The sequence below is a fragment of the Hakea prostrata genome, chromosome 5, assembly GCF_041222555.1.
Source record: "Hakea prostrata isolate BN-2017 chromosome 5, UWA_Hpros_2, whole genome shotgun sequence".
NCBI classification, from domain to species: Eukaryota; Viridiplantae; Streptophyta; class Magnoliopsida; order Proteales; family Proteaceae; genus Hakea; species Hakea prostrata.
This window is the reverse complement of record NC_142604.1, coordinates 6164159-6628536: the sequence shown is the minus strand read 5'-3', so window position 1 is coordinate 6628536 and position 464378 is coordinate 6164159. Positions and strand designations below refer to the sequence as shown.

The following is a 464378-nucleotide window of genomic DNA, read 5'->3' as shown; positions in this document are numbered from 1 at the left end:
TCCTTTAATTTTGATAAGGGTATTTTGGAATTAAAAAAGAATAAACAAAAGAATTAACAATGGTTTCATTAACAGAATGGACTACGTGTGTTTAATGAATGGGGTGTCATCTGTTTTTTTAAACATAAGGTGGGTTCGGTGTTTTAGTGGGGGATTAAATGTTAAGCTCTCCATTTTTGGGGTGCGTGCAATTTGCTCTAGATTTTAATTAACATTAAACTCTACTAAGTAGATTACTCTTGATGTGGATTTTGATTGGTTGATGATTAAAAGAGTTGGAAAAAGAATATTCTTATTCTAACCTCTTCACTTCCCCATTCTCTCACTTTCTCGCAAGGCAAAACAAAATATCATAACTTTAAAACTCAGCCAATCACTGTGTCATAGGATCCTCAACGCAGGCGGGCTTTTAAGTTACGAATTTGGATCCTTTACCTTTAAGATTAGATATAACTTTATCTTAATGTATTTTCTATTTGTACATTAAAATCTATTTTTGAAGATTGGCAGGTAAACTTTTCCTAAATGTATGAGAATAAGATACCAATATGTCTAGGGACTCTTATACTCACAATTGAAGTCATCGAGGTCAAATCACTAAGAAGTGTTGACTTTATCTTAATGTCTTTTCTATTATACATTTCAGGAGGGAAGATTGACAAGATAAATTTTCCTAAATGTATGATAATAATTTTATGGTGTCTTCTAATTATCCCTATATACCAATGTAAGAGAAACTTTTAAAATTTCTTTTTACTAACAAAAGATGGTGATATCTCCATACATTTTGACAACAAGATTTTCCAAAAACAAAAAGACTTCAAAAATTTCAAAAATTTGGATGCAAAGGAAGCACAGAACTCTACCCATCAAGGTAGAGGATTCGGATTCATACGAAATGCCTTTCTATCTTCATTTTCACACAAAATGTTGTCTTTATCCTCTTATACTCACCAATGTGCTGTGTTACTTGCGCAGTTGAGAAACCTCTTCTAATGAACAACAACATCTACAAGCAAACAATTTTTCTTTTTATGTGAACTACTGACCTAATGGGCACGAGCATGACAACTACAACGATGTGAATGTTCATTGAATGTACAACTTTTTCTTTCTGGGTTACAATTAAAAGTTATAAACGCAAGGCCTAAAACCATTACTCGTGATGGATTTCTTTAAAAGTAGAATTCCTTCTTGAAGAAAGAACTGATAAACATGACCCATTTAAAGTATTCAAACAAGATGGATGATGGACTTCTCCATTTTGGCTAATAAGAAGGTAAATGACCAACAAGGGCAGCAAATTATATCACAAACAACTACTATTCTAATGCAAGTTGCATGTGGCGGTTGAGGTCATGGATGTAATTAGAACGAGTATAATCATCCAAATCACAAGCATCCAAGAGAAGTGGCTTTGTTTCCCTACCAATCACTTCAATTTCTCCATCCTCACCCTCAGCTGTTGCAGAACCTACATCAAGATCAAGTCATTGAAAAACAACTATGAGAAACAGAAAGAGAGAAGTTTGGAGTGCAGTGACCATCCAAGTCACTAGTCTAGGATCTAGGTTGATTAAATCCTGAGAAAATTCTACTTCTTTGGTGCAGTTGAATCATGATTTGCTATTTTTCTTATTACATCTCCACAATATGGATTACAATTAGGCCATATGTTTTAGGGTCAATCCCATTGTCATAATAGAAGCAGAAGATTTTTTTTCTTGCCAAGTCTATAAATCATGTACTTCTTTCATATTTCTATAAGAATCTGTATGAAGACATGATTTGATTATTGAACACATTATATAGTCTGAGATGGTTAAAGATAAACGATGGAAATTAAGGAAATCCCATAATTGATCTAGGAGGAAAATCCCTTACCTGGCTCATGTTTGGTCTCATAGTGGATGAATAGTGAATGCACCTTGATGCTGTCAAGATAATACGCTTCATTTCAATAATGTCATATCCACTTCCTAGGCTAGGATCCACTAAATCTTCCAAATTATTCGAATCGAGCAGTGGCTTCACCTATTAGTACACAGACACAGACACAAACGATGAACCTGTCAGTTTTTTTTAGTCATTTAGAGAAACTGGTCTTTTTCAATGAATCCCCAAGTAATGTCATAACACTAATATCATATAAACAATCAAAATCTAAAGAATATAAAAATCAGTGGTGGTGACCTACTTTGAAAGGGACAATTGCTGTAAATGTGCATTGACAATCCCAGTGGACAACATGGCTTGAAAAGACTAAGTAGAAAATTTGTAGAAAGTATATATCCTTGAGGATATTGTTACCCAAGATAGGTAGATACCAAAAGATTAAGATGATGGCTTAATACTTGATGATGGTAGAATCATACCCAAATCACAAGGCTTTGGCGACAAGAGTCCAAAGCACGCCGACCTGTTATGAGCTCTAGTAGTAGCACTCCAAAGGCGAAAACATCTGTTTTCTCATCGACAATTCCATGCATGAAGTACTCCGGTGCCAAGTATCTGAGATGGAATATAATAAAAGATACAGCACATAAGTTCCAAGTAAAGCAGGAAAAGGAAAGTCTTTAAGTGTGTTATCTAACCCAAATGTTCCCTCTATGGGATAAACTATGTGGTGACTCCACTGTTCTGGTAACCATTTTGCAAGACCGAAATCGGATATCTGCACAATTATAATAACATCAGAAGCTACTAATTACTTGTCTGAAATAAGGTTGATACAGAGGTCAGAGAAACAAGTAAACCATCTCTGTTTCTCAGCAATACCTGAGCTTCATAGTCTTGGTTTAATAATATGTTAGAGGCTTTGATGTCTCTATGGATTATACGTCTGGTGCAGCCATGATGAAGATAGTGTAACCCTTCTGCTACCCCTAAAGCAACCTTAAACCTTATTTCCCACTCCAGAGGCTCCTTTGAACCTGCAAAAAATGTGTTTCTTCTAGTTACTCATAAGATACAAACTGAAGTCACTCCTTGGACCCCTAGATGAAGGATTTGTGGCCTTTTATTCTCATGGGCAATACCAAAACCCATGATAGACAAGCCATTGAAATACAGGCTGAGTAAAGAAAGCCCAAGCCCAGCAAATTTATGTGTCGCATCAGGAAAAAAATCAACATAACTATGAGGGCCCAAGCGCAGCCCAGTATGTATGAATCTTGTTGACCATAAAAAGGATAGGTTGGAAGCTAGGCCCAAGCACGGCCCAATTCAAAATGGGCCCATAATTTTATTTTATCTTTTAGGCGGAGGAACGGATAAATTAAAAGGGGTACCATTATCTTGTCCATTTCTAGATGTGTGACATGTTTCACAACATCACATCAAAAGGATAAGGTTCATTTACAAATCACATCAATTTTTTTTTAATTTAATAACAACTCTTTGATGTGACTTATAAATGAATTTAACCATTTGATGTGATGTTGTGACACATGTCATACATCTACAAGGCATAAATGGATGTCAGAAATGGAATAGATAAAATTTCAGTAAAAGGGGCGTTAATCACATGCTCTAGGTTTTGGGGTAAATGTTAAGCCCGTACCTAGAGATAGCTGACCCAGCCCATTTACTGCCTTTTTGCGCTGGTACTCTTTAATATTGAGTCGGATTCTCTACCCACATAGAGAGAAAAATTTTCAATTTGCATGGCGGCATGATTGTGAGATCTTCTTTTTCTTAATAATCCAGCCATTTAAGATTCGTGACATGTCAATAATCCAATTATGTAGGTTGACAAATTTATTCTTCATGCACAAGGGATTTAGATTTGTTAATGTTGAAGGGTTTACATCCTCTACAATTCCCTGTAATTCAAGATTATAATCCAATTAGGAACTAAATTATCCAAGGGCCAAAATTATAACCCAATTAGGAACTCAATCTAATAAACCCCTCTAAGTTTTTCCAATTTCCTCTCTCTTCTTTTCTTAAGGCTTAATTTTAGGGGTTTATTTTGGGTTCTAATTCTAACCTTTGAATAATTAACTATTCAATCATAGATAGAAATTACATGAAATTGCAGTTGCAGGGGTGGGGGTTGTAGAGGATGTGAACAGCATTGAAATTAGAAGAAAATTTCTACCCAAAAAACAACAATTGAAGAAGAGTAAAGAGTGAAAAAGGCAGGGGAAGAGAAGCAAAGTACCGTGAAGCAGAGACGCAAGGCTTCCATGTGGGGGAGAATTCTAGGACGAGATGCAAACCTTCTTCCACGCTGAAGCCAAGCAAACGCGCTGCATTGGGGTGATTAATGTGGGCGATGATTCCAAGTTCCGACAAGAAATCAGCCACGCGTTCTTCCTCTTTCTTATCTTTGTTGTCCAGCCTCTTCACTGCTACAACTTCACCGTCTTCCAGACACCCTTTGTATACCTCCGCATGCCCTCCCTTACCTATCAACTTCTCTACCATAACGAATTTGAACCACAGAGTAAATAAATCGAACACCTTGTGCGCATATGGATTTGAAATCCCAAATAATACTATACAAAGATTGAATTGAATCCGTAAAAGCTACAAAGATTCAAGTATGGAAGATCACTGTTTTCAGATACTACTTTAGCGATAGATGCGGCATTGACTGCGGTTCCACTCACCACAGATTGATTTTCATCGATGAGCAGACAACATGGACCACGCACGGAATGATTGTAAGATTTACAATAATCCTTTTTGCGCTTATCAAGGCTGCGTTCAATTTTTTTCAACTCCAAGGGTCAAAATTAACATGCAAATCTGTGCGAACAAAGCAACAAAAAAGCTTGTGCCCTCTAATTAAAGGCTGCCATGAATTGTTTTCTCTTCAAGGGACCACTTGTTAGAAACTTGTCGCTTTTTGCACTAGTATACCAAGACGTACCAGAACCAAACTCCTAAAATCTGGAACAGATCGATTCGTCCCAATACGAATTAGATGGTTTTGGCCTTGTGGCCTTGTGGGTTCTGATGGTGAGAGTGATTGATCGCCAACATGCGCTGATGCAGCGCTAAATGACCAAATTCTGTATCCGTTGAATCAGATGCGTCTTTCAACTGAAGGCTTTTTCTTCTCTGTTATCGAGAAAAACACATCTGGTGGAGCCATGGAATTAAGAATCGCCATCGATAGTAGTTAGCATTAGCATCAGTGATCGATATCAATGCGACACTCATGCGACACTCATGCTTGTCGGTTGACACAGAAAAATAAAAAAAACTAAAAAAAAATATCTGTGAATAGATGCCAATATCTACAGGGATGTTTTCCGGCGCCGACACCGGCACCGTCGACAATTGTGTGAAGTAATGCCTAGTGGAGTTGACGTAACCTGCTCAGCTAAGTCTTCTCTTTTGATTTAATCGGATTTGAGCTTAAGTCTTCGAATATAACGAAGTTTAAGCTTCAAACAAAAGAAAAGAAAGAGAAAACTTCAGAAACAGAGAAAGCAAGTTAGTTTTGTTACCAGAACTGAAACCATCGGTGGCAGCGGCAAGTTCTTCATAGCTAAAATTCCTCCATGAAGGCTTTGGCACTGATGGTCCTTCGTATTCAATTCGATCTTCAGCACAGCGAATCCTAGCTAATCTCCTACTTAAACTTCTTTTCGACACTTCAGAATTCGCCAGCATCGGAAATGTAGGAAACCTTCGCAAGGATTTTCGTTTTATCATATCAATCAAATTCCTCCATGAACCATTTGATTCAGGAACCGAAGCTTGGTTCACTATCAATTTATCGGTAGATGAGGTACTGCAACTGCTGCTACTGTTATCTGAATCGACACCCAAAACAGGGATTTCCAATACACCCCTTGGCGAGCTGTTATCCTCATTAAACTCTGGCTTCCCCGGCTCATCCTGAGATTCTCTTTCTGGGTTTTCCTGGTTTAGTTCCATTTCTACAAAAAAAAATGAAAAATTGCAGAGAAGAATTAAACGATTTTCATTTTTAACGCAATAAACTTCTAGTAATCAAACAAAATCCATACCTTTCAGCTGCTTTGTTCCATCAATCTTCTTCCAGAAACAAGTTCAAGATTCAGGGTTCAGGAAATTTCTGTAGTTTACAAATAAATTTCAGATTTGAGGTATGGCGGGCTTCTTAAGAAAGAGGAACAGTGTGGAGAAAGAACATTTTGTTTTCTTCCAAGCTAGTGATTCTTGAAACCTGCGCAATTGGCTATGATTCGACTCCTTCGCCTATATTTATATCCTGTGTAACTGTGACGCTGCAATCTCAACCGTCGGATAGGAATGATTATTTTATTTTATTTTTTGGTGAAAATTTTAATCTCTATATTAGGTGGAGCTTCTTTACGTATTTGACGAGTTGACCCATAACTCCCAGGCAATAACCAACGGCAGAACGGCTTCCGCACACAACGTCACAACGAACCAGATAACGGAAATTACTATTTAGTTTTAGTGGGCTCCAGTGAATAAACGACAAAACCATGACCGTACGATGATTTTCTAATCTCGCAAAAGCGTGGTGGAGTAGAATCTAATTTTCACATGCAGTGTCGCACCGGATCTACTAAGGCACGAGGACTTGAGGAGTGGTTTAAAAGAGGGTTTAGTGCATTGACGCATCTTGAGTATGTTTACCGCACGAGCTGGTCCCACAAAATGATTCGTTTGATTTGATCATATGTATCAATAATTATTAGCATCCGATACGATACGATTCGATACGGATACTGTTGCAACTCTTTTATTTCGTGGCAAAAGACAAAGTGAAATGTAGAATATGCGTTTGGCTTATCTGATGCGAATGGTGAGGATCAATTCTGGTTTTTTTTTTTTTAAACTACACCACTAAAACCCAAAACACAAAATAAAAAACAAAATGGGTGGTTCAGATCAAATCTCGACCACCATTTTAGATCTCATCCGTAGGCAAATAGAATATATAAGATACAAATATAAAACTATTTTTTTGTACCATGTAAAGGATAAGTCTCTGAATTCAAATTCTTTGAGACAGAATCTTACACACACAAATTAGTGAGTGGGAGATGTATATTAATATTATTTGAATTACAATTAAAATATGTGAATTTGAATTATAATTTGTTTACCATCAAACTCTACAACTTGTTGATACTTTAACTATAACTCAAACTCTTCTTAATCGGTTGGTGATAAAAATCAATCGATGATAGAGTTAGTTATGGTGGATTTGAATATGAACTCAGAGACTTATCATTTAGAACCATAAAATCGATTTACTCACAAGTAGTGACATTGTCCTAGTATGAGAATCTGAACCAAGGTCAACCCATTGCATCATTTTCTATTTCTAAAGCAATCATTATCGGCCAAGATTGAATTGGAGTGGGCAACTAGTCCTTTGCCATTGATCTTGCTACAGGATTTATTTCTTTATAGCAATAAGTGATTTTTCATTCCATACTTCTAGACATGGATAGAGAATCCACTAGTCCTGCAATACAAATCATGACATTTTATTTTTCATTCCACTACTTTTACACATGTATCGCCGCACATGGCGAAACTTCGACGTATCGCTGGGACGTATCAGTGGGGGCGACACGAAACCCCCCAACAATATGATATTTACCTTAAATCGGCAATATATCGCCAATTGGGCGACATGAATCTACTCCGGAGGAAGCAGAGAGGAAAACGAGGCTGTGAAGGTGGCGGACGAACCTTAGGGGCCATTCCAACGGTGATGCCACTTGTGTATCCCAGAGTGGAGGCAAGGGAGATGTACTTGCCGGCGGCGATGGAGGCTGTGTGGGTGCCGTGACCATTGGAATCCCTGGGAGAACAGTATTCAGTAGTCTTGTTCATCTTACCATTGGTGGCTTCATAGCGATTGCAGAAAAACCTAGCTCCAATGCCTTTCCAGTTGCATGAGGTGGCGGGGAAGTCCTTCAAAACCACACAATCGCCCTTCCATCTGCTAGGAACAAAACCCCGATCGTTGAAGCTCTTCCATCTGCAGATTTCGGTGTCGATGACTCCAATCACAAGATTTGAACCAAAGTTGGACCCCCTTTAGCAAACTAGAACTATCTCCCATTCTCAAGTAGAGGAACTGAGGAGATCGAGTGGTTTGGGGATGGCGAACCTGTTTGACAGCGAGTATCCCTGGGAAAGAGAGATAGTTGCAGAGAAAGTGAGAAACCGTGGAAGACCGTCGCCAGGGTCCGACATGGCGACATGGGTTAACATGTCGGACTGTGGGGGAAACACACATATAATAGGGAGTGTTGAATCCAAAATCTCTTCACTAAATATGTAAATAGCCATAACTCCATTTCAACCAAAATTTTGAAAATCAATATCATTTTCTATTTCCAGGTCCCGTATAGCGACACAACTCATAAATTCTCACAATTCTTATTTTTTAATTTTTGGTGGAACTCATAACTCTAATTTAAAACAAGTTTTCAACTAACAACGAAAATTATAGCTAGAAACATATATTAGTCATTTATATTTTATAGGATAGGATGTGGTGGTAGATGGAAATTATTTCAATTTCAAGCACATGATGTGCTGTTGTGATAAGTTACTATTACTTTAGGGTGCTTCATCGTTATTTAGGCATTATATTTTTACTGAAGAATGAAAAATTATTGTCTTCAGAGTTGTTGATTTCAATTAAATTGGACTGTAAGCAAATAATTAGGTATCTTGAGGGCAAGGTACACAATAATGACATTGGAGCCCTTAATTCAAGATATCCACTATCTAATTAATAACTTTGTGCACTGTTTTTCTACTCATATTCTTAAGAGTTTTAATGTAATAGCAGATCTCTTAACCAAGAGAATGGTCGGTTTTCACTGAATGGTTGGTGGAACTTTCCCTACGCTTTGAATAAAATTATTGTTTATATATAAAAAAAATGCTAAAAAAATTAATTACTATTATTTAATAGGACATGATGGATGAAATGTACTCTTGTGAAATATCGATATCGATACAAAATAGCGATACCGATATATCGGTCCATTAAATTTAAAGAAGGATCACTATCGTAATGGGAGAAGACCAAACGAGTCGGTGAACTAAACCCGTTAAGGTCAGTTGAATTGTTAACCCACACCAACCACACCATCAGAGGAAGGGAAAGTGGGCCCTCTTGGACCCGAAAATCTCGGGGTCTTGTGGGCCATGGATCATCATGGTGTGATGTTTTTCTTTTTAATGGGCCCACAAATCACTTACTAGATCCAAGTTCGTTAAGCCCCAAACCTATTACTTCTATTTTTCTTCATTAAAGAGACCTATCTCATTATCTGTTCCCTTCCCAAAACATGAAAGTGGGACAACTACCTAAACCTGATCTTTAACAGAACAAATGATTAATAGATAAAATGATTAACAGAACAATTGGTTTGGTTAGTGATTTTTTACCCAAATGCACCAACTAAACATTGATCTTCAAAGTAGTTTGATATGTGGATTAGGATGAACACATAAGCTGATATAAATCAACATACATGGTTTATGTATCGATTTAAAGGAACAAAGTTTATTATTAGGTGTGCTAAGGATGATTTTTCATTATTTCCCTAATTATCTCTCATTTGAATTTTTTCTATATTATTTGCTCATCTCATTTGAATTCTTTCCATACCATATCATCCCTCCATTTCATCAGTATCCTAATTTAGCTTTGACTTAATTGGTTTTTCTATTAAACCATTCCATACATTGTATTTCCATACAAACATTTCAATGTATTATATTGCTATGTAAACATTGACATGTATTATATTGCTATATAAACATTTCCTTGTATTGTATTTCCATGTTTTATATATTTCTTATATTGTTCATAGCTATCTATGAGCATGGGATATATGCTGTCTATATATTTGAAGTTCTCTCATATGAAATCATTCAACCATTTTCCCCATTAAATCTATTTTTTAATATTTATCAATATTGATTTTAAAACCGATAAGTAAGTTTTATCGAACAATTATAAAAGAGTTTACTTGTTCAGAAAGACTAGGTGGACTCCCAAAGGATTTCAAGTAATGAAATTTGTACAGTATCAACTGAAATCGATCCCATGCCCTCAAACCATACTAAGTAGTTTTGATATTCGTATGTCCATAAAGCTTGGCCGACATTCTTTTTTTTTTTTTGGCCAAAAGTTGAACACTTCATTCATTCATAACTTTGAAAGGAAATAGAGACAGAAAACCAAAACATAAGAAGCAAAACAAAATCTAAGAGATGGGTCGAGCCTAATAAAACCTTAGAATACTGGAATTGAGTTAAACTTTTGGAATTGTGTTGTGTAATTGGTTTACCCAAAAAAAAAAAAAGTTGGTAATAAGTCAAAAAAAGTCTGTCATCAACAAGCTCTACCACCATGTCATATCCAAATCAAATATAATTTAGTTGGTTAATAGGAGAATCCATTTTTGAGTGTGGAGCCAAGATTTTTCATATGGGTAAGAAGCAAGCATCAGCCAGCTTTGTTGGATTTTCCAGCTGTTTCTTAAGTGCCCTAGAGTGAGTAATAGTGTAATTCTACCAACTTTGCTGGATTATTTATTTATTTATTTTAGTTTGAAGCATCTATTGTGCAAGTTTCCTTGGCTTAGGTCATACATAATTTAATTTGCACTCTTTATATTATTATATTTTAGTACATTAGAATTACTTAATATTTCTTAATTAGTAGCCTATAAATTATATTACATTGTTATAGTCTAAAATAGGTCTTTCCTTCAGTGTCATCTTTTATAATACGAGACAATGCTTCAGGTAAAGAATGAAGAGAGAAATAAATTTAATGTACAGATGGGTAAAGCCCAGACAAAAAAATCTGCTCCAGCATCAAGCTCACGGACAACATGATGAAGTCCATATTGGCATAACTGTCTCAATGAGTCTCGGATGTCATAGACATCCTCTGTTGCATACCATAGTATGGTAAACCGACCTAAAATTATCGCAATAGCACTTGATGAATCAGAGCAAATCTGGACTCTCTTTACAAACTACATGTTGAGATAAGAAGAATGCAAATTGGTTTTGACCAGTTTTTAGAGATGTTGATTTATGACTAGTAAAAATTAGTCTCGAGATCGAGATTTTGAACCATGGTGTTAATGTAAGTAATAATATTGAATTGATCTTCATAAGAGCTTTGATGTGCGGAATTGAAAGAAATGTTCGTTCTATTAAATGATCTATAGGCTTTAATTTTAAATTATTCCACAAAATTGATTCAGTTAAGTTCAATTTTTAGATTACAAAAAAGTTTCAAATACAGTTTACACGTTATATCTTGAATCAAACCAAAATTGAACAAATTGAAACCCTAAATTTCCAGTAAGAGAGGTTTAAAGTATCGCACCATAGAGACAAACGAGTTAATATGTATCCATATTAGATACAACCAATATGATATATGCTGATACGTCTTTTTTTTCCTTTTGTAAAAGGCATATGTTGGATTTGCACTAAAATGTATAGCTCAATACCATATGATATGAGATGATTCATCTTTTAAAATCACTTGACAAATACCATACTCGATGCCGATACCTTAAATGTAGACCTGTAAATGGATAGCCGAAATCCGCTTCCGAATTCACATTCGTATTTATTTAAGGGTATCCGTATCCGAAAATTTTCTTATCGAAAATTATCCTTATTCGTTCGCTAAGCAACCGGATTCGAATAATTGAATATCGGATCGGATAATATCTGGATACATTTTTATCCGGATAGAGTAAAGTATTCAACATTTTTTCTTTAAAAATAAATGATAATCGGATTCGGATAGTGGTATTCGGTAATTGGAAATTAGAAATTTATAATAAAAAATGTAAAAAAAGTGACAATTATCAATCAATAAACGGATATTTTATCGGATCAGATTATTATCAGATATCCGATAAAGTTTCGGATTCGAATTCGGATGCCTTCTCTAAATTTTTGCCGGATTCGGATTCGGATAGCGGATTTGCTAATCGGATTCGGATTTGGATACTGGTGTATTCGAGCCGAATCCGGTCCGTTTTACAGTCTACTTAAATGTTGCTAGTAATGTTACAGATTGTTAGCCAATTATGGGCCTAGTAAAAGCCCAGTGAAACTCCATCACAATGGTATCAATGCCACTGCCCCTAATTTTGGTCAAGAGCTTAGAAATTAGATGTGTGGCATTCCAGGCCCAAGAGTTTAACTGGGCCTGATAGTGTTTATGGGTTGGGCTCTAAATGTCAATGGGCCCAATAGTCTTTGCATCAAATATTGATCAATTTATCCGATTTTCAAAATCCACAACTGGGATTCTTGATCAGAAATAGCTATTACGATTTTGGATCCCAATTTTATTTTTTCAAATCCTGATAAATGCTCAAGTTCTAAAATTAGAAATCTCAACAAAGACTCTATGTTGGTCTTCCAGATTCCTTGAATAACATTTGCCAGATCTAACTAACTTAAATAGGCAACAAGATTTTCAAAATTACCCTCCTTGACATTTTGTATTTTCCAAAATACAAAGAATGAATGAATTTTTAAGGGAAATTAGCAGCGCTACCCCCTGAGTTATCCTTATTATTAATACCACCTTTTGAATTAATTAATTTATTAATTACACCATTTATAAAGGAAAATATACCACTAACATCTCTCGTAATTAGTTCTTCCTGATAAATTGAATAACTCAGGAGGTGAAACTAATAATAAGGGATAACTCAGGGGTGGCCGTGCAAATTCTTCAAATTTGAATTCCAAAATAAGGATAACACCACATAAATAAAAACAACTAGAAATCTATAGTTTCGCATTTTTCTGAAATCAAAACTAACAGAATAACCAAAAAAACGATGTAAAACACATCGTTAATCTCTGCTTACTCATTCTCTTCCTCTTCTCGGTTCGTCGTGGATCAATCAATCGAGAACCGAGAAGAAGAAGGAGATCAAGATTCTAGCCCGCCCACCTGCATGAAGAACACATAGGAAGGAATCCTTTTCAGCGAACGGCAATGGTTGAAATGACGTTAGAAAGCCAAACTGAGACGCCTGATCAGACACCACAACTTAGTCGCCACCATTCTCGTTCGCATTCTTCTTTCATCTACGACGAATTTGAAGAACCAGAACCACCAAGTCCAGAAGAGATCGCTGCTTTGCGTTGGAAATCCAGAAAAAGAACGATGATTCTTATAATCTCCACAGTTATTTTCATCTCCGTCTCCGCCACCTTCGCCGTCAGCACCTTTCTCCAACACTTTTCCAGTGATTCGCCAGAGAAGAATTCAAAGACCAATCAACAAAACCACTCCGATTCCAGCAATTTCACATTCCCTCCCCTTTCTAATCCATTTGGTTCCTCCAAACCCTAATTATCCCGACAACCTTGAGCATGTAGAGGAAGAATCTGTATCAACCTCGTTGACCATGTAGAGGAAGAATCTGTATCAACCTCGCCCTCTATAGAATTTTTTTTTTTTTTTTGGGGTCCTCTGTAGCAGTCATGAATTCGGACAATTATGCAGGTCTCAATTTCTTCTCTGAGATTCTTTTTCAATTCTCTTGAAGATCATTTTATTGTATTGCTGCTTGGCCAAATTTCAATCCATGAACTACAAAAATGTGTTTGTTATCGTCTATCGTTTATAAATTTACATACTCTGAATCAATGACATCCCTTCCACCCAAAAGATCGAGATCCAGAGCGTGCATCAATCTCCTCTGAGACATCATCAGTCATCACCATAATCAAAAGGAAAATTATCAGTGCGAACCCCAACTTACCCTATAAATTTAGTGCCACCATCTCAGTTATCTAATTTATCAATGTTCTTACTACTAACACTGTTTCTATCAATAACTTTTTATTTATTTATTTTTAATATTATTCCTTACATTTTAAGGGAAGAACATGACTATAGAAAGAAATTCAAAAAAATATTTGTACAAAAAAAACCTACGAAGATGCAATAATGGAAGAAAAAGAATGATTGCAGAAGCTAAATAAAGATGAAAACTAGTAGAACTGCCAATGAGGGGTTAGGGTAAAAGACACATTTAATTTCTGCATTAATATAAAAAGCTATCCTGAGGATGTATTTGACACTAGGACAAGCTATAATATAAGTAATATCAAATGACACCCCATCCTCTTAGGAAATCATATTTAAGTGATAATATAAGTAAATTAAATATTTAAAAAGAATAAGAATCACCTTAAATGAAAAACCCAAGCTCAACTTGTTTTTCATTGGCCTCAACCATTTGTGACTACTTCTCCCAATGTTCATAAAGTCGAAAATATGCACTATGAATAGTATTTTAAATGGGGTAATATTGAAAATAGATAAGTAAAAACTAACTGGAATAACCATGTTAGTAACAAGGGGACTATCGAATAAATTGAGTAATTCAGGGGTAGCATTAATATTAGGTGGTAACTCAGGGTGTCGCTGAAAATTTAAGTAACAAAAACTAAAGTATGTGATTTTATTAGAGCAGCTTGGTTCGAGTTAGAAGCTAAAAAACTGGCATTGGTTCTAAACACATCGATCGTGGTTCGAGTTAGAAGCTTAAAAACCGGCATTGGTCCCACTTAAAATTTGATTTTCTGCATGTGCCTTAAATCTATGGTTGCTGTTTAATCTAAGCAGTTAACATGCCTTAAATCTATGGTTGTTGTTTAATCTAGTACTTAACTTTCAATCTTAAGCAACTTGGTCCGCTTAAGCAAGGTTCCGGTATCAAAACTTTGTGGATGCACAAACTTCCCTCAGGGAGACTCACTCACCACAGCCAAGTGTGTGACGCAGGTCGAACACTGGATTAGTCAGGGCAAAGCCTTGGAACCAGGGTTGGCAAACCAAAAAAAAAAAAAAAAAAATTCAATCTTGAGCGTGAGCCGCTGGGAGCAGTGCCTACGCAAAATCCACCGTATAAAGGAGTTCTTATGGAAAACCTAGTCAGCAGTTTCAGTTCGAAACCCTTTCTACATTCGTTCTCTCCTCTGCAACTCTTCTTCTCAGTTTCAGTTCGCAATCCCTTCGTCGTAGTAAGATGGGACGTGTTCGCACGAAGACAGTGAAGAAATCCTCTCGACAAGTAATCGAGAGATACTACTCCCGAATGACACTTGATTTCCACACCAACAAGAAGATCTTGGAAGAAGTCGCCATTATCCCTTCAAAGCGCCTCCGCAACAAGATCGCTGGGTTCTCTACCCATCTAATGAAGAGAATCCAAAGAGGCCCTGTTCGTGGAATCTCTCTGAAGCTTCAGGAAGAAGAACGTGAGCGTCGCATGGATTTCGTACCTGATGAATCCGCCATTAAAACCGATGCTATTGAGGTCGACAAGGAAACCATAGAAATGCTTACCGCACTAGGTATGGCTGAACTTCCTGGTGTCGTCAAGCAATCCGATGCAGCTACTGGTCCTCAATTTGGTTATGGTAGGGGTGGTGGCCCTGCACGGAGGTATTGATCCGCGGTTTTAACCATAGCAGTGACTTTATTCGTTTACTAGTCACTGAAAGATTTGAAATTTTTGTTTCTGTTTTTAAGACTGGAGAGTTGATTTTTTTGACTGATTGAATTGATCAGGGATGCCATTTTAAGCTTTTAATTACCGTGGGAAAATGCTATTTTATGTTTTTATTTTTTCTTTCTCAATCTCTCTGGTTTTTGTGTGTTTGCAATGTTTGGATTGTTTTGAGATTCCCCTGTTTGTGGATTTGCATTCTGAAATGACCCTCTTTCATAAATCATTGGGTTTCTTGGAAATAATTAGGGTTCTAAGAGAGGAAGGCGAACTACTCTTTACTATTTTATTCTCTTCTGTCTTGATAAAGAGCAGGTTACAGATATAGGGCTTTTTGTGATTCAGCACTGGCTTTCAAATTATTGTGGGTGGCTTTCAAATTCTGTTGCAGGTTACCATACTATCAAGTTGTTAAACGGATTGATTAGGTGTGAAAGGGCTGTTACCATGCTTAGATCTTGGTTTGCAAAGAGTTATGCATACAAATATTTCATTTGTTACTTCTAACATCGACCCAACTGGCATTAGTTGGTGATTAGGCCCTGACCCTTATATACATTCTTTTTTCCTCTATGCAAGCTAAGATCTCAAATGTTTTCTAAGCTATGGAAAGCACAAGTTCTCATAGTCATAGACATATTTTCAATGGCCACAAGGAAAATGTGGAAGGAACCATAGCATGCGTTGGTGCCCTCAACAGAGAAAGCACCTAAATGATGAACTTTTCTATTTTGTTAGCAAGCAATAAGTCTTTTCTAGCAACTTGACAGAAGGGACAACTAGATCATATAACAAGTGCTTCTCATCTTTCCTTTTGCTCCCCAGAAAACAGTAAGTATCAACTCGTTTTAGCTACACACATTGCATTACTAGAGAGCATCACCATAACCCAATTAAAGCACACCATGCCATTAGAAACATTAATTTAAGCCTCCACAGGTACACTACTGGCTTTGGAGAAAAGAGACAGTCCATCCTTGTTTCATACCTCATAGTAGTCTCTCTTTCCTTTCTCTTCTTGAAACTGAGATGTGTTATATTAGATGAAGTCAGTCAACATCCAACATTTGGTTTAACAAATGTCTTAAAGCTGCGAAAACAGTCTTTCCTGGAATGGTGAATGACCCAGAAACAGGAGTTGATATTTCTACCACCCATTTAGTTGGGATAAGGTTGAGTTGTTATATTGTTCTGATCAGAGCTCACCATCCTCCTCTGGGTTGCATTGAATGGAGAATTAATACTTGAACCAAAGTTAATGTGAAATATCAGCATGCCCATCAGTTCTTATTTATGTCATCACCGGAAAGAATATATATATGCAACAGCAGATATGGCATGAACAAGAAGTTTTGCTTGGCTTATCAAGAGATGAAGGCACTTCCCTGAAGCAGTTATATCTTGATAGCTCAAAACATGCATGGAATCCACAACAATCAGTAGCAGGTGAGAATCCTTATCAACAGCTTTTAAAAGTCAGCAGATGACTCCGACATCAACACTTCCAAAGGCTGGCAATTGTATGTGAGCAATCCATGTACATGCAGGCTAATCACCTTAAGGATGTTCAATGTTAAAATGCCTAATTTGAGGGAGATATGAATGTTAACGATGGGTATGACAGTAGGTTTATGTGCTTAAATCCGGATCGTGCTTGGGAGCAGTGTTGCTTCCAAAAGCGCACGGTCCAGATGCATTTTGAGATCTGGAGTAAATCTGTACTGTTGAATGAACACTTCACTCAATGGTCCAAATTTGCTCTAGACTCTAAAATACATCTAGGCCTTTTGATTGCGGGAAGCAGCCTTGCTCCTAAGCAAAATTGCTTAAATCAGTATTTGGTTCACTTCCAAATTCCAACACTTGGATATTGACACCAATCTCTTTTGAGCTCGGACCCATTGAGACCATTTCTCAGAGCCCATCGCTTAAATTACACACTTAAGATCTATTGTCACTTTTTCCATGATATATATAACCCAGAACAAAGAAGAGCTCATCACATTTATAATATGTATGGCATGGAACGGTTAACGAAATGCATGCATTGGATGTGAGCGATTTGACACAAAAATTGTGAGTATTCTTGCATAACGTTTTGTCTATAAGCACTCTTCTTTTTATTTGTGGATAGAGATTTTATTGTAGAAGAGAGAAAAGATACAAAAACCCTTTGGAAGGAAAGAGACATGGGAAAACCCTAAAGGCAGCCCTAAGTGTCTTTTTAAGAAGGTCAGGGCTATAGGCAGTTTTTCTTATCATATCAAGGATGATAAAATTCAAAAATATTAGAAAATTTTGAAATTATTATTCCATCCTTTTATTCTATCTTATTTACACTCTATTCAAATATGATAAATTATTTTTCCAACACAATAACAATTTGAGGTATTTGAGTCAAGTCCATCAAGATACATGCATGCTCAAGTTGATGGTGGCGTTGAAGAAGAAAAAGTAAGGAATATCTTATGAAACATTGGAGAAAACCAATTAATTGAAATTTTTTGCTGTATTCCCTTTTCAATGTATTCCATTATATTTGTACATTCTGTTATATTTGGTAGTATGTGAATGGAACGTTGGTGGTGGTAATCGGTACTAAATTCCACCATGTATAGATTTAGACTTCATTTGTATCTGTGCCTATGTGGACATCATCCCCATGACCTAAAATTCTGCCTAGACTAAATCCTGCAAGTGGTGGTGGTAGAACGACCAGAGATGGAGTAGGGAATTGATTTTGAAAATTCCAAAACTTTTAAACCTTAAAGATAATTTTTTTATATTTTTATATTGCATATATATCCCCATGCTTTCTTTTACAACTTTTTGATTTAGTTTTCATTACGTCTGCTCCAAATAAAAATCCAACTCAGATGCCTCTTCGATTAACTCTAAAGGTGGGTTAAGTTTCATTATAAGAAACGCTGGAGGTGAGCAATTGGCTGCGGTCTCCATTCCTACTGATTTTTCTGAGGTGATTGAAGGTGAGGACCGTGAGGTGATTGAAGCTAAGGCTTTGGCATTAAGAAAAAGGCCTTCTGCAATGTTTAAGCGAAAACTTATGGTGGGTTAAGGCGGAGGTGGGAAAACTAACGGCAGTGCTGACTTCCTAGCAATGATGACTGTCTCTAACTAGCCTAAGTCTCCTGGTTATCCAAGCTTTATACTCAGATGTTTATTTATTTTCTTTGATTTGAATGAATTTGAATTACCCAAAAAAGGAAAAAAGAATTAAAAAATGTAATAAAACATTGGAGAAAATTAACTCACAAACAAAAAATAATGGAACTTAATAAAAATAAAAGTTTTACACACCATGTTTCTACGAACTATGGGGAATAGAGCTCTTGTTGATTACAACTTTTTCATGGAATTATATTAAAATCCTAAATCCTATCCAACGCCCATAAGGAACTCTGATCTGCAAGTTAAGTTGGGATGCATGTAAGATTGATTTAACGAGAGGATTTGATTTGTTGCAAGACTCTGGTGCTGTGGTGCATATCCTTTTTACAGGGGGAATCCATTTAAATGAAATTCATTGCTAATTTATTTTACTACATTAGCGTGTGAATTTGCACATGTTTTTTTAGTTTGATTACCTTAATTAAGCTCTCAGATGAATGCCAACACTAAGGAAGATCATTAAGACAAAGACAAAAAGGAAAAAGAATGTTAATGTCACTAATTATAACACTTAGATGGACTTGATAGATTCCAACCTTAGTTTGTTTCATTATATTTTATTAGGGTGTAAATAGTTCAATGTTAATTTGTTTTCATTTCTTCAATTTTGGTGTTCCATAAAAGATTAATTACTTTCAGTTTGGAATCGAATTCTTGTTGATACAGGAAGATTTATACCCGACTAGCTTAAGCCCGGGCATAGCTAGTCGAGATTATTGGTCGGGACTTATGCTGACTTAAAGCGTAACCTACGCTGGACTTATTTGGCAACAACACCCAAGATGGAAGGTCAACTCAAGGATGATTGTGCGGGATCAACAACAGGGGAGCATAATCTCAGGAGAAACAATAGCCCTCATCGGGTAAACTTACCAAATACAGAAAATGTAACACTTACAGTGTAAAAGCAAGGACACACTCCTCCGGTAAGCATCCAATATGGTCTGAACATAGGCTTGTATAACTCTTGCACGAGATATTAATTTGTTCACTGTCTGACTAAGCCATCGGAGGCGGCTGCCCGACGTACGAGCCGGCCTGTGTCTAACCTTTCTTACAGGGCTCATTGTCCCAAAAATGAGGAGAGGCTTAGTCGGGATCAGAGATATAACTGTGACACATCACTTGTTACTGACTTAGATTCAATTGCCAAGATTAGGGGAATCAAGCAATTCTTAAGAAGAACCACATGACAAGAATTTGAATAATTGAACAATTTTGGCATGATCCTTGAGAATATCATTCCACTTGATACGGGAAAAACCGTTGTCAAACTAGGCCCGCCCTTGGTTTAACTTTCGACCCCGGTCGGGGAGAAATGGACCGACTCGCATCTGAGCGGGCCGGGTTTAAAGATAACTTGCTAAGAAAGAAACCTGACTCAGTCAACAAGCACGCCCGAATCTGCAATCTTAGGAGTGGACAAATCGTCAAGGGGACGGTTAACGGCACTTACGGGAACAAGCGATCGTGCTTACTCGGATAACTGCCGCACTACGATCGTGCTAACAAAGGAAGTTATCCATTATCCCACCAACAAACGGATCTAATCGTTGAGATCAGACGGTTACCCGAAGAAGGTTCGAATAAATCCAACGAAGGAGATTAGAAGGTAAACACTATATAAGACATGACCTACGTACAAGAAAGGTAATTGAATCATATTCCCAATATTCGTATTCATACTTCTGCTCTGTACTCAAGCAAAGCCTTCGTGATTAGTTCATCAACTGACTTAGCCTTCGGAGGTGGACTCCCGACCCCCGCGGTCGGGCCATGTCTGACGATTGTTTTGCAGGTCATTCTTCAATGATTTAAGGACTGAGCAGATTTTGGACGCATCACCACTGAACCAACCCCTTAACACCCCTAGTTCTTGATTGTCAATATGACTTTTGGGTTGTTGGTTTGACTTGTTAATGAAGCAAAAAGGAATAAAAGTTCACTTTTATGATACTGAAGTGGTAAGCTTTCAGGCCATAAGGTCATTCCAAGAATCCCTGTTGAACACTTCTGACTTCTCTTTCATTTGGTTAAGCGTTTTTAGTGTGTTAGAAGATCTGAATACAAAAGTGAAGACAGTGTTCCTAATTTTGAAAATGTCGTTTGGTGCATCTCTTTTTCAAATGGATTATTATCCATCTTAGAACCGGAATTCTGTTTGAAACACACGGTTACTCAACAACTCCTTGCACTTAGTTCCCTACATAAGCAATAATTCATCAAACTTTTTTGTACAATTGCAGCAGTATTGATCTTGACAATGGAAAACCCTTTTTCCAGAAACCAAAACAATCTCTTTTCAAATATTTGACAGCATTTATAAACCGTTGTTTAGCCTCTTGAGGCCATCTGGTTATAATCTTGTTGATGCTGGTCTGTTTTTTTTTAATGGGACAAAATAACCCAGGGAACTTTGAAAATCCCAAATCATTTTCATGATGCTTTCCTCTTTTTTTTTTTTTGGTAATCTAAACTTCATTCAGAAACTGAGCAAGAACAACAACACAAGGCCTCAGAAATACACATATCTGAGAGCCAAGGAGTGGAATGTGGCCAGTCAATCCTCCCTGCTGAGGTGACTGCCCTCCTGGCTAAGGAATGAGCTATGAAAACATTCCCTAGAACTAAAAGTAAAATAACAAGAAACAAAACCAGAGGAGAGGTGGACAATATCTTCAACTACATTTTCATGATGCTTTCCTATGAATAGAGATTGTAAACTAAACTAATAATGAGCCACACAGAGAAATTTGAGGATGTTAAGCTAAAATAGTACTCACTTAAAACTGGAAAGATAACATGTCCAGACCTTAATCATAATTAACCTAAATTGATATTAACTCTTGCGAGTTAGGTCCTAAACAGCATTACCTCAAGAGCTGATATCAACTTCAATGAAATTCAAGGTCCTGTGCAAAATTGTCCCCAAACTACTAGGTAGATGAAAATAATGCACAGGTTGCCAATTCTTTCATACAAGAAGTATATACTTGAGGAAACATCAAGATATTTTCTTCTCTTGACCAAAACTGATGTGCCTGGAGAGGGACTCAAAAAGGTGGAGGGAAAACATAGTTGAGGAGACAGAGGAGTGACTGGCTTTACAAAGGGTCACAAGATCATTGCCAAAGCCAAGGTGGATGTGATTAGGATTTCAAATTTAGGAATGGGAGAGATCAGAGGATCAGGAGCCAGTTTTACCTGTTATATTTTAATTATGTGTTTTCAGCACCACATATTGTGTGAAATAGGCCATGTTAGAGAATGTACTACCAACCTAGGGGTTCAACTTCAGTGCTGCGCATTTACTGTGCTGTCGACGGTCGAGATCGAAATCTCGCTGAGCATTTAATTCGCAGCATGCAAGTCTGCCCCCCAACCTATAGTCCCAACTTAAGTTGTTTTCAGCTTCTATGGAAGGATACAAAAAGCTTACTGTTACCAAAATTGTACTTAGATGGTACAATTAGATTGTACTTCAAATTGTGAAAAATGTATGGGAGGAGGACCCCACTCTCTTGTTCCTTTGAAGGGTTTGAAACTATAGTTTTTATTTATTTTCCATTTGTTGTTCCACTTTTTTGCTTCCTTGAATTTTCTAGCAGTTATGTTATTAGTTTTTATTTTTGTGTTTTGTTCAGTTGCAGTTGTCCAATGTTATATATTTATACGAGCATAGTGCACTTGCTGCTGCTGAAGGTCTAATCAATTTTGGTATCGATAAGACCAAAGTGTTGCAGAAGGATACCTGTATATGCTGTTTCAATAATTTTCTGTTTCATAAGTTTTGAACTCAAATATAAATGAGATTGCTCTGTTAAGTGATGAGTTTCCAATCTAGTTCAAAACTAGGAACAACAATCACCATCTATCTAATAATGTAACTGTGCGATGTAGTATTTCGTATGTAATATGAGATACAGTACACAGTATTTATAGGAATACATCAAGGTAAGATGGAGAACATAAACTACAGTACACTAGACGTAATCGATGGGGGAGCCTCCTCATCGGTAACTCAAAAACCTGAACAAAACTATTATGGAAATATAGAAAGATATCTAGGCAGATAATACATTTACACCATATTGCATGCTCAACCAATGATGTTGACCAAAGCTGAGGACCAAAGCATAAGAATGTCATGATATATGTTATGTTAAGACTAAGAAGGGAAAATGCATTCCGTTCTAACCAGATATGCCATTTCATCCATGCCAACAGTTTTCCCAACACAATTTCATCCAGTTTGAATTGCCAAATTCAGTAAAATATCCATCACTATCAAACTTGCAAATTATAAAGAAAAACGACACAAGAATTAAAACATGCTAATGAGACGAGAAAGGTTTACGATATAAAAGGGCTCTATAGGTATTTATGATCACCAAAACACAAGCACTCCTAGATGGGAACTATAGCAGGAGATTACAATTCAAGTTTCAAGACTTACTACAGATTAAGTAAAAAATAACTCTAATAAATCAGATAACTATCTTGAGGTTGAATACATGTTATGCAAGTTGATATGAATGGGTCATGCAACCACCGAAGAAATGAATGGATCCCAAAGCCTAATCAGGAGTTGGGCCCAGAAGCATTAAAAGCAAGGAGCTAACCAGTAACCCAGCAGACAAGACTCCCACTAGTACAGGATGTATGATTACTGCTACAATTTGAGTCAGGAAATGAAAAGAGAAATCCAGCCAATTATGGAACATATAATGACTCAATTTTGTTGGACAAAACAAAAGTAAGTATTTATAGTCATTTGGTGAAAAACAAACCCAAATACTGAATCTACGAGGGATGGGAAAACACATCCAAAACTTCCAAACAGGAAATCGAAGCTGAATTAAGGAACAGTTACATATTCTGTACGGCTAGGGGCAGAATGGAAGAAAAATGTCATAGTATGAAGAATACCAACTGAATTCTGCAATCAATGAGCTTCAACGCCAAGAAACAAGTAAAACTATCAAGAAGACTTGACACACATTAATGGGAAATAATGGATGATATCAAATAGACAAGAATTGGGCTGAGTAGAGTATAGGTTAGAGATCATTAAGTTTCAGAAATAGTGAGAATTTTGGATTGCCTTAGGGCAGCCGATGTGATTGCATTAAAGATCCCCATATTTTCAGCCACAAGTTCTAACCTTCAATTAAACCTAGGAAGCATATTTTCGACCTTCATTAGTAGGAGGCAGGAGATAATGACGAAACCTACTGTTCCAAGAGTCCACTCATCATATAAAATCACCACAGATGAAGAGATTCTGTCCTCACCCTGGGTGATTATATGTGTGTGTGTGGGTGTGCACGTGTATAAGAAATCTGTTATTAATGCATCAAGCCCTTCAATGGTCCTATAACAGAGGAAAATCAACTACCCTTAATTCTCCCCAGCTTAAGCTTTTCTATGACATTTATCCAACTAGCTTAAAGCAACTGCATTAGGATTTCATGAGAAATTTCATTTTTCTCAGATGTTGTGGCCATCAGAGGACCACCCTGTATCCAATAGTAGCTGCCGAAAACGAGCTGGGCTTCCATATTTTCATAATATGGTCATGACAGGCATCTAGTGAGATTATCACATTAGTAGGTCCATCCAATTGTTGGCTTCATCCATGAATATCTCAGTTAAGTGCTAGTGAAACGTTATATGTCTGATTTAGCAATGGATTGAACAAAATAAGGTTTATCTGTTCTTTTGAAAATAGGAAAGAACAGAAGAATTTAAATGTTCATTAGAATTCTGAAGGCATGGTAAATGAACAGAAAGAAAGCCACTACTCAATGATTACATAACAGGAAATCTAATCATAGTTGCAAATGAGATATCACAACACATCTCTACATCAAAATTATAAGGACCACAACAACATAATATCAGACCAAAGGAAATTGAAAATGTAAGCATAGTTTCAAATGAGATATCACAATACGTCTCTATATCAAAATTGTGAAAATGTCCACAAAAATGTAATATCAGACCAAAGGAATTTGAGGACATAATAAGACCACAGCACATCCCAGAGCCAGCTTCATTGTGTGCATTTGATGAAACATTCAAAATTGTGAAAATGTCCACAAAAATGTAATATCAGACCAAAGGAATTTGAGGACATAATAAGACCACAGCACATCCCAGAGCCAACTTCATTGTGTGCATTTGATGAAACATTCACTTTCAAGGCAGAAGTACATAATCTTCTCCAGCCCCCCCCACACCCAACAAAACCCCCCCCCCCCCACCCCCCCCCAACCCCCACCCACCAAAAAAAAAAAAAAAAAAAAAAAAAAAAAAGGGGGGGGAGAGGGCACCACAAAAAAAAACAACACACACCCCACAAAACAAGAGAAGAGAGGGGGGGAGAAAGGGGGGGGGGGGCCGCCACCCCACAAACAAAACAAAATTATCCCTCCACTCCATCTTCTCCTACCCAAAAAAATAACCCCTCTTCCCCCCCCCCCCCCACCACAAATATTATTATAATTATTTTTTATAAAGGTGTTGTAAAGTTTTTTTTTTTAAAATTCCCCCAAAGGCCCTTTTTTTTTTTTAATTTTTAAAATTTTTTTTGCTAACCTTTTTTTCCTTTAATTTTTAATAGGTTTTTTTAGGTCCGAATGAGGTTACTTAACAAGGTGGAATAACTCAAGAAGAAAAACGAGACTTTGAATAAAAGTTGAATAAGAAACAATATAATCTACCAGCAGTAGGTGATTCCTACGGCTACCCAAGACAATGGCTCTCACATAAACTTCTCTCTATATCCTTTCTACTCATCCTCCCCCTATTTATAGCAATTACATTCCTATCGAATTAATTAACAAAATCAGCCTACTTGAGTAGGACTCTTCAAAAGAAACCTAACTGTAATGTAACTCTAACCTAGATGTATTATGACTCTTGACTCTCTAAATCTAATTCTAATAACCTTACGCGAGGACTCTTCATGCTTCAAATTTGCTAGTCGCCTGGATGCACTAGGACTCCTGAAAACGCGGACTCTCTTCACTCTTCAAAGCTGTCAATCGTTTCCTTGGGAGTGCTTTCCTTGTCGAATATAGACTCTTGATATCGGGGGCTTATCAATACTCCCCTCCAAAGTTTCACCTTGTCCTCGGGTGAAAATCTGGAAGTGGGGCTGTATTTCAGCATAAGATTCCCAAGTATTTTCCAGCGCTCCTTTCCATTGAATCAAAACCTCCAGCAACCCTTGGTGACGAATGTTGAGCAAGGCTTCGGGTGTGGCTGCAACTCGCCATTTCCCTGCAAACAAGTTGGAGCGGCTGCGGCTTAATGTGCTGCCCGATGCACGCTTCGCGTGAAACGTGAAACACCGGGTGGATCCGTGAATCATCGGGTAACGTAGACGATCGCTGGTCCCAGCGCTCATGATCCGGTACGGCCCATGTAGCGATGGTGAGTTTCTCGTTGGGCCGTTTGGCGAGTTCTGGCGATAGGTTGTAGCTTAAGAAAAACTTCATCCCCCACTTGATAATGCACTTCCCTACGCTTTGAATCCGCGGTTGCACATCCTATCTTGGGCCACCCGCAGATTTGTTTTGAGATCCTCCAACACCGATTGCGCTTTCGGAGGAACACATCAACCTCATCCACTTTAGATCGACCATCCTCCCAACACGGAAGAGAGGGGGGCCTCGTCCATACACAACCCGAAAGGGAGTCATTTTGTGGCTGAATGAAACGTCGTATTGAACCAATATTCGGCCCACGGTAACCAATTAATCCGAGTCCTTCGGTTGGCGGCGCAAAAACATCGTAGGTAAATTTCAAGGCTGCGATTTACCACCTCTGTTTGACCATCCGTTTGAGGATGGTAGGCCTCTGAACTGAGGTTGGTACCCGCTAATTTAAAAGCTCCATCCAAAAATTACTAAGGAAGACACGATCTCGATCGGAGACGATGGTTCGAGGGAACCCATGCAAGCGGATAACCTCCTTGCTGAGCAGAGATAGCCACATCCTTGGCGGAATAAGGGTGTGAAAGAGCGATGAAATGCGCGTACTTGGATAGCCGGTCAACTACAACAAGCACGGTATCTCCACTCTTAGTCTGGGTAACCCACCAATAAAATCCATGCTAATGTCTTCCCAAATGCGATCTGGAATTGGTAGTGGTTGAAGGAGTCCAGCGGGTTTCATGGCTTGATATTTACTGCGACAAGCATCACAACTAGCCACAAATTCGAGGACAGCAGCCTTCATTCCTACCCGGTATACCACAGCTGCTAATCGCTCGTAAGTCCTCAAAAACCCACGAATGCCCACCGAATGGGGTAGAATGATACTCCGAAAGTAATTTGGGAATTAATGGTGACCCATCGGGGATGACTAACCGATTCTTATAGAGTAAGGTGCCCTTTTGAAGCGGTAGTGGGTAGTCTGGGATCCCTTCAGCAGGCTTGAACGATCTTACGGTAGCGGTCCGAGGCGTGTACCGCTGTATCTAGTCCCTCACTTTCTGCCAAGTTCTTTGTTGTCATCGAATAAGCGCTTATCATCCTGCGACCTTGGAGAGGCATCGGCGGCTTTGTTTTCGCTACCGGACGATACAATATCTCAAAATCAAATCCCAAAAGTTTCAAGACCCACTTTTGTTGATCGGTAGCCACAATCGCTGTTCCGACAAATATTTCAGACTTTTCTGATCCGTTCGTACTTTGAAATGTCTCCCCATCAAGTAATGACGCCATTTTTGAATGGCAGTACTATTGCCATTAGTTCTTTCTCATGGCAGACTTGGTTTGTGCGCGAGGGGACAACACTTGGCTCCAGTAGGCAATGGGATGGCCCTCTTGCATCAAAACCGCACCCAGCCCAAAACACGAAGCATCGGTCTCTACCAAAAACTCTTTCGTGAAATCGGCGTCACCAATCTTTGGAGCGGTTGTCATGGCTGTCTTGAGGGCATTAAACGCCGTCGTTGCCTCGTTACCCCACCGAAATGCATCTTTCTTCAATAAGTTTGTGAGTGGGCGGCAATTTTACCATAATTTCGGACGAATCTGCGGTAATACCGGTTAATCCTAAAAACCCTCGCAAGGCTTTAAGATTGGCGAGGTTGGGGCCACTCCACCATGCACTTAATCTTCCGTGGGTCCGCCGTGACTCCGTCTTTAGATATGATATGTCCTAAATACTCCAGGTGTAGCAACCCCAAACATGCATTTTTTCGGTTGACTACAAGGTGGTCTTGTGTGAGAAGTATAAAGGTGGTTCGCAAATGGGCCACATGTTCCTCCATGGTCTTGCTATACACCAAAATATCGTCAAAGAACACCAAAATAAATTTTCGCAGTGTTCTCGAAATACCTCATGCATTAGTGATTGAAATGTGGCTGGAGCATTCGAGAGCCCAAACGGCATCACCGGGAACTCGTAATGCCCATTATGTGTCGAAAAGCCGTCTTTTCTTCATCACCTTCCGTCATTCTAATTTGGTGGTATCCTGCTTTCAAATCAAGCTTGGTAAATCTTGTGGCTCCGCCTAGCTCATCCAACGGTTCGTCAATTGCGGGAATGGGAAACTTGTCGGGAGCTGTGAGTTTATTCGAGGCACGATAGTCCACGCGAAACGCCATCCGCCATCCTTCTTTCGAACCAACGATCTTGGGTGGAGTAAGGACTCACACTAGGTCGTACCAATCCTGCTGTTAACATTTCTGTACCAATCTTTCGACCTCGTTCTTTTGAGAATGTGGGTAACGATAGGGTCGAATATTAGGTGGGTTACTCCTCTCGGCTAACCGTATCCGGTGGTCTTGCTTCCTTCTTGGCGGCGATTCGGTTGGTTCAGCAAATAATTGAGCAAAGTCGGTTAATAAATGTGACACTGCTTGTACTCTCTTGTACCTCTATATTGTCTCCGACGGGATCTTCGAGGTTGTAGCCGGTATCCATCACCACCTTGAACCGACCGTAGCACACTCTTCAATGTTGTTTCTAATCGCGACAAGGTTGGATCCCCATTTAGTTTCACGGGTCGTCCACGCACTCAAGCTCATGGTTCTCAGCGCCAATTCTGCGTACTTCCCCTAGTGTCTGCAGCCATTCTACGCCCAAGATTATATCAATGCTACCCAAATTGAAAGGGTAAAAATTTTGCACAAAGACCTCGCCGCCTAGCTGAATCGGAATGCGTCGACAAATCCCCGTACCTTTGCTAATCGTCCCATCGCCCAAAGCAACCTGAAATTTTGTTTTCTGGATTTCCAATCCCAACGGCTCCACCAACTCTTGAGCGACAAAATTGTGCGTTGCTCCACAATCGTCGAATGATGACTTCATAGCCATTTATTTGTCCCGTTAGTTTCGGTGTGTGTGGTGAATCGATCCCCACCAAAGAGGTATGCGAGAGTTCCGTCTCAAGCACCGGCTCCATATCGTCATCATTGATCACTCCTTCCGCTGCTGCAACCTCGGACTATCATCGTCGTGGAGTAACAACAACCTTAGTTGCTTCGGAGGGCATCGATGGCCTTTGGAGTATGGGCCGTCACACTCGAAACATACCCCTTTGTCCATTTTATCTTTGATTTCTTCACAGGATAACCAACGTGAGCGTCTGAGCTCCCCGTCGCAGCTGTAGTTGCGGTCGAGTTGTGAAGAGGAAGCGCGGTTCCTTATTTGGTTTGGCCGACCGAACCGTTAAAGCTTTGGTTCATTCCGGTTCCCTGAACCGTATTGGTTCCTTTAATATTGGTGTTGTGGGCTGAAGTTAATAACACGTGAGGTTAGATTTTGGGCTGATTGGTGGGCTGCCAAAAGAGGTTTCTTATTTTCCCCACTCCATTTTGTCCTCCACGGCTTGGGCCGTCCATTATTTGGCCCAAATTGGTGAGCCCAAATAATCGAACTTCAGCCCTTACTTCTTCATTTAAACCAGCGAAAACACCCCCTTCAACCATTCTCCATCTACCGCTCCGGCTTGCTGCTAATTTCTCAAACCCTTCTCTATATCTGCAAACGTTCCACTTTGCTTGTGATTAATCAATGCTTCTTGGGAGTCTTCAGGTTGTCTTGAGTTAAATCGATAGATCATTGATTCTTTCAAGTTTCTCCATGATGACAATGGCTGCGCGTTCTCGCGTATCCATCCTAGTCTGCCCTTCAAAACAGGGTTGCGTTCGGTTTCTCTTCATCGCGGTTTGTCGATCAAGTACCTTTCAGCTCGTGCGATCCATCCCATCGGATCTTCCCCGTGAAAATTGGCATCTCAAGATGTCTAGGAAGGAAGTCTCTCGGTTTCTCCGGTTCGATCGTCGCTTCGTGTCTGGAACTCCATCGGTTCTAGTCACCTCCGCATTAAGGTATGCATCTCTGCTGATTTTCCTTGCGATAACATGAACCTTAATTCATCTCTAAACTCGTCATTGGCCTTTTCTCCTTTCTCTATGTTTTGTGCTAGGAGTCCCACTTGACCTTGAATCTCTTTCACGATACTTTCCAATTCCTCTACCCTCTGCTCCATTCGACTCTTGACCATTCCCCTAGAATCGATGGCTCGATGCCAATTTGTTAGGTACGAATGAGGTTACTTAACAAGGTGGAATAACTCAAGAAGAAAACGAGACTTTGAATAAAAGTTGAATAAGAAACAATATAATCTACCAGCAGTAGGTGATTCCTACGGCTACCCAAGAGCAATGGCTCTCACATAAACTTCTCTCTATATCCTTTCTACTCATCCTCCCCCTATTTATAGCAATTACATTCCTATCGAATTAATTAACAAAATCAGCCTACTTCGGTAGGACTCTTCAAAAGAAACCTAACCGTAATGTAACTCTAACCTAGATGTATTATGACTCTTGACTCTCTAAATCTAATTCTAATAACCTTACGGAAGGACTCTTCATGCTTCAAATTTGCTAGTCGCTGAATGCACTAGGACTCGCTGACGCGGACTCTCTTCACTCTTCAAGCGTCAATCGTTTCCTTGGGAGTGCTTTCCTTGTCGAATATAGACTCTTGATAGGGGGGGGTTTTTGTGCCCTTTTTTTTTTTTTTTTGGGGGGGGGGGGCTTTTTTTTTTTTTTTGTTTATTTGGGGGTTTTTTTGGGGGCGGGTTGTTTTGTTGTAAATAGTTGGTTTTGGCTCCATTTTAACCCTCTCATCCACAACAGAAGAAATACAATCATTCTTTCCATTTGTGTTTTAAAATTTACTTTTTTAACTTCTAATTTTTTAAGCTTTCAATCCATTGCCCAAGCCAAGTTCAACACGTTGACTCTAGGCTCTATCTTCCACTTGTGAATCAATGGGTTTACTAAAATAATAATGTTGCATTTGAATTTTTTTTCTTGACCAAGTATTGACCTTATTGCAAAAAATAAAAACAGTAAGAAAGAAAAAGCATATACAAGAGGGATGACTAAAACATCAATCTCACTGATAGACCATGTCAAATAGGTTCAGCTAAGAGAAACTCTACAATAATGGCACTTCCAATAAATTAAGAAATCAAAAGAAGTTTCCCTAATATATATGTATATATCTTAACAAAATTCAGATTTAAATGTAAAATAAAGCACCAGGAGTTTTGATCACCAGACGAAATCATCATCTCCATCATTGTCTCCTTTCCAGTTCTTCGCCCATTTCTAGCTGGTGTGCTTCATGCTATTAACATCTGAGAGACCATTTTCCAATGCTTGGACCAAGTTCTCAAAGTAATTTTTTGTCACCTGAGTAAACTGAACCAGCTTTAAACGGAAGTCTCTGAAGCCAGGACTTTGTTCTTCAGCCTCAAAATAAACATTTAGTTCTGTCTCTGCACAATAATGAAGTCTTTCCAGCCCAGATTCCGCTTCACCCTGCAAATACTCAAATAACTGTCTCTTACCATGTTCATAATCAGGTAGATAATATCCATATGCATAAGTCCATTTCAGTACTCTCCTGCATTCAACTATTTGTAACCATGCCTCCTTGATGAATTCCACCTGGGCTGAGGATTCACCCTGTGTAACCCTCAATTTGTCAAGCTTAGTGGTTTCCATTTGCCGTAAATCTGCCAATGCCTTTTGCCTTGAAACCTCATTGCTTGCCCATCGTTCGTAATAATGGTTATATCTTTCCAAATATCTTTTAGCTTTCTTTCGTGTATGCTCCTCCTCATTATCCTTCCTTGTTGCTGGACCAAATGTATTACATGCCGATTTATGATCAGATAAACTATTGAGGCATAACCAGCAAAACCGAAAACTACAAGGAGGTCTACATTGCATATGCATACACCCCTTATTCTTCTCAATTGGCTTTTTGCACTTGGGACAAGGTTTCGTATAAGCTAAAATCCAAGTTGTATTTTCAGCTTCAGAACTATGCTTCTCCATCCACTTATTTACAGTCTCACAATCCACTGGTCGGTGAGCATCCTCAGCACAGTTCCAGCAGAAGCTACATGAGCAATCACAAGTAACATCATGGTTCCCACTAACATCAAACTCACACTTTACAGCATATTCACAGCCTGGAGAAGGACACCATTTGATGTTCCTATTTTTCTCAACATAAGATCTAACAAGGTAACCAGAAAACTTCACCTTTTCTTCATTAGAAGAAAATCGATCCATAAAATCTTGATCAATGGCAGCATGACAGGGTGGATCAGGACAACGCAGCATCAAACATCCCTGTCCATCGCTAATAGCTGTGCTAATATAACCTGTCCAACACGAAACACAGAAGAGATGGCCACAACAAGCGGCTGCCATATCATTAAGAGAATAAGCATCAAAACAGATCCCACAACTAGCTTCTTTAACTGTATCTGAATATTCAACTATTGGTTTCTCTAGCAACCCAACTTTTTCACAAACTTTCTCCATGTCGGTGAACCAAGCATCGTTAACTTCACTGATACTCCAATTATAATGGTGCATAAGAATATTAGACCAAGTTCTTGAAATTGAAAGCACAGTAGATACCGTCCCAATATCTTCATCTATGCGTCGACGTATATCAGCCTCGCTCAATACACTATACCTCTCCTGCTTCGGTTGCAACGTCTGGACCGCAGAATCAAGATAATTCCATTCGCCATGTTCAGCTTCCTCCGTTTCGTCGTGAAGATCATATTCTCCTTCCTCCGAATCCTCGTAAAAATCATCTTCTGAATCCATATCCCTCGACGAAAGATCCAAAAACGTCAGAATTTCTTAAACTCGAAGCTCTTTCAAAATCCAATACCAAAAGAAAACTAGAAAAATAATGGTTACGGATTCGATTGCAGAGCGAATCGATTTTTGGAACTGCTCACGACCTGAACAAGCAAAAGCCGTTTCCGGAAGAAAACCTAACCCTACTCAACTCCCCCAATTTTCCATTTTGGAAATCCGATCGCTAAAACCCTCAATTTATTCTACTGGAATCCTAGCGCGCAGACCTTTTCCAGGCGGGAGACCTAGTCGGTAAATTCTCACAGTCCTACTCACTTTTGAATTTGATCTGCGAAATCTCCGGGATTATAATTTAGAAACCGTTACGAAAAGGAGAAAAAAATGAAATTAGAATTCCTTACCGGAATCTTATCCTGGCCATTTCTATAACACGTGTCCTAATTAAAGGTGTACTTGGTACCAACTTTGAATACCGAAAATCAGAATCGTACCATATAGAATTTACATGGTATGTATGGTACGTTTCGATTACGTTTCGGTACTACAAAAACGATTCGGTACTGTTTCGATATTAACTCGGTGTAAGAAAACAATTTAAACACAGCATTTAGTGCAATACAATTTTGGTACAAATAAACCTAAGCCACTTTTGTTATTAATTCATTAAGATCGTAATGAAATTGCGATCAAACACCAATGCAGAGTTGTTCTAGTGGTGAAACCAACACCTCTTAGTATTGGTGAGGCATATTAATATCCCATCCCTGGCTTAATAAAGCCCTTTGTACAAAAAAAAAAGGGATAATTACTATTGGTCCCCTGTACTTTGATTTTATTACTAATGTATCCCCTGTACTTTTCTTAATTACTAATACAACCTTCAACTTTGTCTATAATTACTATTGCCCCCCTACCGTTAAGTTCCATTAGTTAACTAATGATGTGGCATCTTTATATTTTCTCAAAACCCCAAAATACCCTTATACTTATCTCTTTATTTATTTACTCTTTTGTCAAGTTATAGTAGTACCCTTAATTAACTGTGGACAAAAAAAAAACTATAATCCGTTTTATTATAAAAAAAAAACACCAAATAAAGAAAGAATGATTGAATAAAACTCAAATAGAAACCGAAGAGAAAGGAAAATCGAATTCAACTCAAATTGGAAACTGAATATCACCTAAATTATTTTCAAAATAAATGAAGTTTAGTGAGGGTGGGAAACCAAATTGGATTTGGATTTTGTTCATTTCTTTAATTCAAAATAAATGAAGTTTAGTGAAGGTGGGAAACCAAATTGGATTTGGATTTTGCTCGTTTCTTTAATTCAAAATAGATGAAGTTTTGTGAAGGTGGGAAACCAAATCGGATTTGGATTTTGCCCATTTCATTAATTCAAAATAAATGAAGTTTAGGGTAAAATTGACAATTAATCTGGTTTTATAAATGGGGTAGCATCGTCTTTTGATTTCTTAATTTTAATGAAAAGCAAATTAGACATTACATATTCAAACTTAACGGCAACTTAACACCGTTATAAGGAAGGGGGCAACAGTAATTTCGGTAAGAACAGGGTTTTATTAATAATAAAATCAAACTACAGGGGGGCAACAGTAATTATCCAAAAAAAATCGATAGATATAATCTGATACTGATAAAGACAAAGCAAGTAAATATAAGAAGAGGAGTGGAAAGTGTTATAATTGTAAAATTACATTTATATCTCTTAATTTGGTACCGTACCAATTCGGTATGGTTTTGGTACGTAGAGTACCGAATTTTGAATGATGCAGTTTTAGACAACGCGATTTGGTACTGTTAAATGGTTTCGGTACGTAATTAACACCCTTAGTCTTAATATCACATCGAAATTGAAGTCCATTTACAAGTCACATTAAAGAGTTGTGATTAATTTTTTTATAAAAATTGATGTGACTTGTAAATAGACCTCAACCCTTTAATGTGATGACAAAATCACTTATCCACAAGGTCCATTTCCTCGTTAGAAATGGATTGGATATCAGTCCTTACTGGCCTCTACGGCTCTACTGCCTCTAAACCTAGGATGGAAAAACATGGGCTTGGGGATGGGCTAATAACTTATATTTTGAATTTGGGCTCAAGTGCTATTGAGCCTCTGGTAGTGGCCTTTACTTTTAAGCAAGGAACGATATCACCGTTGCAAAATTGGTGGAGGCCGGCCATACAACGCCTCAAATGGAGTAGTTCCCGTAGCAGAATGGAAGCTGGTATTATACCAATATTCAGCCCATCTTAGAAAACGGAACCAATGGTCAGGTTCATCAACGACAAAATACGTAAATAGGCTTCCAAACACCTATTGAGCACTTCAATTTGCCCATCAAACTGAGGGTGATAAGCAGAACTGTACGAAAGCTTAGTGCCTTGTAAACGAAAAATCTCTTTCCAAAAATGACTGAGGAACACAGAGTCGTGATTGCAAACAATCGAGCAAGGCATTCCATGGAGCCGAATGATCTCAGTAGTAAAGATATCAGCCACTCTCGCACTAGTATAGTAAGACGGAAGAGCACAGAAATGGGAAAATTTGGTAAGACGATCAACCACTACCATTATTGTGTTCTTACCATGAGAGGAAGGTAGTCCCGTAATAAAATCCATAGACAAATCTTCCATGCCACTGTTGGAAGTGGTAATGGTTGAAGAAGGCCGAGAGGTGGAGAAGTTGTCGTTTTCACCTGTTGACAAACTTCACAACCAGAGACAAAAGCTTTGATGTCTGCTTTCATGCTTTTCCAAAACAAATTAGCAGCAATTCTCTTATAGGTGCGCAAAAATCCAGAGTGACCTCCCTGTGGAGTGGCATGAAACTCTTGCAAGAAACGACACTTCAGGTTAGAGTCTTTGGGCAACACCAATCGATTGTGGAAAAAAATGAGTGCATCACGTATGCGGTAATGGGGCAACTCTTCGGGTTCAGTGACTATGCAACCCTGTAATTGCTGAAGCTCAATAGATGCCAAAATTTCATAACGTAGCTCATCCAAAAAATCCAACTGTGGAACAGAGACAGTGAAGGCATGAATAATTGCTGTAGGGACTCTGGATAGTGCATCTACCGCAGAGTTTTCTTTACCAGGTTTATATTCAATATCAAACACATACCCCAACAATTTGGTTAACCAGTAACATTGCTTAGGAGTTTGTATGACCTATTGAGATAACTCCCTTAAACTTTTGTGATCTGTATAAATCACAAACTTCCTGCCTAACAAGTATTGTCGCCACTTAGCCACTGATTGAGTAATGGCATACATTTCACGAGCATAAGCAGAAGCGGCATGTAATCTGGAGGACATCTTCTTGCTGAAGAAAGCCACAAGATGGCCAGATTGAGCTAACTTAGCACCGATTCCACGACCCAAACCATCGGTCTCAAGAGTAAACGGTAAGTCAAAGTTGGGCAATGCTAAAATTGGAGCTTGAGTTAACACCTTTTGTAAATTCTCAAAGGACTGTTTTGTGCTTCAGAAGTCCAATGAAAGGTTCCATGCTTAAGTAAGTCAGTGAGTGAAGCAGCCAATTTAGCATAACCTTTAACAAATCTCTTGTAATAACCTGTTAGACCCAAAAAACCACGCACCTCTTTAATACTAGTTGGAATGGGCCAAGAAAGTACCACTTGCACCTTGGATGGATCTACAGCCAAGCCATGGGCTGAAATGATATGGCCGAGGTAATCAATCTGTTGCTGACCGAAAGCACATTTGGGTCGTTTTGCAAATCTCAGGCTATATATGAGCACATCATCAAAAAATATCAAGACAAATTGGCGCAAATATGGCTTAAAAACTGAGTTCATCATTGCTTGAAAGGTGGCAGGGGCATTGGTTAACCCGAAAGGCATAACCAAGAATTCAAAATGCCCTTCATGAGTACGAAATGCCGTTTTTGGTACATCTTCAAGTCGCACTCTAATTTGATGATAGCCGGACCGTAAATCCAACTTAGAAAATATGTGGCACCATGTAACTCATCAAATAATTCCTCTACTGTAGGTATGGGAAATCTGTCTTTAATGGTAATTGCATTCAATGCCCTATAATCCACACAAAAACGCCAAGTTCCATCCTTTTTTTTAACAAATAAAACTGGAGAGGAAAATGGGCTAGTGTTGGGCCTGATTATTCCTAATGCCAACATATCAGCTACTTGTCGTTCCAACTCATTCTTTTAAAAATAAGGGTATCGGTAAAGACGGACATTCACTGGTTCACTGCCCTCCTTAAGATGTATCTGATGATCCTGGTCTCGGTGAGGAGGTAACCCTTTGGGTTCATCAAACACCATAACAAATTCATTTAATAGTTCTTTTAAGTCAGGGCCCATATCCACTTGAATTTCAGATTATGTTTGGTCCAACTCAAGTAAAAATAATGTTGAATGCAAATGGGCCTCAACAAGTTTCTTAAGCCCATGGAGTTGTAATTGAGTTGGGGCAGGGTGTGACTCCCCCTTTAAACAAATTTTGTGGGCCCCATCTTGGAACTCTAGTGAAGGTGTACGATGGTCCAAAAGGACTGGTTCTATATTGGCCAACCACTGAACCCCAAGTATCAAATCAGCTCCAGTCAAAGGCAGAACATAAGCACTAACCACAATGGAATAATCTTGAATTGAAAGAGGTATCTTTGGTATTTTACCTTCACACCAAAGTTTATTACCATCTCCTACTAACACAGTAATATTTGGTGCTGCTTCGACGGCCAAGTTCAACTGTTTCACAACGTTAGACTGAATGAAATTATGTGTACTACCATTATCAATCAATACCTGCATAGGACGTCTGGCAATAATTCATAAATCGCAATGTAGAAGGAGTGGTTATACCAGCCATTGAATGATACAACAACTCCGTAGTGAATCCTTCTTTAGCCATCTCATTCATTGATTCACCCTGTTCTGCATCAGTTTGTTCCTCTTCCCGTCTTGAATCCTGATCATACTCACCCAAGAGCAAATGTCTAGATTTACAGCAATGGCCAGGAACAAATCGTTTGTCGCAATTGAAACATTGTCCTTTTTCACGCCTCTGCTACATCTCAACCGGGGAAAGTTTCTTAATCGGCAACGAATTTGGCGGTGGTCCTAGCAGTGCAAGCTTTTTGTTCGACAACAATGCTGGAGGGGTAGGCAAGAGAGGCGATTGTGTTGAAATTGGTATTGCACGAATAAAAGGTTTATTCTGATCAATAAATTTTGCTTCGTGAAGTCGTGCCAACTCCACCGCGTGTGCCGATCTTGGTGGTCTAAAAGCCATGACATCATTTCTTATATCTGGTCGTAGTCCTGAGACAAGACAACTAACCAAAAAATTCGGTGGAAGGTCCGTCGTTCGGATAGCCAACGATTCAAATTTACTCTAATATGCAATGACTATAGTGGTTTGGTTTGCGTAAGCTTTGAGAGGAAAGCTTGTGGATCTTCCCATGAGGTGAGTTGCTTGGATCTATACATCCACTGGTACCATGATAATGCTTGTCCATCCATATGAAACGATGTTATCAATTATCATCATCCTCTGTTCCTCCAGCTTCCCGTGAAACTCAAAGAATTTCTTTGCTTTAAAGATCCAACCTAATGGATCATATCCAACGAATCGTGGAAAATCCAATTTAACAATTCGAGTTTGAATAGATGCGGAAGTGAACGCCATTGTAGAGGAACTAGGTATTGCTTCCCGCAGTACCGGCGAACTGATGCGCAATGACTGATCCAAGCAACCGTCCAACACTGTTAACTTGGATACAACAGCCGTCAAAGTATCTTTCTGATCAACGATCGAACTTTGCAACTCATCCAACCTTTCTCTGTGTTCTGTAGAAGCAACTCCAAGAACCTTGATAGCCTCTTCTAGCTATCTGAACCCCGTTCCATCTGCCATGATCCAGTAGGTCGGACCAAAATGATAGAGTCTAGAATGAAATCAGTAAATCTGAAGAAGAAAATGACGGAGAAAAAGAAGAGCTAAGGCCGTGTTTGGTTCCGCGTTTCCCTGGAATCAGGTTCCAGGAATCATGATTCCAATTAAAAAATCCATTTGGTTCATACTTGACTCGGAATCAGGGTTTTTCCATGATTTTATTGGAACCTGCTTTTTACTATAAAAACCCGATTTCATTGGAAACCACCTCAAGAAGTGGTTTCCAAATAAAATCACCCAAATCGAACCATGGTATAAATATGGGAGACTCAAATAGAATCACTATTATCGTGCTTTTCTGTATCTCTAGGGTTCCGCTCTCGCAGAGGTTCTCTTCCGTTCCGTTGAGATCCATCGATTTGGCTTCCATTCATAGCTTTCTTCTTCCCATTTCTGCAAAATGGCGTCGTGTTTGCCTCTGTTTTGGTGAAGCTTTGGTTGAGCTTCTGCTACTCGATTTAAAAGGTGTTCGACCGTCTCACTCCTCGCTCTCTTCGTGCAGGAAAACCAAAAACGAAAGAAACAACGAGTAACAACAGAGTAGAGGAAAACTAAAACAAGCAAGGCTAGCTCGATCTCTCTCTCTTTCAATTTCTTGGGTAACCTCAAGTTATAGCTCGCGAGTCGCAACGCGTTTAGCAATCGCCGATTAATTTGTCACATTTGCAGCACTGCAATCTGTTGATACACTTAAAAGTTCACTTACCAATTCACCAATCGAAGGTAGTGTTCTTCCAACTCGCGGGGAAAAGAAGTGCCCTTTGGTCTCTGAACCAGCTTCATTGAAGGTATTTTAATTTTCAGTTGGATAAGAGAATCAATTTGGCATATCAGATAGGCTCATCTCATGTTTGAGAATGAATCTTGGTTTGCTTTCTATAGCTTTTGTCAAATGTATGGTGAGTTTATTCTTCTTCCAACTGTTCAGTGATAAGAGCTTAAAATTTGGGTTCTTTGTTATGGAATTGGGCATATTAGGGTTTTGGAAGCTTAGAGACGAGTTATGGGTTCTGGACAGTCATCCATCCGAACAGAGTTTTCGGAGGACCCTCAAATTACGAGGTTTGATTTGATGTAAAACTTTATTTTTCCTTTTATCTGCTTCTATTCTTTCCTACCTATAGTTGAATTGGTAAGTTCTGAAAAAGAATTTCGTCAGCTGTCTCATTAAGGTCTGTTTTTGCTACAAAAATGGGTTCACACTTTTGCGATGGTTGCGTCTTTTTTTTTCTGCTTTTATTTTTTTCAGATTGCTTGATGTGGTCAATTGGGTTTGGATCTGTCACCATAAGTATATTTCTTTTCTATATAACTTGGGTAATGGGGTGTTAAGCTACAACAAATTCTACGCCGGGGTTGGTGACTGTGTTCTACGCCGGGGTTGGTGATTGTGTTCTTCACCTTGTAAGGAATTGTACTTTGCTTGCCCTTTTGATATTCATCACAAAAGTGATTTTTGTCAAATGTGTGTGTTGGCAAGTCTCTCACAAGTGATTTAGAAGCTATATTTTTCGACAACTTGGTGTTGGCATGACCAAGCTTCCTATGCCATGTAAGGATTTTTCATATGAAACTAGGCAAGTCATGTTTTGAGAGGCATTAACAAAGGTACATATAAAAATGTTCCCTTTTCTTGTGCCTTTGAGTATGAGGGAGTGGTGTGAACCAAATTCTAGGGTTTTGTTGTGTGAGTATTGCCCTGAAGTCAAGTTCACTCCAGGATCTCTCTGTTGAGAGCCAGCAGTCTTCTAAGGTTGTAAGTGCCTTTGGTGTGTGGGTTTTGGAAATGTATAGGGCTGGTGTAGGTTGGGTTAGGGTCTAGTAGAATTTGGCCAGGCTTAGGGTTGAAGGTTTCTAAGTTTTGAAGCTTGAAACCTTGCTGTAATTGTGATTTCAGAACTGGATTTTATGTTTTAAGGTTTGAATTCTAGGGTTATAAGGTTTTGAAGGTTTGTAGGGTTTGGGAGTTATAGGAATTTTAGAAACACTAGGGTTTAGGGTTTTTAGAGGTTGAAGATAAAGTGCGGCAATTTTCAAAACCTAAGGGACGAAGGCTTAATGGTGAGGCTAAGGGTAGGGATAGGGTATAGGGGAGGGTGTGATCCAAATGGGGGTGGGGGGAGATTGGGGTTGGCGATTTAAGAGTTTAGAGGGGAGGAGCTTTGCTGCTGCCGCAGAGAAGAAATGGGGGGGAGCTCTTGGGTGGTAGGGAAGGAGGAGGGAAGGGCTGGGGTAGGTTGTACTTGCTTGGGAATGGAAGGGAGCTGCTGGAGTTGATGAAATCTTGCTGGAATTTGAAGAAAACTGCAGAATTCACACACTTTAAAGCTGTTGTAGGTTTTCTGACTTCTCTTCCTCCAAACTCTCGATCACAATTTTATTATTCAATTCAACTTGCTGATTACAGAGAATGAAGGCTTATTTATAGCCTCTTAAAAAAAAGACACTAGAACTCAACTTAGGAAACTGATGTGGAGTTCAAACTAGCAATCCAATTATAATTAAAACTCCCACTTGACAGATGATTTTGATTCCAGCAAGGATTTTATCACATCTCATTTTAGAGGGACCCAATTTGGAATGTAAGAGTAGAATGAACTACAAAGTGCAAAGAAGATGACATCAATGTATATACAATGAGTCAATTTATTCCTGGTTTATAAAACAATAGAGTTTAGTAACTGTGGCTGAGGATCTTACCCAAAAAAAAAAAAAAAATTAGATTGATGCGTTTACATTTTTATCTAAACACTGCACCTCTAACCTCCCTCAGACGCTATGTAATGTTGTTTGCTTTAGTTGCTAAAGTAAACAAAATAGTCTTAGAACTGGATTTATTAGTTAGGACAAAACTTGGTTCTTAGGGGAATGTTGAGTATTATTCTTGATTATTAAAGTAGGATTTATACAACAGTTCAACTAGGATAAGGTAATATGGTTGAATTAGTATGGGTTTACCATGGAATCTATATCTATTTTGAAAGAACAATATCAGCTAAGCTTAAGGGGGATTGCATTAGCATTATTCTTGGTGGTTGAAGAGTTAATATTCCTTCTCATGTCTTAAAAAGCAAAACATGTCTAGCAAACATATTCTTGGTGGTTGAAGAGTTGATATTTTATTGATTTCAGGTATCTTCTTTAATGCTTCAGTTGGACAGTTGGCTGTGTGAAGAATCTTTTGACGGGTCACAAGCACCTAGGGACAATTTACAAGATGGTTATGTTTTTTTAATGAACAATTGCTATTTAGTTTTGGTGCTTCTTTAAATTTGGATCAATTATTTTCTACTACCACCCCCAACAGATCATAATGAAAAAGGTGCATACCAGTTTTTTGTTCCTTTTACTTGAACTTGCTAGCAGCTCTGCTACTTTGTCTAGCAGTTGCCTTTCTTCATTAGCAGCACACTCCTGTATGCAGGTTACTACAGATCATTCTCTAGAACTAACTCTTCCTTTTCTAAAGTGTGTAATTACTTGAAAGGTAAAGTAGCAGTATAAAGCATTAAATGGGTCATGATTTGATTTGTTAGATGTTTCTATTTACAATATGATGCTTGAGTACTTTGGACAATTTATAATATGGTTCAGTACTTTAGACAATTTCTGGGTTTTCATGAGGATGACCAGCCATCTGTTTCTTCACAGCATAATCAGGTATGAATCTAATGCTTCTGAAAATCCAGATCTCCTTCTTCTTCTTCTGGTTGAGCTTCTGTTGGTTGATGTTTCAGTAATTGTTTTTACAGGAAATGGAAGTAAATCTCATCATCATGGACTACTGTATGCCTGAATGACAGGCTATGATCTGCTCAATTAAATCAAGGTTTGTTTTTGTTTTTACTCTTTTTGTTTTACATTTTTATTCTGGGAATCTTTCTCACATAGTAATTCTCTTTCAAAGAGGCTTAATAGATTTTTTCTGCTTTTGTTCTACAGGAATCTTCATCTCTACTAGAAGACATGGCTGTTCTCATCATGTCCTCTGAGAAAATGTACCTTCTAGGATTAACGGGTAAAAACAAATCAAGATTATCTCTCTTCTTTTGGCTTTTTCCTAGTTTGAAGACTGCTTTTGAAATATTTATCTTTGTTTGCAGCAAGAAGCTTTTCGAGAATCAGGGGATCTTGAATTCAATATGAACGACGCAGATGGTGTACATATTGGTTAAACCAGGCTTCCATAAGCCAATGTATATATGCATTGCAACTAGGAGAGAGAAACTGTACCTGTACCTGTAACTGGAATTCTGGAATATTTTTGGCTAATTTGTTTCTTATCTTTCAATTCCCCTGGTTTTCTTGATGGAACAATAGACTTCTGCACTGTTTTCTTTGGCACATCTATGCTTCAAAGTACAGTCTGTATAGTACTTGAGAAGGATAATAAATTTGTTCTTTTGCTTCGGTTTCTTCATAGTTGCAGATATCTTACTCTACTTGTATTCTTAATTATCTCTTATAAACATTCGCCTCCATTTCTTGCCTCTTCTTGTGTTCTTAATTCTCTTATAACATATTTGTTTATGATAAAAGGAGTCTTATCAATGGTCCAGGTACTACGCTTGCTTGTGTATAAAATTCTCAACTTCCAGGTGAGTACGGAAAACTTCCAATCACAGAGAGCAATGTAGTTGGATAAACTTAAAAATGCTTAAAACAGCTTCCTTAATTGGCAATGATAGGATGGTTAATGCACTAGTTTGCACTTACCTACCTTGTTCATAGTTAATGCATAGTCATCCAGATACTGTGGATGGAAGATTATCAACAGTGAAGTACCAGCATGCACTATGGTTTTGTTCATATCTTTTCATACTTAGACCAAGTCTTGTGGATGGATTAGAATTATAAACCGTGAAGCAGGAATGTGAACTTTCCTTTGTACTTGGACACATTCCATACTAGTGTAGTTAATCTTTCCATCTATGTTAACAATCACATATTTATTGCTTTTCCTCTCAATGTGATATCTGAGATGGATTCAACAATGCGCAAGACAGATCCAAGAGTGCAATTGGCAGATTGTCAATGTCACAACCCTTGCTAAAAATTCACCATCTTTCGTATTTTGCACTTGAGTTGAATGAGAAAACAGGATTGGTGTAGGCCTCTCCAGTTAATTACGATGAAGCTTAGTTGTGCTTACCATAAAATGACATAATTAAGGTTGTTCAGTATCAAGACCTTTTGGATTTCAAATGGGTTATTAGTGCTCCAGTTGTTGGTGATGGTTTGTTTAAAAGGTTGAATCCACTCCCAGAATCAGGGTAATAAAACAGTTTTTCAGACAGATTCACTTTCAGAATTAGGGTTACCAAACAGTTTTTCAGACAGATTCACTTTCAGAATCAGGGTAACCAAATGGTTTTTCAGACAGATTCACTTGTCAAAATCAGGAGAACCAAACAGTTTTTATATAACGATTATGATTCTACAGAACCTAACTCCACAAAATCATGATTCTATAGAAACATGACTCTTAATCGGATTCCATAGAAACGCAGAACCAAACGCGGCCAAGCAATTCACAGAGCAATTCACTGAGGAGAGAGGGAAATTTGGGATTTTAAATCTTCTGTCTATATTCAACGAAAAAAACAAACTAAAGTTTGAAAAAGCAAACAAAGTTAACTACAGTTTGAAAAAGCTAACCAAAGCTAACCACAGCTAGCTATAGTTGTCAAGAGGCTTTGACATCCAACCCCAAACACTTACATGTAATCGAATAGGAACTCGCCCCTTCCTGGATGCAATAGCTGCTGCAAATGAAAATCCAACATGCGTAAGGTCTCTGGAGCTGCCCTTTCTGGCCGCAGCTGCTGCCGCAAATGAAAATCCGACCTGCGTAAGGTCTCTGGAGCTCTCTCTTTTGTCGTGGTCCTCATATTTGCAGGTGGAACTGAAGGTGGGACCGTATCACCTTCATTGCTATTAACATCTGAGAGACCATTTTCCAATGCTTGGACCAAGTTCTCAAAGTAATTTTTTGTCACCTGAGTAAACTGAACCAGCTTTAAACGGAAGTCTCCGAAGCCAGGAATTCGTTCTTCAGCCTTAAAATAAACATTTAGTTCTGTCTCTGCACAATAATGAAGTCTTTCCAGCCCAGATTCCGCTTCACCCTGCAAATACTCAAACAATTGTCTGTTACCATGTTCATAATCAGGTAGATAATATCCAAATGCGTAAGTCCACTTCAGTACTCTCCGGCATTCAACTATTTGTAACCATGCCTCCTTGATGAATTCCACCTGCGCTGATGATTCACCCTGTGTATCCCTCAATTTGTCAAGCTTAGAAGTTTCCATTTGCTGTAAATCTGTCAGAGCCTTTTGCCTTGAAACCTCATTGCTTGCCCATCGTTCGTAATAATGGTTATATCTTTCCAAATATCTTTCAGCTTTCTTTCGTGTATGCTCCTCCTCATTATCCTTCCTTGTTGCTGGACCAAATGTATTACATGCCGATTTATGATCAGATAAACTATTGAGGCATAACCAGCAAAACCGAATACTACAAGGAGGTCTACATTGCATATGCATACACCCCCTATTCTTCTCAATTGGCTTTTTGCACTTGGGACAAGGTTTCGTATAAGCTAAAATCCAAGTTGTATTTTCAGCTTCAGAACTATGCTTCTCCATCCACTTATTTACAGTCTCACAATCCACTGGTCGGTGAGCATCCTCAGCACAGTTCCAGCAGAAGCTACATGAGCAATCACAAGTAACATCATGGTTCCCACTAACATCAAACTCAGACTCTACAGCATATTCACAGCCTGGAGAAGGACACCATTTGATGTTCCTATTTTTCTCAACATAAGATCTAACAAGGTAACCAGAAAACTTCACCTTTTCTTCATTAGAACAAAATCGATCCATAAAATCTTGATCAATGGCAGCATGACAGGGTGGATCAGGACAACACAGCATCAAACATCCCTGTCCATCGTTAATGGCTGTGCTAATATAACCTGTCCAACACGAAACACAGAAGAGATGGCCACAAACAGCGGCTGCCATATCATTAAGAGAATAAACATCAAAACAGATCTCACAACTAGCTTCTTTAACAGTATCTGAATATTCAACTATTGGTTTCTCTAGCAACCCAACTTTTTCACAAACTTTCTCCCTGTCGGTGAACCAAGCATCGTTAACTTCACTGATACTCCAATTATAATGGCGCATAAGAATACTAGACCAAGTTCTTGAAATTGAAAGCACAGTAGATACCGTTCCGATATCTTCATCTAGGCGTCGACGTATATCAGCCTCGCTCAATATACTATACTTCTCCTGCTTCGGTTGCAACGTCTGGACGACCGCATAATCAAGATAATTCCCATCGCTATGTTCATCTTCCTCCGTTTCGTCGTAAAGATCATCTTCTACTTCCTCCCAAGCGTCGTAAAAATCATCTTCTACTTCCTCCAAAGCGTCGTAAAATTCATCTTCTGCATCCATATCCCTTGACGAAAGATAAAAAAAACGTCAGAATTTCTAAAACTCGAATTCAATCCAATACCAAAAGAAAACTAGAAAAGTAATGGTTACGGATTCGATTGCAGAGTGAATCGATTTTTGGAACTGGTCACGACCTGAACAAGCAAGCCGTTTCAAGAAGAAAAGCTAACCCTACTGAACTCCTCCAACTTTTATTTTCGAAACCGGATCTCTTAAATCCCTTAAAAACCTAAATTGCTGCATATGATTAGAGAAAAAAAAGTGCCCAACCCTAATATACAATATCTTGAGCAAGTCCGGGAGACCAGATGCTATCTTGCTGCCATAACAGAGAATCAGAAGGAAGCTTAACATAAGCATGTACAAATACATAAATAACAATCCAACCAGCAGATGTTCTGAATAAATCAGCAGATGAAATTATCATGGAGATCAAAAAAAACATAATCATTGTATCTAATACTTTCAACTAGGGTATGAAGCTGTACAAAATTTCAATCATTTATCTATTTACCTTTTCAAAATTTTCTATTGCAGAAAAACAGAGAGGAAGAGAATAGAAAGAAAAGCAGAAAATCTGCTGATGCTACCTACGTTTTATGGAGAAGATAAATATGATGCATTTAAAAAATAAAAAAGTGCAGCAATAGCTTGCATTCAAGAAAGGAAAAGGAACAGAAAAATAAGAAAGAATCTGGTTCAGAACAACTATGTGCAAAAAAAAAAAAAAAACTATGAACAGTTGCAGAGACAGGGTAAACACCGATAACCTCAACTCACATTGAACGAAGATGAAGAAGTGGGTTGCAGACGGCTTCGGCTTTGCAGAGACAGGGATCCGAGTGACACAACAGGGCTTCGGCTTGCAGAGATGAGAGAGTTGCAGAGACAGGGATTCAAACACTTGTGTTTAATCGGTTGCAGAGACACTTCCCCACGATCGGTTGCACAGATGCTTCCAAACGGAGAGAGGCTGCAGAGATGCTTCCAAACACGATCGGTTGGTTGGAGACACTGTTTTCGGAGTCGAGAGATTGGGAGAGTTGGGAGAGATGAGAGAGACGAGAGAGACGAGAGAGAATGATGCGAGTCTTAGAAAGAGTTGTGAGAGATGAGGGAGACGAGAGATATTCGAGAGGTAGGATGAGGGTGCAGAGAGACCATAAAGAATCGCAGATAAAGCTTTATAAGTGTGTCAGAATCGTAACCATACACTTCCTAAATTCCCACAGTCCTACTTACGTAAGTTACTTTTGAATTTGATCGGCGAAATCTCCGGGATTATAATTTAGAATCCGTTACCAGGAGGAAACAAAAAATAAAATTAGAATTACTGACCGGAATTTACGACGACTTAGTGGGTTCCAAATTTAACACGTGGCTTGACTTATTTTCAAGAAATCCAACAAATCAGACTTGCTTACAATGTGCCGTGTGGTTTTAAAATTTTTCAAAAGATCCAAAGATTTAGATTTCTCCTATATCCTGTGGCACTTAATATTTTTATAGCAAATTGCACCGACACCTCCAAAATGGAGGCTTTAAAACACTGATACCCCACTTTATGTTTAAAAGACACAAACACCCCAATTCAATAAACATTCTAGTCCATTTTGTTAGTGAAACTGTTAACCCACTATTATTATTTTTTAATTCCAAAAATACCCTTACTATCTGAGGGAAAAAAAATCCGTCGTTCTTTAACCGATCAGAAATTCTCCCTTACATGAACGCAAGAATCTTCACATCAAAATCCACTTACATCTTTAAGGTTTCTTCAAATCGTCGCCACTGGATCAGACTCCATTTCTACCCAACCTCTTACAGCACCCAACATCTCTGATGCATATTTTGGTGTAATCGCTAATGGAATCACACTACTCAATAATTTCAGCGCTTCCATTACGGCCCAGGCCCTGACGCTGGCTTACATTTTGAGAGAATTTTCCTTGAGTGCTTCCACAAATGGGCATTTAAACATCACTTTCTTTCCTTCCCCGCTGCATAATTGATTTTATGCTTTCATCAATGGGATCGAAGTGATTGAGATGCCGGACTTGTTCATGTCGGCGATGATGGTTTTCTCAGACCAGAGCATTGATCTAGGAGATTCCAGTTTCCAGACCATGTTCAGGCTCAACGTTGGTGGGCAATACGTATCGCCGGCGAAAGATTCCGGTCTAAATCGAAGGTGGTACGACGATTCTCCATACATCTTAGGCTTAGGAGTTGGTGTCGTCGCTGACGCCGAAAGGGTTTCAAGCTTAAATACACCACCGACACGCCGGAATACATGGCTCCAGAAGATGCTTAACCAATCATCGAGTGTTGGTTGAAGAACGATGAAGCCATTAGGGGAATGATACATACGAAAGACCGATCGGTTGAAGAACGATAAAGCCAGAATTTCTGATCGGTTGAAGAACGATGGATTTTTTTTCTCTCAAATTTTAGTAAGGATATTTTTAAAAGTAAAAAATAAGAATAGTGGTTTAACAGTTTCACTAACAGAATGGACTAGTGTGTTTATTGAATTGGGGTGTTTATGTTTTTTAAAAATAAAGTAGGGTGTCAGTGCTTTAAAGCTTCCATTTTGGGGTGCCAGTGCAATTTGCTCTAAAGTAAATCATATTATTATTTATTTAATTTTTTATTACAATTATTTTTTGTTATCTTATTTTGGTAACACTAAATTCAACTTTTTTTATCATTATTTATAGAGAGGGACAGTGGAATCCCATTATCAAAACACTGAAATTGCTTATTTATAGAGAGGGACAGTGGAATCCCATTATCAAAACACTGAAATTGCTTACGTAATGCGCATCAAGCAAAGCCCCCAAAAGAGTGAATCTGCACCAACCGACCAATTTACACAAGTAGCAATATTTTAGCTACACATACAGACAATCTCTTCAATAAAACCAATAAATTAATAGATAACTTAATTCTTTTTTTTTTTTTTTTGGGGGAGAAATAGATAACTTAATTCAATGCTTCAGTAGACAGTACTCTGTAGTTCATATTTGAATATTCCAACGGGAATCCCTGAGATTCTAGTCTTCTCTCCTGAGTGTCTTAAGACCTTGTTTTCTGCATTCTCAAGAACGAATGGTTTCTCTCTCTCTCTCTCTCTCTCGCTTAAGTAACTGCTAATCTCCCATTGAATTGTCACTTTCAGCTGGAATTGAGGCTTTACAGTACCAGATCCTGCTTCTGCAAATCATGGCTGATCAGAATAAGCTTCACATCGTGATGCTACCATGGTTAGCTTTCGGTCACATGATTCCCTTTCTGGAGCTCTCAAAAAACTTAGCACAGAGGGGTCACCGGATTTCTTTCGTTTCTACGCCCAAAAACATTGATAGGCTCCCAAAACCTCCTCCAAATCTAGCGCCGCTCATCGATTTTGTGAAACTCTCTTTACCTCAAGTAGATGGCTTGCCGGAGAACGCTGAAGCCACCTCAGAAGTCTCTTACGAAAAAATCCCTTACCTTAAGAAAGCTTTCGATGGTCTGCAACCACAACTGACTCATTTCCTTGAAATTTCCTCTCCAGATTGGATTATTCACGACTTTGCTCCTCACTGGTTGCCATCGATTGCGTCCAGAATTGGTGTTCCTTGTGCCTTCTTCTACACTTTCAACGCATCCACAGTCGCCTTCTTTGGGCCACCGCATCTTCAGGAGGAACCGTCGAGAACGAAAGCAGAGCACTTCACTGTTTCTCCCGAGTGGATTCCATTCCCTTCCGATTTGGCGTTTCGTCTTCATGAGGTTCTGAGAATGTTCAATGGCGTCGATCCGATTGCTGCCGGAGTGTCCGGAGTTTCCGATACACATCGGTACACTTCGACGATCAACGGTTGCAAAGTAATCGCCGTGCGAAGTTGCATTGAGTTCGAAGCTGAGTGGCTAAATCTTCTCCAAAGAGGATTTTTCCAGAAACCAGTTCTTCCAATAGGTTTATTGCCGCCGGAAACAAAAGTCACCGGCGATGTCAACGACGAAGCAGATGATCGTTGGATTGGAATCCGCGATTGGCTGGAGAAACAGAAGAAAGAATCGGTGGTTTACATAGCTCTCGGCAGCGAAGTAGATCCGAGTTTGGACGAGATAAACGAGTTGGCTCTTGGATTAGAACAGTCCGGGTTGCCATTCTTTTGGGTAACAAAGAAATCACCTGGTTCGACCGGGTTTGATAGTGGTTTACCGTCCGGTTTTGAGGAGCGAACCGCGGGTCAGGGCTTTATTTGTCGTGGTTGGGCGCCGCAACTTAGGATATTGGCTCACCCATCGGTTGGTTCTTTCGTGACTCACTGTGGTTGGAGTTCTATAATTGAAGCGTCTGCTCTAGGTTGTTCGCTTATATTATTTCCTCTCTTGAACGATCAACCTTTGAATGCTCGGCTGTTGCAAGGGAAGGATGTGGCTTTCGAGATTCCGAGAGATGAACGAGACGGTTCGTTGAGTAGGGACTCAGTAGCGGAATCGTTGAGGATTGTGATGGTGGAGAAAGCCGAGTTTTACAAGGCCAAAGCTAGAGAAATGAAAGAGATATTTGGCAAAAAAGCTCTTCATGATCAATACGTCGATTGTTTTGCTAAGCATCTGGTTGAGAATGGCCGCCAATGCTCGCAACCAGGTAGAATCAGAGAGTAATCAATGGCGTTGGCCCAAAACATTTCACAATTCTTGTTTGATTTTTGGCCTTCTTTTCATGTTAATGTCTCCCGCAGCAACAGCTGGTCTCCTGCAAATTACAACCTGCAACGCTCGTCTCATTCAACCTCAAACTGCTATTGCCTATAGACCAAGTTGGAGATTCCAATGGAGTCTTCGACAGTTAATCCATTCAAACTAGATGCAGAAGATTTATTAGAATATGGAGATTGATCACATTCTGAAAAAAAAGAAGGGAAAGTTGCTTACTGGATTTGACGAATCTACCCATCATACCCATGAGTGTCATGAAAAAATTGATGCATAATACATAGGTAGTTGGAGGCTTGGAGCTAAATTCGTTTACACTAGGGAAACTTTATTTTGGTTTTAATACAAAGAAATTGACAGCTTGAAATAGTTCCAATGTTAGGGGTGTCGTTCCAACTGGCCCAAATCTAAATGGCGAGTTTGAGTTACAAAATAACTCGTCTTGACAGGGTCGGATAAGATTTGAATTTAGTCATTGGATCAACCCAGTTGAGTCCAAGTATTCAACTACTTATCTAACCCGAGGGCAAAACCTAAACCCAACTTGATCTTACTTTTCGATCATTGGATGGGAATAAATTATCATGTCCATCCAATGGTTGCAACTGAAACCTCATACATATATGCGGTGGTTTACGAAAAAACTCTTCCATAAAACACATTTTTGGGCAACAAATGAGCTTGATTTTGATACTCAAGGGCGAGTTTGACTTATGAAGTAAATAGTCTTGATTCTCTTGACTGAGTTGAATAAGGTTGGGGTTTAGTCATTGGGCCAACCTGGTGCTTTCCAAAATATTCAATTACTTATCTAAACTCGAAAGCAAAACCCGAACCCAACCTGATCTTACTTTTCGATCATTGGATGGGAATAAGTGATATTGTCCATCCAATGGTTGTGACTGAACCATATACATATATAGTGGTTTACGGAAAATCTATGGAGTTGATCCATCAAAATATTTGGGATTAATTACTGATTTTGAAGCGTCTAAGGTGGAGTTACTTCATGCAATGGGGGAGAGGGTGGATCAAAAGTTTCAATGGTGGTCAAAGAAGCTTCTTAATCATACAAGTTAGAGAGATTCTTCTTAAATCTGTGGCTATTTCTTCTACAAATTATATTACTTCTCATTTTAAATTGCCTAAGAGCATCCTCCAAGAGATAAAATCTAGAGCAACAAGATTTTATTGGAGGTGATCAAAGGCCAAGTCGATCATTCATTGGATCTCATGGGATAGGTTAACAAATGCGAAATGAAATGATGAATTGGGATTAAAGTTCCCTTTACATTCAAAATAGAGATTTTCTATGTAAAGTGGCTTGATGATTATTTTTAGATTCAACATCAGATTGGGCTCAATTTGTTTAGATATATTTTTCTAATACCTCATTTTTAGAAGCAAAGATTAGTAATAATCCCTTCTATTAAACTGTAGGATAATATGAGGGTAACAAAATGAGACAATCCAAAATCCAATCTACTATGCTAAGTGGATGTGATTTAGAGTGGGTTGTAGATTTGATTTGTCAACACACCTGAACTTGGAAGGAGGAATTAATTTGTCAATGATTCAACCCACAAGAGAGTGCAACAATTTTAGCCATTCCACTTTCATTGTTCCTTCCAATTTTTCTTTTTTTGGGGGTAGTGGGGGAGGTAACAATGATGGAAATTTTAAAGTTAAAGCAGCTTATCACGTGCAAATAAGGAAAATAGAAATCTCCAAAGAGTTTGAAGCCTTTTCCTCAAATGTCAAGGATTAGAAAACTTTACCAAATGCAACATGGAATCACGTATGGAATTGTCTCACTTCCTAAAAATTATGACTTTTATGTAGCAGGCTTGTAATGAAGCCGTAGCAATGGCAGAGGTGTTGAATACTCAAGGTATGAAAACAAATTCTAATTGCGGTGAGGGTGGGGCAATAGAAGAGTCATTTTTTCACATTCTCTTTTAACTATAAATTTACTAAACTAGTATGGTTTGGAAGTCCTAATTCGTAGAAGGTACTGGAAACAACTGACAATTTTCCCTTGGGAAATGGATGGCTTCTTGGAAATCTAGCATGAACAAGAATGATGGAGATTCGATTTGGTTGCAAAGCCTTAGCTTTTTCATTGTATGTTCATTATGGAAGGGAAGAAATGATAGAGTATTTGGAGAAAGAAGATGGTCACTCCAATCGATTATAGATGAAGCCTTGAGAGCCCATGCTGAATTTTGGAGTTACATGAAGTAGCCCTCGCTAAAGAATAAGCCCAGCTTGGGTAATGCCTGGAAACCAAGGTAATGGGGAACCACTTGAACCTCCCTTTTTGAAATTAAATGTTGATGCATCTTGGAGAGAAAAGAGAAAATTAGGTGGGCTGGATATTGTAATTCAGGGTGGAGATGGAAAGCCAAGTTTGGCTAAATCCATATCTGTTTTGTGTTCGTTGGCATTGGAGGTTCAGGCGCTGGCGATGAGGGTAGGACTATTGGAAGCACTTGGAGAAAGGATAGACTACATTTGGGTTGAATCCGATTGTAAGCAGTTGGTTGATATTCTTGTAACACAGGACTCCCCCTCTGTATATCTTACCCATTGTACAAGACTTCATTTTTTGGATTACAGAGTCCACCACATTTCTAGGTGATCCACTGATGTTGCGGATCTCCTATCTAGGAAGGAATTCGTAGTTGGGAGCCCACTTGAATGCCCTATTTCCACTCAGTGGCTTGTACAACTATGTTTAGTCACTCATTTGGCTCGATTTCAATGAAATGTTGATTACAAAAAAGAAAAAGAAAAAAGGGGAACTCCTCCCATAAAGTTTTCTTTTAGGGCAAGAGATGAGCCTGATTTTGATTCTTGTGTCGCGTTGGATATCTATATATATATGATTCCGATTATCTTGTTTGATAAATATAATTAAACTAACCAAATGCCACGATGATTTTCCTCTTGGTCTGGGTTTCTATTTAGGGTTTTTTTCATCTTCTTTAGAATCCGAGGTTCATTTAAGCTAACTTATGCACATTTTGATTATGCTTATCTCCTCTGTAAAAGTGTTGTGTTGGTCTTTTTTATTTAAAGGGTATTTGTATTTTTGACCATCTGTTATTTTAAGAATTTGAAGGACGATTGCTCTTTACCAAATATAAAAGCAATGATTTCATTATTGTTGTGGCTCGAGTAAAATAGACTCAAGAGCAAATTTGACAAGTTTGAATTTGCTATTACAATTTACAAAAAAAAATAAATAAATAAAATTTGCTATTACAGCGAAATTTCGGATTCTTTTTGTTTTGTTTTTTGGCTGAAGCTATACAAAGAAATTGGACGTTGCAGCAACAGAGTTTGCACGCAGACGCTGGAAAAGAAAAGTTAACTAATTTTGGACCCTAGTGATCATCGCGTGGTCAATGCATGATTTGACGTCATTCCATAATAGCATAAGAAATGTTACAGTTTACCATAAGCGTACTACGCATACCGGCGCATCTTCAATATCAAAAGGAGAAAAACCTAAGTGCTTAATCATGGGAGAGAAAATATAGGAAGTTAGGGCCGATAGGATCGAAGATTCGATTGTGTCTTGGTGTGGAAGGAAGGAGACGAAACAGTTACTGATCCTTCTTAAGCAGAACGATTGGTTATTGACGATTCGCTTCACTCACTACTGAAACTGAATCGACCGATCAATTTATCGAAGAAGAAGTGAAGAAGAAGAAGAAGAAGAGATAGATCGAATCGAAAGACCAAGTGTGAACTGAGAATTGGAATTTCAGATAGAGATTCTTCTCCCTCCTCTGCGAACATCTTCGCAGTGGCGGAGGGAGAACAGTAGAAACCAGAGTTTGATACAAGGAATGGATGTTCAATTCCAATCACTTCCAAGCGAATCGTTCAATCTGCAACGTTTAAGGAATGGACGAGAGTAATTCATACAGCACCAATACCAACGGCACACCCAAGCGCGGCCGTGGTGGAAAACCCCTTCCTTCCCCAATCGTCATATCAATTGGTCAGGTAGCCTTTCGCCTTCTTTGTCGTGCCTCCAAGATCGGCGGCGTAATCGGCAAGTCCGGCAGCGTCGTTAAGCTTTTTCAGCAGGAGACTGGTGCTAGGATCCGTGTGGAGGAAGCCACCGTTGATTGTGATGAGCGTGTCATCCTCGTTGTGGGTTCTGAGACTCCAAATAAGAAGATCGAGTTGAAGGACGACAATGGTAACGAAGTTGCGGGGGAATACGAAGTGTCCCCTGCGCAGGAGGCTCTTGTCAAGGTTTTTGGAAGGATCAATGACGTCGAAGCCGAGACCGAGGGCGTCTTTCCTACTGGGGGAAGTGTCGTTTCCTGCAGATTGCTTGCTATTACCAGTCAAATTGGTTCCCTCATGGGGAAAGGTGGGAAGATTATTGCGAATATCAGGAAGGAATGCCGTGCGAAAATTAGTGTATTGCCTCCGGAGCAACTCCCTGCTTGTGCCTCTCCGAACGACGAAGTTATACAGGTGAGGCCTTTTCGACTCTGGTGCTTCAAGTATGAAGTTTGGTTCCATTTCACGCCCACCCACCTAAAAGCACATGCTTTCTCCTTTTTAGGACAAAATGGAACAGAAGCGGATTCAAATTCTCCCAAAAGTTTCAATTGTGTCTTGTTTTAGCGGATTAGAGTAATTAGACAAGATTAGTTTATTCGATAGGCCAAAGAAAATGACCCACTGAATCAGTTCAAGCCACTTTAAATGCCTTGTCAATTGCTAGCCAAACATAACCATCATCTCCAGAAAGTGAGAATTAGGGAACGAGAACATGATGGAGGGATATCAATTCAAATTGTTCGGTCAGGTGCAATACTGACCAGTTGTGATGCATTGTAGAGGATGAGCTGAATGTTGTCATGTGAATCTAGAAATGAAGTGGTGGGAAAACACATGAGAGCTTCTTTGTCCAGGTCGTGGGGGTAGAGAGGGACTAATAAATCCCATAGAGTGACTTGAACTGATTTGATGGCGACAAGTGAGATTATTCAATGTTATTGGTCGAACTTGCTTATCTTCATATTTTATTATAGGTTTATGTAGAAACATTGTTTTGCTATCCATTTGACATTCTTTTATAGATGTTTTAAATTTGATCTGGAGAAGGTTATACAATATATTAGATTCTGTTACATATTGCAAGTCATACAACGTAAAGAAATAATTGTTGGAGCAGACAAATATTTTGTCTCCAATCACCATAGGAAGGGTTTTCAAGAGGCAATATGGGTAGAATTGATGCAGTGCACTGCCTTGGACTGACCAAAACTGACAATCAAATCCCTGCATGTGTTTAACAGTGCTAGTGTTTATGTGGTCTCTTGACATATTCTGGAGCGTCATCAACCTTAGCTTTTAGAGCCCATAGTTTCTTATCTTTTGCAAGTTCTGCATTAGGGTGATGACTGAGATGTTATCAATGTGGCATTTGTCTTAAGCATGACTTTGTACTGTTTCTTCTCATTTACCAACTTGAAAATCCATCTTTGTTTTGTAGATTACCGGAGAAATTTTGGCTGTAAAGAAAGCATTGGTTGCTGTTTCCAGCCGTCTTCAAACTTGCCCACCAGCAGACAAATCACAGTCAGTTGTAAGTAGACCTATTGAAACTAATAACCATGGAAGTTTTCCTGATCCACATGGGGTGGAGTTCCTTCCACAAAGGAGTTCAATGTTTCCACCTGCATCAAGCAGCTCTCTGGATTATGCATCCAGAGGCCGTCCACTATCTACTGATTTGGACAGGATCCCCACCAAGGAACTAAACAAGTCACAGGAAGAAGTTTCATTCAGGCTCCTCTGTTCAAATGATAAGATTGGAGGTGTAATTGGCAAGGGTGGTACCATTGTCAGGGCATTGCAGAATGAAACAGGTGCTTCTATTAGTTGTGCTGGTTCTGTTCCTGAGTCAGATGAACGCGTAATCACTGTATCAGCGATGGAGGTTCAACTATCTGTGTTTGTTCTTTTTTTAGTATAGTATATATATAATTTGATTTTCTGGTATAATTTTAGTTTTGCATCCTGCAGAACCCGGAAACAAGGTACTCCCCGGCACAAAATGCTCTTCTTCGTGTTTTCTCTAGGTCAGTAGAGGCTGGCATAGAAAAGGGGCTAGAACCCATGTCATCTAAAGGAGCTCCGGTTGCAGCTCGTCTTCTAGTACCATCAAACCTAGTTGGTTGCTTGATGGGTAAGGGAGGTATAATTATTTCAGAAATGAGGAAGGTAACAGGGGCTGGAATACGGGTAATTGGGGGAGACCAGGTTCCAAAGTGTGCCTCGGAAAATGAGGATGTAGTACAGGTGCTCTATTTGTCTATTTGTTATTTTATTATTATTTGGATTGGAACAAGTTTAATTGTGATCTTTTCTTGCTTCTTTTATATTTCTTTTCTGTTTTGGGTAATTTAAGGAAAATATACTCTTGAGAAGTTTTTGCAGCATAACCAACGATAGGCCTAGTGCAGTGGATAACTGAACTTGAGCTGAGTGGATGGATTGTGTGGCTAATCTGAACAGATAGATAATGTTCTTGTATTGGCCACGTGTTGAATTTGATAGTCAAGTCAAGCATATATTTTACGCGTTTCCATTTTCTTCCCTTGTTTTTTTCTGCTAAAGCCATCTTGTGATTTTATGTTCTTCTAAATGTTTTGAACTTTCTCATGGAAAATCTCCTCTTGGATTGAAATCCTGTAGTTAGATAGTGGAGACTAGCGCCCTCTTGTGCACTAACTTGTGGCAGTGGTCAGCTGCCCCAGTGGTCACAAATTACACAGGATGATGCCTGGCACAACCTGCACAACTAGGGAACTGACATGAACACAGTTTACCCCTATTTGAGGCCAGAAAATAAGGTTCAAGTCACTACAAGTGTCCTTCTATGTTGACATTGAGTTGTTTTGTACATTATTAATTGTTTTTGTACAAATTCTAAATTTTTAGGAGCAGAATTGGATAAAAATTTGACATAATGGTAAGAAGCCTACTTATGTTAATGAAGACTAGGGAAAGGATCTGGGGAACATGAAATTATTTGACTTGGGAATGTCAGGAGGTCAACTTGACTTTTACAATTTCTGAAATTAATGAAGCGCCTTTTGCCATTCTAAATTCTGTCCTATTTCATCTTTGGCTGTAATCCTTTTTGAGTGTCTGAGGACAAACATTTATTTTTTGAATATACTGTGTTGGGGACTAAAAGATTTAAATATTTCTTTTTTATTTATAGAGAAGTAGTTGCCCTATATTGCTTCTTGAGAGAATGGGATTTCTTTGCTTGTTTCATTGAAATGTAGGTCTTTCTCTAATACAATGCTTAATTATGAGTGACCTTTTGCCAAAGTTGATGAATAAAAGATTGTTGAAATTTATTGAAGGCAGAATTGAGCACTATTTTAGACAGTTTTGGTAGCATAGCATTTTTTTACTAAAGGAGAAAGTTCTTCTACAGATTAATGGAGAATTCAGCGTTGTTAAGGATGCTTTGCTTCTAGTTACCGGTAGATTGCGGGATAATCTTTTTCCTAACAAGATGCTACAAAGCTCTGTAGTTGGGGACTATTCTTCCTCTAGCATCCCAGAGATTACTCCCTACGGAAGAGGGAGGGAGCCTACGTCCCCTAGGTTGTACTCATCAATGGGCCTTTCTCGTGACATAGACCGACAAAGTTCCTTGACACAAAGTATGGATCATCTTGGTATTTCTCACAGCGTAACTCACTCTCCCCCAAGGTTATGGGCGTCACAGGTATTTTCTACTTCATCAATTCTTACAATTAGCATAATCGTGTTCAACATGATGAGAATGATTGATTAACCCGTCCTTGTAGTTAGGTTGAAAAGGAACCTTCGGTCTAACGTAGCTATGGTTGTAGCAACAATGTTGACTATTCCTGTTATTTTTTGCACTCTTCTGCCAACTTCATGTGTGGGGGTTCTCTTTTTAACTGCAGACTATGGGTGGGGGAAATCCAAGAGGCATCACTGATATCGGAAGAGGATTAACAACTCATAGAAGTGGCATAGAACTGGGCAGGTGAGTATTTCTCAGGTTGGGGCACATATGTTTTAGTTACTTGGGTCTATGGGAATTTCATTTTGATATGGGCCTAAATTATAGGTATAAGGTAGAAATATAGGATAATTTAATTACTTAAAAGTGGAGGATTTTCTAGGACAGTAGTTTGTTATTTATTTATTTATTTTATCATTATGATAATTTTATTCTAAAATTTTCTTGGTTCGGGTTTTGTTACATCAATCCTTTTTCCTTTTTTCCATATTGCTTGTTAGAGTATCTCTTGATTGGATGATATACGCTCTCTTAGAAGGCAATTACAGGCTCTTAGAGAAGCTATATATTGATGTGCCAGTTATAGGGCTTTTTCAGAATGATTTGAAGAGCAAAGCTTTTCAGTTTCTGAGATCTGGTTCTGCTGAATGTTGAGGATTACTTTGGATTGGACTCTCTTCACAGGCCTGGAGTGACTCCTAGCCTGAGATTTTGGTGGATTTCTCCTGTTTTTTTACAGCTTACTGCTGCAGGAGGTCAGACTTACTCTAGTAAAAGCTTCCTGCAGTTGTGCTCTTCTTCCTCTCAACTTTCAGATTTTATTACCTTCAAAACCTTCCCTAGTGAAAGCGTGGATTGCCTTTGCAGGTTTGGGTTGATTCCTAGCCTGAGACTTACCTGGGTTTTTAACTCGTTCATCTAACTTCCCATCGAGGGAGGTCTGATCTACTCTACTCAACTTCTCCTGCGGATGTGTTCTTGCTCTCAACTTTCAATTTCTGTTGCTACCTTATAAATCCTGTGTTGATTACCCATGCTAACTCTGTTTGCTTAATATCTCCCTGTTTACTTCTGTCTAAGATTATGTTTAGAATCTTCAGCCCTACTGGAAATCTAGTTTCAAGTTTTCCTGTTTACATTTTGCTTTAGGTAATCAATTGATTTCAGATCTCACCGATGTTACTTTATTGAAGCTATTGATTTTTCTGCTTCGGGTTCTATGGTTCCTAATCCATCTGCATTGCTCTTTGAGTTAATTTGCAACTGGATTTTTGTGGTTGTAGTTTGGTTTCTATTACATGGTATTACTATGCTACTCTGAGTGACCTTAAAGAATGAATTATCCTCTTCTAATAGATTATGTTCTTCATTGAAACAGAATTGGTGATATTTAAACTTTTGGTAGAACTGTTTCATTTGTTAGTTCTTAATCTTTCAATTGCATTCATAGTGGAAGCAAATCTGCAATAGTGACAAATACAACCGTGGAGATCGTAGTTCCTGAACATGTTCTTGGCTCTGTTTATGGGGAAAAAGGTAGCAACCTGAACCGCTTAAGACAGGTAACTCTAGCATTGTCACTCTTCTTGAAAATTGCGTTACCTTTTCATCCTTTTAAGCCCAAATTTCTCCCCTATGATAAGCTGTGTGGTTATAAAGCCCCATGAAGACCTACTTCAGATGACATATTCCTTTATGGCTAAATTATGTGACAGTAAAAAAACTACTTATATGAGCAAGTAGCTTCCGTGACTTTTGGGAGGAAATAGTTTGTTTGTTAATTTCATGAAAAATTCTGTTAAAAAAAAAGTTTCTCTCACGAAAAGAAGCTCATTGCTTAATATATCTGAACCCCATGTTTGATAGTCAACTGTGGGTCAATTATTTCTTTTTTATTTGTGGTGTTTCTTAATATGACTTGCTAATAAGCTGTCTAATGGGTTTGATGGAACTTAGCCATAAAAGAGTTGTAAGACCAAATGTTACAGAAAATACTGAATAGATTGATAGTTCTTCTACTTGACTAGCTAATATCATTCTGAGTAGCCAATTTCTTTCCCAGCTCCAAATTTAATGTCAAGCCCCCATGTCATTTTTGCATGATATCCTATTTCTACTATGCCCAACTTTATTGAGCTTTGCTTTTCTTGTACCAGATTTCCGGTGCCAAAGTTATGATACATGACCCTCATCCTGGCGCAACTGAGGGGATGGTTATCATCTCTGGAACCCCCGATCAGACTCAGGCAGCACAGAGCTTACTCCAAGCTTTCATTTTAAATGGGTCATAAATGGACAGTCATCACCAGACCATCACTCACGGCTATTTTTATCAGTAAAGTTGAGAGGGCTACACAATTTGCAGCTTGCCTGTTTCTTACTGACTTTGGCAGAGTTTTGGGTTACTTTAGAGCACTTAATGTGAAAATATATCACAATGACATGTACAACTTTGTAACATTTTCCTATAGAACTTAAATCATGAAAAAGAAGAAAATGAAAACCTTGGTCCTCCTGAATTAACATTGATTAGTATTTTATAGGAAGGATGGGTTCTGTCTTATTTAAAATCTATAGCTTCTCTGCTCGTTCTGATGGATGGGACTTTGGGAGAGTGCTTGCCAAAAGATTCTTTTTCTTTCTATTTTTGATCTTTGTACTTCGCTTGATTAATTATTTTTGCAATCACAGAAAGTTCGAAGAAACAAGAATTTGTTATTATTATTATTATTTTTTGAAAAAAGAAACAAGAATCACAACTATATCATCATGTATCAAGATGTTGGTATCATAACCTTATCATACTAATTGGGGAGCAGAAATAACATCCCAAAGCGCTGCTTGGCCACACAGTGCACAATGAGGGCAACCAGCCAAGTTTGTTTATGGGTGTGTTACTGTTAACTGATCCGAACTGAAAACTCCACCACCAGTAAAAGATTCGTGCAATGGTTGCCAAAGGCGTGTAATGAGTTGCCAGTCATCCTTTTTATGTTTTCCTTTCTGGATAAAGCATAGGTAGCCGTGCTCAGCTATAGGAAGGGGTTCGGTATGGAAATCATCCATGATAAGTTTGTATTGCTTCCACAGATCCCTTCAATAGTTGAGATAAAACTAAAACTGAACGAAGAGGAGGGATCAGGTGAGTGGACTTGCAAGTCTTGCTTACTCTGTCTTTGTCAATTTCTTGCTGGTCAAGCACCCGAAGGTGCAGTGATTTCATGGCCATGGTTGAGATTTAATCAATAAATAGCCAATTTATGCTTTTGGTTTTTAAAATAACTCATGGGCAAATTGGGTTTTGGGCAGGAATCAAGTGGAACTAAATTTTAGCAAGTGATGGCAGCCTCCTATGTAGAATAGTTTGACAAAGAGGTCTTAGGTTCAAACATCTGTCCTAAATCTTCCTCTTTTTATGTCCTGATCCAACGGACCCGTCGTCGTTGTAACAAGCCTGATGACAGAAAAATATTAATAATAATAAGAAGCCATGACAACACCAAGCAGTTTCCACACACCTAGATATACCATCCCTAAGATGGCTGCCAAATACAATCATTACAATCACCCAAGGCAATTTCTGCCACTGTCACTTATTTGAGGGAATCCAAAAAATAATTCATCTAGCAATCACAAACAAGCGTGAAGCTGATAGCTACAGAACTTTATCTTTACAAATCAAAAGAGGCTTATAATTCATGTCCATGTGATAAGAAAGCCCTGGGGAACTCGCTAGTCATCAGAATAGAAGCACGACCAACAAATCAGGTCAAACACCGGAATGCATCACACAGTTTATCTACGAAATGTGTTTCGAAACGAAGTTTCCAAGATGAAAGATCACAATCTTGGCATTTAATATTATACAACTGCTGCAGTGGTTGCTGCAGTGGTTGCTGCAGTGGTTGCTCCAGTTGTTGCTGGTAAGAAGGGTTTGAGGGTAATCTCTACATTGTCATGAACTCCTTGTAGTAGGAGCTCACCATCATATCCTAAAATCTTCCTTTTCTTTGCTGCCCTCAGGGTTCCTACCAATGCTTCAAAAATGTTTGCACACCTATCATCATTGAATAATGTGCCAAAGGTAACCTTCAAAATGTAAAACATGATCAGCATAAATGCAGATATTGATGGAATTAAGTACGAAAGTGAAAGTAGTTATCCAGAAAAATAGGCAATGTAAAGTCCCTACAAGCAAATACTGTGTATTCTTCCAAGGAGATGAAGTTTGGTGAAGGGAAGCAGCAAATTAGTAACCATCTGAAACTAAAATAGAAGTTCCAAAACTAATTTAACTCAAACAATGCCCTACTGCACCCAGAATGCATTGATGCGAACCATTACAACTTATTCAGAGTTTCAGAGATCCTTAAGAATATGTCATTGCTTTAAGCAATTTCCTTCTCATGTATTGTTAAGCAATATATCCAAATAATCTTACCTCAATCGGAAGTTGCAAGGCACAAAAATATCAAGCACAATATAATGAAGATCAGTCAGCAGTGATCAGTGAGAACCGGTCCACAAAGAACATAAGCTTTAGGTCCAGAAACAAAAAAACCACTTAGACCTTCCTCAGATTTCCAGGAAATTTCATACAATAAAAATGGATAAAAACAAAAACAAAATCAAATAAGGGAAGAAGAAGAAGATAGTCTGTCAGACTTGGGTCAGCCTCTTGCTGTACTTTGGTCTCCCATCAATGGTATTTCACCATACTTTCACATGGAGAAGGCTGTAGCCCCTCATAACTGATATAGATGACTCAAAACACTAAAAAGAAAAGATGCAAACCCTATTGTTAACTAATAAGGTAACATAATTTCTTGCACCCAAAAAAATAAAAAATAAACTTCTATATTTCCACTCTTTGGCAGTAAACTTCCTAGGATGAACTTTTATATTTCCATCATGGCTACCCAAGTTTTTTCAGTTCTTTTCTCTCAATAAAATATACCACCAGATGTCCATGTGAACCATGAAGGTCAAAAGCCAAACATATCATAACATTCCTAAATGTTGCCACTTTGGTTTCATCTTCACTGTCAAGTGACTCATGTCAGGATCCAAAGGAAGGTTCATATTCTGCAAGGCAGTTTGGGAAGCCTATATCAACCAGCCTCTACATTCTTGAATGATTTTGAGGAGATCGGCATGGAGAAACATATTATGCCGAGCAGTTAATAAATAAATGACTCCGAAGGAAGACCATTCATAACATTGAAGAATGGAGATACCTTGGTATACCATAGTAAGGAGATCCTGCAAACAACCAAATTATCTTCTCAAAGCCTTAGAATAACACTAATGTAATCCAGTCTGAAACATATTTCCAGCCATGAGCATCTTAATGTATTAATTTCTGTACTGGAACACAATGTTTGTTGAGTTGAACAGCAAACTAAAGACTTTACAATTTAACTCAATCAAAGTGAGGACAGAAGTCCACCAAAGTGCAAATTCATGACAGGATCAAGTTTGGCATCTGAAAAAAATTCTTTCTTTTCTTTTTTATTTTGTGTAATTTCAATTCCATTTTAGCAATATGTCAACTCTCAAGTGACTGATTCAGTGATGCTAGTTTTAGGAAATGTTTAGTTCTATTTAAGAAAAACTCTCCCCTCAAAAAGAATGAAAAAATTTTAATTGTTTATCAGGATTTCTCAAACCAACCATGAAGAAGACAGAACAGGTCTTTCTCCCCCTCATCACCAACTTAAAAAAATGCCACTTTAAGAAAACCATCAAATTGATGGAAGAATTCTTTTTTGTTAAGAATTAAAGGAAGAATCCAGTCATAGAAAAAAGTAGTTGCTTCCCTTTTAACTGGCAGGAGCAACAGTATAAAATGTGAGAAATGAATTGCATCTACTGTGGTTTCAATACCATGGGTTTGTCAATTCATAGTAAGTCAGTAAGAGTAAATCTGTTCGGTATAGGAAGGACACTGTAAACATCCTGACTTAATGACAAGATGTAAATTTCCTTCCTATTTTTTGGTAATATGGTCCCTCATCACAAATTCAAAATACTTCTTCATGTTTTTTTTTGTATGAGGCATCCACATCAGCTTGACAGCTACTTATGTTGAAGAATATTCTTCACATTGAGAATAAATGAAACCAATCATTCAGGACCTGCTATTATGTTGAGGTCCCCCCTTTCTTTTACTTCTGTTTTCTTGAGGCCGGCTAAAACCACTCTCCCTGACCAATCTCCGCATCCCGTCATATCCATCCTAAGCAACCTTAAGCAACCAACCACTTCTAGATACTTCATATTAGAATTTCAGCACTAAGGACATCAAAGCATTAGCTGATTATTTCATTAAATATTGATTTTCAAGAAGACCACTCAAAGTCTCAACATCATGCAATCTTTTGTCTTAGCTTTTGTCTGAAAGGTTACAATGTCAAATCAACAAGTTTATGCCGAAAATTTACCTGGATCATTTAAGTTCACAATTGAAAAAGATAAACCGCATGCAACATTACCATTGCCCCCGGGTGGTGGGGGAGAAGATGAACTGAAATTAAGAAAAACACAATATCTGCGAAGGGGAAGAGTTAAATTTAGAAGATCAGAAGCGAGATTTTGCGTCGAACAGCTTTAATTTTAGTCAAACCTTCCACCACTCACTGCAAAGATTTACCCGAGTTGTTCCAAGCTAGATCCCACGGCTATTTGGTTGTACAGATCTTAATTGAAACTTTGTTGTTCTAGATAATGCTAAATCCCTCAGCAATTTTCTGCAGAAACCACCGATCCCCCGGGATGGGGAGAAGAGGAAAATCTGAATCTCTTCGTTTGTTCTAAGCATTCTCAAATAAGCAAACATCGAATCGCACACCCATATTGGAATGTAAAGTTCTAAGGATACAAGATTGACAAATTCAATCCCAATAGAGAAGTTTCTGAAACGGTCATCGTTATCCAATCTGTAACGGCTTGTATATACTTGGATTCAAACTCTAATCTGTAACAGCTTATGAATTGTAAACTTGGTTTGAAACACTGTTTTTAATAAATACAACCGCTCAGGTTTTAAATTACGTACATTAATTAAACTAAATATTTAGAATGTGAATCTGATCTTATCCAAAGAAGATCTAATTACCAAACACTTTGAACTTCAATTATCAGCAGAAAAGAAATCCCAACAAAAGATAAAAGAAAAGGAAATCCGAAATGAGAATCAGAACGATGGCAGCATGAAATCAAATATGACAGACGCATTCAAATAATGAGATTACCTTGTAAGATCCATCTGGTTGAATCTGACCTAGACGCTTAATTTCCTCCTTGAGTCGCTCTACCTCTTCGTCCACGTTCATTTTTCCAATTCTTCTTCGTCAATCTCACCTCACCCGATCCCTTCTCGTTTAACTGTCTGAAGATGAGAATACAGCGAATTGAGGATAAGGCTGTCAATGTGAGAGTGACAACTAATAATTACTGATACCCAAACGTTTTCGTACCTAATTATGGTTTTTTTTCTTTCGGGCTCAATTTTAATAAACATTTTTTTTTTTTAAAAACGGAAAAATTTATATTAAAATTTGTCAAATATAAGGTTGGTAGAGTGGTAATGATCTATACGCCGTCTACCCTTGCAGACAGCGTCTCCCCCCTGAGGATGTAATCAAGGTGCCGTAAGCTGGTCCTTGGTAAAGCGATAAAGACTCATATTTCTTAGTGAAGTGGTTATTGCGGACTGCATATATAGCTCTCCTAGTTAAGAGGGGAAAAAAACCCTTTATGTTAGTGAGTGGAGATTGTTACGAATAACATTAGGAAAAGTTGAACCCATTACCCATCAATTATTCGTTAAAAAGTATTGTTCATTACCAATTGAGCAACCCTCTGATGATCCTACGTCCAATTAATATACAATTAATTGATATCGAAAATACACCCTATTATATACCAAATCCTTATATCAAATGACATCTACTCGATTATATATATTTGGTTTAGGTTTTTCCACGGCTATTTTATTTCCCACACCACAAGAATAAAGAGGAAAGACTATGGTAGATCTAAGGCCAAAGTAAGTGCTTGATTAAAGTTTAGTGGAAAAGTATTTAACTTGTCTTCTTTTTTATTCAATTGTGTTTATTATATAGGGTCGTATCCATGTAAAAAGATTTGACTAAATTTGTTTACAGTGGTACCGATACACTAACCCTCCTCTTTTACCTAGCCTTGAGAGTCTGAGACCAAGATCAACAACAAACATTAAAGGAGTTAAAAATTTAACAAAGTGACAACTGTGGGATTTGAACCAACCCCCTTTCAGACCAAAGCCTAAATTTGACACCTTAGACTACTCGGTTAAACTATCAATGACGATTTTAGACAAACCATTGTACAACTAATTATAATGTATGGTTCATAGTCTTTAACTATTAAGAAGCATCATATAGATAAACTCAATGTAGCGGAAATGATGATGTTAAAATGGATGAGTGACAAAATTAAGAAGGATAAGATACGGAATAATCATATTAGAACTGATCTAGGAGTAGCTCCAATAGGTCATGAGTTACGAGAAAATAGTATGAAATGGTACAGTTATATTCATTAGAGATTTGTAAATGCCTCTGTTTGAAAAGTGATTTGATCCAGATTGAAGGAATAGAAAAACTAAATAATCTTACAAGAAATGGTGAAAAAGGATATGGAGAATTTAGGCCTTATATCTAGTATGACTTCAAACATAACTGATTGGAAGGCAAAAATTCATATAACCAACCCCATTTAGTTAAGACAAAACGTATTATTATTGCTACTTATTCAATTGATTATCGTATTCAGATTTGTGTACAAAGTCAATTAGGGTTTGATCAAACCCATGATTTCTTAAAAGAGGATGCGTAAGATTGTGTAAAATAAAGAAAAGGGAATTACATTCTACAGTAACTCTACCCCTTCGTATCTTCTTTTATATACGAGCCTAACGTTTGGAGAAGACTTGAAATATCCTTGTTCAATTAATAAATAAAGACCGCCCACCTCATAATATGAGATCAAAAGTTTAAACATCCTTGAGGCCAGTGAAGCCAGAGACAAAGCTTTGTACATTCAATACCCCCAACCAATTTCCCCCAAACCCTACACCCAAACCACAGAAGAAGAAGGGGGAAAAAAAAAAAACCCATGAATCCATAAGAAGGTTCCATATCGACTAAGCTCTCATTTTAATTTAGAATCCTTCATAAAACGACGACGGATAACTACCACTTAAAGTATATACCCTGGCAACCATTTGCAATAAAACAATTACTAGATTCATTGTAAGCACTCCATCAACCTAACAATTGGAGATCACGTTAGTTCCTATAATTACAGGTGAATGGTCACAAGAACCACATATCTGTTACAAACAACAACAGCCCTACGCTACAAGTAAGGAGGAAATATAATCTAAAGGCACCACTCCGATAGATTTTAATTGGAGATCGAAATCAAAGGACATATGGAACAGACAAGATATCTAGCAATCACACACAAATAGGATCTCTAGCATTTTACAGACAAACCAACTCCACATATCTAAGGTCAGTAGCGAATCCATTGAGATATTCCTCGTCAGAAAAGAACCTTCACAACTGAGGTTCTGTGCCATGGCCATTTGAACCGACGTCGACGTCAACATCAAATCCCTGACCATCGTTCAGCACAAGAGACTCAACTTCAGTCTGTAAGAGACCAGACATCAAAGCACAATTCAACCAAACAAGTATGAGATTCCCAACCGAAATCCTATCTGTTCAATGTTTGAACACACACTGCCAATAAGAACATACCGGCTCATCCAGACTGGTAGGAATCTCGATTTCTGAAGTGTTAGCAAGATCATCCAAATTTTCCTGCATATTCTAACCAGAGGGTAGAACAGATTAAAAAAAAGCACACAAAAATCACTTACGCTGCCTAATTGCATTGTGAGTTCAAAAAAAGTTCCTAGGAAGACAGAAAAGGAAAGTTTGTCTGTTTGTCAGAGATGGTAAAAGAAATTTCATGTGTCTTCTCTAATTACACCTAAGGATCTAAATATATCTAAACAGACAACTGCCCAGTGCAATTGGGGAGCGGTGGTGCCCTGAAGAGCCAATGAAGAAAACTCAACAACTGGTAACAAAACGAAAAAGCCACCACTCTTATTAATGAAGCTTAAACTTACTACATCTGTGATATGTCTGACTAAGAAGTTCGGTCACACATCAGAAAATTTAGAAATAGTAGAACACCACAAATCGTTTCTCCAGTCTGATTACAACAAACATATCCAGAGGCCAACCCATGTCAAGGTAACTTTCCTTCTTGAAACATGTGGCCAAATCTGATTAGAGGGAAAATGACAACACAACCAAAATGGGAGCTGATACAACCCTGACTAGTGATGATTGTGTAACTAAATTCAAAACATTCCAAATCAAAATATTAAATTTTACATTACAATCATCAAAACCCTTTGATATGAAAAATAAAATTACTGGTTACATAAGAGAAGTATAATTAAAAAATATATCAAATTTCAAAGTAGGTTAGACAGTCATTCCATTCTCCCCCCCCCCCCCCCCGAATCCAATTTCACTCTCTTCCCTACCATTAACTCGCAACATGATGGAGCCTGTGGTATCCCTTAAAGGGATATTGCCAACTAGATCTTTTTGACCACAACAATGATCAGTCAGTTAAAATTATAACTACATAGACAAATAAGACAATGAAATGTAGAGAAACCTTTTACATCTTTTAATTCATTTCCAATTTACTTTTCAGATGCAAATTTTACTTCACTTTCAACCAAACGAGACAAAGAAGAACAAGACTGAAAACTCCAACACTAATGAGTAAGTTGGCAGATATGACTTCTTCAACAAACTCGGCCTAATCCCAACTTCATGGGGTCGGCCACAGGGATCCAAGTAAAAAAGCTTTGGGAACACGAAGGCGTAAACAAGAAACGGGGAGGTGAGAAGGGGAATGAGGTGAAAAATGAATGACGACAAACAAGAGATACAAAATAATGCAAAATGAAAAATGGATGTAAGGAGGAAAGAGGCACATCCCAGTACGTCAGAAAATCTCAGTTAACTGGGGTGGTCCGCACCATGGATCCTTGCCTAGCAACAGGCTCCATCTGAGGTCATACTTGGTACAGCATCCAGACAATGCATTTTTCAGAAACTCTCATATAGACATTTAGGCAGCACCTAGCTTTTTTAGCTCCTTTGATTGGAATCATACCTCCCATCCTCATTGCGGCATACCCAGGCCTTCATTAAAATTATACCATCTCAAAAAAAATCAAAACTTGTAATTTATTGGGCCAACTCTTGAGTCAGCTCTAATACAATCATTCCATATTTCGTATCGACTCTATACTTCATCCTCCTGACACACCCCAACAGAAAATAATAAATTCAAGCTAAGGGGTGCTGCAACTGTAAGATTCTCTTACCCATTGTGTGTGGATTCCAAATGGATATACCATTGAAATCATTCTTAGCACTGGTTACAGTTTGGGAGAAACTGAACTTTAATTTGGGTTGTACTCCTACTTAGTACTCATGATCCTTATTAAGTTGCTATTATGTATAATTCATGGTGTCAACTCTAAGCATGCATCAACGAATATTACATAACAAGAATGGTGCCATCAGTCACAGTACATAACAATTACAATAAGACGGCCTTTAACGGGCAGCCAATAACCCATAATTCCAGGTTTTAAAAGAAACATTTTCCTGCCCATCAAACCTAAGTAGATCCTACCTATACTCTGAGGTGCCAATGAAGATTTGATCACAGGGATTTTCAATGCTTAATTGTCTTGCATTTATTGGTACTCATTACATGCTAGTAGGTTTGATACCGCATTAGCCCATGAATATACCCGAAACCACGTGAGTGCGGGCCAGAAACCCCCTGTTTACATGTTTCCCACAAAACACACCCCCAATGCCCAAAACTGCACAGGCATTTGAGGTAACCCTACCCTATATGCATATGCTGTAAAAGTCATGGAAACTTTCCTTAAAAATGATTTCTAAACCTTATATCTTAATGCCGTTGTTGGTTTCAGAAATGATATTCGATAGCTTTCTTGCTTCAACAACAAATTTACAATTTCCCTTCTTCCAATTAATGATTTTGTTATAAGAGAGCGATTATAGAATAGCACCACTCAAAATCATATTGACAACTTAATAAAACATGCTTCATAACCAGGAAAGTAACCACTTCAGAGATTTTCAAGTTAAGCCATTGTTTCAGCATGTACAATTAACATTTATGGTTATTCCCGTACCCATTTTGTAAGACTGAAAACATAAGATTGTATCACCTAACTGTACCAGTTTATATTCTTCAACGTTCAAACTTTGTTACTAACTTGGTCAAAACTCAACTGGAGCAATATTACATTTCTGTAATTCCACTGGACTACATCAGAAGAATGTGAAGAAAAATAAAAATTAATGGAAAGTGACTAAGTTAAACTTCCTGTAGGTACTAGGTAGGTCTCTCTCTACCTATTCAACCAACCTCTAACGGATGTTTGTTTTATGACCTACTCTCTCAATGCATATTTCACTACTTACTATAACATTTCTCCATAATTTTGTATTCATTACAACATATTTACAAACTTCCATACTCAACTCATTTCACTTATTCTGTGCTCAAATCTGTTTTGGGCACAAAAATGGGTGAAATCTTGTTTGGTAATCCGGGTCAATCTCAGTGTGCTGGTTCAAGAAAATGGGATGCACCAGGTGCTTCGGGCACACTTTGCCTGTGGCCAAGAAGCTCCAATTGAAGCTTCTTTGGCACGGGCATGATTTTGAGAAAAATGCGGGGCAAAAAGCTGGGTTCAAGCTGGCACAGGCGGAGATGGGGGGCAATCGGGTCATTTCATTGTTTTAAAACATAAAGCTCTAAAAGGAAGCTCATTGTTCTCCTCTCTTATCTCCATCTTGTTCACCTCTCTAATCTACATCTCTCATGAAGAAAATCTGCATTTCTAAATTGGGCAGAAAACCTGCACTTTCACTCAGAGTTTCTTTCATTGTCAACTCTTTTGTTAAATCTGACCTTGCTTGCTTTTGTTAAAATCTGAGATGGGTCACTGGGTTTTTTTTTTTTTTTTTTTTTTTGGGGGGGGGGGGGGGGGTTTAAGGGGTTATTTGACTTCCCTTCCAGCAAAGAACTCTGATATTTCTTCTTCTTTACTGAGTTCTGCAATTTCTCTGCGCTTGTTACGGTTCTATTGGAAAAGTTGAGATTTACACGTGTTTTGAGATTTATAGGTATATATATGTGTTCTACAAGGCACGCTCAACAGATTATTGGATGGACTAGAGTGCTACTTGAGATAAAAGGTTAAGATGGCAATGTAGGAAAAAAAAAATCTCAAATTGTCTAAGTCTTCAATTTCTCTGCAAGTTCTTCCAAATTGTCTTTTAGCTTGCAATTTGAGGAAAATTTATATATTGGTGATGATCATCTGGTTTTCAGTTTCAATTTATAATCCATTAAAATATTCCAACTGATGTCGCAATGTCATGTGCTTCCTTGGGTCTGTTAAGTCAGCTTATTCCTGTGCAGATCTCTGTTTTGTTTGCATTAAGCCTTCAGAACGCTGGTTACATATAGTTCTATCAACAATAATTCTGGTTTATCTGCTTAGATTACTAAGTTATTTGTCAGCAATGGATCAACAATACACACCTGGCAACTGATTGCTCTTTTACAAATTACATCTATAGCAGCCTTTAAAAAATGATGAAACCAACTAATTGCTTATGCAGAGATCAATGCCCCAGTAAATAAATAAATAAAAAATGTCCATTTTATGCATACCAAACAAGATTATGTGCGCCAACGCAGAGCTGTTCTAGTGGTTGAAACCAACACCTCTTAGTGAAGAGGTCGTGGGTTCGACTCTCGCTGAGGTATATTAATATCCCCATCCCCCGGCTTAATAAAGCCCCTTTGTACAAAAAAAAAAAAAACAAGATTATGTGCCCATTTTGCCACAGGCACGTGCCCATTCGCTATAAACAAACAAGATTCCAACAGCCAGAAATTAGAAATGGGCACAGCCACAAGAAAAAGTGATTCTTGCCCATTTTGCACATCTAGGCACATAATGGATTCCAAAAACCCCCTCAGAAATCCTAGCTAGATTCCAAGCCCAGGATTCTTAGTTATAAGAATACAACACAAATGCATCACACCAAACAAGGAGAGGGTGTAATACAAATATACAATACAAGAATAAATGTAGGCAGGTAGTACACACAGGACAAAAGAATTTGTATCTTGAATCACAGCACATTAACCAGTATATGCTGGATGGGTAATGAGATGAGCTTAATCATCAGGCCAAGTAAGAAAACTAACAGAAAAATTCATTTCTAGTCTGACTATTACTTGGAGTACACTATGTTGCGGGAGGCACTGAAAGGTCTTGAATTCTTGATCACACCTCTATTTGGGTGTGGATCCTCTGTGGTGCAGCAGAGCAACTGGCACACATGGGAGAAGTGCAGTCCCCATAGTTCTCACTTACTTACAATAAGAAATTTAAAATAGATTTAAATAAATTAAAAAAGATCTGGTTCTCCCCATAGTCCCTTGGTCCCGGTTGGTCTGGTTCAAAGGTCACATTCCCCGCCATTCCCTCACTCTCTGGAGAGCTCTAAACCTTGCCCTTCCTACCCAATCATTCCTTATTAGCCGCCATATCCACACCACCCCTAATTGTTCCCTTTGTTGGAACGCTTCAGAGGACATTGACCACCTTTTTTTCTCCTGCCCCCTTTCCCGGTCCCTCTGGGACAGAGCCATTGCCTCCATCTGGCCCCGCTCGAGACGTTCTCATGGTTTTGCTCGGGATTGGTCTTGGTTCTTGAGAAATTTTGCTAGTCAATCCATTTGCGATCGCCTTGGCAAGTTAGTTTTCGGTGCCATCATCCATCATCTCTGGTGGGAGCGAAACATTAGAAGATGGACTTCCAAATCTCGCTCTATTGACTTGATTTGGAGCGCCATCTTCTTTGATGTATCATCTAGATTGCTGTCTATTCCCCATCCCACTGTGCTTGACTCCCCCAGAAATAGGTTAATTGTTAGTTTCTAGGGTCTCAGGTCTTCTTTTACTACCCCAGAAATAGGTTAATTGTTAGTCTCTGGGGTCTCTGCCCTTGAGCTCTTTTGCTCCTTTTGTGCTTGTCTGTTTTGCTTGTTGTTTTCAATATAATTATTTATTCATCCAAAAAAAAAAAATTTTTTAAAAAGAAGACAGGAGAGGTCTAAGCAGCCAGAATATGTTCCTATACATTTCAGCCAAATTGAAATTCATAACATGCAACAAAATGTTACTATTCCAAATAAACCATACCTGCTCATCTTTGCCAATGGAAGGATTTTCAGTCTCCACAGGGAAAGGCTTTGTCTCTCCTGGACTTCCCTGCAAGCCCGTAAATCACAGGAAAGAACCAGTAAGCTGCCTACAAACATGATTATCTTTAACTTCCCTAACTGTCTAGTCAAATAGATTTGACACTACAATTAATCATCAAAGCCAACCTTTCACATACTCGATTTTTTAACCCACCAGTAGGTGTTACTAAGAAAACAACAGAGTTACAAATAGACCTGTTGACCACTAAGACAGTTTTCCATGCATTGAGCCATGCTAAGAAAACCTACCTCACCATGTACAATAGAATGACTCTCATTTCTAGCACTTACAACCTTTGAAAGATCTTCAGAATCGCCCTGCAGACCAATAAGAGAACTCAATAAACCCCAACAGGTTACACGAGCAGACCTTGTACTATGCCATAGGATCATGGCTCTAAGCTTGTAGGATGGAATCATACCAGTTCATCCTGGTTAGTAGAGGGATTTCCAGCTGCCATCGTCAAAGGTTTAATTTCAATTGGGGTTCCCTGCAGATCCAAAACCACCATAGTGATGGACTTTATCAGAAAAGAATTTCAATTTGTCGACAGCATTAGTGTCTTTGTGTGTGCGTGTGATTTTTTGGGGAGGATCCAACAAATATGGCAAAAAAAAAAAAAAAAAAAAAAAAAATCTGAAGAAATAATTTCCAAAAGTCAACCAGAAATGCATTGGAATAGATACTTTGTTTGCTAATAAGCAGTCAGGGTCAATATTCAATCCTTACAGGCTCTTGGTCATAAGAAATATGCCTTCCTCCCTTGCTGAGATCTCTTAAAGTTCCCTGCAAGTTATTTAAAAAAAAAAAAAAATAAAGGGCACTTAGCACATAAGTTCCAGAAAGAAGTGACTAACAAAGCCCTGAATTCACTGTTAATCATAGTTTAGCTACCACAAGGAAATTTGAAAGTGAAGAACAAATTAGAAAATGTGCAATTTGATGACTACATGGGAAAAAAACATAATTTAGAAAGAATTTTCACAGCCACTTGGCAAGACAAGTCCCGAGGCACATGTTTAGGGAAGTAAAACCATCACAGCTTGAATAAGTTATCTCAACTAAATGCCTTTCCTGGTTGAGATATTACCAAAATCTAAATTTTCCTGTTTTCCACAATTACAAATCAAGTTGCTAATAGAAAAGGAAGAGTTCAAATCAAAACCACACTGAGTAGTATCTCACTATTTCTGACAAGAAGATTCTGAAAACAAAAGTTCAATTTTCACCCAACATGGTCCTGAATCCTCATGGGAATATGTTCTCAGAATGCAGATGGACGACACAAGGGGGAAAAAGACAAATGGATTTGGATCTGGTCATGACAGTTTTGGTTTCTCACAGAACCAGAAGTGATTTCAGCCTCTAACCATAAGCAAATGTCAAGCGAAAATCCAACCACCTCCCCCCAGGAAAAAAAGAGAGAAAATAAAAAAGGGGGGGGGTGGTGGCATGGATAAAAAGGAACAATATGGGCTGACCTTTTTAAAATAATTAGAACACCAGAAAACCATATAAAGTACAAACACCGACCTTGTTTGCCCACATAAGCCCACAAGCGTTGCAAAGAGATCTTGGGCCAGCTGGTCCACGACGCATTGCTGGAGTTGACTTTTCACTGATGCCACAATGTTGACATTTCCGGAGGCTACAAAGAAACAGAAAACAATGCATGAACACATAAATGTAACAATCTAATACAGTTCACTTTTGGAGTAGTTGCATACAACATTAGTGAAAGAGTATATATAGGAAATATTATCCACAAAGCACAAAAAATTAGAAACTGAAAAGTGAAAACTAGGGTAAACTCACATAGTTTCTGGGCGAGGAGTACCATCATCCTGAAGAGAATTCTGAGCTGCATCCCAACTTGCACCAGACTGCAGTCCTTTGCAGCTCTCCTTCACGGAGGCAAACTGACCATTCTTACGATGCATCCTAACCATATAAAAGTATAGAAGAATGCAAAACAATGTTTTCATTACGTAAAAGAACCAAGGTTTATTCAGACCTTAATAAACCAAGAGGTCCACATAAAATCATAACATTTTATCATGTGAAAGTTCTTCCATGTAGTTATCAATGATACATACTCACAACCTAGTATTTTGATAAATTTGTTTAGCAGCATTTCTAACTAAATGAGAAAGAATCAGGAAAAGGAAGAAAAAAAAATTGGGCAATGCATAGCAGAGAATCGACAAAGAAAATTAACAAAGCTGAGCTAGTGAAATTTTCTTAATGTTGATATTATGAAATAACCCAAGCCAACATAAATAAGCAGTAGTCAGTGGTCGGTATACAAAATTATACCAAGGCTGTACTCTCTAATCCTCTATCTAGTTCCTTGACATCAAAAGCATTCTTAGAAATTGACAAATTTCACTCAAATATCTTCCCTTTTTTTAAAAGATTCATTACAAAGCTTGAAATTGTGGCTTTGAACAAAAGCAATCCCAAGAACTCTACAACAATGTTCATCCAACACTTTGTTCCGTGGTGCTTCATAAATTTGAATTAAATCCTAAAAGCACACAGTTTGCCAAAATAATCTTCCTAGCCCTCCCTGAGAATCTAATCTGGATGTATTTTTCTTAGAGATTTCAGAATAAGATTTGAACTCCACAACAGCCTCACTCAACCACTGCATTAAATCAGTCCTACAGCTCAAATACCCCATTAATGGGACTCCAGAATACACTTTACCTCAATCCTTGGCTCTGCTAATTATTTCTAGATTCTTGCTTAAAAGAGTCCTAAAGTCACTGGCACCCATTGATTATGGACATAAACCGAAACCTATCAAATGTCCAACTCTATCCCCACTAATTAGAGAGACAAACATTTGCTTATCATTCATTGCCACTCTCTCAAGCTAAAGATTGCAAACAAGGACCATGAAGCCTATAATAGGAATAGTAGATTGGAGACCAGATCACTTCATAACTACGTATGACCGTCGTGACTGCAGCACAAGCACCATTCACAACTGTGCATAAATTGCTGGTAAGTTTACCAAAATTTTATTTACTTTTAAATTCTTCACATTCATCTTCAACATTTAAATAATATCCCCTTGATTGGCTAAAACTATCAGCATATACACCGGAGGTTTACTCCTGTAGTTTCAGGACTCCATTCGGGAAAAATAAACATGATATGCAAGTTGGAAAAACCAATTGGCCATGATTCTTTTGTGGGCCGAAGGAAAAAAAAATGAATCCAATGGCCATCAATGGCTTAGCCAATCAATGACTCATTCTTTAAATGATTCAGCATCTCTGAATTGTGGGCTGCTGTAAATAGTTTGGTAGTTCTTAAGTGCACTTTTGGGTTAGCCACAATCCTGCCCTAGGTCTTTTACACATTTTGGATGGTTGATCACACACAACTGTTGAAATATTAGAACTAATAACATGAAGGCTGACATGATTTCATGGCCTAGGTCCTGGACACATGCCAACGACAGCCTTTGATAATCAGGCTGGTAGTGGACTGTCACCTCAACCTTATTAAAGCATCTTAGCAACAGAAGCAGAGGTTCAGAGCATGGCTCCAACTGTGGGTCTCATTATTTCAGTTTATTAGTCTCTTTCTTCCCCCACCCTCCCAAAGAAAACAAAAATGTTTCAGTTATCTAAAGGGGGAACCAAAAACAAAGATTCATGACAATTGTGAAACAAAAATAACACATAAAGAGAAACCATTTACCTCTGAGCCACCTCTTTTCGGACAGTGTATCGGATTTTCTTATCAAAGCATCGCTCTTTCCGTTTCTCACGGAATCTAACTAGAGATGCAATTCTTCGTGAAAGATTTGTACGCCGTGGGATATCAGCAACAACCTAAAAACAAATGCCAACAAATAATGGACACAAGTACATAATGAAAAATAAATTTCTAATAATTCTTAAAGGAGATCGAGTGTGTGCTTTCATGTAACCTGACTATCCTGATAAGGTACTTCAGCACTAGGCATACTAGAAGGCACATCACGTCCGCCTAAAAGCAATAGTACAGCCTGAACCTGCATACACAAACAAATATTATAAACTGTTGGTATGTGACTGTAATCAAAGCAGCAGATATCTGACAACATGATATAAGAACTGCCAAATCAGCACTGCAACATGTCCAACCTCTAAAAGATCATTGGAGGCATCAAAAGACGGACAGAATACATACAGTATGTGAGGCTCCTTTTCCCCTTTACAAGGATTCAATGAGACAATGGCAGCACCAAAGATTCAAGGATGAAGTTAACAGGGTTAAAGACTAACATATACCATCAAATACAAGGCACTTTCTCACAAGTTAACATTTCTAAGCAACTAAACCAGAAAAGAAAGAACTCACTCCCACATTGACCCAAATAAGTTAAGAAATTGGATCTAACAAAGTAGTTATTTAGAAAAAAAGATCCTAGAGCCCTATATTTTCAAAACAGTCCTAGAGTTCCACTTGATAGACATGCCCCAACCATAGGGCACAGTTGATCCTCAACCACATCCTTTATAAGTTTAATCTATCAAACATAAAAAGACCCTGGGTTTATAATAATTTATTATCACATACCTAACAATATAGCTGTTTTATGGACCCATTTGGACAGCAGCATAGGTAGAGCTGACCACCATTGGCCAGGACAGAAACATTTTAATGTCCAGTCTAAGAAGACCTAACATTCATAGCACAATAAGGTTCACCACCCTGAACACAAAAAATATGTCTATTGCCATATATGTCAAGTGGCACATTTTTTCCAAGGAAAAAAAACTGTATGATAAAGCAAATAGATAAAACAGGCGATTACTCATCTTATTTCCATACAACAAAAACTCAGCCTTATCCCATATAAATGGTCATGCCATCTCTAACAATTGTCTCATAGCTTTCCAAGTATCAAAGCCACTCCCAAACAAGCTCAAATATAATCATTCCTTACTTTATTCTTCCGAGTTTTGCCACTCATCCATCTCAACATCCTCATCTCTTATCCCATCTAAACTGTCATGCCATCTCTAACAATTATCTCATAGCTTTCCAAGTATCAAAGCCACTCCCAAACGAGCTCAAATATAATCATTCCTTACTTTATTATTCCTAGTTTTGCCACTCATCCATCTCAACATCCTCATCTTCACTAAATGAGTTTATCTATATGATATTTCTTAACTGCCTAACTTTTCGCACCATACATCAGAGCCAGTTGTATGACCATCCATCAATATTTTCCTTTTAAGTTTTAAGGAATACACTCTCCGAATGCACCTTTTCACTTCATCCGTCCTATTTTAATTCTTTGTAAGATATTGTGTACCATATCATGTACTTTATTCATGATTGAACCAAGATATCTAAATTAATTGCTTCATGGGATTTCCCTATCATTAAGTTTCATTACCTCATTTTCAGATTAAACACCAAATACTCCATCTGTGTTTTAGTTAGCTTAAAACCTTTTGGTTCCAATGTTGACTCCATAAGCCTAACTTGGCATTAATATTGGGTTTTTCCCATCTTTGCAAGCAGCATTATAGGCAAAAGGCATACACCAGTGCATCTGATGCAACCCTGGATTACACGGCCAGTAGTAGGATCTTTCTAAGAAATCAGCAGGCAAATCTAGGGTTCTTCCTCAAAGGGCAGCAGCAATCTTAGGCTTGTAATCCTGCTGTCTAGGTCTGGAATTAGTGGCCAGCAACTAATCTTTTCAAATATCCTCACAATAAGTCAATTGGGATTTGAATCCTTGCTGTTGAGGTCTTGGTAACTTCAAAACAGTAGCTAAACCTTTACTCAAAATCACTCTGAATCCTTGAGTATTGAGAGCGGAGGCTTAGTGGTTAGGGTAGGATTAAGTCTGAAAAATAAGAGAAAATATTCTATTTTTAATAAGCCTGTAATTGCAGAGTTTAACAAGCTAGGGTTTTGTTCCCCCATTACGAACCAACAACAAAAGAATAATTATAAATTAATTATGTAGTATACCACCTCTAATCTGGTTATTTAGAGGGGGTTAATGTCTCCGATTAGTATCATACTATTCCCTCATCAGGAAATCCGAACAAAGCATAAATAAATAAATAATCAAATTAATTAAATAGTATACCATCTGTAATTTGATCATTTACAGGGGATTGCCGACGAATAATTAATATCCCACTATATATTTTTCCATTTTGGTGAAAATATCCCACTACATATGTATGGGTGTTATGTTTACGAACCATATAGTACATGACAGTCGAGAATGCAACTAAAAACCATGCCATCTAATTCGAACAATAGAAAGTTGGCCATCCTCTTAATGTGTTCATGCTTTCTACCGAAAAAAGGGTACTCAAATGTTCTTCGGACACAGTTTTATCATGGCATCAAAACAAAAGGCAGACGTGATAAAGTATGAACACATCAACAGAATAGTACAACAAATCATGTGAGTGGACTGAAAGACCATATTTCAGCTAGGCATACGTAAAGAAGAAAAGGACAGAAGAAATTACCAAGGGAAAGAAAATAGATAAAGTATATGTCTGGACTCCGAAGCAAGCAGGGCAGAAACCAAGAGCAGATTGAGTATATGAAATAATGAAGAAAATATTTACCTTTTCGGGGGTGACGGCATGGAAGACGTAAACTTCGCCTTCAAACGATAAGGTAAGCTCACTCGTCCGAGAAGATGCACCAACAACATTCTGATCAACGGTGTTTCCCGAATTCATCCGAATTTCATCAACACCGTCCATGGCATCATCACCGCCACAACCAGCACCATCAGCTTCGTATCCACCTTCTTCGTCATCTATCTGTATAGGAGGCATCCGCAAATGATCATCATGACCCTCATAGGGTCGAGTTTGCAGTGGCTGCTGATTCCCCGTTGCCATCAGTCGAACATCACAGTGTCCAAAAAGGAAAAATCAAACCCTAACCCTATCCACAAGCTCATAATCTACTCCGTCCTGAAATCGCTGTTAACATCCCATTAATGAAACCCTAACCCTAAGTTGCACGAAAAGTTGCAGGTTGGACGCATGCGACAGCACGGAAAACAAAAGTAACACCCCAAATGAGGAAATTATACTTTCTGGTGTCTTTGGCAGATAGCTAAGAGAAAGAAAGAAAGAAAGAAAAAGCTCAGAGAAGAGAAACCTTTGTTATTCGTTAAGCTTTTTAAGCTTTCAAAAGTTGCAGAAGGAAAGATTATGTTCCTTGTTTCCTCTGTGAAGTTCCCACTGGAGAATAAACAACGCATGTACCTCTCTCTCTCTCTCTAGTCCGCATTTCTGCCCCATCATTGCAGGTGTACTTCTGCTTATGTAGCAAGCGAAAATCCGGAGTTTCGTGTTACACCACAATCTGATATACGCGAGCGATTAATAACCGTTCATGTCTAATCACATGCTGTCGAAGGTGTCAATCAGGCTTTGCTCCCTACATTTGTTGTAATCAGACGATAGCGTAGTGGCAGCGAGGGTGTATGCGTGGCACCATATCATTAAGACTAGTTGGGGGCGAGAGAGAGGAGAGGATAGATTCTCCTTTTTTCTTCTTCCGTTTGTTTGCTTACCGAAAGGTGACGGTTAATGGTATATAATAACGGATTGTTTGAAGGAGAGTGGAAATTTTTAGAAATGTAACGGTATGCTTTTTATTTTTTGATAGAAATGTAACGGTATGCTTTCACGGGAATGGAAATTGTCCTAAAAGTTAGTTATAAAAAAGATTCTTTTGAGCACCTATCTCAGATATAGACTTACCGTTGGTTTACCAAAAAAAAAAAAAAAAGACTTACCGTTGCAATGGAATCAGTCAGTCCGGTTTGAACAGGTTGAATTGATATCATTTTGGGAATTCGGCATTCAAACCAAACCAGTAAGGTAAGATTTTGTGATTCCATGCTCTGTGTGGTCCATTTTGCAAGTGGTTCCGGAATGGCCCAATGGGGTAACGGTTCGATTGGGTTTAAGCGTCTTCAATCTTTTTGGTCCAGTTTCATAATTTTGGCTAGTGTGGTGAGTTTGACACCACCATTTTGGAGTACATATATAAAATTCCAAAATTGGGACTGGATCGATATTGACATTGATTGGAATCGGGGATTGCAAGAACAGTCCTAGTTTGTATCACATGAGGTTGGGTTTCCTTTCTTCAAGAAATCTTCTAATAAATGTACAAGTGATAAATGTTACACCTATGGAAGCTTGCCTGTGAGAAACCTTCATGTTTGACGAATTTTATTCGAATTCGGTAGTTGGAAAATCACTCGGTTTGGTCTCTACCTAAATCTAATCGGTGTTCGTTATCTCTCAGTCATATTCTAAACACCAAGAAATCAACAGCTAGTCTCATTTGATGCCTTATCAAGGATGGGAAGACCACAAACTTATGGGACGATCCCTGGTTAAAAGGAGAGGTTTTGCAAAAGGAGGGCATGATGATTGCTCAAGTACTTGGTAGACATACATTTGACAAGGTGCACAGGCTTTTATTAAATTCAGCTTCATGGCAATTAACGTCTGACCCATATATCTTGGAGCGGTGGGATGAAATAAACGATACCCACATTTATTCTCGCCTTACCTGTGATTCAGTAGTTTGGATGCCTAGCACAAATGGTATTTTTTTTCGCTTTGCATTGCATGAGATAGCCTGCGTAAGAGGTCTGATAAAGTTGCTTGGTCGGCGGTGGTCTGGGCAAAACGAAATCACCCTCGTTTTGCATTTATCACTTGGCTGGCATGTCTAGAATGCCTCTCAACAAGAAGCCAGTTGCGTAATTGGGGCGTAGTGACAGAGACAACTTGTGTGCTTTGTAATAGATGTGAAGAGAACTTAGATCATATCTTCTTCTATTGTACATACTCTATGGGTATACCAGGTTGCCATTGGCTTCTTGGAAGGATGAACTCATATGGATCACCACACATTTTGCAGGTACGACAGCAAGAGCTGTAGTCCGTTGTTTCTCTATGATAGCAACTATATATAGAATTTGAGAGAAAAAGAACAGTCGAATATTCAATGGTACTACTATAGAAGCTCAGGTGGTATTGGGAAAAATTAAAAAGGATACCCGCTTGCGATTCGCACACCCTCCACTCAAACTTACTGCCACTCAAGAAGATAGGAATTTTTTTGCTCGATGGCACATTGGGGTGACTTTTCAACTTCCAAAGGCAGTTTGTCATACATGGCCCAAGCCAGAAGGTAATTGGGTGGCTATAAATTGTGATGGTTCTAGTCGAGAAGACACTGGTGGGTACGGAGCTATTACCCGAAATCATCATGGTAAGGTTATTTTTGCTTTGGCAGGTGGTAGTAATGAGAAAAATATTACTCGATGGCAATCAAGCGTGGCATGGAGACTGCTCGTGAAATGCGTTTGACGATGATAGAAATTCAATCTGATTCCATGGTGGCCATCCAATCTATTCAGGGACATTTTTCTACATCTTGGAGGGTTGTTGATTTGATCATGGAGATTAGGGAGCTAAGGGGTGGTTTTTTTATATGTAATTTTGTTCATCATGTTCGGGAGATTAACGTTTGTGCGGACTTCCTGGCAGGTTTCCTTAATACCTCCCAAGAAATCCATCTAGCTGCAGATGCTCTTCCGTTAGCTCTTTCTGCTTTTATGATGCTAATGGTAAGAAATTTTTCATAATGTAATTTTCTTTCTTTTTTTCTCTTTATTTAATCAAACCTCCCTTTCTCCAAAAAAAAAAAAAAAATAAAAAATAAAAATTCAATCTTATGAAATACTTTAATCTAAGATTAAGATATATCCAATAAGTGTCCTTAGATCAGAATATTTACACTTAGATTAAAATATTTACGTGGTTAAATCCATCACTTTCTGGACACTTGTTGGAAAATTTCTCCAATAAAAGGAGCCAAATCTGAGTTTAAAAACCCAGAATTTGGACCAGATCAGTCCTAACTAATTTCAAGAACCAAGAAGAATCAACTTCATCAGACTACTCTAGATTTTGGAGAGAGATCAATAGACTCAACTGGCTGAAATTAAGATCAGCGTCCGGTAGATCGACCGAATTACTCATGTAGGTCACAGTGATAAAATTGAATGTTTAACCTCTATAATAGAATTTTTCAGATGCACTTCCCCAACATTGCAGTTATTAACAATTGACACCGTCAGTTGGATGTTAACTTCTGAGAAAGTTACCATTTTACCCTCAAACAGAAAACAAAATTCAAAAGGTGATGTGAAATTCCTATTCTACCCACAACCCCATTTCTTCTTTCACAATCAATCTTGGAAGCTGATGTTAGAAACCATCCATTATTTAATCAATATAACTAACTACTTAGAGATCACAATTATACAGAAAAATCATCAAAGGTGGGATATATGCAATGATCTGTACAAATCTCAGAAAGCAACTGAAGCAAACTAATTTAAACCCTTCACATTGCTTTCCAGTGTCAGTACAGCCTAGGTAGGAGTGTAAAACTTCGATGCTCAGATTGAGAAGGTAGCCAATTACTGTTCGGCTGCTACAGCAGATTTATCGCCATTTGAATTAGAGGCAACTTCTATCAATGGTGCCTGGCTGCTGGTTCCCCCATCAGAGCCATTAACTTCAATCTACAAGGAAGGGGGGGGGGGGTGACCACAAAGAAAGCATTCCATTAATTCTACGAAAGAAATAAACACTCATCTCCCAGCAGTACCTTCCATCATCTCAAATATATGAATACCTGCCCAATCAGGTTGGCTGAAGGGTTCCGAGTTCCCACAGGTACTGCTTGCACAATTACTGGCGTCCTGGAAAGATCCCTTAATGTCCCCTACAATTCAGTGATTCAACAGCAATGCAAAAGAATAAAAATTAGCAGTATGCATAATCTGCATGAGAATGGGGAGAATCTAAATCTAAGACGAAGTCTAAGCAGTGGTGCAAACAAGTTGAATAGTAGCAGACAGGTCGGAAAAGGACCAGGCATTCATCAAAATTTATTTCCTGAGGTTCAGAACAGAATATAAACTGAACTCTGTATTTGGCTGCAGACAAAACTGGATAAAAACACGGAATAGTTAACAGAAATTTAATAATTTAGTTGATTTTTCTTTCCGCTTCCCCCTTCCCCCTATTTGGGGTAGAGGGTGCTGATTGGTCAAATAATTTAAATCTACGAAAAAATTACTGGCATAAAAAACAACAGCAGCCAGTTTCATGGCATTTGACAGCATCAACAAATAATTTACATTACTGTTTTCAATCCCTTGCCACTTTATCAGAAGCCTAAATTGGATCATAAGTTTTAACAAAATATAAGCTGAACAATATTTAACATTTTTCATGTTTTTACGAGTAAGGCCAAGGTTTGCAATGTTAAATGAGAAACTAGTATGGGAATATGACCTAGCTAAGCAGTCATGCCTCCTTTCCATCCCCCAACTTCCTCCCCCCCCCCCCCCGTTTTTTCTTTTACCACAAATATGATCTCATCAGTTTCAATAAAATGAAGAAAAGAAATGGCACATGTAAACAGTATACATGGCACTCATCCGTAAAACATCTCAGTTGACCTTTCCTCGACTGATCAACTACTAGTAAATGCTCTAGGAGACACCATAATTATGCTGTGGCTTCCTGTCATACAACCAAGGAGCGACATCTCACAGTTCGCTGGTAGCCGAAACCAGTAAATCAGCTTAAAAGGTATCTTTTGTTCCAATATTGGAATAAGAAAATAAAAAATAATGAAAAAAGTAAAACCTATCTCAACCCGTGAATGCTAAATCATTTCCATCCAGCTTTCACGTAACCCAAAACCCTCATTAATTACCCTCCATGTGATGTGAAGTCACTCAACCGAATACTCTCCATCCAGCCCTTCACGTAACCCAAAACCCTCATTAATTTCTTCTCTTTGGGGTTGCGTGCGCACTTGGTTTTTGGGATAAGATTGAACTTCATCTCTTCACCTTCACCATGGAGTTGGACGGCCGAGCGAACTCTCGCCACTATTTTGGCGAATTCTCGCCAGCAAAGTCGCCGAAAGTCGCTGCGTTTGAATGATAAAGCTTGGCGAGGCTCAGGTAGGCACTCTTGATCTCAACCGGCGAGGCAGTTTGCTTGACTTGCAAAACTTCGTAAAGGTTGCTGATGAAGACCTAGAGCTCCCGGCCATTGGTTTCATCGCCTCCATTCTTCTCCTTGAACTACACGGCTACTGCTACTGCTGCTGCTACCGGTGGTGGTTTCCGTAAAAGCTTCAACGCTAATCCTGTATGGATAAGTAGACTTTGGGCATCGGTAAAAGACATACTACCACCACCAACACCAAAGGCAGCACCCGGTGAAGACCTAGAGCTCCCTTGGATTGATAGAGAGAAAGAAGAGAAAGACTGAAAGAGGCGAAGATTGTTGATTTTCCGGGCGATATCTCGCCGAGATATTACCAGTTTGGTGATAAATGGCGGCTCGCAAAGTTCGTTTCGCCCCCTGGTTTCGGTTTGCCGGGGGGCAATATCACCGAAATTCGGCGATATGTTCTTCCATGCATACAACAACAATAATTGTCCATCTTCCTGAGATATATTTTGAGTGGTCAATGTACTCTTATATCCATTTCCTAGCGTCACCAGGATTGACTCATTTTTCTGGTCGCCCTTGGAAACAATTCAGATTTTCAGAAAGTGTTCTAATTCTTACTTACTGGACACATTTTGAGTTTCATCCCCACCTACCCCCTCCTGGTTTTGGGATACATGATTTCGATTTTCCAGAATCTGATCTTTATCTATGAATTGAATGCTCTTACCAGTCCTGTTTTGATATTTCAATAACAGTTCGATATCACAATTCCTACAGCCATAGAAGAAAATTCGACCGAAATTTTGACAATTTCGGTCGAAATGTCTGCCATTTTAAAAAACGAAACAAAACGCAATGATAGGCACGCGAAATGTTTCATATTGATCGAAACGATACGACATTTTGGTCAATACGACACCAAATTTCATATCGAGCCGAAATGATACATGCACAGTTTATAAAATCACAGTTTTCTATTGGTATTTCGACCCATATTGCTTCTCATATTTCGACCCCTTTTTGAAATTTTTTTAATTTATCTTTGCTTTCATCCCCTCTTTTCACCTAATTTCTAGAACTCCATTTCATTCAAACACTAGATTTGGTCCTCCATTTGTGGATTTTCTCAAATCTTGCAAGGTGATTAACCAACTTCCTCATATTTTTATTTTTGTTTTGTTTGTGTCTTAAATCTTCTTGGATTACTTCCAAATTTAAGTATGTTTACTTTAGAGTGTTGATCTATGAATTTGTGGTGTCAAAATTAATTTTTGGTTCTTTCTACTTACTCTATAATATGATACTAAGGGAGGATCATATTAGATAGGGATGGACAGAGAGAGTAACAATATCAAGTTAGCCGACATATTTGAGACGCACGATGATGATAACCCAGTAGTTGACCGGATCAAGGACAGTGGAGAGCCATTACTGGATGAGGAGGGAGGTTGTCCCAAGAGACGATTACCAGAGGAGATGGGGGCTGATGTAGAGAACTTCATGGCCTAGGAGGGGGAGTGCACATGCAGCACCCGCCCGTCCCTTCATGCCACACCCTAGTGACTTCACCCAGAGTGAGGATTTGATTGTCTGGTCCGACACTGAGGATGATGCAACTCAGGCCTTCGGCGATGACGACGATGGTGATGATGATGAAGATGATGATGATGGAGGGGATGAGGAGGGTGTTGGACCTTGTGATCAGGATTCAGCTGATCCTAAGGACAAACCACTACCACCACCACCACCAGTACGTGAGAGTCGGGGGGAGGGACGACCACAGAGATTCACAGGCGAGAGTCAGTTCACCCACACAACATAGGATTCAGACCATGCTGAAGTTGCATCTTGAGGCAAAAATGTTTCCTCTACATATTCAAGGAAGGGGAAGTGGAGACAACACTGTTATAGCACGGAGGGCACGCCATCATATGGGTCCAACCATCAGGCTGATGTGGAGAGCTTGGTGTGATCTATAAGATCGATGAACATAGATGATTCTAGAGACTCCACCTCTAGAGGATCCGGATGGCATAGGCCTGCAGAGTCCTCACATGATACTGTTGTGGAGAGTATTGATTCTATTAGGTCGACTTATGGAGCTTATGGTTAGGACCTTATGGTGTCCCTCCTGGCTATCAGACTCAAGGTTAGCCACCGGTGGAGCCTTATAGTTATGGAGCTTATGGTGTCCCTCCCACTGTCACTTATTGGAGTCAACCACTGGAACCTTATTGTTAGTATAGACCTTATGATTACGACCAAGGTATTACTTCATTTGTTGAGCAAATCTTCCACTCTATACCACAACCACCACCAGCCTTTCCATATGCAGTTGAACCAATTCCTTATCCGAAGATTCAAAACTTCCCACCATCAGGAAATCTTAGGCATGCGGATGAAGCCACGTATAGAGCTGTAGTTGCCGACTCTGTCGACATCTATATGAGACAAGCATCATGGGACTTGTATTATCATTTGTATGGGGTGCAGATGGAAGAGGGAGACATGGAATTGAGTAGACTTGTAATTGGTAACATTCTCGCTTCTTCTCATATATAGTATATACTTGGAATGTTGCATTTTCAAGGTTTTTTTTTGGTAAACTAGTAGTTCCATAGTGTTTATCATACTTGAAATAGATATTATGCAAGAATCCAAATCATTTTGAGTCCATATGAGGCCCGAAATTGAAGTTCAAATTTCCAAAAAAAAAATCACTAATTTCGACCGAAATTTCGGCATTTTTCAAGGTCAAAATTCATCTTTCGACTGAAATATTTTCCTTGCCTATAGCAACAAAAAAATGGGCTACCAAACTGACAATGAAGTCATTCTGTGCTAACCAATACTTATCTAGAATTGGCCCAACTGATTTACTCCAACCCCATATAACATTCAAGAGCTGGACTTGTATTGCCATCAACGACAGACTTTGGTGCAGGCTAAGGTTTCGACTTTCAACCAGCCAAGGATCGATATTTGGTTGAAACAGGTCGAATTTGGTATTTATTGGGTAAAAGACGACATGTGATGGGCTGCTCAAAAGTCAAAACTAGTCAAAACCATTGAAACTTGGTCAAAACTTGATATTTATATTGGTTGAAGCCATCCAAATTACCAAAATATTGCTGAAATTAGTTCAAAACCTGGTACTTTTTCCCACCCCTTAAACTTGTGAACAGAGAATTGTTTCCATGATAGCCATACCTTAATAATCTCTTCATTGCTTTCCTAGATAATAAAATGTCAGAATAATTTGTAAGAGTCTTTATATCAACAACCCAACTTGTAAAAATAAAATCGTGCTGGAAATTATAAAAGAGATTTCATAGACGACTTTATATTTCACCAAATCAGCCCATAAATCCGTTGATAGGTTAACCGCTAAGGAAAGAGATCTTTGAGATGCTACATAGTGTGTGGCACAATTTGTGTCTGTGAACTCTTATGGTTCAAATAATAAGTTGTAACGTTCATTTCCTTTGTTCTTGCATTCCATGCATTATGTCTCTCAACAAAACTTGTAACATTACTAAATATGAAAAACAGTGAGCAACAGAGAGACAATATTTTTTAATGATTTCTCATACAATAAAATTGCTTTCTGTAAACATGAAGCTCAATGTTTTTTACTACTTTTACTTCCATTTCTTTTCTAGTAACAAGGAACTGACAGTATTTGGACATAAACAGAAAATTGGGAACCAACCTTGTTTGCCCACATAAGGCCGCATGCATTGCACAGAGTCCTAGGCCCAGATGGCCCACGACGCATCATTGGAGTAGACTTTGAACTAATGCCACAGTGTGTGCATCTGAAAAAAGCATTTAAAGATTAATAGCAGACTACTCGGAAAACGAATTACGCATCTAGGGATAAATCAGTCTACAAGGAGCATAAGAGGAAGCAATGAAGGCTAACTGCAGAAGAAATATCTTGGGAGACTTAACAACAACAAATAGATGGCTCGGTACTCACAAAGTTTCTGGCTCATCTTGTCCGGTACCATTCGAGTTAGAAGCCAATCCTGCATCATCCACGCTCGCCTTTGATGATGTGAATTGACCCTTTTTACGTTTCATCCTGATAAGGGAAAAGCAGACATAACAGAACTAGAGTTTAAATAATGGTTTATTCTAACCACAAAAAGTTGATCAAGAGAATAAGAAATATGGAACCCATGAAAGCAAGTTTCACAGTTTCCTAGTTTAATTAAGCAAGTCTACAAAGTGAAGCTAGACTTGTGCTAGAACACAAATTACTTCAAAATGGGAGTCCAACATTGATGTGAAGCCAAATAAAGAAAGCTGGATGATGCAGTTGTATTATATGGTTCCAATAATCAAACATTAAATTTTGAAACACCAGTTAAATAACCATATTGTATGCCATTAAAAATTTTAATCTGTTTTGGATTTCGTTTTGCTTATGCTGTCAAATCACCAATCATACACATCTGCATATGGTTAACAGATGCCATGGAGAAGCAAATTGGAGTACATATATGATTCTACGCTTAAATTATTTCATAAAAATTAGAAGGAAAGAAGAGGATTGAAGAGAGAAGAAAGGGATAAAGAGTGATAGCTCAAGGATTATTAAAAGTTAAGAGTATTAATTCATTGTTCTCTGAGTATGATGGAGCCATATCAACATTACTCAGGAGAATAAGGAAAAAAATAATAAAAATTCTAAGAAAAATATCAAATGAAACATTAAAATGCTGGAGAATTACCAGTTTTTGGTCACTTCAAAACCCATTTTGGTCTATTTATGACAAAATAATCACAACAGAGTCATTCCTCAGGGAAATGATTAGTTGTAATATACATGAACTACTCAAATATGCCATTACAGTTGCTTACATTAAATTAAGAAAACACACAAAATCGTTCAATGACTTGAACTCTTTTGTCCAAAATCAAACATACTGTAGCAGAACAAATTTAGTAAAAGTCAAACTAGACATAATATGCTGATGAGTACAAAAAATTTAAAAGTAACATTTCATTTATATCTGTGGGAATACAGTCACAAGAAATCAGTCCTCACCAAGAAAATCTGGGTTTGGGCTTGTGTGAAGAGGATCATGACTTTTTTGGAAGATCCAGAAACTACCCAAGAAGAGGTATATGGCACTTGAATTACCACAGCATGTTTTAACAAAACATATGCGGAGGATTTAAATGTTCACTCACCATTTGATGTTAGGTTCAATACAAGAAATATTATAAAAACATATGAGCTTATCATATAACATTGGGATTTTAATAAACATAAGACGCTGTTTCATGGACATACAGACAATGACATGACAAGAACGTAAATTTGATTTAATATAATTAAGTGGGAGCATTACAAGCTTATGGTTACAATCTAAATGTAGGATGTACTATGAACGGTAAAAATGTAGTTTAGGCACCACTTGATTCATCATAAGAAACACATGAAATACAGGGAAAACTAAACTCATGATTCAACTAGATAGGGCTATGACCCTCGGTTGCCATGTATTAAATGGGATGGTCTAGCAACGTAGAGTGAGGATAGAAAATGCAGTCTAAACTAACATAAGATTGACTGGAATTTTTCTTAAACACAAGAGCAATATATCAATAAGAGCAACTACATATGCACCCCCTAAAGTTGAAAACAGTTACTTCGAATACCCTTAAAATTTTAAGAATTACGTGGGATTCCCATTAATATGAATGCAATGAAATGTTAAATGAACTTTTAGGCGTAGCCACAAGCCTGCAACCATTTCCAATTTTTATTATATTTTTTTTCTGTTCGAATGGGTTTTGGGGGCTGGTTGGTCATTGGATGAGACACTATATGATGGTTCCTCACTTAAGGAGGAGTGAGACACTTGGTTTTATACTTATGGGATGGACAGTACTTTTTCTAATGAATTTTACATATTGTTTAAGATCTTTGGTAGGAATGTTTTTGCAGCTATGTGCCTGAACTTCAGTCACTGCTTTCTGAGTATCTAACCTTCAGATAGGGTTGATTTAGACAATGCTATACCCTTCTAATCTACCCAAACATGATCACCATCATATTGCTTTGATATTAACCACTGACTCACCCTATTAGGCTATTAAAACCTCCAAGATTGTAACTTTTGGCCCCATCAGATTTTTGGTCTGCAAGTTCAAATCACATTTAGTTTCTTTCATTCTCATAGTTTCCAGGTTCTCTGCCATTGTGGATTAGTAATTACAAGACACCACTAAACATGCCAGGCACAAACGGTTAATAGTTACAGCATCCATCTAAACCCCAAAGACCAGACCTATAACAGAAGTTGATGAAGCATGACATTCAAAAATGACAAGCTTTGGCTACATCCGTCTAAAACCCAAAGACCAGACCTATAACAAGAGCTTACGTAGCATCCAAAAGTAACAAGCTTCAGTGTGTGTTTAGTTGCAAGCCTCAATTCTTGAGAGGTGACTCCCACTCGGGCAGTATCCCTCAATCGTCTAACTTGTTTTCATTGTCTATATAATGAAGTAGACATTATCTAAAAAACTTCATTCGAGTTCTAAAAGAGTACTAATGGTTCACTAATCCCCTTAAATGCTATATGCTGTGCATCACCCCAGAGTGCATTAAGATTCAAGGTGGAAGAATGAACAGAAGCATCTCCGGATGAAACAAAAGCAAGACAATATGGGAAGCTGAATAAATAGGTGAAGTTAAGAGGCTAAGCACATATGTAAGAGAAGTTTCCTGTGTGGGATTAAGAACACTCGTTAACAATAATTTACAATGTGCCCAATGATTCGTCTGAAATCATATATAGATTAGCGAAGTGCATGAATCCCATCCAGATGATTGATTCATGATTATCTCAACAGAAACCTTCCTAAATGAGAAAGAAAAAGTTAATACTTTTTTGCACAGGGACTAAGAAAGATATAGTGGTCCTGATTAAGTCTGTCCTTCACTCTTCATACATCTATTTGTGGAGCATCTTTGCTCTCCCTAAAACCATTGTGTCTTCCATCAAGTCCATTTTCTGTAGTTCCCTCTGGAAGGGCAAAAAGAAACCTCTCGTTTCCTCCATCTCGTTAGCTGGAAAGCCATTTGAAAGCACAAAGAGGAAGGAGGCCTCAGCGTTCGGGAAATCAGAAATTATAACATTGATAGCCTCCTTAAACTTATCTGGAAAATCATCACCAAAGAAAATTCCAATTGGGTAAATTGGGTTTACTCTTACCTTCTCATGCATGACTTTTTCTGGTCAACCCCTGTCCCTCTCAATCCTTCCTAGATATGCAGGAATCTCCTTAGTCTTAGACCCCTTGTTACTTCGGCCATCCCTCTCCATATTGCTGATGGCTCCTCCTCCTTCTGGCTTAACCCTTGGCACCCAGCCGACATCCATTCTCAGTTGGTGGGTGCCCATGGCCTACACTCTTCCAACATCCCCAAAGATCCCCTCTGCCCCTTTGCATTTCCTCGGGCTCCTGGACCCCCCCCCCGACCACAATCCTAGCCTTAAACCAATCTGGTCCCACCTCCCCCTTCTTTCCCTAGCCCTACCCGGGACAAAGTAATTAGGCTCCCTTCCAAAACCGATATTTTCTCTGCCTCTTCTGCCTAGAACCCAATCCACTACCCCTCCACTCCTGTCTCCTAGGCAAGACTGGCCTAGTTCGAAGGCCACATCCCTAGGCAAGCATTCACCACCTGGTAAGCCCTCTCCAACTGCTTTGCAACCCAATCCATTCTCCTCCATCACCATTTCCCAGTCCCCCCTCCCCTAAGTGCATCCTTTGCTCTTTAGACACTTAAAACCCTCCCTATCCCTTTTTTACTTCCCCTTTATCTAAACCTATCTAACGCCTTGCTCTTGCTTCTATCGGGCACCGATGTAGTCATCCTTGAACGTGGACCTCAAATCTTACTACGTTGCTTCTTTGTTTCAGGGTTCCTCCATTGAAGACGTGATTGGGGAGCCGGTTTTCAGCTCTTGCATTTTTCATATTTAGCTTGAGAAGAATCTAGGTAGATAGACCTCCAAATCCAGATCCCATGACCAAATCTGGAAAGCCATCGGCTCCAAGATTTTTGTTCTTACTCATATGGTAGATTCCCCAAAGAATAGGCATATTGTTGTTACCTATGGTCATGATTTGTCATTGCTCACTTAGAACTAATGTAACCTCTGTGCTCCTTCCTTCCCCCCCCCCCCCCCTCTCCTCTTAGGGAAATATGTTTTCATTCTTCCCCCAAAAAAAGAAAAAGATATATTTGAGTTCCCACCTAGGGTACTTAATCCAAATTCAATATTATAAACTTTTTCCTCCAAACCTTTTGATCTTGATTGGTAACAAGCTTTTCTGAGAAATGTACGAAATATTGAACAGAGGGAGGATCACCTGAGAGCAACTTCTTTCCGGACGTTATATCGAACCTTCTTGTCATAGTTCCGCTCTTTTCTTTTTAAACGGAACCTATGGAGAGAAGCCTCCCTCTGAGAAAGAGTCGAACGTCTTGGAGAATCAACTATACTCTGAATGCAAGGAAAAATCAAAGAAGGGTAAGCGATAAAAGCAATCAGAAAACATTAAAAGAAACCCGGAAGAATGAGGGGTTGGAGGTTACTCTCTGATTCAAAGGGGATGCCATGCCTGTGCCGGGCACGCCAGAAGGCACTTCATACCCTCCCAACAGTAGCAAAACCGCCTGTACCTGTAAGTAATCAAGGAAATTGAGGAAAACTAATTCGGTGACTCAAGAACACCAAAGCCAGGTGATAGAGATAAACACTGTAAATTAAACATACAAACCAAACAATTGTCGTGAATACCTTCTCTGTGGAGACAGCATCGAACACATAGACTTCACCCTGAAATGAGAGAGTCAGTTGATCCATACCCTCCCCACGTGACGGTATAGATGAATTGGCGCCGCCGGCATAAGGAGAATCCGAAGGGACTTCTTGGACGCCATCCATCACATCCATGCTGACCACTACGCCACGATCTTCGAGCGTTTGAGTTTCGAACCGGATGTTATGATTGTCCATAGATTCTCCACTTGCGCCATCATCTTCCTCCTCGATCTGGCTCGTACGATTCATAGACTGCAAATTGTTCTCAAGTTTGTACAATGGTTTATGCTCATTCTTCTCAGACATCTCTGCAGCATCACAGTAGTGGATCAATGAAGATAATACTCTCTAAACCCTAATCAACTAGTCATCTGCACAGAAAGTTGTGAAAGCTTCGTTGTGGACTGCGACGCTGACCAGAAGTAAATAAGTAACTGCGATTGGTGTTCTGTAACGCATAACAATTCAGACAGAACGAATTGTAAATATCCCTGGACGAAATTCCAAGTGGGTACCAGTGTAATGCAGGTCAGATTTTCAGACTTTGACAAAACCTGGCGAGAATTGAGCAAATTGTATTTCGGTCGGAATCGGCGCTTGGCACCACCGTGTATTTACGAGAACTCGAATTAGATAGTGAAAGCTCAAAACAACCTTCAATATAGAAACCGCAAATAGAGCCGGAATCTGCAATTCAAAATTAAGAAATCATCATGGAAGTTCAGCTACTCCACGCTTGAGAAAAAAAGTAGTCTGTCGAAGGATTTTCAGATCATCGATCACAATTTATTGACTTCTGAGTTCTGACACATGGCAAAGCCCTAACAGTTTGTAGAGATCCCCTTCTACGCCAACGCTATGAATGCAAACGAGGTTTCAAAGTTTTTTAGCCCTCAGGGTCGGGTTAGGGCTGGGTCGAGGAGACTTTAACGAACTTTTCTTCAGTCATTATATTACATATTTGTCAATGGTGGGCTAAGAGCGGTTAAAAGCCCAGGCTCCCATGAAGAGGTCTTAGGTTCGCACCCATCCGGCGATATTTCATTTTCAGTATTAAAAAAGCACCAGTACCAAAATCATGGGCAAGACTCTCTAGCCAAAATATGGATCGTTGGATCCAAAATTTCAGTTAAAATTTTGATCTAGCAGCCATAATGTATTTGCTTGAAAGTCCTGCGCATTAAATGTGTAGGACTGAAGCAAGGTCCGACTTTAACTAGGGTAAAGGCTGGATCATGGTTGATTGCTTGCGGGGTTGCCGGGTTGGTCTGCTCTGATCTTACAACTTCGTAGATTATTTTTGGTAAAATTAGGGCAACAATACATAATTATTATCATATCATTCTATGGTTATACTCATGGTTTGAAGTGTCGGCACCATATCAGAGTGGGGCGACACAACACCCCCCTTCGACACGAGGTCAACAAAGGGTCGACAATATATCGTTGATATGTCGCCAATGTCACTTATATGTCCTGTTTCTTGCATTTTAATTATATTTTGTTCTGATTTTTGACATCTACGAGTAGATTTTTCTTCTTTATCGCCGACTATTATATTGTTTGTATTGATAAAATGGGATTTCATACGAATTTGCAAGTTTTTCAGACTTCTAGTTTTGCCCCCATACAGTCGGGGCATGTGTCGATTAGGAACATTGGTTTAAGTGATGTTTTAGGTCAAAAGAACGCTCGTAATGTGTTTATTGGCCTTAAGTTAGGCTTCACAACAAAATTCATACTGAAATGATCCCAAATACCACTTGAAACGAGGAATCAATTTTTCATTGACACCACTCCAAATGTTGTCCAACATTTTGCAATATGCCGTGGTGTCGGTGGTGTCGCCAGCCACCAACACGGCAACACAGAGAGATTTTTCGAACCTTGGTTATACTAATGGTTAATGCCAAGGTCAGAGCCAAGTTTAGAGTTTTTCAGAGTTTTACTTGACCTTGTAGAGTCAGGGTCAAGTTCGGGTTAGGGTTTTTAAAAGGCCCAACCAAATGTGATCTTGTTGAAAACCTAGTTATAAGTGGTTGTACTTCTTCTAATACAGTGGTGGCAATGTCTTATGTACAGGTAGTAAGTCTAAGGAGGTCATGGATTTGAACTTCCGTTTCTCCACACTTTCTCACTTCTCCCAAGTCTGTGGGCCTCTGATCGTTATAATTAGTTGCGAGGGTTTATTTTAGTTTCTTATCTCTAGCCTTACATCAAGGATACTTCACATATTAACTTTAGCAATAAATGTTTTTTTTTTTTTTTTTTTTACTCAACTAAATGTCCTTCACATTACAAATGAAACTTTGTTCTTTTATTTTTTCAATGACTTTCCATCTCACAGTTATTTCTCCAGGGTTTCATGGGAAAACTCCCCTCAGATTTCAATTGAGTTTTCAAATGTTTGGATTTTTTTTAACACTAATGCCTAGCACTCACAGTTTCACCCGGATAGGAAACCTAATGTGTATATGTTCTTTGGAAGTCTAATCAGCTGAAGTTGTTGAACATGGTTTAACAAATGTGGAGCCTCTTTTCACTGTTGCCATTCTTCTAAGCAAAAGTTTGTTTTTACCCTTTCTTTTTCATGACCCTATTCTGTTATGCATTAATTGTAGAAATTGAAATCCAGAGAAGGGTCTAAGTCTATTACTATTCAGCATTAGAGATATCTTGTGAATGATGTATTTTAATAAACTCTTTATATTTCTCACAACATAAAAGTCTCTAGCCAATTGCATTTCATTTTCAATAACCACTCTCAAGTTACCCAGGAAACATCAATTTACTTGAATCTGGTTTATTTTTATTTTTTGTTTGATTTGAATCTATTATTATTGGAAGTTTGGGTTTGAATATCTGAATGTTCCCATTTCTTAAAGGTTGTAACTATTTTCTTTATCTATTGATTTGCAAGAAATATGGCTCAGAAGAAGCAAATAACTCACATATCTACAAGAGGCTAGCTTCCAATAAAGCATCTCAGCTACCATGTATGTGCAAAATTTGTTTTATGCTCAAATTTTCATTTGGATTGTCTTTGATTCATGACCTCTGGACTTCTTTATCAATCATATGTAGTCCAAAGCTTCTAGCATCAATGTGTAGTTATCACATCCACCAACATGTCATCAATGTATATTTTCTTTATTATTTGTCAAGACTTCTTTTATGCTTTTTAACCACTTGGGTCTGTGGTTAGTTTCATTGAATTCATTAAAAGGTTCTTTTTGGTATCAATTCTCATTCTCTATTATGCCTATTTATGAATCCCTTCTCAAACAACTCTACATTAATGTTATGTACATTGAATGACATATCTATATATATATATATATATATATATATATTTTTATAGCAAAATGCATGTACTAGTGTTTTTTATACTTTAATTACCTTAAATGCAAAATTCCACCCTAAAATACTCCAAAAAACCTGTCAAAACTTGCATGAAAAAAATCCTAAGTTCCTTGAAATTTTCCAATTTCCCACCTAGGTTTCCCACTCTCACCTAGTCAAAACTTGATTTCCCTCTAATTTTTTCTATGGGTGCAAGTGCATTCACACGAAATCTAATGCATTGGATAGAAAATCACTTCATTATGAATTCCATAAATTGATTCCATGTAGTGGTTGACTAGGGTGTACATGTCATGCCCCTCCTTGTACAAATACAGGATATACCCATCAAATTAGACAACGGATTCTCTGAGTCCATGATAAGGATACTAGAAGGTCTGCCTTCATCCACAGGGAAGAAATAATAAATAGACCGGAAAATGAAATTCCTAAAATTGAAAAGGAAAATGCAATTCCTGCCTCGATTTTTTTTTTTTTTTTTTTTTTTTTTTTTTAAATTTATTTTTCACGAGAAAACTTGTGATGATCAGATAATAAATTGACCAATAGACAATAGAAATCTACTTAGAACCAACATAATCAGTTGACACTGCAAGTGTTTTATAGATAAACGCACAGCCGTGAGTTAACAGTCAATGAGACGAGTGGGGGAGATTAATTTGGTTGCTGGTTGCTGGTTGCAGAGCTATGTAACCCTTCTGCTAAATAAGATCTTTATTTCCTTGCCGAATAGATACATACAAAAACCTTGGAACTCTTGCATCCAAGAAAACAACATATACATAGATGGAAAGCAGCTACAAATTTGTACACAAGTCATCTTAAATGCTTTCCCTCATCACAAGTGAAATCACAGCTTAATTCACCCTGCATGCGGACTTCCTTAGCCTGCTAATTATTGGAGAAAACTCGGCAATATCTTGAATCATCAAATCATAATTCAAGTTCTGTACCGAGTTGAATAAATTTAAAAAAAAAAAATAAAAAAAATTACAATACTATCCTGCTTGCAGTTAGTAGTAGATTGGAAGGGACAAACAGGCACCTCAGATGTAGCATCTGAATGAAGCCTGACGCCGCAGAGGCTCTCTACTCATGGAAGTCCTCATAAGGCGATCCACTCGAGGAATCACTTTCCCTTGGAGATGCTGGAAGTGAGTCTATCTGCTGAGAAGATGAACCTAAAGTGAAAGAAAATGGGTGAGTGAAGGAAAAAGATCATATTTTACGATTCGATGTTAACTGGTTGCAATAATTGTAAAAGAATGTATATGCAGATTTGACTAAATATGACTACCAAACATACGCTATCATAAGATTTGGTATGCAACCGTGCAATCCATGGGATTTCATTTCTAGATTTTCTGCATTACATGACGATTATCAAATGTATAATGCGAAACTCATATGGCAAAAATTATACAGATTCAAAGGTGATTTCAGAAGGATTATATACAACCAGTCTATGTTTTAAAAGTCCTCTGAATGGAAACCCAATACATCGCATGAGACTGCGGCATTAATCAAACAAGTTGAAAACTCACCGTTATAGTGTGTGGTAAAATATTTTGCTATTTCTTTCCCCTCCAAAATGGCAAACATAACACAAAATCATTGTTCACAAGGAGATAAAAGCCAATGGATGAGATGTGACCATGAGACACAGGGAATCACAAGGTCCCCATGCACAATTAAACAATTCATTCTACTGAGTGGTAACCTTTTCATTTTAGATGGAACCACCAGCCAAGGAAAAGTCATTCAGTCTGCAAGGTCTTTGCACCCTATCAACTGGAAAGCCATTTATAGGCCCAACTAGGAACAAGGCCTTGGAATTTGAAGGATCCAAGATTATAATGTCGCTGGCCTCCTCAAGCTCATCTGGAAAATTTCTAATAGGGAAAATTCCATCTGAGTTGATTGGGGGCAACTCCTGGTCAACCATTGCACCCCCCCCCACCCAAAAAAAAAAAAAAAAACACTTCCTGGATGTGGAGGAATCTCATCAGCCTTTGGACACCCTTGCCATCTCCATCTCTCTTTGCATCACCGATGGCTCCTCCTTTTTCCTTCTAGACTAGCTAGATCCTTGGCACCCTGCCAATATCCTCTCTGAGCACTTAACTCCTTTGACACCCCCAAAAATACCCCTCTCCCTCTTTATATTCTTTTCGTTCCCCCCTTCCTACCTTAATCCCTGATATTGAGCCTATTTGGTCCCACCTTCACCCTCCCCTCCCCTGGCCTTGCCAGAGACAAAATATCTGGCTCCCCTCCAAAATGGTCTCTTCTCCACCTCTTCTGTTTGGAATGGCATCGGCGCCCTTCTCCCTTAGCTCCTTGGTCCAAGTTATTCGGGTTCAAAGTCCACGTCCCTAGAAGCCTTCACCTCCTGGAAAGTTTTAATTGCCTCCCCACCCAATCCCTCCTCTTGCACCATGATACTCTTGTCTCTCTTGAGTGTGTACTCTGCGCTTCCGGAATGGAAGATCCCCCCCTCCAAAACACAAATCTTTTCTATGCCTGCCCCTTTTCTGAACCTATTTGACGATTACCTCTTGCCTCCATCTCGCACTGTAGTAGGCGCTTGAGGCCCCTTGATCTCAAAGTTCGCTGGCTCTGTTCCACATTTTAGAACAGTTCTATTGGAGACATAGTTGGGAAGCCGGAGCTACCATCTCACATATTTGGCTTGAGTGGGAATCTGCATAGATGATAGATGGACTACTAGATCCAGATCCCAGGACCAAATTTGGAAGGTCATCTGTAAGATGTCTGCTCCAAGCTCTTTTTGCTTCCACATAGAGCACTTTAGACTCCCCAAGGAACAAGCACATTAACGCAAATTGGGACTCAGGTTAATCACTTCTCTTTGTGAGCTGATGTAGCCCCCCTTCTCCCCTTGTACATTCCCTACCCCCCCCCCCCAACCCTTTTTCTCTTCTCTTTGGGTAATATATTATGTGGTCATCCAAAAAAAAAGTCAATGAGTCTTACCCACCAAGATTTTCTTTCCTTTGACGAAGAGAAAATAAGTTTTGAGGGGCAGGGGCACCGCTCTTGGGGAATCAGGTTACACAAGTTCTCTGAGGCACTCATGCCTCGGTTCATCTAGGAAGATTGCATCGCAGCATTTGGTTTAGGGGAGGCCCGTGGGTGCCTTCAAGAATAACACTTAATATTGCACCTTATCACTAGATTACTACTCAAGCTTCTTTCAGCGGGGTCAAGGAACAAATAACTCTTTTAACCTTATCTTTCTAGGGTAAGGCCTCATTTGAGTACATCAATGAGAATAAATCAAAATCACAGATCAGTCTAGTTTTGTAATTTGTTCAAGACACATGTCAATTCTGAGTTCTTACAAGAACAACTCGAGTCATATTTTCCATTTGCAGCTAATAAGAAAAGGAGAAAAGAAGGTTCCTTCTATCATACAAAGTTGTTCCTCAATGTGTTAATTTTATACTCTCAAAAGGGATTCTAGACCAACAAAATGAGAGATCCAGAACTTTTTAAGTTAACAACTTAAATTCACCTAGGTCAGTAAACTTCAGACCACTTCAATAATTGGCACCATATTGGCAGAATGAGATGATCCAGATTGTATCAGCGATCACCACTCTCAATTCTGGATGTATGATCCAGTTGATTCTTGGGTTACCAGATCTGGGTTTCTAGAGGAGACAATTCTATGGTTTCTGGGATTCATGCCAGCTCCAACATAAGATGAACTGAAATCAAAACTAACTGGTACTAATTAGTTTGATCCCCAATTCAGGCATAAAACTTTCAAGACAAGGGAAGGAGGATGACTGGGGCTAAAGAGAATAAAAGACATGAATGTGGTGGGAATCATGAAGCTAATTTGGAGGATAGTCTCAAAGAGAGATGATCTGTGGGTAAAATGGGTACACCATAGGTACCTGAAACATGGCTCAACTAGACCGTGAAGACACCAGTAAATTGCTCTTGGGTCTGGCACAAAATTCTTGAGTACAGGGATAAAGCAGAACCTCACATTCAAAAGATTCAATTTTGTAGCAGATTTCTTAGTGGGTCCTAATCAGCCGGCCTTCATAAATGGCAGGAATAATATAACGTTTTTATCTAGAAAATTATTGGTGATGGATTAGATACAAGATCATGGCTAGATAGGTGGCATCAAATGGACTTGATTAGATAAAAGAGTGAAATCTGAGTCCAAATAGGCAGGACTTTTAGTGGTGGGAAATATATAAAAGCAAGGAAGTTGGGAAACTAGTTTGATCTCTTCTCCAGAGCTTGCAGCAGCTTGGGGAGAACTGGTCCATTCAAAGAAACTTCATTTTGAGTCCAAAGACTTACTGGTCTGGACAGGGAACTCAACTGGAACTTCACTTCCGAATCTACCTGGAAAATTATTTGGAGAGGGAGGAAAGTAGACTGGAGTACGCTTTCTAGTTCACAGGCAGCATTCCAAAACATTCTTTCACAACCTGGAGGAGTCTAATGAATGGGTTGCTGACTAAGGATAGTCTCTCATAAGAATGGTAATTCAACTAGCAGAATTGGATATTCTGTTGGGCATCTCAAGAAACCAGGGAACACTTACTCTTCAATTGTAGCTTTACGTCACTGGTCTGAAAGGACATTTTAAAGCTATGCTCAGTAACTGGTAAACCACTATGAAGCTATATGGGCACGTTACTATTTTGGAGAGGAAGATAAAATCAGTTTGGTAGGGAAGTTGGCAATTTGAGCTACAGTATACCATCTATGGACTGAGAGGAACTACAGAATATTCATGGATAAAATGAAGTTCAGATACCAATTAATGGCGGCCATCAAAGAATAGGTTGCTTCTGAATGTTCCACCCTCCTTAACTGGCAATAAGGATTCAAGGACACTTTATTTGGTGGAGCAGTGGGGGATCCAAATCAAGTGGATAGTCCACACACTGAAGGGATGCTTTTGGGTTCCAAGTCATGGTTATTTCATGGCCTTGCATTTTGATTGGTCTTAACAGATGATAGAAATGGGGATGGAGACCTCATTAGGTAGTCCTGGATCTGGTTTACATCAATTCTCCCCTTCTTGGAAGAAACTTGACCTCGAATTTTGCACTGATATGGGAGGGGTAACATGTGTGCTGCCACTTATACTGCTCCTAGGCAAAACTCTGACAAAGTGATAATAGAGGAATGTAGTCTTTGAGTCTGGGGGCCTTCCCTTCAAAGAAGTGAAGAATCAAGGGAGAATGACTTTTTCTTAGTGTTGTTCTCCCTCCCTCAACAGCACCCCTATCTTCCCCCCCCCCATCTCCCCCAAAAAAAAAAAAAAAAAAAAGAATATTGGAAAGGAAATCGAAAAGATGATTCCCTTTAATGTTGATGAGGTCATTGATGGGTTTCACAATCCAACAATTGTTATTATGGTTTGATTGGATGTAATCATTTCTTGGAAGGAAGGGTATTACCAAAGCCCCTTGTGGCACATCATGGACACAGGGAAGCCTCAGAATTCTTTAAAATATCAGATGAGATAAAAGTGCATGACATGCAGAAACAAACAATGAGTAAAATACAAAGATTTTTTTTTTTAAACTGACCTTTTTGACCTCGTGATCTGAACTTTTTTGTGTGTCGCCTAATAAGCTTCTTAGCTTTGGTTATGGTCAATTGCCTAGCAAAGGGAGAGAACTCGGCATCACTTTCACTCCACTCTCCAGGAAATTCATTTTCTGCTTCACCCCTCATTGTTCGCAAGACAAATGCTTTAGCTTTGCGGCGCTGAGAATTGAATAAACCCCTTATTGATGTGACAAATCCATCACCAGCACCGTCACTGGGTCTCTTGAGAAAAGATATTGGGTACTGTTCAGATTTATCAGCCTGACCTCCATCACTGTCACTGAAATTAAGATCTCCGTCAGGAACACCAGGTCCACTGGGCTCCCTTTGGCTTGGGGCTTTATCTTTGAACTTCTTGCCCTACACAAGAAGAAATAAATAGCAAGTCAGTTGGTGAGATAATTCAAGAGGTGCATTAACTTTAATGATCAATGTAACTTTAAAATCAGAAGCTTTAAGGTGATACAGGGAAGAGGTAGACAAACGTATCACATTAAAGAAGAAAGAAGTTGCAACTTTAGTGCCTAGTCTATAAGTAGCCTCCACTATCCTTATCTTGCTCCTCTCGTTCCCTTAGAAGAGCAACACAATGATGTGTTTTATTGCAAAGTTTAAATAGTCTAAGCAATTTGAGTATTGCTCACGATTCAAATCTTCCAAACCCAGTTGGTGTACTATACAATGTGCAATTAGTTTCAGTCAGGTCCCTATTTGATATTAAAATAGAAGCCACATTTTGCAAATCAAATCAATTAATGTGTACATTGAATAATATTAAAAAAAAGTGGGGAAGTATTATTAAATATTATGGAATCTAAGAACTACAGCTTTTCACTTTAAGAGCAGAGCCTCTTTTCATTTGAAATAGTAGAAAGGACGTTATAGAATCAGTAGAAGGACAGGTAATATATCACTAGGAAAAAAATACACTTGAAAACATTTTACAACACTCCCCCTCAAGCGGATGCATAAAGATCAAACACGCCCAACTTGCTAACAATAAATACTACAAAAACCGTAACCAGTGAAAAAGGCCTCCATGTTTAGCAGAGTTTGGGGTAGATCAAATGTATACTGCCATAGCCCCATTACTAGAAAGACTGTTTCCAGGATTTGAACCGATGACAAACCATTCAACAAATGAGCACTTAACCAATGCGTCAAACACGATCCCTTTTTAAGGATATACAAGTGAGAACTTGCCCAACTTGCTAACAATAGATACAAACTCTAATTGATCACCAAATTGAACAAATGGGATACACATTACTCCTTGATCCAATTTCTCCTTAATGAAATGACAATTGATAAATGTTGTAATGCATATTTAGTAGTTGATTTACTTTCCATATTGAGGGTAGATTTGTTAAGATCTCTTAGGATCTATTATTTTCTCTTGTAATGTTCCCACACTGGGATGATTTGATTTGTTCTATTTTTGGAAGGTTATTAGTATAAATAGAGCTTCTACTATGTCCTTTAGACACAAGTCAGGATTTCACAATTCTTTCAACATGGTATGAGAGCCAACTCTGATCCAGAAACCCCAAAAGTTCCCATTGCAGAGCACCACCACCACTGCCCGTCTTCTTCTTCTTCCTCCTCCTCCTATCGCAATCTCTTCCATCACTTCCATAATCATCAGAGCCCTTCTGCCTCCCTCTTCTTCTTCCTCCACCCATCAGAAAACACCAAACACCAACCACATAACCTAGAGTCACCTTCACAAACCCCTTCTCCCCATCGCTGATAGGGCTGAAGGATCATATCATCCTTGCGATTCTTCCAAGGCTATCGACTCTCTCCACAAACTACCCCTAGGCCTTGCAATAGCCCTAGAGTAGTTGCATCACCCCAACAACCCTTCTAGGGTCATTGCCCACCACTGCAAGCGAGTCCACACTCCAACGATAGCCTCTAGGGCCATCACTACTTCTTGCGATGGCCACTAGAGGTGTTGCCACCTTGTTTGAGACCTCTAGAGCCATCGCCTCATGCATCTTGTGTTATAAATATTTCTTTTGGTCCCAAAGACCCTTTTATGCCTTGTTTGTGGTAGTGATCACTTTTCTCCTACCCAATCTATTTTTTTCCTAGTATATAATCCCTTTTCTTTTCCCCTCTCCTGCGATGGCCAATTCAGTCACCTCCTCCACCTCTTCTGGTCATCTAGTATTGAGGGACCTCCCGTTTATTATGTTTCTCAAGATAGACATTTTTCTCCCTTGTAGATAACCACTATTAAGCTCAATGGGAGCAATTATCTTTGCTGATCTCGTTCTCTTGCTGTTATGATTAGTGCTCGTGGCTTGATTGCCACCTTCATGGAACTTCTATTAAGCCCTCTTTGCCTAGTATGACTTAAGACAAGTTGGAGACATGAGTGCTTGGTTATAGGATTTCCTTTTAATTCTGTTGAACCAACTATTGCAAAGAGTTACTAATAAGATCCCTTAAATCGAATCTAAAATCCAATATCAAACAGAGAATTAACAAGATGACCTGGTTTAATTGGTGCCAGTCACCCCCTACACCAAATGGTGCCCTAACACTTTTATCAAATACTCGATGCCTTCTTCTCACAGCTTCTTCCCTATTTATAACCCCCAGCAGTAGCTGTCTCTCTTTCTCTCTCCTCCAAATGGCCTAATTCTAGGTCCTAACATTTCCACCCCCTTAAATTTCGCCTTGTCCTCAAGGTGAGGGAAGGGTTTAAACTTGGCTTTCACATGCCTGCCACATAACCAAATGATTTCCGCTCATCGTGAGGTTCAAATTGCTGACCCATTTCCCAAGAGGCAAACTAATGTCTAACATGTAATGCATAGGAATCAAGTTTCCATATGTCAAATACTGAAACATCTAGAGTTGGTGAAGGTAAGACTTCAGAAGAAGAAGAGGACTTCACAAGAAGTAGGCAAAGCTGTGCAAAATCCTCCAGCAACCCCTGAAGGCCAAGCTAAAAAAAGTGCCATCTGTGATGAATCGTTATTATCACATCAGAAGCATCATCCTGAAAACCTCCTTCCACAACACTGAAAAGGGCTGAGGATTTCATCGACTGGAGAATAAAAGCTCCTTCCATTTTCCTTGTTGCAGCATTACACACTGCCTTGGGGAAGTCGCCATCGCCGATCATTCTTCCTAGGTCATTTCCGACTGCAAAATGTAGCACTGATGTCGTTAGGATTGTAGTGCCTCCCCTCGCCGCTGCTAATAGCTCCAAATGGCCCCTTTTCACCATTCTGATAGGGGATTTCATCACCGTAAAAACTCCTGCTCGAGTTTGGGAGGTTGAAGTCGATGGTCAATTGGACCATCGGTTCGGTTGGATCGCGGAATGAGTGGTTCATAGAGATGAATAGGTCCTTGAGATGGACCTTAGTTTTTTTGCTTCAATTAAACCCAAGCACCATCCAGCCAAATGTTGGGTGACTCAAATGGGCTGGGTCCATCTTAATTCCTTAGAATTATTATTAACCCAGGTTTTAGATTTCAATGATTAGGATGACTCTCTCTTTTGGCTAAATATATTAGGCATAAATAACCCGTTTTCCATCTTAGGTGTTCTGTGCAATCCAACTTTAACCACACCTCTAAACCCTCCTTTGTTGCCATCTCCAACAGCTGCCACGAGCTTCTTAGAATCCCTATGCCTTCGGGGTGGTGCCAGTCTGCATCTACTAACTTTCTTGAAGTCGCATCGGTGAGTACTTTTCGACACGATGAAGGGACCTCCTGCCCCATCTTCTCCACTCGGATCGATGAAGGCTGTAGTGTCTTTGTTATTCTCTACTCTTATCATCTCCGATGTCAGTGAAGCAACATCAAAGGCCTTCCCACACAAAATATATGCTCTGATTTCTTTCATGTACTTCTGATTCTCCTTCTCATCCTCCTTGCGCTGGATTATGGATTCAATTTTGAATCTCATGGCCGTTACTTAACTCTGCAAATTCTGGACTTGTGGCTCCAGATCTACAACCTTAAACTCCATTTATCTGCGAAAAATCCCTTGGATCGACAAGCTTTGATGCCAGTTGATAAGTTCCCTCAAATTGAATATGAAATTCAATATAAACAGAGAAATTAACAAGATGATCTGGTTTTAATGGTGTAAGTCACCCCCCACACCAAATGGTGCCCTCAACTAGAGGCTGCCTTAACACTTATATCAAATACCTGATCCCTTCTTCTCACAACTTCTCCCCTATTTATAACCCAGAGCAGCAGTCCTCTCTCTTTTTCTCTCCTCCACATGGCCTAATTCTAGGGTCCTAGCAATTACCTTCTTCTTCTTCTTCTTCCTGATGCTGCCACGATTTGGAGAATTTCCGAGGAAACTCATTCCAAGGTTTGGAATGATGCTTAGTGCTTTGAAATTGGAAGGAAAATTCATCAGTTACAACAAAGGATCTTACCCAGTCTTGATACTACAACACTCTTCAAGGCTATTTTCAGACTCTTGACTTCTATGGCCGATTTACTCCGTCATGTGCTGTGGATGTTACTACCTATCAGAAGTGGGAAAATAAACTCAGAGTGTATGGTTCTTTGAGTGGGCTGAATATTGACTATGATTAGATCCGTGTATAGATTCTTTCACGGGAACCTTTTCTTTCTCCAGAGCAAGCCTATGTGATTGTTGACATTGAAGATAGTTGTTGGACAATTATGGTACAAACTCAGACATTTGACAAGTCTGCATTGGCAGCTGGTTCTAGCAATAATAAATTTACTAATGGTGATTCTCGCGCCTCGGCAAAGTGCTAATACTGTGGAAAAGAGCGTCATACAAGGAATACGTGTTCGAAGTTACATGGCCACTCCGCAAATTCCTGTGGAGCAGCCAAAAATGCAAATAGGGGAGGTAATCAAGCACCTGGACATCAAGCAAATTATGACACCCTGAGTACTCAGGCACCTCTTTCCTTTGACAAGCTCCAACACCTTTGTGAGTTGATGTCCAAACTTAACATATCCTCTTTGGCATCGACTTCTAGTGCGAGTGTAGCCTCTGCCATCATTCCCTTTACTGATCCGCAATCTTCCATAGATATTTTCAGTTGTCACAGTATCACTTCGACTCATCCCTCTTGGATAATCAACTCAGGGCAACCGACTATATGACTAGTTCATCTTCCTTGTTACATACTTATTCCTTTATTCCTTGGACTCAGATTGTTCAGCCGGCTATGGGTCTCTTTCTCCTATCTCAAGGAAATGATCTATATTCTACTTGGCTTCTCTTACTCTATCTTCTGTTTTGCATGTTCCTAAGTTTTTGGCTAACCTTTTGCCTATTAGTAGCCTTACTAGTGACATAAACTGCAAAATAACCTTTTATATCTTCTCATTGTGTGTTTTAAAGACTTGGAAATGAGGCGTACGACTAACAGTGGTAGATAAAAAGGGCACTTTACTTGTTAGATGGGTCTCCATCATCTTTTTCCACGACTTCTTGTTCCACTTCTCCTGCACTTTTTACCTTATTGGCAATGACATTGTTGTCTTGGCCGCATTCCTTTACCGATGTTGTCCAAGTTGTTTCTTGATTAGTTAAAAGATGTAATTTAAATGACTTTCATTGTAAGGCCTACATTTTAGCTAAATAGACTAAACATGTTTACCTGATTTTAGATTATCGTAGTACTATACTTTCTTCTATCATTCACTCTGATGTGTGGTCCTTCTTGTATTGTCTGAAATTCTAATCATAGAAGGTTTATTACATTCATTGATTGTCGCACTAGGACTATGTGGGCCTATTTACTTCAACAAAAAAAGTGATGTTTTCCTGTGTTTCCAAAATTTTCATAAGATGGTTATGACACAATTTGGGGATACAGTCAAAATTGTTCATACAGATAATGGGACTAGGTACTTGGGTGGTGCATGCCCATCTTACTTAGTTGACCAAGACATTATACACGAGACCAATTGTGTCGAAACCCTATCTCAAAGGGGGGTTGCTGACTACAACTCTACAATAATATACATCTTCGTGAAGTACACGTTCCCTAATGTTCACTATGCATGTGCCTCCTTGGTTTTGGGTGATGCAATCATTACTGCAACTTAATTGATTAATTGCATGCCTTGCTAAGTTTTGGACCAATACTGCCCCCTTGAAGTTCTTTTAGGGACAACAACCTTTACTGTTCCACCTAAGATTTTTGGTCATATTCATGATAAGTTAGATCCACGTGGGTTACAATGCATTTTATTGGGTTATCTTGGTACCTAGAAAGGTTATAAGTGTTATCACCCCAATTCTTGTTGTTTCTTTGTTTCTATGGATGTTGTGTTTGAAGAACAGGTTCCTTTCTTTGTCCCTACACCTCTTCAGAGGGAGAGTCTTGGTGAAGAGGTTCTGATCTTGATTCCTTCTTTCGATATTTCTCCTGAGATTCTTGCTAATGATGCTCCTTTGGAAGGAGTGACCGGACAGGAACATCTAGTGGATGATGTGTAGGGGGAGCAAAGACCTCTGAAGAATTATCAAAGAAATCAGTGAGTACCTTCTTCAATTCCCAGCCAAATGGAAGCTACGGCTCCTAGTTGTGAAGTACCAATTCCTCTAGATGAGACTATTTCTGACCCTCCTTTTGACCTTACTTTGGAAGAATTGCATTGAGATAGCAGCCATAGACTTGCATAAAGCATCCTATCTCTAATTATGTTTCATATCAATCCCTATCCCCATAGTTTCAAAGTTTTGTTTCTTCTTTTTCCTCTACTTCCTGTTTCTAACACACGGTAAGAAGCATTATCTCACTCAAACTGGAAGAAAGCAATGGGTGAGGAAATACAAGCTATGGACAAAACAAAACGTGGTTGGTGCCCAAGGGCTTCACTCAAACCTTTGGGATTGAAGACCAGGAGACATTTTCCCTAGTTACCAAGATGAACACAGTACGAGCTGTCCTTTTATTGGCAATGAATAAAGGGTGGAACGAACCTATAGTAGTTAGATGTGAAAAATGCTTTCCTACGTGGAGAACTTCAAGAGGAGGCACATATGAATGTGCCACCTAGGTATTCTACTACTGAGACTCATGGTAAAGTGTGCAAGTGGAAGAGGGAATTATATGGGCTGAAGTAATCTCCAAGAGCATGGTTTGGGAGGTCTAATAGCGCCATGATCTCTAATGGTTACAAGCGAGTAATGCCAGACCATATTGTTCATTAAAAGAGATGGTTCCCACACTATTGTACTCCTAATGTATAAGGATAATATCGTGATAACAGGCATCAATGGGGATGGAATTTCAGATTTGAAGACCTTTTTGCGAACTGAATTTGAGATTAAAGATTTGGAAAAACTCAAATGTTTCCTAGGGCTGGAGTCGGCATATTTGGCTAGTGGTCTCTCTCAGTCTCAGAGGAAGCATACTTTGGATCTACTTGATGAAAGTGAGATGTTAGGATGTAAGCATGTTGAAACTCCTATTGAGCCTAACCTACACTTAAAGGAAAAGAAGGATAACTGGTTAACAAGATGAGTCATCAAAAGTTGGTAGGAGACCAGACATCACATTTGCACTCAGTCTTGTTAATATGCATGATCCTTACTCCTAACATTTGAATGTAGTGTATTGTATCTTGAGGTCCTTGAAGGCTACTCCAAGAAAAGGAATTTTAATTTTAGCTCATTAACACTTAAGATTGAGGCATATATAGATGTAGACTAGGCATGGTGCCTGGATGATAAGAGGCCTACCTCTGGGTATTGTATGTTTGTAGGAGGTAACTTGGTGGCTTGGATAAGTAAGAAACAGGTTGTGGTCATGCTAAAGCTTAATTTAGGGCAATTGCTTAGGGCATTTTTTAGGAACTATGGCCAAAAGGGCTACTTCAGGAGATTGGGTAAGATTCATAGATTCCTATACAGCTTTACTCAGATAATAAGTTAGTAATCAACATAGCTCACAATCTAGACCGAATGACAGGACCAAACATGTGGAAATCGATAGACATTTTATCAAAGAGAAGATTGAGGTTGGACAGATTCAAATCACTTTTGTTACCTCAAACAATCAGCGGGTTGATGTGCCAAGATGTTCAGTAATTATCATTAGCAAGTTGCACATGATAAATATTTATGCTCCAACTTGAGGGGGAGTCTTGTAAGGCAGATTTAGTAGTAGATTTACTTTCCATACAGAGGGTAGATTTGTTAGGAGCTTTTAGGACAGTTTATTTATCCTGTAATATTCCTACATTGGGAAGATTTGATTTGTTCTATTTTTGGAAGGTTATTAGTATAAATAGAACTCTTGCTATGTCATTCAGACATAAGTCAGGATTTCACAATTCTTTCAACAATTAATTGAATATTTCGAGTATTTAGGTGTGGCCAAAATGAAATGCCACTTCAAAATGAAAAAAATACCATATTTTGGTTGGGTTTGAAATGTACAAAAATTTGGTAATTGATTCCAACTCCCACCTATAGGGACATATTGGATTGTCTTTTTCTGCATCTAACCCATCAGCCATATATGCTACCAAGGGCATTATGTCACCCATATCATAGTGGCTTCACAGTTAAGTGATCCATATAATAGGATAGGTCACTTTTAGTATGATGATGATGCAATGTACAGGTCAATTGTGGAAGAATACACTCATTTCTTGTTGCAAAATACAATATGTGGCATTCATATGTCAGTCACTTAAAGAAAATGTATGTCGGCTCCATCATACTTTTGGTGGGATCGATCCTAGAAGGTATAGTGGTCATTATTAGTATTTACCATGAATGAAATCTCGAAAAATCTCGTTGTGAGATTTCAAATATCTCACCCACTTAAGACAAGATGGGGGGGGGGGTCGAGACCAATTTGACCAAAGCTTTGACCGAAATTTTATGAAATTTCAAGTTTTGGTCCTTGCCTCGAGATTTTGCTATCTAGGGGGGGGTGTTCTTTGTCAAAAAATTAAATACCAAATCCCGTTGGACTTGGAGGTTTTGACTGGAATTTCAATAAGAGCTCTGGTTTTGACAAGTAACCCCATAAGAGAGGCGTTTTTGACCATTTTCCCAATACTAGGATTTAAGTGTTCAGTTATTCTTGGAGTCTATGATGTGGGATTCCTATGTGTCACAATCAAAGCACAATGTAGATTAAGTCTGACAGACTTACAGTTGGGTTGTGTAAGGCCGACATAACAGCTTCTATTAGTCTAATACTACGGAGGAATTTCTTTGGTGTTGTCTTTTCCTATGAATCAAAGTTGCATTGTAAACTTTTCTTCTTGCACAGTTTGCACGTAAGATGTATTTGACATTAGACTACTGATAATATATGTGCACATGTTTTAGTCATGTGTAATGTATATTTTAATGCAGTTTTAATGTTTTATTTTAATATCAATTGAAGTTGCTTATCATTAAGCCAATTCATACTTCAAAGCATGTTTAGATATTATGAAAATACATGCAAACTCATCTGCATACAACCAAACATGAGTGTGAATCCAAAGACCATTGTGTGTTGTTCCTTAGTCAAGCTAATCATGGATTCACACAGTGGCCTTGCTTCCTAATATGAATCAATGGAGGACCTTCGAGATGATAATAATGCAGGCTGAAATCCATAGCTACTGTAGATCAAACTTGGCAATTGAACGCTACACTAGGGTGTTTGCCAACAAAGTAATCGACATGCTACACTATGACATTGGTGTAGTTATAAGGGGGCAGAGGTTACCTAGGGTGTCCCCTGTAAGTGATGTGCCGCATTGGCACCCGGATGTGGTTGCAGTGGACGACTTTGGGTAAAGAAGTCAGTCTAGAAATGTAAGATTAGATTGGCATCTTGGAAAATAGGATGTTCAACAGGTAAGAGCTTAGACTTTTGTTGTGAGGACCTTAAGCACCTTTTCTTCCTTTGCCCCTTTTCCCGTTCCCTCTGGGAGAAAGCCCTAACCTCCATTTGGCTTAGGTCGAGGCGCTCTTACGGTTTTGCTCGAGATTGAGCCTAGTGCTTGAGAGTCTTCTCTGGCTCATCCCTTTGTGACCAGGTGGGCAAGCTTGTATTTGGTGTGATTATCCACCATTTGTGGTGGGAGCAAAATCTTAGGTGTTGGACCTCCAAAACTTGATCCCTTGATTTGATTTAGAAGGCCATTCGTTTTGAGGTCTCATCTAGACGGTTCTCTTTTCCCCATCCCCCGGTGACTGACACTCCCATGAATAGGCTGATTGTTAGTTCCTAGAGTTTCACCTCCTCTTTTAGGCCCCCCTCTCCTTAGGCTATGCCCCCTGCCCTCTTTTTCCCATTGTATTTTGGCATTGTTGTTTTAATCTAATTATTTATTCATCCAAAAAAAAAAAAAAAAGAGCTTAGACTTAATAGATGCTATTAGAAAAAGAAGGATAAAAAGCTAAGGAGTTGGATGACTTTAAACTTTGGTACACTAGGGATAAAAGTAAAAAAAGTGGCATAGGCTAGATGGAAAGGTAAAAAGCTAAGGAGTTGGATGACTTTAACTTTGGTACACTAGGGATAAAAGTGGCAAAGGCATAATACTGAATAAAGATTTAAAGAATGATGTGGTGAATGTTAAAAGATTAGGTGATAGGATTCTTGTTACCTAGCTTGTACTGGAGAAAGAGATAGTGAACATAATTAGTGCCGATGCACCTAAAGTAGGACAAGATAAAAGTCTAAAATTACAATTTTTGGGAAAATATGGATGGATTAATTTGTCAAGGAGAAAATATTACCATAGGTTGGATCTAAGTGCACATATTGGGAAAGATAAAGAGACTACGAAAATGTTTATGGAGTGTATGGTTTTAGATAGAGGAATGAAGAAGGGATCTCAATCTTAGATTTTGCTATTGCTTTTTATTTATCTCTCGTAAATACTCACTTCAAAAAGAGAGAGAAACATTTAACTACCTTGAAAAGTGGATATTATAGAAGCTAAATAGATTTCTTCCTAACTAGAAGGTTGGTTAGATTGTTGTGCAAGGATTGCAAAATGATACAAGAGGAAAGCTTAGCCGCACAACATAGACTAGTGGTCTCGGATGTGTGCTTAGTCCACAAAATCATAAAAGATGTGTGGTCAACTATCCTAAGATAAAGTGCTAAAACTTAAAAGGAGATTGCTTCAAATCTTTCACTAATGAAGTAGTCAAACAAGGAAAGTGGAAATTTGTAGGGACACTAATATGATGTGGAATGAGATGGGTACATGCATTAGGAAGGTGGGTCATGGGTGAATCAAAAGGAAAGCAACATTCTTATAAAGAGACTTGGTGTTGGGCATGTGAGGTTTAAGCAGCCATTAAGAATTAGAAATCTAGCTTTAAGACGTGGCAAAGGACTAAATATGTTGAGGATCTATAAAGGTATAAGGTGGCTAGAAACGAGGCTAAGAAAATTATGGTAAAAGCAAAGGAGAAGAAGTATGAAGATTTATATAATAAGCTAGGCATAAAGGAAGCGGAAAAAAACTATTTATAAGATAGGTAAAATAATGGACAAAATAGATATCCAAACGATGTTAAATGTATTAAAAGTGAAGATGGTAAAGTACTAATACGTGATAGAGGGCATTAAGAAGCAATGGGAAGTTTATTTCTCTAGCCTACTAACTAAACATACTTCAGGTACCTATAGACTGTAACTCGGATGAACACTATTTGGTATGGCGCCGACTTTCTGACTTATATAAGGAGAATTAAGATGTCCGAACTAAAAAAAGCTCTAAGGAGGATGAAAGTAGGCAACACACATGATCCTGATAAAATCCTAATAGAAGTATGGAAGGAGCTTAAGAACCTATGGCTAGGTTGGTTGACCAAGTTATTTAATAAGATTATGAGCACAAAGAAGCTAGATGAATGGAGAAGAAGCATCATGGCCCTAATTTACGGGAAAAATGAGAGAGGAGATATTCAAAGCTGTAATAACTATAAAGGCATAAAACTTATGAGTTATACTATGACAATGTAAGAGAGAGTAATTGAAACCCGTTTGAGACAAGAAACCATATAGAAACTAATTTGGATTTATGCAAAGAAGATCTACAATGGAGGCCATTTACCTTACTAGGAGTCTTATGGAAATGTATAGAGAGTGTAAGAAAGATCATTATATGGTCTTTATTGACCTAGAAAAAGCTTAATATAGGATCCTTAGAGCTTTACTTTGGCAAGTACTATAAGAAAAAAATGTTGCAAGTGGACATAATTAAAGACATGTATGATGGTTCAATGACTAGTGTAAGAATAGTGGGGGGACAAAGTAGTGTATTCCTTATTATAGTTGATACATCAAAGATCAACTTTAAGCCCATATTTATTTGCACTTATAATGGATGATTTAACCAAAGACTCAAGATGAAGTTCCTTGGTGTATTGCCTTTTGGTAATGATGTTGTTTTGGTAGATGAGAAGCAAGGTGAGATTAATACCAAGTCAAAATCATGGAGAGCAACTTTGGAATCAAAAGACTTTAAACTAGGTAAAACAAAGATGAAATATCAAATGTGTAACTTTGTCATGATTGGGTGGATGATGAGGGGGTAAGACTTGATGAGGAGATTCCACAAGGCAATTACCTTAGGTACCTTAGTTCAATCATAAATAAAAAGGTGATATACACAATGATTTTCCCAAAGAATTAAGATAGGGTGGATGAAGTGGAGAGGTGCATCTGGGATCCTATGTGATCGACGAATTCCTATAAAAGCTCAAAGGAAAAAATCTACAGGGCTGTCATACAACTAGCTATGATGTATGGTGCAGAGTGTTGGATTGTTAATAAGAATCATATAGATGAACTTAGTATAGTAGAAATGAGGATGCTAAGATGGATGAGTGGCAAAACTAAGAAGGATAAGATAATGAATGATCATACTAGAGCTGAAAAACGAGTAGCTCCGATAAATGAAAAGCTATAAGAAAGTCGATTGAGGTGGCATGACCATGTTCAACGGAGGCCTCTAAATGCCCCTTTGTGGAGAAGTGTGATTTAATCCAAATTGAAAGAGTAAAAAGACTAGGGGATACCTAAGATAACCTTAAAATAGGTGGTGAGAAAGGACATGCATTGCTTAGGCCATGTATCTAGTATAGCCTCAAATAGAGAGCTGATTGTAAGGCAAGGATATATGTATCTGACCCCATTTAGTTGGGAAAAGGTTTCTTGTTGTTGTTGTTGTTGTAATGGAGTCCCTTGGAGATAACCTTAACAAGCTACAGCTGATACCTTGACTAGCACACAACAAACTAGACAGCAAAGCTGGAAAATGCAATCTGAAAGTCTCAACTGTCAGCCTCCCACTGTTTGAGGGGTCAAATTCAAGTTACAACAAGATATCCTAAAAAGTTTAGACATTCCTTGCATGGAACTTCTAAATAGAATCCTAAGTACTAACAGCTTGAATTACTCCTAAACAGAACAAACTAACCAACTCCTACAAGGACTCCTCAGCCCAATAGCGGGCTGTTTACATTGCTTTTAAAAGATCAATAAAAGGAATAATTAAAAAAGCAATTATGCCCTAGAATTAATTTGGTAGTATTCACATGACCACCACTGAAAGTCTGAAATTACTAACCCTAAGAGGGCAGGAGGGGAACTAAGTATAGAAAACTGGAGAAACTTCTACAACTGCTAGGCAGCAAGCCTAGAAGCTTCACCTGGGCTCCTAAGTGCTGACCAGCATATCCAAGGATTTAATTAAGGGCTGGATCTGCATCATAAGGAGCAGAAGAAAGTCATCTTGATTTAACTTGTTCCTATTCAGTAAGTCAGTAGATTTAGTGGAGGTCCAATATTCACCCATAGTTTCTGGATAGGGTCACAAAACATCCATCCATGTGGATCAGAAAATAAGTCAGACCGTGGAGAGGTGAGATTTTGGTGGGAAAAAAACTTACCACCAGGGGTGAACTGAGGTGGAGGTGCCACTAGACAAAGGTGGAACTGGCAGTAGGCAGTGGCAGTGGTGTGCCTGGACCCAAAAGAGAAGCAAGAGAGATGGAGGATGTGCTTGGGTGCAAGAACCATTAGGGATCAGGCCCAAAAGTTGAACTTGCTTTGGTACCATGTTGGAATTTGAGAATAATGGCTTGCGACTTTATGGTCGGTCATTTATTTATGATAGTAGGGAGAACATTCTAGAACAAGTACAAGGGCAAACCTGATTTAAAAAAAAGTAGTAACTACCCACTGAATAATTGTTGACAAAATAATAAAATAAAGCATTTATTTTGGATAATGATTACCTAGTCACTTTTATGCTCTAACACTCAGTAAATTACACGCACTGATATTTTTTTAAATCTTAGAAATTAGAAACAACAATATACATAATATATGAACAAAAGTTGCCATTATAGACAGATGGATGCTTCAAAACCATGTAGGTTCTCCAATTTGATACCCCAGAAGTTAACTCTTCTCCATGCTCTACCTTAACTCTCAAGTAGTCAAACTAAGATTACAAGTAGAGATTAGTATTGAGAGTCAAAAGAGATGTATGCACTTTGGTTGTAGAAAAGTTTTGATTCATTAAGTCAAAATGGCATGTTGGTTATCAATGCAGATCACTTACCTGCATTCCTGTAACAGATTTTAGGACCCCCCAGATGATATGCTTCTTAACCCGTGAAAACAACCTTCTCCATGAGCCAGTGAAGTCATCACGGTGAAAACTATCCATTAATAATCTCAAATCACTCACAGCAAATCTTGAGCCCTCATAAGTAACCAGTAATTCAACCTAGGAAACAAGCATTAAACCAAAAGGTCACTCCAACATATAGTCCATCTCAAGGTTCAATATCAGACCCAGGCTGAAAAGACAAACCTGACTAATCTTGATGTTGTTAAACTCCACCATCTTCCGGGGTCGAGCTCTTTTCTCATCATTTGACTTTGCAACCTTTTTTTCTTCATAAGACGGGCGTCCAGATTTGATTTGCTTGGAGTCTTTCGAGGTGATACTTGATAACACAAGCTCATTAGCCACAGACTCTGCCACATTCTCCTCCCATGTTTTGTCAAACGATGATGTGCGCCTGAGCTCTGGTGTTGAACCACGTACAACATTTCCTTTTGAATTTTGCAACTTTGAGACCTGCATTCAAGCACTGACGTTATTCTGGAAAATAACATAGATCATTGTATCCATTATCCAAATAACCTTAGAGTAGAAGTTCAATTGCAGCTAATCATTGTCATTTGAAAAATATCCTCAAAATTGTACCGAAATAGGGGCTCAAAAAGGAGACTCAACATGGAATCCTACATATTATCAGAATATTGGCAACCAGAATTTGAATGTAATATTTCACCAAAAAAATTTGTATATTCTTATACATGATAGTGGCTGCTTACTTGCTGATTGAGTCAATCTAATGTACCCAAGGGATAGATATACTCGTGATAGTTAAGGCACATTAGCAATCTTCAAGCTGATAGACCACTGTTGCCAAGAACCTATGTTGATTAGATCAAATGTTGAACCATTTTGATGTAACCTACCTCCCAATATATTTAAATTTTAATTGAGCCTTTTTTCCAAATATGTTTGGGAAAATTTAAAAGTGTAAGATTAATCAATACCTGATACTCTAACCATTCACATTCTTATCAGATGATTTGATCATCTAATCAGATCAAATATTTGCACGATACTGTAAACGGTACCTTCATGTGTATAATATAAAGAGTCTTGCAGTCCGTTCAAATAAGAAATTTCACGACAAACAAAAGAAAAATATACAATAAAAAAAACTCCATGAAATAAATGAATAGTACAAATTCAAAAATACAATTCAAAAATAGAGTATAAGAAGAAGTCATATATTTATCTTAAAAACATTTTAACATCCATAGATCACAATAAGACTATCCACACAATATTCATTTCATCGAGTACGTGGCTATCAATGATATCCAAACTATTCCTCTTCCATGAAGCTTAATTATTAATTATCCGAATACAAGGGCCACTTTAATAATTCAAATGGCAATTTAGTCCCTTATTGCTCTTTGGCCAGCATATTAAATTGATGATTAAAGGTTTCGGGAAACTCACTTGGGAAGAATCAACTAAGCCAGAAGACTGATTGGAAGCAGAAGTAATTGCAGATGCTGCAGAGGTGCTAAATTTGGATGGAGCATCAGATTCTCTTGTTGAATTGCTGCTTGAAATTGTTGGTTCATGTGAAGATGTGCCTTTTTTAACACGTTTAGACCCAGCAGTCGTTGAAACCTTCCAAACTTCCTGCATGTTTCATAAGGTGACTTAGTCATTACTGTACGCTCTGCAGCTGAAGATAGTATATTGCTATTACATTAAATATTAGAAATTTTGCTTGCCTGCCGCCGTTGTGAGTCTTGTTCTTCTTCTGAGAAGAGGTACTCCCACATCATTCTGTACATTGTTTCTGTTAGATGTATCTTCAGTGGGTAGATCTCTACCTGCAGTATAAGAAAGATAAGATGATGTCATAGCATGCAAAGCAACAATGAAAATGTGGGGGCCTTGTGCATTAGGTATGACCTTTTTTATATTTTTTCTATAAAGCAAAACTGGCCATTTTGTGGTTTAAAATGCTGGAATACCAAACTGAAAAGACTAAATAATCAAAATTTTGACAGAATAGAGCAATTTTAGACCATAGTTACTAAAAAAATAGCACTTCTTTTCATTTTGACATGAAATCTTCTTTTGGCTTGGATGAAATATCCAAAATTTAATTTTGTGAGATTTTGAACTTTAGTAGTCAATCAATTAGGAGGATCCTATACATTGATATTGTGGGTTACACCGATACTGATTGGGCTCTTGGTGCCAAAGATCCCAAGTTAACTCTTGGATATGGGAGACTTGGTGGTGGTAATCTTATTCCAAGGAATCAGATTATGTAACTTTTGTCCCTTTAGGCGATTGAAAATTTGAAATATTAAGTTCTTCATATAGAGTTAACAAATCTTGGTGTTGCAAGTAACCAAGACAAAACTTTAGGGGAGTTAAAAAATATACCAAATTTTGACCAATTTCAAAACGTTGATAGTTTCAACAAAATATGCTAGGTTTTGACCAGTTTCAACCAAATCCCTATTTCTAGCCAGTTGAAACCTAGGGCCTGCAACCAAATATTTGTACTTACTATTAAAGTGATAAAGGATCCTGGAAATGGCCTCTCTGGAAACAGGGTTAAGGCTCCATATATTTGACCATCCCCAACCCTGGTAAACACGACAACCTCGTGCACTGGCCCCTGGCTACGTACGACATTTCTTTTATATAAGCCGTAGAGGAGGGCCATAGTCATACTGTAGGCGTACTGTCTAACTGAGACTCTCTCTCTCACTTGCATTTGTTTTCCTCTTCCTTGCTGGTTTTCTGACCTTGATAACATTACGCTTTTCATCAGTATCAAATAACAAACAAAGTCAATACACCGGTATATCCCCAAATTCCATGAAATGCTAAATTTGTTCCTAAACATGCAATAGTTACTACTGAATACTTAAAAATTTATATTTTCGGGAGACATAGGCACATTATTTTCTTTGTCATCATAATGAAACAAGAATATCTGGTACAGAAAGAAATTGAAACAAGAAAATTATGGACCTGGAAAAGTTCAATACAAGAGTTCCCATCCTTCGGAGTTCCTTGCTTGGCATCCACACGAAGCATTACATTTCTGAAAGCCACAAAGCAGAAAAATATATGATCAGAAATTCAGAATTTCGAGTATGTAATCTTTCCAATTCAAAGTCACATCAAGCTACCAAAAATAAAGGAATTATGACATGCTACACTTTCTTAAGAGTCAGCAAGTCACAATTCATACATTGCATGTGATACAAGTACAACATAAACAGGAGAGTATACCACTAAAGTTGCTGCATGTATAAAATATGGCACAGACAGATATCGTGTGATGATTCATGTTGATTGTGAGAAAAATATTTTATTTGTTCATGTGCCGAGAAACAGATAAGGACAGGTATAACATTGACTAATAGGTCAACAAGCTTTGGATTTCTACAAGAATAAGCATTGAAATTCCAAAATAAAGAAAACATAGGAGCTACAAACAAGTCTTCTTGTTGAAGTATACGTAAAATTAGAAGTTTTACTGTTCACGTTACTGTTCACGTGAACAGTATTAGGCTATTGTTTTTATTATATTTTCTATTTCTAATGTGGGAGTCTTGCTACATAAGTTTTGAGAGTTTTTAGAAAGCATAGTTTCTATTTTGGTGGTAGCTTCTATTTTCAGAACTTTCTATTTTAGGAGTTAGGAAGTTACTAAAGCTGTAATATTTTGTTTCCTTTTTTCTAGAGGACAATTACTTGTCTCTCAAGTTGTATTAGATTCATTAGAAGCTATAAATAAAAGGGCTCTGTGATTCTAGACTCTTAAGCAAGAATCACAAGCCTCTTCTACTAGTTCTTCATCTCTCTTCTCTTCTTCTTCTTCTTCTCTCTTTTCTTTGTTCAAGTTCAGCTGCTGTTTTGATTATTTAATGTTTGTTTTCTAACACTTCTATTTTAGGGTCCACATTTCTACTACTGCCATACTCCAGCAGAAGTTGCATCCTGATCCTTTTAGCTAGGGTTGTTGGCGTCCAAAGTCATGTAACAAAAAACTCATAATTAAGGGAATTTTCCTTCTCCCTATACTTTCCCAAAAGTTACTCCCCCTACCACCAAACCACTTTTTTTTGTTCTTCCTGTTTCCCATAAAAAGAACCATATGCCTCTCCTCCCCTAGTAACTCAAATCCCTAAATACCGCTTCTACTCTCTTACCACCACTACCCCATGGCCACAACTCCACCCTGCCTGCATCTCCATCCCCAACTCCCAACACTTGCCTCTTCCTGGCCACCCTTACCTGCAACTACACATCCAAGTCGCAACACAAGCAATACGGACAGGCAAAGAAAGGGGATGACACAACCATAGTTTTCAGAAGTCACCAAAATTTCAGTATTTTTGACCAGGCCAAGACAAAATAACAATGTGAATTAAGGACCTCAAATTATTTTGAAGATATTTTAATCAATTTAGTTGTCCACATTGTAGACAAAAATGCACCATTTTGGTAAGTTTCAGACAAAACAAAATCAACCAGAACCAATGCTCGAAATAGCATTTCATTTTGCTCTTAGGTGAAATTTCGGCAAAACATCGAAATCTCGCCGAAATTTCGGCGATGTACCAGATTTCAATGGGGGTTTTTGTTTTGTTCTTTTAGCATTTTTTGGTGTCCAATCTAATTTGAGACCAATAAACAGAATGTAAGTATTATTTTTACCTCAAATCTAACCCAAAGTGGTGTTCCTGATCAGCACATGCTTGACTGTATGCAGGCAAAATTGGAAGTTTGGAACATGCATTTTAATTATGGATATTATGCAAGACAATACTAAATTTTTTATTGAAATGCAACAACAAATACAAGAACAAGAAGAATTCAATATACAAATAGAAGTGTAGAACTTAGTATTCGGTTAAAAATTAAAATGAATGATGTACAACAATAATTGAATGAATAAGATAAATCATACAAGATATCAAATGTCCACAATAAGAAATATACACAAGGAGTGAGACCTTGTCTAATCTAATAAAAGCTGTTGTGTCGGGCTGTATCCATCCCTTGACTCATGGAGGAGTAGTATGAATACTGGACATAAGTACGACATGACATGGTATGGATAAATTTATCCATATGGTCTGTCACTGACTCACTGCTCTTTTATAGGTAGCATTATCAACATAAAATAGATATCCTATTGTAGGGAATGTTTCGTATAGCCATGGATTGTGACTTGATTGCGGGACTGGCGTAATTGGTTGTGCTGGCTGATGGATAGTCAAAGATGGAGTCTACAAATGATGAACCTGATCCATCTCTATATCCATATGCAAACATGCTATTGGAATTAGCATATAAACCACCATATGCTTCACCATATCCATATCCATAGCCATAAGCCTTGTATGGTACAACCCCTTGGAATTTTCAGCATTTTACCTTTTTTTTTTTTTTTTTTGAGATTTTGACGTCCAAAATTTTGACGAAATATACTTCAACTGATTTCGTTTTGGCCACTACCGAAACTACCAAAATTAAGTGAAATTTCAAAATTTCAAACTGCAGCCAGAACCTAAGTTTGCAAACATGCATCCAACCTGTTCAACAACAAAAGGCTCTAGTATTCCAACCAACTCTACGAGATCAGACCTGAGGACTATATGGGGCTCCAAGACATGGACATCTTGGTGGGTATCACCCAAAAAGCCATGAAGTCCCTTCTACAACACCAGGTAAACAAATCTGGATGAGCGGTTTCCTTCTTCCTAAACATCTTCATCGTACATTTGGATTGCTATACCTAGCATTCCCAGGGACCCTTGGGAATTGGTTATATTATCTCTTAGTCTGCCTCATCTTTGGGGCTTTTACCCACTGAGTCTGATTGAGATCTCATCAGGGCCCGACGTTACATCAAATCCTGGAGCATGAATTGGTTTCAGAACCATATTCCTTGCAATAGCTTTAAGGTGTCTGTTTTGGTAAGGAGGAGTTTAATTGTGCACAGTCAAGTGCTAATTAGATGGTAAAATCAAGAGATACAAGGCAAGGTTGGTGGTCAAAGGATACGACCAGGTTTATAGGATTGTTGGAATTGTTAACAGAAGACTTTTGCTCCTGTGGCTAACACAACTAGAGAAGATTCTCGTCATTGGCAGCCAATAAAGATTGCCGTATCAGTCAGATGTGAAGAACAATTTTCTTCCATGTTGATCTAAAAGTGGATGTGTACACACAAACTCCACCTGCCCCCAACTTTATCTTAACTGTAAGGAAAGCATGAATTCTCAAGAAAGGCACCATATGGTATCGAACAGTCCCTGAAGGTTTGATTTTTGAGGTTTAGATAGGACACTATGAAGACTGAGTAATCCCAGAGCCAAGCTAACCAGACTTTAGTTACCAAGGGAAGTATGTTACCATCACGGTCCTTCTCATTAATGTTGATAAATTGAAGTAATAATAGATAACAGGGCTGAGGTTGCTAGACTGAAGACCTACTTGGCCAACAGTTTGAAATTAAAGATCTAGGACTAAAGTATTTCTTGGGAATTAAAGTATCAAGATCCAAAAAGGGAATCAGCATATGACAAAGGATAATTAGTACTTGACTTGATAAAAAAAATAGAGATGCTGCTGAGCTGCAAACCAGCAAGTTCTCCTATTGAGCTAAAAACTGGAAGAAGACTATGCTCTTCCTCTTGTTGATGCAGGAAAGCACGAAAGGTTGGCTTGGAAGCTGATTTACCTCCCTTTGACTGCAGTTGTGGGGGTGAATTAGTTCATGCATGCCCCCAAGAGTGGGCACCTGGATGTTGTGTATCGTACTATCAGATACTTGAAATCCAACATAGGAAAGGACTATTATATGTTAGGCATGATTATCTTACAACTAAGGGCTACAATGATGCGGATTGGGCTGGTTTAGTCTCTAAAAAGCAGTCCACATTGGAACACTGGAAAATTGTGATAGGTAATCTTCTCACATGAAGCAAAAAACAACCAGTTGTGAAGGAATCAAATGCAACGGCAGAGTATGGGATTATTGAGATAACAAGGCCGCCATAGGTATTGCATACAGCCTTGTGCAACATGATATGATAAAACACATTGAGGCAGACTGACATTTCATCAAGGAGAAATTCAATAAAACAGGTGATCAACTGGCTGAAATCTTCACCAAGTGATTTCTCCTCGTCAGGTAAGTACCCTTTGTGCAAGTTGGGATTGTGTCACATTTCTTCTCCAGGGAAGTGTTAGAATTATGCAGCAAGTGCACTTTAGGAACTAGTTTATTTACTTGCCTTGATTCTGTTTTGCCCTTTCTACTTTTCGCATCTAGTATGCAATTCCATATCTTATGTTAGTAAAGTAATAGGTATGGAAGAGAAGTATGGAAGAGAACACTCTCAAAACACACAACATTATACCATCATAACTCTTGGTTTTTGCTTCTTTTTCTTCTCATTCATCCTCCAACTCTCGTCTCACCTTGTTCTGTCTTATCTTCTCTTGGTCTCTTGCTTTCTTGCATTGTCTACATTCTAACCTCAACACCAGGAATATCACAAGGCACCATGAAGAAGAGCAGCAAAATACATGTGTCTTGATCTTTCTTTTAATATTGTAACCATAAAACCAAGAATTAATACTCACTGAAACAACAAAAAAGGATAGGAAACACAAATACAAAGCTGGAACAAGTACAATGCAATAAAAAATATCAAATAAGATATGTTACATACTTTCCCCATTCAGGAGGAGGATTCCAAGCTGATAATAGCATGTCAGATTTTGCATTAGGCAGGCAGTTCCTCACGACAAATGACTTAGTAGTAAATTTCGCAATACCAACATCTTTGTAATCTCGATCAAAATCATAACTCTGTCAAGAAAAGACTATCAGAGTGAATGAACATGAATGAATAGAAAGCCCAAGAAAAACAGGCTATAGTAAAAGTGCAGCACATTATGTACCAATACATTCCAGGGGACACATACAGACGATTACGAAATACCAGGTTACATACTATATGAAAATAAAAACACAAAGAATCTTAGATGAAAGAGCCTAGACAAACGGATCCTTCCAAGATTCAAGTCTCGGTACCATCAAACAAACAATGCCAAAGAGGAATATTATGCTATTATCTATAGCAACAATACAGCATCAGTGTTCCATTAAGCATTTAAACCAAAAAACTTTAAGTCCTAGTTTCTTTTCCCTTTAATAAATCATGAGAGTTCATTAATATCTGACACATTCTCATCCATCTCTTCAATTTCTTGGAGTATCTATTCTTGGGGTTGTAAGTTGAGCCAAATTTGGATTTAATCTTGAACCAAATTGGGGGAAACTCAGCTAGGTTCAGGCCCAATTATTTTTTCCAAAATTATTATGCCCCTAATCCAGGCCTGGGCCACTTGCAGCTGCACCATACTGATAAGCATGCATTTACCATTATTTATTTGATTTAATTCCCCATACTTATTTAATTAAAGAGAGCTAATTGAGTATTTTTGTGTATTTTTCAGGAATAAGGTAATTTTGGTTATTAGAGATAATATGGAGAAAAGTTGGCAAATATTTTAGATATTGGTGGATTTTAAATCATGGCATTCAATCTTGCTGCCCAATAAATCATGAAAAGTAAGATCTTAGTCAAATTGGAAACAGGTGGACGTCTAAGGAACAAAATTGGTAATAAATCTGAAAATCGGGTAAACAGACCTACCTTCAGTATTTTGGGCATATCTCTTTCGTATGAGCTTGGATTGCGGTGATTCAAGATGCTATGGAACGATATTGAAAATATCTACAACTTTCTAGTTTTGAGTTTTTCCAAAATCCTAAAGAATAAAGGTCAAATCAACGGGTAAAGAGAGGGAATTCATTGTGTGCGGGAGACATAAAAGATAAGCCAGCCACAGAGAAAAGGAAGACGGCGAATGCGGCTCTCATCTCTCATTGCTGAAGAAGAAGACCACAGCTCTCTCTCTCTCTCTCTCTCTCTCTCTCTCTCTCTCTCTCTCTCTCCCTATGTTTCATCTTTATTTTTCTTATGAACTTTGTGATAATGAGTAGCTAGTTCCTTTTCTTTGGGATGTAGATGAAACATGTTTATTTCATTAATTTGATTGTTCTATATCTTCTAGTTGATTGTGTTTGAGTTTGGCCAAAGATGTTCTATAGCTCAGCAAACTAAGGGTGCCAAGCTTCGGCGAAGGACGATAGTCTTGCGAAGATAGGACATATCTAGGAAGACCATCCCTAATTTGCTGTGAAGTGTAGAGTTATATCGGTTAGGGAAAAGCATTGGGGATTCGAAATCCCAAAGATCTTCACATATTCATAGTTAACGTTTTTGCATTAATTAGTAGATTTAGTTTAAATTTAGTTTTGTTGGATTCAATCTTAGTGACTTAGCCTTTTAGTTCCCCATAGTTCGACCCCGTACTTTCTGCTTGCTAGATTAGTATAGGATTTTATTTTTGATTGGTTAGCGACACAATCACATACCCTTCTCCATTATACTCCAAAACCTTTGTGTGATGCAGAACCCAGGTCACAAAAATATCATATTGGGTTTTCTATGGGCCACCTAATCAAGAATTGAGTCTCAAAACTGTAATTATCTCAAGTTAAAAGGGGAAGTCTCGGAAACGACAAAAAGAAAGATTAGGGATTTCAAAAGATAGATACGAAGACCCAAGAGAGCTTCAAAGAGGTAAATGGAGGATAAGATGAAGGAGATGGAAGAGATTAAAGTCTTGGAGAAGATAATGAGATCTCTACAAAGTCACAGGTGAGTCGATTGGGTAACTTGGACTTGGAGATGGAGGAGCTGAGGTGTTTTTTCTTGGATGAATAAATAATTCTAGTAAAAAACGTCAAAAAAGAAGGAAACAAGGTCTTTAAGAGGAAGACCGAAAAGAAGAGCTAAGACCCCAGGAGACAACAATGAATTTGTTCCTTGGGGTATCCTCAACAAGGGGTGGGGGATAGCTAATGATAGGCATGCATTTAGCATTATTTATTTGATTTAATTTCCCTTACTTAATTAAAAGAGAGCTAATTAAGTATTTTTGTGTCTTTTTCAAGAATAAGGTGATTTTGGTTATTACAAATAATGTGGAGCAAAGTTGGCAAATATATTAGAGGATTTTAATTAAAATTAAATCATGGGATTCAATCTTGCTGCCCAAGAAATCATGAATGCTGAGATCTAACTAAATTAATGCAAGGAGAGCATGAATCTTAGCTAAATTGGAAACAGGTGGAGGTCAAAGGAATAAAATTGGTAATAAGATCTGAAAATCGTGTAAACAGACCCACCTTGAGCATTTTGGGAATATCTCTCTTGTATGAACTCGAATTGCAGTGATTCAAGATGCTATAGAAAGATAACAAAAATATCTACAACTTTCTAGTTTTGAGTTTTCCCAGAATCCGAACGAATAAAGGTCGAATTGATGGGTAAAGAGGAGGAATTCATTGTGTGTGTGATACATAAAAGAGAAGCCAGCCACAGAGAAGAGAAGACGGCGAACACGGATCTTGGATCGCATCTCTCTCTCATTGATCAAGAAGAAGACCACAAACTCTCTCTCTCATCTTTATTTGTTTGATGATATTTGTTATAATGAGTAGCTAGTTCCTTTTCTTTGAGATGTAGATGAACCATTGCTTATTCGAAGGACGATAGTCTTGCAAAGATAGGGCATATCTAGGAAAGACCATCCTTAATTTGTTTTGAAGCATAGAATTATATCGGTTAGTGAAAAGCATTGGGGATTCGAAATCCCAAAGATCTTCACGTATTCATAGATTTAATTTAAATTTAGTTTTGTTGAATTCAATCTTAGTAACTTAGCCTTTTAGTTCCCCATAGTTTGACCCCATACTTTCTACAAGCTAGATTAGTATAGGATTTTATTTTTGATTGGTTAGCGACATGATCAGCCAACAATCTAGAAGAGACATCAAAATAGATTGCATTCCAAATCATGTCTGATGAGCGAGATTTGGATGTCCATCTCCGAAGATATGCACCCACCAAAGATGGAGGGGCTGAGGTGTTGATCGGTTTTAAACTGAAGACTCTAAGAAGAACCTCAGAGCAAGGGAGAAGAGGAGAGAAGAAAGGACCTTGGTGGATACTAAATTTTGTAAGAAATAAACCAGCAAGAGACAATGATCAAGGAAAAAAGAAAGGAGGCGCAGGACTAGATCCAATGGGCAAAGATTTAGAGAAGGTCATATGGGTCAAGGTATTGGAAATCCCATCAAAGGGAGTCAAAGCTTTACAGATGTCTATTCAAGAGGTTGGCTGAGGAATACAATTTACAATTTGTTAGAATGTAAGTACCTATGATTAGATTAAGAGCAGAGAAGAAGAAGGGAACAATCTCTTGGAAGAAATGAGGGCGCCCTGGATTGGAATAATCTCTCTATGGCAAGCCCCAGAATTATATTATTTCAAATACTATAAAAGGTCTAGTCTGTCCTTACTTAAGTGGCGGCAGAAATAGAAGACTGAAATATTGAATAAAACCTAAATTAATAAGGAGATAGCAAGGACAGATTTTTCATTGGAGTCGCTGATCTGTCCCCCAAATTGAGGGCCAGTATTCAAGATCATGTCAAGTGAACCAACAGTATAATTACCTGCGGTTTAGGTATAAGGGCTGTTTTGCAGGATTTAGGGTATAGGAAAAGGATAGGCAAGGATTCAGCTACAGTTATGAAATTCAAGTCTGAACCTTTTCTGTAATTTAAAATTCAGAATTAAATTCCAAGTTTAGGATTTAGAAAAATTAGGCTTTTTAGAATTAGGGTTTCTAAGGGTAGCTAGAGCTAGGGTTGAGAGGTAGAGGGCGAGTAAGGGATGATAATTCTAAAAGGGAATAGGTTTTGGTTGAAGAGTTTGAAAAGATCTAACTGAAAGAAGGCAGGGCTTTTGGGGATCTAGGGCAGCAAAGAGTTAGGGTTTAAACTTGGTATGATTGGGCCAAAATTGAGAGGGAAGGTCATTAGGGTTGGGGGGATGAGGTTCCTAATGTTCAGAACAGACCTAACGGTTAGATTGCCGTAGATATGACCTTAAATTTTAGGTCTTAGAAAAAGTCCAAAAACTAAAGAAAAATCCTAGAAAATAAATAAATTAATTAAAGGATATGGAGCTTAGGGTTTAGGGAAGAAGGGATTTAGTCTTCCTAGGGTTGGGGATGGGTAGGACTATGGTTGGGATCAAAAGCTAGGGGAGGGGAGTGGAAGAGGTTTCCTAAAGGGATTCAGATTGGGAGAATTAAGGTCTGGGGTGGGGAGGGCCGGAGGGGTTGCTGCAAGCTAGGAGGAAGGGGAAGAAGGGAAGAAGGGGCCGAGAAAGTGAGGGAAGAAGAAACGTGAAGGTAGGGGCTGGGGGTTGGGTCTTTGTATTTACTTGAAGGGAATGGGAGCTTTGAAGATCTACAATTGCTAAAAAAAATAAGCACAGGCAACCACAAGTATTCCCTCCCTCCAAGGGAAACCCACAACTCCTCACTTGCACCTTCAAATCTCAAATTTTATTTATCAATCAATCTGCCTTTTACATGCTAGAGAGGCTTTATTTATAGCCTTACAAGATTGAACTCACACTAGGACACAAAAAGGTGATCCAAACTAGGACTCTAATTGGACTAAGGAATCCCATCCCAACAAGGATTTCTATTATAACTCAACCTAGAATGATCCGACTTACAGAATAACAGTAGATTTAGAGTCCTATTAAGAAGTGAACTGTCATGAACGGAATCCCTCTCTAATTGGGACTCCTACCTTATCTACGACTCATCAATAACTTGACAAAGACAAATCCAAACTCAAAAATAAAAGTAGACTGGGGTACCTACTAACCTTCTGGACCCAACAAAAGGAATCCTTCTCTAATTAGGATTCCTACCTAGACTAGGACTAATTTATGACTTGACAAACAAGAATGCAAATAACAAAGTAAAAGTAGATTTGGACTCCTAAAATTATGCTGCATCTAACCAGACCAATTGGACTCAAAAGGGGTGACAAAATGACCAAATTGCCCCCCATATGGTTCGGCCTTCCTATAGAACTATGGGTATGGACTGCAATCCTCTCCTTTCTATAGGCTCTTGGGGCTTCTCTTGAGGGAGGGTCCTAGTTACATCAGTAGCCAATAGGACCAGGAGTCCTGAGTATCACAGGACTTCAACACAACTGAGACCCCAGCCAATCTCTCCACAAAGGAGAATAATGTTTACAATGCTTCTACCAAAGATGAAAGCAAATTGGACGACTACAGAAAAACAACTAGCTGAAAATATGGAAACTCCATGTTATTGGTAAACAAAATGGATTATCTTCAGCAAGATCTTTGCAAAGGGAGGCCCTCATAATTGAACCATTATCCCCAAAATCTCACAAAATGAAATAGTTTCAGTCAGAATAATTTAAATAACAATGTTCCCTTTTAAACTGGATTAAAATCATACTGCCAGTAGAAAGCAAAATGTTATACCTTGAAATTTCTATAAGGAATAAAAAATGGTTTTATATTTCATTGAGTGAACTGAAAACAGATATTTCCACGCAAGCAACTAAGAGGTCTTTGTTGACAAGGTTTACTTTCCACTGGCATATCCCTTTTCCTGTATTTGCATCTCATATTAAGCTGCGTACTCTTCTATTTCTCTTAATTCCAACCTCTCCTGCTGTTCCAAAATCTTGTTGCTTCTATTTTCACTCAAGTAGTTTCTTGAATAGAATTCGCAATCCCGATTGGTTTGTTGGTTATCTAGTAATCTTACTTTAGTTAGTTACCAAGTGTGTGCACTTGATTCAAGACAGAACAGATTGGTTCAAATTCAGCATTCGTGATTTTCTCTCATGATTTGCAATTCATACCAAAAAAGGGGAAAATGCCATCTTTGAAAGAGAAATCAATTCCACTACCTTATAGGAGATGCCACAGAGAGTGAAGAAAATCAAGATTACATGATAATAATATCATTAAAAACTAGATATTGACACAACTTTTGTATATGTCTGTTTGGTTTTCGTGTCTTGTATTATGCGGGTCCATAAAATTATGGTTTTGGTTGTATTTGTAATTAGGCAAGTTACGGGTCAATTATTTGTACAGGGACAAAATTGTAATTATATGGAGGTTGGGGTTTTTAGGTTTCCCTATAAATAGTCTTTGTGTGATAACCTAGAGTGGATCCATCCCTAGAGAGGATTTGATGTAAACCCAGGTTTAGGGTTTGTTAGCGAGGACCCTCTTTAATAAAAAAACAGCACTGATTAGGGTTTCTGAAGGCTTTGGCTAAGGGATTTAGGGTTTATAAGGCTGCTGGATTTGTTATTTCAGATCTGAAATTGTTTAAGATTTCAGATTTGAAACTCAAATCCTTGGTTAATTAGAATTCGGCTAGGGTTAGGGTTTTGGTAAAGATTTTCAACTACGGTTGGGAAGGGGCTAGGGTTGCTGCCTCTAATATTCAGAAGTAGTAGAACTACTAGACTGCAGATTAGAAACTGTTTCAGAGAAGGGAATTAAGTTTGGAAAGGTTAAGGCTTTTCTGGAAATTTCAAAAAAATTCTGCAACTTCTCTCAAGGAAGATGAAGTGCAGAAAATTTTCAACTCTAAAACTAGGGCTGTTATGGTGAAACTGAGATTAGATCTTTGTTCAGCAGGCTTGGGCCATCCTATAGAACGTATAATGTTGTGTTTTGGGGCTGGAATGAGGGAGTACTAGTTGGGGTGGGATCTGAAAACGTGGGAAGAAGAAGGAGATGGGGATGGCTTCTAGGGTTTGGGAAAGGGGCTGGAATGATGGGGGAAGGGGCTGTACTTACTTGTATGTGGTGAAGGATGGCTGCCATTGTTGCTTGAATGCTGGAAGAAGAAGAAGAACTTGAAGATTGCAGAAACAAAAATCAAACCCAGCCATAGGTCACCCTTCCAAGGAACCCACAACTTCCCAAGTCTATTTTCTCAAAACTCAATTCATTCAATTAATCTCATCTGAAAAAAACTTACACTAGAAAAATTATTTATAGCCTGAAACAAAGGACTCAGACTCAAACTAGGTTACCCCGATTGTTAGGGTCCCATCACAACTTAACTTAGAATCTGAAAAAGGAAACTTGGTTGCTAAGCAACCCCAACCTCCTCCCTCTCTGATTTTCGCCCTATCTCCCTCTGCAATGTCATTTACAAATTCATCTCCAAAATCCTAGCCAATCAAATCAAAAAGGTTATCCCCTCTCTTGTGAGCCCCAACCAATCTGCCTTCATCTCTGGCCGTAGCATCTCGAATAATATTCTCCTTTGCGTGGAGATTGTTCGGGGCTTCAACAGAGCTTCCCACTCCCCGGCCGCTCTCCTAAAAGTGGATCTTCACAAGGCCTTCGACTCTATCTGTTGGGATTTCATCAGTGAGGTCCTCTCTACTATGGGATTCCCTCCTACCTTTGTCCACTAGATTAAGATTTGCATCTCCACCCCCTTCTTCTCGATCATCACCAATGGATCCCCATCGGGCTTGTTCCCCTCTAAGGTTGGGATCCGCCAAGACTGCCCTCTCTCCCCCTACCTTTTCTCCCTGGCTCTTGAGGTCCTCTCCCGCATCCTCCAATCTAATACGGACCAACTCCTCATCTCTCCTATTCCCAAATGCAGATCCACTAATCTTACCCATCTTGCCTTTGCGGATGATCTCATGATCTTCTCCAAAGCTGACCATCAATCTATCTCCACCATCCTTTCCTCGCTTTCCTACTTTGGATCTCTCTCTGGTCTCCGTGTTAACCTCAGAAAATCCACTCTCTTTCTCTCTGGAGTCTTGGATGCTACCAGAGCCTCTCTCCTGCAGCTCTCATGGTTCAGCCCTGGCACCTTTCCTGTTACTTACCTTGGCCTCCCTCTCATCCCTGGCAGACTCACCCGGCACCATTGCTCTCCTATGCTTGATCACATAAGGAAAAAGTTGCAACTTTGGAAAGGTAAGCTTTTATCCTTTGCTGGGAGAGTTGTGCTTATCCAATCTGTCCTCCATTCTTCCTACCTTTACTGGAGTGGCATCTTTTTAATTCCCAAATCCATTATCCACTCTATGGAGTCTCTCTTCTGTGACTGCCTTTGGAAAGGTCAAGAAGCCTCCAATTTCCTTCATCCCATCTCGTGGGCTGCTGTCTACCGGCCCAAATCTGAGGGTGGGTTGGGTCTCCGTCGCATTCTCGATGTTAATTTGGCATGTCTCCTTAAGCTCATTTGGAAGATTGCATCCAAACATGATTCCATTTGGGTCTCCTGGGTCTACTCCTACCTTCTCAAGCATGACTCCATTTGGACGGTTTCTTGCCCTTCTAATCCCTCCTGGATCTGGAGGAAGATCCTTCTCCTTCGTCCCCGTGCTCTATCCGCTATCTCTATCCAAATCTTGCATGGATCCTCCACCCTTTTCTGGCTTGATCCCTGGCATCCGTTGGGCATTCTATTCACCCTACTTGGCCCCCGCAATGTCTATGATACCCGCATCCCAAAGTTTGTCACCCTTGACCATTTTCTCTCCAATGAATCTTGGGTCCCTCTCCCACACCCTTCCCTCACACATGTTTGGAATACTCTCCCTCCTATCCACAATCTTCCCCGCGACACCACCATTTGGACCCCATCGCCCTCAAATTCTTTTACCACTTCATCTGCCTGGAACCTCCTCCGCACCCCTCTTCCCCCTGTCCCCTGGTCCTGCTTGGTTTGGTTCAAAGGTCTCATCCCCCATCATTCCCTTACCCTCTGGAGAGCCCTTAACCTTGCTCTCCCCACCCAAGCCTTCCTCATTAGCCGCCATATTGCCGCCAGCCCCAGTTGTGCCCTATGTGGGAATGGTTCAGAGGACATTGATCACCTATTTTTCGCCTGCCCTTTCCCTCCCCCCCCTTTGGGACAGAGCCCTTGCCTCCATTTGGCCCCGCTCAAGATGCTCACATGGGTTTGCTCATGAATGGTCTTGGATCTTAAGGAATTTTGCTGGTAATTCTATTTGCGACGGCCTTGGCAAGCTTGTCTTTGGTGCCTCCATCCATTACAGCTGGTGGGAGCGTAACCTTAGAAGATGGACTTCTAAGTCTCGATCCCTAGATTTGATTTGGAAAGCCATCTACTTTGATGTTTCCTCTAGATTGTTTTCTCTTCCCACCCCCTGTCGCTGACAACCCTAGAAATAGGTTAATTGTTAGCTTCTGGGATCTCAATTGCTCCTTCTCTTGAGCTTGTGCTCTTCCTCCCCTCCCCCCCCCTCTCCTTTTGTTCTCTTGTATTTCCCTTGTTGGTTGTTTGCTTGTCTTTTAATATATTATTTATTCATCCAAAAAAAACTTACTAGACTAGCACCTAAAATTTAGGACTCCTTATTCGAAAATAACTCTTTCCTAATTTACAACTCAAAGACTCTTAATAAAGAAAATAATAATTACTTGATAACTAAGACTCACTTAAGAAAATAAAACCAAAATAAAAAATTCTGAAATAATTCTGAAGTGAACCTACTAAATAGACTTGATTATTGGGGTGAAAACAACCATTTTGCCCCTTGGTCAGTTTTGGGCCCCCTTTGTTTAGGCCCTGTTTTGGATGGGCTTGGGCCCCTTCTAGGCTCTTTTAGGGCTGCCTAGGGGCTGGATACATCAGGATTTTTTTTGGGGGGGGGGGGGGGGCCCACAAAGGGATAGCACTTTGTAAGGTGTGAGAGTGATGACATTTTCAGGATTATTGGAATCTCTCTCTCTGGTGGACGTAGGCTATTATTTGGAACCATGTTAAATTCCTTGTGGTTGTGAGTGCGTTTTACTTGTATTCTTCTTCGTGGTGGTGCATTATCCCCAACAAGTGCTATCAGAGCAAGGTTAAGTGGATTGTCGCTGGAGGTGTGCGAAGATCTAGGAAGGAAAGGAATGGTGCAAGGAGAACGAAGAAGGCTTCGAGGTACAAATCGAAGGTACGATCCTCTAGTTCAGAAATCGTGGAATTGTTTTTTTTTTTCACTTTTTGAATTGTTTAGATCATTGAGGATAGACGATGGAAGAAGAAAATAACAAAGGGTTTTCATTAGTGCAAGGTACTGTGTACAAGGGGATTTTGGAGGGGGGGGGGGAAGAAGAAAAAAAGGGCAGTCAGTTGGACAATCAATGATCGTTGGAAACAATAAGGGAAAAAATGGTCGGATTGAGAAAAAAGACGATCAACTGTTGGCTTTTGTTTGAAGGGTCTTTTAATGTTTTTTCCCCTTTAAAACATGGGATGTTCATTGAGTGGTGGGAACGTGTTATAAGAAGATTTGATTCGGTGGGAGAAAATAAAAGAAATATTTTTTTGTTTCTATCGGATTGGTTTCATAAAGTTTGTTTCCAAAGGATTTTGTGTACAAGGTTAAGTGTTCCTAGGGTTTTTTGGCGTTCTTGACTCAATGGAGGTGACAGATCGAGGAGATTTCATTTCGTTGGTATTGATCTTGTGGGTTAGCACAGAGATCAATGGTCAGGTTATTTAGGTTGATTATGTGTACGAAGGGCACATATCAGGTAAATTGTACAGGATTGCAGAGAGTGTTGAAACAGGTGGAACTAGAGTTGGCACTTAGGCAAGGGGGAGCTCTACTTGGCACTCAGGCAAGGGGAAACTCTACTTGGCACTTGGGCAAGGGGTACTGGCAGATAGGATCATAGGATTTGCAAGTTGTCTAGGCGCCAAGCAAGGGCAAGCTTGGAAAGAAGCAAATGACTTTCGTCTCGGATTTGGTGAGTGGCGGTGATCTCTCAGAGTGAGCTACAACAATGGGAGAGGTGGAGCCACACCACATCATACAATGGTGATGAGCTGTACGGGACACCCCAAGTGGGGGTATGCGCCATGCTGGTTTAGGTGATGGCGGTCATAAGGCACCCTTGGAGGGGATGTTCGTCATGCAGTAAGGTGTGGCGGATACACAAAGATAGGTGGTTGCAGAGAGACATCATCAATGGTTTTCTTCAAGGTCGTTTGCAGAATTCAAGCCAAGATAGAGATTGTTGGGTTTGGGTGTCTTGTATTATGCAGGTCCATATAATTATGGTTTTGATTGTATTTGTAATTAGACGGGTTATAGGTCAATTAATTGTATAAGGATAAAATTGTAATTATATGGGGATTGGGTTTTAGGTTTCCCTATAAATAGTTTTTGTGGGATAACCTAGAATTGATCCATCCCTAGAGGGGAAGGTGGGCAAGCAAAGCGGTAGTAGCACTTTGTAAGGTGTGAAAGTGGTGAGCTTTTCAAGATTATTTGAATCTCTTTCTCTGGTGGTTGTAGGCAATTTTTCCGAACCACGTCAAATTTCTGGGGATTGTGAGTGTGTTTTGTTTGTGTTCTTCTTCATGGTTGTGCATCCATCCCCAACAATGTCCTCGTTTGGTTATCATTTTCCGATTATTATTAGAGTTACTACATCATTAATTAAAGAAAAGAAATTATAATTGGAATCATGCAAGACCATTTTAATCTAGCATGAAATCAAAAAAGAGAAGCATCTAATATAATGCTAGATTGCTACATCTTGGAACATAGATATAAGGTCTTTTGTATCCATTTCCAAACACTCACCATGTTGTTTATTTCAGCTTCAGCAAAAGATTTACCATCTTGAAGCATGCTCCACACCACTTTGTGTATTTTCAAAGAAATACGCATAGCACTAGAAGGGCTTTTGTTCTTTTCCTTCTCCATCAGCCTCATTTGAGCAGCCTTCTGCAGGGCCATCCTTAATGATGCAGATGCTGCCTTACGAGATTTTTGTATGTTTCCCAACTCTTTGTTCAGTCTTTGTACCTATAAAGATGGCGATTGACAAACTGTAAGTCCATAACCATAAATAAGTGAAGTAGCTCAGAAATATTTTAAGAAACATACTGAGAATTAGCCAGACAGAGAAAAGGAGCATAGAAGGTCTGGGCAGAAGAGTCAAGAACAGAAATTTTCATTTTAATAAAAATAGGCATACTCCAACTGCTTTATTCGAATGGAAAGTGGAAAGGGATCTCATGCTCTCTCTCTCTCTCTCTCACACACACACACACACAGATTCGCACACTCTCTCTAAGATTGGTTTCTCACCAGCATGGTCCTTCCACCAGTTATGAAGCTCTCAACCTTTACTGGAGAGACAGCTGGATCTCCAGAAGAATCACTGCAGACAGATAGTCTTCTAATGTCATCAAGGAGCAACTTCCGCTCTCGTTCCGTCTGTTCAAGGTTGATTCTTGCCAGTTCTACCTCTTCAACACCATCAGGAACTACCTCATCTGCCTCTTCTTCAATATCTTCATCATCTTCAGCGGCATATGAAAGATTTGTTTTCCGAGGCCTGAGTTTTGGAAATAAAAGAAAAGTTGAAGGTTGAAACATTATGAAAAGTAATAAAACAATTGCACAAAACTTATACCAGTTTCTTGATCAATTCTATACTTCTATTTGCCTTCCAAAACCAGATCAAACATAAATAACTAGTTTTAAAAAAAAAAAAAATTCAACCTTAATGCAGCTGCACATCAAAGGTGGCTACACTATTTGGCAACAATAATGTCTTTAACCAATAATAATAAGCCTAATAATAAAGCCCATGACATTATTTCAGAGGCCAAAGGCTTTTTCTTTTCTACTGGGGGGGGGGGGGTTGCAGTGCGGTGGTACACAAATTTTATGTAGAGTGCAGTTAAAAGTCTTGGGTCAAATGTGGGCACGGTGGGAGATCTCACGAGATCTCGCTTTTTCAAAAAAGTGAGACGAGATGGAGATTAAGAGTAAAGAGTTGGGATATCTCGCTCGAGATCTCACCATATCTCGCTGGAATCTCAATTTTTCCCCTTTTTTTGCAGATTTCAACTAGATTTTCACTTGCAACTACTCTTAGCACATCTACAACATCGAAGGAAGATCAATCATTCTCTATTTGTCTTATGAACTTATGATTTAATGACTTATATAGAACTTATAATCGTTGTATAATTTTATTATTCTATTCTTGAAAATTGAGATTGTGATACTCATATGAATGGAATTTTGATGACATTTAGGTTATTTGATGCATTTGATACATTTGCTTTTCATTTATATGCCTTAAAAGGTTTTATATTACATGTTGTATAACCTTGCATTCCCTAAACCTACAACATGTCGATTTCACAGTATGGGTAGACTTAGAAATCATACTTAAGAGTTGTTTTTTGACAAATCCAATGCCACCAATGTGTTCAAAGGCCTTAAATAGGCTAAATACCAAGTTTCAGCCCAATTGGGACCCCAAAACCCACCGAGTTGATGCCAAAAAATCACATATCTTGACCGAGATCTCACCAAGATGGCCAAGATCTCGATTTTTCAAGGTGGCGAGATCTCACTCGAGAGCGAGATCTTCTACCATGGTGCCATGCCCCACTCTTCCAAAGGTTTCCTATTCTCTCCCATCAATTCTTCTCCATCTTCTATTCTATGCTTCTTTCTTCATTGTAAGGACACTAAGACTAGTGCTGCAGGGGGTGATTGAAGCACCTCTCTAAACTTGACCAGACATTGCCTATGCTTTAAGTTTAGTAAGTCAGTATATGCATGATCCCTAACCTCCAGCTCGACATTGTGTATTGTACTTTGAGGTATCTGAAGTCAACTAGGGACAGGGATCCATCTTTCTCCTCACATACAAATGCATATAGAGACCTTCACAGATGCCAATTGAAAAGGTGCCCCAGATGACAGCAGGCCCACATCTGTTTGTTTCAGTTTTTTGGAAGAGATATAGTGATCTGGCATAGTAACAAACAAGCAATTGTTGCTTATTCAAGTCTGAAAGCAAGTTCAAAGCGATGACAAATGGCATATGTGAGTTGTTATGCCTTAAGGGGCTTCTGCTGGATCTTGGCATTTTCTCCACCTTTTCCATACATTTTGCTACAATAACAAGTCTTCTATTAGCTTCGCCCACAATCAAGTTCACACAATGTGGAGATTGACTGTCATTCTATCAAGCAGAAGCTTGATGAAGAAGTCTTACATACTCTGTTTCTTCGGTTACATGAACGGTCAGCTGATGTTTTCACCAAACAGCTTCGTAGTAACCTGTTTCATTCTATTTTCTGCAAGTTGGGCATATGTAACATCTATATACCAACATGATGGAAGTGTTGTAACATATGGTTAAAGGATGCTTTGGACATCTCTGTAATTATGTTTTGTTCTAAGGGTGTTCATGTAATTTTTTCTTTTTTCCCCTTCATATTATAAATAGAACATGACTATGCTCCCTTGAGATACAAGTCATTTATTCCTGACCTATTTCATCAATATACAATGAGTTTGATAAGACTTATTGCTGACACATGGGCTTAAGAGATCTGCACAGTTTGTTAACGGCTAAAACAACATTCAGGAAGAAGCGCATCTAGTTTCTTAAAACTGAAAACTCTAAACATTGAAGCAGCCTCTGCTTCCTAAATATCAGTTCTTCAAAAACCTAAAATTGTATATGATAGAGCTGAATTAATTTTAGAACGATAACTGAATTCACTGATGAAAAAAAAGAAGAGCATGTACTCACTTGGGAGGCATTGTAAAGAGAAGATTGTTCAATACATCCAGCATAACGTGAAATTGGCGAGATGTCATCGCCGCGGTTATATTAGGGGAATTGAAAGCAAGTTCTTTTAACGGCTTGACCTGTGACAGGAAAAAATGCCAAGCCAACGAGTGTTAAATGGTGAAATAAGGAAACAGTGAAAGGGTAAAGAATTCATTGCGTGATGATAGTGGGACAAATAAGAACATCTTAACCAAGATATTCTGACATAAATTTATGGTGGTATGAACCTTTAAATCTGCAGTTCCACCTTTGTGCCTTGTGTAACGAAAATACATTGTACAAGGCATGAACACTCTTTCCAGTAGAGCACCAGTGCGCTTGACTTTCGGAGAGCTCCTAAGGATTTTCGGTAGCCACTGTAACCCAGCCCCTGGATCAACATCAGTTGGAGCAACATGAGCTTGTACATGCTCCAACATCACAGAAAACTCCATACGTTTCCATGTCATTTCAGGTTCAGAGTCAGGAATCTGTACACTTCCAGTACCAAGAGCCTGTTCAATCATCTCATACCCAACCTGGAGAACCGAATGAAATGAACGAGCTAATACACGGCCACTAGCTGCAGCAAGCAAAAACCTTCCCTGGTAGAGAAACAAAAGTGATAAGTGAAAAGTGAAAAGTGAAAGCTATAAAATAAAATAAAATAAGTCCTGCACTTTCATTTACAATCAAGTAATTAAGTATACAAAAAACACCCATATCATCCTCCATATTGAATCTTTCAACTGATCAGTATTGCTGTGGAATATTTATTGTTGATACCATTGACTTATTTCAAAGGAAAGACAACATACATGACAAATCTCAAATTAAGTAAAAGATCCGCAAGTGCTTTTGTAGTCAGTAGACTCAGTACAAAGCTAGACGAACAAGGTTGGTGTTTGGCAGCCATTATTATAAGAACCCATAGTCAATCATTTTACATTGGATCCCGCCAAAAAAAAAAAAAAAAGGAAACTCGTGTAGCTAATCCTATTTATTTTGGACAAGTTTAACTTGAGTTTAGTGAAGACGTATCAAACCTAAGATAAAGAATACAGTGCAGGTACCAAGTCATCTCTTTCAAGAAAGGGGATGGAAATAAGGTCCTAATCAGGGGTTCTTGGAAATATGGTCCGAATCAAGGATTCTTACATGGTGTAGGATGACTTCAGCCTGTAAAACACTTTGGTGGGCATATTTCACACATCTAGAAAAATGAGAGTGATAAAATGTAACAGAATGTAAAAAAAACTTCTGAAAGATCTTGAAATGCATTGGATGTTCCAATGTTTAAAGATTTGAAGAATGACCACTGGTTTTCCAAAGTGAAATCAGGTACAGCAGGTCTGACAAAACTACCAAAGCTAAGTGTCAGGAAACCCAAGTAAATTACTGAATATCAAGCTCCCAACAGACAGGAGGTTACAGATACAACGTTCTGCATGTAATAACAAGCATACGAAAGAACCCAAGTCCTAGATAAGCATTTATACAAATGCAGTGCATAATCAACAGAGAAAACTTACAAAGTTTCAGTCCACATATTGAAAACTAGTCATAGAACTTACATTTGCTTCTTCTGGATGAAGATTGAATTGAGGCTGAATAACATTCACCATAAAATGCCGTGTTCCCTCCTCCTCTGAATCCTCAATGTTTCCATTCTTTGCTGGTGAGAAAGCAAAACAAATGCTCCTTAGCAAAAGCTTATCGAATGTCCACTACATCATGTGTTTCAGGAACATTAAAGGATAACTAAGGATACTGAGGAGTGTGCTGGCAGACTATAGCAGCCAACCACACATTCATTGTGACAAAACATCAAGAGATTATTAGTGTAACAATCATGATCCTGAGATATACAAATTCAAAAAATTTCACAAAAAGCATGAGACCTACCAGAGGATGAGCTTTCCATTTTAACTGAATGTGAAGGAGACGAAATTGATCCTGAACTCTCAGTCTGATGTGCATTAGGGGAAGTTGAAGGTAAAGTAGAAGGCAAAGGGTTAGGGGCATCACATTGAACTGTTTCACTACCATGATTTACTTGGTTCTCCTCAAGCAATTTCCTTTGTGCATACTGCCATGATGGAGAAGGTTTTGGAGGCGCAAATGCTTTTGATAGCCCACCAGCCCAGGACCAAACAGCATTTCTATTGTCAATGGTCCACAAAAGCTTAAGGCCATACACAAAAACACGCTGACAATTGTCAGCAATGACCACATTAAATCCATCATCATCACTAGGGTCAGATCGCGCATGATCATCACTCTCACTTCCATTTTCAAATTCTGACCTGACATATGTCATCTCAAGGTTTCTTCTCCCTGCTTCTTGCCATGCTAAAAGTCGTGCAGGGTCAGCTTTTGGAGCTTGCTTTCTGATTGTAAAATATTCAGAAGACAACAAAAATCCCTCATCACGGTGCTTCTCTGTGCAACCCACCATATGGTTGCACTTTTCATGGCCAGTTCTATCTGTTGATGCCGATTTTGAATTTCTCCTTGTCATTTTAGATTCATTTGCAACACATGTACAACCCCCCTTATTCAAATATACCTTAAGCATGTGAATGTCAACACCCTGGTAAACGAGATCAAGAGGTTCACGCTTGCAATCAAAAGTAAATTTTTGCCGACCACGACTTAAGCCGAACTCATATTTAAGCTTGGTCATACTAAACGTCAGTCCAGTAGCAGGATCTTCATCCTCCAAAGCCACATGCTTCAAACAAGTCGGTGTAGAATCCAAGCGAAGCAGAAACTCTGTCATCACCCTGTCGAGAGACAAGTTGCCTGACCTGGGAATTCTTGCAACCCCAAAACGTGGCCATCGAGAGAAGGACCGCAACTTATGGGGAGGAATATAATTCAGGTTCCAGAATCTGGTAAGCCAGGCCAAGTCATGAGGACCAACATTTATAGTTGGTGCATCGATTGAGGCTAGCTCTGCTTTGTACAGAGAACCATAAACAGATCCATCTATGAGTCCTCCAACTTCCCCCGTGGAAGATGTCAGCTGTTCATCACAAGCAGGAAGTGAAGGTCTGAGAGAAAAGTCCAAGCGGAGGGAGAGAGAAGTTGACCTGAATGGGTCATAAACTTTCTCACGCGGCTTCCCTTCACAGGGAAGCGCATATAAATAATGATTAAGAGGATTGCCAGATTCACATTCCCAGTCCATAGTTACTTCAAGGTTAAAAGCAGGTGCTTCAAGGAAAGCACCAGACACAGAGTGATTTGGAAATTTTAAGCTGCTGTTGTTAACCAAACTCTCCAAACTGCTAAGAAAAATCTTAAAATCTCTAGCCAAAACAAAAACACAACCATCTGACTGCTGGATTTCCATTAAACTGGAAACAAGTTGCAGTTTGTCAAGCTTCTCATAAGGATCAGTTGTTGCAAGAATATTCCATCTGGATTCTGAAAAACATAAGCTATTTTTCCCATGAATGTAATTTCTTACTTCATCCCACCACGGTAAGCTGCGCTCCTTTCTAGGTGGCTGAACATCTGGAATATCGGGGTCTCTCCTAGTGCTCAGGTTAGCTCTCCGCATAGCCACTGTGAAAGCATAGCTTATATCGGTAAAAGCTGGTTCAAATCCCACACCAAAGGAAACTTCCCCTTTCTGAAAATTTAGAGGCAAATCTGAGTATGTCTTCATAGGAGGGGTTGTACCAGTAGCTGATCGCAGCATCTGCACCTTCCTCCATTTCCCAATGAAGACATCCTGTTGAATTTGTGGTTGGAAACATGTTGCCTGTTGGGAAAAGTGACAATTCAAATGTCAAAAGAGCGCAGACGAACCAAAAACCACCACAATCAATTACAAACTAAATCTACACATGCCAAGATAAAAATCAAGCATTCAAAATATTATATACCTGTCATTACAAAGTCGTTCAACCACACAACTAAAAGGTGTATCCTCCCAAACCATATTGATAGCTGGCCAGAAGGACAAAGCACTTTTGTCTTTCCAACTAAACTACCAAATAAGAAGAAATACATGTATATGTATTATAAAGTTAGGGAGGAGCAATAATTTGTCAGAACGGACCTTCATATCAGGAAATGAGGTCTCCCGGGACCTCTGGGATATTTCAGATCCTAGATGATGCAGAGGATGAGTTAAGGAACCAGTATCAACTCAACACATCAGAAGTATCTTGGTATTTTACAAAAATCCTTATGCCTTCTACTGGCATTAAGTGTGAAATAAAACCTATTGGTACGTCATAGCATACCACTGTTGGATTCCAGGTCAAACTTCATATTTGAACATTGATATTTCAAAATCTAATACTGCCGTCGTGTTCAAATGGCCCAGATAAACTACATGCCAAGTTTCATGACCTGACTAGTACCTGGTTCTCAAATTCAAGGGAAAACAATTTGCCAGGATCTCAGTCTAACTTGGTTTCCTACCCAGCCAAAACCAGCTCCAGAAAGAACACCTTGAACCATGCTTAATATTATCTCATCTCATAAAAAATAAATATAATGAAGCATTTTAAAATAAACAAACCTGCCTTCTCTTTTTTTCTACAAACTTAAAAGAACAACATGGCAAACTATTTTTAAGGAAGATACTTTTTTGAGTTCTTAAAAAATAATGTGAATGACATATGCTCCAGATCCTTCAATTCAATCAAGTGCATATGCAGTTTTGCAGATAGATTGGAAGATCTCTATCATTATGCCAGGCTTCACTTAAGCAGTGGAATCAATTAATATACAGATGACACTTATCATCAATGCTGAAGACAGATGCACGCAAGGGAATGGATATTCCCCTGGACACTTCTAGAGAAACCACTAATGTATTCAAAATCGTGGATGATGGATCATCTATCTCACAAATCTGAACAAAACACAACCATAAAAAGCATTGCTTTCTTGCACTGAAAGAATTTCAAAATCCAGTTCAAATTAATGGTTCGAATAAATTTATTTACAATCATATAATGTTTATGATGTGTATGTACTAAAAATATGTGATGAGGGAGGACACTAGGGAAAATTGCCACCCTCCACCTCCTTAGCGACTATAGCTAATTTTCTGTATAGAATTTTTTAAGCTGGTTCTATTTTTAGGATATCAAATGTTCATAATCATTTGAAGCCAAACAGCATGAGAAACATAAGAGAAGTGGAACCTGACCTGTTGTGCAAGAATAACACATCCTTCACATTTACCAGAAGTCGCAGAAAGAAGTGGGAGTGAGTAATTTCTCTCCTGGACAACAAGAGAGCCAGTATGCAGAACAATATTTCTTCCAAGAAGGCGGGAAAAAGGTATGTCATTTTCCAGAGCTACAGGATCAAGTCTCTTTACAATCTCTATCATCCCAGCATCACCACCTTCAATTTTTGCCAACGTTACATCCAACTCTGTCGCAGAAATAGATAGAAGGGAAGTTCTGGATGTGCTAGGTTTAAAACCAGATTGAAATCCTTCCTTAAAGGCACCTGATCCTTCTGAAGGCACCAGCTTCTGACATGCCTTGAAGTAAGACTGGAATGCCTGCTTATGAATTTCATCTCGCAACATTTGGATACCGGAAGCGTCCTGCACATTAATCTCAACTCCATTATGGTAGACCTTCTCAGGACAAGATTCATTTTGATCAGTACTTTCAGAACAATGACTGCCTTCATCGACAAGGTCATCAAGAAATTTCATTTTGACAGCTAATTCACAGGCCTCAGTCCTCATCAGCTGATAATGTTCGTCAAGCCAACCTTGCATAGGCTCTTCCTCAATATCAGCCATGAGCTTACGTATACTGAACTTGACACGTCCAACTTTTACTGAAGACTTCTTTGTCTTTGAGCTTTCTTTCTTAATAGGATAAATAAGATTAGTTTTAGCATTGGTTATTAGCTTCAAACATCGCATCATATCTTCAACTGAATCTTCAATAGCACGTAACTGCAATCTATACGGCATGCATATATGAACATCCAGGCCTTGAATAACCCAGTCCCAAGTGGTAACTGCTGATACTTTTCCATCAGATGAATTAGAGAAACTAGGAATACGAGAAATCTGCATCCTACTACTTCTGAATACTCTGGCTTCGTTAAAGCTAAGCATAAGCCCCTCAAGTAGCACTCCTATTTTTGCATTTTCAGAAAAAATTGACTGCACCTGAACCATGGCCTCAACTCCATCTCCAACTGCAGCAGATATACTCAACATTTCTACATCAATAGCAAAAACAGACTCTCGTTTTTTATGTTCTCTATCAAATTGTCCAGAATCCACAGTAGCTTGTTTTTCTGTATTCACTTCTTTTCTATCATTAGTTTCTTCCTTAATTTCATTATTAATTCCCTTAAGTTTCTGAATATGCAATAGTAACTTCAACCGCAACACAAGCTCAAATAATGATATATGTACATCAGGCTCCCACCTCACTGAAATATCAGTTGCACTGAAAAGGGAGCAAACAGCAATCTCACTATGTCCACCTGAACGGCGAACAAACTTTGCATTTTGCATGTCCAATAAAGTCACTTTGGAAACAGACCTATGCTCCTCCAAATATTCCTGGTAAATAGATCTGGCTCTTTCAAGTTCCATCTGTGTGGTGTGCTTCTCCTTGTTCACACACGCAGAGAAATGGACAATGTCAAGAGACATTGAATATTTCAAGTATTTGCATTCATCAGACATTGTAGAGAATATATTAGCTCTGCGAGGTGTACCATCAGCAGAGACACTAATTACTATTTGACCACCCTGTGATCCATAATTCACACGCTTGTGGTCAGCAACAACTGTGTTTTCCACACCCACATCACCATAAAAATCTACACAACATCGTTCAAGATTTAGTTTCAAGAGTTGGGCCCCTTTCCCTGAAGGTTTGGTTGAACGGCCAACCCTATTACTCGTTGCCCTTTTTCCAGCAGAAAAACTTTTAAAGAGTGCTTGAAAGGACATGGCTGTTGATATAAGGGACTCAATGCGCCGAAAAGTAAAGTACATCCCCATACCTGTCACATCAACAGAAAGAACCAACTTGCATTTGCTGGGACCTTGTTCATCAACAGATTCAATGTCCTTCTTTCCCCAATCTATGCTCACCTTTGCAACATGGACTAAGGACCCTGAATTTGTTTCCACACCAAATAGGCTTTCTTTTACACATTCTTGAGATTCATCTGCCATTTGAAGATGCAACTCACCAAGTTCTGTATGAACTGCAATTCCTGTACTTGCTATGTTGTTTGCGAACAAATGTGAGGATTGTGAGCAACCCTGCGCATTAAATTACACATTAATATTATCTCCATTGAACATATCAATTTAAAGAGGATCAGCACAATGAAACACAACAAATAGCAATAATATTCCAATCATATTGGGATTAAAAGACTTGCTAATGAATGTCCATTTTTGCACCTTAAGAAATGCAAAAAAGCAGCATCTTTGATCATTGTTCTCCATATATGCTTTTTTGCTGATAATATTGGTTTTGGGGGGATGAAACAAAAGCAGGTTAGATGAGAAGTTCAAACTATGGAGAATTGGAGATCAATCTTAGAGTCAAAAAAATGTATAAGTAGGAGGAAAAGTTGAGTATAAGGTACAACTTTAATAACAAAAAGTTTATGAAAAATGACGATAGCGAGACATGACAAAGTGGAAATTTTGGTGTGCAGGTTCAACCGCGAATAAGAAGATGATGCTGCACAAATAATTACAATAAGGTGGATACATTCGGGCCACCTTCGGGTAGATAAGGTCACAGTGGCAAAGCTATATGTGATGTTGTCCGCAAGCTCCCCTTGGGTGATACAATAAATTATACTTGGATGGACCACATATATGCAGCATATCCTCAAACCGATGCAGACCCACTAGAGTACGTTGAGGGAGATGAACCAGGTTCAACTAAATTTTGGGTTAAAAAGAATGCTTTATTAATTTTTATTAATTCATTGGGCTTATCCTGTAATTTATTTTATTTTTGAGTCCACTGAATTTAAATCAAGAATAAGGATTATTGGGATTGGCAGTCTAATGCAACATTGAAGACATATTCAAGAAAGAAGAAGCCCATTGGGTCAAGCCCATCAAAGGCCTAAAGCTATCACCCAAATCAGCCGATGGCTTTCATGGGCTAGTGGGTTAAAGTTAGCCCACATATTTTGATCTCCATGGTCTATACCTAAGCCCAAGTCTAGTTCTTGAAAAGACAATAAAATGGGTTGTGCTTTGAAAAAAAAAAATTGCTCATTATCAAAGGAGTTTTCCTTTGTCAAGAGTTAGGTAGTAGTTGAGTTATTAATATGTAGGTGGTGTTAGCTAGTGGTTGGATGTTACAATAAATGTTTATGTCTTTTTAGAATGCTATATATAGAGACTTATGTACGAGGGTGAGGACACAACTCAACACTCAACTTTGAAATCAAATTGCTTGTTAGTTATTTCCTCTTTGAAGAATCCTTGTGTTTGTGTTCAATCCAATCGATCCACCTTGCGGTGTGACGCCCGAGTGTACTTTGTTGTTCTTTTTTTTATTTTTTTTATTTTTTTTATTCTCTTATATTGTTCCTTCCATGTCTTCTTCATAGTTCTGTCCCTGTTAAACTAATATCTCTGTACTACCACTCCGGTTTTCAGCCTACCTTCATATCTGAATTCTTTTTATCTTAAGTCTATTAAATCTGAAATTATTCCCTATGAAAGATCATATTTGGCTACTGTTTTGATCAATCAAATACAGTACTACATTAGAGTCTCTTGATTTATCATTAAATACTTGTGCAATCATCATTTTTATTTTTTAGATTAGGAAAGACTCAATCTAGTTTTATGAGTGAGTGTGTGTGTGTGTGTGCAAGCACACTATTCTTTCCCACCTTCCTCTATGCTCCCCCACCCCTTATTTTGTGAGGCTCTAACCAAACCACCACCCCCCCCCAACCACAAAAATATAACAAATAAAAGAATGAAAAACTCCGGCAACTCTTAAAGTTTTCCCAACTACTCTCCTTCATCTTCTCTTTTCCTTCTTCACTTTCGTGGTTGCCATTATCAACCTTCAAAAATAGACCTTCAACTCACAGTCCTTTGGTAAGACTTGGCGATCAACCTACTTTGATGACTGATGTTAGCTCTATGCTCACATGTTATCCCTGTCAATGATCCCCATGGAACAGGTTGATTGTAGTCTCTTGGGGTGTGCCCTTGTCCTTGCTGCAAAAATATTTCCAATCCTCTTGATGGTTGCATGCAGCTTGCCTTGCTTAATTCTCTAGTAATTTAATTTTCCTTTTTCAGGGCATTGAAGACATTATTGATCCAGAAAACAAAATGAAAAGTGGGTTTACATAATTCAAATTTTCCTGTAAATGGCAACTTGGCCACTTTCTTTCATGAGTTAGTTTATAGACATGTCCTTCAACCATTCCTAAAGATACATATATGGAATGAGACAGTTCAGTTCTCAATAGAACGAGACCAAGCTCTAGCCTGGCAGCCACACTTCATGAACCCCTGCAATCATCCCTACTTGGAAAATATTTACTCCCTTAATTAGAAAAAAGAAAACTCATACTGAGAGGCTCCAAATCCAAGTTTTTAAACAAAGATCATCAAGCACATGAAAGAGACTAACTTTAATATCCATGCAATTGCATCAGATTATAAATGATACCAATAGTATTGACAAAGTAAAAAACTTACATGGTATAATGGTAAACCAGTCACACTATAAAGAACAATGGTCATCTCTGGGGCTGAAACGGTACATGTCCACATGATTGCTTTCATTTCAGTTGCTTCTGACCGTTCCAGATGAGACGTTTCATCACGGAGTACCATTTTTTTCTTTTTTGACATGAGAAGGTGGATCCATGGTTTTAATCTGCTTATAATGGCATTACATTGTGTACCACCAAGTTTGACATCAATTTCAGCTCTAACAGCTGATGTCACCTGAAAAAAAAAAACATAATGACTTAAATCAAATAAAAGCATGACACGATATCAGCACCAACAGGTTCCATGTAAAATATGTTTAAAAATATCACGAAGATAAAACAGAGAAAAAATGGTATATGGGTGAAATTATGACTTAAAGGAGGTAATATGAACTATGCAAAGAGAAAAATTATAAACCAAAAAAATAATAATAATAAAAGAAGATGATAGAATTGCATGAACTTGTCCAAGAGTGTCTCTATATCAAGGTTGTCAAGGCGGCAAGGTGACCAAAGAGGTTGGGACTCTACCTAGGCTATTAGGCGCCAATAAGGCAACCAAAGCGGTTGGGTCAAAAATTTTCAATATGACAAACTTTTAAGCTGATAAATTTCTATTGTAAGCTAAACAAACATTCAAGAATCACATTCATCTAAAAATAACAAGCATTCAAGAATCATAATTATGACGATTATTCAAAAAAGAACACAAGCATAAGTTCATCTCATCAAGCATCATAACATATGACTGTAAACTATATCAGATTATAAGTATGAAAATGAAAGTAGTAATTTTACATGTTTACTTACCTCTATGATAGTGTGATGCCAAATAAGTGTCTCATCCATTTAATGATTCATTGATTCCCGATTCTGAAATGACTAACTATTAAGTTCGTATACGGCTTTATAGAATAAAATTTTATTTTTTAAAAAAATCAAGAAAAAATATTATTATGTACAAAATGTTCATTCCTCCTTTTTCTAAATATTATACGGTGCAAAAGGCGACAAAGTGGTAGCAATTAGGTGAAAAAGTGGCAAAAAAACTGCTTGTTTACAAAGCGGTTCAAAACAAGGCAGTTGAAAAACCTCCTTGCCGCCTACAGACACTATGACAACCATGTTCTGCATAATTAAAGTATACAAAAACATTATTCAGAAAAGGAGGAATAGACATTCTTCAAACAGCAATATCCCATGGCAGAGTTAAGACTGGAAAGTACAAGGAGAATCTTACTTACTGAAGGCCTAGTTAATGAATCACTGATTGTACTACACTACTACTAGAAAGTAGCAAGTTTCAGCAAGCAGACGAATCTCTAAGATATGAAACTCAACCTATCTAAAGCACTCAGCCACAATGATCTACAGTGGTCCATAAGCCAAATGATTGGCCAGTCAAGTGACGAGCCCAATTATATTGTTCAGTTTAAGAGACAAAAGAATATCAGAACTAACAGTGGGGTCAAAAGACGATTTCAAACAAAAACAACCATTTAAGGGAATGAACCTCAAAAGGATATCTAAAGAAGGCATCTCATGCCTAATAACATGGCTTCCAGGGATCCAAATTCTACAACTCAAAGGGCAGGAGAAGCAAGACAATAGCAATTGGAAATTCAGAAACATCCAGATTGAAACTGTTGATGGAACACCTCTCAGACAAATAAAAATGAACTTCAAGGTGCAGGTTCCCTGTCTATGTGATGTGAACCAGAATTCAGCCCCTTGCAGAAACCCTAGTTTGGGATCCAGGGCCTAGCGAAGATGACACACCCAGCCTGCCAAACACCTGTTAGGGCAATTTGGTTCCAGCCCTAATTAGATGATTATTTTATTTTCAGATTTTTTTTATTTTTTTTCCAAGTCAAATTATGTTTTGAATACTTAGATTGAGTTGGTAGTTGAGTTCTTGTGTCATAGAGAGTCTTTCTAAGTAGGACTGTATGGATAATTAGGTCTTTTAGTTTAAGTTCTTTTGCTTATGTATGTGGCTGTTATTTATCAGTAAAGGGTCTCCTAACTTGTAAAGGAACCTCTAGATGAGTTAGTTCCCTAGTTGAAGTTACGTCTCTTTGAAGTTGGTTTACTTTCGAGTCTTCTAAAGGCTATATATTCTCATGCCTATTAGAGAAGAAATCAGTTTAATGGACAAAATTGTTGAGATTTGTGTAAGGAATGAAGCGCAAGTTTTGAGGCTGCAGACTGAGTTTCCTTTTTGGCATACTTTCCATTTTCCTTTTTGTTTCTGTTGAAGTATATGCACTTTGAAATATTTACTGTTCACGGTACTGTTCACGTGAACAGTAAAGTGTGATATTTACTGTTCACGGTACTGTTCACGTGAACAGTAAAATATGACATATTTTACTGTTCATGTGAACAGTAAAATTTGTTTGTATGATGTTAGTGATGCTACTCTACTTTCTATTTCTAATGTAGGAGTCTTTCTACATAAGTTTTGGTAGTTTCTAAAAAGCATAGTTTCTATTTTGGTGGTGGTTTCTATTTTCATAACTTTCTATTTTAGGAGCTAGGAAGTTACTAAAGCTGTAATTTTTTGTTTCCTTTTTTCTAGAGGACAATTACTTGTCTCTCAAGTTGTATTAGATTCATTAGAAGCTATAAATAAAAGGGCTCTATGATTCTAGACTCTTAAGCAAGAATCACGAGCCTCTTCTACTAGTTCTTCATCTCTCTTCTCTTCTTCTTCTTCTCTCTTTTCTTTGTTAAAATTCAGCTGCTGTTTTGATTATTTAATGCTTGTTTTCTAACAGTTTCTTTTTTAACCCTTTCTATTTCTGTTTGTTTCAATTTTGGACCGAATCCTCTATCAATATATTCTGTCTTTTTCATGTACTAGTTGTTCCTTTTCTAGAGGACAGATTACTAGTCCTCCAAGGATGTAATTGGAGAACTGAATATTATAAATAAAGGGCTTGTGATTCTGGACAACTAATCCAAAATTGCAAGGTGCAGTTCACCCCTGCTGATTCTGCTTCTTCTTCTTCTTTTTCTTTTTCTTCCAAGGATGTAAGTGGAGAACTGAATATTATAAATAAAGGGCTTGTGATTCTGGACAACTAATCCAAAATTGCAAGGTGCAGTTCACCCCTGCTGATTCTGCTTCTTCTTCTTCTTTTTCTTTTTCTTCCTTGCTTTCTTCTTCAATCTCGCATCTGGTTTGGTTCTCAGAGTTTGATTTCTAACATGGTACCAGAGCATCAATCAGAGGCTTGCGTTGCTTTTTTTCATTGCTGTTTTGAGTCGTCTTTGGCTTTTGATTTAAAGAAAAAAACCTTAGTTCATAGAAGAACTAAGGTTTCACTGGATCAATATAATTCGTTTGTTACTTGCTGCAGATTTGAAATGATCCCTGGTTATTGATTTCTTCTTACTGCTGGTTGATGGTTCCATGCTATCTGCCTTTGGTTCATTTTGATTTCCGCTTTAGATATAGCCTTTTCGATTGATGGAGTCTTCTTCTTTCTCAGATTCTGGTAAATATTATTTTGTTTCAGATTTTCGGTCTTTTTGCTTTTTAGGTTTGAGGTCATCTTTGAACTGGTTCACTCATATTCTTCACTGAAATTTTCATATGCAAAAGCCTCTGCTGTTCTGAGATTTTGTTGAGCATGGCTCATGCTTCACATTGTGTTGCCAACGAAGGCCGCCCCGGCGGGGGTGAGGGTCCACGTTTCTTTAAGCCTCGCAGTTTCTTTACAGTTTGGGCTTGGGCCCATGAATAGCTTTGGCTTAGGGTTTCTAAGCGCATATATATATTCTCTTGTAACAGAACATCTGATGTAGTTGTTTTGAGAAGAATATAGTGAAAACCTAATGCTAGACGTAGCCTCACATTGAGGTGAACCAGGGGAAAATCCGTGTCTCTTTCTTCCTTGTTTTCTATTCAATTGTGTGTGATTGATCGCTCTAACTCTAACAGATTTGAACTGTAAATGAACCCTGCAACTAAGAAGTTCTTCAGATCTGATGGGTTCCCATATACTTCTTGCTACTGCTATGTGCTGTTGGGCTCCCATCTTGGTGTCAACGGCTTTTGAATCTTTCGTTTTGAAAGTGTTCACAGAGTTTTGATGCAGCGTCTCCTTGAAAAAGAGAGGGGAAAAAAAGGACAATCACGATTGGGATTGTGGATAGGAAAAATATGTCTCAGTTGATAGAAATTTGAGGGAGAAACTGTTATGGTGTTTTTATTTTTTCTCAGGGGGTTTTTGGGGGAGGGGCGCGGATAAGAAAAGTGAAGATACAGTTGAAGAGGAGAGGAAGAAGAGAGGGAAGTTGTAGGTGCCATCTCCTTGTTGTCTTCGATTTTCAAATTTCAGGAGGATCTCGTTAAGGAAGTTTTTCTTCTTTTTTTTAGGGGGGGGGGGTCGTTTCAGATTCTTGTTTAGTTCTTGGTTCAATTCACTTCAATTCCTGGTTTGATTTGTAATTTTGTTTGGTCCTTGATTCTATTCCTAATTCTATTTCCAGGGGTTTTGTTCTTGATTATATTTCCTGATTCTGGTTTCTGATTCGTTCCTAATTGTGGTTTCTTATTCAGTTTCCTGATTCCTAGTCTTACTTTATTTTTAGTTGCCATTATGCATTGACATACTCACATGGGTCCACAACTTACCTTATTGGATATTTTGAACCATTTTTTAAAGCTTGGCACCTACATGCACCTGATAATCTACCATGAGGAGATTTGGAAAGTATTTCTTGGATTCAAACTTGCTAGAAAACTGAAGATTATATCTACCATAAAAGGGCACATGGGAGATTCTTGCTTGGAATCTTCCTATGTTGGATATTGGTTGTCATTAATTGTCCATATGTAATGCTATACGTAAGGGGGAGATTGGAGACTTTTTCTATATCTTTTTATTCTGGATATAGGTTGTCATTAATTGTTCACGTGCAATGTTACACATAAGGGGGACATAGGAGACTCTTTCTATGTCTACTCAGAATTTGTTTGAGAATATTATTGGGAAAAATCTTTATCCTCCTAAGATGGTATTCTACAACAACACCTACCTACCTACTAGATCCACAATAACCCATACTACCATACATACTTGGTCTGTAGTAACCTATACTACCTTTACCTACCTACTTGATCCGGAAGCCCATACTACCGTACCTACTTGGTCTGTAGTAACCTATAATACCTTTACCTACCTACTTGATCCAGAAACCCATACTACTTTACCTACTTGGTCTGTAGTAACCTATACTACCTTTACCTACCTACTTAGTCCAAAGTGGCCCATACTACCTTACCTACTTGGTCCACAGTAACCAATACTGTCATTTACGTAACCTAATTGGTCCACAGTAACCTATATTGTCTATTACCTTACCTACTTGATTCGCAGTAACCTATATTGTTTTTTACCTACACATACATTTGCCTACTACTTTGCCTTCTTATAAGAGGTTATGTGTGGACATTGGAGCTATAATTTGTATCTGTTAATAGGGAGATTCCTCCCTATTACTAGTATTATTTGGATAGTGCCTTTAATGCTACTATACTTATGGATTTCACCAATTGTTTACACTATTGTGTGGTTTGTTCAACATGAAGAATTAAAGTTTTTATAAGTTGATGTTGATTATCTCTTGGGTGAAGTTCTCTCAATGTTTATTGGCATCTGGTATTGCTACACGGTTCAAGACTGGCGCTACCTTTCAAGTTTATTTTTATTTGTCAAAGCCAAAGCTTTCTTTGTGTATACTCCAGCTTGAGAGAGAGTGTTCAGATTTGCACAAGGAGTGGTGCGCAAGTCTTGAGAGTCTTGAGACTGCAGCCCAAGTTTCCTTTTTGGCGTACTTTCCATTTTCCTTTTTGTTTCTACTTTAGCACTTTCTATTTCTATTTGTTTATATTTTGGACAGAATCCTCTATCAATATATTATGTCTTTTTCATGTACTAGTTGTTTCCTTTTTTTTAGAGGACATATTACTTGTCCTCCAAGGATCTAACTGGAGAACTGAATATTATAAATAAAGGGCCTGCAATTCCGGAAAACTAATCCAGAATCGTAGGGTGCAGTTTACCCCTGCTAGTTCTGCTTCTTCTTTTTCTTCCTTGCTTTCTTCTTCAATCTCACATCCGGTTTGATTCTCAGTGTGATTTCTAGCAGAAAAATATTGAGAGTATTGCAGCCAAGGAGGTATTGGCAGGGCTCCTTTGAGGGGGACCCTGCGTTTGTTCAAGTTTCCATTCTTCAAAAGCTTCTAAGTTCAGTTCTGCAGTTCCAGAAAGCATCTACAGCCTTCAACAATAAGTACAGCCCTCCCCTAACCTGCGATCCAACCAAGAACCCTCCCATTCCTTCCCTCCCCGCGCAAGCCGCTCTAGCCCCCTCCCCCCTTGCAACAGCTCCAAGGCAGCCCCCGCCCCCTTCTCTCTTTCTTGCGGCAGCCTCACTCCCCCCCCCCCCTTTCCCCTTCTGTTTCTTTTAAATTCTCTGTTTTTTTTTTTTATTTTCTGATTCTTGCAGCAGGAGAGAAACAGCAGAATTATTTATAAAAAAAAAAAGACTGAAACAGAAATAAAGAAAATACAGAAGACGAAAGAGAAGAGAAGAAAAATAAAGAAAGACAAGAAACCAAGGAAGAAGAAAGTAAGAGACAAAGTCGCAAGAACCTATCCCATTCCCTTCCTAGCCGTAGGCCTTCCCTACCCTTGTCATTCCCCTCCCATTATTCCCCCGAGTTCTTCCTTTCGCTTTAGGTTTTGCAAAACCCTTATCTTTTCCCATCCCACCCTTCCCAAATAATTTTAGGTTTACCCCATAACAACCCACATCTCTTCCATCTAATTCCAAATTGTTTATATTACTTATCCCTTATCCCAAACCCTACCCATACCCAATAGCAGGCTTCCCTTCCCTTTCCAAATAATTCTATTAAACCCTAATCCTTTCTAGGACACCCCCATAAATTCTTAAGAGATCCACAAACATCTCAATCCTTTCCTTTACCATCCAAGACCCAATTCGAGCTACCCACAAGACAATACCTGTACCCTTGGATATTTGGGCATCTCAATTACACCAATTGGAGCCTTGAATTACAGTGACATATATCATTAATCATTCTCAGAACCCTTCCCACATCCCCATCTTCCCATTGGTATTATTATTGCTGGTTCAAATGTTCAATAAAGGATTATCTTGGGCAAACCCTAAAATTTAGGGAATATTTCCAAGAAACCCTAACCCTAAAATTGGGTTTACATCACTATGCCAAGCCAAGCAGTAACCAGATGTAAGCCACCAGCATTGACATGAGTGAATTTAGAGAAGTTAAGAAAACCAAGAAAAGAGAAATAGAGGATGAAGGCAAGAAGGCTAAAGTAAACTTCAAAACCAGAAGGAACATAATGGTTATAGTCCATAACCATTCAACTTAACAGATCTTTATTCTTTATGTTGAACATAAACATTATACTGAAATAACTGTAAGTAAAGACTTGCCTGAGTTGGAATGTAAACAGAAGAAACAAGAGCAACTTTCAGTATCTCCAAGACCGAAGTCGTGCCTTCTCTAAGAAGCTGAAAATCCAAAGGCAAACTAATTAAGATTTTCTTTCCAAAGAAAAATATGACAAACTATACTGTGAATTGATATTTTACTAATATGTACAAAAATATTAAAGAAAACAAACTGGGTACATGAATTTCGCTGAAATCCAATTGAACATCAAAGCGTGTGCTCTCTCCCATGTCTTCATTAGACACCGATTTGCTGCTTCTCAAATGAATGCCCATGACATTATTCTCAACATAAAGGTTTTGTCCCCGGTGCACAAACTTCATATCCAGTTTTGGCAAACTGAAGCTTACCTTTCAGAGAAAAATAAATTTGTCAATTTCATTACCAATCCGTTGCCATGGAGAAAAAATGTGAAACCCAATTATTTTCACATTCAATTGATCACTATAAGCCAACTAGAAGCTAACAGATTTGATGTTCAAGTATAATTTCAACCAGAAAGAGACAAGAACATAAAAAGAAATGAGAACAGGGGAAAACCAGAAAATGTATAATTTAAGATAGACAAATCAGTACAATGCAATATCTCAGTACAGTAGTCTGTTCGTTCAGTATCTCTAACAGAATTTGTAACAGACATGGTTCAATTAGGTCAAAAACACTAAAAGGTTGTGAAAATTTTCAATTTCAACTAGCATCATAATGAAGTGACTATCCAAATTGCAGTATTGAAATTCCCCACCATGGACCAAAATTTCATCGAAATATTTGGGTTTCAACAGAAAATAAAATGCAGGTTGAAATCCAAAACCTTGAACCTTGGATAACAATAGGGATCAGCAACAAAGTCCTGGTGTTAGCAGGAAAAATGATAACAACAATATGAAAGCTTGTTAGGAAACAGATTCAAAACTCTGGAGAAAATGGGAATAAAAAAGCAGTATAAGTAAAAAAGAACCAGTTATTAGAAAGAAACTGAAGAAGGATGCAAGGAACCACAGTTTAACATGTGGAATAATAATGGAGAAAAGAACGGACTTCAAAAAAAAGGGAGAGAGAGCACCTGATGTACAAATGGAAATGAAACTAAAAAACTTCCATTCAGTTATTGATACCTTGTCCAATTGATGGGCAGCTATCTACCTATTTATAATCTGTTAAAATCCTCATACTGACTCAGAAGAATTGATGCAGATCACGCACCTAATTAGGTTATTTTCTCTTGGATGTTGCAGGTCCTGCACCAAATTCCTTTGAAATCAACTTAGGTTGATAGATATGGGTGTTGGGCCTTTGTTCAGCAAGCTTATGTAGCCAGGATTATTCTATGGGCCCATAAGCTTAGCGTCTAGGCCAAGTACGAAAATAGGTTTTTATTTAGCTTAAATAGCTTAGGTCAGGTCTATCAAGAGTAATGTGCCCTAATGGAATAGACCTTATCAGGCAATGATCTACCTTCATTACATGATCCTGATCAAGGGTTTGATACTCATGAGTAAACAGTACTTAATTGGTTAGTAGATTAGTAATATGAGTCCAATTTAAAGTCAAGTTGGTTCATATTTTGAATACAACTAGGAAAGTCAGTTCAAGGTTAAATACAAGGCCTATGCATGTAACAGATTCAGACTGGAGAATACAATTAATAAAGAGTGTGTTGCTGCCTAACAGTTACATAAGGGAGTAGCAAAGGATGAGCATTTAGAGGATTAGACGAAGAAAGAAGGAAGAAGGAGACGACTGGATAGTTCAACTTACTGTTCTAGAAGGTATTCTTGAACCACAGGATGAACGTTAGAAGATATTCTTGGAGGAAGAAAAGAGCAGAAGATGGCAAACGCCTCAAACCAAGCTTGGGATAGTGATCCTGTATGCATCTCTCAACAGCACCAAGAGTCTCATAAAAAAGTTGACATAATTAATCAAATCACCACTAAGTGATGGGGAGATACATTACATAAATATATAGACCTTCTAAAATTCAGAAATTGACTCATCAAATGACTGTTAAATAAAAAGGGTGATCCTTAACCTATTAAGCAACTGGCTAGAAAAGCGACTTAATAAAGGAAATAAACTCAAAATACCCTTAACCAAACTAACAAACCCCGTATTCCTACTTCGTACCCACATTTTAGCCTCATCAAATTGACCACTTACAAAGTAAACCATGGGATCAAAGACCAAATACATATGATCTAATACTTGGTATTTCAAGTCAAAGTTGATTGAGGGATTCGGTTTTTTATGGTCCAGATTGCCCACTATGACCGTGGATTCAGTCTTCCTATGATCCTATCCACCAATCAAGCTTCTCCATTGAAGAACAAAATAAAAAACAAGTTAGTTGCACACCAAGTTCATTCCTACCCCTTTCCCATTTTTTCAGTTTCTAGATCATCCAAATCTCGGTTTTTCTTGAATCTCTGAATTCTTCAAGAAACTCAAATTTCAAAGTTAGATCCATGCCAATATAACCATCAGATCTATCCCAAACTTGGGACACCATCCCCTTGCCTTGATCCGAACTTCTTGGCAAACTAGCCCTTGGATCCTTGGTTCTTGATACACATAACCTAAAACCCTACTGTGTTCAAGAAACCAATCAATTGGCTGCAAATTTAGTACTAGATTGTCTTACTTTTAATACATATGTCCCATGTTTCTTGGGATGATCTGACCACCCAAAACCCCATTTGAGATAATCCTATCTCAAAACCCTACCACCTGCAACCCATCGAGATTATAAATCCTCAATCCATGTGACAAACATCCTAACCTTCCCATCCCTCTAACAATTTTAAACCCTTCATCATCAATCTTCAAAATCAAAAGCCCTAACCTACACATACCTGCTAGTTTACAGAAACCCTAAGACCCTAATTTCAATTTGGCTAACACTACCCAAATTAGCCCAAATCAAGCTGATTCATTAAAGATCCCGGCAGAACTGACTCCTGATCTCCTATCAATCTGCGACTACATTAACACCTCAATGCCCTAAAATCAAGTGGTGCTAGAGAAACCTATCCCCTGATATTAGATTGGTTCCAAATTTGAAACTTTTTAACCCATCCCTTGCATTCCCCTAAAATCTTTAATCAACCAACCTTCTAAGAACCCAATTTGAGATGGTTGCAGATAATGGAAGGCATAAATATAACCTATTTTCAGCCGTATACACCATAACTAAAATTCAACTTTCTCTATCTTCCCCAAAACTCAAGTTGATTCCCACTGAGATCTTGGCATTAGCCCTCAATGCTACTGAGGCTACATAAGGATGCCAAATCATAACACTTACATAATAGACCTGAAATCCAAAACAGAACTGTTAGAAGCTATTTATCCAAACCCTCAAGACTTTAATTATGTGGAATAACTTCACAACCATTTCATGGACTTTTTATAATTGAGGCCCAATATACCTAATAACCTATAGACAATTGACCAAAGCCATTCATGACTCAAATCTGGTTTCTCTAAGCCTAACCAGGCAGCCTTGACTGCATCAGACTGGCAGTTGCCCATGCATTGAGTAGATATGAGAATACAAGCAAATACCCATTAAGCCTCCAAGTTGAATGTTTAAAAATAACCCTACAGAACTGAAACTACTTCTATTTTTTCACATAGTACAAAAGCATCAATGAAGTGGATGGTGATAATCCACATCTGTCTCAGAAAACTTGCCCCAGGGTGACGTGCATACCACTTTTCTGTTGAAAAGTATGTTCAGAGAATTTAAAGATTGATATGCTACAGAGAATTAATTCAGTTCAGTTCATGGCTTCTTCCTTCTGCTTCTTTTAAGCTTCCTACCCCTTTTGTCACTCTTTTGTATCTTCCCTCTCTTTTTGTTCTAGTCAAATTGTTAGAAATCAACAAAACAATGATAATATTAGGCTACATCATTTAGCTTGCACAGCATTTCACTTCATCTGAATGTTAGAATGGATCATCATCAGGAGTCAAAGTTTTCAAATCCAGTCAGCCTTGCAGTTTCTTGAAAAAATGTCATTAATGTGACTAAGAGTACAACCAAGACCCAACAATAACAAAGAGTGCTAACCCAGACAATTAGAAGGCAAGAACCAGACAAGCTATTTATAGTTTGCATCTAGGTTGGAGGAAAAGAAGTTCAAGGCTTCAAGTTGGTGGAGCCCCGACTCCTGCAGTAAGATGAGTACACCTCCATACATCTCTTCTAATGAGATGGCCCATGCTATAAAAGAGGTTATGTTGACTTTCACCTTCAAATTTTGAATCCCAATGGAGGGTGTCTAATTTATATGAAGACCAAAAGAATGCTCTGAATTCAGCCACTAAATAAATACTAGAAAACCAATTGGGACAAAACATCAAATAAGCAGGATCCCCAACCCCAAGTACAAAACATGACACAATCATCAGAAGCATAAGTGTTTCCTACGTCGACAGGTAACAATAGACTGACCTAATCATGACATCTGGAATATAGAAGCAAGTGTTTTCCCCATTCAAAGGGCAGCAACGCAACAAGCCATTTTATCTTCCATTGGCCAAAAGTGATAATCCACCGTCAGCACAGTCCACCTAAACGTGACTCAGTACATGCCTTAACCTGATTCTGGGTCTTAATTTTAACACTTAAACCACCAATCAAAACTTTCAGCATTTAAGATATAGAAGCACTTATTTAAGAAATCTCACTAGGGCTGCCACGAAAATGCCAGAGCGTGTCAATCTTTGAAATGGGTACAAGAACTCAAGACAACCATAACAGGATAGCTCTTGGTGAGAAAACAGTATAAGTAACAAATTTATCAACTCTTTTTAGAACTACCAAATCCTAAATGAAAGGGGGGGGGGGGCCAGCAGCAACAGGCTAAATGATGATATTTGAACTGCAGGAAGACATCAGAACAAGAGGAGGGATGCCAGAGTCCAAACAGATGATACAGAATTATTCCTTTTTTTCCTCAAACGCCAGCTCAATATTTCATTATTTGAGAATTAAGCTCACTTACCTTTTCTGGAAACATAGGAGTGAACTTCTGAAGAGACAAAATGGCATTTTGCTTCTTTTGCAACTTTTTAGCTACAGCAGAGTCTAAAGTTGTCTCTCTAACTACACCTTCCTCTGGGAAGGTTTCTGAATTCTTCTTTTTGACAAAGAAATCCTCATTTAGATTCATGATGACTTCTCCACTCGTAATATCCACATTCTTGATAACAACTCCTAATTCCCTGTGACAAAAGAATGAGATAAAGAGTTAACTCTCGCTTGTTCCACTATCAAGACCACCATTTTAGAATTCAAAACACAAAGGTCCACTGAAAAAAAGAGAGTTTTTCCTAGCCAGCAAGCATAAAGGATCAAAATCTGAGTTTCCAGGAGCAGTACAATTCTTCAACGACATACCATTGCTGTTTCCCTGTACACAAGAAACACGAAAATTCATACTTAATACCGTCCATCATTTTCTCACAATGTTGGCTATGACATCAAAATCCACCTCTACATTTCACAAATTGCAGTCACAAAGCCCAGAAATGAGTGTGTATGTGTCAGGTTTGCAGCTGCCCTTCAAAAACAGTTAGCTGAATATTTTGAGAATGGATCCAGATTATTTCTTCTTTCAAACCTAAGGTACTCTATTATGTGCCTAATGGGGCACAATCTAGCGCCAGCCTAGTATGGGATAGGTTAAAGGGCTTGACTTAACTCGTTCCATCGTTCCATCAGCTTTGGAACTTTTGGCGCATTGATAAAATACTTAACATTTGGTATTAGGGCTGGCACTACATCAAGGGTTCGACTACCGAAATGGGCTACCTAGGAGAGTGCTACCTGGAGTAGAATGCAAGCTGCCAAGAAAGGGCAACCAACCGCTTAAACATAATGAGGGAGTACAATGCAACCGTTGGAGAGGGCTGCCTACCGCCAAAGTGCAAGCTGCGTAGAATGAGCGCCATCGAGGATGATGACTACAGAAACGTGGTGGTATATTATGTGACCGACATGCCCCACTCTGGTCAAGGGCACTAGATTGGGCCAGCCTTGTATGGGATAGGTTAAACAGCTTGACTTAACTCGTTTCATCAACTTCAGAGCTCGTTTCATCAACTTCAGAGCTTTACGTGCATTGGTCAAGCACATAAGACCCATAATCTAGTACAACATAACAGGACAAAGCACATGGAAATTGACAAGCATTTTATAAAAAGAGAAGTTGGAAACCAGCATGCAATCTATATACCATATGTGAAGTTTTAAGATCAAGTAGTAGATGTCTTCAACAAAGGTTTACTTCGATAGATGTTTCATCCTATTTTAACCATCTTGGGCATGTCTGATACATATGCCCCCATTTTAGGCGGAGTGATGTGAGCATGGTACTAAATTTTGCGAAATTTAAGTCGTCTCAAGCCTAATAAGACAAAACACAGTCCAAAATGAATTAAGTCAGTTAACTGAATTTTGATAAAATTTTGGTATTTCAGTGAAATATCAAGGGGTTGTAATTGTAAACTATAATTTATAATTTGTAAATTGTAATTGAGATTTGTCTACTTCTCAAAGCTGTTCTTTGATTTTAATGAAAGTTTCAATGTTTTCTTGTACATCCATGTTTAGATTTGTGAAAATACATGATCCAGTGTCAAAGTTTCAATGTTTTCTTGTAAATCCATGTTTAGATTCGTGAAAATATAGCCAAGCATTTGTGAATCAAGAAGAATAGTTAGTGTTAGGTTTTAGTCCAAAAAAAAAAGGTTGTCATTGTGTCTATTGGCCTCAAATTAGGCTGTACAAAACAAAATCAGACCCAAAAACCACCTAAAACCCACGGAAACATGGTACGATGGTGCACCATGTTTCAACGAAATTTGAGCCTCAACGTCTTCACTTGCTTGAGACAAAAATTTCAATATGGTTGTGAGAGGGAAATATCCCTCTCGATCTAACGCTACCTAGCGCTAGCCATAGATCAAGAGGTTTCCTATTTTGAGTAGGACTCTCTTTAAAACTGCTACTTTAATGATGTTTTTGTTTTGTTATCTTTTCCATTATGGTTTCCTATTCTGTGTTAGACTAGTTTCATCAGTCCAGGCTTAGTTTTTCCATTCCTACTTGTTTTTTTATTTCTTTTCCAACTCAGTAGGACTTAATCAGATTGTAAAATATAAATGCTGCAATGGGGCTTATGAATGAAACACAATTCTCTAAGTAATCACCTCCTATACTGACGACACCTATGTTCTTATGTATCCCGATCAAATATCTCAAAATCTTAGAACCAGAAGCCTTTACTTTTTGAGTTCAGATCCCAGAAAGTTGGCCCTTGTTGAACCTCTTCATCTAAGGTTGCATGAACTTTACCTCAAATAGGAAAACCAGTGGGTGATTGATTGCAGCAGGATCAATAGAATATTGAAGGATAGAATTAAGTAACTGAATTTTTTTATTACTTTTCTTCTGTTTACATATGATAGAAGAACATCAAAGGATAGGGAAGAAGAAGGGAAGACATAAAGGTGGTGAATAGGGGACTCTCACTTCAGGTCTCTCACCCGTGGCATCTCACTATCACTGCTTCTCTCAGCATCAGTTATTGGTATCATTTCTTCAGTCGTTGTTCGACTCAGTGATGTAGTATTGTATTTGAATGATCAAAACAGTAGCCAATCAGGATCTTTTTGCAGGGAATAAATTCCAGATTTGACAGCCGAAGAATGAAACAGAATTAAGATGTGAAACAAGAGTGAGCCTAGAGCTATATCACCATGAAAACAACTTTACAACAGGGGCAGAATAGCTCTTTGAGTAAGGGCAGAACTAGGACCCAGATTTGAAAGTTAGGCCCCAAGTGTAGATCACCATTAGAAAATGAGAAACATACCCTAAGATCTAATATCAAGTAGATGGCATATCCGAATAGTAACCGAAGTAGAAAATGATCACTAAACTAGACTTGTCAATAGGCAAAGAGAATGAGGGAACAATGTGAGGGAATTGACAAAACAATGATAACAAGAAAGTAACTCCCGGGCTTCACACTGCAAGGTGGACTGACTGGATCAAACACCAATCTACTTTGATCAAACACAAGGTTTCTCCATAAAGCAATGATAAATGAGTTCCACCCCCTTACATTACTCCCTTTATATAGCCATTCTATAAGACCTAAACATTAAAAACACCACCCAACCACTAGCTAACACCCACCTAATAATGACTCAACTACTACCTAAGTCTTGAAAAAAGAAATTCCTTTGAGAACGAGTTCTTTATTTTCAAAGAACAACCCCTTTTATTGACTTTCTCAAGAACTAAACTTGGGCTTAAGTCTAGCCCATGAAGATCATAACATGTGGGCCAACTTTACCCACCAAAATAGTCCTAGCCCATGAAAGCCATGGGCTGATTTGGGTCATACCCTCGTAACCCAGTGGGCTTCTTGTTTCTAGCATATGTCTTCAACCCTGCATCACTCAGCCACTTATTTATAATCATCTCATCATTGGTGACAAAATCAGCTACTCCTAATAGGGTGGGGAGAAGGCTTTGCTGCCAATAAAACTCCAAAATCAAAAACAAGAAAATGCAAGGTAGATTTGGGGAATTAGTAGTTCGGGTGACTTTTAGCTACTATAGGAAAGCAAGACTAAAAAGGACCCGACTTACTTCCCCATAATTAAAATGGAAGGCTATAATGAGCTAAATTGAGCCACTGCTTCAAATCAGCAAAAAGGTTCAATCTTAAAACATAAAAATAAACTAAGTATAGAAGCTGATTTTATAATCAACCTAATTACTTGTATCTTAGGCCCGTAATGTGGCTAAGGTAAACCCATGGGAAGAAAGGCACAATACATATATAATCCAACCCTAGACTTACTTTGAGGGACCCAATTTGGTGATGAATCAGCATCATTCAACTTACAAAATAGACTTTGCCACAATATTCTTTTTCTCACTCCTACCAGTAGCAAGGTTATTGCCAAAGAATGTACAATAACCAGTGGTAGGCCTCCTACCCCCTTTAGCACCTGCCCGTCACCATTAGAGTAAACAACTACAATCAACATGTCCATGTGGGGCTTACAAATGAGATCTTTTCCTTGATCACCCTCAAGATACCATCGAATGCAACACACAACCTCCCAATTAGCAATCTTAGGCAAATCTATGAGTTGGCTTGTAACATACAGGAATAGATATATTTGGCCTAGTTTTGGTTGAGATTAATAAGTTTTATCAACCAACCACTGACTAATAGGACTTGCTGTGAAGCCTGGCACTTTGGACAACCATTCTATGCAGTTTCAAGTGTCCTTGATGGACGAGGCTCTCACTACTGAGGATTCTTTCTCACTTTTTTTTTTTATTATTATTAATATTTTATAACGAGGGCTGGGGGGAGGGAGGTGGGGGTTGGTTTCACAATGTATGCAGCCTTACCCTAATTACGGAAAGAGATGTTTCCAAATTCGACCACGAATACTTGTTTATATGGCGCAAGCTTATTATTGCTCCAGCCCAGCATGATTGGATAATCAACATTGTTCTATAAAAATATCTATTAACCTCGTCATTAAGAAACCCTAGTTTTTAATATTTTATAAGTATCAACAAAAATCTCAGAAAAGAGGGGGGGGAAAAAAGCATAGGTTGATCATGTGACTCTAGTTGGACCATGTGTTGGAACAAAGCAAAGACGTTCACCTGCTTTCTCCTGCTCCCTATCTGATGTAGAACCTGGGCTGAATCCAACCGGTTTTCATCGGGACAACTGGGCCTAGTCAAATCAGCCCAATTGATCTTCTATAAGGATCAAAAAGAGGCTCACAGCCTTACCTTGGCCTTGAAGGAATATTATTCAAATATTTTGTTTGGGCCCAAGAGTAGATTATGTGAAGATCTTATATGAAGACTAAAGATTGAAGACTTATTACATTTTATTTGTTTTCTAAGTTCTAAGGGGGGTCTGTTTCTATTTCCTAGATTCTAATTTTTTTTTATTTTAGTAAGTTTCTAGTTTTGTTATTGCTGAGAATATTAGCTAGCTCAGCAAAATCTAGTGGTCACTGCTTCTATGTAAATTGGAGAGCAAGTATCAGCACTTTATGAGTATGTAATAGGCTATTCTCAGCCCACAGATTTTTGAAATTGATCAATGAAGCCTTGCTTTGTGTTATTTTCTTGCTTCTTCCTTGAGCGATAAGAAGTGTGAGGACCTTACAGTTGAGAGCTAAATATCTAGGGTTGAGGAACCTAAGTGAGAATATTGAACCACCTTTATCCCCTTACTTTTTATTTTTCCAAATTTTTCTACTCTTCTCTTCTTCAAACTCAACCTAATTTCAGCATCAACATCAGCTGCTGCTACTTTGAGGGTTATCTACCTGCTGAAGCCTTTGAACCAGTCCATTATCATAACTGTGAGTGATCATGAGGTACTAGTTTCTATCCTTAATTCTATTTCTCTATTTGTGGGTTATTTGGGGCTAAATCATCCTTGATCTTAGCTCTACATTACTATCCCACTCTATTCGGAAGAAAGTCTTGGCCTCCACTTGCCATTGCCTGGGTTGCACCAGTTTTTTGCTGATGATTGTGGGTTTTTGATATCCTTCTGTGGCAACTTTGCCTAAGCTTACTAGTTCGTGTTACATGCAGCTATTTCACACATTTTGTGGGAAGTAATTTTAGGAGGTGGACATTTAATTGGCAAAGACACCCCAAATATCTCTTAAATTTGAACAGTGTAAAAATTCCGTTAAGTTATGGTTAGATAAACTCATAATTCCTACATTACCCTTAATCTTTTGTGACTTTACAGTATTGCTCTTAAACCTTTACCTATATTTTGGGTTTCTTTTTTTTTGGGGGGTAGAATACATTGGGAAATTTTCAGATTTTTATCATGTTGATTTCTGATATGGTCTATTTCCATTTATTTCTCTCAAGATTTGAGACACATGTCCAAATAAAAATCTAATGGACATAATTATTTTATATTAAAAAAATATTTTACTTCTCTGTCTCTCTCCTCTTCCATCTTTGGCCTTCCCCTTCTCTCACTTTCTCTTTCTCTCTCATCTCTTTGTCTTCTTCACTCCTTTTTCTCTGCAAATAGAGTCGCAGATTCGAATTGGAACAGCTGATTCAACCAACTCAACTCAGATTCAACTAAAGCATATTCATATTAAATCCGATATTTAAGAATGCATACCAATTCCATCCATGTTAGAGCAAATCAGGACAAATACAATAGACTCTGGTGTCTCTCTCTCTCAAAATGCTAGATCTACTTGAGGAAACTGGTATGCTAGGCTGTAAGCCTGCTGAAACTCCTAATGAGCCTAACCTACACTTGAAGGCAAAAGAAGGAGAACCAATTGACAAGATAAGGTATCAAAAGTTGGTGGTAAAGTTTATCTATTTATCTCATACCAAACCAGACATCACATTTATAGTCAGTCATGTCAACCATTATATGCATGATCCCTACTCCTCACACTTGGATGTCGTGCATCATATCTTGAGGTACTTAAAGCCCACTCCAAGGAAAGGAATTATGATTTCAACTCATGGACACTTGGAGATCAAGGCATATACAGATGTAGGCCAACAAGGTGTCCACACGATAGAAGGTCTACCTCTGGGTATTATGTGCATGTAGAAGGTAACTTGGTGACTCGGAGAAGCAAGGAACAAGTTGTGGTTGCAAGATCCAATGCCAAGGTTGAATTTAGGCAATTTCTCAGGGCATTTGTGAGGTACTATGGCTAAGAGGACTACTTCAATAGATTGGGTCAGATTTGGATGTTCTTATACAATTGTAACCAAATAGTAAGTCGGCAATCAGCACAGCTCACAATCCAGTACAGCATGACAGGACCAAGCAGTGGAGATTATCAAACATTTTATCAAAGAGAAGATTGAGGCTAGACTGATTTGTAGCATTTTGTTACCTCAGACAATCAGCAGGCCAATGTGCTTACAAAGAGCTTGAGCACCAAGATATTTCAATAGTATCATTAGCAAATTGGGCATGATAAATATCTCCAACTTGAAGGAGAGTGTTGTAAGACAAAATCCAGCGTTAGATCATGAGCGACTTACTTTCCATTCTTGGGGTTTCCTTATTGAGGGTAGATCTGCTAGGATTTTTAGGATCTCTTTATTTTTCTTGAAAGACTCCCACACTAGGAAGATTTTATTTGCTCTATGTTTGGTAAGTTATGACTATAGATAAAGATATTGTTGTGTCCTTCAATCACAAGTCAAGATTTCTACAACCATTTCAAGTTCCAACAACAGGAAATTTATCAAATTGAAGATTGTGGCTGGATTGATTTGTACTTCTGTAAGTTTGTTACCTTAGAAAATCAGCAAACTGATGTGTTTACAAAGAGCTTAAGCACCAAGATGTTTAGTAGTATCATTGGCAAGTTGAGCATGATAATATCTATGCTCCCACTTGAGGGGGAGTGTTGTAAGACACAATCAGGTGTTAAATTTGGGTGTTAATTAGATTTGGGTCATTTACTTTCCATTTGAGGGTTTCCTTATTCAAGGTAGATTTGCTAGGATCTTTTAGGATCTTTATATTTCCTTGTAAGATTCCCACACTGGGAAGATTTGATTTGGTATGTATTTGGTAAGTCATTAGTATAAATAAAGCTTTTGTTGTGACCTTCGGACACAAGTCAGGATGTCTTCAATTCTTTCGACACCCCTAATTGGAACATACAAACTAAACCATACTCAAACTACATCTCCTAGTCCTATGCAATATATTTAAAAAATATATTTATGATTATATATAAACAAATAGACTACAAAAACGAAAAACAACTACCAACCCTTGTTACACTAAAAACTAGGTGGACCTGTTCAGTCCGGGCTTCTGTTCCAACCCGGTCATGTTGGTCCAACCAATTGGAGTGCTACTACAACACCTTCCCACTATTTATGAAAAAAGCATATATATATATTTATTAGAAAGAGAATAATTCTCAAAACATAGAACTTTGAAGTAGATGAGTTTGCACTACATTGTAGTTAAGCAAGAAAATTTGACTCTATCTTGAAGTTGAATTTCACAAATAGAAATTAGTTCTACATCAAGGCTACAAAAAAGAATCAAGAAAATAAGCTTAAAACTCACCTATTGTGCCCAAATTCACAGGAAAGAGCTAACTCCTCACAGACGAAAGGTGCAGAGGCCCTCTCCATCGTACTAGATGCTTGGGCAGAAGAAATATATCCTTCTAGGTTAGAATTGGATGATTGGTCATAACTTAGTCGTGGTTCACCCATGTAAACAAGCAAAGGAAGAACATGCAGCTCAACAAACAAAGTTGGCTTGGACCCACCATCTTTAGATAAGTCAACTCTTAGATCCTTAACCTCAAAAGAAGCTTTAGGTGTCTGAAAAAGATAAACAGTATAACAAGGTATGGCAATTAATGAGCTTTCTCAAACGTGAATCCAAGTATGCTTGTGATAACAAAATGACAGTATACAGATTCTATAGCCTTCTTTACAAAATAAACATGATAACATTAAAGAGATAAAGAACGTATTATCCGCGAAGAAGTTCAAATAAAGCCCAGTTTAACAAGCAGCGTCTCATGGGACTCCTTCCCACCCCCCGCCCCCCTGCTAAAGAAGAATTCAACATTGTTCACACTGTAAAGAAATTTACAATGGCAACGAGGGAGAAAGCATACACATCCCAACAGAAGCAAAGTACTATCAGGCTATCAACTACTGTGGCAATAACAACAAAAGGCTGCTCAGTACATAAGCAGGGGTAAGGCCCCTCTCAGACCCCACAGTGGTGGGAGCTCTGTGAACTGGGAAAACCCTTTACCCAGTGCACGAGGCTCCTCACCACTGCAATCTGGTAAGACTCCTCACACAGCTTACCCTTGATTTGCAGAGCAATTCTCCATGGTTATTGTCACAATACAGACCCCAAATAAGTACCATATGCAAAATCATACAGAACTGACCAATACCATGAGAAATGGGATCAACTTCCAGAGTTCCAGGTAAACCCAATATGATACTGTCCCAGTGCTGACTTTTTCAGTTACCATATTAATGCACAAAGTCTCAGAAAATCTGTTGTCATTAGAGAAAGTAACAGCCAAAACTACAAGTGTATACGTTTTCTTTTACAATCAATCAGGAGAAAATCCTTTCATTGAGGCTGATTCATCACACCCACCCAAAAGCTTGGAAAGAACAAAGCCCAACACACTCACCAACAAAAGAATCACCACCCCAAAGACTACTAACATAATCATTTACAAGGAAAAACACACACATTCATATAGATGGGGAATTTCTTATTGACACCCCTGATGAAGTCAAATGACTTGCCACCTCAGTTTTCAAGTGTCCGCCTAGGCATGCCTACACAGCTAGGCACTGGGCTGCTTTTTTTGACATGCAAGATTTCAGCCACTTTATCAACTAGGTGTTGCCGCTTTGTCACCTTGTGCGCCATGCCACCATATTGCCACCTAGGCACTAAAGCAGTCACTTTTTTGACATTTTGCAAGTAAACTTTTTTTTTCTTTTTTTTGGGGGGGAGGGGGGATTATTCTTTTATAGCATCAAATTTCATTCTACAAAACCATGCATGAATATAATAGTTACTCATCTCGAAATCAAGAATTATTAAAAGGAAAATTATACAGAATAACATGATCTATTAATTTATCGGTCCAGTCAAAAAAGTGGACAAATTAAATTGTGATTCAAATTTGAGAATTATTCGTTTACTTAAAAAAAGTCATGCAAAAATCAGATGTTCAAGTACAATTGTATATGTTGTAGACCACATCATGCATATTTTTTACAAGTACAACTACAAAAATTTTACCCTTTATATAGAAGACGAGCTTTTTAAATTTTGTAATATAAAGGATTTTCAATGTTCTAGAACCCTTTGTTAAGCTAATTATTCTTTTATCAAAAAAAATCGGTGAAATAATTCTACAAAACCATATACAAATATAATAGTTATTTATTTCGAATTCACGAATCATATGCTATAATGTCATTACATTATGTTGTCAAATGTTATTATATATTTGTATTATGATGAGATGAACTTATTTTTATTTTTTATGATAATCTTTTGTAATTATGATTCTTTAATATTTGTTTAGCTTATGGTAAAAACTATATCAGTTTTTGGTATGCTATTTGTGCCACATAAACTAGTTGTATTGAAAAGAGTGCCCCAACTGCTTATACTCTTTATAATAGTGATTGAACTCCATCTGAGCTCCAGAGACGCAGACCTCATTTGGCCAAACTCCATCATCAAATCCCTTGTCACTTCTCTCTCTTATTGTGTTACTTGTTTCATCTTGCACTGGATTCACTTGCCTCGTCACAATAGTGTATCAGAGCACAGTTAGGGCTTTTTGGGCAAAATTGGTTTAGGGCTTTTATGTTCTTTACCTCTGCGATAATGTTTTAGGACATATTATGATGATTGGTTATGGTTATTGTTGTTCTTGTTAACTATGTTGTTAATTGTATGCACATGTTGTTAACTATATTTGGTGTTTTGTTAATGTTTGATAACTATTTGTGTTTTGTTATAGCCATATCTGAATTACATTTTGTTATTTGTTAACAAAGTGTTACCTTATTGTCTTTTTGAATATTACATAGTGTTTGTGAATTCAGGTATTACAGTACATGTTTAGAAATCAACAACAAAGTGGAGACCAAAGAGGGATTTGAGGGCCCTAGAGAGGATTCCTCTCCAACGTGACTACCCATAGGCCTATATTGGTTATAGTCTGTGGGACAAGGGGAAAACCCTAATTACAAGATTAGAGAGTTCCCATGGGGAGCTCTGTGGTAGAAAAAGAGAAATTTGATGACAAAGGTGACTTTGCCATATGGAAGAGGAAGTGAGAGCCCTGATGGCTCAACAAAGATTATTGAGAGCCATAGATGACCTAGATGATTTCTTTGAGAGCATAGTCTCGTTTATGAGGACTGAGATGATGGAGAATGAAATTGGTTGCATGTTCTAGAACATCACTGAGGATGTGATCAAATGTCTTAGTGAGGATGATGATACTGCTATAAAAGTGTGGAGTAAGCTAGAACAAATTTATCAAAAGAAGAATCTTGGCAATATGATTTATTTGAAAGAAAGACTGTATGGCTTTAAAATGGATGCATATGTTAAACTTGATCGGAATATTGATAGTTTTACGAAATAAATTCAAGAATTGGCCAACACTGGTGAAAAGAGTAAGTTGGATGACCAAATTTGTCTATTATTTTATTGAATTCCTTACATGATGATTACCTTGTTAAAAATTCCATTAAATATGCTATCAAAATGTGACTCTTGATCAATGTATTCGGGATTTAAAGAATAGAGAACCCGAAATTTCAGCCTCTAATAGGACAACAGGGGATGGTGAAAATTTGTTTGTTAAAGGTAAGAGTTATGACAAAAATAAACCCAAGTCTAAGGGCAAGAATAATTCTAACAATAAGAATATACAAAAAATAAATCTGACTCTAGACCTAAGAAATGTTTCTTTTGTAATAAAGAAGGTCACTTGAAGAGGACTTGGGTGCCTATAAAAGAAAGCTAAAAGAAAAGAGACATCTAATAATCAATGTTCCTTTAGTAATGGTTAAGTGAATGTTTATGAGGTGTGGACTGTTTCAAAGTGATAGGTCTAATGATTGGGTTCTTGCTTTTGATTGTACTTTCCATATGAGTCTCAGTTTACATTGGCCTTACTTGCTTGATTGAGGTTAGTGATCTAAAATTTTGATGGGTAACAATAATATATGTGATGTTGGTATTGGCACTATCAAATTAGCTACTCATAATCATGGTTTGAGTTCTCGAGAGATCTCACATCTCTCTCACTTTTTTAAGAAGGCAAGATGAGTTCAAGGGCGAAATTCCCACATCTCGCTCAAGATCTTGCTATGCCTCGCTATATCTCGCTAGAACTCTCAATTTTTGCCCTTTTTTTGCGAATTTCAGCCGGATTTTCACTTGCAACTATTCTTAGCACATCCACAAGACCAAAGGAAGATCAATCATTCTATGCCTATCTTATGAACTTATGAGTTATAATATAGAACTTCTAATGGTTGTATAATTTTATTATTCTATTCTCGAGAGTCAAGATTGTGATACTCACATGCATAGAATTTTGATGACATTTAAGTTATTTGATGTATTTAATACACTTGCTTTTCATTTATATGCCTTAAAGGTTATATATTACATGTTTGTATGACCTTGCATTCCCTAATCCTACAGCATTTTGGTTTCACACTTAGGGTAGATTTAGAACTCATATATAAGATTGTTTTCTCACAAATCCAAGGCCACCAATATGTTTAGAAGGCCTAAATTATGCTAACTACCAAGTTTGAACCCAACCTGAACCCTAAAACCCATTGAGATGGACCATCGAGTAGGCCCTAGAAAAAGACCATATCTCGATGGAAGGGGCGAGATCTTGCTCGAGAGCAAGATCTTGATCATTATACTCATAATGATTTAATCTATATATTGCATGATGTGAGATATATTCCTAGTTCAAAGAGAAACTTTATTTGTGTTAACAGCTTGGATAATGCTGGTTTTGACACGAGAATTGTTGAGGGTGTACTTAACATCGGTAGGGGATCTCAAGTTCTTCTTAGGGGAATGGTTCAATCAGGCTTGTATGTATTTGATGGAACTACTCACTTGGATGATGTCTCTGATGTATATTATTTGTCTAGCAGGTCTAGTTGCACAAATGTTTGGCATGCTAGGTTAGAGCATATTAGCAATAAGGGCTCACAGACTATTAGGAAACCAGGCTTGTTTGGAAAGGACAAGGTTGAAACTTAGAGTTTTGTGAGTTTGTGTCCTAGGCAGAAAACATAGGTTGAGTTTTGGTGTAGGTTCCCACATTTCTAGTGGTATTCTTGATTATATACATACTAATTTGTGGGGACCAGCACCTATAAAGTCTTATGGAGGTAACTCCTATTTTCTACCCTTAGTAGATGACTACTCTAGGAAGACCTAGATTTACTTGTTGAAGACTAAGGATGAGACTTTTAGTAAATATAAAGAATGGTGTACAATGGTTGAGAATATGAGCGAGAGGGAAGTAGGACTCTTAGGACTGATAGTGGGTTGGAATTTATAAATGAAACATTTAATGAGTATTGTAAAGATAATGGCATTCAAAGAAATAGGACTGTTAGAGCCACCCCCACAACAGAATGGCATTGCTGAAAGATTGAATAAAACAATTTTTAATAAAACTAAGTGTATGCTCATTAGCTCAAGGGTACCCAAGGGGTTTTGGGGTGATATTGTTACTACAGCTGTATACCTTAGTTAGGGATGTCCTTCTATCATTACATGTTCCAAGACACCTAAGGAAATGAAGTGGGGGAGAACCCCCAACTTGGATAATCTTAGGGTGTTCAGATGTGGGGTGTAGGCTTATCAGAGATTCAGAGGATTGGGATTTCGGAACAATGGAACCTAAAAGTAGGATATGTATTTTCTTGGGATACTCTGAGGATGTGAAAGGGTATAAGTTGTGGGATAAGTCAGTTCCAGGAGTGAAGTCCCTAGTATGTAGGGACGCATTGTTTAGGGAAACAGTCTTCCCTTGCTTAGACATTTACAATACCAATCTTGATTCATCAAACCAAAGAATGACAGACTTCATTAAATTTGAGCTAAAGCAGGATATGAGTCATTTGGACCCTATTGAGACCACCACTGCTCCTGAACCAGTTGTACCCAAGCCTTCTCCTCAGCCTGGTTCTTTTGATATTGGACCTAGGGTTGTGGATTATGAGTCCAATTATGGACCTAAGACTGAGACTAGGGTTGAAGGTGAGGTTAAAGATTTGAATAGTTCTCAGCTAGCCAGAGATAAAGTTAAAGAGAAATGTCAAGAGTCCAAGTTTGCTCAGACAAAACACAAGCACAATTAAAAAGAAAAAAGTCATTAGGCTAAAATAAACTAGGGAACACTGAGGATATAAGTAACTAGGTTTATCACAGACTTGCTGAACACAAATGTATCAGTTGATCACTTTTTATGAGTATATGTGTAGAATTTGTATTCAGACTGGTTGAGAAAGATGATTTAATGTTTTTTCCCCTAATTTAGGTTGAAGCAACACTTAGTTGCCACAGAATGGGGGAAAACGACATTAGAAGGACATGGAGACCTTATGCACGCAATGCAAGCAGCTGCTAGATGGTGGAGGAAAAACTAGGTTGAAGCAACAGTTGGCTGGTAGGCATGTGGATGTACAAAAATGCACCCGAGTACCGGATCAAGTGCTACAACCTATGGTAAAAGCACATACAAGACACAGCTAGAGGAGCTGGTGGATCTGGTTAGGACATGTTTCCGGGTCTCCAGCTGTACTATTTTATTGTAATTTCAAGTTCGGACATTTGTATTATCTATCAGACACTTTTTCTTGGATGAATAAACTAATAAACTATCATCACCAAAACCCCGGAGGGGTAAAGAAAGAATGAGTGAGTTGATTATTTTGTACAAGCATATACAATTGGGGAAGTTAGCCTTTTATTGCATGTCTTCTTCATTGTGGTTTACAATTTGTGGTCCGAAATGGAACCCTCATTTAGAAACTTTCTTCATAAATCCAACAGCACCACTGTGCTAGAAATGCTTAAAACAGCGAGACAGCAAGTTTCAGCCCCAACAGCCATCATATGCCCCTCAAGACGGACCTTCAAGTTAAAAAAAAAAAAAAGAGAGAGCAAGAACTTGCTAATTCCCAACTCAGTTTTTTAAGGACCAAGTTGGCCTCAAATTCAAGTTCTTGATCTTATGACTCTTTAACTCCATACGCAAAGACCTTTAATCCTTTATTATTAATAGCTGAAGTGACTAGAAGAATTAATTCGACTGGTTGAACATTTATCAAGCATTTGCCTGCGTTGTACAGGACCTACAGGTCATTTATACTATTCCTTTCTGTTAGATTAGCCTTTATTTTGAACAATATAGGAAACCATCTGACAACTTTAAGACAAATAAAATCGAATCACATAAAGCAAAAGGAAGCATTAGAAATGTCCATTTGTTATCAGAAACTAGAAGTTTCCTGCAATGAAGAAAGCTCTCTCAAACTACGAACTATTTTCTGCCTTGTGGAGGGCTATTCCCAGCCATCAAATTGCTTTAACTTTCTAAGCATATTTCCTAAACTCTTTTCTGCTAATATATAGATATGCATCTGGGTAGCTTGGCTAAAATTTGTTATATAAATAAAGGTCAATGTGTAAAGAATGTCGGTGAAATTCTGACCACACCCAATATATGGAAAATATAAGAAACCATTTATTAATAAGTTCCGTGACTTTCTACCAAGAAAACAATACAAAAAGAATATTTGCCTAGAAATTTTTTTTCATAGAATGTTACTTGGGTACTGCAAATTGTAACATTGCTTACCTTCACGAGTAATTCCGTAACTGAAACTGACAGAAATCTAGCAATGTTAGCCACAATCATCCACCTTCCTCTACCTGCAGAACTGGGCTTCCGAGTCCGGCTTCTAGCCTTCTTTGAGCTTCCACTAGAAGACCTCAATACAACTTCTAAGTCACATATTACCAACTGCAGCTTCGGGTCTCTAGAAATAAAGCCAACCCCAAGCTTGACCAGAGACTGGCGCATGCTGAGTTTGATTTCCCCCACACAGACAGATTCAACTGCACCCTGCAAAGTGTGATAAGTGACATCTACAGAATTCAGATGCTGTAACAGGAATTTGCACAGGGGATGGAAATCCTTGCTGTTGTATTTTTTCAAATTACAAGGGAGGCGTGAAATAGTAAAAGAAAAAATCAAATCTGGAAAGAAAACAAGTTTCTAATTAGAGTTTTCCGGAAAGTTGGAAGGTTATAAAATTATGACCATTTGAAGGCCATGCACTAATCAAAATGACAATAATTTTGCACTCTTCTTCTTCTAATCAAAAGGAGATTCTTCCAGCCAAAATTAAAATCACCAGAAAACAGCATCCACCCCCTCCCTCCCACACACATGCACATGCTACTATCTCACAAGAAACATAGAATAGACACACCAGAGAACTATTTAAAATTTTAAAGAACCAACTATAGAAGGCCCAAAACAAAAGCCATTCATATTCTTGTAAATTTCACCCTTTGAAACCAAACCTCCATTCCATAGAAAATCCATAACTCGCAACTTTTCTTTGTAGTTCACCTAGAAAATCCGTAAGCTAGGTTTTGCTGATGCTGTGGAACACTGTTCTCGGCATGGGGCCCTTTCCTTTAAATAAGAAACCAAACCATATTCCTTGCTTTATGCGAAGTCACTATATGTAAGATAAACACATGATACTGGAAGAGGACAACTGAAAAAAAGACCAAGGCTGCATATAGGAACAGAGTCAAAAGGAGGGGTCCATAAAACAAGCTAGATGAAAATAAAAATAGGATAATGGGGCCCGAACACTAAAAGAAAGACCAAGGTTGCATATACGAACAGAGTGAAAAGAAGGGGTACTAGCTACTAGAATCACTACCAAAGTGAATGCAGCTATTGATGCAATTATGCATAGGACTTGAGATTTATGTTTTTAAAGCTAAAACTTGGGATGTTTTTAAAGTCAAAAATTTGGTCAAGTGCACATCTGGGTTGATGGCTGGCTTCGTCTAGTGCAGCCTAGTGGTTTATCTGGGTCTATTTAATTATAATTGGGTTCTATTTCGGTTTTAGTCTGATCCATGGGTGATTTTCACTTTACAGTACTTTTTAAATTACAAGTCTAGCCTTAGTTTTTAGGTAAATTTTTAGAGTATTCCTTTTCTCTCTCTCCCCTCTCCCTCCTCCCTTGTCTCTCTTGTGTGAAATAGGCTTCCTTCCTGCTGACAGTGATTTCTTTCTTCTCTTTCCCTACTCCTGCTGTGCAACTAAGAGATTCTCCTGATCTTCTCTCTTTCTCCTTTTTCCCCCCTTTCCTACTGCTGTGCAGGTTTCTGGTAAACATTTCTGTTCCCCTTTCTTTTTCTTTTTCCTTTTTTTTTTTTTTTAATAGTATCCTGCTACTACATAAACTGCAGTGCTAACATCTTTTTAATAAATGATTTTTTTTCTGACTTTAATTTCCTTTACCATATGCATCCACAATACAGCTTTTTTCTTCTGCATTGACTACCATCACTCATCCCCACCGGATTCAGGATTCTTTTCCTCTCCCCTGCTATGGCTTTTATTTCTACTATGAAGATTTACTTTATTGAATATCTTATTGTTCTCCGCTATAGGCAGGAGATTAAAGTAATTAGATATAGCATCTGTTATTTTCACAATTTCTAATACACTTGCACTAGATAAAATTATATGTTGCCATGATCCCCGCCATATTTATAACTTAATTTTTTCAGAGTTCTTGAACATTTGCTAAGGTTTATCTCAACCATTCTAACTGTTTATCCTGTCTAAGACAGATACTTGTCAGTTCCCAGGAAAACATAGTTCCAGAATATTGGCCCAGAAATTCTCCCTCGGAAAGTTTTGAAAGTTAGGTTCAGCCCCGGTTTCTTCTATTCTACTGCCGGCAGTATTCAGACTTCATCTCAATCGATTCCTTGCCGACAACAACAACAAAAAATGTAGCCTTATCCCAACTTAAGGTTAGCTACATGGATCCAGAAAACATCATCATAGGGTAAAACAATGTTCTAACCAAAAGAGAGAGAAAAGAAGAATGAGTATATGAGCAATAAACAGCAAAGAAAGGCAAATGAGACATGGGAAATAAATATAAATAGAAAAAGAAAGATAGTAAGAGGAAGGATGCAAGAGGAACAACCCAGTTTGTAAGGATAATCTCAGCTAAGTAGGGCCTCTGACATGGATCCTTCTTCGGCTCTATCCAGCATCATACTTGGTACAAGACCTAGAGAATGCATATCTTTCCTCACCATTGGTCATTTAGTCATTTTAGTCCTGCCCCTAGCTCTCTCAGCTCCTTCAATTGGAATCATATTACTCCTTACCAGGGCATCCCTAGGCCTCGGTTGTATATGAATATACCACCTTGAATGGCGCTGTTGGAATTTGTAAATGATTAAGAGCCAGGCCCAGGCCAGCTCCAATACATTCATTTCTTATTTTATCCTTCCACCTCCACACATCCACCTTAACACCATTACCTTTGCAGATGGCCTAACATACACCATGGGCAGTTGGATAATTGTCCTACAAACTTTCCTCTTAAGTTTAACAAGAATATATCAGTTACATAGCACTCCTGAATACGAATGCATCTCCCCACTTCATTCAGCCAACTTTAATTCTCAGTGAAAACCCTCATCTATTTCACCCTCTTTGCATGATTGACTCCAAATATTTAAAATAGTTACTTTGCAATATCCTTTGTTTTAATAGAAACTGGGGTATTCCAAGGACATCTTAAATGAAATCAACATATTTACTTGACATCTTTTTCTTCACAAGGACATGTCGGATTAGATCTCTAGGGGCTTGATCATAGGTTTTTTCCAGGTCAATATAGACCATATGGAGATTCTTCTTGCTATCTCTATATCTTTAAACAAGCCTCCCTCAATAGCAGATAGCTTCTGTCATAGATTTACCTGCCATGAAGCCAAAATGGTTAATTGAGATATGAGCCTCTATCCTCAAATTTCTCCCATAGTTTTATAGTCTGACTTTTCAACTTTATGCTTATCTAGTTATTACAATTTTGGTAGATCCAGCATAACAATGCCTCTCCACCATTCATTTGGCATCTTCCTTATGATCATAATCTTGTTAATGGGTTTTCCTAACTTCAATTGAACTTTCATCGGGGCCAGGTGTTTTAGCTAATTTCGTCCTTTTTAAGGTTTCAGCAACTTACTTTTGCCACAGTAAACTTTCTTACAAATTAACAATGTGTGGTCCTATTGACTAATGTAACCATCCAGTTGATTTCTATGCAACCGATCTCTCTTTAGTAGGTCACAAATATACTGGTCCCATAAACTAATTCTCTGTCTGCTGGACCTAGAATCTGGGTGGCATCAATAGCATTATCTGTGAATAAGCTTCTCATAAAGCCTGGATCAATTGTGCCCTTCTACAGAAAGCTGTGTTGTTCAACCTTCAACGGCTTGCTGATTTTCCATTTCTAAATTCTGGAATCTACTCTATTGATGGTTGAAGAAGATTCAGATCAGTTAAATTCCAAGTAAGGACAATAGTGTTATTTACACAAAACACTAGAATCACTGATGTTATCCCATTTATCCCTACTCCTAAGTGTTCTAGATCCAAAATTAACCCTCTACCTGTCACGTTACATTTAAAGCAGGCATAATTCGTTTATCAGAACAAATTTCAAGAAAAGAAAGAGAAAGTAAAACATCAATAACTTTAAGAGCAACCTTTTTGAACTTCACAACCACATCCCTCAAACAGTTCCATCCAGCAACGCGGAACCCCACAGATGCTCCCATTAGCCGGCTCAGAATCCATGCCAATAGCCTTGCAGCAAATCTGATACAAAACTGATATAATTAGGAAACATCTCAACTATAATTAAGTATAAATAGCTCTTAAAAAAGTTGTACGTTCACCAAAAACAAAATCTTCACAAGCAAGACCAAGCATGATTCCGTATTATGAGGATTGAAACCCAAAAGTCACTAGAAATTTTCACCTCAATAAGAAGCAAAAGCCCCAAAAGAATAATTTAGCATGAGGCAGTACAAGTCATATCAATGAGAACTGAAGATGATTGAAGAAATCCTAGAGAAATAACGCATCTTCTTGAACTAAACTTCCAAAATACGATGTACAATTCCATAAAACACTAGATCCATCTAAACTCAGCATCCATCTTCCAAATATTTAAGAAACAAGTTCCCAACAGAAATAAAAATGTGCAATGTTAGTGATGCACATGATACTGTGCCAATGAAAAGTATGCACGTGACAGCTGCTAACAGATATGTTCCAAACTTTCTACATGTAACTGGGACAGCCCCATAAGCCAAGTACATGAAAATCTGAAATCAAGCAAGGTTTGATCACAGAAGAGAGTCAGTGCTAGCGGACCAGTGCCACGGTCCATGCCTGATTATTCCAGTTGAATCTTTGAATTTGAACAGGTCCCCTTTCTTGAGAAATTTCCTTGATCTACTTAAAAAACATTTCTTGATAAGGTTGTTTAAAAAAAGTTTTACCTTGATGGGTTTTAATTTTGAAAATATTCACTTACTACCTATCTCAATGCTTTTTGTTCCCGCCTAATAAAAATTTTGACCTTAACTACCAAAAATATCCTTTTGAGTTTTTTCATTCCAAAATTTTAGTTACTATTCCTCCTTTTTTGAACAAATTTAAGAAAATAATTTACTCTCTATTTTAATTATCACTCATAAGCTCTTAAAATTTTTCCTTTAAAATCAATTTGGATTTTTCATGGTACTTTCGTTTTGCTAAACCAATTTCACTATATCTTTGTTATCCATTATATCTTAATTTTTTTGCGAATAAATAATTAAAAATTCAGATTAATCCTTTTTGATTTCTTAGGAGTAAATTATTAAGAAAATTCTAAAATTTAAAACATTTTTAAATTAGTTTGAATTTTGATAACGATTTTGCTATCCATTATATTTTTTTTCTTTTGAGTAAATTATCAAAAAAAATAAAAACGGCATGAGGACTAAAATTGTAGGAGCAAGTTCATTAAAAATCTTTAAGGAAACATGAGTAGTGGTTACTAAATTATAGAGAAAAAAATTTAAAAGGATATTTTGGGTCATAGAAGAAAATTCGACAAATTTTGATCGAAATGTCTACATTTTTCAAAAACAAAACGAAATTCCAATTATTCTGGAAAAATGTCAAATTTCGACCGAAATTTTGAAGATTTCGACCATTTCGGTGGTTTTGACAAAAATTTCGACCAATTCAACATTCCAACTTGTTTTTATTTAGTTTTTGTTGATTTCTATCCCATTTTCACCTAATTTCCATGACTCCTTTGCCTTCAAACACCTCTTTTGCTCATTTTTTTCTCCAAACACATCCTAAGCCACAACAACTACAAAGGAAACTCCGGCAACAATAGAATGTGAAGCATGAGCCATATCCAACAATTCCAAACTTCCCCTTTTTATATTTTTGTTTTTCATGCCTTAAATGATCTTGTATTGCCTTGAAATTAATATATGTTTAGCCTAGGACTATGATCAATGATTGTGTTTTGTTAAACTTATCTTTTTATTATTTGCTACCATTTTTTCATTTTTTTTATTTTAATAATTATTTTCTAAAATTCTGTATTTTTATTTTATGTATACATGATATCTAGGCTTCAACTTAATATATGTGAGACACCATCACTTGATCTAGTCGGTCATTTTATTTTGTTGACTTGTTGTATATGTAACCATTCTACCAAACAATTCATGTACGCTAATAATTATATGCCTGTATGATACAGTTTGCACTTGTCGGAATGAGTCATTTGTTAGTATATACTTGAATGATAAATTTTCGATGTTTTTTTTTTTGGGCAAAATACTAGTTCCATTATGTTTATTATGCTTGAAATAGGTAGTATGCAAGAATCCAAATCATTTTGAGTCTATATGAGGCCCGAAATTGATGTTCCAATTTCCGGAAAAAATGTCCAGTTTCGACTGAAACATCGAAATTTCGGCCTTTTGCAAGGTCGAATTTTCTTCCTTGTTTTGGGTAACTAAGGTCAAAATTTTTATTAGGAGGGAAGGAAAAACATTAAAATGGATAGTAAGTAAAAAAAAATAAATAAAACCCATCAAGGTACAACTTTTTTTTAAACAACCTTATCAAGTAAATCTTTTTAAATGTAGTAGGTTAAGGAAAATTTTCTTTTTCTTTTTTCCTTTTTTTTTTTTTTTTTTAAAGGTTTTAAGCTACTATAGAGAGATCTTTAAGTTATACAAACAAATGGAGGCTAGTCAATGGGCTCCATAGCATCTAATAATTAATAGGTAAGTGTTCAAAGAACACAAGAAAAACCAAAATCGTGAGTAGTAAGTTAGGAATAGAACATCTCACCAAAAGAAAGAAAAAAAAATCAGGAACACGAACCAAATAGAAGAGAAAATCAAACAGCTTGAGCTTTCGAACCAAATAGAAGAGAAAATCAAACAGCTTGAGCTTTTCGGGTAGCATGGTATCGAGTTGATCACCTGAAAAATGTAAAGCGCGGATTGTTGCTGTGAAACCGAAATCTAAGGTTTAGCGACTGATGCAACCCCCAAATCCAGGGTTCACCCTCAGGGTCTTAATCAAGAAAATCAGCAATAAAACTAGAGCTTGAATATTCATCAAAAAAAAACTAGGCCTTGAATACCTTGTAGTTATGGTGTAGGGTTGACTTAAGGTTGTTTGGGCTTGGGAATAGGGCCAATAGGATTCGAGTATGGCTTAGAGGTTAGGGTTTGAAGGAATTCAAGTCTAAACCCTGCTCTAATTTAAAATTCAGAATTGAGTTTTCAAGTTTAGGGTTTTTATATTTACGGCTTGATAGGAATTAGGGTTTCTAGGGGAATGGCTATGTAGGGTTATAGTTGAAGGTCAAGTAGGGTTAGGGAAGGTAATCTAATTCCTTTTCGGAATTAGGGTTTGGATGAAGGGTTTGGAAAGCTATCAATGCAAGTAGGTTTTGGGTTTCTACAGTCTGAATGAAGAAGATGAAGTTAGGTTTTACTCAGGTTTTGGGAGATGGGGAATCAAAGGTAGGGGAGATGGAGGGGAGTTTGATCCTAAAGGGGATGGGTATTGGGTGAGGGATTTGGGGGATCAAGGGATTTAGGGTTTGGGAAATTCTGGTTTAGTATTCTGGAAATTCCAGCACTGCCACAAGAGAGAAGAAGAAAAAAAAAAATAGAAAAGATAGGGGAAGGGGAAGGGAGGGATTAAAGGAAAAGGGGCGGGGAGGTGAGGGAATGCTGCGCAGGGGATGGGAAGCGGGGAAGGTAATGTGTGATAGGGAGAGAGGCTGGATTTAATGGATTAGGGTTTTGGGGATGGGGAAGAGAGGCTGTGAGTGAGAGAAGAAGAAGGAGAAGGTAGGGGCTAGGGTAGAGCTGTCTGTACTTACTTGAAGATGATAATGGGGACTTGAAGAACTTCAAAATCTGGAGAAATCTCAATTACACAGCAGCCGCAAGTCCCCTCTTAGGGAACCATGACTTGAATCGTTGCACTATCAAAACTCAAATTTTATTATTCATCAAATCTCCCTTTTACCAAAAAACATGCATTAGCCAGAAATTGAAATATCATGCAAAATCTAGTCCTAATTTATTGTTTTAATAGATATGGCCTTAATAATTGTTCTGCACATCTGAATCTTGAATCAATACACTGATTTGGAAGGGAAAACAATCTCACCAAGTTTTATGCTCAATGTTCATAATTGATTGTTCCTATTATTGATAGTGAATTACTAATTTGTCTCTAGCCTTTCTACCAGTAAAAACTGTTCCACTGTTTCAGATTTGTCCATTATACTGATTAGGGATTTTCAGAAAGTATTCTCTCCTATATCCACTGACATCAATTTGATTATTAACTGCAACTATGCATCTAATTTTGTTCTGTGTGTTTCCTCCATATCCTGAATTTGTTTGTCCAGTGCCTATGAGGCCTACACTAGCATATGACACTAGATTGGTAGCCTAGTATATAAAAGGCTTGATTTAATGCATTCGATCAGCTCTAGAGCTTTTGAACAACCGGTTAAGTAGCTAACATTTGGTATTAGAGTCAATCACCATGTCACAAGTTGGAGTATGGAAATGGACCTACAATAGAATGTAACTGCAAAGCAAAAAGGCTTGGAGCAGAGTGGAGCCACGTGGAAAGGGATACCTACTGCAAGAGTGACAGCTGCCAAGGATGACAGCTACAAAAGCATGGTGGCCTATTAAGTGCTTAATTGGGTCCACTCTCGTGTATGGGTGCTAGACTATGCCAGCCTAGTATGGATAGATCAAAGGGTGTATGGGTGTTAGACCATGCCAGCCTAATATGGATAGATCAAAGGGCTAGATTTTTACAAATTCCATCAACCTTGGAACTTTTGTCATATAGGTCAAAACTGGTGGAAATAAAATTGGTATGAATATACCTAAATTATTAATCCAAAAAGAAATTGTATGACCCAAATCAAAAGATTTAGAACTGCATTCACATGCTTTAGTTCTTCTTCTTCCTCCCATGTTTTGCATCTCCTATCAATGTCAATAAATGGAAGCTCAAAAACAAAGAGAGTATTGTCACACCAGATGTTTAAAATAAGGAAAAGGTTATATGGACTGGCAAATCCATAAAATACCTATGGGTGTGAACCTATTGTGTCATACAACAATAAAGGATAATACAGCAATATTAGTATGAATGTCTAGGAAATTGTATGCTTTAGTCATGGAAAAATTCCCCACTTAAATTCAATCAACTACTCTTCCATGTTATGCACCCTCCAAATAGCAAGTAGTCAAAGCATTGACATAGACCCTTAATGGTACTAAAGTTTCCAATGCTTTAGTTTGCCACATGACCTACTCCATTTGGTGTGAAGCTTTATGTTTAAACAGAAGACGAGAGTATCTACCCATCCTTCTATAAAATCTCAGCACCATCCATCTTCCATAGTAGCAGACTAGCAGTAAGTGCTGTCCATTGTTCTTTTATGGATGTACCTTTCTACAAGACCTACTCCCTTAAGAAAAATCCTGTAAAATTTCTTGTTTAATGTATCCATTCATATATAGAAGATTGCTCATCTCAAGAAATCACAGGAACATAACAATCAAAGTCTTGTTGTGTTATATTAAATGCAACACCTCTTCTATGAACCAATGAATGATTAAAACCATTGACATAAATTGAATGAAAGTGATTTTGTTAGTGATCTTTGATGTCAAAGCATCAGGTGAAACCGACCTTGCACCCAAAATAGCAACTAACGATTGCTAACTTGGTCCCCAGATACAAGCATCCTAAAACTAGTTGGCATTTTCTCAGAACACTGTTTCCCCCCTTGATTCTTTTCCTATACTGATGTATCATTACTACATTGTTCCTATGGAAGACATCTCACAACTTCATGTGTATTGTTTTTTCCTATGTATACATTCTTTATGGTCCGGTAATGTGTGAGTTTTCTGGAAGTTTCCCATTGCCCAGTAACAACAGTAAATCTGATCGTCCAATCGATCAACCAGTGATGAATTCAAACTGAATGTGATTATGAAATCAACAGATATAAGTCATCCCCCAACCGTAACCCCTCTGTCCTTCTGGAAGGAAATTTATCATCTTAAACTAGTAATAACGTTTCGCTACAAGTGGAAGAAAAAATAACAAAAGATACAACATCAAAAACAGCTTCGCTGAAGCACGCTCGTACCACAGAATGGCAGGACAAGACTTTAAACAAAACAAAACTTATATCGAATTGATATCTGTTCTCGACAGAATCCAGATAAAAAACCAGGAAAAAAAAATGCAGTAAGTTTACTTCCACATACTAACTGAATTGAAATTCAATGCCTTACATGAAGATGACCCATGCGATGACCGATACGATCAACAAGCCGACCAGGAATCTGACAGGCGACAACGCCATTTCCACCAGTGAATTTCTCCTCAGAGTCGAATAATTTGTCTTCTATAGTTGATTCATCAGAATTCAAATAATTGACCAGACAACTCTTCAACATTCCCTCATGTCGAAATGACCACAAAACCTAGCTCTCTTCACCACTTTCGACAAATCGAAGTTCCCTGCTACAAAATTGTAGCTGAATCCGTCTTTCAGGCATCGAGATCGATGGTATTCTTATTTAAAGCAAATGATTCCGATCCGCGATCTGCTCTTATATATGAACATTGAACCTGTGGATCAAGTGGTCCTCTGAAAATGGGGCTGACTTGGACGCAATCCCACAGTTTTGACATATGGGGCGAACGAGGCCGGCTTGCTTGCACGTTGCACGTATGCTCCGAACTCGATGCCTGTGCTGCGTAAGGCTATTTTTGTCAATAAATAAGTGTTGGACGAGTCACGAGTGAGTGTCGCTGCGTACGTGCAGCGTTCACATATCGTGAAGATCTGGCGCACGTCTTCCCGACTGCCGGGAAAAAGTTCTTCGGCTTCTCTTAACCGGTTAACCACTTAACCCACTTGATCAATGGAATGACTAAATTACCCCTAACCCGTAACAACCTCCAACCGACTTGCATGGTCACTAGGTTTCCCCTATTTATTGACAGTGCCAAAAATGTACAACTGTTCAACGGGCATGTCTTTACAGTAAAATGCACTATCTGAAACTTGGATTTTATTACAAAAGAAAAAACTTGGATTTAAATTTTTATTAAAAAAATGTATTTAAATGGATAAATCCATTTGGTCTTGAGAAAGTCACTCTTCTTTCAGACATTACAATATTTTTGGTGGATGACATGCGTTTCTTTCCCATTTATTATACATGGTAAAATTGAATTAGGTTATTAATAAAAAAATAGATTGCATGATGATCGTAGCCCAAATGTATTTCAACTTTCAAATATACAGATGTCAAGTGTGAATTCAGACGTAACTTTTAAGTGGACAGACGCCACAAAAAATAATTAGATACTTTAGGCTAAAAAGATGATTGGAAATAGAAAAAAGAAAAAGTACGATGATCCAAATGAATGTGTCAATGAAACCCTATTTAAGCGTGTTAGTTTGTCTTGTTATCCATGTGATACTTCTTGCAAAATATTTTAAAAACATCAGTTGTGTTGTTGTTTGTCAATCACAGGGTTGTCGTATTATACATATGTTTATTGGATTACGAGTTAACAATTTAGAGTATAATTTTATTTAGTGTATGATTTAGGCATGAGTTACTTGTTGTATGAATCACCTTTGTTTACAGACCAAAACAAAGGGGGTGGAATCACTTTTGTTTGCTTATGCATCAAAGCTCTTCACTATTCAGTTTTTGTTTCAATACACAATAAATCTTTGTTGTTATGTACTGTTTGTACTCTTTGTATGTCGCCGATTTTCAGCGATATGTATTACGCACGCACCACCCAAATTTTCTTTCCACCTTTACCCTTATCCTCTTCCGCAATTTCAACGTACCTAATTTGCCCCTTTAAGTTCAGTTCTCCGCAAATTCTTGCTTTGAAAATCCGCAACGAAAATTCAAGGAGTCCACTGATCCTTCCATCTATTGTGCCTTTAATTTTCACTAAAGCATCATCAGTCCACTGCTGATAGCATCCAATAATAAACATATTCTCTTATACTTACAAAAAGAAAGTGGCAGCTTGGATGTCATCAGTAATAGACACCCCAATCTCATAGTCCTGCGGCTTATCCGGAAAGAAACTAAGTTTGCAAGTTTTCAACTGCTCTAGCTTTATTTGATCTACTTTTTCCATCCAGGATCTCCAGCTATTGAGTGAGACATTGCCAACCACAACAATATGCCTGGTTCCTAATGCCATGTAAGGTTAAGCCCAGGATTTGGAGTAATGTTTCATATGGTTAGGATCTCGCTCTGATACCACTTATAAAAAAAAACTTCACGATTCTAGATATAGAATCGTACCGTACATTTGATTAATCCGTCGAAACCTTCTCCGTTCTCCTGGCACCTATCCTCTACATTATGTATATTTGCATTCCTCCGGCGACGATCCACCGAACCTCGCTCGATACCACTTGTTCACAGATAATAGATGCACAACTACAAACGAAAAAGAACACAAACAAATCACATAAAAGGGATTTAACGTGGTTCGGCAAAACCTTGCCTACGTCCACCAGAGAGAAAAAGGAGTTTCACTATTTCAAAAAAATCTCAACCCAAAAAATTCACAAAACATTCAATGAATTAATTATTATGATTCTCACATTTAGAACAGGGTCACCTCCCAGAAGTTTGAGTCCAAACTTTCCATTATCCTTATTCTGCCCAACTGTCTTCAAGTTCAGTTTTTCTCAAATTCTTGCTTTGCAAATCCCCACCCGGAATTCAAGGAGTCCACTGACCCTTCCATCTATTGTGCCTTTGATTTTCACCGAAGACTCATCACTCCACTGCTGGTAACATTCAATGATAAACATATTATCTACAGTTGAGATGTCATAAGCTAGTTCAGTTGTAATAGCTAATTCTGGGTTTAATGCCATATGATATCCAACAATAAGATTTAGGCCCTCATTTATACAAGATAAAATGAAAAAAAGTTAATAAAGAGAAGTGGAACTAAGGTAAAAAATTATAACTAACTTATAATTACAGAAAAAAAATGGCAACTTGGATGTCATCAATAATAGACACCCCAATCTCATAGTCCTGCGGCTTATCCGGAAAGAAACTAAGTTTGCAAGGCCAAAAAATTTTCAACTGCTCTATCTTTATTTTATCTACTTTTTCCATCCAGGATCTCCAACCATTGAGTGAGACATTACCAACCACGACAATATGCCTGGTTCCTAATGCCATGTAAGGCTAAGCCCAGGATTTGGAGTAATGTTTCATATGGTTAGGATCTCGCTCTGATACCACTTATAAAAAAAAACTTCACGATTCTAGATATAGAATCGTACCGTACATTTGATTAATCCGTCGAAACCTTCTCTGTTCTCCTGGCACCTATCCTCTACATTATTTATCTTTGCATTCATCCGGCGACGATCCACCGAACCTCGCTCTGATACCACTTGTTATAGATAATGGATGCAAAACTACAAACGAAAAAGAACACAAACAAATCACATAAAAGGGATTTAACGTGGTTCGGCAAAACCTTGCCTACGTCCACCAGAGAGAAAAAGGAGTTTCACTATTTCAAAAAAATCTCAACTCACAAAATTCACAAAACATTTAATGAATTAATTATTATGATTCTCACATTTAGAACAGGGTCACCTCCCAGAAGTTTGAGTCCAAACTTTCCATTATCCTTATTCTGCCCAACTGTCTTCAAGTTCAGTTCTCCGCAAATTCTTGCTTTGCAAATCCTCACCCGGAATTCAAGGAGTCCACTGACCCTTCCATCTATTGTGCCTTTGATTTTCACCGAAGACTCATCAGTCAACTGCTGGTAACATTCAATGATAAATATATTCTCTACAGTTGAGATGTCATAAGCTAATTCAGTTGTAATAGCTAATTCTGGGTTTAATGCCATATGATATCCAACAATAAGATTTAGGCCCTCATTTATACAAGATAAAATGAAAAAAAGTTAGTAAAGAGAAGTAGAAATAAGGTAAAAAAATTATAACTAACTTATAATTACAGAAAGAAAGTGGCGACTTGGATGTCATCAATAATAGACACCCTAATCTCATAGTCCTGGCGGTTTATCCGGAAGAAACTAAATTTGCAAAGCCAAAAAATTTTCAACTGCTCTATCTTTATTTGATCTACTTTTTCCATCCAGGATCTCCAGCCATTGAGTGAGACATTGCCAACCACAACAATATGCCTGGTTCCTAATGTCCTGTAAGGCTAAGCTCAGGATTTGGAATAATGTTTCATATGGCTAGGATCTCGCTCTGATACCACTTATAAAAAAAACTTCACGATTCTAGATATAGAATCGTACCATACATTCGATTAATCTGTCGAAACCTTCTCCGTTCTCCTAGCACCTATCCTCTACATTATGTATCTTTGCATACCTCCGGCGATGATCCACCGAACCTCGCTCTGATACCACTTGTTACAGATAATGGATGCAAAACTACAAACGAAAAAGAACACAAGCAAATCACATAAAAGAGATTTAACGTGGTTCGGAAAAACCTTGCTTACGTCCACAAGAGAGAAAAAGGAGTTTCACTATTTCAGAAAAACCTCAACCCACAACATTCAATGAATTAATTATTATGATTCTCACATTTAAAACAGGGTCACCTCCCAGAAGTTTGAGTCCAAACTTTCCATTATCCTTATTCTGCCCAACTGTCTTCAAGTTCAGTTCTCCGCAAATTCTTGCTTTGCAAATCCCCACTCGGAATTCAAAGAGTCCACTGACCCTTCCATCTATTGTGCCTTTGATTTTCACTGAAGGCTCATCAGTCCACTGCTGGTGGCATCCAATGGTAAGCATATTCTCTGCAGTTGGGATGTCATAAGCCAATTCTGGGCTTAATGCCATTTGATATCTAACAATGAGATTTAGGCCCTCATTTATACAAGATAAAATGAAAAAAAAGTTAGTAAAGAGAAGTTGAACTAAGGTAAAAAATTATAACTAACTTATAATTATAGAAAGAAAGTGGCAACTTGGATGTCATCAATAATAGACACCCCAATCTCATAGTCCCGCGGTTTATCCGGGAAGAAACTAAGTTTGCAAGGCCAAAATATTTTCAACTGCTCAATCTTTATTTGATCTACTTTTTCCATCCAGGATCTCCAACCATTGAGTGAGACATTGCCAACCACAACAATATGCCTGGTTCCTAACGCCTTGTAAAGCAAAGCGCAAGAATTGGAGTAATGTTCCATGTTGTTAGGATATCGCTCTGATACCACTTATAAAAAAAAACTCCACAATTCTAGATCTAAAATCATACCGTATATTCGATTAATCCGTCGACACCTTCTTCGTTCTCCTGGCACCTATCCTCTCCTTTTTGTATCTTTGCATACCTCCGTCGACGATCCACCGAGCCTCGCTCTGATACCACTTGTTAAAGATAATGGATGCACAACTACAAACAGATAATTATATAAGCAAAGCACACAAGAGGATTTAACGTGGTTTGTCAAAACCCTACCAAAGTCTACTAGAGAGAAAAAGGAGTTTCACTATTTCAAAAAAACCTCACAACTACAAAGTATTACCCTTTGTTTTTGTTGCCCAATCCATATCCTCAGAATGGGTTTCCCAATCCCCTACAGGGATTGATGCTTATAGGTTATCCAACAAAGACTATTTATAGGAAAACCTATAAACCATAATCCTAATGTAATTACAATTTTACTCCAGTACTAGTAATTGACCCAAACCCTATTTCAATTATAAATACAACCAAAACCATAATTACATGGACCCACAGAATACAAGACACCCAAACCCAACACTAAACGCCTACTGATTATAGCCGTTTCAGAAATATTTTGAGAAGAGACAAGGCTGGTTAATAGAATTTAACAACTACTGTGAAGCAATGATTTGGGATATTCACACAACATTCCAGAATTAATTTTTATGATTCTCACATTTAGAACAGAGTCACCTCCCAGAAGTTTGAGTCAAAACTTTCCATTCCATTATGCTTATTCTGCCCAATTGTCTTCAAGTTCAGTTCTCTACAAATTCTTGCTTTGAAAATCCCCACCCGGAATTCAAGGAGTCCAGTGATCCTTCCATCTATTGTGCCTTTGATTTTCACTAAAGCCTCATCAGTCCACTACTGGTGGCATCTAATGATAAACATATTCTTTGCAGTTGGGATGTCATAAGCTAGTTCAGCTGCAATAGTTAATTCTGGGCTTAATGCCATATGATATCCAACAATGAGATTTAGACCCTCATTTATACAGGATAAAATGAAAAAAAAAAATTAGTATAAAGAAGTGGAACTAAGGTAAAAAATTATAATTAACTTATACTTACAGAAAGAAAGTGGCAACTTGGATGTCATCAGTAATAGACACCCTAATCTCATAGTCCTGCGGTTTATCCGGGAAGAAACTATGTTTGCAAGGCCAAAATATTTTCAATTGCTCTAGCTTTATTTGATCTACTTTTTCCATTCAGGATCTCCAGCCACTGAGTGAGACATTGCCAACCACAACAATATGCCTGGTTCCTAACGCCCTGTAAGGCAAAGCGCAAGATTTGGAGTAATGTTTCATATGGCTAGGATCTTCATATATTTCATGTTCCATGCAAGTCCCACTTGTTATACAAACAACAAAAATTAGTATAGCACTTCCCATTGACGACGCCAAATGATGCACCCAAAATCTTCTTAGCCCTAAGATCTCTGAAGATTATCTTATAAAACAGCGTTAGAAGTCCTGACCGTGGGGTTGAGAGGCCACCTCCAAGGGCTAAGTCAGTCAAGGAACTGCTCACAAAGCTTTGGCAAGTTGCAGAGCATAAATTGAGCATGATAGTAAAGGAAACGATTCAAATAACTCCTCTGTACGTAGGTCAAGGTTTATATAGTTTTTACCTTTCAATCCCGACCATTGGATTCTTCTGCCTCCTCTCTTGACCATCGTTGGATCTTTAGGTTTTTATCCCTTTTTACTCAGAGCTATGGGTAGTTACCAATTTTGGCCCGATCCCCACTCTATATCAATGGAAGTTACTCATTGTGACTCGATTACGTATCTCGCAATCTTCGGGATCACGTTCATACTTTGCAACCGTTCTCCATGCACAATTGCTGGAGACTGGATCGAATTGGTCTCGACCGTGGTTCATCCTGTGTTGAAGACCTAAAACCGGTTGAATCGAATTCTATATTATTTGACCTGTATCAGGTACCAACTTTGAATACCGAAAACCAAAACCATACCATACTGAATTTACACTCTACAGTACGGTCCGGTATTTGCAAAATCGGTATTAAATCGGTGCGGGAAAACCGTTTAAACACGGTATCTAATGGGGTAAAATTTTGGTACAAACGAACCCATGCCACTTTTGGTATTAGTTCATTACGATCCTAATGAAATTGCGATCAAACAATTGATAGAATCTAATATTAGCAGAGATAAAACAAGTAAATCTAAGAAGAGAAGTGAATGATGAAACGAAACACTGAAACATGGAATTAGAGACGTAAACCTTGTTAGGTGTTTACTTTCACTGTACTCTCTCTATCACATATTGTGGGGCTGCAGGACGTGAACTGTGTTAGGTGTTTACTTTCTTGTTTGCTTGTTACTATCCTTTTATGTACTCCTTGTGGACTTTCCCTACCAATAGATTTGCATGTACTTATTCGAGATTTATTTGGTTCTTTTCTTAAGTTCAATAATTTACATGCATTCAGATTAATATATATTTTAATGCCAATATGTTTGTTTCTGTTTCAACATATGCTCTTAGAGAGGCTTCTCAGTTAGTAGTGTTATTAAAAGAAATGAAGGATGGATTGGATGCAGTAAGGAGTAATGTTCAAGCTTTAACTGTGAAGGCAAGAGAAATATTTACAGTCACCCTTTAGATTTTATCAATCAACAATTTGTTTGGTTTGAATGGAAATATCTTACTTCACTTATCCTTTTGTGTCTTCTACCAGGTCGAAGAGAACAGTTTTTCAACAGTGGATGGGATAAATTATCTGGATGCAAAGTATTTGCTACTGTTAAGCTATTGCCAGTCTATTGTTTATTATTTGCTTCGAAAACCAAAAGGATTGTCAATTGAGGGGCCGCCTGTTGTTCAAGGCCTTGTGGAGACGAGATTGTTTTTGGAGAAGGTATCTATCTCTTTTCTCTAGACACCAAACTTACATTCTCGGTAACAAAACCTTTCACTCTCTTGACTATCTTGACCCACATAGATGGTTGGGGAACCCACTGTTAATGGCCTCAAATTAAATTTCATGTTACAATCACACTGAATGGAACATTTTTTTTTTTTTTTTGGATCATTCTACTTGTAATTTTTAGCGACTAAACCACTTTTTAACTCGTTGATGTTTCAGCCGTTTCAATGCGTCATTCTTCTATCACAACATTTTCTTTTGGTCTTGTCCCAACAAAATTTCATTGACTTGTGAAAAAAAATTTATAGCCACCTAGCATAAATTAGTTGGAATTATTCCTGTAGCTATTGGCATAAATTAGTTGGAATTGTTCCTGTAGTATTGGCTATGCAATCCTTCGAGGTCATTCTCTAAAGTTGGAAAGATAGTCAAGTGCGTGTTTTAGGTTAGTGGATGCATGCATCTATATAATTCTGTTTGTTGCCTAATATTTGGTTAACTTCATCCCCAGTCTCTAACTCTAAATGTGACAGATCTGCCCAATTGATAAGAAGCTTCAGTGCCAGACTCAAAAGCTCATGAGGGGTGTTAGTAGTGCAACAAAGAAAGTAGGTTACAACAAACAAGGAACTGATACTGCTCAGAATGCTGATGACCCATTAAAATATAGGCCAAATCTGGAGTTGCTTATAAGCAAAATAAATCAGAGTTCCCAGGTGGGTTGAGGTGACAAATGTATGCAACTGGTTTCAACTATTATATGGAAGTTTTTGTCTTCTAAATCCATGCATGTGGACTGTAGGATGGTGGTGATGTGTACTGACCCCCAAAATTTGCTCCCACTACCATGGAGGAGGATAAAACCTTGAAACAGGAAAAGCTAACTAGAAGGAAGATGAAGAAGGAGACTCTTCCACAAGCTGAGCAGAGTGATTTTGACATGTCCACTAGAGGGTGCATGGAAATATGTGGGAGGGGTATGTGTTACATGGAAGGGTAAATGATTAAGGCTGAAATTTGACATGTCCCCTGATAAATCAGTCCATTGCCTGGATATCTAATAATTGGATTTGCCACATCATTCTTCCTCATGGAAGAATCAGTACCAAGTTTAAACATAATTCCATAGTTATAATCTTCTTTCTGGATGAAGTTACCTTTCTTTTAAGTAAGAATAGAGAGGGAAAAAAGAGAATTGGAAAAGCAAAATGGACGCAGCAGAACGAGCATTCAGTCTCTTGACAGGCTCAGGTGCGTTCTCGTTTCAACACTGTAACACAGAACTCACTGGCAGCTAACATGACATGAAATTTGTAATGGTTAAATGAGAGACGAAGATGCTTGCCCATCAGCCAAAAACAACTATACACAGGGAACAAGAAGTCGAACCCAAAGAATGAGTTGCAGGCGTGATAGAAACTATCCATTCGGGGTGGCTCAAAAACAAACGGATTGTCACTGCAAAAGCGAGAATATAAGATCATCTGAAAGATTGAGGTTGTTCGTACCATTTTAAAATGAGTTTATGTGAACCTCTCTCACCCAGATTTAAACTGGCGTGAGCACTTAACATAAGACTACTAAAACAATGGTTGAGCTATCTTACAAAACAAGGGTGACTGAAATTATTAATTTTTACATTTCCGTAATATGAATATAATTTTCCTTGTTTTGCTGATCCCAAAATTTTTTTTATTATTTTATGGTAAGTTTCACTGGGTTGACTAGGAAATACTTGGGGGGTTTGTGCCAAAGACGGCGGAAATCTTGCTCAAAGGAGAAATAAATTCTGCTTTGAAAGAATTCTAGCAGGTAAATATCTCACAAATCTTCAAATGTGAGAGAGGCAACCAAATGAATTTACTAGATTACCCATCAAAACCCTGCTTGAAATGCTGTTGCAATGGCTTATAGATCAACTGTTGGGTAAGAGTAAGACCCCAGTATGGAGTGGCGTCCACCTCCATTTGAATCTGCTTTCACATGCAATGGCGATTGTTGTTCCCCAGAGTGAGATGACTTCCGAGACTTGGGGTTCTTTGGAGAAGACATGTGGAAACTGGAGTCACTGCTTGTGGCATAGAAGGATGATGAAGGAAGTCCATGTATCTTTGGCAATCCTGTTGGATCACTGGCCAAACCAAAACCAGCCTCAACTGTTTCAGCTTCAAGAGGCAACTCATCCAATGTCTGTTGACAAAATTAAAAGAAAAACGCAAATAAATTAACAGTGTTAAGTATATGTGCTATTTGCTCTTACCAAGGAAAATATTCGAAGAAAACACGGAGATATACCTACGTAATAGCTATTTCCAGTACTTCTGTGCAAGGGAACTTAAATAGTCTACGAAATATCAGATGATCCTAACATCCACCACTAACTCGTTTTGATTTTGATGAGAGCATCAGTCAGATTTTTATCAGCTCCAGTACCGACAAGTTCAAGTTTGCTCATGTTCCCTCAGATGACTGACAAGTGTAGTTTTAGAATCCAAAAGTCAGAATTTAAGATTCACTCACCATAGAAACTAGGTTTTTTTTTTAAAAAAGCCTCGTAACCTGAAAGCATTGTTGAAACTAAAATCTGCAAATCCATCCATTTATGTGATAGAAAAGAATAATGAAAAGAGTAGTAAAGCGACTGGGTGAATGCGATGTGATCTGAATTTGAGTGAGAGGATATCATAGTCAAGGTGGAGGTGGGTCTGGAGAAGTTATCACAGCTACAGAAAGCCGGGTTAGAGAGGGGAGACTCCGGTTAGAGGGAGGAGGCAAAGTAAGTCAAAGTTAGCATTAGGAAGTGTCAATCATCTAAATGGGAACGTGAGCAAACTTGAGCTGGTCAGTACTGAAGCGGGGTATCTTAAAGGGGAACCTACCCCCTAGCATGGTGACAAGAACTGAATCATGTTACTGCCAAGAAGAGATGTTCAGTCAAAATATCATCCCACAGTCAAATGAGCTCATAATGCACCCACCTGGAAAGCTTGTTGCAAAACTTTGAGTGTATCCCGAGTTCGCTTCCTTTTCAATGCCACTTCGTCAGGTTCCTGCAGCATCTCTTCGAAAAGGTTGTCTCTGTTTTGGACCAACAGAACAATGATACAGGCAATTAACTTTCAAACAAATATGCTTCAGTAGAAGCTCAGGCAGAACATAGGAAAATGTTCGACTTATTTCAATAGAAATTCTTAGAATCACTCACAGCAGTTGTCTACCTGTAAAGTTTTTTAATGAAGACATTGTGCAGCTCTCGTTTTGTATGGTTGACCTGGACACGGGTTTGATGTCAAATATCAGAAATCTCTATATTATCCAAGTTTTGGTCCACAAGCATGAAACTTGTTCCACAAAATGATTTTGGAATTGTCAAAAAATACCACTGACCATATAGTATAGATTCGGAAAAAGATGCAGACTGCATCTAGGCTGCAAGATCCTCCATGGATATGGGCTTTGATCATTTACAAAGCCCAGGGAGCAGTCAATCATTGACATATTCTACATAACAGTAGCATAGTAGATCTACCAAATTATCATTGCAAACTTCAAGATATTACTACAATACCCAAAAAAAAAAAACCCAAATTCATGAGTATATTTGTATCCTGACAACCCGCTACAATCGTTACACTTCATTTAATCAAGGATCACAGTTTTCAAATAAAGTTAAATAAGAGACGGACTAGCAGTTGCATCAAGAGAATTGGAGGACATACCAGGAAGTGCATAATTGCTTTAGGAACAGCATCCTCAATGTTTTTCCTGACAATGTTATAATATGACCTCACAAGCAGTTTTGTGACTGTTATCTCAACGGCCTCCTGCTCGGAATGGGTTTCTGAGGGCCTCAAGATGGTTGGGGGCTGGATATGAATAATTAATATTATTAATAGCAAGATATACTTAAGAAAAACAAATTAATATTCAGAAAATTTTAGTCAGTCAGTTATATACACTGGAAATCTTGTATGGTCACCTCTTTCAACTGGATCATTGACACAGAACCCTCCAACACTTGAACATGTTCATTATACGTCTTTCCCATAAAACTCTCTCTTGCAGATGCATGATTTTCAGCCCCACCAAAAATTGATGAAATTCCCCAACTTGGGCCAGTGGTATTTCCTGAATAGAATTAGCTAATTAACAAACTATAACTCTAACAATCATTAGTTCAAAATATAAGAAGATTAAGTGCCTCAAAAGAAGGGGCTAAGGAATTCAAATAGCTGCCTCATAGGTATTCCAATATGATAGACCCAGTGCCAAAGCTCCCACACTGTGGGGTCTGGGGAAGGGACTTTCTAGGCAGCCTTACCCCTGCTTTTTGCAGAGAGGCTGATTCGAACCCGCGACCTCCAGCGCACAATGGAGAGACTCCACCATTGCGCCAGGCCTGCCCTTCTTTCCAATATGATAGACCATAACCAGAATTGAACATGAATGTTAAAATACAAAATACTATATGAAACGATCTAGCATTTACCAAAGATATTACCTGATAGACCAGCTCTTTCACTATCTACACCAGGACGAACTCCCTATTCATAATTGAGATGGGAACATCAGAAACAATAACAGACCAAGCATGTGGGCAGCGCAAATTTGAAAAAAAATCTAATTAGTTTTCTCAGAAAATCTAGCATTTGTAACATCTTATAGAGACAATAGTAAGGAACATGAACATGGTCAATATACCTGATCAGCGACAATTCCATTCACTGGTGATCTAGCAAGAATGGCTCGAGACTTTATACTTTTCTCAGAGACTGGTATTTTATCAGAATCTACCCCATCCTACATCCAGAATGTGCAAAATAGTGAATGACCCTCATTTGCATTGATTGTTACTCATCTGTTCTGTCACTCATACAACTGCACGCGAAAGATACCTTTGCTCTCAGTAAAGTTGCAGATCCTCTCGAGGACTTGATTTGCTGGAGTGCATCCTCTACAGCTTTACTCCCACCAATAAAATTTGGGTGTGAAGTATTAATATAGTCCATCTACAAAAACGTAATAAATTTATATTTCAAACAGAAGATGGCACTGAAAGAATACAGAGTCTAGGAATGAAACTGGGCAAAATACTAACTGCAGTAAAAGTTCACTAAGTTCGGTTACACTTTGCTGAAGGTTGATGAGAAGTAAGAAATAAAATACTTTAGATGAACAAAATAGAGTCCCCTCCAGCTCAAAGCAAAATCTGCAAACTTAGCCCTGTTTCTGTCTTCTTTAAGGTCGTAGCAAGATTTAATATCCATAACAGCAGACTACACCAATCCCTAATCAAATCATCCAATCTGGCATGATATGACCAAGTTCGGCAAAAAGATTCAGGACATGCACAGGTATCACCTGTTCTGATTCTAGTACCTAAAGCCATTTGTTCTACTACGCACCTGAAAATCTTGCTTGACTAATCCACAATTCACTTGCAAAAGAACCACAAGAAGGAGAAAGTAGGGCAAAGCAAAATTAAAGTCTCCCATTCAATCTTCAAAAGACATGTTCTAAAAGACTTTCTCACCACTTATCTCAAAGTTGTTCTCATTGTTTGTATTTCTCGCCCAAAATCTCTGCTCCAAACAATTCTTTCCAAAGTCCTATAGCTACAAGTGGCAATCAATGACTTCTATTGTACATATGTAGTTATGAAGCAGACAGTACAGCTAGAGACTAGTACAAAGAGGATTGCAGAACAGAGAAACAAACCAGAAACTTTAGTGAAACAGAGGTACTATAGGATGAAGCATTTGAAAGATATCTGAGATGTGAACTTGAATAAAATAGACAGGAAGAGATAGAACAGAATCCACCTGTAGTGGTTTAGCAATCCACTGAGCACACAACAAAATCAACAGCAGACAGTTTCAGAAAACTGTACTGAGAAAGATTTCAAATCAAGTGAGAAGCCTATGCCTTTACATCTATTTATGATGTGTGTTAAGTGAAGTGAGATATGATCAAAGTGATAAAATACAACTTTATCCAAAAGAAACAACTATCTATTTCACAAAAAGACACAACAGGAGTTAAAAGGGTGAAGCTGGATGCTGAATGCTTCTGCACTAAAGTCCGGACACAATTTTCCTAGACAGCCAAACCCCAGCAATTTTTGCTGAGAGGCTGTTTCAATACCTGGACCTCAGGCTACAATTATGGTCAACCAACCATTACGGATGAGGAGACACTATTGGTTTTGTAAAAAAGGGATAAGCTGGATGGCTAACATCAGATCAATCGCTACTTATGATAAGGTAATGCTGATAAGATTGTCCACTTGGGTCAATATTGACTCAGAAGACTTTATCATAGGCCTTATGTTTTTTTCCATGGCGCCCACTGAAGTTGGGCCTAAATTCTTGACTGCCCATTTAAGTGGAAAATATATCAAACTGCCCACTTTTGACTTTTTTCAAAATATCAAGCTACCCACTGTTAACTTTGAAATTCGAAATGACCATTTTGCCCATGGGGTGAAGGGAAATATAAGTTTTGATTTTTACCAAACCTCACTTAATTTTTTTAAATTTGCAAGAACACTCCTACGATATTATCCGATACCGATACGCTACGTTATACCTCAAACTATCCCCTTCGTCATGGACACAGGTAGTGATCTGGTCTTGTTCCCTTGTACTCACCGTTATGCATGCAAGAGATGTTCTTTCGCGAACCAGAACGCCTCAAACATCCCAACTTTCATCCCCAAATTATCATCTTCAGCTAAGATTCTAGGCTGCAAAAATAAAAAATGTGGTTGGCTTCCAAGCTCTGATGTTCAATCCAGGTGCAGTGGTTGAAAATCCAATTCAAAAAATTGCTCAGAGATCTGCCCTCCTTACATAATCAGCTATGGTTCTAGATCAACTGGTGGTGTTCTTCTCTCTGAAACCTTGATCTCCTAGAAAGAAAAATACCACATTTCATCGTCGGATGCTCTGTTTTCTCCATATGTCAACCCTCTAAAATAGCCAGATTTGGCTGCAGCCCAGCGTCTATACCGTCGCAGCTTTGCTTGAAAAAGTTTTCTTACTGTCTCCTCTCGCACCAATTCGATGACACCAGCAAAACCAGTTTACTAATCTTAAACAGAAATTCAGACTCCGACAACAATAAGACCGGCAGCGTCAACTACACATCGTTTGTGAAGAACCCAGTCACCGGAAGACCTGCATATTCAGTCTACTATTACATCAGGCTGAGATGCATCACTGTCAGAGGGGAAAAAAAAGTGAAGATTCCTTACAACTATGACTCCCCTGCTGGTTACTTCCCTTCTCGGATAGGTATTCGTCAAGGTTGTCCTCTCTCCCCCTATCTCTTCTCCTTGGCTCTGGAAGTCCTCTCTACCTCCTCAAATCCAAAACTGACCAGCTCTTTATCTCCCCCAGTGTAAGTCCCTTAGGCTTGCCCACCTTGCTTTTGCGGATGATCTCATGATTTTCTCCACGGCTGATCATTCCTCTATCTCCTCAATCCTTGCCTCTCTCCACTTTTGAGTCCCTTTCTAGTCTTCGGGTTAATCTTGATAAATCTACCCTCTTCCTTTCAAGTGTCTTTGATTCTAATTTTGTCTACTCCTTTCTCCTGCAACTCTTTGGGTTTAAGCCTAGTTCTTTTCATGTGACCTATCTAGGGCTCCCCCTTATTCTTGGTAGACTCACCCACCACCATTGTTCCCCGATGCTTGACCACATTTGGAAAAAGCTCCAATTCTGAAAAGGGAAGCTTCTCTCCTTTGGTGAAAGAGTGGTGCTCATCCGTTCGGTTCCCCAATCTTCCTACCTTTATTAGTGTGGTATCTTCTCCTTTCCCAAATCTACCATTTATGCCATAGTCTAGTTCGGTTCCCCAATCTTGGGGAACCGAACTAATAAACCTTTCCCAAATCTTCCTATCCCCTTTATTAGTTCGGTTCCCCAATCTTCCTATCCCCTTGTCCCTTGGGCCCCTTTAGTCTAGTTCCAAGGCCACATACCTCGCCATTCCCTCACCCTTTGAAGAGCACCCAACTTTGCTATCCCCACCCAATTCTTCATTAGCAACCATATCCTGGTCAACCATATTTGCATCCTTTGGTGGAATGGTTCAGAGGACCTCGATCACCTTTTCTTCTCTTGTCCTTTCTCCCGTTCTCTTTGGATGATAGCCCTTGCTTGCATTTGGCCTCGGTCGAGACATTCCTAGGGTTCACTCGAGATTGGGATTGGATTTTGAGAAACTTTTCTAGCCCCTCCATTTGCGACCAAGTTGGTAAGCTAGTTTTGGAGCCACCATCCACCACTTGTGGTGGGAGCGCAATCTTAGGAGATGGACCTCCAAATCTCGACCTTGGACACAATTTGGAATGCCATCTGTTTTGATATTTCCTCTAGACTTCTCTCTATTCCCCACCCCCCCAGTTGATGACTCCCAAGAGAATAGGCTTATTGTTAGCTCCTGAGTCTCACCTCTTCTTTCCGGCCTTCCTCTTGATGGGAAGTTTTATCCCGCCTCTTTTCCCCTTCTCTTTGTATTTTCTTCATTTGTTTAATTTAATTAGTATTCATCCAAAAAAAATCTCTTACTAGGAGCTGAAGGTACTGCTGGAAAGATTATAGATTCAGGTTCAACATTCACATTCATGGAGAAAAGAGTGTTTGATTTGGTTGCAGCAGAGTTTGAGAACCAAGTGAAGAACTATAAGAGAGATCTCAAGACAGAATCGCTCATTGGGTTGCAACCCTGTTTTGATATTTTGCAAGCCAAGGATGTAATGTTACCGGAAGACTCGGAACTGGTTTTCCACTTCAAGGTAGAAGCAAAGATAACTCTGCCGTTGGAGAATTATTACTAGCTTTTTGGGGATACTAGTGTTCTGTGTATGACTTTGGTAACAGATAATATCGTAGATTCGTAGAACCCAACATCGGGTGGTTCGGTGATTATTATGGGGATCTATCAGCAGCAGAATTTTATGTGGAATATGACTTGGAGAACCAGATATAGGGTTTCGGCAGCAGAGTTGTGGCAAGTGATATGTGAACAAAGCGTATCAGTTGTTTAGTATTTATTGCTGACAAATTGTTGTCAACTTTTCTAACTTGAATCCCGTAGGAGTTTTCTTGTAAATTTTAAAAATTACGTGAGGTTTGGTAAAATCAAAACTTATATTTCCCTTCACCCCATGGAAAAAATGGTTATTTCAATTTAAAAGTTAACAAAAAAGTTAATAGTGAGTAACTAGATATTTTGAAAAAAGTCAAAAGTGGATAGTTTGATATATTTCCCACTTAACTAGGCAGTCAAGAATTTAGGCCCAACTTAAGTGGGCACCACGAAAATAAAACTCATCTCTTTTATTTTTTTGGTTTATTGATGTAATGGGCCTAAACTCATAGATTGGAAATTAATAAACAGGATTAGCACTTAATTGAGTGTTTGGGTTGGACTAGGATAGTTACGGCTAGATATTGTTTTGAGTTTATGGACATTTTTAAAGTGATCAGGAGTCCTCTTATGAGTCAATTTATAATGACTATATACATGTAATGCATCCATAGTTGTCAAGGCGTCGCCTAATTGTCGCCTCGGCTTCCGGGTGCCTTCGAAGCGCCTCAAATCGGCATCGCCTTATTTTTAGGCAATAAGGGGACCGCCTTAGGGTATGAGGCGTCACCTCAGGCCCCTCAGACACCTTATACCTTAAGGCGTCCGCTTTTTTTTCTTTTTTAAATCACATGAAAGATGCCAAATTGAAGGCATATATTGAATTACTTATAGATTCCGATTGTAAAGTATTTATTGTTTGAACCTATATGCATATTTATAATGACGCTACATGTGATCAAAATAAAAACAAACAAAATCGAAAGAGAATAAGTTCTTGACTCGAATCTCACACTCTCACTCTCACTCTAATCCTAATCTCTTTCTCTTTTCCTCTCTTCTTCTCTTCGATTCCCGCGACGACACTCCGGCAAGCAATGGCCAGCGACAGGCGACTTCTTCTCTTGGTTTCTTCCTGCGACTTTTTATTTAGGACCTACTATGTGTGGTTTGTAGTATGTTGGATGACTTGAGGTAGGCTAATATTAGTTTTTTATTATATAAGATATGATAGATTTATAATGGATTAGAGTGAATGAGATGTACACAAAAAATTTCACTTAAAACGCCTCAACCGCCTTAAAAGCGCCTCGGAGGGCGCCTCATCGACTCATCGCCTCAACTAGCCTAAACCGCCTTGTATCGCCTTGTCGCCGTGACAACTATGAATGCATCTCGCATAAAATAGAGATTATTTCACCAAAGAATATCGGTATTTCAAAGAGTTTTCGAGCCATTAAGCTGTGCATACGGAACTGTCATCCCAATCATGAATAAGACGAAAACCAATCCACAGCAAGATGCAAGAGCGAGCAACTGGTAACCTATGGCACAGAAATCATTGCTGAAACACCCTCAGGCCGCCTTCTAAAATCCAAGTTTGTTTGCATAAAGAACTTACTCATGAATTGACTAGTATAGTCCAGGAGGTCAACTAGATTCATTTGATTTGATAGATCAGCTTGCATGTGAATTAATTCACTGTGAATTAAGAATCAGATAACATCGGTTGGAGTTTGGACATTTGGTGAATCAAGCAAATAAAGGTGGAATGTTTCCAAGGGAAAAGAACTACTAGTTGCCCATATAAGTCAGTAATAGTCAACAGCATCTTAGTGTGATATTAAGATTCACAACCCAAGGCAAAAAAGCGGCCGGGGGATAGCCTAAATAACCATATGGTAGCCTAGTATTTAACAAGCCCAATTTTAGCCTAGTACTCCGTCACTTCCCTAACGAAGTGATGCTGCGAGTAATTGATGTCATTATACAGGTAACCCAAATAAGTTATCAAATGACCAAAATACCACAGTAAAAAGAAGAGTGTTGAACCTCCAGAAGATACCCAAAAGAAGGTGACTGATAAATACTGTTCTTGTTAATTGGTCCCACACACCAAAGCTATTGTAAAATGGTGGTCTCTGATAAACTCTCTCACTTGAGTAGAAAATTAGAGATGAAAGAAATACAAGTGAAATCTGGATTTGCTAGAGTCCAGCGCTCTCCAGCAGTAGACTGCTACCAAATGCCAATATTTTTCTTCCCTGCCTCTCCCTGCTCTCCCCTTCCCCCATATCTGAGTCGCAAAACTGAATTGAGTAATCTGCCCAAACCATTGTTGCCCACGTGTCCTATTATTATTCACTTATTTGTTACTGGAGAGCTGCTACTTAATTATCGAAAATAACCGCTGGGTAGTTGCTAGCAGCGGGCCTGATCCCACGAGTGTAGACTTATGAAATCAGTGGCCTATCAGTCTCAAACACCAAAAAAGACACAAAAGTTTATCAAACCATCAGGACTCTTCTCTAGAATGCTTCTCATTGACTACTTCACTTTCTCAGCCCACAAACCTTAGCTTTGAATTATTATTATTTTTTGAAAGGTTTTAAAATAACTGAGAATTCACATGGCACAAGCATCCAAGACATGTTCTGAACCAACAAAAAGCTTGTAAAAGACCATAACGAAGTGCTTACCCTGAATATTCAAACCAGATAGATCTATAGTTGTCATGGCGACGAGGCGATGCAAGGCGGTTTAGGCTAATTGAGGCGATGAGTCGACGAGGCGCCCTCCGAGGAGCTTTTGAGGCGGTTGAGGTGTTTTAAGTGAAATTTTTAGTGTACATCTCATTCACTCTAAATCTATCATATCTTATATAATAAAAAAAACTAATATCAGACTACCTCAAGTCATCCAACATACTACAAACCACACATAATAGGTCCTAAATAAAAAGTCACGAGAAGAAAGGAAGAGAAGAAGTTGTTTGTTGCTGGCCATTGCTTGCCGGAGTGTCGTCGCGGGAATGGAAGATAAGAAGAGAGGAAGAGAGAAAGAGATTAGGGATTAGAGTGAGAGTGAGAGTGTGAGACTTGAGTCAAGAACTTATTCTCTTTCGATTTTGTTTGTTTTTATTTTTATTTTAACATTTGATCACATGTAGCATCATTATACATATGCATATAGGTTCAAACAATAGATACTTTACAATCGGAATCTAATAAGTATTTCAATATATGCCTTCGATTAGGCATCTTTCTCGATATTTAAAAAAGAAAAAAGAAAAAAAAGCGGACCCCTTATTGTCTAAAAATAAGGCGACGCCAATTTGAGGCGTTCCAAAGGAGCCCAGACGCCGAGGCGACGCTTAGGCGACGCCGAGGCTACGCTTAGGCGACGCCTTGACAACTATGGATAGATCCTGTAGGAGATCAGGTTGTGACAGGGTCATAGTATAGATATAAGGATACACCAACTTGTAACTCATAAAACTCAAATAAAACTACTCAGATGGATCTGAAACTCAGACTCACAGAAAATAGAAAGGACCCTAGTAATCACTTGGAACATAGGCATCTGAAGGCAGAAACAGTAAAATAACTTTTACAGAATTTAGGAGGAAAGATGATTAACAGAATGTGGTTTAAATAGAACTCAAGTAATGAATGAGACACAAAGGAGCACACAACTGAAAACTGGGGAACGGGGACATCAGATGAAAACAGCTTGAATGCAGATATAAGAAAAAGGTGCTTGTGACACAGGACAACCAGCAAGGAACCAATTCGAACCAACATTGAAGGCCAACCAGCCAGCTGGTCCAACTAGAAGGTCCCTTTGCTCCACAATTTTGACCAATCAACCTGGACTACTACAATGGGAGTATGGGAAAAAACATGAAGCAGATAGGTCAAAATATTGTTCACATGATTGTGCACGTGAAAAGTGTCACCACCCATTATTTGGCATATATTGGGAATATAAAGGATTTGTGGGCCCAAAATCAGATTGCATGAAGATTTTATTCTTGGGAGATTTAGGACCTTAGTTTAGTTTCTATTTTGGTAGTTTCTAATTTTAATTAGTTTCTATTTCTGTAAGATTCTATTGTCACCAGTTAATACTTACTAGTTACTAGGATATTAGTTTCTATTTCAGTATACTAAGTTCCTATTTCTTGTAAACCTTTAGCCAAGCTATAAATAGGCCCTTAAATTGCAATAAAGAAGATTTCTTGAGATAGAAAAGGGGGGGAAAAAGAAAGAGAGGATGAATTGAAGCCTTAACATTGTGAATTTGCAATCTCTCTCTCTCTCCCCTGTCCTCTTCTTCTTCGTATGAGTGCTCTTCTCCTTCTTCCCCTTCTTCAAGTCTAATGCTTCTCAGATTTCCCCTTCCTTCCCCTATCCACTTTATCCTTCTTTCTCTATATTCCATCCCTCATTAGCCTGCCTAGCAAGCTACCATTATTTTGTGTGGTTGTCTAAAACCCCATTGGGCAGCCTGGTATCTAGGCCTCTGCTAGCCAAGAGGTTGATTGAGCTAAATTTGGAATTCCTCTCTCTCTCATACTGAATATAGGGTTTCTGCATATCTGAAAACAAAGTCTAAATATAAGAGTAAGGAATTGATACAGATGATTTTTAGTTATTCTTGAACACAAGAATATCAATTCAATAGTCGCCTACATATTGATGCTTGATACTAGTACTACTTATAACTTATAAAGACAATTAGACATGATCGATGCATACTTACTTATAACTTATAAAGACAGTTAGACATGATCGATGCATACTTACTTATAACTTATAAAGACAATTAGACATGATCGATGCATACTTATAACTTGTAAAGACAATTAGACATGATCAATGCATACTTAAGTTATATAGATGATTACCATTATTGATGCATACCTCCATATCAATAATGTGTGCAATCATTGTCTCTGAAGGTTCAAGGCCTTCTCGCAAAAAGTTCCCAATAACTTCGTCCATGCGCTTCCTGAGAATAGGAAACCGCTGGAGTTCACTGGCCAGACAACGATGGCTCATCTGAAGTGAAACTGAAATAAATTAAACAAAATACCCCAAAGAAGTGATAAAGAAGTTGTCTACATGCCAAAAGCTATCGTTAACACTTCACCGAAAAACTTACCTTTATTAGCTCATCATAGATAAACCTTGCACATTGAAGGCTTGGATCCAATAAACGAGCTATTTGCCTTCGAACAAGAACCTCAAATGGCACCTATTACAGGTTCATATAGATTGATCAGCACCATCAAAACATAACAGAAAGGAATCAATGAAAGGGTGAAAAGTAAAACCAATGTCACCAGCTACACGAAAATGAAACAGATTCTCAATGGGGAACTAAAGAACTTAGTGAGACATCTGGAAGATACTCGCATTATCTGGCTTTAACATAGTTTGTCATCCTTCTTTGGGGGATGAATGAGGTTGTCATCTTTTTAACTAAATAAAAATTCAAAAGCAGCCAATGGAAGTGTTTTCTGCTGTTTCCATGACTTACTGTAGAGATTTCTGAGTAAAAAAAAAATTCTCGGCAACACAAGCAGTTACACACCAGGAAGGTAAAAAAGCACTACAATACAAACCTCGGGTACAAATAAAGCAGACCTTGGACCAGTTGCATTCTGAATGGAAGTACGAATGTCATCATCAGTTAAATCATCACATGGATCCACTTCCTGCAACAGTTCACAGATTGGGAGCCTTAGCATGATAAAAGCATTTATGTTAGTAGCATACGTATACCATCCACTAACAGAGTGTAAATGAAGGCGAAAATTATTCTCTAAATATGTGAAGGCCTACACGAAAATGTCGCATAACTTGCCGACGGACAATACAAATTGCATATGGTAATGGTAGATAATGTCCAGCTTCCATTGTTAAAAGAAGAAGCCATATGCTCATTTTGATGCGTCTACTTCCTTGGGGGATAATTCTCACGTGTTTATGCAAGTGATGAGCACCTAATTGGCTATTTTCCTTTGAAAATCAACCTAGGATTGAAAGATACGGGGGATAAGCCTTTGTTTCATATGTTTATGTGGTCATGATCCTATTTCCATGGGTTCATTAGTTTAACATCCATGCCAAGTACAAGAATAGGTTATCTATTTGGTTTAAATTAAGTCAGGTCATTTAGAGTGATGTACATTAATTAAATAGATGATACACATTATTAAACAGAACTTACCAGTGACCTGATACACATTAATTAGTCCTTATTAGGGACCTGATACACATTAATTAAATAGTCCTCATTAGGCAAGTAGTTATCATTAGAGTTATATTTCAATCCATTTTTCTAATCGAATACAAAAAGGAGTTCAATTGTAAGGTTACAACTAAGCCCCTACGCACATAATAGTTTACAGATTCAGATTAACAAAATTCAGTTTTTCGGCCCAGGCTTGTGTTTGTTTTGTTGTTCCATCAAGAATGGTGTTCTCAACATTGGTAAGGAACCTTCAAGTGCATGAGATTAGGGGTCTTTTGTGAAGCCAAATAGGGATTCTTCTACGGCTGTGGATTCAACCTTCACTCAAGTCATTCCATGCCCTCCACAGTTCAAGACAAGGCTCCTACATCCATGTAAGTGGCAGCTAGCATATCACATCCCCCTTCCCTCTCACTTTCTTCTACTTTTAATTTTGCATATTTGAAATTTCTAAAACCCTAAGAACAAGACACCCTACATCTTCCAATTTACCCATCCAAACACAACCAAACTTGGAGGATCATATCCTTATATAATCATCTACTTCCCCCAAGTTTTAGCCCATTCTGACCAACCTAACCCTACACACATCAAGCCCTAATTCCAAACCCTAATTTTAACTTCAAGCTAAGGTTAGTTTTGATAAGGTCTTGGAAGAACTGGCCCTCATTCAATTGAGGCTGCATCAGTAGGTGAGAGCAAAATGCTTGCAAAGATTGTGGAAATTATGACCCAATATAATTTTTAGGGTAAATATCACTTACCTCCCCTCTTAGTTGACCAAATGGCACTTAGACCCCCTCTTAATTGGATAATATCACTTATCTCCCCTCTTATCTAGCAAAGTTATCAAATGCCTCCCTTTTGTCAGTTTTTTTCCATTAAGTTCTAACTTTACCGTTAAATATTTTTCTAAAAGATCCCAAATTATCCTAAATGAAAAGATATTTTAGTTTAAATTCCAAAAATTCAATATGTGATGGGATTCACATGTCTCATAGCTACCCCAGAGGGGCAAATTTAAAAGGAAATTTGTTTCCTTGTTTGTTTTTGTATCAATTGGGAAGAGGGCAACAACATAATGTTTAAATGATTCGTAAATCAAGACTCCAAAAGTGTGTGAAGTTATCATCTTAAAGACCATAAGATGGCTAATGACATGGAAGGCAATCAGAGGCATCTCCATGGAATACTTTCCGAGGCATTTCTCAGAGGTGGTTTCTTTCCCCATAATCTATCATGATTGTATCCATCCCCCCTACATTCCATAAAATGCAAAATGTAGGTGGGAGATCATTGGGAATCTCAGATCGGTTAGGGTTAGTGGGTGTCTACATACGCAGGGGGTAGCATTTTTTCTTGTTTTCTCCAGACTAACAAGGTGCAGTAACTCCATCACTGAAGAGCTTAGGAAGATGTTTAAGGTCTTTAGTTTATTATGCCAATGGCTGTCATGTTAAAGACTTGATATTTGTCAGGAGATTTTTACTGGTGGGCCTACAGATAGATTAATTTCATCAGGAAATTTAGATACTTATTTGTTTAAGGCAACTGTCTTTGATCAGCAAAATCTCTGGCAATCTTGTACTTCAATAAAAATAAATTCCTTACCCATAAAAAACCAGGGGAGGAAAATGAGAAGAAATTGAAGGGTCCTAGGGAACCGTTGGTTAGGATAATTAAGACTTCAAGAGGAGAACCAAATTCTGCATATACAATGAATCTAAATCCTATTTTCCCATCCAAGAGCCCTAAACTTCCTGATCTCATTAAAGTGTACTTTTAAGAACAAAAAAATAGGGGCCTTTACATCTGGAAAAAGTTTCCAAGTAGGAAAATTTTCAATGCAAGATGACAAATAAGATGCAACCTCCAGTACATATGCAACAATAATGAGAAAGGAAGAACGGTTGTCGACCTTTTTTTATTCTAACAGGCCATTTTATTAATGCAAAGAGATGGGACATATACAAGGGAGTGGAGAAAAAGAAAAAGAATAAAAGACTATATAATGAGCACTAGAGCATTCCCCCCCCCAGGGGCATTGCCATCAACAGGGGAAAGACCCTTCGTAAGGAACCGAAGACAATTAGGACATGTCTGCTTGTCTAAACCGGGGTCTTCCTAGATCATCATATTGCACATCGTTTGTAAAACATGTTGGAGCCACCTTTCAACTTGTTCAGATGAATGACAAATTGCTGCTGTCCTTGCTAAGAAATCCCCTACTGGATTTGCATCTCTAAAATGATGAGTTATCTTCCAAGCAATGCTTTGCAAGTATTCTTTCAAATTTCTCCATCTCTGTAATACAAACCATCGAAGACAATTATGTTGTACTAAACAAACCAGAGAAGATGAATCACTTTAAATCCAGTAGATCTTCTGCCTTACTGATACCATCGACAACAGCTTCAAGTTCTGCTGAAGAACTTGTTTTAATACCCAATAATTTCTTGTAATGAACAATCATTTGCGCCTTATCATCTCTAGTAATACCATCAGCTCCTACATTACCAGGACTTCCTAGTGAACTTCCATCTATATGAATAAGGAAAAGTTTTATCTAGAAGCATAAAGAATGTAGACATTTCCATTCACATTTATAAATTAGATTCTCCTACTTAGGTCCCAATTCAACTGTTGATGAGGGTGACTCCTATGACAATCTGCAACCCTTGACTTTCTCAAAACAGTAGAACTAAAAGAGAAAAGGTTCAAATCAAGGATGGAAGAATCTAAGGTTGTGAACTAGGATCAAATTAAGAGCCAGGAACATTAACAGATAGGCAACACTCTCAATGATGAGAGGCTGCACAGTTCACAAAATCCTGAAGAAGAGAGAGAAATAATGGTGGACTGAAATTCCAAGGAGACTCTATTTGACCATTAGGAACAACTTTCCATTGAGGAACATAAGAGTGCCAAATCAAGATGCTAAGAATGCAGGGTTCAAAGAGGGACATGTCAAAACTTCCGGTAACTATTGTGTCAGCAAGTTTCTGTTGGCTTATCGATGATTCTTACATTATCCTTAGGATTTAGTCAAGGCTTCACTTGTGAAATTTGTTGAATAATCCGCAGTTTCCATTGGTGGGAGAGTCAGCTGTATGCTGCCGAGCCTCCAGGATTCCCAGGTTATTTTTAAACATATATCTGATACTCAAGACAGAATTCAAAACTAACCTTCAGAGTTCAAAACTCAAAAAATCACTTTTGTCCTATTTTAAAGCAGAATTCAGCTCCATCAAACCTTTAACAAAACCCAACAAAATGGGATCGGCTACAGGAATCTGGTTTCACCGTTCACCTCTATTTGAGGATATATTGTTGCTAATTCCTAAACCTAATCCATGCATATCCCTCTCACCAATCCAAAAATATCTTCTTCCCATCAGCAATTATTTAAAAAACCCCGTTCCTTTACCCATGAGGCTCAAGCTTGGTTCATGATGGAACAGTTAAGTATCTTCATCAGTCATATTTGTTACACAGTAAAGTAACCTGAGAGTGTGCTTATGAGCTTAATCCATGACCAATAGGATTTGGGAACTCCATCAAAATGTGGGGAATCTGATCATTATTGAGATGCAGGGTTTAATTAGTAGATGGGTCCTCTCTGACAGCCAAATTACTAATGATAAACAAATTTAACAAGAAAGACTATCTCGCAGCTGTTTAGACTTTCATGATCAATCTGAGAACCCAAAAGGAAAATATAGCAGCATGAAGTTGCACCCTTACCCTGAACTTGATATTGACTAAACTTGAAAAACAGGTTACATGATCAACAAAATATGGATGTCATCAAGAATATATTGAAGGATGAAATATCTAGCCACCTATGGGTCCTAATTTGGAAAGGCTCAAGCAAAAGTGCCTGCAAATCCAATCTAAATTCAAACAAGAGTTCAATAAGTAAATGAATGTAAGAGAGTTTACACACTTCCAAGCTCTTCACAAAGATTGACTGGAAGATGTAATGAATTCGTGCCCCTCCTGACAACTCTGATGTTGACATCTGTTCATTTTTTCCCTCCACCATTGAAGCAAAGGCTGCCAAAAGAAGTCATCTATAAGTTGCAGCATGTAGCTCAAGCATGACAACACCTCTGTAGTGAATAGCTATTCTGGGTTTGGTGACTAGAATGAAAGTTCTCTATATTTAGTCATTCTTACATAGTTATTTCAGTAGTTTTTTTGTCAAATAGATACATATTAAAGATTCATGCATGCATCATGTTACATAATGTGCATGAATTCTGACTTAAAATTTGTAGTATACATGCAATTCAAAGTACATGGAACAATGGCTGTGGTTGGCCCAGGGGGCTTAAGGGTACAAGAAAGCATTTGACATCCAAACAAAAGTTCATTAAGATAGTTTAGGCTGGTGTTACACTCTCATCGCATATTATATAGTTCAGGAATGACAATGGTCAAGATCAAGTTATCAGGATGATACAACCATACAAACACCAATCTTTTGATAATGTCACAAAGCTCAATAATACCTCTTTATAATCAAATTGCAACATCTATTGTGCTTGAGTCATAACAGACAAACTGAGTTGGGAGAATAACCCAACGAACCCTAGTTTCCAATTACAAGCCTCATCTCAGTTTCAGATGAAAATTGAAATTAAAGTTAACAAAATTTTCTGAACTGTAAATCAGTGAACTCCAGAAAATATAGGACCTTTATATGAAATATTTAAAACATGAATTTGTTAATCCTTAGTCAGCTGAAGCCAATTGTTGGCAACTAATGTACTACGATGATGTGAAATTAGCAGATAAGGAACAAACAAGTACTGTAACATGAAAAATACGATTCACAGCTAATTGAATATGGAACTACTTGGCAGCTTCTCCTGGCAGAGATGAAAAACAAAACTACTTGAAGCCAGGCCCTTATTCATTTCTTCTTCACCACCACCACACACTCCCCCGGATGCCCCAAAGAAGAAAAGAAATTGAAGCAAAGCTATATTTACCTTCAGAATATTTTGTAAGAATGTTCAAGAGAAGAGCCCCCTGTCCAGCCTGTAGACAGAATGGTGGAGAAATAATTCAAATAAGAACTAGAACGACGTAGAAGTACCGCCCTTAGCAATTAAAAGTAAAAATATAAGAATTTTCAAAAGTCTAAAAACGAGAAACATGCTAAGAATGGTCAAATAACAGAACAGGAAACTCCCCAATATTCGTCAAAAGTTAGATATGCCCCAAAAACAACGATATCAACTATGAAGGGTAGAGGAGAATGACTGATTTAATGCAATGTAGTTCACATTACGGACTATATCTTACATCTTGGTCCAGTTTAGCAATCATGTTATCATAGACCTCATCTGAACGAAAAAGAACTACCAACTTAGTTTCTATCGATATTTTAGCACAGCATAGTAGACTGGCAACATCTTCTTTCCCACTCCTCAGTGGGTAAGATGGAAATGATGACAGATAACAATCCATACCTTTGATTCAGTGATTTCTCCATAGCTCGCAAGCTCCTTTGCTGCAGCAACCAATGCAGAACTTATGCGTGATTTTAACCCTGGAAGTACAGTCTTGATCTGTTGTACTAAAATCTACACAGAAACCAAAAGACCATTGGGTGCACATATCTTGAAACTTGCAATTAATAAAGGTAAGATGGTGAACACCCCTACCTGGTTTAGCTTCTTTGCTAACTGAGGAATGCCACAACGATCAGCAAGGCCATTATATACCTGCAAGTAAACCAAAGTAGTATAAAAAAACATTAAGATACGCTAGCCAAGATCCAAAAAGTTCGAAAGAGAAAAAAACATGATACTCATACAGGACGACTGCGGAAGAAGTTCTCTTCATAAGCAAGTGCATCCTTAATACTCCGTTTCTGGATGATATCCTGGTTTAATATCATGAAGCAAGGATATCAGAAGCTTCATATATATGTAAAACATTTTCATTTCATCATACTATGACAGTACAACTCAACAACAAGATGAAGCTTGTGAGATAAACCCAACCATAGCTTCTGCGGACAGAAGACCTAGTTTCATGTGGCAGCAGAGACAGATTTAAATAAAAAAGGATGCACAACTTCTGTAGATGAAGAATAGTTTCTCTAACCACAAGATACAGAAAAACACTAGCAAAAGGTAATTAATGCAAAACAAACGTGGGGAATTTGAACATACAAAAGTATGCCGTAAATCTACAAGGTATTTTATAACTGAGAAATTAAAAGGGCCAAGGAGTCAAGGACACAACAATTTTGAACATATTTAGGTAGAGAATACAGCAAAATATATACTTCTGGAGACTAGAAGAAACTGCAGCAGGCTTTGTGTGAATTGCACCAAAACTTCTTTCTATACTTACAAATTCTTCCTATCTTGTCCCACTCCCCCCCCCCACACACACACACAAAAAAAAAGAGAGAGAAAAAGGGGGGGGGGGCACTCAGGGCATGCGGAATATTAGGAGACAATAAAAAACTTCTCATTCTGTAATAACAAACTTTGCTTTATCATCCCAAAAAAAAACTTTGCTCTAGGATGCTGCTGAAAATTTTTCACCTGTAATTTATTTCCTAACTTTGCTTTACAAAAGCCATCAGGTGAGGCTTTGTTTAGGAAAGCAGTTGAGTGAAGCAAAATTTTCTTCGTAAAGCAACAGGGGATGGAATGTGATAAGATCTTGATCAAGTTAGTTGAGATCTTTGAGGTGGGCGAAGTTGATGCAAACCCCCTATAAGAGTGGATCAAGGACAGACATGAGCCTTTGTTGGATAAGGAGGGAGGTCAGCCCAATAAACATATTGCAGATCAGATGGGTGTTAATGTGGATGAGTACATGGCCACACCACGGAGCATCCCATAATACTGAAGATGAGTTACACTGATCGAACACAAATGATGATGCCACTTAACCACCTAACCAGGGTGATGATGATGATAATGATAATGACGGTGCTGGTGGTACACGTCATGGTGGTGGAGCACTTGCATAGCACAGCCGTAGATTTGAGTTATCTACATGAGGAAGAGGATCAAATGATACAACAAGCTGGATTTGGGAGTCACGCAAGGCCTCTGAGGTTCATAGGGGAGTCTCAATTCACTCATGCAACACAAGATTGAGATAATGGTGCACCAGCATCAGATACCTACAGCCGACGCAAACAGAACCTCGGATATGAGATTATGAGGATGACAAATATGTGTCTCCGATGGAAATATCCACCTTGTTAGGCACCATGGCGTCCATGAGCTTGGGGGAGCCGATAGGTTCTTGACACTAGCAAACACCGTCACTCGTCCATTGTGCTATTTATGCTTTTAATACCCATTATAAGAGGGCCATAACTGGCCAGTGAAATTTCCCGGAAAAAATACCAGGCTAGGGCCGTATCTTGTGGCAGGGCTAAAACGGCCTCAAAACTGAGATTTCAAACCTCATATAATATTTAAGAAATTTTAGTGTAGAAAAGGTGATGTTTCTTTGAAGTTTTGGTATACGCCCCAAGATAGCCAAGCAAAACTCATCAGTGAAATTTTGCTAGTATCTCAGAAATCTTGGTTTGCTCCAAAATGGCCTCCTGAAACGATATTTAATATTATGACATAGGAAAATCTCATCTTCACTAACTGCATGGTTTGATTTTATGGTGGACATGCTTCTTGCATGGTGGTGGCAGCCTCCCATATAGAGGTAGTAAGACTAAGGAGGTCTCAGGTATGACCTTCAATCCTCCACACCTTCCCCACCCCCCTGTGCCTATGAGGCCCCAGTCCTTTTAACTGGATAGATGATGACCAGAAAAAGATAAAAAGATAAAAATAAAAATAAAAAAGTAAAGAAATCATTTGCATGAATCATAGTTGTCACGGCGACGAGGCGATGCGAGGCGGTTTTAGCTAGTTGGGGCGATGAGTCGATAAGGCGCCCTCCGAGGCGCTTTTGAGGCGGAAGAGGCGTTTTAGTGTACATCTCATACACTAATTCATTATAAACATATCTTATATATAATAAAAAAAACTAATATTAGCCATTTAGCCTACCTCAAGTCATCCAACATACTACAAACCACACATAGTAGGTTTACTGATAATGGGTATTGTTACTGTTTGTGGCATAATCAGTCATAAACTGTGATTTTTGAATTCATGAGAAGATCTCACAGAAGAAGGTTTACTGATCGAAGCAAAGCTGATGGAAACAAAGCATCAATCTCAACTGTTTGATGCTGAAAACAAATGGTTTGCACATGGTGCATCAACCAAGCTTCTAAAAAATTCATGCTTGGGAGCAAATCGCAGGGAAAAAAAGAAAAAGAAAAAAAAGCAACATACAGTAATAATACAGTCATACACCAAGCAGTATGCAACAACCAAACCAGAAAAAAAGAAGAAAAAAAAGCAAGTTGTAACAATTGCAGGAAAAAAAACAAATCCGGCGACATACCGTCGCCTGAGATGGTGACCGACGCCACTGCAACTACAGTGGCCTTCGTATGAGCCTATGAGGGGGGGGAAAAGAAGAAGCAGAAGTAAGAGAGTAGAGTGACCAGAAGTAAGAAAGAAAAAAAAAGAGTATTCTGGCGACTTACCGTCGCCTGAGATGGAGACCAGAGTGATCGGAAGTGACTCGCTGCAAGCCTGCAACCGCCGGAGGAGTTGTAAAAGAAAGAAGAAGGCTAAGATACGGTGGAGTTGCAAAAGAAAGAAAAAGAAAGAGAGTCGCACCAGTCCAAATCCTCCCAAGGCTGTCGCCGGTGACGCTGGTTGTTGCCGGTGTCACTGCTGTCGCCGGTGGTCGCTGTCGGAGTCGGAGACGAAGAGAGTTGCAAAGGGAGCATGGTGGGAGATCTCGCGAGATATCTCGCCTTTTGTGAGAGGCGAGACGAGATCTCGGCTTGCCAGATCTCGCCCATCTCGCGAGATCTCACCAATATCTCGACGAGATCTCGCTAACAGGACAAAAATGCATGCTTTAGAGGCTTTTTAAAGCCCCTGTCTCACTCGAGAGAGGCACATCTCGCCTCTCTCGAGCTTGTCTCTCTCCTCTATCTCGCTGGAAGCATAATTTTGGCCAGATAACTCAATTTTTTGCCGAAATTTGGCCGGAATTTGTTGGGGATTCAACATAGCAACATCATCAACTCATCTACAACAACAAATGCAAGCATATTTGTAGTGATTCAAGCCTATTTCAAGGGATCTTCAAGAAATGTAAGATTTTCCCCCAAATTTGATTTTTTTCAAATACAAAGTTCTACAATGATTGTATGAGTGTGATATAAATATATGTTGATGATCAAGCTTTGATCTACACTTTCATGGAAAAAAATTTAATTTTCTATTATTATTTTTTTTTTTTTTTTGAGTTTTCGTATTTAAAAAATATATTATCTAAAAAATTAAAATTAAAGATTATAAATAAATACTTATGATATGAATGTGATTATTATTTATGTTAAACTACATTTAGAGGGCTACAATCTCATGTATTAATATTTTGATTATCATGCTTGCTGTATTTTTTTATTTAAATAATTAAATATAATAATTATGAAAAATAATATTTTTTTAAAAATTTATCTTTTTTTTTTTTAATGATGCTTATATTATGTAGTTTATTTTAAAAATACAAACATGTCTTATTGAGCATTGTATATATGTTATCTTAGAACAAAGTGTGTGTTTTGTTGCTTTATAAATTATTTTTACATAAAATAATTATAAAAAATAATGTTATTAAAAATTTATCTTTTTTTTTTTAAATGATGCTCATATTATGCAGTTTATTTTAAAAATACTAACATGTTTGTTTGAGTAGTGTATATATGTTATCTTAGAACAAAGTGTGTGTGTTTTGTTGTTTTATAAATTGTTTTTACATGTTTTTATGTATCTAAAAATTATTCTAATGATTATTTGGGAATCTTCATGATTCATGTATGTATTTAAGACTTTCAGTGCTGTACATTTGAATCTTAAATGGCAACTAGTGGGAGTGGCGGCACTGGTAATGGGACTCAGAACATTGCTTGGCAACATAGGGATCCACTGACTGCTGACAAGAAGAAATCCCGATGCAAGTATTGCCTCAAGATTTTGAATTCTGGTGGTCCAACCAAATTAAAGCAACATTTGGTTGGTGGTTATAAAGATGTTGCCAAGTGTCCCAAGGTTCCTTATGAAGTGCAAAAAGCAATTGTAGCAACTTTAAGGGGAGGGAAACAAAAAAAGGACGAGATGGCACAAAAGCAAAGGGAATTTGAGGATACAATGCTATCTAGACCTACTCTTGATGTTGATGAGGAGTCAAGCGATGATGAAAAGAGGAGGAGGATTATGGGTGTTGAGTCATGAGCCGAATGGAGACAGATGAAGGCTGCAATGGAAGCTAGCAGACAGTCCTTACATGCTGAGAGTGTGAGGCAATATGAACAGACAAGGGGAGCAGGTGGTTCGGGGTCAGGGGCATCCATGCCACCTAGACATAGTTTTCAAGGAACTGAGACTGAGAGGACCGAAAGGAGGAGGAGGAAGACTAGACATTATGATTCAACATTTGACCAAGACCCCTCCCTCTTCAACCAACAAGACATCTATCAAAGAAGCATTCCCTATATGTTTGCTGGAGGTAGAGAAGGCAGTAGGGAGGAGGAAGCTAGGTTATCAATCAGCAAATTCATGCTCTATAACAACATTGCAGCCAATGTAGCCAAAACACCATACTATCAGGGGATGATCAATGCAGTTGCTAGGGCTGGTGTAGGGGTTAAAGGCCCAACAGCTTGGGAAGTAATGAATAAATATTTACCCAAGGTAAAGCAGGAGGTGGATGAATACATTGGTTCATTAAAGGAAAAATGGAGTACATATGGTGTTACTGTGATGGCTGATGGATGGACTGGTCCTACTAGCCAATCCATCATTAATTTCATGGTGAGTTGCAATGGAAAGACATCCTTCCTTAAGTCAGTGGATGCCTCAGATAAGATCAAAGATGCTGACTACCTTTACAAGCTTCTTAGGGAGGTGGTCCTTGAGGTAGGGCCAAAGAATGTTGTCCAAATTGTCACAGATAATTGTGCTAACTTCAAAAAAGCTGGTGAAATGTTGATGAGGAAGAAGAGCAGCAGGATCCACCTCTTTTGGACACCATGTGCTGCTCATTCTATTGATCTTATGTTGAAGGACTTGGGGAATAGAAAGTCAATCAATATTGTGGTTGAGAGGGCTAGAAGGGTAAGTAATTTTATTTATAATCATGGTTATGTGCTGAAGATGATGAGGAACCACTATAAGGGTGATCTAGTCAGACCTGGATTGACTAGATTCGCCACCAACTATGTACCTCTGAAAAGCTTCCAAAAGAAAGTGGTGGGTCTTCGGCACATGTTTGCAAGTGAGGAGTGGTTTGGTTGGCATGGATCTAGCCATCCTGATGCAGTACTAGCCCAACAAACCATTGCTGATGATTCCTTTTGGAGGCAGCTGAGTAGGACACTGGGCATTATAAAGCCTATTGTGTTTGTTTTAAGGATGGTGGATTCGGAGAAGAAGCCCACAATGCCCCACATATATGCTGCCCTCCAGCAAATGAAAGAGTTGGTTAGAGCTGCTGCCCCTAGCACCTTCAAATCCTACGAGAGGATCATCGATAATAGATGGGAGACGCACTTGATGCATCCTTTGCACTTGGCTGATGAGTCACTTTTAAGTCTTTAAATTTTTGTTGTATACTTTAATTTACATTCTTTATTTGTTATAACTTACAATTTATAAACAAGTAAACAACCAAATCACTAAGTCATTAACCAAATTTTTTATTTCCACAATGCAAGCTTACTACCTCAACCCAAAGTACCATTACAAAAATGATCTGGGGCTTGATGTAAAGTTGATGACTGCGGTGCAAAAGGTGGTGGAGAAGCTTCTATCAAATCCTGTCATGCATGGGACAATTAATGGAGACGTGAGAACTTATTCAATTGTTTCTTCAACTTCTTGCATTAGTGCATTAAGCATATACATAATACAATAATTGAAGAATTGGAGTACAGATAAGGGAGTTCAGGGATGCCTTTGGGGGTTTTGGAAAGCCTTCTACAGTTGCAACTAGGAAAAAAACTGATCCTGGTAAATAGTTCACTACTCTATAAGTCATTAAGTTTATAAGTCTATAGACTATAACTCTATAAATCATAACTGACAAGTTATATAAATATAAAGATTTACTTGCCTAATGCATTCTTATTTTTGGTTATGCAGCTGACTAGTGGTTTCTATATGGAACTAGTGTGCCAAATCTCAGGGACATAGCAATTAAAGTACTCTCACAGACTTGCTCATCCTCTGGTTACGAGAGGAACTGGAGCACCTTCTCGCTCATCCATAGTAAGGTATGGAACAGATTGGGGAGTAAGAGGCTCGAGGACTTAGTGTATGTGCATTACAACATGAGATTGAGAGTAAGGCACATACAAGATGATATAGATGACGAAAGTCGTGAACCGATTGAGTTGACTGATATATTCCACGAGCCCCCCGCAGAAGATGAGGAAGATGATGTCATATATCAATGGGTTAGGGATCGATGTGGCCCAGTGTTGGATGAGCCAGAAGGGCAGCCTAATCCTACCATTGTTGTTGCTATGGGCCCAGATGCTGTGGCTGAGCACCTATCTTTTGATGAGGGTCAGGCTGCTGTAGCGGCATCAGAAGGATCAGCTGTACCATTTGTGGAGCCACCTGGTCGACTTGAAACAATTGAGGTGACAACTAGTAGTGGGGATTTAGATGATGCCGATGATACCAGACGGCCAAGTGGCCCAAGTCAACCATCAAGTTCGAGTCATGGAGGCAGTCATGCTGGTCGTGTTTCTGGTGGAAGTCAGCGTCAACAAAGGGAGTCACCTGACTCACCTCCACCAGGTCCGAGTCATCCGACACATGTAAGCCACAGTTCCCCTATCTCTCAAACTTATAGTAGGAGTAGGAAGAGCAGATCAAACCAGGGGCAGGGGCAACCGAATGATGATGCGAGCATGCATGATCTTGAATTGAACATGGGAAGCATGAGCCTAGATCAAAGTGATTCACAACAGCAGAGCCTGTCATCGGGGTACCAATACGAGGATCACAGCGACCGGGTCGATTACAATGGGTATTCTTCTTATGGAGGTCATACTATTCCTCAAGACCCTTCACCTGGAGAGTACACATATGGGAGTGAAGGTGGGTTGTTAAATGAGTGGTTTAGAACCCGTACTCAAATACTCAACAACTATATGAACAACAACAACAACAATGGCTCTTTCACCCACCCACGATTGACGGTTATCCCAGAGTGCTATTCCTCCAGTATTCTGACATGTAGACATATACTGATCATATAAACCGATATGTGACATACTTCAGTGATCAATTGACTTGGGAGTCATATGTGGCCACCGTTCAAAATCAATTGATGCAGAATGTTGAGTGATACTCTTAGTCTTGTAAGTTGTAAGTTGTAATCTTCTTAATTCTTATGGTTGTAAAATTTTGAAGACATTTAACAATTTATTACTTTGAATCTTTGATAATTTGAACTTTGAAGTTTGAACTTTGATCACTTGTTGACTTGAATAATTGATGTGTAATGTTATTGTATTTGATACTTGATAGTTGATAAATGATAACTCATTAACTTGAAGTCTTAAATTACTTGATATCTTTACATTACATGTTGTCTCTAACTCTATTCTCTAAGACTCTAACCTTGCATTTCACAGAATTTCGGTTTTACACATAGGGTCGACTTAGGTGACATAGTTAGGGTTATTTTCTCACAAATCTAAGGCCACCAATGTGTTCAAAAAGCCTTAAATTGGCTAAATACCAAATTTCAGCCCAACCAGAGCCCTAAAACCCACCGAGATGGGCCACCGAGACTACCGCCAATTTTTTGGCATATCTCGACCGAGATCTCGCCATCTCGGTTTTTTTAGTGGCAGATCTCCCACCATGAGAGGGAGAGTAGCAAAGAGCGAGAGAGAGACTGAGAGAGAGAGAGAGAGAGAGAGAGAGAGAGACTGAGAGAGAGAGAGAGAGAGAGAGAGAGAGAGAGAGAGGTTAGGGCTGAGTTTCGATCGATTTCAATAATTCAATCTCGTTTTTCCTTTCTTTTTTATTTAAATTAATTTAATGTTACAAATGATAATATGTAATAATATGTACCACCTATATAACAACTCACCCATTAGAATCTTTCCGATTGGAATCTACGTTTCAAATTAATTTTTAACTTTGATTTGGAATCAAATAATTTACAATTTCTAAACCCCCAATAAGGCGATCGCCCAGTGCAATAAGGCATCGTCGAGTCGGCGACTTGGAGACGCCTCATCTCTGAGGTGACTGCCTTATTCACTTTGCCTAAGGCGATGGTTGCCACAGGCCCTAGATACCCGCCAGGACGGCAAGGCGTCGCCTAGGCGACGCCTTGACAACTATGGCATGAATTAGTTGGAATTTCATTGCAATATTCATTCTCTTCCCCTCTTATATTGTTAATCTCAATGTCATAGATTATCATTTACCCCAAAAAAATGCCATAGGTTATCAATTATATTTTGATTTCCTATAACACCAACCTTTTATATGTTTTCCTTGAATATAATCTTCAGGGTTAAAAAGTTATGTAAGTCCCTCACATCACTTATTCCAGCATTTAAAACACATAAGTAACATGAGAGCAGGAGATCAGAGAGAGAACTAGACAGCATATTTGGAAGAAATTCAACTTAATGTGCACAGTAGACTATTAAAAATTCGAACCACAGCATCATCAATGTGCCTGCAACAGTTAAACAACATTGAGACATTTAACTAACTTCTGATGTTAAAGAAACAGGTTTACCTCTTGACTGCGGTTCACAACACCCACATAACCAAGTCGAAGTGGGATCACTTTACCAAGCAAAAAATTACGGGCATCGGTGCCTCTGTCCATAATATCCAGCTGAAGCCACAATGAAGATAGTATAATTGCAGTGGCTCATATGAGAATAAAAATTAGAGTTGCAAAACCAGCTGAGATACAGTGAAATTTTTTTCCCCAGTGGAAGGGAGGAGAAAAACTACCTTTGTAATTACACCAATTGTCCGGTAACCTGCAAAAGCAAACCCCCTTTAAAAGTTTAGACTTGAATGAAACCCCATTTACTACTACAATGTCCTTTCTACCTGAGTGCATATGAAATTCAAACTGAATAAAATATTAAAGTAGATTTACCATCAGGATCAGCAGTGCCAGCAATCTGAAGCGCATCTGAATTTGCTAAATCTGAATTTGCTGGTGTAACTGCTAAAATTAAACAGCTTGGATATTTGATGTAAGACAATATCATTGTTCTAATTCGTGCCTCAATATCAGATGGTTGGTCACCAACTGGAACTTTTGTTATTCCAGGCAAATCCACCAATGTGATATCAAGAACATTCGGAGAGTAGATCTTCAGGCGTATCTGTTTGTCTGAAACACCCTTGTTTCCTCCTGCTTCCCGTTCCGTTTCTGCCTGCAAATGATTTAAAAATTTCTGATAAAGAAGACCAGAAAGGAAACAACTTATTACATTTATTATATTTTATTTTTTTGGGGGGGGTCAATAGAGATCAATAATTAATCAAAAACTCATCAGGAAGAAGATGAGCATTACCCAGCAGTCTCCTAAGGTTGAGGAAGCAAGGGTGTCATGTTGGCATTGGAACCAGGAACTGTCCCAGAACTGTCGTGCTAAGACCAGGACCAACCTGTGCCATTACTAAATGAAATGGTTCTAGGAGCTGATTTTGGAACTACTTATTCAATAGATGGGAGGGTTCTATGATAGGATGCCCAATGGGTCCAGAACCAAAACTTTTGGAACTAGAACTGCTAGCACCATTAAAATGCAAGTTATAGTATTATATTAATTACTTACTGCTAGGAGTAGGATCAGTTGTTGGTTTTGCTTATAACTGTAATGACTTGTATGTTTGAGAGATTTATCACTACAATCACTGTACATTTTTTCTAATAACAATCATTCTTAGTAATTGAGCTTGAGTTATAAAGAGTCTAATTCTATAACTACTTATCAACTGGATCGTTGCTTCTAACTAGTCACTGGTAGTATGTGGAGCTCAAGTCTGATATTATTTCGGTTTTGTTGATTAAATTGGTTTTGATTCTAGCTTGCAATTTAAATTGATGGATGTGGTGAGGGCCTAGTAGTCCATTGTTGATGACCCAGATGGATTTAGATGAATGTCAGCATTAAGTTTATTTAAGGCTACTTCCAAGCATATATATTTGATTATTTTACGCATAGGATTACAAATTCTCCTATTTGCTACGCTGAAATTCTGGTTTTCATAAGTGGGAATTTTACGCACATTTAATATTTTGAAATTTTGTTCTTCTTTTACTTGGGAATTATAAATAGTTGACAATTTGAGACTTTTGAGCACTTAGAACTGTTAAGGAACCAGAACTGGACCATGCTAGTTTCAAACAGAAGTAGGTCCTAGTTTTTAGGGCTGTTTAGTTAACGAGGTGGTTTTGCGATTAACCCCTTTTGGACCAGAAGCAATAAGGAACTGTCCTAATTACCTAAAAGCATCTTGTTTAACACCCTTATGAAGAAGGTCCTGACCTCGCAGGTCTCAAATTCCAATTCCCAATCAAATAACTTGCTGACTTAATTCCTCCCGCAATGACAGCATAAATAGAAACATTACAACTTAAAACTTTTTTTTGGGTCAAATATTACGAATTAAAACTGAAATAGGACTAACGGATTCCTAATAGAACTTGAACTTAGAACCTAATAAAAATTGAACTCTAAGCCTCTCTAATCCTAGATGTCCCTAAAAGCCTAGGAATTAAAAGAAACATAATGAGTGACCCCTTATCCTTACAGCTTGAATTGGAATGTACTTAGCCTAGACACCCAATTTTTAGGCCCATAAAATAGGACTATGACCACATAAGCCTATGGACAAAGGCACAGTACCCATATCTATCAACCCTGGGTTGATTTTAAGGGAAACAGTCAAATTTGGTGCCAGATCTGAGTCAATGAAGGGTGACATAAAACCTCTACTCAAATTGCTATAATCTACTATTCTCTCGGAGAATGTCTACATGCCAAATAGACATACCTGTTTTAATGTGGAGTGCAGTCCAAGACCATTTTTATTAGTTTGGAGTTCTCTAGCCCTAGGAGATGGGATAACTTTATCACTGAATGTGACTGCAATCCAGTCGTACAATGATGGATTAGAGGGATGAAGGTGCTGATAATATCTTCTTCTCAACAGAAAGAGGTCGGATATGTTGCTGCCTATAGAGAAAACACTTTCAGTGGAGAATGCCACCAACTAGTTGCTTGGTTGATGAGTTCGCTAAATTTGGGTAAAAACCATACCTCATCTATCCAGTTATGTAAAGAGTTCTTACATTCAGGCCTTGAGTCAACCATTCTGTTTTGCGATATCACTACAGTTTGTTTTGCTTACAAAATAAAATGCCGATCATAATTAAACTTTCAAAGGAAAGAATTGAACTAATATACACATGGATCGACATTCCCGCAAAGGCTACACGTAGGAGAGCTCCGGGACTCCAAAATTGAACAGGAAAATAATAGACAAAGGCAGGCCACAACCTAAATGGAGCTGCCATAGCACAGTAATAATTACCTGAATTTCTCTACGTATCTCAGAGAAGTCATAAATCCTCTTCTTTGGCAAATGCAAGAACTCGCCGTATTCCTCAGCAGTCCCATCGGGCTTGCGTTTCGTCTGCACTAGTTGCAGCACCAAAGGCCTTCGTGTACAAATGTCTGAACCTCTTGGAAGAAAATCCCTTCCAACCAAAGATTCAAGGACACTGGATTTTCCGCTGCTTTGGCTTCCAACAACAGCGACCTGAGGCAACTCGATCATAGACGTGCTACCTAGCTGAGCGAATATGTCTTGGAGTTTATTAACGATTGGAATTACGTAATGGCCAAGGGGAGCAGCACTCGACGACGCCGAAGGACTTTCCGGAGCAGAAACTGGTTGCTCATCCATTATAGAGAATGGGAGGGATGATTTTCAAACAGGGAGAGCAGGATTGCAGAGTATTTATTCCTTGCGCCCAAAGCAAATGAAGCTGCGTGGAGTGATGAAAACTAGGCGGAAAAAGGGTATCAAATCTCAAATGCGGTTGCTCGATTGCCAATATCGAATCGAATTGGTGAGGAGGTTGCGAGTTTGCGACTCGGATTCAGAATCGGTGAGATTCGAAGTTATAACATGATCAAGCCTTGTGAAAGGACGACAATATCACAAAATTAATTGAATAGTGTAATATATATACCCTCGTGAAAATATGAGATTGGTCATTACCAAAAAAAAAATATATATGTGAGATTGGGGTTTACCGTCTACCTCAAAAAAAAAAAAAAAGGGAGTATGCGATTGGGCCCGGCTAGGTTCGATCTCAAGTCGTTCTGATAATGGGTTAGACCGAAGCCAGACCAGCAAAGGAAAGCTCAGTTTCGATTTAAGCTTGGTTCATTCCTGATTCCCCCTAGCTCTGTTTCAGTTTAAGCTTGGTTCATTCCTGATTTCCCCTTTTAGGCTTTCAACGGTTGATAAGAAGCTTTTGTATATATAAAAGAAGTCTATTCCATATAGCAATAGAGAGAATTGAACCCATGATCTCATCACTAAGAGGTGTTGATCAGAAACTCTCTTTTAGTTTAAGCTTGGTTCATCATCGATTCCCCTTTTAGGCTTTCATCGGTTGATAAGGAAGTTTTTTCATATGTGAGAGAAGTCTATTACGTACAGCAATAGGGAGAATTGAATCAATGATCTTGTCATTAAGAGGTGTTGATTAAAAACTCTCTTTTAGTTTAAGTTTGGTTCATTCCCAATTCCCCCTTAGGCTTTCATCAGTTGAAAATGAAGCTTTTGTATACATGAGAAAAATCTATTATAAATAGTAATAGGGAGAATGAACCCATGACCTCATCACTAAGAGGTGGTGATCATTGTCAATTGAGCCAACATGTGATGGAGACTTCAAATTAATGTTGTTAATAAAAAAAATAACTAGATTAACTAGGACTTTACATACAATACTAGAGTTTTTTCACAAGTATTGTTCTACATTTAGTTAATAGCACTGGTGGCGACGAATTAGGACTAAAGTGAATTTCACTTGTCTCGTTGAATAAACTCACGAGATGGCTAGCACATGTATTCACTTGTTCGAACGGTGAATGAATTGGAAATTTGAGAACCCCTTTGCCATCTCTACGACACCTTCCACAAACTCTCCACGGCATGAAGCATCACCCTAACACTTGGTTTGGCAGTTTGAGAACCCTTTAACTTGTGATTGGATGCATGGTGCAAGATCCAATTTTGTAAATTTAACTAATTCGTATGACTTTCCGAGTGTGGATTATCTCCCCTTACAACACTACAACTACAAATTATATAGGACCCACAAAATAAAAAATAAAAAATATATATTTAAAAAAAAAATTATCATCACCCTAACCCTGTAGGCTTCCCTGTAATTCGTGGTTAACAACCGTCGGGGGAGCACAGAATGCTCCAGGGAGACGATTCAGACTCTGACTTTCCATCCAAAAGGATAGAAGCACAAGGCTGCCAAATGCAAACAGTAATAGTCCCATTTAGTTTTTATTTTTATTTATTTATTATTGTTTTTTAATTAATAATAGTAAAATCTCATTTTGTTATTATTATACATGAAAAGTGAATACTACTACCGACAAAACGTTTACTCAGTTGACAACGACTGACACCTCTTAGTGAAACAGTCTCGATTCTACTCTCGAATGGTATAGGTAACAGTCCCACACCCCCAATATATACAAAAGCACCCTCTAACCAAAATAAATAAACATTATTATGAAAAAAAATATGTTTTTTTAATTATCAAATTTTGTCCAAGTTTCCTATATGGTTTATGTGATCCCGTTTGCAATAGTTTCATCATATCCTAAACTGAAATCGGGCCAATATGCTCAAATTTCTCATGTACAATTTAACTTTGACTCGTATGATCAATTTCAACTAAAGCTTCACACCACATGTCTCAAAACCAACATTTATTATGGCTGGGTACATAATTTTTTTGGGGGATGCAAGTTTATCCAGTTCCTAAATTTTCAAACAAACATATGCTGAAAACACAAATTCACATGTTGATGAGTTACATTGGACTGAAAATTAACAGACGATTAGATGAATAGCTCGTCCACTATAAACCAAGGGAATAAAAAAAAAAATTGTTCTTCTACTTTTCCCTTGAATGGAAACTGAAATCATTACAAATGTTGGCTATGCCTGGAACCTGCTGCACATCAAGCATGGCTCAGGAATTGAATCAGCCAATTCCAATACTGAACTCTAAATTTTTTGGGCAAAAAAGCCCTAGATTTGAATCAGCTGCTAATGAAACTGTAAACAGATCTTTCAGGAATTCAATGCTTGTTCCCTGTCTAAGTTTCAATACTTTTTATGTGAAGAAGAAAATTTTCACTGACTCAGTACTTAGTATCTGCGATTTCAAGAACCGTGTTTTGCAGGCTGAGGCACATTATAAAGAATAAGACCCAACACCAGTATCACACTTCCAAAGTGGAAAAAAGGGCTCAAGCTTGTGCCTCCAGGGATGTAAGGCAATGGTAAAGTAAGAATGTAAATGGAAATTGGCACTGCAAAAGAATTGCACACACATATTAGAAAGAGAAGTAGGAAACCAATAGTGCGTGTTTGCTAAGGTAACACACCTGATAATGTTGCTGCAAGGGAAGCAACTACTGCAGAGGAAATTTTCACCAGATTCAGCATTGAGATGTTGAAAGCCATATTGACACATATGTACAGCAGAGGTAGTAGTGGAGCACCATCACAGCCTGAGAAGACATCACAGAAGTTGCTAGATGAAGATTCAAGGAGAAAATTAAGAGACAATCTAGTGTATCAAATTCACTAAGCAATCTTGTCCATACAAGCTTTGCACAACCAATGGTAACAAGAAAAAGGTTCTGTGTACTTGGATGAGAAAATCTTAAGTGAAAAAAAATATATATAATAATAATAATAACAATGAAAGGCCAAAAGCATGACAGAAAAGTATGATATACTTTGATATCACGTGGACAGATGGTAAGACTTCCAACCTTTGTGTAGCAAAAAGATGGTTTAGATTAGCCAGGTGATGAATTTCAACAGAATTTCATAAGAGATCCCCACCCTGTGTCATGACCACTACTGCACACTCCCACACAGTCCTGATTTCAAAGTTCATTTTACCACTTGCAAACTCAGTTTAGGCTGAGATGGACAATAAGCAGCTTACCTTAGGGTCTAGCTATCAAAAAAATTTAGGCTGCACAGCCTGCACCTCAGCTCGTGGCAGATATTTGGGCTGTGGAGGAAGCCCTTCCTATGTAGACTGTGGAGGAACCAACAGTCCTTTACTTTTCAACATGCTCCAATCAACCAAATGGAGCCAAAAGATGGAAGAACCACTGGTTAACGTACAAGCTCTGCCTCATTAGTTCCACAAACCATGTATTGAAGAAGTGAGTTCTTCCCCTACATGATGAGGTATCTTTTTCTATATCATAACAATATGTAACCACTGAGTTGCCCACTCTGATAACTCAGAAGCATAACCACAGAATATCTTGGCAGGATCAAATTGGTTCTTGGATTAATGAATATGATGCCATGGATGAGACCCGTTCACTCCTCAGTATATGTTACACGAAATACGTAAATAAAGTCACAATGCGCTCTTGTTGGACGGTAACAGATGTATGGCCCATATGACTTGGACTACACAACAAAGATTCAACTTCTAATATAAAACTGCAGTTTGCAGATCAAATGTGGCAAGATATCTAGGCATCCATAGCTAGCACATAAATGAAAATTTGACATACTTGCCTGTAGTAGGGAGTCCGATATTCAAAAAACAAGCAGCACCACTTCTCATGTAGGAAGGGAACTGGGTAAATGGTATTCCTTTCAAGTTTGACAATAAAGGCAGAAAGAGAAGTATGAAAAGAGCCTACAAATACAAAGAGAAAATGAAATATAGTCATGATGAGGAATTTATTCTAAGGTTTTGTATGCCTAAAAGTAAACACAATAGATACATAAAAAGGGTGAACCCACTGCCGAAGGCTTACACCCATTCCACATGATATAAAAAACAGTAACATTTGTCATAAATCGTCTTTTTGATGTCCAAATTGAAGTTCAGTCATGTAACGGAAAACCTTGTTAATTCAGAACGAACTTTTTTCTGATGCAGCTGTTCATTTATAATAATAATGACAATGATGAACCTTTTAGATAACAGACTAGTGGGAAGAAGCATGTTGAAGTAAATTGCTCATTTCTTATTCACATGGAGTTTGCATTAGGGGCCAAGGGGGCTATGAATCCCCCCCCTCCCGGCGCCCCACCAATATTGGAAAATAAATTTTAAAGGTAAAGACAATGGCTAGGAAGGTCATTGTCAATAATAATCTAGGGTTACAATTCAAATCCTTTCAAAAGGTAGAAACAGTCAAAACCCAATAGGAAATTACCTCACGAATCCCTAAAAAATTTCTCCCTATTTCTTTTCTCTTTCCTCAAACATCGGCTAGGGAAAAGCCAAACGCTAACTCCTATTGTTTGTGTAATCTTGATGAAGCAATATCAACACATTGATTTAATGTCTGAAAAGCATACATCTCAAGAAAATTAAAAATAATTGGCTGCGTTTAAGAGCCTCAATTGATGTAATTAAATTGTTTGCATCTCAAGGTTGTGCTCTTAGAGGTCATGATGAGAGCAAATATTCAACCAATAAAGGTAATTTTATTGAATTCTTAAATTGATAGCTCCAGACAATGATAAAGTTACGACAGTTGTGTTGGATAATGCTCCTCAAAATGCATCATACATATCACCATATATACAAAATGGGGATTTTACAAAGAGATTGGTGATACAAAGTTCTACATAATAGTTGATGAATCTAAAAGAGAGCAGATAGTTATTGTTTTAAGGTTGGCTGACAAAGCGCAGTTTGTACAAGAGCACTTTTTGATTTTGTTCATATTTTAGATACAAAGGCCTTGACTTTGAAGTTTGTTATTTTTACTATGCTTTCTCACCATAGGCTTAACATTCACAACATTCGAGGTCAAGGATACAATGGAACAAGTAATATGCATGGTGAGTGGAATGGGTTACAAGCTTTAGTAGTTACCGACAGTCCATATGCCTATTACATCTACTATTTTTCTCATCATAACTACTAAGGCTTGTAACCCATTCCACTCACCTTGAATATTGCTCCATCATATCCTTAACCTCGAATATTGTAATGTGAAGCCATAGTGAGAAAAAGTAGAAAAAATAGCAATCTTCAAAGTCAAGTCATTTGTATCTAAAATATGAACAAGATAAAATTAAAAAATAAAAAAAATGTTCTTGAACAAATCTCGCTTTATGAACAAACCTTAAAACAATAGCCATTTTTCTCTTTTAGATTCATCACCAAATCATCAACTATTAAGCAGAACTTTGCATCACCAATCTATTCGCAAATTTTTCTCTTTACTCTACTTGCCATGATATATAAAATTTCCTTTTTTTATTTGAAGTGACGTGTACAATGCATTTTGAGAAGTGTTATCCAACACAATTGCCACAACTTTATCATTATAGGAAGCCATCAATTTTAAGAATTCAACAAAATTACTTCTATTGGTCGAATATTTGCTCTCATCATGACCTCTAAAAACACAACCTTGAGCCACAAGTAATCTAATTACGTCAATTGAGGCTCTTAAACATAACCGATTATTTTGATTTCTTGAGGTGAATATTTTTCAAGCATTAAATCAATGTGTTGATATTGTTTCATCAAGATTACACAATCTATCAGCAATTTTGTGGTATGAGTTGATTTCCCTGTCCACATGATTTATAAAAGGGCATTCTTTTCCTCCCTCTTTCTTTCATTTTGAAATCCATCAACAGTGAATAACCTTTGTCCAGAGTTTGCTACGGGCTTATTGAAGAGAAAGCAGGGCAAACAAAATGCTGCATCTTCTAAAGGAGAATACACCAACCAAGAAGGATACCATGAACCAGAAAGACAGAAAACAGTAAAGATGACTTGATGGTCCAAATTTTGGATACTCTTGAAGAATATACTAGTATGGTCCAATTTTAATATAACGACGCCTAACTTCATCACTTTGGTCAACCGGTTATTCCTAAATTTGTTTTCAAAACCCAGGATCACGCTTAAAATAATTATTTTGCTCATTTTCATGTATTGGAGACTGTTTATGACGCTTTTCACTAGTTGAGATCTCAGGAATAGAGTTAGGCAATGATGCAATAACTATGTTATTGTCAACATTTTTCCTTTTAAAGAAATAATCAACGGTAGACTTCTTTCCCATGGCCAAGCAAACTCTTCTACTTTTAAGGACCATGCCACTTGGTTCACTCCTAAAGAGACCACAAAAACAATTTGTTCTCCCGAAGCTTTAACCTGTATCTATTTAATTTGATTGATTGCTAAATCTGTGAAGTTGAATAAAAACCTCCTCCTAAACTTGCAATCAACAATGCAACAGGGTAAATATACAAAAGGAAAATTTTCCGAAGTACTATATTTAAAAAAGATTTACTTCACAAGGTACTAAAGTTGTTAAAAAAAAGTTTTACCTGGAATTTTTCATAGTGACTTTCTTTTGCTACACCAATTTCACAATATCTTTGTTATCCATTATAACTTAAATTTTATGAGAATAAATAATTACAATTTTGAAATAATCTTTTTTTCCATTCTTAGGAGTAAATTATTAACAAAATTGTAAAATTTACAACAATGTTTTTAAAAGTAATTTAAATATTGACAACAGTTTTGCAATACATTATATATTTTTTCTTTTAAAGAGTAAATTATCAAAAAATAAAACAAAAAACATAAGGATTGGTAACAAAATTAGAGGAGTAAATCATTAAAAATAAATTTAAATAAAGCATGAGGACGAAAATTGTAAGAGTAGATTCGTTACAATTTAAATATTTTTAAAGAAATCATGAACACTGGTTACTAAATTTTAGGGGTAAATTATTAAGAAAAAACTTTAAAAGAATATTCTACGTTGTTAAGATTGAAATTCAAGTTTAGACGGATCCAAGATTTTATTAGGTAGTAAGTAATATTTTCAAAATTAAAACAAAAGGGAAAACTTTTTCTAAACAACCTCATTAGTAAATCTTTTTTAAATATAGTAAGAAGGAAACTTTCCCCATAAAAAACTAAATCTAATTACCTAACCTAAATCATAATCACTAGTGAAAATTGAGATTGAAAAAAAAACTGAATCTGAAATTCTTATTAAAAGGCACACAAAACAAATAATATAAAAAATAATAAAAAAAAAAAAAGAGAGGAGGGGAATGGGGGTGGAACCATGGGAAGAAATACTATGAACCCAACAAAACAAAAAGCATACGATTTCAACAGTAAAAGGCTAATAGATATAAAAGTTTAGAGAGAGAGAGAGAGAGAGTGATTGAGCGTGGAGAAGATTTAGGAGCTAACATTTGGCTTTCCCTAACCAGCATATGAGAATAAAGGAGCGAAGACATAGGGAGAAATTTTAGGGATTTATGAGTTAGTTTCCAATTGGGTTCAATTGTATCTACCTTAAAAAAAAAAGGATTTTTTAATTCTAACCTTTGGATAATTATCAACAATAACCTTTCTACCTATTGTCTTTATCCTTAAAAATTACTTTCCAATATTTTATTTATTATTTTTTTTTTTGGGGGGGGGGGGGGACCCCTAGGGAGCTCCTCCCATGCATTAGTAGTACGTGACGATGGTGGCGAAGAAGTCAAGACTTGACGTCTACCTACTATTTATCAATAATTACACTATTGATTACTCTTCCCATTTCTACAATAATTTTATAACGAGCATTTTTTGTCATGAGGATTATTAAACTGAATTGCGGAATAGGATGGAGGATGATTATCTCACAGACTCTATGATGTTATATATTAAAAGGGAAATTACAGACAAAATTAGTACAGAATCAATCATTGAGGATTTTCACGATCTCAAAGATCATCACCTACTCTGCCATTGACACTAGAAAGGTGTTTTGTGGCTTTTCACTTGTTCTTGTTTTACTAAGAATTTAATATAGATTTTGAATTATTACCAAGTAGTTTTTTCTTCTTAAATACTAGTTAGAAATTCAGTAATCATTATCCCCCTCCCCCCAGGGGGATGTTGAATCCTAGCTTTGCCCCTACATCTGACTAACTCCCAATTTGCTTGATGCATTTTTTAGACTAATATAAACCAATTATAAGTGGAAAAGGATGCTCAACATTTCAAAAAGTGCACCACCATGAAATGGAGATGCAATTCTTATATGAAGATGTTTGAATATGTGTAAAATCTTTCTCCTTACAACCTTCTAGTGATACTTTTATTTTTACTACCCAAGTCATCACTCATCAAACCATCTCAGCTCACCAAGCTTTGTCCCATCTGACAGAGGTAAGCTATACAAATCCTGTACTGCCTCTAGGAACCATACTTAATATATGGATACTGGTTCTTCAGAAAGCCAACCTGAGCTAAAGCGTGGCAGAGCAAAATTACATTATATGATTACATTGTGGTGTGGGGCAGAATGCATATTATGCAGTGCACAAATTATTGCATTTTAAGTCATTATACTGCATCAAAGTAGCATCTGAAAATATTGCAGAATCCAACAATTTACCTCATAGACCAATGTCCCAAGTCATACTGCTAATTATACGATTAGTCACGTGGATAAAGAAGGTGAAGTAAATGGGTTCAATATATGTCAATTTGCCATAGTAGCAAGAAAGAAGAAAAAAGAAAAAAAAGTAAACCCCCATAGGATGCTCCTGATTAACTTTATTCCAAAAAAAAATAATAATAATACTAAAGCAAGTCAGATAAGTTTAAAAGACTCACCTGGAATCCAGAACCAAAAGAATTAACAACAAATATGTCTAACTGTTTACCCTGCATATATATTATGGAGAATTGTCAAGAAATCCAGGACAAAGAACAGTATCTGTATATCATGAGATGAACCTAATTAGCTAGCATAAATTTGGAAGAAGTCAATTCTACATGGTAATAATCAAACCTTGAGACGAGAACCAGCATCAATGAAAACAAACTCCTGTTGATACAGAGGTGTTTTAGGGCTTAGTGTTACCAATAGAATGAAAAACAGAGAAACAGAGAACACGGCTTATTGATGTAACCTTGATAACAGATGCACCGGCTTGAAAAGCTGCCGAAGCTATCATCAGTGCTGGCCATATAAACTCAATTTTTGTAAGGATTTGACTGTCAGTTGACCCACTGTAGAAATTATGAGAACAAGTATTGATGAGCCTTCTCTACTTCAGAGAAAAACAATAATTGTGGACATACATTTCAATATACACAAGCGTTGGGATGTATTTGTTTATGGAAATTAAGCCTGCTTGCGATCTCATTTTTCAAACCAACACCTTATTGCAGAATATTTTGTTTAAAGTTACCAAATATACTGACGAATTTAAGAGTTTTGAGAAAAGCAATGGGATTGTTGGGAAAACCAAAAGATTCAAGGAGCTCCTATCCAGAAGGAATTATTGGACTTATACAACCCAGTCAAAGCATAATCTAAGCCAGTGAGAAACAAGGAATCTGCAATCAAAGAGAGGTCCAACCCTGAAATTTTCAAAACCACATAGAGATGTCCTTGCACTGTTTCTTACTCCTTTATGACTTCATCAGATTGAGCTTTACCCCTCATACTGTATATAGAAGCAATAATTCAGAAAATGAGTTTCCATCCCCTCACTAACAGTCAGCGAGACTCTAATCAAAAGTTTGTTTTGCCGAGTGAGAATCACTAGTTATCCTCTCATGGATGCTTGGGACTTGCTCAATCCAAAAATAGATATTTTTCTTTTTTCTTTCTTTTCTTTATGAAACCATCTGTCTAACCTCAGATGGTCCTACAGAATCAACACCTGGTCATGGTGTAGTCCTGTGTTCCCAAATGATTACCAGCATTCCACTCAAAAGACTTCTGCCACCAGCAAGAAGTCAACTGTCACTTTCTCTTATAGACTGATGTCATCCTGTTTTAAGTGTTCACCAGCCGAGGCAGAAGCCAACCAGGAAAAGGTAAGTTTGAGTACGAACCTTGCGACTGCTAAAACTACACCAGAAGCTACAAGTAAGCAGCCAATAATTTGATTGAATGAATATGTTCTCCCTAAAATCAAGGCTGATAGCATCAGCTGCCACACCAAAAATGTCTGCAAAATTCAAACAAAGGCCACAGGGGCTAATGAGAGGCAGAAAAGACACATAATATGGATTATTATAAAGAACAACGACAGAGTTGTCAAGTTAAATGATCAGTTGACAGATCCTCCTTTACGTGCACGTTTCTCTACTTCCAGGGCAGCAGCCAGGAATTTTCATCTAAAGTAAGCTGTTTTTCTTTTCTTTTTCTTTTTTTTTTTTCCTTTTTTGAGGGGGGTGGGGGGGGGGGGGGGAAGTGATATGGATGACTCAATCAGTCTATTCAAGTTTTCTCTGTTATAACTTATAAGAGTGACTTCGTTCAGCTATGAGCAGTGTATTATATAATGCACATAGATGTACCAAATTTCTAAAGCCAAATTAAAAACATATTGCCAGTTGGGAGATTAGCTTCTGGCCTTAGGTAATTTCAGTGGATAAGGATCCATTGTGTTGATGCAATACAAATGCAAAATAGAAAATCAGAAATGAAGTACATGAAAGAAAAAGAATCCACAATAACCTTACAATACAACCTCAAATTGATCTGTTGGGACATATAACCAATGCATCTGCATACTATATGCGAAAGCAATCGGTAAAGTTCCATCTAACAGAACACCAAGCTACAGTATACTTCTTGTTTCTCGATGACTGAGAAGGTAGCATTCAAAGCTTGTTATGACTTCTATATGGTACAAAAAGATGCACAGACTTTTCTCACTGATTACATCTAAACATGTAAATGAACAATAAAGGAGAGAGTTTTCACCAGGCGCATATGATTTGTAAAAGAATTAATCATTTTCAAGACCAAATGCCTATGGGACTAAGCTGAGTTTCAGAAATAATACCCCCCATAACTACTGTGGATAACCATTTAAACAATTTTTGTTATAACAAACATAACCAATTCTGTTGACCAAAAAATATGACTATGGAAGGTAGATTTGAAAAAGAGATCTTGCATCACTCTGAAAACAATATTAGTATATCCTTCATCAAGGTTCTATAAGGCATTTAATAGCAGATTAACTTGGACTTAAATTCCTTTAACAAATGAATCTGAAGCTACTTTTAACTATAATTCACTAGGACTAATAGGAGGAATATGGTTATCAAACAAACTGTAGAGTTTGTCATAAGATGCATGGCCACGTTCCCTAACCCCATCATGACTCAGTTAAATCTAGGACTTACAAGCTAAACCGATGGCTGCAGTTAGATAAAATAAGTTCCCATATTTAATTTAATGCTTTAATCGCAATCAAGATCCCTACGAGTCACGGCCCACAAGCAACATAACACTTATTCAATGGAATGTGATAAACAATAAGTTTTTTAAAAGAATTGATCAGTCATAATATATAAGGCTAATAAATAGCCATAAAGAAATTGAAACCTTTGCTGACTTGCACTTAATTTTACTGATGGGATTACCTGATTTAAAATAGGAATAGCGGGTCCTGGAAGCATTGCTGCAACAAAGAGTTTAGGACAGTTCAGGTCCTTCAGAATAAAATGTAGTTTATAGCTACTTTCTTTGTCATAAATACATCATGCTCTGTTTCCTATTAATTCTGGAACTCTATTCGAGTTTGTAAGAAAGGCAAAATATTTGCACATATTAGTTAGTCGTGTGCTTATGCGCAACAAAGGCCGTACCCTGTGCAGGACTGGGGAAGGACGGTCATAATGTACACAGTCTTAACCTTCTTCACAAAGAAACTGTTTCCTGACTTAACCCATCAACCACTAAGTCACAATGGAGCAGCGTTGCGGTGAGGTCCACTCTGTGTACTTGAGAACAACTTCTTGGGAAGGAAATTGGGATTGATTTTCAGGTCCCAATGAGCATAAACAGTTGCCAATATCTATACTCAAATCTGAAGCAGCGTAAACATGGGGAGACAAATAAAGAACCTCATCTTGGATGAATGTGGAACTTATTCTAATATATGGCCTAAAAATCACGTTAATGGAATAGTTATCAGAACCTAGACTGAAAAACTTTTAACGAATGTTACAAGGGATTATGAGAATCAAATAAAGAACCCACTGACATACTTTCGGATGTTTGTATCTGCACAATTCTTAACTTAATTTTGTTGTGATTTCCCTTTAGAATGGCCACTGAGCACATTAATGGAAGAGTAATAAGATAACAAGTTGAACATACCTCCAGAAGACATCCCAGCAGTAACTCCAAGTGCTTCTAAAATTCCAGTGGCCATGAAACGGTTCTTGGGGACTGCTAGCATTTCATCAGTCACATTCCCAGCACGATATCTTGCTAAGAGGATAGAGAAATAAATTGCCACATACCTGTGAATTTACATTACAAAACCCACCAATAAAGCAAGCAATATTGAACGAAACATAAATAAGAATCAATCAAAAAAGAATGAGAATCAATCCAATTACCCAAAAGTCGTGACCTGAGCGAGGAAGAATGGATACTCCTTCAAGGGAACCAGGGCAAGCTTGTAAAGAACACGGTTCGCAATAGCTAAAACCACCGTTACCGCAGAGGCAACAATAATTCTTCGGTTATCGGGAGACGAATGGATTTGCTCACTTGAAGCCCGAATCCCAATTAATTTGTTGTTGCCCGTCTGCTTCTCCTGAGAGTAGAGAATCTGTCTACGGCGAAATTCCATGAAACCTCCACTGGTAAAAGAAATCCTTGCAGAGAATTGGTGGCGAAATCCTGTGAATGAAGAGCGAAAACTAAGTTCATTGCCTCTACTATAAGAACACAGTGACAGAGATGGACTGAAACTAACGCACGAAGCATGCGTGTATCCCATTAAAAGACTATAATTCTCACTGTCTTCTCAGGTACTCCAAACAAAGATGAATTTTGTAGTCCCAAGCACATAGAATGGGCGACCTATGATTCTATTCTTTTCTTGGCTAGAAGGCGCCCTATGATCAACTCTTCTTGATCATTGGTTGTGTGCCATCACTCAGCAAAATTTATATTGTTTGTGGCAATGACTTTTCTCTTTTTTCTCATTTCTTTGTTTTTCTATTTTTTTGCCAAAAAAAAAGTATATTTTGGTGAGTGATGGTACACAACCAATGATCAATAAGAGTTGATCATAGAGGCAACGACTTTTCTCTTTTTTCTCATTTCTTTGTTCAAAGCGCTTAGAGCGATGACGCAGCTAGTGAAGTATTACCGACGCGGGTCAGTTGTTTATTTCAAATAGGAGGTCAGAGTTCGATTCCCTCGGGGCCAAAAGCGAAGCTCCCGCCTATATTAATTATATAAAAAGCGTCTTCAGGATGTAGTCGTGGACCCGTGGTGGGCGTAAGCTAACCCAGATGAATCTCATTTTTCAAAAAAAATATATATATTATAGTGCTCTAAGGCTTCCATTTTTGGGTTCCAATGCAATTTGTTCTAAATATAATTTTACATCTAAAACACTATACTTTTTATCCTATCCCTAATTCCCTATTTCATTGTTTACTCTTCTTCTTAGATTTACTTGTTTTGTCTATATTAATTAGATTTACTTGTTGTCTCTGTTAATATCAAATTCTATTGTATTTAAACAATTTTTTCCAAATCGATTTAATATCGAAATCATACCAAATCGTTTTTGAAAATACCAAAATTGTACTGTATATTGTAAATTCGGTACGGTACAGTTCTGCTTTTCAGTATTCAAAATTGGTACCATACTGATTAACACCCTTAACTAAAATTAACCCCAACACCTAAGTTATTCAATTATCAATTAAAATCCGTATAGTGGAAAAATATATAAAAAAATTATTGTCGTTAAGAAATCATAGTCAAATGTTAATATAAGGAAAGTAATTATTTCAAAATGACAATAATAACTTGAACAAAACCCTTATTCTTGATTCACTTATTTGTTTTCTTCTACCGCCTGCAACATCTTCCTCACCCAATTATAAATTCTCATCAAGTTTGGGAAATATGATTTACGGATAGCACTTTTAAAGTTCAACATGATGTGGGGACAAATATTAAAATTTGATAAATAAATACCATTTGAGACAAACTGTATTAATAATAAGGGTCTGATTTATAAATTGGATTTAAACAAAAAAGAGTACTAGTCTGGAAAACTTAAGGGGTTGCATTTATATTAAGGAATAATTCAGGGGTGGCATTGAAAACTTTTTTTTTTTTTCTATTAAAAATAGCTTAACAAACTACGACAAAGGCATATTTGGTATGCTTGACTTGCAAGGAGATTTTCAATGCTATCTTCTATGTTACTTCTTAAAATTAATGTCATCCTTTTAAGTTATTCAATATATCAGTTGGTCCGCTACCAGCACCATTAGTCTTTTCTTTTTTTATTTTCAATACTATCATACATTTTTTATTTCTTGGTCAGAATACTATTCATACATAAGAAGAAGGAAAAGTAAAAATAAAAATAAAGATATTAAAGAAATACAAGAATGGAAGAAGATAAAATGTTTTAAATGGTAAAAACAGACAAAAAGAGTTTTTGTTCAAATGCATCATTGTCTGTTTGAAAATTTTAATATACTTCCATCAGCAGTTATGTGATTTGGTTACAATAGAGGGTAGAGGGTGTCATTAATATATTTTTTATTTCTTATAAGGGTCTAATTGATATATTAAGTACCACAGGGTGTGGTATTTTATTTTTAAGCGTAACTCAAGAGTCAAGGGGTTGTGCTGCAAAATTTCCAAAAATATAATATAAGCCGCCGATTTGACTGAGTTGGTTCTCCAATTTTATAACCGGGTCAAAAGAAACATGCGTGAGACTGCGAGAGGGATTAGGGTTTTATTGATGTGCGCGAAGAAAATATCTCAAATTTTCAAGGGCATATTCGTCAGGGAAACCCTTTCCCTGGATAATTGGAAGTTTCGATTGCGGTTCGCGAATATCTCCCCGTAAATTGATGGAATATGCCATTTTGCCCTTATTTTGATAACACCTCGAACACCCTTTCCCCATTTCGCTATTCTATATATACGGCCGTCGGCTCCATTTGTGCAAAGAAAACTTCTTCTCTCTGCTACAGTATTCTTCACAGGTTTTTTTTCTCTCGTCGCCTCATCAAACTAAAATCATGGCTCGCCGAAGCTCTGGAGGTGCGTAAATCTTCTGCCTAGTTCAATTTATTTTTATTTATGTAATTTTTCGCCTTTGTTGATTTTTAGGGTTTCATCTTTTGGTCGTCCGTTGTTTTTTTCGTTACTTTGATCGATTTCATCTGATTTAGGTTTTACTAGTTTTTGTGATTTAGTTTGTCTTGGAGGTTTAGAGTTTTTCCATCAAATGCTTGTTTGTCTCGCCTAGCAGTTCTATTGTTCATTTCTGTGCGGTCAATGTGTTTTCAGATTTAATACACGGTGGTTTCTTCCCCATTTGACCACCATGGTCGGCAAAATGACGGTTGATTTGATTCGAATTGTTGCTTGATGACGCTATGAGATTGATTGTTTGTCTCTTTTTTTTTCTCCCTTGATGCTTGGATATGTTAAGTGGTGTATCTGCCTATTATTTTCAGGAAGATCTGCACCTCGTGCTGCTCCTCGTCCCGCAGCTCGCAATCCCCCTCAACCAGGTAATGAATTAAAACTATTTAGGTTATTGGATTTAAGAAACTTTTGTTTATTCGATCAATGAAAGAACCCTTTAGATTTGTATGCCATCTGCCAACAGGTTTTGTTGATTATATTTTATCGCAACTGACATGTTTTACTTTTGTGTCGCAGCAAGCCGTGCTCCCCCACCTGCTCCTGCTCAGAGTGGTGGTGGATCCATGTTAGGAGGTCTTGGTGCCACCATAGCTCAGGGTATGTGAAACAAACTACATTGCTGTTAATTAATATCACTGACGAGTAGAAATGAAATCGATGGCTAGCATTTGTATTTTCATTTACTCTTGATGTGGGTTAAAGCTATTTATAATGCATTATTTTCACTGTAGGCATGGCTTTTGGCACCGGTAGTGCGATTGCACACAGGGCTGTTGATGCTGTTGCTGGTCCCCGCACCGTGCAACATGAAACTGTTGTGTCAGAGGCAGCAGCTCCAACCATGAACGGTGGTGCTGGTTCAGATGCATGCAGTATTCACTCCAAGGCCTTCCAAGATGTAAGTGGGAATATTCATGTTCTAATTTTTGTGTCTGTTGTATTTTCAAGGGAATCCAAAATGACATTGAGATTGCGATATAATCTGTTGAGGACCTTACAAATTTTTGAAAGACACAGAACAAGGAACCAAGAATAGTGAATGGGGAAAAAAAATAATATGAGAAAGAAAGAACGAATAATGAGATGGGTGGAACTGTGATTTGATGGGGACATCTACATGAAATACCTTTTATTGATGGCTTGACTCATTGCAATTTGCAAGAAGGAATTTCTACTGATTTATAAACTTTCTCTTGTTCCTTGCAGTGCGTGAACAACTTTGGGAGTGACCTCAGTAAATGCCAGTTCTACATGGATATGTTGTCCGAGTGCAGGAGAAACTCTGGTTCAGTAATGGGTGCCTAAGTGCTACTCTCTGCCTTGGCGTTCCATAAGACTGTTTCTCAATTAATACCAGTTATTTTGAATTATCACATCCGTTTGTCATGTTTTGCTTGTGAAACAGTTGCTTCTTCATCCATTGCCTCGAATAATTTCTGTAGCCAAAACATTTCTTCTTTATTATAAAACCATATTGTGGTGGAACTTTCTTAAGACTTAAATACCTCTTTGTTTTGTTGTTTATCATTAATGAATGTTGTTTATTTTGGGGTTGTATGCAAACTTTAATTTGCTTTTGCTTCTTGCACAAGAAGCTTGATGGAACATTAGCTCGTGTGAGTTCTTGGCTTTACAAGTGTTCTGTAAAGCTCCTCGTATGATCTGCTGCAACTGACGGCCTGATCTTCTGTACGGATTCATTTTCTGATTTTGAAGTGGGAATCGCTTCCTGCTTCCTTTATCTGCCTGCCATTCTCTTCTACTGTAACTTGCTCTGCTGCCTTCTCTGTCCATCCCAGTCTTCACCCGAGTTTAGATCCTTTTTACCTGGGCATTCCTTTTTCCATCTCGCCATCCTCTCATTGGCTCTGCCTGTGGTGGGAGGGTTTGGTTGAAGTGAACTTGAATGCTACGACATATTGTTCGAGATCCGATCAAATCTAGACTGAGATTTTGGTCTTGACTGTCTACTTTGAAGGTGTTGAAAACTAGAAGGATAATTGATATGGAAATTTCGATTGAAAATCTCGATTGTTGGCAGGATAGTATGCGACAGTGCTGTCATCATCAATTCACATCACATCAGATCAGATCAATGGTAGCATTTGGTGCATGGAAGTTCTGTTGATCATGTACGATCGTATGGATTATTTTAGGTCGATGTGCTCTGGACTTGATTATGTTTAATCTGATCGTCAGGAAATTAGATGGAGTGGATATTTTAGATCATTGCATTAGGAAATCTAGGAGACTCAACGTGCCAAATTGATGATGTCTTTCTTGAAACTCATTGCAGCCGTTCCACCGTAGAATACACTTGACAATTTATGAGTTCATACAGAAGTAAACAAAACAACAATTAAAAGAAGAAAAACAAAAAAACAAGAAAGAGGATTACATACAGATTTCATCTCTAACTAGGGCCCCTAAACTCTTCTTTCTTTAACTTTTTCTTTTTAATTACTTCTTATTGTTGTGTTATACAGCTTGGTCAATATGACAGTCATGAAGCCAAGCTACCCTTGAGAAAGCTCTTGCAAAGCCTCTTCCATGCCTCCGCGTCTGGTACTAGCCCTTCTGTTCGTTTCTTTCCTATTTCAGCTTCAGACTCCTGAAAAAGGAAATAAATAAAGCATGAATTCTGCAATTTTCTTTTCTTATCTACCATGGAGCACTGAGTTGAGCCGGGTTATCTATTCTCAGAACATTTAATTTAGAAGCGAATTAGAAATTACGATTTGATCCAAGATTCTGAGATTTTTAAGTATGCTATGAAGTTTTGCTTACTTGAATAATGTTGCGGTTGAGGAGGCGCTCGACGATATTGAGGAAGAGATCTTTCGAGTACTCGGGGTGACCTTGAATGCCCATTATGTGGTATTTGTACTTGAAAATTTCCACGTTTGTCTTATCAGATTGAGCTATCACCTCCGCCAGGGGTGGCAGCTCCCACACCTGCTTCACATGTTGATTCCATTACCTGGGTAATTCTTAAATATGAAAAAAAAACAGAAAAAAAGGGCAAAAAGACAATGAAACACTGTGCTGTCAACGTTGACCGAGATTTCAATCTCGATTGTCCGTCTTGTTTCTAACCACCTACGAATGGACCAAGATCGACCGAAATTTCGATTTCGACCGTCCGTCTCATAGGAGATGCTGCACAACATCCATCGAGGGTGCAGATAATGAAAACATCATAAAATTTCACTTGGGGTTGGGTGGTAATGTCCTCTCGTGTACCCTCTGTTTTTTTGGGTAAATCCTCTTGTGTACGACTCTCATATAGATAGCAGATTTGAGAACCCCAATCTCCGAATTTCATAAACTTATAAGACTTATAAGTCCCCAAATTATAAAAGAAATTCTGAATTGCACGAGTTGGATCATGGGTAGAGGATTGTATTATTTTTCATTCCTTGTTTATTTCTATACATTAATAAGATGGACTAAAGATGAATCCCTTCTTAAATAATGTATGATAAAGACACGTATGAATAATACAATCGTCTAACCATGAAGATAAAAGAGGATCTCAACTCTTAACTATACTACCTATCTTCCATTAATTGCCCACTTCCTCTCACGGATTTGATGTTCTTTAAAACCCAAGTCATAGATAGGAAAAGAGAGAGAGATTTAAGAGCCAACGTGGATTATATAATTAAAAGTGACGAACCTCATCTCTGTGGAATTCATAGATAGGCAAAGAGCTGGGCAATTCAAGGGCGGACAACTGCTTTGACGGCAAGAAGTTGATCATTCTTACTCCCATATCCCATCCACTCGCTGCTCTTCCAGTCTTCCCTCCCAGTGCACGGCACAGTATCTGTTTGACATCAAAAGGATTTTAATTATCAACGCTTGAAGATTAAGATTTTCTATTAAACAAACACTTCAAACTTAAAAGATCAATTATGAAATTATTTAATGTGCAGAGAATAGGAAATAATGATTTCACCCTCAACATTTCATTACAATGGTTGAAAAAAATTCAGTATAAATTATGAACAATTTGGGTGTCTTGTCTTAGATTTGGTGAGTCTATATAATTATAATTTCCTTGTCTATCATACCAAAATCATAAAAGAAAAGGAATTTACCAATTAAATTTTTTTTTTTTGGATAAACAGAAATTTGCCAATTAACAAAAGATGATTTTTAGACAACTTGACACATCGATCGCATCTCAAGATTTCCATCGACATCGAACAGAAAAGCATGCTGTGCATGTGTACATCCACAGTTCTTTGCAGAACGCGTCAGTGTCTCTCTCTTTCTTCGGATCCCACGTATGAATGAACGGTCAAGGAAGACCCACCTAAACTCTTCTATATTTTATTCCTTTTGCTTCTCTGTGAGCAAGTTGCCGATATAAAAGGCAGATCTCATCATTATCTTTGTACCTCTATTGTCTTTTATATATCCACGTGGACGATCAGGTGGTTTCAAACACACTTCTTTAGTTACCCACAATTAACCAAGCACAGAAAAGAATGGTTTCTCCGAAAAAATCCAAAACAGGCACTGTTCAATAAATTCAAGATCAAAATTCCGAGATTACGAATGCATCAGAAGAATTTATATATAGAAAACAAAATGTGCAGATCGATCTCTGTCGGTGTGAGTGCATTATGAGAGAGAAGAGTAGAGGTTATACCTGATGACCAAAACAAAAGCCTAGGATTCTCTTGTTCATGGAATTTAATTTCTTCAAGAGACTGACGAGTTTTAAGATCCAAATATCATTTCCGTGAGCGTCGCTACAGCTACCGGAAACCACGAATCCGTCGTAGCATTCCAGTTTCTCCTCCAGAGGGAAATCACCACAAATGACCCTATAAAAGTCCCAAATCTCTCCTTCATCTCCCAACACTCCGGCGAACACCCCGGAATATCCTCCATACTTCTTCTTGACGAAATCTGAATCCTCAGCACAGAGAAGAACGGCGAATCTCTTCTGCTTCATCTTTGTTTCACTCTATATCTTTCGATCTCAGAATTTGATGTTTGAACAGAGTCGATTCGCCGTGCTTCACCTGCGATTTGTTTTCTTTCTCTTCGCCTCCCTCGCACTTTCTCAAGGGAAGCGAAAAGCTACACAGCGCGTAAGTTTAGTAGTTTTGTGTTCTGTTTCACGAGTATTTAAAGTGTCAGATTCGTAAAAATAGCCCAAATGTGAACTACATTTACAGGTATGCCCCCATTCCAGTTGCTTCTACTGTGTTTTTTTTTTCTTTTTCTTTTACCACACATTTTGTATGGATTCATCATTCATGTCAGATTAATGGGGTTTCACTCCAATAAAAGCAAATATTATTTTTGAATTATTTTATTAATATTTAGACATAGGTTGACCATAATGTATCGTAAAAAAGCATGAAAAAAAAATACTACGTGTGATCTGTTTTTATTTTCTGCCCAAGGTTTTGATGTGGTGTATGTGTTTCAGACCATGTATTTTTTTCTTTTGTAACAAGTTCTTTTATGCATTTGTCTTTATTTGCATATAAAAAAAAAATCTTTATCATAAAAAGATTTGGTAAATGAATTTTCATTCAAAAGTGTGGAGAAAACAGGGGGAGTGAACATTATGTATGTCAGATAACCATGGAATAAAACTTAAGAACAAGAGAGGGAATAACTTGCGAGTCTAGTTACCTCCAATATGATGTTAGAGAGATGAATTAGAGGAGGGTGAACTTATGGGGTTAGACTTGAATGTTGCGCATTAAATGCACAACACCTGCTACTAACAGTTGAGATTTCGATATAGACTGTTTGTCTCGCAGGTGGTTAAAAATGATACGGACGTGATTTCGACATCAACCGTTGGCAACACAGTACTGCACATTTAATGTACATCACTAAAGTTGAACCTGAACTTATGAGGAAATGAACAAGATAGGACATTTCTTTCCACCTCTAGATGGTCAATCCCTTCAAATATAGATCGCAACATAACTTCCCTGACTGCCAATGCTTCCCCCTCCATAGTAGAATGGAACTCTTAACTTCTCAGAAACTGCAGCTAATGGAATTCCTCTATAGTCCGGAATAATAAATCTTGTGCCCTGTTTCTCTTTATTGAACATGCATCCGAATTTAACTTGAAGTGGAGCTGTCGAGGAGGAGACCATTTACCTGAGTTGTTTGATTGTGGAAAAAGAGTAAGAGCTTAGGTTCCAGAAGTCCAGACCCTATTTTTGAGGAGTATAAGTGATAAGTAGAAACAATAATAATAAGCTAGTCGGGTCGAACCATGGTCGGTTGGTTTGTGCTGGTCTAGGCCGGAGTGAATAGTTAGCCCAAAGATTATTTGAGCACAAAGAAACTTAACAGTTATGGAAGACCCAACCACTAGGTAAGAGATATAATCCCTCCAGAATTGGGATAGGCGATTGTGTCGAAGAAGGAATGTGGAATAACTAGGATTAGGGAAATTAAACCATAGGATCATACGATCGCAGATTAAACTCATTGACTGATCCGATGATCGAGATTAAAAACTCTATATAAATTAATGGACAATGCAAAACATAAGATAATTGAATCTTTCTCCCTTTATTCTATCTCTCAATTAAGCTCTTTAACAATTCAAAGCTCTTTAATAGTGCAATTATTGATTTAGTCATTAGAGGCAGATTCCTGACCGAGTAGTAAGCCTGCATGTGACTCTTGTTTTGCAGGCCTCTTACCGTAGACAATTTTCAGACACATCAATAAATAAGTTGGTCAATAGTGGATTTTGCTTGGCTTCTTTTATTACTATGGTACGTGTGGGGGATTAGAAACGTTACTCTTAAAGACCCCAATTTTTGTTTTTAAAAAAAGAAAAAGAAAAACAAAGACCCCAATTCTCTTAGCTTTCAGGGAAAGGTCATATTCTCTAATTTGTCTAATCCTAATGCCATGCTTTTGAACAATCTTGTTTTCTTCCATACAAAGATTTTTATAAATTAAATTGTGATAGTGTGTGGTTGATTGATTCTCAAGAAGTGGTATTATTCTGTTATTTGAGATGATGCTAGTTTATTTATTTTTTAATATCAGCATTTTTTTAGTGCAATCTTCTCATGACTAAAGCTTGGTTACTGAAACTGCAACCATTAAATTTTATTTAATTCAAGCCTGCAAAGTTGGTATTCACTCACTTACTTTTTTCTTTTCTTTTTTTTTTTTTTTTTTTTTTGAAAAAAGAAGCTTTGATTAAATAAAGAGAAAAAAAGAAAGAAAATTACATTCTGAAGAATTTCTTGCCATTTGCATCATCCCGAACAAAAGCAGAAATAGCTAATGGAAGAGCATCTGCAGCTAGATGGATTTCTTGGGAGGTATTAAGGAAACCTGCCAGGAAGTCCGCACAAACGTTAATCTCCCGAATATGATGAACAAAATTACATATCAAAAAACCACCCCTTAGCTCCATAATCTCCATGATCAAATTAACAACCCTCCAAGATGTAGAAAAATGTCCCTGAATAGATTGGATGGCCACCATGGAATCAGATCGAATTTCTATCATCGTCAAACCCATTTCACGAGCAGTCTCCATGCCACGCTTGATCGCATATAATTCCACTCGAGTAATATTTTTCTCATTACTACCACCTGCCAAAGCAAAAATAACCTTACCATGACGATTTCGGGCAATAGCTCCGTACCCACCAATGTCTTCTCAACTAGAACCATCACAATTTATAGCCACCCAATTACCTTCTGGCTTGGGCCATCTATGACAAACTGCCTTTGGAAGTTGAAAAGTCACCCCAATGTGCCATCGAGCAAAAAAATTCCTATCTTCTTGAGTGTCAGTAAGTTTGAGTGGAGGGTGTGTGAATCGCAAGCGGGTATCCTTTTTAATTTTTCCCAATACCACCTGAGCTTCTGTAGTAGTACCACTGGATATTCAACTGTTCATTTCCTCTCAAATTCTATATATAGTTGTTGTCATAGAGAAACAACGGACTATAGCTCTTGCTGTCAGACCTGCAAAATGTGTGGTGATCTATATGAGTTCATCCTTCCAAGAAGCCAATGGCAATTTGGTATACCCATTTAGTTTTAAGATATAACACCATATTTCACTAGAGTAGGTACAATAGAAGAAGATATGATCTAAGTTATCTTCAAATCTATTACAAAGCACACAAGTTGTCTCTGTCACTATGCCCCAAATATTTATTGACTTATTGGGGAGCCAGGAGTTAATAAACCACCTAAAATTCTAACCGAAGATTGTCCCCCTTTATCAATATATACCTTATATTTGAAACAATAATCAACTCTTTTTTTAAAAAAAAAACTTGTATGTTGCAGATTCTTTGTTCAAGTGTTCTTGTCAATTAAACTGTTCAGCTTTTATCTAACCATTGGCTTTTCCAATCATGTAAGGCCAGGAGCTCTTCTTAATAAATTTTTTATTACCAAAAAAAGTTGTCCTTATTCTTGGAAACCAAAACAGAAATTTGAGATAAGTTTGTCCTTAAGAAACCGTGTAAGACATGACATCAATGGACAATGATTTGAAATATAATATCAGGATCAATACATATAAAGATGACATAAAACAAAACAAGAAAAGTGTCAAGCCATTAGACATTATTTTATCCCAAGATTGAGCCCGTCCATGCCAATATCAGAAAATTAGGACAATTGAAGTATAAATCCCCTGTTCTTAACTGCACCATACAATCAAGTTGGCTCAGCAAACCAACGTGGAACGTGGTATCACCATCATCTGCAAACAACCCTGACATAAAGGAAATTCATTTATGTTAGTTCAGATATAGAACAGAAGAAATTCCTTTTTAAGTTTTTTCGATAGAAAAGAACAATGTTAAAGTAAAGAGAATATTAAAACTTGGGTATGATCCCATCAAAGATTTCATACCTGGGTGCACCAAGAACCAAACCAGTATCGATTTAGATCACCATGGAAAATAAAATGAATAAAAATGGCAAAAAAAAATATTGTTTTCAATGAAATTTCAGAAGTTCAATTTGATGTAGGAAAATGAGCAGATAAGCTTTCTTAAATTAAAATCTTAAATTTCATACTTAAAAAAAATAATTCTCACTATTTTACGTGAAACTTTTCTTCTTTTGGCAAAAAATGACACTTACATGAAAACTTAAATAAATTTGTGTGGCTCCACATATTCTATATTTTCCCTGGTTAGTTCTGCTGGTCTGACTTTGATAGCAACTCATCAACTCATGGTAGGGCCAATTCACAAATATGTTATCCCAACAACATTTCCATGGGCCACAAACATTTATTTATAGGATTTGTCTGGTCTGAAAGCAATATCTGATGTTTGGTCTGAAAGGACTACTGAGATATAACTTGAAAATAAGACTTCAGTCATCCCAGGAACAGAAACAGAGTGAAGAACTTAAAAGCCAATCTTTTCTTTATTTCTCTGAAAATCAATTAGTAAGAAGTCAAAATTGGAGCTGAAACCTGGGTTTCCAAGTTCCTATCAATCTGGTGATGCTGAGAAAGAAATCACAAGATAGAAAAAGAGAAGTATAAAGACTTATTATGGTCTTCGGTGCTCGATTTTCATTTATCTCTCAATCAAATGAAATGAGATTTACACTCCAAAAATTGAAGTATGCATGCAAAATTAATAACCAGAGCTAATTAGCCCATCAAATTCTCCAACTTAAAGATTAACAGAAAACGGATCTAAAAGCAGATACACTAGTGAAGAGAAATTAGATTCACCATCAATTCTTTAGAAAGGGAGAGGAAGCAGACCTGTCGTTTTACAGAGAAGGATCTCAAGCTCTGAAGCTCCAAATTATTGATTGGATTTTTCTTCTTCTTCATGGTTGCCGGTTGGGATTTTCTCTCTTTTGTTGGCTTGAGTGTTGAGTATTGAGTTTTTGTGTGTGTGTGGTGTGCTTTCGGGCTTCTCTTTATATACCAGCGGTGCCACTACTGAGATTTTGAATCCAAAAGTAGAAAAAAAGGAAGAAGGTGCCCACTTACTGACTAAAGTGTAGCCGTACCTGCGCAATTGCAGTTATAATTGAATGATCATACACTTCTGCATTTTCTACAGGTCCCCAGGGCCCAGCACCACCTCATGAATGAATGGTATGAGTTGGGATCCTCGACCACATAATATACTAGGAGGGGTCACCTCGGAATTCTGACAAGATGAATCGAACCCCAGTGGGCCACCCATCTTAATGCGAGATCGAGAGGTGTGAGAGAGCAAACCTCTACCTCAGCAAGAGCACAGCACGGGTACTGGAAATGGTATACCCTCCCAGGTTTCGGTACCAGTGAAACAGTATTGATCATGTATCTGTATTGGCTGATATGGAAAGATAGAGGGATTTGAAAAGAATAAACATGTACCTTCATTTTTCGGTCTAATGACAAGAAGTAATCTCATCAACCAAAACACAACTAATAATTAGTGAATAATAGGAGAAGCAGATTAACAAGAAGGAATCAAAGTAGATATGCTTCTCAGAATGAAGGTCTGGTGGGTTTTTTAATGCTGTATTTTGCTTCATGACCTCTCACTACCACCAACTCTTGGAATGTGAACAGGTCAAACTTAACCCTCTAAGGACTCCACACGTAGACAGAACAGCACTGATAAATGATCCTTCAATCTCATGCTTGCTGCTCATTTGCTTCAGGAAGCTGCAGGGAAGCGTGCGTCAGAACCTCAAAGCAAATACCAAAACTTTTGGCCTGGCTTTCAATTGTAATGAAGGTTTTGTGGTCCCCTACAGGGTTCGGAGACAGAAATTAGGAAGGAATCCATTTCAGTGGTGAAAAAGGAAGATCTCACGTACGGCTCTGGTTATCTGGCTGGAGCATAAACAAAAAAATCCCACCTGCAACAGAAACATTCAGAGATTCAAACTTCCCTGCCATTGGAATGCTTACAAGCTCACAGGCCCGCTTAGCTTGATCTGATAGACCGTGCCCTTCACTCCCCAAAACTAAGCACAAAGGATTATCTGTCAAAGAGTCTACAAGCTCCTGTGACAGCAAAGACGAAGACTTCAATTCTGTAGTAATCTCTGGGTGTCCAGCCAACAACTTCATTTTGAATTCAATTGCCAAAGTTTCTAGATCACCCCAATTTCCAGAAATAATAGGAAGCTGAAAGGAGGCTCCTCGGGCTGCTCGGAGTACTTTGTCATTGAAAGGATCACAGCAGCCTGGCAGCAAAAAGACACCATCCTGCAGTGGTGCTCAAACCAGTCACTCTTCAAGGCAAGAAAAACAAAACTCATTGCCCTCAACTGTTAATAGGACAGCAAATGTTGCTTAGTATTGAGCTACTTCATATGAATATGAGGGATCTTATCCTTGGTTTGCACATTAATAAGTGCGCAAACCAAGTGTATACATATATCCCACCTTCCAAGAACACATACATGTACATATAAACACAGAAACAGTATGAGGCTAGATTACTGTACCCATCTGAAGGCCATTGCAGATCTTAGTAGTGTACCTAGGTTACCTGGGTCCTGCAGTAAACTCTCAAAGGTTAGTCATTTATGTATTTGCAAAACTTACTCAAAATCAACTATAAGTTGAGGGAAGAAAATAATCCAGGTGAAATGGAATTAGTGGCATTTCTCATTGCTGTTTATTCATAATAATTAGTATTTCAGATGTGGAGGAAGCACTTAATGGCCATCTGGACAAAAAGAATATTATAATATATATATTGACGAATGTTCTAGATTTCCCCCCTCCCCCTCCCTTCTTTTTTGTGTATGGCACTGAAGTTAAGATTCCATGCTCCCTGGTTATTTTCTTTAAGTTTGATCCAGAAATACCTCAGCTACTTCATTCATTGATTCTTTTTACCAATTAAAGGGAAATCAACCAACAGTACAGAACAATCACCACCTCACTACTACATATTATCAGGATCCAGGGAACTAATCTTGTCACTAGAACAAAAGCAGGGGGCAAGGAAGAGGAGGAATGGAGGAAGAAAAGATCAGATAAACTAACTATGACATGATATCCATCTCTGGTGAAAAAACAAAACAAATAATTTCTGATACATGCGTCATCCAAAAATTCAGCTAAAAGCGTCTGAATAGGAACCAAAATATCAAGAATAGGTAAAGCCTGTCTACAACATTATAGACCAAGGGAAAATGGCATTGCATTCAACCTACGAACTGGTGGGCATTGCATTCAAAGTACAAACTGGTTTTCTTAGTTGATATTGAGATTGTAATCAGTTGCACTATTTGATTTGGATAGGGATTTCTTACAAGTAGCAACATCAAGAGTGAATGTTTTCAACAATTCACACAAGAGAGAAAACCTGAAAGCATGGAACTAAAGGTAAAAAAAACACAGAAACTACCTGGATCCCATCAAGGACCAACACTCTATGAGGGGAAGGGAACCACCTCCTACAATTTTCTTCTCTTTGTTTGTCGTCCATATCATGGAAACTAGGAGGAAGTCTTATCAGAGCAGCAGCTTTGGTAGAATCAATAGATTGCACCCCGGAAAGCTTTTTCATCACCATAGGACTCACGTACACAATACGTATGGGGGAGTTATGAAATTCTATGGGAACCTCAGTTCCATCAAGCAAAAGCAAACAATCCATTGATGTTGCACCGTGGATTGAATCTTGGAATCTATATATTTCACTGCATGTAAAAATCACAGAAATACCTTGGGAACTTCAGTATCATTAAGAAAAGTAACACACTCCCTTGTAGTAGAAACTATGTTAACTCCAGAAAGCATGCTATTTCTCTACACATCTAATAGCACATAATTTTACAAATTTCTTGTAATAATTTGACTTTCTTTAGACTAAGGAAAATATCAGGACAAATTTTTGGAGAATCTACAAGAATAATAGAAGAATAGCAGCCAGGAAGATTAGAAAAGTCAAACATCTGTGCATCTGGCAAAACATCCTGGTGAGTTCAATTGCAAACAAATAGCAGTTAATGTCTACATTCTGGTGAGTCTACAGTTGTGATAAGCATTGACGACAATTAGACGTGCAATTAGGCAGGCTATAACCAAGTCTAATTAACTATAGCAACACAAAATAACCAGACCTTAAGAGCATAAGTATTAACATATAATCCTAGTTTTCAACATATACTTGTGTCTTATTACGCACATTTTCATCGAAATACTACTATTTTAACAGAAATAACGTATGTTTTTCATCTTAGATTACCAAATTAGTAATGAAGAGTATATTGCAGTTGCTAAGAGAAGCAATAAAAATGTTGGTTATAATTTTCAGAGGTTGCCACGCCAAAACACTTAGCAAGCCTGCTTTAGACATATTCTAGTCAAAAAGCAAATGAACTGCTGACCAGCTGAAGCAAACTGGAATTCCTTACCTTCTAAAATTGAGGTGTTACCTTAGGAATCAGGCAACAAAAAAACATATAACTACAAATATATATACTCAAAGCTATGCCAAAAAAGAGTAGCATATAACAATTTAAATGGATATGCATTCTCCCTCTTTCAACGAGTGGAAGTAAGGAGTACCCGTGATCAGATAAAGTTGGTTGACAGATTTCAAAGCCAATAAGCTAAATCTGCAATTTATTTTGTGGCATGGTTTATCTAATTAGCAGAAAGCTCACTGTTATCATACACAGCAGGTCTGAGGCAAAAGAACTGAATCCAGCTTGGAGGAAGAAATTCTGTTAGGTTGCGAAGAATCCAGGAAAGTTAACTTGAAATGAAAAAAAATGACATATAAGTTCCATTACAAAATTCTGTAAGAGTGTGTCGTCTTGTGTTCAGACTAACATTGGTTCTTTCACTAAAAATTTAGATGGAATCAATATAAGCAATTCCGTTTTGAGCTATTACACCTATCACCTCCTTACAGAGAATACAACTCAACCAAAAAGGGGGAAAGAACAGAAACTGTTAACGAAATTCTTAATTCCTACTACAAGAGAGAAACCCAATAAAAGTTTTATGCTGTTGAACAAGTACAAAATGAGAAGGAGAGAAGAGGTCACCTTATTGGAGTGGTTCCAACGATGAGGGCAGAACCATGAAATTGGCGATAAGTCGAGCTCTGACGAAGCTTGAGACAGTGTTTGACAAAGGGATTGGAAGGGCTTGTAATAGATTTTACATGAGAAGGAAGAGGAAGGCGTGGAAGAATGTTTCTGGTCCTCCTTTGAGTCTCTACATCTTCACAGTGGATCCACGGCCTCGCCCAGAGGATAGTTGTTCGAGGGAGATGGGGATTTGAGAGTAGATACAAGTGCATAATTACGAAAAATTACAAACCCATCAATAATATTTCTGTAATCTTTCAAAACGCGTTCTCCGCAATAGAAATAACACTGCAAGTCTGTAAATTCAGAAGTAGCAGGTAGAGTCGCAAACTGGAAGAAATAACACACGAATTTTTTTAATTCGGAAACGGGGATTGATTCGGTCCATGCATCCGATGTGAATCGGTTCCGAAAACCTTGGAGTTGGCTGCCACGAAAACCCTAGAACCAACCGGAATTTTACCAGGTCCATTTTGAGGAGAAAAGGTTTTGGGTGGGGGTGATGGTCACTACTATGGCCCTCTTTGCCAACATTTCAGATGGTGGATCGGGTCGTCACATCATATTTTATTCTAAAATGAAGAAATTGGCACAAATATGAATGAAGAACTTCTTCGTCAAAAGTTGTTCAATTGATAATGACTAGCACTTCTTAGTGAAGAGGCCACAGATACGACTCGCTCTATTGCATATATAATAATTTCTCTCTTTTATGTAAAGTCTCCTTATAGGGTATTCTATTGACGGTTGAGGTAGATATGCTTGTTTTATCCATTCCACACACTACCACACTGGCTATGGAGGCTTAAGCTTTGAAGATTGCCAAGAGGAGGAGTCGAGTTGGCAAAGGATGGTTCTCTAAGAGGAAGTTTTTCTTTACTGGAACTTAGAAAAAGTTAGGTCCCAAGTCCGGCTCCTCATACCTTAGGCCACTCGCATAGAGTGTTCAATGCTCTTCACTATTTGAAGTGAATGGTTATCATTCAATCTTGGTATGACTTGACTAATGCAATTGTGATGCTAATATGGCTTGCTAGGAATAGTTGAGGCAAAAACCTAAAACCTCCCATCTAAGGTTTAAGGTATCACATGATATATATTGATGTCTCTCTTTTTTCTTTAAAGGGTATGTGTCGAATCACATAAGAAATATGAAATGATACCATCTCTCAAAATTACTTGACCAATGCTCAATACCGATAGTTTAAACCTTATACGCAATCAGAAAAGGACACAACTGCCCAAGATAAGACGACAGGTGTAGTGACCACGGCTTTTTACAGGCCTACATTGTTAGCTGTTCAACTTCTGTACTGCGCATGCATTCAGGTCTCGCCCAATTGTGTGCATATATACATGGTATGTTATTGCGTTAAGATTCGACAAATTCACTACAAATATGCAAATCCCTAAAACAGATTACTTCACCAGAGACCTGTAATAACGTGAGGTCTATTCTATCCAACACCAGCTTCAACTGATTACCAAAACCAAAATATCAGCTTCAACTTTACATCACTAGAAATATATTTAGAGAATGCTACAGGAATTATATAGTTCACATTTTGTTTTCACGAAACACTGCATAAATGATCTCTCTGTGGTTTTGTAAGAACTGAAAATAAATAAATAAAAAGCATAAGAAAGAGAAGACGATATGAATGACAGAAAGAACAAAGATACATAATATAGAAAACTACAAATATCAGTTATCACTGATCTTATCAGCCCTCATTCTCCCTAAAACTAAGTAAAAAGGTACCTACAATGAACAAAGAACAACAAACCTCACCATGCTTTGCATCCAAGCTTTTAGGAAAACAAGAGTGAATGAAGAAGACTATGAACTATGATGGGTTTCCTTAGCTTTCCTCTCTCTCTCTCTCTCTCTCTCTCTCTCCCCCTTAAGGCAATACATTATATTGATGCAAATCCGTCCATGCTTGAAATCCATTCCAGTTGCTCGTATTTTCGTTTTCATTGCTACCACTCTGGTTAGTGGCTGAAGTGGTGGTGGTAGTAGTAGTAGTGGCGGTCGCAGGGTAAGAGTTACCAAAGAACCACTCTGTTGTCATGGATCCACCACTCATACACCCTTTCATGTTCGTAAGATCCTGAAAGGACATGGGCTGTAATGGTTTCTGTGCTTGCAGTTTCTCGTTTTCGAAAACAGTAGTTACAGCGAGAGTTGAAACTTCTCCTCCATCTCCATCTTTATTCCTCTCTTTACCAAAAAGCGAAGCTAATCTCTGTTGCTGAAACTTCCAGTGCATATCTTGATTTACATAACTTAAGTACTCTATGGAAGAAGCAATGTTGCTGTTGTAAACAGAAGCTGTTGCAGAGGATTGAAATGCAGAGAAGGGTAGTTCCCCTCCACCACCTATGCTTCCAGGTTGAAATTCCATAGCTGGAGAAAACCCATGAAAGAATTTCAATCCACCAAAGTGAGATGAAGCATTTGGGTCCTTGAAATCATGGGAAGAAAGCTTTGAAATGGACTCATTAGTCCTTTTGTTGTTCTTTCTACAACCACCACCAATGGGAACGTTGCGTTGAGTTCCTCCTTTAGTCCAATACCTCTTGCATGCCTTGCAGAAGTGCCGTGGCTGTGTGAGGCTGTAATTGTTGTAATAACAGAATTTGGTGTTCGTCGAATCACATCGAGGACATTTCGCAACTTCCTCCGGTGGAGGCCTTTGCTGATAACCACCACCAGAGGCCTTATCCTTGGACATCATCATGTTCACCACCTCAAGTTCTGTAAGTTTGGGTTCAGGGGAAAAATTATGAAGAAGGGAAAAGGAAGGCACAGAGAGAGCTGTTCAATTAGGATAGATTTCCTCAAGTAGAAGCAAAAGAGAGGCTATTCAATTTAATGGTTTTCCTGCATGAGGCTGAGAGGCAGAAGTTGTTGACAGGTGCTTGTGATCTCCATCAAAGAGTGACTTATATGGGAAACACTTATTTGCTGGAAAGATTGTCTAGCCCTTAAAAGAACTAATAAAGATAACGAGAGCGACCAGAGAGACAAGCAAACAAATTTGTGGTAACGCTATGAGGGGGCCTCCCTGGAAACATCTCAGCAAGAGGCCTTGATCTTGCACTGGCATCTTAAAGACTACAGTGTTTGGTCAACAGAAACAGAGTTGAATTTGTTCATTGGTTCTCGAGTAAACTAACATTCAGCATGGTTTTGTGTTATATTTGATTACAGTTTTGTAATTCACCACGAAGATGGACTTAAACCAACATATTTTGATGGACGACTTAAATAACCCAATCTAGGAGTTCTGAAATAGAATCAGAAGGCGATAAATTGACTTGTTTACTTCATCAAAATCTAGTTGAGAAATCTTCATTGTGTTTTTTGTTTTCATGATGAAAAGTTCATCTTTTCTTCTTCTACATAATGAAAAGCTCTTTTTTACTCGTGAACATGGCACACTGCATTAGTGTTTGAACCACAAATCTTTGTATTCTTTCTTTTTCTTTGTTCCAATTCTTAATTTTTTGGTGTTCATTCTAACACTGTTCATAAGCTGCTTTAGTCTGGTTATAATGAATATAAACCATGGGTGTTGGGGAGGGGGGGGGGGGCTGTGGCATGAGTGTGGTGGGACCATTTTGAAATTGAGTACAAACTGGTCAGTCTACGAAAACAGACAAGAGAAGGCAAAAGCAATCGAAACAGAGGGGGTGGTAGAAGCGGATGAAAAATTACTGCTGGTTCATCAAAGATTAACTAGTACACACAGGGCGTGGGGAGTGTTCGCTAGTACTTCTGTAGTGGCATTGTCATTTCTTTGATCTTGCCCTCTATGTCCTGTCACGTCTCTTTTGACAGACAACCAATTTTTCTGTCATGGCTAAGTTTTTTTTTTTTTTTTTTTTTTTTTGATAAAGGAAAATATTCATTAGGTTAATTAAAAACACTTACAACCATAAAGTTGAGTTCCATTACCTACTTCTTTATAGAGTAGTAGTTGTTCTAGCTAATTTTTCAAATTAAAATTTGAACAATGAGGATGGAAAATTATCATACTTAATTGTTTGTGTTGTCTTAACAACATTCATTAATATGGGCATTTGAGTTAGAAGTCATATCCCTAAAAGTTGGTTTTGGTAAGAGAGTTTGTAGCCCTTGTTGGTTGCTCTATATCTCTCTTATTTCAAAACCTTTTGTTATTGCTTCTTTAATCATTTTTTGTAGCCCAAAAAATATTGCCTCTAAGATCTCCACCGTCTACATGCTTCCAAAATTAATGGATTGTAGGTGTTCATTTCTATATATTCCGACGCTTCATCATGCTGTGCCTAGCTGCTGGTTAAGTATCCCTGCACACATCAACACTTTATTATTAGTTTTTAGTATACTAGTGCACCAATTATATTCATTATATTGTGTTGTCTCTTCATAATTTTGTGTTGGTGAGTTATGATCTATGATCTCCACCTCATGTAGTTTTAAATCTATAATCCATTTGTTCAAGCTTTTTAACACCTTCAAAGGATTAGGTGTTTTTTGTTGGAAGACCCTCACATTCCTTTCTTGCCATATGTAATAGCAAGAAATAATAAAAACAGAAAGAAACCATTTAGACTTGGATTTATCCAAGAGTGAGCCTAAGTTATGACACCAGCTCAGGAGTGTTGCGTCATTCCAGTTTTCAGTTCATAGCCCCAATGGTCTTGCTGCATGGATTCTTTTTGCCCAGGCATACGAACACATGCCAGATTGTTTCACTTTTCGCCTCACATAGAGCACATTTTGGTTGAATGTTTAATCATTGAGCTACCTTTGCCTGAACTGGTAGTCATGCATTCAATACACGCCAAAAGAAAATCTTAAATTTTAGATGTATTTGTAGTTTCCACATTTGTTTCTACCAGTCCATAAGTTGATTTTCATAGGGTACGAAATGCTTTTTGACTGTGAATTCTCCATTTGGAGAGAGTAAAGAGCACCATGAGTCACATTGATCCCAACTTGTACTTTACCATTGTCTTTAGCTGATGAATGATGCTCGTGATGCTGTTCTATATCCATGAACCTTTCTTCACACATACTTTAGGGTCGAAAATTGATTGATTCCTAAAGTATATGGCTTTCAAAACATTTACCCACTCTTCCATCCTTGTTACAGTAATAGAGTGGAGTTGTAATCTCCCATTCTCTTAAATCCCAAACCTAGCAATGGGATTCAACTGGTTTTTCTTGTTACGTTGTCCATTCCAAATTCTTTGACAGATAGCATTCATTTCTGCACATATTGTCTTTGGGAACCTCAAGTACACATTTGATACAGAGCCATAGATTGCAATGCCACCTATATCAATATGCCTCTTCCTCAAAAGAAAGATTTGTTGCCTTCCAGCATGCCATCTTCTTGATCATTCAGTCCAGTACATCTTGCAAGATTTTTGCCTTTCCTTTTCCAGCCAACAAATATAGCCAAACAGATAATAAAAAAATTCTCCTCTACAAGGTAGTGTAACCGAGTCAAAATTGTCTCCCCCAAAGGTTGTTGACCACGAATTACAGGGAGGCCCACAAGATTAGGGTGATCAAATTTTTTTAAAAATATTTTATTATTTTTTACGTATAGACCCCACATAATATTTTATTATTTTTTCCTCCGTCAGGGGGAGATGATCCACACTCGTGTAACTGGTTGACGGGAAGCTAGTAACTGAGGAAAGAGAAAAGGTGAGAATGGAGGTGTTTAATCTGTTGTATTTAGGTTTACCCAAACAAAACCTGTTGTGATTAGGTAGAAGCTAAGCTAACGTTGATAGATTAGAGAAAATAAAACAAAAAGGTTGCCATGAGACAACACAATACTTATACTTCAACCATAGGAGAGGTGTCCCTGATCCATAAGCGGCAATTAGCATCAACCAGCAACGGATAGATGAGCTTTGCCGGTTCAGTGCAATTTACAAGGATGGCCGGTTTGGCAACAACAATCACCTCATCAATTCACGACAAAGAATTGGGTTTAGAGTTTCAGGGTAATCCCAACCTCGCCCACTGGAACATGCCCATCCCACATATAATTCGTGATAATGAAACCCCCACTTGAACCTTGGGATTGACAGAAACTGTGGTTTAAACACTCGTACAACGACACCCACAGGATGGTCACGTCTCACACACACACTCTCTCTCTCTCTCTCGTAATTAGTCCATGCAGAGATATACACAAATTAGGTAAGCGATCAACCTAGCAAATACAAAATGAAAACCCAGATGGCAGAAGATGCCCATTGGCAGAATAAAAAACTGCCAGCAGCATTGCAGCAGTAACTAGTAAATACAAGAGATAAAAAATTACTGTACAATTAATTAACACTATCAGCTCCCTATTTCTCTTCCTTCCCAATTCCCAATTCCCAATTCTCTGCTTTTCTCACCAACCCCCATCTCTTTTTCTGTTCGTGAGTAAACAAACACATTTATCTACAAAGGCTATCTGATGCAGACAAGCAGTTCTCAACCAAACCCAAAACCTTCATTGGCCTCATGAATCGCCAGTAGTAGTCTCTCCTCCAGATGTTGTTTAGATGGATACTCCGGTAGGTCCAATTGGTTGAAACTGCAGAAACCACAACAAGGATAAGTAACCAAAAGAAGCAGGTAACACAACCATATAGCCAAGGGGAGAGAGAGAGAGAGAGACTGATACCATGTATGCGCCGAAGGCAAGTGGTCAGGGCTCCCATAAGCTTTATGAATTTGAAATCTCTGCGAGCCTGAAATTCCCTGAAGTGCACTGAAACCTTCTAAGGGCACCTGCAAGAATTCGTACAACTCAGAACATCAATCCATATCTAAATAAAAGTATCTTCACAGAACAATTCCCCCTGAAATGAATCATCCATAGAAAGAGAATACAGAAGTAAAATAATAAGACTGAATTTCAAGTAATAATTGAACTAGGGGGGGAAAAGTAAGCTAAAATAGCCAAGGCTAGGATCAGCTTTTCTACAATACTTGTATTTGAGTTCGCCTAACAGGGAACAGGGGAGAAATCATGGCTACCGCAAAGGGAAATTTGCTGATAACTTTCCTATTTTACCTTCTTGAGTAAATAAAAACAGAGCACAAACAAAAGGGGCAGAGGAACAGAATGATATAAACTATTTTTATAGTGCTACCGTATCTTACCAACACTACCCTCAGTATAATGTCACAAGTAATTCACTGAAAATACTGAATATAAAAATTAAAAGCATTAATGATGAGAAACAATGGGACAACCCCTCATAGGACTTGTCCTCATAGAACAGTGCAATATTATAAAGTTCAGCAGGTCGTCTGTACAAGTACCTTTGAAGTGCCAGTCACAAACTGCAGAAGACGAGCCTTATCCTCCTTGCTGAAACCCTGAACCACCTCCCAAAACCACTGAATAACAGGAGAAGCAGCACTGTATCCAGAATACTCGGTATTTGCTCTGAGGTCATCCACTGAAAAGAAATGGAATATAATAAATACAAAAACCGTACGTGAAGTTCTTCAAGATATTCATGTAAAGGATAATCTATAACCACATTCATCTAGTACACACGAATATTAACCATATCAATTAAGAGAACTTACAATCAATATCTGGGAGCCCACTTATCAATAACTCTAGTTCTTTATCATTGAAGATAGATATCAGATCCCCTTGAATCAGCTCACCGAAACCTTCCAAAAATGCAGTTATTTGAGGTCGAATTGCTGTTGTCAATCGATGTTCAGCAACTAGACCAACATACTCGTGCTTGTTTTCCTCAGTAACTCGAATATTTCGGCCACCAGGGATCAGCTCATAGTCAGTGACCTGAAATTTCTCTACGACTCAGTTTGAAAATTAAGGATTAACACCACCAAGAAGTCTTAAAGACAGGAGGGAACTATTACCTCAGTTTTTTCATACAATATCAATTTCTCCTCATCAGCATCCATGCTGAAGGTAAGGTCTAAAACTTCACTTATATCATTCTGCAAAAGTAGATAAGTAGACAACTAAGTATTGCTAGAAATAAAAATTATTATATGAATGCAAGCACATGTGTACACATCTATAGACATGCCAGGACTTTCAAGCGACACATGGATAGTGCACAGTCCCTCTTGATATATCTATATCCCGAGTCCCGACCCATATTCAATCTGATTCCCCCACCCATGCAATGGGCATTGACCTTCCTTTATTTCTCTCCTAAACAACCTGTTCGTCTTTCCAAACATTTTGGAATATTCAGAGATTCACATTCCAACACATAGCTGATGCCTTTGGACCTGAAACTAAACGTGCTAGAAGACTAGTACCATAATTTACACAAAAGTCCATGGTTGGTCTGCCATATAATAGGGGAGACCTGGGGTTTCTGAGAAGGCTGAACAGGAAACAAATTTCTCACGTGCACAAAGGATGCTCACATGTGAGCACCACTTTGTACCTTCTTTTTATTTATTTATTTATTTTTTTTTTTTTTTTTTTGGGGGGGGGTGGGGGGGGGTTGGCAGAGGGGAAGAGAAGCAACACACCTCAAGCATCCACTTTAGGTTCTTGTAGTAACCAGGATCTATAGCTTCAATGTCATGATATGTAACTTTAACCCCCAGGATATGCTTATAGAAAGATCGAGTGAAATGAACATCCAGGAGTTGACTATCAAACAGTGCTTTTCCAACCTGCAAAGGATTGATGTAATAAGCATAAAGCATATAGCCAAGTAATAAAAACAGGAGCAAGAGGAAAGAGCACAAACCACTCTTCCAACAAACTTGAAATATGAAAGATGTTCGGTTTGGTAGACAGAGTTGGGATTTGGCTGAAATGTAGAATCATTGCCCACTGTAGTAAAAAGTAATGCTCCCTTGTCAAAGATAACCCTGGACAACAGCTGATACCATTCCCTTGTAAGTCCGCCAGCATCAATTCCTTCCTCCCCTTGAAAATGAACAGTTAACCTCCCCTTCAAGTCTTGAGCAGAGCGCATGCGTAGTTGATTATATGAATCTTCAAGAATGTATGCTCTTCTCACTGATATTCTCAAAGGACTATGATGATGGTCATGTTGATGCTTTATCTTAGATCGGAAATGAGCACGTTTATTATCAAAGTCAATGAAACGTGGAACCTTCAGCATCAGAGAGAACTTCTCAAGCAAACCAGGGTTCTGCCTGATGAAAGCATTTAATAGCTTCCTATGCTTCTCTGAAAACTTGACAAAAGCAGTGTTTTTCTCATCAACTTTTGTAAGGGATCCAGGTGGGGTCTTCTGTTGGGCAGAAGATGTAGTAGCATCTTCAACATCAGAAGCTGCAGCAATACTGAAATCATGACCAGCACCAGACTGTGTGGGATGCAACTTTTCACAGGTCACAAAGAAGGATTCTATATATGGCAAGATGTTCTGAGCACCCGCTGGAAGTGGAGGCATTACACCAGCAGTTGGGGATGCAACTGTTCTAGGCGATGTTGATAAATCAGCCAACGAATCTGAATAGCACTCTATTTTGCTTATGCAACTGCTTAACTCCGACCACAAGGGCTCTAAGGCAGCATTAATTTCACACACCAGAGAAAGAGCATCATTTTGCTCCCTCTCAGAGGTAGGTTGTTGATCCTTTTCTTTCTCATGTAGGGATGAAACGAGAGAGCTCAATGCCTGCAGCACCCTAAGGATTGCAGTCCCACTAGTAGAAGTTGTACTCAGGAGTGCTTTTTCCGCTTCTCCAAATATATGCAACTCATCCATTGCAGATCTACTTAATTGTTTGACAGCGTCGGCTAGCTCAGTAATAAATAGATGACAGTGAATTGGAACAATAGCAACCAACTTCCTCAATACCTCAGCAACAAGAACGTAAGCATTATCTGACAAGCTGTGGAGAGAGAAAGGTGACTAACCATAACTTGTAATTTAATATCAAGAGAAACAGAACTAAATTTGATAATGTCAAACAATTAATGTAACATAGGCACAGCCATCAAATATCTTTGCAAATCCATGCATGAACTCTAGCACCAATGTTACAGCATAAGGCCACTAACATTGACAAGTTGAACAAGGAAACTCTTAACTACTATATAATTATATGCAAGCACAGAATCCCTAAGAAATGGCTGCCACATCTCTGATATCCAAAATAGGCAGCGACAAAGAATCAAGGTACAAAGAGTCAGTAAGAGTGGCTAGGTTGTCAATTTTTGAAACCGCAAGAGAATCTGTAGGTGGCAAATATACAAAAAAATAGATCCGTGTTGAAGCACGAGAGAGTGAAAGAGAGAGAGAGAGAGAGAGAGCAATCAAACGCATACTATTAAGGCACGATACAGTCATCTTAATAATTCAACCCTTAGGGTTAATTCCAAAAGTGAATGCATTATCTAGGGATACCATTACTTTATATCTTCCATGTTCATGGGAATGCATCAACAGTGATAATATTCAGGGTGAAAAAAATATAAGATTAACTAATTCCCAACACACTCCAATAAGTCTACCAGTAAATCCCTAACAGGGCAAGTGTATTTTCTTTAGCTAGGTGCAGGCATGCTTCTACCATATGATGTTCCATGACCTTTTCTTTCTTTATTTCTTCCAAGCTGTGGGGGTTATAAAATTACCAATGAGTTTATCAAAAAGTTAAAATCATTTTCAGATCAGAAGGGTGCTGATGCTTCCAATGGCCATTGATATAAAAAATGAACATATTTTCTACAGATACCGTTACTTTATTTCTAGCCGAATAGAAGGGTCCTAGTCATAAAAGGGGAAAGAACCACTTTTGACATGACAAATCTAATATATGAATGGTGTAGCTCATTAGTGAAAAAATAAAGGTCTATCTTGGTAGACATACCCTTCTCGCGCAAGCAAAGAGCACAGCAGTCGAAGTTCTGCTTTCGGTAGGCTGAGTAGTACAGTTTGAGTGTCACATTCATTACTTGTACCAGAAACTGAGGCTTCAAGGCATTCATCAGTCTTCAATGACTTAACATCACCAACAGAAGAAGAAACACCACCATCAACATTTATCTCAGCATCTTGCCTTTGAGAACCAGATGTTGGCTCTAAAGGTGATACCTCAGGCTTATTGGATAAGCTAGAGTTGTCTTCAGCATTATCAATGATTACATCCAACAGATTTAGCAACTGAAACAGGAAGATAACAACTCATCAAAATTTGAAACAAACTCAAGGGACACAAAATGAATGAAAAAATAAAAAATGATAACAAAAGGAGATTGCATTACCTGTTCAAGGTGAGAAATACTTCTCAAATAAAGAGGCTGATTCAAGAGGCATAGAAGCAAGACAATAGAGAAGTCTCCTTTTTTATTTTGCTTACTTCCACTTTCTTCATCAACAACCATCACAGCTTTTCCACGTGCTTGATTTGAGCTTTCTGACTCGGCAGTCTGTGCCTGTGGAAGATCAAGCTTAAGCAGAAGCTTTGCAACAGAAGGACGGCTCCGTGCCAAGTAAGTAAGAGTTTCAAGAATCCTCCGAGACACCAGGGGAGGGACACCTACAAAGCACCAAGCAGAGGAAAATTGTTAGTGCACCAGTTGATGTTAGATATTCATCTTGCTTGTCAAAATTCATAGTCATAAACCGGAAAAATGATCACATAACAAAGTACTTAATGTAAGAGAGCAAGCTTGTAGGAAGGAAAATGGAAAATAATGAAGTGACCTTCAAACCAACCCCCCCCCCCCCCCCCAAAAAAAAAAAAAAAAAAAGAGCAACCCAAAGTTCCCACCTAAGCTTACCCAAAAGAATAGCAGGAACAACTTAGAGAAATATCTACATGGGGAAGAACATAAAAAGCCTAAAAGGCCCTGTAAAACTTTACCATCCAGATGTTGAGGCCGAGAATACATAACATGAGTCTGGCAAGCATAAAGGCGGTAAGCTGGCTCTCTAGTACTGTCCGAATGATCAACAGACTGCCGCATATCAAGCATCAGCATATCCATCAGAATTTGCACCAGTGTTGTCCTTGTCTGGTGGTGAGCACATAGATTCAGGAGAAGCCTTTGTAGTTGGCCCTTATACAGTGGCTGCATAAATATACAAGTTGAGATATCATAGACTCAGAATAGTGTCATACAGTGGCTGCATAAATGTACACATTGACTTATCATAGATTAAGGTGGCATTTCTATGTCAGACTAAGGGAGAGAGAAAATATCCGGTTACCTGAACCACTCGAAGCAACCGAATCATGGCTTTCAGAGCTTCCCTATCCACCAGAGGAGCACCATCAGCTTCAAGTAGTTTACCTCCCATTGATCTACGTGAAGCAATCCCCCCTCCAGCTCTATCCAAAGAGGCTCCAATAGCTTCACCACGTCTGGAAGATTCACCCCTACGATTTCTAGGATACATGCCAAAAAGTGTACGACTATGGTATCGATGTGCAAACCTTTCACGCAACATGTTTGCCTCTGCTACTAGAGCCGGAGTTAAATTGGCTAGGATAGCATCAGATGAAGTTAAAAGCACCTGACAATGTAAAATATGTCACATATCGTACTAAGTAACAAACTTCTATAAATTATAGAATGCAGGAAAATAAATTAAATGCACCTCTTCTCGCAAATCTGAAGGGAATGTCGCAATTATTGAGACAGCATCCATTTCAACAGGTTGGCCTTCCAATTCCTGGGATTGATGTAGTCTCTGAGCTTGTTGTTGTGCTAGAACTTCTGCACGGATATCTAAGGGAAGAGCTGCAAGAAACTCAGGATCAATATCTCCAGCAGACTGAGGCTGATCATTTGAAGGCTGTGCAACTTGACCCTGTTGAGCCGAAAGAACCTCAGCACGCAAATCATCAGGAAGTGCATCCAGAAAAGCAGGATCAATTGGTCCAGAATCTGAATCCTGGTTATCCTGCTGGTCATCAGCAGGACCACTCTGATCAGCTTCTTGACCAGGATTTTCTGACACTTCAGCAACACTCTGCAGAGATGCATCTCGGCTGCTTACAAGATTGGCATTTCCCACCGATGCAATTGGTCTTCTATTTCGAGTCACTTGGACATCACTCAGTGGCAATCTATCACCAGAAGTTTGCCTTTCTCCCCCATCATCATGACCATCAGCACTTCCTATTTCCACCTCCAAGCTTCGGAGGCTTTCCCCAAGAGTTGCACCACTTCCACTGCTCTCTTGGCTAACTGCTTCAACATCCCGCACAACTGCATCTGTGCGTTCGTACTGCATGTCTTCAACTTGGGGATTTGGAATTGATGCTTCTCCATGAAAATCATTAGTTGCTGGTGTACCATCCGAATTTCCGCCACCATCCCCTTCTCTGGAAACAGAGAGTGAAGAAACGTTTCCATTGTTCATTATGGTCTCTGCAGGTGTGTCCATCCTTGGGCCCATTTCAGGTTCTTGCAATTGACTTGCCTCCACTCTAACTGCCGGTTCCCCAGCAGTTGTGTTCTGATCTGAAGGTTTATCGGATGTAGGCCGTCTCAATTGAGAGACAAGCAATTCCTCCATACCTTGTGGTATTACAGTTGCACTTGATCCACCACGCTGCTGGCTATCATCAGCCCACATATTAAAACGATGTCCATGTCGTCCATTCCTAAGTGACCGGAAAATCGTGTCTAACCGTGACGATGAATTGTCCAAGTTCCTTTCGGAGAAGACAGTTTCAGCTGAACTCTCTGAAAGTACCATAGCAGAATATCAGTCTTAACAAAATATTAGAAATCAATCATACAATAAAAAATCAGAAGAAAACAGACTACTCACCTGATTGTCTAGGAGGATCTGGATGCAGTGCAGAAGACGGTTCCATCAGAAGGGGATGTTGTGAAGGAGCACCATGGTCTGCAGATCTTCCTAGAAGATTGTATATGGATGTGGTGCGTCCTTGGCGCCTTGACCCAAAAACTTCAACAGGCATCACATGGAGTGTGTCATTTGGAAAACTATTTCCTCGGCCAAAAACTTCAATGTGGTCAAGAACATTTATTCCGTTTATGCCCTCCTCTAGTCTCAGAATGACTCCCTCATCATCCTCCTCATCATCATCCTCTTCCTCCAATACATCTTCATCAAACTCATCTTCATCAATCTCATGATCGTCCTGGTCTGTGTCCCCATGTGACATATGATGAACTTCATCCTCCTCCAACTCATTATGCTCCTCATCATCTTCATCTTCATCTTCATCACCTTCATCTCCATCATCTCCAGACATCTCTTCGTCGTCATCCTCATCACCAGCATTATGTTGGACATTGTGAGAGATATCAAATCTTAACCCCACAGAATTCATTCCATTTTCAATACCCCCAGCATCTTCAGAATTTTCATGCATAAAATCATCTTCAGCTCCAGGAACAAAACCCCCATCTGTGTCCCGATCATGCTCCATATCATCTGTAAGTGACTCTGAGCTACCAGGGGCTTGAACTGCACTAAAAGGCTCATTTTGGTTAGCAACTGCTTCCCGATTATCGGGTTGGGAAGAAGCCTCCAAGGACTGAAATCCGTTGCCCCCATTATCAGCTCTTCTAGTTTGGTCCTGTTCAGGAGGCTTATTGGTGTTTTCACCCTTCCCAGAACTAGGATCAGAAGAATTGACATGCTCTTTTGTAACTGCCTCTAGAGCCTTGATCAATCCAGTAACAACTGTAGGAGAATCTGCATGATCTAGGTCCAGAACTTGAAGTGTACGGGTCAGTGACCTCACCAATCCAACATCTATAAAAGTTGCTGAAGCTTCAGCTGAAATATATGCACCAGTTGGTGATCGAGCAGCTAGGACATCATTGAGCAGATCAATAAAAGCATGTGTACTGTCATCAGGTGGCCTCGAACCATTCGATGAGTCAACGAAGTCATTGAAGACACTGCTAATCTCCGTAAAAACCCTTCTCCGTGCCTCACTTGAACGAACACAGGATGCAACTAGGAATTGGCTGGCCCTCGTTGCCAGTTTCTGCCTCCAATCACCATCTACTTTCTTTTCCTTCCTATGATTGGCAGATAATGGAAGGAAATTGTGAAGAATATGATGAAATATTCCACCGCTGCAATTCCCACTATTACCCCCTCTCTGAAAAGGACCTCTACAGCTACTGACCTCAGCATCTCTTCGGAGAAGGATATGAACAGATGAAGAATATGTCAACAGTATCTCAGTCAGCAGCTTTAAAAAGAACACAGTCTTTGCAAGAGATGCAGAAGCTTCCTGCTTATTGGTTTCACGCTCCTCAGAAAGAGTTGCAACAGCTTTCCCTTTGCTCTTATTTGCAGCATCATCAATGTCCATGTCCACTGTTGATTGCCCATCTGCCACATTGTCATCTTTCTTTGCAGGAACAAAAGTTATCACCGAGTCTATCAAAAGTTCAATTACACTAACAAAACTTTGAGGAGATTTTCGATGGGCTCTGACACTCTTGGAACTTGAATCTAACAATTTGCCTTGCGCATTCCCAGGAGCCATCAAGTTTGCATCACCCAAAGATGTCTTCCCATCAGCTAGCTGCTGCTTGTCTTTGTCAGACAGCTTCTCCTTCTCTTTCTCCTTGGACTTGTCTTTTTCACGGTCTTTCATCAGTATAATATATGGCCTTTCACCAACCATTTCAACTTGACATACAGCTTGAGCAGCTTGCATGAAGATTACTGGATCTCTAGAGATGACAGAGGACAAATTTGTGAGGAAATTACGCGGAGTAAGCCTTCCATTAGAGTGTCTATTTGTGGCAGCCACAAGACTATGCCTGATCTCAGATTCCATTGCTTGCTGTAGAGTCTGGGGATCTTCAAGAATATGACGGACTATAGTAGCAGCAACATTGTCAAATCCAGCAAACAGACTAGTTGTTGGTAAAGACAAGAGAGAAGGCAAGCCACCAGCATCAAGAAAAGCCACAGCAACTGAGTGCGTTCTTGTAAGGGTGGCACATAACTGAAGGACAACATGCATAGTCTCAGAAGGTAGCTGATTCTTTATACATCTACAGGCAATCTCAATAAGTCGCTTTTGATCATTTTCATCTATATATCGTAAAGGCGAGCCCAATGCAGCTTGCAAATTCTTCTGCTTATCCCCATCAATAGTGAAAGCAGCCTTGAGGCTTCCGACATCATCTTTTTTCAGCTGCTCTGAGATATCTGAATTTAGCTTCGGATCCACTTGGAGCAGTCTATCTATTGCAAGAAAAGCAGTGGTCACCCACTTTGGAACTTGGACTTCATTCCCATCATGCATGCTAAGATTCCACTGAGCAAGCAAATCTGAAGCAATCTTGACCAGCCCATTTTGGCATGCAACTTCTCGAGTAGCTGTGTCTTCATGAAGAACCAATGCAAGAACATGAAATAGAGCAGATAGCATTGCGCTGTTTCCACTATCTGAAATTGAACTGCAAAGCTTAACATGTTCAATAACAAAGGAAATAACTTTTGACCTGTATTGACCATCATGTTGGGAGCACAACATCACAAGCAAGTCCCGAACAGGAAAAGCCAATGGTTCCTTCATCTGCAAAAGTCTAGTACATGTTGCTAACAAGTCATCAACAGGGGGAAGCTGAACAATTTCTTCCTCCTGATCCACATGACTTGCATTTCCATCAACATCTTCCTTCTGGGATGTCCCAGAGTTACCAAGAGACATGGCAAGAGCACGAGCAAGTTCATCATCTTCTGGGGCTTCCTCTGGATGTGAAAAAAGCCACTCCATCGCCATCTCAACACTATTGGTTCCTACTTGTCTCAGAGCTTCTTCAGCCCTAGACCTGGAAAAGCCCATCTCCACAATCATAGAAATAGTAGATTCATTAGGAGGGGGGCCTGCCATACGTGGCCCAGTGTTAATTGTATTTTTCACTTCAACCCCAGAATAGATATGCCGCATGATAGATATAACTGTTGTTATGAACTCAAAACTACATTCAGTAAATTGGGGATGAGTCCAAATTGGAAGCACCGTCTTCAGTACCAATGACTGAAGAACCTTTACAAATGTCTCCGCATCCCGTGGAAAAGGAACATTTCCATTAGTCAGGGGCTGTGCAAGCATGTGTTTTGTAAATGGAGAGATGATAAACGATGAGGTCACTAAGTGGTCCATCAGTGTACCATAGCTAGCCAGAGGGCCGTAAATCCAAGAGTAATCTGCCTCTTCTTTCTCAACTTGCTTTGAACCCCCATCATCCGTGTCCATAGGAGATGCAGGCACTCTATTAACCGTAAAAAGCAATTGACTGGTAGCCTCAAAAGTGGTCAAGACTGCATGAATAACTTCATGCCCATAAAAACAATTCAATAATATAGGATTGCAGGAATCAGGTCTCTCCAGTAGAATGCTGTCAATGAAGTCAATGACCTTACCAAAATACCGACACTTTGAAGATATAGAAGCCTCTGAAGCAGAGGGATCTACATGCCCTTCAAAATTCAAATGGCCCAATATGATGGAGGCAAAAGTAGAAACCACAGATTTTGCTGCTGGGGACACATTCAAAGAATCATCCCGTCGACGTGAAGGAAGCAACATTACTTTTCCCAATTCCAAAAAAAGATGGGTGATGTGAAAAGCTAGTGACCTCATCATATCACAGCAGGATGAATAGTAGGTTCTCTGGGTATCACCTTCCACTGAGCTTGCAGTCCCCGAGGCATCAGAAGAACCAGAACGGTGCAATTGCTGACTGGATCCAAGCCGTCCATTTGATGGATTATCGAGAAAAAGTCTCTGCTGAATCTGCTGTACTCCAGCAGCACGGCCAATGTCACGATACAGGTTTATAAGATCAAAAAATTGAGATTCAGCACTCCATCCTGACATCCTCCGTCTCATCAATGGATCAAGAAACTGCCTAAATGAGTTGAACCTTTGGTCTTCGGTTTCACCAGCGGTTGAATCTGATTTCTGCTCTGAGCTGGAACTAGCACCAGTGCCTTTATCCTCCAAATCCAATTTGGAATTTTCAAGGAGAGCAATCTGCCACAGAATTTCCCTGTGCATACGCCCAATGTCTTCCAAGACATCCTTGCTACCATTTCCAAATTCAGTAAGCAGCGCAGTCACCCAACGATTATCTTTGGAGGCAGCAAGAAATAAAAGAAACTCGACAACAAAAAGTGACGGGAAGATTCCTTTATCTGGTGAGATCCTCGGATCCAGCAAAAATGAACCTCTCACTGACCTGAACCCATCTAACGTCTTCAGCATGTGGTCCCTCAAAGAAGAACAAAAGGCTCGTGCTAGAACAGCAGAGTGATGCTGAGTAAAACCCTTAAATACAATTGTGCTATGCAGAGCAATTGACATCCCTTCAGATGATTGTGCAATGCTAGGCCGCAGCAGAAGCTTCATCAAAGCTTCAATACCCTTCTTTTCGACAAATAACCTGCAAGTTTCCGAATTCTCCATTGTTCTGTGAACCAGTACCATCACATGAAAGATACACAGGCGAACAAGACGCTCATTGCTGATCCCATCAGATGCCACATCCATAGCACTAACCAAACAACCAGGCCCCTCCGGCTCTTTGTCCTCAGAATCAGTTTCCATTGCAGTATCGCTATCCACTTTCCCTGATGGCCCTGCGCATGCATCATCACCCATGGACGCTATTTTATTGATAATTTCAATGATAATATCCACACCAATGCTTCTCAGTGAGGATACATGTCGCAAAAGCTCCTCCACAGCGTTGGCCAAAGGAACAACACCTTCATTCATTGCAACCACGTACTTTCTACTGGTGAAAACATCAACAAGAAAACGTATGACCATGGTTTCTTTAACCGCTTCTATGCCTTTTGCATTGAGGCAAATGGCACCAAGACCACTGGGAACACATGTAATAGCTTTAGAAGAAGGAAGGATTCCAGCAACCACTGATGATAGAAATGCATCAGGAAGACCCAATTCATGCAAGGATGAAAAACAAGTAGGGTCTTTGTGTATAATCTCACTCATAACAGTCACAGCAGAGAAATATATATCACCACCAAACTTCCCTACATGACGAAATATCAATGATAGAGAAGTAGGTAAGGAGTTATCATGGGTGTTCTGAGGCCTAGAAGAATTTGCAGGGGCATATGTTGCAGATCCAAGTGCCTTCAATAATGCCTTGATGAGCCGCTTCTGGGAGTATAAATGATCATCGCAGTATCTTGATGGGTCTCCAATGACCATTGCATTGTCATCTGCATCAGCCAGACCAATAACTCTATGAACTTCTGTCTGTAATCTCTGCGCCAGGATTTCCACTCCCCCAAGATCTTTGAATAAAGTAACAGCCGCATTACTATAATCCATGAGTTTCTGTAGGGTTTTTATGGCAAAGCAGACAAGATGCATGTGGACTGAATTAACATCCTGTAGCAGAGGTAAGAGGGTCGGAACCATTCCTGATCCCCTAATTGCACTTCCAGAACTTGAAGAAGATATCACATGGAGCAGATAAAACTGTAGAAGAGCTTCAACAAACGAAAGAGAAGATGGATCACTAGAACTATTCAATGCTGAGACAGCCTTCTGGAGCACATTTAGCAGGATCATACGGTTACCCCCAGCAGAAATGATGCTTGATCCACTCAATACACGTGCCCGCTCATGAGATGATGAATATGCAGCCAACTGTGCACTAAGTGCAAGCATTGCAAGTGTCCTAATGCTTCCAGGAATAGATTCTTCTGACCGCACAATCCTAATTAACTCATTCGTGTATTCTGGCTCATTGGAGAAAAAAGAAACAAGTTCATCATGGGCATCATTGGACTGAACAAGCACAATGAAAGCGAGGATACAAATTCTGATGTACAGCCTGCAGGTTCTTGGAGAGCGGAAAGAACGAGCATATCTGATTCTCGTCAGCAATGAGAACCTGTGCTCTGGAGGAACATCATGTTGCTCAATGCAATGTTTCAGAAGTAATAGATCATCCTCCTTCCGAAGATGCAGGTCCGGGATGTGTATAACATGTAAGTTGGAGGGTACTGTCCTGGAACTACTTCCCTCGGGACTCTGGGAATCGACCCCATGATATTCAAAATAAAGGGTTGAACCTAACCGATAGAGAGACTTATCATATTCACTCTTTACATCAGAGGGAAACAAAGATAGCCCTTCATCCTGGATTCTTTCATTAGCCATGACACATGAATATAAACCCAAGCCTTCTTCCTTGCTTCCCCATCCCTGGGCTAGAGACAGCAGACAGCTGTTAACTGAGCCACATCCAATCAACTTCCCACTCACATGTAGCTTGGAAGGATTAATTTTCACTAAAGCAGCGAGGGTTTCTAATGCAGCTATGAGAATCTCAGGGTCTGTCGAGGCGAATAAGAGCTTGAAATGCTGATGAGAAAATAAGATAAAAGGCATATTAGAAATAATAATATATATTATTAAAAATATTAAAAAAATAAAAAATGGAGGAAGAAGAAGAAGAAGATAACACCTAGTCAAAATGAAACAACAAACCAAATTTTTGAATAAAATGCAATAAAGTAGCTTAAACTTGAGGCAATAGACTCTATTTCACTTGTGGACAATTTATGTAAGAGTTTGTTGCAAACCTCCAGGCCACTGAATGAACTTTTGTTATGACAATTCTCCAATATTATTTGCATTACTCTTAGAATTTGTAGGACAGCATGCTTTGGGAATAAGCCATCATCCTCTGTAATGTTATCTGCCAATAAAAGATCTTTCCTACAAGCAATATATGTCTTGAAATATGTATCAAAATGTAGAAAAAGTGGTCTCCAATGGTGGAAATTTCCCTGAAATTAAAGCAGTAAAGACATGAATATAGTCATTAAAATAATAAAGGAAAAGGAAATTGCAAGGGAAGCATGAATAACATTTTATCACCTTATTGTACTCCCAACGAAAACCTGAAAGGGGTATTGCTATATCATGCAATGGACTCTTGATCACCTTGTCAATGAATGCTTTGACTTTAGGAGGCTGCAGCACCAAAAACATAATTAGAACTACTAATATCTTTCAACCAATGTTTGAAATTTGTGAGTTCAACAACCCCACCCCCACCACCCCCAACTTTCAAAATTCAACGCCTGCCAGAACAAATCTTTTTTAATTCTTTCCCAACTGAAATATGTCTTCGCCAAAATTCTGAAGCATGCTTTCAACCAACAAACTCCCCGAAAAAAATCTAAAACCACCCCGATTATATTTATTAACACGAAGGATAGATATAAAAATATGTATGTTCAATTTAGTTTCACCATTCATCCTCGTATGACCTAAACATTGATGTAAAAGCACATCTCCAGCATTACTACTTCAAATGAAAACGTGGCAGGCTGCTACTTTAGATCCTCAATCATAGTGGTGAAGCTATCACTAGGCATCCAGGCACTCATTCACCTAGTTCACCAAGGAAGCACTTCTGTATCCCCTTGCATTCAGACCCCCTTTCATGCCTTAGGATGCCTAGACACTATGACAACCGTGTCAATTGACCTCATCTTCATCCATATCTTATAGACACAACATGCTTCTCTATCTAACTACAAGAAGCATATTAATGATTCAACACTCAAGACTCTGTGTGCGCGCGCGTTTAGAGGCATTGTATTCCAAGGTGGGAAAGGAAAGATGAGAAATAAGAGGGTTTAACTTGAGAACTCCAAGTAGAATGTGTTTTTACACACCTCACACCATCAACCACACTAGGCAGTTGTTCCAAAAACAATTTCGTATTTCACTGTTCAAGACATTCAACATTCATGTGAGAACAAACAACTACAAGTATGAAATGCATTAAAATTGTAATGCACGAACATCATACAAAAGCGGCTGGGGTTATTGGAACTAACGTGACTCCTCCAAACAGAACTTGGGCAGAAATCCATCTTGAAATCTGTAAGGAGTCTTCCTCCTCTGATTAACAACTCCAAGATAAATCCACGTCATTTCAATTTAATACGAATAGCAGAAACAAAGTTCTTTTATTATAAAGAACCCTCGATGAAATAATTTTCAGAATTAACTTCCATTGATTGACACATCTTTGAAGCAATATGAAGATGGCAGCAAAAGGTCAATTGATTCACTGCAAGTTGAACTATTAAGTCCAAACTACAGCACTTAACCCCGTTAGATGAGGTTTGAAAAAAAATATCCTAAACCCAAATCCTACGCACCCATGAAGAGCATATCTATATAAAAGCTGCACCATTAAAGGTGTTCGTTTCAATGGTCAAAGCAATAAGAAGCAAATAGAGACTATTAGATGAAAAACTATTCGTGTGTGCCTTCAGGAAAGAGAAAAAAACATAAGTGGAGATGTCATCCGCATAAACAGCTATTGATAGTAGTGGCAGTTCGATTCAACTCGGATAACAGTCACTAGCTCTGTAAATATCCACAATCTAATCGTTCAAGACAAAATTTTGTCGATCCACAACCATATAAATGGAATGTAAAGGACCATATAAGGTTATTATGAAAATGGGTACCAAAGTAGCGCGATAAACCCTAGCTAATAGAAAGAAAAGAATTGCATGCAAATTCTGATAATAGGCGGTGGAAATCGAAACTCACCGGTTCAGACTCCAGTTTTAGAGAAGGACTGACGGCTCCTTCCCCGGAGAAGAGATGCCGCAACCGTAGCGGCAAGCTCGATCTTAGGGTTGCCATTTCAACAAAACTTGTCTACTTCAAAAAACTGCAACAGATTATAAACAAATAACAAGAAGGAATCAACAACACAGATACGAGCTCCGATTGCATAATCAATAACCAAAACCACAGTAAAACGCAATTCTATTTGCGATTGCAACACGACTTGAAAGACAAAAATCAATCGAAGTAAGAATCGTACCGAAGAAGAGATGGAAGGATTGGTGGATGCAGCGACATCCGAATTAACGATCGTCCAAGAATGAGAAGAAGAGTAAAACAGAAAAAAGAACAAAGAGAAGCGAAACCCCAAGAGCTGAAACGATTTATTATTGTTTTCCCTTTTCTTTTCTTAGCCCATCGTAAAAGAAAACTAGCCCCGAGTTTATATAGAGCGGAATGAAACTGGTGTGATAGAAAGAGCGCTTCAGTCTCTGTCTTCTACTGGGAGTCTTGGGATACAAGAGAGAGAGAGGGAGAGAGAGAGAGAGAGGGAGAGAGAGAATTAGTCTATCTATCTAAAATATATAGAAAGAAAGAAAAAAAAATTTGATAAATAACGTTCCGAGAGCCGGGCTACGCATCACTGGCGTTCCGTTACGGTATATCCCTTAAAGCAAACCAATTGGAACTTAAACTGACACGTGGCGTGCTTAGGGTTTATGCAATCAATATTTGATAGGTCCCACTCCCACGGGGTCTAACGTTTCTCGGAAATCCGTTCCCACCGCCTCTCTTTCTTTCCCTTCCCACACTTTTCGGGACTGCGTTTCTACCCTTCTCACCTCCATTAAGGAACCGCTTACTTTATTTTATTATTATTCTTTTAATCCGGAACCGCCTGCTTCCCTCCCCACCTGTATTGAAGATGACCATGAGACATTTTTTTACTTCTTACTCAACCAAAAAAAAAAAAGTCGAGGAGTATGGATAAGAGTGTCAATTGCATACCGAAACCGTTTAATCGCGCCGTCTAAAACTGCACAATTCAAAAATTCGGTACGGTATATACTGAAACCAAATTTCTTCGGTACAGTTTCGGTTTTAGGTATTTATACCATCCCTAGTTCATTTACCTTTACTTGTTTTCTCTCTGTTAATATCATATTCTATCAATTGTTTGATCGCAATTTCATTAAGATTTTAATGAACTAATAACTAAAGTGTCATGGGTTGATTCATATCAAATTATACCACACTAGATATCTTGTTTATCCGCACCGATTTAATACCGAAACCGTACCAAACCGTTTTTGTAAATACCGTACAATGTGAATTTGGTACCGTTAGGTTATAGTTTTCGATATTCGCAGTTGGTACCGTACCAATTTGAACTCTACCTTCCTACTAAGAGGAGTCTCTCTTTAGGGTTTACTATAAAGCTCTATATTATATATATAGGAAGAGTCAAAACTTTGCCAAAAAAATAAAAAGAGTCAATTCCATGATTTCTTCCTAAGAGGTATCGGTCATGTTAATAATAGTAGGTGGGTCCCACTATAATTTGTGTCATAGGTGACGGTAAAATGGTTATATAGTTTAAGATAAATACCCCTCTATTTAATTGAGTCTAAATAGGATTCTAACACTCCCTCCGTAAGATGAGTATAAAGAAAACCCTAATTAAATAATTAGGGTTAAGAAAAACATTACAAATAGAATGATGAGAAATCAAATAGAAACACATGATTTAGAATACTCTCCCATGCTCTACGAATTCTCCAAACTAATCCTGAACCTCCGCTGGTAAAGGATCTAGAACTCTTCATTTCATTGATTTCATTTTACAGATCATTGCTTATTTAAACAATCTTTTGATGGTTAACTGAGAACCCCATAATGCATTGGCTAGCCAATTTCACATTCTTAGTCTAAGTGTATTCAGTTGAAATAAAGGACATCTACTCCAGCATATATCTTTTTTTTTTTGCCCAACAACTACAAATATTATATTAACATATCCCAGATAATAAACTTGGAAGAAGTATTGTTTACACAAATAAAACGAGATGGAACTAACCACCAAAACCTAGAGAGAGCAAAAAGATTTGCTCCAGCATATATCGAAAAAATGAGAACATTTGACTTTAATCACTTGATGCTTTTGGTAACGACCTTAGATTATAGTTTTAGTGTTTTTATGTTCCTATACAATACAAGAACTGAAGGTAAATATAAAAATGGTTACTTATGTTGTTCTTATTTTTTTTAAGTGCCATATACATAACCTGCAAATTTAACTCGTGGAGGACAAAAGTGTTTTTTTTTTTGTAGTGAGAATACGGGGTCAAAACAAGACCCAAAAAGAACAAAAAAGATACTACACTGGCTTAGGCAGTAGATCTGCCCTAAGTAACTCCTTCAGATCTACAGAAGGGTCTTGAATAATCAACGAATTACTATCCAACGGAAGGACCATTCTCGAGCACCAATCAGCAGCTTTATTTCCTTCCCTACCCACATGGGTAAATCAAACAAAAGTGTTTATTTGCTTATAAAGCACATCATAACTCTGAAAAAGGTTTGTGTTACTTTTGTAGTGATAGAAACATTTACAGAGAAAAGAAAGAAAAAAGAAAAAAAAATCTCTTGCACTTAATATTACCAAATCTATGACTCTTGAAAACAGTAAACAAAATTTTTGTGTCTAACATGAGAAATAATAGAATCATTACCATGCAAACCCTTAAATAGGGTGTTCTACTATTAGCAGTGTTTTATAACCGAATTTCAAGTCGATCAATGTGTTGCTTAACAGTGGTCCCTTGTTCAATTGTCTGGTTTAAATAATTCAGACATTTCTTATTGCTACTTGAAATAACTGAACTCCAAACCAATTACAGAATTTATTTATGTTCATAAAAATGGAACTATGAAACATTTGCAATAAGTTAAAAAAAAAAAGAAAGGGGAAGACAAAAAGCTATATTTGCTTATAAAGTATAACATAACTCTGAAAAATGGTTTATGTTTATTTTGTTGTAATTGAAACATTTTCTTTTTCTTTAGTAGTATCAAATTTATGACTCTAAAATGTGAAAAGAAAGGAAACAAAAAATATGTTCCTGATCTAGATATGTCAGAAATAATAGAAACGTTACCATACAAAGCCTTAAATGGGGTGTTCTACTTCTACCACGATTTCGCAACCGAATTTCAAGTTGACCAATACGTTGCTTACCGGTGGTATCTTCTTCAATCTTTTCCACGTGTTACTGCAGGATTATAGGTTAAATGATTGCTTTGTCTGGTTTAATTAATTTATTAACTTCTTATTGTAACTTGAAGTGACAAACACCTAACCAATTACCAATTTAATTTCTCTTCATATAAATGAAAGTATTAATCATTTGCAATAAATTCTCAAATAATAATAATATTAATGAATAAAAAAAATGAATTTTTTACATGTCACCCACTATAATGGGGTGAAACTTTGGTTTTGCCACTGTAGTAGCTTAAGTTACATTGCACCCACTAGCTAAATTACAAGTTACCCAACGTTATATAAAAATGTAATTTTATATAATAGCTGGTCTCCTATAATAGAAATACTACCATACACATACTAGTTTTATTCATAAATACATTTTATGTGAATTCACCATTATTATAGTCTATTGTCAAGCTTCTATTATAAGATTGAGTTTTTTATGTGTGGATCCTCTTCATTGATCCTAAACGAATGTTGGGTTCCCTTAATTCAATGTATTACATTTAAATCCCAACCAGATTAACACCGTTATCCACCATCAAGTGTTTTCAAATTTCAAGGCTGGTGGGGCCAAAAAACCCTGATATTGCCTAATACATGTGATATGACTAAAACACCCTCAATAATCAATTTCTGTCAACAATATCACCCATCTTCTTTCTTTACCTTACTGTCTTGTTCAATGGAAGATCACAAAACTTGGCTTATTTAACTTAGAAATTCGATTCTTTCAAGATTGGAGAGTGGAACTAGCATAGCTTTCGCACTCTTAATTGTTTGATTTCTTCCTATGCATTTACTTCGATTTTTCACCTAATTCCAGTTTCTATAATGAGTTGGTAAGCATTTGCAAATTGAACCCAATCCCATTATGATTTAAAAAAAGAAGAAGAAGGAAAGTCTATTCTTTTTCAATATTTTCCCTTTTTCTTTTAATAGCTATTGCTACTGTTAATGGTTAAGTTGGCTTCATTTTGTTTGTCTCTATTTGAAGGCATTGGCAGTGGAGAAGAGTCGAAAATTATCTATTAAATTATATCTAGAGAGTTCTAATTTGACGAGAGAGAAGTTGCTAATTGCTTCATTCATCATTCTGAGTTCTAAATTCAATGGGAGATGGCAACAGACTTCTAATTTTTCTTTCTTTCTCTCTTTTGTAGGGTGGTTTCCAGCAGTAGAGTGAAAGGAAAATCCCATCACCCACCTATATGGTTGATAAAAAATAGTTATTGGGGTTATTTTAGTCTATAATATATATATTTTAAACAACATCAAGGGTATTTTGGTCTATACATGCTTGAAATTTGAAAACAGTTAATGGTGGGTAACGGTGTTAGTTTAATTGGGATCAGACATAATATATTGCATTTAAGAAATTCAACATTAGTTTAGGATATACTGAAAGGACCCACATGTAAATAATTTTATAAGATTTGAAAAAAGTTTCGTCAATTTGTTTAGTGAAGATAAGTAAATTCTAACCATGGGTGTGGCCTACGCCAACACTCTACTCATGTCTCTATCATTCTTATAAAAAAAGATAGAGTTGTCCATTCACAAGGGATAAATGGGATAGATTTTCGGAGTCTAGTTTTTTTTTTTTTTTTTTTTTTAATTTATCAAAGAAAAGAAAACATATATAAATTACCGATTAAGCATCATACATATGTCGTCAGTTTGTATGAGGCTCAGACTACTTTGTCTGTTGGTTGCGGCATAATTACTAATAGACTTACTAGCTAAGTTGTTAAGAGAGTTGAGTGTTGGAGATTTATAATTACAAAATGTGGCATTTAGCAATGTAGACTTAATGTCTACAAAGTCAAATATTAGGTGAATAGGCTAGTACAATTTGGGTGGAGCGTCGAAGAGAGGGATTGCCTTCTCATCATTGATCCACACTTCTTTGATGCGAGTTGTGTATGTGTTCTTTATGCCTTATTTCATTGCCTTCATTAACGCTTTTAGTGAATTGCTTCTTTCCAGCTGCTCTGCTTTAACAAAAATGAAAATGCCATGTTCCATAAGTCCCACGCTCCACCCTGCTACCTTTCCAGCTACCTCTAGTTGTAGACTATACTTCCAAAGAGTGAGGATTATCTTCCCTTGGTGCTCTCTTGACGGCTTTATAACAAAAAGTACATTGGGGTCTACAAGTGAAAAATAATAAAAATAATAAAAATAATAAAAAATGAGACTTAACACCAGTATCCTGTGATCCCCTGTACCATGTGGCCGAAAGCCATCGGAGCAGCACAAAGTGCTTCCTATCATTGGGCATGATCCAAACTCATTTCCAAACGTTGTATTTTTCAATTTTCTTCTTAATTTAATGTATTTTGATATTATACAATATTTGACTAGTGATATAATTAAGACTTAAGTGTATCTCTTCATATATATATATATATATATATAATAACGAGTTGCAAAAAATTGCATGACGATAATGCAAGAAATATAAACATGGATTGAAGATCTTTGCAAATATTAAAACCCAACCAGTCAAGTAATTTACTACTAAGAATTTAATTAGATTTGATTTGAAATTGACATTTTACTAATATATACTTATTCTCCTAAATTTGCATAAATTTCTTATAATTTTCTTTTTAAATAACATTTTTTATATATTAAAAATGAGGATATTAAATAATATAGAGGGAGGTATAGATTTTTTTACCAATTGAACCATCCTCAGATTTACACATCCTCATAATTTTATTTACGCTTGCAAGAAACATTAAATAATTTACTTTTGGAATTAAATTGGTGAATGATAATAATACACATACTTGACATGAAAGGTTGGAACATTCCAGAAATCTATTATATGAAATTTATAATGGAACCCCAAAATAGTTGGTTCATGTGTCTCATAAGTCATAACTATACATTCCTACCAAAAAAAAAAAAAGTCATAACTATATATTCTTATATAGGTTGAAACCTTATATCAAAAGAGAAAAAAGAAAAAAATCAAATAGTATCCCTTATGTGTTTGGCACGTGTGGACCTGAAGAAAACCAGCTTTATGCAGCCACTTTGTATGGCATCTCATTTTTCAAAAAGCAGCATCTAAGCATATTCCATTGATTTTTTTTTTGGGTAAGATATTCCATTGATTTCTGCGTGTCTATAGACTTTTCTTTAATCAAAGTCCTTAGTGACTTGTCCTCCACCTCCCTCTAAATTCAATTGCAAGTATCTTGTTTGATATTGGAATATTCACGGAAAAATTTGAAAAACATATTTTTTCTTTCAAATCTAGGGCATATAAATGGGCTTGCCTACTCCCAAGCTAGGGAGGTTCTCACCGTGTTATCTCGGACAGGGTAACCCTTTCCTCCCTATGGTTGCATGATGTGTTATCTATCGTATTCCTTGGGCTTTGTCACATCATTCAATGAAAATCCATTTTACAAAAAAAAAAAAAAGTTAAGGTTAGATGTGTAATGTACATTTTACCTTTTACTAAAATCAATAAACTGACATTGAAATACATAATTTTGTCAGTATCAATGTACCAACTACCAATTTTATGGTTGACGAAATTATGTATTTCTGCCAATGATGGGTTAATAAAGCAGTTAAAAGGCCCAACCTCCCTAGGGGAGGTCTTGGGTTCGCACCCATTCGGTGACATTAATTATATAAAAGCTCCCTTGAGGATGTAATCGTGGTGCACGTAAGCTGGCCCGAATGAACCTCATATAAAAAAACAATCAATAAATTGAAAGATGAAACTAATCATCATTTAGAAAAATTATATGAAATACTAATTTTTTACCCAAATATTCTTGTCATTTTTGGATATCAAAGAGTTGGATCCCAATGAGATGAATAAAATCGTAATAAACTTTAGGGTTATTTTGAAATTCTTGTAAAATGCAAAGATGAACCAATGCAGGATTTATGGGTTATTAAAAGGCAAGACCAACACCTTTTAGTGAAGAGACCGTGGATTTGATTACTATTAAATGTATATGTAATATTTCCCATACTCTATATATAATAAGCTCCAATATACCCAAAAAAAAATCCAAGATGCAAGACGTCCCTTAACTAGCGGAGCTTAATAATAGGGGACACAAATAATCCCAAATTTGTCGAACCTTGTGTCTTAATCTTAAGCCAATCTTTTGATAGTGTTATTGCATAAAATGCAGTCCTCTACTTTAGGTCCCTTTCCTAATGAATATATTGTAAACTGGTTCATGAATTTAGTCATTCAGGGTATGTGTTCTTGCACTACCCAGTCCTAAAAGGGCTTTTGGCTAACCAATCTTTATTAACTGTTTTTAACAATGAATGGATGTTATTTTTTCAGAAAATAATAAATAAATAAATAAATAATCCTAATTTAAGCTTACCCATGTTGTGTTGGAAATTTGGAATTACGCTGTATTGTTAATAATGGCATATAATCATAGCATAGTGGATTAGCGCGTTTGACTTCGGATCAAAAGGTCGTGGGTTCGACTCCCACTGTGGTCAATTTTGATTTTTCCTTTTGATGTGACATTTTTATATTTTCTCAAAAACCCCAAAATACCTATATACTTATCTCCTTAAAATATTTTATTACTGTTATAATCCGTTTTATTCTATAAATTAAAAAAAAAAACCCACCAAATAAAGAAAGAATGATTGAATAAAACTAAAATAGAAACCGAGGAAGAAGAAAAATCGAATTCAACTCAAATTGGAAACTATCACCTAGAATATTTTCATAATAAATGAAGTTTAGTGAAGGTGGGAAACCAAATTGGATTTGGATTTTGCTCATTTCTTTTATTCAAAATAAATGAAGTTTAGAGAAGGTGGGAAACCAAATCGGATTTGGATTTTGATCATTTCTTTAATTCAAAAAAAAAAATGAAGCTTAATGAATGTGGTAAACCAAATCGGATTTGGATTTTGCCCATTTCATTAATTCAAAATAAATGAAGTTTAGGGTAAAATTGACATTTAATCTGATTTTTATAAATGGAGTAGCATCATCTTTTGATTTCTTAATTTTAATGAAGGGCAAATTATACATTATATATTCAAACTTAATGGCTACTTAACACCGTTATAAGGAAGGGGGACAACAGTAATTTAGTAAAGAACATGATTTTATTAGTAATAAAATCAAACTACGGGGGCAATAGTAATTATCCTTTTTTTTTTGTTTAATTAATCCTGAAACAATGATGTGAAAACTCGACACTCAGTAGGACTCCGTCTATTTTGATTTACATCACTTTTGAAATGTACAGTCGAGATCAAAATCTTGGTCGGTCAAGATCTTGGCCGTCGGCAGCACATTTTGCACATTAACTGCACAACATTCAAGTTCGAGTGCATCAATACAGCTAATTGCAATAACAAGTCTCTCAACAAAATGTGAGTGAATCCAAATTCGGTATTAGATCTCCTCATTAGGCATGTAAAAATGTCCGATTCAGCTGGGATTTTTATACTAGACATCCCTTAACTAGCGGAGCTCAAGCAAACTTTAAGGTTAGATTAGTAATTCGTGTTCTCCTGGACTTTGTCACATCATTCAATGAAAATCCGTTTTACTCCAAAAAAAAAAAAAAAAAAAAGAGAGGGTTAAGGTTAGATGTGTAATGTAAATTTTGCCTTTTACTAAAATCAATAAACTAAAAGATGAAATTAATCATCATTTAGAAAAATTATATGAAATACTAATTTGGTCCTTTAGGGTATGTGTTCTTGCACTGCCCAGTCCTGAAAGGGCCTTTGGTTAACCAATATTTGGTAACTGTTTTTAACCATGAATGGATGTTATTTTCTCATAAAATAATAAATAAATAATCCTAATTTAAGCTTACCCATGTTGTGTTGGAAATTTGGAATTACGCTGTGTTACTAGGAACAACATATGACCGCATAGCGCAGTGGATTAGCGCGTTTGACTTCGGATCAAAAGGTCGTGGGTTCGACTCCCACTGTGGTCGATTTCTTCCCGTAATTTGAAAATGATTTTTTTTTAAATTAATCCTGAAACAATGATGTGAAAACTCTGACACTTGTAGGACATCAATACGGGTTGAGCTAAATGTGTACGGTAGAGATCGAAATCTTGATCAAGATTTCAATCTCAACCGTCTATTTTGATTTACATCACTTTTGAAATGTACAGTCGAGATCAAGATCTTGACCGTCAGCAGCACATGTTGCACATTAACTGCACAACATTCAAGTTCGAGTGCATCAGTACAGCTAATTGCAATAACAAGTCACCTAGCAAAAGGTGAGTGAACTCCAAATCCGGTATTAGATCTCCTCATTAGGCATGTAAAAATGTCCGATTCAGCTGGGATTCAGTTGGGATTTTTATACTAGACGTCCCTTAACTAGCGGAGCTCAAGCAAACTTTAAGGTTAGATTAGTAATTAAGCTATAGTTTTTTTCTTCTTTTTTATCCTTTTTTTTAGGAGAGGGGGAATAAGTAATTTTTCATCGTACATTTTTAATATTATATTGTGAAAGGAAATTTAAGTCGAGCTTAATTCATTTTCGTTTCCAACAAAAATTGCTTGTTGATTTTGAGAATGATGACATGTCAAAATTGTTTTGCAAAAAGCCTTTTCAAGCATGAAAATTGAACTGATTCATTTCTAGAGAACAGTAGAACGACTTGATTTGCCAAACGTCAAGATTTCTGGTTCGGTTGAAGCAAAAGTGGGCGCAGAGACATAGCAAGAGCCATTCTTGATTGCCAAGAGCCCCTTTTTGCTTCAGATTCTCCAATCACGTTCCCAGAAATCATAAAGAAAAGATTAAGGAGGGCTTAAAAAGAACAAAAATGATAATTGAACATGGAATTATAAAAAAAAAAAAATCAAACAGAAACTTAGGAACTCCACACGATGACCGAGTGGTCTTGAGCGGTTTCAGATTTGAACCTCCGTCTGTAGACATCTTCAATGGAGAGGAGGAACTCCCCTCAATGACGAAGTGGTTTCTAGTTTGAGCCACCGCCCTTATACATTTTATCATTTCCCTTCCTTGAATCTATGTGCTTTCGATACTTGTGATCTGAAATGCCCGCATACGAATGTAACTGGGATTTTAGTGTCACATAAAATACTCGACACTTGATCATTAGGCAATTGGGGGTGGGTAATGATGTACCACTCAAATAAACAATTTGAGTCTTTAATTAATTTGAACCACTTTCAATGAGAATTAAACCTAGTGTTGAAACCTTGTACTTAGCATCGAAACTAAGATTATTTGAAGCTTTGTTCAATACCTTTCTTCATAGTTTTAGGATCAATTCTTCTTGATAAACATATATGTGCGAGCCAATCACATGTCACACGAATGTACATAACTGGCTTTCATGATCACACATACGATCACCTTCACATACATGTAGATAACGTGTTCTCTAATGCATTCACATTGTAATTTGTAAGTAGGAAAATATAACAAGAGATCGAAAAGAAAGGAAAGCATAGTTGGTGTTGCCTCCAAACTTGCAAGGTTGTTTGGCTAACAGAGAGAGAGAGAGGTGGTAGTTCATAGAGAGTCATACAAGCTTGTTTGTTGAAGTGATTGAAAAATTATTACCAACCCTTATGCCAAAATTATGGATTTCTTCATTGCATTTTGCTCAATCACAAAGAAATTGAACCCTGCCATAGGATTTGTTGAATCCATAATATCAATTTTCACCTAACAATGAAGTTTATTTAATAGATGTTAGGTTAAGGGTAGCACTATTAAGTATGAGACATTATCAAACATGAGTTTTCAGTGAATGGGACAAGTGCAAACACATTCCGGGCCTTGTGGGGCTCCTCTTTGCTCGCAATATCCTCTCGCTTCTCTTCCACGATTCTCGTTGGTGCAGAAAAAGGTGCAACGACGATCAGTGCATCTAGGCATTATGGCACCTGAAAAGCAACCTTGTTGGCCCTCTCCAATAATATTCCCTGTGACATAAAACAACAAATTCAAGGCACAAAATTAAAACCCATGAGCAGAAACTAGTTAATGTTTAAACAATGAAATTCAAATCAATCAAATTGATCAATGATGATATCAGTTCAACTGGTTCAGTTAATGAATGAAAGACTAATTTACCTTCAGAGAAAAGGAGGAGAAGAACAAGAATGCAGGGAATGGAGAAAGAGAACTTCATGTTTTCCAACTCTGGCTATTACCTTGTGTAATGTGATAGTGCAGTTCAAGCGTGGATCTAACTCCAATTTGCTTGTTATTTATAATGAAACTATAGTACTATATATAACTTTTTAGGTAGAATTTTGTTTTCTTCCCATACTTGCTATATTTAGTTGATTTGGTCGTATCTTCTCCATGTACGCTGAAGTTGGTATTTGCATACTCAATGAAACCAAAGATTGAGTTTGAACTCTAATTATGTAAGGCTGTCAATTGGTTGCTTACCTTTGAAATCAATCTAAAGAGATCCAGGGTTTTATGCAACGTCGTTTCCTTTTTCTAATTGTTTTTAGGTAAGAAATAGTTTTTGCTGTTTCTTTTCATCGTGTCTCACTATTGTTCGGTGCTGAAATCTTATAGAGTAAACATCATTTGTTGTGCACAATAGTGCACAAATATATCAAATAAAAGGTTGAGAAAACAAAAGTACTAAAAGGCTATTTTGGACTTTTCAAATTTAAAATTAAGCGTTTAATCTCATCCTTTTATTTGGTATAAATAGTGCATTGCTGTGCACAATAGAGTGATTTGACTATAGGGATTTAACCAACCAAAAAAAAAAAAAAAAAGGGATTTGGCTTAGTTGTGCTGAGTTTTATCAATTGCAAGAGCTTGGTCCTGAAACGGTAGTTGAACCGAGTTAGATATCACTTGACCAATTGATTTAGGCCTTGAAATGGGGGTTTGACCCTGAGCTTATGGACTAGCTCGAAAAGATATCCATGGAATGGCCATGGACCTTGGAACACAATTCTTGTTCTACCAAACTAAATAAATTAGTCTTTGGGAACACATGTTCGAACTTCCTGGGCATCATCTCACCAAGGTCATGACTTAGTCTTGGCTGTCAATGTCATGCCCTGGCTTAGGCACGCCATGGAGCTCAGGAGCGTCGCCCATGCTAAGGAACGATTCCCACGCTGAGTTTGATGTCACCACCTTAATTTCTTTATAGTTATAGGATCAATTCCTCTTGATAGCCACATATGTTGGAACCAACTACGTATCACATTATTTTGTCGTTTCAAACGAAGATCAACCATATTTATAGAAATAAAATAGATGCACACATACATATACATACGGCCGCTTTCATGTACAATGTACATGTAAATGACCCTTATACCATATCAAAATTGTTGATTTGTTTTTGATTACAAAAAAAATTGAACCCTGCTACAGGATTTCAATACTCATATAAGAGACATATATCAAACATTAATTTTTGTATTGGCAGGTGGCCTTGAACAAGTGCAAACGGAATTTGGGCCTTGAATGGCTCCTCTGTCTTTGCAAAAACCTCTCACATATTTGCCAAAATTCATGCGAGTGCAGAACTTGGTGCAATTGCGACTGGTGCATCTAGGCATTATAGCACATGAAAAGCAACCTCGTTGGCCTTCTCCAACAATGTTGCCTGTAACATGTAAAAAAACAAATTCAAAACTCAAAATCAAGATTGGAAAGATAAATAAATTGATCGATGATCATATCAATACTAATTACCATCAGAGAAAAGGAGGAGAAGAACAAGAATGCAAGGAACCGAGAAAGAGAATTTCATGTTTGCCAACACTGGCTATTACTTGTGTTATGTAATAGTGTTGTGCATATGTGAATCCAATTTGCTTGTTATTTATGGATAAATTGTACTTTTTTATGTGGAAATTTGTTTCCTTCTTAAACTTGCAATATATATTGATTAGATCTTATTTTTCGAAAAGCAGCACCTAAGCATATTCCTTTGATTTCTGTCCTTAATCATAGTCCTTTGTGACTTGTCCACCACCTCCCTCTAAGTTCAATTACAGGTATCTTGTTTGATGTTGGAATATTCACGGAGGAATTTGAAAAACATGTTTTTTCTTTCAAATATAGGGCATATAAATGGGCTTGCCTACTCCCAAGTTAGGGAGGTTCTCACCGTGTTATCTTGGACAGAGTAACCCTTTCCTCTCTCTGATTGCATGTTGTGTTATCTGTGGTATTCCTTTGGCTTTGCAACATCATTCAATGAAAATCCGTTTTACAAAAAAAAAAAAAAAAAAAAGTTAAGGTTAGATGTGTAATGTACATTTTATCTTTTACTAAAATCAATAAACTGCCATTGAAATACATAATTTCGTCAGTATCAATGTACCAACTACCAACTTTATGGTTGACGAAATTGTGTATTTCTGCCAATAATGGGTTAGTAAAGTAGTTAAAGGCCCAACCTCCCTAGGAGAGGTCTTGGGTTCACACCCATTTGGTGGCATTAATTATATAAAAGCTCCCGTAAGGATGTAATCTTGGTGTGCGTAAGCTGGCCCAAATGAACCTCATATCCAAAAAAAATCAATAAACTGAAAGATGAAATTAATCATCATTTAGAAAAATTATATGAAATACTAATTTTTTACCCAAATATTCTTGTCATTTTGGATATCAAAGAGTTGAATCTCAATGAGATGAATAAAATCGTAATAAACTTTAGGGTTATTTTGAAATTCTTGAAAAATGCAAACATTAACCAATGCAGGATTTTTTGGTTATTAAAAGGCAAGACCAACACCTTTTAGTGAAGAGATCGTGGATTTGATTACTATTGACTGTATATGTAATATTTCACATCCTCTATGTATAATAAGCTCCAATGTACCCAAAAAAAATCCAAGATGCAAGATGTCCCTTAACTAGCAGAGCTTAATAATAGGGGACACCAATAATCCCACATTTGTCAAACCTTGTGTCTTAATCTTAAGCCAATCTTTTGATAGCGTTATTGCATAAAATGCAGTCCTCTGGTCCCTTTTCTAATGAATATATTGTAAACTGGTTCATGAATTTAGTCCTTCAGGATATGTGTTCTTGCACTACCTAGTCCTGAAAGGGCCTTTGGCTAACCAATATTTGGTAACTGCTTTTAACCATGAATGGATGTTATTTTCTCAGAAAATAATAAATAAATAAATAATCCTAATTTAAGCTTACACATGTTGTGTTGGAATTACGCTGTGTTACTAATAACAGCATATGACCGCATAGCGCAGTGGATTAGTGCGTTTGACTTCGGATCAAAAGGTCGTGGGTTCGACTCCCACTGTGGTCGATTTCTTCATAAGACCCTTAAAAATGATTATTTTTTTAATTAATCCTAAAACAATGATGTGAAAACTCTGACACTTGTAGGACATCAATACGGGTTGAGCTAAATGTGTAGCACTGTGTGCTACAATGGTAGAGATCAAAATCTTGATCAAGATTTCAATCTCAAACTTCCATTTTGATTTACATCACTTTTGAAATGTATAGTCGAGATCAAAATCTCGGTCAAGATCTCGACCGTCGGCAGCACATATTGCACATTAACTGCACAACATTCAAGTTCAAGTCCATCAATACAGCTAATTGCAATAACGAGTCACCCAGCAAAAGGTGAGTGAATCCAAATTCGATATTAGATCTCCTCATTAGGCATGTAAAAATGTCGGATTTAGCTGCGATTTTTATACTAGACGTCCCTTAACTAGCGGAGCTCAAGCAAACTTTAAGGTTAGATTAGTAATTAAGCTATAGTTTTTTTTTTTTTTGTCCTTTTTTTTAAGGAGAGGGGGAATAAGTAATTTTTCATCGTACATCTTCTAATATTTTATTGTGAAAGGAAATTTAAGTCGAGTTTAATTCCTTTTCGTTTCCAACAGAATTGCTTGTTGATTTTGAGAATGATGACAACATTTTGATTTACATCACTTTTGAAATGTATAGTCGAGATCAAAATCTCGGTCAAGATCTCGGCCGTCGGCAGCACATATTGCACATTAACTGCACAACATTCAAGTTCAAGTCCATCAATACAGCTAATTGCAATAACGAGTCACCCAGCAAAAGGTGAGTGAATCCAAATTCGATATTAGATCTCCTCATTAGGCATGTAAAAATGTCGGATTTAGCTGCGATTTTTATACTAGACGTCCCTTAACTAGCGGAGCTCAAGCAAACTTTAAGGTTAGATTAGTAATTAAGCTATAGTTTTTTTTCTTTTTTGTCCTTTTTTTTAAGGAGAGGGGGAATAAGTAATTTTTCATCGTACATCTTCTAATATTTTATTGTGAAAGGAAATTTAAGTCGAGTTTAATTCCTTTTCGTTTCCAACAGAATTGCTTGTTGATTTTGAGAATGATGACATGTCAAAATTGTTTTGCAAAAAGCCTTTTCAAGCATGAAAATTGAATTGATTCATCTCTAGAGAACAATAGAACAACTTGAATTGCCAAATGTCAAGATTTCTGGTTCGGTTGAAGTAAAAGTGGGCGCAGAGACATAGAAAGAGCCATTCTTGATTGACAGGAGACCCTTTTTGCTTCAGATTCTCCAGTCACGTTCCTAGTAATCATAAAGAAAAGATTAAGGAGGGCTAAAAAAGAATAAAAATGATAACTGTGTTATAAATAATATTAATTTATGGATGTCCATTACCCCAAAGAGATTGTACTTCCAATTGAAGATCTCAACTATCTTAGAATGCAATATTGGTGAAGATCACAACCATCTCATTATACAATGTTAACAGTCAATATTTCCATTCTATGCATCTTCTATCTTAGGTGGCAATCTATTGTTCAATATCAAGATTATCTTATTGTGTGTGAGAATCAAATATTGTATTTCTTTGTAGACTCTGATATTACCATATAAGAGAATATGTCAGTTCCATTATAAATATGTAATGATTAACTCAATAGAAGTGCTGAATTCATCTTGTCTTTCTTCTTTGTATTCTCTATTTTCTCTTTATTTTATAACAAACTGAAAACTAATGTTTTTTTTTTTCAAAATTTGAAATTAGTTTCTGGAGAAGCACATCTGAAAGGAATTTGGAAAAAAAGATTCTGTACAACAAAAGAGAAGAACAAAGCAGTCTTTATGCTTCTGAGCTAGTTCTGAGTAGTAGGTGAGTGATTGATGCATGTGCCTTGTTATTTATTTAACTAATGAACTCCTGATTTATGGAGCTTTTTTTTAAAAAAATCAAACAAAAACTTAGGAACTTCACACATGACTGAGTGGTCTTGAGCAGTTTCAGGTTTGAACCTCCGTCTGTACACGTCTTCAATGGAGAGGAAGAACTCCCCTCAGTGACAGAGTGTTTTATCCTTCCCCTTCCTTGAATCTATGTGCTTTTGATACTTGTGATCTAAAATGCCCGTATACCAATGTAACTGGGATTTGAGTGTCTCATAAAATACTTGATACATGATCATTAGGCGCTTGGGGGTGGGTAGTGATGTACCCCTCAAATAAATATTTTGAATCTTTAATTAATTTGAAATCATTTTTAGTGAGAATTAAACCTAACTTGTAATTACCTCAATAGTGCCCCTGAAAACCTTGTACGATCAGCCTCTTGATACAAATATATGTGCGAGCCAATTACATGTCACACGCATGTACCTAAGTGGCTTTCATGACACACATTGATCATGTACCTAAGTGGCTTTCATGATCACACATACGATCACCTTCACATACATGTAGATAACACATTCTCTAACACATTCACATTGTAAGTAGGAAAACATAACAAGAGATCGAAAATAAAGGAAAGCGTAGTTTGCGTTGCCTCCAAACTTGCAAGGTTGTTTGGCTAACACAGAGAGAGAGAGAAAGAGATCTAGGTGGTAGTTCATAGAGACTCATACAAGCTTGTTTGTTGAAGTGATTGAAAAATTATTACCAACCCTTATGCCAAAATTATGGATTTCTTCATTGCATTTTGCTCGATCACAAAGAAATTGAACCCTGCCATAGGATTTGTTGAATCCATAATATCAATTTTCACCTAACAATGAAGTTTATTTAATAGATTTTAGGTTAAGGGCAGCACTATTAAGTAGGAGACATTATCAAACATGAGTTTTCAGTGAATGGGACAAGTGCAAACACATTCCGGGCCTTGTGGGGCTCCTCTTTGCTCGCAATATCCTCTCGCTTCTCTTCCACGATTCTCGTTGGTGCAGAAAAAGGTGCAACGACGATCAGTGCATCTAGGCATTATGGCACCTGAAAAGCAACCTTGTTGGCCCTCTCCAATAATGTTCCCTGTGACATAAAACAACAAATTCAAGGCACAAAATTAAAACCCATGAGCAGAAACTAGTTAATGTTTAAACAATGAAATTCAAATCAATCAAATTGATCAATGATCATATCAGTTCAACTGGTTCAGTTAATGAATGAAAGACTAATTACCTTCAGAGAAAAGAAGGAGAAGAACAAGAATGCAAGGAATGGAGAAAGAGAACTTCATGTTTTCCAACTCTGGCTATTACTTTGTGTAATGTGTTGGCGCAGTTCAAGTGTGAATCTGACTTCAATTTACTTGTTATTTATAATGAAACTCAAGCTTTGTTTTCATAGAGAGTAACAAATACCAACTTCAGCATATATGGAGACAATATGACCGAATCAACCAAAAATAGCAAGTCTGAGAAGAAAACAAATTTCTACCTAAAAAGTTATATATGGTATAGTCTGTCAATTGGTTGGTTACCTTTGACATCAATCTAAAGGAGATCAACGGTTTTATGTAACGTTTCCTTTCTTTTTTCCTTCTTGTTTTTAGGTAAGAAATACGTTTTTGCTGTTTTTTCATTGTGTCCAACTATTTTGGGTGCGAAATCGTTACCGGAAAAAAACATTTATGTAACAATTAAAAAGAAAAAAGAAAGAAATAGGAAATAAACTTTGTGCGTTGCCTCTCCATACCGTGTTCTTTCTAGATCTTTGCGTCGCCTTTTTGCGTTTGGTAACTTTGCTTGATGTTTGACGTACAAATAAAGGTAATTACTTTGCCTCCCATGCTTTGTTTCTCTTTTTCCTCCTTTTGAATTTGGTCAAATCTTAGCTTTTCTTGTTCGTGCCCCCGCCGGTGTCTCTGTGTCTTTGTTTCTTTAGTTCTCTTTAAATTTTTCTTATTTATACTTTATATTAAATTATATTATTACTCTTAGTATTGGAAATTCCATTTAACATATTATCACTCATCAATAAGGAGCCTGGTTTTAATTTTCAAATATAAAGAAATAAAAAATGGTATTCCTTAATTTTACCTTTTACTTATTTGTTTTTGTTTTTTGTTTTGTTTTTGTGTGTGTGAATCCAAAATGAGAAGAATACAATTGTAAAATTGGTATGAAGTTACGTTTGTGAGAAAAAGAGGCCATAATACATATATAAAGTAAACAGACTATGGAAAAAAAAATTTGAAATCTAATATACTAAATTATACTTTAATATTTAAAATACAAAACAATAAAAAAATAAAATAATGATTTTTTTTTTTTTTTGGGGTGGAGGTTCATCAGTCCACGTTACATCCTCGGGGGATTTTATATTATAATTAATGCCGCGGGTGCGAACCCAGCCTCCCCTGGGTTGGCGCTTACAAAAATAAAATAATGATTGTTGCCTCTTTGTACTGTAATTTCATTAATAATACACTTTTGCTTTTTATGAAATTACTATTTTCCCTTCATTTCTAACATAAGGGTCCTCTCCCGGGCCATCCCTCTTGGGAGCCAAGCACAGTTATGTGCATTTTGCCCTTCATTGGAATTAGGTAGTAGAAAAATCATATTAAGTACCAAATTTCTCTCTCTCTTATATTCTTGTAATTTTGAATATCAAAGAGTTGGATCCCAATGAGATGAATAAATAGTAATGAACATTAGGGTTATTTTGGAGTTTTTGAAAAATACAAAGATGCCAAACATCCGTTAACTATAGCGGAGCATAATAGTAAGTGACATCAATAATTTCGGAGTCAGACGCGCTACCATTGCACCACAGATCCTTATTAAAAATCCATGCTTTGTCAATGCACGGTTGGTTGAGTGGTAAAGAATCACGCTTCTCAGTGGAGAGATCTTGGGTTCAACCCTTGCGAACGACATTACATTTTCAAAATTAAAAAAGCACAAGTACCAAAAAATAATAATAATAATAATAATTTTGAAAAAAAATTTGTGGTTAAATTGGTATTTTCAAAAACTATAGGGATGAGGTTATAATTGAGCTATAGGGATTTGGCTGTTACAAAAAAATAAAAAATAAAATTGGGGTTTTTACTGAGTTTTTCTTAGTTTTACCAACTACAAGAGCTTGGTCCTGAACCGGTAGTTGAATCAACTCAGATATCACTTGACCAATTGATTTGCGAATGAATTGGGGGCTTGACTTCGAGCTCGTGGGCTAGCTCGAAAAGATACATGCATTGGGCACGGACCTTGGAACACAATTCAAGTTCTAGCAAAGACCAAGAGGCTCATCAGAGAACTATAAGAATTAGTCTTTGGGAACACATGTAAATGACCCATTCTCTAGGGCATTCATATTTCCCTCGTACATCTTTAATATTTTATTGTGAAACGAAATTTAGGTCGAGCATAATTCCATTTCGTTTCCAACATAATTGCTTGTTGATTTTGAGAACGACAAAAATATGTCAATATTGTTTTGCAAAAATCCCTCTCAAGCATGAAAATTGAATTGATTCGTTTCTTGATAACAATAGAATGACTTAATTTGCCAAACGTCAAGATTTATGGTTTGGTTGAAGCAAAAGTGGGTGAAGAGACATAGCAAGAGCCATTCTTGATTGCCAGGAGCCCCCTGTTGCTTCAGATTCTCCAATCACGTTCCCGGTAATCATAAAAACAAGATTCTAGGAGGGCTCAAAAAGAATAAAAATGACAATTGCAAACTAATGTTTTTTCAAAATTTGAAATTGGTTTCTATATGTTGTGGTGAAAATGTGCACTCAGCTCCTTGGTTTGCTCTTGATCTGGGTCTGGTTCCTTTTACCAAAACAGTAGTGAGAGTGGGTTGCTTCAGGGGACGGGAAGCCACCTCCAATGATTAAATCAGTTCAGGTTGGAGAATTAGAGACTCTCCTTGAGGAATAAATGCTCAAGGGAATGAAGAAGAGAATGTTCTTTAGGAGCTAATGCAGGAAAATAATGGTAGGAGTATTCAAGTCTACTTGGCTTACCGATACTTGTGTGTAAGGCGATTATATATGCGACTCGTTCATACCTAAACTAAGGACGGATTCATCATAGCCCTTTGATGAGGATGACTTAGATGAATGGTGGAGATGGCTTATTGAGAGAGCTAGCACAACAAGTTGATACGCATAGCTCCCAAGACAACTGGTGATTCAGGTGAATCAAGGGGTCAGCGTTAAGTTGATCTTGATGTGACACCATTCTCCCGTTGGGGGGACATAGTTGGTATGCAGTACTCGAGGCAGGCTTTGGGCGAATGAGAAGCTTCTGGGCTTTCCATGCGCATTTAATGAGACTTAGTGCATTCAATGCTGACATCTGGGCGAGGATGTGCAAAATTTTCTGCCAGCACTATTTATGCCTAAAAGTCATACGATGACAGCTGTGTGCATGTCATTGTGATGCATGATTCTTGACTTCTCAGCTGGCATCTCCTCTGAGAAGTGCCATGACTGAGATTCGTCAATTGAACTATCTTGGACCAAGTTTGATCCCATGGTTTGGTTCAAGTGGTCTGATCCGGTTCAAGGGTTTGAACTGTAATGACCATAACACTGGAGAAGTTCACATGAAAGGAATTTGGAAAGAAAGATTATGTACCAAGAAAGAGAAGAACAAAGCACTCTTCATGCTTCTGAGCTAGTTCTGAGTAGTAGGTGAATGATTGTTTCATGCGCCTTGTTATTTATTAAAGTGATGAACTCCTTATTTATGGATCTTTTTTTAATCAAACAGAAACTTAGGAACTCCCCACAATGACCGAGTGGTTTTGAGCAGTTTCAGCCTTTCAGGTTTGAACCTCTGTCTATACATGTCTTCAATGGAGAGGAACTCCCCTCAGTGACGGAGTGGTCTTTGGTTTGAGCCACCGCCCTTATACATTTTATCCTTCCCCTTCCTTGAATCTATGTGCTTTCGATCGTGATCTAAAATGCCCGCATACGAATGTTACTGGGATTTTAGTGTCTCATAAAATACTCGACACTTGATCATTAGGCACTTGGGGGTGGGTAATGATGTGCCACTCAAATAAATATTTTGAATCTTTAATTAATTTGAAACCACTTTCAGTGAGAATTAAACCTAGTGCTTAAACCGTTGTAATTGGCATCAAAACTAAGATTATTTGAAACTTTGTTCAATACCTTTCTTCATAGTTATAAGATCAGTTCCTCTTGATACACATATATGTGCGAGCCAATTACATGTCACATGCATGTACGTAAGTGGCTTTCATGATCACACGTACGATCAATCACCTTCACATACATTTAGATAACACATGCATTCACATTGTAAGTTGGAAAATATAACAAGAGATCGAAAAGAAAGGAAAGTGTAGTTGGCGTTGCCTCCAAACTTGCAAGGTTGTTTGGCTAAGAGTGAGAGAGGTGGTAGTTCATAGAGACTCATACAAGTTTGTTTGTTGAAGTGATTGAAAAATCATTACCACTTATGCCAAAATTATGGATTTCTTCATTGCATTTTGCTCGATCACAAAGAAATTGAACCCTGCCATAGGATTTGTTGAATCCATAATATCAATTTTCACCTAACAATGAAGTTTATTTAATAGATGTTAGGTTAAGGGCAGCACTATTAAGTAGGAGACATTATCAAACATGAGTTTTTAGTGAATGGGACAAGTGCAAACACACTCCGGGCCTTGTGGGGCTCCTCTTTGCTCGCAATATCCTCTCGCTTCTCTTCCACGATTCTCGTTGGTGCAGAAAAAGGTGCAACGACGATCAGTGCATCTAGGCATTATGGCACCTGAAAAGCAACCTTGTTGGCCCTCTCCGATGATGTTCCCTGTGACATAAAACAACAAATTCAAGGCACAAAATTAAAACCCATGAGCAGAAACTAGTTAATGTTTAAACAATGAAATTCAAATCAATCAAATTGATCAATGATCATAGCAGTTCAACTGGTTCGGTTAATGAATGATAGACTAATTTACCTTCAGAGAAAAGGAGGAGAAGAACAAGAACGCAAGTAATGGAGAAAGAGAACTTCATGTTTTCCAGCTCTGGCTATTACTTTGTGTAATGTGTTAGTGCAGTTCAAGCGTGGATCTCACTCCAATTCACTTGTTATTTATAATGAAACTATACTATATATAACTTTTAGGTAGAAATTTGTTTTCTTCCGAGAGTTGCTATATTTAGTTGATTCGTTCTTATCATCTCCATATATGCTGAAGTTGGTATTTGCATACTCTCTGAAACCAAAGCTTGAGTTTGAACTCTAATTATGTAAGGCTGTCAATTGGTTGGTTACATTTGAAATCAATCTAGAAAGGAGATCAAGGGTTTTATGTAACGTTTCCTTTTTCTTAATGTTTTTAGGTAAGAAATAGTTTTCGCCGTTTTTCATCGTGTCTCACTATTTTTGGGTGCTGAAATCTTATGGAGTAAACATCATTTGTTGTGCACAATAGTGCACAAATATACCAAATAAAAGGTTGAGAAAACAAAAGTACTAAAAGGCTATTTTGGACTTTTCAAATTTAAAATTAAGCGTTTAATCTCATCCTTTTATTTGGTATAAATAGTGCATTGCTGTGCACAATAGAGTGATTTGACTATAGGGATTTGGTTGTTAACCAAAAAAAAAAAAAAAAAAGGATTTGGCTTAGTTGTGCTGAGTTTTATCAATTGCAAGAGCTTGGTCCTAAAACGGTAGTTGAACCGAGTTAGATATCACTTGACCAATTGATTTAGGCCTTGAAATGGGGGTTTGACCCTGAGCTTATGGACTAGCTCGAAAAGATATCCATGGAATGGCCATGGACCTTTGGAACACAATTCGTGTTCTACCAAACTAAAAGAATTAGTCTTTGGGAACACATGTTCGAACTTCCTGGGCATCAGCTCACCAAGGTCATGACTTAGTCTTGGCTGTCAATGTCATGTCCTGGCTTAGGCACGCCATGGAGCTCAAGAGCGTCACCCATGCTAAGGAACGATTCCGGCGCTGAGTTTGATGTCACCACCTTAATTTCTTTATAGTTATAGGATCAATTCCTCTTGATAGCCACATATGTTGGAACCAACTACGTATCTCATTCTTTTGTCATTTCAAACGAAGATCAACCATATTTATAGAAATAAAATAGATGCACACATACATATACATACGGCCGCTTTCATGTACAATGTACATGTAAATGACCCTTATACCATATCAAAATTGTTGATTTGTTTCTGATTACAAAAAAAATTGAACCCTGCTACAGGATTTCAATACTCATATAAGAGACACATATCAAACATTAATTTTTGTATTGGCAGGTGGCCTTGAACCGGTGCAAACGCAATCTGGGCCTTGAATGGTTCCTCTGTCTTCGCAAAAACCTCTCGCATATTTGCCAAAATTCATGCGAGTGCAGAACTTGGTGCAATTGCGACTAGTGCATCTAGGCATTATAGCACATGAAAAGCAACCTCGTTGGCCTTCTCCAACAATGTTCCCTGTAACATGTAAAAAAACATGTTAGTAAAGTTAAGGTTAGATGTGTATTCCTTTGGCTTTGTCACATCAGTCAATGAAAATCCGTTTTACAAAAAAAAAAAAAAAAAAAAAAAAAAAAGAAAAATGAAGAAGTTAAGGTTAGATGTGTAATGTAATTTTACCTTTTACTAAAATCAATAAACTGCCATTGAAATACGTAATTTCGTCAGTATCAATGTACCGACTACCAACTTTATGGTTGACGAAATTGCGTATTTCTGCAAATAATGGGTTAATAAAGTAGTTAAAGGCCCAACCTCCCTAGGGGAGGTCTTGGGTTCGCACCCATTCGGTGGCATTAATTATATAAAAGCTCTCGTAAGGATGTAATCGTGGTGTGCGTAAGCTGGTCCGGATGAACCTCATATCCAAAAAAAAAAAGTAATTAATCATCATAGAAAAATTAATGAAAGATAATTTTTTACCCAAATATTCTTGTCATGGATATCAAAGAGTTGAATCTCAATGAGATGAATAAAATCGTAATAAACTTTAGGGTTATTTTGAAATTCTTGAAAAATGCAAAGATGAACCAATGCAGGATTTTTGGGTTATTAAAAGGCAAGACCAACACCTTTTAGTGAAGAGATCGAGGATTTGATTACTATTGACTGTATATGTAATATTTCCCATCCTCTATGTATAATAAGCTCCAATGTACCCAAAAAAAATCCAAGATGCAAGACGTCCCTTAACTAGCGGAGCTTAATAATAGGGGACACCAATAATCCCAAATTTGTCAAACCTTGTGTCTTAATCTTAAGCCAATCTTTTGATAGCGTTATTGCATAAAATGCAGTCCTCCGGTCCCTTTCCTAATGAATATATTGTAAACTGGTTCATGAATTTAGTCCTTCAGGGTATGTGTTCTTGCACTACCTAGTCCTGAAAGGGCCTTTGGCTAACCAATATTTGGTAACTGTTTTTAACCATGAATGGATGTTATTTTCTCAGAAAATAATAAATAAATAAATAATCCTAATTTAAGCTTACACATGTTGTGTTGGAATTACGTTGTGTTACTAATAATATAGCATATGGCCGCATAGCGCAGTGGATTAGCGCGTTTGACTTCGGATCAAAAGGTCGTGGGTTCGACTCCCACTGTGGTAAATTTCTTTGTAAGACCTGAAAATGATTATTTTTTTAATTTATCCTAAACAATGATGTGAAAACTCTGACACTTGTAGGACATCAATACGTGTTGAGCTAAATGACTGCACAACATTCAAGTTCTAGTCCATCAATACAGCTAATTGCAATAACAAGTCACCCAGCAAAAGGTGAGTGAATCCAAATCCGGTATTAGATCTCCTCACTAGGCATGTAAAATGTCGGATTCAGCTGAGATTTTTATACTTGACGTCCCTTAACTAGCAGAGCTCAAGCAAACTTTAAGGTTAGATTAGTAATTAAGCTATAGTTTTTTTTTTTTTTTTGTCCTTTTTTTTGAGAGGGGGAGTAAGTAATTTTTCATCGTACATCTTTTAATATTTTATTGTGAAAGGAAATTTAAGTTGAGTTTAATTCCTTTTCGTTTCCAATAGAATTGCTTGTTGATTTTGAGAATGATGACATGTCAAAATTGTTTTGCAAAAAGCCTTTTCAAGCATGAAAATTGAATTGATTCATCTCTAGAGAACAGTAGAACGACTTGATTTGCCAAATGTCAAGATTTCTGGTTCGGTTGAAGTAAAAGTGGGCGCAGAGACATAGCAAGAGCCATTCTTTATTGACAGGAGCCCCTTTTTCCTTCAGATTCTCCAGTCACGTTCCTAGTAATCATAATGAAAAGATTAAGGAGGGCTCAAAAAGAATAAAAATGATAATTGTATTATAAATGATATTAATTTATGGATGTCCATTACCCCAAAGAGATTGTACTTCCAATTGAAGATCTCAACTATCTCAAGATGCAATATTGGTGAAGATCACAACCATTTCATTACACAATGTTGGCAGTCAATATTTCCATTATATGCACCTTCTATCTTGGGTGGTAATATATTTTTCCATATCAAGATTATCTTATTGTGTGTGAGAATCAAATATTGTATTTCTTTGTAGACTCTGATATTACCATATAAGAGAAGATGTCAGTTCCATTATAAATATGTAATGATTAAATCAATAGAAGTGCTGAATTCATCTTGTCTTTCTTCTTTATATTCTATATTTTCTCTTTATTTTATAACAAACTGAAAACTAGTGTTTTTTTTCTTCCAAAATTTGAAATTAGTTTATGGAGAAGCACATCTGAAAGGAATTTGGAAAGAAAGATTCTGTACAAGAAAAGAGAAGAACAAAGCAGTCTTTATGCTTCTCGAGCTAGTTCTGAGTAGTAGGTGAGTGATTGATGCATGTGCCTTGTTATTTATTTAACTAATGAACTCCTGATTTATGGAGCTTTTTTTTAAAAAAATCAAACAAAAACTTAGGAACTCCACACATGACCGAGTGGTCTTGAGCGGTTTCAGGTTTGAACCTCCGTCTGTACACGTCTTCAATGGAGAGGAAGAACTCCCCTCAGTGACAGAGTGATTTCTGGTTTGAGCTACTGCCCTTATATGTTTTATCCTTCCCCTTCCTTGAATCTATGTGCTTTTGATACTTGTGATCTAAAATGCCCGTATACCAATGTAACTGGGATTTGAGTGTCTCATAAAATACTTTATACTTGATCATTAGGCGCTTGGGGGTGGGTAATGATGTACCCCTCAAATAAATATTTTGAATCTTTAATTAATTTGAAATCATTTTTAGTGAGAATTAAACCTAGTGCTCAAACCTTGTAATTAGCATCAAATATATGTGCGATCAGTTCCTCTTGATACACATATATGTGCGAGCCAATTACATGTCACACGCATGTACCTAAGTGGCTTTCATGATCACACATTGACATGTACCTAAGTGGCTTTCATGATCACACATACGATCACCTTCACATACATGTAGATAACACATTCTTTAACACATTCACATTGTAAGTAGGAAAATATAACAAGAGATCGAAAAGAAAGGAAAGCGTAGTTGGCGTTGCCTCCAAACTTGCAAGGTTGTTTGGCTAACAGAGAGAGAGAGAGAGAGAGAGAGAGAGAGAGAGAGAGAGAGAGAGAGAGGGGGAGTGGTATAGTTCCTAGAGACTCATACAAGCTTGTTTGTTGAAGTGATTGAAAAATTATTACCAACCCCTTATGCCAAAATTATGGATTTCTTCATTGCATTTTGCTCGATCACAAAAAAATTGAACCTTGCCATAGGATTTGTTGAATCCATAATATCAATTTTCACCTAACAATGAAGTTTATTTAATAGATGTTAGGTTAAGGGCAGCACTATTAAGTAGGAGACATTATCAAACATGAGTTTTCAGTGAATGGGACAAGTGCAAACACATTCCGGGCCTTGTGGGGCTCCTCTTTGCTCGCAATATCCTCTCGCTTCTCTTCCACGATTCTCGTTGGTGCAGAAAAAGGTGCAACGACGATCAGTGCATCTAGGCATTATGGCACCTGAAAAGCAACCTTGTTGGCCCTCTCCAATAATGTTCCCTGTGACATAAAACAGCAAATTCAAGGCACAAAATTAAAACCCATGAGCAGAAACTAGTTAATGTTTAAACAATGAAATTCATATCAATCCAATTGATCAATGATCATATCAGTTCAATTGGTTCAATTAATGAATGAAAGACTAATTTACCTTCAGAGAAAAGGAGGAGAAGAACAAGAATGCAGGGAATGGAGAAAGAGAACTTCATGTTTTCCAACTCTGGCTATTACTTTGTGTAATGTGTTAGTGCAGTTCAAGCGTGGATCTAACTCCAATTCACTTGTTATTTAGAATGAAACTATAGTACTATATATAACTTTTTAGGTGGAAATTTGTTTTCTTCCCAGAGTTGCTATATTTAGTTGATTCGTTCTTATCATCTCCATATATGCTGAAGTTGGTATTTGCATACTCTGTAAAACCAAAGCTTGAGTTTGAACTCTAATTATGTGAGGCTGTCAATTGGTTGGTTACCTTTGACATCAATCCAGAAAGGAGATCTAGGGTTTTATGTAACGTTTCCTTTTTCCTTTTTTCCTTTTTGTTTTTAGGTAAGAAATAGTTTTTGCCGTTTCTTTTCATTGTGTCCAACTATTTTTGGGTGCTGAAGAGGAAAAAAAACATTTATGTAACAATTAAAAAAAAAAAAAGAATGAAATAGAATCGTTCGGACGATGGCACAATTTTTGCTGTTTGGTAAAACTTATGTTTTGAATGTTTGAAAACAGATACAAAATACAGGGATAATACTATTGACTCCCTATAATATTGCTTAATTACTACTTTTTTCCCTACACTTTTTGAAATTACTGATCAAATCTTAGACTTTTCTTGTAATCACTGATCCCCTTGCCGTTAAGTGTTGATGTAGTGTCTTTGATTTATCTAAAAGTTCAAAAATAACTTTAAAATTTTACTTATTTACACTTTATATTAAATTATATTACTACTCTTAGTAATTAGGAAAAAATTACCATAATTAAACAATCTTAATCACTCATCAAAATAAAGAGAGCAAGGAAAGAAGAAAAAAAAAAGATCTCATTTTCAAAATATAAGGAAATAAAAAAATGGCAATTCCTTAAATTTTACCTTTTACTTTCCCTTACTTATTTAAGATTTTTTGTTTATTTTGTTTATTTGTTTTTGTTTTTTGTGAGTGTGAATCCAAAATGAGAAGAATACAATTGTAAAATTGGTATGAAGGTACGTTTGTGAAAAAGAGAGGCCATAATACATATATAAAATAATCCAACAACGGAAAAAAAAATTGAAATCTAATGTACTAAATTATACTTTAATACCTAAAATACAAAAAAATAAAAAATAAAATAATTATTGTTGCTTCTTTGTACTGTAACTTCACTAATAATACACTTTTACTTTTTATGAAATTACTATTTTCTCCTCATTCCTAACATAAGGGTCCTCCCCCGGGCCATCCCTCTTGGGAGCCAAATACAATTATGTGCATTTTGCCCTTCATTGGAATTAGGTATTAGAAAAATCATATTAAGTACCAATTTTTTCTCTCTTTTATATATTTGTTATTTTTTTTTTTTGGTAAAGAAAACATTTATTGAAGAGTACTGGAGCTAGTACAAACATTGAATTCTTCATTGCACATCTGAAGAAGCCAAGGATTGGTGTTATGCCAAACAATCGGTAGCTCAACCGAGAGGGCCACCTTAGCCAAGGAATCTGCAATTAAGTTGCAAGACCTTGGAATGAAAACAAAAACACAAGATACAAACTATGTTTGAAGTTTATGTATATCATGATAGATCTGAAGGAAAGAGTTGGATCCCAATGAGATGAATAAATAGTAATAAACATTAGGGTTATTTGGAGTTTTTGAAAATACAAATATGCCAAACATCCGTTAACTAGCGGAGCATAATAGTAGGTGACATCAATAATTCCCAAACAAATTTGAGGTTAAATTAGTATTTTCAAAAACCACAGGGATGAGGTAATAATTAAGCTATAGGGATTTGGCTGTTACAAAAACATAAAAAATAAAATTGGGGATTTGACTTCGTTTTTCTTAGTTTTACCAACTACAAGAGCTTGGTCCAGAACCGGTAGTCAAATCAAGTCATATATCAGTTGACCAATTGATTTGCGAATGAATTGGGGGCTTGACCCCGAGCTCATGGGCTAGCTTGAAAAGATATCCATGCATTGGGCATGGACCTTGGAACACAATTCGAGTTCTAGCGAAGACCAAGAGCCTCATTAGAGAACTATAAGAATTAGTCTTTGGGAACACATGTAAATGACCCAATGTCTAGGGAATTCATATTTTCCTCGTACATCTTTAATATTTTACTGTGAAACGAAATTTAGGTCGAGCATAATTCTTTTTCGTTTTCGACATAATTGCTTGTTGATTTTGAGAACAACAAAACATGTCAATACTGTTTTGCAAAAAGCCTTCTCAAGCATGAAAATTGAACTGATTCGTTTCCTGATAACAATAGAACGACTTAATTTGCCAAACGTCAAGATTTCTGGTTCGGTTGAAGAAAAAGTGGGTGCAGAGACATAGCAAGAGCCATTCTTGATTGCCAAGAGCCCCCGGTTGCTTCAGATTCTCCAGTCACGTTCCCGATAATCATAAAAACAAGATTCAAGGAAGGCTAAAAAAGAATAAAAATGACAATTGCAAACTAATGTTTTTTCAAATTTTGAAATTGGTTTCTGGATGGTGTGGTGAAAATGTGCTCTCAGTTCCTTGGTTTGCTCTTGATATGGATTTGGTTCCTAAGACCAAAACAGTAGTGAGAGTTGGCTGCCTCAGGGGATGGGAAGCCACCTTCCAATGATTAAACCAGTTCAGGTTGGAGAATCAGAGACTCCCCTTGAGGAATAAACGCTCAAGGGAATGAAAAGAGAATGTTCTTCAGGAGTTAATGCAGGAGAATAGTGGCTGGAGTATTCAAGTCTACATGGCTTACCGATACTTGTGTGTAGGGTGATTATATATGCGACTGGTTCATACATAAATTGAGGACGGATTCATCATAGCCCTTCCATGAGGATGACTTAGATGAATGGTGGAGATGGTTTATTGACAAAGCTAGCACAGCAAGTTGATACGCATAGCTCCCAAGACAGCTGGTGATTCAGGTGAATCAAGGGGTTAGCGTTAAGTTGATCTTGACGTGGCACCATTTTCCAGTTGGGGGGACAAAACGATGGTACGCAGTACTCGAGGCAGGCTTTGGGCGAATGAGAAGCTTCTGGGTTTTCATTGCGCATTTAATGAAACTCAGTGCATTCAATGTTGACATCTGGGCTAGGATGCGCCAAATTTTTTGCCAGCACTATTTTTGCCTAAAAGTCATATGATGACAGTTGTGTGTCATTGTGATGCATGATTCTTGACTTCTCAGCTGGCATCTCCTCTGAGAAGTGCCATGACCGAGATTCGTCAGTTGAACTATCTTGGACCAAGCTTGATCCCATGGTTTGGTTCAACTGGTCTGATCCGGTTCAAGGGTTTGAACTGTAATGACCATAACATTGGAGAAGTTCATGTGAAAGGAATTTGAAAAGAAAGATTATGTACCGAGAAAGAGAAGAACAAAGCAGTCTTCATGCTTCTGAGTAGTAGCTGAGTGATTGTTTTATGCACCTTGTTATTTATTTAAGTGAGAACTCCTTATTTATGGATTTTTTTTTTTAATCAAACAGAAACTTAGGAACTCCCCACAATGACCGAGTGGTTTTGAGCGATTTCAGGTTTGAACCTCCGTCTGTAAATGTCTTCAATGGAGAGGAGGAACTCCCCTCAGTGACAGAGTGGTCTCTGGTTTGAGCCACCGCCCTTATACATTTTGTCCTTCCCCTTCCTTGAATCTATTTGCTTTCGATACTTGTGATCTAAAATGTCCGCATACAAATGTAACTGGGATTTTAGTGTCTCATAAAATACTAGACACTTGATCATTAGGCACTTGGGGGTGGGTAATGATGTGCCACTCAAATAAACATTTTGAGTCTTTAATTAATCTTGATCCTAAAACTATGAAGAAAGGTATTGATCCTTAAGATTATTTGAAACATATATGTGCGAGCCAATCACATGTCACATGAATGTACATAACTGGCTTTCATGATCACACATACGATCACCTTCACATACATGTAGATAACGCGTTCTCTAATGCATTCACATTGTAATTGGTAAGTAGGAAAATATAACAAGAGATCGAAAAGAAAGGAAAGCATAGTTGGCGTTGCCTCCAAACTTGCAAGGTTGTTTGGCTAACACGAGAGAGAGAGAGATCTAGGTGGTAGTTCATAGAGACTCATACAAGCTTGTTTGTTGAAGTGATTGAAAAATTATTACCAACCCTTATGCCAAAATTATGGATTTCTTCATTGCATTTTGCTCGATCACAAAGAAATTGAACCCTGCCATAGGATTTGTTGAATCCATAATATCAATTTTCACCTAACAATGAAGTTTATTTAATAGATGTTAGGTTAAGGGCAGCACTATTAAGTAGGAGACATTATCAAACATGAGTTTTCAGTGAATGGGACAAGTGCAAACACATTCCGGGCCTTGTGGGGCTCCTCTTTGCTCGCAATATCCTCTCGCTTCTCTTCCACGATTCTCGTTGGTGCAGAAAAAGGTGCAACGACGATCAGTGCATCTAGGCATTATGGCACCTGAAAAGCAACCTTGTTGGCCCTCTCCAATAATGTTCCCTGTGACATAAAACAACAAATTCAAGGCACAAAATTAAAACCCATGAGCAGAAACTAGTTAATGTTTAAACAATGAAATTCAAATCAATCAAATTGATCAATGATCATATCAGTTCAACTGGTTCAATTAATGAATGAAAGACTAATTACCTTCAGAGAAAAGAAGGAGAAGAACAAGAATGCAAGGAATGGAGAAAGAGAACTTCATGTTTTCCAGCTCTGGTTATTACTTTGTGTAATGTGTTGGCGCAGTTCAAGTGTGAATCTGACTTCAATTTACTTGTTATTTATAATGAAACTCAAGCTTTGGTTTCATAGAGAGTAACAAATACCAACTTCAGCATATATGGAGACAATATGACCGAATCAACCAAAAATAGCAAGTCTGAGGAGAAAACAAATTTCTACCTAAAAAGTTATATATGGTATAGTTGTCAATTGGTTGGTTACCTTTGACATCAATCTAAAGGAGGTCAACGGTTTTAATTATGTAACGTTTCCTTTCTTTTTTCCTTCTTGTTTTTAGGTAAGAAATAGTTTTTGCTGTTTTTTATCATTGTGTCCAACTATTTTTGGGTGCTGAAATCGTTACACAGGAAAAAAACATTTATGTAACAATTAAAAAAGAAAAAAAGAATGAAATAGGAAATACATTTGTATGCGTTTGGTAACAGCCTCTCCAATAACCGTGTTCTTTTCTATAATCATTTGAACGTTCGCACTATTTTTGCTGTTTTGTAAAACTTATGCTTTGAATGTTTGAAACAGATATAAAATAAAGGGATGATTACTATTGCCTCCCTATGCTATTGCTTAGTTACTACTTTTTTCCCTACACTTTTTGAAATTATTGGTCAAATCTTAGACTTTTCTTGTAATAACTGATGCCCCCTTGCCGTTAAGTGATGATCTAGTGTCTTTGATTTCTCTTAAAGTTCAAAAATAACTTTATAATTTTCCTTATTTATACTTTATATTAAATTATATTATTACTCTTAGTAATTAGGAAAAAATTACCATAATTAAACAATCTTAATCACTCATCAAAATAAAGAGAGCAACTAAAGGAAAAAAAATATTTCATTTTCAAAATATAAGGAAATAAAAAAAAAATGGCAATTCCTTAAATTTTACCTTTTACTTATTTAAGATTTTTTGTTTATTTGTTTTTTTTTTTTTTTTGTGTGTGAATCCAAAATGAGAAAAATACAATTAAAAAATTGGTATGAAGCATCTTTTTTGAGAAAAAGAGGCCGTAATACATATATAAAGTAAACAGACAACGGAAAAAAATTTTGATATCTAATATACTAAATTATACTTTAATATTTAAAATACAAAACAATAAAAAATAAAATAATGATTGTTGCCTCTTTGTACTGTAACTTCATTAATAATACACTTTTGCTTTTTATGAAATTACTATTTTCCCTTCATTTCTAACATAAGGGTCCTCTCCCGGACCATCCCTCTTGGGAGCCAAGCACAGTTATGTGCATTTTGCCCTTCATTGGAATTAGGTAGTAGAAAAATCATATTAAGTACCAAATTTCTCTCTCTCTTATATTCTTGTAATTTTGAATATCAAAGAGTTGGATCCCAATGAGATGAATAAATAGTAATAAACATTGGAGTTTTGAAAAATACAAAGATGCCAAACATCCGTTAACTAGCGGAGTATAATAGTAAGTGACATCAATAATTTCGGAGTCAAACGCGCTATCATTGCGCCACGGATCCTTATTAAAAATCCATGCTTTGTCAATGCATGGTTGGTTGAGTGGTAAAGATCCACGTTTCTCAGTGGAGAGGTCTTGGGTTCAACCCTTGCGAACGACATTACATTTTCAGTATTAAAAAAGTACCAGTACCAAGAAATAATAATAATAATAATAATTTCAAAAAAAATTTGAGGTTAAATTGGTATTTTCAAAAACTATAGGGATGAGGTTATAATTGAGTTATAGGGATTTGGCTGTTACAAAAAAATAAAAAATAAATTTGGGGTTTTGACTGAGTTTTTCTTAGTTTTACCAACTACAAGAGCTTGGTCCTGAACCGGTTGTCGAATCAACTCAGATATCACTTGACCAATTGATTTGCGAATGAATTGGGGGCTTGACTTTGAGCTCGTGGGCTAGCTCGAAAAGATACATGCATTGGGCACGGACCTTGGAACACAATTCGAGTTCTAGCAAAGACCAAGAGGCTCATCAGAGAACTATAAGAATTAGTCTTTGGGAACACATCTAAATGACCCATTCTCTAGGGCATTCATATTTCCCTCGTACATCTTTAATATTTTATTGTGAAACGAAATTTAGGTCGAGCATAATTCCTTTTCGCTTCCATCATAATTGCTTGTTGATTCGAGACGACAAAAAATGTCAAATTGTTTTGCAAAAACCCTCTCAGCATGAAAATTAATTGATTCGTTCCTAATAACAATTGAATGACTTAATTTGCCAAACGCAGATTTATGGTTTGGTTGAGCAAGTGGGGAAACAACAAAGCCACTTGAGCCGCCCCCCGTCTCCATCCGCTCCCTAATCATAAACAGATCGGGGCCAAAGAAAATGACATTGCAACTAATGTTTTTCAAATTTGATTGGTGTGTGGGAAGTCCTCCCCTTGGTTTGCCTGATCGCGTCCTTCCAACGGGGTGTCGCGGGGCGGGACCCCCTGTTCGCGTGGGTGGCCTCCGGTTCTCGGATGGTGTTCTTTGGAGCTTGCTATGCGAGTTTCTCTGGCTCGTCTTGTGTGGGCCGGGCCGTCTGGGGGGGGTTTGTCCGTTGGCACCTGTTTTCCTACACTTTTTGGTCCTTGACCCATTGGGTCCCCGTTTATTTTATTATTTGGATAAACTCACTATTTTTGTGGGGCCCACGCTTTTGATAGTAGGTTTATTATGTTTTTTTCAACAGATGTAGATAATTAACCATCGCCCAACTGGCTTACCCTTGTCGTCACCTTTTGGGTGTGCACCTGGTCTGTTCTTTATTAACTATGCATTTTATTTATAATATAATCATGCTTGTAGACAAAATAAAGAAACAAAGATATAAATTAAATAAAAAATATATATATAAAGACATAAATAAATTGAGAAATAGAGTACTTATTGTGGGGATTTTTTCTCAAATTTTCTTTAACCCACGCTTATAAAAGGAAGAATAAATAGGAAGAGAAACATAAGAGAATAAATAGGAAAGGAGAGAGGAGAGGGAGTTGAGAGATATTTGGGTTAGTTTCTAATTATAAATGATATTTTGAATATCTAATAAGATTTTTTTCAAAATTTCCTTTAATCCACGTTTATGAGAGATGGTAATAGAGAGATGTGAGAGGCGTGGGGAGATTTAGGTTGAGGTTGTTTTACTGAGTGACTTTATCCCATTATTTTACATTTAAGTTATTCTCATATTTTGGGGGGCCTAGTGACATTTCACATGTAACAGAGAAGTGGAAATGAAGAGATTAATATAAAAATCTAAATTTAAGGAAATTAATCAATTTTGAAAATCGGGGGCCTGGCCCCTCCGGCCCCGTGGTCCGCCCGTGTGGCGTTATTTGCGCTCGTCATCCTCGGGCGGTTCTCATAGCCCTTTGATGAGGATGACTTAGATGAATGGTGGAGATGGCTTATTGAGAGAGCTAGCACAACAAGTTGATACGCATAGCTCCCAAGACAACTGGTGATTCAGGTGAATCAAGGGGTCAGCGTTAAGTTGATCTTGATGTGACACCATTCTCCAGTTGGGGGGACATAGTTGGTATGCAGTACTCGAGGCAGGCTTTGGGCGAATGAGAAGCTTCTGGGCTTTCCATGCGCATTTAATGAGACTTAGTGCATTCAATGCTGACATCTGGGCGAGGATGTGCCAAATTTTATGCCAGCACTATTTATGCCTAAAAGTCATACGATGACAGGTGTGTGCATGTCATTGTGATGCATGATTCTTGACTTATCAGCTGGCATCTCCTCTGAGAAGTGCCATGATTGAGATTCGTCAATTGAACTATCTTGGACCAAGTTTGATCCCATGGTTTGGTTCAAGTGGTCTGATCCGGTTCAAGGGTTTGAACTGTAATGACCATAACACTGGAGAAGTTCACATGAAAGGAATTTGGAAAGAAAGATTATGTACCAAGAAAGAGAAGAACAAAGCACTCTTCATGCTTCTGAGCTAGTTCTGAGTAGTAGGTGAATGATTGTTTCATGCGCCTTGTTATTTATTTAAGTGATGAACTCCTTATTTATGGATCTTTTTTTAATCAAACAGAAACTTAGGAACTCCCCACAATGACCGAGTGGTTTTGAGTAGTTTCAGCCTTTCAGGTTTGAACCTCTGTCTATACATGTCTTCAATGGTGAGGAACTCCCCTCAGTGACGGAGTGGTCTTTGGTTTGAGCCACCGCCCTTATACATTTTATCCTTCCCCTTCCTTGAATCTATGTGCTTTCGATACTCGTGATCTAAAATGCCCGCATACGAATGTAACTGGGATTTTAGTGTCTCATAAAATACTCGACACTTGATCATTAGGCACTTGGGGGTGGGTAATGATGTGCCACTCAAATAAATATTTTGAATCTTTAATTAATTTGAAACCACTTTCAGTGAGAATTAAACCTAGTGCTTAAACCTTGTTATTGGCATCGAAACTAAGATTATTTGAAACTTTGTTCAATACCTTTCTTCATAGTTATAAGATCAGTTCCTCTTGATACACATATATGTGCGAGTTTAATTACATGTCCCATGCATGTACATAAGTGGCTTTCATGATCACACATACGATCAATCACCTTCACATACATTTAGATAACACATGCATTCACATTGTAAGTTGGAAAATATAACAAGAGATCGAAAAGAAAGGAAAGTGTAGTTGGCGTTGCCTCCAAACTTGCAAGGTTGTTTGGCTAAGAGAGAGAGAGGTGGTAGTTCATAGAGACTCATACAAGTTTGTTTGTTGAAGTGATTGAAAAATCATTACCACTTATGCCAAAATTATGGATTTCTTCATTGCATTTTGCTCGATCACAAAGAAATTGAACCCTGCCATAGGATTTGTTGAATCCATAATATCAATTTTCACCTAACAATGAAGTTTATTTAATAGATGTTAGGTTAAGGGCAGCACTATTAAGTAGGAGACATTATCAAACATGAGTTTTCAGTGAATGGGACAAGTGCAAACACACTCCGGGCCTTGTGGGGCTCCTCTTTGCTCGCAATATCCTCTCGCTTCTCTTCCACGATTCTCGTTGGTGCAGAAAAAGGTGCAACGACGATCGGTGCATCTAGGCATTATGGCACCTGAAAAGCAACCTTGTTGGCCCTCTCCAATAATGTTCCCTGTGACATAAAACAACAAATTCAAGGCACAAAATTAAAACCCATGAGCAGAAACTAGTTAATGTTTAAACAATGAAATTCAAATCAATCAAATTGATCAATGATCATATCAGATCAACTGGTTCAGTTAATGAATGAAAGACTAATTTACCTTCAGAGAAAAGGAGGAGAAGAACAAGAATGCAGGGAATGGAGAAAGAGGACTTCATGTTTTCCAACTCTGGCTATTACTTTGTGTAATGTGTTAGTGCAGTTCAAGCGTGGATCTAACTCCAATTCACTTGTTATTTAGAATGAAACTATAGTACTATATATAACTTTTTAGGTAGAAATTTGTTTTCTTACCAGAGTTGCTGTATTTAGTTGATTCGTTCTTATCATCTCCATATATGCTGAAGTTGGTATTTGCATACTCTGTAAAACCAAAGCTTGAGTTTGAACTCTAATTATGTGAGGCTGTCAATTGGTTGGTTACCTTTGAAATCAATCTAGAAAGGAGATCCAAGGGTTTTATGTAACGTTCCTTTTTTCTTTTTTTCCTTCTTGTTTTTAGGTAAGAAATAGTTTTTGCCATTTCTTTTCATTGTGTCTCACTATTTTTGGGTGCTGAAATCTTATAGAGTAAACATCATTTGTTGTTCACAATAGTGCACATATATACTAAATTAAAGGCCGAGAAAACAAAGGTACTAAAAGGCTATTTTGGACTTTTTAAATTTAAAATTAAACTTTTAATCTCATCCTTTTATTTGGTATAAATAGTGCATTGCTGTGCACAATAGAGTGATTTGACTATAGGGATTTAACCAACCAAAAAAAAAAAAAAAAGGGATTTGGCTTAGTTGTGCTGAGTTTTATCAATTGCAAGAGCTTGGTCCTGAAACAGTAGTTGAACCGAGTCAAATATCACTTGACCAATTGATTTAGGCCTTGAAATGGGGGTTTGACCCTGAGCTTATGGACTAGCTCGAAAAGATATCCATGGAATGGCCATGGACCTTGGAACACAATTCATGTTCTACCAAACTAAAAGAATTAGTCTTTGGGAACACATGTTCGAACTTCCTGGGCATCATCTCACCAAGGTCATGACTTAGTCTTGGCTGTCAATGTCATGCCCTGGCTTAGGCACGCCATGGAGCTCAGGAGCGTCACCCATGCTAAGGAACGATTCCCGCGCTGAGTTTGATGTCACCACCTTAATTTCTTTATAGTTATAGGATCAATTCCTCTTGATAGCCACATATGTTGGAACCAACTACGTATCACATTCTTTTGTCGTTTCAAACGAAGATCAACCATATTTATAGAAATAAAATAGATGCACACACACATATACATACGGCCGCTTTCATGTACAATGTACATGTAAATGACCCTTATACCATATCAAAATTGTTGATTTGTTTCTGATTACAAAAAAAATTGAACCCTGCTACAGGATTTCAATACTCATATAAGAGACATATATCAAACATTAATTTTTAGTATTGGCAGGTGGCCTTGAACAGGTGCAAACGCAATCTGGGCCTTGAATGGCTCCTCTGTCTTCGCAAAAACCTCTCGCATATTTGCCAAAATTCATGCGAGTGCAGAACTTGGTGCAACTGCGACTGGTGAATCTAGGCATTATAGCACCTGAAAAGCAACCTCGTTGGCCTTCTCCAACAATGTTCCCTGTAACATGTAAAAAAACAAATTCAAAACTCAAAATCAAGATTGGAAAGATAAATAAATTGAACGATGATTATATCAATACTAATTACCATCAGAGAAAAGGAGGAGAAGAACAAGAATGCAAGGAACCGAAAAAGAGAATTTCATGTTTGCCAACATTGGCTATTACTTGTGTTATATAATAGTGTTGTGCATATGTGAATCCAATTTGCTTGTTATTTATGGAGAAATTGTACTTTTTTATGTGGAAATTTGTTTCCTTCTTAAACTTGCAATATATATTGATTAGATCTTATTTTTCGAAAAGCAACACCTAAGCATATTCCTTTGATTTCTGTCTGTCTATAGACTTTTCCTTAATCATAGTCCTTAGTGACTTGTCCTCCACCTCCCTCTAAGTTCAATTACAGGTATCTTGTTTGATGTTGGAATATTCACGGAGGAATTTGAAAAACATGTTTTTTCTTTCAAATCTAGGGCATATAAATGGGCTTGCCTACTCCCAAGCTAGGGAGGTTCTAACCGTGTTATCTCGGACAGAGTAACCCTTTCCTCTCTTTGGTTGCATGTTGTGTTATATGTGGTATTCCTTGGGCTTTGTCACATCATTCAATGAAAATCTGTTTTACAAAAAAAAATAATAAAAAACTTAACAAAAAAAAAAAAAAAAAAAAAAAAAAAAAAAAAAGAAAAGAAAAGAAAGAAGAAAGAAAGAAAGAAAGAAAGAAAGAAAGAAAGAAAGAAAGAAGAAGAAGAAGAAGAAGAAGAAGAAGAAGAAGAAGAAGAAGAAGAAGAAGGGGGGGGGGGAAAGTAAGGTAGAGGAAGGGGAGAGAAGAAGAAGAAGAAGAAGAAGAAGAAGAAGAAGAAGAAGAAGAAGAAGAAGAAGAAGAAGAAAGTTAAGGTTAGATGTGTAATGTACATTTTACCTTTTACTAAACTCAATAAACTGCCATTGAAATACGTAATTTTGTCAGTATCAATGTACCAACTACCAACTTTATGGTTCGATGAAATTACGTATTTCTGCCAATAATGGGTTAGTAAAGTAGTAAAAGGCTCAACCTCCCTAGGGAAGGTCTTGGGTTTGCACCCATTCGTTGGCATTAATTATATAAAAGCTCCCGTAAGGATGTAATCGTGGTGTGCGTAAGCTGGCCCGGATGAACCTCATATCCAAAAAAAATCAATAAACTAAAAGATGAAATTAATCATCATTTAGAAAAATTATATGAAATACTAATTTTTTACCCAAATATTCTTGTCATTTTGGATATCAAAGAGTTGAATCTCAATGAGATGAATAAAATCGTAATAAACTTTAGGGTTATTTTGAAATTCTTGAAAAATGCAAAGATGAACCAAAGCAGGATTTTTGGGTTATTAAAGGCAAGACCAATACCTTTTAGTGAAGAGATCGTGGATTTGATTACTATTGACTGTATATGTAATATTTCCCATCCTCTATGTATAATAAGCTCCAATGTACCCAAAAAAAATCCAAGATGCAAGACGTCCCTTAACTAGTGGAGCTTAATAATAGGGGACACCAATAATCCCAAATTTGTCAAACCTTGTGTCTTAATCTTTAAGCCAATCTTTTGATAGCATTATTGCATAAAATGCAGTCCTCTGGTCCCTTTCCTAATGAATATATTGTAAACTTGTTCATGAATTTAGTCCTTCAGGGATATGTGCTCTTGCACTACCCAGTCTGAAAAGGGCCTTTGGCTAACCAATATTTGGTAACTGTTTTTTACCATGAATGGATGTTATTTTCTCAGAAAATAATAAATAAATAAATAAATAAATAATCCTAATTTAAGCTTACCCATGTTGTGTTGGAATTACGCTGTGTTACTAATAACAGCATATGACCGCATAGCGCAGTGGATCAGCGCGTTTGACTTCGGATCAAAAGGTCGTGGGTTCGACTCCCACTGTGGTCAATTTCTTCGTATGACCTAAAAATGCTTATTTTTTTAATTAATCCTAAAACAATGATGTGAAAACTCGGACACTTGTAGGACATCAATACGGGTTGAGCTAAATGTGTAGCGCTACAATGGTAGAGATCAAAATCTTGATCAAGATTTCAATCTCAAACGTCCATTTTGATTTACATCACTTTTGAAATGTACGGTCGAGATCTTGATCTCGACCGTCGGTAGCACATATTGCACATTAGCTGCACAACATTCAAGTTCGAGTCCATCAATACAGCTAATTGCAATAACAAGTCACCCAGCAAAAGGTGAGTGAATCCAAATCAGGTATTAGATCTCCTCATTAGGCATGTAAAAATGTCCGATTCAGCTGGGATTTTTATACTAGACGTCCCTTAACTAGTGGAGCTCAAGCAAACTTTAAGGTTAGATTAGTAATTAAGCTATAGTTTTTTTTCTTTTTTGTCCTTTTTTTTAAGGAGAGGGGGAATAAGTAATTTTTCATCGTACATCTTTTAATATTTTATTGTGAAAGGAAATTTAAGTCGAGCTTAATTCCTTTTCGTTTCCAACAGAATTGCTTGTTGATTTTGAGAATGATGACATGTCAAAATTGTTTTGCAAAAAGCCTTTTCAAGCATGAAAATTGAACTGATTCATCTCTAGAGAACAGTAGAACAACTTGATTTGCCAAATGTCAAGATTTCGGGTTCGGTTGAAGTAAAAGTGGGCGCAGAGACATAGCAAGAGCCATTCTTGATTGATAGGAGCCCCTTTTTGCTTCAGATTCTCCAGTCACGTTCCTAGTAATCATAAAGAAAAGATTAAGGAGGGCTCAAAAAGAATAAAAATGATAACTGTGTTATAAATAATATTTATTTATGGATGTCCATTACCCCAAAGAGATTGTGCTTCCAATTGAAGATCTCAACTACCTCAGAATGCAATATTGGTGAAGATCACAACCATCTCATTATACAATGTTAACAGTCAATATTTCCATTCTATGCACCTTCTATCTTGGGTGGCAATCTATTGTTCCATATCAAGATTATCTTATTGTGTTTGAGAATCATATATTGTATTTCTTTGTAGATTCTGATATTACCATATAAGAGAAGATGTCAGTTCCATTATAAATATGTAATGATTAACTCAATAGAAGTGCTGAATTCATCTTGTCTTTCTTCTTTATATTCTATATTTTCTCTTTATTTTATAACAAACTGAAAACTAATGTTTTTTTTTCAAAATTTGAAATTAGTTTCTGGAGAAGCACATCTGAAAGGAATTTGGAAAGAAAGATTCTGTACAAGAAAAGAGAAGAACAAAGCAGTCTTTATTGCTTCTGAGCTAGTTCTGAGTAGTAGGTGAGTGATTGATGCATGTGCCTTGTTATTTATTTAACTGATGAACTCTTGATTTATGGAGCTTTTTTTAAAAAAAAAAATTCAAACAAAAACTTAGGAACTCCACACATGACCGAGTGGTCTTGAGCGGTTTCAGGTTTGAACCTCCATCTGTACACGTCTTCAATGGAGAGGAAGAACTCCCCTCAGTGATAGAGTGATTTTTGGTTTGAGCTACTGCCCTTATATGTTTTGTCCTTCCCCTTCCTTGAATCTATGTGCTTTCGATACTTGTGATCTAAAATGCCCGTATCCCAATGTAACTGGGATTTGAGTGTCTCATAAAATACTTGATACTTGATCATTAGGCGCTTGGGGGTGGGTAATGATGTACCCCTCAAATAAATATTTTGAATCTTTAATTAATTTGAAATCATTTTTAGTGAGAATTAAACCTAGTGCTGAAACCTTGTAATTAGCATCAAATATATGTGCGATCAGTTCCTCTTGATACACATATATGTGCGAGCCAATTACATGTCACACGCATGTACCTAAGTGGCTTTCATGATCACATATACGATCACCTTCACATACATGTAGATAACACATTCTCTAACACATTCACATTGTAAGTAGGAAAATAAAAGAAGAGATTGAAAAGAAAGGAAAGCGTAGTTGGCGATTGCCTCCAAACTTGCAAGGTTGTTTGGCTAACACACACACAGAGAGAGAGAGAGAGAGAGTGGGAGTTCAGAGAGAAGAGAGAGAGAGAGAGAGAGAGGGGGGGGGGGGGGGGGGGGGGGGGGGGGGGGTGGTATCTCATAGAGACATATACAAGTTGTTTGTTGAAGTGATTGAAAAATTATTACCAACCCCTTATGCCAAAATTATGGATTTCTTAATTGCATTTTGCTCGATCACAAAGAAATTGAACCCTGCCATAGGATTTGTTGAATCCATAATATCAATTTTCACCTAACAATGAAGTTTATTTAATAGATGTTAGGTTAAGGGCAGCACTATTAAGTAGGAGACATTATCAAACATGAGTTTTCAGTGAATGGGACAAGTGCAAACACACTCCGGGCCTTGTGGGGCTCCTCTTTGCTCGCAATATCCTCTCGCTTCTCTTCCACGATTCTCGTTGGTGCAGAAAAAGGTGCAACGACGATCGGTGCATCTAGGCATTATGGCACCTGAAAAGCAACCTTGTTGGCCCTCTCCAATAATGTTCCCTGTGACATAAAACAACAAATTCAAGGCACAAAATTAAAACCCATGAGCGGAAACTAGTTAATGTTTAAACAATGAAATTCAAATCAATCAAATTGATCAATGATCATATCAGTTCAACTGGTTCATTTAATGAATGAAAGACTAATTTACCTTCAGAGAAAAGGAGGAGAAGAAAAAGAATGCAGGGAATGGAGAAAGAGAACTTCATGTTTTCCAACTCTGGCTATTACTTTGTGTAATGTGTTAGTGCAGTTCAAGCGTGGATCTAACTCCAATTTGCTTGTTATTTATAATGAAACTATAGTACTATATATAACTTTTTAGGTAGAATTTTGTTTTCTTCCCAGACTTGCTATATTTAATTGATTCGGTCATATCTTCTCCATGTACGCTGAAGTTGGTATTTGCATACTCAGTGAAACCAAAGATTGAGTTTGAACTCTAATTATGTAAGGCTGTCAATTGGTTGCTTACCTTTGAAATCAATCTAAAGAGATCCAGGGTTTTATGCAACGTCGTTTCCTTTTTCTAATTGTTTTTTAGGTAAGAAATAGTTTTTGCCGTTTCTTTTCATTGTGTCTCACTATTTTTGGGTGCTGAAATCTTATAGAGTAAACATCATTTGTTGTCCACAATAGTGCACATATATACTAAATTAAAGGCCGAGAAAACAAAGGTACTAAAAGGCTATTTTGGACTTTTTAACTTTAAAATTAAACTTTTAATCTAATCCTTTTATTTGGTATAAATAGTGCATTGTTGTGCACAATAGAGTGATTTGACTATAGGGATTTAACCAACCCAAAAAAAAAAAAAAAAAAGGATTTGGCTTAGTTGTGCTGAGTTTTATCAATTGCAAGAGCTTGGTCTTGAAACGGTAGTTGAACCAAGTCAGATATCACTTGACCAATTGATTTAGGCCTTGAAATGGGGGTTTGACCCTGAGCTTATGGACTAGCTCGAAAAGATATCCATGGAATGGCCATGGACCTTGGAACACAATTCGTGTTCTACCAAACTAAAAGAATTAGTCTTTGGGAACACATGTTCGAACTTCCTGGGCATCATCTCACCAAGGTCATGACTTAGTCTTGGCTGTCAATGTCATGCCCTGGCTTAGGCACGCCATGGAGCTCAGGAGTGTTGCCCATGCTAAGGAACGATTCCCTCACTGAGTTTGATGTCACCACCTTAATTTCTTTATAGTTATAGGATCAATTCCTCTTGATAGCCACATATGTTGGAACCAACTACGTATCACATTCTTTTATCGTTTCAAACGAAGATCAACCATATTTATAGAAATAAAATAGATGCACACATACGTATACATACGGCCGCTTTCATGTACAATGTACATGTAAATGACCCTTATACCATATCAAAATTGTTGATTTGTTTCTGATTACAAAAAAAATTGAACCTTGCTACATGATTTCAATACTCGTATAAGGGACATATATCAAACATTAATTTTTAGTCTTGGCAGGTGGCCTTGGACAGGTGCAAACGCAATCTGGGCCTTGAATGGCTCCTCTGTCTTCGCAGTAACCTCTCGCATATTTGCCAAAATTCATGCTAGTGCAGAACTTGGTGCAATTGCGACTGGTGCATCTAGGCATTATAGCACCTGAAAAGCAACCTTGTTGGCCTTCTCCAACAATGTTCCCTGTAACATTTAAAAAACACAAATTCAAAACCCAAAATCAAGATTGAAAAATCAAATAAATTGATCGATGATCATATCAATGCTAATTACCATCAGAGAAAAGGAGGAGAAGAACAATAATGCAAGGAACCGAGAAAGAGAATTTCATGTTGGCCAACTCTGGCTTTTACTTGTGTTATGTGATAGTGTAGTGCATCTGTGAATCCAATTTGCTTGTTATTTTTGGAGAAATTATACCTTTTTTATGTGGAAATTTGTTTCCTTCTTAAACTTACAATATATATTGATTAGATCTTATTTATCGTCCCCATATATGCTGAAGTTGATATTTTTATCTGAAAGCAAAGATTGAGTTTAAACTTTAATTATATTAGGCAGCTTTGGCGAGAGAGAGAGATTTGTTGGTATATAATATATATGGTTTACTCTTTTATGGGGTTGATTTAATGGATTTTTTGTATCTTTGATACTTGTTTTTATTTATTTTTGAGGCATATTAATGAGAATAAGAAATAGAAGAATAGACTAGACATTACTCCCATTGAAAAACAATTCCCAGCTGGAATTCGATTTCGGCCGTTTCGGCAGTTAGCGAATTTTTTTTAAACAAAAAATGAAACATACCATATTTGGCTGATATATCGCAATAAATTGCCGTCAATATCTTGATTTCTTGTAGTATTTTGAAGATTTCTTTCGATTTTTAGGCGATTTCTTTCGCAATTCTATACAAAATCTTCAAGTTTAATGGATAATTTTACCAATTCTGCTCCGATAATTCAAACCTCAAAAAACAATGTGTCAAATGTGGTTAGAGAGGAGAATCTATATAGAATAATTTAAGGAAATAATTCACGTTTGAAAGACACTATGTAGCAAAATTTCAAGATCAATGGGCAATCTTATCAATTATATCTTATTGATTTTGGCTTCAAAAGGCAATGTGCCAAATGTAGTTAGAGAGGAGTATATATATAAAACAATTTATGAAAACAATTTAAATCATGAAGAGATTTTGTAATAGAATCTTTAAGGGCCTGTCTGGTTACATATTACATGAATCAAGATATTTCAAATCTCTAGATTCATGAATGCGAGATTTATGAAAATCCATGGATTCATGAAATCTAGAGATTCATATTTTTACACAAAAAAAGTGAATTTGTATATTTATGGGTAATGGGTCACCCCTACTATAAAATCACTAAACATTTGCATATTCACAAAATAATGTTGACCAAACAGTTTTTTCATAATGAAATTTCACAAATTCAGATTAACCAAACAGCTAATTTTATAAATTATGTCTCCATAGATTTGAAATCTCTAGATATTTGAAATCTTCTGACACTTGTAACCAAACAGGCCCTAAGGTCATCGGGTTATGTCCTAATGATTTAGGTCTCATAAGGTAACATACTAAATGTGGCTAGGGAAGAGAATTTGTATGAAATAATTCAAATTTACAAAGTCCTAGAGTGTTTATTAGCATCAAATTAGGCTTAAAATGTCTCCAAAATGAGAGGTTGAAATCTGGCCAAAATTGACAAATCTTTCGGCCGGCAAATTTTGTTGAAACTTCACACCCTAATTACTACAAATAATCGAAGCTAAGTAGCTCAGTCCCGAATTGATGGTCGAACTATGTTGGATATCACTTGATCAATTGATTTGCAAATTAATGGGGGCTGAACCTTGGGCCCATGTACTAGCTTCGAGAAGGCATTGATCTAATTGTATGGTAGAGAAATGCCAATGAATAGTACATGGTATTACAATGAGGAGGTGATCCATATGGAAAATGATCTTCTATTTTGGATAGAGCAGCAGTACTTTATAGTTATATATCAAATAGAAGGCTGAGACTTAAATCAAATGGAAAACTATGGAGGATTTTTTAGCTTAAGATCAAACTTGTAATCTCAGCCTTCTATTTGGTATTTAATGCACTGTGATGCACAACAGTGAAATGTAACTCAGCTAGATGGCCCTTGGAACATGGTTTACAACTTTACATGCTCCAAGACCGCTATAAGAACCGGGTCGATTTGGTCCAATCGATTAAAATGGGGATTTGCGACACTGGTAATATAGACTCTTCCGCAGGTTCGAACTTCGAACTTCTCTCGTTCAGTTCTGCTTGAGTTTTCAGTTGGTTGGAACTTGGAAGGTGAGAGAGGGCTAGCCATGGCCGCCACGACGAGGAAGACGAGCAGCTTCTCTGGCAACATAATGGGTGCTCAATTGGCTCAAACGCCAGGTCTCAAGCAGGGACCGAACGGTGTTACCTTCATCTCCTCTGGAATACCAGACCTTGACAGTAATTCTCCTTACATAACCTTGTTACCGTATTCTTTTAGAGAAGCAAGCAGAGAGAAGAAAAGTTCTAGAAGCACAGAGGGAAATGGGGTTTGAGAGAGCTTTATAGTTTTCTTTTATGTTTTTGATCTTCTGTTAGCTTTGTCTTTGAAAGAATTTGTTTTTTTCTTTTCTTCTGGGATGATATTTGATTGTTATAACCGTTAATTGTGCATTTTGTAGAGATTTTGGGAGGTGGGTTCCCTCTTGGAAGCTTAATTATGGTAATGGAAGACGCAGAAGCACCTCACCATTTGTTACTGTTAAGGAATTTCATGTCGCAGGGACTTGTTCATGATCAGCCCCTTCTCTACGCGAGTCCAGCAACGGAACCAAGGGCGTTTCTGGGGACTTTACCAACTCCTATTTTGTCGAAGGAGGACAAGGTTCTTGACCGTGAGCCAGAGCAGGTTTGTATATCCTTAAATTTTATTTGATAATTATCTTCCATTACAACTTTGTGATGAACATAGTATGTAAAGTTTTCTAAATGGTTAATTTCTTGGAGCCACAGAAGGGGTTGAGGATTGCTTGGCAGTATAAGAAATACTTTGGGGACAATCAGCAGTGCTCTGAGGGTCACAGAGGTTAGTTTTTTTTTTTCTTTTCCTGTAAAATTTGCCCCTTTCACTTCTTATTCTGCTAAAACTAGTCTATTTAGGGTTTTGTTTTAAGTGATGTTTGGGAGCAGCGTAGTCTATTTTATTTTGGAAAGTTCCCCTTCCCCCCCTCTCCCCCCTCTTTCTCTTTCTGGCTACCATTTGAAGAATGTAATTCTTGAAGCCCGAATCAGTATACTCCAGACAAGGGTAGGGAAGAAGAATTGGGTTAGAGGGAGCTATTAAATAAATGTTTACATTGGGGATTACTTTTGGATCCACTTTTGCAACTGAACTCATAGATGCTTCAACTAAGAGAATGACAAGGGAGTTTTCATACTTGAAGTGATGAAGGTGCAATATTACTTGTTTTTTTGTTGCATCCTTGTGGGTAGAATTGCAGTAGAATGTAGAGCTTTCTGAGCTCTAGTGATTTGATTATCACTGGCAGTGTTGTTCTACGAGGTTTTCTTTCTCTAGAACAATGAAAGAGCGAAGATTTGAAAATCACATGGAAGGAAATGGAGAGAAAGTCTCTAAATCATCTTTCAAGTTCAAGAATAATGTTACGAAGAAGAAGAGATTGGGAGGGGGAGGTCTGCCTCTTGAAACTTTCACCAATGCCAAGTCCAAGAACAGAGATTACAATCCTTCCCTCATTAGTAAGCCCTGTTTTTCTTCTTTGTTAACAAACTTGTCCTACTTCAATTTCAGCATCTCGAACTGTTATTAAGTTTTAGGGTTTTCTATGTTCCCTTATGGCCTTATGTTTACATTTCGTTTTTATTATCCATTGGTCTGTTTGCTTGGCACTTCCTTTATATATTTGCAATTTTATTGACTTCCACTAAAGTGGGTAGAAAATCAATAAAAACTGCAAAATAGCTGCCCTTTTTGGGATTTGGGTTGTGTTTGTGAGTCTGAAAATGAGTATAGAAGCAGCGTCTTGTAGCAGTAGAATTTGCGGATCTGTTTTGTGTCTCAAGTCAAATCCCTGGTTAGCCGCTTATTGGTAGAATCTTTAACACCCTTTCCCCAACCAAGAAAGAAAAGTCCTGAATTCAAGTTGCCAAGTTAGCATATATTATCTTCGCAATGGACCTTGAATCAGTTTAATTAGGCTGATCAATGCAAGTATTCTCGTCTTGGCTTCACTAGCTTTTGAGGAGTTAAACAAGTCATGATAGGTGAGTTCCTTGAGTAACGGCTGATGCAGGGGAATCCTTGGGTTTGAAACTTTTGATCATCTGTGGAGAAAAGTTGTGAGTGCCTGTCTGAGAACTTTCTGAATCAAGGAAAAATATTGATGACTGGAAACCTTGTGAGCTCACTAGGTAAGTGGAACAGAAAACTTAGCTTCTAAAATGGAGGATCCAAGAGTAAACAGGGAAAATGCATAGGCATATGAGCTTAGACAAACCATCAGAAGATAGGTTACTGATAAATATTTAATGACTCTGAACCGAATCCTAATCTTCCTACCTGGGCCTGCGCAGATAATTCAGTGGACAATTTAGCAGAGGTATGATTTGTGGGGCTGTTCTGTGCTGTGCAAACCAACTACTTTTTTGTCCGCTCCCCTTTTTTCCTTTCCCAATGCCATTCGTATATTCCATATCTGTGTCTTGGCTGCTTGTGTTCTGTTCTATTCAATTAGTGCAATGAGAGGAGTTAGAAAGATCCTGGAAAGTGCTCCCACAAATCTATTCTTTGATCCACTATATCTAATCCCTCCTCTACTCTGACGCAGGTTTGAAGAGATTACACAGGCTGGTTTGGATTCTATTCTGTCAGCAAATACCCTAGCATTATAATATAAGATTGTACAATCCATGCAGTAGGGTTTGGCTTGGTTTTGTTATACTGACACTGGCTGCAGACCTGATTCACCAATCTTCCTCCTTTATCAAGGCTGGAGACTGGCAGCAAAGTGAGATGCAGTGACGATCAATTAACCAACAAAAAATTATTTGGGTAGTTGTTATGATATTATTAAAAATTGACCATGTACCTTCCACTTTTGGGAAAAAAAATGGTTCTATAAGGAAGCTCAGACTTTTTTTCTTCTCCTAATTCCAATGCATAAAAAATAAGCTGTCTCTTGTCCAGTTTCGAGCCTATAATTGGGGGTAACTGATAAGAACCCACGAATCGAATGCAAAACTGATATTATTTAATTGATAGAATAACAATGAACAATGATAAACTAGTTACAATGGTGCCAGTCACCCCCACAACACATTGTTGCCCCTCAGTCTACGGCTGCCCAAACACTCACATAAATAATCCTTGACTACTACTCACATCTTACCCCTATTTATAACCCCTAATCAACCTTAATCTCCCCAAATTTCTCTTATTCAGTAGTGAATATTCTGCAATATTCTGCCTGTCCTCAAATCTCTCTTATTCAGTAGTAAATATTCTACAATATTCTGCAAATCATTCACAATATTCTGCCTATCTCCAAATCCCTCTTATTCAGTAGTAAATATTCTGTAAATCATTCTTTATTCAGCAACCTCCTTCTTAGCACCGGAGATCTTATTTCTTTCCCTAACCGTTGTTCGGCTAGATATTCAAAGAAATCATTCCTCTCCCAATATAGCATAATATTGTGATCCCGGGGCTTTATCACTGGCCCCCTCGAAAATCACCTTGTCCTCAAGGTGATGGAAAATTGGAAGCTTGGTCTTTACATGTTTGCCACACAACCATGCTAGTTCGACATTCTGCACAACATACCTCCTTGAGAACCAATAACCACATAACTCCAAGCAACCTAAATGAAGAAAAACCTTGGAAATTTCAGCTGAATTAAAGAGTACACTAGGAATAGGCATTGGAACTGACTTCAGCTGAACAACAATAACATATGGACCCATATAAAGCACAACTCTTGCTCCTCGAGTTTCGTGTCAATATATGAATTAAGGACTTGCGGATTAGCGACTGGTTGACATCCGTCATTTGCGCAATTTCCCCTTTGGCCTCTTTTTCACCTTCTTTTAAAATCTTCACCAATGCTTCATCGCCATGGTTACTATTTGCATCGTCACCCCTTGTCCGGATGGCTCCAAAATTTTTCGAGCATTCTTTGTGATTTCAGCCTTTGCTGCTTTTATTTGGTCCTTTATTGATGCTTCATACACCGTGATGCCATTAACTTGCTCAAACCTGGTATTTTTGCTTCTCCTACTCCTTGCGGGTTTGCTCAACACTAAAATCCAATTTCGGGGCTTCCTTGAAGGTTGACCAATTGAAGTTCGACCAGTTTTTCGGTAAAGCCATGCTAACGCCTCTCCTTCTAAATGTTGCAGTGCCACTCCCAATCTATGTTCATCATCGATCTGGTGTTCCCAACAAAATAACAAAACTTTAAGAAGCCATTCTTGCACATCCCCTTCCGAAAAATATGGATAATCCGGTTTCCATTGCTTCCCACGGATCAAAACACGCTTTGATACCAATTTGATAAGAACCCACGAATCGAATGCAAAACTGATATTATTTAATTGATAGAATAACAATGAACAATGATAAACTAGTTACAATGGTGCCAGTCACCCCCACAACACATTGTTGCCCCTCAGTCTATGGCTGCCCAAACACTCACATAAATAATCCTTGACTACTACTCACATCTTACCCCTATTTATAACCCCTAATCAACCTTAATCTCCCCAAATTTCTCTTATTCAGTAGTGAATATTCTGCAATATTCTGCCTGTCCCCAAATCTCTCTTATTCATTAGTAAATATTCTACAATATTCTGCAAATCATTCACAATATTCTGCCTATCTCCAAATCCCTCTTATTCAGTAGTAAATATTCTGAAATCATTCTTTATTCAAGCAACCTCCTTCTTAGCACCAGATCTTATTTCTTTCCCTAACTGTTGTTCGCTAGATATTCAGCAAATCATTCCTCTCCCAATATAGCATAATATTGTGATCCCAGGGCTCTATCAGTAACTAAAAATTTAATTTTTATGGACTTAATAGAAAGAGATAGTGATGTTACCTTTTCCATCCACAGCATCAAGCACTATTGTATAATTGCTATATTCTTGTCCTTGGTGTAATCAAGGAAACTATGTTTATTTTCTCAAAATTCTAAGAAGGTATATGGTTATGAATTACTTTATTTTTTAATGATTAGTTATGAAATATTAATCCACTGATGTTTTGGGACAGAAAATGCTTATAGATTATAAAAATTGCAGGGCAGGAATACTGCAATGACTTTGATTTGCGGAAACCCCTGGAACGGCGACTACTCAGTGGAGGGAACATAGATTGTGTTAGCCTTAAAGACTATTCCAACATCACAGATTTTCATGATCGTTGTTCCTCATTTTTAGCTAAATTTGCCAGGTTTGTTGATAAGCTTGCTGTTTAATATCTAAATATTTAACCAATCATGTGAAAAGAAGTGCATATAATCATGGAAAACAGGAAATAGTTTGTGTGATCACTTTATGATGTAGATCATGAACAGTGTCATAGGCCCATAGTTGCCTAGGTAGGAAGATTACTAGGAAATGGTGTGGGGCCGAAGGCCATATTACATGAAGGCATTATTACAGGAGTCAACTTCATCTCTCAGGGGATGGGAGCAGATTGGTCTTTTTTTTCTTCTTTTTAGGTCCACAAGGTCCTAGAGTCAGCCACAGTAACAACACTTGAAAAGAGTTTGAAAAGTGGGGTTCCCAAGGATCCAGCTGTGGCATCTTTAAGGACTGCAATAGATTTAGGACTCGAAATAGTGTCCATGTTCTATTAGACCTAGTTTCTACGTTAGAATCCTAGTTGAGTTTGAGTTTCTATTCTTGTTACTGAGGTCTCAATTGGTAAGAGGCTTCCTATTTTATTTACTTCTATTTTGTGCTCAGCACTCGAGCCTATTTAGTACTACCCTCGTGGACATTCCCAAGAACAATTAATGAAGATTGAGTTATTGCTTTGAGTGATGATTCTTGTTCTAGTGCGAGGATGAGGGGCTGAAAGAGCCCAAATCCTATCTCCTTATCCATTTATCCTTCTTATCATTTATTCGTTCAATTCCCCTTCCTTCAGTTACTCTCTATTTTGATTTCTCCCCTAAAAAACTGCTACCCGTTGATCGTGTCGCTAACCAATCAAAAATAAAATCATATACTAATCTAGTAAGCAGAAAGTACGGGGTCGAACTATGGGGAACTAAAAGGCTAAGTCACTAAGATTGAATTCAATAAAACTAAATTTAAACTAAATCTACTAACTAAAGTAAAAACGTTAACTATGAATATGTGAAGATCTTTGGGATTTCGAATCCCCAATGCTTTTCCCTAACCGATATAACTCTACACTTCAAAGTAAATTAGGGATGGTCTTCCTAGATATGTTCTATCTTCGCAAGACTATCTTCCTTCGTGGAAGCTTGGCACGCTTAGTTTGCTGAGCTATAGAACATCTTTGGCCAAACTCAAACACAATCAACTAGAAGATATAGAACAATCAAATTAATGAAATAAGCATGGTTCATCTACATCCCAAAGAAAAGGAACTAGCTACTCATTATCACAAAGTTCATAAGAAAAATAAAGATGAAACATAGGGAGAGAGAGAGATGTGGTCTTCTTCTTCAGCAATGAGAGAGATGAGAGCTGCGTTTGCCGACTTCTTTTCTTCTCTATGGCTGGCTTCTCTTTTATGTCTCCCGCACACAATGAATTCCTTCTCTTTACCTGTTGATTTGACCTTTATTCTTTCGGATTTTGGAAAAACTCAAAACTGGAAAGTTGTAGATATTTTCAATATCGTTCCATAGCATCTTGAATCACCGAAATCCAAGCTCATACGAGAGAGATATGCCCAAAATACTGAAGGTAGGTCTGTTTACCCGATTTTAGATTTATTACCAATTTTGTTCCTTAGACCTCCACCTGTTTCCAATTTGACTAAGATCTCACTTTTCATGATTTCTTCAAAATACTGAAGGCAGCAAGATTGAATGCCATGATTTAAAATCCACCAATATCTAATATATTTGCCAACTTTACTCTATATTATCTCTAATATTCAAAATCACCTTATTGCTGAAAAATACACAAAAATACTCAATTAGCTCTCTTCAATTAAATAAGTATGAGGAATTAAATCAAATAAATAATGGTAAATGCATGCTTGTCAAATACCCCCACACTTGAGTGTTTGCTAGTCCTCGAGCAAAATGAAACAATAAATGTAATACGGGAAATAAATAAAGAAAAACCTAACTCACTTTCGTAGGAATCACGGTTGCACTTAGCATGTGCAACAAGCCTTTAAACCCCTAGGTTACCCTAATGGACGAGTTGTGTCTCGTGAGTGTTTGCAGAGAATATACACACAAAATTCTTAAGTGCTCTTCTAATTATTCTGGCAGTAGTAAGAGTAAAAAGATAGATTCCAAGACAAAGACACTCCACTAAAGATTAAAGGGAATATAGGCACCCCCCCACTTAAGCTCTTTACACCCTCTCTTGAGTTTAGCTCTAGGCAAACAATTCAATCGAGAAGTCTCCTCTTATCTTCAGTCTACCAGTTCACCCTCATATAAGACTAAACTAGGTACCAAATAGTACCAAGAACTCAAGATCTAAGCAATATTGACCTTCTTAGACATTTCACCTTTATAAGCACGTTAATTCACTTCTTTCTTTAATGCTCACAATTCTAGTCCGTGCAATGTCTTGCCTCTTAAGCTTTCTAGATGGCCTATGTAATGAGTGTTGGGTCAGCCACTCTCAAGCCAGATGGCCTTAAGGGACTAGGTGTAGAATACCCCTCGAACTTACTTACTCAAGCCAACTAGGCTACAGGCCAAGACTGGACCAAAGACACCTCAACTGTTTGACGCGAGGCACGATGTTGGTGACACCGAGACCCGGTTACTAAGAAGGAGGTTTAACCTTTAAACTTCAGCATATATATATATATATATATATATATATATATATATATATATATATATATATATATATATATATATATATATATATATATATATATATATATATATATATATATCCAAAGAAGTGATTTTCACACCCGTTGGATCAATTATCTCAAGACCAAGATATTCCAATTTCTTTAAATCAGTCATCAAAGAGATCATAATGTCTTTGGTAAAACCTTGCCATATGGGCATCTGGAATAGGTAAACTGTAAGTAAAGTTTTCAGCATACCTATTTATAACATTCTCAAAATCTGAATAAATATCTCCATAAAAAGATATAGCTTTCTTATAGATAATATCTTTAATATGCATAGGTAAAACATGCAAGATCGAAGAACTATCATAAACAATATATCTACAATATTGGTTATAAATCTCACGCAAACAATCTGGTTTTGGCAAATGCTTATACATAGCCAATCTATCTATCATATGAAAGAAACATGAGTAAATTTGAAACATTTTAATCAAATAATCATAAACTTCTGCAGTATGATCATTATTATAATCAATACTGATATCTTCACTGTCATCTTCATAATGATAAGGATCCCAACCATCATATATCTTTTGAAGCAAATTTAAAACTATTCTTAAAAATAGTAAACTTGACATGATAAATCTAAGGGTCTGTTTCATTTACCAAGTATGAAAGAAAATACTACACAGTCTCTTCAAGGAAAGAAACTGCTCTGATACCACTAATAGGGGGGGGGTGCCAGATTTTAGAGATCGCCGGTACGATCTATCCTTTTTTTTTTTTTTTGTTTCAAGGAGTATGCTTGAATTCTATAGAATTCACTTGTCTCACCTTTACTACCGATTTAAAGGTGAGACAAGTGAATTCTATAGAATTCAGGCATACTCCTTGAAACAAAAAAAAAAGAAAAAAAAGAAAAAAAAGATGGATCGTACCAGCAATCTCTAAAATCCGGCACCCCCCTATTAGTGGTATCAGAGCAGTTTCTTTCCTTGAAGAGACTCTGTAGTATTTTCTTTCATACTTGGTAAATGAAACAGGCCCTTAGATTTATCATGTCAAGTTTACTATTTTTAAGAATAGTTTTAAATTTGCTTCAAAAGATATATGATGGTTGGGATCCTTATCATTATGAAGATGACAGTGAAGATATCAGTATTGATTATAATAATGATCATACTGCAGAAGTTTATGATTATTTAGATTAAAATGTTTCAGATTTACTCAAGTTTCTTTCATATGATAGATAGATTGACTGTGTATAAGCATTTGCCAAAACCAGATTGTTTGTGTGAGATTTATAATCAATATTTTAGATATATTATTTATGATAGTTCTTCAGATCTGCGTGTTTTACCTATGCATATTAAAGATATTATCTATGAGAAAGCTATATCTTTTTATGGAGATATTTATTCAGATTTTAAAAATGTTATAAATAGGTATGCTGAAAACTTTACTTACAATTTACTTATTCCAGATGCCCATATGGCAAGGTTTTACCAAAGACATTCTGATTTCTTTGATGACTGATTTAAAGAAATTGGAATATCTTGGTCTTGAGATAATTGATCCAACGGGTGTGAAAATCACTTCTTTGGATAGATATAAAATCACATGTTATTTTTGCTTTATGCATTTTAGACATAAATTGCATAACAATAAGCATGAAGATATGCCTGACCAGATTAACTGTTTGACTGATCTTCTGATAAGTCTTTCAGAAAACTTAAAGAAAGATTGGGAAAGGGTTGAAAAGATCCTTAGAATTTTAGCTAGTAGTATAGGTGAAAAGAATTTAGTTCTAAAAGATATTGAGCATAAATTAAGCTCTAAAGATAATAATTCCCAGATTATGAGAAATTTAGATTACATTAACCAGAAGATTGAAGACTATAAGAATAAGATACCAAGGGTGGATTATTCCAAATTACCTTCGAAAGAAGAAATTAAGGAATTAATTGCTCAGTTAAAGATTAAGGAGCCCAAAGATATAGAAAAGCAAACTTTGGCCAACTTGGAAAGTTTAGAAAGTGAAGCCAAAAAGATAAGTCTTCAGAGAGAAAAGGAATCGGAATACTTTAAGCAGAGAATTAGAATCATTGATTCTAAAATAGATCAGCTTGAAGCCTTGACTAAAAGATTATTTGGAGTATGAGTGGAGAAACTCCTATGCCCAATAGAGATTATACCACTGCAATTGAAAGATTGCAAGACTATACTAGCCACTTAACTGCAGATAATGTGGGAATCACTAGATATTCTGCACTAGGAATGCCAGATAGAATAATTATTGTCCAAAATAATATTATCCTAGAATTACTAAAGATAATTTCTGAGAAAATCTCAAAGATCCCTACTGTAGATACTAGTGGAAATAGTCAGTTGCCTGCAAACCTGAGCAGCCATCTAGATTCCCTTAATGCTTCTCTTAGAAACTTAAGAGTAGATGGAGAAAAACCGGCATTAAAAGGAGATTTCATAGATTATCGACCTACAAAATGTTATAAGATAGGACTTAAGAAATGAGTCTTACTAGACCATTTACTGGAAGCTCAGATACACTTGAGAGATCAACTTCTAGAAATAGAGGTTATGAATCCTCTGGGAGAAGATCCTTTGTTGGAAATATTCTCCAAAGGATGATCAGATCTCCTAATGACCATGACGTGTCCTTAGAAGAAGTAATAGATGTGGACCAAAATATAGATAATTTTAGAAATAGAAGGTTGGACTTATTACGTCCACAAGAGCTATATTTTCACAATAGATTCGTTCGTGATACAAGCTTGATCCAAGCTTTTCATGAACATGCCCTTGAAGTTGTAGGAAGACAAGTCGGAGTTATCAACTTGCTTTCTGATAAAGCGGTACAAGATTTGGTAAGATTAAGAAAGATGAATCTTTTACATCTAGGTGTAATTGTTATAGGAGTAAAGGGTTTAACTAGAAAATGTTTGGGAACTAAAGTATTGGTTGCCATTATAGATGATGGATGGAAAGATCCCCAGAATGCCATCATAGCTTGCACTGAAATAGACATGAACAACAATATAGGATTGTTCTATATTGTTTCTTGATTTTATGAAGAAATCAAGGATGTTCATAATATAAAGATTAAAGTCCTAACCAAAGGATATGAAGATTATAAAGGAAATAATCTTCTAGTTTGTGTAGGGTTTATGTGAAAATCTTCCCATAATTCCACTATAAACTTTAGAGTCAAGATTGATGATGTTATCCAAGGAATATCATCCAGATATATCCAGTTACAAAAGCCAGTTACAGTGGACCCTACTAAGTTAGCAGGACTAGAATGGGATGTAACCCAATTAGTCCACCAAAAAGATAATAAGGTTATTATTCCCCAGGAAAATACCCTTTATAAGGATATAAGTGGTAATACACTCCTTAGATTCCATAATTATACAATAGATAATAATACGAATCAGATTGAAGATGATGCTGAGTCTAGTATTAGAGAAGAACTTGATCAAAGAATCTGATGATATCAGAGGTTAGACTCAGACAAATAAGAGAAAGAGCCTTAATAAGGCAAGATATCAAAATGATAGATGATGCTGAAAAGTTGTTATATTCCAAATTAGTTTTAAAAAATTAATACCTGAGAAAAAGGAGACAACAATAGAAAGATGTGAAGCATCTCCTAAAGACTCAGAAAGATTAGATAGATTCCTTAAAGATTCTGCGGAAACAGTAGAAGAAATAGAAGAAAGATCCTATAGTGACAAACCAGGATCTATAGATGAGACCGAAGACCAGATAACTCTGATAGAATCAGCCAGAATCAGGATGAACCAACCTGATTTTGATGATTTCCCTTCAAAAATAAATTTTGAAATCATAAGGATGAATACACAGGGAAAACCTTTTGACCCTAATCAGCCTTATGGACCAGCTAATTCAGACATGAGATGGGGAGATAGACCTCGTCTAAAAGTTGAACAAGTAGATTACCAGTTAGAAGGCATGGAACTAGGAGCTAGGATTAGACCTAGAGGAAAACCAATGCCTATAGAACACCTTGTACAGCTAGGAGTTACTACACAAAATGGCAGACTCTTAAATTTAGAATTCCACGATCCTCAGATGTGGGACTCTATCCTTGATGTTTGGAAACAAGGAGTAATCAATGAGTTCTTCAAAGAACAAAGGATATGGACCGTAGATGATATGTACAGATACCTTGAAACATTTCTTGGAGAACCAGTTAAAGCTAATTGGGAAAGATTCAAGGTTGAATACCCCCAAAATTTTAAAGCTATGCTAGATTTGGGAACAAATCCCTACAAATTTACTAGTTTTGTGCATATGATGTGTACTGGACAAGATCCAAATAGTATGCAAACTAAGCTACAACTCAAAGCTTTAGCAAGCCTTGAACAGTTAAGTCTCTAAGACTACAGATACATAAAGAGATTCTTGAGGGAATATTACTACTATGCCAGTCAAAGTGGTAATATATTTAGTCAAGCCATCATGGACAAGTTATTTCAAAAGTTACCAAGACCTTTAGGTCAAAAAATTAAAGATTCTTGGGAGCCAGTGCCTAATGACCCCCTCGTTGATAATGTGTCAATCAGAATAACACATATCATGAACATGCTTATGGAAGAATGTATTTTCATACAAATCCAACAACAGTTTCAGCGAGATAACTTTGGATTTTGTAAAGATATTTTTACCTCCCAAGTATATGGAGAACGAGATATTGATAGACATAGATCCAAGAAGACAACACGAAGACTTATTGGAAGAAAGAGATATGATAGATATATGAAGGAAGATGAAGAAGAAAGGCGCTTTGGTCAAACCTGGAACCCTAGAGTTTATAGACCAAAGAAAGATTGGTATATGAGAAGATCCACGAAAAAGAAGCCTTTCTTAAATCCAGATAGACATGCCAAAAGATATAATCCACAAAGGAGTTATAAGAACAGATTAGCTTGTTATAATTGTGAATCCTTAGATCATTTAGTTAAAGATTGCCCCAAATTAGTAAATAGTACCATCAAAAGAGCCGTAGTGGTAGAAAATACCAATGAATGTTTGATTGCTGTAGATAAAGAAATGTGAGATAATAAGTCAGCATATAGCATTGTCTCAATAGATATACCATGTGAAGATACAGAAAATCCTTGTGAAGAAGATATGCCAGATTTATTTCATCAATTAGTAAATATTGCTATGATGAAATCAAGTTGTGAAAAAGACAAGCATACATGGAAACATAAAGCAGGAAGTTTCCATATTAGATGTTCAGGATGCAAACTATACCCTGGCTTAGATGTTAGATACCAATGTAGAACTTGTTTAGAAGAGAGATGTAATAAGTGTTTAGATAATTCTGTAATCCTTGTAGAACAAAGAGAGAAAAATGTTAGAATTACAGAATTCGAAACTAAATGAGATTCCACTAAGATTGAATTACTAGAAGATCAAATTGATATCCTTAATGCCAAAACTGAGGATATTAATTTGAACCCAGATGTCAAATGGTTTTCTGAAGTTGCTATGCTTCCCAGAAAATCCACAAAGCATAGTTTAGGATATGACATTTTTAGTCCTGTTGATCATATCTTAGCTGCTAGATCAATGACACAAGTAGATACTTATCTAACATTCCAGATAAACCCAAAATTTGGAATGATGATTAAAGAAAGATCTTCCTTTGCTAGTCAAGGAATCACTGTTATTGGAGGCGTTATTGATGCAGACTTTGATGATCCAATAAAGATATTCTTCTTTAATCATTCAGAGTTAGATAGACCTATTACTGTAGGAGAAAAGATTGCCCAGTTCATTATTCTTCCAAACTATGAACCTGGCCCGGATATACAGAGAAGAGGAGGATTCGGATCAACAAATGTAGATATCCTTTCTACCTCGAACCTAGAAGTTGGAATAGCTAGAACTGACCAAGTTCAGTTATGCCAGTTAAAACCAGATTTAAAAGAGCTTGAGGTTGCTTGCCAATTGAAAGTTCGAAATAAAGTGTACAACCTTAAAGGAATTATAGATACGGGATGTTCAGTTTCCACCATTAATACCAAATGGTTTACTGATCCATCGGATTTAGTTGAACTACCCCCCATAGTTACAAGAGGAATAGATAATATAGGATATTCCATAACTAAAAAGCTGAAAAATCCTCTCATTAGCTTTCAAACTAATTGTGGCCAAAGCCAATGGTTACAATTAGGAACAGTTCTTGTCAAAGATTCGCCATGGGATCTACTCATTGGCCTCAGTTTTATTTTAGCAATGGCTGGTGCATTAACCATTAATAAACATTGTGTTCAGCTCACTAGACAGAGTGTAATCATACCCACTCTACCCTCTCATCAGAATCAGCAGCGAAACGTGGTGAAGGATAGTAACTGCAATTGCAAGATCCCTGGATCCTGTAAAATCGCAAATATAGATTATGATGATGAGATTGAATCTTGCTATCAGCCTGATTCAGACTACATAGATTTCAGAAGATTAAACATTTCAGCTGATAACCAGATAAAACAAATTATTGAAAAGCTTGAAAAAGCTAAGGTTATACAAGATATAAATCCCTTAGAACACTGGGAAAAGGATAAGCCTTGTATTAAGCTTGAGATAAAAAATCCAGATCTTAGGATTGTTACAGGCACTCCTAAATACAATACCATAGATGATATTCTGGTATATTCCCAGAATGAAAAAGATCACTTTCAACATTTGTTGACAGTATTCAGATTATTCAAAGATCATGGTTTAGTTATTTCCAAAAAGAAAATGAAAATAGGGAAAGATTAGATAAAATTCTTAGGCTTAAATTTAGGCAAGGAACTTATATCTCTGCAAGACCATATTGCCAGAAAAACCCTTGAATTCCTGGATAAACTTGAAGGAGTTACCTAGATAAAATCCTTTATTGGACTAGTTAACCAAGCCAGAGACTTCATTAAAGATTTAGGGAAGATGCTTGGACCTCTTTATGCAAAAACAACGCAAAAAGGAGAAAGAAGATTCAATCAGCAAGATATTGCCTTAGTCAAAAAGATCAAGGAGCTTATCTCAAAGGTACAGCCTATGAGATACCCTAAAGAAGATTGGTTTCATGTTGTTGAAACTAACGGTTCTCAAGAAGGTTGGGGAGCAATCCTTAAGATTAGACCCAATGAGTATTCTACCAAGAATACTGAAGTACTGTGTAGATACGCATCAGGGATACATAAAAATAAGACCCATGCTGCTATAGATTTTGAAGTTGAATCAGTTATAAAAGGACTTGAAGCATTCGAGTTCTATCTACAAAATAAGAAGTTTATGATTCGCACTGACTGTGAAGCCATAGTTAAATTTTACAAAAATTTTAAATGAAAATAAGATTTCTCAGAGAAGATGGCTCGTGTTTCGAGACATAGTAGTTAATAAAGGTTTCAATATTAAGTTTGAGCATATTAAAGGATCTGATAATTTTATATCAGATTATTTGTCCAGAATAACATGTTCTCAGAATATTGCAATAGATGAACATATTTCTTTACATGATTCTGATCTTTGTTCTGATCATGATCTAGATGGCTGATCTAGCTAAAGAAAAAGATTCGTCATCTAAGGCGAAAGATAAGATGCTTGAAGAAGCAATCAAAGATACAGTGGGACAGACCACTAAAGATAAGAAAATTCTCAAGATCAGTTCTCCAAATTTGAAGGAGAAACATGTTCCGAAAAGATGCCAATTCGATCAGAACTATTTGTTCACCATTGACCCAAGATTCCAATTCAAGAACCTACTTGAAGTTGGACCCGAAGATAAAGTTGTTCTAGATAACCTCTAGATATCACACCATCAGGTGGTCCAGACTCCTGCAGATAAAAACAAAAGAGATTATTTTGCCACGGCAATGAACAGTTTGTGCTACCAGATGAACATGTCACAATCAAAATCCCAGACAAGGTATCGCTACTATGTGGTGATGAAAGGAAAAATGCCTGGTGTTTATACATCATGGTCTGATGTGGCTATATGTATTAAAGATTTCAAAAATCCTTTATACCAAGGATTTGTAGATTTGGGACAGGCGTTCGACTGTGCCCAAAGGACAGTTGGAGTTAACTTTTACAAAGATCCAAAGATTGAAAGAGCAGACTAGAAAGATTTCAAGGGAGCACTTGTTGCCTGTGATGAATGCTCCGTTACAAAGATGGAAATGCAAGACCTGGTCAAAGGTCTAGATACTAGCAGAGCCCAGTGCTCAAGGCTGGTAGAAGAAGTTAATTCCTTGAGAATCAAAAACCAAAAGCTTGAACGAGAAAACTTTGATACGATGACATGTCTTCTCAAGGCAAAAGATCTACTCCAGATGAATGAGGCCCAGATTCATAAGGTATTTGAGCAGAAAAACCGGAAAACCCAAGATCCGGCCCAACAGCTTGTCCAAAGCGATCCAGCTCAACAGTTTGTTCAGGCTGAAATGCAAGGATACTCAAAGATGGAAGCATACGTCAAGTCAATTGACACGATGCTTGAATAGATGAAAAAGATAATGGCGGAAGATGGTGGACCCTCCTCTACAAAGCAATGAATGCCATACAATTTAACGTGAGGTTAAATCTTCCAAAGAAAAAACCTCCGAAGTCAAAGCTGAAGAAGGTGGTACATCCACTAAAAAGATACTTGGCAAAAACCAAGAAAAAGTTAAAAAATAAGCTTTTTTTGCAACAAAACTGTGAAGCCACCTCATTTCTTTCAGAGGTAGGAGAAGATGCCATGCATAGATTAGTTTCACTTTTCGAGGAAGATGGCGTCACCAAATATTTTGAAGGATAGAGTTGCAATACCAAGACATGTTGATATCTGATGTGATGTAATACTTATCTGAAAGATTCCCTTCTAATGTGTTTTTAACATACCCCCTTTATGATGGCAACATAAAGGTACTTAGATAAAGGCGAGCCTGTTAGCCACAGGATATGAATTTGTATTTCACTTTTATTTAGCTTTAATTTGCTTTTCATTTCTTTCGCATTTAGAGCTACTTTGTTCGCCTATATAAGCGAACCTATGTACTTGTAATGAGTAGAATGAGTGTAAGCAATAAACGATTTTTGTTAGAAAATTCAGAGTTCTCTGATGTTCCCTCTTCGTGTCCTCTAAGCCCTGAAGACCAACGGCATAAGATAAGGAGAAGGCTACTGCCATCCTTCAGTAAGTTTCTATCTTTAATTCTTAGGGATGGGCCTGGAGTAAGATATCTAGTATGAGTTTGTTATTCATTTTCTTTCTTTCTTATCTTCGGACTGGATAACCGTAAAGCATGCCTACAGTCGTGCCTCTGCTGTCGGTGACGGCCAGTATTATATAATAATCCCTGATGATTAGTCTGAGAAGATAACCATAAGATATGCATATGCTAAAAGCCCTGTGAAAAAGTCGGTGAGGCACAACACTGTATATCTATGGTGATGATTCTCTAACGAAAACAGAAGCTAAGTAATGGAGTAAAGTTAAAGGTGCCTATCTCCTAAACTACTGAGGAAAAATCGTCTATCAACGGCTGTGTAAAGGCCTAGAGTCCATACCGATGGAAGGGCAGAATGAGTAAGTCCCGTATTTCCGGTTTGAAGGACATAAGGTGGCAGAGAATTTAGATGGTTAAACAATTGGTAGTAAAGGTGAGACAAGTGAATTCTATAGAATTCAGGCATACTCCTTGAAAAAAAAAAAAAAAGATGGATCGTACCGGCGATCTCTAAAATCCGGCACCCCCCTATATATATATATATTTTTTCTTCCACATTTTACTTCAATTCACTTCACATTTAAATAGTCTAAAATCGGTCTCAACTTGTCACCATAAGCACAAGGCAATACAAGATAACTAGATGGTCAAACCTTTTGGACAACCTGGAGTTCCTATTTTCCAATTCAACCTCAGTCTCAAAATGTAAAACCCATTACTATTCTCTCAAGAGGGTGTTCATTACATCAGATGGGATTTCTAAAACACTTAAACTCTCATTTTGTATCTAAGCAAAGAATTAAAACATGTATCTTACTAACGCCAGAAAAAATTGGGCACTTTTTATCTTTGTGACAATGCTCTACCAACTATCAACAAGTCTTACTCGAGTTGACACCCCCCCACACTTAAATTATGCAATGACCTCAGTGCATGCAAGATATATAAAAAAAACATGATAGAAGCAAATAGAGGAAAGAGTGTACCCGATGTTTGAAATCGTGATAGAGCACGCAACAGTAAAACCTAACAACAAACAAATAAAAGAGAAGAAAAAGAACAAGAAATAACATCTAAACAAATGGGTTGCCTCCCATAAAGCGCTAAGTTTAGAGTCTTCAGTCAGACTCAGTGAGAAACTCATGAAGAGTCTTGAGGCAAGTCTTCTAGGTCCAACTCCTCAATAAGTTGGCCATTAGCAAGGCCATCAATATAGGGCTTTAGTCGTTGGCCATTAACCTTAAAGGTTTGCCCATTGAGTGGGTTACGGATCTCTATCGCACCATGGGGAAATACTTGACCAATCACATAAGGACCATCCCATCGAGATCGAAGCTTACCAGGAAATAAGCGCAATTTAGAATTAAACAACCACACTCGCTGATCAGGCACAAAGGACTTCCGAGTATTATGTTTATCATGAAAAGCTTTGGCTCGGTCCTTATAAATGCGCGAATTATCATAAGCATCATTACGCAATTCTTTTAATTTAGATAATTGAAGACGGCGAGTAGAACTAGCGTCAGACATATCAAAATTAAATGTCTTAATCGCCCAAAATGCCTTATGCTCTAACTCAACAGGAAGATGACAAGCTTTACCGAAGACTAAACGGTATAGTGACATACCAATAGGAGTTTTATAAGTAGTCCGATAAGCCCATAATGCATCCTCTAATCTACAGACTAATCTTTGCGGTCAGGTCTAACGGTCTTTTCTAAGATGCGCTTGATCTCACGATTGGAAACCTCCACTTGACCAGATGTCTGAGGATGGTAAGGAGTGGCAACCTTATGGGTAATGGAGTATTTCTTTAGCAAAGATCCAACCCGCCAATGACGGAAGTGAGTACCGCCGTCACTAATAATAGCTCTAGGAAAGCCAAAGCGGCTAAAAATATGGCTCTGGATGAAGGACATCACTACCTTATGATCATTGGTCCTAGTAGCTTTAGCTTCTACCCATTTAGAGACATAGTCAACTGCTACAAGTATGTATTCATGACCAAATGATTTAGGAAAGGGTCCCATAAAATCAATACCCCATACATCAAAAACTTCAACAACAACAATGGGGCTAAGGGGCATCATGTTTCTATGGGAAATATTGCCAACCTGTTGGCATCTAAGACATGCTCTACAAAAAGAATGGGCATCTTTAAACAATGTAGGCAAAAAAAACCACTCTGCAGCACCTTTGCCGCGGTCTTATTACCACTAAAGTGTCCCCCACAGGCGAGAGTATGACAAAAGGATAAAATACTTTGAATCTCACTCTCAGGGACACAACGACGAATGACTTGGTCTGAACAATAACAAAAGAGCTCAGGATCATCCAATAATAGTACTTAAGTGAGGAGAAGAAGCGGTCTTTAGCAGCCTTATCCCAAGCAGAAGGAATCCTCCCCGTAACAAAATAATTAACAATATGAGCATACCAAGGCATAGATGTAGTACATATAGCTAATAATTGCTCATCAGGAAATGTCTCACTAATCAACTTAGAGGGGATAAAATCAAGAGGAATCCGAGATAAATGATCTGCTATAACATTCTCTGAGCCTTTCTTATCTCTAATCTCTAGGTCAAACTCTTGAAGGAGTAGAATCCAGTGGATGAGCCTAGGCTTGGCATCAGGCTTAGAGAGAAGTGCCGAAGAGCTGTATGATCTGAATAGATAATCACATTTGAGCCCAAAAGATATGAACGAAACTTATCAAGGGCAAAAACCACTGCTAGTAATTCCTTCTCAGTAGTAGTATAATGCATCTGAGCATCTGAGAGGGTCTTACTAGCATAGTAAAGAACGATTGGCTTTCCATCTACCTTTTGACCCAAAATAGCACTAAGAGCAAAATCAGATGCATCACTCATAATCTTGAAAGGGAGATACCAATCAGGTGATTTCAAGATAGGTGCTTTAGACAATAAATCTCAAAGGGTATGGAAAGCATGAAGGCATTTCTCATCAAAGGTAAAAGGGGCATCCTTTGCAAGTAAATTGCATAAGGGTCTAGAAATCAAGCTGAAGTTCTTAATGAAACGCCTATAGAATCCAGCATGGCCTAAGAACGATCGGACTTGCTTAACAGAAGTGGGAGGGGGTAGTTTGGCAATAACCTCAACCTTGGCCGGATCGACCTCAATACCACGTGCAGACACTATGTGTCCAAGGACAATTCCTTCTTGAACCATAAAATGGCTCTTCTCCCAACTTAAAACAAGGTTGGTCTCCACATATCTTTTAAGAACCTGTGATAACCGGTTGAGACACTCGTCAAAGGAAGATCCAAAGACGGAGAAATCATCCATGAAAACCTCTAAGGATTGGCCAACCATATCAGAAAAGATGGCCATCATGCACCTTTGAAAGGTGGCTGGAGCATTACATAATCCAAAAGGCATGCGTCTAAATGCAAATATACCAAAGGGGCAAGTGAAGGTTGTTTTCTCTTGGTCAATAGGGCAAATGGGAACTTGGTTGTAACCAGAGTAACCATCGAGAAAACAATAGTGGCTTTGCCCGGCTAGTCTCTCTAGAATCTGATCAATAAATGGCAAGGGAAAGTGATCCTTTTTGGTGACTGTGTTCAACTTTCGGTAATCGATGCAGACACGCCAACCTTTAGTGGTACGAGTTGGGACGAGATCACCATTGTCATTTGGAACCACAGTAATGCCGGATTTCTTAGGGACAACCTGGGTAGGACTGACCCATTCACTATCAGAGATTGGGTAAATAATTTCGGCATCTAACCACTTAATCACCTCATTTTTCACCACCTCTCTCATATTAGGATTCAGACGACGCTGAGGATCCCTACGAGGGTTTCGCTTCATCCTCACAATATATCCTATGCATACATATGGAAGGGTCTATGCCCTTAAGATCAGCTAAGGACCAGCCAATGGCTGACTTGAATTCAGAAAGCACTCCTAGAAGGTGGTCTTCTTGCCTAGGTGATAGATCAGAAGAAATAATGACAGACAATGTTTCATTTTCCCCTAAGAATGCATACTTTAGATTGGAAGGGAGAGGTTTAAGTTCCAACTTAGGGGGAGATATGAGGGATGAGGGTTGGGGAGATGCAGCTAATGGAGGTAGAGGCTCAAATCTCTTTGGAAATGGTGGCTGCTCCAATGGAGTGGAAGAGTCTAACAATGTGTTGACTTCCTCAATAAGTTGGTCAGATTCTCCAGATGTCAAGTAATGTTGTAGGGGATCATCAATAAGCATGTTTGGTGTATAATCCACCACTTCCTCATCAATAAGGTTATTCGCAAAGCACTCTTCATCTCTATTTGGGCTTAAGGATGCATTGAAGATGTTGACTCTAAGTTTCTTATTTCCAAATGATATATCCATGACACCCGATCTACAATTGATGCAAGCATTCGCAGTGGCTAAAAAGGGGCGTCCAAGAATGACTGGTGGTAACTTATTGGTTGTTGGATTATTCATATCTAGGATAAAAAAATCGACAAGAAAATATAGATCATCAACCTTTACCAAAACGTTTTCAAGTAGCCCACGAGGTCGTTTAATTGAGCGGTCTGCTAATTGTAGTATCACATCAGTGGATTTCAAATCTCCTAGGCCAAACCTATCATAAACTGAACCGGGTAAAATATTCACACTGGCTCCCAAATCAAGCAATGCTTTGCTTATGGATAGATCTCCAATGACACATGAAATTAAAGGTGTATCAGGATCTTTAAGCTTAGGGGGCAGTTGGTTGGAAATTATAGAGCTAACTTGTTCTGTTAGGTGCACAGTTCTAAGAGTCTGAGTTCTCAACTTACGCTTTTGGGTGCATAGATCTTTTAAGAATTTAGCATAAGCTGGGACATGCTTGATAGCATCCAATAGTGGGAGATTAATATGAACTTGTTGGAATAAATCAATCATTTCTTGCATCTTAGCATTCTTTCTAGGATCTGGAATTGAGGACTCAAAAGCTTCAGGGAAGGGGGCTTTGGGAGTGTAAGATTTAGGAGTAGGACCATCTACAATTGGAATGTACAACCCCTTACGAGGAAATTGATGGATAATACTCATAGGTGGTGTATTTTTACCAGGCTTGTGTGCATCATCACCAGTCTCATGGGTCAAATCAACCTCTTCTCGACTCTCAAGATCGATGGGCAATGGCTTAGGAATGGACAAAGGTGAATAATATTCCTTCCCACTACGTGTCACAACAGACACTGGTTGGACTTGTTCTTTCCCAGACCCAATTTGATGATTAGGGTTACCTATTGGTTGACTAGGTAATTGGCTTGCCTCCCTCCTACTGATGGCATCAGCTAATTGACCAAGTTGGGTTTCCAATTTGTTAATGGATTGAGAATGTGAATGCAACAATTGAGTGTTTTGCTCTAATCCACTAATTGCTTTTAGTACCTTATCCTCAAATGATGAATTATGTGAGGGTTGTTGCTCATTCCTATAGGCATTTTGGTGCATATTAAATGGAGGTGGCCTATAAGGTATTTGATAAGAGGGATTGGGCATTGGTTTTTTCCATGAAAAATTAGGGTGGTCTCTCCATCCTAGGTTGTAGGTAGTGGAAAATGGGTCATTGCTCAGTTTAGAAACTCTTTGGGCCAAATGTGCATGATCTTGAACGAACTCAGGGTGTTGAATAGCCAAATAGCAATTAGCGACATTGTGGGAAAGGCTAGAACATAAAACACATGTTTCGGTCTGATTAGGTGGAGAGAGACTTGTAGGAGATGGATATGGGGTTTGTTGTCCTAATGACAAGAGATAGTCTAATTTCTTAGATAGCAAATCAACCTTAGTGTTCATTTCAACAATAGGATTGATCTCATAGAGATCGCTCCTCGTTGGATGCCCAATGGGTGGAATATCAGTCCTAGTTGCTGAAGCATGGTATTGGGAATTTTCACTAAGGGTCTCAAAAAGTTCCCATGCCTCTTTCTCATTCTTGTGCATGAAAGTCCCACCACAAGAAAAAATCAACCATTTGCCTATGTCGGTTTCTATGGCCATCATAAAAGCATTGAACCAATTGCCATTTAGGAATAGCATGGTGGGGGCACTTTCGAAGTAATTATTTTAGTCTATCCCATGCCTCGTGAAATTGTTCTCCTTGTTGGGAGAAACTTGTTATTGCTCTCCTAATGCTATTGGTACGACCAATGGGAAATAACTTTTTAAGGAACTCTTGTTGCATTTCTGCCCAAGTGGAAATTTTAACATTGTCTAAAAAATGAAGCCAATGCTTAGCTTTATCTTTAAGGGAGAATGGGAAAAGCAGTAACATTAAAGCATCAATTGAGAGGTTTTGAATTTTAATCGTGGAGGACACCTCTAAAAACTCATCTAAGTGCTGATAAGGCTCTTCATTGGCAAGTCCGTAAAAAGATGGTAGCATTTGAATCACACTAGATTTGATCTCATATTGAGCCGCCTCTATGTCAGACAACTTAATACAAGAAACCAGAGTATATATCGTAGGAATGAAATGCTCACTCAAGGGCCTCATTGGAGGCTCATAGTTTGCCATGGTTCTTTGCCTTCTAAGGTTGGCCTAAGTCTTTTCTAACTCTAAGTCAAGTGGAGTCAACTCAGGGTTTAGGGACCGACGACCATGCATACACACAGAAGAAGAAGAAGAAAAAAAGAAGCTAAATAAGTAAAATTCAAAGAAAATAACTATAGCAAAAGGGAGAGTTTAGGACGTACCTTAAGCGCAATTAACATGATCTTTCGAACAAAAGTTACACATGTGGGATCTGAGGGATGGGGATTTTTTAAAAATTAACCTAAACAATCCAATCTAATGCAAATATTTCAATTGAAAAGTCCTAAATACAAATATATCTAAGAAAGAAAAGATAATAACCTAAACTAATTATCGAATCGCTACTCTTGCAGTTACCTACAAAACAAAAGAAAAAGAGATTAGTTAAATAAGCAAAGAAAAATTAAAAATTCAAAACACTAAAATTACTCTAAAAATTATATAATTGACAAAAATCAATCCTAGCAACCGTGCTTTGGTTCCCCGGCAACGGCGCCAAAATTTGATCGTGTCGCTAACCAATTAAAAATAAAATCCTATACTAATCTAGCAAGCAGAAAGTACGGGGTCGAACTATGGGGAACTAAAAGGCTAAGTCACTAAGATTGAATTCAATAAAACTAAATTTAAACTAAATCTACTAACTAAAGTAAAAACATTAACTATGAATATGTGAAGATCTTTGGGATTTCGAATCCCTAATGCTTTTCCCTAACCGATATAACTCTACACTTCAAAGTAAATTAGGGATGGTCTTCCTAGATATGCTCTATCTTCATAAGACTATCTTCCTTCACGGAAGCTTGGCACGCTTAGTTTGCTGAGCTATAGAACATCTTTGGCCAAACTCAAACACAATCAATTAGAAGATATAGAACAATCAAATTAATGAAATAATCATGGTTCATCTACATCCCAAAGAAAAGGAACTAGCTACTCATTATCACAAAGTTCATAAGAAAAATAAAGATGAAACATAGGGAGAGAGAGAGATGTGGTCTTCTTCTTCAGCAATGAGAGAGATGAGAGCCGCGTTCGCCGTCTTCTTTTCTTCTCTGTGGCTGGCTTCTCTTTTATGTCTCCCGCACACAATGAATCCCTTCTCTTTACCTGTCGATTTGACATTTATTCTTTCGGATTTTGGAAAAACTCAAAACTGGAAAGTTGTAGATATTTTCAATATTGTTCCATAGCATCTTGAATCACTGAAATCCAAGCTCATACGAGAGAGATATGCCCAAAATACTGAAGGTAGGTCTGTTTACCCGATTTTCAGATTTATTACCAATTTTGTTCCGTAGACCTCCACCTGTTTCCAATTTGATTAAGATCTCACTTTTCATGATTTCTTGGGCAGCAAGATTGAATGCCATGATTTAAAATCCACCAATATCTAATATATTTGCCAACTTTACTCCATATTATCTCTAATATCCAAAATCACCATTCCTGAAAAATACACAAAAATACTCAATTAGCTCTCTTCAATTAAATAAGTTTGAGGAATTAAATCAAATAAATAATGGTAAATGCATGCTTATCACCCGTGGGTGTTTGAGTGTTTCATTGAGTTCTTAGATCTGTTTGAGACATTTGTCCAGCCTTACTACTACTGAAGAATTCCTGCTGGTTGCTGAAGACTTCACTTACCTACAGATAGGTCACTCTATTTTTGACCTGCAGATCTTATTTGAGTTAGGAGCAAGAAGAAGCCTAATTCAGCTGGAGCTTTTAGTATCAGTCCACATTCCTAAGGGCCACATTCGAGTTTTCCATTGGCTGTAATTGTGCTCTTTTGTTCAACACTCAGAAACATCCTATTCTATGCTGTTGACTAGGATTATTGAGGGTATTTGCTGCTGCAACCTCCTATCATTGATCCAATTGTAGAATGCTTCTTAGTTGAACCCCTTATGCATTACTTTATGGTAGTGTTATGATTTGGTTAAATCATGCATGGTTTAAATAATTTGAATTCTAATACTCTTGAGAGTGTGCAAAATCTGGGGCTTCACTGTCTGACAACCAGCTGCCTTTCTTTGGAAGTTTTTGTCAGATTTCTAGAATATCATTCTTTCTGTTATGCTAACATGTCCTTTTGCTCACTGCTATTTCCCTTGCATTTTCAAGCGGAGAATGCTCTCTAAGCACATCATAAACATGTTCACTTTGTGAATCCATTCCGAATGCCTTGATATTTTCTTGCTGGCTGCTGCAAGTAAAATGTGGAAGATAATACTATGTGCTGAAAAGTCATTCACTCATCGCCTAATAATGAAGTGACTTAATCTATCTTGCTCTAGGGAATTTAGATTACTCTTAGCCATCTCTTTTGTAAATTTAGTAATTTTTTTACGATAGATTAATTAAATCTTCATTAATTTTTTTTGGGGAAGTATCTGTTTGCTCCAAGCAACTAATCTAATCTATTCAAATAACTTGTTCAATTTTCAGAAATGATGAGAACCCTAGAAGTGCTGGTCGTATTGCCATACAGTCTCTCTGTGCTCCACAATGCGGTTTTGCTGAAATGGTGAGTTTTCTTGCTTTCTTTTCCATCACATTCATGTCCACCTGAGCTTAAATTTACTATGCTGCTTGTTAATTTTGTCTTCAATATGAAAATTTTGGCATGCCTCTAAGAAACAAGAAATTCAGTAAACATTAAGTTTAGTGTTTTGGAGAGGTTCTACTTCATATAGAGCAATTTTTCTTAGAATACCCGAGAGTCAGTTTTTGAGAAGTTCTGTAGTCAAATAGCATATAGAGTCAGTTTTCTCTTGATGAGTTGCATTGCCCATTCATTGTTTGTACCATTGTGTTATTATTGTAGGAATGGGCTATGATTTCTTTTATTAGATGTCTTAAAAGCATGGTGCGATCTTCAAATGCAGTTGCTTTGATTACATTTCCCCCATCACTTCTTTCACCATCTTTTGCTAAGAGATGGCAGCATATGGCAGACACCTTGCTTTCAGTCAGAGCAATACCAGGTAATTTGTTATCTTTCATTAATAGTTGTTGTTGATTCCCTTGAAAAGTTCCTCACACCTTTCCTATGGTTTAATTTCTTTCATTCAGATGAGGACAAGGAACTGGCAAAACTACTTACAGGTTACCAGGATATGGTTGGGCTTCTTCATGTGCATAAAGTGGCCCAGATTAATACTCAGGTACAGGGTAAACGGTAAACCAACTAGTTTGTCGTTCTCTTTAGTTTAATAAGCTTGGGTCGAACCTCTAACCTGAAGGTTGTGGCTGTTGTACATCTTTTGATCAGTGATTACCCTATTGAACTACAAAGACGGTTCTGTAACATCTTCATTTTGCTTATCTTTCAGTTTTTCTTTCAATTGAATCATATTCATGGGATAGTTTGAGTTGGTTGACTGCCTGTTAGATTATGTAATTCGTCTATCTTAGCTTTCTGTTGTTGCATAAGATTGAACTAAACTGGGCCAAAGGCAACACTCTTATCAATGAAATTGCCAGAAAATGCAAAGTTTTTGCTTGGTCTCTTTGAATTTTTTTATTTTTCCCTACCATTGCGTGAATACTCTTACTAATGAAACTTGCCAGAAAATGTATAACTGTATGCTTCATCTTGTTGATTTTTCAGTTCTACCTGCTATGTTGTGTAGGTACCCACTATTCTAGAAGCTAACACATTCTCAATAAAGCTACAAAAGCGGAGATCTTTAGTCTTGGAACGTCTAAATCAAGCCCCCGTAGATGGTTCAAGTGGGACGTCGTATGGCACATCCAGTGGTTGTTCTGGGTCCTCCAAAGCTGCATCCATTGATTTTTAGTGAATCTTGTATAACCATACTAGTATTAGAACTCGAGCAAACCATGACTTGTCTAGGGCAAGGATTCACCAGAATTTTGACCCAGCAATCCACGTTTCAGATACATGAGTTTTTTTTTTTTGGGGGGGGGGGGGGAGGGTGGTTTCTGCTGAAGATTTGCAGGATGTTGTTGCCAAGTTTGCTTCCTGATGGTTCGTACTAACGTGAAGTGGGATTATCTTAACATAGACACAGCAGCTTTGTTGTTCTCTGCCGCTGTTTTCCTTTTCGGTTTATCGGACATGGACGAGGAATGAAAGTTTGAATGGTTCGTTGCCCCAACTGTGAGAATCTGTGATTTCGCTTGGGGGGAAGACGGGAACCAAATCGGGTTTGGATTAACTTGGATCTTGTGATTTCAGGGTAAAAAGAAAAATGTGTTTTAGCCCTTGGTTTGGTACACTCCGTGTCGCAGACTCTCAGACCTCACTGGTCACTCCGTGGGAGATATCCTCGAAGGTGAGGGGCCATATTCATGTTTTGGTGATCAACATTAATTTTTGTATTTTTTTTCTAAAATCCACAAAGAGAACAGAAGGAAATAATTCTATGACAGCCTCTGGTAATAATTTCTCTCTAGATGGAGTGATATATTAATGGGGAAAATGCTCAGACTATCATGTTCTTGGGAGTCTTTGTTTTTTCTTTTTCATATGAGGTTTATTCGGGCCAGTTTTCATGTACTTTTGCTACATTCATAGGGGAGTTTTTATATAATTAATATTTGCAGAGATTCACCCTTGGTCTTGAGGGGGATTTGAACTCTGACCTCCTACGTAGAAGTGTTAGTCTTTTGCTAATTGAGCCATCCCTTTGGGTTGGGAGTCTAAATGGTGAGATGGTGAGAAACCAAATTTTCATCTCAAAGAACTCGATAGATATATAGAGGAACCATAACATGATTAAAACAAATGATGTGCACATTTTGCAGGAAAAGCTGAAGAATCTCATGGTGATCAAGGGAAATAACCAGATCTAAAACCCTTTTTCTCAAGCGAAATGAAAGTGATAATAGGCTTCAAATTATCGTTGTAAGTAATAAAGACATGGTAACATTGAATGTAAAGTCCAGCAGTACCGTCTAGCCCAGGTTCAAGAACTCGCTCTGAAGGGAAGAACTAATTGGCGAGGCTCAGGCAGGGAGGGCCGAGGTATTTATAGTAGTATCATAACTCATAAGTCGGACTGGAATTGGACCTGAAAAGGCCCCGGTCCAAGCCCACAATTTTAATTTCCGAAACTAGGCCCAGGCCCAGTCCAACTTCAACTTCAACTTCAGGTAAAAAAATAGTATCATAAGTCGGACTGGAGTTGGACTGGAAAGGGCCCCGGTCAAAGCCCACAATTCTAATGTCCGAAACTCGGCCCAGGCCCGGTCCAACTTCAGATAAAAAAATAGTATCATAAGTCGGACTGGACTGGAGTTGGACTGGAAAAGGCCCCGGTCAAAGCCCACAAATCTAATGTCCGAAAATCGGCCCAGGCCCAGTCCAACTTCAGGTAAAAAAATAGTATCATAAGTCGGACTGGAGTTGGACTGGAAAAGTCACCGGCCCAAGCCCACAATTCTAATGTCCGAAACTCGGCCCAGGCCCAGTCCAACTTCAGGTAAAAACAATAGTTTCATAAATCGGACTGTAGTTGGACTGGAAAAGGCCCCGACCCAAGCCCGCCATTCTAATGTCCGAAAATCGGCCCAGGCCCAGTCCAACTTCAGGTAAAAACAATAGTTTCATAAATCGGACTGTAGTTGGAGTGGAAAAGGCCCCGACCCAAGCCTGCCATTCTAATGTCCGAAAATCGGCCCGGCCCGGCCCGTCCACTTCGGTAAAAAAGTTTCATGGTCGGCTGCGTTGGACTGGAAAAGGCCCCAGCCGAAGCCCAAAATTCTAATGTCCGAAATCGGCCCAGGCCCAGCACAGGCCCGGCCCAGGCCCAGCCCAGGCCCGGCCCAGGCCCAGTCCAACTTCAGGGGAAAAATAGTTTCATAAGTCGGACTGGAGTTGGACTGGAAAAGGCCCCAGCCCAAGCCCACAATTCTAATGTCTGAAATCGGCCCAGGCCCAGGCCCAGGCCCGGCCCAAGCCCAGCACAGGCCCGGCCCAGGCCCAGTCCAACTTCAGGAAAAAAATAGTTTCATAAGTCGGACTGGAAAAGGCCCCGGCCCAAGCCCACAATTCTAATGTCCGAAACTCGGCCCAGGCCCAGTCCAACTTCAGGTAAAATAATAGTATCATGAATCGGACTGGAGTTGGACTGGAAAAGGCCCCAGCCCAAGCCCACAATTTTAATGTCCTAAATCGGCCCAGGCCCAGGCCCAGGCCCTGCCCAGGCCCGTGCCCAGTCCAACTTCAGGTAAAAAAATAGTTTCACAAGTCGGACTGGAGTTGGACTGGAAAAGGCCCCGGCCCAAGCCCACAATTCTAATGTCCGAAACTCGGCCCAGGCCCAGTCCAACTTCAGATAAAAAATAGTATCATGTGTCGGACTGGAAAAGGCCCCAGCCCAAGCCCACAGTTCTACTGTCCGAAATCGGCCCAGGCCCAGTCCAACTTCAGGTAAAAAAATAATTTCATAAGTCGGACTTGAAAAGGCCCAGGCCCAGTCCAACTTCTGGTAAAAAAATAGTTTCATAAGTCGGACTGGAAAAGGCCCCGGTCCAAGCCCATAAGTCTAATATCCTAAATTCGGCCCAGGCCCAGTCCAACTTCAGGTCCCAATGGGATATCTCAGCCTAAACCAAGTCCTATCAAGCCCATCCCTGTCTGGGCTAAAAGATAGGCACATCATCTCGATTGACCTTAACTGGACCGAATTGTCACAACTTAAAGTTCGAGCGTAATCGATTTTTTTCAAACTTGTTTTCTCAAGTTAAGTTTAACCAGGAATCTCTATATTATATTATGGTACTCTAAATAGGATTTTTACCAGAAAGAAAAAGGAAAAAGAAAAGCATAAAGCTCGATCAAGCTATCTCAGGCTCCTGTGTCGTGTTTTCTCAATCTTTATCTTCTTCTTCCACTTCTCCATCTCTAAGCTACGTGTAAATTCCATAATTTATTTCTTAAGTATTTCCTTCCTTTCTGAACATTCAATCTCATTCCAACCCTAGACAAGAATACAAGAAATTCCATTGAAAGTGAATATGTGGTAGTCTTCCTCTAAAATAAGGATGCTTGCATGACTTGACAATGTTTTCTTTTTCTTCCGACAGTAATGCTTTGACAAAAGACTTTTTTTACCACATTGGAAATACTAGTTCCAAGACCATATTGGAATTATTCTTCTTTTCGTAAATATAAATTTTATTTAATGTCTAGAGAAGATTAATAGTTGTGCTCGCTTGCGTGATTTGACAATTGTCAAAGACTTTTTACGACAATTAATTTGATCACATCTAGGGGTATCAACTAGGAAATACTACTCCAAGACCATATTGGAATTATTCCTCTTTTTGTAAATATAAATTTTATTTTAATGTATAGGAAGATTAATAGTTGTTCTCGCTTGCGTGATTTGACAATGTCTTTCTTTTACCACAATTAATTTGATCACATCTAGGGGTATCAACTAGGAAATACTACTCCAAGACCATATTGGAATTTGATCACATCTTGTTGTATCAACTAGGAAATTTTACTTTATATCCAGGAAGACCATATTGGAATTATTCCTCTTTGTAAATGTAAAGCAATGTCTTTTTTCTTTTCTTTGTGGTGATGCTTTGACAAAAGACTTCATGATTTGACAATGTTTTCCCCCCCCACAGTAATGCTTTACAAAATATTTTTTTTACCACATTTAATTTGATCACATCTAGATGTATCAACTAAGAAATACTAGCTCCAAGACCATATTGGAATTATTCCTTTTTTTGTGAATATAAATTATATTTTTATGTGTAGGAAGGTTAATAGTTGTGCTCCGTAATTTGATAATGTTTTTTTTTCCCACAGAAATGCTTTGACAAAAGACTTTTTTACCATATTTAATTTGATCAAATCTAGGGGTATCAACCAGGAAATACTAGCTCCAAGACCATATCATAATTATTCTTCTCTTTGTAAATATAAATTTTATTTTTATGTGTAGGAAGATTAATAGTTGTTCTCGCTTGTGTGAATTGACAATGTTTATTTTTTCTTTTTTCCCACGGTAATGCTTTGGCAAAAGCACCGGGCCAATACTAGCTCCAAGACCATATCGGAATTATTCCTCTTTTTGTAAATATAAATTTTATTTTTATGTGTAGGAAGATTAATAGTTGTGCTGATATATTATAAAAAATACACATACTCTTCTTGTATGAATTTCATGTTAATTTACATTATTCCCTACAAAGATGGATAAAATAATTGATATGCGTCTATTGAAATTTTGTAAATCTTACATAAAATTTCTTGAATAAATCACCTGTGTGATTCAGAAAATGTAATATCTTTGTTTTCCTTTTTTCTCCTTCTAAAATGCATGAAAAAATGGAACAGCATGGTGAAGCCGTTTGTCATGGAACTAAAATAATAGAAAAGTTTGATAGATTTATATGATAAGAACATGAATCACAAAACAAGAAAGTTAAACTTTATTTATATGGATTAAATCGAGAGTTAGGTTTCTAAAGTAAAAAGATCAAGAGTTGGCAATATATATGAGAAAGTTGTATAAGGGTTAATTAGTGAATTTAAGATGATGGATTTTGCTTGGAAGCAATGCATTTAGTGATGCTCACATATCCAATGTCCAGAAAATTTGGCTGGACGCTCAGGTGTACTGACAAACTTCCCATTCATGTTCGCAAGACCAATCAATGGTGCAAGTGGGTGTTCTGCAGAAACTGTGTCCACAATACCATCCATTAATTGCGGCTGTGGCAGCCTACACATGCAAGGAGCAAAGGAAATAGTTTAGCATCATTCATTAGAAGTAACAAGATTCATGACAAGATCTCAGGATCTTTGCGAGTCCATTCAGTTTGGCATCTTGTGTTGTTGAGATGTGTTGGGTTTGGGTACTTTTTGCAATCGAGAAGTCTAGATGATTAAACTACAATAGTTTTGGGTCAATTAATTAGTAATATAGGGGTAGAATTGTAATTATATGGGGATTAAGGTTTTTGAATTTTCCTACAATATCATAGAGATACCCTAAGTAAAAAAAAAACATGCAAAATATAAAACTTTAAGGTGTGAGAATTGTGAGGTTTTTTATGAATTGGTGAAATTTCTTTTTCCTCAGGTGGATGTAGGCAATTCTGCCAAATTACACCAAGTTCTATGCTGTTTTGATTATGTTTACTTGCGATTCTTGTTTTACTTGAATATCTTTTACTCATTTCTATGGATATTAACAAAGAAACACCAGCTCGAAGGCCATATTGGAATTATTCCTCTTTTTGTAAATATAAAATTTGTTTTTATGTGTAAGGGGATGATGTATTATAAAAAATGCACTTTTATCACTCTTGTATAAATTTCATGTCAATTTACTTTGTTCCCCACAAAGACACGGATGAAATAATTGATACGTATCCATTGTGATTTTACAAATCTTAGCTTATGTAAAAATTTCATTTTTTTTGTCTTGAATAAATTGTCTCCTATGCTTATAAAGCTCTATACTTGCACAATGGGTGGTCTCGTTTTTCATGTCACAATCAATTTTAGTCCATTAGAAAAATTGAGGCTAAAATTGAATGTGTATATTGACATTATCCTACAATATCACAGATATTTTTGTTGTTTTTTTGTGAGAAAGGAGGATCAATTCATCACCTATGTGTGACTCATGACATGTAATATATCAAACATTGTTTTTCTTCTTTCTTTTTCCTATTACACATGAAAAATGGACTAGCATCGCATGAATCCGTTTGCCTTGGAACCAAAATAATATAAAAGTTCATAGATTTATATGATAAGAACATGAATTACAAAACAAGAAGGTTTTACTTATATGGAGTAGATCGAGAGTTGGTAATATATATTGTACAGCGGTTTGTGAATCTAAGGTGATAGATTTTGCTTGGAAGCAATGCATTTAGTGATGCTTACATATCCAATGTGTGATACACACATACTATATATTTTAATTATCTTAAAAGATTGTCTATTGATAATACAAACGCCTCTAGTTTAACCCTCTCATATAGTACTTTTAAATTGTATATAAAAATTATTTTGAAGATGTAGTTGTCGTAACCATATAGTACTTTTAAATTATATATAAAAATTATCTTGGAGATGTAGATATTCTATCCATATAGTACTTTTAAATTATACATAAAAATTTATCTTGAAGATGTAGTTGTCGTAAACAAGTTCGAATGAATCTCATATTAAAAAAAACCTAGATTCTAATTAAGTTCTATTTATTAATTTTTAATGAGACTAGTGCACAGCGTGATCGGAAGCATTTGAAGAGGAGACAGTAATGATAAGAGAAAATCGTTTAGGTTATGACTTTATTGAATTTTTCCTTGGGTAGTAAAGCAGATCTGGGATTACAAATTCATGCATATGACATTACATATATGCATCTCCCTTATTAAACGTATGCTCTGAGACAAGAGATCGATTGGTCACACAAAAATAATGCTACTAGAACACAACATCCCAGAATTCAAAAGAGACACAAAAACCCACTCATCTCTATCTCAGTTCTCCCTTACTAGAAAGTAGAAACCATTGAAGCAGTGAAACAAGAATAATTCAGGAAATTTCAATTGGAAGGAGAGCTACTGGGTAAGCTTAAGCGGAGGGTAAGCTGTTTCCAATATCAATGACGAATCGGTACTTGACGTCAGCCTTGACAAGCCGATCCATGGCGGTATTGATGTAATCCATTGGAATCACTTCAATGTCTGCAGCAATACTGTGTTTTGCTGCAAAATCGATCATCTCCTGGGTTTCCTTCATTCCTCCAATCATGCTTCCACACACCATTTTCCTCCCTATATATATATATATATACATGTCATGAAAAGAAAAACAACCATGGATGCATGGTGGATTAGTAGCAGAACAGCCATGAAATTAATGAGGCCAATAAGAATATTGTTTGATACTCACCACCAAGTAGAGGGAAGATTGGCAGCTGGGGTGGAATCTCAGGTGCACCTACACACACGACCTTCCCATTCGTCTTCACAAGACCGATCAATGGCGCAAGTGGGTGTTGTGCAGAAACTGTGTCGATAATACCATCCATTGTCCCCATGGCAGCCTATATATACATAGAATGGAAGTTTATAAGCATCAGACATTATAAATAATTTTGATTTATAGGCGATAGATTGGACAAAAAAAAGGCTTCCTTCATCCAATTCCATCAGTTTTTGGAGCTTTTGGCCCATTGATCAAGTACCTAACAATTAAGCACAAGAGAAAGTAGCAAACCTGCATTTGCTCCTGATCATTGCTGAGCAAGAAAGCATCAGCACCAAGACGTTCAGTGGCTTCCTGCTTCTTGTTGGGGCTGGTGCTGATGACTGTAACCTTCATCCCAAAAGCCTTGCCAAACTTGACAGCAACATGGCCAAGCCCACCGAGTCCTACAACACCCAAGTGCATGCCAGGGTTGCAGAGACCATAATACTTCAAGGGACTGTATACTGTGATTCCGGCACATAAGAGCGGCGCTCCGACGTCCAAAGGCATATTATCGGGCATTCTGACGATATAGCGTTGGGGTGCAACCATGATATTGGAGTAACCACCGTATGTCATTGTGCCATCGAAGTTGATAGAGTTGTATGTCTGAACTCCCTTTGCACAGTAGTTCTCAAGATCATTTTCGCAGTTCTCGCAAGAGTGACAAGCTCCCACCATGCATCCAACACCAACTCTGTCGCCAACTTTGAATTTTGTCACCTTGCTTCCCACTTCTGTTACTTCTCCTGCAACCTCGTGCCTGTACAATCAAATCCTCCATTTTAATATCAATTTGGCCAAAGCATTTGAAGTTTTTATTGTGTAACAGATGTGAAGTTTGAAGTTACCCAGGGAGCAAAGGGTAGGAAGAAACTCCCCATTCGTTCTTCACGCAGTGAAGATCAGAGTGGCAAACACCACAGTATAGCACTTTGAATTGAACGTCTTCGTCTCCGGTTTCCCTAAAAAATTTTCAAATGTGAGATGGAGTCAGAGATAACTAGAACGGATGCAAATTTGATTTGTTGAAGAGAATATAAGATTTGGTAGGAACATACCTGCGAGAGAACTTGAAGGGAGAGAGAACTCCAGAACTGTCTCTGGCTGCCCAGCCGAAAGCCTTTACTGGGTGCTCTGTCTCTGGTGATTTCGCCATTTTCTTTGTTTTTTTGGGATGGAAACACAGAAAAAGCGATTCTAGTGTTTGTTCTCACACTTGAGAGTTCAGAAACAGATGACAAGAGCGAAGGAAGATGGATTTGGAGACATTCCTACCATCTATTTATATGCAACATGAGGGGGGGAGGAGGGGGTAGGGAGAGAAATGTCTCGAACTGACTTATATGATGTAAGCGGTGAGATAAGAAAAGAAGGTTTACCAAAAAATAAAAAGATGAGAAAAGAAGGTTTACCAAAAAAAAGAGATAAGAAAAGAAGGATTTTTTCCGATTTTTTAGGATTCTGCTTATGAGTTATGACTATAACTCTCATGTCTTGTTCAGGTCGCATGGGCCCACTTAACTTGTTTGGCAAGTTCTGAAAAATGTGATTTATGTGTCATCAACCAGTAAGAATATGACACGTCAACAGAAATTAGGAGAAGACCCAAAACAAAATAAGAGGAGAGAAGCATCATGCCGTGCTTGAGAGAGCATTGATATTCACGCCGAGACCCTGTCGACTGAAGGACGGAATCCAATTAATTTTTCCAAATTTATAAGTGAATAAAAAAATAATTAAAAAATATTTGATTGAAAAATATACATTGTCCTTTTTTTTTTATTACTAAAAAAGTACATTCTGTCATACCTTAAATTATATCCGGTTTTTATTCACCATATTGAATTTTATTTATTTATTTTTATTTTGTTAGAACATCATACTGACTATTTTTGTTTATAAATTTTTTTTATTGGCGTGGTCTAGGTACTAAATTTTAGAAGGCTAGATTCTCTCACTATAAAATGAATTCCACCCTTGGAGGGCTTTATTGAAATAAATGTGCATGGTTCAAAATAGGTAAATTCAACTATGGGAGGAATTAGAAGGGACCATTATGGTCATTTGTCTTTGGATTCTTAGGTTGGCATGATTTTCACTTTTGATTGTTATCCAAATAAATAGAAACACTAACATCTGGTTCAATTTATGCAGACTATTTTTATTTAAAAAAAGTCAAAAGTATGTCTCAACCTATTTTTGATTTTTGTATGAAAATCACTTTCAAACACCTGTGACTCCAATTAATAGTTATGAGTGAGGTGCAGTGATTCTTAGAACACCTGTGACTTTAATAGTTATGATTGTGGTTAACACGATAAATTTACATTCTTTTATAAAAAGTCTTTGTTTTCTTTCTTAATTCACTTGCCCAGAATCAACGGATTGGGAGACACGGCAAGATCAGAAAACCATGAATCCGGATGACATTTCCAATCTAAAAATACATAGACGATGAGCAGTTTCGAATTCTCATACTATGACTATGATCCCCATGATCCCAACCTAAACCCTTCTAATGTTCTACGAAAGCTTCTTTGAAGTTGGATACCTAAAGGTCATCATCAATTTTTCTCCCACAGATTAATTCTCAAAAATTTTGGGTTTTGAAAATTCTTTATGTATCTTATTGATCCAGTTATCTTAAGTTCATCATTTTATGTTTATGATGCATAGGTAGAAGATGGAAGAACAAAAAAACCCCTTCATCACCACTTAAAAAGTAATTGCATTTGTAAAGCAAAAAAATGCTTCAGTGTTCATTTTTTGACATTTTATTTTATAATTGAACGATTCTACATTCTTGCTACAACCACACCCAGAAATTACATTAAAAGATTTTTTTAGGGCGGGACATGACTTGAAGATCAAATACTAGGTTCAAATCTGCCAAATCTATGGGCATAATTAAAGTGTGGGGGAATGAAACATTCCAAAAAACTATTTAATAGACATGATTGGAATGGCAAACGTGTAGCTTTTTTGAAACAGGATTTCACCCTTACCCACCTGGTATAAAAAGGTGAATCTATAGAATCATCACATAGACATATAACAAATTATCTTCATTAATCTCATAAATAATCATGATTAGGGAAACGATGAATGCATAATCAACATTAAGATATGTAGTGATGGTAAAAGTGTCCTTCCTCATAACCACACTTAATTTGAATAGTATGTCACTTGTGCATCTGCAAATCAAAGATAAATAAGAAATTTAGACAATACACAGATCCATAGACCAACTAATGAAAAGAAAAAAAAAAGTAATTTCTTTTTGTTGCTTACTTGAGCAACTACGGTCGAAGAATCTCTCATATAGATCGTGTAGGATCTCTCTAACCAACTCGCTTTGATCCTGAAATCACTAATGTTGAGTATGGCTTGTGCTTCACATTGTGTTGCCGACGGACTCGGGATCTCACTCCCGAGTGAGCGTGGGTGTCTTGTATTCTGTGGATCCATGTAATTATACTTTTAGTTGTATTTGTGATTGAAACAAGGTTTGTGTCAAATACTAGTACTGGTTAAAATTGTAATTATATTAGGATTGGGGTGTGAGAGTGGTGTGACGTTTCCAGGAAATAGTGGAATCTCTTTTCTCTCTAGTGGACGTAGGCAGGATTTGCCAAACCACGTTAAATTCCTTTTGTGTATTTTGCTTGTGTTTTTTCTCTATTCGTAGTTGTGCATATGTATCCCTAACAACTAACTTCTTCTTTGGTGTGCTTGTTGATGGGTGATGGCTATTTAGAGCTATATCTAATGGTGCTTGTGTGTGAAGTTGGGAAGAAGGCCCTGACTCTTTTTCGGTTCACTAGGTTACTGACTCTTTTTAAGTACAAACACAGATGTGGTTTACCCTCCTTTGGTTGTTCAGGTTCATTGTAGGAGATTTTAGTATATGAGTAAAAATTATCCAGAAGCCTAATGAATGGGGAGGTGAACCTGAGTTGTTGAAAGAGAAACATAGCTACGTGAAGGTGTTGTTTCATGGTTATGTACATTATGACGTTTTGGAAAATTTCTGAGATTGTCTAAGTTCAAAAGGTGAAATCTAGAGGATGGTTATCACTTATCAGATTCAGCAGTAAACAAGGTTTTGTTAGATTGGATTTTAAGTGTTAGCATAATAGTTTTGATAGATGTGAGGTTCAATTCAGCCAAATAGTAGTTTTGAACAAACATAATTTGATGTACTACCTTACAAAGTTATGACTAACTGAAGGTTCTGCGTTTCTGAATGACTGTATTTCAATTTTGCTCTCATCGTATTCGATCAATATAATAGAATATTTTCCTCAAAAAAAGGTCATAAGGAAACCTGCTTCTTTGTTTTTGTGATTGCGATGAAGAGGAACATACAGTGGAGGAGATTGAGTTTGCAACAATTGATGTCTTATACTTCTATAAGACTGGTAACAAGTTGCTTGGGGGTTTGGAAGGGAGGGAACCATATAATGTAAACAGACTTATATATATTTTTTCCCAATAGAAGTTTTAAAATTTATGAGAAAATTATTTTGCAAAAAAATAATGCCAAATGTATTTTTCAATGGAAAAACTATTTTACGGATTAAATACCAAACGATTTTTCGTGTTTTGATACAAAATAAGTTTCAGTGCTGATTTCAAAAAAAGGTAAAAATAAAAAATGAAAATCATGCCAAAGACAACCTAAAGTAAGATGTGAAAAATGTTGAAATAACTTGAAGGTAAAGCTAGTGTAATTTTTTGTGCCTTAGTGCCTCAAACTTTGGGTATTCAAAATATTGGAGTAGCCACCATAAGTTGTTGTGCCATCAAAGTTGATTGTGTTATATGTTTGGATCATATTTTGGCAGTAGTTCTCGAGATCATTGTTGCAGTTCATGCAGGATTGACAAGCTCCAACCATGCATCCGACACCAACTCTATCGCCAACTTTGAATTTTGTTACCTTGGTCCCCACCTCCCTTACTTCTCCAACAATCTCGTGCCTGCACAATCAAATCCTCCATTTTCCTAAGGTCTTTTCTTATTATGAAATCTTATGCAATTTTATCATGACTTACGTCTCATTCAATTGTGTATATCCACTCTCCTACTATATAACTTTTAGTTGTGTGAAAAGGAGTTTAAGTATTATGTATCCAAAGTTAAGTATCCAGGGAGCTGAGGGTAGGAAGAATTTCCCCATTCGTTCTTAATGCAATGAAGATTTGAGTGGTGACATACACCACAATATAGCACTTTGAATTTCACATCCTCGTTGCCAATTGCTCTTGAAAATTTCTAACACATTTGTCATTTCTTGGTATCACTTACAAAATATCAATTGATCCACCATTTTCGAGGTTAGAATTATGGAGGATTCAAATGTGGACATAATCTTTACCCCCCAAAAAAATGTGGACATAATTATTTGTAGAATATTAAAGATTGAGGAGAGGGTGGGTGAGTCGAGTCTTGAGCGCTTCCCCATCAAGGGAGAGGTATGTACTCCATTGACATTTATTCACCACGTAATAAGGGTGAGACTTTATTAGGTATCCCACCTTTTATCCAGATTATTTTTCCATCAGGGGACATGATATTAGCTCCGCTGACGTTTTTTCGCCACATAATGAAGTGAGGTCTAACTCTAAAAACTAAAAAAAAGAATCAGAGGTGGAATCCCCAGTGAGTCCCACGTGGACTCTTCCCTTATTTTATCATGGAAAAACATCAAGAAAAGCACATACTTCTTCCATGGCGAGAAGATGACATAGACTCAGGTAAGTTTTTAAATCGAATCATTTGTATCTAATTTAAGAAACGTGGAACACACTTTTAGTTAACAAAAGAAACAAAAACAACACTAGGAAGAAAATTTGTTGGGTTCAAGAGAATAGAAGAAAGGTAGAAGCTTACCTCCTGGAGAATTGGAAGGGAGAGAGGACTCCAGAAGTATCCTTGGCTGCCCAGCCAAAAGCTTTTATGGGGTGTTCTTGCTTTGGTGATTTTGATGTTTACTTTATTTCAACAGAGAAAGTGCTTCTACAGTTCCCAGTTCAAGAGATCATGAGGAAGATGCAAAGTAAAGGATTTCGGGGACTTTCTAGCTAGCATATGTTTATATCCTGGAATATTAATTAATTGAAAAAAAAAATCTCGGAAAAAACTTGGCTTCTGCTATCCTTGCTGACAACCAATAAAAATGGAATAATTCAATCTCTTATTAGAATCATAAATACATCTCTATTGGTGTATCTTCAAAATAATACCACTACACACTCCATTCTTTTGGGTGCCAATAGGACGGTTACAACATTGTCATTGCTCAACTAATAGTCAAGTTTCTTGTTCTTTTTAGAAAGATGTACGTGTTCTAAAAGAAAACTCTCTTTATATTTTTTTAGAATTGGTAACATTATATTAAGAGGTGGGGACCATTATATATATTGCAGGAAGCATTGAACCATGACCTCTTAACTAAGAGGTACATGCCGGTCGTTATCAACTAACCAATCCTTCAATAGAAAATTTGATATTATATCAATGAAGATGTGATGACTAATAATGACATATAAGGTAGAAAATGAAAAAAAGGCACAATATTCATGTGATAAAAGTTGACAAAGTGGAGGATCTGAAATATTTTAAAATTCAAATAGATGCAAATAAGGTTTCAAGCCCTTAAAATGTTCTCTATTGCTGTCGAAGTGATAAAATAATAATTTAACTTTCTCCAACCAATATTAAATTACATGTCAAACATAAAAAACGAGACAGGAATAGAGGAGGGAAAGGAGGATACAGGATTATAAGACAAGAGATCGATTGGTCACACAAAAATAATGCTAGAACACATCCCAGAATTCAAGAGACACAAAACCCACTCATCTCTATCTCAGTTCTCCCTTACTAGAAACCATTGTTGCAGTGAACCAAGAATTCAGGAAATTTCAATTGGAAGGAGAGCTACTGGGTAAGCTTAAGCGGAGGGGAAGCTGTTTCCAATATCAATGACGAATCGGTACTTGACGTCAGCCTTGACAAGCCGATCCATTGCGGTATTGATGTAATCCATTGGAATCACTTCAATATCTGCAGCAATACTGTGTTTTGCTGCAAAATCAATCATCTCTTGTGTTTCCTTCATTCCTCCTATCATGCTTCCACACACCATTTTCCTCCCTATATATATTATATGCATGTCATGAAAAGAAAAACAACAATGCAAGCATGATGGATTAGTAGCAGAACAGCCATGAAATTAATGAGGTCAATAAGAATATTGTTTGATACTCACCACCAAGTAGAGGGAAGATTGGCAACTGGGGTGGAATCTCAGGTGCACCTACACACACGACCTTCCCGTTCGTCTTCACAAGACCGATCAATGGCGCAAGTGGGTGTTGTGCAGAAACTGTGTCGATAATACCATCCATTGTCCCCATGGCAGCCTATATATGTACATAGAATGGAAGTTAGCATCAGGCATTATAGAGAATAATTAAGATCAATAATATGTGTAATTAAGGACAAGAGAAAGTTGCAAACCTGCATTTGCTCCTGGTCATTGCTGAGCAAGAAAGCATCAGCACCAAGACGTTCAGTGGCTTCCTGCTTCTTGTTGGGGCTGGTGCTGATGACTGTAACCTTCATCCCAAAAGCCTTGCCAAATTTGACAGCGACATGGCCAAGCCCACCGAGTCCTACAACACCCAAGTGCATGCCAGGGTTGCAGAGACCATAATACTTCAAGGGACTGTATACTGTGATTCCCGCACATAAGAGTGGAGCTCCGACGTCCAAAGGCATATTATCAGGCATTCTGACGATGTAGCGTTGGTGTGCAACCATGATATTGGAGTAACCACCGTATGTCATTGTGCCATCGAAGTTGATAGAGTTGTATGTCTGAACTACCTTTGCACAGTAGTTCTCAAGATCATTGTCGCAGTTCTCGCAAGAGTGACAAGCTCCCACCATGCATCCAACACCAACTCTGTCGCCAACTTTGAAATTTGTCACCTTGCTTCCCACTTCTGTTACTTCTCCTGCAACCTCGTGCCTGTACAATCAAATCCTCCATTTTAATATTAATTTGGGCAAAGCATTTGAAGTTTTTATTGTGTAACAGATGTGAAGTTTGAAGTTACCCAGGGAGCAAAGGGTAAGAAGAAATTCCCCATTCGTTCTTGACGGAGTGAAGATCAGAGTGGCAAACACCACAGTATAGCACTTTGAATTGAACGTCTTCGTCTCCGGTTTCCCTAAATTTTTTTCCAATGAGAGATGGAGACAAAGATAACTAGAACGGATGCAAATTTGATTTGTTGAAGAGAATAAAAGATTTTTTGTAGAAACATACCTGCGAGAGAACTTGAAGGGAGAGAGAACTCCAGAAGTGTCTCTGGCTGCCCAGCCGAAAGCCTTTACCGGGTGCACTGTCTCTGGTGATTTCGCCATTTTCTTTGTTTTTTTTGAGAATGGAAACACAGAAAAAGCGATTCTAGTGTTTGTTCTCACACTTGAGAGTTCAGAAACAGATGACAAGAGCGAAGGAAGATGGATTTGGAGACATTCCTACCATCTATTTATATGCAACGTGAGGGGGGTGGGGGAGAGAGAGAGAAATGTCTGGAACTGACTTGATATGATGTAAGCGGTGAGATAAACGTTATTTATGTGTCATCGACCAATAAGAATATGACATGTCAACAAAAATATAGGAGAATAACTAAAACAAAGAGGAGACAAGCATCATGCCATGCTTTTTTATTTATTTTTATTTTTTATTACAACCTAGTGGTAAGAAATCCACCAGTCAAGGAGAGGAAATAGGCCAAACAGTCAACTCGGCACTGATCGGGCCATGCTAGCCAAGGTGTCTGCTAAAGTATTAGACACTCTTGAAATAAAAAGAAATTTACAAATATCAATTTCCTTACATAGTCTTAAAATATCTCTTAAAATAAGACTAACATCTCAATCTAAAAAAAAACTTAATGCCATTTAAGAAATGGATAATCGATTGATTATCAAAACATATCTGGATGCATCGATATTCACTTCAAATTGCATCTTGAAGAGCATCACGAAGGCACAAAGCTTCACCCATTAAAGAAGATGAAATCTTTTTTGGATCCGAAACAGCATCATGCCGTGCTTCAAGAGAGCACTGATATTCACACAGAGGCCATGTCAAATGAAGGTTATTTTTTTTCCAAATCTATAAGTGAATAAAAACCTTGAATATTTGGTTTTTTTTTCACCATATTGAATTTTTATTTTGCTAGAACACCTTACTGACTTTAAGTGTATAAATTATTCCATACTATTTTTGTTTATAAACTTTTTTATTGGCGTGGTTCAGGTACTAAATTTTAAAAGGCTAGATTCTCTCACTATAAAATGAATTCCACTCTTGGAGGGCTTTATTGAAATAAATGTGCATGGTTCAAAATAGGTAAATTCAACTATGGGAGGAATTAGAAGGGACCATTATGGTCATTTGTCTTTGGATTCTTAGGCAATCTTTGGCATGATTTTCACTTTTGATTTTTATCCAAATAAATAGAAACACTAACGTCTGGTTCAATTTATGCAGCCTATTTCTATTTAAAAAAGTCAAAAGCATGTCTCAACCTATTTTTGATTTTTGTATGAAAATCACTTTCAAACACCTGTGACTCCAATAGGTATGAGTAAAAAGTGAGGTGCAGTGATTCTTAGAACAACTGTGACTTTAGTAATTATGAGTAAGGTTAAAACGACAAATTTACATTCTTTTATAAAAAGTCTTTGTTTTCTTTCTCAATTCACTTGCCCAAAATCAACGGAATGGGAGATATGACAAGATCAGAAAACCATGAATTTGGAATACATTTCCAATATAAAAATACATAGACGATGAGCAGTTTCTAAATTCTCATACTATGATCCCCACGATCCCAACCTAAACCCTTCTAATGTTCTACGCAAGCTTCTTCGAAGTTGGATACCTGAAGGTTATCATCAATTTTCCTCCCACAGATTAATCCTCAAAAATTTTGGGTTTTGAAAATTCTTTATGTATCTCATTGATCCAGTTATCTTAAGTTCATCGTTTTATGTTTATGATGCATAGGTAGAAGATGGAAGAACAAAAAGCCCCTTCATCCATCACCTAAAAAGTAATTGCATTGTAAAGCACAAATGCTTCAGTGTTCAATTTTGACATTTTATTTTAGGGTAAATATCACTAATTACCACCCTCTTAGCTAGACAAATAGCATTTACACCACCTCTTACTTGGATAATATCACTTACCTCCCCTCATATCAAACACCTCCCCTCTTTTAACTTTCTTGGTTAAATTTAACTTTTACCGTTAAATATTTTTCTAAAACCCAAAAATATCCTTGGCTGAAAACATTTTTTATAATTTAAACCCCGAAATACCTTAGTCACCCTACCCGTTAAACTAATAAATTATCCTCTATTAAAATCTAAAATACCATACTTAAAATCCAAATTATCTTTAATTATTACAACCCAACATACCCTTTTTTTTCTTCTTCTAATTTTATCAAACAACTAAATAAACACGAATGGCTTGATATCAAAATGCAATTTCAATACTGAATTATCAAAAGAGTATGTTGGGCTTTTAATAATTAAAGATAATTTGAATTTTAACTATGGTGTTTTGGTTTTTAACAATTATTTTAATTGAAGATAATTTAGTATTTTAACTGCTAGAGTGATTTTGATAATTTAGGATTTAAACTAAAAAAATTATTTTTAGCCAAAGGTAGTTTGGAGTTTTAGAAAAATATTTAACGATAAAAATTAAATTTAACCGAGAAAGTTAACCGAAAGGATGTGTTTGATATATTTGCAAGGTAAGAGAGGAGGTAAGTGATATCATCCAAGTAAGAGGGGGTGTAAGTGTAATTTGTCCAGCTAAGAAGGGAGGTAAGTGATCTTTACCCTTTATTTTATAATTGAACGATTCTATATTCCTTGTCACCTATAAATTAATTACATTAAAAAATAATTTTTTTGGTAAAACATTAAAAGATTAAAGCATAATGGAAACTGAGAACTGGAAAAGGATATTAACATATCATCACATAGACTTACGGCGACATATGACATATTATCAATCAATCATCTCTATCTTCGTTAATCTCATAAAGAATCATGATTAGGGAAACGATGAATGCGTAATCAACATTCGGATATGCAGTGACGGTGAAAGTGTGCTTCCTCATAACCACACTTAATTTGAACAGTATGTCACTTGTGCATCTGCAAATCAAAGATTAATCAGAAATTTAGACAATACACAGATCCATAGACCAATTAATGAAAGAATCTCCCATATAAATCGTGTAGGATCTCTTTAACCAACTCCCTTTAATTTGGTCCTGAAATCACTTGCTTCTTTTTTGGTGTGCTTGCTGATGGGTGATGACTATTTAGTGCTATATCTAATGGTGCTTGTGTGAGAGTTTGGGAAGAAGACCTTCATGAAATCCGTGAGAGAGAACTTGGGACTTCTAATCCCAACTTACGCCTCTATATTTTCTTTGATCACTTTGTTTAAATTTATATATTACTGTGGTGCCAAGAAAAGTTTGTTAAATGATTCAGCGATAATTATATTGTAGGTTTTAGATGAGCTGTAAAGAGGCGAGAAGAAAGGAGATTTTGGGTTCACTAGGTTACTGACTCTTTTTTAAGTACAAAAACAAATGTAGTTTACCAGGCCTCCTTTGTTTGTTCAGATTCATTGTAGGAGATTTTAATAAATGTGTAAAAATTATCCAGAAGCCTAAAGAATGGGGAGGTGAACCTGAGTTGTTGAAAGAGATAAACAGTGTAGTTTCATGGTTATGGACATTATTATGATGTTTTGTAAAATTTCTGAGATTGATTGTCTAAGTTCAGAAGGTGAAATCTAGAGGATGGTTATCACTTATCAGATTCAGCAGTAAACAAGGTTTTTTTAGATTGGATTTTAAGTGTTAGCATAATAGTTTTGATTGATGTGAGGTTCAATTCAGCCAAATAGTAGTTTTGAACAAACACAATCTGATGTACTACCTTACAAAGTTATGACTAACCGAAGGTTCTGCGTTTTTGAATGGCTATATTTCAATTTTACTCTCATCGTATTCAATCAATATAATAGAATATTTTCCTCAAAAAAAGTCATAAGGAAACCTGCTTATTTGTTTTTGTGATTGCGATGAAGAGGAACATACAGTGGAGGAGATTGAGTTTGCAACAATTGATGCTTATACTTCTATAAGACTGGGAACAAGTTGCTTGGGGGTTTGGAAGGGAGGGAACCATATAATGTAAACAGACTTATATATATTTTTTCCCAATAGAAGTTTTAAAATTTATGAGAAAATTATTTTGCAAAAATAATGCCAAATGTATTTTTCAATGAAAAAACTAATTTACGGATTAAATACCAAATGATTTTTCTTATTTTGATACAAAATAACTTTCAGTGCTGATTTCAAAAAAAGGTAAAATAAAAAAATGAAAATCATGCCAAAGACAACCTAAAGTAAGATGTGAAAAATGTTGAAATAACTTGAAGGTAAAGCTAGTGTAATTTTTTGTGCCTTAGTGCTTCAAACTTTGGGTATTCAAAATATTGGAGTAGCCACCATAAGTTGTTGTGCCATCAAAGTTGATCGTGTTATAGGTTTGGATCATATTTTGGCAATAGTTCTCGAGATCATTGTTGCAGTTCACGCAGGATTGACAAGCTCCAACCATGCATCCGACACCAACTCTATCGCCAACTTTGAATTTTGTTACCTTGGTCCCCACCTCCCTTACTTCTCCAACAATCTTGTGCCTGCACAATCAAATCCTCCATTTCCCTAAGGTCTTTTCTTATCATGGTATCTTACGCGATTTTATCATGACGTCTCATTCAATTGTGTATATCCACTCTCCTACTATATAATTTTTAGTTGTGTGAAAAGGAGTTTAAGTATTATGTATCTGAAGTTAAGTATCTAGGGAGTAGAGGGTAGGAAGAATCTCCCCATTCGTTCTTAATGCAATGAAGATCTAAGTGGCAGCAGACACCACAGTATAGCACTTTGAATTTCACATCCTTGTTGCCAATTGCCCTTGAAAATTTCTAACACATTCGTCATTTCTCGGTATCACTTACGAAACATCAATTGATCCACCATTTTCGAGGTCAGAATTCTAGAGGATTCAAATGTGGACATAATCTTTACCCCCCAAAAAAATGTGGACATAATTATTTTTAGAATATTAAAGATTGAGGAGAGGGTGGGTGAGTTGAGTCTTGAGCGCTTCCCCATCAAGGGAGAGTTATGTACTCCCTTGACATTTGTTCACTACATAATAAGGGTGGGACTTTGTTGGGTATCCCACCTTTGATTCAGATTATTTTTCTGTCAGGGGACATGATATTAGCTCCCCTGACGTTTTTCTGCCACATAATTAAGTGACGTCTAATTCTAAATACTAACAAAAAAAAATTAGAGGTGGAATCCCGAGCAAGTCCTACATGGACCCTACGCTTATTATATCATGGAAAAAAATCAGGAAAGCACATACTTCTTCCATGGCAAGAAGATGACACAGACTCAGGTAAGTTTTTAAATCGAATCATTTATATTTAATATAAGAAATGTGGAACACACTTTTAGTTAACAAAAGAAACAAAAACAACACTTAGGAAGAAAATTTACTAGGTTCAAGAGAACAAAAGAAAGGTAGAAGCTTACCTCCAGGAGAATTGGAAGGGAGAGAGGACTCTAGAAGTATCCTCGGCTGCCCAGCCGAAAGCTTTTATGGGGTGTTCTTGTTCTGGTGATTTCGATATTTACTTTGTTTCAACAGAGAAAGCCCTTATACAGTTCCCAGTTCAAGAGATCATGAGGAAGATGCAAGTAAAGGATTTCGGGGACTTTCTAGCTAATATTTATATCCTGGAATATTAATTAATTGAAAAAAAATCTCGGAAAAAACTTGGCTCCTGCTATCCTTGCTGATTGCCAATCAAAATGGAATAATTCAATCTCTTATTTGAATCATAAATACATCTCTATTGTTGTATCTTCAAAAGGATACCACAACACATTGCATTCTTTTGGGTGCCAATAGGACAATAACAACATTGTCGTTGCTCAAGTGATAGTCAAGTTTCTCGTTCTTTTTAGAAAGATGTATGTGTACCATATGATATATTGTTGTAAAAGAAAACTCTCTCTATTTTTTTTAGAATTGGTAACTTTATATTAAGATGTGGGGACCATTATATATACCGCAAGAAACATCGAACCATGACCTCTTAACTAAGAGGTATGTGTCGGTTGTTACCAACTAAGCAATCTTTCAATACAAAACTTGATATTATATTTATATCAATGAAGATGTGATAATAATGTAGAAAATGAAAAAAGGCACAATATTTCATGCGATAAAAGTTGACAAAGTGGAGGATCTGAAATATTTTTAAAATTCAAATGGGAGGTTTTTAAGGTTTCAAGCCCTTAAAATGTTCTCTATTGCTGTCGAAGTGATAAAATAATAATTTAACTTTCCCCAACCAATATTAAATTACATGTCAAAAAGAAAAAAATGAGACAGGAATAGAGGAGGGAAAGGGTGATCCAGGATTAATTTAAGACGAGATCGATTATTGGTGACACAAAAATAATGCTAGAACACAACATCCCAGAATTCAAAAGAGACACAAAAACCCACTCATCTCTATCTCAGTTCTCCCTTACTAGAAAGTAGAAACCATTGCTGCAGTGAACCAAGAATTCAGGAAATTTCAATTGGAAGGAGAGGCGAGCTACTGGGCAAGCTTAAGCAGGGGTTAAGGTGTTTCCAATATCAATGACGAATCGGTACTTGACGTCAGCCTTGGCAAGCCGATCCATGGCAGTATTGATGTAATCCATTGGAATCACTTCAATGTCTGCAGCAACACCGTGTTTTGCTGCAAAATCGATCATCTCCTGTGTCTCCTTCATCCCTCCAATCATGCTTCCACACACCATTTTCCTCCCTATATATGCATATATATATATATATGGATGTCATGAAAAGAAAAACAACCAAGCATGCATGATGGATTAGTAGCAGAACAGCCATGAAATTAATGAGGTCATGCAATAAGAAGATTGTTTGGACAATAACAAACATAGTTACTCTTACTCACCACTAAGTAGAGGGAGGATTGGCAGCTGGGGTGGAATCACAGGTGCACCTACACACACGACCTTCCCGCTCGTCTTCACAAGACCGATCAATGGCGCAAGTGGGTGTTCTGCGGAAACTGTGTCGATAATACCATCCATTGTCCCCATGGCAGCCTATATATAATATATACATATACGTAGATCGAATGGAAGTTATAGCTAGCATCAGGCATTATATATAGAGAGAATAATTAAGATCAATAATTAATATGTGTAGCTAGCAAACCTGCATTTGCTCCTGATCTTTGCTGAGCAAGAATGCATCAGCACCAAGACGTTCAATGGCTTCTTGCTTCTTGTTGGGGCTGGTGCTAATGACTGTAACCTTCATCCCAAAAGCCTTGCCAAATTTGACAGCGACATGGCCAAGCCCACCAAGTCCTACAACACCCAAGTGCATGCCAGGGTTGCAGGGACCATAATACTTCAAGGGACTGTAAACTGTGATTCCGGCACATAAGAGCGGCGCTCCGGCATCCAAAGGCATATTATCAGGCATTCTGACGATGTAGCGTTGGTGTGCAACCATGATATTGGAGTAACCACCGTATGTCATTGTGCCATCGAAGTTGATAGCGTTGTATGACTGAACTTGCTTCGCACAGTAATTCTCAAGATCGTTGTCGCAGTTCTCACAGGAGTGACAAGCTCCCACCAAGCATCCAACACCAACTCTGTCGCCAACTTTGAATTTTGTCACCTTGCTTCCCACTTCTGTTACTTCTCCTGCAAGCTCGTGCCTGCACAATCAAATCCTAGCCTCCATTTTAATACCAATTTGGGCAAAGCATTAATTTGAAGTAGTTTAATTTTACTGTATAACAGATCGATGTACATGCATGAAGTTTGAAGTTCAAGTTACCCAGGGAGCAAAGGGTAGGAAGAAAATCCCCATTCGTCCTTGGCGGAGTGAAGATCAGAGTGGCAAACACCACAGTATAGCACTTTGAATTGAACGTCTTCGTCTCCGGTTTCCCTAAAATTTTTTCCAATGAGAGATGGAGACAGAGATAACTAGAACGGATGCAAATTTGATTTGTTGAAGAGAAGTAGAAGATTTGGTAGAAACATACCTGCGAGAGAACTTGAAGGGAGAGAGAACTCCAGAACTGTCTCTGGCTGCCCAGCCGAAAGCCTTTACAGGGTGCTCTGTCTCTGGTGATTTCGCCATTTTCTTTGTTTTTCTGAGAATGGAAACACAGAAAAAGCTATTCTAGTGTTTGTTCTCACACTTGAGAGTTCAGAAACAGATGACGAGAGCGAAGGAAGATGGATTTGGAGACATTCCTACCATCTATTTATATGCAATGGAACTGACTTGATATGATGTAAGCAATGAGATAAGAAAAGAAGGTTTGAGTTTTTTAAGGATTCAGCTTATGACTGTTGACTCTCATGTCTGGTTCAAGGTGCATGGGCCCACTTAACTTGTTTGGCAAGTTCTCAAGAACTCGATTTCTGTTTCATCGGCCAGTGAGAATCCACACATCAACAGAAATTAATCTAATATAGGAGAAGAACCAAAACAAAATAAGTGGAGAGAAGCATTGATGGTCACAACGAGGCCATGTTGATTGAAGTCAGGAAGGAATCCTATTATTTCTTCCAAAATTATAAGTAAATAAAGTAATCAAAATAATTAAAAGTATTTGATTAAAAAGTATACTTTGTCTTAAAATACACTCTGTCATAACTGAATTAATATTTGGTTTTCTTCACCATACTAAATTTTTTATTTTTCTTGTTTTTTTGGTAGAACGCCATATTTGACTTTAAGCTCATAAACTATTCCAAACTATTTTCTTTATAAACTTTTATTGTCCAGATCTAGGTACTAAATTTATTGGCCATCGGGAGGGCTTTATTAAAATTAATGTGGATGGTTTAAAATAGGTAAATTCAACTATGGAAGGACTTGGAAGGGACCATTATGGTCATTTATTTTTGGATTCTTAGATAGTCTTTGGCATAATTTTTATATTTTTATTTTTATCCAATTAAATAGAAATAGTAACATTTGGATCAATTTATACAACCTATTTCTATTTAAAGAAATTTTGAGAAAAAAATTCAAAAGTTTTGATTTTTCTATGAAGATCACTTTCATCTAATTTTTGCAATAATTCTTAAAACACCTGTGATTAAAACTTATGAGTGAGATGCAGCTATTCTTAGAACACTTGTGACTCTAATAATTATGAGTGAGGTTAAAACGGTAAAGTTACATATATTTTTTTAATAAAAAGTCTTCGTTTTCTTTCTCAATTCACTTACCATACACTAAACGGATTGGGAGATACAATAAGATCAGAAAACCATAAATCCGAATGATATTTTCAATTTAAAACATAAATGATGAGCAGTTTCTAAATTTTAATACACTCAAATTTTTTGAAAATTAATTGGTGAAGACTCCAACGAGATCCTAAGACATGAAAACAAAGGTGCATTCATTATTTCTGATATGTGAAGGTCCATCATTGAAGACTCCAACGAGATTCTCAAAACATTTACCAGCTACTCCATTCAATGCACCTCTAAAGAAGGAAATAATGCATCTGCAAATCAAACATTAATCAGAGATTTAGACTATACAGATCCATAGACCAATTAATAAATTTTTTTTTTTTATTTTTCTTGCTACTTGAGCTACTACGTAAGTTCGAAGGAATCTTATTATTTCTTCCAAAATTAGAAGTATATAAAATAATCAAAATAATTAAAATATTTGATTAAAAAATATACTTTGTCTTAATCATACCTTAAATATTTGGTGATCTTCACCATAGTAAATTTTTTATTTTTCTTTTTTTGGTAGAATACCATACTGGCTTTAAGCGCATAAACTATTTTAAACTATTTTAAACTATTTTGCTTATGAACTTGGCCTGGTCTAGATACTAAATCTAAAATGCTAGATTTTCTCAATATAAAATGGATTCCACCAGTGAGAGGGCTTTATTAAAATAAATATCGATGCTTCAAAAAGGGTAAATTCGACTATGGGAGGAATTGGAGAACTTGAAAGGGACCAGTATAGTTATTTATCTTTGGATTCTTAGGCAATCTTTGGCATGATTTTTATTTTTATTGTTATCTAAATAAATAGAAATAGTAATATTTGGTTAAATTTATATAGCTTATTTCTATTCATAAAAAATGGAGAAAAAAAAAAAAAGTCTCAACCCTTTTTTTTATTTTTTTTATAAAAATCACCTTCATTTGTTGTTTGCGTTGATTCTTAAAACACCTATGACTCTAATAATTATGAGTAAAGTTAAAACGGTAAATTTACATGCTTTTATAAAGCATTTTTATTTTCTTCCTCATTTCACTTGTTCAAAAGAATCTCAGATAAATGAAAATTACCCTAAACAAATTGAGAGATACAACAAGATCATAAATCCAGATGACATTTCCAATTTAAAAATACATAGACAATGAGCAGTTTCTAAATTTTGATACTATAATCTCCATGATCCCAACCCACCTTTCTAAATTCTAATGCTCTATGGAATAAGCTTATTCGAATTTGGATATGTGAACATCATCATCAATTTTCCTCCCATCGATTAACCCTCAAAAATTTTGGATTTTTTAAATTCTTTATGTACCTCATTGGTCCAGTTATCTTAAGTTCATCGTTTTAAGCTTATGATACATTGGTAGAAGATGGAAGACCAAAAGACCCCCTATCCTCCACTTAAAATTTTTTTTGCATTGTCAAGCACAAAAATGCTTCAGTGTTCATCTTTGTCATCTTATTTTATAATTGAACGATTCTACATTCCTTCTACAACCGCACTCAGAAATTACATTAAAATGTTAAAGCATAATGGAAACTGAGAACTGGACAAGAACATTAACATATCATCACATAGACATATAACGTATTATCTTCGTTAATCTCATAAATAATCATGATTAGGGAAACGATGAATGCATAATCAACATTCGGATATGCGGTGACGGTGAGAGTATCCTTCCCCATAACCACACTTAATTTGAATAGTATGTCTCTTGTGCATAGTGCATCTGCAAATAAAAAATTAATCGGAAACCAATTAATGAAAAAAAAAAAACAGAAAAGGTAATTCTTTTTCTTGCTTACTCGAGCAACTACGTTCGAAGAATCTCTCATATAAATCGTTTAGGATCTCTCTAACCAACTCCCTTTGACCCTGAAATCACTAATTAACTTCTTTTTTTGGTGTGCTTGCTGATGGGTGATTTAGTGATATATCGAATGGTGCTTGTGTGAAAAGTTTGGAAGAAGGCCAAGTGAAACCCATGAGAGAGAACTTCTTGATGATTTAAGAGCTCGAGTGACTTCTAATCTTTAACACCTCTATATTTTCTTTCACTTTTTAGATTTATATATTATTGCGGTGCCAAGAAAAGTTTGTTAAATGATTCAGCAATAATTATATTGTGGGTTGTAGATGAGGCAAAGAGGCGAGAAAAGAAAAAAAAAAAATGAGATTTTGGGTTCACTAGAAGTAGTTTACCCTCCTTTGGTTGTCAGGTTCATTGTAGGATATTTTAATACATGTAAACTTATACAGAAGCCTAATGAATGAGGAGGTGAACTTGATAGTTGTTGAAAGAGAAGAGCTCAAGTCGCTTGACAAACATTGCCAGCTGTGGTATGTAGAATGATCTTTAATGATTTGGTGGAAAATATATTATGTGATCTTTAGTTTCAAACTTGTGAGTTGTACTCTGATCTTTTCTTATCTTCAGTTTCTATTCGATCACTTCTTTCGCTCGTTGAGATTCTTAGAAGAAGAGGACGCGACTAATTTTCCCCCATGGTTAACTAAGGGTACGTAGTATTATAACTTGACAAAAGGGTAAAAACGTAATGAGAAAATTTTAGGCTTATTTTGGGGTTTTTGAAAAATATAAAGAGCCACGTCATGAGTTAACTACTGGAATTTAATGGTGGGTATTAGTAATTGTGGACAAAATTAAAGGTTGCATTAGTAATTTAAAAAACTACATGGTACAAGTTAGTAATTAAGCTCCCATGCTCCATGATATTTATATTAGTCTAGCTAAGGATGCATCTGATAATCATCATATTAACTTGGAACTGCAACATCTTACTGTAATTATTTCCTTTAATATTTATGCTTTTTCTTTCTCATAAAGAAAGAATAAAAATTAAGCCACAGCATACGGGCACAATGGTAATTATCTCAAAAATAAATTTAACTCACAACACTAAGAACCCAAGAGACAAAAACAAAAACAAAAAATGTCTTAGGTGTATTCTTTGTTGAGTAGAAGCAGAGGTTCTTTTTTGAGAAGAAGCAGATCTTCGTTGAGGAGAAATAGCGGGCGGAGAGGTACTTTTTTGAGGAGAAGCAGATGGCGCAGATGTACTTTGTTGAGGCGAAGCAGAGGGTGCAGAGGTACCTTGTTGAGGAGAAGTAGAGGGCGCTTCTAAACGAATGTAATCATACATAACTCCTTGCAAAGGACTTCTTTTACTTGCTTGAGTCAAATAGATAATGTTTTTTCCTGCAACAAGCAAACTACTCTTTATCTCAACGTTAAGGAGATGGTACAATCCATGGATTCCATGTCTTGCTATTGCATTGTCCTCTCCAATTTCCCCAGTCTTGAAGTGAGGAGCCACATTTGGATTGTTGATCCGAACCTTCAATCCAAGAAACAACCAAAAAGGGTTAGCAAAACACTAATCCCATATAATAATTACTAGCTAGTAAACTACACAGAGAGCAACCCTATATCTCTTATCATGTACAAGGCCATTAATTAAAGACACTCCAAAAATCAATTAATCACATGGAATTCATCATAGGATTCTAAACTTTAAGATAATTAGTGGATATACAAAAAGATCTATGTGAAAATATGTAACTCCTAGCATCACAACACTTACCTCCAATACAGCATGGGCAGCCGAAGCGATTGCCACCCTCAGGCATATATGGATTTCCGAAACATTGTTGAGTTTGAATACAATCTGCCATGTGGTTGGTTGGTATACGTTGTCACCAATGCTCCTGCCATGAAAAAAAGCAAGCAAGGTTTCAGTAACTTAATTTTCCCCACCCATAACCAAATGGAATACTTTGATGCCAAAATTTTAAATTCACCTGGCAACATGAATAAAGAACCAATCTTTCCTGTAGGCACTAGTACCAACAGTATACACAAGGTCTTGACGAGGATACAATTCTGCATACCTCTCCCACAACCCATATTGTCTAAATTTATCAACAGAGCTGCAATTCATTTTGAAGATTCAAATAGTTAGCTACCCACGATTTAGCTTCAACTTTGCTGATATATATTCCTCTCAAGATGAAGGGCTAGCTGCTTTTTAATAAATAGAAAAAACAAACCTGCTTGATTTGGCGACAAAGAGTTTATTTATGTACTCTGGATTGGGGTCAGGCACGAAAAATTCCTTTGCAGAACGATCATGAATTCCTATCTCCCACAAGGTAGGACCATGCCTTGGTGGTTCATATATGAGTTTGCCCAGATTTAATTTTAATCCTGCATTAGATGATCACCAATGTTAGTATAATCTTTTGGACATTTATTAGTTTCTTCAGTGCAATCTCTACTCTCTAGGATTACTAGAAAGGGCATTAAAGAAAAAATCATAAACGAACCTGGGGTGATGGTAATTGTAACATTATATTTGTAGTCTCCAACATAACCAGGAACCCATCCATAAAGATTATACAATCCAGGTCGAACACCACTTATAGAGAAAGATCCATCATCATTAGACTTAGTCCAGAACTGGTAACCCTGTAAACAAATGAAGTAAGTATATGTAGGGTTTAGTGGATAATTAACAATGCAGGCCAAAGAAAAAACATAAAGGTTTACCAAACTCACCTTGTTTTCTGTTTGCCAAGATCCTGCATTTCCTACTAGAGCCAAACCAATGTTGGCAGAGACCGCCGGTTTATTTTGTGGTTGAAGGAACCTAATAACAAATAGTAGAAGCACCTTTTACTCCATAGAAGATTGACAATGGCTAGTAAAAAAGAGTGCAACAAGAGACTTAGAGAGAGAAAGAAACCTGTCTTGGATAAATAATTGACCATTAACGTTACCACGCTTATCCAAAGAAGGGAAGTCATCTGAAGCTGGGAAACTATATGGCCAGTTTTGTACTTCTTTCAACATCTAAAAAAAAAAAGATCTGAGATGTCTTATATTCTTCAAATAGTAGCAAGAAGCTAATACGAAGAGATTTTTACAAACAACTTGAATCATTAGTTGGGTTCTGGAGAAATAAATATAAGCGAATATATATATATATATAGAAAGGGAAATGGAACCTGCTGTTTTGCATCTTTCCAAAGTTGTTGAGTGGCAGTATCTGCATCTGAAGCTGTGTTAAGATGTATGAAAACAGGGCCATATACTTTTTTCCAATGCTCTCCCTTACTTAGTTGCACTGCTAGCTCCTCGCCAGCATAGTGTTTACTAACAAAAACCTTGACATTGCAACCAGCTGAGTTAGATTAAACTACTTAAATCCACAATATTATTGCAAATAAAAGTTTGAAATGATCAAGCACAAGGCCCGGAACCAATTTTCATATGGGCTGTCCTTGAGTATATAAAATATGGTTAGACTTACCGAAAGGCTTGTGGGGCCCACATGGGAGGTGAGGTCTTGCTTGACAGGCCCCCCTAAAAGGTACTCATCACTGGGGTTGATCACCCAAAATCCAATTGGAGGGTCGAGGCTGATCCATCCATGGACCCTATTCTCTTGATTTTCACATGAATACTGATACTTGTCATCAACCTGAGGTATGGGAAATAAAAGCAGTGAGAAGTGCCAACCTGGTCGAACCAACCAAGTAAATAAACCAAACTGGTCTAACCACTGGCAATTTGAGAATGTATATGAGATTACCTCTCCTTTGAATTCAGGATTGCTTGGATTTGTTAACTTTACTGCTTCTTTGTAGGCCAATGGTTGACCCGTTAACCGGTCCTTTGCCGTGGGCATGAACCTTTGGGTCTGGTCCGATATGGCCATGTAGGTAAACCTATAATAATCCATTTCAAATATCACATTTAGGGTTTTGTCCAATTTGAGTCTCAAATAAAACCGAGAGATTCCAATAACATGTTGTTCGGTTCAACCAAATGCTGGTCAATTTCGAAAGCAATGGCTTTTGCTAGAACCATGAAAAAAAAAAGTGTACCAAATAATTTCTCTCTAGTTTACCAAAAAAAAAAAAAAAAAACTCTCTTACAAGTCTCCGCTGAGTTTGAAAGCAAGTCTAGTTTCATCCAAGACGAAAGCGGGGAACTCTTTTAGATGTTCATAAATTGCATATGAGTAGAAACCAGATTGACCTCGTAGCATCACAAACCTGATAATTAACAATAATTGAAAGCAAATAGAATTAACAATTATTCAGAATAAAAGAAGAAGAAGAAGCTGAGAAGATAATATAATAAGACCACCAGATGCAAACCTTTTGTCTATATTTAATGGAGCTAATTTGTCTCCAATAGCCTCAGTCCAATTTAAGGTGAATGAAATTTCAAGTTGTTCTTCATTTTCTACTATTACCTTGAACTTCTCACCCTGGGTCCTGTGTATAATCGATTAAAAAAAAAATAAGTAAAACCCAAAGAAACTAAGCGTAGACAAGCTAAGAAAGAAGAACGAAAGTTCGAAACCTACCTCTCAAAGTTTACTTCTTTTTTACGAGGTTCGAATTTCCAAACAACATCCCAACTCCTAAAGGGTACAAATTTCAATTTAAAAACCGTTGAACTCTAAGAATAAATTTTAGAGATTATTTCATGTAAAAGATAGAAGAGTAAATGTGCACATACCCTCTATCTATGTCCTTGTTGTGATACTCAAGTATATTATCAACACCATTATATTTTACGGCAATGATGTGTCCTCCAGGGTTTGATAATGTCACTTGGAGGAGGCCATTGTCCATCACAACCTGCAAAATACTTTTTATTCACAATCTCATTCTATGTATTGGTTAGGGTTGTCAATTCAGAAATCCAACTATTAAAAGCCAACAAAAACCCGGTCAAAACCATAACTGGATCAACATGAGATGAGACTAATTGGATGAGAGACATGTTCAGGATTGAAGAACTATAGGTCTAAGGCTGGTTCCTTCTTACATGTTAGCAACACGAAAATGAAAATTGCCAAGACAAAAGAAAAGAAGAGAAATGGTTATTGATCATTACATTTCGACCGTCGTTCACCAGTCGAAGAGATGATACATTTTTTGCGCCATTGTTTGTTTCAGAGATGCTTCTGCAATCAAAAACAAAAATAAATTCAGCTCTGTTCTTAGCATGCCAACCTTGCTAAAAAATTAAAAGCCATCTCAAGAAACAGCCAGCCAAAAAAAGGAGCATATTGATTCACCTTCTACAATAACCGATCAGGAAGAGGTGAAAGAGCAATCCCAAGCGCAAGAGGGAGTTCTTCATTTCGATAACAGGAATCTCTCTTGTCTCTTCTGCACATAAAAGAAAAAAAGCAGAAAGAGAAACTGATATCTTGCTTTCTAACTCATGCCATGCAGAGACAAGAGAGATTCTGAACTCATCGAATGCAGTAAATTCTGAAAGGCAAAAGAAATCATTGATATCCTTGCTTTTAAAAGCTTGAAGCTAGCAGAAAATTTGCATAAAAATTATCGATATGTTTAGTAAGCTGGTTAGCTATTCACCAATATCCATTGCCCGTTGTAATCGGTGGGTTCGGTTTTATGGTTCTTGGTTTAGATTGAGCCTCACTTTTGATATCCCTTTTCAGTTGACGAAAGGATTTTTTTTTGGAAACTTATTTTGGTCACAAATAGCATCTGGGAAGATTTATTAGAACAGCTCAGAAGAAAACCTCCAAATATTAATGTCAGTTTAGTTATCCAATATTAGGCTAGTTAGTTTTTGGTTAACATTTTGAATATTACATACTCCCAAAGTCTAAAGACACTACTCATAAATCATATTTTCTCAACTTTGTGAAGATTAATTATGATTGGTAGAGAAGGAAGTCATAGACTGTACAGAAGATGAGAAAATGAGTAGTACAGTTTTTTTTTTTTTTTTTTTCCAAGGATATTTTTTGTCCTTTTAAAAAGTTTAACTTGCTTTGATTAGTACTTAATTAGTTTTTTTCCTTTTCTTTTCCAAGGATATTTTTTGTCCTTTTAAAAAGTTTAACTTGCTTTGATTAGTACTTAATTATGATTTTTTAACAGTAGGAATGTCATTGATATATTTTCACTTCAAGGAATAACTCAAGGAAGGCATTGAAAATTCCCCCCCCCCCCAAGTGCAAGATTGACAAAGGCTTCAACGAATGGTCAAGATTTAATTTCAGGCTGCAAAAGTGCGAGCAGTTGGATCAATGATATTGGAGTTGTTGGTTGTGAGAAATCAATAGATGGAGTAAGATTGTGAGAAATTGATGATTAAGGATCTCCAAGAGATTTGGTTCCAATTTGACGTCTGTGGTCTTAGTTAAACTTAGTTAAATTGGAATTGATGAAGGTGTTTACTAACCAATCCATCGTTGTTACTTGCTTTTTGGGGGCCCATAGAATGCTTGGATAGCTGCGACAGACGGTTACCACAAAGACCTAAAATACGAAGAACATGAGTTGCTGACATGGTGGTGGCTGTGGTGCCCAGTGTTATTGAATGGTCGCCACTTGAACTTCATTAGATTTCCATTGTTCAAAACATGGTTTGGTTTGTTTTATAAGTGAATATGGTGTTTTGAGCTACTGCAATGTGATGAAGGACCATCCGACGCTAAGATCCACAGACACCACCACACTTAATGACACTAGCCTAGAAATTTTCTAATTTATGATTCATGATGAATCATAAAACTAGACAAGAATTTTTGTTTTCTTTTTCGGTAAATATCAATTAAGATTCGATCCTTGTTCCTCTTTTTAGCATTTCTTGATTTTCAAAGGGATTTCTTAGTTTCTCCTTTGGTCTTTGATTTTATTGATAAATCTATATGGGGTTCATGTAAACTATTTGTTGATTTCCAAAGGGATTTCTTAGTATCTCTTTTGGTCTTTGCATTGATTTTACTGATAACTCTATATGGGGTTCAAGTAAAATACTTAAACGGTAAAAGGAAAAACAAATAATAGAAATAGATGCTACCAAGATGTGAGGTCCTATACTAAACTTATTTCCCTTTTTCGGATTTTCTTTTTAAGAGAATATTTATTGATTCTGAGGCCCTCACAAAAATAATGGGCAAAAATAAAAATTAAATTAAATCTCACTTACAACCCTGGGTTTCCCCCCACCCCCACCCCCATCCAAAATAAAAAATCTAAAAATAAAAAATAAAAAAGTCTTAGCAACAGTTTGGTTGAAAGTATTGAGAAGTAGTATTATTTTGTAAACCCATTATTCGACCTAACCTGGATCTTTAATATCTTGATGATAACTTGTTATTACTTTTGGAAAATGAGAAATAAGCTAATATTTGGAGTGACTGAATAACAGCTCATGAGTCTTCTTCACCAAATAAAAATGACTCCTAAGTGTTACAATTGAGAACCGTCTGGAAGGTTGCTTTTAACGCAATAATAAAAATTGACCGACTGTTATTGAAAAGCAAAAATAGTAGAATGAACAATCAAACTTAGACCATTGGCTCTTCTAATAGAAAAGAGTTTTTTTTTTATGAAGTTTTTTAAGATGGTATTCTTTTGGAATATCAAGGATGTGAGGTAGAAGGAAAAAATCATGCTCTACAAATGTAATTTTGTATTGATTTATTTATTTTATTTTAGATTTTATTGTTTTCTATTTTTCTTTCTTAATTCAAGTGTTGCGATTGACAACCTGATTGATAGTCACTTTACATGAGTTCGATTCCAGTGCTGTGCAATTAATGGGCAACATTGTGTTGCAAATGAACGAGAATTTGATATCGATCTCGACCATTTTTCAAAAGTGTAAAAACACACTTTACGGAAATGAAGCTCGATCTAGATTGTTCTTTGCAGGTGTTGTACATTAATTGCGCAGCATCCAAGCAATTTCCCACTTTACACCTGCAGATTTGAAGGTCCTACCACCTGATTGGAAGTTTTTAACTGAAACTGCCTTGGTTTAATGCAACGTTAAGCATTCCAAATTCAACTGAAGGTCTTGTACATAGGGGCAAATGCTCAGTTTAGGGAGTTTTGCATTTACTTAAAGACGGGAACCATTGATCTTGGCTCTCTTTTTCCTGTTACAAGTGATGGCCGAATTGCAATTGGAAGTTCACTTAATCCTATCAGATTTTCCTCTTTAGCATAGATTGCTTCCTATACCTATCTTAAACTTTTGCCTTTGAAGGGTGTCCTTTTGTGCTTCTGCAATATGTAGCTATCTAACTCTTCTGCTATCCTTGGCAATATATCAAGAGCTAGAGTTCTCAAATTGTACACCAAGGACCTTTATGTAACTATCTGTCTTTCAACTAATAACAATTTTTTTATTCTCATTAAAAAAAAAAAAGAAGGGATTTTTATCCTCTCAAGGTGGCAAGGTTTAACAATTTGATTACCTCAATAATGTGAATTCATTCATTTTGAAAAGTTGTTTGGCTACCATAGTTTTTGTGTCTATGATTTTTATACTTACTTTTAATTGTGAAGAAACGATGAATTTAACTTTGATTCTTAATTCTGATTCCAATTACTTGACAAACAAAAGAAAAAAAAATTGGATACATGATTGTGCACTTTAAATGAGTAACCATGCAGTTGAGAGAATAAAGATAAAACAACTCTCTAGCTAATGTAATACATGGATTCATGGAATTACAGTAGATTTCAGTCAATAATTACATATTTTTTCAAAATAATCCAATAATTGAAGATAGAGATTAATCCTTTTCTCTATGGACCTTCAAAGTTCCAACACTATAACTTGGACTGGTTTCCTGAGGAATTTAATTATGTGAAAGGATTCTCAAACAAAACACTGAGATGGATCACATAATCAGACAACTAAGTAAAAAATAAAGATGATGAACACAAATTTATATAAATTTTTTGGGTACAAGGGAAACTTTACATAAATTGGTAAAGAATAAACAGGAATCCATAGAAGTCCATGCTATACCAAGACGTGGGTCATAACCCTGGACTTATTTCCCTTTTTCAGGATTTCAACGACTCCTCACAAAAATAATGGACAAAAAAAATGCAAAAATAAATCTCATTTTCAAACTTACAAACCCCCCCCCCCCCACAAACAAAAAAAAAAAAAAAAATCTCAGATATATTCTTTGTTAAGTAGAAGAAGAGGGCCCTTCCAAACGAATGTAATCATACATAAATCCTTGGAAAGAACTTCTAGTACTTGCATGAGTCAAATAAATGATGTTTTGTCCTGCAACAAGCAAATTACTGTTTATCGGAATGTTGATGAGATAGTACAATCCATGGATTCCATGTCTCGCAATTGCATTGTCCGATCCAATTTGCCCAGTGTGGAAATAAGGAGCCACATTTGGATCGTTGACATGAACCTTTGATCCAAGAAACAACAAAAATGGATTAGAAAAACATTTATCCAATATAGTAATTACTTAAATAATGAACTTACAAGTCTATGCTTCATCCCTAGATCTCATATATGCACAACACTCCAAAAATCAATCACGTATAATTCATCATAGGACTTAAGTAAATACATGGAAACCAAGTGTTTCTTCATATGAAACTATATATATAACTCCTAACATCTTAACACATACTTGTAGTACAGCATATGTAGCTGAAGCAATCGCCACCCTGAGCATATATGGATTTTTGGAAACAGTATCGAGTTCGAACACAATCTGCCATGTGGTTGGTTTGTAAACATTATCACCAGTCTTCCTGCAATTTAAAAGCAAGAAAGGGTTTAGGAACTTAATTTTCCCCATTAACGAACCTAATGAAATATTTTGATGCCAAAACTTTATAGTCACCTGGAAACATGAGCAAAGAACCAGTCTTTCTTGTAGTCACTAGTACCAACAGTATACACAAGGTCTTGACGAGGATATAATTCTGCATACCTCTCCCACAGCCCATATTGTCTAAATTTATCAACAGAGCTGCAATCCATTTTGAAGATTCAAATCGTTAACTACCTGTGATTTAGTTGCTAGTTTGCAGATTTATATTCCTCACGAGATGATGGGCTACTTTTTGATTAAAAAACAAACCTGTAAAGTTTATTTATGTACTCGGGATTGGGATCAGGCACGAAAAATTCTGTTGCGAAACGATCAGGAAATCCTATTTGCCACAGAGTAGGACCTTGCCTTGGTGGTTCATATACAAGGTTGCCTAGATTTAATTTTAATCCTACATTAGATGATCACCAATGTTAGTAATAATCTTGGACATATAGTTTCTTATAGTGCAATCTCTACTCTCTAGGACTATTAGAATAGAGAATTAAAATATATATATATATATATATATATATATCATAAAATTTGGAAATGGAACCTGGGGTGATGGTAATTGTAACATTATAGTGGTAATCTCCAACATGACCAGGAACCCATCCATAAAGATTATACAATCCAGGTCGAACACCATTTATAGAGAAAGATCCATCATCATTAGACTTTGTCCAGAATTGGTAACCCTGTAAACAAATGAAATATATTTAGGGTTTAGAGGATAATTAACAGTGCATGTACGTACGGCGTACGCCAAAGAAAAACATATTTACCAAACTCACCTTGCTTTCTTTTTGCCAAGATCCAATATTTCCTACTACAGCCAACCCTATGTGGGCAGACACCGCCGGCTTATTTTGTGGTTGAAGGAACCTAATAATAAATAGCGAAGCTCCTTTTACTCCACCAGAAGATTGACAATGGCTAGTAAAAAAGAGTGCAACAAAAGACTTAGAGAGAGAAAGAAACCTGTCTTGGATAAATAATTGACCATTAACGTTACCACGCTGATCCAAAGAAGGGAAGTCATTTGAAGCTGGGAAACTGTATGGCCAGTTTTGTACTTCCTTCGACATCTAATGATAGAAAAGAAAAAAGAAACACCATTAAGATCTGAGATGTCTAATATTCTTCAAATGGTAACAGATGGTAAAACAAATCGAAGAGAAAAATATCAGTTTTTACAAACAACTTGATTGGTTTTGGAGAAATAAAAATGTATGATAGAAGAGAACTACAAGCAAGGAAAATGGAACCTGTAGTTTTGCATCTTTCCAAAGTTGAGCGACAGTGTCTACATTAGAGGCTGTGTTAAGTCTTATAAAAACAGGACCATAGACTTTTTTCCAATACTCTCCACTGCTCAGATTCAACGCCAGCTCCTCGCCAGAGTAGTGATTACTAAGGAACATCTTTACATTGCAAACAACTGAGTTAGATTAAGTATATAGAGACTCACAATATTATTGCAATTAAAAGTTTGATATCCACCACAAAGCCTGGCTGCCCGAGGACAGAATGTACTCGAACCATGGATTTAAAATGGAATCCGACATCAAATCCATGGACTTCAAATCCATAGAGTAATGGCTCGAGCAATAGAATGATGGAATCCATAAATTCACACCTTGTTGTAATTTTCATAATTTTATTTGAAAAAAATTCAAACAAATTTATTTTTCTAAACGTTGGGTCTTTTCCTAAAAGGCACCTAAATGGCCAATAGGTGTCTTTGTTAACAAACATGCCTTAAGGGAAGAGGTTTGTTCTTAAGGAGACAACCTTTGGTGATGTCTCTTACTCTCCTATATAAAGGCGGGAGATGTTTGTTATTATCGCATAAAATAAAAACATGTTTTTGAGAAGCGTTAGTTTTCTTTAAATTGTGTCATAGATAACGGATTGGTGAATGTAGCTTTACGGATCCCTTAGTCCATCAATTACGGAGTTCACCGTCTGTGACTGAGGGGCTGACTGATCTTGAGGGTGAAAACGAATTGAAAACCCGTGTGCACAATTTGGGGCGTTTAAACACCTTAAAGAAAGTGCCAATCACTACCAGTACGTTTCAACACTGCCACTTTTTGACAAGAAGATCATTCATGTTATTTGAAACAAGATAAAATTTTCATATTTATGATTATGCTTTATTTGTCTTATACGATTGCCCATGTGGTAATGTATTTTCAACACGCCCTTTTATACCAAGGGTAAAATCCAGGGTTTTCACCCCATATTCAAGAATCCACAAATTCCAAAATTTATGCAAAATTTTGAAATCCATGGAATCATGAACTCTTACATGTTTTCTAACCAAATATTTTTAAAAACCTGGTTCATAAATACATAGATTCATCCAACCAAACGGGCCTAAAAATTCTTCTGAAGCATACCCCTAATTCTAAGTGTTTAAACCCAGATCGGAACTTGGAAGGAAGTCAATATGTGTGAAAATGACTTCCAAGTTCTAAATGGGTTTTATTAATTGCGCTTTTCTTAGTCAAGCCCATTGAGTAAACAATTGTTGGGCCAAGTGTCATATAAGACCCATATAAGCTGGACCCTAACCAATTTTCATATGGGCTATCCTAGTAAATAAAATATGGGTGGGCTTACCGCAACGCTTATGGGGCCGACATGGGAAGTGAGGTCCTGCTTGGTGGGCCCACCTGTAAGGTACTCTTGGCTGGGGTTGATCATCCAGAATCCAATTCGAGGGTTGAAGCTGATCCAACCGTGGACCCTAATGTCTTCGTTGTTGCATGAATACTGATACTTGTCATCAACCTAAGGAAAGAAAGTAAAACAAGTGAGGACCGAGGGGTGCCAAACTGGTCAAACCAACCAAACTGAATCAGATCAATATCGGTTCGAACATCTATTCAACCCAAATAAAGCAGATCAATAGTTAGAGTAGGCAAAATTCTGATCATTGGCAATCTGGGAATATATATGAGATTACCTCTCCCCTGAATTGAGGATCGCTTGCATTCGTTAACTTTACTGCTTCTGGGTAGGCCAACGGTTGACCCGTTAACCGATCTTGTGCCGTGGGCATGAACCTTTGCCTCTCGTCCGATACGGCCATGTAGGTAAACCTATATTAATACGTTTCAAATATCACATTTAGAATTTTGTCCAATTTGAATCTCAAATAAAACCAAAAAAATTATAATAGCATATTGTTCGGTCCAATCAACTGCTGGTCCAGTTTTCAAGATCATGGCTTTGCCAAAACCATTGAAACTAGAATGAGAAATAAAAAAGGTAACCAAATGATTTAGTTTCTCTTACAAGTCTGTGCTGAGCTTGAATGCAATTCTGGCTTCATCCATGAGGAAAGCGGGGTATTCTTTTAAATGCTCATAAATTGCATATGAGTAGAAACCAGAGCGACCTCGTAGCATCACAAACCTGATAGTTAACAATAATTGAAAGCAAATAGAATAAACAATTGAGATATAAAAGAAGAAGAAGCTGAGAAGATAATACAATGTAATAAGACCAGCAAAGGCAAACCTCTTGTCTATGTTTAACGGAATTAATTTGTCTTTGGTTGCTTCCTGAGACCAGATTGTTGTAAATGAAATCTCAAGTTGTTCTTCATTTTCTACTATAACCTTGAAATTGTGACCCGGGATCCTGTGTATAATCAATTAAATTAGAAATAAGTAAAATCCAAATGAGCGAGTATGGATTCTCAATCCTGATGGGCAGAGTTCGGTGTTCTTTTTATATTTTTCCACCACATATTAAGGTCAAGTCCATGTGGGGCTCACTAGGAATTCTACTTCTTTTTTTTACCAAAACATAGAAGCATATATATTAAATGAAAAAGTAGAGGTCAGGAGACTTAAACAAAAAAGAAGAGTCCAGAACAAAGAAAGGTGGTACACCCCCACCAAGATATGTCTAGGAAAAATCTACAAGTACCCCTAGCAAGAAAATCAGAAAAAAACTGGTACTATTGCCAACCCTAGGAATATGACTGAAAATAACCCTACTTAACAAGGAACAAAATCTCAAAATATCTAAAACTAAACTAGAGTTCGTCCAATTTAAAGATGATTGGAGTCCTGGAAAAGCCAAAATCACAGGTAAGCAATCCAAATGGACATGCAAATCAACTACTCCTAAAGAAGATCCATGGATAATGCCATCCCTAATGGCTTCAAATTCAACAAGAGTTGCCGAATAACTATGTCCATATTTGCTTTGACCTATCACAAAATCACCATTGTAATCCCACATAATGCATTCTCTACCTCCTTTGTGTGAAGTACTATCCCATAATCTATCTACAAAGATTTGAAAGAGAGCAAGCTCCTCAAAAATGGCATGATTTGGCCTTTGGTAGCGACCCCCATGATCCCTTTGAGATTCCATAACGTGGGATTGAATATCAATGATCCCAAACGTAGAAATTCCACTTCTAATAATTTTTTCAGCACTTAAAGGTGGGTCACACCCCAATTGAAATATAAAGTATTGTAAAGAAAACACAAAATTTTCAGGTGGGTAGAGGTCTGTGTTCCCTTAATATCTTTCCACCACAAATTAAGATGCATCTACATGGGGCCCACTAGAGATCCCATTTCTGATTCATTTTATCAGCACTCAAAAGTGGGCCATACCCCAATTGTTTTATGAAGAAACATAGATTTTTGCCCTGATAGAATTTCCAAACGCAAGACAAGCTAACAAGAAGTATGAGAGTTAGAAACCTACCTCTCAAAGGTTCCAACTTTATTACCAGGAAATTTCCACACAACATCCCAATACCTGATGCATAATTCAATTCCAAAAGGAATTTCAAATTTTAATTAGAAACCAATTTGAAAACTATTGAATTAAGAATACAGTTTGTTAACCAAAAAAATTAAGAATAAATATTAAAAATTATTTCATGTAAAGTGTAGAAGTGTAAATGCATACCCTCTGTCTGTCTCGACGTTGCTTGTTTCCAGTATATTATCAATGCCTTTGTATTTTATAGCAGTGATGTCCCCTCCAGGGTTTGATATTGTCACTTGTAGAAGGCCATTGTCCATCACGACCTGTAAAACTTTTTATATTCACAATCTCATTTTATACATTGTTTAGGATTGTAAATTATGGGATCCAACCATTGAACACAAATCAAACCGCCTTTGAGATCATAACCGGACCAACACAAGGCTAATTAGACAAGGTGTAGGTTTGGGTTGGTTCCGTCTAACCTATCAGTGGCTTGTTAGCCCCCAACTAGATGGAAAGATTCATTAATAACTCATTTTTTTTGTCGAACAAAAATATTATAAGAAGCACTTGAAGGAAACAGTCCTAGAAGTTGGGAAAAAAAAAACATAGAGAGGGGAGAAATTCCACCACTCCCTAAAGAGGTTAAAACTCCTAGCACCTCTAATAACAAAATCAGCATGGACATTTTGAGTTCTATTAATGATATTTGAAACAATAGAGTCAAACATATCTCATCTAAAATGCAAGTTGTTGTCCAATCTATTGAATTCCCTAAACCATTCAAAGCATTGCAGTTCGACTTTGCCACCAGCTTGATCACATTTAGGGATTGCGCCAATATCATACCCTCTCTAATCGCTTTCATCTCCACTGCTACAGTCAAGCAAGACATTGGAAAACCCAGCCCATTATAGTTTTTTTTTTTTTTTTAATGTTTCTACATGTGATACATCATGTGTTTTTTCTTCTTCTCTTTAAAATAAAATTCTAAAAAAACTTAAAGAGGTTGGTTTAAGCCAAAAAGGCAAGATACAAGGGCCTAATATAATGTTTAACTTGAAACGATTTGACAATAGGTTTGTAATAGTCTCAAAACTGATCCAACCCAAAAGCAAATCGATATCCCAATCCGAACCCAATTTGAACCAAACCCGGATTAGCATGGACCGACCTTGACATCTCTAGTATTGGAACTGGTGTTTATTTGGGTCCATCATGCTGGGCCAATGTTGGATCAGCATGGACCAAATTCAGGTTGATTTTGACTTGACCACTCATTTGATTGTGGTCATGCTGCGCATTAAATACGCAACACTGAAGATGAACCAATATCATCACTTCCTAGTTAAGAAATGGGTCTTTGCTAATGACATATGTTATTAACATCCCAATATTCCTTAGTTATAGAAATATTTTCTTCAAAAGGAAGGAAAAAAAACCCAGCTACGATAGAACCAGACTGTATCTTTCGCCATGCTCAGCCATGCTGTGCACGCAATGGTAATTTCATTGCTCGACCTTCGAAAAAAAGGAAATCCAAGCTTCCAAAATAAACAGACTGGAAAACGAAATGGTTATTAGTCATTACATGTTGACTGTCGTTCGACAGCCGAAGTTGAGTTCCATCTTCTTCGCCATTGATTGTTTCAACGATGCTTCTGCAAAAAAAAAAAAAAAAAACTCTGTTCTTAGCTTACCAACCTTCCTTACAAAACCCATCTCAGGAAACAGCCAGCAACTCAAAACAGAGATTGATTGTATAGTAATTTGATCAGTAAGAAGGAGCATATTGTTCGTTCACCTTCTACAATCGCCGCCGATCAGAAAGAGTTGAAGGAGGAGCAATCCCAATCCCAAGCACAGGAGGAGGGAGTTCTTCATTTGGATAATATTTATAAAGGAAATTAAACTTGAATATATGTAAACAAGTGCTCTCTGCAGGTAAAGGATGAGAAGACGAAGTACTGTAAGCTTTAATCCAAAAAAAAAAAAAAAAAAAAAAAAAATTGCTTTCTTATGGAGATCATCCAGCATGGAAGAAAATTGTGGAAAGCGAGCGTTGAAACAGTTAGCATGCGGGAGAACGCAACCTGGAATAATATATTCTCGCTCTCTTCCGATCCCCACATATATAAAAGACAAAAGCAACAAGAGAAACTGATATCCTGCTTTAAATTTATGGCATGCAATTAATAGCCCATTTTGACGTCCTTCACCATCAAAAGTTTAAAGCAGAAAATATATATATAGTTTGTTGATTTCTTCATTGCCTAGCAGCTAGCTCACCTGGTTGTAATCTGTGATCTCTATCGTCGACAATGGCAGCTAGAACTACAAGTACCTTCTCCGCTCGCCATACGTGAAGGTTAACAAATGGTAGATTTGGATACTGGGTTCAATGTGAAATGTCCTAAATATCCTTGAACAAGAACGTTCATCCAATTCCAAGGTCGAATCCTTACAAGCTTGAAGGCTTTCTACTGGTTTCCTTCCTTTAAATAATGGAACCTCCCCTCCCTTTGCAAAATACTATCAATCTGTTTGGTGAGCTGGTTGCCGATTCACCAATTAGTTGCAACGTGAATCGGCAACTAAGCCCGTGGAAATCGTTGGGGTTTGGTTTTATGGTCCTTGGTTTACACTGCACTGAACTAGCTTAACTATTTTTGGTTAGGATTTCATTTCATCAGTTTGAGCAGTTGGAACTCTGATGGAGGAGTTGTTAGGTAGGTACGATAACGAGAAAATCACTAGATGACGGAGCCGTTGACCACCATTAATAATTTAATAAAAAAATTACGTAATTAACTGCTTTTAGGTTTCATTTTACAAAGCTAACTACTACTTAATGTTTAATATTTCAAGATTTTCAAAAGGATTTTTATCTTCTCAAGTGGGCAAGCTTTAACGATTTGATTACCTCCTTCATGTAAATTCATTCATCTTAAAAAATAGATATGGTTAACAAAGCCAATTTGTCAAAAAAAAAAAAAAAAAAAAAAAAAGTTACCATGGGTCTTCAGGTTTTTTATTTTATTTCCCCTCCCCCTTATATGGGGTTTTCATACTCATCATTATTCTTTAAGTAATCAACTAATCTAACCCAAAATTATGAAATACATATAATTTTAATTTTTACTTAAAAGCTCAAAAACTCTACATGATTCTTAGTTTTGATTCCACTTATGTAAGGTCCGGCATATGATTCACACATCTAGTGAGCAAACATGTATCATTGGGAGAATAAAGATCAAAACTCTCTAGCTAATACAACACATGGATCCACCTGATTCTTAGTTTTGATTCCTAGTACTTAAGGTCAGACACACGATTCACACTTTTGGTGAGCAAACATGTATCTTTGAGAGAATAAAGATAAAAAAAAACTCTCTAGCTAATGCAACACATGGATAGATCAAAAGTGCATTTTTTCCCCTAGAGTCGAGGGTTTAGTCGGTTACAACCGATTTGTACTTAAAACCGGTTTATAAAGAAATGAGTGTGTAATTAACCAAGTAGTAGCTAGAATTGCATTGTTGAGGATTTCATCCCCATATACCGAACTTATATCCCTTTTTTGGGATTCCAATATATGAGTGTTGATTTTGAGACCCCTCACAAAAATAATGGACAAAAAAAATTTTGAAAAAATAAAACAAAAACAAAAGAAAAAATATTTCAACTATATTCCTCGCTAAGTAGTAGAGGGTCCTTCCAACCAAATGTAATCATACATAACTCCAATAAAAAGACTTCTATTATTTGCTTGAGTCAAATAGATGATGTTTTGTCCTACAACAAGCAAATTATTGTTTATCACAATGTTGAGGAGATGGTATAGTCCATGAATTCCATGTCTCGCGATTGCATTGTCCGATCCAATTTGCCCAGTCTTGAAGTGAGATCCCCATTTAGATTGTTGACGCGAACCTTTGATCCAAGAAACAACCAAAAAAAGTTAGCAAAATATTTTACTGATATAGTAACTACTCGATAATAAACTTGCAAATCATATCTTACTATAATTCACAGAGAATAGCTCTAGATCTCATATATGTACAAGGACGTACATTAAAGACACCCAAAAATCAATCACATGGAATTCATCATATGGGACTCAAATAAATACATGGGGCACTAGGTAACCAGAAAAAAAAAAAAGGGCACCATGTATCTCTTCATGTTAAACTACAAAACTCCTAGCATCTCAACACAAGATTTCGATCTCGACCGTTTGCTGCAAGTGTTGTGCATTACTTGCGCTGCACCCAAGCAATTTCCCTCCTTACACCTGCAGATTTGAAGGTCCTACCACCTTGATTGAAAGTTTTTAACTGAAACTGCCTTGGTTTATTGCAAAGTTGCTTATTCCAAATTCAACTGAAGGGAGGTGAATTTTTGGTCTTGTACATAGGGGCAAATGCTTAGTTTAGGGGATTTTTATTTGCGGCGGCAGCAGCTGCATATTTTTATTATACATAGGGGCAAATGCTTATCAAAGTTGCTTTTATTTATTTTTTTAACCGACTGTCTTTATTTTGCCACGTCATCAAAATTGAAATGAAGGGTTGTGATTTAAACAATGAGAATTTATATGTAAATAATAATTTTTGTTTCACACTTTAAGGATTGAATTTTATTAATTTACATTAGTAAGTCCTTCGTTCACCCGATACCAAAATCCTCTCTCTCATTTTTTAGCACCGACGCTGCTATCACGATTCGGAGAAACCAGGAAACATGGGATAGTTTTGGATAAATTTTGGAATCTATTTCAAAGGAACTTGTGAAAAAGATTTTTCCTTTGAAATAGATTAGCTATGGAATGAGTTCGATTAACAATAAAAAACACGGGATAGTTTTGGATAAATTTTGGGTTTAGGGATATAAAGGAAAAAGCGGGCAAGAAGGCTTGTGGCACAGGTGGGAAGGGGTTGGGTTCTTGCCATTTAGACCTGGGAAGGTTTGGGGTGTCTTCATGAATCTTGTTGAATCTTCTTTCTTTCTCTTTCTTTCTTGCATGCTTTCTTTTCTTTTTCTGTCTTTCTTCTTTCTTTTGTTTTTCTTTTCTGTTCTCTCTCCTTGGTATTTTAGTGCAGATTCAAGAAGGAAATGGAGTTGCAGAATTTCTGCAATCACAAAACAGAGCTGTGATGGGGTTTGGGGGGTTTCTAGGCTTTCGTGAGGCTGGGGAAGAGGATCGTAGGTTAGGGGGATGGGGTGAAAGGCTGTGATGGGTTGCAGGGGTTATGGAATCACATCACGGTTGGGGAAAGGGATTCAAAAGCTGTAAAAGAGAGAATACGGGTGGCCAAGGGCTGGAATGAGACTTGTCATCTCAGGTTGATTTTCAGAATCTTGGAGAGGGGAATAACTTTACTGGTTACTGCAAGGCTTCTCAGCCCTCGAAATACCTCGAAACTCAAAAAAACTTCTTGCAAATACAACTTCAACGGCAACCCACGACGAGTTATTGTCACCGTGACCTGATTTCTCGGAATCGTGATATAGCAGCGTTCGTTGCGAAGAAAATGAGGAAGAGAGAGTTTTGGTATCTGGTGAACGAGGGACTTGAAATGTAAATTAATAAAATTCAATCCTTAAAAGTGTGAAACAAAAAATTATAATTTACATATAAATTTTCATTGTTTAAATCACAACCCTTCATTTCAATTTTGGTGACGTGGCAAAATAAAGATTCGGTAGCTGCAGGCAACCGCTGCTGCAAATAAAAATCCTAATTTAGGGAGTTTTGTGTTTACTTTAAGACAGAAACAATTGATCTTGGCTCTCGTTTTTCGGGTTACAAGCAACAGCCAGATTGCAATTGGAAGTTTGCATGCTTAACTCTGTCAGATTTTTCTCTTAAACTTTTGCCTTTAGAGGCGTTCTTTTGTGCTTTGGCAACTTATACTCCTTATGTTAGCTATCTAACTCATCTCCTATTTTTGGCACTATATCATGAGCTAGAGCTCTCAAATTGTACCTCAAGGACCTTTATGTAACTCTCTGTCTTTCTACTAATAACAATTTTCCTATTCTCATTAGAAAGAGATTTTTATCCTCTCAAGTTGGCAAGGTTTAACAATTATTTGATTTCCTCAATCATGTGAATTCATTCATTTTGATTTTTGTACTTACATTTGATTATGAAGGAACGATGAATTTAACTTCAAAGCATAAAAATTTAAATAATTTTAATTTTTTACACAATTTATAATTCCACGTGATTCTTAATTCTGATTCCAATTACTTGACAAACACAATAAAAACATTGGATACATGATTGTCCACGAGCAAACATGCAGCGTTGAGAGAATAAAAATAAAAAACTCTCTAGCTAATGTAACACATGGATTCATGGGATTACAGTAGATTTCAGTTAACAATTACATATTTTTACAAAATAATCCAATAATTGACGATAAAGATTAATCCTTTTCTCTATGGACCTTCAAAGTTACAACACAAAAACTTGGACTGGTTTCTGAGGAACTTAATTATGTGAAAGGATTCTCAAACAAAACACCTAGATGGATCACATAATTGTACAATTAAGTAAAAAATAAAGATGAACAAAATTTTATATATATTTTTAAGGTACAATGGAAACTTTACATAAATTGGTAAAGAAAAAACAAGAATCCATAGAAATCCATGCTATACCAAGATGTGGATCATGTACACTGGACTTATAAAAATTCTCAATTTTAACACTTACACTCCCCCTTCCCCCCCCCCCCCCCCCCCCACAAAAAAAAAAAAAAAAACTCTATATTCTTTGTTAAGTAGAAGAAGAGGGCCCTTCCAAACGAATGTAATCATACATAAATCCTTGGAAAGGACTTCTAGTACTTGCATGAGTCAAATAAATGATATTTTGTCCTGCAACAAGCAAATTACTGTTTATCGGAATGTTGATGAGATAGTACAATCCATGGATTCCATGTCTTGCAATTGCATTATCCGATCCAATTTGCCCAGTGATGAAATAAGGAGCCACATTTGGATTGTTGACCCGAACCTTTGATCCAAGAAACAACAAAAAAGGATTAGCAAAACATTTATCCGATATAATAATTACTTAGTATTTCTTCATATGAAACTATATATATAACTCCTAGCATCTCAACACATACTTGTAGTACACCATACATAGCTGAAGCAATCGCCACCCTGAGCATATATGGATTTCTGGAAACAGTGTTGAGTTTGAATACAATCTGCCATGTGGTTGGTTTGTAAACATTACCACCAATCCTCCTACAATTAAAAAGCAAGAAAGGGTTTAGGAACTAATTAATTTCCCCCCTCAACGTGCCAAATGAAATATTTTGATGCCAAAATTTTAGTCACCTGGAAACATGAGCAAAGAACCAGTCTTTGCTGTAGTCACTGATACCAACAGTATACACGAGGTCTTGATTAGGATGTAATTCTGCATACCTATCCCAAAGCCCATATTGTCTAAATTTATCAACAGAGCTGCAAACCATTTTGAAGATTCAAATCGTTAACTACCTGTGATTTAGCTGCAACTTTGCAGATTTATATTCCTCACAAGATGATGGGCTACTCTTTTATTAAAAAACAAACCTGTAAAGTTTATTTATGTACTCTGGATTGGGATCTGGCACGAAAAATTCCCTTGCAGAACGATCAGGAATTCCTATCTGCCACAAAGTAGGACCTTGCCTTGGTGGTTCATATATGAGGTTGCCTAGATTTAATTTTAATCCTGCAGTAGATGATCACCAATGTTAGTAATAATCTTAGACATTTAGTTCCTTATAGTGCAATCTCTACTCTCTATGACTATTAAAATAGGCAGTAAAGAAAAATTCATAAAATTAGGAAAGGGGACCTGGGGTGATGGTAATTTGAACATCATATTTGTAATCTCCAATATAACCAGGAACCCATGCATAAAGGTTATATACTCCAGGTCGAACACCATTTATTGAGAAAGATCCAAAAGCATTAGACTTTGTCCAGAACTGGTAACCCTGTAATCAAACGAAGTATATGTAGGGTTTAGTGGATAAGTAACAATGCACATACGCCAAAGAAAAACATAAAAAATTACCAAACTAACCTTGCTTTCTTTTTGCCAAGATCCAACATTTCCTACTGCTGCCAAACCTATGTGGGCAGACACGGCTGGCTTATTCTGTGGTTGAAGGAACCTAATAACAAATAGCAGAAGCTCCTTTTACTCCATAGAAGATTGATAATGGCGAGTAAAAGAAAGTGCAACAAGAGACCTAGAGAGAGAAAGAAACCTGTCTTGGATAAATAATTGACCATTAACGTTACCACGCTGATCCAAAGAAGGGAAGTCATTTGAAGCTGGGAAACTATATGGCCAATTTTGTACTTCCGTCAACATCTAATGATAAAAAAGACAAAAGAAACACCATTAAGATCGGAGATTTCTTATATTCTTCAAATAGTACTAGAAGGTAAAACAGATCGAAGAGAAAAATATCAGTCTTTACAAACAACTTGAATCATTAGTTGGTTCTGGAGAAATAAAAATGTATGATAAAAGAGAAATACAAGCAAGGAAAATGGAACCTGTAGTTTTGCATCTTTCCAAAGTTGAGTGGCATTGTCTGCATTGGAGGCTGTGTTAAGTTTTATAAAAACAGGACCATAGACTTTTTTCCAATACTCTCCATTGCCCAGATGCACCGACAGCTCCTCGCCAGAGTAGTGATTACTAAGGAACATCTTCACGTTGCAAGCAACTGAGTTAGATTAAGTATTTAGAGACTCGCAATATTATTGCAAGTAAAAGTTTGGTATCAACCAAAAGGCCCAGCTGCGCAAGGATAGAACATGCAGGAACCATGGATTTGAAATCGAATTTCAATTTCAAATCCATGGACTTCAAATCCGTAGAGTCATGGCTCGAACAATGGAATGATGGAATCCATAAATTCACGCCCTTTTAAACCAGGGGTGAAATCTAGCGATTCCACCCTATATTCAAGAATCCACAAATTCCAAATTCCAAAATTTAGGCAAATTTTTGAAATCCATGGAATCATGAACTCTTACATGTTTTCTCCCCAAATACTTATAAAAACCTGGTTCATAAATGTGTGAAAATGATTTCCAAGTTCTAAATGGGTTCGATTAATTGGGCTTTTGTTATCGAGCCTAATTGAATAAGATTTTGGGCCAAGTTTCTTTCAAAACAGGTATAAGCTGGACCCTAACCAATTTTCATATGGGTTGTCCTTGAGTAAATAAAATATGGGTGGACTTACAGCAAGGCTGGTGGGGCCGACATGGGAAGTGAGGTCTTGCCTGGTGGGCCCACCTGGAAGGTACTCTCGGCTGGGGTTGATCATCCAGAATCCAATTCGTGGGTTGAGGCTGATCCAACCGTGGACCCTAGTGTCTTCGTTGTCACATGAATACTGATACTTGTCATCAACCTGATCAGGAACAAAAGTAAAAATAGTGAGGACCGAGGAGTGTCAAACTGGTCGAACCAACCAAACCAAATCATATAAAAATCGGTTAGAATATCTGTTCAACCCAAATAAAAACAGATCACTAGTTATAGAGGCAAAATTCTGACAACTGGTAGTTTGGGAATATACATGAGATTACCTCTCCCCTGAATTGAGGATTGCTTGCATGAGTTAACTTGACAGCTTCTGGGTAGGCCAATGGTTGACCCGTTAACCGGTCTTGTGCCGTGGGCATGAACCTTTGCCTCTGGTCCGATACAGCCATGTAGGTAAACCTATATTAATACGTTTCAAATATCACATTTAGAATTTTGTCCAATTTGAATCTCAAATTAAACAAAAGATTCCAAATAGTATATTGTTCAGTCCAACCAAATGTTGGTCCGGTTTTCAAGATCATGACTTTGCTAGAACCATTGAAACTAGAATGAGAAATAAAAAGGAAACCGAATGATTTAGTTTATCTTACAAGTCTGTTCTGAGCTTGAAAGCAATTCTGGTTTCATCCATGATGAAAGCGGGGTATTCTTTTAAATGCTCATAAATTGCATATGAGTAGAAGCCAGAGCGGCCTCGTAGCATCACAAACCTGATAATTAACAATAATTGATAGCAAATAGAATAAATAGTTGAGAAATAAAAGAAGAAGAAGCTGAAAAGATAATAAGACTAACAAAGGCAAACCTCTTGTCTATATTTAACGGAATTAATTTGTCTTTAGCTGCTTCCTGAGACCAGATTGTTGTGAATGAAATCTCAAGTTGTTCTTGATTTTGTACTATAACTTTGAAACTGTGACCTTGGATCCTGTGTATAATCAATTAAATCATAAATAAGTAAAATCCAAACGAGAGATTAAGGATTTTCAATCCTGACGGGCAGAGTTCGGTGCTCTTTTTATATTTTTCCACCACATATTAAGGCAAGTCCAAGTGGGGTTCACTAGGAAATCCACTTCTTTTTTATTTATTTCTTATCAAAACATACAAGAATATATATTAGATGAAAGAGTAGGGGTCAGGAGACCAAAACAAACGAGAAGAGTCACAACAAATAAAGGTGGAACAGTCCACTAAGATATGTCTAGGAAAAATCTACAAGTACCCCTAGCAAGAAAATAAAAAAATCGGTACCATTGCCAACCCTAGGAATATAATTGAAAATAGCCCTACTTAACCAAGAACAAAGTCTTAATATATCTAAAACTAAACTAGGGCTCATCCAATCAAAAGATGATTGGAGTCCTGGAAAGCTAAAATATCGTAGATTAGCAATCCATATGGACATGCAAATCAACTGCTCCTAAAGAAGACTCAAGGATAATGCCATTCCTAATGGCTTCAAGTTCAACAAGAGTTGCCGAATAACTAAGCCCATGTTTGCTTTGAGCTGCCACAAAATCACCATTGCAATCCCCCATAATGCATTCTCTACCTCATTTGTGTGAAATACTATCCCATAATACATCTACAAAGATTTGAAAGAGAGCAAGCTCCTCAAAAATGGCATGATTTGGCCTTTGGCCGTGACCCCATGACCCCTTTGAGATTCCATAACGTGGGATTGAATATCGATGGTCCCAAATGTAGGAATTCCACTTCTGAATCATTTTATCAGCCCTTAGAGGTGGACCACACCCCAATTGATTTATAAAAAAAATATGAAGAAAACAAAAATTTTTAAGGTGGGTAGAGGTCTGTGTTCCCTTAATATCTTTCCACCACAAATTTAGATGCATCTACATGGGGCCCACTAGAGATCCTGTCTCTGATTCATTTTATCAGCACTCAAAAGTGGGCCACACCCCAATTGTTTTATGAAAAGTATGAAGAAACATAGATTTTTACCAGGATAGAATTTCCAAATGCAAGACAAGCAAAGCAAGAAGTATAAGAGTTACAAACCTACCTCTCAAAGGTTCCAACTCTATTACTAGGAAATTTCCACACAGCATCCCAACTCCTGATGCATAATTCAATTCCAAAAAGAATTTCAAAATTTAATTAGAAACCAATTGGAAAACCATTGAATTAAGAATAAAGTTTGTATACCCAAAAAAAAATTAAGAATAAATATTACAAATTATTTCATGTAAAGTATAGAAGAGTAAATGCATACCCTCTTGCTGTCTCGACGCTGCGAGTGTCCAGTATATTATCAATGCCATTATATTTTATAGCCGTGATGCCCCCTCCAGGGTTTGATATTGTCACTTGTAGAAGGCCATTGTCCATCACGACCTGTAAAACATTTTATGTTCACAATCTCATTTTATCAGTTGATTAGGGTTGTAAATTATGGGATACAACCATTGAAAACAAATCAAACCCGCCCTTAAGATCATAACCGAACCAACACAAGGCTAATTAGACAAGGTATAGTTTTGGGTTGAAAACCTATAGGTTTTGGGTTGGTTCCGTCCAAACTATTAGTGGCTTGTTAGCCCCCAACTAGATGGAAAGATTCACTAATAACTCTTTTTTTTTTTTTTTGGCCCAACAAAAATATTATAAGAAGCACTTGAAGGAAACAATCCTAGACGTTGGGGGAAGAAAAATCATCCAATATAGAGAGAGGAGGGCAATTCCAGTACTCCCTAAAGAGGTTAAAACTCCTAGCACCTCTAATAACAAAATCAGCATAGACATTGTGAGTTATACTAATGAAATTAAATACAATAGAGTCAAAACTATCTCTAAGCTTCTAGATCTCATCTAAAATGCAAGTTGTTGTCTAATCTATCGAACTTCCTAAACCATGCATTCAAAGCATCAATCGCACTCTTACAGTTCGAGTTTGCCACCAGCTTGATCACATTTAGGGATTGTGCCAATATCATACCCTCTCTAATCACTTCTATCTCTACTGCGACAATTGAGCAAGCTAGACATTGGAAAACCCAACCAATTATAGTTTACAAGTTTGTAATAGTCTCAAAACTGATCCAACCCAAAAGCAAATCGATATACCCAACCGAACCCAATTTGAACCAAACTCGGATTAGCATGGACCGACCTTGACATCTCTAGTATTGGAACTGGTGTCATCATGCTGGGCCAGTGTTGGATCAGCATGGACCAAATTCAGGTTGATTTTGACTTGACCAGTCATTCGATTGTGATTGTGGTCATGGAGTACTTCTGCCAGGTCATTGTTTCAAGGCCAGAGTCGGGTCTTTCTTTCATCGACTATCTATCCTACTTCTTTTGCCGAGGGAGGGTTAGACGAATGAAGCTAATGCTCATGCTGCTGCTCATTAAATAAGCAACATTGAAGTTGAACCCAACATCAACGCTTGCTAGTAAAGAAATTGGTCTTTGCTAATGACATATGTAATATCTCATTCTTTATGGATAGAAAAATTTTCTTAAAAGGAAGAAAAAAAGAAGAAAAAAAAAAAACCGAGGTACGATAGAACCAGACTTTCTTTCTCAGCCAGGCCATGCTCAGACAGACATGCTGTGCACGCAATGGTAATTTCATTGCCCGACCTTGGAAAGGAAGGAAATCGAAGCTTCCAAAATAAACAGACTGGAAAACGAAATGGGTATTAGTCATTACATGTCGACCGTCGTTCACCAGCCGAAGCGGAGTTCCAGCTTCTTCGCCAATGTCTGTTTCAACGATGCTTCTGCAACAACAACAAAAGAAAAAGAATAAGAAATTCAGCTCTGTTCTTAGCTTACCAACCTAGCTTCCTTACAAAACCCATCTGAGGAAACAGCCAGCAACTCAAAACAGAGATTGATTGTATAGTAATTTGATCAGTAAAAAACGGAGCATAATATTGTTCGTTCACCTTCTACAATCGCCGCCGATCAGAAAGAGTTGAAGGAGGAGCAATCCCAATCCCAAGCACAGGAGGAGGGAGTTCTTCATTTCGATAATATTATATTTATACAGGAAATTAAACTTAATTGAATATACGTAGTAAACAAGTGCCCTCTGCGCGCAGCTAGAACTGCTCGCCATACGTGAAGGTTAACATATTGGGTATAATGTGAAATGTCCTAAATATCCTTGAGCAAGAACGTTCATCCAGTTCCAAGGTCGGATCCTTACAAGCTTGAAGGCTTTAATTTCTACTGGTTTCATTCCCTCCTTTAAATAATGGAACCTCCCTCCCTCCCTCTCTCTCCCTTGCAAAATACTATCAATATTCTGTTTGCATGGTGAGCTGGTTGTTGCCGATTCACGCACCAATTATCGTTTCTGCAACGTGAATCGGCAACTAAGCCCGTGGAAATCGTTGGGTGGAAATCGTTGGGAGGTTTAGTTCTATGGTTCTTGCAACTATTTTTGGTCAGGATTTCATTTCTTCGATCAGTTTGTAAAAGCGTGAGCAGTTGGAACTCTCATAGAGGAGTTGCTACGTACGAGCAAATCACTAGATGAAGCAGTTGACCATCATCGATCGATCGATCGATCTAAGGGTTTTTAAGATTTGGTTCCAATTTGACGCATATGCTCATAGGTCTATGGTCTTGGTTAAGAGCTAGGATCGTTAACGAAAGAGTTCAGTAACGAGAGATTCCTTTTGGATAAAAATGTTACATTTAAAAAAACTAATTAAAACATGCAGCGTTGAGAGAATAAAGATGAAAAAACTCTCTAGCTAATGTAACACATGGATTCATGGAATTACAGTAGATTTCAGTCAATAATTACATATTTTTTTAAAATAATCCAATAATTGAAGATAGAGATTAATCCTTTTCTCTATGGACCTTCAAAGTTAGGTTCATCCGAGCCAGCTTGTACGCACTTTGATTACATCCTCAGGAGGGATGCTTGTCGTCTGCATGGGTCGAACCCATGACCTCTCCACTGAGAAGTATGGGTCTTACCACTCAACACTAAAACTTGAACTGGTTTCTTGAGGAATTTAATTATGTGAAAGGATTCTCAAACAAAACACAGACATGGATCACATAATCGTACAACTAAGGAAAAAATAAAGATGTTTATATAAATTTATCGGGTACAAAGGAAACTTTATACAAATCGAAAATTATTCGGTTAGAGAAAAATATTTAAACATTTTTTTCAAAAAAATGGTTGATAATCAGCTTCGGAAACCAGTAATCGGTAACGGAAAATTGTAAATTGAAAAAAAAAAAATGACAATCATCAATCAATAATCAGATAGTTTATCGAATCAGATTAATATCGAATATCCGATAAAGTTCCGGATTCGAATTCCAATGCCTTTTCTAAATTTCTTGCTAGACTCGGATTCATATTCGGATTCGGATAGCGGTATTGTTAATCGGATTCGGATAGCGGTATTGTTAATCGGATTTAGATTCGGATATATACTGGTGTATTTGAGCCGAATTTGATCCATTTATAGATCTATTTTGTAACCCCCCTAACCCACCTTTCGAGTCAAATATGCTCAAGCTCAGGGGGGTTAGGGCCGGCCGGCCGGGTCAAGTCAAGCAGGTTTTATTGACACCCTTACCTTTCATACATGAGGGTCAGTGTAAAATTTTAAAATTTTCAAAAGGGAACGGGGAAATATTCAAAAATTGTTTTTTATTTATTTATAATATTACTGAATTATATTAAAAATTTTATAATGATTTATGAAAGGACGAAAACAATGAATTAAACAAAAAAATAAACAAGAATTTTTCAGAAACAAATTTTCCCCTCAAATGAAAATGTTTGATGATTTAAATTATTTAATAGAAACACCAAAGTAATTAAACTTAAATTTTGCTAATATGAAAGAAATAATAATAAAGAAATAAATGTATTTATAAGGAAAAAGATAAAAATAATAGGAATTGAAAAAATAAGGAAAGAAGAAAAAATTGGATTTTATGTAATCTTTAATTTTTGGGAGAATCAGGTATAGATATGAACGAATTCAGTAAAATGGTACATTTGGATTCTTCTACCTAAAGCAAAGAAAGAAGTTATATTTGTATTCAAGTTTCTTAAAAAATTTAAGAAGTTATATTTGTATTCAGTTTCTTAGAGATTTTTTGGGAAGAAATTTTAGTTTCTTTGAAAAAAAAACCCACGTTTCTTGTGAAAAAAAATTGGATACATGATTGTGCACTTTAAATGAGTAACCATGCAGTGTTAAAGAGAATAAAGATAAAAAAAAAACTCTCTAGCTAATGTTAACACATGGATTCATGGAATTACAGTAGATTTCATTCAGTAATTACATATTTTTTCAAAATAATCCAATAATTGAAGATAGAGATTAATCCTTTTCTCTATGGACCTTCAAAGTTACAACACTAAAACTTGGACTGGTTTCCTGAGGAATTTAATTATGTGAAAGGATTCTCAAACAAAACACCAAGATGGATCACATAATCGCACAACTAAGTAAAAAATAAAGAGGAACAAAATTTTATACATATTTTCTAGTTACAAGGGAAACTTTACATAAATTGGTAAAGAAAAAAACAAGATTCCCTAGAAATCAATGCTATACCAAGATGTGGGTCATACACTCGACTTATTTCCCTTTTTCAGGATTTCAATGAATGAAGAGACTGATTTTGAGACTCCTCCTCACAAAAATAATGGACAAAAAAAAAAAAAAAAATTCATTTTCAAACTTACACTCCCCTCCCCCGCCTAAAAAAAAATCTCAGCTATATTCTTTGTTAAGTAGAAGAAGAGGGCCCTTCCAAACGAATGTAATCATACATAAATCCTTGGAAAGGACTTCTAATACTTGCATGAGTCAAATAAATGATATTTTGTCCCGCAACAAGCAAAGTACTGTTTATTGGAATGTTGAGGAGATAGTACAATCCATGGATTCCATGTCTTGCAATTGCATTATCCATTCCAATTTGCCCAGTGACAAAATAAGGATCCACATTTGGATTGTTGACCCGAACCTTTGATCCAAGAAACAACAAAAAAGGATTAGCAAAACATTTATACGATATAGTAATTACTTAGTATTTCTTCATATAAAACTATATATAAACTCCTAGCATCTCAACACATACTTGTAGTACACTATACTTAGCTGAAGCAATCGCCACCCTGAGCATATATGGATTTCTGGAAACAGTGTTGAGTTTGAATACAATCTGCCATGTGGTTGGTTTGTAAACATTACCACCAATTCTCCTGCAATTAAAAAGTAATAAAGGGTTTAGGAACTAATTAATTTCCCCCCTTAACGTGCCAAAAGAAATATTTTGATGCCAAAATTTTAGTCACCTGGAAACATGAGCAAAGAACCAGTCTTTCCTGTAGTCACTAGTACCAACAGTATACACGAGGTCTTGACGAGGATATAATTCTGCATATCTATCCCACAGCCCATATTGTCTAAATTTATCAACAGAGCTGCAAACCATTTTGAAGATTCAAATCGTTAACTACCTGTGATTTAGTTGCAACTTTGCGGATTTATATTCCTCACGAGATGATGGGCTACTTTTTTATTAAAAAACAAACCTGTAAAGTTTATTTATGTAGTTTGGATTGGGATCAGGCACGAAAAATTCCCTTGCAGAACGATCAGGAATTCCTATCTGCCACAAAGTTGGACCTTGCCTTGGTGGTTCATATATGAGGTTGCCTAGATTTAATTTTAATCCTGCAGTAGATGATCACCAATGTTAGTAATAATCTTAGACATTTAGTTTCTTATAGTGCAATCTCTACTCTCTAGGACTATTAAAATGGGCATTAAATTAAGAAAAATTCATAAAAATTGGAAAGGGGACCTGGGGTGATGGTAATTTGAACATCATATTTGTAATCTCCAATATAACCAGGAACCCATGCATAAAGATTATATACTCCAGGTCGAACACCATTTATAGAGAAAGATCCAAAAGCATTAGACTTTGTCCAGAACTGGTAACCCTGTAATCAAACGAAGTATATGCAGGGTTTAGTGGATAAGTAACAATGCACGTACGCCAAAGAAAAACATAAAAAATTACCAAACTCACCTTGCTTTCTTTTTGCCAAGATCCAACATTTCCTACTGCTGCCAAACCTATGTGGGCAGACACCGCTGGCTTATTCTGTGGTTGAAGGAACCTAATAACAAATAGCAGAAGCTCCTTTTACTCCATAGAAGATTGACAATGGCTAGTAAAAAAGAGTGCAACAAGAGACCTAGAGAGAGAAAGAAACCTGTCTTGGATAAATAATTGACCATTAACGTTACCACGCTGATCCAAAGAAGGGAAGTCATTTGAAGCTGGGAAACTGTATGGCCAATTTTGTACTTCCGTCAACATCTAATGATAAAAAAGAATAAAGAAACACCATTAAGATCAGAGATTTACGTCTTATATTCTTCAAATAGTACTAGAAGGTAATTAAAACAGATCCGAGATTTACAAACAACTTGAATCATTAGTTGGTTCTGGAGAAATAAAAATGTATGATAGAAGTGAAATACAAGCAAGGAAAATGCATGGAACCTGTAGTTTTGCATCTTTCCAAAGTTGAGTGATAGTGTCTACATTGGAGGCTGTATTAAGTCTTATAACAACAGGACCATAGACTTTTTTCCAATACTCTCCATTGCCCAGATGCACTGACAGCTCCTCGCCAGAGTAGTGATCACTAAGGAATATCTTCATATTGGAAGCAACTGAGTTAGATTAAATATTTAGAGACTTGCAATATTATTGCAAGTAAAGTTTGGTATCAACCACAAGGCCCAGCTACGCGAGGACAGAACATGCTGGAACCATGGATTTGAAATCGAATTTCAATTCAAATCCATGGACTTCAAATCCGTAGAGTCATGGCTCGAACAATGGAATGATGGAATCCATAACATGAATCCACAAATTCACGCCCTTCTAAACCAAGGGTGAAATCCAGCGATTCCACTCTATATTCAGGAATCCACAAATTCCAAATTCCAAATTTTAGGCAAATTTTTGAAATCCATGGAATCATGAACTCTTACATGTTTCCTCACCAAATACTTTTAAAAACCTGATTCATCCAACCAGACGGGCATAAAAGATTCTTCTGAAGCATACCCCCTAAACCTAATTCTGAGTTTTATTACCTAGATTGGAACTTGGAATGAAGTCAATATGCGTGAAAATGATTTCCAAGCTCTAAATGGGTTCGATTAATTGGGCTTTTGTTAATCGAGCCCAATTGAGTAAAATTTCGGGCCAAGTCTCTTTAAAACCCATATAAGCTGGACCTTAACCAATTTCCATATGGGTTGTCCTTGAGTAAATAAAATATGGGTGAACTTACCGCAAGGCTGGTGGGGCCGACATGGGAAGTGAGGTCCTGCTTGGTGGGCCCACCTGAAAGGTACTCTTGGCTGGGGTTGATCACCCAGAATCCAATTCGTGGGTTGAAGCTGATCCAACCGTGGACCCTAGCGTCTTCGTTGTCACATGAATACTGATACTTGTCATCAACCTGAGGAACAAAAGTAAAAACAGTGAGGATTGAGGAGTGTCAAACCGGTCGAACCAACCAAACCAAATCATATCAAAATCAGTTCGAACATCCGTTCAACCCAAATAAAAGCAGATCACTAGTTATACTAGGCAAAATTCTGACAACTGCCAATCTGGGAATATATATGAGATTACCTCTCCTCTGAATTGAGGATTGCTTGCATGCGTTAACTTGACAGCTTCTGGGTAGGCCAATGGTTGACCCGTTAACCGGTCTTGTGCTGTGGGCATGAACCTTTGCCTCTGGTCTGATACGGCCATGTAGGTAAACCTATATTAATACGTTTCAAATATCACATTTAGAATTTAATTTGTCCAATTTGAATTTCAAATAAAACAAAAGATTCCAAATAGCAATTGAAACTAGAATGAGAAATAAAAAGCTAACCAAATGATTTAGTTTATCTTACAAGTCTGTTCTGAGCTTGAAAGCAATTCTGGTTTCATCCATGATGAAAGCGGGGTATTCTTTTAAATGCTCATAAATTGCATATGAGTAGAAGCCAGAGCGGCCTCGTAGCATCACAAACCTGATAATTAACAATAATTGATAGCAAATAGAATAAATAGTTGAGAAATAAAAGAAGAAGAAGCTGAAAAGATAATATAAGGTAATAAGACTAACAAAGGCAAACCTCTTGTCTATATTTAAAGGAATTAATTTGTCTTTAGCTGCTTCCTGAGACCAGATTGTTGTGAATGAAATCTCAAGTTGTTCTTGATTTTGTACTATAACCTTGAAACTGTGACCTTGGATCCTGTGTATAATCAATTAAATCATAAATAAGTAAAATCCAAACGAGAGATTAAGGATTTTCAATCCTGACGGGCAGAGTTCGGTGCTCTTTTTATGTTTTTCCACCACATATTAAGGCAAGTCCAAGTGGGGCTCACTAGGAAATCCACTTCTTTTTTATTTATTTTTTATCAAAACATACAAGAATATATATTAGATGAAAGAGTAGAGGTCAAGAGACATAAACAAACGAGAAGAGTCACAACAAATAAAGGTGGTACAGTCCACCAAGATATGTCTAGGAAAAATCTACAAGTACCCCTAGCAAGAAAATAAAAAAATCGGTACCATTGCCAACCCTAGGAATATAATTGAAAGTAGCCCTACTTAACCAAGAACAAAGTCTTAATATATCTAAAACTAAACTAGGGCTCATCCAATCAAAAGATGATTGGAGTCCTGGAAAGCCAAAATCATAGATTAGTAATCCAAATGGACATGCAAATCAACTGCTCCTAAAGAAGACTCAAGGATAATGCCATTCCTAATGGCTTCAAGCTCAACAAGAGTTGCCGAATAACTATGCCCATGTTTGCTTTGAGCTGCCACAAAATCACCATTGCAATCCCCCATAATGCATTCTCTACCTCATTTGTGTGAAATACTATCCCATAATCCATCTACAAAGATTTGAAAGAGAGCAAGCTCCTCAAAAATGGCATGATTTGGCCTTTGGTAGTGACCCCATGACCCCTTTGAGATTCCATAACGTGGGATTGAATATCGATGGTCCCAAATGTAGGAATTCCACTTCTGAATCATTTTATCAGCCCTTAGAGGTGGACCACACGGGCCACACCCCAATTATTTTATGAAAAGTATGAAGAAACATAGATTTTTACCAGGATAGAATTTCCAAATGCAAGACAAGCAAAGCAAGAAGTATAAGAGTTACAAACCTACCTCTCAAAGGTTCCAACTCTATTACCAGGAAATTTCCACACAGCATCCCAACTCCTGATGCATAATTCAATTCCAAAAAGAATTTCAAAATTTAATTAGAAACCAATTGGAAAACCATTGAATTAAGAATAAAGTTTGTATACCCAAAAAAAAATTAAGAATAAATATTACAAATTATTTCATGTAAAGTATAGAAGAGTAAATGCATACCCTCTGTCTTTGTCTCGACGCTGCTGAGTGTCCAGTATATTATCAATGCCATTATATTTTATAGCCGTGACGCCCCCTCCAGGGTTTGATATTGTCACTTGTAGAAGGCCATTGTCCATCACGATCTGTAAAACATTTTATGTTCACAATCTCATTTTATCAGTTGATTAGGGTTGTAAATTATGGGATACAACCATTGAAAACAAATCAAACCCGCCCTTAAGATCATAACCGAACCAACACAAGGCTAATTAGACAAGGTATAGTTTTGGGTTGAAAACCTATAGGTTTTGGGTTGGTTCCGTCCAAACTATTAGTGGCTTGTTAGCCCCCAACTAGATGGAAAGATTCATTAATAACTCTTTTTTTTTTTTTGGCCCAACAAAAATATTATAAGAAGCACTTGAAGGAAACAATCCTAGAAGCTGGGGGAAGAAAAATCATCCAATATAGAGAGAGAAGGGCAATTCCAGTACTCCCTAAAGAGGTTAAAACTCCTAGCACCTCTAATTACAAAATCAGCATAGACATTGTGAGTTATACTAATGAAATTAGATACAATAGAGTCAAAACTATCTCTAAGCTTCTAGATCTCATCTAAAATGCAAGTTGTTGTCTAATCTATCGAACTTCCTAAACCATGCATTCAAAGCATCAATCGCACTCTTACAGTTCGAGTTTGCCACCAGCTTGATCACATTTAGGGATTGTGCCAATATCATACCCTCTCTAATCACTTCTATCTCTACTGCGACAATTGAGCAAGCTAGACATTGGAAAACCCAACCAATTATAGTTTACAAGTTTGTAATAGTCTCAAAACTGATCCAACCCAAAAGCAAATCGATATACCCAACCGAACCCAATTTGAACCAAACTCGGATTAGCATGGACCGACCTTGACATCTCTAGTATTGGAACTGGTGTCATCATGCTGGGCCAGTGTTGGATCAGCATGGACCAAATTCAGGTTGATTTTGACTTGACCACTCATTCGATTGTGATTGTGGTCATGGAGTACTTTTGCCAGATCATTGTTTCAAGGCCAGAGTCGGGTCTTTCTTTCACCGACTATCTATCCTACTTCTTTTGCCGAGGGAGGGTTGGACGAATGAAGCTAATGCTCATGCTGCTGCTCATTAAATAAGCAACATTGAAGTTGAACCCAACATCAACACTTGCTAGTAAGGAAAATGGTCTTTGCTAATGACACATGTAATATCTCATTCTTTATGTATAGAAAAAATTTCTTCAAAAGGAAGAAAAAAAGAAAAAAAAAAAAACGAGGTACGATAGAACCATGCAGACTTTCTTTCTCAGCCAGGCCATGCTCAGACATGCATGCTGTGCACGCAATGGTAATTTCATTGCCCGACCTTGGAAAGGAAGGAAATCGAAGCTTCCAAAATAAACAGACTGGAAAACGAAATGGGTATTAGTCATTACATGTTGACCGTCGTTCACCAGCCGAAGCTGAGGAGACGTTCCACCTTCTTCGCCAATGTCTGTTTCAACTATGCTTCTGCAACAGACAAAAAAGAAAAAAAAAGAATAAGAAATTCAGCTCTGTTCTTAGCTTACCAACCTAGCTTCCTTACAAAACCCATCTCAGGAAACAGCCAGCAACTCAAAACAGAGATTGATTGATATAGTAATTTGATCAGTAAGAAGGAGCATATCATGTTGTTCACCTTCTACAATCGCCGCCGATCAGAAAGAGTTGAAGGAGGAGCAATCCCAATCCCAAGCACAGGAGGAGGGAGTTCTTCATTTCGATAATATTATATTTATACAGGAAATTAAACTTGAATATACGTAGTAAACAAGTGCTCTCTGCAGGTAAAGGATGAGAAGACGAAGTACTGTAAGCTTTAATCCAAAAAAAAAAAAAACCATTGTTTTCTTATGGAGATCATCCGGAATCAGAAAAAAATTAAGTTTCAAATGAAAGAAAATTGGAAAGCGAACGTTGAAACAGTTAGCATACGAGAGAACGCAAACTGGAATAATATATTCTAGCTCACCTGGTTGTAATCTGTGATCTCTATCGTCGACAATGGCAGGTAGAACTACAAGTACCTTCTCTGCTCGCCATACGTGAAGGTTAACATATTGGGTTCGATGTGAAATGTCCTAAATAGGCTTGAGCAAGAAGAACGTTCATCCAATTCCAAGGTCGGATCCTTACAAGCTTGAAGGCTTTAATTTCTACTGGTTAATTTCATTCCTAGTCTCCTTTAAATAATGGAACCTCCCTCCCTCCCTCTCTCCCTTGCAAAATACTATCAATATTCTGTTTGCATGGTGAGCTGGTTGTTGCCGATTCACGCACCAATTATCGTTGCTGCAACGTGAATCGGCAACTAAGCCCGTGGAAATCGTTGGGAAGTTTAGTTCTATGGTTCTTACAACTATTTTTGGTCAGGATTTCATTTCATCAGTTTGTAAAAGCGTGAGCAGTCGGAACTCTCATAGAGGAGTTGCTAGGTACGAGCAAATCACTAGATGAAGCAGTTGACCATCATCCATCCATCGATCGATCGATCGATCTAAGGGTTTTTAAGATTTGGTTCCAATTTGACGCATATGCTCGTAGGTCTATGGTCTTGGTTAAGAGCTAGGATCGTTAACGAAAGAGTTCAGTAACGAGAGATTCCTTTTTGGATAAAAATGTTTCATTTAAAAAAACTAATTAAAACTGAATTTGAGTTTACAAAACTAACTAACTTTTTTAGACATTTTTAACTCCTAAAACTAACCCCATTCAAGAAGAAAAATTACTATTTTGTCCAAAATAATAATTCACTAATTTTTCACACCTCTGAACATTTTCACTCTCATTTGTATGGTCAATCTTAAGAGTAGAAATGTCTAAAAGATGATAAATTACTATTTTAGTTAGTTTTGTAAATACAAATTCAGTTTTTAGTTAGTTTTGTAAATAAAACATTGAGTGACTCAAATAAATACATGGACACCACCAGGTAACTCAAAAAAAAAAAAAAATGGGCACCAAGTATTTCTTCATGTGAAATGACAAAACTCTTAGTTTGTAGTACACCATATGTAGCTGATGCGATCGCCACCCTGCTCTCTCTCTCTCTCTCTCTCTCTCTCTCTCTCTCTCTCTCTCTCTCTCTCTCTCTCTCTCTCTCTCTCTCTCTCTCTCTCTCTCTCTCTCTCTCTCTCTCTCTCTCTCTCTCTCTCTCTCTCTCTCTCTCTCTCTCTCTCTCTCTCTCTCTCTCTCTCTCTCTCTCTCTCTCTCTCTCTCTCTCTCTCTCTCTCTCTCTATTATTATTATTATTTCCAACATATTCGATTGTGAGGAAACGATGAATTTAACTTCAAAGCATGAAATTTAAATAATTTTAATTTTTTACACAAAATTTATAATCCACGTGATTCTTAATTCTGATTTCAATTACTTGACAAACCCAATAAAAACATTAGATACATGATTGTGCACTTTAAATGAGCAAAACATGCAGCGTTGAGAGAATAAAGATGAAAAAACTCTCTAGCTAATGTAACACATGGATTCATGGAATTACAGTAGATTTCAGTCAATAATTACATATTTTTTTCAAAATAATCCAATAATTGAAGATAGAGATTAATCCTTTTCTCTATGGACCTTCAAAGTTCCAACACTAAAACTTGGACTGGTTTCTTGAGGAATTTAATTATGTGAAAGGATTTTCAAACAAAACACCGAGATGGATCACATAATCGTACAACTAAGTAAAAAATAAAGATGTTTATATAAATTTATTGGGTACAAAGGAAACTTTATACAAATCGAAAATTATTCGGTTAGAGAAAAGTATTAAACATTTTTTTTTTCTAAAAAAGGGCTGATAATCAGCTTCAAAAACCAGTAATCGGTAACGGAAAATTGTAAATTGAAAAAAAAAAAAAAAAAAAAAAAAAAAAAAAGACAATCATCAATCAATAATCGGATAGTTTATCCAGTCAAATTATTATCGAATATCCAATAAAGTTTCGGATTTAAATTCGAATGCCTTCTCTAAATTTTTGCCGGACTCGGATAGCGGTATTGTTAATCGGATTCGTATATATACTGGTGTATTTGAGCCGAATTTGATCCGTTTACAAGTATATTTTGTAACCCTAACCCACCTTTCGTGTCGAATATGCTCAGGCTCAGGGGTTAGGGCCGGGTCAAGTCAAGCAGGTTTTATTGACACCCTTACCTTTCATTAATGAGGGTTAGTGTAAAAAATTTTAAAATTTTCAGAAGGGAGCGGGGAAATATTCAAAAAATTGTTATTTATTTATTTATAATATTACTGAATTATATTAAAAATTTTATAATGATTTATGAAAGGAGGAGAACAATGAATTAAACAAAAAATAAACAAGAATTTTTCAGAAACAAAATTTCCCGTAAAATGAAAATGTTTGATGATTTAATTTATGTAAAAGAAACATCAAAGTATTTAAACTTTAATTTTAAAGAAATAATAATAAAGAATAAATGTGTTTATAAGGAAAAAGATAAAAATAATAGGAATTGAAAAAATAAGGAAAGAAGAAAAAATTGAATTTTATGTAATCTTTAATTTTTGGGAGAATTAGGTAATCTATGAACGATTTTTCAGTAAGATGGTACATTTGGATTCTTCTACCTAAAGAAAAGAAAGAAGTTATATTTGTATTCAGTTTCTTAGGGCCTATTTGGTTATATGAGTCTAGAGATTTCGAATATCTAGAGATTTCAAATCTATTGAATCATAATTTATAAAAGGTAAATGTAAATATCACTTACCTCCCCTCTTAGCTTGACAAATAGCACTTACACCCCCTCTTACTTGGATAATATCACTTACCTCCCCTCTTACCTAGCAAATATATCAAACACCTCCCCTCTGTTAACTTTCTCGGTTAAATTTAACTTTTACCGTTAAATATTTTTCTAAAATTCCAAACTACCCTTGGCTAAAAATATATTTTTTATTTTAAATCCTAAATTATCGTAATCACTCTAACAGTTAAACTACTAAATTACCCTCAATTAAAATAATTATTAAAAACCAAAATACCATAGTTAAAACCTAAATCTTTAATTATTAAAAGCCCAACATACCTTTTTTTTTTTTTTAAATTATCAAACAATTAAAAAAACACGTACTACTATCAAGTAGAATTAAAAATGCAATTTAAAAAAAAGGGTATGTTGATAAAATTAAACAAGTACTAATATTCTGGGTTTTTTTAAATTGTTTGATATAAAAAAAAAAAAAGGGTATGTTGGGCTTTTAGTAATTTAATATAATTTGGAATTTAACTATGGTGTTTTGGTTTTAATAAGTATTTTAATTGAGGATAATTTAGTAGTTTAAGTGTTAGGGTGATTACGAAATTTATGATTTAAAATAAAAAAACATTTTTAGTTAAGGGTAATTTGGGGTTTTAGAAAAATATTTAACAATAAAAGTTAAATTTAACTAAGAAAGTTAACAGAGAGGGGAGGTATTTGATATATTTGCTAGGTAAGAGGGGAGGTAAGTGATATTATCCAATTAAGAGGGGGTGTAAGTGCTATTTGTCAAGTTAAGAGGGGAGGTAAGTGATATTATCCAACTAAGAGGGGGTGTAAGTGCTATTTGTCAAGTTAAGAGGGGAGGTAAGTGATATTTACCCTTTATAAAATTAAAAGTTTGGTTGTGGAATGAAATATATGGATTCATCTTAAAAAACTATTTGATCGACGTGATTTTTGTGAATGTGCAAATGTATAGCTTTTTTGAAATCTCTGGATATCACCCCTTACCCATAAATCTACAGATTCACGTTTTTAGTGTAAAAAGGTGAATCTCTTGATTTCATAAATCTAGAGATTTTTACAACCAAACGGGTATAATTCTTAGATTGATAAATCCAGAGATTTCAAATCTCTGGATTCATGTAACCAAACAGGCCCTTAGAGACTTTTTGAGGAGAAAATTTGATTTTTTTTGAAAAAAACCCACGTTTCTTGTTAATAAAAATTCCCAAAAAAGGAAGAAGCTATATTTTGATTCAATTTCTTAACTTTTTTTGGGGAAGAAACTTCGGTTTCTTTGAAAAAGCCCCACGTTTCTTGTATGAAAAAAAAACCCCAAAAGAAGAAGTTATATTTCTTAGCGATTTTTTGGGGAGAAACTTTAGTTTCTTTAAAAAAAACCAATGTTTCGTGTGCTAATAAAAAAATAGGAGATTTTTACCAGTTTGGTTGTGTGAATCTCTAAATTCATGAAATCTAAAGATTCACATTTTTACACTAAAAATGTGAATTTGTAGATTTATGGGTATGAGATGAAATCCACCCACACTATCAAAGCGTTAAAATTTGAACCATAATTCAATAAATACTTTTTTAGGATAAATTTAGAAATTTCATTCCAAAAATTCAAACTAACCAAACAGTTAATTTTACGAACCATGACTCTAGAGATTTGAAGTCTGTAGATTTGAAATCTTTAAATTTTTTAAATCTATAGACTCAAGTAACCAAACAGGCCTTAGCGATTTTGGATGGAGAAACAGGTGGACTTTCGCTATGATTATATCATAGAATTCTGGTGTGGAGTTTCAGTAACTCAAATCTCTCAATTGGTTATGCTCTATAAACAAGGAATTTTTCTTCTTTTGTTCTCGGAAGAGTTCTTTTTTAAAATCAAAGTGGTTCATTGTGTGATAACCGTAGTTTTCATTGCTGTACTAGCTGTATTGCAGAGGGACAGAGAAGCCATGGAAGATTGGGAATTGGAGTATTGGCCACATATATAGGATCATTATTCACAAGGAGATTTACAATGCAACAAAAGGATTCTCCGATGAGAATATAATTGTGATGGGAGGCAATGGCAAGGTCTACAAAGGTGTCCTTGGAGGAACAGAGGTCGCTGTGAAACGAATTTGCCATGAACAGAACACAGAGCTATAGAGTTCTTGGCCGAGGTTTCAAGCTTGGGGAGACTGAAGCACAGGAATCTAGTTGGACTGAGAGGTCGATGCAAGAAAGACAAGTGTAGCTTATTATAAATCTATGATTACATGGAAAATGGAAGCTTACGCAAACGGGTTTTTGAATGTGATGAGATTTTGATTTTGGGTTGGCAAGAGAGAATATATATAGTTCCTGCAGGTGTGTTACACTTATACCTGCATGGCTGCGTGAAGGTTGGGAAGCTAGAGTTCTTCACAGAGACATTAAAAGCAAGCAATGTTTTGCTTGACAAAGACATGAATGGAAGGTTAGGTGATTTTCGGATAGCTTGAATGCACAGCCATGGCGAAGCTGCAAATTAACACTACCCATGTAGATGGCACTGCGGGTTACGTGCCTCCTGAATTGATTCGAACAGGGAAATCTTTTGCAGAAACTGATGTGTTTGGGTTTAGAATTTTAGTTTAATTTGGAAGAGAAGGAATAAGTCCAAGAATCCGACGCATGTAATAAATAAAGGGCCAAAATTTGAGAAACGTCCAGCTAACTTATTTCTACGACCGTTCATCTACCACTTTTCCAAATTTTATTTCTAACCTTTTGAAAACCATAATCGAAATTTTAAATCGTAATTTGCTGTTTGAACCCTAGCTTTCTAAACTCTCAAAAAGTTGTATATTTTTCCAAAAACTCAACATCTGTTCTCAACCAATTTTAGAGTGCTAGTGGTTCAATAGTACTATACTATTATTGGAACCAGATAAGTTGTAAATCCTTCTTCCATCTTAAATTTGATCATAAACATACCAACATACATTGAAATATTTTGGTTAGGGTTTTTTATGATGCTTTTTGGGTTATTTCGGTGATTATATTCTACATGTAGTCGGTTTCAATTGTCGTAGACTACCTTTGCTGGCTGTTGGAAGTTTTGTGGTTCTTTTCAAAAAAAAGAAGAAGAAGAGAATAACAATAAAAAAAAATTTGGGGATTTTGATTTGAGAAGGTTGGGAAGAGAAAAGAGGTATTTTTGTTGTGTTCTCTTTCGTTATGTTTAGTAAGCTGGTTAGCTATTCACCAATATCCATTGCCCGTTGTAATCGGTGGTTTCGGTTTTATGGTTCTTGGTTTAGATTGAGCCTCACTTTTGATATCCCTTTTCAGTTGACGAAAGGATTTTTTTTGGGTTAATCATTTTGAATATTATTTACTCCCTGCGTTTAAAGACACTACTCATAAATCATATTTCACAACTTTGTGAAGATTAATTATGATTGGTAGAGAAGGCTGTCCTAGACTATAGAGGAAGATGAGAAAACTGGTAGTAGTGTTTTTCATTCAAGGATATTTTTGTCTTCTTAAAAAGTTTAACTTGCTTACATTAGTACTTCATTATAATTTTTTAATGGTAGGAATGTCATTGATATATTTTCACCTTTAGACTTCATAATTAAATAATTCAGGGAATGACACTAAATTTAAGTAGGGGTGTAAATGGATAACCAAAATTAGCTTTTGAATTCACATCCGATTATTATCTGTCCGATAAAATTATCCGATTAAGTTACTTATTTATATGTAATTTTCTTATTTTTATAATTTTTTTACCTATGATATGTGACTATCTTTCTAGATTTTATACCTAAATAGCTACAAAAATCTGTCTGAATATAATAAGATGCGAAAATGGGATTACCACTATCTTATTCAATCCGAATCGGTCCGTTTACACCCTTAAATTTAAGGAATAATTCAAGGAGGGCATTTGAAAATTTTTTCCCCCCAAAAGTGCAAGATTGATAAAGGCTTCAATGAATATTCAAGATTTAATTTCAGGCTGCAAAAGTGCGAGCAGTTGGATCAATAGAATACTTGATCAATAGCTGCAACAGACGGTTACCACAAAGACCTAAAATACGAAGAACGTGAGTTGCTGACATGGTGGTGGCTGTGGTGCCCAGTGTTATTGGATGGTTGCCACCTGAACTTCATTAGATTTCCATTGCTCAAAATTAACATGGTTTGGTTTGTTTTATAAGTGAATGTGGTGTTTTGAGCTACTGCAATTGAAGGACCATCCCGACGCTAAGATCCTCAGACACCACCACAACATCAATGACACTAGCCTAGAAATTTTCTAATTTATGATTCATGATGAATCATAAAACTAGACATGAATTTTTGTTTTCTTTTTCGGTAAATATCAATTAATTAAGATTCGATCCTTGTTCCTCTTTTTAGCATTTCTTGATTTCCAAAGGGATTTCTTAGTTTCTCTTTTGGTCTTTGATTTTATTGATAACTCTATATGGGGTTCATGTAAACTATTTATGGTAAAGGAAAAACAAATAATAGAAATAGATGCTACCGATGTGAGGTCACTGAATTCTCTAAATAATAGAAATAGCATTTCATTTCCTAAGACTTATTTCCCATTTTCGGATTTTTAGTGAAAGAGAATATTGATTATGAGGCCCTCACAAAAATAATGGGCAAAAATAAATATTAAATAAATCTCACTTACGACACTTACAAACCTGGCTTTCCCCCACCCCCACCCCCACCCAAAAAAAACATATCTGAAAGTAAAAAACAAAACGGTCTTAGCAACAGTTTGGTTGAAAGTATTGAGAAGTAGTATTATTTTGTAAACCCATTATTCATCATATAATGGAAGTTTTGTCTGGAAGTTTTTCACCTTAAAAAATTATGATGTTCTTGTGGTTGTGTCCTTGATTTCTTGTCTTTATACTTTTGGCTTTCATATTGCAATTTTGTCATATATTATTTTTCATTCACACATAAACAAGAAGGATTTGGTTCCAAATGCTTTCAATATTAAAAACCCAAAAAAAGAAAAGAAAAAAAGGAAATAGAAAATGTCTCAAGTATATTCTTTATTAAGTAGAAAAAGAGGGCTAAGTAGAATTAGTGGGCCCTTCCAAACGAATGTAATCATACATAAATCCTTGGAAAGGACCTTTAGTACTTGCATGAGTCAAATAAATGATGTTTTGTCCTACAACAAGCAATTTACTGTTTATCTCAATGTTGAGGAGATGGTACAATCCATGGATACCATGTCTCGCAATTGCATTGTCCGCACCCATTTCCTCGGTCTTGAAGTGTGGAGCCACATTTGGATTGTTGACTCGAACCTTTGATCCAAGAATCAACCAAGGGTAAGCAAAACACTAATGCAATATAATAATTACTAGATAATAAACTTCACCAAGAGCAGCCTTATGTCTCTCATCTATGTACAAGGCCATCAAACACACTTTAGGATCAATCACATGGAATTCATGATAGGATCCGAAAGCTTTAAGATAATTAGTGGATATACAAAAAGATCAATCTAAAACTATTTAACTCCTTGCATCTCAAAACATACCTCCAGTACACAATGTGCAGCCGAAGCGATGGCCACTCTCAACACATATGGATTTAAGGAAACAATGTTGAGTTTAAATACAATCTGCCATGTCGTTGGTTGGTAGATGTTGTCACCAATCCTCCTGCAGTTAAAAAAGGCAAACAAGGTTCCAGTAACTTAATATTAATTTCCCCCCTTAAACAAATGGAATGTTTTGATGCCAAAATTTTATAATCACCTGGCAACATGAGCAAAGAACCAGTCTTTCCTATAGTCACTCGCATCAATAGTATATACAAGGTCTTGATGAGGATATAATTCTGCGTACCTCTCCCACAGCCCATATTGTCTAAATGTATCAACAGAGCTGCAATTCATTTTGAATATTCAAATAGTTAACTACCTGCAATTTAGCTTCAACTTTGCTGATTTATATTCCTCTCAAGATGATGGGCTAGCTACTTTAAAAAAACAAACCTGTTTGATTTGGCGACATAAAGTTTATTTATGTACTCTGGATTGGGGTCAGGCACGAAAAATTCCCTTGCAGAACGATCAGGAATTCCTATCTCCCACAAAGTAGGACCTTGCCTTGGTGGTTCATATGTGAGGTTGCCCAAATTTAATTTTAATCCTGCATTGGATGATCTCCAATGTCAATTTAGTTTCTGCAACGCAATCTCTACTCTCTAGGACTATTAGAATAGGGAACTAAAGAAAATTTCGTAAAATTTGGAAATGGAACCTGGGGTGATGGTAATTGTAACATTATATTTGTAGTCTCCAACATAACCAGGAACCCATCCATAAAGATTATATACTCCAGGTCGAACACCATTTATAGAGAAAGATCCATCAGCATTAGACTTTGTCCAGAACTGGTAACCCTGTAAACAAATTAAGTTTATTTAGGGTTTAGAGGATAATTAACAATGCACGTACGTACGCCAAAGAAAAACATAAATATCTACCAAACTCACCTTGCTTTCTTTTTGCCAAGATCCAATATTTCCTACTGCAGCCAAACCTATGTGGGCAGACACCGCTGGCTTATTCTGTGGTTGAAGGAACCTAACAATAAGTAGCGGAAGCTCCTTTTACTTGAAAATTGACTTAGAGCGAGAGAGAGGGAGAGAGAGAGAGAGAGAGAGAGAGAGAGAGAGAGAGAGAGAGAGAGAGAGAGAGAGAGGGAGAGAGAGAGAGAGAGAGAGAGAGAGAGAGAGAGAGAGAGAGAGACCTGTCTTGGATAAATAATTGACCATTGACGTTACCACGCTGATCCAAAGAAGGGAAGTCATCTGAAGCTGGGAAACTGTATGGCCAGTTTTGTACTTCAGTCAACATCTAATTATCAAAAAAATAAAAGTAAATAAATAAATAATAATAATAACACCATTAAGAACTGAGATGACTTATAGTCTTCAAAAAGTACTAGAAGCTAAAACGGATAGAAGAAAAAGATATCAATTTTTACAAACAACTTGAATCATCAGTTGGGTTGTGAAGAGTGAATAACAAGGGAAATGGAACCTGTTGCTTTGCATCTTCCCAAAGTTGTTGAGCGGCAGTGTCTGCATTGGAGGCTGTGTTAAGATGTAGGAAAATAGGGCCATATACTTTTTTCCATTGCTCTCCATCACTCAAATGCACCTCTAGCTCCTCACCGGAGTAGTGATTACTGGTGAAAACCTTAACATTGCAAGCAGCTGAGTTAGATTAACTATTTAGAAATTCACAATATTATCGCAAATAAAAGTTTGATATCAAACACAAAGCCTGGAACCCAGATCTCCACCCTTCCCTATCCCCTAATTCTGGGAAGATACTAGAATGTTGCGCGTTAAATGTGCAGCACTGCCAATTGTTAAGATTTTGATATCGACGGTTGGCAGCACAACATCATTGAAGTTGTACTGCTAATTATGAGCTTTAAAATCTAACTTGGCAGCTAAGATATAAGTTAGGTTAATTGGGCTTTTGCAAATCGAGCCCAATTGAATTTACAAGTTTTGGCTGAAATGTCGTCGAATAGAACACATGTAAGATGGACCCAAACAAATTATCTAGGGCTTCTCATTTGAGAGGGGAAAAAACAGTTAAAAACAGTTATCTAGGGCTTCTTACCAAAAAAAATACCACTTATCTAGGGCTTCTTCACCCCCCCCCCCCCCTAAAGAAAAAAAGAAAAAAGAAAAACAAACTAGGCTGTCCTAGTGTATATATAATACAGTACTTACCGCAAGGCTTGTGGGGCCCACATGAGAGGTGAGGTCTTGCTTGACAGGCCCACCTACAAGGTACTCATCACTGGGGTTGATCACCCAGAATCCAATTGGAGGGTTAAAGCTGATCCAACCATGGACCCTATTCTCTTGATTTTCACATGAATACTGATATTTGTCATCAACCTGAGACATGGGAAATAAAGCAGTGAGAAGTGTCAAAGTGGTCGAACCAACTACACAAATTGAACCAGATCAAAATCGAGCCTTCTTTTTAATGGGCCGACTTTCATTTCACTCAATTCAGTTTGAACATCGGTTCAACCCAACCAAAACAGTAGTTATAGTGGGCAAAATTCTAACCAATGGCTATCTGGGAATATAAAGGCGCATTGGTAATGTTTGTAGAAAACGTTTTGGCATTCTTCTGTACTTTAGGAACGGAAGAACTAGTTAGAGGCGTTTGTCAAAACAGTTAGTTCTTTTGTTCTTTAAAAACGGACCGTTCAGAAAAGTGGTCTGAAGAATGCCTTTTGCAAAAAACATCAAGAAGTTGTTCCTCCCAAAGAACATAAACAAAAGTGATAAAATTAGTTTCAGTAGAAACCTTAGAATGAGTTTGTCAAACACCAACTTATTCTAATAATGTTCTGAAAATATTTTCATAACGAATTTATCAAACAAAGAACAGTCTTTCTACACAGCAACATTAACAAATGAATTGCATAAGAACTAGTCTCTCAAAATAGAAACATTACCAAATGCATATTAAGATTACCTCTCCTCTAAATTTAGGATTGCTTGCATTTGTCAACTTCACTGCCTCTTTGTAGGCCAACGGTTGACCCGTCAACCGGTCTTCCATCGTAGGCATGAACCTTTGCCTCTGGTCCGATATGGCCATATAGGTAAACCTATAATAATCCGTTTTAGATATCATCTTAGAGTTTTGTACAATTTGAGTCTCAAATAAAACCAAAAGATTCCAATAACATGTTCGGTTCAACCAAATGCTGGTCCGGTAAAACAATGGCTTTTGCTAGAACCAATATAACTAAAAATAGAAATAAGAAAAGGTACCAAATAATTTAGTTTTCTTACAAGTCTATCCTGGGCTTGAAAGCAATTCTGGTTTTCTCCATGACAAAAGCGGGGTATTCTTGTAAATGCTCGTAAATTGCATATGTGTAGAAACCAGAGCGACCTCGTAGCATCACATACCTGATAGTTAAACAATAATTGAAAGCAAATAGAATTAACAAATTAAATGATAAAAGAGGAAGAAGAAGCTGAGAATTGAAGATAATATAATAAGACTGGCAAATACAAACCTTTTGTCTATATTTAACGGAATTAATTTGTTTCCAGCAGCCTTAGACCAATTTATTGTGAATGAAATCTCGAGTTGTTCTTCATTTTCTACTATAACCTTGAACATGTCACCTTCTATACTGTGTATCATCAATTAAAAGAAAAGTAATTAAAATCCAAATAAGCTAAGCCCTAAGAAATGAGTTTGGGTTTTCTATCCCGATAGGTAGAGGTCTATGCTTTATTTTTATCTCTTCAACTTCCACCATATACTAGAAAGATGGGTCTACATGGGGCTTACTGAGGAGTCTCATATTTAATTCATTTTATCAACACTCAAAGGTGGACCACCCCCTATCATTTGATAGAAATGTATGAAAGAAACACAAACCTCTACCATAACAGATAAAAATCCAACTCTAGACAAATTAAGCAAGATGTATGAGACTTTGAAACCTACCTTTCAGGGATTTTTACTTTATTATCAGGGAGTTTCCACATAACATCCCAGTACCTGATGGGTATAGAATTCAATCCCAAAAAGAATTTCAAAATCCAATCAGAAACCAATTTGAAAACCATTGAATTAAGAATAAATTTTAGAAATTATTTCATGTAAAGGGTAGAAGAGTAAATGCATACCCTCTATCTGTCTCACGGTTGTGAGTCTCCAGTATATTATCGGTGCCATTATATTTTATGGCAGTGATTTGTCCTTCAGGGTTTGACAATATCACTTGTAGGAGGCCATTGTCCATCACAACCTGTAAAACATTTTATTTTCATAATCTCATTCAATGTGTCGCTTAAGTTTGTCAATGAATCAAACAAGCTTGCTAAAGTCAGAACCAGACCAACCCAAGACTAATTGGACAAGGTATATGCCAGGGATTGAAGACCTATATGTTTTGGGCTGGTTCCTTCCAACCTATTAGTGCTTGTGCATACCCCCAAAAAAAAAAAATCAAAACTGTTATTTGTTAACTTCTCATGTAAAATGACTAAAATACCCTCTTAATTGTTAAGTTAGTAAGCTAACCTTGTTTCTCATACCATACATACCCAACCTTTAAGTTTCTCCCTACACCCATCTTCTTCTTACACTGTGCCGGAACTTACCCACCACCATCGAAAACCATCACGTCCTCTCACCCAAAAAACCACCACCGTGCCCTTTAGCCCTAAACCACCCCACCTTCCCTATGAGTGCAACCATCTGCAAAGCTTTTTCAAGAGAGCTAGGTACTGGGCTGGGAACAGTTACTGAAGAGTTTCCCTCTCCTAGAGCCTATTCTGCTCCATTTATTAGAAACCCTAAAGGGGTACCTCGTTCACCATTTCAAGAAATCCTGGAACACAAGGGGCTTATTGAGCTGATTCTCTTGAAACAAGCCCAAACCGAGCCCAAATCAACATGGACCGACCGTTGAGATCTCTAGTCTTGAAACTGGGCTTTAATTGGATCTATCATGTTGGGCCAGTGTTGGATGTAAATCAAAAAATAAACCACAAAATTTGGGTTCCACTGGGCTGGGCTCAAGTTCTTCGACAACACGTGGACCCTCTTAAGCCCACGGTTCATCCCAGCAAATTGTTGACTAAAAACCCAGAGGCCCAGAATAAAAATGGGCCCGACGATTGAGTTCCTCTCATCGTTTTTCTCAGGTTTAGAAATCTGAAGGCGTTTAATCCGGCTCAGCTGGGGACCACCTTCAATGTATTATTGATTGTTTCCGAGCCGTTAGTGCGACTGGTTGACCCAGTTCACGTCAAACCAATCTCCCCCTACCATAAACCGGTCTTTCTTTTTCGGACATGAGACAAGACTGAATTGGTAATTTCATTACCAACCTTCCAAGAAGGAAGGAAGTCTAATTCCTGTAGATAGGGTTTGGATGGTGGGAAATTGTTTCAGTGCTTCGCAGTACTCAACTGCGAATGGTGTGAATGAATTCTCAATCTCGACCACCAGTTTCGAGTTCTCCCCACCACTTTGGAACTGAACTACTGAAGCCAAAAAAAAAATGAAGAATCTCGAGCACCACTTTAGATCTAGAACATCCGTGTGAATTTAAGCCAAATTGCTGATTGTGACATGTAACAACAAAATAAACCAATAACCACAATTAAATGTTTAATTAGAATCTCTCCTTACCAAATCCCAAAAAAAATTCTCTCTTTTCAACTTCCCTCTTCATGAAATCTAGAGTGCATATGATTGGATGAATCTAATTTCTATAGAATTTCATTAAATCAATTGTTAGATTACCTGAACCATCCTAAAAAACTGATAGGGTTAGGTATCTATGCGGAAATTGTTAGATTACCTGAACCATCCAAAAAAACTATTTGATTATCCAGATAGGGTTAGGTATCTATATACCGAACAACTCTGAAAAACTACTTTGACAAAAAATAATAAAATAAAAAGCAAAATTAAAGGTCTTCAATCTAATAAGAAAAACAATATCCAAAGAATTCAAATCCATGGATTGTCAAGAATGCTCTTAATCAATTTCACAGGCCCTAGCCCTATTTTCAATACCTGCTACCCATGAAAGGATGTGAATCCAATTAAGCTTGCAATTCAAAATGAAACAGAAAACAAACGCGAAGAATTGCCCAGAGAAAGAGAAGAGAAGAGAAGAGAAATGGTTATTAGTCATTACATGTCGACTATCGTTCAACAGGCGAAGTTGAGGAGAGAAAGGCAATACATCTTCTTCGCCATTGTTTGTTTCAGCGATGCTTCTGCAATTAAAAAGAAAAAGAAATCATTCAGCTCCTAACAGATTAAAACCCATCTCACGAAACAGCAAGAAAACTCAAAAACAAAGATTGATAGAGTAATTGGATCAGTAAAAAGGAGCATATCTATTTACCTTCTGCAATCACCGATTAGGAAGAGGTGAAGGAGCAATCCCAAGCACATGAGTACGGAGTTCTTCATGTTGATAATCTATACAGTAAAAATTTAATGTATGAGAAACAAGTTCTCTCTGTAGGTAAAGGATGAGAAGAAGAACTGTAAGCTTTAAGCGAAAGAAAAAGAAAACCATTGCTTTCTTTTGGAAGTCATCCAGAGTCAGAAAAAAAGTTGCAATGGAAGAAAATTGTAAAGCGAGCGTTTAAACAGTTACATGCATGTGAGAGAGCCGTAACAGGAATCTATCTTCTCTCACGATAAGACAAAAGCAGAAAGAGAAAATCATATTAGTAAATTCAAAAGGCAGAACCCATTCACATCCTTCACGATCAAAAGTTTGAAGCAGAAATAAAAAAAAATAAAAATAAAAATTCTTGACTTCTTCGTAGCCTCACCTGGTCGTAATCTGTGATCTCTGATCGAAAATGCAAGCTACCTTTTTATGCTCACTTTGAATGTAAACAATGGTAGATGTCATGTTTGACATATTCGCTACCTAGCTAATTGGCCGAAATGGCGAAATCTAGCCGATATTTAGGTGAGATTTTGTCCTAATATCGGCAGATTTCGCCACCCATTTAGGGGGTTTTCTTTGGTCATTTTGGACTGAAAGTTGATGTCTACCCTAATTTGATGCCAATATTTAATAAATTTGAATTATTTCCTATAAGTTTTTTTAATATAAGTGTTCTTTCCTAGTTATATTTAACATGTTACTTTCTGAGACCTAAATCTTTCGGACATAATTGGAAAGATGATCTGTTGATCTTAAAGATTTTATTACAAAATCCATTCATAGTTTAAATTGTTTCCATAAGTTTTTTCATATATATATTCTTCCCTAATCACATTTGGCATGTTGCATTTTGAGGCTTGAATAACTATAGTATAATTGATAAGATTACTCATTAATCTTGAAGATTTTGCTATAAAATGTTTGTCTAATTTGAATTATTTCTAGAAATTATTCTATGTAGATTCTTCTTCTTAACTATATTTGGTACATTGCCTTTTGAGTCTTGAATCGCTGGGACAAAATTGGTAAGATTGTCCATTGACCTTCAAGATTCTGCTATCGAATCATGAAAGAAATCTCATAAAAATCACTAGAAATCGCCAAAATATCTCAAAAAATCGAGATTTTTCTGATATACAACGATATATCACAAATATCGCCGAAATTTTGGTGATATTTTGCAATCTCGCATATCGGCCCTTGTTTGGTTTCGGTGTTCATTGAAATTCGACAAAAAATTGTACCTTGGACATATCATGGGACATGACCTAAATATCCTTGTACAACGCATTGTCCTATTTTTTTGGTTAGTGTGGAAAGATAATATGCATTATCTATGAAAGGAGAAAATAGATTACTACACACAATAAATGTGCTTGGAGTGCCTAATATAATGATTATTTTGGTAAATAAAAAATAAAAAAAGTGCCACCAATGGAAATATGAATTGCCAATATTGTGAAGTGAAGTAATTGAGATGTTTGAAATATGGATTGTCAAAATTATAAATATGCCTAGCGAAAACCTAAAATAAGAATGGTTCATAAAACCAAATAAGATTTTCTTCTGATTCTTTTTTTTTTTCTTTCTTTCTTTTTTTCTTTTTTGGTTGGGGGTAAGTACCAAACAAGATTCGATTTTCAGTTTTTAGGATCCCGTTTGGTGACAAAGAAAAATGGTTTTTTGTGTTTCTTGTTTCGAGAAATAGAAAAAATTGTCAAAAAACTGTTTGATAAAACCGTCTTGTTTAGCTTTTTCTTTGCAACTTAAATTGAAATTCACGAAAATATTTACTTAGAGAGACACTTATGACGCAACAATGTTTGTTTCTCAAAGCAAAATTAGGTACGGATTGAGTTTAAATGAGATAATTTTAGAAGGGTATTTATGAAATTTGAAATTCTAACCATTACAATAACAAATTTCATAAATTTATTACAACTTTTAAATTCTCTACTTCTAGAACAAGTTTATCAAACGCCTAATAAAAGTGTTTCTACTTCCAGAAACACGATTATTGTTTATCGTGTTTCTCAAAGCATAAACATTTAAGGAATTATCAAACGGGTCAGTGGTCTTTTAGTATCTCTTATGGTCTCTAATTTTATTGATAACTTTAAATGGGATTCACATAAACTACTTCATGTGTTACCTCTACATTTTGCCCTTGCCAATTCCCATTGTACGTCAAGGTGGTGAGTTTCTTCTGAAAGTTAAGAAGCTTTCCAAAATTAAAAGTATATAGTATTTCTTGTTTCTGCGTAAGTGAATCCCAATCTTTCTCTGAGGTTTTCTTTGAGTGTTTTTGGTCTAAACGCTTGGCATCTGCATGGACTCGTTTTTTTCCTCTTATCCTCCAGACTTTTGTATTTAGTAATGCATTTTGCAGGGTTGGGAGGTTGACAACCTAACCTGCATCTTTAATATCTTTGATGATAACTTGTTATTACTTTGGAAAATGAGATATCAGCTAATATTTGGACGGGCTGAATCACAGTCCATGAGTCTTCTTAGCCAAATAAAATTGACATTTTAAGTGTTACAATTGAGAACCGTCTAGAAGATTGCTTTTAAAGCAATAACAAAAATTGATCGACTATTATGGAAAAGAGAAAATAGTAAGATAACAATCAAACTTAGATCATTGGCTCTTTTGCCATAAAATAGACTTTTTATATGAAGTTTTTTATTATAATATTCTTTTGGAATATCAAGAATGTGAAGTAGAAGGCAAAAATCATGCTCTACAAATGTAATTTTCTATTGATTTTTTTTTTTTTTTTTCGTTTCTGTTTTATTGTTTTCTATTTTTCATTCTTAATTCAAGTATTGCAATTGACAACCTGATTGATAGTCACCTTATCGAGTTCGACTTCAGTGTTGTGCAATTAATGGGCAACACTGTGCTGCAAATGATCGAGATTTCCATCTTAACTCTTAAAACTATTCACATTGAAGAAGAAAATTTACTATTTTGTCCAAAAGGAAAATTCACTAATTTTTCACATCCTATGAACATTTTTACTCTCATATTTGTATGGTCAATTTTAGGAGTAAAAATATCTAGAGAGATGAAAATTCACTATTTTAGTTAGTTTTGTAAATACAAACTTAGTTTTAGCTAGCTTTGTTAAGTGAAACATTAAGTGGTTATTTTATAAAGGAAAACCTAAAAGTAAATAATCACATAATTTTCCCTTATAATCAAAACGAAGCTTCAGATTTTCAAAAGGATTTTTATCCTCTCAACAGGTGAGCTTTAACAATTTGATTACCTCGATCATGTGAATTCATTCATCTTAAAAAATAGAATGGTTACCATGGATCTTCAGGTTTTTTATTTTATCCCCCCTCCCCCGTATATGGGGTTTTCATACTCATCATTATTCTTAAGTAATCAACTAATCTAACCCAAAATTATGAAATACAAATAATTTTAATTTTGACGTAAAGCTCAAAAACTCTACATGATTCTTAGTTTTGATTCCAATTACGTAAGGTCAACATATGATTCACACTTCTAGTGAACAAACATGAATCATTGAGAGAATAAAGATCAAAACTGTCTAGCTAATACAACATATGGATCAACATGATTCTTAGTTATGATTCACACTTCTAGTGAGCAAACATGTATCATTGAGAGAATAAAGATCAAAAACTCTCTAGCTAATGCAACACATGGATTGATTGAATGTGCAATTTTTTTTCCTGAGTCGAGGGCCGGTTTAGTTGGTTATCGCCGGTTTGTACTTAGAACTGGTTTACAAAGAAATGTGTGTGTAATTAACCAAATAGTATAATTGCATTATTGAGGATTTCATCCCCATATACCAGACTTATATCCCTTTTTTGGGATTCCAATGAATGAGTGTTGATTTTGAGACCCCTCCTCACAAAAATAATGAAAAACAAAAACAAAAGAAAAAATGGTTTCAACTATATTCCTTGCAAAGTAGTAGATGGTCCTTCCAACGACAAAAAAAATAATAATAATAATAATAAATAAAAAAATAAAACAAAAACAAAAAATAAAAAATGGTTTCAACTATATTCCTTGCTAAGTAGTAGAGGGTCCTTCCAACCGAATGTAATCATACATAACTCCTACAAAAGGACTTCTATTATTTGCTTGAGTCAAATAGATGATGTTTTGTCCTACAACAAGCAAATTATTGTTTATCTCAATGTTGAGGAGATGGTACAGTCCATGAATTCCATGTCTTGCGATTGCATTGTCCGATCCAATTTGTCCAGTCTTGAAGTGAGGATCCCCATTTAGATTGTTGACCCGAACCTTCAATCCAAGAAACAACCAAAAAGAGTTAACAAAATATTTATCTAATATAGTAACTACTCAATAATAAACTTGCAAGTCATCTCTTAATATAATTCACAGAGAATAGCCCTATATCTCATACATGTACAAGGACATTAAAGACACCCAAAAATCAATCACATGGAATTCTTCATATAAGACTCAAATAAATACATGGGCACCAGGTAACCAAAAATAAAATAAAAACATGGGCACCAGGTAACCAAAAATAAATAAAAAAACATGGGCACCAAGTATTTTTTCATGTGAAACTACAAAACTCTTAGCATCTCAACACATACTTGTAGTACACCATATGTAGCTGAAGCGATCGCGACCCTGAGCATATATGGATTTCTGGAAACAGTGTTGAGTTTGAATACAATCCGCCATGTGGTTCTTTGGTAAGAATTATCAACAATCCTCCTACAATCAAAAGGCAAGCAAGGGTTTAGGAATTAATTTCCCCCCTAACGTACCAAATGAAATATTTTAATTTGATAGTCACCTGGAAACATGAGCAAAGAACCAGTCTTTCCTGTAGTCACTGGAACCAACAGTATACACGACGTCTTGACGAGGATATAATTCTGCATACCTCTCCCACAGCCCATATTGTCTAAATTTATTACCAGAGCTGCAAACCATTTTGAAAATTCAAATTGTTAACTACCTCTGATTTAGTTGCAACTTTTCATATTTATATCCCTCGCGAGATGTTGGGCTACTTTTTTATTAGAAAACAAACCTGTTTGACTTGGCGACATAAAGTTTATTTATGTATTTTGGATTAGGATCAGGCACGAAAAATTCCCTTGCAGAACGATCAGGAATTCCTATCTCCCACAAGGTAGGACCTTGCCTTGGTGGTTCATATATGAGGTTGCCTAGATTTAATTTTAATCCTGCATTAGATGGATGATCAACAATGTTAGCTAGTAATGATCTTAGAGATATAGTTTCTTGCAGTGCAATCTCTACTCTCTAGGATTATTGAAATGGGAATTAAAGAAAAATTCATAAAATTTGGAAAAGGAACCTGGGGTGATGGTAATCTGAACATCATATTTGTAATCTCCAATATAACCAGGAACCCATGCATAAAGGTTATATGCTCCAGGTCGAACACCATTTATAGAGAAAGATCCATTAGCATTAGATGTTGTCCAAAACTGGTAACCCTGTAAACAAATGAAGTAATTAAGTATATATAGTGTTTAAATAGTGGATAATTAACAGTGCACGTATGCCAAAGAAAAACATAAAAAATTACCAAACTCACCTTGCTTTCTGTTTGCCAAGATCCAGCATTTCCTACTACTGCCAAACCTATGTGGGCAGAGACTGCTGGTTTATTCTGTGGTTGAAGGTACCTAACATTAAGTAGCAGAAGCTCCTATTACTCATAGAAAATAAGTAACAAGAGACTTGAGAAAGAGGAGAGAGAGGAGAGAGAGGAGAGAGAGAGAGAGAGAAGAGAGAGAGATTAACCTGTCTTGGATAAATAATTGACCATTAACGTTACCACGTTGATCCAAAGAAGGGAAGTCATTTGAAGCTAGGAAACTGTATGGCCAATTTTGTAGTTCCGTCAACATCTAATGAAGAAAACACCATAAGATCTGAGATGTCATATATTCTTCAAATAGTACCAGTAGCTAGAACAGATGACAAAAATATCAACGTTTAAAACAACTTGAGTCATTTGTTGGGTTCTAAAGAGTGAATAGCAAGGGAAATGGAACCTGTTGTTTTGCATCTTTCCAAAGTTGCTGAGCGGCAGTGTCTGCGTTAGAAGCTGTGTTAAGATGTATGAAAATAGGGCCATATACTTTTTTCCAATGCTCTCCTTTACTCAGTTGCATTGCTAGCTCCTCGCCAGCATAGTGTTTACTAACAAAAACCTTGACATTGCAACTAGCTGAGTTAGATTAAAGTACTATGAAATTCACAATATTATTGCAAATAAAAGTTTGATATGATCAAGCACAAGGCCTGGAACCAATATCTCCTAAGCTGGACCCTAACCAATTTTCATATGGGTTGTCATTGAGTACTGAGTTCAACTTTAGCACTATGCTGCGAATGGTCCGTCTCACAAAAGTGTAAAAACATACTTTTCAAAAATGGCCGAACGAGAGAGAAATATGGGTGGACTTACCGCAAGGCTGGTGGGGCCCACATGGGAGGTGAGGTCCTGCTTGGTGGGCCCACCTGTAAGGTACTCATCACTGGGGTTGATCACCCAGAATCCAATTGGAGGGTTGAAGCCGATCCAACCGTGGACCCCAGTGTCTTGATTGTCACATGAATACTGATACTTGTCATCAACCTGAGGCATGAAAATAAAAGCAGTGAGAACTGAGGAATGCCAAACTGGCCCAACCAAACAAACCGAATCAGATCAAGATCGACCCTTCTTTTTATTAGGCCAACTTTGATTTCACCCAATTCAGTTCAAACATCGGTTCAACCCAAGCAAGACCCAAGTTTTGTAATCTAGGAATATAAGATTACCTCTCCCCTAAATTTAGGATTGCTTGCATTCGTCAACTTAACTGCTTCTGGGTAGGCCAATGCTTGACCCGTAAACCGGTCTTGTGCCGTGGGCATGAACCTTTGCCTCTTGTTCGATATGGCCATGTAGGTAAACCTATAATAATCCGTTTCAAATATCATATTTAGAGTTTTGTCCAATTTGAATCTCAAATAAAACCAAAAGATTCCAATAGCATATTGTTTGGTCCAACCAAATCCTGGGCCAATTGTCAAAACCATGCATGGCTTTGTTAGAACCATCAAAATTAGAATGAAAAATAAAAAAGGGAACCAAATAAGTTAGTTTCTCTTACAAGTCTGTCCTGGGCTTGAAAGCAATTCTGGTTTCATCCATGGTGAAAGCGGGGTGTTCTTGTAAATGCTCATAAATTGCATATGAGTAGAAACCAGAGCGGCCTCGTAGCATCACAAACCTGATAATTAACAATAATTGAAAGCAAATAGAATAAATAGTTGAGAAATAGAAGAAGAAGAAGCTTAGAAGATAATATAATATAATAAGACCATCAAAGGCAAACCTTTTGTCTATATTTAACGGGATTAATTTGTGTCCAGCAGCTTGAGACCAATTTATTGTGAATGAAATCTCAAGTTTTTCTTCATCTTCTACTATAACCTTGAAATTCTGACCTTGGACCCTGTGTATAGTCAATTAAATGAAAAATAATTAAAATCCAAAACAAGCTAAGCCCAAACAAGCAAGTACAGATATTCTATCTCAACGAGTTGAGTTCTGTGCTCCCTTATATCTTTTCACCACATATTAAGGTGGGTCAACGTTGGGCTCATCAAGAACTCCAATTGTTTGATGGAGAAGTGTGAAGAAAGCACAGGTTTCACCATGACGATAGAATTTCCAAACTCTAGACAAGCTAAGCAAGAAATATGAGAGTTAGAAACCTACCTATTAAAGGTTCCTACTCTATTACCAGGGTATTTCCACACAACATCCCAATACCTGATGCATAATTCAACACCAAAAAGAATTTCAAAATTTAATTAGAAACCAACTTGAAAACCATTGAATTAATAATATATTTTGGTTACCACAAAAAAAAAAAAAATTAAGAATAAATATTAAAAGTTATTTCATGTAAAGTGTAGATGAGTAAATGCATACCCTCTATTTGTCTCATCATTGCGAGTGTTCAGTATATTATCAATGCCATTATAGTTTATGGCAGTTATGTGTCCTCCAGGTTTTGATAATGTCACTTGTAGGAGGCCATTGTCCATCACGACCTGTAAAACATTTTATATTCACAATCACATTCTATATATTAATTAAGATTGTCAATTATGAAATCAAACCATTCAACACAAAACAAACTGGCCCTTAAGATCATTATTGGACCAACACAAGGCTAATTGGACGAGGTATAGGTTTGGGTTGGTTCCTCCTTAAGTGCTTCCATCTCCATTGCGACAACCGAGCGGATTATAGTTTTATATGGTTCTACATGTGATACATCATGTGCTTTTTTTTTTTTTTTAATAACATACTGAAAAAGCTTAAAAAGGTTGGTTTATTTGGGCCTTGAGCCCAATTGGCAAGATACAAGGGCCCAATATAATGTTTAACTTGAAACGAGTTGAAAGAGCATGATAACAGGTTGTCAGGTTTGTAATGGTCTCAAAATTGTTCTAACCCAAATGGAAATCAATATCTCAAACCGAACCCAATTCGGACCGAACCCAAATCAGCATGGACCGACCATTGACATCTCTAGTATTGGACCTGGTGTTTATTTGGACTCATCATGTTGGGCCACTGTTGGACGTAAATCGAAAAATAGACCACCAAATTCAGGTTGCACTGGGCTGGGCTCAAGTTCTTCAAGAACATCGTGGACCCTCATGAACTTTACCAGGATAGTGTCGTTGACTAACCAACCCCTAGAACTGAAGGTGGGCCCAGATTACAATTGGCCAATCGGGTCCTGAAATTTTATCGAGTCCATTTCTTTGTCAGAAATGAGCCATCCATTTCTTTCTGAATGAATGACATATTTCCTTCAGTCATATCTATAGATTATGGTAAGATTTAAAAGACAAAAACAAACCAAAAAATATATTTTTTTTTAATTTAATCTTTCGATGTGACTTAGACATGTGTCTTTCGTCCATAGAAAAATTGATGGTCCATGGCTTGATAAAATTCCATCAGGTCCCACCTTCAATGTATTATTGATTATTTCCAAGCCATTAGTGTGATTTGTCAAATACAAATCCTCTATAATTCCTTTCTCTACAATTTCCTACAATTCCCTTATAGGATTTTGCCTATAGCATCAAGTAATCCAATGGTGGAATTGTAAAGAAAGGAATTACAGTGGAAGTGAACCGTGATTGGTCTGACTCGGTTCAGGTCAAACCAATCTCCACGTACGATAAAACCAGACTGTTTTTTTCTCGAACATGTTGCGCACGCAGCATAAACTGGTAAAGTTCATTGTCCGACCTTCGACAGAAGGAACTCCAAGCTTCCAAAACAAACAGTACAAGAAAACGAAAAATTGCCTAGAGAAGAGAAGAGAAGAGAAGAGAAATGGTTATTAAGCATTACATGACTGTCGTTCAATAGCCGAAGTTGAGGAGACGATACAGTTTCTTCGCCATTGTTTGTTTCAGCGATGTTTCTGCAATCAGAAAGAATAAGAAATTCAGCTCTGTTCTTAGCTTACCAACCTTTCTAACAAAACCCATCTCAGAAACAGTCAGCAAACTCAAAAACAGAGATTGATATAGTAATTTGATCAGTAAAAAGAAACATATTGATTCACCTTCTACAATCGCCGACCAGAAAGAGTTGAAGGAGCAGTCCCAAGCACAGGAGGAAGTTCTTCATTTCGATAATATTTTAACAGGAAAACTTGAATATATGAGAAACAAGTGCTCTCTGCAGGTAAAGGATGAGAAGAAGAACTGTAAGCTTTAATCATAAAAAAAGGAAAAAGCATTGCTTTCTTATGAAGATCATTCAGAGTCAGAAAAAAAGTTTCAATGGAAGAAAATTGGAAAGCAAGCGTTGAAACGGTTACATGCATACGAGAGAACAAAAACTGGAATATAATCTCTCTCTTCCCCACATAAATGACCAAAGCAAAAAAGGTAATGCTGCTTTTTATTTATGGCATTTAAAGCCCATTTTGACATCCTTCACCATCAAAAGTTTGAAACAGAAAATTTGCAGAAAATAGTTGTTGATATCTTCGTTGTCTCACCTGGTTATTCAGAAGTATCTTCTGTGCTCGCTTTGAGTGTTAACACTTAACAATCGAATCAAATTGAAATGTCCTGAATAAGCCTTAAACAAGAATATTGATCGATCCAAAGGTCGAAGTTGCAGGCTTTCTACCATTTTCGCTCATTTAAATACCACTATATATGGTTCTTGGTGTAATTACATTGAGCCTAACTTTCACGACCATTTTCAGTTGAGTTGACGACGGCTTCAATGGAGGGCTGGTCAGGATTTCATTTCATCTCATCAGTTTGTAAAAGCGTGAGCAGTTGGAACTCTGATAGAGGAGTTGTTAGGTACCATAACGAGAAAATCACTGGATGATGGAGCAGTTGACCATCATCGATCGATCTGAGGGTCTTCAGATTTGGTTCCAAATTGACGCCTATGTTTAAATTGAAATTAACGAAAGGAGTTGAGTGACCAATCTAACGCCATTATTTGAATTTGGGTCCCACCAAATAGACTTGAGGAGCCGTTATACGCCGTGTTGCCGCAAAACTCGGAAAGCAAGAACACCTGGCTAAAACCTACATGAGAAGAACGAGGGTTGGTGACTTGTCACAATTTATGACTCATGAATCATAAAATCAAATAAATGTTTTTCTTTTTTTTCCCTTTTTGTTGTGAGAATCAAACAATCCTTATTACTTTTGTTTAGTGTAAAAAAAAAAAATTCATAAAATTAGTCTCATATATTTATAGGATTTTGTGAAGAAGTAAAAATATAATAAAAGTAGGGAAGGTGGTGACTGAACTGTCGTGTAAATTGCTTAGTTGAACGGTTCTAAAAATCCTACCACTAAATTTGGTGGGATTAAATCTGAATCATCCATTATAGACGTTTTAGATTTAATTCAATACATTTAATGGTATATTTATTTACACAGCCGTTCAGCTATATTTATGCCATAAAGGTAAGTCCTAGCCTGGTCATTTTTGCTATCTCTTTTTATCTTGCAAACAAATGAAGTCTAATATTTTTAGATTTTGATAGAGATTTCTATCTACTTAAGTTGACAAGCTTTTACAGTTTGTTTACCTCGATCATGTGAATTCATTCATCTTGAAAAATGGAATGGCCACCATGGGTCTTAAGGTTTTTTACTTTCGCTACATAATTCTTAGTCTTGATTCCAATTACCTAACAAGTAAAACCTAAAGGTCACACGATTCACACTTCTAATGAGCAAACATTGATCATTTGAGAGAATAAATATCCAAAATCTCTAGCTAATGCAACACATGGGTTCATGAGGCAATATACTAGATTTTAATCAATAATTGTTTTCTTTTTAAAATAATCTAACAATTGATGATTGAGATTTTTTTTTTTTTTATACCTTTCCATACTAAAATAAAATTTAAATTCATTTATTGAGGATTTAATTGTTTGAAAGGATTTTTTTTTTCTTTCCTTCCAAACCCTATTTCGCTATCTTTTTCTTTGGTTGTATTTTCAACCCGTGGAACATGAGAGCTCTTTGGAAGTATCGCTGCATGAGCTACAAATTTCAACTGTAATGAAAAAAATTCTTTTTGTCAAATTTAGGTATAATATGGATGTGTTAAAAAATGTGCAGACTTTATGTAGAAGTTGAAAACTTTTTGACGTAAAAGAAAATATCTTTTAAGGAAACATGTATTCTATGGTAAAAGAAATTCAATTTTCAAACGGTTAGAATGACCCTCACTTGGTCTTATGGGTTAGATTATCTAAGTCATACATAATCCACTGTGCCAAGAGATGAATGTTAAAACGCCTAATTATTTAGAAATTTCAAATTTCTTTGCAGAATATTCTAATTTTCTTTCGCTCTCATTCAAGTCTTCATATATACGTACATTTTCTTTCAATCCCTGCTAAGTTTTTCTTTAATGTCAATTTCTTAACCCAAATTTCATATTATTGATGATGACTGTTTTACCTTTGCTTTCATCTTAATTTTGGTTCTCTATACTCGTTTATCATCAAGTCCTGCTCTACCTTCCTTTCTCAACAAAAACTCTTTCTCTTATCTGGAAAAAACAAAAAAAAAAAAAAAAAAAAGTCCTATATTACCAAACTTCAACTACTATAGATGTCAAAAGATAATGCTTCAATGACAGCAACACCAGAAATTATGTCAAATTTCTTGACTAACCTAACCATTCTACTCTTTTCTACTGATTTAGGTGGAATAAACGTTCTTTCCTTTGTTAATATGAACCAGACTAAACGTTTGGGCCATTTTCCATTTTATGTTAAAAACGACGAGAAGAAAAAAAACCTTGGGCGAAAGACATTGAACCAAGCCAGCACTGTGCAGTAGGTAAGACATAATTTTCTCCATTTTCAGATTGGTTGGGATGGCAACAGGAAAAGCATTCACATTGATAAAAGGGCTAGCTCTTCATCAATTACCAACTTAAATAACTGCAGAAGTGATGTTCATATTCATATATTTGATAATACAAATCAAACTTTCTAATGCTTTGATCAGTTAGAACCAGAGGAAGCTGGGGGGCCTTCAAAGCGAATGTAGTCATACATGATTCCTTGAAAAGGGCTGGTACTTAATGACTGAGTTAAATAGACTGTGTTGTCTCCTTGCACAAGGCTGGCGCTTGGCACCTCAATATTATAAAGCCAATACAGGCCATGAATGCCATGCCTTGCAATTGAGTTGTCGAACCCTATCTGCCCAGTTGATAAGAGAGGGTTTGCTTTCGGGTCATTGAATCGAACCTTAAACACACAAAGAGTAAATCCAATTAGTTCAATGCACATGGAATAATAATGTATCAGTATCGTATAAGATACTAATATTTATACGATATCAATACTGTAGAAGAGGTATCGGCCCAAAGCATCTCCCAAACGGTCTGTCCAGTTTAATGGTTCAACCGGTTGGGCTACTAATGTGAGCCAAAACTTTTGACACCTGATCTACCTGTAATTTAGAAACTGTGGCAGATGCAAGAGCTAGTCGCAAGTAGTAGGTGGTATTTTCAGTGATGGAATCCAGTTTGAATATGATCTGCCATGTTGTTGCTTGGTAAGTGTTGCCTTTCTTCCTGCACAGCAAGAAACTTAATTTCCTCTTTGTGTATGGTGTCAAAGAATACCTCTATAACTTGAGATAGACAAGGTAGCAGATAAAGAGGTTTGTATATATATAAAAAGGATTAAGGAATCATACCTAGTGACCTGAGCAAAGAACCAATCTTTCTTGTAATCACTCGTTCCAACTTTGAAGACCAGATCCCCATCAGGATATAATTCTGCATATCTCTCCCACAATCCATACTGCCTAAATCTGTGCAAAAAATTACAAGTATGAGAATAAAGTTGGCACTCTTGTAGAGAGAAAGAAGCAAGCTATGTCTGAGCTAAGCTTGAGATGGAAATTTTTTTTCTTTCTTTGGTTTCTTAACGGTGAAGTAAGACCATGCTCTTGAGCTTATTATCCTCAGTCGAAACAAGTTGACAGGATCACCATCCCTCCCATGTGGCGACATGGCGGCGCAAAAAGGACAGAGAAGGATGGAGTATCTCACACTTTTGGCATAGTGGGCTCTCAATGGGAGACCCACGCAATGGGCTATTGCCCTTAATAAATGTGTTTTTTTGCATGAGTTGTGAAGCCCTCAATCACATGGATAGTTCAATGTGCTCATCGGCACTTGACCTGGAGATGTGGATCATCCAAGGCACATTAGCATGGTGTACTCCTATTTGAACCGGAGTTTGAAACCAACCTTCAAGAGAACTCTTTCCACACTTGCCGTGTGGCTGCTCTCTAATGGCAAAATGTCTGATATTTTGACAAGATTGTTACAAAAAATAGTGAGACCAAATGTGAACCTGTCTGGATGGTTAATAAAGATCTTGTTGATGTATTTTGGATTGGGATCAGGAACATAGAACTCTTCAGCTGAACGGTCAGGGATGCCTATTTCCCACAAGGTGGGTCCATTTCGTGGAGGTTCATATACCAGATCACCCAGATCGACATCACAACCTGTTTACCAGAAGAGCAAATGATGAAAATATGTCCAAGCAACACAAAAGCCATGAAAAGAATGAGGAAGGAGGTTCAAAATTATAATTAAAAAGAACCTTCAGTGATGGAGACCACAACATCATATTTATAGTCTCCAATAAAGCCAAGAACCCATGCATAAAGATTATAATCTCCAGTGCGCACATCGCTTATGGAGAAGTAGCCATCTGAATCCGCTTTAGTCCAGAATTGGTAACCCTGACAACAAATTCAAAAAAGAAGGAAAAGAAAATTTGTTAGGGAAAAATGAATCTCTTTCTTTACTTCACAGATGATCTCTTCTAGGGTTTCCGCCACAACTTAGTATATAGATAGATAGTCACCTTGCATTCTCTTTGCCATGATCCAACATCCCCTGGAAGAGCCAACCCGACATAAGCTGAGTCGGCCGATATGTACCCTTCTTTGACATACCTAACAAGGGTGATATTCTCAGGTGAAATTTGTTGAATAAGGTTGGAATTGTAAGTAGATTATCGTTAACAAAATAAACACAAGGAAACTTTGATGCAATGCATTTATATGTTACATGTATTGAGTCTTAATGGGCAATATATCTACAGGAGTTCTCTAATATGATTATACATAGATGGATTATACCACTAAGATAGAATTTCTTAGCCCTATTTACACAAATAAGCACTGTACAACAGGAAACGGGATACACAAAATTGCATGAAGGGTCATGAAAAAGATTATGTATGTTACCTGTCTTGGACCAGTAAACGACCACTAATAGTTCCTCGTTGATCCGAAGAAGGGAAATCCTCAGAGGCTGGAAAACTGTAAGGCCAACTTTGGACTTCCACCATCATCTAATAAGTTTTAATTTTGATTATCATTATTGGTTGTACGTGATTATATATAAATATGTACATAAGCATGCATTAACTGATCAGGAACTTGAGTTTGGTGATTTAATAATTTCTAACCTGAGCTTTGGCATCGTCCCAGAGTGAATGTGGATCCTGCTCATCATCCAAAACTGTGTTAAGATAGATGAAAACTGGGCCAAAAACCTTCTTCCATGGTTCGTTGTCTTCGAATTTGGGCACCAGATCTTCGCCTGAGTAATGAGCACTCACAAACATCTGAAATTCCAGAAAGATGTGAAGTTTCTTGTTATCTACTTAAATCAAAAACCACAACCCAAAGTGTTGAGTTTAGAAGATATAGCCTGCCAATATGACCACAGCTAAGAAACTAAGAACTTCGAAACACAAAAAAGGGGAATGATAATTCGACTTACAGCAAGAGTGGTTGGACCAACATGGGAGGTGAGATTTTGCTTCACGGGTCCACCGGTCCGAAACTCATCACTTGGAGTGATTTGCCAGAAGCCCACAGGTGGGTGGTCAAAGCTTATCCACCCATGCACCTTGTTATCCTTGTCCTCGCAAGAATACTGGTACTTGTCATCCACCTTAAACAAAAGCATCCCAAACTCAACATCAATCAAGTTCTAAGAAATTTTTTTTGTTGGAGTTCCTTGTTTATTCCTATTTAAACTCTCGTTCAGACTCTATTGTGGCAAATAATATGAATCAGCTCAAACTAACACTGTTACAAAGATGTTAACGTCTGAGATATATATAATGATCATAATACCTCGTCTTAAATTAAAAGAAATACCTCTCCTTTGAGGTCTGGATTAATAGGATTTGTCAAGAGAACCGCTTCTGGGTAGGCAAGGGGTTGACATCGGTTTGGAAGCCGATCCTCAGGCATGGGCATGATCCTTTGCCTGTTATCTGCCATGGCCATGTAATGAAACCTGCAAATAAACAACAATGTTAAGCTTTGAAATCAGTAAACAAGTGATTAGTTAACTAATAATGACTGATGAGAGTAGGGAGGAAAGTTGGGATTATTTTGTTTTAATTTACTTTTCATTGCTGAGCTTGAAAGCTATCCTGGTTTCGGCAAGGCTGAAGGCAGGCATGCCTTGTAAATGCTCATATATCCCATATGAATAGAAGCCGGAACAACCCCGTAACATCACAAACCTGCATTTTGCATTTTCCATTCATTACTCGCTTCCATCAAAATGTATCTAGTTGTAAATCTTAATAATCTCAAAAACAAAATATGATATTTACTATTTGAGGGGCTCATCCATGCTTAGAAATGCCATGGTTGTAGCTTCAGAACGATAAGTGACTTCAAATTTACCTCTTATCGAAATTAATGGGAATAGATTTTCCCACCAGAGAGGCATCCCATTGTCTTTTGAATGAAACTTCCACCTGCTCCTCATTTTCTACTATAACTTCCAATTTTTTACCCTGTAATCTGTTCAAGCTCCAAATTTCTTGGTTGTTAATCTAATAGAATAGGGAGAGAGAGAGAGAGAGAGAGAGAGAGAGCATATATACCTCTCAAAAAATTTAGTTTGACCTTCTCCATTCCAAACAACGTCCCAGTACCTACAGGTTCAAGGATTATCGGATTCTTTAGTTTTTGTTTGCATGAGGAACAACTTATACTAAAGAACTACTCTTATAATGAATAGAGAGAGAGAGAGAGAGAGAGAGAGAGAGAGAGAGAGAGAGAACCCTCTGTTAGCTTCGTCATTTCGAATTTCAAGAAGATTGGCAATGCCATTGTATCTTATGCCTGTGACTATCCCATCTGGGTTTGAGATTGTTAATTGCAGGAGCCCATTATCCATCACTACCTGCAAAATTTAGCTCCCCCTTCAACTTCTCATAAAAATATCAATAAAGAGGACACAAAAAAGGATGATAATTAATATGGAAATACAACTGATCAAAAGAAAAAGAGTATGAGAGAGATGTAAATACATAGTGATCTTGTACTTGCAGTTGCACTCCACGAGGAGACATTGTTTCCCACTCAAGAATTCCTATTCCGAATGCAACTGGGTTCTTTCAGATTCTTGATATTTCAAAGCTTTAACTTCTGTTGGCTAATATCTGATCTGAATTCAAAACTATAGGTTCAGCCTTCTTGGCTTCATCATAAATATTACAGGAATGAACAGAAATATTGAATCTCTCACCTCTGGCGTCCCTTCTCTTCCCTTCTGCTATTGTTCCAGCAAGTCTACTTGGTTTGAACTTGAAAGGCACTTCGAAGTATTTATAACCATCACACCTGATTCTCGATCACCTCATCTTTCCATATATGTCCCGCTGCATATCTCACCACCTCATCTTTCTATATATGTCTCGCTGCATATCTCACCACCTCATCCTGTTGTAAACCTCACCATTGCATATCTCACCGCCACATCTTTCCATGCAAGTTCTTATATGTGATATCTCACCACATCGTTTTACCATGATCACAATTTCTGGAGTTGTTAAATCTTCTTGTCTTGCCTTCTGAGCGAAGCAGATTTTATTCCCTTCTTTGTTTACTTTCTCTTTTTTGGCCATTCTTTCCCTAAAGCCAAGGTTGAAGCTTCCCTTAACCGTTAATTCTTTTTCCACTGACGAAGAGAACCGTATAAGAGTCGCTATGTTCGTCCATTTATCACACTTGGTCTTTGAATAGGACAGTTTCATACGAAAGTGGTCTTGAATGGGCCAGTTTGATACGAAAGTATATAATTGATCATTGTGGATGTGGTTATTGGGTAGTTCGTCTGACATGGTGTTACCTATCATCACATGAATTTCACTAAATCCCATGAATTTCACTAAATCCCAGCCGCTCAAAACACTACATGTATATGTAATCAACTTAAGTAGAAAATATCAATTTTTCTTTAAATTTGTTTTCTTTTTTGTCATCATCATTGATGGAAAGGGCAATCAATGGATGAGAAGGTGTGAAAAGACAGAGGTTTGAACTCAAAACTTTCTTATCTGCCAAACGCATCTACCACCAATACATTAAGTGACCGGTGAGCATTCTAAGCTACCGACGTTCGGGCGACCATTGAGGGTGAAAACTATCTACATTTTGATTGTACATTCCTTAAGGATGTCATGCTGGCATTGCTATTGACCTATGAAATCGCATCACGTAAGCTGTAGAATACATCTAAAGATTAACTGAATAATTAACACTCGATGCGAGTTTTGGTTTGAATAAGCTACCATGAATTTACCCTTAAAAAAACAGAGCTACCATGACCACAAAGAAGGAAGTTTGGATTATACTTTACTTTCTAGTGTTCTCTCCATCCGAAGCTCTGCAATATCATTATCTGGGCAAGCGTGACATGATCTAACAGATTGTTTTGCTTCATCTGTGCGCAATTCTGATACAACTAAACGATAACATGAAATTAATACAAGTAAACAAACACAAAAGGTTGGTATTTCTGGCTGATCGTCGTCATTATTGTCTTCAATGGAATATTATTCCTTCTCTTCTCCAGCACGTATGTTGTCTACTTCCTCGTGCATTTACATTGATCATCAGTATACAACAAGTCTAAAAGTTGAAACCACCTGGCCTTCTAACTGTCATCTTTTAAGGTTCAGTTTCTAGGTCTTTTCCTTTCTCTAGCTTTCAATTACCTATAATAGAAAAGAAAAAAAGTAACATGAAACAAACCATGAATAGCACCATTGCAGGGCCATATATAAATGCCACTACAGGGGAAACTACAAGAGGAATAACTGATCTCATTTCACGGGTGAATCCATATAAACATATATATGCGTGTACATATTTCAATATTACGAAATCAAGAGGCTCCATACAGTTGAACAACTGATTATAACATAAAAGATATAAACATAATATTAAACTAAAAAAGAATCCATCCCCTTCTACAGAATTACTGAAGTGGATGGTTTTCACCTTTTCTCTGGAAGAAAAATGAACCAAGTAGAACAGCAATCCCTGTTATTGCAATTGTAAACAATAGACGTTTCCGTGACATGTCGTGTGGCTGTCTTCTGTGATCACCTTGTCCTCTTTCAGGAGCAACTGGGTATATGTCCCTTCATGTTTCAAAATGAGCTCCAAAGGTCAGATCAAGATCAGGGTTGCCATAACCAAATAATTTTCAGCAATAACTTGAGCATATGCTAAGATCTTGAGATGAAACATTAAAAAAGACAACAATTATGCATACTGGCATGAACAAGAATCTACAGAATGTGAGCCCAAAACCCCAGTACGAATACCAGCTAGATGAAGGTAAATGAGGTCAGTGAAAAGAATATAAACAGGTTGTTCACAGGGTTTATGGCAATTCCATTTCCAGCTTCCACATGAGACCATTAAAGTAATTCAGGATCAGTTTACAGAGGAACAAAAAATTGCCAGCAATAACAAGTATTGATGAGGTTTCTGTACAAATATTCTCCATGGGTGGTTAGCAGCAGAGCAAGTTCAGCAGTAGAAAGAATTCAGGCAATAAGATAGACTGATGCTTCAACGGTAAAGCCACATATCTGCAATGGTGCCAACTCGAACAATGCACCACTTGGGGGAAAAAGTATATTGGATCTATCAAGAATTAGACAATTCAATCTACCAAAAAGAAGTGCAATGTAAAACCAGCTTCTTACAATTACCAAGGACACTGAAGGAAAGTTAATTGAGTGCTTATTTGAAGATTACAAGTCATACAACTACTGCTTAGCATGCACTTCATGATTCATCAACCATAAAGCATATACTTCATGAAATCTACTTTCCAATTAAAATTTACTTTGTGCTACTTCGATTCAATAAGATGACAGACCTAGGTGGCAAGGTCGCTCCAATGTTAACAAGTGGCTATGGGCTCAAATCTGCCAACAGCCTGGGTGCAAGAAGGGGGAAGGAAGCATACACTATGACCTTCCCTGGACTACAGAGTACCAGGAAGCAGGAGCTTCATGCTCTTGAGTACAACCTTTGATACTTTGATTAAATAAACTGGTCGTGAAAAATAGGACTGAGAAGTATGACATCTGTTCGACCGCAGTCAGTTTTCTTAATAACAACTTCAAAACAGGCAAATAAACCATACATAACTAAGAAATTGAAAAACAAAACAGACCACTCATGCTGGACTAGACTAATAAGATGACACACTAAAAGAAAATAAATTACTTTGGTGGAGTTCCATGGATCCTTTCCCAATGGTCTTCCAGAAGCCAACGTAGAACAGATAAAAGAAACATTTTCACAAAGAAAAATTATGGAACAAACTTAAACCAGAATGAAATGACTAAATTATCAAATGCCATATGACTAGTTGCTTGATGGAGGGACATACCACTATTCAAAATAATGGATATTAATATATGCTGGCAAGTTGCAAATTGGTGCTCCTCTATTCAACTCTCAAAACCAAAGGATGATTGCAAAGGATATTGGAAGCCAGTAGCTCAGCCAAAACGGAAGGTAGAGATAATACAGCAGTGACAATAACAGTGAGGCTAATAAATGAATAGAATCCTCTCACTTGGATCCAATTGAGAAAGGGGGAAGTACTGTAAAGCTAGGTGACCACAGATTTATCTTTGGCCAAAATCAAATGTGCTCACTAAAACAAAGGAAAAATTCCATTTTGCATGTGTAAGTTCAAAGATATCAATGTCTGTAACTAACCAACAAATTTATCAAGCCAATTATTTTGCGTTCCATGCATGTTCTTGGAATTCGAGGAGTACCTTGTTCATTGCCTTGGCTTAGACATTCTCTTAAGGATATGGTTTCACATGAAAAATCACATGCTATGTTAACAGACACTAGTACTCCATCGATTTGAGCAACATGGTTGATGAGTATCATTTAAAAAATCCCATAAGCAAGACATTCTTCAAGGTAAATACAGACAATGTGCCATTTCTTCACAGGAAATCCTTTCAGACTTGTACAGAAATACTAAACGGCTTTCACACTTTGGTCACATTTCCTTCTAAATCTAAAGACAAATTACTCTAACCAATTCCATTCCCTACATCTGAAAAGGATAACAAGCACAAATCGAGAATAATTCTTCAGGATCCCCAGAAAGGTGATTAAAATCTAAATCCTTAATTCATAACCTTCCAGCAAAGTTCATTCACTTTATGAAACTGCCTTACCGTTATATGGGATTGCCCTATTGTTTGGTGATACGATCCAAACATGAGCGTGGTTCTGAGAATCCTAACTTTGTTTGCTAAATCTGCTTTATAGTGTTTTAGATTCTACAGCTTGACTTGACACTGTTTTAGACTCAGTCATGTGAAACAAGCATTGAAGATCAATTCGAGCAATTGTCAATCAAAAGAATTTGGACATAAAAATCCACCATTTGAGTAAATGTTTTTATATTTGTTAATTCACTTAAAATATTATTACTAAACAACCAAATACCCCCATTTTTTCCATCAAGAATACTCATGGTAAAATGCTTTCTTAATATTTAACTACGATGTATTATAATCAATTTACCTGGGAGGCCCTGCAGGGATATCAAGACTGCCAGGACACCTGCTTTCATGGTCAAGTCGTTCACACAGTCTAATATATCTGTTGCAATGATGGCACAACTCAGTTCGATTCCCACATACTTCCTGGAATACAAAAAATTGGACATTAGAACAACAAATGGTGCCAATGTACCCCTATTAAAGTGTCTCATACCAGCCAAATTCTACAGGATAATACACCCTCATCCACGTCAAATAACAAATTACTACCTGATGTTTTAAGAGATCCACCGCAGGCAATGGAAACTCGCAATATTCACAAGTTACAATCCTTTGGGGGCAGTTTTCACCTGTATGGACCGCTAAAATTTCGCGATCTACTGTCTCACTGCATAGTGAGCAAGCAACCTGCTCCAAAAACATACAATCACAAGGACATAAATACAAAACCCTAATTATTCACAATATAAATAAAGATAAGAAAAAGTATACAATTTCCATTTGTTGAACACACAGTCAGCATAAATAAATTAATCAATGTCGATGGGATCACATGTATCACATTCTTCTATAGAGGACTAGTAAAATTAAAATGCTATATTTCCTTTATAAAATCAGCTGATTACTGCATTATAATTTCATCAAGTAGTTAATTTTCCAAAGCACGATTATTGTAAGGAACCCATCTAATTTTTCAATCAAAAAGCCAAACATGATAGGAACCTGGATAGGAGTCTCGTTCAATCCCTGAATGAGCTCTTGGCAGTCAACGAAACCAGCTCACGGCAGCTCCTGAAACTCACTCAATCTCACTCACATACACTAGAATTGAATGTAATAAACAGGAAACATAAAGGGAAACACTCCCAGTTGATTCAACACTGCAAATGACTTGATTAGAACTGTAATACAAGGCTTTCCAACCCCTGAATACCCTATTCAAGTTGCCCCTAACCTGAGAGTATTCCTCCTCCCACAAGCAAGGTTGCACCAAAAACACTAATTCAATCCCCCCCCCCCCCCCCAAAAAAAAAAACCCTTGCCTATTCCGTACGCCCACTAATAAAGCCCCACCAATCTCCAAAATATCCTAACTACTTTCCACATGGGCCAATATGAGAGTGGCTGTGCCCCAATGAGATGCTGCCACTTGTCTTTGTCCTTTTTGTCCCCCACATGGTTATTTTGACACGCTACAACTGCTCTACCCCCTACACCGCAACATTGGTGTCTTGACAAATTAAAACCATCAGGAAATAGTTTCAATATACAAGAACTGCTCATTATCACAAGGAATATTCAAAGCATGCTGACCAGATGTTCACCGTGCTTTCAATGTAATAGAAAAAATGGGAAAACGGAAAACCAAGCCAAAAAATATGAAGAATCCAAGATGATAATCTAATAATAACCCAAATACTTCCAAGCTACAAAAAATTCGGACACAAGCCTCAGCATTACAGAATTTCAAGATTATCTAATAACAACCAGATGCGGAAATTTCAAGATTGTCTAATAATGACCAGATGCAGTGAAATCTAGTGTCTCCTATATACTCATCCCCCCCCCCTCCAAAAAAAAAAAAAGAGCTTCTCCTATAAACTCATTGATGAATCTAATGCACCACAACAACAATAAGCCTTGTCCCAACTAAATGGGGTCGGCTACATGGATTCTTGCCCTCCAATCAGTTCTATTCGAGGCCATGCTAGATACAAGGCCTAAGCTATACATATCCTTTCTCACCACTTCTCCTAAGGTTATCTTAGGTCTACCCCTAGCTCTTCTAGTTCCTTCAATATGGATTATATCACTTCTCCGTATAGGAGCATTTATAGGTCTCCGTTGAACGTGGTCGTGCCACCTCAAACGACTTTCTAAGCTTATCACTTATGGGAGCAACTCCCATACCAACTCTAATGCACCACAGATTACACAAAATGCAAAAGATCTAATATCCTTTCTTGTCTAGTTGACCAAAGTATTGAATAGTCCACAGGACCATCAAACCATTTGGAATTTTAAAAAACAGCCGAGTATGATGCCAGATTCATAGAAAATTTGCACATTATTCATGTAAAATAAATTTTTTGAAAATAATTGGTAAAACATAATTTTCCTAGGTAAGGGTGTTAAGCCTACCAATATTCTTGATATATACTAAACTTGAATCAACTCCAAGAAAAAGCAAAATAAATACCTCAATAATCCAACCTAAAGTCAACAGAAATTACATAGAGAATTCCTTGGCAATGATACAGCAACAAAGAAGAAACAAAGCAGTATTTGTAGAATTCAAAATATAGCAAAAGATAAGGCTCAGAGAGCTCCCTTTATACACAAAAAAAAATGAGAAATTCAACATTCAGAAAGATCTATAAACATACTACACCCCCCCCCCCCCCCCCCAAAAAAAAAAAAAGAAAGAAAGAAAGAAAAGACAACTGTTGGCTTCAGAAGTTTACATGGTTTCTCCTTTTTGGATTAATCCTAATAAGACTCACCACCATTAGTACACAAGAAGCTGAGAAACAACACATATATGTAATAGCAGACCCTTTTATTTCTTAATAGCTCATAAAAGCCTAATGGTTCTAAGAAAACTAAAACTTAAAAAGATACTGGATGGGTCTCTAGAGACCTAAGATATATGGTAAGAAACTCAGTGCAAGACCCAACTGGAAACCAAAATTGCAGTAAAGAGGAAAAAAGTACCAGATTTAGAAGAATTCCAATAAGTATCAATCAACATTCTAAATGGGGATGAAATTCTGGTTGAAGATCACTTAGTGGTCACGGTCAACTCCTCAAAATATGAGCTGATTCAATAGTGCGATTTGGAGCTATAAGGATCTTATAGGAATATAGATCTTATGAGGTTCAAAGCAGCAACTAAAAAGTACCAAAACACAACAGAGTTCAGCAATAATATAAGAATAGTAAGATGAAATGAAAAATAAAATCTGATAATAACAAATAGAGAACAAATAATCCTATTTGAGCAGGATTCTAAGAAATTGGCCCAAAACATTTGAGACTTTGGAGGTGTTCAGCACACCATGTGAATATCAAATATGATATTAGATTTAGAATCACAAATGGAAACAATGGAGAATTGGAAGCAAAAAAAGAAGAAAAAGATTAAAATTAGTAACCTGATCTGACAGTGGTTAAGATGTAGAAGAATGAAAGAAAAATAGAGAGATATGAACCAGAAATCCCACCTAGAAATAGACTGAAATCCCGTTACCCTATGATAGGAAGCTCCTATCTGAACTAAGATTGAATTACTGGAATAATAAAGATGAATACTTTGACAAGAAGATAAAGAGATGAACCTGGTTACAATGGTGCCAGTCACACCCTATAGCATATACTGCCCTAACCCAAAGGCTGCCAAAACCACTCATAAAACAACCGATAACCCATCCTCACGTCTCCCCCCCCCCCCAATGTATCCCCCACTATGACTCAGTTATGGTAACCCAATGTATCTCACCAATAATTGAACTACATCTCACATCACCATTCAGAATCTCATAGAAAATTGAAGCAAAACCGACCTTTATTCAAATTAAAAGCCATATGGTACACCAAAACCTTATATCCTTTAAATAGAAACAGAAAGTAGACTTAGAACAGAAAAATAAATTATATTTGAAATGATTAAAGGAAAAGGAAACTCTTTCCATAATAGGAATAGATGTGCAGTAACTAAAACTCTCTTAACTATAGTTAGAATAGGTGCTCCACATCATTAAACCCTACAAAAGATAGGAATCTAAGTTATATTCAGGAAAGGCTTTGTCCAACTAGAGATAACAATGAAATAACAAAATAAAACACTTCAAACTAAACTAACCCCATATTTCTATAGCCCATAGCCACCCAAAAGCAGGTTTTCAAAACCCAAGGTTGCATCATAAACAACAAGGCCTTCTTACCAACAATGCACAATATATCAAATTGTAAAAAGGACAAACAGACATTTTTCAAGCATTATTGACTTTCTCACAAATAGAAATGCTATGTAAATGACAAGGACACATGAGCCTATGTCATAAAAAAAATAGTGTATAAGTTTCAACAAGAGGAGCACTCTATAACATACCGGAGCATGGGTATTTAAGTAATGTTCCTCGGCATGTTTCTTTGGAACCATGTCTCCACAAACTTTGCATTTTTGCAGATTCCGGAAGCAATGTGCATAATGCAAATCAATATTTGGAGACGGGATAGCTCTGTCACTACAAACAAAAAGTGATCAACCCTCTGCAGATTATTTAATTTCACCACAAATAGAAAGGTTCAGATATGAACTGCTTTCTATAGCAGGTCAGGTATGCGTTATCTGAGCACATAAGACCTCAAAAACCACAAGCCAGAAGCTACAGAATTTGCCAAAATTAATTAACATGGAAGAATCAAAATAATTAAAAATGCAGACATTAAATAAAGTGTTCAGAATCAACTTCTTCAAGATGACATTATAAACTATCCAAAAAACAAAAACAAAAAAAAAAAAGCCCTAAGATGGATAATAAGTAACCCCAAATTCCAAGATGGATACAAGACATAAAAAGGTAACAGAGCAGATATCCACAACTCGCACATTCGTAAATACAATCCGAAATTGTAAGTTGGAATTTCACAAGACATGGGGGGTCTGTGCTCTTAGTAAAGAAAGACAAAGTAGAGTTCAAATGATTTACAGAAGGCAAACTTAAAGAAACTTCAAAAGGCAAGGTTATATTTTTTTTAAACTATCGCCAATAACTGGCATTGTTGACAAGGGAAGAACTCCACATTTTTTTCCCACTTATGAACATATCAACGAGCAATTGTAAAATGCAGAGATACCTAAATTCACTTTTACATTCATCAATTTCCCGTAAATTAAAAATATATAGTTGGCAGTTAATTCAAGCACGCCTCTTCCACCCTACATACAGCACATAATTTATGCAATAACCTAAATAGTTCAGAAAGGCAAGGAAACTTATCAATAAAACTTCTACCATCACCGTAAGAGAAGAAAAGGAAAATAAGAGCCAGGGAAGCAAGAAAAAGTTAGGATCTTTCAACGGAGTCGAGTAATTGCAACCAACAAAAAGAAAAAAATTGAAAATCGCGGAATCACAGCAAACAAGAAACGGTAATCAATTTTCAGGAGATTTGAGAGATGCATCACACTAAAGCTTTCGCTTACCAGTGACTGCAGATGCTAGTGGTTTGCTCAGAAGGAATCGCCATTGAACCCAACCCGATTAAACAAACGATCGTGAATCAAAGTTCCCCTGTAAATCGAACAAAATTCTTGTCAGGAAAAGAAACGAAATCGGAAATATATGAGAGGGGAACTACTAAAGATCCACCTAACATGAACAACGAAAACTAGTAGTTGCAAAAAAATCAATTATTCCTGAGAATCACCTCTTCCTTGAGCTTGGATTTCTAAATCACGGAACGAGGAAGACCTGGTCTTTTTGCCTTTCCGCTAATTGAAAACTTTCACCTGATTCTGGAAACTCGATCCTCGAATTCGTCGGTGTTAGCTAGCTTCGGATGGAAAACCAGTAGGGCCTACACGTACAACAATAGACCCATGAGGAAAGCTTCAAATATGGAATAACTTTTTAGATCCCTTGATGATTGATTTTCTTTCTGTTTTTTTTTTCGGTAAAAAATTTAGATCCCTTGAAATAAACATGCTTATAATAATGCGTCTACTTATGAGGGTTGCCCGAATCGAAGACGATACGGCGGCCCGGCGGGCGTGGATTCTGGATAGGCCTATGATGAGATCTAAAATATTACGCCCAGCCCAAGCCCAAGCCCAAGCCCAAGCCTCATACTAATTCATGGGCTACCCAATCATAAACTAGGTTTTACTATTATTCTCTATCTCACCTATGATAGGCGAAAATCTATTTATCCATTTTTCCCAAAAAAAAAAAAAAAAAACTTTTTACTAGCGAAACCTTAGGATCTGTTTGATAACCCACCGGAAAACAGTTTTTTTGGTGTTCTTTGCTTTGAGAAGTATAAAATTTGTCGTAGATAAAATTGTTTCGTTTCACATGATTTTGCAACATAAGTCAAAATTTATGAAAGCTGAGAAACACTTTCAACCAAAATTGGGCGAAGGGTGTGGAGCGTGGTTAACTGCCAATACGTGGCAAG

General features: G+C 37.3%; 24 protein-coding genes, 1 long non-coding RNA gene, 5 other non-coding genes and 4 pseudogenes across 39 annotated transcripts; 13 read left to right on the top strand and 21 right to left on the bottom strand.

The window, feature by feature from the left end:
- Positions 1-878: 878 nt before the first annotated feature.
- LOC149014712 (receptor-like cytosolic serine/threonine-protein kinase RBK1) lies at positions 879-6159 on the bottom strand (annotated as a pseudogene). Its single transcript, XR_016173535.1, has 7 exons — positions 5463-6159; positions 4166-4424; positions 2779-2933; positions 2595-2674; positions 2376-2511; positions 1885-2034; positions 879-1474 (listed from the first exon to the last, which is right to left on the bottom strand). The product of XR_016173535.1 is annotated as a receptor-like cytosolic serine/threonine-protein kinase RBK1 (transcript).
- An 8800-nt stretch (positions 6160-14959) lies between these two features.
- LOC149014711 (small ribosomal subunit protein eS17-like) lies at positions 14960-15686 on the top strand. Its single transcript, XM_089156128.1, has one exon. It carries the CDS (start codon positions 15045-15047, stop codon positions 15468-15470), a length of 426 nt encoding a protein of 141 aa, XP_089012254.1. The 5' UTR covers positions 14960-15044; the 3' UTR covers positions 15471-15686.
- Positions 15687-30885: 15199 nt separating this feature from the next.
- Positions 30886-33203, bottom strand: LOC149014710 (putative E3 ubiquitin-protein ligase ARI8 pseudogene; annotated as a pseudogene).
- Positions 33204-39133: 5930 nt separating this feature from the next.
- Positions 39134-43452, top strand: LOC149014709 (uncharacterized). Of its 5 annotated transcripts, XR_016173648.1 has the most exons (8): positions 39134-39635; positions 39826-39909; positions 41980-42169; positions 42272-42334; positions 42450-42507; positions 42600-42676; positions 42790-42865; positions 42951-43452. It is a non-coding gene; the product is annotated as an uncharacterized LOC149014709 (long non-coding RNA). The 5 variants fall into 5 exon arrangements; XR_016173646.1 differs by having other exon boundaries at positions 42272-42507; positions 42951-43451; XR_016173647.1 differs by having other exon boundaries at positions 41980-42334; positions 42951-43450.
- A 999-nt stretch (positions 43453-44451) lies between these two features.
- On the bottom strand, positions 44452-47500 carry LOC149014708 (putative E3 ubiquitin-protein ligase ARI8). The gene is made up of 2 exons (XM_089155644.1): positions 47103-47500; positions 44452-46326 (listed from the first exon to the last, which is right to left on the bottom strand). Coding segments are annotated over exons 1-2 (1764 nt in total). The 5' UTR covers positions 47105-47500; the 3' UTR covers positions 44452-44564.
- A 1877-nt stretch (positions 47501-49377) lies between these two features.
- Positions 49378-51728, top strand: LOC149014707 (UDP-glycosyltransferase 91C1-like). The gene has a single exon (XM_089155849.1). It carries the CDS (start codon positions 49548-49550, stop codon positions 50982-50984), a length of 1437 nt encoding a protein of 478 aa, XP_089011975.1. The 5' UTR covers positions 49378-49547; the 3' UTR covers positions 50985-51728.
- A 2794-nt stretch (positions 51729-54522) lies between these two features.
- Positions 54523-61250, top strand: LOC149014706 (KH domain-containing protein HEN4-like). The gene is given in 7 exon segments (XM_089155064.1): positions 54523-55535; positions 56563-57009; positions 57096-57371; positions 58522-58818; positions 59024-59106; positions 60314-60425; positions 61020-61250. Coding segments are annotated over 7 exon segments (1989 nt in total). The 5' UTR covers positions 54523-54896; the 3' UTR covers positions 61155-61250.
- Positions 61251-61829: 579 nt separating this feature from the next.
- LOC149014705 (costars family protein) lies at positions 61830-66328 on the bottom strand. Its single transcript, XM_089155065.1, has 2 exons — positions 66117-66328; positions 61830-62952 (listed from the first exon to the last, which is right to left on the bottom strand). Exons 1-2 carry the CDS (start codon positions 66195-66197, stop codon positions 62725-62727), a joined length of 309 nt encoding a protein of 102 aa, XP_089011191.1. The 5' UTR covers positions 66198-66328; the 3' UTR covers positions 61830-62724.
- A 1699-nt stretch (positions 66329-68027) lies between these two features.
- LOC149014704 (GATA transcription factor 24-like) lies at positions 68028-81748 on the bottom strand. 3 transcript variants are annotated; one of them, XM_089155135.1, is made up of 12 exons: positions 81500-81748; positions 80953-81349; positions 78288-78371; positions 78056-78189; positions 76157-76282; positions 75875-75989; positions 75071-75127; positions 74763-74831; positions 74590-74658; positions 74279-74347; positions 68673-68744; positions 68028-68564 (listed from the first exon to the last, which is right to left on the bottom strand). In XM_089155135.1, the coding sequence occupies exons 2-12, from the start codon at positions 81232-81234 to the stop codon at positions 68469-68471; spliced, it is 1173 nt and encodes a 390-aa protein (XP_089011261.1). In that variant the 5' UTR covers positions 81235-81349; positions 81500-81748; the 3' UTR covers positions 68028-68468. The 3 variants fall into 3 exon arrangements, with proteins under 3 accessions (XP_089011261.1, XP_089011260.1, XP_089011262.1); XM_089155134.1 differs by having other exon boundaries at positions 80953-81748; XM_089155136.1 differs by having other exon boundaries at positions 68673-68735; positions 80953-81747.
- A 2943-nt stretch (positions 81749-84691) lies between these two features.
- On the bottom strand, positions 84692-96163 carry LOC149014703 (GATA transcription factor 24-like). Its single transcript, XM_089155498.1, has 7 exons — positions 95247-96163; positions 95042-95128; positions 94816-94949; positions 90398-90502; positions 90128-90233; positions 85073-85162; positions 84692-84959 (listed from the first exon to the last, which is right to left on the bottom strand). The coding sequence occupies exons 1-7, from the start codon at positions 95574-95576 to the stop codon at positions 84855-84857; spliced, it is 957 nt and encodes a 318-aa protein (XP_089011624.1). The 5' UTR covers positions 95577-96163; the 3' UTR covers positions 84692-84854.
- A 2966-nt stretch (positions 96164-99129) lies between these two features.
- Positions 99130-189986, bottom strand: SAB (HYPERSENSITIVE TO PI STARVATION 4). 2 transcript variants are annotated; one of them, XM_089155467.1, is made up of 23 exons: positions 189428-189986; positions 183251-183362; positions 179280-179546; positions 171923-172185; positions 163772-163991; positions 158942-159112; positions 158744-158821; positions 151227-151478; positions 146688-148793; positions 143417-145283; positions 143086-143186; positions 141760-142116; positions 141491-141609; positions 139015-139264; positions 138505-138729; positions 126590-126729; positions 121866-121938; positions 120602-120703; positions 120318-120506; positions 119085-119354; positions 118830-118997; positions 104225-104606; positions 99131-99814 (listed from the first exon to the last, which is right to left on the bottom strand). In XM_089155467.1, the coding sequence occupies exons 1-23, from the start codon at positions 189496-189498 to the stop codon at positions 99723-99725; spliced, it is 7875 nt and encodes a 2624-aa protein (XP_089011593.1). In that variant the 5' UTR covers positions 189499-189986; the 3' UTR covers positions 99131-99722. The 2 variants fall into 2 exon arrangements, with proteins under 2 accessions (XP_089011594.1, XP_089011593.1); XM_089155468.1 differs by lacking the exons at positions 163772-163991; positions 171923-172185; positions 179280-179546; positions 183251-183362; positions 189428-189986 and adding an exon at positions 163219-163749 and having other exon boundaries at positions 99130-99814.
- Positions 189987-196929: 6943 nt separating this feature from the next.
- LOC149014701 (uncharacterized) lies at positions 196930-198343 on the top strand (annotated as a pseudogene).
- Positions 197818-230826, bottom strand: LOC149014699 (dynamin-related protein 3B-like). Its single transcript, XM_089154701.1, has 20 exons — positions 230214-230826; positions 227764-228046; positions 227613-227641; positions 227389-227490; positions 218309-218377; positions 218157-218216; positions 217962-218075; positions 217479-217527; positions 216428-216537; positions 211850-211942; positions 211387-211479; positions 211146-211283; positions 202239-202352; positions 202045-202143; positions 201845-201887; positions 201323-201471; positions 201063-201209; positions 200562-200614; positions 200322-200421; positions 197818-199533 (listed from the first exon to the last, which is right to left on the bottom strand). The coding sequence occupies exons 1-20, from the start codon at positions 230586-230588 to the stop codon at positions 199252-199254; spliced, it is 2502 nt and encodes an 833-aa protein (XP_089010827.1). The 5' UTR covers positions 230589-230826; the 3' UTR covers positions 197818-199251.
- LOC149014700 (putative aspartyl protease At4g16563) lies at positions 203682-206188 on the top strand (annotated as a pseudogene).
- A 1799-nt stretch (positions 230827-232625) lies between the features above and the next one.
- Positions 232626-243897, bottom strand: LOC149014698 (protein CLT2, chloroplastic-like). The gene is made up of 10 exons (XM_089155523.1): positions 243358-243897; positions 243113-243258; positions 242374-242411; positions 240829-240944; positions 239895-239994; positions 239774-239809; positions 239596-239646; positions 234498-234621; positions 233333-233458; positions 232626-233257 (listed from the first exon to the last, which is right to left on the bottom strand). Exons 1-10 carry the CDS (start codon positions 243741-243743, stop codon positions 233109-233111), a joined length of 1272 nt encoding a protein of 423 aa, XP_089011649.1. The 5' UTR covers positions 243744-243897; the 3' UTR covers positions 232626-233108.
- Positions 243898-245910: 2013 nt separating this feature from the next.
- LOC149014697 (uncharacterized) lies at positions 245911-247645 on the top strand. The gene is made up of 5 exons (XM_089156083.1): positions 245911-246049; positions 246469-246525; positions 246677-246757; positions 246892-247058; positions 247367-247645. The coding sequence occupies exons 1-5, from the start codon at positions 246028-246030 to the stop codon at positions 247463-247465; spliced, it is 426 nt and encodes a 141-aa protein (XP_089012209.1). The 5' UTR covers positions 245911-246027; the 3' UTR covers positions 247466-247645.
- A 581-nt stretch (positions 247646-248226) lies between these two features.
- Positions 248227-251304, bottom strand: LOC149014696 (gamma-glutamyl peptidase 5-like). The gene is made up of 4 exons (XM_089156082.1): positions 250821-251304; positions 249840-249989; positions 248948-249115; positions 248227-248771 (listed from the first exon to the last, which is right to left on the bottom strand). The coding sequence occupies exons 1-4, from the start codon at positions 251127-251129 to the stop codon at positions 248664-248666; spliced, it is 735 nt and encodes a 244-aa protein (XP_089012208.1). The 5' UTR covers positions 251130-251304; the 3' UTR covers positions 248227-248663.
- Positions 251305-253397: 2093 nt separating this feature from the next.
- Positions 253398-253941, bottom strand: LOC149014695 (uncharacterized). The gene is made up of 2 exons (XM_089155317.1): positions 253905-253941; positions 253398-253771 (listed from the first exon to the last, which is right to left on the bottom strand). The coding sequence occupies exons 1-2, from the start codon at positions 253939-253941 to the stop codon at positions 253398-253400; spliced, it is 411 nt and encodes a 136-aa protein (XP_089011443.1).
- A 543-nt stretch (positions 253942-254484) lies between these two features.
- LOC149014694 (tRNA/rRNA methyltransferase (SpoU) family protein) lies at positions 254485-260536 on the bottom strand. The gene is made up of 5 exons (XM_089156861.1): positions 260183-260536; positions 258532-258826; positions 257621-257671; positions 255927-257378; positions 254485-254912 (listed from the first exon to the last, which is right to left on the bottom strand). The coding sequence occupies exons 1-4, from the start codon at positions 260437-260439 to the stop codon at positions 256977-256979; spliced, it is 1005 nt and encodes a 334-aa protein (XP_089012987.1). The 5' UTR covers positions 260440-260536; the 3' UTR covers positions 254485-254912; positions 255927-256976.
- A 1595-nt stretch (positions 260537-262131) lies between these two features.
- LOC149014693 (dof zinc finger protein DOF5.7-like) lies at positions 262132-262971 on the bottom strand. The gene has a single exon (XM_089155316.1). The coding sequence runs from the start codon at positions 262969-262971 to the stop codon at positions 262132-262134; it is 840 nt and encodes a 279-aa protein (XP_089011442.1).
- Positions 262972-266129: 3158 nt separating this feature from the next.
- On the bottom strand, positions 266130-283376 carry LOC149014692 (E3 ubiquitin-protein ligase UPL2-like). The gene is made up of 17 exons (XM_089157028.1): positions 283090-283376; positions 282810-282933; positions 281112-281207; positions 280814-281020; positions 274010-280592; positions 272828-273921; positions 272438-272743; positions 272091-272298; positions 271489-271763; positions 271095-271387; positions 268994-270113; positions 268770-268916; positions 268140-268220; positions 267834-268059; positions 267561-267700; positions 266917-267023; positions 266130-266826 (listed from the first exon to the last, which is right to left on the bottom strand). Exons 2-17 carry the CDS (start codon positions 282903-282905, stop codon positions 266724-266726), a joined length of 11082 nt encoding a protein of 3693 aa, XP_089013154.1. The 5' UTR covers positions 282906-282933; positions 283090-283376; the 3' UTR covers positions 266130-266723.
- A 7143-nt stretch (positions 283377-290519) lies between these two features.
- TRNAR-UCG (transfer RNA arginine (anticodon UCG)) lies at positions 290520-290598 on the top strand. The gene has a single exon. It is a non-coding gene; the product is annotated as a tRNA-Arg (tRNA).
- Positions 290599-291996: 1398 nt separating this feature from the next.
- TRNAR-UCG (transfer RNA arginine (anticodon UCG)) lies at positions 291997-292070 on the top strand. Its single transcript has one exon. It is a non-coding gene; the product is annotated as a tRNA-Arg (tRNA).
- Positions 292071-297323: 5253 nt separating this feature from the next.
- Positions 297324-297397, top strand: TRNAR-UCG (transfer RNA arginine (anticodon UCG)). Its single transcript has one exon. It is a non-coding gene; the product is annotated as a tRNA-Arg (tRNA).
- Positions 297398-307908: 10511 nt separating this feature from the next.
- On the top strand, positions 307909-307982 carry TRNAR-UCG (transfer RNA arginine (anticodon UCG)). Its single transcript has one exon. It is a non-coding gene; the product is annotated as a tRNA-Arg (tRNA).
- A 16076-nt stretch (positions 307983-324058) lies between these two features.
- Positions 324059-324132, top strand: TRNAR-UCG (transfer RNA arginine (anticodon UCG)). Its single transcript has one exon. It is a non-coding gene; the product is annotated as a tRNA-Arg (tRNA).
- A 6336-nt stretch (positions 324133-330468) lies between these two features.
- On the top strand, positions 330469-358028 carry ELO1 (Paxneb protein-like protein). The gene is made up of 8 exons (XM_089157393.1): positions 330469-330706; positions 330928-331154; positions 331259-331331; positions 335570-335720; positions 356553-356631; positions 356932-357091; positions 357180-357271; positions 357740-358028. The coding sequence occupies exons 1-8, from the start codon at positions 330574-330576 to the stop codon at positions 357905-357907; spliced, it is 1083 nt and encodes a 360-aa protein (XP_089013519.1). The 5' UTR covers positions 330469-330573; the 3' UTR covers positions 357908-358028.
- Positions 358029-364410: 6382 nt separating this feature from the next.
- On the bottom strand, positions 364411-366330 carry LOC149014685 (putative mannitol dehydrogenase). The gene is made up of 5 exons (XM_089155189.1): positions 366153-366330; positions 365943-366056; positions 365341-365854; positions 365014-365167; positions 364411-364895 (listed from the first exon to the last, which is right to left on the bottom strand). The coding sequence occupies exons 1-5, from the start codon at positions 366248-366250 to the stop codon at positions 364693-364695; spliced, it is 1083 nt and encodes a 360-aa protein (XP_089011315.1). The 5' UTR covers positions 366251-366330; the 3' UTR covers positions 364411-364692.
- Positions 366331-372052: 5722 nt separating this feature from the next.
- On the bottom strand, positions 372053-373533 carry LOC149014684 (putative mannitol dehydrogenase). Its single transcript, XM_089155315.1, has 5 exons — positions 373436-373533; positions 373224-373337; positions 372622-373135; positions 372371-372524; positions 372053-372255 (listed from the first exon to the last, which is right to left on the bottom strand). Exons 1-5 carry the CDS (start codon positions 373531-373533, stop codon positions 372053-372055), a joined length of 1083 nt encoding a protein of 360 aa, XP_089011441.1.
- A 5989-nt stretch (positions 373534-379522) lies between these two features.
- Positions 379523-381580, bottom strand: LOC149014683 (putative mannitol dehydrogenase). Its single transcript, XM_089155148.1, has 5 exons — positions 381398-381580; positions 381187-381300; positions 380551-381064; positions 380285-380438; positions 379523-380131 (listed from the first exon to the last, which is right to left on the bottom strand). Exons 1-5 carry the CDS (start codon positions 381493-381495, stop codon positions 379929-379931), a joined length of 1083 nt encoding a protein of 360 aa, XP_089011274.1. The 5' UTR covers positions 381496-381580; the 3' UTR covers positions 379523-379928.
- A 48152-nt stretch (positions 381581-429732) lies between these two features.
- Positions 429733-436954, bottom strand: LOC149014682 (uncharacterized). Its single transcript, XM_089155172.1, has 17 exons — positions 436893-436954; positions 436635-436711; positions 436422-436503; positions 434395-434516; positions 434213-434266; positions 433773-433892; positions 433543-433662; positions 433220-433355; positions 432457-432627; positions 431750-431908; positions 431457-431563; positions 431200-431290; positions 430965-431106; positions 430697-430853; positions 430458-430586; positions 430238-430361; positions 429733-430001 (listed from the first exon to the last, which is right to left on the bottom strand). Exons 1-17 carry the CDS (start codon positions 436896-436898, stop codon positions 429762-429764), a joined length of 2037 nt encoding a protein of 678 aa, XP_089011298.1. The 5' UTR covers positions 436899-436954; the 3' UTR covers positions 429733-429761.
- A 3682-nt stretch (positions 436955-440636) lies between these two features.
- Positions 440637-446963, bottom strand: LOC149014681 (uncharacterized). Its single transcript, XM_089155171.1, has 17 exons — positions 446796-446963; positions 446355-446470; positions 446138-446210; positions 444692-444813; positions 444476-444529; positions 444090-444209; positions 443865-443984; positions 443530-443665; positions 443174-443344; positions 442758-442916; positions 442504-442610; positions 442295-442385; positions 442052-442193; positions 441761-441917; positions 441521-441649; positions 441315-441438; positions 440637-440991 (listed from the first exon to the last, which is right to left on the bottom strand). Exons 2-17 carry the CDS (start codon positions 446417-446419, stop codon positions 440755-440757), a joined length of 2007 nt encoding a protein of 668 aa, XP_089011297.1. The 5' UTR covers positions 446420-446470; positions 446796-446963; the 3' UTR covers positions 440637-440754.
- Positions 446964-449180: 2217 nt separating this feature from the next.
- Positions 449181-454093, bottom strand: LOC149014680 (uncharacterized). Its single transcript, XM_089155131.1, has 16 exons — positions 453884-454093; positions 453666-453802; positions 453417-453538; positions 453237-453287; positions 453034-453153; positions 452748-452867; positions 452494-452635; positions 452111-452284; positions 451794-451952; positions 451570-451676; positions 451185-451275; positions 450918-451059; positions 450663-450819; positions 449998-450114; positions 449749-449872; positions 449181-449543 (listed from the first exon to the last, which is right to left on the bottom strand). The coding sequence occupies exons 2-16, from the start codon at positions 453705-453707 to the stop codon at positions 449295-449297; spliced, it is 1917 nt and encodes a 638-aa protein (XP_089011257.1). The 5' UTR covers positions 453708-453802; positions 453884-454093; the 3' UTR covers positions 449181-449294.
- Positions 454094-454748: 655 nt separating this feature from the next.
- Positions 454749-463812, bottom strand: LOC149014679 (TRAF-type zinc finger-like protein). 2 transcript variants are annotated; one of them, XM_089156310.1, is made up of 7 exons: positions 463629-463811; positions 463405-463492; positions 462307-462442; positions 458466-458603; positions 458218-458339; positions 455641-455783; positions 454749-455354 (listed from the first exon to the last, which is right to left on the bottom strand). In XM_089156310.1, the coding sequence occupies exons 2-7, from the start codon at positions 463446-463448 to the stop codon at positions 455347-455349; spliced, it is 591 nt and encodes a 196-aa protein (XP_089012436.1). In that variant the 5' UTR covers positions 463449-463492; positions 463629-463811; the 3' UTR covers positions 454749-455346. The 2 variants fall into 2 exon arrangements, with proteins under 2 accessions (XP_089012436.1, XP_089012435.1); XM_089156309.1 differs by lacking the exon at positions 454749-455354 and having other exon boundaries at positions 455369-455783; positions 463629-463812.
- Positions 463813-464378: the final 566 nt, after the last annotated feature.

What these genes read in the sequence shown, in the direction of transcription:
- LOC149014703 (XM_089155498.1), bottom strand. Translation starts at nt 95,576, where the DNA reads ATGTCTGAGAAGAATGAGCATAAACCATTGTACAAACTTGAGAACAAT. An exon ending in ATGCTGTCTCCACAGAGAAG is followed by an intron (nt 95,129 to 95,246) that starts GTATTCACGACA and finishes GATTACTTACAG; the next exon opens with GTACAGGCGGTTTTGCTACT. An exon ending in CGGAAAGAAGTTGCTCTCAG is followed by an intron (nt 90,503 to 94,815) that starts GTGATCCTCCCT and finishes TTCCCTTATCAG; the next exon opens with GATGAAACGTAAAAAGGGTC.
- LOC149014698 (XM_089155523.1), bottom strand. Translation starts at nt 243,743, where the DNA reads ATGGGATACACGCATGCTTCGTGCGTTAGTTTCAGTCCATCTCTGTCA. An exon ending in GTAGTTTTAGCAGTCGCAAG is followed by an intron (nt 239,995 to 240,828) that starts GTTCGTACTCAA and finishes TAATTTCTACAG; the next exon opens with TGGGTCAACTGACAGTCAAA. An exon ending in CCTTGCAGCAACATTATCAG is followed by an intron (nt 233,258 to 233,332) that starts GTGTGTTACCTT and finishes ATTCTTTTGCAG; the next exon opens with TGCCAATTTCCATTTACATT.
- LOC149014697 (XM_089156083.1), top strand. Translation starts at nt 246,028, where the DNA reads ATGGCTCGCCGAAGCTCTGGAG. An exon ending in GGCTCGCCGAAGCTCTGGAG is followed by an intron (nt 246,050 to 246,468) that starts GTGCGTAAATCT and finishes TATTATTTTCAG; the next exon opens with GAAGATCTGCACCTCGTGCT. An exon ending in ACTCCAAGGCCTTCCAAGAT is followed by an intron (nt 247,059 to 247,366) that starts GTAAGTGGGAAT and finishes TGTTCCTTGCAG; the next exon opens with TGCGTGAACAACTTTGGGAG.
- LOC149014680 (XM_089155131.1), bottom strand. Translation starts at nt 453,707, where the DNA reads ATGTCTCCTCGTGGAGTGCAACTGCAAGTACAAGATCACTAT. An exon ending in AATGACGAAGCTAACAGAGG is followed by an intron (nt 453,288 to 453,416) that starts GTTCTCTCTCTC and finishes TTGAACCTGTAG; the next exon opens with GTACTGGGACGTTGTTTGGA. An exon ending in ATCCAGACCTCAAAGGAGAG is followed by an intron (nt 452,285 to 452,493) that starts GTATTTCTTTTA and finishes CTTTTGTTTAAG; the next exon opens with GTGGATGACAAGTACCAGTA.
- LOC149014695 (XM_089155317.1), bottom strand. Translation starts at nt 253,941, where the DNA reads ATGGCACATTGGGGTGACTTTTCAACTTCCAAAGGCA. An exon ending in CTTTTCAACTTCCAAAGGCA is followed by an intron (nt 253,772 to 253,904) that starts GTTTGTCATAGA and finishes TTGCTTTGGCAG; the next exon opens with GTGGTAGTAATGAGAAAAAT.
- LOC149014711 (XM_089156128.1), top strand. Translation starts at nt 15,045, where the DNA reads ATGGGACGTGTTCGCACGAAGACAGTGAAGAAATCCTCTCGACAAGTA.
- LOC149014696 (XM_089156082.1), bottom strand. Translation starts at nt 251,129, where the DNA reads ATGAAGCAGAAGAGATTCGCCGTTCTTCTCTGTGCTGAGGATTCAGAT. An exon ending in GCTTTTGTTTTGGTCATCAG is followed by an intron (nt 249,990 to 250,820) that starts GTATAACCTCTA and finishes GATGTCAAACAG; the next exon opens with ATACTGTGCCGTGCACTGGG. An exon ending in ATGAATTCCACAGAGATGAG is followed by an intron (nt 249,116 to 249,839) that starts GTTCGTCACTTT and finishes CATGTGAAGCAG; the next exon opens with GTGTGGGAGCTGCCACCCCT.
- LOC149014679 (XM_089156309.1), bottom strand. Translation starts at nt 463,448, where the DNA reads ATGGCGATTCCTTCTGAGCAAACCACTAGCATCTGCAGTCACTG. An exon ending in ACTAGCATCTGCAGTCACTG is followed by an intron (nt 462,443 to 463,404) that starts GTAAGCGAAAGC and finishes TTTTGTTTGTAG; the next exon opens with TGACAGAGCTATCCCGTCTC. An exon ending in TGGATCTCTTAAAACATCAG is followed by an intron (nt 458,340 to 458,465) that starts GTAGTAATTTGT and finishes TTTGTATTCCAG; the next exon opens with GAAGTATGTGGGAATCGAAC.
- LOC149014699 (XM_089154701.1), bottom strand. Translation starts at nt 230,588, where the DNA reads ATGGATGAGCAACCAGTTTCTGCTCCGGAAAGTCCTTCGGCGTCGTCG. An exon ending in AGATACGTAGAGAAATTCAG is followed by an intron (nt 228,047 to 230,213) that starts GTAATTATTACT and finishes AATCATTTGCAG; the next exon opens with GCAGAAACGGAACGGGAAGC. An exon ending in TTTTGCAACAAGCTTTCCAG is followed by an intron (nt 199,534 to 200,321) that starts GTGGGTGCATTA and finishes TTTTGTCAACAG; the next exon opens with ACATTGGATGAGTTGCCTCT.
- LOC149014682 (XM_089155172.1), bottom strand. An exon ending in AAAGTAAAAATCCCTGAAAG is followed by an intron (nt 433,893 to 434,212) that starts GTAGGTTTCAAA and finishes GATGATACACAG; the next exon opens with TATAGAAGGTGACATGTTCA. An exon ending in TACAATTACCATCACCCCAG is followed by an intron (nt 430,854 to 430,964) that starts GTTCCATTTCCA and finishes CATCCAATGCAG; the next exon opens with GATTAAAATTAAATTTGGGC.
- LOC149014692 (XM_089157028.1), bottom strand. Translation starts at nt 282,905, where the DNA reads ATGGCAACCCTAAGATCGAGCTTGCCGCTACGGTTGCGGCATCTCTTC. An exon ending in TCGGCCTCAACATCTGGATG is followed by an intron (nt 271,764 to 272,090) that starts GTAAAGTTTTAC and finishes GGTGCTTTGTAG; the next exon opens with GTGTCCCTCCCCTGGTGTCT. An exon ending in GTATTTCTCACCTTGAACAG is followed by an intron (nt 271,388 to 271,488) that starts GTAATGCAATCT and finishes TTCCTGTTTCAG; the next exon opens with TTGCTAAATCTGTTGGATGT.
- LOC149014683 (XM_089155148.1), bottom strand. Translation starts at nt 381,495, where the DNA reads ATGGCGAAATCACCAGAGACAGAGCACCCTGTAAAGGCTTTCGGCTGG. An exon ending in TCCTACCCTTTGCTCCCTGG is followed by an intron (nt 381,065 to 381,186) that starts GTAACTTGAACT and finishes TTGATTGTGCAG; the next exon opens with GCACGAGCTTGCAGGAGAAG. An exon ending in AATCCTCCCTCTACTTAGTG is followed by an intron (nt 380,132 to 380,284) that starts GTGAGTAAGAGT and finishes ATGCATATATAG; the next exon opens with GGAGGAAAATGGTGTGTGGA.
- LOC149014704 (XM_089155134.1), bottom strand. Translation starts at nt 81,234, where the DNA reads ATGGCAACGGGGAATCAGCAGCCACTGCAAACTCGACCCTATGAGGGT. An exon ending in ATTCTATTGTACATGGTGAG is followed by an intron (nt 74,348 to 74,589) that starts GTAGGTTTTCTT and finishes ACGGGCTTGCAG; the next exon opens with GGAAGTCCAGGAGAGACAAA. An exon ending in CTACCAGTCTGGATGAGCCG is followed by an intron (nt 68,565 to 68,672) that starts GTATGTTCTTAT and finishes GGTCTCTTACAG; the next exon opens with ACTGAAGTTGAGTCTCTTGT.
- LOC149014684 (XM_089155315.1), bottom strand. Translation starts at nt 373,533, where the DNA reads ATGGCGAAATCACCAGAGACAGTGCACCCGGTAAAGGCTTTCGGCTGG. An exon ending in CCCTTCAAGTTCTCTCGCAG is followed by an intron (nt 373,338 to 373,435) that starts GTATGTTTCTAC and finishes AAAAAAATTTAG; the next exon opens with GGAAACCGGAGACGAAGACG. An exon ending in AATCTTCCCTCTACTTGGTG is followed by an intron (nt 372,256 to 372,370) that starts GTGAGTATCAAA and finishes TAATATATATAG; the next exon opens with GGAGGAAAATGGTGTGTGGA.
- LOC149014707 (XM_089155849.1), top strand. Translation starts at nt 49,548, where the DNA reads ATGGCTGATCAGAATAAGCTTCACATCGTGATGCTACCATGGTTAGCT.
- ELO1 (XM_089157393.1), top strand. Translation starts at nt 330,574, where the DNA reads ATGGCCGCCACGACGAGGAAGACGAGCAGCTTCTCTGGCAACATAATG. An exon ending in TTTTTAGCTAAATTTGCCAG is followed by an intron (nt 335,721 to 356,552) that starts GTTTGTTGATAA and finishes TTCAATTTTCAG; the next exon opens with AAATGATGAGAACCCTAGAA. An exon ending in TTCAGTCAGAGCAATACCAG is followed by an intron (nt 357,092 to 357,179) that starts GTAATTTGTTAT and finishes TCTTTCATTCAG; the next exon opens with ATGAGGACAAGGAACTGGCA.
- LOC149014681 (XM_089155171.1), bottom strand. Translation starts at nt 446,419, where the DNA reads ATGAAGAACTTCCTCCTGTGCTTGGGACTGCTCCTTCAACTCTTTCTG. An exon ending in AATGATGAGACAAATAGAGG is followed by an intron (nt 444,530 to 444,691) that starts GTATGCATTTAC and finishes ATTATGCATCAG; the next exon opens with GTATTGGGATGTTGTGTGGA. An exon ending in TTCAAGCCCAGGACAGACTT is followed by an intron (nt 443,666 to 443,864) that starts GTAAGAGAAACT and finishes GGATTATTATAG; the next exon opens with GTTTACCTACATGGCCATAT.
- LOC149014705 (XM_089155065.1), bottom strand. Translation starts at nt 66,197, where the DNA reads ATGAACGTGGACGAAGAGGTAGAGCGACTCAAGGAGGAAATTAAGCGT. An exon ending in AACCAGATGGATCTTACAAG is followed by an intron (nt 62,953 to 66,116) that starts GTAATCTCATTA and finishes TACATTTTGAAG; the next exon opens with GTTACCTTTGGCACATTATT.
- LOC149014685 (XM_089155189.1), bottom strand. Translation starts at nt 366,250, where the DNA reads ATGGCGAAATCACCAGAGACAGAGCACCCAGTAAAGGCTTTCGGCTGG. An exon ending in CCCTTCAAGTTCTCTCGCAG is followed by an intron (nt 366,057 to 366,152) that starts GTATGTTCCTAC and finishes AAAATTTTTTAG; the next exon opens with GGAAACCGGAGACGAAGACG. An exon ending in TCCTACCCTTTGCTCCCTGG is followed by an intron (nt 365,855 to 365,942) that starts GTAACTTCAAAC and finishes TTGATTGTACAG; the next exon opens with GCACGAGGTTGCAGGAGAAG.
- LOC149014694 (XM_089156861.1), bottom strand. Translation starts at nt 260,439, where the DNA reads ATGCACTTGTATCTACTCTCAAATCCCCATCTCCCTCGAACAACTATC. An exon ending in TGGTCCTTGATGGGATCCAG is followed by an intron (nt 257,672 to 258,531) that starts GTAGTTTCTGTG and finishes AGTTTACTGCAG; the next exon opens with GACCCAGGTAACCTAGGTAC. An exon ending in CTGCAATGGCCTTCAGATGG is followed by an intron (nt 257,379 to 257,620) that starts GTACAGTAATCT and finishes GCACCACTGCAG; the next exon opens with GATGGTGTCTTTTTGCTGCC.
- LOC149014693 (XM_089155316.1), bottom strand. Translation starts at nt 262,971, where the DNA reads ATGATGATGTCCAAGGATAAGGCCTCTGGTGGTGGTTATCAGCAAAGG.
- SAB (XM_089155467.1), bottom strand. Translation starts at nt 189,498, where the DNA reads ATGGCGTTGTCGCCTGTCAGATTCCTGGTCGGCTTGTTGATCGTATCG. An exon ending in TGGTTGTGAAGTTCAAAAAG is followed by an intron (nt 179,547 to 183,250) that starts GTTGCTCTTAAA and finishes CACACTTTGCAG; the next exon opens with GGTGCAGTTGAATCTGTCTG. An exon ending in CTGGTGGAAGGACCATGCTG is followed by an intron (nt 138,730 to 139,014) that starts GTGAGAAACCAA and finishes CCATCTTTATAG; the next exon opens with GTACAAAGACTGAACAAAGA.